The sequence below is a fragment of the Rhinolophus sinicus genome, chromosome 3, assembly GCF_057876585.1.
Source record: "Rhinolophus sinicus isolate RSI-liver-muscle chromosome 3, RSI-T2T, whole genome shotgun sequence".
In the NCBI taxonomy this organism is placed as follows: domain Eukaryota; kingdom Metazoa; phylum Chordata; class Mammalia; order Chiroptera; family Rhinolophidae; genus Rhinolophus; species Rhinolophus sinicus.
Window position 1 is genome coordinate 78,787,106 of NC_142503.1, and position 576,716 is coordinate 79,363,821.

Genomic DNA, 576,716 nt, shown 5'->3' on the forward strand with positions numbered 1-576,716 from the left:
CTAGGACCCAATTGGAAAAAAAAAGGCCTCAGAAGCCATTGGATTAGTGTAATAGCTTTAATAGGAGAGATGATCAAAAGTAAAAAAGATGCGTCTTTCTAAGGAGAAATAATATAACCATGGGAATGGATTCAGGTATCAAATGGGCACAGAAGTATCATAAGTACAATGATTGCTGGTGCATCAGAAGTATAAACTAAGTAAATCATAAAGGAAAAGGTTGATAAATTTGACTACCTTAAAATTAAGAATGTATGCCCATTAAAAAGACATCCTAAAAATGAGAGACAATCACAAGGTAGGAAAAGTTATTTATAATTGAAAAGATTAGTTCAAAATATAGCCAGAATTCTACAAGTCAGTAAGAAAAGATAAATCCTATGAGAAAAATGAACCAAACAATGAACAAGCATTTCATAGAAAAAAAAGGCTAATAAACACTCAGGATGCTGAAGCCCGTCAGTACAGTTTGGAGAAGTGACTCACTCCCCAGGTAGGCAGAGTTTAGTCTGAGGTATCAATGCTGATGAAGGTACCAGATATGAATTGCGTGTAAAATGGAACAACCACTATTCAATAACAGCTTGGCATTTTACCTATGTACCTTATGACCCAACATCTTCACTCCTGGGTATATATCCTAGAAAAGTTGTTACACGTGTGCAATAGGACACATGTTCAAGAAGTTTCATAGCATCACTGCAATAGCAAAGAAAATAAAATAGTAATAATCCAAATGCCCACCCGTAATGGAAAAGATAAGTAACTTGTATATTCATAAAGTGGAATACATATACAAGTAAAAATATTGGAGTATAGCTATATGCACCATCAGGGATGAATCTCAAATCATGCAGTAGAATAAAAAAGCAAATTACAGAAAGAAAAATGCGATACACACACACGTGGCATAGCTAAAAGTAAAACAAGGAGATGATTTGTATACCATGTTTCCCCAAAAATAAGACCTAACTGGAAAATAGGCCCAAGCATGATTTTTCAGGGTGCTCGTAATATAAAATAAGCCCTAATGCATCTTTTGGAGCAAAAATTAATGTAAGACTCGGTTTTATTTGGGGGGAAATATGGTAGGGCTTATTTTATATTATGAGCATCCTGAAAAATCATGCTAGGGCTTATTTTCCTGTTAGGTCTTATTTTTGGGGAAACACTGTAATATGAAGGGGTGGTTCCCCTTGGTGGGCTGGGTAGAGGGATGTGATATGTGGGACATGAAGAGAACTTTGAAGGTGCAGTACTCTTATTAAGCTGGGCAGTGGGTATATGGAAGTTTATTTTATGATCTGTGCATGTATGTTTTGTACACTTTTGTATGTATGATAATTCATAATTTTGCAAAAGATAGTATCGATGGACAGGAAACTATAAAATCTGTGTCTTGATGTCTGAGTTAAGAAGGGAGTATTTGGGTTAAGGCCAAGGTAGAAGGATGGAATCTGATGGCCACCCACTCCCATCATTCTCATAATATTAATAGATTTTAAATTCAGCTGACACCTGAATTTGCTGGTGGGCTTGGGAGGGGGTGGGGAAGTTTTCATTGCACAGATGAAATGCTTCAAATGTAAATCCTCCTTGGAAGCATTCCCACTAAAGTGTGATAATTGGGCAGCAAGTACACATAATGATCTTCAACCTTCACTGCTTTATTAGGAGAGGGAAGAGGATTGGAACAGCATTACTTAACTGAGCAGGAAGAGAAGAGGTGTTACGCCTGCTTGGGGACAAAGGGTGGAAGTTCATAACTTCATCACACTAGCTTATGGATGGCCTTTTTTGACTTCAACTGGTAATAATGGATAGAAGTACTTCTGTCATTCTAAGGCTTTCCAGAAGCTTAATTTTGAAGGATTTATTTTAAAATGATTTGGTTTTAAGATGGTGGTCAATTCTTGTGAAAGCCTTTGCCTTCTGGACATGTTGTAGAGGCTGACAAAGTGTAGGACGCGAAACACGGTATAGTCTCCAGTGCTCTCCTCTAGTACAGGACTTCTTGCCTCCCCTCAGAGCTTATGGTGAGCTTATCCTACCATCTTGCTACCTGTTTCCTCCCTCCACCCTGGGTGAAAAACAGAATCAGAAAAGAACAGAAGCAATGGCACTGGAGACTGTTAGCAAAGGAGTTGTTTTATTTATTTACTTTTTTAATGATGACAGTAGTAACTAAGTTTTAATGCTTGACTCATTAAAAATAGTGAATGCCATTGTATTCACTGTAGTGCCTTTTCCTTAAGAAAGAAAAAAGAGGGTAATTTACTAGGGAAAATTCCATCAAGGATAGTTATATTTTAAAGGGAAAATTGGGGCATTTGTAGGAAGAAGCTTTAATCAGCTATTACTCATAATTTGCTTAGGTGGAATATTACATTCCCCAGATGCTGAAAAAATGAAGTGTTTACTCTTGATGACAATCTTGGCTGCATTGGAAATTGGTCGCATAGTGGCTGAATTTCCCAGGACGTCACTGCCATACAATATTCTGAAGAGCTGCTGGGTAATCTTTAGGGTGCTGTTTTCTCCAAGCAAAAGAATCATATTTATGAAGTTTGCTGCATAATAATTTATTTTCAACATTAAGGAAAATTATACTGTTGTGTTAGTGGCATTCTTTTTCTTCTCAGAGTTGTGAAGAAGTATGATAAAAGTGGCAGGCTCATCTGTAATGATGCTGATCTGTGCGATTGCCTGGAGAAGAACTGCCTGGGCTGCTTCTACCCCTGCCCCAAGTGTAACTCCAACAAGTGTGGGCCTGAGTGCCGCTGCAACCGAAGGTGGGTTTATGATGCCATTGTCACCGAATCTGGAGAGGTCATCAGCAGGCTGCCGTTTAACATTCCTGACTAGGAGCTGTTATACATAAATGATTTGTTTCTTCTTCACATTTACGTCAATCTCTTTCTCTGGGTGATTTCTATGGCTTGGGGGAAAATGTGGGAAAAATATACTTGAGTCATGTTATCCAAAGCTGCAGAACAATGTAGAATGGGCAGTCATTCTAGAACCTTCTTACTGTGTCTTCTCAAATTCCTTCACTTGTAACTGAAGAATGTGATAGTGGATGGCTCTCAGTCTCTCTCATCAGTACTCCCATCTCCACCCTCAAATGTAAAATCTCTTCCTTCTTTGCTGGTATCTCAGAAAACATAATTTTAAGATTTTCAAAATTCTGTTGCTGAGAGCTTTTTACAAGAACATATTATCATAAATGTTTAATATCTAGTTACCCTTAGAATCTTACACATCACTAGTCCGAAATCAAAATTGCTGTTTGGATTTAAAAAAAAAGACCCAAACCTTGTGACTTTGCATTGTATATTCATAGTCGCATTATTTTTATTGTTAATGTATTAATACTGTTAAAATTAAATTTGGTAATATGTGGTGATATTTTTAATAAAATTTTTTATTTTACTTGTAAAATTGAGAAATTAGGACTTGACTATTCTAAAAGCCAGTGGTTTATACTTTTTCATTTCAGGCTCAATATTTTGGAATTTTTTTTTAAAAGGAAGAAACATAAGTTATTATACAAAAGTGTTTTTGTTGTATGTTTTCTAATTGAGCATATTGCTATACAGTTGGATACATATATGATGTGTGTTTTTTTCAAATCTGATACATTGTGGGAGGTTTATAGAAAGGTGAACTCACTCTTTGTCGTGCGGGGTGGCCTGCGGGGCCTCTAGTCCCACTCCCCACATAAGAATGCAGGATATGGCGAGGCCAAAAAGGAACACTCACAGAGCCATAGGTAGGGGAGTCATACCACTATAGTCTCACTGGAGGCTGGATCCACATGACCTGCAACCTGCCGTCCGCTTCTCTGCCTGCCAACCAACCGACTGACCAACCAGTGCAGCCGCGGCAGTTGTATCAGTGGCTAATTGGCTAACTAGCCACAGCTGACGGCCATCTACTACCCGAGCCAGCACCTTTCCACGTGAGGCTGAGAGCCTGGAAACTGCTCTCTGGGACTCTGTCCCCACACTCTTCTTTGAATTTGGTTTTATAATAGAGTCACGTTTACGTGGCTCTCATACTTCAGTGCATCAGAATCACCTGGAAGACTTGAATCATAGGTGTTATCATCCAGCACCCAGAGTTTCTGATTCACTTGCCCAGGCAGGGCTCAGGAATTTGCATTTCCCAGGTGATGCCGAGCTACTGGTGTGGGGACCACCCTTTGAGAACCATTTCTTCAAGTTATATTAGAAACATAATATATAGACGGGTTTAAATAGATAATTTGGTAAATCTTTAAAACAATAACAGCATTTAATTTTAAAGTAAACTTGAAATGTTAGAAATAGAATATTCATGGCTTGTTTTTCCTCCATAATCGTTTCCAAAGCACTGACTTCTGCACAATCCACATGTGCCAGGGACGGCGCCTGATAATTCTGGACTTGTTAGTTGACAGTACATTTTGAGACGAAAGTAACAAAAATCTTAGAAGTCATGCTGTGACTACAGTACTCCTGCATGTGTAGCCGGAGAACTGAACTTGGTTTTCCACAGAATTTACTGAGTTTTCCAGAGTCAGCTCACTTTTACTGAACCAAACATTGTGCTGAGTGCTTCCAATTCATGACCTTTAAGCATCACTGCCAATGGGAGGAAGATCTGAGATCAGAGCCCCCAAATCAGATCCTTAGAAAAGCTCACCAGAAGTGTGCAGCCCTGACAGCAATCGAAAGGAGCGAGGCCTCTCTTGGTTTATACTTTGTTTTGAGAAAAATTGTTTGTAAATGGCTGATGAAATAAATTGTTTTATTATTTATTGTAGACTCATATAATTTTTGAAGTTGAAAATAATCTGACAGGTTATCAAAATAGTGAATTAGTCAACAAATATGAATTAAGAGGCAGCTCTGTGCCAGGCACCAGGTGAGGCCTTGGGGATGGGCAGTGAGCAGCTGGTTCCTCTCTTCACGTGGTTTATAGAGTAAAACCAGTCTTTAGGTTTTGGTTTTGGTTTGGAGTTGTTTCTACAGCTGAACAAATTTAGACCCAGTGAGAAAATGCCTCAGTTAATGACACACAGAAAAGCTGGCCAACCTGATGTTTTGAACTCTAAGACTGGGTCAGTGTTCTTTCCAAATTTTCCTGATTGTAAAACTTCTCCAGGTGCTTTTAATAATACACATTCCTGAGCCCCATCCCAAACTTCAGGAATCAGCACCTCCAGGGATGAGACCTGGGAACCCACACTTTTAAGCAAAAACACCCCAGGTAAGTCTCATGAGCAGGTACATTTGAGAAACACTGCCTTGACACTAGTTGTCCTATTTTCATGCTAAAAAATAATCTTAGACAAATGAACATTAAAGTACCTTTTTATCTCCTTTTGTTAGTCCGTCTTATACATTAGATGAGATACTCTGGTTTAAAATGATCTGGTTGAAAATGTGTGTTGGCAAATTATGTTGGTAAGTTTTCCAGGTAAGGCAATAAATAAAATAAAGTAAAACAAACTGCATAATTACTAAGCAGACACCTCATACTGCTTTTATGCAAATCTAGTAAGACGTTTGATGAAGTGATTTTTTTAGAAATCAGGTTATTTCACCTTGGCCTAATGCCAATTCTATGCGTTTTTAAAAAGATTCCTGCACTAAATGATTATTGCAAAAATAAATGTATGTGAATTGTCAGTAACTTATTTTTGCAAATGTCTAATTTTATCACTAAGTGAACAAAGTTCTTTAATTATTTGAACTGAATTCAGATTAACAGCTATACTATCTGATTATATTAACTAAGGAAATTGTCAGTGTATTAGGATTTTTCTCTTTCTGCTTGGATATCTTTCAAAGCTGATGGTGTGTCTCCATGAATGTGTATAGAAATTTCTATGAAAGCTATTTCATAGAAGGTCATTTGAATATGAACTGTTACATACTGAAGGATTTAGACAAGTCACTCTGTACTGATTTACATAAGGATTTACAACTGGAATGCCATATCCCATCAATTTGCAGAATAACTTTATCTGATCTAATTTATAAGAGTGAAAGAATGTCCATACAGTATCTGAGACCATCCTTTGCTCCTCCCCTTCCCCCCACAGTATCCTGGATCCATTGCAGGTATAAAACTTAGGATGCTAACTCACAGAAAAATCATTAAACTTCTCCTTTATATAGTTGCTTTTTTGGAATGTAAACCATGCCAACTTGGACGTTTTGTGGTTATGAAGGTTGTGGTTCTGTGGTGCCTTGGAGACTCAAACATTTACACGAGCAGGGCTGCAGTATTTGGCCATGCGGGCTATTTGCCATTCACGTGGGAGGGGGAGGCGAGGGAGGGTGCCTTTCATGTAGATGACCCTGCCGACCATGCCCTGTAGGGCTGTACAGCAAGGTGGCCCTGCAAGCAGGTGCCATTTGATGTGTGGATTTCTTGATATTTTTTTATAAAATAATGAAAAGAAAATCTTTACGTCTGTTTCTCTCCCTTCTCCTTTTTTTCTTTTTCCTTCATTCTCCATGGAGTTTATAATCACAGAAGACAGTTTTCGGGTTATTTAGGAAAGTGATCCATATAGCTGATCTAGCCTAAGCAGTTTTCATACTTTGTTCCTTTTTCAGAAACTGTATTTTAATTTAGATTGAATATTCTTTTTCATATTCACAGATTTCCTAAAATTCTGCTATTTCCATATGTTTTTCTTTACGCTGTGGAAGGGAAATGACTCTCTTATCGTCACTATGTTAACAAGAAATTTATTTTGTGTTTACAGTTTGTAGTTTTAGCAGATTCTCTCTATCCCCCTCACCTCCCCGCCACCTGCTTTTGTATGGTTATCAGTTTGTACTTTTTAAATTGGCTAATGCTTACATCAGATATAATAAATTCAAAGAGATCTGGTACTGACTTTGTTTTTCCTTTACTAGTGCATTCAGTAGCCCTGCATGCTTAATAGATACACCACTTGTGACCATTCATTCATTCATTCATTCATCAAGCACCTCCTGTTTACCAGATACTTTTTGAGGTGCTAAGAATATAATGGATAAGGGAAAACACACACACACACACACACACACACACACACACACACACACACACCTGAGATATATCAAGATATATATATCAAGTAAAAAGATAACTCTTATTTTCTCATTCCTTGTGTCAAGTCCCTATCCAGTCGGTCTTCCTCTCTCCACCTTTCAGAATTGTTTTATTGACAAGCTTTTAGCTCTACTTACTGAGAGAAATAGAAGAAAGTATGTCTACCCCATCTTTCTGTAAGTGGAAGTCCCTTGCTGGGCTTTGGTATCCAGGTGACATGAGCCTCACAAAGGAGTTGGGGACTGCTTTGTCTTTTTCTTCTCTGTCATCTTTGTTTCAGATGACATTCTTTCTTAAATATTTGTTGGGACTTGTCAGTGAAGCCATTTGGCCCTGGCAGTTTTTTTTATTTGTTGGTTTGTTTGTTTATAGGGAAGTTTTTAATTATGCATTCATTTGTAAAAATAGTTATATTCTGTTTTCTTCTATTAGATCAATTTTGGAGTGATGTTTTTCTATAAATTATCCATTAATCTAAATTTTCAAATTTGTGAAATAAAATATAAAATACACTCTAATTATCGTTCTTAATTATAAAGTATTTCCCCCAATTTTAGTTATAAACTATTGAAAGGATAGTACAAACCAGTATCCTTTTAATAAATTCCTTTGCCTCCTTAAGGTAGTTGAAGTTGGATTCTCTTGCTTATAAACAAAACACCCTAACTAATATAGGTATCATCCAGAAAATGAAGAGACACTTATGTGCAGTTGCAACCAATTCTCTTTCAACAAACTTCCACAAGAAATGTGTTCCTTCTCTTTCCTAAGGTATACATACCTACGATCTGATTAAAGAGGTCTGAGCTAAAGCCCTCTTGCTGCTTTTATATAAAACTGGGACCAGTATGAACCAATATGCTCCGGGCAACAGAAACTGAAAAAGTGTTGATACAACTTGCAGAATGTTTCAACTGAAACAGAATACAAATTACCTAGCTTTGGCTGAGTTACTGCAGACAAGTCCCAGAGATGAGAGAGAAAAAGAGAGAAAGCAGGAAAGGAGGAATGCTTTGAACTAGTTGGGATTCAGAATCTCATTCTAGTTTTGAGATTTTTCTGTGCAGTGATTGACAGCAGAGTAGCATTAAATTATGCGATTTCTGTGATTTTAGCATATGTTCTTGAAAGATGAGATTCATTTGCATTTTGCAGTTTTTAATAATTCACTTTCCAAAAAGCTGTGTAGAAAAAAGTTCCATGCATGGTTTTGGCTCCCTCTGCTGGCCATTCTTATGTACTTCAAGTTTTACCCAGAGAACAAAATGAAGACACCACTATTGAAATAGATTTGATTTCCCCCCCCAAAAGTTTACTTCATTTTTTAAAGTTTCTGTTTAAAATTTAAAATTTATGTCAGACTTTAAAATTTGGTAAATATATTTTTATTTTGGTACCTTTTTCTCTTCAAAATTATAACTGAAAATAAATGATACATTTAGCAAAATAAAGTTTAGAAAATACTTCAGATAAAATGCATGACTCCCACTCTCTCTTTCTCAAGTTGTCTGTGGTGAAGGTACCCAGTTATGCAGACTGATGTTTTACCAATTCCATGGCTGTGACTCCCTTGGTCCAATCAGCTTCTCAGACATTCTTAAAACTTTAGTTTTCCTTCTTAAAAATGTGAGAGGTCACCCAACATAGATAACTTTGACATCCTTATTATCTCCCCTGCCCCAAGTCCTGATACAAACATCTATCCATGCCTCTTCTCACCTCCATTCCTCTGGGTTCAGAGAAACACAATTTTTCTCTTGTCAAAGTCCTGTCAGTTGGAATGACCTCTGGATCCCTTTTCCTCTGATTGATTCTTCAGGAGCCTCACTGTTATTAATCATTGTTATTCTCCTCTTCCTTTTCCATAGCTTTGCACTATTACTCTTTGTTGGCTTTTCATGATCAACATATAGACATGCTTATGGCAGGTAGGGTTTTTCGTCTCCAAACAGCTCTGGCTAATTTAAGCCCAAAAAAGGGTCTGCCCCATGTAAGGAAAGGTAGAAGAATCTGCCCGGAAAAGAACAGCTACCCGGGGCAGCTCTGTGGAGCTGCGTAGCAACACGTTGTAATCAGCGTTCTCCAGGACCAATTGTCAGGAGTTCAGCTGAGCTGGAACAGTTTGAGGGCTGAGCTGTCAGGTGTCAGAGTAGCCCATTAAAGCAGAACCAAAAGGAAAGAGTTAAGCCTTTAATCAGTTACCGCAATGGTATAAGTAAGAGGCTAAAACCAGATAAAGAGCCAGCTCACTGTCATCCATTTTCCCCTCTGGCACTGGCATCGGTGGAGGGTCAGGTGCACAAACATGGGGGCATCTCCTTGTGTAGGGAGCCCTGAACAACAGGCTCCTGTAGTTTTATGGACCATGGGAAGGGGGAGGCGGGGCAGCTAAGGGCTAGGAGTGGGAAAGCACTGGGTACTGAGTCTGCGTGGGGGAAAGGTCTTCAAGATTTCTTCCTCTTCCCAATAAGGAGACCTCAGCAGAGGTGCCTGAAGGAGACCTCTCCTTAAAGCCCCAGTTAAGAGGCCAAGGAATGAAGCCACTGGGGCTAGGAATGCAAATATGCTCAGAGCAGGAGCCCAGGGGCCTGAATCGTTGACTGTACTGCCCCCAGACAGCAAGACACTAGCTGTGCACCAAGCAGGTATGGGGAGGGCAGCTCCCCCCCACACACACACCGTGAGGCCCGCCATGGAAGGCTTTTGTGACTGCCCATGGTCAGGCCTGAACAGTCACAAATAGGTTTTACAACCTGAGCCAGACTCATCATTATTGTTGGAGTAAATCAACTCTCACCATTTTTTTGTCCTGGTGTCAAGCCCTCGAGTTTTAAAGTCTCTAGGGAGAGTGTCAGAATGTGCTAGGGTGGGTCAGGGAACAGCCCCCCCCCCCCCCCATTAGCAGTCCTGCCAAAACAGCATAGAGGGGGAGAAGAGGGGCTGTGGCAAAACAAGGCGGAAGAGAAGCTAGGCAGGTCAACTCAACACCCATGTACGACCCATGCTCAACTCTCTCCCTTCTTAGAAAAACCAAAGCAAAACTAATTATAGAAAAGGTCTCTCTTTGACCCGGTGTCTATTGCTGACCCCTTATCTGAACAGCCAGGCTTCCAGAAGTGATCTTCACTGTGCTCATTTCTGTCACTTATTTATTCATTTCTCAATTCACTGTGATCTGGTATCACCTCCGTCCAATCCCGCCCCCTCCTCCCAGCCCCCCTCCCCCCCGACACACACACACACACACACACACACACACACACACACAAACCAAGATTTCCCCAAGGACCTGACTGTGATGAAAACTCAAGGACCTTCATCTCTCTATTTTGGTGACCTCCTCTCGAATTTGACTCTGCTGGTAACACTCTGCGTTTTGAAACTGTCTCAATCTGTGATTCCCCTCCTTCTTCTCTGACTATTTTTCCTAGCCTCTTTTGTTGTCTTTTTGTTATTTATTCATCACGAAGTTTCTATTTTCAGCCCACTGGCACACTCCCGTCATTCACACACTCCCGTCAGCAGGACAGTGGTTAAGAGAGCTAGGTCTTGAGTTAGCACATGGGTGGGGTTCAAATCCTGGCTCTACCCACCACTCACTGAGTGACCGTGGGAAAGCTGCTCAAGTTCCCATGTGAGTTTCCTTATCTATTAAAGTGGACCTGCCCACAGGATTGTTGAGAGATTTAATGAAATAATGTTTGTACAGCATTTAAAACAATGCTGGGCACACATTAAGCATAACCTGATAAATGGTGGCTATCATTGTGTGTTCACAGCAGCCACCTTTCTCTGTGCTCACATCAATCATGGCACTATTTTACTTTTGACTTTGTGTTGTCTTTTTTTTTTCCCTGCCTCACATTCTTTTGTAAGATCCTTAGAGGGTAGCACCGTGTTGTTAAAATACCAGATCCCTAGCACAGAGCTTGGCACAGAGTGGATGCTCGATACATGTTGGGTGAAGGTGAGAGACATCATGGATTACTTGTTGAGGGGAATACGAAAGTAAAGGAGGCATGGTTATGAAAGGTCTTCTGGGTTTCCTAGAGAATAACATACATTCTTTTCATTAAGATGTTTGGTTATCATTTTTTCTTTTTTTTGGAGGGGGTGGTGAAGGGGAACAGGACTTTATTGGGGAACAGTGTGTACTTCCAGGACTTTTTTCCAAGTCAAGTTGTTGTCCTTTCAGTCTTAGTTGTGGAGGGCGCAGCTCTGCTCCAGGTCCATTTGCCATTTTCTAGTTTCAGGGGGCACAGCCCACCATCCCTTGAGAGAGTCGAACCAGCAACCTTGTGGTTGAGAGGATGCGCTCCAACCAACTGAGCCATCCTGGAGGCAGCTCAGCTCAAGGTGCCGTGTTCAATCTTAGTTGCAGGGGGCAGAACCCACCATCCCTTGCGGGACTCCAGGAATTGAACTGACAACCTTGTGGTTTAGAGCCCACTGGCCCATGTGGGAATTGAACCGGCAGCCTTAGGAGTTAGGAGCATGGAGCTCTAACCGCCTGAGCCACCGGGCCGGCCCTGGTTATCATTTGTATTTCTTCATTCCCACTTGACAAATATCCCGAACGCTTGTTCAAATACAATTCAAGATACTGTCAGACAAAAAGTTTTCCTTTCCTTTGTCTTCCCATCACCACCAGCACTACCATGATCATCACCATTATAATTGTCTTCAAGTACCTTATACAATCACTGAATAAAAATGTTCTTGAGCAGTTTGGCCAACAAGAAATCCCCGTTGTTAGGTTGGGTGCCCCAGGAAGCAGAATCAGAGCTGACATTAGCATGCAGGAAGTTAGTTAAGGAGTGCTCTTGAGTTGAACACCTTGGAAAGGGTGGAAAGGAAGCAGGATTAGGTAGAGGGAGAGGGTGGGATCTGATGCAGTCTTACCACGCACTCAGTGGATCCCACAGGAAGCTCTGAAGTTAAAATGGTTCTTCGAAGTTGTTTCAAGTTGACTTCAGGATGACCCAGTGGTGTGTTGGCCCTGGCTCCTACCAGCTGGGGAGAGGCCATTGTAGGCATCTCTTCCTTGACGAAACGTTAGTAGCTTGAAGTGGGCCATATAGGAACATTTATACTATAGACATTGGCAAGTGCTACAAATTAGAGCTTTTTAAAATTTATTTATTTATATATTTACTTAGTCAGAGCTACTTGTTAAACACAAGCAATCGTTGGAGGAGACAGGCTGCCCTGAGAGGTGGATGTGACCTGACCTTGGGCTAGGTGGTGCTCTTCAGTTGAGGCAGTTCCTGAAGAAAACTGAGTTTCGAGCTGTTAGCCAGCAACCTTCCCCACAGCTGGGGGAACATATCCCTCTTCCCTGAAGGCAGGAGATGGATGGCACAGCACTGCATCCACACCGTCCCCGTGACCCACTTGTGCTGCTCAGAGGAAGCACGGAGATGATGATATCTCTGAGTCTTGTGTGTGTCATTTTGACAGCACGACTTCCTTTCTATTTCAAAAAGTTGCAAATAGTGAACAGATTCTTTAAAAAAAACAAACAAACAAAAAAACTTTTATCTTTTTTTGAAGTTTTAGAAAACAGAAAAATTGCAAAGATGGTACAAAGAGATATACCCCAAACCCAGTGTCCCCTGTTAACACTTCAGGTTAATATGGCGTATTTTTATTACAATTGAACCAATATGGATCCATGAGTATTAGCTAAAATCCATACATTATTCAGATTTATTAATTGTTACCTAATGTCCTTATTCTGTTTGAGAGTATGGGTCACAAAGGAGAAACTACTTGACTCCAGACACGGAACTGAGAATGGACTGGCACGTTGTTGGAACATGGGGAAATGGGGTGAAGAGTCAACAAGTTCTCCACAGTTACCTGCGGCTCTAAGGAGGCAGGTTAAGATCCCTCTGTCTGACTTGTTAGAAACAGCACTTTGTCTTTAGGAATGCTATGCTGACTGATGCTGAAGGGAAGCAACTGCATATCTTGTCAATTTACAAATCTAAGCAAACACTAAAGAGCTAACCTTTTAAAACTCTGAGTCAATAAAAGATAGTCAGTTATTTTGAAGAGCTAAATAAGTGCATTCTTGTCAAATGCAGTGGTATTAAGAATTTACTTTAGAGGCGGCCCGGCGGCCCGGTGGCTCAGGCGGTTGGAGCTCCATGCTCCTAACTCCGAAGGCTGCCAGTTTGATTCCCACATGGGCCAGTGGGCTCTCAACCACAAGGTTGCTGGTTCAACTCCTTGAGTCCCGCAAGGGATGGTGGGTTCTGCAAGGGATGGTGGGTTCTGCCCCCTGCAACTAAGATTGAACACGGCACCTTGAGCTGAGCTGCCTCCCAGATGGCTCAGTTGGTTGGAGCACGGGCTCCCAACCACAAGGTTGCCTGTTTGACTCCCACAAGGGATCGTGGGCAGCGCCCCCTGCAACCAGCAACGGCAACTGTACCTGGAGCTGAGCTGCGCCCTCCACAACTAAGATTGAAAGGACAACAACTTTACTTGGAAAAAAGGCCTGGAAGTACACACTGTTCCCCAAAAAAAGTCCTGTTCCCCTTCCCCAATAAAATCTTTTAAAAAATTTTTTTCTTTAAACCTCTGTTCCTTTAACATAAAAAAACTTAAGTAAATTTTGATAATGATTAATGAATTACTATTATTTACAAATTACCATGACACTGATATAAATATTTGGGTCTCCCAAAGTATTTTTATTGACACATAATCTCTTTTACTATCTAATATAAAAAAGCCTGAACATATAACTAATTCGCTTTGTTTTCATTATATTTTGAATAGTGACTTTACTGTTTTATACAAATAATACATTCTCATTATTGGAAATTCAAGCAATACAGAGAAATATGAAGTAGATGGTAAAAAAATACAGAAAATCTTACGAACCAGAAAAAAAATTGTGAACATTAGCCAAACCAAATTCCAGTAATCTCTATATGAATATTTATGTCTAGATCTCAATCTTAACGTGATATATACAACCTATACCTAGACATATAGAAATGATTTTATTAAGACAAGGAAAAGAAATTGCTTTGTTTTAGATAGTTATTTCTTTAACAAAATATAATGTGTGCTCCTAAACTATTCCTTTTAAGTAGGGGTCACAAACCCAGGTGCCTTCAGGAGCAGCGACAATATAGTCCACGAAGCAAGCTATAGATATTAAGTTGCTAGTATTGTTTTCAAAATAAAGATCTCTCTGATTACATTGTTTATATCATCACTGAGTAGGTCAAACAAATTGGGCAAAATATTTCCACAGTCCATGAGCCGTATTCAGACTACAGTTCTCTAGATTGTTACCCTGGCAAAAATTAAAGAGTAAGGAGTTAAAGTCTATTTTTAAGTGATGTGTTTAAGATAGCATGAAAGATGAAGAAATTAGTAGTTTTAAAACTTTCTTTCACCTATTTTGTCCATTTTTTAATTAGTTTTCTTAAAACATATTAATTTTACTTTATCAAACATTAAAATGTATTTAATTTCATAAACATAATTTCCATTTTAACTTAGTTCTATATGGACTTAATGTTCACCACATGCCATAGCACTTCCAGTCCTGAGTTCTTTTTTTTTCATTTATCTCTTGGTTGGCTTGTTTTCAACAATCAGTTTTCCCAATAAAGAACTCATAAAAACTATGAATACAATCATGTTCGAGGACATCTGACTTTTGCTTAATAATTGAATCATCATTCTGTATCAGGTTCTTCCAGAAAAAACTAGGCTTTTTCATCAAACTACAGATTTAGTTTTTCCAACATTATAGAGAAATTGCCTTCTAGTAGGTATTTGTCGTGATCTTCCTTTAGAGCTGAGATGGACTCCCCACCCCAAATTTGCTGTCGTGTTAAGACTGATGATGATGAGAGAGAGAGAGAGAGAGGGAAGGAGGGAGGGAGGGAGGGAGGGAGGGAGGGAGGGAGGGAGGGAGGGAGGGAGGGAGGGAGGGAGGGAGGAGATATGAAAAGGTTTACTAATCACATAATCAGGCTTCCAAGCAGGTTCAAAAATGGCCTGAGAGAGCGGGGAAGGGCAACTGGCTTGAGGTTTCACTGTGGTTAGGGGAGGGGTTGGAGGAGGGTTGTCCCATGCAGTCAGGGGCTTGTGTGGTTTGAACTCTTTTGCCCCCTGCAAACGGAGGGAGCTCCTGGGCTTCCTTATCTGTTTGCACCCATGTGGGGCAGGAGGGAAGAGGGAGAGATGGGTCTTCAACGCTCTTGGGAGTCAAACATCAAAAATGGAGTCAGACTCCTTTTTACAATATTTGAATATATTTTTGTGTTGGGTTCTTTGCCTTGGGGACAGAGCTATCCTTAGGTTGGCTTTTCTTTGTTCTCAGTATATACTTTGTGTCTGTCCTTTCCTTTGCTTGTGCTATTAATAGCCCTTTCTTTCTGCCAATAATTCAATTTGCAATTGTGTCATCTGTTCTTTCAGTTCCTAATTTATGCATTAGTTAGGAAATGGTATGCTTTTAGTCCTCAGTTTCTTTTGTTTTGCAATGCCTTTTACAGCTAATTTTGTTATTTTATCAAGTTGTCTTTGAGCTCTTGTTCCACGGAATTTATTTTCTTATTAAGTTCTATCTTAAGGAGCATTCACATGGGATTTTCTTCTGCCTTTAGGTTATATTTCATTCCATATTGAATTTTTCATCTGTTTTGTTGTGTTTTGCATGCTGTATACCTCTCTTTCATTTTCTTTTGTAGGATGATTGCATAGTTGTCATGCCCTTTCTTCTCATCCTGCTGTGTTTAGCAGGGACAGCTCTGCCCAGATCTCTGTTTTCTCTGATGTAGTGCCAAAGTCTCCTGAGTTCCTTTGCCTTTTAATGTGAGATCTGTTTGTTTTTCCATCCCAGATGCCAGCTTGATAGCGCAATACTGAAGTCTATCTACTTTTAACAAAAGTTTCAGGGGAAGCTGGGGCTGAGGGTAGTATTTGTTGGTGGATTTAATTTTCACTTTCTCAACTCTGAGATTTAGCTAACGATCTCATATCAGGATTCACTCCACTGGGTGGGGGGCAGGTGCAGTCCCTGATGGGGGACAGAGACCCCAGGCTTCAGCTGAGCGCTTTCGTGTGGTGCCCAGTGCCCCTTCCCCCCATTCCTCCTGAGTCAGCCCAGGTCGTTTACTTACCTATTTCATTCTTTCATTTCCACTTAGTGTGGGGAAGGATTAGGGGGCCTGTGGGTTTCAGCCATTGTTAATTAACCAGGAGGTGAGGCAGTTGAGGGAAGGCTTATTTCACTGAGGCTTCAACGTGACTTCTTCCAGTGGCTCTTTGCCTCAGGGTGTATTTTCTTCTTATGTTCTCTTTTCAAATGTTTTGGCTCCTTATTCATCATTTGGGATATTAGATATAGTTTTGTTTTTTCTGCCTTATTGCTCAAGTTTCTCTCTCACCCAGAGACACCAAAAGAGTGACTGCTGGAGGTTTCCCCTAGTCCCGCGTCTACCCTCACAAGCTTATATTCTCTAGGGTTTTCCAAGACTTCCCCTCAGCTGACTACCTCCCTTTCTGCTCCTCTCCAAACTGGGAGATAGATAGAGAATCCTCATGGCTTGTGGACCCCTTCTCTCCCTTCTGTTGGAAAGGAAAAGCAGATGTCCTGTTCCAGCACGTTGGGGAATCACCTGTGGACTCCAGGGTACAGGTGCTAATGCAGATACCAGTTTCTTTTCCAGGCAGACTTTTCCAAATGTGTTATTAAGTTGTGCGTCTTTCCTTGTCTGCTTGTTGTTGATGGATTTTTATTTTTCTGTTGTCTATTAGTGGTGTTTACTATTTTTACTTTCTTCACTAGTCATTGGGTAAAAGGGAATCTGTAACCGTGCCTCATTCAACATGTCTATATGGGAAGCACCATCTAATTCTTTTCAAACTGTGTTCACTGGTGAAAATTACTGAAGAAACCATTCAATCTTTCACACATCCTATGTGCAAACATCAGTCCTGTTAATGGCATAGACCTCTGGGAGGTAGACTGGAGGGACCTAGGTGCAAATTAAAATGGAGGGGTGATAATTTGAGATGGCCTTCAGCGTTCAGTTTGAGAATAGATTAGAAAGGGATCTGTTCATATATCACAAAGTATATTTTTTGCTACATTTCAATAAAAGTTTACCTCTCATACCCTTCCATACCCTCCATTTGGTTAAGGGTGGCTGAACATAAATAATTTTTTTTTATGGACAAAAGTGATCTGTAACCTTAATACTATTTTTTCTTTTCTTCCTCCCCACCTCCCAAGCTTCTTGCTTCCTTTCCACATCATAACCTGGTATGCAAACATTCAGAGAATAGATAATAGTCATGCATTCTTTATTCCCCATATAGCTCACATTAAACAGGAGCATCTACATAATCAACTCATCAATTAAAAAATATGTAATTTTCAAACCTCATTCCCCCCGAGAATCTGGGGGAAAATGTGGAATGAAATGACATGTTTACCACTTAGAAGGGCGTTCTTTAGTTATAGCCCAGTTGATTCTCACACCTCTGAGGTAAGTGCTGACGACAGAGCTAAAATGGGCTAAAAACTGAGGGATGGTGTGGAGAGGGGGAGGTGTGTGTCAGCGTGGTGGTGGGAAGGGGGAAAACGGGACCAATGGCTTTTGCAAGTGAATGTGACAATGCAGCTGAATGTAGATTTTGTATTTGATGGTCGTCTGGGGATGAGGCATGGGTAGCAGGTAGTTGTAGTCCTCTGCCCGTATGTGACTCTAAACTACTGCTGATAGACGCACCTGAGAATCTCAAGGTGAGACTCGAGGACTACAAACTTTTACAATGTTAAGTACCTGGGCCAGATACATAGCTAACCCATTGCCAGAACAGTCTGGGGTACATAATAAAATGCCTGTGACCCCTCCCCCAATTTGGCAATATATATCAAGAGTTTATTAAAAAGGTCATTTCAGCTGGACCTGGTTCCTGGGGCTCAGATACTGTTCTGGTGGGTAAGTAGGTGTTACTCTTCCTCCAAAGATAAGCATTTGCATTTGTGGCTGAAATGTTGAAGGATGCATTTGGGTGGGGCTCCTTGGTGTACACAGGGTTTACTCAAGGGTTGGAAGAGACTTCTGGGAAAACTAAGGCTCAGATTTTGGTCTAGTTCATTGAGGTTGAAGATATAAATCATGCCTCATGAGGAGACTGCCTTGACACCCTTGAGAAGGAACTCAGTAAAAGGGAGGGGCTCCAAATAGGACAAAGAAGAAAGTGTTATCTCCCAGGACGCAGTGGAGGGCTGTCACCAACCTCACTCCAACCTGTGCTGTGACAGACTTTGGAAAAACCACTCGGCATATGTGAATTGAAAACCTGCATCATTAAAGAGCGGAAGCACTCAGGACCCAAGCAACTCTTGTGCTGAAATTCCACTCAAGGAATAAAACTGTCTCCAAGTTACGTACCTCCTCAGATATGCTCAGCCTCACTGCATCCCAGGCTTCAGCATGTCGCTCCACTTTCCCACTAAAGTGGCCCCTGGGAACTCTGAGCTTTTCCTATGGTCTTAAAGCCCCTGCCGCTTGCTGCCACCCTTGGCGGGGTTGGGGAGGGCAGGGAAAGGAGACATCTGGAGGTGGCTATGGGCAGGGACTAAGCCATAGACTCCTACACCTCCAGGACTCATTTCCTACTCTACCAGACTTGACTCGTGGACGCTCTGGATTCCCCAGTGGCTGCCTAAAGGCAGCAGGTAACATACCCCAGAAGTACAGGGGAGGTATAAGCCATAGGACAAATTCTGACCAACAAGAGAGAGGAGATTGGAAAGAGTCTGCAAACAAATTTCTTTCCTTCCTATCTCCTGGCCGTTCCAAGACAAACTGACTCAAACTAGCCTCGCTGGAAATAACCCACATTATTGAGAAATGAGCTAGGTTTTGAAGCTGTAACCGGTGGATAACATATGACTTTATGTTTGCTTCCCTTCTTTCCTTCCTTCTATTCCTCCTGCTTCCCTACAATTACAGCCCCCAGTGAAGCACTAGTATGTAATCAGGTTGTTTTCTAGGGAACTCAGGCTAGCAGAGAATGTAAAACAGCGTAGATTTGGTGGACATTTGCAATGAAGGCAAGGGTATGAAAGAACCTTTGGGTCATTCAGCATGTTTACGAGCCATAATAGATCAGGGGCAGCAGATCTGGGCTCTGGATCCATCAAAAAGATGGGTTGACAAGTTTGGGAATTAGGGGTACAGTGTGCTTATGGAATTATGCCTCTAGGAAGTAGATTTCCTGTTCTCTAGCAGGTGGCAACAGGAAGACAATTGCAAGGACTTTTTCATGGACCTATAGGCCTACATTCCAGAGATCACAGAACTATTTTGGGTGAGGGTCTCATTTAAGGGGTGAAATTATTTACAGCATCAAGCCTTTATAGCAACAAGTGGTTATAAGAAATGATCACCCCATCAGTGAAAATGAAAAGAATTGGAGAGGTCTCTGTGTCCACTGGAGACTCTCTTTTGCTAAAATCTTGGAAGCCTATGCTTTGTTTTATCAGGGAGGCTAGAGTGTTCCATATATATATATATATATATATATATATATATATATATATATATATAATGCGATATATGTGACATATATGATATCACATATATATGTGATATATATTATATCACATAATTCAATTCTCACCACAATGCAGGGGAGCAGATATTGTTCTCACCCCCATTTTGCAGATCAGGAATGGGAAACAGTGAGATTAAGTACTTTGTTCCAGGTTACATAGATTCAGGACTCAAACCAACTCGTTGCTCTTTTGCTCAAAATCCCAGCTATGGTTTTGAAGGCAACTGAGGAGGAGGTAAACTTCACTAGAGATTCAAAATGTTTTTCACTGGTTTGTGGTTCTACTTCAGGCAATGAATCAAGACAAAGAGAAATGATTCAAAAGGTGATTGAACTGGGACCCTTTTAAAGTTGTGCCAAGTAAGGTAATTTGTATCAGAACCTATAATTTATGTAGTCACATTTTTTTTTACATATTGCATAAATTGGGGAGTACGTGAAGTGTTGTGGAACTAAACATATTTGTATGTGTTCAGCACGCTGTATAATTGACTCAATTATCCATGGGGGGATTATTCACTTTTAATTTGCAATCTGGCTTCTCCTTTTAGTTAGGATGTTTTTGGGCTGTGTTAGGAATGCCAACTAATTTAAATAATTAAGTAAAACATAATTAGGTAGGAAAATTAAATTCAACCTTTTGCCAGCTCCTGAAGATTCTACAGCTGAAATGCAACTCTAATCCATCTACTAGCTTTTCATTCGGCATTGCTATTTTACTAACACAGGATTTTATTGCTTTCCACAGTGATAGGTTGGCTGGTAAAAGACCATGCATGGTCAGGCAAATTAAGAAAGTTTTTATTGTAAGAGACAAAAGTTTATCCGGTTGAGCAAAAGATGGATACGGTCCGGGCTGCAGGTCTACAGGAGACTTGTGGCCCCAAGGGGGGATGAGAAGGGTTTTATAAGGGCTGTGCTGGCAGGGTAGCCTTGTTTGCACAGAAAATGTTGACTGCCTGCAAGCCAATGGCTGTTTTGTGGTGTTTTCTGTGATTGCACGTTTGGCTCTGTCTGCAGGTGCAGGCCCACAGACATCTTGTTGTTTTCTTGCAGACATGGCTCTGTCTGTAAGTCAAGGTCTCTGAGACCTAACATTCAGAGACCTAACATGAAGACAAAGTCTCTAACATTCAGAGACCCAACACACAGATTATTGGAACAGTTTCCTATCTGGCTTCTCTGCTTACCTCTTTCCAATCCAATTATCATTCTTAATCTTAAAACAAACAAACAAACAAACAAAACCAAAAAACACTCAGCTCTCATCCCTAACATTTCTTTGCTTGAAAACATTTAATGACTCCCCATTTTTCACCAGATTAAGTGCACATGCGGCAACCCATCATTCAAGGGTTTTCATGTGACCTGCCCTAGGGAGCTTTCCTGATCTTCCTTCCTTCCGACGACTTACAGTTCCCACCTCTGAGGCCCCTTAATGCACTACAAGTTTCTCTCTGAGGTAGACCAAGGTATTAGTGACCCCGGGTTGTCTCTTGTGAGATCCTTAGTGGCAGTCTCTGCCTGGTTCATCTCTTCCACTATATAGTACCTAGCTCAGGGCAGGTCCCCGAGAGGGTACAACACGTACTTGTCTGTCTGCACTGCTGACAAACCCCAAGGGCAGAAATTTTGGTCTTTTGTATCCCAAGTTCCTTGCACAGAGCCTGGCACATAGTAGGCGCTCAAGAATACTGATGAATACATGCGGGTACATACTGCAAGCTCCATGTGGCACCTTCCAGAGCTCCAAGGAGGCAGATACAGGAAGAGCTGATCTTACTGTGCCCAGGCTGGAGCTGCCAGCACTACCTCTCCAGCGGGGTGATGCATGGAGCCCTGGGCTCACTCTGGGGAGCGTGTTCCACTGCCCGTCCCTCTGCAATATATGTATGTATTATATATATATATATGTATAGATAGAGCCAGGAGAGCAGTTTCCAGGCTCTCGGCCTCACGTGGAAAGGTGCTGGCTCGGCTATTAGATGGCCATCAGCTGTAATTAGATGGCCATCTGCTGGGGCTGCTTAGCCATCAGCTGTTACTGGTTAGACATTAGCCACTAATATAACTGGCAAGGGAGATGGTTGGCTGGCAGAGAAGCCCAGGGCGGGTTGCGGATTGTGTGGCTCCTGCTTCCTGTGTCTCCAACCCAGCCGCCAGCGAGACTATAGTGGTATGACTGCCCTATCTATGGCTCCGTGGGTGTTCCTTTTTGGCCTCACCATATCCTGCGTTCTTGTGCGGGGAGCGGGACCAGAGACCCTGCATGACAATGTATATTTTTGTGCACACTACATACATAATACATAAAAATATACACATCCATATCCGGGTAGGTATAAGTAAATATATAATTATAAATGAATTAATATGCATACAGCCTTAACTCCGAACGGGTGAGAGAGGCAGTGCCGACCACGGTGACGCCCCCTCGCCCCTGCAGGACCCGAGGGACAGGACTGCGATATCAGGCGGGTGGGAGCCGGGAGACGCGGGAGGCGGCGGAGCGGCGTGGCCCTTCCGGCTTTCCGTCCGCGGGGCCCCATTGGCTGGGTTTGGAGCAGCTGACGGGCCGGCCGGGAGGGGGAGCTTCAAGGATGGCGGCGTCCGCGGCACTGATCCTGCGGGAGAGCCCCAGGTACCCGCCCGCTTGGGCACTTGCAGGGTGTCACTCGCGGGGTGTCGCAGAGAGGGCCGGCGCAAGGATGCCCCTGCTGTCTGTCGCGGGCCGGGTCGGGAGCGGTGGGCGCCGGGCTGCGGAAGTCGCCCTGCGGGCGCCGCAGGTGCGCACGGGACTGGGCGCCTCCACCTTCACGGTGGTTCACCTACGTGGGGTCACAGTGCGCCCGGCCGCTGAGGTCAGGACACGGTGTGTGGTCCCTGTCACTGTTCCCAGAGCGCAGTGGCACAAGTGCTCAGGCCTCCCTGGAGTGATGCTGACATCAAGTGGAGAGAGACTCCATTTCCGTTTCCCGTTCTATGTCAGACCTGGTCATATGAGCAAGGCGCTCATTGGTGCTGGAATGTCTTTAATATCTAGCACGTGTCAATATCCCTTTTCAATCAAGATAGAATAGACCTCCGGCCAGGAGTTTGGGGGCGGTAACATCACATAGTTAGAATTTGGTGACATTGCTTTTGTTTCCATTTTGTTTATTTCTCGTTAATTTCTACTTATGGCAGGGAAGGTCCGCTGTCCATGGTGGTGATTTAAAGTTCTCTTTTAAAATAAACTTGTTTAAGTAAAAATAACTCCATTTAATGAAAAATAAAAATAATTTAATGAAAAAAATAATAATAAAAATAACTCCATTTAATGAAAAAATAGTGAAAAAAATAACTCCATTTAGTGAAAAATAAAAATGGTGTGTTGATGCTGGAAAAGTGCTGAAGTGCGTAGGCAAATAATTGAAGTTAGGAAATAACTCATTTGTGCCTGGATTGGGCAGGAATCGTAAAGAAGACAGTTGTCATTTTACAGTTTTTCCTTCCTGGATTCCTTGAGTTCTGACAGCCAGTTCGTTTCCTCCCACCAGTGTTCTGGGTAACATACCCATCAGTAAAACATAATGTGGTACAGTAGAATTCCTCTTATCACATAATTTAAAGTTAGTTATCACAATTGAAGCAGGATTTTAACAACTGTGTACTTAGTGACCCTAAATGGTTTTTGTATGTAATGTTTTGTTTTTAAATTCCATTATCTGCCATGAATCATTCTTTTCTTTGTATTTTTGGTGAAAAATCATTTCCCTCCTTCCACTCTTGGGTTCCATTTTGGGTTAAGTGGATACTTTCAATACCCGACTGCTAAATGAATGCCATTCCCCATAGAGTGCAAGCTTCCCCTAGTAGTTTGCCTTGACCAAAAGGAAGAGAAAATTTGCTAATTGAACCTTTTCAACAGAAATTGAAATGCCTTGCCTCTTTTGCTGGCCATCATGTTTTCTTTATTTCACTCAGCCTTCCCTTATAGTAATCAGAGTTCTTGAAATGAAAAGTTATAGACAACTGCAATTATAGGCAACTGAACTTACAGCAAGTACAGTTCTCCTTGGAAAACTCACTTAAAAACTTTGTTTTATTAATTTATTTAGCATGAAAAAAGCAGTGTCGCTGATAAATGCAATAGATATAGGAAGATTTCCACGATTGCTCACCCGAATTCTTCAAAAACTTCACCTGAAGGTTTGTACTTTTGCATTTCTATAGCTTATACTTTCTGTGATTACCCTGAAACTCTGTGTTTTTACTTAAAATAACTTTTGGTGAAGCATAGTGTTCCCCAGTGCGTCTTTGAGAACACTGGGTCTCTAGAAAATTTGATAATGTCCCATGGTCCAAAGTTTGGGAAACTGTCTTCATTAAAGTCATTTTTTGAAAATTATGAAACTGTTCAGAGTATATTAGATGGTATTGTTTAAGTAAATATTTAAGGGCGAACGTGGTGTGCAAAATTTTCAAAATGTGTTTGACCATGGAACAGTTTTATCATGGTATATATTTTGGGACTGAGATTCTGTGGAACATGCTTTGGGAAAATTCTGATTTGATGACTTCATTCTTCCTCTTAAAAATAATTCTGTGGTATTGCTATCAACCAGCATTTAATCTTTTATTTAATCTTTCACTTCTATTTCAAGGGTGTGATTATTTTGAACATACTGATATTTAGTCATTCCCTGCTTGGTCACCAATCTAAGTTAACTTTTTTATCAGGTTATAAAAATTTAATTCCATCCAATACATGTTTACGAAGCACTGACTAACTGCCCTGCCTGGTGCCAGGCATCACAATTAAACAAGATCCTGAACTCTTTCCTCTTTTTTTCCCTCTTGACAGGAGCCAGCCCCAAAGCTCTTTCTCTCTCTGAAGTGTCTCTGAAATCCAAGTTCTCCTTACAGTCCTAGTTCATATCCTTATTCTCTCCTTTGGACAATAATTACCTTCAACCTGATATTTCAAAGCTCTATAGTCTTCTCCCTTCCTATTGCTTCTTCGTAATGCTATTGCATTTATGTTTCCAAATATTTTTTTTCCTAAAGAAAAAAATTGACAAGAATTGATCATATCAAAGTGACTTTCCATTGTCCCATGGGCAAAAAATTCAAAATCCTTAACATTATGTTATAATAACATTATAATATGGCCACAATCTATATTCTCCCCACTTTGCAAGTGCTCCGGTTTCATTGGACTGTGCTTTTTTACTAGAACATGCCATGAACTTTTTCCACTCTGTGTGTGTGTATACTTATCCTTTCCTGTACCTGCAGTGTCCTTCTTCCCTTCTTCAGTGAATAAACTAGTATTTATCTTTCAAGGACTTTATAGTCTCATTCTTAGCAGTTTGTTGTTCTCACGTCTGTGCTTCTAAAACTTGGTTTATTCTCGCCTCACTTTAGTATTGCTCATAAGTATTTGTTTCAGGATTACGAGGTCTTTCTGTGACCTTGAATACCTTGGAGTATCATGTCTTACTCGTCTTTATACTTCCCTTACCTAATACATTGATATGTATACAGTTGGCACTCAATAACTATTCTTGGAGTTAATTCTTTTCCTTGCCATAGGAAACAAAAAAATATAGGTCCTCTAAATTCCTGTCTGTATGGAATTTGTAGTGTAGATGGAAAGACCGGAGGAACAATAATAACAGCAGCTACATTCTGTGGTGTTTGCTATTTGCAGTTACAGCGCTTTCTCTCTGACTGCTGCTGTTCTAATGCCTTTATATTATTAACTCATCTAATCCTTACAGCAACTTTAGGAAGGAGGTACTACTGTCATCCTTATTTTATCCATGAAGATACTGAGATAGAGACCAGTTAGGTAATTTGCCCAAGGTTACACAGCTAGCTAGTAAGGCTCTCTGGTTCCAGAATCCATCCCTTTAATCCATTACAGTAAACTTTAGAAAAAGAGTACAAAATAGTATATAAATCATTCTAAAAATAAATGATGCAGGCAGTTTATACAGATGTTCTGCTTTGATTCCCTGAGCTGGTTGGTGGCTGCTTTCTGAATCATATAAAACAGTATGGGACAAAAAACGCTCATATACAACTTTTGTTCTTCATACTGAGGAAGGATGGAACATTTTCAGGGAAAATTTTGCTGTGTAGTTTGTCTTTGAAACTCTCGGTGATCTCTGGAGTTGGAAATAAGTTAATATCTATGTTAGAGTAACTGAGTGGCTGAAGCATTCCACAGAGATGCTTGAATGCTGTGCTCTCAGAGGGAGGGCAGTGGAGATGAGAAGTTGTGGTATTTGAGAGCTGAAGGAACTGAAGACGGAAACATATATATATGTGAATATTTGCCTGCTATGAAAGAAAGTCTGGAAAGGTACAGATTTTTTTTTCCTGGACAGTTTCAGCGAATATTCTTCCAGAGGGGCTCCTATTGTGATTAAAGCTTTTATCAAATAAAGTTTGCAGTGACATTTATGATCTGCTGGCTTTCTTTTATGTACTCATGGTCTGTCAAATTGGCCTGTGCCTTGATACAAGCAGAGCTGTTGCAACAGTGAAACCTGATGCAGGTAGATGGGTGAAGAGGCTTAGGGATTTGGTTGCTATTCGGAATGTTATCAGCCTGACACTTTGATTTTACTAAGTTTAACCTGCTATGGGCAGAGGATATCTGTTTTTGTCCAGACTGTTCCTTGGCATCCCGAGTAGGGGTGAACATGGGGCAACTAAAACAGCTTAGGTATAGAATATAGGTGTGTCCAAGCATGGGTCTGCCAGTCCTTTGAATTGGCCGTCTTCCCGGGCTGTGCTAGCATATAGAAATACATGGCATTTTGGGGTTGCTACAATGTGTGGAGGCTGCTGCTGACCTTTAATGCCCAGGAACTTTAAAAATACCTTGCACCGTGCAGGACAGTCTTGTGCAAATAATTGTCCCATCCAGCATGCCCGTAGAGTCTGCATTGGGAAATACTGAAGCAAGTCAGATTGACTACCATAGCTGGGGACTTAGAAACAAACGCTTATGGCTTCTGAGTTTCAAAACTCATGCAATTAAAAAACATCATATACTTTGCCACGTAGGAGAGACTTTTGGGCCCTCACACTGAACCTTTTGGTGTAGCCACGCTGTATGTCTAGTTCTGAGAGATCAGTTGTCTGGGCTCTTGGCCATGACAGACTAGGAACAGTGAACTCGGGGAGGAAGGCGCCACTATAAGGAGGTGTGTAGACAGTTTCAGGATTGGCTACTGATCATGGAGTGAAATTGAAGAATTATGAGACTCAGACAGAAGAAATATTAAAGCACAGAAACCTGAGATTTTTTTTTATTTTGTTCTGTTTTTTTAACTAAAGTGAAAAATCATCAGTGTATTTTAGGAGTTCTTTAGGATACTTCCGCACAGAACTTTGATGTTTGTAATTAGGACGTGAGTCATCACAAGAAATTAGTTGAATCCAATATGATTTGTTTACAGAATTCTAGAATGGATCCCATACATTTTAGAAATATTTATTTCAAAAGCTTAAAAGTTCATTTATTTGGTATAAAGTACCACTGTATTTTCCCATTATGAAGAGAAGTTTCATTATGTTAACAGTAACATAAAGGATAATCACAGATGTAAACCCCAGCATACAGAAATACCTAAGGACTTTGTTGCTTGTTACGATGTGTGGAGGGTACTGCTGGCATGTAATGCCCTAGGACTTGTAAATGTCTTACAATGTGCATGGCAGGCCTGCACAAAGAACTGGCCCCACATACGGACAAAAAAGAAAGAGTAGCTTATCTCTGAAAATGCATTTATTTTGTATTTAATATAAGGTGGAAGGCTTCTTATAAATGGATGTAGACATACACGTTAAGTTATAATGTGTGCACAGTACTAGTACCATGTGTTCTTCCATTTGTGGTGTTTGTGTATGTGTATGACTGTATGTGAGTCAGGCTTGGACTCTGGACCACAGTCCTCTCCATCTCTAAATCCATGCTCTGAGTTTTTAAAACCTAATTGCTTTCATAATTATTTAGGCAATGTACTATTTTCTTAGAATAGAAGGCCTTTATAATTTTCTGAGGAATATGACCTGAATTCAACTACATGTGGACTTGAGATTAGTTCTCTCATCATTCACGTTAAGAAAATGATGTCTTTGAAAAACAACAACAAAAAACAGAAAGAAAAATAAAAGTTGGAAGAATTAATTTTTTAATTTGCTTTTTTGTGCCCTTAAGTTTCAAAATATTTACTGTGCTTAAATTATTTTAATAACATTTTAAATTTCACAAATAATTTATGAATAAGTTTTTGTTTTAAAAAATTTGAACTGTATGGACAGACTGAAATGCCCCCTTGGTTAACTCTTGCCCCTCCTTCCATCTTAATTCTCTCCTGTGTTAGTTTACTATTGCTGAATTACAAATTACCCAAAATTTAGCACTTTAAAACGACAGTAAACATCTCTCACAGTTTCTGTAGGTCAAGAATTTAGGAGTTGCTTGGCTGGGTGGTTCCGGCTTGGGGTTTTTCATGAAGTTGCTGTCAGCTGTTGGTTGGGGCTGCTGTTATCTGATGGTTTGACTGGGACTGAAGGATTTCCTCCCAATATGGTGAGCTGGTGGCAGCAGTTGGTTGGAGGCATCAGTTTCTTGCCACACAAATCTTTCCTCCGGACATGGACGTTGGCATCTTCTGGAAAGAGTGATCCTGGAGAGGCAGGTGCTGTCCTTCTTAAGACCTAGCGTTGGATATTGCACAGCTTCATTTTCATTATATTCTACTTGTTAGAAGTAAGTTACCAGGTTTGGCTCACATTCAAGGGAAAAGAAATTAGGCTCCATCTTTTGAAGGGAGGAGTGTTAAAGAATTTACAGAATAATCAAACCACTACATCGCCCAGAAGTAGACTTCATTATCAATTTGGTTTTTATCTTTCCACATCTTTTTCTATGGATTAGTAAATACAGATGTGCACACACGTATGCATGCACATCCATGTAGAAATGTGTTTGTCTGTGTTTTTATATGTGGTATCACAGTGTATATTTGCCCTGCTACTTACCTTTTCACTCACTTTTATCAGAGATCTTTCCATTGCAAATCCACGTTATTAATAGTACTACCTTATTCTTTTTAAGTGTTGTTTTTCCTTTCTGCCTATTTATATGTGTTTATGGCATATTCTCTTTTAATATAGAAAAAATTAACATCTCACTGTCCATTTTAAAATTTACGTTTCTTGGATACTCTCTAATTTTATAAACCTGGGCCTTAATTTTCTCCTATTGAGAGGATTTCTAAGAAATAATATATCTCCTTTACCTTCTCTTTAACTCCCAAATATGTGTGGGTTGCTGTTGGTAGAAAGAAGTTAAACTGCTGCTGTTTCAAAGCAAATAGAGGAAATTACATTTAATATTTATCTACCCAGGGTCATTTTTGTAGCAAGATGTGGAATATGTGTTTGAAACTCTGTTTTATAGCTATATTCTCCAAATGCTGTTCTGCTCACTCATTTTAAGCTCCTCTTTATTTTAAGGGTTCATACCTGACGTACCAGGGACTGGGGGGATATAAATATTCCCTTATTTCCCTTCACTCGAAACCACTTTATTAATATAATGCCATTGAAGAGCTTGAGAATGTCTCTTTTGTTGTTCTCTCTCTCTCTCTCTTAAAAATCTTACTTCCTTCCACACATTGGGGACACTGAAGTTTATTTTTCTACATGCTCAGTCTCTATTTTTATTTTGTCAAAACAGCTTATTTTGGTTTATATGAAAAGGATTCAGACTGACCAACTTGGAAATTAAATTGTACAGAACTACTGTGTTTCCCTGAAAATAAGACCTAGCTGGACAATCAGCTCTAATGTGTCTTTTGAAGCAAAAAATTAAAATAATTTCCAAGTTGGTCTTATATAGGACTGGGTCTTATATTATAGTACAATAAGACCAGGTCTTACATTAATTTTTGCTCCAAAAGATGCATTAGAGCTGATTGTCCAGTTAGATCTTATTTTTGGGGAAGCATGGTATTGAATTTAATGCAACATGTAGTTCAGTAGTTATACATAAGTCATACTGTTACATTTTTCATATTATAAAATCTGGTAGCTCATTATATAAAAAAGATGTATGATAGTCACAGAAATTCTGGGACTTTCAAATCAAAACATTGCTGTTAAGGTAAGTACTTGGCATTTTGGCCAAATTGGATTCATTCTTTTCTCAGTCAAAAAACAGATAGTAGAGACTGGGAGTTCTCGTGACTAGCCTCCAAAAAACCAAAAATATGCCAGTTTGAGTTCTAAAGCAGCTTCAATTGAACAGCTTTGTAGTTGTACATAATCCTAAGCTGTCAAGGCAGGGACTTATGGAACTTCTGAAACTTCCCCATACTGGGGAACGGCAACAGTAGAGAATGTTGTTTTTAGTATGTGTGCAAAATATATTTTTATTGAAGAACTGTTTTAGTAGTGTACATTTTTCATATTTGATAAACCAGTATCTTTAGATCGAGGAGATTATTTTAGAAATGAAAGAAAGGAGACTAGTCAGAGGTTATACTCAAATGGCTATTTTCTTTCTATTGTCATATATTGCTTATAAAAGTAATTGTGTAATGTTTAAATTTTGGAAAATATTGAAATTACAAAAAGGACAATTTCCTGCTTTACATACTTGTACACTCTTACAATCACCTATACTTTTGCAGAATTCATCAAATGTAAATGGAAATTATTTGAATAATTATTTGTTTTTATGTGTCTTTTTAACTAGAGTATAGTATACCTGAGTACACGAACTGTCTAGTAACACATAATGGACGCTCAGTAAATATTTTTGAATGAGTGAGGATGGAAGTTACTGTTAATTATTATTAACATTTTGAGGTTTAACCTTCTTTTTTTTTCCTAAATGGCCATTTGTTACAGTATTTTCTGTTATTTTTCCACCTCCTATAAATCATAGAACTTAAAATACTGTCTTTTAAAAATGAACTCTATTTGGCCAGATCCCGATACCGACCTGTACTATGATTTTGAGATACTGAAATTTATAAACAGATCAGTTTCACCATGGAATCACTTTTTCTTTCAAATTCTCATTCCATATGTGAATAAGTGGACGTTCTGTCGAGTATCTGAGTTTTGATTACCTGAATGTGCACTAATAGATTGCTTTTTGTGTTGTAGGCTGAGAACAGTTTCAGTGAAGAAGAGGAAGAAAAACTTCAAGCTGCATTTTCTCTAGAGAAACAAGATCTTCACCTAGTTCTTGAAACAATATCATTCATTTTAGAACAGGTATTTTTATTGCCCCAAACTTCCTAACCATGGTTTGTTTACAACATGTCTGTATTGCTATGATATCTATAGCATTTTATTTTTTTTAAAGTATGCCCATAGAAGCTATGAATATATTTTAATAAAAAATTTTAATGCAGTAAAAAAATATTTGACTGTATCATTTTTTCCGCCATGGCATTGCATTCTATGAAATAATCTTAATGTTGAATAGCGTGAGTAAAGTATTTAGCAATATGAATCAAGACTTTATTGACTTGAGACAGTTACGAAGTATTTTAATTCATTGTTACATGGTATAATAATTTGGAAAAATGAACACACTTTATTTAAAAATTTTAATAAATGATTTTGGGGGATTTTATTTGACCAAAATGATAAATAAAACATTTAGAAAAGAAATAGTTGTCAAGGGACCTTTGTCATATTGTTTCTTCCTACTGAGCTGCCTTCTGCATCTTTTCATCGCAATTCAGTTTATTGTAGAAGGTCCCATCTTACGTCACATCTTCTCCCACTGCAGCCTTGACCCCTTACTTGCAGTCTTCCTCTTATTTGGATTCGTTTTATCCTTGGCTCATCACAGTAGACCACATTGTTAGTCTTTATTTATTGCACAGGTGTCAGTTATGTCTTCTTCACCAGAGGCCAGGAACTTTTTGTGTGTGTGCATCTTACATAAACGTAACATACTGCTGGGTTTAAAATAGATGCTCAATAAATTCCTGTTGGTTAATAGAATACTTGTGCAATACAATTTTAAATAGTGCTGTGTAACTTCATGATCATTCTAGTGAACAGATACTGTTAAAATGATAAGCTGCCAGGCATCTAGTACATACGGCCTCATACAGATTATAGATCATAAAGGTGACTATCCTCAGCGGGCCTTCAATAGAAGAAAAGGATAATCGAATAGGACAGAACAGCATGGAGTGTATGAGAATACTGTTCCAGAATAAGGTAAAAAATAGAACAAATATCACTGTTAAAAATTTTATAGATTTTTGTTATATATTACCTCAGAAGTTGGTAGATAGTAGAGAGTTTGGAGAAAGTGCTTCTTGGAAAAATTTTGTTAGTCGAGAAAAGTGTTGTGCACTTCTTTGAGATAATTAAGTGATATGAGGAAATGAAATTTTAATTAGGGTACCATTTATTTGGCTAAAGCAAAGACATTTTTCTGTTAGGTGGATTTAAGATGACTTAAACTACAGGCAAAACAAACAATTTAGCCCAAATAATGTAGGCCATTTAATGCTAAATCTTTCAGCCCTTGGAACGGTATATTATTTGTAAAATAAAAAATTTCTGCTGCAATAGAAATATAAAATATTCTTTTGATTTAAATCATTTAAAAATAATTTTGTGTTTGATTATAGATCAAGCTCTCTATGAGTATTAGAGAGCTATGTAATGTTTTTTTTCTCTTTACTAGGCAGTATATCACAACGTGAAGCCAGCAGCTTTGCAGCAGCAGTTAGAGAACATTCATCTCGGACAAGACAAAGCAGAAGCGTTTGTCAGTGCATGGTCTTCTATGGGCCAAGAAACGGTCGAAAAATTCAGGCAGAGGAGTCTCGCTCCCCACAAGGTACAGGATATGTTATACCAAAGTGATTTTTCAGTAACGTATGGCATAGATTATTATACCTGCAGAGTTTTTAAGTTGATAATGTTCTCTAAAGAGATAGAATCAAGGAAAACAAAGTATATATACAGTATTCCTATAAAATTATTTCCATACATATTTGCTACCACAGTGCAATTTCATATTAATTTACAGTTTAAAATATGCCTCTGTAATACTTGTGAAATAAAATTTTAAGGATAGGAATGAGACCATCTTTCCCTTCCCCCTAGGTCTTGAACAGAGTTGGTTATTTTTTTAAACTGTGTACCTATGTATAAGACTTACTGTAATTTTACTGAATCACATAATTATTTGTTTCTGTATGATTGTATTAGTGCCTAGCAGGATGCCTTGCGTGCAATAGGTAGTCAATATCTGTTGGATAACCAATAGTGACCAAAATGGACTCTTTGGGAAAAATATAAAGTAACAACAATGTCGCAAAGCTCTTTCGTTGCCTATAGTCACTCTTAATGGAGGTTAATATAACCATATGGATTTTGCTCCTTTTTCTGTTAATATGTTGTGTTGCATAATTGATTTTCATGTTTTCCACCAACGTTGTATTCTTGGGTTAAATCTAAGTTGGTCATAGTATATAATCCTTTTTATGTGTTGCTGGATTTGATTTGCTAATAATTTGGTAAACATTTTTCCATCTATGTTCATGAGGAATATTGCTCTGTAGTTTTCTTGTAATGCCTTTGGTGGTATCAAGGTAATACTGGCTTTGTAAAATGAGTTGGAAAGTATTTCCCGCTCCTTTTCTATTGCTGGAAGAATTTGTGAAGAATGGGTATTATTTTGCATGTCACCAGCATTATATGTGAGTTCCGGTAGATCCAAATCCTTGTTTGAACTTGGTATTGTCAGTTGTTTTCATTAAAGCCATTCTATTAGGTTTGTACTGATATCTTGTGTTTTGATTTGCATTTCCCTAATATCAAATTAGGTTGATGATCTTTTCATGTGCTTATTTGCCATTCATATATCTCCTTTGGTGAAGTGTCTGTTCAAATCTTTTGCCTAACAATATTTGCACATTATGACAGATAAAAGTCCCATTATAGTAATATAAGGGACAATTACAGGTATAATTACCAGCATATATAAATGCATGTTGTTGTTTTTTTCGTTTTTGGTTGTTAATAGTGTGTGGAGGGTGTTTTCTATCTGAGTTTTGTAAATTCTTTATATAATCTAGGTATAAGTCCTTTGTCAGATATGTGATTGGCATATGTTTTCATCTAATCCACAGCTTTTCTTTTCATTTTCTTAACAGTGTCTTGTTGAGCAAAAGCATTTAATTTTGATGAAGTTTGATTTATAAGTTTTTTTGTCTTTTATCGATCCTGCTTTGGTTTTGTATCTAAGAATTTATAGCCTAATATTATGTCACAAAGATTTTCTCTTTTGTTTCTTTCTAAGTGTTTTATAGGTTTATCACTTACATTTAGGTCTAAGATCCATTTTGAGGTAATTTTGTATAAGGCATACTGTGCAGGTCAAAATTCTTTTACTCTGTATATGGATGTTCATTTGTCCCAGCATAATTTGTTGTTAACATCATTTTGTCACTGAACTGTCTTTGTCCTTTTGTCAAAATCATTTGATATACTTGTGTTGGTCTTTTTCTGGACTCTCTATTTGGTTCCATTGATCTATTTGTCTGTCTTTATGTCAGTATCACACTGCCTTAATTACCGTAGCTGTATAAGCTTTGTAGCAAGTCTTAAAATCAGGTAGTATGAGTCTGCTTTGTTCTTTCTCATCATTGTTTTTGTTATCCTGGGGGTTTTTGTTTTGTTTTGTTTTGTTTTGCCTTTCATGTAAGTTTGAAAACCAGCTTTGCTATATCTGTAAAAAATCCTGCTGGGATTTTGATTGAGATCATGTTTAATTTATAGATCACTTTGTAGAGAAATGACTTTTTAACAGTATTGAGTATATCTTTCCATTTATTTATACTGTCTTTGATTTAAGTCAGAATTTTTCATTCTTACTGGTCTTGCGCATATTTTGTTAGATTTATACGTAAGTATTTAGTTTGTTTTGGAGTTGCTGTAAATGGTACTATTTTTAAAATGTTGGTTTCTAATTGTTTATTGCTAGTATATAAAAACACAATTGATTTTAGTATATTGATCTTGTATTCTATGACTTTGGTAAACTCATTAATTAGTTATAGCATTTTTTTGTGTGGATTTCTTGTTATTTTGTTTTTTTGTAGACAGTCATTGTCCATGAGTAGAGACAGTTTTATTTCTTCCTTTCCAGTCTTTTAATCTTTTATTTGTTTTTCTTGCTTTATTGCACAAACTAGGACTTATTATGTTGAATAGGAGTGGTAAATTCAAAGCATCCTGCCTTGTTCCTGGTTTTAGAGAGAAAGCAGTCTGTCATTAAATAGGATGTTAGCTGTAGATTTTTAGAAAATGCCCACTTATTATTTTCATCACTGTCCTCTTCTGTCTTTCTTTCTTTCTTTCTTTGTAAGTTTGCATTCTGAAAGCTCTCAAGAGTCCTTTACATCACTGCCTCATTTTTCATTTCAATTTCTTTTTCCTACATCCTGTACAGATTGTAAGTTTTCCGTTTTGTGTCCATGAAATTCTTCTTTCAACCATCTCCATTAAAAAAAAGGACAAAAGCAAAAAACAAAACAACTCCACTTGCCTTTTAATATTTGCCTGTTCTCAATTTAAAATTGTCTTCTATTTTATAGAGTCCATTTTTCTTGCATTTATACAAGTACAGTATACTTGTACAATTAAAAGTACTTCTTTTTCTTCTCCCAATAGTATGTCATTTTTCAATCATCTTCTGGATGATCGTTTCTTTCTTTAAAGTAATATTTCTCCATACTATGTTGCATTACATTAACTTTTGTTTAAAAAGTGGTTTAATCATATGTCATATAAAAATATGCAAAAAAGAAGTTAGAAGAACATGATTAATTGCACAATGGTCCCATGAGAATGCTGGAAATTATTTTTTGCCAATTCAGAGTATATGAGAGGATACCTAACACATTATTTTAATGCTATTAATGCTTAATTAAGATAATATAATAATAGCAAACATTTCATGCGTTTATTGTTGACCAACTACTCTACTAAGTGCTTTATATCTCATAAAAATCAGTAATAGTTCTGGTTTATTTTTAAAATAAAATTAAGGCTTAGAGAGATTAAATGATTGGTCCAGGGTCATGCAGTTAAGTTAGTGGCAGAGTTGGGATTTGACAGTAGTCACACTTATTTTATTATATTATAAATAAATATAATATACTACCATTTTATTATACTACCACCTAGCTGTTACCTGCAAAATCTTTTGTCAGGCATTATGAAGGGTAATTTAAATAGTTGTGTGTATGTATGTTTTATATCTTTGAAAAGGAAGGAAATAAAACTTTAGAACGTATAACTTTACCTTGTTAAGCCAAGTTGTCATGGTGAAGCTGAGATGGGAATCAAATTTATCTCTTAAGCCTTGTTTTTATATCATGGTACCGCTGTTAGCTCTCATGCTATCTTCCTCTTTTACCCTGATTAACTATTTAGGATATATATGGTGACTCAAATAGGCATGTGTGAACATAGATCATGTCATTTAAATTGTAACAAAATATATGGCAGTGACTTTTTATATAATGAAGGAAAGGTATATTTGCAATGACTGACTATTGTTTTATGGAAATTAGGGGCTCACTCATGTGAACTGTCTGGGTGGTGCTTGCAGTGGAACATCTGTGGGTAATAATTCTAAATTCAGAGTCAGATTCAATTAAAAATAAATTAAAAATCAAAAGGTACTTATTTTTAATTCGATTTTTAAAAACACCTCTTTTCATCTTCTGTTATTTAGATCTAAGAAGTAAAAGGTAGATTGAAAAATTAATCTTAGTGATAGCTTATTGCAGGATACGATTAAAGGGCTTTTTACATTTTATCCCATCTCGCTTTTTAAAATACACTTTATCTTAACCTCTTAAGAGACTTGAGACTGAAATGTCACTACCACTTATTAGAATTTGTATTCCTCTCTCTTTTATCAATGTTGACTATGTCAGCAGTGTCCTTCTAAAAGGGTTTTCTGTTTGATTTTTGTTATAATACTTGTGTGGTTATGACATTCATTAAATTATTAATCCCCTTTCAGACAGAACTTGAATACTATGTTAAATTTTACTCATGAAATTCTGTTTAGAGAGTTTCTTTACATATATTTCTACTAAATTAATTGTGCACACTTATATATCAAATATTATTGACATATATATATTTTTTCTCTGAGAGCTTAGGAAGAGAATTTTACACTTTTTATGTAATATTTTAAAAAATAATTTTATATTTCCAAGCTAACTCTTTCTCAGTACCAGAAATGATTATGAGAAATATAACATATATGTTATGTAAGGCAGATTTTAAGCATTCTGAGCGGGCTACTCTTTAAAGACTGCATGCACTGACTTGTTATCTTTAAATGCATTTGTATGTTAGGGAGTTTTTAAATATAAATTTGACAGTTATATCTGTTTTGAATGTTTAAAATGTGTTTAATGTGAATTTCTCCTGTTAAGAGTGTTCTTAGCTTTACTAATTACATGGCAAATTTTTAAATAATATCTACTTATTTCATTATATAGTGAAATTTCATATCTTCTTATACATTCTTGAGAAACCTACATTTAAAAATGGATGGCCAATGTTACTATAATAATGTTCCTATAACATTCTTTAAAAAGTATCCCCTTAGATTTCTGGTCAAGATGGCAGAGTAGGTAGACACTGTGCTTGCCTCCTCTCACAACCGCATCAAAATTATAACTAAACTATAGAACAACCATCATTGAGAATTGCCTGAAGTCTAGCTGAACAGAAATCCTACAACTAAGGATATACAGAAGAAGACACCTTGAGACTGGCAGGAAGGGAGGAAACAAGGAATGAGCTGGAACCACACCCGCGTGTGGCAGATAAAAATCGGGAGGGATATCTTGGCTGTGGAGGTCCCCTCTGATGAGCTAGGGGTCCCAGTCCCACACCAAGCTCCCCAAACCAGGATTCCAGTGTCAGGAAGAGAAGTCTCCACAGCTTTTGGCTGTGAAAACCAGGGTAGATTGTGGCTGAGTGAGATGAAGGGCTGCAGGAATCCCAGATGTTCCTCTTAAAGCGCCTGCACAGACTTACTCGCTGATGGACTCACTTGCTCTGAGCTCCAGCACGGGGGCAGCAGCTCAAAATGTGCCAGAGACATACAGGGAGGAACTGAATTGTCTGGCTACAGGATGAGAACTGGAGGGGCAACTTTCTTCCAGACAGAAGTGCTGGCAGAAGGCATTATTCCTTTGTTGAGCCATCCTTCCTCTAAGCATGCAGACATAGGTGGGCACCATATCTAAGTGTCCATCAACCTGGCTGACACCATTTGTTTGTCCTGCACTGGTGATTCCCTGAGACCCTGCCCCACCAAACTTGCAGTCCCACCCAATCTACTTCCAGTGGATTTTCCATGTACATGGCCTGTCTTGACTAATGCTTCAGACCTTCCTAAAATCTCTCAAAGGTTCACAAACCCCTAAGCAGCATCTGGCCTCAATGTGCCCTGTACTTCTTGCTAAGCAGCCCCAAGCCTAGCACTAGTGACAACCAACCTCGGTTTGCAGTCCCAACATGGGTGGCGGCCGCCTGCGGATTGCTTTGTAGCTTATTCCATGTAGCCCTAGGCAGGGCACAGGCTGCAGCTGAACTTGGCCTTCAGTGGGGTCCCTTCCAGGAAGCCCCAGGGCCAGCACACCTAGTGGCCAGCTTAACACCACACCAGAGCACCACTTGGCTGCCTCTGAGGATGACACCTCCAAAGGCCAGACTCTGCAGGCCCCAGAGCCCTGGTAAAGTTAATCCTGCTCCATAGTGTCAGTCCCTGTCCAACTGTTCCTCCACCACAGTAATGGCCGGTCCTTACAACCGATCAGCCTTAGGGCCAATCCCTCCTATTGATGTGCAAACAACAACTAACACTGAACCACAACACATAACCAACACAAGGGACATACCTGGAGCACCTGACTCAGGTGACCAGGGAGACTGTACCACTGAGACCCACAGGACACCCACTACATAAGTCCAGGAGACATAACAACTCTACCTAATACACAGAAACAAATACAGGGAGGTAGCCAAAAATGGGGAGACAAACATGTCCTGAGTGAAAGGACAGAGCAAAGCTCTAGAAAAAGAACTAAACAAAATGGAGACAAGCAATCTACTAGATGCGGAGTTCGAAATACTCGTTATAAAGGTGCTCAGTGATCTCAGTGAGAACTTCAACAAAGAGATAGGAACCATAAAAATGGAGATAGAAAACATAAAAATGAGCCAGTCAGAAATGAAGGATGCAGTAACCGAAGTAAAGAATACATTAGAGGGAATCAATAGTATCTTAGATGAAGCAGAGGATTGAATGAGCGATTTAGAAGATAAAGTAGCAGAAAACACCCAATCAGAAAAACAAAAAGAAAGAATCCAAAATAATGAGGATAACTTAAGGGGCCTCTGGGACATCAAATATACCAACATTTGCATTATAAGGGTACCAGAATAAAAGAGAGAGAGAGAGCAAGAAATTGAAAACCAATTTGAAGAAATAATGACAGAAAACTTCCCTAACCTGGTGAAGGAAATAGACATACAGGCCAGGAAGGGCAGGGAGTCCCAAACAAGATGAACCCAAAGAGGCCCACACCAAGAAACATAATTCAAATGTCAAAGGTTAAGGACAAAGAGAATCTTAAAAGCAGCAAAAAAAAAGCAGTTACCCATAAGGGAGCTCCCATAAGATTGTCAACTGATTTCTCAACAGAAACTTTACAGACCAGAATGGACTGGCAGGAAATATTCAAAATAATGAAAATCTAATACAACCAAGATTACTCTACCCAGCAAAGCTACCATTTAGAATTGAAGGGCAGATAAAGAGCTTCTCAGACAAGAAAAAGCTAGAGTTAATCACCACCAAACCAGTATTTCCAGAAATTGTAAGAAGAAGAAGAAAAAAAGATACAAATATGAATAAAAAAATGGCAATAACTCCATATCTATATGAACAATTACTTTAAATGTAAATAGATTAAATGATCCAATCAAATGACATAGGGTGGCTGAACGGATAAGAAAATAAGACTCTGACATATGCTGCCTATAAGAGACTCACTTCAGATCGAAAGACACACACACTAAAAGTAAAGGAATGGAAAAAGTTAGTTCATGAAAATGGAAACAAAACGAAAAGCTAGGGCAGCAATACTTATCCCAGACAAAGTAGACTTTAAAACAAAGGCTATAACAGGAGACAAAGAAGGACCTAGTAATCCTACTTCTGTGTATGTAGCGGAAGAAACCCAAAATTAGTACTTCAAATTGATATGTACATCCGTATGTTCATTGCAGTATTATTTACAATAGCCAAGATGTGGAGGCAACCAGGATGTCCATCAGTGGAACAGATAAAGAAGAGGTAGTACGTATATACAATGGAATACTACTCAGCCATAAAAAGAATGAAATTTTGCCATCTGTAACTATAGGGATGGACTTAGAGGGTATTATGCTAAGTGGAGTAAGTCAGACAGAGAAAGACAAATGCCATATAATTTTACTTATGTGTGAAATCTGAAGAACAAGATTAACAAAACAGAAACACATTCATAAATACAGTGAACATTTTGAAGGTTGCCAGATGGGAGGTGGTTTGGGGGGATGGGTGAAAAGGGGGAAGGGATTAAGAAGTACAAATTAGTAGTTACAAAATAGTCATAGGTATGTAAAGTATTGCATAAGGAATATAGTGAATAACATTGTAATAACTGGATGGTGTCTGATGGGTACTAGATTTATTGGGGTGATCACATTGTAAGTTATATGTCTAATCACTGTGTTGTACACCTAAAAGTAATATAACATTGTACGTCAACTGTAATTGAAAAATAAAAAAATATTATTAAACCAAACATCCCTTTTAAGTCATTGTAATAAGATATATGTGATAAGTGTAACAACTAATTGTTTGCCTCATTAATTGTTATATATCTGTATTATATAGAGTATAAGAAATTAGAAATTTGGATTTGCTATTTTAAAAACTTATGGTGTTCTTTTGCTTTATTTTTTTCTTTGATCTCCTTGTGTTTTTTTTTGGAATTGTAAGGATCGATGAATGATTTATTATAAAGAGGACAGAAAAAGTATACTTCTTGCAGTTAAATCTTGAAACACAGTATATAACTATGAATACTTGTTTGAGTGCCACTTCAAGATTTAAATGTTTCTTAATATTCTGCATCTATAGGAAAGGCATTTTATTGTAATTATTTCCATATACACTCAGATTTCTGCCTCTTTTTTTACTCCAGGAACAGGATTGCTGACTCTAGTCAAATCTGAGGCTTTCTATTTGAGTTATTAGCATATTATGAGTTATTAGCATATTATGAATTAAGTAAAAGACAGTTTTTCCATGTGCTAGAATTAACTGAATATAAATGCTTTTGAGGTTTAAACACTGCTATATTTATTTATTACTTTTTATTGAACTATAGTTTACTTGCAGTAAATGCAAAAGTTTTAAGCGTTCAGTTTGAAGAGTTTCAGAATACACACCCATTTAATTATTATCCATTACAAAACAGAAAATTTTCGTGACCTGGAAAGTGCTCAGTTTCAATTTCCTCCACCTTCATCCTCACTTTCCATCACCATAGATTGGTTTTGTCTGTTCTCGGTCTTAATATAAATGGACTCAAGTAAATGTATCTGGCTAGTACCATGTTTCACCGAAAATAAGACCTATCTGGAAAATAAGCCCAAGCATGATTTTTCAGGATGACATCCCCTGAGCATAAGCCCTAATGCGTCTTTTGGAGCAAAAATTGATATAAGACCCGGTCTTATTTTTTGGGGAAACATGTTAACTCTTAGCATGTTTTTTTGGATTCATTTATGTTGTTCCTTGTATCAGTAATTCTTTTATTGCTGAGTAGTATTCCATTGTGTGAAAATATCACAATTTACTTATCCATACTCTTGCTGATGGATATTTGGGTTGTTTCCAGTTTCTGGCTATTATAAGACTGCTATGAACATTGTGTACAAGTCTTTTTGTGGACATATGTTTTTATTTCCCTTGGGCAAATATCCAGGAACAGGATTGCTGACTCCTTAAGTCAAATCTGAGGCTTTCTATTTGAGTTTTAGCCATCCCATACTTCGTGGATTGGGAAAAGTCATGTAAATGTGAATCTCTCACCTTGCGTGGGGTCCCTTCTTTTAAGAGTCGAATTCCCTGTCTGGAGAATGTAGTCATTCTCCAGTGCCCTCAAATGACTATTTTTAAAATATTTGCCTAGAAGTTATAATTTTTATTGGCAAGGAGGATAATGTAATTAAACTACTTCCTACTATTATCAGATTAGGAACGCTGAAAGTGATTCTTTTAAATTGTTAAATCTTATTGTATTCCTCCTCTGCTTCAAATCCACCAGAGGCTTTCCATGTTGCTTACAATAGAAGTCAAAGTTCTTACAATTGCCTTTAAGGCCCTACATAATTTATAATCCCTCCGTCCACTGCCTATCTTCTTGAGCTTCACCTCTTAACATCCTCTTTGTAGCTCAGTTTGGATGCCTCTAATCTCTTTACCTCAAAAGGTCTTCTCCTGGATCTTCATATGGCTGGCTTCCTTCTCCTCTTCCACTGTTTGTCCTAATGTCACATTGATCAGTGAGTTTTGCCCTGAGTATCATGATGAAAAGTGACATCACCTCTATGGTACTTTCTTTGTTTTTCTCCATAACATTTATTATCTGGCCCACTATGTATTTATTTTTGTATTGTATATCTCTATTACTAAACTACAAGCTCCACAAGGGCAGGATTTTTTATGTGTTTTGTTCACTACTTTAAATGGCCCTTGGGTAATAGTGGGTTACTGTGTTTCCCAAAAAATAAGACCTAGCCAGACAATCAGCTCTAATGCGTCTTTTGGAGCAAAAATTAATATAAGACTGGGTATAATATGATATGATATGATATGATATGATATGATATGATATGATATGATATGATATGATAATACCAGGTCTTATGTTAATTTTTTCTCCACAAGACGCATTAGAGCTGATTGTCTTATTTTCGGGGAAACACGGTAGTTGTTGAATGAATAAATGCACAATAACCATGCTTTACAAATTGTGCTATTTGAAGTTCAGTCTGTTAGGTATTCTTGTAAAGAGAGATATTTGTATTTATTAGAGAAAAGAACAATAAAGAAAGGAGGGTATGAATTATATTTTGTATCTCCTAGTTTTTTTGTGTGTTTTCATTTTGGTTGTACTTTAAGCCTTTTGTGGTTCATCTATTTCAAGACTCTTGAGTTTGTGTGGAATACTAGATTCAATCATTTACGGTTTTCCTCTTTAAAAGTAGGAATATAGAGATAATTGCTTTAGCTTGAAACAGAAATTCTCCAGGAAAAATAGGTGACATCATTAGCTATTGATGCAGCAATCAGTTTAAAGAGCTTCAGATCTAAGAGACCCTTAATCAATCTTATTTGAAACAGAAATGTATTCTCTACTTCATAAATAATTGGCAAAAACCAGAGCCATTAACAAATTAAATAAACATTTTACTAATGCCAAAGAACTGTGCTGTTAGCAAAATTACTCTTATTATGTCATAGTATTCAAAGATGTGCACTTGCTAAATAACATTGATGTACTTTTTCAGAATGTTGCCAATTGTGAGAACATTAGTTGAATTACATTTCAGTGTCCTCAAACTTGTCCTGTACTCTTCATGTATTCTTGGTATGCAGAGGTGGCAAATAAATTGAAGGATGTTCATTGATGTTTTCCCTCAACACCTTACAACTTGGTTATGGAGACCACGATGAGGTATTTTGGCCAAGATTGTGGGTCAAGGAGTATAATTAAGTTCCATGCCACCCTAATAGTGAGACTAGATGGACTTTTGTGGCATCTAAACTTAAGGGTATAAGTTAGGAAGTATCCAAATTGTGATATTTATAATAAAGCTTTTGTACCTCTTATGATTTGTATAGTAGCAACATTAAAGAAGGGCATTGGTTCAGTCACTTTGGGATTTTTGGTGTCCTCTGGAGAATGACTAATGTGTAGCCCTGTGCAGTGTGATTTGTACAGCATGCTTTGTGGAGGGAGGCAGTTTCCTGGGTGCAGGATAACTCCAATATTGCTTCAAGAAGTTTACCTAATTGCATCTGTGTGCTATATGTAATACGTATTATGTGATACATATTACATCTATGTCATACAGACGCCATAATGTGTAATGGTCATTTCTGAGATCTTGACATTGTCATTGTGTACTTACATATGTCACAGTGTAGAGGATTCTTTCTCTACGAGGCAAGTAGTAGTGGGCTTGGTCTGTGGAGGCTTATTGCCTTCTGTTCTTGCCAATGACTATGGCAAAGCAGGTGTTCAGTAACAGGCAGCTGAAGACATTCTCCCTTTGCATCTATGCTTGCATTCTTTTGTTACAGGCTTTAGTGTACTATATCTTTTTAAAAAATAATTTTATCAAATTATAATTTACATAATCTGTATCCTTTAAAATTGTACAGTTTGATGAATTTTTATAGTTGTGTACCCATGAGATCATTACCGTAATCAAGATACAGAGTATTTTCACTACCCTGAAAAGTTTACTCCTGCCCCTTGGCAATCCCTTCCTCCCCAAACCCTGGCCCAGGCAACCACTGATGTGCTGTCTGTCAGGATAGACTGTATTTTCTCGGGTTTTGTAGAAATGGAATGATTTTTCCATCAGGCTACTTCCACTGAGCAGGATTTTGAGGTTCATCTGTTGTTGCTGCATGTTATTCTTTTTTGTTGCGGGTTAGTGTTCTGTCATATGGCTATGCCATGATTTGTTCATCCACTCACAAAATGTCGGTGAATATTTGGGCTACTTCTAGTTTTGGGCTGTTTTGAATAAATTTGTTAACATTAATTTACACATCTTTGTATGGATATGTATTTTAATTTCTCTTGGATAATAAAATACCTAGGGATGTATTGACAGGGTCATAGAGTAGGTGTATTTTTGACTTTACAAAAAACTGCCAAATGATTTTCCGTTTACCAGCAATTTCTTTGCACCCTGTCCTGCATTTGGTATTTGCCAGTCTTTTAAATTTTGGCTATTCTAATAGGTGTAAGGATATTGAACATAAGGATGGTCAACATCATTTTATGTGTTTATTGGCCATTTGTATGTATTTTTGTGAGTTATCTGTTCAAATCTGTATACAGATTTGCCCATTTCTGTATACATTTCTTTGTCTTGTTATTATTGAGTGGTAGGAACTCTATATAGTTTGGATACAAGTCTTTTATCAGGTATATATGTATTGTGAATATTTTATCAGCCTGTGACTTTTCTTTTTATTAATGGTGACTTTTGAAGAACAGAATTTTTAATTTTGATCAAGTCCAATTTATAATTTTTTAAATGGTTCATGATTTTAATGTTCTATGTAAAATCTTTACCTATCCAGTTTGTCTAGAAGGTTGATGGTTTTAGCACTTACATGTAGGTCTGTGATGCCTTTGGGGTTTTGTGTTAGGTAGGGGTTGTTGTTCATTTTGTTCATGTATAGGTATCTAGTAGTTCCAGCATCATTTACCCGGCAGGAGCCAACTGATGGGCCTTTATTTCTGTCCTTTTGCCAGTGCCACATTTTTTTTATTGCTGTACCTTTACGATAAATCTTGAAGTTAGGTACTGTAGCTTCTCCAACTTTTTTAAAAAAATTGCTTGCACTTTTTTAGGTCATTTGCATTTCCATTTGAATTTTAGAATCAACTTGTCAGTTTCTATAAAAATGTCTGGAGGGAATTTCATTAGATTGCTCTAAATCTGTAAATCACTTTTGGAAGAACTGACATCTTAACAATATTATGCCTTTAAATTAATTATTGATTTCTTCTTTATTTCATTCCAGTACAGATTGTAATTTTTCAATGACCAGGATTTGCACACATTTTGTTACAGTTATCGCTAGGTCAGACTGAATGTTTGTGTCTCTCCAGAATTCACATGTTGAAATCTAACCTCCAAGGTGATGGTAATAGGAGGTGGGGCCTTTGGGAGGTGTCTGGGTCATGAGGGCAGAGCCCTCATGCATGGGATTAGTGCCCTTCTAAAAGAGGCCCACAGAGCTCCCTCGCCCTCCCTCTTCTGCCATGTGAGGACACAAGGAGAAGTCTGCAACCTGGAAGAGTGCCCTTGCCTGGCCACGCTGGCTCCCTGATCTCGGACTTCCAGCCTCCAGGTCTGTGAGAAATAAACGTTTGTTATTATTAAGCCATGCAGTCTATGGTGTTTTGTTATAGCATCCTGAACAGACTAAGACATCCGTATTTGCATGATTTTGGTTGCTACTATAAATGGAAGTGCATTTTTGATATTTTCCAGTTGTTTGTTTCTAGTATATTGAAATGCTATTGATTTTTCATACTGATCTTGTGCACCATAACTTTCCTAAAATCATCCATTAATTTTAGTAGTTATTTTGCAGATTACTTAGGATTTTCTACATATATGATGGTACATTATATCACAATTGGTTTTATACGTTGGTCTTTGTTACTAGACTTGGATCTTTTAGGGCAGAGATTATAAGTTTATTCATTTTTATGTCCCCAGCATCTAAGATGGTATAAAAGTTAGGTCCATACTCGTCTGGTTTTTCTCCGTTCTGGCTGCTTCGTTTAGTCACATTTGCTACTTTATCCTCATTTTCACATCCTCTAAATTTTGCATTGTGCCAGAACTCAGTCCCTGGTCCTTTTCTCTTTTGTTTTGTACTTCCCTGGCAATCTCATCTGGAATTCATGGTTTCAGTACTATTTTGAATAAAAATTTTTTTCTCTAACCTAGGTCTGCCTACTTGATAATTTCACTGGATGTATAATAGGCATCTCAAAATATAACATTAAAAATAAAGTGATCTTTGGATCATTCTTCTTGAAACTGTTCTTATAGTTTTTCCATCTCAATTGTAGCTCTTTTTATTTTTCCATTTGCACAGGCCAGTCTTTATAGTATTTTGCCATTGTTATTTAAAATGAATAGAAAACTAGGATGAAAGTCTGTACTGATAAGTGTAGGTTTCATAAACTTAATGGAATTTGCATAAAGACAGGAATTATTGGTATCTTGAAAGCACCAGGCTTTTTCTCTAACTGGATGTTTGTTGCATTAAGGCTGATATCTATGTACAGTAAGTCCTTACTTAAAATCATTGATAGGTTCTTGGAAACTTACTGTAAGCAAAAAGACATATAATGAAACCAGTTGTATTACAGGCTACTTGATATAAACAAGAGTTTAGTTCCTGTGGCATATTTCTGGTCACAAAAATATCACCAAACTTCTAAATAAAGACTCACAACACTTCTAATATTAAACATTGAAATAAATGTGAGCTATACATAGCATTTAAGAAAGCTTAATAAAAACAGTCAGATAATTATTTTCCAACATGCTTATTCCAGATCAGAGTCACAGGACGCCAGCGCCTATCCCAGCAGCTCAGGGCACAAAGTGGGAACCAACCCTGGAGAGAGCACCCTTCTGTCCTAGGGCACACTCACTCACTCACTCACACTCACACAGTTGTTCGTGCTGGGACAATTTAGTCACGCCAGTTAACCTAATGAGCACATCTTTGGGATGTGGGAGGAAGCTGGAGCTCTTAGAGAAAACTCATGCAGACGTGGGAAGAATGTGCAAATTCTGCACAGAGAGTGGCCCTGGTGAGAAATTGATTTTTCTTCTTCTTATCAACCTTATAATGAAATGACATTGAATGAAACAAAAGTATTTAAGGACTTGCTGTATATAATATTTAAGAAAACCACATATATGAAATGCTGGAAATTGAAGATAATGCCAAGATATTATTTGTTGTTATCCATTGTATGGTGGAACTTTATTATGTTTTGAGTTTTAGATAATCCCTTGGTTAGGACAAAAGTAGGGAACCACTTGCATCTTTTCTATTAAATTAATTGGTAATTTAATCGCCATTTATAATGTTATTCTATTTGCAAATTTGTCCTGGGTTCCAAACAACTACATTTTTTAGAATGCAACTTTGTAAAGTTGTGTATTGCCAGCTTAAAAATGAGAAATGAAATTTAGGATCTCCTGGAGGGCCTCCAAATAACAAACTGTTTAAAATTTTGCTGATTTGATTAATGAACCTGTTTGAGCTGATTATAAGTACCTTCTTCACATTCTACAGCATTTTCCAAAGGAATAAAGGTAAAAAAACTGAGGTATCATTTGTGCTCTTTTAGTTGACTGGTATATAGAATGTTTCCAATGACATGTACTCCTAAGTTGGTGGTGTTGTCCTATGGCCTTTGGCAAACTCGGTACAAAGATTGTCTGAGGAAATTAATCTCTGTACATTATAATGGAAATAATGGAAACTTCTGTATTTTAGACAAATGTAAAATTACTCTGAATCTATTATTTTAAACAAAGATTTAATTACATACACACACATATATAGATACACATGCCATTATTAAGGTATCATAGTATGATCTCAAACATTAATAAATTGATTTTCCCAGCAGGTATTGCTTTCTCAGTGATACAAGTTTATAATGAGAAATGCTTAAGAAAGCTAATCTTATTAAGCAGATTACATCAAATTGAAAAATGCCCTTTTCCCTTGTGTGAGAGATTTAGAGAAAGTTCTTATCTCATGTTTCATTTTAAATGTGTAATTTTAGGAAACAAAGAATAGAGAAAAGCGAACTAAAATTATAGGGACCTTTTAGAGGAGTAGGTTTGCTTTAAATGCCACAACCAGTTATCTAAGAATGAATTTAGCCAATTTTCCATAATTATTTTCATGTATTAGTCTGTCTCCTCTTCTTCATGCCCCTTCCCTTTTAAATGAATGAGCCTTTGGAGATGATTATAGATTTCCATGCAATTGTAGGAAATACTACAGGAAGACCCCAGGGATCCTTGTCCAGTTTCCCCCAATGGTAACATCGCACATGACTGTAGTGCAGTGTCACACCCGGGACACTGACGTTGATACAGTCAGGATACAAGGGTCACATGTTACCCTTTTATAGCTACACTCAGTGCTCTTTTATGGCCACTTCATGCGCCTCAGACAACCACTAATCTGTTCTCCATTTATAATTTTCTGGAATTTCTATGATTTCAAGAAATGTAAGTAAATGGAATCATATAGTATGTAATGTTCTGGGATTGATGTTTTTTCACTCATCATAATTCTCTAAAGATTCACTCTAGTTGTTACATGTATTAGCAGTTATTAATTCCTTCTATTGCTCAATTGTATTCCATGATATGTATATAAAAGAGATTGCTTAAACAGTCAACCTTTGACAGACATCTGAGTTGTTTCCAGTGTTTGACTATTACAAGTAAAGTTGTTATAGACATTTGTGTAGAGTTTTTTGCATGAGCATAGGATTTTACTTCTCTAGAATAAATGCTAAGGAGTGTAATTACAGGGATATGTGGTAGCTGAATGTTTAGTTTTATAAGAAACTACCAAACTGTTTTCCAGAGTGATCGGATTATTTTGCATTCCTATTAACAATGCATAAGGGATCCACTTCCTCCAAATCCTTGCCAGCCTTTGGAGTTGTCATTATTTTTTATTTTAACTGTTCTGATAGGTTAGTAGTGAGCTCTCATTATAGTTTTAATTTGCATTTCCCAGGTAACTAATGATGTTGAATTTTTTTCTTGTGCGTATTTGACATCTCTATATCCTCTTCAGTGGCATGTCTCTTCATGTCTTCTGCACATTTTCTAATTGTATTATTTGTTATTTTATGCTGAGTTTTAAGAATTCTTTGTATGTTTTAGATACTGGTCCTTTCAGATATATGGTTTGCAAATATTTCTCCCTAATCTGTAGCTTGATAGCGGATTTTGGAAAGCAAAAATTTTTTCATTTTGCTGGAAACGAATTTATCAATTTTTCTTATGGATTTTGCTTTTGGTGTCAAGCCTAAGAACTCTTTCCCTTGCCCTAAATCATTTAAGAACTCCTTGCTTAGTTGTTGTTTTTTTAAATAAAAATTTTATTCATGTCCAGGATCTCTGTTAACTTTTGTGTAAGGTTTGTCAGTTGGTTGAGGTTAAGTTTTTTGCCTGTGGTTCTTGAGGTTCTTGGATTACTGATTTGATATTTTTTTCTTTTCAAATTTAAGCATTTGGTGCTTTAAATTTTTCTCTCAACATTGATTTAGCTGTATCCCACAAATTTTAATATACTGTGTTTTCATTTTCAATTAGTTCAATGTATTTTTTTTATTTTCCTTGAGACTTCCTTTTTGACTCATGGATTATTTGAAAGTATGTTGTTTAGTTTCCAAGTGTTTGGAGAGTTCCCTGTTATCTCTTTCTTATTGATTTTTAGTTTGATACCATTATGGTCAGAGAACATACTCTGTATGATTTCAATATTTTTATTTGTTAAGGTGTGTTTTATGGCCCAGAATATGATCTGTTTGGTATTTGTTCTGTGGGTGCTTGAAAAGAATGTGTATTCTGTTGTTGAGTGAAGTGTTCTGTAAATATCAATTAGATTCTTTTGGTAACGATGATATGATATTGAATTCTTCTATATCTTTGCTGATTTTCTGTCTAGTTATTTTATCAGTTGTTGAGAAGCAGGTGTTGAAGTCTCTAACTATAGTTGTGGGTTTGTCTACTTTTTTCAGTTCCATCAGTTTTTGCTTTACATATTTTGCAGCTTTGTTGTTTGGTCATATACATTAGGACACTTAGCCCTGCTTTGTCTTATTAATCGATTGATCTTTTTATTGTTATTTAATATCCTTTATCTTTGATAATTTTGTAGCCCTCCCTGCTTTGTTTTGATTAACATTTACGATATATCTTTCTCTGTTATGTTACTTCCAAACAATCTCATTATATTCGAAGTTTTTCTTTCTGTATAGCATGTAGTTGTGTCATTTTTAAACATTCATATATAATTGACATATAATGTTATATTAATTTCAGATGTACAACATAATGATTTAATATTTGCGTATACTGCAAAATGGTCACCAAAATAAGTCTAGTTAACATCTGTCATCACACATGGTTACAAGTTTTTTTTCATATGATGAGAGCTTTTAAGATTTATTCTCTTAGGAACTTTCAAATATACAATACACTATTATTAATTAAGTCACCATGCTGTCCATTGTATCTCTAGGACTTATTTATTTTATAACTGGAAGTTTGTACGTTTGACCAACTTACTCCCGCCTCCCCCCTTGCCCCCCCCCCCGCCCTGCTACTGGCAACCACCGATGTATCTAAGGTCTCTTTCTTTCTTCCTTCTTTCCTTCATTCCTTCTTTCCTTCCTTTCTTCTTTCCTTCCTTCCTTCCTTTCAAGATTCCACATGTAAGTGAGATCATGTTGAATTTGTCTTTCTCTGTCTGACTTATTTCACTTAGCATAATGCCCTCAATCCATGATGTTGCAAATGGCAAGATTTCCTTCTTTTTTTGTGTGGCTGAATAATATTCCATTATATATATCACATTTTCTTTATTCACTTATTCATTGATAGATGCTTAGTTTGCTTCCATGTCTTGGCTATTGTAAATAATGTTGCAATGAGCATGGGGTACAGATATCTTTTTAAGTTAGTGTTTTCATTTATCCTTTGTATAAATACCCAGAAATGGAATTGCTGGATCATATTGTAGTCCTATTTTTACATTTTTGAGGAACTTCCATGCTGTTCTCCACAGTGACTGCACCAATTTACATTCCCACCAACAGCACATAAGGGTTCCCTTTTCTCCACATCTGTGCCAATACTTGTTATTCTTGTCATTTTGATAATAGCCATTCTAACAGGAGGTGATATCTTAATGTGGTTTTGATTTACATTTCCCTGACGATTAGTGATATTGAACACCTTTTCATGTACTGTATTTCCCTGAAAATAAGACCTAGCCGGACAATCAGCTCTAATGCGTCTTTTGGAGCAAAAATTAATATAAGACCCGGTCTTATTTTACTTTAATATACTATAATATAATATAATGCCGGGTCTTATATTAATATAATATAGTGTAGTATAAAGTATAATATAATAATATAATATAATACCAGGTCTTATATTAATTTTTGCTCCAAAAGACACATTAGAGCTGATTGTCCGGCTAGGTCTTATTTTCTGGGAAACATGGTACTTAGTAGCCATCTGTATGTCTTCTTTGGAAAAATGTCTGTTAGATCTTTTGCCCATTTTCAAATCATATTGTTTTTGTGCTATTGAGTTATATGAGTTCTTTATGTACTTTGGATATTAACCCCTTATCAGATATATGATAAACACATATATTCTCCCATTAGGTATGTTGTCTTTTTGTTTTGTTGATAGTTTCCTTTGCTGTGCAGAACCTTTTTAATTTGACGTAATCCAAGTTTTTGATTTTCAGTTTTGTTGCCTTTGCTTTTGGTGTCAAATACAAAAATTTATTGAAGAGACTGTTCTTTCTCCATCTATATTCTTGGCTCCTCTGTCATAAATTAATTGACCATATATGCATGAGTTTATTTCTGGACTCTATTTTGTTCAGTTGATCTTGGTGTATATTTTTATTCCAATACCATACTGATTTGGTACTATAGCTTTGTAGTATAGTTTGAAATTAGGAAGTATGATGCTTCCAGATTTGTTCTTCTTTCTTGAGATTGCTTTGGCTTTTTGGGATCTTTTGTGGTTCCATACAAATTTTAGGATTATTCTGTTTCTGTGAAAAATACCATTAGAATTTTGATAGGGATTGCATTGAATTTGTAGATTGCTTTGGGTAATATGGACATTTTAACGATGTTACGTCTTCTTATCTATAAGCATAGTATATCTTGCCACTTATTTGTGTCTTCTTCAATTTCTTCCATCGGTGTCTTATAGTTTTCGGTGTACAGGTTTTTTACTTTGTTGGCTAAATTTATTTCTAGGTGTTTTATTCTTTTTTGGTGTACTTGTAAATGGGATTGTTCTTATTTTCTATTTCTGGTAGTTATTAGTTTATAGAAACACAGATTTCTGTTTATGGATTTTTGTAGCTTACTACTTTACTGAATGTGTTTATTAGGTCCATGAGTTTTTTTGGTGGAGTCTCTAGGGTTTTCTGTATATAATATCATGCCACCTGCAGATAGTGACAGTTTTACTTCCTTTCTGATTTGGATGCCTTTTATTTCTCTTTCTTGCTTACTTGCTCTAGCTAGGACCTCCAATACTGTGTTGAATACAAGTGGTGAGAGTGGGCATCCTTGCGTTATTCTCGATCTTAGAGGAAAAGCTTTCAGTCTGACCCTCAGATTTAAATTTTAATATGAAATAAAACAAATTATGTTAAAATGGTTCCTAATATTTTAATGTGCAAATCTCTGATCTACACAGGACAGAATTTTATTTTAAATAGTAGCAAATATAGTTTAGCTAAGTAAAAATTCTCCATTAGACATTGTTGTTTCATATATAATTAAAATATCGATGTCTGTCATATCTGTTTCTCAGTTATGAGTCTCAGGAGAATAATTAAATAGTATACTGTGACATTTTCACCTTGGCAATGGGACTTTGCCTTATTCATATTTATATTGTCAATGCCTGTTATAGACATGGCAATTCACGTTTTAAGCAACGTTACGAATTATAGCTGACCCTTGAACAACATGGATTTGAGCTGCATGGGTCCACTTATACTTAGATTTTTTTTCAATAAATACTGTAAATATATTTTCTCTTTCTTATACTCTTAATAACTTTTTCTTTTCTCTAGCTTACTTTACTGTAAAAATATGGTATATAATAGTATACACATAGCATACAAAATATGTGTTATTTGACTGTTCATGTTATTGGTAAAGCTTTCGGTCAACAGTAGGCTATTAAGTTTTTGGGGAGTCAAAAGTTACATGTGCGTTTTTCAACTGAACAGGGCTTGGTGCCCTCACCCTCTCAGCATTGTTCAAGGTTCAGCTGTACTTCTTTCCTCAGCTTTTCTTTGTCTTTTAGGACATTGATGTTTTTGATGTGTATATGCCACTTATTTTATATGATATTTCTCAATTTCTGTTTTTCTGTTGTTTCTTTATGATCAAATTTAGGTTATGACATTTTGGCTAGAAAGCTGTATAAGGGATGTTGTGGTCTTCACAGGATATCACACCTAGAGACACGTGATGTCCATTTGCCCCTTTTTGGTGATGTTAATTTTGATACATTGGTTAAGATGCTGTTTGTTTTCTCCACTGCATAATTATACTTTTGTAACTAAAAAGCAATTGTGGGTAGACACTTTATGACTATGTGTTCCAAATCAAACTTTCACCACTTAGATTTAATATCCATTGATGATTCTTACTTGAATCAATTTCTTGTGACTTTTGATTTTGATATAATTTCAAACTTAGAGAAAAGTTGCAATAATAACATAAGGAACCTCCACATACTCTTTACTCTGATTCACCAATTGTTTACTTTTTATATTTTTAATCTGTAAAATGGGGATAATAAGAATAGTTATCCAAGTAGTGTTGGTTTCGTCTCCCAGTTTTACTGAAAAGAATTTGTTTTTCTTATTGTTTTATGTAACTGTAAAGTATTCTCTTATAATTCTAGTTACCCTTTCTATGTTTCCTCATCATTTAAGGTTTCTGAGTACTGATCATTTCCTATGAAATTTTATGTGTGGATGTGTATATGTGCATATACCTACATATGAGCTTAACAATGTGACTTACTTTTTAAATTAACTCTTTCACGTGGTCTTGGGACAAATATTTTTTAAATCACAAAATTCAATAGAAAAGGCTCTGGAATTTAAGAAAGCCAACCCTCAAACTTTTTTTCAGTCATGACTCGTTTCAAAATTACCTTCCCTTGTGAGTGTTCTTGATTCATTTCAATTTAATTCAATAGATATAGAGTGCCTAATATACTCAAAAGACAGAAAAAATTAGATAATCCAAATGCCTTATATTTATAATGCTTTGTGGTTTCCAAAACACTTTAAATATGCATTTTCTTATTTGATATTACCAATAATTCAGAAAAGTAGATGGTTCAGATAGATTTATTTCTCTTTAATGTGAGGAAATTGAGAGCTTAAAAGATTGTGACTTAACCAGGGTCATATAGCTAGTGAATGACAGCCTCAGCATGGAACCAGAGCATAAGCTTTATGTTTAGGTCTCTTTTTAATTCTCCCATGCCACCTCTATGCAGTGAGTAAGCATGCATTAATTTATGCAAGGGCCTGACCACAATGGGGTATGCTTAATTTATTCACTTAATATTTATCTTCCTCATTTATCTTAAGTGCTTAAAGGACAGGGATAAGATCAGTTAAATGAGATCAAAACAGTTATAGGTCCACACGAATGCCTAGAAGTTGCTTTTCAATTAAGATAGTTATGTGTATCAAATTGGTTGTAATATGTTTTTTCTTGTTTCATTGGAGGATCTATTGAATGTGACTATTGAAAATATTAGAGACTGCTTACTGTAATCAGTATTAAAGATCAGCACTATTACATTGATTTTTTTTTCCTTGTGGCATTATGGATTATGTCTCTGCAACATTTTCCCCCTTCTTACCCATAACTTGTAAAAGGTTCAGTGCCAGAGAGAACGGAACTGTATCTTTATTTTCTCATCACATCCTCTCTCAAATAGATAATACTTCCATTGCTCTCTTTCCAATTTGGCTTTGAGTCACTGCTGTGATTCTAGCTGTTGAACAGGCTTTCAAGTTAGCAATTAGTATTCTGGTTAAGTAAAAATTGTTGTGAGGCTGCCATTCTTGCCATTGCAGCTTAGGTAGTTTTACTAAATCACTTATTAGGGTCATGTTGTCAGAGGCGTATGACAATTGCATTTCACAAAACTTCCCTAAATATTGATACTTGAGATTTACTGGAAATATCTAAAATTTTATACTCTTAGTTCTGAGATTGAAGAAACCAATAATCTGCCAGGTTCAATAAAACCACATTTAGGCTACGTTAGTCTGTCTTTACTATTTTTGCCTTACCTGATTAAATTTTGCTGTTGTGTTAATTAATAAATTCAAAGGAAATGTTCTAATTAGTTCCTGTCACAGCTGAGCACCATAGTAAGTTAGAGTACTTTGGAAAACATGACAATCTATTGGGTAACACCTGCTCACTAGTAGGTATCAATTCTTTGCCTGGCTCTATTCCCGTCTCACTAACTGTGTCTAAATGTGTGAACCTCTTACCACCTGGGCACTTCAATATCCCTCTAAATTAAAAAAAAAAAAGTCTTACCTGTGTTCTACCTATGCAAAGAGTTTGGAAAGATAATGGAAGGTCATTAAAGTGATTATCATCAACATATGCTATTTACTGGTTAAAATTTATAACTATTTAAAAATCATTGGCTTTAAAATATACATTTTTAAAATAGTAATGTACTATTTAAAAACCATTGAGTCTCTTAATGTACTTTATTGCTTAGTCTTAGAACTTTTATTTTTAGAACAGAGTAAATTTAAAGACCAGTTTTACTGTTGAATTTGACAGACACCTAATGAGCCTAAAAGAAGAATTTGCAGAGTGTGTCAGATAAAGGAACTCCGGAATCGAATTTCCACAAAGTCCAGGCTCTCCATGTTCATTCCAGCTGAGTGGAGATTTGTTTGAAGTTGACTATTTTCTTCCTTCCGATCATCTGATTCTAATTTGTACTTGTCTTTTATAGCTAGAGACGGTAGGATGGCAACTTAACCTTCAGATGGCTCACTCTGCTCAAGCAAAATTAAAATCTCCCCAGGCCGTATTACAGCTAGGAGTGAGCAATGAAGATGCAAAGGTAAGAAATGGTAGCTCATCGAAATGATGTATTTTTTTTTACTACCTCTTGTACTTTATTGTTAGAAGGGTCTTTGCTCTCAGGATTGAAAATTTAAACACAATTCAATTAAAATTAAACAATGATTAACAAGTTGACAGGTCTTTATTTTTGACAGGTTTTGAGTAGGACGTTACGTATCACTTTGCTATTTATTTGAAGAAATAGCGTGTCTTGCAATGTGCCTTTCTTTCAAGAACATAATGTCTTCTTTTAAATTCTGCAATGGAAAAAAATGATAGTAGCCATATAAAATTATGGTTTTAATGCTTTAGATATTTGTGGGTATTCCTGAGTGTTTTGTGTTTTAAGCTGAATACGTATGGTAGAGGGAATATTGTTGTTGTCCAGCCAGTGCCTGGAATATGAAGATGACATGATTTGTGTTTGTGTGTTTGTATTATGTGCATGCATGTGTTTAAATCCCAGCTCTTGTAAAATAGAATTTTGGATTAGTTTTATACTGTGTGGTGATTTTTCCTTCAGTATTAGTTTCAGAAAACTTGAACGTATTATCAAAAGTTAAAGTATTTTATGGAATAGTTTTTCTTACTGTAGCATATAGAGAAATGCATATTTCAGAAATCAATGAGAGCTGTTTTTTATATTTTAAGGTTGTAATTGATTATCTTTTTAAGATAGAGAAGGGGGAGTAACCTTATTTCCTCTAAACAAATGAGACTTTGTCTCACTTTAAGACAAATAAAATAGAGGTGAGAATGAGGTAGGAAGATCTGAAGAAGGAGAGATGACTATGGATGGATGTGATCAGAGAATAATGGAAGAAATACTATTATTTGTAATGGACATTGAAGGATGGGAATATTGTGACTTTTCATTAGCATTCTCACTATTCATTATATCAGGCACATTTCTGCCTTCTTTATCTGGGACCAATGCCTAGCCCAGGTTACACGTCTACAAAATTTTAGGCAATTGAGTTGGGTCTTATTATGTATAATTTGTTAATTTATTTCAGTGTTTCAAAAATATTTCATTTCATACATTTTCACCAGAAAGTATAATAATATAAACTTGGTGGTTAAGAGTCAAACTGACTGATATACATGCTCTGCAATTTAATAGAAGTGTAACCTCGAGTGAGTTACTTAATTTTTATCAGTGTCAGTTTTTTCATCTGTAAAATGGGCATACTATTATCTGTCTCACAGGGTTGTTATGAAGATTAAATATCCAGTGTATGTAAAGTCCTTAGCCTAATGCCTAGATCATGGTAAATGCTCAATAAAGGCTGGCTGCTGCCATCTCTGTCATCATCAATAAAACTTGCTTGGCTAGTGAATAAATATCTCTTTGTTTTAAACCAAAGCTGTCATTCCTGATGAAATTAACCTTTGTTTTTCCTTTCCCTTGCATTCTTCCTTCCTTTTATTTCTTGATCATATTTTTCATATTTATTCTTACTGGGAATTGGAGAGGCAAAGGACAGCCTGAAAACACCTTTTATTCTCCCATGAACTAGGGAAGGCATTCCTTTAGGTTTCGGATAACAAACTGGAACTCACTGGTACAGAATGGGACTCTGCCATGAGTGAAAGAAACCACACACGGGTCTGCATCCATACATGCATTCATTCTCTAGGTAGCTAGATACTTTCACTGCTGTATTTCTCTTGACTACCATACGTTAAGGAGCTAAGTGCAATTGATAGGTTGGAAGGCTGCTATTTTGACCATGTATTGGGTATGCTTTCAGCACCACGACTTTGGCCATGCTTGTCTTTGTCCTCCCAGCAACTTGATTATGTCTTCAAAATACGTCTATGTCTCTTATATTTTTAGGCAGTAGGAATGAATGAATACTAAAAGAGTCATGTTTTTAATTCATATTATCCAGGAAGTCTATACAGATGTGAAATCCAACTCAATTGAAATAATGATATGTACACATTTGTATTTTTCTGTTTATTGCTGTTCTGAAATTTTGGATGAACATTGGTTACCCTTACAACTTGCAGAGCTAGAGAACCGTTTTTATTAATAAACAGATACATGGGGGAAAGAGCAGCAGCACAAAAATGTAAAGGATATTTTCATTTTTATGTAGATTTAAGTGAACCTCTTTCTCTGTATTGTGTATCTCCCCTATAGCATTATGTAGATTTGGTCCGTTTCTTATATCTCCTAAGCAATAGATACCTAATGGAGTGTACAACCACTGTCAACCTGGACAGAAACACGCCATCTGCAAGTGATGTGACAAGTCCTAGCTGTAAAGGAACAGTTAACTACTACACCTTTGTTCCTCTCAGTGACACGTTTCCTGGAAATTTTGCTTTTCTTTTGTGTACATTGTCTCTGTTTTTATGATCTAGTATTCTATTCTTTGTACTCTTATTATCTGGTTTCTTGATGTTAGTTGTTAAGTAACTCCTGTCATTAAGGACAACCCTCTACCTTCCCCCAAACATTTACTCTTTTCTGAAATGAGAAATCAGGAATTCTTGACAGGTTGGAATATTAGATGAAAAGAATTGGAGTGTGGAGGATGTTTTAAAAACCAGCTTTGTTAAAGGAAGGGAAAGTGATTATTAAAAGGAAGATGAAAAGTTAATCACTGATTAGTTTATGATGCAAAATACCATAAAGTACAAAGTTGTCATACTTACGAAATTGGTGTTTGTTTAAAACACGAAGCATTTAGGTAAATTTAGGTAAAATTATTTTAAATAGACATTTTGCAGGGCAGCTATCCTGAAAACATACATATATTGAAATAATTCTGAGATGATTAGAGGCAGTGCAAATTGTTAGAGAATATTTTGATGGTATTTACTTTTGAGTTGCTGAACTTAACTGTAATTTACTGAAGAGTATGGTTTCTAAGAATGTCTTTCTTCTCGTTCACTTCCAACATACACATGAAAAGTGTAGCCTGCAGTGAAGTTTTAATTGCTATCACGTTTGATAACATTGTTGTACTGGTCTCCGTTCTCTTAGAACATTTCTGTCTCAAGGCTTTCCTGTTTTGCTACTAATTTTATCATGAAAACTGGGTGATTGTAGTTTTTCCTACAGTATTTTGATATCCATTCTAGTTGTTTTCAGTTAATTGTCTTAGTGTTTGTCTATTGCATTTAGCAAAGTGAGATTATTTCCTGTTTCACAGATACCTTAAAAAAGGAGTTTGGTTTTTTTTAATGTGTGGGGTTTTTTTTTTTGGTTTATTTCATTAGGGGGCAGTAGAGCTCTTTGCTTACCTAACCTCTGGCATTCACAATGTTATTTGAAATAACATTCAAAATAATTTGTGAAAGTCAGTAGTTGTGGGAAATGCTAAGTGTTTACACTTCTAATCTGTATATAACAATAGACTTCTCTTGTTTCCATCAACAAAATTAATGCCTATTAATCAGATATGTACAGAACAAATAAATGAAATCATCATGATTTCAGTTTGTTAATTTGTATGTGATCATTTGCCAAAATGATATTTGTTAAAAGCCTTCTACACTATTGACTTTTTGGTTACATTCTGTCTCTTATATTAACTTCTTTATAAGAAAAGAGAACAAAATAATCCCTAAGATAGTTGAATGGCTTTATTCGGTTATAGTCAAACTAATTCCAGGCTAATCATAGACAGTTGACATTTATTTATTTATAGAGAATAGCAGTTTTATATGTAAAAAATGTTGGTAATTTTGAATGACATTAAGACATTAACTGACTATTTTAAAAACACTAAAATATTTAAAACTTGCCATTAATCTTGCATTGTTGCATTTTCCACAGTAAAATAATTGTTGTTCAGGACAATTATGTTTTGTTAATGAGTGATTCTCAATTTTTTTTGTATGTCTTTTAAGAAAGAATCCTGTGTTTCATTTTTTTCTTCTTTTGAAACAATTAGGATGAAATCACCTTGATAAGAGAACTTTCATTTATGTTAATGTTAAATTGGATTATACTCAGGTTGCAGAAGGTACTTTAAAGATGGGGAATTATGATTTCGAATAAAGTTAGGACTTTCAATACCAATTTTTTGAGTTAGAGATCTTTATTTTTATTTTCAAAATTTATAACAAATTCTATCCAGAGTGAGAAGAAGCAGGGGAAGCCCTTTTTTTAGTGCTTACTTTGTGCTAGATATGGTATTACTTCCGTTAAAACTCTCTTCAAGGTATAAATTATTCTTATTATCCTTATTGTATATTAGGTTGGTGCAAAAGTAATTGAGGTTTCTGCAATTATTTTTAGCTTTTTAAAACCGCAATTAGTTTTGCACCAACCTAATAGATAGATTGAGAAATGGAAACATGTGGAAGTTCAATTATTTTCCTACATTTACAACTAATAAACAGCAGTATTAGGATTGAAATCAGACAGTTTTATTTCAGAGTCCTATGCTATATTCATCGCTAGGATACTCTGTAATTGTGCTTATTTAATAATTTTGCACTTGACCCTGTAATGTTTCTATGTTTCAAAATCTTAAAAGCTCTTCTAAGATGCAATGATTGTTTTATTGTTGTTTTTCATAAAATTATAGTTATATGTATTCTAAACTTTATTTTCCTTTTTATTTGATTAAATTGAAACAATCTGAGACTTTAAATCAATGAGAGACACTAATATACACTTTTATATATAATAGTAAGTAAAGTTGTATGTTTTCAAGTTGTTATCTCAGTTCAATAGAAGCTGCATTAAAAGACAACAATACAAAAACGGGGTGAGGAAGAAAAAAAGCTGCATTTATTAACACACCTTATTGTGTGGGCTGCATGACATTGACGGTGATGTCTTACGAACAAAAAATAGGGTATATCATTAAAAAGAAAACACATTCTTAAATCTAGTTATGGCAGATTTCTCAGTGAGAGAAAAATACATATGCTGTTCAAATCATGAATTGTTGAATTAAAAATTTAAAGTCTTTTGATCTCATTAAGGGTGATGTTGTGCTGCCTGATTTTGAAGGACCTTCATATCTTTCTGAGCTACTCTCATGAGCAGGTCTGAATTTTACAAATGTTGTATTTTTATTAACCTAATCTATATAGGGAATATATTATCATATTCACATGATAATTTTAATTTATTTTCCTCTATTATAATAGTTGCACATATTTATAATTGACATTTTAGAAAATATAGGAAAAAAGTCAATTAAAAACAAATATAATTCCAGTACCCACAACAATTATATTTTGCTACATGACCTTCCAGTTTTTTCCTATGCATCTATTAACTTATAAGTGATTAAAAAAAAATAGTGATGCTCTTTTTTGACCTAGGAAAAAGAATTGAAGTTTTATTAGTAGTGTTCAATATTAGATATGGTTATGAGAAGATAATTTCATTCATGGATCAGATTTTTTTTTCCTTTTTGCAAAAATAGCATTTATTTCTTTTTCTACAAAGTACTATCTTGTGATCTGAAGAGACATTCTATAAAGCCTTGGGCTTTTTACTCACTGATTTTGATCAGAAATTTTATAAACTGAGTTTTGTCTCCAGCGCTTTTGTGTCAAGATACTTTTATTTGTATCATTTGGGATGGTTATTCAGGGTTCAGAAAATAATTAAGACAGGTTAGTGATTTTTGTTCTTGAAATGATTGATGAATATTGACTGTTTTTTTAAAAAAAAAGTGGATTTTTTTATTACCTAAGTTGTATATGTTTATTTTGGATAACTTGAAAATTGTAGCGATGTGGAAAGAAAAACTTACAGATTTATCATCAAGATGCAGCCAAGCTATTGGCTCTCTCGTTTTTAGTGTTTATTCTATGCATACTTCCCTTTAGAGTCTGATCATATGACTTCTTTGATTTTACATTCTGTATTTTTCACTTAACTCTATAACAAACCTTTTTTATAGTACTTCAAACTCATCACTAATATATTTTAAATAATTGCATCATATTTTTGGCTATGACATAATACAGTTTTTTGCCAATTCCTCTATTATCACATAGTGAGTTTGTTTCTAGTGTTTTTCTACTGTATTGTGATAAACATCTTTGTGTATACATACATAGTAGGTGCTTAATAAACATTTATTGAATGATGAATGAGTGAATGGAGCCTCCTTGGTATTTAGGGTCATTCCCCAGGAGTATCCTTACTTGGTAAAAGGGCGTAAACAAAAATAGGTCTTGCTGTAGTTTGATAAATGGCTTTCCATAGTCATTTTGGGAACATACACACAAACCCAAAGGTTACACTGAAGGATTTAAGAGCTTCTGGAGAAAGGTGTAACCCTACTACCTCAAAAATAAGTTCGTAGATAACTAGTTAAGTGGATAATTTTAGGAGACCAGAGGAAAGCCCAGGTATTTTTGTAATATAGAGCCCTCTTTTTTATAATTCCTTTATTCCATTAGTGTATATAAATTAAACACGCTTTTGTTATATGTGTTTACTTTGTTGTAGAACATGTAGAAGCAATCTGATCAAATAGTTTAGCAGTTAGAAAAAATAGAAACAGCCCTATTTGTTAGATAATTGCCAGATACTTTGAAAACAAAAGAGTGGTTCTTCAGAACCAAATTTGTTTAAATATTCCTAAGGCTTCGTGGCTCTACTTTTCTGATTTTTAATTTGTTTCATATTCTTTTTCGTCGTGATCAATTTTTCAATGATAGTATCTTTCAAGGTGTCATTTTCTAAATAAGAGTAATACAAAAAAGTCTTTTTTCAAATTAGTGATTTTTTAGTTTTGTGATGAATATGACTTTCTAAAAGATCATATGTATATTCAAATATATTGAAGTGTTCAAATCCTATGTGTATAGCTTCTTGATGTCGCAGTGAACCTCTTGAACGTGTGTGAGAGAGTGTGTCTGTGTATGTGTGTGTGTAAGCTCTTTTCCATATTTCAGGCTACCTAATGGAAAGTCTGCATTTATCCACGATAAGACTTCATAAGCTAACAAAAATATTGCTTTTAGACACTATTTAACTTCGATGAGTAAAAACAGACAAAATATTAGTACACAATTAGAGTGTGATAGAATTTAATATTGTGAAGAAAGTGATACAAGAGTCTTTTTCAAAATTTTATTGGGGAATATTGGGAAACAGTGTGCTTCTCCAGGGCCCATCAGCTCCAAGTCTTGTCCTTCAATCTAGTCGTGGAGGGCGCAGCTCACAAACCCATGTGGGAATCCTACCGGCAACCCTGTTGTTAAGAGCTAGCACTCTAACCAACTGAGCCATCCGACCACCACCGATACAAGAGTCTTTGAGGAGAAAATCCTCTTTAAAAGTACTCCAGAAAGTTTATGCATTTCAGAATTTACAAATCATCTTTTTGCTAAAATTCTTTTAAATTTTTTTGTGAAATTCCAAAGTAGGGAAACAATATCATCCTCTCTTATCTTTCCTAGCTTCTGAACTTTAAAACATTTTTGAAATCCAAAGGCAATTGATAATTGTAGAATTCCTCAAACATAATAGAATATGTTTAGAAGGACCTTTAAGTTTTATTTGATGTATCTTTGTGGATTAGAAATGACAATAATATAAATGAGTGGTTTAAGAATTTTGAAATAAAGGGGCTAACAATGAATTAGGCATCTGAACAAATAAAATGCTAATAAGTTCAATAATATAACTAAGCAATAGCTTTAAATAGCTCAAATGCAATTCAAGACATATTTATTAAGCATTTACTATTCATGAGGTATTAGACAAGGTATTAGTGATATATTAACAGATTTTATTTTATATCATAGAGCTTATGTTCTAGCAGGTAACACATATTAAGCTGGTAAATATAAGTTTAATGACTGTTACAAAAGAGGAAATATGCAGTATTATGGAAACTGATAGCAAGGAGTGAAGAGACTGTGAAAGACGGGAGTTTCAAGTTGAGGAAAAAACACATGAAAAAGGATAGAGACTTACTTTTTTAGTATGTCGAGTATGAGGTAGTTGAGATATCCAGGTGGAGATTGCAGTCTGGGGCTTGGGGAAAAACTATAGATTAGAAATTGAGATTTGGATATCACTGAAGTTGAGATTATAATGTTAGTCATAAAAATGGAAGAGATCAGTCACGGGGGGAGAGAGTAAGAATATTAATGAATTCCTAAATTTAAAAGGAAAGTAGAGTTGGAGGAGCTTATGACAGCGATGGGAAGGGATGAGAAGGATCAGCCAGATACCAAAGGAAAAGAGCATTTCCTAGAGGACGAATTATATCACATGCTGCTAAGAGGTAATAGAGAGGGGGGAAAAAGATGCTAAGTTAACCCTCATAGCTATGAATTAGGTACTAATATTTCCCCTAGTTTGTAGATCAAGATGCAGAGGCTCAGTGGTTAAATATCTTTCCCTAAATTGGATTCTAGAAGGTGGTGGAGCCAAGATTTGAACCCAGGTGTATCTGAGTCAATAGCCTGAATTTATAAGTATGGACACTACATAGTGGTTAAAATATTTAATGACATCAAGGTCATCAGTGATCACTATTTAGGGCAGGAGAAGATGTTCTAAAGTGGAGACCAGTATTGAATGCTGTTGAGAGGTCAGGAAAGTGAACAGACGTGTCGCTGTTGGACTTGGTAGGTGGACTTCTCTGATGACTTGGACAATTGTAATCTCAATTACAATTGAATAGAAGAAGAAACCTGACTGGAGGAAACTGAGTAAAGAATATGAGGATATGAGGAGAGAAAGTAAAAGCAACCATATAGATAACTCTTTCAAGAAGAAAAGAAATAGGATGGTGAATGTAGCGGAAATATGGATTTAATGACTGGAGATATATTAGAGGAGGTTTGTATGCTGGCGCCACAGATCCACTGGGGGAGAAATTGGTGATGCAGGACTGAGAGGGATATAAGTTATTTGAGAAAGTGAGAAATTTGAGGTCCAGAGCACAAACGGAAGGACTGGACTTTGATGGAAGTGGGAACATACTGTTTGTTGTGCTACAAACGAAGGAGGACAGGGAGTTTTGATGGTGGGAAGAGAAAGTTGTGCCTGATTGCTTTTATTTTGTCAATGCAGTCATTAGAGGACTGGGTAGGTCTAGGAGGTTTGAGAATAGAGGAAATAGTATGACATAGTTATGTTGGATATTGAGAAAATGAATAAACTTAGTATTTTAGGATATTTCACTGTTACCAGTATTGATTGCCCCTTTGAGATTTATCAACGGAGAACCAGGATTGAGCCTCACATAGACACTAAGGATCACTCAGGGGTTTTTGTTTGAGTCTTCGACCGCTGTGGCTTGGTCAGGTGTATAACATATCCTTTCAGATGGAGAAGTGGATGCAAGTAAAACCTGGTGTCTGGTATTTCCTGAACTTTTACCTTAACTTGGAGACGGATGTGGTTGGTCTAAGTATATGAAGATTTGCTCCATATCCTAGGAGTTCTCAGTGTTGGCCAGTGGCTGCTTCTTGATCTGTTCCTTCCTTGGTTGATAATATACCCAGCGTCTGCTAGAAAATACCCATGATACTACAGCCAGAAATCAGTTAAAATGTAAACGTTTTATACCTTATTTGAATTCATTAGCTTTGAACATCATCGATGATTTTCTGAACTGGTTTCCTGAGTCTGGTATTCTGATTTTGGGATGGTATTATAAATTTTAGATTCAGGACAAGTAAAGATGGCTAGATTAAATTTTCTCATTAGATGAGTAAATTGCATTGTTGAATATTGAATTCAGTCCTAATAATCTTGTTCAAAAGAGAGTTAACAATCACTTTTCTTTCCTGGCCTACTTTAAATGAGATTGTAAGCATGTTTGGTGTTAGGTGCCATATGAGTGCTTAAGTATATCTTTAATGGATTCTGCAAATTATGTTTCTTTCAGATTTTTTTCTTTCTTTGATATGAGAATTATTTAGAGGAAATTAAACTTATATGAAGAGGAGAAATCACTTTTACTGTATATTTTTCTTCTCAGGACAAAATATTTGTTTTTATGGTAAAGTGAATATTTTTCTAGTAAGTTTACATAAAAATCTTTATTTTGTGTGGTTTTGGATATTTTGAGCTTTTCAACTGTCTTTAATATTTATGATTCAAAATTGTGTAAGTTTTAAAAAAAATCTCATGTCCCTATATGAAGTGCTTTAAGGGTTTAATCAAATCCTCAAATTTTGTATCACCTGACTTCTTATTTGGAAACGTGGCCATCCTAGATGCCTAATGATTGTAAGTTTAGTTTGGTTATTTTCTTGTTAGTGTTTAGCATCAGATCAACATCATTAGTTCTGTGCTTTCAGTCTGTATCTGGATATATGTTTGAGGGTCTGAAGGCAGCTGTTCAGCTAGTACACAGAAAATAGTCAATTTCAGTTGCCTTATCATATGATGGAGAATGGTACCCATAGGCAGTGGGAACATACGATAACTGTGGCCATAGATGAATACAGGGGTAGAAATAGGATTGGTGAAGCAGTGTTATTCTTATCTTACCACTTATCCCACCCCTTGTCACTAGCAAAAACAAGAGACAAAAATTAATATATTCTAAGTTTTACAAACCCTGTTAGCTTCTTGTTTCAATAATGTTTTGATCCCTAAGTCTAATTAATGAAGTAACAACTTTTTAAATCTCATATTTTAAGTTTTTTTTTTTTTTTAAAAAAAAAGAGACCAGTTTTTCGTTTTTTAAAATTTTATTGGTGAATATTGGGAACAGTGTGTTTCTCCAGGGCCCATCAACTCTAAGTCATTGTCCTTAAATCTAGTTTTGGAGGGCGCAGCTCAGCTCCAAGTCCAGTTGCCTTTTTCAATATTTAGTTGCAGGCGGCGCAGCAGGAATTGAACCTAGCAACCTTGTTGTTGAGAGCTCGCACTCTAACTGAGCCATCTGGCCACCCCTCCGATTTTAAGTTTTTAAAAATTGTTTTGTTGGTATTATCTGGAGTTTATGTGAAATTTGCTCTATTCAGTAATTGCGCTATTATAACAGTGAAACACTCTATGTATTTGTTGTTATTGTTGTGGTTAACTAAAACATATAGCTGACAAATTACATATACTGGGTGAAGATGAAATGTAATAGTAAGGAATGTATACAAGGAAATTCTTGTTTATGAATTTCATTTTTAGGAATTTGGTTTTATTTGTTTTGATTATGTCTCTTTTACAAAGTTAACTTTCATACTTTCCTAGATTTATACAAATAATTTACATTGTAGAAAAATCAGAAAATGTAAGAAAATAAAATTCATCTACTGTAATCCTACCTAAAGATAACTTTATGACATATTTACTCAGTATGTAGCTTTTCAACTCTATCCATTATAAACTAGTTTTTTCCCCCCATAGAGAATTACATTGTAAAACATCTGTCATTATCAGTAAATTAACTTCTGTTCAGCAACATCATTTTAAATGGCTGCAGAGTATTCTGGTGTTTGTATGTTCCATCTTGTGTCTTTTTTTTTTTTTTTTTTTTTTTTTGGTAAGTATGGCTTATTTTTCTAGTAATCCTTTCATAATACATTTGCTTTTACAGCCATATTTAAACCATTTGGCAGATACTAACATATTGCCTAGTTAAAGTGAGGGACGTAGATCTTAGAAATGCTATCCATGTGTTAGAGAGAAGTAACTGCTAAAGTATTGAATTTTTATTGCCAGGTAAACTGTCTTTTCCAGGAATTAACATGTTTGGACATATAGTTTGGAATGTCTTTTAAAATTGTGCGTGTGTGTGTGTGTGTGTGTGTGTGTGTTTATTGTTTATTGATTTATGAGGTTCTCAGAAAGAATTTGCTCCCTCCCTTCCTCTCATCTTCCTTCTTTTTGCCTTCTTCCTTTTTTATAATGGAACAGATATTTAAGAGATGCCCCATTTTATCTCAAGGAGTTCCAACCCATCCATTTTCAAAGGGTAATTTTATCTAAACTTAAAATGCTGCCACTTCCTTGATAAGGGCAATATAATAAATGCTCTGAAGTAACCCTTTTGTAATTCTAAGCAGTAAAACAAGTAGAATTATCCAGATACAATTTTATTTATGGAATGGATAAAGGCTTATAGAATTTTCCATCAAGAAGAGATCTTAGATGGATTTGGAAATGGATTCTTAGATAGGACACCAAAAACACAAATAAGAAAAGAAAATAGGTGAATTGGACTGCATCAAAATTAATAATTTTTGTGCATCAAAGGACATTATGAAGAAAATGAAAAGATAACTTAAAGAATGGGAAAAATACTTGCAAATCATATATCTGATACAGGATTTGTATCTAGAATATGTAAAGAACTCCTACAACTCAACAGCAAAGAGACAACTCAAATAAAAATTGGGCAAAGGATTTAGATAGACGTTTCTCTAAAGAATATATACAAATGTCCAAGAAGCACATGAAAAGACATGCAATGTCATTAGTCATAAGGAAATGCAAATCAAAACCACATGAGATGCCACTTCATACTTATTAGGATCACTATAATTTAAAAGAAAGGAAAATAAGTGTTGATGAGGAAATGGAGAAATTAGAACCCTCATACAGTTCTAGTGGGAATGTAAAATGGTTCAGCCACTTCTGTGGGAAATAGTTTGGCAGTTCCTCAGAATTTTCAAATGCATAATTATCATCTGATTCCACAGTTCTGCTCCTGGATATACACACAGCATAGCTGAAAACAAGGACTCAATCAAGTACATGTGCATGCATGTTTATAGCAGCACTAGTCACAGTAGCCAAAAGGTGAAACAACTCAAGTGTCCATCAGTCAATGAATGGATAAACAAATTGTGGCATATACCTATAACAGAATATTTTTGAGCCATGAAAAGGAATGTATATTTTTGAGCCGAAAAGGAATCCACATGGTGCAATGTGGATGAATCTCAAAAGTATTTGCTTAATAAAAGAAGCCAGGCACAGTAGGTCACATATTACGTGATTCCATTTATATGAAATGTCCAGGGTAGGCAAATCCATAGAAACAGCAAGCATAGTAGCAGTTGCTAGGGCCTGGGAGTAGGAAGAATGGGAAGTGACAGCTTAAAGGTTATGAGTTTCTTTTTGGGGTGATGAAAATGTTCTGGAATTAGATAATGGCAATAGTTGTACAGCATGGTAAATGTATTGGAAGCCCCTGAATTATACACTTTAAAATGATTAAAATAGTAAATTTTAGAGATTGAGAGAGAGAATGGAGAAGACCGATCTTAGGAGTATTTCAACTCCTAAGAAAAAATTCAGGTCCCGTGAGGTTAGATGATTTGTCAGTTGACAAATCACAGCCAGAGAAACCCTAATTTAACACAATGGAGGGAACATTCGATTTAAAGTGAGAAGACTGATTTTAAATTCTCAGACTGTGGTCAAGAATCTGAATCTTGTGTGGAAAATTTCCCAATTTGAAAATGTGGCTTGTGATACCTGCCTCCTAGGATTATTGATTAGAATTACATGAGATAATGTATGTGGAATGCTTACTATAATGACTCTCACATAGTAGGCATTTAATGTTAATTGAATTTGAATTTGCAGTGCTGTAATTTAACATTGTGTCAGGAACACAAATTGCTCAGAAAGATATTTTTAGGAATATATATATTATCTTAGAAGATAGTTGAAATACTGACTTGGTGGGTTATACAATATTTTGCTCTTTAAGAAAAAAAATTGTTCTGTGTTACAATATTCTACTTTGTAAGCAAGCTATTAGAATTGAGATTGAATTGTCTTAGCCATCATTTTTAACAAATCATTGTTCCTTTTTTCTTAATTAGTAGAAATGATTCCCGGTTGAATATAGAGGCAGAATACTGCATCCTTAATTACTAGTATTGTATTGTAGGCTACTTGAAATCCCTCTGGGATTTTTTTTTTTTTTCATCTACAGTGACCTTTCATAGGGTATGTGCTCTGAAAGAACAAATCCACAGGGGCAGTGTGGCAATGTGCCAATTATAAATGTAATTTTCTATTATATTAAACCGTCTTTCCTCTCATATCACCGTTCTCAATGATAATACTTTGTATTTATATAGTAGCTTGCAGCTACAGGGCTTAACACCCTTTACAAATATTGAACCTCAAACTCCTTTGAGGCAGGCATACTATAATCATCCTTTTTTGTTAAGAGAGGAGGGGGATGGTATTATTTAATTGTTCACGCTATAATAAGAAAAGAAATAGTCTAATGAAAATATGTTGCTAGTTATAAGATGGTCTTATTCTAAAATGAGAAACCAAAAATTCTTCTGCTTCATGTAAATGATGCTCAGATTTTCATTCCCATTTTAATTTGGATATTTTTCTCTTCAACTGATTGTAATGTATATTGACTTTTGATTTTACATTACAAGAAAATATGAAAATCGTAAGCATGTGCCTATAGTAGCTTGCTTTAAATTTATCAAGCCTTTTTGCTGTAGACAGGTGAGTAGGATAATTTATAGATTACTTAGCTTTGAGAATAGATATTGTGTATTCAGGTATGCATGTTACCTAATAGCCACCTCCTCTAATAGTTTAAGTTGGCATGGTAATGACTAATAATTAGATTGCTGTGACATAGTAGTGTGTTTATGCCTCTCTTTGATGATACATATGCCCTTAATGAATAAAGTACTACTTAATCCTAGATGTTTTGGCTATCTGTTTCATAAGAGTAGTGATTTTTGGAGATGAGGAGATATTATATAGGTTAAGATACAGAACAAATATAAAAATATAGTTTAAAATGGGGTGTAATTAATAGTAATCCCTAAAATAGATATACATTTCTCTTAAGGAAATTTTGTTTATGTTAAGAAGTAAACCTATAAAATGCATTGGGTCAGTTAATATGGGTCAGGGCCCATTTGGAGGCTGAGGGGACATCTAATTTCTTCGTAATATTATATAAAATTTGCAGGTGGCTGAGATCCTTCATTGTCTCTTCTGTAAGTGCTGCCACCTTCTTTATGAATTCTACTCCTCCTGGTTGGGTGGAGCTCATCAAAGCTGAGTGTTTCAATAGCTGCAGTGTACAAACAGACCACTATACCCGATTATACCACTTTCAAACCATCAAGAAGATAATGACGATAGAAGATAACATTTATTGACCACTTAATATATGCCAGGTATTACTTTATGTGCTTTTATGTTTTGTCTCATTGGACCCTTGAAATTAATAAACAATGAGTCATTTTTGTTACTGTCCCAGACAGTCTGAAAATTAGGTACAATCTAATAAAGAACCACCATGCTTTTTCCATAGTGATTACTTTGCCATCTGTCTTTAGTCAGGTCCATGGCTAGTCCAGTAAACCCTGTTCTCACGATCTTTATGGTTTTATCTTGCTCTTAAACATTTTGTTTTGATGGCTATGAAACTCTCCTGAAAGTAATTGATTTATTTCCATTTCTCAAGTGTGAGGAGTGAGAAAATGACCTTGATAGAGGATTGGACTGAGAATTGTTCCAGTTGTTTTCAGTGGGGCTAAGTGTTGAAGTACTTACAGACCTAGAGAATCAGAAAATTTCTGGCAGTCAAAATGAGTCTGGACTGGATTTTCCTGGAACCTAGTTACTCAACTGAAGTGAAAGCAGGTAGCAGGTCAGCTGAGAAACACCATCCACACACGATTGACTTCTTAAGCCCAGGAAATGTCTGGGGGAACTGGAGTCCCTAAGCTAGTCACCTCACCTCAAGCTGCTTTGTTGGATAACCACAGAGCAGGGTACAAACATGTCAGTGCCAGGTTGTGAGTTAGACTTAGGAAACAATTTCCTCAAAAATGGAAAGAAGTAGAAATTGTGAAATATTTTACCTTTTTTAAAAACCTAATTCTGTCTCCTAAGGTTTAATTGCTGGTGTGATACTGACTTTGGAGCTTGAAATTTTTATTTGGCAACATCTTGTGATCTCAAAAGTTAATAGTAGAGACTTGCGTAAAACTGTAAATATTTCATGACCAGTATGTGTCTACCAGTTGATTATAGGGTTTGACAGAGGGCATACTTGAGCTGTTTTTTGAGAGTGCTTTTTACTTTGACTGTTCTTTGTGGGGAAGTTTGGTTTACTAGTAGTTTCTGGCAATTTTTGAAATTCTGATATAAAAGTCCTTTCAAATAGTTAAGTCTTAGTTTATAATTGATTAACATCTGTCAATCGAAGGTCACCCTCACCAATTCAATGCCAATAGGAGTCCCCAATTTGGTGTGTGTAAAAGGGAAGACTTTATTCAGTGCAGACATGTCAACTGTGATACAGCTCAGCTGTAGAACAGCTTGGCTGTGAAACAGCTCAATAGTGATACAGCTCAATTATGATACAGCACGACTGTGAAACCCCTCAGGCATGTTGACCCCGGTGAGGTGACCTAGGTGAGGTTGCCTGGGGGAGGCAGCCCCACTGTTACATCTCCCATCTGGCAAGACAGCTCTGCTCTGCTCTTGTGTTATAGCTCCGATGTTACAGATCCTGCTGGAGAAACAGAGTCTTCAATGGAAACTGAAAGTAAACAGTCCAGAGACAGAAGGGAGGCTGGTTGACTTTTATAGAGAGAAGTTCCCATCCTGGTCCCTGATTGATCTCTTTCTATGCAATTGAGGACTCCAAAAGCTCACAGTTTCATTGGTCCAAATGGCACCATCCTGATTGGTTGGAATGGAGCCACTCTGATTGGTTGGTGAAGATGCAAATGAGGATATAGCTGTGTAGCTCCGATTGGATAGGGAAAGTGTCAGTCCTATTGGTTGAATTTCAATCCTAGAAGCTCGCTTATGAGGATTCACTCAAACAGCAGAAGCACAGTGGAGGAAGCCTGGCAATCCAGTCTGTGGCTTTTCAGTCATGTATGAGAAGCCTCTGCAAGTAATGGCTGCTAAACTCTGGTAATGAATTTTTAAAAATATATTTATGTATTTATTTATTTTGATTTATGTAATTTATGCAGTGATTCCCCCAATTAGTCTAGTACCCACCTGACACTACATAGTTGTTGCAATATTATTGACTATATTCTCTATGCTGTACTTTCTCTGGTTATGAATTTGAGAGCAGTTAACCATGAAGGGTCCTTTTTGGCAGGTATATTCTTCTCAGTCAATATATTCATATAGCAAGTTGACCCAAATCTATATTCAAAGGCTGACTTTACTAGTCCCACATAGTTTTCCCTATGTGGGAAAATCCTCATTTCTGCCTACCTGTCTCACTTCTTATTTATTTATTTTTGCACATTAATGTTAAAAAGAGTAATGGCCTTTTCTTTGTTTTCAGTGGAATCTCATCTTACGGAGAAATGGTTTTAAGATCTAACAGTGTAGAAGGTGATAATCTCATGTAGACAAGACTGTGCTTGAGAGGGAGAGGGAATCCCTTTGGAAGGTATCACATCATATCCCAGCTTACCATTTCTAAATAAGGCCCTTTCAGCCATATTATTTTTCTTTAGCAGTTTATTGGAACAGTTTGCTGTTTCTTTATTCAAACATTTAGAGTACAGGTATGTCTTTTCACACTAGAAACACCATCCACGCACGAGACCTCAGCACGCATTGACTGAGGAAACAGCTGATTCACATTTTCCATTTCACACTCACCTTAGAACTTCCATTCATTCAGGGAACTGGTAGACCTAATTGCCTGCATTATTTAATTATTCTATGTCAGTTTGCGAAGTGTATAGTTGAATTTGTATAAGTGATTCATAGTTAAATTCACATAAATTAAATGTCACTCCACTGTATTAACTAATTACTTATATTGTTTGTGCTTTGTTCCTCTTATGTTTTATTTATTTGTACCTTCAGAATCTTCAGATTCTCATTTTTTAGAATTTAAAAGTACTACTTAAAACAAATGTGTTCATTAAGAAAGTCTCCTGCTTATTACCAATCTCCTACTAATTTATAGGATTAGAGCCTGTTAGGAGAGAGAAAAGGTTCTTAAATATAAACTCACTGGTGTTCTGTATTCTTTAGATAAATATATTCTTTAAAAAATCTTGCAGATAAGCAAACATTTTGTGTTTCCTAGTGAAAAACAGAGAGGATAAGAGAATATAAAGGTAGGTGCTAACTTTTTTTTTAATTTACAGGGAGGAATGTGAGTACATTCACCTACTTAGTGCCAATTTAAAGCATTCTAATTCTAGTATGATTCTGTTTTCCTTCAGATATCTTGAGCCAAGTTCTGTTGCTATCAGCCAAGTTATTTTAATTGGATTTAGATTGAGATATGACTGTCTCCCATGGTTTCCACTCTTGTAGGCTCTACTTATACTGCTTTATACAGTAGGAGTTCACCTTTATTTATATTAGCAATGTTAATCACCTATTAATTTTTCTCCATTTTAGGTCAGTAAAACATAGCACATTTATTAGTATAAGAAGAATTATAAAAGTCAGTTATCCTAAAAAATTAAGGTCCTAAAATATTTTAGAACTAAATATAGTGACATTTAATTTACTATATTTTAAAAATTCTGGCTGGAGATTACTATTCATGGTTTCTTGTCTTTCTTTTTTTTTAAATATTAATGTTATTGTAGAGGGCTTAGACTTTATTACTAAATAGCTCTGTGTCCTGGGACAAAGCATTTCTCTTCTCTGATCTTAGTACTTTCATGTACAAAATAAAAGGATTAAATTAAGTAATTTCTACCATCCAGTTAAAAAAAAATAACTCTGTATTACATTTTGACAGATAATAGAGAATAAGGGGAAGGGCTTTGAGTGTGGCATTGCTATGTAGTAAAAACAGAGGCCTTAGAATCATACTGTCGCTTAGGAAGTAGTTGAAGAATCTCAAGCAGGTTACTTATCTGACTGAGGCTCAAATTCTGATCTGGAAATTTTGACAATAATAGCTACCTCAGAAGGTTTTCCTGAGAATTAAATATGATAGGAAATGTAAAAGTGTCTATTACAGTACAGTTTTGGTTCATTGATATCTTTATTCCTTAAAAAGGTCTTCAACGGTTCGGGCAGGAGACTTGAAATGCCCAGTTCTTTATAAGGCCATCATTGAGTTTTGCTAAAAATGGAGCTAGCTGTGAGAGTAGAAGGCATAAAGAAGATCATTTCTTCTTCTTCTTTTTTTTAATAGTCTCTCTAATATCTTCATGATAAATTGGTATTTAACCGCAATTGGAATAAAATATTTAAAGCAAGTGTTATTAAAAGACCTTACTGAATTTTGTTCCTTGGTGCTAGTGACTTTCTTTCTCTTAAGCATTTGAACTTAAATCAGATGGGAATACTAAGAAAACATTCTGGCAAAAAGTTGGATCCAGTTCTGTTACTTTTTGAATGACTTTGAGCTAGTCACTCAACAACTATGAACATCTTCAGAGATCATGTCAATTTTCAGGGTACTAAAATATATGTAATATTTAGAACGTTTAATGAAAATTTGTTATGTTTATAAATATGAAATCAAAGAAGAGGGACTGTCATAACATTTTGGAGGAAATGGCTCACCTAAGCGCAAATACTAAAAGCCTATGGATTTGTCAACATTTTCTGTTTTTAGTACCTTAATGGTAGGACATCTTAATGCACTGGACTTTATTTTGAATTTGTGTCTATTCTCTTGTTTTTACAGTTGTTATCTTTTTAAATTACTGGATATTTAATTATAATTTGTTTTGCATGTAGCCTTGAACTGCGTATACTAATTATATAGTACTTTATATATCCTGATTTAAGTACATTGGTGAATTAAGCATAGTAGTGGTATTTGAACTTAGATTTCATTTTATTTTCTGTTATGATTGCAAATTTTTAACTTTTGTCGCTGGGATTGGAGTAATAATTTTGGGCTTATCATGGTGGCTGTTTGAACCAAGTAGAAAAGTTAAACTTCTATGAAATTAAAAAAAAAAATCACTATATATAAGGCTTTTACTTAGTAGCAAGCCTGTCCCTTTGCTTATAACAAATGGGAGAAACTTTGAATGCTTGATGAATGTCAAACTTTAGCAAGAGTTATGAATATACCTCCTCAATTTTAAAGTAAAAAAGAAAAGAAATTAGAACTGGACAAATCACCAGATAAGAGTTTTGATTATTATGGGAAAAGTATACAGAAAATAGAAATTAGGAAGATTATAGGCATCCTAATTTGACATTTGTAATAAAGATATGAAAAATTAAATGAAGTTTCTTCAGATTTTGAATTTTTAACCAGAAAAAAGGTATTTTTTATAAATATATCTATTTATATAAAACAGACACTGACCTAGTTCTTAAATATTTAAATTATTTCAGGCTTACTGTAGAAATTTCATCTGTAATAGTTTTAGCAGTATGAAGTATCAATAATTGTAATATAAAATCAGCATGATGTTTGGACCTTCTAAAACTGGTTCATTAAATTTGCTTAGTGCAATTTTATCCAAATGTGTAAGTGACCTTGAGAATTTTTAAAAAAATAATACCAGTCTGTTGTGTCCTGTGAAAGAAGTTTCAGTAAACTGATGCTAATTTAAAATTACTTACAATCATTACTTGGTCAAGAGAAATTGTTTAACATTATATTTCCCTCAATTGAAAATAACATAAGCAAAGAACTAGATTTTAAAAATATCATCGATGAGTTTGCTTCCATTAAAGCCAGGAAAATAAAATTTAAAAAAATTCTGTTGTTGATATAAATAAATATTTAAGCTTAAAATGTTTCAAATTTTCAATTTATGTTCTGGAAAATGTTACTCATTAAAATATACATTAAACCATGTGAATAGGGGCACACATTTTTCCTTTTGCCTCAGGTTCCTGGTACTGACAAGAAATTGACAATAGTATATACTTCCATTTCTCCCCTCCTGGCCATTTGCTATTGTTGTCATACATTTTTTCTCACATATTTTATATACTTCACACTATATTATTATTATTTTTGTTTAAACAAATAATCTTTTAAAGAGACTTAATTGAAGTTCCAAGTCAGTTGGCTGAAACTATGGCGATTATTCTGGGTGGGCCTGACCCAATCAGGTGTACTCTTTAAAAGTGAAAAGTTTTCTCTGGCTGGTAGCAGAAGAAAAAGTCAGAAAGAGTCAAAGTGTATGTACAAGGACTCCATGTAATAATGCTGTCTTGAAGATGCAGAAATTGGTGAGAAAGAATGAGGGCAATGCCTAAGAGTGAGAGTGGCCCATGGTTGACAGCAAGGAAGCAGACCATCAGCAGCGAGAACTAGAATCTGCTAACAAATGAACGGGCTTGGAAGCAAACTCTTCCCCACAGCCCCCAGAGAAGGGCCTAGCCTGATTGACACCTGATAATACCCTTGTGAGACCCAGAGCAGGAGGCCAGCCAAGCCTGTCTGAACTTCTGACCTACAGAAATATGAACTAATCATTGGATATTGTTTTAAGCCACTACATTTGTGGTAATTGCTTATGCAGCAGTTCAAAACTAATATACTTTATAAGACCTTTGGTCATTCTGAACATTTCTGTGAGGCTCTGTGTTAGATCGTTCTGAAGTCTTAACATATGTTCTTATAGCCCCTCTCTGGATTTGCTCTTTACTTGGAAGTCATTTTATGATTTGAGAATCATTTTATCATCTGGAGGTGCTTGTTACTTCACATTGTTTTATTGTTTCACCCAGCAGGACCTTGCTCCTTTAGATTTAACAATTCATTCTTAGCTCATCTCTTTCCTCTCATGTTATCTTATGCAGCGAGGAGAAGCTCAGTCGCACTTTTAGTCAATGATTTCATTAGGAACATTTTCTATTTTCAATTTTTTCTGCCAACAACAGTATTTCCATACTTCCCTCCAAAGGAAAATAAGGCTACCCTTTCCTTCAGCTTCCAGTCACATTTCCGTATTTTCTTTTAAACCCTCACCAACCCCTTCTGGGCCTTGTAGGCTTCCACTAACATCATCCTCAATGCTCTTTAGGCTTTAACAGTCTCCACCTAGTTGCAGTGCCAATGGCAGCTAAATTCTAAGAACAGGCATCCTAAAGCAGTGGTGCAAGAGTTTATGCCCTAACTTCAGAAGTCACACAGCATAATTTCTGCTGTCCTCTATTGGGTGAAGCAATCACAAAGGCCTGCCAGGTTCAAGGGGGAGGGATAATGACCCCCACCTCTCTATGGGAGAAGTGCTAAATTCATATTGTAAGAGGGGCATGTGGGATAAAAGATACTGTGTCCATATTTGGAGAATTAAATATGCCACAAACCTCAACATGTTAGCTTCTGTTTTAAAATTGCATTTTGTCTGGTTTGTAATGCTCTTTCAAAATATAGTGCTACTAACCTGTAGCCCATTTCACAATTATAGAATCATAGGAAAATTCAAAGTTTTATTTATAATAGCCTTATAGTATATTCAGCACTAACATCAGCCAACTGGTACATTCTAAATTTAAAGTTATTAGGTGCTAAATCAAGCAGAATTTTCTTTTTTCTTGCTTAATGAGTTTACATTTTAAAATAAAAGTATTCCTTTAACTGAATCAGTCTGTAGCCCTCTTTTATGCTTTATTTTACAGATTTCAAAAACTGTAGCAGTAGAATATAAAGTGGACAAATATGAGTTATGATGTATGATTTTTTCAGTATTTGTTTTATGGCGGTGCCTTTTTTGTTTTTAAAGAGCACGTTCTAATGGAGGCTAGGTAGTATGGCATATTATTATCTTGTGCTATACATGTCTCGTATCACATACAGCAAGTTGATAGTCTGCTGGGGTTCAGTACCGGAGCCCTGGGAGGGGTCAGATGTAAGCTCTCAGCTCTGATGTTCCCTGGCAGAAAGATCAGCGATTGTGCTTTCAGCTATAGTGGGTCTTGGAGGGAATTAAATGTTTCTCATCACAGTAAAATTTTAGGCAGGACTTCTGAAGAGCAGCTAGATAAATGATGGAGGAATAATGTTTTATCAGGACGTTTTGAGTTGCTATTGAGCACACATCTTAATAAACTATTATAGAAAGTGACTGGTGCCTCTGATAAGAGACAGTGACGTTTGTCTCATAATTTCATACCCGCTAGATTTTATTACATGATTAAGCAGACACAGGGAATCCTTCTTTCCCCTTTTAGTCTTCAACGGACTGACAGACTAAATCAGTGTTGCTTTGATTACATGAAATGAACAAAATCTCAGTAGAGCACATCATTTAAAAAAAAAAAAATGGTTCTGTTCCAAAGCACTTACGAACCTGGCCATGTTCTTAGTTCTTTGGCTAACACAGTCCGACCTGTGGCCTCACTTATTCACATCTCTTCACATGCTCAATTATGTACATACAGAAAAGTCCATAAAACACAGATGTACAGTTAATCACAAGGCTGCTATCTGTGTAACTACCACCCAGATCAAGATATAAAATATTACCAGAATGCCAGAAATCTCCTTGGCCTCTTCTAAATAACGTCCCCTTGTCTCCCCTCTCATGTAATCTACTTTCTGTGACAATATTTTCTTGTTTCGGCTTACATTTTTACCCCTAATCATATATTTCTAAACACCATTTAGTTTTGACTTTTATTTTTAACCTTATTTGAAAGGAATCATATTGATTATTTCACTGTATTTCTGGCTTCCTTAAAATTCTGTTTGTGATGTTCATCCTCGTTATGTATAGCTGTAGTTTGTTCCTTTTCATCGCTATACAGCATTTGATCATATAAATAGACCACATTTTATTCATTCATTATAATATTGATAGGCACCGGGGTTGTTTCCAGTGTTTGCCAATAAGAATACATTCTTGTACATGCCTCTTGTTACACGTGGTGACCCGTTCCTGTTGGGTATCTGCCTGAAAGTGGAATTTCTGGGTGTTACAATATGTTAACAGCCACACTTAGGAGATGTGCCGGACTTACTTTGGGTGTATCAGACTGCTGTGAGACAATTCCTTTAAGACTGTAGAAGGCCTTTCATTTAACTGAGAAGGTCCAGCAGACCCCTCCATAATTCTTTTAGAGGGATTAGCAAAGGATTTTACATTTACTCCCTTGATTTGGTTTACAGTCTCAGATTACATTATTTTTGGAGAATATTTTGCCAGCCAGCAGACTGGAGATGAGAGCAGTTGTGTTTTCCACCCCAACAAGTCCTGGCCTCTCTTAATTCCTTCTAAACTTTGCCTGTAAACTGATAAATTTTTTTGTTTGCTCATCTCTTTTTGCCATATTATCTTTTTATAGACAGATAGGAACAACCAGTTGATTTTGAGCATTTGCCTGGAGATCTCGGGCAAATCCAAATGTTTATTAAGTAACTGTTTCATCTTCCAAGTTACCATAGACAACATAATTTTGCCAATTGTTTTGTTACTACATAACACAGGTTCCTATTATTTCAACTCCAGTGAACATTTTCTTACCCTTTTTCCAGCTTTTGCTACCAGTTTGTTCATCATTTTTCAAGTCTTAGGCCACTATTTGGTTCCAAAGCCAATACCACATATTTTATATTTTTAGATGATGGCAGTACCTCACTTCTGGTACCATCAGTTAGCTATTGCTCTATAACAAACCACTCCAAAACTCGGTGGTTTATTATGTGAGTGGGCGAGGTAGTTTGCATGCTGGGCTTGGCTCATCTCAGCTGGGCTTGCTCACGTGTCGGTAGTTTTCTGGGGGCAGGCAGGTTAGGATGGTTTTATTTGCTGTGATGGCTGGAATGACTGGGCTTCACATCGCTCATCATTCAGCAGGTTAGCCCAGGCTCGTTCACTTGGTTCAGAGGGAGCGGGAAACAACACAAGGCTTCTTGAGACCTCGGTACAGAACTGGCATACTATTGTTTTCATCACATTCTGTTAGCCAAAGTAAATCAAAAGGTCACGCCAGATTCAAGGAGTAAAGAAATAGATTCTAATTATTGATGGAAGATGCTGCTGAGTCACATTTCAGAAGTAATGTTCTTTAGTGAAGTCTGAAGAATTGGGGTCATTTTTACAATCTGCTAAATATACATATATATGTTTAATTTTAAAGTAGTTGTACAGTTTACACACCAACAGTGTATGAAAGTTGTGATTGTTCCACATCGTTACCAGAATTTAGTAATAAGTGTTTTTAATTTTAGCCATTTTGGTGAGTGTCCCGTGGTATTTTATTGTGGTTTTAATATTTATTTTCTTAATTGCCAATAAGATGGATTGCCTCTACCTTTTTTTTCAATTGGCCATTTGAATATCTGCTTTTTTTTTTATTAGTTTCACGTGTACAAAACACTGTAATAGTTAGTCATTTATCATTTATACTCTGCTTTTGTTAAGCAGGAGTGCAGGAGTGCCTCCAAAGACCATTGACTTCCCTGGGCTGCGCCTGGATCCTGAACTGTAAATTATTACTTTGTTGTTAGCTCTCCAATGCCTTCAAAAAATATTTTTTTAATTTTTGTTTTTGATGATTTTTTTGGTCAAGTTTTCCTAGTTTATCCTTACTGGGAGAGTTGGCATTAGTCTGCCATTTCTGGAAGTGGAATAATTCCTATTTTTGTAGTTTTGGCTTTTATGAATCTGACCTATTTGGGGGTATGGCTCTAAAGCTTTAAGGACTAATGTACATTGTGGAAAGACTTTTGTAAATGAAGTGTCATTTACGTGCAAGCAATTATTTTTTTCCAGAGGTCTGACTAATTTGTTGGCAAACACTTTTGTTGTGTTTGACATGTAACAGGTGCTAGCATCTTTTGCAATCATGTCACGCAGGGAGTAGAGGGTCGAGGTCACCATGTTCATTAATTAAGTCCAGGAAATTTTATTTCTCCTGTGGCTGATCATTTACATCTGACATGAATCTGTTATCTGTGCCTTTAGTCTCTCTCCTTCTACCTTTGTTCTCTGTAGCTATTTTTCACACGATGGTCATCATTTTTAACCATAATTCAGATTATGTTATTTCTCTGTGCAGTGTACCCTTATAACTCAAAGACCTTAACACAGCCTGTAAGATCCTATGTGATACCATCCCATGCTGTCTATTTAATTTCATCTGTTACCTTTTCGCTCCACTCTCTCTTCTCTAGCCATGGAAGTCACCTTGTTTTTTCCTGGAGTACTTCAAACATGGTCCTACTTCATTGCCTTTGCACTTTCTGTTTCTTCTTCTAGAATGCTTCTTCCCTCACATCCACATGGATTGCTATTTCCCCTCCATTGGGACTCTGCTTAAATACCTTATCAGAGAGAAGCCTTCCCTGAACACATTGCAAATAATTGTAGCATCCCTCCTGTCTTTTTTTTTTTTTTTTTTAAACAGGACTTTATTGGGGAACAGTGTGTACTTCCAGGACTTTTTTCCAAGTCAAGTTGTCCTTTCAATCTTAGTTGTGGAGGGTGCCGTTCAGCTTCAAGTTGTTGTCCTTTCAGTCTTAGTTGTGGAGGACGCAGCTCAGCTCCAGGTCCAGTTGCCATTTCTAGTTGCAGGGGGCACAGCCCACAATCCCTTGTGGGAGTCGAACTGGCAACCTTGTGGTTGAGAGGACCATGCTCCAACCAACTTGAGCCATCTAGGAGCTCAGCGGCAGCTCAGCTCAAGGTGCCGTGTTCAATCTTAGTTGCAGGGGGCGGAGCCCACCATCCCTTGCGGGACTCGAGGAATTGAACTGGCAACCTTATGGTTGAGAGCCCACTGGCCCACGTGGGAATCGAACCGGCAGCCTTCGGAGTTAGGAGCATGGAGCTCCAACCGCCTGAGCCACCAGGCCGGCCCCTCCTGTCATTTTTTAATTCTCCTTAACTTACCTGTTTTTCTTCATAGAAGAATCACCTTCTAACGTATTATATATTAGTATGCTTATTTGTTTAATTTTCTCCTCTTCTAGGAAGTAAACTCCACAAAAGTAGGTTTATGCCTAAAACAGTGCCTGGCACATGGTACACCTTCAGTTATTATTATATTTTTAATGAATTAATCAGTGGCTACACTAATGTTTTTATTTTACACTTACAGACTATTCTAAAATGCTGAGCTAAATAGCTAAGTTGATGAATGGTAAAACATAGAAACTTTACCAGCAGACAGTACCGAGACCTTTCTGACATAGGAGAAAAGCAGCTTTGAGTCCTGAGCACATCTGTCCATGGTGATAATGTAGATTCTCTTCATGGAGTGATTATGATGATAGGGTATTGTCTTTTTTATTTTAAAAACTAATAGACCCCAAATTAGGAATAGATTATGGAGGGAAATTTTTTCCTACATCTTAATTTTTTAAGGAATTAAATACAATACATTACTTTTAATTAAGCATTTATTGATAAGAGAACTGGCTATATAAACAAATATTTGTTGAGTAAAATATGTCTATTGTAATGGGAAATAGAAAATTTAAATTGGGCATTTTGACACATCCAACATTTTGACTGTTAATACATGGATTTGAGAATGGACACAAGTTTAATAATGTTAATATTTAAAATAGTGACTTTAAAGTTATTAGAGGATATTTTTCTAATTCTGTGTGCCTTTACCTTCCTTCCCTTATCATTCCACCAATTAAAAAAAAAAATCTCAGAATGAGGTGTGGGATATGAATTGTATTTTTATGAGTATTTATTTTTTAATCTTTGAGCAACATAGATAGGTAAGTATTTTTTGTGTTCTTTGTTAGACACATCTGTTTGAGTACCAGTTATCTAAAGGAGACCATAATCATTGCTGGATTAGGGCTAACTATGCGGCAAAGACAACAGCTGCCCGTTTACTGGGTGTTTAGTGTGTGCCAATGCTTAAAATATATTGCCTAATTTACTCTTCACAATAGCTGTATGAAATAATACTTAATTTTTCCATTCTATAAATGAAGAAACTGAGCAAGATCATATAGCTAGTAAGTAACTGAGCGGAGATTTGAACACAGATCTGTTTGACTCCAATGTAATAAAGCCTTCAGTGAATACTTCTCCTGATTTAGAGATAGAATTATTTCATCAATTGATTTTCTATGTAAAATAGAACAAAAAAGTGAAGAATGAAGATATGACATGTGGAAAACATATTGATGCTAAACAATTATTTATATCAATTTCAACTGTAGACGGTCAAGAATCAGATTTTGCATTAGGATAATAAAGTTTGAAGATGCTGATGAAATTATAGTCCTTATATTTTAGGCAAATACAATTGTATATTTCTGTTAATAACTTTGTTCTTTTATTAAAGTATGAACATTTGTTCAAAACCTATTACCTGCCAACCTCTGTGATAGGTGCTGAGTGGATAAAAGTGAGTAGTAGGTTCCTCTTCTGGAGAGACTCACGGTAGTGTGAGAGAGAAAGTCTTGGGAACAATGTAGTTAATTGGGAACTGGTACCTGACAGACTAGATACTTATAATGATACTGAGATACGGAGGCTTATTCAAAGTGCAGTGTAAGCACATGGATGTGTGGGAGCCATCTTATCTAGATCCATAGGGAAGGTTTACAAAGGAGGACACATTCGAATTAGGCCTTAAAAAGTAAGTGAAACAAAGGAATCGAGAGTCTGAGTACAGGGAAGCGTTTACACAATGACTCAATTCAGTAAGATTGAAACCTAACTAGATTGCCCAGAAAAAAGCTTAATTCACCTCCCTTGTAGGTTTTTTTTTTTTAACAGTTAGAAAGCATTTCATTTACAATATAAGTAGATTGTTCCAATAACATTGTATTATGACCTTAAAGGGAGTCAGTAACAAAATCAAGAGTATTTATTTTTTTTATCGATGAGCACTATAGATACATAACCTAAATGTACCATGTAAAGTGTAGCAGATCAATCAGGAGACTAATACTTAAAGAATTTGCCAACTATTTTGGCCTAAAAGAGTTATTTCATGAAACTTGAACTCGGAAATGAACTTGATTTCCGAGTGATCACTTAAGAGCTTTAAGTGTCCAGCGAGTATGCTCTCCATTCTTAAGACTTTTAAGGACAATTCAGGATGGAATAGTGATGGATCAGGGATTGGAGACTAAAGTACCCATTGTGGTGCCTGACATGCTATATGCTCATAAATGGTAATGAATTATAGAGGTCAGTTCAAAGTGCAATTGGACAACAAACAGCAGGTTTTTTATTTGCTTCTCTCCCTAGATCTTTGATCCCGTCTTCTGCCGAGTAAGTTAATGAAATTAGAAATACTCACTGTGAGTATTTAGATACATTTAGATATCTATGTCTCAGAATGGTTATGACTTTTGATGCTGGTCACTATTCTGAGGATGAGCTTTGAGTTTTTTTAAAAATGTAAATTTATTCTGAAAAGTTAGCTCAAATTTATTAATATTTTATACTTTTTCTGGCATTGGCAATGAGCTAATAAATTCACTATATATTGACCCTCAAATAGTAATTTAGCATCTTCATATTAGATGCTGCATCGAAACATGAGGAAGAGAAGATTCTTGCTCTTTTTAATTAAATGTGATTGATAAAGATGGAAAGACAGAAAAGCAACTGAAGATGGAAAGACAGAAAAGCAACTGAATGTGGATGAGTCTCTTTAGGTACGAGACTCTTGATTTCATCAGATATAAAGATTTTATTTGAAAAAAAAGGCCTAAAGAAGCACTGTGAAAATGCATAGTAATACTGAAAATGTTGATCTGTTGATACCGGAAGTGTCTTTAACTTATTTTTAGGCCTCTATAATTTTCTTTGTCCTCAGAATCTTGGCATGTAAAACTTTGAGAAAAGCCCCGGCTTTAGTCCAGGCGATATGCATTCTTGTCACCTTTGTAATGAGAAGGAAGAGTATGTAGGACAATGTTTTAGGTTCTGTGTTCTACTTCTCTCTTAGGGGAATCACTGTGCTTCCATCTGTAGTACTGGAGGACCTGTGCTATTATGCGGTGAAAGTATCAGTGTGGTGTTGTCAACCGTTCTTTCTTCAGAAGGCTTGTTTCTTACTGGCATGTTACTATCCTTTTGTTTTATAAAATAATGCTGATGGTAGATAGTAGGGTTTTGAAAAATATATTATTTCTCAGAAAAATAAAATGTTGCCATCTTCATGAGGTCCACCAATTTGTGTGTGTGTGTGTGTGTGTGTGTGTGTGTGTGTGTGTGTTGTGTTGGTCTATGAAATCTAAAAATCTGGAAACTACTGACTTGAGTGGAAAGATCATGGGCTGTGGATTCGGCAAACCTGGTTTAAATTCTTTGTCTGCTATGGTTCTTATCTTTCTCATGTCTGAAAGGGGATGTGAATAGCTATCTCCAAGGGTTGTTGTGACTGAGATAATGTATATATAATTGTATGGTGCCAAGTGCATAATAAGAGCTGAATAAATTTAATTTCTTCTTTCTTATTACACGTGGTTGGGGGTCGAGGGAATCTCCAGTCAAGTTACCGTTTAAGTTGAATGTAAACCCAAGAGAGAAAAATTAAGAAAAGAAGGGGCTTTGGCAATCGATAGTTTGATAAACGGACATGACATAGTGCCTTGTATATATTTGGAATCATAATAAATAAGAATGTATTGATTTTAAATTACTTGAAATGTTGGGTAAGGGAGTTAATCTAATATTTGAATCATAAAACAAAGAAAAATAAGTCAAATTTAGGGAAAAATGGAAAGATTTAAAATTTTATTGTTGTAAAGTGAATCAGGTAATGAAAAAATGCTGTGGTGAGGAACCCACTGGTTATACACTAAGTCATTTTAGTAAAATATTAAAAGTATCTTTTCCCAATCTCATTATTTATATTTATAATTTATAATCAAATATGTGTTCTTTATTCTTTTAAAGTATTTTCACACATTATGCCATTTATACTTCCATATATGTACTATGCATATTAATATTTTATTAATATTAATAGGTGAGAGAAAATTGAAGGCAAGATGGTTAAGTGACTAGCATTGTTAGTCATGGTTAGAAAGTGATAATCAGAAACAGATCTTAAGATAACTAGTATAGCTTTTGTTTTGTGCTGCTATTTATGACAGAGACAACTTTATTAGGATCCAGTGTATTTTAAGCATTTTACTGTTCTCTCTGCCGCCTATGAAACATTTTAATCCTTATCCTTATAAATTGGAAGTTTTATAAAAAGAGAGAATGATTTCCCCAAAGTCACATTAATGACCTTAATAATTCTGAAGCAGAATATATCTAATCACTAAACTCCCTTGTGCTAATATACAATGACAACAATTGTTGCCATGACAGTTGGGTAAAATCAGCCAAAGGAAATCTTTCTTGGTGTAGACAGTGGGGATAGATGACCCAGATAATTTTTTTCTAGGTTTATGAGTAACTAAGTTTTTTAAATTTAATGTTAGAAAAACTTCTTCAAATTGCTTTAGACACCTGGAGATTTTTATGTAAAGTAATTGAACTGGAGCAAACATATGTTAATCAACTCTCATTTAGTGACAGACACACACACACACACTCACAAAACACACAGTGGAAAGTTTGTGAACTTAATTGTCTGACCTTTTCTATATCATATATATGATGTATTTGTACACTATCTTGTCAATTTTGTGAGATTGTTGAGAAACATAAGTCTTTTGGAAGAGCTGTGGCACATGTGGCTATCAATGTTCGATTATCACATAGAGGACACTTACAGGATCTACTTTGGAGCAGTAATTTTGGAACTATTTTAGATGCAGCACTTTGTCTTCAAAAAGATCAAATATTCAGAGTGTCTCTCTCTATATATATACCTATATATATTTTTTCCTCCAAATATGTGTGTATATGAGTGTGTATGTGTATGTGTGTATGTGTGTGTGACACAGATGGAGCAACTCATGTTGGATAAACAGGGGTGAGGGAGCCAGGCATTGTTGGTAATTTGACCTGCTCAGACTACCCCCTTAATTCCTAGAAACCTCTCTACCACCTTTGCTCCTTGCCACTTCTTTAGAAGTTCAAATAAGAAAAGAAGAGTCTTTTGACTTACAGGATCAACTAAAGGGAAATAATTATTTACCTTAGTGAGAATTTTGAAAAATAATATAACAATTAACGAGGTATATACAAATACTTTTAATATCAAAAGATAAAACTTTTTAATGCCTATCTAGATTTTTAAAAAGCATCTTTCTAAAATTTATTTTTTAAAAGTTGCCTTTTTCCTATTGAAAAGATCTTACAATTAAAAAAAAAAACACCTCAAAGGCCAACATGAGGAAAGTGTCTTGCTTATTTTGTGAATAGCTCTGGTTGGATTTATTTTTCGGCAATACATTTTTGAATTAGCAAGAGATTCCTCTTTTGTTATTGTAATATAAATCACCAAATAGTGATACTCATATGTATTATATACACAGTATATTAGTCTGCTAAGGCTGCCATAACAAACAACACAGACTAGGTAGCTTAAACAATACACATTTACTTCTCACAGTTCAGGAGGCTGGGAAATTCAAGATCAAGGTGCCTGCAAGTTCAGTTTCTGATGAGGGCTGTCTTCCCGGCTTGCCGAGGACTACTTTCTCACTATGTCCTCACGTGGCTTTTCCTCAGTGCGTATGCTGAGATAAGTGAGCTCTCTGATGTCTCTTCCTATGAGGATCCTAATTCTATCAGATCAGGGCTCCACCCTTATGGTCTCGTTTAACCTTAACTGTTTCCTCAGAGGCCCCACCCAAACACAAGTCACACTGGGCGTAGGGCCTCAACATGTGAATTTTAGGGACACAAACATTCCGTCCATAACACTTGGCTACTGGGTATCTGTCCCTGAGAGACAGCCCGCTCTTACACTTTTTTGGTTAATTTAGGTTTGGGGGACTTGCATTGCTGTGAGTGTGCTAACTCACGAAGCACGTTATTCTTTGCTCTTTGGGAGCGACTCTGCATCCCTTGTAGAATGCTTGAACGTTGCATGGCTGAAAAGCCAGCATATTAAAATAGTTTCAGTCCTTGACTCTGGCGCATTTAGCTCTGTGGACTTGACTCTATTTCTGTGTAAAATGGCAGTAAGAATTACTCCAGAAAGTTGTTACTGGTCTGATCCTTTAAGGAAAACTATAATGTAAGATGCAAAGATTAGTTATTTTTATAAAGATGTACAGTATTATCTTGTTATTTGCAAAACTTAACGACTTAAACTCAGATCTTCAAGGTTAGGACTCTATCAGTGGCCAACACGCTGATTTTCCCAGAATAATTATAACTCTAATATAGGCAAGTACTTTGAGAAAAGTGCCAGCAAGTTTTATTTGTACCATCTCATGCAAATAAAGAAAAATGCTGTGCTTTGTTTTGTGAATGATATCTAAACTTAGCTGCTGGTAGTTGGTACTCAAAATAAAAGATTTTGCTTAGTGCTATGTCTAGAACTTTCAGAAGAATAACCCAAAACTGAAAAACTATTTCTCTTAGCCCAGCCACTTTATATATTACATATTGTGAAGTATGTAAAATGTTAAGGAAACATCCTATAGTGGCTTACCAGCTGGTATTTTTTATAGAAAGAAAACCTGATTTAAGTTAATATCTAAGGCTGGATGGAGGTGGGGAGGGAAGGGATAGAAAAGCTTTGGATTATTACAGGAGTGGGAGGATATTATTTACACTACCTCCCGGAAAATAAGGGGGTAGAGAGGAAGGGAGAGAGAGTGTAAGAGAGATTTTATAAAGAAATATTCTATGCTGATGCTAATTGTATTTTGTAGGAATCATGATGCTGCCTCTTTTTCCTCTAAATTTGCTACCCCGAAATATCAGACCCCTTTAGCTTTTTGGTTCTGCAGAAGCATATGAGTTCCCTCAGACTTGGAGCATTTGCTCACACTGGCTATGGTTTTATGGTATTTGTCCTGGGTAGGAAATATTGAAGTGCTTTTTCTTCAATCCTACAGAATTATAGGCTGATACATTAGAAAACAGAACTGAGTTCCCATATGAAGAAAATATTTATTTATAGTGTTCTGTGTTGTAAAGCCATGGCTCAAGGGTGTCTTCTCCTGTAGCCACAGCCTTGGCCAGGCCATGACACAGAGGTGAGGGGAACAGGGACCTGTGCCCCTGAGTCATGACTGTGCACGTGTGGAGGTTAAAATGAAAAGTACTGGTTTAACTCGCTCATTTGAAATAGTGAGGCTCTGGATCTTCAGCTCCCCATGCTTTTTAACCTTTTGAAAAATTGTTTAATGATATTTCAATGTTATTCTGTAAAAATTTGAATAATGCATTGATTGCATTAGTATGAGAGGACATCTTTAATTTATGTAATATAATAAAATCTTTGTCTTTTGCTCTTGCAAAGTTTGTAAAATTTAAACTATGTAAAATTATGGCAGTATTGTAGCCTTCATCGAGGTTTATAATAATGTGAATTAGGTATGTAACCGTCTGTTTTGTATTTATATTTTCTTTTAATATATAAGGAAAATATTTAGGTAATAAATGAGTTAAGATCAAGACAAAATCATATACTCTTAATTCATCTAACAGCTGCCTCTTGTTCCCCATTTATTTCATTTTTAAAGTAATTTACAAATGAAAAGAGCCTTGGCATTAAACTTCGGTTCTTAGAAATCAGGAAATTCTTAAGTTATACTTCCTCTAGCAGCCATATTTCAACTTTATTTCTATGAATGTAGTAATTTCAATTTTCCTGTTACATATACCTTTCAAATGCTGTAAAAGCCAAGGTAAGCAAGTTAATATTAAAGTAGGAGTTTGGAATTTCCTGACTCTTAACATTTTAACTTTTTACTTTGCTTTGGTGCACTGGATCATGCAATTTAATTTATAGAGTTAATATAGATATATTATATTCAAAGAGATGGTAGTTATTTTCAGCCATCACACTATGAATAGCTTTAAAAAAAAAAAAGACCAATTTACGTTCTAGATAATGAACTACAACTTGGTGTTTGCCTTTCACTTTTCTTTTGGTAGCTTTTAATTTCCACCTCTCTAGCTATGATCAGAAATCATTCCAAAGGTTCTGGTTGGTTCTTTGTTTTCAGTAGAGGAGCTATAGTTTCATAGATACATTTGTACAGATACAAATAGAATTGCATGGGCTAACTAAAGAAGCCAAAGCATTGAGTGTTAATATCCTTGTTGATGCATTTTTTTATCTGTTTTCACCCCACTGGAATGAGAACAATCAGATGCTAGTAATCAGGTTTCTTCATTCATCCTTTCATTCAACAAGCATCTATTGAAAGCACACCGTGGGCCAGGTACTTCTAGGTATTGGGAATATGGTAGTAATCAAAGCAAAGTCCTGTCTTTGATATTTTATTCTAATAGGTGGAGAAAGAACATGAACAGACCAAATAAGTGTATACTCTTTCAGGTAGCGATAAATGCTTAAAGAAAAACTAAGTGGAGTATGGAGACAGAGAGTAATAATGGGGTACCATGTATGTGCTCAGAAGAAGTGAAAACAAGGAGTCTGATATCTGTACACCCATATTCATAGCAGCATTATTCACAATGGCCGAAAGGTGGAGGCAACCCAAATGTCTATTGACAGATTAATGGATAAAAATATAGTGTATACACACAATTGGATATTATTCAACCTTAAAAAGGAATGAATACTCTGGCATATTCTACAACATGGATGAACCTTGAAGACATTATGCTAAGTAAAATAAGTCAGTCACAAAAGGATAAATATTGTATGATTCCACTTATAGGAGGTACTGAGAGTAGGCAAATTCACAGAGACTGAAAGTAGAAATGGTGGTTGCCAGGGGCTGGGGGAAAAGGGGTAATTGTTTATTGGGCACAGAATTTCAGTTGGGCAGATGTAAAAGTTTTGGAAATGGATGTAGTGATGGTTGCCCAATAACTTCAATGTACTTAATGCCACAGGATTGTACACTTGAAAGTGGTTAAAATAGTGAATTTTTTGTTATGTATATTTTACAATAATAATAACACTGAAAGCAGGCTGTTCTGAGTTTGAATCTTACCTTGACCTTTAGCTTTCTAGGCTTTTTCACAGTTCTATTTTAGCTTTAACAAATAGAACCTGAAGCTTTTAACTTAACATTCACTGAGTTGGGAGCTTGCCAGTATTATTCTGAGGCCTTTAATTTCATATTTCCTCATTTCTGTGTTCTTATAAAGCTCAATTTTATTTATGGTTATTTTCCAGTAATTTTTTTTTTTTTTACTTTATTATGTATCTCAAATTTTTCCTCTAAAGCCTTAAATTATGTTTTCTAATTTTTAGGATCCTATCAGGTTGTACTCTTAGTAGATGATTTATTTTCATTTCCTCATTTTATTATTTGTAAAAAAAAAAAAAAAAAAAAAACTTAGTTATTACTTCTCATGTTATTCATTCTCAAGTAATAAGCTACTTATTTTTTACTACTGTTGTCACTACTTCTCTGGGTCCAATCAGGAGACACAAAACACAATGTAATTTAAACAGGGAAAGTTTAACATAAAGAATTATTAAGCTGTGATGGATAAGTAACTACAGAAGTGTACAGAATACTGTAATAGATAATCTCTGGCTGAAAGAGAGTATTCAAGGAAACAACAACTTAGAAGAGGGCCCCCTCCCCACAGGGGAGGTTAAGACCTTTTTAGAGAGGATGTGACTGCAGTCTATTGGATGGTGGAGAAGGTTGCTTAGTTGCTGGGGCCCGAATTGGTCCAGTCACTGGGCCAGCAGGAAATAACTTCTTGGGGCGTAGTCAGGCTGAGAATGGTGGACAGGCATGCGAAAGCAGTCAGAGTGCCAGTGACTGGCAGCATGCGGCCTACAGTGTAGTGTCTGTGTTGGGAGGGCCATGGCAAGGTGGTCCGGGATCCTGAATAAGAATCCTAACGGAGATGGAGCACCTGGGAGGGGTTGATGCTATCGGGTGGAGCGGAAAGAAGCTGGGACGTTTGGGATGGGATATGAGAAAGGAAAGACCTCTAGAGACGTAAGAGAGAGCTTTATTTTTCTTTCTCCTCAAATTCTCATATATTGAAAATATATACCAAGTACTGTAAATGTTATTTACATTAATATCTTCTTCCCATCCTCAATGCTTTGGCTTCAGCTTTCCTCACCTCCAGCCCATGGGACTGCATGATTCTCCTAATTTATCATCCAGCCTTCAGAATCTCCCTCCTCCAATCTAGTGTCATTTTTCTAAAATAAAGATCCAACGTGGCATTTTGCTGTTTACAATTTCTTTAGTGACCTCCCACTGCTGGTACCTCCAGACTCCTATGCCGACATACAAGGCCCGTAGGCTGGACCTCTCCCCTCCGCCAGCCACCCTAGGCACCTTCTATGTGAATTTCTCAAAGATCTTCAAACATCATTTTATTCTCCTTTGTATATTTTGTCCCCTCTACTGTCTCTTACTCACCTTGCCATTTGGAAAATATCTATTCATCCTTTAAAACTTAAATGCCATAATCTTTCCCTCTTTGCCCAAGGCTTCCTTGGTGCTGGGTAACCATTTGACTTTTGTTGTTGTTATTAACCTTCTGTTTTAGTTCGTTCTGACTGCTACAATGACATACTACAGACTGATGGCTTCTAAACAACAGAATTTTATTGCTCGCAGTTCGGGAGGGTGGACTTCTGAGATCAGAGTGCCAACGTGGTTGGGTGAGGGCCCTCTTCTGAGTCTCAGACTTCTCACTGTATCTTCACATGGCTAAAGCAGCTGGGGAGCTCCATGGAGCCTCTTTTATAGGCACTAATCCCGTTCACGAGGGTTCCATCCTCGCGACTTAGGTACCTCCAAAAGGCCCCATCTACTAATGCTATCAAATTTGAGCGTTAGGATTTCAGCATATTAATTTGGGGGTGGGGGCCCCAACATTCAGGCCATAGTACCCTTTCCATCTTTTACCCTTGATGTTTAATGTACTATACAGCACCTAGTGAGTGTTAGATGTTTGTTAGATGAATGAGTAAACTGTATCCATCTATAGTGTCTTTAATAGTTTTTTACTCAACATGATCACCTGCCATAACTTCAAAAAAAAAAGTAGAGTTCAGAAGGATACACACTGTAATTGAGAATTATTGGGGTTCTGTGAGCTTTATACTTGCAAAAGAAATGAAACCTTAATTTCTATAATTCTTTCCTTGTCCTAATGCTTAATGTATGTTGCTATGTGATCAGTAGAGCAAGTTAGAGATAAGGAAAGTGAGGTGAAAATGAGCCAACTGCTTGCATGATGGAGTTGAAATTAGAACCCCCTTCTTTTTGGATTATCTTCTTTTAATCCTTCTAGTATTAAAAATCAAGTACACAAATATTTATTTATTGAGCCCCTGCTATGTACATTGTATTAGAACTGTGATTCTAGGTTCTCTTCTACATCTAAGATTCTGTGATTACTACATAAGATTTAAGCCTTAAACAAAATTTATTTAAATATTTTTCTGAAGTAGATGGTTATGTTAAATATTTCTATTCTAAAGTTATTGTAAAATTATCATATTAAATAAAATACAATACAGCTATATAATATTACAGTGAACACTGTGCTATACTCCCTGATATAAAAAAATATCTTTTTGTAAGTCTGCATATGCTTACGTTCACTCACATGTTTGTGCGTGTTTATGGTTGCTTAAATTAGCACATAAATTTATAATTTTAAAAATTGGCATGTAAATATAATATGGGTGATTATGCCCCTTTTTGAGTTTCTGACTTTGAAAAAATCATACCATTCCAATTCCTGAGAAGCACTTAAAATTATAATGCCAGGAGATAAAGCCTGTTTGGCAAATTTTATTTTCTAGCCTAGATAATGTCTTTTGCTGTTGGTTCTGCTTTTCCTACTAGCTTTAAGGGAAATTGATTTGATAATAAGATTTTAATACAAAGTTTGATGCTATGATACATTCTCAAGAGTGGTTGATGCAAACAGCCAGTAGAAAGTATTCGTAGAAACAAACATTTTCTATTCCATAGAATCAGAAAACATAATATTGTATGCTGTAATCACTCAGTTACGTTACATATATGCTATTTTATAATGCGCCTGGACCAGGACGTATGGATTTCAGATACTCTATGTTAAAGGGATACAAAGTAAGCATGTATTAAATGTAATTCATCATGCTTCTGGCCCCATGTTTTCCATGTAATTTTATGATCCCATAACCAAAATAAAATAGCTGAGGCAGAACTGATATAAAATGAATGGTATTTTCTATAGAAGTTCTATAAGAGCTGAGCTAGAGATTGCTATTCTTTCCACAGAATAATTTTCTGAAATACTGATTATAACTGAGCATTAGCAAATATATTCCTTTGGACTTCCTAAAAAGAAATTCTCAGATACAGCTTTATCTTTTGCTACTTAAATTAATTGAAGAAAACAAAAGAAAAGAAAAGAAAAGAAAAGGGAAATTTTAAAAAAAAACACAACTGCTCCCATACCCCAATTTCATGATTTTGAATGTTATGAGATTATTTTAAAGTTTTATTACTTAAAAGCATATTGCTTTATTTATCTTGCTTCATATAAACAGAAGAGTTATCAGAGTTGATCAAGGCAAGTATTTATTAAGGATCTACTTATATAATATCTTGTTGAGCTTGCAAAAATGTATACTACAAATCTTTTATCCCCAGGAAGTTTATAACTTAGAAAATTAAATATAGATAAAACCTTTAATGTATGATTAACTGGTAAAGTATTAAGGCAATAAATATTGTAGGAGTTAATGTTTTAATTTTGAAACCAAAAGAGATTTTTAGAGATAATTCAACTCAGTATCTCATTGTACAGATGAGGAATCAGAAGTCTGTTACCTCAAAAATCTGCCTGGAATCGCATTGCTAGATAATGTCAGAATCAGAGGTAGAACCCGGGTTTCTGACTTTAGCTTAGAATTTTCTGTTTGCAAGCACCTATGAGTCTGTATTGAGTGAGCTTAACTTAAGACATATGGAAGAAGTGAGATGTTGAAGAGTATGGATAGCTGGTGGGAGAAGAACTGGTATTCCATGATGGAGAGAGCTTAGAAGACCTGGGGAGAACAAAGGGAGGACCTAATGATAGCAGAAGGCACACAGTAGGAATTGTTTGTAACCTGAGGTTGGATTAAGGAGATCCTTGCAAAGCAGATAGATTTTATGTTGTAGGCACCAGAGCGCTTTTATAGATTTCTCAAACTGAGTGAGTTGATAAAAATTGTATTTTGGGAAGATGAGTCTGTGGTGGTGAGCATGAAGGATTGAAGTACGTAACACTGGGGGCAGAAAGACAGGGTAGGTTGGGTTGTCAGGTTATAGTAGGAGGAATGAAGTGGAAAATTCAAACCCACAAGACATTTCAGGGGCGGGGGGTGGGACAGCATGAAACATTACATTATAGAATTATTTTATAGTTTTATATAGAAAATGAAGGAAACAAGCATGTAGAAGAATGATATTTCCATGAGTAGAAGTAAGTAACTGGGATGAAAACTAAGATGAATTGAGTTTTTCGTGTGTGTGAAATTAAGATTGTTTGAATTGTAAAGGATTTTGGAAGTCATCTGTGCTGAATTTGGGGATGATATTCGGTCATTCAACTGAATATATCCCTTGAGGATTAGGCAATATAGCACTGGAGTGAAATAACCAAAATACAGACTTTAGAATCTTGTCTATATGATCAGATTGAAATTGTCAGGATGTACGAGCTTACTAAAGAAATAGGGGTAGGAAGAGAATAGAAGAGACAGTCTTGGATGTTACCTACAGTTGAAGGGGAGAGGAGAAGTGGAGGAACTAAAGAGACAGAAAAGAATGAATTAGAAATGTAAGTGTGGCCAGAGAATAGTTAAGAGCACCATGGTCTTTGGTCCCACACAAACCTAGGTTGAAGTCCATCCTCTACCTCCAGTTGGGTTTGTTATATTGGATAAGTCATCTCATTTATTTAGTTATTTTTTTGGCTCAACTTTTTTTAATTAAAATTTTTTTTTCAGTTACAATTGACATTCAGTATTATATTAGTTTCAGGTGTATAACAGCACAGTGGTTAGACATTTATATAAATTACGAAGTGATCCCCCTGACTAGTCTAGTACTCACCTGACACCATATGTAGTTATTACAATATTATTGACTATATTCCCTAAGCTATACTTTACATCCCTGTGACTATTTTGTAACAGCCAATTTGTACTTCGTAATCTCTTCCCAGACCTTCAACTCCTGTCTTATCTGATAGTGATCAGTTTGTTCTCTATATCTATGATTTTATGTTTTGCTAGTTCATTTATTTTGTTTTTTAGATTTCACATATAAGTTATAGAGGTTAAAAGACAAAAGTAGGAAGATCATGTGTAATTACAACAGTAAATTAAGGGATGTATACAAACACACAAAAGAAATAAAAAATAATGACAAAAACATAAATGTGGAGGAGGTAAGTAAAAATGGTAATGATTTTAGAATGTATTTTAACTTAAGTGACCATCAACTTAAAATAGACTTATATAAACATAATTTGGCATATGTAAAGCACATGGTAACCACACACAAAAATATATACAGGAAATATACAAGAAATAAAGAGAAAGGAATCCAAACACAACACTACAGAAAGTCATCAATGTACAAGAGAACAGAGCAAGAGAATAAGAAAGGAACAGAAAAGAATTACAAAAACAATCAGAAAACAATAAAATGGCAATAACTGCATACCTATCAATAATTACTTTAAATGTAAATGGGTTAAATTCTCCAAACAACAGACAAGTGGATAAAGAAAAAGTGGTACATATATACAATAAAATATTGCTCGACCATAAAAAAGAATGAAATTTTATCATTTGCGACAACATGGATGGACCTAGAGGGTATTAGTTAAGTGAAATGTCAGACAGAGAAAGTGATCTATTTTAAACACTTGATTTTTTCATATGTAAAATAGAATATTAATAGTACCTACATTTTAGATAAGGGTTACTGAGAACATTAAATAAATCTCAGTGCTTGACACACAGGTACATTCAATAAATTTCATAAGATAAATAGGATATAGACTCTTATACAATAAAGAAATGACACTGGCTCTGAAAAAAAAACTAAAAAAACTAATGGGTAACATCTGAAAGATGGGTTTTGGGTAAAGCAGTGTAGAGTCATAATGTAGTTGAATTTGATGCATATTTATATGCAGGTTGTACAGTGGTGACTCAACTTTGAAGTAGAATTAAATAGATTCCAATTTAAAGAATAAGAAGGAACCTTTTTCTGTTGTTGATATTGAAAGGATTACTACTGAGTACTAATGAAGGCTTACTGTAAAAGTATTAACATTTAACTTAAAATAGGATTTTAGGTTTTCATTTGAGAGTTTTCCATATCTTTAGACAGTCAATAGTGAGGTTTTTGCATTTTAATTTAAGATTAATAATCAGTTGTATCTATTGTGTACACTTAGACTGTTAAGTTATCTCTGTACATTTTTCAGTTCTATGCATCATCAGTTTTGAGTAGAAGTCTACGTGTATTCAGGTTTATAAAAACTACTGTAGATACTGTTAAATTTAATAGCAATAATATACCAGAATTTATAATTGTCACTGTTCCATTGCTTAGAATGCATTTTTTAAAATGTTCACCAGATTTCCTTCTCCAATTAGTTATTCGTTTGTTTTTTGTTTAGGCCCTAGGCCACTGAAATACGGTAGAGTAAAGAAACAGGCTTTTTTTTTTTTCAGTTCCATTTTTTTCTGTATTATTGGAATAATGGATTTACTTTTTCATACAAGATTCTGGTGGTACTCACATTTTAAATAATACTTGCCTAAATGAGAGTATAACTTATTGTGACATTTTCTATTAGCAATTTATAAATGTTTTAGAAATCATTAACTTTTATATTTTTGTGGCTTCTAATTTTAAAGTTTGGAAAATAAATGCAGGAAAACTAAAATAAAAAGAGACTTTTTTTTCATGACTAAAAAATGAAGTTTTTAAAACTGTTTTCATAGCATCAATTCTATTGACTTGGGGCCGTTTAGGGAAATTATATATATTATAGTATCCCATCAGCTATTGACTATATTTTATCCTGTCACATTAAATAAAAAATTTTTGTTGCCATTTTGAAGAGAAAATGAACAAGTGTTTGTTAAGAACTCTTTCTTATTTTTGCCATACATCCATTTTAATCATAAGTTAATTTTATTTCTCATGTGTAATTTTGGATAAATGAGGAGTTTTGGAAACATATTAACTAGTATGTGGGTATATGTGGATATTCAATATGTGACTTATAAAAACTGATTTATGCCTAGGGATGTTTATCAATGTCCTCATTATAAACCAAGATTATGCTTTGTATCTCTCATCTTCTGAAATTGTATGAAATAGCAATACAAAGTAAATTAAAACTGAGCTAGTGATTTGTAACTAACGTGAAGGAAATGAGGAGAACTCAGAGTAATTTAAACCTTTGTACAATATGTATTACTTCCGAGTTACATATTTTAAAAAGCATAAAGCGTAGTTAATAGTGAAAATCCACATAAAGAAAGAAGGAAATAAAACGAAGTCTGTTCGGTTGAATTCAACAAACATTTTTAGAGAACCATCATTTTGAAAAAGCACTGTGATCCTGATGGCGCAGGTCCAGGCGCCGGACTTTGAGAACCACTGTTACGGATCTTGGTAGACCTATTTGAAGTCATCAAGATGAGAATGAGAAGGAAGATATTTTAATTTAAGAAAGTGATCTTTAAGTTCTAGCATCCATGCTCTTGTTTACCGTAGTGGTAGTATGTTAAAAAAAAACAAAACTGGCCATCTCAACGTTTCTTCATCTAAACTTTTCAGAGTATTTATTCAATAAATATGTACTCCACATCTAATATGTGCCTGGCATATTTAGAGCTGGAGGCAAAGAGTAAGACAGACATAGCTCCTGCCCTCATGGAGCTTACATTCCCCTGGGGGCCATATATAGAAAAAAACAGGTAAACAGACAAATTAATATAGTTGCAAGTTGAAGTATGTCATTTGAAGAGCACAGACAACAGACACGAGTGAGAAGATCAGAGATCTGTGTTAAATATAGTGGTTTCTGAAGAGATGACATTGTAGTTGAAACCCCCAAAAAAGAAAGAACTAGGTCTGTTAAGAGGAGGATGGACTAGCATTATTTTGGTAGAGACAATTAAATATACATAGGCCCTGAAGCAAGATAGAAAATATTTATTCTAGGAACTAAAAGTAGACTAGCCTACTTATAAATTTGGGGATGTGATGGGGAGAGAAGTGTGGGAGAAATGGGAAAATTTAGGTTTTTGGTTTATTAGTATTGTTGTGTGAGTATGTTGTGTGAGTATTCAGAGGGAGCTCAGCTGTGTTTTGAAAGAGTTTGGTCAAAGAAGCAGCCAGTTGAGGTGATTAAAATTGTTACTACATTAAAGTAAGACTACACAGAGCAGAAACTTTAATTATTGCTATAAAAAAAAATTTAGAGCCCTCAGAAGTTAATAAAATTTAGGGAAATAAAACATTATTTTAGGGAAAATACCAAGGCTATCAAGGATTAAGAGAAAAGCAATCTGTTTTGGTGTATTTAAAGTAATATTGACACCCACAAAGATTAAAAGTTCAGAAGCCAAGTAAAAAGGGATTAAAATTCTGGACAGTGGAAAAAGGCAGATTGTCCAGAAGGTAAGTGAAAATAATAAATTAATACATGATCATGAAGACATGGTTGGTGAGAGAGGCCGTTGGCTCATCAGAGAATATAGAAAATTATTACCATGGATACAGAATATTTAACAGTATAGTTGAAATATGAAATGTTAGTGTTCACAGGGGATACTAAAGGGACAGTGCCAGAATTGAAAGGAAAAAATAGTCTCTAGAGGATCTAAAACCTAAGGATCTTAACCAACTCCTTGAAAATAAAATTTAAATGCCTGAAGCAGTTTTAAAAATCTGGGTCTAGCTAGCTCATGCCCTGTAATTTCAATGACGCCATAGAATGTGAACTCATTAAAATGAAAGTCAATCTTGTTTTTATTTTTAATGTGGTATTTCCCAGTTCTCCAAGGGACTATAGCAAAGACTTAAATAATCCATATCCATATGAAAGTGAATTATAGGCCTCCTTGAAATTAATAAGGGTAAAGACTTTCCGAGTAGTATTCAACTTAAACTTGTGACTTGCTTTCAAAAGACAGCTCTGTTCTGAGAGAACAGTGTTTCTTTACATTTGAAAGAAATGGACCATTTCTGTTTTGTTCACCAGTATATTGAACATACTTACTAGCACAGTGCCAGACACATAGTAAGCATTGTTGAATAAGTAAATATGAATTTTACATTCAGCTTTGGGTTTTCTGGAAAGCTGGTAATCTTACAAAGCAGTTCATTTTGTGGTGCCTGTGGAGGAGATTTCTCTACCATCCTTGCACTCTAGTATTATCCAGAAGCAGAGCTATACCTAAAGAATGTTAGTGCTGATCAGAAATGGGGTTGAACGTTTTTGAGATTATGTTTCCATGCATTACAAAGGATACTGCTGTTATGCTAAACCAAATGTAAATTCCTTTTAGAGTTTGTGTGGATTTTAATTATTTTGATCAGTCTCCTGTGTTCCTAAATTCCAAATACTAAATGATTGAGTTCATGAGGCTTTTGAGACAAATTCTATCACTGACTATTGAAAGAGGTTTTAGGGATAACCGATGAGATATCCCAAGACTTCATTTTGCTTGGTTTTATTTCCGGAAGTGTAGTAGATATACTTATTACTGTAGTCAGGTGTAGAAAAATGACAGACATTTGTCTCTGGCCCATAGTTCTCTTTTTTTATCATCTAGCATGTTGCCTCTTTTGTATTATTCACTCCCTAATTATGTACCCATATTTTCTTTATTTTTCTTAATTATGTATCTGAGCTTTTTTTTTTTTTTCCTGAAGCTCTCGATTAAAATAAACTTTTCTCTAGAATAATTTGAATTGACTTGGGTTCCTTTTTCTCATGATTCAGTGATTATTTTCTCAAATATTTGTTTCCGTTACCTTTGTTACTTTTATATAGATATAGATGCATGTTAGTGGTTGCAGTTTCATCTCCAGCCAACCTTTCTGGGTTAATAATGCTGGTTTACACTAACTTCTAGGATAGAACCTTATCAGTTGTGTAGTTGTAGAATTAGGACACAATGAACAGAAACAACATCAGCCTCTGCTGTAGCAGCAGTGGAGAGAACCATTTACCAAAAGAAAACAGATTGAGCAAAGATCTGTTAGAGTGACTTATGTACTATTACTGTAAAACAGTTACAATTCTCAAGGGTTCAGCTGTTTTTAATGTTATGTATGAGAAAACATTTTATGGGAATTTTATATGTAAATGCTACTAGAGGAACGGCGTAACATTTATGAAGTTGGGGGCAGTGTGATGTAATGGACTTTGGGGCTTTGGGATAAGATGCTTTGAACCTGACCCTTTCACCTACTAGTTTTGTAAATGTGGGCAAGTGACTTGACCTCTCTGGGATTCACAGTCTAGGTTTGCAAAATGGAAAGAATGTGACTTCTTGACAAGAGTTTTGAGAGAACTGAATGTAATTACATACACAAAATGTCTAATGAAACTTTTGGCCCATGTACAATTTTCTCCCAAGACAAGTAAATCCTACCGCTAAGTCTAGAAAGGAGATGTGAAAAGTTTCTTCCTAATTTGCTAGAGCTTTGTGCCCATGGAGCTGTGTATTGTCTCCATCTAAGTGATCCACAATGATCCCAACACAGATGTGTGCTTTAAAAAGGTGTGGAATTTTGACTTTTTTGTTTGCCTTGAACAAAAGGTCAATTTGGGCTCTGAGGTCTTTGGTGGCTGCCAAATATAAGGATGGGGAAGGAGGAGGAGGGTGAGCAAACGGATTTTAACAGGCCCCTGGTCCTACTTCTAGCAGAGCAATTACACTTCTCTCTTTTACCTTTTGTATTTCCATGGAAGAGATTGGTTGAACAAACGAGCCTGTGTCTTTAAAAAGTTTGAAAAACCAAAAGCAGGCTCTAACACTCTATTCCTTGCCTTCCTTTTCTCTCTTTTTTTTCAAATTGAATTTATCCGGGTAACATTGATTAATAACATTATATAAGTTCAGGTATGCTATTCTATAATATATCTTGTGTATATTGCATTGTGTGCTCACCGCACAAAGTCTAGTCTCCTTCTGTCACCACGTACTTGATCCCCTTTACCCTCTTCATCCTGCCCCCACTCCCCTTCCCCTCTGGTAACCACCATTCTGTTGTCTGTGAGTTTGTTTGTTTGTTTGGCTTGATTTGTTTGCTCTCTGGTTCCACTCTGCTTTCTTCTTGGCCTTTTCCAAGTCTGTGGGAATAGGTGGGAATGGGGAAGGAAGGATTTCCAGGCCCTCTTGTTGACGGAGTTCTCAGCCAATACGCATCATAAAAGAACGAGGGTCCTATACAAAAAGTGCACTCAAGGTGGAAAAGTTCCTTGATCTCCTTAGCTCTAGCATTGATCTCCAACCACGCAAAGCCACATTTGGAGCCATTATTAGTAATTTCCCAACTTTGAAATAACACATACAGACTTCTTGCCTCTGATTACTTCCTTCTATTTGCTTTTACTGAGATCTCTTTAATTGACCCTTCCTATTTTCATTTTCTTCTTTATCCATCATGGACTCAGATACATCACTTGATGGATCTTTTCAGTGTCCTAAAGTTCTTTCCCCATTATCCTGCCCTGCACCCACCAGCAAGAACTCTGACTCTGGACGAATCTATCTGACTTCACTCTGCCTTTAATCATTACTGGAGAAAATAACACACTGGGTTGATTAGTTACCTGTAATTTGCTGAGCTGTGGGTTCCATTTCTAACAGTTTACCTGAGTAACTTCTTTCTCTTCCATCTTCATTATCATTCTCTCTCTGGGCCTCTTAACATCATGCTCAAAAAATTCAAGCATCAAATGAAAGTAACAAATGAATCCATCTGCAATTTGAGGTACAACACTCTCTCTCATCTTCTCACAAACTTTTTAAAGTTGGTGTCATGGTCTTTAGCCCACTCTAACTCAGTTTCTGCTCCTATATTAAAAACTGCTTTTGTAGATTTGTTTCACTTCCCTGCTCAATAATGTTTAACAGCTTTCTCATTACCTTGTGAGAGAGCCCCAGATCCCCAGCCTTACATTCATACCATTCTACTCCTCCTTTATATTCATACACACTTCCGTAATTTCATCAAATATACTTCTTTTTTTTTTTTTGCCTCCTTTTGTTTTTACATATTCTGTTGCTCCTATTTGGAAAACACACCCCTCGACTTCCTCAACTCCTCAAACTTACTGTTCGGTTATCAGCGTCATCTTTTCAGAGAGGTTATCCCTCACCTGACCTGACCTGGCTTAGTCTTCCTGCTTTATCGTATACTTCCTCTTCATAGCACTTAACACATTTGTAATAGTTTATTTAATGTCTTTATTCCCATGTCTGTTAATATTACTTTCTAGAGAGTAGGGCCTGATACTTTTCAGAAGCTCAGGGAAATATTTGTTGAAGAAATGACTGAATAAATGAACAGCTTTAGCTCTCCCAGCTCAGTCGGCCAGGTTTGTCACTGACCTTATGAGAACTTCTTTTCCTTGGTTGGCAATGTAATAAGTTTTAAGTGGAGGTGAAACTAAAGTAGCATATAGTTAATACTGCATAATAGCTACATAGCATATATATATATATATATATATATATATATATATATATATATATATATATATATATATTTCTTATTATCCTCTGCTTTTTGTTTTTTAAAAAAGCTAGAAATATGTAGTAATTTCAAACTTTTTTATTAGGAAGTTGAGTATTTTGTTTCTTGTGACATTTTCAATTAATTCACACATTTCTTGAGCACTATTCAGTGTATTCTCCTAAATGAAAAATTTAAATGTAGATGAATGACTCAAGTTTCTTAAAAAAAACAAAACAAAACAGAACCATTGAACAACAGTTTAGGAATATATATATTCAAAAGAGAACCCAGAAATTCTTTTTTCTCTTTTCTATTGAAATGTATTAGATATCAATTCCTAATGCTCTAGTAAATGAAATGTTACTAAACCTTTATAATTAAGAATTAGTTGATAGCTAAAAGTACAGTTAAAATATAAGATAAATTAATGAATAAAAGAGCAGATAGCAGACAGTACATTTGTTTTGTAGAATTCGCATTTATGTGTAGAATAATGTCTAAATTTAAATACAACCTACTGTGAGAGGCCTGCACAATGTATTGACTCCTGGGCCAGGAGTCAGGGGACCTGGGTCCACATAAATACAGTTGAATGTTGCATGTATGGACAGGAATTGTTACCACATTTTGTGGATTGGTAAATAGTGTGATAGTGGAATTCTGAAGCTATTTTAGTGTTTAAAAGTAACCTTACATTATTTGCAAAGCTACTTTGTTGATGTGAAAAAAATCCCCATCAATCTATCTACATATGGGTATGACAAAGGAGTGACAGAATATGGGCCACCACTACAAAGTAGATTAAATGATCTCTTAATTACTTCATGAATTAACATTCACTGGTAAATATATTCTTAGCATGTTCTAAATCAAACTCACAGCAGAAATGTAGAAATGAATGTAGTTTGCATTTAACTCAGTTGAGAAAACATATTGTAGTAATTAAGTTGTCTTTAAAAAAAAAAAGCAAGGTTTTTTTTTAATAAATAAAATTGCTGGCCTCCCAAGTATTTGTACTTTAATTAAAACAATAACTGTATGTTGTAAGCCAAAATTTCCTCTTAAATACTTCCTTTATTGTACTTTATTTTCTTTAAATTATAGTTCTATGTCTTGGGTAGAATTCCAAGAAAATAATAATGGACTTTACCCTGCAATCACAGACACAGTTTGGTAATATAGGAGCCAAATGACCACGTTTTCCCTCCAGGTATACAGATCCGTAGTCTGGACAGGAATCTTTAGGAGTGAGCTAATATATTATTCTGCAATTTTACAACAGAAAGTTGACTCTGTTAGTTTCCAATAGCTATAATGGAAACTAACCTAGATGAATGTTGATACCTACTTTGCAGTAAGTGAGTTACTTGACCAGTTACCATTCATGGTGAAAGAAGTAACTTGTCCATGACGTGCCATAATCTGCCCCAGAATGTCAGACTTCGATTGCCTCCCAGCTTTAGTTACTGTCTTATTAAGCCCACTTGACTTAAAGTATGTTGTACAAGCAGGGTCCTTTTGGGGGAAGAAGGAAGGGAGTTTATTTTTAAGGAATTTTGTCTGCTGTAATTAGAGCCAAAAGAGTGGATTCAGAGTAATCACTTGTGGCGTATTTTCTACCAACAGTTGTGTGATTTTGGAAATATCTTTGTTGTGTTTCTTTTTAATGAAGATGAGCTATCATTACATAGTATCATGGTAAAAACAATATTTACTACATAATTACATAAATCATGCTTTTATGAGAGTAATAAATTATATTTATTAAGGGCCCATGATATGTTAGGGTTTATTCTAAGTACCTGAGGTCCCACCTCTCACTGTGGAAGCCAAAATGGGGCAGATAGTCCCTCTAATGGCTCTTGATATAGAATTTTGGGCACATGACTCAACTGGTTAGCAGTCTCTTCATGAAGCTTCACATCTGAAAAATGATGCGAGGAAATAGGGGACAGTTAAGAATCCATTCGTCTAGTTGCTGCAGCAGCATAGAGTGGAGGCACTGGTACCAGCAGTGGTGCCCGGGGGTGCGGGGGGCAGCATTCTCAGCAAGGGCTTCCTAAGCCGACTTTTTCTTCAGCATGATTTTGATTGCAATTCTAGCTTCATAGTCTTTTTTAGTTCTAGTTTGTTTCCCTAGTCTTTGTCTTCGCTTCATCATTTTTGTGTGTTATCCGAATTCTTTTCTGCTTAACAGAGATTGCTTCTATTCTTTGCAACCGAGAACTCTGATTAGTACAATTATTCTTGGCAAAAATTGATATTCATCTCCAGCTATTTGGAAATATATTCTATTTCTTTTGGGTAGCCACAGCTATCAAAACCCTGAATTTCAGTTAATGTTATAAATGGAATTTGAAAGGGGGACATACAGGTTTTAATTATTTAAGTAGTGGTATCAGAAAGAAACAACAGTACAAATCTAATGAAGAATGCTGTTTTCAAGAAACTATTTATATTTTTCAGCAAACTAAAAAACTTAAAGCGTTTTTTTGTAGATGTTATTGTTTGTTCACATAATCTTTATTATGAAAGGATGCTACTTGTATTGGGCGTGTAGTACTGAGATTCTGAAAATCAATCCCTTGACTTTCCTTTGAAGAATCCAGTCCGTCCTTGCTCCTGGGGTAAGTGCACACCCACCAACTCAGATGGTTTATGGGACCTACACCTGAGCAGTCTGCACATTGTGTGTTCAGATTGGACAAATATGTATTAGTACACTTTGAAAGATGGCTGTAGCAGCTTCAGATACCACAGCCTCACGTAGCACATGAAGCCTGAGGAGGAGGCCAACATAATCAGAAAGTAGAACTGAGAGCGTGGGAGAGAGAAACTGAGTCCCAATGATATATTTTGAGGCCAAAATCCTGCTATGTCAGAGCTATCCCTACTTACACTTTTAGTCTAATGAGCTGATGCAATAACTTTTTGCTTATGTCAGTTTGGGTTTTCTGTCGTTGACAACCAAGAGTCCTACTTTCTTTGGGATGTAAAAGCTAAATCCTCTTGAATTGGCATCATGATATAGTGCCACCACATTTTTAGGATTAGCTTTTTATTTATATTGTAGTCATATATACACACACACACGTATATATATGTGTGTGTATATATGTATGTATATATATACACATATATATATATATATATCTTTTGTGCCTGAAATATTAACAGGAAAAGCAACTAATACTTGACGGTGAAGTAAATCCAAAAAGAGAAGAGCATGAAAATTCAAACCTCAAATCTATAAAACTTTCAGATAGCTGCATTTTATTTCTACATGATTTAAATCTATAAGATACAAGTTGGGAAACAAAAACTTCAAAAGCATATTTAAGTCGTAAAATGTGTATTTTAAAAAGTCAACTTAAACATATTATAAATATTTGCTGGATATGTTTGATTTGTAACAAGTACTTTTGTATATTTTATACTCTATTGTTACCTTATTCTATAACTTTCTACAATTTTGACATAGTAACTTTTTTTTTTACAAACATCATGACTGCAAATATGAGTTTATGGATGAGAATCATGCTATTTCCAGATTTTTTTATATAGATATTTTAAGCAGGAAAATATATTTATTAACACTGCATTTAACTGCCCCAGCCTTATTCTGTATCCCTGTATTTACCCTTTACTAATCATCCATGACTTTAAATTGAATTTGATTTTTTTCATTTTCCTTCTTTCTTACCATACATATCCTTGGGTATTGAAATGGATGAAGAAAAGAACTAATGAAAGCCCTCCCGAGGGAAGATGAGCTCAAGAGCAAACTCTCTGAAACCTGTGTTAGTCAGGATTCTTTTGGTTGCTAGTGTCAGGGACCCAACACAAATTAACTTAGTGGCAACTTACTGATCAAATAGCTACTGTGAAACAAGAGATGAATCTCTAGCTTCAGTCATGAAAGGATCCAAGGGTTCAAACAGTATCACCGCAGCTTTGTCTCTGCAACCGTCAGTTTTGTTTTCTTCTGTGTTGGGTTGATTCTCCGACAGGTATGCTCCATGGGCTGCATGTGTCCAGATGGATTTCATGCTTATAATACCAGAGTCCAGAGACGTGTGAATGACTGTTGTTTTCCCCAGAGAATTAAACATCTCCCAGGGATGGGGTGGGAGGTGGGGGGAGGGCTATTGGTCCTACTTGTATCTCATAGCCACCAGGTGTTGGGGAAGGAAGACCACGTGATTGATAGCTCTATCAGAACCACACTGAAAGGAGTAGAGATATTTCCAAAAAAGAAAAGATGCCAGTTAGACAAGTATAGATGTCCTCTTTGGTAGGGGCGATGTACTACTTCCCATTACAGGCTGTTCTGTTTACTTGTTTCACTACCTGATATACTGTTCTTGAATTCAGTTAAGTTGCCTCCTTTTTAAAAGTAGTAACCCTACTACCGTTGGTAGTACTTAGTTATTTATATCCAGTGTAAATTAGATCAGAATGGTTTCTCCTAATGTGTAGCTGGGATCACCTATACTGAAGGATTGGGGATTGCGCTGTGGAAAGGAAAGGAGATATTTTGAAGGTTGGCAGACAATATGGACTTTGGAAGGCATATGGACTTGGATATGATTTTACCACTTCCCAGCTGTATGACCTTCGGCAAGTCAATTAATTTTTCAAAGCCTGGTTTTTTAACCTGTAAGATGAAAATAATACCTATCTCATTGAGTGGTTATGAAAATTAAATGAGATAAAATATGTAAAGCATTTATCACAATTCCAAGCACATAGTGGGTACTCAGTAAGCGATAGTTGATATTATTATTCCCACCACTAATAACAGTAATAAGTAACACTACTCCTTGCCACCTCTGTTCCCAAATGGTTCCCAACTACCTAGGATTAAGAGTTTAAAATGGTTCTGTAGTTCAGCTAAATTAGGCTCATATCTTATTTTATAAATGAGTCTGGAAGTCTAACTGTTGTTTATAATGTTGGTTCTATGGGGGAATTTTCTTCAACTTGAAGAAAATATATTTTTGTAACGTAACTCATTCTTCAGTGGAATTTGCCTCTATTTGCTTTGTTTTTTATTATATCTAGTTCCTTCTACGAGGCCCATGCAATCAAGTAAGTAAGGGTCAGAATCCGTTTAATAAAATGCTAGAATTAAAGTATATTCTAGAAGAATAAAATGTATCCTCAGAGCTGCTAACTGCTATAAGAAGTTGAATCATGATCGTGTAGCTTGCTTGGAGAGCTATTTAACTTGAAGCCTAATTAAGCTACAAATGAAATTTCAAGCTTTTTCATTTTGTTTTTCTATTTAGTTGTTTAACATTTCACTTTAAAAGTCCTGTCATAACTTGTGGCCCTTTACAGTATTGGGCTGATTGACTCAATATGTGGTTATGGTAAGCAGGCAAAGAATTGTACTCAGCTTGAGACTATCCTGAAACTGATCTCAACAAGAAGTTACACAGATACGCCAGGATAAATGTACACAGCACATAGTGGGTGGTCAAATGAGTCTGTTGTTATTGTTTTATCAATAATACATAGTACAGATGAATATTTTAAAAGCTACTCATATTCAGAGGATTTAGAGTAATTGTGCTTATACGTATTTGCAAAAGTTATTTACCACTCTCAACCATTTTGTTACCATTGAGAATAAATTCATGGATGAACAATGTCAGACACACAGACATATTGATGCCTTTCTAGGATAAAAACATAATAATAGCCAAATCTGTTAACACTCTCACTCCTGCTTTGGTTAATGTAGGTAATTATTGCATGATATAAGGAGTCAGAGTAAGAAAGTTGACTTCTTATGGCCATAGTACATAGCATACTTATATTCAAACATTCCTTATGCTATTATTAGTCACAGAAATACTAAACGTGTGTACAGGTGGCTTGGCACAATCTAACATAATGATTAGAAAAAGAGCTAATATAGAATATTCTAAATGATGGCTTTTATCTTCATACATAAAGGATAGCATATTACTAATTTTCACATCTCTCAAGAAAAGATAACACTAAACAAAACCTAAAAAAATGATGGATATTGTTTTAGTGTGACAGATGATTTTCTAAATAAAGCTTAGGAGCACTGCTATACCTGTATTCCTGGCTTTCAGTGTGTTTCCTTAAAAATAACATCTTAATGATAAATGTTTTCCCTTTATAGACTGTCAGTAATTTATATAAGAAGTATATAAATCAAGAAAGGATAATTGTTTCTTCCAAACAAATATGTATGCTTTTTAAAATATTTTCTGCAATAAACACTTTTGGCATTTTTTAATGTGGGGTTGTCTTTCACATTTCTTAGAGTCCAGTTCACAATCAGAGTCTTCAGTTTTTGAAAAAATTGTAAAGGTTGTTTCATTCATTCCCTCATCCATTTAATGGTAATGTGCTTTGCAGTTTTAATATGACGTTAACACCCTGGCAACATTTTCTTACTTGCTAAAATGTCATTGTATTTCATATAAACAGTTTTTTTTTCCCCAATCTTTCTGGCCGATAAGAATTATAAGGAGAGTTTTATAGAAACAGAAAATCTGTGGAAGGCCTCTGCTACTTTTTCTACCCTTCTGAAAGGACAATAAATTATAAATTACTCTACAATCCCTCATGGAAATAGCCAGTTACCCTTTCGGTAGAATTCAGTTCAGATACAGAAGCACCGGCAGATTACGTGACTTGCCTGGGTTACATACTGGGTTAGTTGTAGAGGCAGAATTGAAATACAAGGCCCTGATTCTCCCGTCAGCTCAGCACAGAGCCATGGATTCTTTCCTTGTGGTTATTACACAGTAGACTTGACAACCAAAGATATAAAGAGTTGCCTCATGTCACATCTCTGTCTTCTCTTATCTCACACACATAGTCTTGGTTATTTTGCTCATTCTTATACCGCATGTAAATACCCCCCCCACCCCCCCCACAGTTTTGATTAGTTTTCTTTAAAACTTCATTTTATAGCCTTGATTGAAGTTATCCTCAGAAATGTCCTTTGTTACCCTTAAAGAGAAAGATTTCATATTAGTCACAGCTGGGGACAAAAAAGGCACCCTGGAAGAGCAGTTTAATTTTCAAGTACACTTTGCTTTCTCCTTGATGTGTATCAGAGATGGATGCTTTTAGTAGATATTCACCTTTAGAAGCGAGTCTCTTGCCTTTGACTGATACTATAAAGAATTCCCAATACTGCATTGATATCAGTTGGTTGCAGTAGAAATCATTTTAATTTCATAAACTGATACCCTGACTACACTGCAGCATTTAATGAAGATAAGAAGTTATTTGGTTTTTAAGTCTGTAAAGCAAATGCCAGGGAGATTTTTGATTTGCCCAAAGTTACACAGTTGTAAATGTGTAACACAGGGCGGGGGACTAGCTGCTAAATATTGGCACCCTCAAATTTTCTTTCTACTGCACTGAATTCCACGTTTCTGAAAAGCAATATGAATGGTTCCTATAGGGACACTTCCCTATACGGTGAGGCTTAAGTTATAACTTCTGATATTCATGTCGGTGTTTGCTCTTCCCCCCTTTGCTGTACCTTCTTTATTAATTTCCCTTTTGGATCTGGCTCCTGATTGTGCTGAATATTTAGAGGAACCCTTACCGTTTTTGAGGAGAAAATATCTAATAATGTAACCCTCTTTCTCTATACTACAGGCAGAAAGAAGACTGGAATACAAATCTGTCTTCCCTTTTATTCATTTGAATTTACAGAATATGTTAAAGTCAATTGTAATATGCAAACAAACACATCATGCAGAGAATCTACATACATGCTTAATAAGAATTCAGCCCCATAATTAAATTGCGAAGTTTAACATCATTGTACTCCATTTTAATGTTAATATTTGATCTTGCTAATGATGGATGTCTGCATGTAAACTTTTTATTTACTATGGAGATTGTAGTGTAGGATATTAAAGAAGATGTTCAACTAGAACTTGATTTTCCTTATGAGCTCCCAGGTTCCCGTAGCAATTTTCGGCAACACATGCTGTTTTACTGGAAGAGTAACTAGAGGATATAGTCTGATCAGTCTGTACCTCCCATGGTAAACCTTCTGTTTGTTTTGTGAATTTAGTAGTTAAAAAATGCATGATAAGACTTGCCATCTCTGTTAGATGCTGCTAAATCACACAGTTGTAAAATGGTTGCCAAGCTCTAGCAGCTCTTCTTTTTATTACAAATTAAACATTGATTTCCTAGATGGACATACATTCACTGTGTCCAAAACCGTCTTATTCTGAAAGCACTAAAATCTACAACATAAAATTTAAATTTCAAATGAAAGGGAGGAGGGGCTTCCTTATAAGTGAAAACATTCCTCAAACAAATGAAAGAAAACATAAATGTTCACAGAAATTTATTTTTCACTTTTCGGACCATTATATGATTTTCCTAGCAATGTAAAACAATTCCCTGCAGTCCCTCCCATTTAATTGTTGGAGCAGAAAAGTACATTAAATCTTAATTACCCCTACTACCTATAGCAGCATCTGGTGTTACTGAGTTTCTGCTGGCATCTCAAAGCAGTGCAGTAATCATTCTTTACCTGGGGGGAAAGATTCCAGCATTCTGTTTCATTAGATAATTTTTCTAGTCTTTCAGTGACATGATTTGTTGGGGGGAAAACAGTATAAATATTCAGTTAAATGATTTGTTAAAAAAAATATACACACGTTTTATGCATACACTGCATATACATGCATTCGTATATGCATATAGATGTGTATATGTATGTATACATACATCATATATGTGTGTGTTTGTATGTATATATTGTGTGTTCCTTTCTATTTCATACCTTGAAAAAATTTGAAATAACGAAAATTAAGGTCAAGATGGTTTCTTTTGAGAAACTAAGTTGCTAAACCACTTTCTTTCACCCTCACATCACAGATATTAAGAAAATTTGAGGACTTTTAATTTGGTTTAGACTTTTTAAAGAATCTGTTCAGTTTTACTTTGTTTTCTTGATATTCTCAGTTATGTATTTGCTTCTTGTTATTTTCAATGTTTTATTATTTCTCCAAAACACTGTGAGTTCCATCTCCACTAGAATATAAGTATCACAAGGGTGAGGATTTTGTGTTTCTTATTAACCTGATGGGCTCCAACTGTAGAACAGTGCCTGGCATACCTTTGGCATTCAGGAAAAGGAGTGTAGGATGCGTGAGTGCTGTGGAGATACAGGAACTTGTGGCCGGCCATTCTCACTAGTGGCAACCAGAGCACCTTAACACATGTTTTAAAATTAGGGAATGAATGAATGCAAAAATTCGGCTTTGGTAATCTCCTTTGGAAACTATTTGTCAGTATCTACTATAATGGAAGATACAGATACTATACAACCCAGAAATTCTACTTCTAGGTATATACCTAACTGAAGTGCCGATATCTGTGTTCACCAAAAGACATGGGCAGTAATGTTCATTACAGTACTACTCATCATGGCCCCAATAGAGAAACCACCCTCGTGCCCATGAACAACAGAATGGATAAATAAACTGTAGTATGCTCATAAAATGAAATACTGTACATCATTGAGAGTATAAGAACTACAGCTATGCTTAACACCATGGATGGATCACATAAATGTGATGTGGAGTGAAAGAAGCCAGAGGCAAAAGAGCACATGTTGTATAATCTTACTGACATAAAGTTCAAATCTATGTTGTTAGATGTCAGGATAGTATTTGCCCTTGAAGGGTAACACTAGAAGGGTACATGAGGAGGGACTCGTAGGGTGGTCTAATGTTTCGTACTTAAAGATATTACAACATGACAATCCCTGCCTTAAAAGAACTAACTTAATGAAGGAACAACAACCTAATATTAGGCTGAGCGAGCCTAATGTTAACTTTATTAAGGTATGTGTGGCACCCTTCTATCTTTTGAGGAGTGAGAGTAAATGTACCCATATATCTAAGCCAGCGATGGTGGCTCTGATTGCTTGGGGTTGGGGCTTTTTACAGGGTGGGGCTTGAAAATTAGAAATGAGGTTCCAGTGGCAGGCGGTGCTGAAGCTCCATCTGTGTGCTGGGGGAAGGGGTGTTGGGGTGGCAGCCAATGAATAAAGGAGGGTGTAAAGTGGTAGGCCAGGGTGATTGGTCTAATAGAACTTCTGATTTAAAAAAAAAACATATCAACTGTACACTATTTCAAGAAATTGCTCTTGGCATTTTGATGAAATTAGATCATGAATTCATCCCATTTTATGACCCCAACTAGCTTTATTTTAAGAAAACTAACTAGATTTCTAATGGTTTGTTTTAGTGTGATAGTGCTGTGTAAGTTAGTACAGAGACTGACGTCTATCAGCAAACCCAGATTAGAACTTTAATGATTATAGGAATTGAAGAATATTATAAATATATCTGATACATAACTACTTATTTTAGGGTATCCATAATAAAACTTCGATTATGTGGTTTTTGGTGTCACTATTTAAATAAATAAACTTGGTACATAATATTGGATGCTCTTAGAAGACTGGGTCTTAGAAGACTCTTATCTGTAAGCTACACAATGACTAAAACATGTCTTCTGTAAAAATAGGGATTTAATAAATATGTTAATGAATATCTATGGAGATAATATACTTCATTTCTTTTATTGGTTTGTTAGTTTTATAAGCCTGCTTTCTTTTAGAGAAACATCATGATATAACTTGCCAGGGGGAGCTTTAGTCTATGAAAAGAGTGTACCCTTTTTATTATGCGAAGTTCAAAGACCTTCTGAATATATTAATGATTACCACTAAAAGCACTTCTTGATAATTATTCTCTTAATGATGAGTTGTAACGATGCCGAAGTCAAACTAAGATGCGAATGCCAGCCTCCCTCACTAGCTGGGTGACCGGCTACTCCATGTCGGTCTTTCAGCTTTATTTTAGTGTGATTCAAATATGTGCCTCAGTGAAATGACAAATTATTACAGGCCCTGAACCTCTGGGTCACGGTGAAAACAGTCACTGAGTATCAAGGATCTATGTAAGGATTCTTAACCTGTATGGCTTCTGTCTTCAGAAGGCCTATGCGGCTCCTGAAATTGTCTGCTACGTTTTGTATATACATGCATACTTATTTTTCTTATTTTTTTATGTCTGTCTGAAGCATTTATGAGTGCTATCAAGTCTGTAACCTAAGAAAGGTTAAGGACCAATATATTTGTAACTTCTTTTACATTGAGTAAACATTTGCCGTCTCATTTCCTTGATATACAGAATACACCTCTGGAGGAATAAAGATACTTGTGTGTTAATCAGTTTTATTTTAATTTTACAGTCTAGAAATTTGTGGCCTTTTCATAATACAATGGTATTTCTTTTGTATGTAAATTAATATTTTAATGCAAATGCAGTATCACTGAATGAAAATGATTGCTAAAACATGAATGATGTTTTACGTAGTTTTATTATTTATATACCTGAATTCATTATTAAAGGGGGAGAGAAGGAATTTTTTATTTTTTTTACATTCAGCTCTTTTCATGAAGTAGAATATTTTTAAACAAATTTGGGATTGAATTTAACATTTTCATGTTCAGAAAATACCTGCTTTTATGGAAGTACATAACCCTAATTCATTCTGTGGAAATAGAATCCTATTATACAGAAAATAGTAATACAGTGTATAGAGTAGACTAAACTATGATTATTATAAGTGTATGTGAATACTTTTTTCTGTTTGAACTGGACTTTATGATAGAGTCAGACATTGCTTTAAAAGCTTTAGGTATTATTGCTTCCTGGACCTTGTGTTGCCTAAGGGAAGCAAACTTAGAAAGTGGAACGACAGAGACCTCATATATAATAGTGGTCTCATGAGATTACAATGGAGCTGAAAAATTCTTATTACCTAGTGACATTTGTAGCCATCGTAATATTGTAGTTCAGTGTATTACATTTGCTTATAGTCTTTAATACAGTGACAGGCTGTCCAGGTTTGTAGCAGGGAGCAATGGGCTGTATCCTGTAGCCTAGGTGTGTGGTAGGTTATACTACTAATTACTGGTGTTTAACTCTGACAGAGTATAGATACCTGCATCTCTTGATCTGGGCTATGCATAGATTAAAAGTCATATTGTTGCTTTTTGAAAGTTACAGGAAAGCTCCTGTTTTTATAAAATTATTCTCAAATTAATGCTTTTTGTACTTTCAATTGAGTAAACTATTTTTGAGGTGGCAGATTGTTGTAGATGTTATGTTTTAGTTCTAGTCAGTTTTCTTAGTTTAAATCGGTAGTAAGTCAAGAAGAAAATAAGGGTGTTTTGGAGTCCTTTGTTTATTTTCCCATGTTTTTTTCTTACCAGAGAACAATTACTAGATAAATGTGAGGACAGATAGTTCAACCAGATAAATGGAATGGAATGGAATGGAATGCAATGGGAGTAGAATAAAATAAAATAAAACCTGTTTAGTAGGTTTATAAGAAGATGTACTGAGTCTATTGATCTGTATACATCGTTTAGTGAGCAAGTGGATATGGGTAAGCCTCAATGCATCAGCCAGCATTGATAAGAGCATGATACAGTCCACATAGAGATGTGATGAAAGGAGGAAAATATTCCCTGGAGTGTTAAAGAGTTGGGGGGGGAACAGAGCACAATTAAGAAAAAATTATAATGTCTTACTCTGTAGTGATAGTTAAGCCCAATTTTAGCTTACTACGTTATTCTCATGAAAATATTACCAAAGGAAAAGGATAAATAGTAAGACAGTTTATGTGGATTTTAAGAAAAGTTAATTTTGATTGTTGGAATTAAATTTTAAGAGTTTATTTTGGTAATCTACTCATCCTAAAATCTCTCTTGGTAAAAAAACATGGAAACTTGTAATATGGGTTAGAATTATTTGGGTTAACAATTATAGTTTCTGTACCCATGAGGCTATCAAATTCTTACATTCCAAATAATATTAACTCATTAACTCATCTAGTTAAATGGAAATGTGCTTTTAGAAGTAGAATAGAGTCTCCTTGTCATAAAGTTGACACAGTGTTTTATGAGTGAATTTAATGTTTTATTCAGGAACATAAGGCTGGTCAGAAAGATAGTCTTACAAGAACTCTTATTAATTCTGACCTTTTGTTCACAAAAGAAACTAGAATTTAAAAGAAAACATTTAGACTTTTTTTTTACATTATGGTAATTTTAGTAGATTGATACCTGCAAATCACTCTTTATTAGATTATATAAAATATTTACTAGTATTCCATTATTTCAGTTTTGTCTATGTTTTTTCTTTCTTTCAAGGTGACATCTTTCACTGTGTTTTGGCTGTCCATCTATAAATTATACATTGCAAGTCTTTATAAGAATCAGATATATTCTGTATTACATGACATTTTAAAAAAAGATAAAAGCAGGATAAAATATGAGGAAATGAAATGTAGGAACAACTTCAGAAACACCAGTGGATTTTTACTTATTCAGTGATGAGCAGTGTAAAATCAGTTAACTATATATACCAGAGAAAAGAGTTTTTACTACATTGTAATACTGTGAGGCAAAAAATGAGTCTGCTTATCCATATTTTACCTGAACGTCATTTATTCAACAAATATTTATTGAGTTCCAAAATAGGTACTAGAGATTTTCCTAGGCTCTGGCAGTATATTTGCAAACATACTGGTGAAACAGACATTACATTTATAATTAGAAATTTTAGGAGTGGAGGCTTCTGGCGTGGTGCATTCAGAGAGGCGTGCATTCAATCCCAGGAGCCTAACTACTACAGGGAACCCAGGAAAGATCTCAGCTGAGGCATGAGCTGAAACTGTAAGATTGAGTCAGAGCCAGAGAGAGAGAAGGGGTTGGGGGAGCATGTTTTATAGGCAGTGGGAATAGCATGTTCAAAAACCCTGAAGAGACTCTAATGTATTGTAGGGATCTCTGAAAGATGTTCACGGTCACTGGAATGGAAGCAATGAGATGGGGCGAAGGCAGACGGGAATGATTCAAAAGGCAACACTTGAAATCATCTGATTAAAATAAAGTATTCACCATAGCCTTAAGAACAAAGGTCTTCTAATTGGTGCTCCTTGACTAATTGCTTAAAAGCATTTTTATGTTCCTAGATGCTGAGTTATTTTACATACTTTTTAAAGGAAAACATGTGTTAGAAGCACCATTTTAAGTCCATGGAAATGGTTTTCCTATTAATCGCTTCTTTGTTGTACATTTTTTAAGAACTAAGCATTTAAAATTTCCATCTCCAGGTCGGTTCACTTAATTATGATCTTTTCCGTCCTTCTATCCAAGTCCTCTAAGGAAATTTAATTTGGAAGTTTAACTCAACTCTTTTTTCACAAATTGAACCAATACGTTTTCATTGAGAAATAGTCCATAAATATGGATGCTCTAATAAGTCATAAATCTATATGAGGACTTTGGTGTGGAAATTACTTTATGTCTGTTCACTAGAATTAGAAAAGTACGTGTAGGTAGGAACCATCTCTGTTTTTCCTCGTCATTGTATCTTCAGTCTGCAGCCATTGACTGGTATATCATTGATGCTCTATAGGTATTTGCTGATTGAATTAGTACTAGATTCATTTTTGTTTTAAGTCCAACTGAGTATTTGATAGTTCCATGGTTCTGTGATAAAATCTAGGCCTAAGGTGAATGAAATATTACAGTATGATTTGAGTAGTCTTTTAAATTTAAATATAAGATTGGTGAGAATATTATTTTAACATTTTATGTATCACTTAAGAATCTATATGCGAATCTTCAGTTTGTGAGGCTCCTTTAGAAATCAGTGTGAGTTTGATATTAAGACGACATGTGTTTATATTGGTTCATTAAACCATGATCTAAATGGAAAAAAAAAAAAAGACATGTGTTGTAGAGTAAAAGGAATAAGAATTGGATTGTTCATGGAGTTTTATACATAAATTGTATTGGAAATCAGATAAAGCAGTTGCAGGGAGACTGTAAATTCTACTAGTCTTATATCAAACTCCTTTTTAAAATAAATACTTTATGTGCCGTAAAATTTACCCATTGTAAGTATAAAATGATTTTATGATTTTTACACAAAGTTGTGTAACTATCACCACAGTTTAGTTTTAAAATGGTTGCATCCCCTAAAAAGTTTCCTTAGGAGCATTTACAACCAGTCCTTCCACCCAGCCCTAGGCAACTATTGACCTGCTTTCTGTATATATAGATTTGTCTTTTCTGAAAATTTCATATAATGGAATCATATTATATGGTCTTTTGTATTTGAACTCTTTCACTAAGTATAATATTTTTGAGATTCTTTGATATTGTAGACTATATCAGTGGTTGGTTACTTTTTATTGTTTAATAGTATTCCATTCATTGTATAAGTATATCCTATTTTGTTTGTCCATTCAACAGTGGAGGGGCATATTTAGATTGTTTCCAGCCTAGGACCATTATGAATAATGCTTCTGTGACATTCATGTGCAAGGCCTTTTGTGGACACGTTTTCATTTCTCTCATGGTAATACCTAGGAGTAGAACTGGTGGGTCATATGGTAAATTTATGTTTAACTTTTTAAGAAATTGCTGTACCATTTTACATCCCCACCAGCAAAGTAGGAAACTTGAAGTTTTTCTTCCTCAGTAACACATGACATTGTCAGTTTTTATGATTAAAGCCATCTACACAGTAGATGTGTAGTAGTATCTGATTATGGTTCTAAATTTGCATTTCCTTAAAGACTAATATGTTGGATGTAGTTTCATGTGATTCGTTAATCTTCTTATATCTTCTGTAATGGAATTAGATTTGCAAATGGTTTCTCCTAGGTGGTGGCATATCTTTTTCATTTGCTTATGATGTCTTTTTAAGAGGAGAAGTTTTTAATTTTTATGGTCCAATTTATCAATATTTTCTTTTATAGATTATGCTTTTGGTATCGTATCTACAAAATCTTTGCCTAGCTCAAGTTCAAAAAGATTTTCTTCTTTATTTCACCCAGAAATTTTATGGTTTTGTAGAGGAAAGGCTAGTCTTTCAACAAGGGGCGATGGACAGTTGGATAGCCTTGTGGGCTGTCCTTTCCTCCATATAATTCCCTGGTGAAGTTTCCTCCCTCCCTCTCTCCCTTCCCTTTCTTCCTTCCTTCGTCCTCCCTTCCTTCTCTCTTTAACTAGTGGGATATTTTAAATACTTGTTCTAAATCATAGCTCTTTCTCTAAATGGCCCTGTGAGTGCACTAGGCCTCAAATATTTGTTTTGAAGAACTTCTGGTGTAATGCTGCCTTAAAGTTACTCACGGTAGAAACTTCAGATTCATTCCTTCCTTTTTCCTGCTTCCCATTTATTTCTTAGCTTTCTTGCTTCTTTCTTGAAATTCCATCTTTCATCTACTATCACTCTTTATAGTTACTGCCACCGATAATTCCAAAGTGTCACCATCCTCTCACTTTTCTGACTCCCACTGGAGCCCCTCTCATCCACTTTCCCACAGTTTAAAGTTGACCTTCTCAAAATGTTACTTGGATCACATCACTCCCTGCTTAAGACACTTTTCAATGAGTCTCCATTGTACTTACTGTGTTTCCCCAAAAATAAGACCGGGTGTTAGATTAATTTTTGCTCCAAAAGACGTATTAGGGCTTATGTTCAGGGGATGTCAAACTGAAAAATCATGCTAGGGTTTATTTTCTGGTTAGGTCTTATTTTGGGGGAAACGCGGTAGTATAATATCCAGTTGGGCCCAGCTGTAGCTCTCCAGCCTGATCTTGTTCGTTGGCTACAATCACACTGATGTCCTTGTAACTCCTCATATGCTAGTGTTTTTCTGCTGCAGTTTATTTCACATGTTTATCAGCTGCCTAGAACTCTTTCTCCAGCTTTGCACACAGCTCTCTCCTCTCACTTTCTCAATTCACGGACATGTTATGGACTTGTTATTTCTACCCTTTCTTACAGCTTGCCTTTATTTTGCCTGTTTTCTTGTGTTTTTATCTGTCTTTCTAAAAATGTAAGTTTCATGAGGGTAAAAGACGCCAAACACACTGGTCCATAATAAGTGTGCAGTTTTACCAAGTGCTTGAATGAAAGTTACAGTTTTTATGGACCAGTACTTCAGTTTAAGCTAGAGAGTCTTGGGGGGGAAAAAGAACCTGTGAAATGCATTTGATTTTCTCTAGTCTTGCATTTTCAATGTGGCCATAAATTTATTTTGCCACTATTAAATATGGCATTTAGTATGTAACATTAGACTGTAAATGTGTCTTAAAAATTTAAGTGCTAGTGTTCCAGACTACTTATCAACTGAAATTTTATCTTGCTTTAAGGTGGAAGAGTTATCATTTTTAAATGATTATACATAAACTCGCTTGACCATTTTGTATTTGGTCTTCTTATTAGTGACATGTTGCATCATGGATGCTTATCATTTGTTACATATTTTGAGGAATTCACGTAGGCTGTTTCCTGTGGAGTGCATACAGACAGTTTTTATAACTCAAGTGCTAAACAGTTTTCTAACTGGCTTTTTAGAAGCTGAGTGCTGGTTGGGTCTGGTGTGGACTGCAAACCATTGGGCACATTCACTGTTGGATTATGGTATGATCTTGACATTGTGGAATCCACACTCTCACTCATGAGCAGTGGGAGGCTGACTTTCCATGGTTTAATGGGAAGCGAGAGGTTAGCCTGATATGACTTAAGCAATCTTCATTTCTTACCTGCACTCCAGGCCACTTGAATTTGAGGAAATCCGTCTTTTGCCCTTATTCTGAAGAGCAGTGACTTTCATAGTATGGGTGGAAATAATTGGAGATTCCAGCATATTGCAGAAACACTTTAAGTACTACACAGCCTTACTCAGAAGACTTGAATTCTCCTCTTTTCCTGGTTGGCTTCACGATGGAGACTGAGGGCCTGGTTCACTGCCATGGCTCCGTCTCTTCTTCTGGCCTTGTCTGATGATACCCTCCCATGTCCATTCTGTGTGCTCTCAGAGCAGCTGCCAGATAGAATACCTCTGCAGCAGAGCTCTTGCCCAAATGTTCCTAAGCTGCTGCCACCACTTACCTTCCACCATAAACCTTGGGTACATTCTAAGCTCAGTTCCCATTTTAATCAAGTGAGGTTAATAATAACAGCACCTACCTCCTAACATAGCGAGAATTCAGTGAGTTAATGAATAATACAGTGTTTTTCACAGTAGCTGGAACTAGGCAAATATCATTTGTTGTGGTTCTCATCATCATTGTTAAGGAAGCCTCCACCGCCAACCACCCCCCCACAGCACCGTTAAGGGTGTTATAAAGTGGGTCATAGGGGAGAAGACTGCTTTTCTAAGCATTCTGGATGGTAAGTCTATTCTAGGATATGTACTCTTCCCCTACATCCACTCTTCCCTAAATCATTCTTTCCCTCATCGTGTCTGTCAGAATAAACATTCTCAGAGGCTCAAGACACAAATTGCGCCTGATCTGAGCTTCTCCATACCTCACCATTCTAGGGGTTCACATGCAGTCATCTTAATGGTAATAACTCATTTATATTGGTTTATGTCCACCTGTATAGTGCAGGCCTTCCACCTCACTGTAAACTATTTGCATTCTGATAGTCCCTGGTGCTGTTTCACTAGTGCACACGGGCTCTCGTGGGCTCCTGTAGGCAGCTGGCAGGAGGGCCGGCCTCACCACCACCTCTGTGCTGCATTCCCTGTGCGGCTCCTTCTGTATTAGAGATGCTGTCTCTCGATGCTCTCACATGCAAATCGGGACCTTTTAAAATGGCATTGCATTCACTTTAATCATCACCGCTGTGCTTGGACTTCAAATCTCAGAGAGTCCTTGCAGAGAACAGCGTTTGTCTATAGTTTAGGGATAGGGTTCCCCTTCCTGCAGGTCTAGTCTTAGTGTATTCTCTTCCCTATCCCCAGCCCCACCTCAAGTCAGCTGCTCTTAGGTTTCCACTCCCTGGGAAGTCATGTCCTAAACACAGCTGGTGTGTTGCCAACGCTACCAAACCCTCCTACTACAGGCATCCAGCTACTCTGAATTTCAGGGTAACTTCAGCAGCACTTAAATTCCATCTGTATTCATAACAATAGGAGTTATGATTTATTATAACCCCTGATACGCTATGAGGGGTTTTACTCATAAGCAAATCCTGTCATTGATAGTTTAAAACATGAAACAGTCTTTTTCAGACTTTCTCTAACTTCACTTTCATTTCATACAAATTGACATTATTTCTGTGCCCCAGGTGTAGGTAAGTTTACTGCTTTAATGTACACTCTACATGAGTCTCTCTCACTCTTCTTTTGCCTTCCTGGTTCACAAGGGTGGTAAACAGGATCCGTTTCCATCTGTACTACAGGCTTGCTATCCTTGGCATAAGATAGAGCTGGTCTCTTAACAATATCACTACTTTCAGTACTGAATTCAGAACTGAGACAGAAATTCTTTATATTTATTTCTCTTTATTGCAGGGTCCTGAGCCTCTTATCTAGTATTTTCCTTAATGGAGCTTCTCATTTTCAATCAACATAGCTTAGATTCATTTAAGCAGATATCATTATTCCTACCAATAATTTTAATAACTTCTGGTATATTGGTTATGATTACCCATTTTCTTTATTTTCCGTCAGTTCATTTTAGGTGCTCTTCTATTTTCCTTTTTCTATCTTTCACCGTACCTTTGAAAGACACATCTTTGAAAGACACATCTTTTTTTACATCTTTAACCTGGTAACTACCTGCAAAGAATTTTTATTCAATTCACACTTCCTGGTAAGTTAACACAGAATAGTACTATCCTTGAAATTCCACTTTTATGTGCTGTCGCACATGCCTCCCAGCTGCCAATCCACTGTTACCTGTGGGGAGTAGGGAACATAACCAGAAATACTTAGACTACCAACTTAGGCCAGTTCATTCCAGTTATCATTTCCCAAGGTATTGGCTTCAGGATATATATATATATACACACATATATATATATGCGCGCGCGCGCGCGCGCACACACACACACACACACACACACACACACACACACACTAGCTTGTGATACTACACGGCTTAATTGTCTGACCTGATCGGTGATGCTGCACATTCACAGCTTTTCAGTTTCTCATTTTAGAGGCAAGGAATTTTTAAAAGTCACTGTTAATGCTTTTTATCCTGAAAAAGACAAGTGGGAGGAATTAGTCTCTCTCACCCAGGGATGTCAGTGTGTGTATACCAGTTGGAACCAGACAGCATGTCTAGGTAAAATCACTTATCACAATGCAGCTACTTTTTCACTATGGTAATTTTAGCTGAACTGGGTCATGTTATAAATGTCAACAAAGCAAGAGAGGGAATAAAATTTAATCAGAATAATGCACATATGCTTATATTTCAATGGCGCTTCCAATCTTTATAGGAATCAGGATTAGAAGGGTTTGTTGTTTTTTTTACATTGTAGCGATAAATGTGAATACAGTTTACTGTCACTGTGACTCTTAGGTGTTCATTTTGGCTTTATCCCTGCTTTCCTTATTAGAAGGAAAGTCTCAATTTTGCCATTGGGTGTTGATACAGATAAGGCTTTTTCGGTCAAATAGTTAATAGTCATTGTTTGATTTTAAATTACATTTTCAATTCACCTTTGAAAACTGGGTTATGAGAAATGAAATGTAGTGTCGCGTGAGCCACAAAACAACCATTTTGATACTAACAATCATTCATGTTCTATGCTAGAGTTTTAAAATAAATAAAATTTTATTCCTTGTTGATTTTGCACAGCATAAATGAGCTGTTAATCTTTATGTAAATTCATTTAGGCAGAGTAATTAAAGTAAGGAAAATCACATTTATCATGTTCATGTATGGTAATTTTTTTATTTCAAGAAAAAGAAATATAGATATAAAAGGTATAATAAAATAGGTTTGTCAATGAACCTTTAATAGGCCACTGCTTTTTTTTCTTCAGTTTCAATTAAACCTGAAGAGAGTCCTGCTATGATTTTATATAAATTTTTTCATGGTTGCATAAATTGTGATTTGTCACGAATTGTAGGATTATAAATGACAAGTAAGTCTGGCTTCTGATCCTTTTCCTCTCAAGCTTATTAAAAGTAGGACCTTTTAGGATCACTGTGACTATCTCCTTGTTAGTTACATGTTATAATTTAGCCCTGATTATAAACGAGTTTAAATTCTATCTTAATTCAGTTTAATTTTTCCACATTGGCAAAGAAAAATTTCTTCACTGTGTTAAAGAAGCATTGAGACATAGTCTTATATTTGGAAGATTAACTTACTATGTGAATCATATTTTTGACTTTGACTTCCAGCTTCTGATAGGATTAAGGTAGATTATCTTTTTGTAAAATAAGTATCTGACTATAGACATTAAAATTGAAAATAGAGGAATTTCACTTTAGAAGAAACTAATTTGCCTTCACATTTGGGCATAAAAGTGCCAGTATATAGAGAACATTTATTACTTACCGACTTTAAAAATAATTCTTTTTATTATTTCCCTTTTTGCTGTTTTTTTTTAAATTGTATTTCCACTTATAGAATGAAAGATACAGGCAATGAACTTATATTTATGATTGATCATTTGTTTTGAGTCAGGTGCATACAAAAATGATTCAGTCCGATATAAGAGTTCTGGGTTCAATCTCTAGGTGACAGGTGTTTATTTGTGTGTAATAAAACTCACCACGTGAACTGGCATTGATTGTCATTGTTGCTGATAATCCTGGAAGCAGCAGCACTGACTAAATAAATGTAAAGATTGAATTTGCCTTCTTCTGGCAAGGTGGTCACAGAAGCAGGATGAAGTATAAAAGCTGACAGTGCCACAGCATTAAATCTATTCAACTGTACTTCAAAGAAAAGAAATAGCAATGATTAAGGGTACTATTCAATTCAATAAGCATTTATTGAGCAGTTCTATAACCTAACACTGTGTTAGTTGCTAACAGATACAAAAGGAGAAGACAATATGATTTGCCTTAGAGAGGTTTATTATCTAATTTGGGAGACAAATGATTCATTCAAGAAAGAGCTGGAGAGCAAAATATGACAGTATATAATCAACTCTGAGTATGTTTGTGCAACAAAATACAAGCACAGTTATTTGTCCAGCAAGTGAAGAGGCTGGATTTTACTATATGATATAAAATTCTGTGTAGTGACATAAACTAACATTACCTGGGTTATTTGAGTATTTTTGTTATTCAAAATGAAAAAAACAAAGTAATTTAGAAGATGTTTATTTAAAATATACTTACCCAACCTACGCACCAATTAGATACATGATCACTTGATACGTGAGACGCTAAATAAATTCAACAGCGCTTTGTTCCCTTTTAGTGGCTCAATCCATTCCGTATAAACTTTATTGGGTTTTATCCAATATTCTTTCTTTGCCTCTAATATCCTCAAGATTCATTCGCTCTACTTTGCAAGTCTTCTGTGTATTCTAAATAGTTTGTTTTTCCAATGTCCAGGTATTCTGAATTGTTTATTAGAAAGTAGGCTTCAAAGAGCATAGTTACCTGCTTAACTTTGCAGAAGGAGGAAATGTGGCAAAGCAGCCAGTCTCACTCCTTCTGTGTTTTGTTTTGTTTTTATCTCCATTGCTTGCTAAGTGGTAACAGCCTAAGAGATTCTTTTTTATTTAATAATGTTTTTATTGTGGTAAGAACAATGAGCACGAGATCTACTGTCGTAACAAAATTTAAGTGTACAATACAGTATTGTTAACTATAAGCACAGTGCTGTACAGCAGATCTCTAGAAATAAATCTTGCATAACTAAAACTTTATGCTTATTATATAGTGACTCCCCATCGCCCCTCCTCCTGACCCCTGGTAACCCCTTACTCTCTGCTTCTATGTCCTGACTATTTTAGAGACCTCATCTGAGTGGAATCATGCAGTATCGGTCCTTCTGTGACTGGCTTATTTCACTTAGCATAATGTCCTCAGAGTTCATCCATGTTGTCGCATATGGCAGGATTTCCTTCTCTTTTTTAAAGGCTGAATTATATTCCATTGTATGTGTACACTACATTGTCTTTATCCATTTATCTGTTGATGGGCATTTTCGGTTGTTTCTACATCTTGGCTATTGTGAATAATGCTGCAATGAACACTAATGCAAATATGGCTTCAATATCCCGATTTCAAATCTTTTGGACAAATACCCAGAAATGTGATTGTTCAATCATATGGTATTCCTATTTTTAATGTTTTGAGGTTATTTTTAATGGTTTTTATAGCAGTTACACCATTTTACATTCCCAACCAACAGTGTACAAGAATTCAGCAACACTTGTTATCTTTGTTTTTTGGATGACAAAATAATAGCCACATTGACAGGTATGAGGTAATTTCTCACTGTGGTTTTGATTTGCATTTCCCGGATGAGTAGTGATGTTGAACATCTTTTCATACACTAGTCTCCCATTATCCATGGGGTATACATTAGTCCAAGACCCCCAGCAGACGCCTGAAACCACAGATAGTACTGAACCCTTTATATACTGTTTTTCCCCTCTACATGCATACCTTTAATAAAGTTTTATTTATAAATTAGGCACACTAAAAGATTAACAGCAATAACTAATAATAAAAGTCATTGATAATAGAACAACTATGAAAATATTTTTATATTTTTTCTTTCAAACTTATATTTCTCATAAGTGTGTAGCCATCCCTTGCTTGCAATAAATGCAAGTCTTAGGGAATCCCTTGCTGCTGTCTTTGTTTATGCTCAGTGCTTTCTGATGCAACACATTGCCATCAGTCAGAACTCATTTTCTGTTCATGTCTTCTGTCCACAAGTTTAATGACTTTACCATCTTACGTACTTATCATGCACCGTGGCCATAACTTTCGCAGTTTGAGGTGTGACAACAAAATTAGCACTAATTTCTTTTTCTTTCTTCACAATTTGAAGGGTAGAAGATTTTTTCTTACTGTAGATCTTAGCAACCTCAGTCTATGATTTCTTTTCTTTCCTTATTAAATCGAGAACTTTCAACTTTTCAACTTCAAGGAAGCACTTTACATCACTTCTTCAGCATGTCTGAGTTGCCAGTATCATTACTCTTGTGCTGTGGGGCCAGTTTTAAGTAAAATAAGGGTGACTTGAACACAAGCACTGTAATACTGCAACAGTTGATCTGATAACCAAATGGCTACTGAGCAACTAACCCGCGGGAGCATATACAGCGCGGATATGCTGAACAAAGGGATGATTTATAGCCTGGGCAGGACAGAGCGGAATAGCACGAGATTTCATCACACTACTCAGATGGTGCATAATTTAAAACTTGTGAAATTTTTATTTATGGAATTTTCCATTTAATATTTTTAGACAGTGGGTAATTGAAACCATGGAAAGTGAAACTGCGGGTAAGGGGGAATTACAATTCCTGTTGGCCATTTGTATGTCTTCTTTGGAAAATTATCTATTCAGTTCCTTTACCTATTTTTAATCTAGTTATTTGGTTTTTGCTATTGAGTTGGAATAGTTCTTTTACATTTTGGATATCATCTCCTTGTCAGATATGTGGTTTGCAAATATTTTCTTCCATTTTATAAATTGCTTTTTTTACTCTTTTAATTCTTTACTGTGCAGAAACTTTTTAATTTGATGTAGCCCCACTTGTCTATTTTTTATTTTGTTGCCTGTGTTTTTGGTGTCCTATCCACGAAATTATTGCCAAGACCAATGTCATGAAGTTTTTCTTCTGTTTTCTTTTAGAAGGTTTACATTTCCAGGTCTAAGTCATTAATCGATTTTGGATTGATTTTTGTGTATGATGTAAGATAACTTCATTCTTTTACACATGGATATCCAGTTTTCTTAATGACATTTACTGAAGAGACTATCCTTTCCCCATTGTATATTCTTCTCACGCTTGTTGAAGTTATCCACATGGATTTGTTTCTAGGCTCTCTATTCTGTTCCATTGGTCTATATATCTGTCTTTGTGTCAGTACCATACAGTTTTAATTTCTGTATTTTTGTTATGTACTTTCTGAAAATCAGGAAGTATGACGCCTTCAGCCATGTTTTTTTTCTCAAGATTGTTTAGGATATTCAGGGTTCTTTGTGGTTCCATACGGATTTTAGGATTATTTGTTCTATTTCTGTAAAAAATGCCACTGGGATTTTGAAATACCATTGAATCTGTAGATCACTTTGTGTAGTATTGACGTGTTAAAAATAGTAAGTTTTCCAATCCATAAACATGGGATGTCTTTCCATTTATATGGCTCTTCTTGAATTTCTTTCATCATGTTTTGTAGTTTTCAATGTGCAAGTTTTCACCTCCTCAGTTGAATTTATTCCTAAGTATTGTTTTCTCTTTGATGTTATAATAAATGGTTGTTTTTTTTTCTTTTTTGGGTAGTTCATTTTTAGTGTATTGAAATGCAACTGATTTTTGTATGCTGATTTCTTTATCCTGCAACTTTACTGTATTTATTTATTAGTTCTCTCCAATTTTTTGTAGAATCTTCAGGGTTTTCTGCATGTAAAATCATGTCATCTGCGCACAGAAATAATTTTACTTCTTCCTTAGTAGACTCTTAAAATGCACTACTTTCAGGATTCAGCTTTGGCCAGGAAGTTTTCCCTCTTCTTTGCCTCTCCTTAGGTGTTTCTCCACTCTACCTCCAGACCTCTTGTACATCTCTGTCATGACATATACTATTGTATTTTAATTTATTTAATAAAGTCATTTGTCTGATTCACTAGATTGACTTTTTTTTTACCATATCACCAGGACTTCACATAGTTCTTGGTGCATCAAAGATATTTAATAAACATTTATTGAATGAATAAAACATGAAGTTGTTATATATCACATTGCTAGTAAGAATTTGTAATTGCATTTAGTTCTCACAACATGGGGTACATCTTATAGTTAAGTGTCAAGTGGGTATGGATCTGTAAGATCCAATGATGTGATATAAGTTGTTAAAAAAAAAGTTCATCTCTTTTATCAGTCCCTGCCTCTACCATGTCATTTTCTCCAAGAAAACTGATATGAAAAGCTGTAATGTTCATTTCCCTACACCATCAATAGCTCTTGAAGTTGCCTTGACAAGCACATTGGACTCCTTGAATCAATCCAAGTATAGATAGGATATATAGATATAATATGTATGAGTACACACACACACACACACACACACACACACACACACACACGAGCTCATGCATGAACATCCATATTAGAAACAGCTTTTGAAATGTGGATTGGCATTGCCTTCCACCCAGTTTTCCACGGACTTAATGATTCCAGATAGTTTTAAATTGCATTTTAAAAGGGTTTTTTAGTACTGAGTCTCTGGCTCCTCTTTTTCAAGGTCATTTTTAAAGCTGGCTCGGAGTAGTTCAAGTCCAGAATAAATGCAGTTAACTCCTTATCATTTCATACTCTTAAAATGGTTTTGCCAGCCCTTAGAGCCTCTAAGGTATGCTAAAATAAGGTCAAAATGCTTCCACAGCCTGTTGGTGGTAGTTATTAGTGCTATCATTTTGGCTAAATGTTATTGATATGAAATACAATCATTAATCCAATTAATAAATTGATTATTCACCTGAAATTTTTGGTGTTTTAGTTTTTCATAGTAATGCTTTCTATTGTCAACTAGTTTATTTTTGGCAAAACTGTATTTTATTACCTAAGTGCTTAAATACCAGGATATTTGGAGACTTATACACTGTCTGCAAATAGGAATTCTTAACAGTTTTATCATTTTGAACTATTTTCTTCAGAGTCGTCATTTCAGTAATCGAAGGTATTGAAGTTTTCGTTTCTGTAGGCGATATTTCCTGTGAACTCAAAAAATTCTCCAGTTCAGTTGAAAAGAGTGAAATTTGAAGTTTTTGTTTTTTTAACTAGACTTTTCCTGAACACCTGTTTCGATTGCAAATTGAGACATTCTGGTTTGGGCTTTGTTCTAACTGTAGTCTGATAGTCTACAGTGCTTCTAAGCTCTGAAATCATATCTAGGATGTTTTATGTTGCAGAATGTAGTAGCTCCAACTGCATTTTCCTGTAGTCATGATGTGATTAGTATTTGCCATAATTTAAAAATATGGTAAGTGTTGGTTTTTTTTCCTATGTTCCCATTAGGAATACTTTTTGGGCATCACAATCACTTCAGGCTGTGCCTTTAATTTCTGTTCAGAACGTTATTTATTTATTTCTTTTTAAAAGATTTTATTGGGGAAGGGGAACAGGATTTTATTGGGGAACAGTGTGTACTTCCAGGCCTTTTTTCCAAGTCAAGTTGTTGTCCTTTCAATCTTAGTTGTGGAGGGCACAGCTCAGCTCCAGGTCCAGTTGCTGTTGCTAGCTGCAGGGGGCGCAGCCCACCATCCCTTGCGGGAGTCAAACCGGCAACCTTGTGGTTGAGAGGACGCGCTCCAACTAACTGAGCCATCCGGGAGCTCAGCAGCAGCTCAGCTCAAGGTGCCATGTTCAATCTTAGTTGCAGGGGGCGGGAGTTGAACCGGCAACCTTGTAGTTGAGAGCCCACTGGCCCATGCGGGAATCGAAGTTAGGAGCGTGGAGCTCTAACTGCCTGAGCCACCAGGCCAGCCCAGAGCATTATGTTATAAACATAAATGAAAGGTTTAAAGGGAACATTTTTAAAACAAACATTTTAGTTAGCATTTGAAAATTTAAGGTGTTTTATTAATGTGGTTCCAGATAACTTCCTTCAATTTAATCAGAACTTTATCTGCTTGTCAAGCTCTACCTCAAATGTACTTATTTTCTGAAGACTTTCCATTCTTTTGTCTCTTCTCCGTTCTGTTTTCTTTTTGCCCTTCTAACCTCTGCTTTCCCCATTTTTCTTTCTCCTTTTACCTATCTTCCTTTTCCCATGTTACCTCGTCCATTTCCTTTCCTATTTTCTGCATTTGCCTGCATTTACTTCCTTTCTCATATTTGTGTACTTTAGTCACTTACCATCCTGTCTTCCTTTTATTGAATCTACAAAAAGGACACACTATCGCCTCATGACAGTGATCTACTGTTACCTGCCTGTTCTTCCTTGTACTCATTTTTATGAAACCAAGTAAAAGGGAAATAAAAGTTTGGACGGGAGAAATAGAAGTTCATTAAAAAAATTGTTATTAAATCTTATGAGGGTTGTTGGTTAACGAAGAGTGTGTAAAGTCCACTACAATCCTTTTGTGAAAAGAGTTACATTAGTATAGCATTCTTGGTTGAAATCTATGACTTAAGTATAAATTTGTGATTGACACTTAACAAGTTCTTTTGCTCCCTTTAATTAAACAGACAACAGTTAAGGACAATCATTTCCTCAATAGAAGACATATTTGTAAATTTTTAAAAAAAGACAAACTTGTTGATGTGCTATGTTGCTATAGGATGCCAGAATTACTTTAAGTTTGAAGCAAAAACAAAAAATTTAGAAACCTAAATCCAAAGGCTTCAAAGCATTAAGGATCATTCACTTGGTTAGTCTAAAGAATTGAAGACATTAAACAGATCCAGAGTGATAAATGACAGACATGATGTGTGGTTTAAGTATTATCCAGTGGTACTTTATCAAAGCCAAGTCTCCCTAACTGTTCACTACTTTGTTGAGCTCATTACCTGGGAGTTTGTCCCATATAAGATATATGGGCTTGAGTTTTTACTCGTATATTATTGCCAGTCGAAATAGGGTTTTATGGCTCAAGTAGAATTGGTATTGTTCAGTTAAATGTAAACTCCTGGGGAACCTACACATTAAAAAGTTTTTCAAAACCAAGTGTTAGATTAATGTTGAAATACACTCCTAATCCTGTTATAACATAGCTGGTACTTGGTTATGAGGTTCTCAGAGCAGAACCTTGAGGTTTTTTGAAGAAAACTTAATGGGAATGTAAGCTGGCTTATAACTATGAACAGATGTATCATTTAGGGAAACATTTTAAAATTACATTACGCCAGTTAAAAGTGGTCAGAACAATCATCAAAGATTTTTAAGTTGCCCAATCTAGGTTCATTGAAAAAATCCTACCTATTAATCATGGAAATGTTCTTTCCTTAATTGTCATGTGGTCCAGTAAATATGAGCAGTTTTTTCTATGTCACCAATGCTGTGAACAATGAGGCTGATGATTTCCTGATAATGTTTTATTATGGTGGTTACAAGTAATTCTGGAAATAGTATTTTAAGAAATGTCTTGCTCAGAAGCGTCATTTCTTCCAGGAAATAGCCTTTCAAATTGGTCTAAAAAATTCAAGGATATGGCATCCTATTGAAGCTCTGAGGCGCTACTATTTTCAGACCTTGTTTGTGTGTAACATAAGCCAGATTGATTTCCAGATCATATGAATTTATTTGAAACAGGAGATTGTAACATTTTAGGAGCAGATTGTTTTTAGTTTTATTAAATATACTTTGATTATAACTAAGAAAATTGTTTTGAAACAATGATGACATTATATTCTTACTAGCTTCAATGTCATTTATTTAATCTTTTCCAAGGTGTCTATTGTTATCCTAACTCTGCTCAGTTATTGATGGTATTAGTACAAATCAGGACATATAAGACTTAATACTGTTGATTTCAAGAAATGCAAAATGTATTAATTGCATTTTTTTATTTTATTTATTTATTGGGGTGACAATGGTTAGTACAGTTACATAGGTTTCAAGTGTACAATTCTGTAATACATCATCTATGTATCACATTGTGTGTTCACCACCCAGAGTCAGTTCTCCTTCCATCCCCATGTATTTGATCCCATTTGCCGTCATCTACCATCCCCCTCTTCCCTTACCTTCTGGTAACCACCAAACTATTGTCTGTGTCTATGAGGTTTTGTTTCTTTATTTGTTTATCTTGTTCCTTTGTTGCTTTCAGTTTTATAGCCCACTTATCAGTGAAATCATATGGTTCTTTTTCTGTTGACTTATTTCACTTAGTATAATAATCGTCTTGGCCACCATAAATAAAGCTACAGTGAACATCGGAGCACATATATCTTTACAGATAAATGAGGCAACCAATCGAATGGGAGAAGATTTTTGCAAACAGTGCATCTGATAAGAGGCTAATATCCAAAATATATAAGGAACTCATATAATTCAACAACAACAAAAAAACAAACAATCCAATTAAAAAATGGGCAGAGGACCTGAATAGACATTTCTCCAAAGAGGACATACAGATGGCCATTAGACAAATGAAAAGATGCTCAACATCACTAATCATCAGAAAAATGCAAATAAAAACCACAATTATATATCACCTCACGTTGGTTAGAACACAACAAATAATAACAAGTGTTGGAGAGGCTGTGGAGAAAAAGGAACCCTCATACACTGTTGGTGGGAACGCAGACTCATGCAGCCATTATGGAAGGCAGTGTGGAGGTTCCTCAAAAAATTAAGAATACAATTACCATATGAGCCTTGGCAGTGAACTACACAGCAATCCCTCTCCTGGGTATATACCCAAAAGTCTGAAAACATCCGTAAAGTTATATGTTTTCTGATGTTCATTTTTTCTTTAATAAATATAACCAAATGAGCTTTGCTAAGTAATAATTTGACTATATAATAAAAAGCAGATTAGAGTTTTTATCCAGGCAAGATGATGGAGAAGGTGCTTATATCCTCTCTCGACTACATCAAAATTACAACTAAACTATAGAACAACCGTCATTGAGAACTGCCAGAAGTCTAGCTGAACTGAAGCCCTACAACTAAGGACGTATAGAAGAAGCCATCTCAAGACTGGTAGGAGGGATAGAGACATGGAACTGGCTGGTCCCACATCCGCGTGTTTCCATTAAAAATCCGGAGGAATATCTCAGTTGCGGAGACCCTCCCCTTGGAGGAGCAAAGGGTTCTAGCCTCACACTGGGTTCCCCAGCCCAGGGTTCTCTAGTGCCAGGGAGAGAAGTCCCTGCAACTTCTGGCTGTGAAAACCAGCAGAGATTGCTGCTGAGTGAGACAGAGGGCAGCTGCAGTCCCAGGCACTCCTCTTAAAAGGCCCTTGCATGGACTTACTTACTTGCAGACGAACTCACATGCTCTGAGCTTCAGCACTGGGACAGCAACTTGAAACGTGCCAGGGACATACAGGGCGGAACTGAATTGTCTGCCTACAGGGTGAGGGCTGGAGGGGCAGCTTTCTCCCAGACGGAGGACCTGGCAGAAGCCATTGTTCCTTTGTTGAGCCCTCCCCACTCCTGGCATGCAGATGCAGGCAGCCACCATGTCTGAGTCTCCATTAACCTGGCTAACACCATTGGTTGGCCCCGCCCACCCAACATTAGGGCCCATCGAAGCCCCTTCCAGTGGTTTTTCCATATAAACGGCCTGTCTTGGCTCATGCTACAGATGTTCCTAAATTCTTCCAAGGTTCACAAAACCCAAACAAGAAGCATCTGGCTTCAGCATGTCCCATACCTCTTGTTGAGCAGCCCCAAGCCTAGTACTAGTGGCAGCCAGCCTCAGTTTGTGACATGCCTCTTCATTCACTTCCAAGCCCAGTGTGGGTCGCAGCCATCTGTAGATTGCTTTGTGGATCTTTCCAGGTGGCCCCAGGCAGGGCAGAGGCTGCAATTGAACTTGGCCTGCAGCAGAACCCCTTCCAGGAGGCCCCTGGGCTGGCATGCCTGGTGGCTGGCTTTGGACTGTGTTAAAGCATCACTGGCCACCTCCAAGGATGACATACCCAAAGGGTAGACTGGGCAGACACCAGAGCTCTGCTAAAGTGAATCCTACTCTGTAGGGTCAGCCCCTGCACAACAGCCACTGTAGTCACGGTCAGTTCTCACAACTAATCATCCTGAGGGTCAGTTCCTCCCATTGACATGCCAACAGCACCCAAGGCTCAACTACACAGGAGGGCACACATAGTCTACACAAGGGACACACCTGGAACACCCGGCTCTGGTGACCAGAGAGACTGTGCCACTAGGCCCCACAGGCCCACTACATAAGGTCACTCTGCTGAGACCGGAAGACATAGTATCCCTAGCTAATACATAGAAATAAACACAGGGAGGAAGCCAAAATGGGAAGAAAAAGAAGCATGTCCAAAATAAAAGAACAGAACAAAGCTCCAGAAAAGAAACTAAAAAAAAATGGACACAACCAGTCTACTACTGTTGGAGCAAAAATTAATATAAGACCCGGGTCTTATATTATAGTAAAATAAGACTGGGTCTTATATTAATTATTGTTCCAAAAGATGCATTAGAGCTGATTGTACAGCTAGGTCTTATTTTCAGGGAAACACGGTAGATGCAGAGTTCAAAACACTGGTTAGAAGAATGCTCAATGATCTCAGTGAGAACTGCAACAAAGAGATAGAAGACATAAAAAAGAACCAGCCAGAAAGAATATAATAACTGAAGTGAAGAATATGTTATAGGGAATCAACAGTAGATTGGATGAAGCAGAGAATCAAATCAGTGATTTAGAAGATGAGGTAGCAGAAAACACCCAAACAGAACAGCAAAAAGAAGAAAAGAATGAAAAAAAAAAAATGAGGATCGTTTAAGATACCTCTGGAACAACACCAAGCATACCAACATTCACAGCATAGAGATACCAGAAGGACAAGACAGAGCAAGCAATTGAAAAAACATTTGAAGAAATAATGGCAGAAATCTTCTCTGGTGAAGGAAATAGACATACAAGCCCAGGAAGCACAGAGAGTCCCATACAAGAGGAAGCCAAAGAGGCCCACACCAAGACACATAATTGATATGCCAAAGGTTAAAGACAGAGAATTTTAAAAGCCACAAGAGAAAAGTAGTTAGTTACATGCAGGGGAGCTCCCATAAGACTGTCAGCTGATTTCTTAACAGAAACTTTGCAGACCAGAAGGGATTGGCAGGAAACAGTCAAAGTGATGAAAAACAAGGACCTACAACCAAGATTACTCTACCCAGCAAAGCTATCATGGTTGAAGGACAGATAAAGAGCTTCCCAGATAAGAAAAAGCTAAAGGAGTTTATCAACACCAAACTAGTATTACAGGAAATGTTAAAGGGACTTCTTTAAGAAGAAGAGAAAAAAAAAAGATAAAAATATGAATAACAAAATGGGAATAATTACACATCTGTCAACAATTATTTTCAATGTAAATAGATTAAATGCTCCAATCAAAAGGTAGGGTGGCTGAATGGATAAGAAAACATGACCTTTGAGTATGCTGCCTACAAGAGACTCACTTCAGATCAAAAGACACACACAGACTGAAAGTAAAGGATGGAAAAAGTTGTTTCATGAAAATGTAAACAACAAAAAGCTGGGGAGGCAATATTTACATCAGACAAAATAGACTTTAAAACAAAGGCTATATAACAAGAGACAAAGAAGGACCCAGTAATCCCACTTCTGGGTATTTATCCGAAGAAACCCAATACACTACTTCAAGGGGACGTGTGCAATCATGTTTGTTGCAGCATTGTTTACAATGGCCAAGATGTGGAGGCAGCCTGGCTGTTCATCGATTGATAAATGGATAGAGAAGAGGTGGTGCATATATACAATGAAGTGTTGCTTGGCCATGGAAGGGAATGGGATCTTGCCATCTGCAGTTGCATGGATGGACCTGGAGAATATTGTGCTGAGTGGAGTATGTCAGACAGAGAAAGACAGATGCAATGTGATTTCGCTTATATGTGGAATCTAAAGAACAAAATAAATAAAACAGAAACAAAATCATGGATACAGAAATCATTTTGATGGTTGCCAGATGGAACGCAGTTTGGGAGTAGGTAGAAAAGGGGAAGGGATTAAAAAGTACAAATTGGTAGTTACAAAATAGTCATGTGGGATGTAATGTAAAGCATAGGGAATATAGTCAATAATATGGTAATAACTATGTATAGTGCCAGGTGGGTACTAGACTCTTCAGAGGGATCACTTCCTAAATTATGTAAATGTCTGTCCACTATGCTGTATACCAGAAATTAATGTAAAATATATTGACTGTCAACTGTAATTGCAAATTTAAAAAGGGGGGGGGAGTGAATGGGAATAAGTGGTTCAAATTTCCTGGTATATAACAAATAAGTCATGGGGAGGTAATGAACAGTGCAGGGAATATAGTCAATAGTATTTTAATAGTATAGTACGGTGCCAAATGGTTGTTGGACTTGTCATAGTCATCACTTCTTTAGGTATATAAATGTTGAATAACTATGGTATAGCCTGAAACTAATATAATATTTTATGTTAGCTGTAGTTTAATAAAAGTCTTTTTTAAAAAGCAGATAGAGATGATAACTACTTATGTGATTGAAATACTTTCTAAGAGTAGTTCAACGTACAAATCTTGTGTAATTTCTTTTCTCTACCACTTATCTACATTTTACCTGCATGTCATAGTATTGTTTTTTTCTCAAAATTTCTGAGCTTATGCTAGAAATAAAATTAAAATAAATCATGTAATTTTAATAACTAGAACATTCAATCTATTTAAATAATACTATCAATCAAAGAGGAAATGCTCAAATTTAACCATTACAGTTCTACTTTGCAAAGACTTCCCATTCACTCAGACTGAGAAGTCTCTACATTAGCCTACAAAATCCTAAATGACATGGCCCCCGGGAGGTCTCCTCTCTGATCTTATTTTAAAGTACTCTCTCTCCCTCACTCCGTTCACTTCAGCCACTCTAATTTTACTGTTCCTCATACTTGGCAAGGACTTTCTGTTTTAGCGTCTTGTGCTATTGTCTCTACCTTGAGTGTTCTTCCCTCATAGTCCCATAGGCTTTTCTCAGTGCTCACATGTCAGCTTCTCAATGAGGCCTACCTTGATTGTCCTGTTCAAAATCCCACTCCACCCCCAGCATCTGAACTTCCTTACACTGCTCTAGTTTTACGCTTTCAATAGCATCTATCCCTTTCTAACAAACTATATAATGTTCTTGTTTTTTAGAAACATAATATGTGAAATAAAACATAGAAGGGTGTTCAAAGATAACGGATGGGCACAAATAATGTATGTGTACTCTAGAGGGGAACTTAAGGAAATAGTTAAAAAAAAAAAAAAAACACAAGACCTGAAAAATGCTATTCATCTTCAGATGGAGAATAAATGAAAGGATGAGAAAGAGAGAGAGAGACAGAGAGAGAGAAAGAAAGACTCCCGTGTAAATTACACACTCTTGGAGTTTCAGTCGACCAAAGATAAAGAAAACCCTAAGAGATACCAAAGAAGGGAGAAAAATGGTCACCAACAGAAGAACATGAATCAAACTGGTATTATACTCCTCATCAGCAACCCTAAATTCTGAGGCATAAAGGAGAAAAAATGTCGTTTGGGTTCTGTAAAAGAATGCTTTTGAAATCAGAAGTCTATATACCCAGCCAAACTCTCCATGAAATGTGAGAGCAAACAAAGATAATTCAGACAAGAACTCTGAAAGTGCATCTCCAATAAAATCACAATAGATGAAGAGGTGAGAGCCAAGAAACAGTTAATCTAACAGTGTAATGAGAAAGTGAATTACCTGAAATCCTTAAGTGGCAGCTTTGCAGCTATCCAAGAAGCCAAATGATTCAAATTGGAACTCCAAATCTAACAAACAAGCAGCAATCCTACAATTAGCAGCCAAAGGGAATTACAGCTTTTATAATTCTGAATCCTGAAGGACCAAAAAGAGTCCTCAAAGGAATCAGCAAATATTTATTATCAATCTGTTCTCCATATAATCTGTTTTTGACTGATGAGCTCCCTATTATTAACCCACACTCTCCTTTCTTAATTATGTCATTGTTCTTTGTTTTGTTTTGTTTTTATATACATATATATATATATAAAGTAGATTCTGGCACATTTCACAAATGGAAAAAATAAACAGCAAAATGTATAAAAAGCACAGATCTGAAATTATAGCATACAAGTCATTGATTTCTGTGTCTTCTTACAAATAACACTTTCAAGGTTGAAGTTCATTGGTAGGATGTAGACCAGGGGTGTCCAAACTTGTTTCAACGTTTTTCACCAAGGGCCATATGCGGTAAAATACACAAACAGCCGGGCTACTCACTCGAGGTGAAGTACGTATTGCCTCACCTGGTTTATTTAAGTAAACTAAATATATTTTTGGAATTTGCTGCGGACCAATTAAAAATGGATTGTGGGCCGCAGTTGGCCCACGGGCTGCAGTTTGGACACCCCTGATGTAGACAGTTGGATAGACTAGGTGAGTGTTTTCTAGCAAAATAAAGAGTCTCAGACCCTGCACGGACTGCTCTGACCCCAACTTTTTTCTGAGTGACTGGTTAGTATAGCTGTTGCCTTTTCCCTCAGCACACTTCTGAGGCCCCAGTCAGCTGCTTTCTGTGCTCTGCCAACCATTTATACTTTAAAGGGTCGCTTCACAAAAGGAACTCTGATTTGTTTGCTCATTTGTTCTATTCTTTAGATTCCACATATAAGTGAGATCATATGGTATTTGTTTTTCTCCGTCTGGCTTATTTCACTTAGCATAATGTTCTCTAGGTTCATCCATGTTGTTGCAAATGGTAAGATTCATCCTTTTTTACGACTGAGGAATACTCCATTGTATAAATGTACCACAGTTTCTTTATCCAATCGTCTATTGATGGGCATTTCGGTTGTTTCCATATCTTGGCTATTATGTCTATTACGTAGCTTTGCACATTTCAAACTAATAAAAACATTAAAAATTAAAAAATTAAAAACAAAAAATGTTTTAAAGAAGGTACTGTGAGACCCTTTTAAAATCAGCCCTCTTTAACCTTAGAGATGAAATTATTCTGTTGGGTATGTTTTTAGAACTCATACAGTTTTTTTTTTTTAGCTTTATCTGTGTGTAAATTATTTACATTATTAAATTACTTACATGCAGTTACAGCCACACTGCCTTATTTAAATACATCATTACTGGACACTTCAGTAGCTTCTCCATTTGAACACTGAATTTTACTTCATTTGAAATATATTTGTGGAAGCAGTCTATATCATTCCTTATTCATCTGTTTTGCTGTATTAAGGTAATAATTTTACTCCTCTTCAAAGCCATATGCATTAGATTATTACTACCATGAGGATTTATATGTGAACTATGGGTATTTTTCTTGTTTATGTGACCCTGTTTTAATGGTTATTACAAAGTTGAAATTGTTTTCCTTTCAGTGATATCCAGTACTTTTTTGTTTGTTTTTAAAACAGGCAGTCTGTCTTTGAAACGCCTGTTGAAAGTATTTTTTCCCACTCTGTGGCTTGCTTTTCTACTGTCTTAAGGTATCTTTTGAGGAAAAGAAATTTTTAATTTTAATGTGATCTAATTTATCAGACTTATATCTCAATATTTTCCTTCATGGATCCTATTTTACATGCCTTATTTAAGAAATAATTCCATCCTAATGTCACAAGATATTCTCCAGTGTTATTGTCAGAAATTTTTATTGTTTTACTCCGACCTTCCTGGATTGTATACCCTATCAATGGAAATTTAGGAGTACACATCCTCTGTATGGGTGTAATGTATATGTATCATGTATACAGCACACTCATTTTACATGACAAAACAAAAAATAATTAGATAAATACATACATGTCCTTTTCTCACACCTCAATATTATATTTATGTATTTCCTGATTTATACATACCACCCTTTATGTCTGCCTTTTTTAGAATCAAATAATATTCTCAAGTAAGTTATTTAAGCTGTCAAGTTGGAAACATAACTCACTGATAGTTTAGCCAGAAATCTTTTATTTGGAACTTTTCATTTGATATTAATTTGAAAACACATTCTATAATGCAAAACTTAGTCCCCAAATTATCACATATTGTAATTTAGGAACTACAATACTCTCAAATTAGGCATACGACAGACACTCAACAAATTCTTGATTTTTTTTTAAAAAATGAAGATTTAATTATTTTGTTGTCCTACTTTAAAGCCTGGAAAGATTTACCAAACAGCTCCTTACATTATGTAGTTGTCTAAAAATTTTCTTATTTTTATAAGATTTGCTTAGATCCTCAAAAGATTTGAACTAACCATGAAAAATTAATTTTTCATTTTTTTATAGCTGAACAAATACTTTTGTTTTCTTAAAGAATTATTCTATTTTCCAATACATAAGTTTGTGGTTTATGAAGACTTTAGTTACTAAGCCCAATACATGTCCTCCAACTCTTTTTCTCCTTCTCACAAAGTTCCTTATATGACCATTTACAAATGGTGTTTTGGAATAAAAGCATATTTATATTACTTATTTTCTGTAGGAATTGCCATATTGTAAAAGAAATCTTCTCTCAGCTCTAAACAAACTCAGATTTGTCTGTTTATTTGACCTTCTAATCTACTCATATCTTGGACAACTTAATTTGGGACGTTTACAAAACAAAATGTTTTTTAAAGGGTATTTCTGGCTCTTAAGTTATTATTTTTTTAATGTTACAGTATTCCGCTGCATCAAAAATAAAATGCAGTAAACTTTAAAAAAAACTGTATGTGGGGTAAAGTCAAAAGAAAAACAATTTGTAGACTATCTTAGTATTAATTAGGTTTTGAAACAAGAGGAGATAGGTTTCCTGGAATTATTTACGCATCTGGTTTTCCAGTAACCTCCCCTGTGTAGCCATTAGTTTTTAAAGGTGATTACGTAGTTGTCAGAAGAACTGAATTTTGATGAGATGCAATTTTAATGCATTTGAGCTAGAATAAAAAGTTTTAGGTTTGTATGTAAAGAATGAAAAACAAAGGTAAAAGTCTGATGTAGTTAAAGTTTATTGTACTCTGGGCAATTTCTATAGTATAATGAATTTTATTAACATGTATAGGTAGTCTGAGGTTGGTAAATTATATATGTTAGCATCATAAGACCAGTAGTTATTATTATGATATTCATATGAGCATAGTAATTGCAGAATAAATAATAAATTAGAAATTATGAAGGTAAAATAAATGTTGGAAAAGCATTATGAGCATTTTCAAAAATGTTCAAAAATGCAAGAGAATGGAGACAAATTTCAAACTGAACCACAATATATCTAACCATTTCTAGGCCACGTAATCTTACACACTATCAAGACCACTACAATAGGTCCCCTGGAATAACTGATAAAGACTTACTCATCATGGAGAGATGGCTTTTGACTAAAAGATTATCAAAGTTTTTTTCCTCAGATTGCTGAGTTACAAATCAACATATCTTGGGGTATTGAAATCTGCCAGATATAAACTGACATACCTGAATCATCTGCACTGCTTTTTACCTGAAACGTACGCTCTTTGCCATGTATTGCTTTTCTTAAATGCATAAAGGATCAAGACCTCAGTATATTTTTCTTATGCTTTGTACTACTACCATGTGCTCACATTAGAATATTCATTAAACAGTCATCCGCCTGTGACCTTGAATTCCCCTTAAATAAAATTTAGGAGTGCATAAATTGACTTTAGTGTAGCTTTTGGGCAACATTGGAAGTTCAGTTCTGATACAGATGAACTGTGAGGCAACCCTGTGACCAACAATTAGATAAAGTACTACATGAAAGTTAGGCATATAAACTGGATGACAGAGAAAGAATGAAGATTTTTACAACAAAGACTTGGGAAAGGTAAAGGAAGACATGAGAAAGTCAAGCTGGCCTGTGCTAGGTGTGCCAGACACTCGGTAGGCATCACCGCAGCCTAGGCAGTTTTGGGGGTTTTTTTGGTTGATGTAATGTTGTTTTGTTTGTTTTAATACATCTGCCCCGGCCTAAAGATTTACAGAATCTTTGGGAGTGGCCCTAATGATAGAAACATTGTAATAGAAGTTCCTGTTGGTTCTGTTGGAGCCAAAGTTGGTGACCAGCCTGGCAGTGCACATAATCTTATTTTTCTTTGCTTTCCCACCGATCTTTAAAAAGAACACTAAAACAAAAACCAAAAATAATGCAGTATCCATTATTAAAATTTATGCTGTGTTTAATGTCAACAATATTGCCGTTAGCAGTTTTTATTGTTTTAGTGAAAGAAAAATTATTTTTTATACTATTTTATTTGTTTGCTTCAAAGCATGGTTATCAGCTATATTTTTCCTTTAAAGTCAAAACTTTTACCACATCGTCTGTTTAACTTGGTATATTTAGGACTCCTGTGGTTAGGGCTATTTCAAATATATAAATGATTGCAAGTACATATTTACTTTTTATTGAAAAATTCTTTACTTTTATGACAATAATTAGGGAGGTTCCCAAACATTATTCCAGTGATTATTGGATTAGCATTTGGATTTTTCATCTGTCAGACATCTGAATAAATCAAATGACCTAGCCATGGGAAACCACAAATTGACTTTCCAGTGCTCACTTGTCCTAATGTAGGATTTTAATTCTAAACACATTTGTCTAATGTAGGATTTTGAAGTTACTGTGATATTAAATTGAAAGTAACTTATTTGTAATGGTAATAAAATATTAATAAATAAAGAATTGAAAAATGTGAAATTGAGAATGTAGAAATGAGCTAGTTGAGGTCAGTTTATCCCCTCACCCGCCCCCACCGCAGCTCTCCTCCACTACATAAAATTTGAATTCAAAAAGATTAAAAAATAATGCCAGGATGGCTGAGATGTCATATAAGTTTATGTCTAATAAACTATATTATTTTGTAAGTTTTAAAAATGTTTTTCTGTTTCTATAGCTAATTAAAATCTTAAAAATAGTGTTTAATCCAATGCAGATTTTAAGCTCTCTTTATGACTTGTGTTTCTTGTTATATTTCTGTTTCTTTGGGAATTCTCGGCTAGAGATCTGTTCCACATCTCATTTTATGAACCAACAATGAGACAATGGCAGTAAACTAATAAATCAACATAATGATTGAATTAATTGTGATTCACATAAATCACCTAAAAATCATTTGTTTTTCAGTGGTATGTTTGTCATGAAACTGATGTTTCCAGAAGTTTTAAGGATTATACTGTTTTCTCAAATTTGATTTTATGAATAATGATAACTTATAGTCCCTCAAACTTCCATATACTACTGTAGTTGATCCCTTTCACTCATTATCTTCTTTGGGGAAAAAACAAAACAAAATTTTAACTCAAACATCTAGTTTTCACTATCTTGCAACCAATTGATAATTATTCAATTGCTGAGAAGTGGAAAAAATACATTTTATCTTTTAGTTTGTAGGGAAACCTTTGAAGTTGAAACAGAAACAAACTTTTTGAGTTTTGCTAAATGGATTAGGGTTTCTTAATGAAGCATTGTGTGTAGTAATACCACGTTTCTCCGAAAATAAGACCTAGCTGGGCATTCAGCTCTAATGCGTCTTTTGAAACAAAAATTAGTGTAAGACCCGGTCTTATTTTGCTATAATATAAGACTGGGTCTTATAATATAACATAATATAATATATAATATAATAAATATAATACCGAGTCTTATATTAATTTTTGCTCCAAAAGACACATTAGAGCTGGTTGTCTGGCTAGGTCTTATTTTCGGGGAAACAAGGTAATAATTTGCTATCCTTCAGGTATGAAAATAACTGATTTCCCATCTAGAGACAATTTATATTGAATTGAAATGCTGTGGAGTTATTATATTTGTTTAGATCTTAGAAAGGTTACCTGTTCTACAAGTTAGCAGTTAAGATTTTTTTATACACAGTTATAGGCACTGGATGAAGTAGTCTGGTTATAAATTTTAAAAAGTAGTCCCACTTAGTATAAGATGGAGGCGTGAGCATACATGTTGACTCTTGTCCCTCCTGAGACCTCACCGAAATAGAAGCATAGAAGCACATAAATAAATGGATCCATGCAAGCAAAGAAAATCAGAGAGACTCATTAGTACTTGTAAGTCTTTGAAAAATTACTGGGAGAAGAAAAGATGGGAGTGAGTGGACTGATGAAACAAGCCGTGAGGAGGCTGCAGAGAAGAGAAGGTGGGAGGAAACCGATCAGCCTTCCCGAACCCAAAAGAGCCCCTGGACTGAGACTCTGCAAGCATTGAAAAAGGGCAGTTAAAAGATGTAAAGCTGAAAGCAGGAGGATTAATTAAATGTCTGTACGAAAAACTCGAGCAGTTGGCTCCCTATCCCACTTCTACATCCTCAGGCTAGAAACCAGAGCCTCACCTCAGAAAAAGGGAATGTACCATATGCGAAAGGGTAAGGTTTCTCTTGTGCATCTTGGCACAAATGAGCCTACATTATTCTGGCCTTTGAAGGCTTGCAGCCTCACGTCTGGCTTCCTCCCTCATCACTGCAGCTTCTTCCTGAATTGAAGCTTGCCTATGACAAGCCCACCTGTGTGCACAGAGCTCCTAGGTAATGCCACCAAGTAGGCACGAAGACAGATGAAACCTGTTTTCAATCTTATGCTTCTGCATTACTTCTGAAGATCTCACATTATTACAAACGCTTGATTTTCTGTTAGGTTCTTATCTTTGTTTTTATTGTTCATTAGATATTTGTTCCCCATTGTACAGATTTTTCACCAATTGAAGCCGACTCTATTTTCAAGAGTAATTCACTTTTGGTAGCCCAATCTTAGGAATCTACCAGAAACTACTTTTTCCTTTGAAGACATTTATTTTTATTTGTTAATGTGTTGGTGGAATATGATTTAGGAACAATTAGACAGTATTTACATTTTATAATCTTAGTTTGAATTTAATGATAGCATCAGCTTAATACCGATATTTAATAGTGTACACATATATTAACTGCACATTCAGATGTATTTAGTCTCTTGTGTTGTCTTTTTTTGCCTATGAGAAACATAGAATGCTTTATTAAAACATTGAGAAGGGTTGATCTCATTAAGCGGAACAGAAGAACATATTTTTTTGTTTTTAAAACAGTTAGTAATGTGAATTCAGGGTTGTAGTGTTCAGAAACATTGCAGTTAGCCCAATCTTAATTTTTTCATTTCCTCAAATTATCATAGATATGCACATGGAGCTATTTTTGTATTCATTCTCAGCTGAATAAATTGGCTCAAATATTCATGACTGAAATTACCTTCTATAAAAATTTCCAAAAGCATTTGAAAAATATCCCAAGGGTGGCAAGTCCATAATATTTTACTTTATTCAAATGCTGTTCCTAGCTTCTAGATGGATATATGATCAGAAGAAAATCTAAATGTAATGAAAGTTAACCATACTGCTGTAAAGTCCAAAATGATCTTGTATCACTGAATGAGACTGACCTTGGAGACCAGTGGAAACTTCCAGTGGTAGAGTTTCCATCTTCTTTTCATTCTGGAGTAATTGAGTATATGAAGAATACCATACCTGTTCCTGAAGGTCAGTAAGCGTGGGCATGATTATGCTAAAGTATAATTTGGATATTGATTTTAATCTGTAATAGACTTTAATGTTTTGTACTTTTGGTGCTATAGACATTCCCATTCCCATGCATGTATGAAAGGTGAGATCTGAAGAGTTTTGATGAATAGTCCTTGGATTTATGTCTTAAGAAAAGACATAAATTGTTTTTCCCCCTCTCACTTTGACATTTGAAACAAGATACAAACAAATCTTCTAGCTCTTGAAAGATCTTTTATAGACCTTTTAAATAATATAGCCTATTGTTGTCTACTGAGTAGAAAGATAGACTTCATTTGGTTTTTGTCTACTTAATATTTTAAAAGTATTACCCATTTTCAGATGCTTTGTGCTGTAGAAACATCTATTCATTTGTAATTTATTAAAAGAAAATGCACAGGAAGGCATTTTAGCAAAACAATGAAGGCAAAACAGCTTTGACCCTTGGTTTGCTCTTAATGAGTACATTATAAATTGAAGGCTCATTTAGACCCTCAAAATTAATTTCCATGAGCATTCTCAGCAGTGGGCCCTCTACCTGAAATCATGGTGCTAGTTTAGAATTTCGTGTTCCTTTTTGTAAATACCAGTTCTTTTCAAAATTAGGTAAATTTCTCAGAAAGAAAAATAAGGTAATGAACTTATTTACTGAAAAAAAAAAAAATCTATTGTGGTGGGTTCAGTTCAGTTTTAATTAGAACATTAACAATAGATAATTTGAAGATTCTCAAATGTGGACTGCTCTTATATAACTCCAAGGTAAAGTTTTCCAAGAATTATTACTGAAGCTTTCTGAGTCACAATTTCATATACCTAATTTCATTTTTTGGTTCCATTCTATATGGAACTTAAAAGGCCATATGTACTCATTTTTGTCTAATTAGTTTTAAAGAGGGTTCAGCAGCTCCAGGAACAGTATAATGCTGATGTTTACACACCAGTAAGGATTAATTGATATACAATTGTGGGTGTATCTAGAGAAAAACAAACTTATATTAAATCTAAAGGCACAGAAGTTGGATCTTTTTCCCATCATCAGGCATCTCTTTGTGTAACTGAATAAAAGGAATATTTTGAGGATGTCTGAAAGCTTTCTCTTACTTAACAGTTGGTATTCTTTTGTAACCGTGTCTAGAGTTTTTAATATATATGCATTTCTTCCTCCCTGATAGTCATTCTAAAATACTTTTGTGCATTAATTTAGGTTGTTATTTTTTTTAACATTATATATCAATAATTATTTAAATTTAGTTTTACTAAATTTAATTTAGTAAATTTAGTTTTACTGGTTTCGGACATCACAATTTCTTTTATTTCATACATCTTCGTCATTGATTTTCTTGTTTGTTTGTTTTACTGGAATTAATCATTTAGTAATTCTTTTAGATTGTATCTGAAGGTGTTAAGCTAGTCTGAGTTTATGCATGACTGGAAATGTATATTTAATTCACTTGGTTGCTAATTAGGCTTGACAGAATTTTACGTTTAAATAACTTTACCTCTGAAGACACTGTTCTATTGACTTCTGTTGCTATTTGCAAAAAAGAATTCAGATAGCAATACGATTTTCATACCTTTGTAGATAACCTGTTTCCTTCCCTCCTCCATCTGTCCCCCCACAACTCTCCCCTGGAAGATTTTGAAATTTATACCCATGGAGTTCTGATATTACTCTAGGATGTGATTTAGTGTCTTTTTTAAAAAAAATATTATTCATGCTTTATTGATTGATTTTAAAGAATGGCAGTAGAAACCTTGAAAAGTTTATTTAAATGTCTGAAATTGACACCTTTTGCCCAATAATGTATTCTATCTCTGATATATTTTTTCCTCTTTAGATTTTTCTGTTTTTACTAGTGTTCTTCTTCAGGTGCCTCTGCCGTTTTTCATCTGAAAGCTTGAATCTGTCTTTAACTAAGGGAAATTTTTTTCTTTTATCTCTGTGATTACTTTTTCACCCAGTTCTTTCAGATCCTTCTATTGGGTAGCTGCTGGAGCTTCTAAGTGTCTTCCATTTCGCTTTATGTTTTTCTCATTTTGCAGTGGATCCTTCTTATCCTTCTTATCTAGCTCAATAATTTGATCTTTAGCTGGGTCCTTTAAATTTTCAGTCCATTTTTTTAAGCTTTCTTTTGTCATTTTATCAGGCATGTTTTTAATTTTATAGAATTCTTTTTCAGAATAGTTTGTTCTTTTTTTGTTGTTGATGTACTATCTCACTAAGAATGTCAATTGTATTTAAAGCATTCTACTGTTTCTTTTACTCTGCCTAAATATTATTTATTTAAATTTAGTGACTTTCTTGCTAATTTTTCTTCAAATAATTGGTGATTCTTGTTTGTTAGTATATATTTAGGTAAAACCCTAAAACCCTAAACTGAGTAGTTTTGGTGGCTGAAGCGTATTTACTCCTCAGCCCAGATGAATCCATCCTCTTTATTTCTTGGAGTAATAAGATTCTTAGTATTACAAAAGCCTTCATCCAATGACTTACAGGGCAAAAGGCGAAAGTATGGCCGGGCAGCATGTTCCTTTTGAAGGAGTTTATCATCTGGGTTAGAGACTCCCTTCTCATAAATGACCTGCCACCTGGTTCTATTCCTCTAATCCCACTGTCTACTCGGGGACTCTCCAGAGTCAGAAATCACATTTGAGAAAATATATTCCTACCTTTGTTATTTATTGGCCATGAACTTTGTTTTCTCTGGGCCTCTACAGTCACTTCTGCCTTGCTTGTTGTTAGCGTCAGTTTTCTCTGATTTGACTTTTTCCCTTTAATCAAATCGCCTCTGATTTTTAGTTTATAGAACTTTCTCATATTTTCTGTTATGCAGTAGTATTCTTTCTTATTTACCTGAACTATTAATATTTCTTCTTGTAAAAAATATATTCTATGTGGAATTTGAGGGAAAAAGGGAAGAGGTAAATGTGTCCTTATTTGCCATCATAATCCATTTTTTTCCAAGTAAAATGTAGAAGTACAGACTTTGAAAGTAAGAGAAATAAAAAGATTATGAAACCATTTAATGGAGGTTTATCAACAATTTTAAAAGGAAAAAATATGCTCAATATTTATAGTGCTTAATACATGTATAAAAGCCAATTTATTTATCATTAACCTTCTTCATGAGTTCATATTTTTCCCACAAGAAAACAAATTTAAACTACTGATTTAGGAGAAATTTCTTAGGTAATGTTTACTCTTAGTCAGCCTATTTGAGAATATAGTGCTACTTGCTTGAATGATATTTTTATTTCACAGTAACAAGTAGATTATTTTGATATAGTCAATGCTCAGTATTGACCTATTTTATTAAGTAGGCATTTATTTTCAAAAGTAGCATGTCAGCATTTTGATTGGTAAATTTTAACTTACCAATATTAAAAGAAGTAAAGCCCTTAGGTACTTTAACAGATTATAAAAGAACTTCACTGTCTCGTTCTAGGCAAGATTGAAAGAGAAAAGCAGGTATCATATTAATAGTCACACAAAACAATAGCCAATCTGTCCAAGTAAGTTAAATAGTATCTACTAAAGTGGGCAGATTGATTTGTTTATAACCTCATTTTCATTAATTCCATTTTTGGAAATGAATGTAATTTAAAATTAGATCTCTGTCATATTTTTCACAATAGTATTTTTTGAAACAAAGTTTGCTAATAGGTGTTTAGAAGAGAATAAGGAAAGTTCTTAGTTTAGGTAATTCTAGTTTATATGGTTTTTTAGTTTTTACGTGGTTTATCTTTTTTTTCATTAAACTATTCAAAAATAGGAAGACCCAAAACATGTTCTCTTTGTAAAAGTTAGAAATTATTAATAAATCAGTAAGATTCCTTTTATACGTGAACTGCCTCATGGAGGCTTACAAAACTTTTTCTAGCAAAACCAGTTCCTACTTTAGAGACATCAGTATCCCATGGAAATTTGTTGCTTTTTTAAAAAAGTGCACCTGCATTCAAAACTGATTAAAAACATACTTAAAAAGAAAACTACCGTAATGAATTACATTTCTCAGTACTACCTAATTTGCCAGTATGACTAGTTTTGATTAAAAAGAAGTTGATTATAATGTTCAAAACTATTTATTGAACAGAAAAGGTGAATGCAATCAGAAATCAGAGGTGTACCCGTGGAGATACTGAATTTGAAAATCTTGATGTGACAATTGCCATTTCCTTTTCAGGTTTTACTAATCTCGCCAGAGTAATACTAAGTAGTTCTTCTGCAAGTGTTTAAAGGACTTTCTTGTTATTTATTGAGAGTGGATGGTGATGCTCCTTATTGTATTTTAATTTTTTTAAGTTAGAATGACATTGATGTGTATCTTTTCATATCTTAGTCAAGTTCTTTTATCAAATTGATCAGCACAGCCTGCAGCTGGGTACTTAAGAATTGTATTACCATGATTAGAAGTTTTCATTTCAGTACATTTATTCGACATCTTTCTGGTTATTACCACCAAAACCCCCGACTCCTGCTTCTTTTTTCTTTTTATCCATTTTTTCAGTTTTATTTTGCTTTCTTTTGTGTGGATCGCTGGCTTTTTTATTCCTAACAGCCAATACTAATTTTTATTTTATTTTACTTTTTAAATAATTTTTTATTTTTCAATTATAGTTGACATACAATATTGTATTAGTTTCAGGTGTACAACATAGTGATACGACATTTATATAACTTACAAAGTGATCACCCCGATAAATCTCGTACCCATCTAACACCATGCATACTTATTACAATATTATTGACTCTGTTCTTTATGCTACACCCCACGTCCCCATGACTATTTTGGAACTACCAATCTGTACTTCTTAACTTCTTAATCCCACCATCCTTTTCACCCACATCCTTAGACCCCCTCCGATCTGGCAACTATCAAAATGTTCCCTGTGTCTATGATTTTGTTTCTGTTTCGTTTCTTTGTTTATTTTGTTCTTTAGCTTCACATATAACTAAAGTCATATGGCATTTGTCTTTGTCTCACTTACTCCACTCAGCACAATACCCTCTAGGTCCATCCATGTTGTTGCAGATGGCAAGATTTCATTCTTTTTTATAGCTGAGTAATATTCCATTGTAAATATGTACCATCTCTTCTTTATATTCATCCATTGATGGACACCCAGGCTGCCTCCATATCTCGGCTATTGTAAATAATGCTGCAATGAACGTATGGATGCACACTTCCCTTTGAAGTAGTGTTTTGGGTTTTTTCCGATAAATACCCAGAAGTGGAATTACCGGGTACTTCTTTGTCCTTGTTATAGCCTTTGTTTTAAAGTCTATTTCGTCTGGTATAAGTATTGCTACCCCAGTATTTTTTAATTTTTTTTCATTTTCATTATCATGAATTATCTTTTTCCATCACTTTACTTTCAGTTGCTGTATGTGTGTCAATCTGAAGTAAGTCTCTTGTAGGTAGCATATGTAAAGGTCTTGTTTTCTTATCTATTCATCAGCCACCCAAATAGATTTTGATTGTAGTATTTAATCATTTGCATTGAACATTATTGTTGATAGATATGTAGTTATTAACATTTTATTATTCATAGCTTTGACTTTTTTTTCTTTCTTAAAAAAGTCCTTTTAACATTTCTTGTAATACTGCTTTGGTGTTGATAAACTTCTTTAGCTTTTTCTTGTCTGGGAAGCTCTTTATCTGTCCTTCATTTCTAAATTATAACTTTTCTGGGTAGAGTAATCTTGGTTGTAGGTCCTTTCTTTTCATCACTTTGGATATTTCCTGCCAATCCCTCTGGTCTGTAAAGTTTCTGTTGAAAAATCAGATTGTATGTAGTCTTATGGGAGCTCCCCTGTAGGTAACTAACAGCTTTTTCCTTGTTGCTTTTAAGATTCTGTCTTTGTCTTTAACCTCTGGTATTTTGATTATGATGTGTCCTGGTGTGGGCCTCTTATGTGGGACTGTCTGCACTTCCTGGATTTGTATGCCTATTTCCTTCACCAGGTTAAGGAAATTTTCTGTCATTATTTCTTCAAATAGGTTTTCAATTTCTTGCTCTGTCTTCTCTTTCGGGTATCCCTGTGATATGGATGTTGGTGTCCCAGAGGTCCTTAAACTATCCTCATTATATTTGGATTTCTTTTTTTTTTTTTTTTTCTGTTCTGAATGGGTGTTTTCTGCTACTTTATCTTCTAAATCGCTGATTCAATCTTCTACTTCATCTAATCTAGTACTGATTCCCTCTAATGTATTTTTTCATTTCAATTATTGTATCCTTTATTTCTGACTGGGTTTTTAAAATGTTTTCTATCTCCATTTTAATGTTTTCTCTTTGTTGAAGTTCTCCCTGAGATCACTGAGCATCCCTATAACCAGTTTTTTGAACTCTGCATCTAATAGGTTGCTGTCTCCATTTTGTTTAGTTCTTTTTCTGGAGCTTTGTTCTGTTCTTTCATTTGGGACATGTTTCTTTGTCTCCCCATTCTGGCAGCCTCCCTGTGTTTGTTTCTATGTATTAGGTAGTTGCTATGTCTCCTGGTTTCAGTAGAGTGGCCTTATGTATTAGGTGTGCTGTGGAGCCTAGTGACACAGTCTCCCTGGTCACCAGAGCCAGGTGTGTCTCTTGTGTGGGTTGTGTGTGCCCTTCTGTTGTAGTTGAGCCTTAGTTGCTGTTTGCACATCAATGGGAGGGATTGACCCTCAGGCTGATTGGTTGTGAGGATTGGCCATAAATACAGTGGAGGAGCTGTTGTGCAGGGGCTGACCCAATGGAGCAGGATTCATTTTAGCAGGCTCTGGTGCCTGCCCAGTCTGCCCTTTGGGTATATTGTCCTCAGAGGCAGCCAGGTGGTGCTCCTGCTCGGTCCAAACCTAGCCACCAGGTGTACTGGCTCTGGGGCCTCCTGGAAGGGGCCTCGCCTCAGGCCAAGTTTGGCCACTGCCTGTTGTTCTTTACAGTTTGCACCAACAAAATGAAATTTTGTTTATAACTTTGATACTCATTTCCAAAATAATCTGAGGTAAAGTCAGGCCTATTTGTACAATATTTGGCAATATTTCTATGTCAGTAAAATCTTGCACTTAAAATGGCCAGTGTATGATCAGATACCATTGTTTCCTTTATAAACATGAGTATAAAATTTAAAAACAGTGCTTTGGAAATTGTGTCTTTAGTCTCTGTAATAGAAATAGTTAATCTAGCAAAGGAAAAAAAAAAACTTCAAATGAAGTTGTTATAACTAAAAATTTGGTTGTTATAACTAAAAATTTCAATGGGTTTATAGAAGTTCTTCACTAATATGTAAGCCAGTTTTTATTTATACATACACATATATTTTAGAAAATAATTCGTTTATATTTTGTTCTTTGAAGACTTTTTAAAAAAAAAACATGTGTTGAACACTAAGACGTATTTAAATTGCAGTAGACCATACTTCCTGGGAACGTTAAGAGTTAGAGAAAGTGAAAATGAGTTGCATAGACTCATTCTATTAAATACATTTCATCTACTTCACAGTAACAGTTTTGTATTATTTGGTGATCTAGGTTCACAAGACATTATACCTAAAAATAGTTGGAAGTTGCTATTTTAGTAAGCAGCAGCTCATGTGGGGAAGGAACCCAACCCTCTGCAAGCTGTCTGCCTAGAACATAATATTCTACATACTAGATATTTTCACTCTCCCTGAAGTTAGGATTTTTCACGCAGTTCTGATGCTACTATTGATATCGACCTTCATTATATGTAAAGGGCCTCTCAGACAATCTGTAGGTATGAAAATAGCTTTCAGAATTGTAGCCTTATTTAGGTTCTATCCAAGCAGTGATGATATACACTTTCTAAAAAGTAATTTATTTGACAACATTTACATGACTCTATACCTACATGTACTTATTTATCTACTTATTGCATATTTAAAAAATAACATTTGAGAGAGTTGTTGTTTTTCCTCTCAGCATTTTACCTGTGGCTTTATTTTCCATTTAATTTAAAAAGTCAAAAAAATTATATTTGACTTCACAAGCATTTATTAAACATTTGTTCTATTCAAAGCCCTAGGCTAGGTACACGTGGAGCATTAAAAATGATGATTATGACAATGACAGTGGTTGCTAACACTAGGCCACCAGCCTAAGTGCTTCTACACGTGATACTTATTCCTCATACTCCTGTCTGGTAGGTGCTATAATTATCCTCATGTTACCAGTGAAACTGAGGCACAGCAAATTTCAGTTTGTTCAAGACAGTGACTTGCGAAGACTGGTTTAAAACACAAGCTGTTTGACACCAGAAGTCTGACTCTTATAACCATAGAGCTCCAGTAAAATGAAGACAAAAATTTACCCTAAAGAAGCTTTCATCCTACTAGGAAAGCGATAGTATAGGTATTGAGGTCATTCTGTAGACTGATTTCTCCTTCTGACTTTCACATTTTACTTCATAGGTTATGTTGACCTTTGGATTTCAGACAATAAATAAAATAAAAAGTCTTACTCGGTTTAAGTTAGAAAAAATTACATGAGTCTGAGCCATGTGTTTGCCTGATATCTTCTTTCAGGCATTTTCATGTTACTTTTTATGTTTTTTATATACTAAAAACCATTTTTAATTTTTAATTTTAGGGTTATCCTTTATCTTTTTGTAAAAACACTATTTAAGAACCATACTGATTCCTTAGATTGTAAGACATCTCAGTTTACATACATATAGGTTATTAAAGAAGATAATTGACTTCTATCCCTTCTCATCTATGCCTTGCCAGTGTTAACTTCTCTACCTTTTGTTAAGAAAAAGGGATGGAGGTGGGAAAATTAGTAAACACTCCTTAACCCATTTCTGCATATTCAAATCCCATCTCAAAAGACTCTCTAATTTCACCTCTAGTACAAATCTGAAGTGAAGGTAAAGAGGTGTTAATTGTCATTTTATTGTTATTTTCTTATTTTCAACTTTCCAGTCTAATGTTAATAAATGGGTGGCAACTTAACAAAATTCTTCTAATCTTGGCATAGTTAAGAATGATATTTTTACATTTTTAAGTCTTTTGTTCCTTGTCTCTGATTTCCTACTTCATATTTTTATTTTCAGCAAGTCTATCCTCCTACCAAAGGGAAGGAGATGGGATGAGTGATGGCAGATTGTTTTGTTTATTTACCCTTTTAAAGGCTAAATGTTAATATGAATTATATCTGGGTGTTGGGTTACATGAATATCTGTTATATTAGTCCTCGTAATTTTAATAGTTTAAATATTTCATAATTAAAAAGTGAAAGACTGGGACCGGTTTTGGAAAGCTTTGACTTCCAGGCAAAAGAGATAGAACTTTAACTGTTGGTAAAGGGGGAGAAGGTATTGACTATTTCTAGTAGAAGGGCAACCTAATGAAAGTGGCACTTTAAAAACTGAATTGGGCATCTGTATTTAGAATGGCCTAGAGAAGGATGAGACTGAAGAAAAGAAATCAAATCAAATTAGCATTCTGATTTTTGAGAAGTAAATCCTAGACCAGGTGGTGACATGGAGAATAGGAAGGAAAGGGGAAGGATGCTGCTTCTTTATATGACCATTTTGGTAAGCATTCCCAAATGAATGTTAGGGCATGTTGCCAATCTTGCTTCATGCATTTTGTATACTTGACGACCTATCTCAGATGTAGTTCTTACCGTATAAATATAAGCACTCTCCCTGAACTGGGTTAACATTCCAAACCAAGACAAACTGAGATCATGACCAGTAATAAGGTCATTACGCCTAAGCCACCATGTGGAAGCTCATCTGCTAAGAAGGGCATCAGTTTGCTCTGTTACCAATAGTTCTGGTTTCCAAGTAGTCTGGCGCATCTACAAGGAGCCTGTGTCTATCTGGAACAGTTCTTATTTGCAGCATGGTCCTTGGCTGTCTGCAAGTTTCTGCAAACTTTTATTTAAGCCAGTCTCTTTATACGCGTCTAAAAGAGAAACTCTTCAGCCATTATGTAACCCACCTTAAATAACATTGCTCCACACAAACATTACCTATTTTTAAAATATCATTGACTTTTTCCAACTTCGTGATACAAATGAGTAATTTTTTCACAACAATGTGGGTAAATTGCACCAACCATATCAATTTTATATTTGTTAACTCAGATTTGACTTAAAAGTAAAAATGACTTGTAATCACCTTGGGGTTAAAAAGATTTAACCTATTCTCATATATATTCCATTCATCTATGGAGTAAACTGTGTCTTAATTCCCTAATCTATGAATCTGTGATTTTGAAGCCCTATGTGATCTGTAATCAAAAAGTGATATTTGATAGCTGCTCTCACCATTCTGTAATTTTTTTTTTCTTATCCAGAATAGGAAATGCTTTTGAAACCCTTATTTTTCAGCACTATAAAAGAATTTTATAAAGTAATTTCAAGTTCAAAATTATTATTGAGAACTTCTTAATAGGATATTTAAAGGTTTGTTTTATTAACTTGGCCTAGGTCACAAAACTCATTAATATTAATGACTAGACTTTGAGAGGCATTTGGCCTCTCTAATCATCAACAGATACAAAATGTTAAACCAAATTGTGTAGCTTTATTATGTTATGAGTCATTCCAGGCAAAGACCACATATAATAAGCAAAAGCTGAACAGTCCAATTTTAATGTTTCTGATTCAAACCTTTGGCTTCTAACTTCTTAAGTAGATAAATTGGAGTTTTAAAACTGACAGTGACACAACATTTTTATGGACTTTAGATGAATATATGGCTAATTAAAATACTTGGAACTAATCATTCCAAAAAGCATTTATTATTAATAAATTTTTAAAAAGAGATAAACCTTGAGGCAAACTTTATTTTTTAATTATCGACTTTTAAATCACATTTGTGTTCACTTAAAGAAGCTTGCATGATGTAAGGCTTACTGTTTGAAAATTTATATAAATATGAGCTACTAAGTGATGTATTGTTTTTATTCCAACGATATGATCTAACAGCCTCTGCAGCTGTCAACCAGCCTTTCCTATAAAATAACAGTTCATCAGATGGTAGTGAAAGAGGGCCTGAAATTTCAACCTGGAGATGAGTAATTACACTGTATTCAATACAGCTGATTTTACTCATTTTCACTTACATGTAAACAAGAGGTCCATTTTAGCTGTCAGTAGTGAACAGAATGTGGAATATTGATGTTTATTAGGTCACTTTTGGTAAATAGAACTAATAATTTGAGACATTTGTCTACAATAGGGGCTGGCAAACTTTTTTCTGCAAAGGGCCAAATAGTAAATATTTTAAGCTTGCAGGCTACACAACGCTGCTGCCGTAACGTAAAAGCAGCCATAGACAGTACATAAACAAATGAGTGTGGCTATGTTCCAATAAACCTTTATTTACAAAAACTGACAGTAAGCCTATGGACTAGAGTAGTTTACCAACCCCTGGTCTACATTCATTTGACTTTCCCACTTCATTCACCCCTCTAATCAACTGGGGTTGACGTCTCCCCACCAATCCGTCAAAAATACTTCTGCCAATGTCAGTAACATTCTCCTTCTCATTGATGCTAAAACTAAAATGTATTAGTCCTTGATCACTTGGTTCTTGGGAGCCTTTGACACTTGAATCATTCTTTCCTATTTAAAACTCTGCCTTTCCTTAGGGTCCATAATAGCACTTTTCTAGTTTTTAATCCTATGCTTCAAGGCATTCTTCAGCTTTTCTTCAGCAAGGCTTTTTTTATAGCTCATTCCTTAAATATGGGTGTACACTTGGGATCTGTTTAAAGTTTATATTGTTTCCAGAATAGGCAAATTTATAGGCACAGAAAGTATATTGCTGGTTGCCTAGGATGACTGGGGGTCAGGAGCAGAGGAGGTTAGGATGGTTGGTGGATGATAGCTAAAAGGTATGGGGTTTCTTTTTGGGGGTGATGAAAATGCTGTAAAATTAATTGTAGTGGTAGTTACACAACTCTGAATACACTAAAAACTATTGAATTATACACTAAATCGGTGAGTTGTGTGGTGTACTAGTATTTCCATAAAGCTGTTAAAACATTATAAGTTAAATTCTCCAATGCTATTATTTGCTTAAATTAAAAATAAAACCCATGCTCCACCCTTTATTCAAGTACCATAGCCCAGGCTAAACTATCTGCCAATGCTATCTGTGTTGAATTCATAGTAGCATACCCCAGACACTATATTTTAAGTGTAAAATGAAAACCTTATTTATGAGCTCCTGATATATTCAAGATTAGAGAAAAATATCAACTCATTAGAACCGTTTCATTTTTAGAATACGCATTATTAGTTCATTTGATGATTCCAAGAGGATGTTGCAAATCGTAATCTGGTAATTAGGTTAGCAGGAAACTAATATGGATGGAAAAATGGGCTCAGTCTTCATCTGTCACAATTACAAGTTAAAAATTTGTAATGGAACAGCGTGATTACAAATTAACAATTTCTTCTGGATAGTCACTGCCTTCAATTAACCCCATAGTCAAATTAGTTATTGTACCTGCCTGTCTTTAGGACTTTGGGTCCACATGTGTTGAGGGTAATATAAGGGGGGTGCCCTGTTATGCTGCAGGTCAACAATGGATTTTCAGGTGCCCCTTCCTTATATGATAAATTCAGTTCCCTTCCTAACGTGAAGCAAATGTTAAACTTACCCTTTTTATTCTGCAGAGACAGAGCTTCTAATGAGCTGATAAGAAATGTAAATTGTAACTAAATTGAGAAATTAATACTCATTTAAATTAAACCAACATATGCTTTTAAATTACCTTTTTCTTAACACTGTGAATTATATTAGGTTATTTAATTTAGGATGCAAAATACATAGTAGCTCTTGAAGGTACACACACATTATCCAGGTTTCCATGTATGAATATAATGAAGTAACTTTATGAACAAAGGAGAAACCAAAATTTGGGCATTGAGATCAGAGCCTTTAAAAATATATACTGGAAACATAATATGATTTCAATTTGGTATCTGTAGTTCCTTGGCTAGGAACTAACACATGTTTTGAAAAGTTACATAATGTAGTTATTCTAAATCTGTAATGATAATGCTTCAGTAATCAAATAAGTACTTATAATTAGAATAAAGTATCATTTCCAGAAAAAGATAACATCACCTATAATATTTATTACAGAAAAAAGCTCAAATTTTTACCTGTCAGTGCTCTGCTTAACATAATTTCTCACTATATTTAGGGAGCTTCATGTAATCATGTTCAAAACCTCTTATCTTGCTGATTATATTCAGCAACCATAGCTAAATATTTCAATACCAAAGCTGAAAATCATAATGACATACCAGCCTACACATAATAAATTACAGTTAATGAATACTAGAGGAGGTGCATTTCGATTGGCTCCAAGTTTGCGATCTGCTCATGCATAGCACATTGTAAGTTTTAAGAGGACAGAAAATATGGTGATGACATGACTGCCAAACATATTGTATTATCTACATAAGAACAAAGTAATATTTTAGCCAGAATGAAAAGGGTATATACAGATACTGGGTGAAATGTCCTAACAGCTGAAGTAGATACTTTTGATAACACATTTAGTGACAATACTTCATGTATCCTTCTACACAGTTTTTATATTGAATAAAGGTTTCTGGTCAAAAATAGTTTGTTGTTATGTTGACAGCGAAAATTATTGTCATTTTAGCTAAATATGTTCAAAACCTCAAATCTGCTTTTGCCAGCTTGAGGCAGGGACCATCAGGTGTGAGAAGCCTTTTTATTCAAGCTAACTAGGGAATCAGTACTTCGAGTTTAATTACTGTGATATTTAGGCCACATACTTACTGAGTAAACAAGAGTTATAAGACCTACAAGACTGCTGTCATCATTGGGGCAAATACTAAAGTATAGTTGGAAAATATTGTCATCATTTAGACAAAATCCCTTTATTCTGATACTCTCTGTATATAGTCCTTTTCCCCTATAGTGGGAAAGGCATGTTTAAATTTAGCAACCTCCTTTTCTTAAAATTAAGCTCAATGAACATACAAGTTATTAAGAACTATGATTAGGTACCATGCTAGGTTGTTGGACTGCGTACGATAAGGAAAACAACGCATACCCCTGCCCTTGTAGAGCCTACCACCTGTGGTGCAACGGTAGGTAATTCCGTACAGTGTAGTGGGGAAAGCAAGGGTAGAGGCATGCATCAGGTGCGATGATGTCAGCTAAAGTGAGTACATATTAGGATCTGGCCAAAGGAAGTAGCTGGTACAGGCACGCGAGTGTGCGCGCATGTGCTCTAAGAGCAGTTGGAGGCACTATGGGAGAACACAGGACAGTGTGACCGAGGACCAGAGGGCAGTATGCAGCGCATACTGGTTACTCTAGTGCATACAGCGCATTAAGAGGATGCTGGAAGACGAGGCTGTTGGAAGGGTCACCGGCTGGGTTCTGGAAGTCTTGAATGCCATGCTAATAAGTTTGCAGTTTGCTTTTTCTATTTACATACTGACTGTATTCTTAAATAGATAAGCATTTTGTCAAACTGCTTATCAAAGATTGAGAAAAGAAAAGTTATCACTTGGTTGGTTTAACCCTGGGCAAATGCCTTTTGTGGCTTGTATTTCGTTTATTGGCGTCAATTGTCCTTTTGTAACTTTTATTACACCTTGATGTAAGCTGTGGGTTTTCAGTTTGCCCACTGCTTTCCTCATACAGCAGGGCGGAGCATGCCTGTAGGTTTTAGAGCCTGCTGGAATCACAGAGCTTGAGGGAGAAAGATAAATCAGCTCCATATTGGACAGTCTCTGTATGTAGTGTATTCATTGGGCTAACATATTTTTCTTTGTAATTAGCATTTTAAACATGGCGGTGGTATTATGTTAACTTCTGTGAAATTTTCACAGTGGCTTTTTTTTTTTAAGTTAATGTAACCGAGATCAAGAGATTTGCTTATATTTTTTTCTGAAAATTTTTGAGAGGTTGAAGACTTTAACCTCACATTATAGCTCTTCTACTTAAGACAGTGTGGCACCTTATCAGCCGTATTTATCAAAATATTTACCCTCAGCATAGCTTTTATGTATTTCTGTGTAGAATGAGTTAGAAAAGGGAAGTAATTGTGCAAATTCATCAGGAGAAGTTTTTTCTCTAAATTAGCTGATACCCAGTTGAAAGTGCTGTTTTGTCTTGGGTTACTATAATGATGAAGTGGAAAGAACAATGACTAGTCCCACTGCTCTATACTTTATGTAAGTTGGTTCATCTTTGTAGGACAGTTTCCTCATCTGTTAAATAAGAGGGTTGAACTACGTTACTGCCGAAGCTCTTTCTTACTGACATGGGGTTCTCTAACCACTTCAGTTCACCAGTTACATTTGCTCGTGTGGGTGCTTCAACATCTTCAAGTCCTAGAATTGAGAAGAACCTTGGGAAATTATGTAGTCAGGCTGCCTCACAGAAAAGTGGAAATTTGTTCTTTCCCTCTACCCAGAAGGCTTTTGCTTGCACCTCTCAACCTGGCACCTTCTAAACAGAGCTGACAGTGACGTCTGTTACCGCGTTGGCTGCCAGGATTGATTCTGTTGATCTGGGAGATGAGCAGAGGATCCCTTCCTCCCTGTTGTCCCAAGTACATCCTTCCTGTAGTTGGGGGCTTAGCCATGAAGGGCAATCTGCCTGCCTAGAGAAAGACCTTTCTTTGGTCAAGAGTATATTCCTTCCCATGGTGTATTCATGTAATCGGTATTCTTTAAATATTTATGAATGACTGAATATTATGGGTGATAGAAATGGCTAATGCTTATATGTATGAATAGAGTTTCATGATTTTTTCAGTCTATGAACTTTAATTAGATACCTAGTTTTTAAAACACTAATAGTAAAGATGGTCAACAAAAAATAAAAGAGATACTGGGATATATTTACAATGATCTATAACTGTCTATAGTTATAGTTACGGAGACTATAATCTATAGATGTATTTATTTCATAAATGGTACCTAATGATTTTTGTTTTATAAATCTATTCAGTAGAACGTGAAATATTACTTAAATTTTACCTCTGCCCTTCATTTCTCTAACTTAAAAGGAGAAAACTTCCTTTCTAAGTACCTAGTAAAGTATTTTTAGGTTCACTTAGGGCAAGAGATTAGTGGTTTTTCTTTTGCTAGAATCCTCTACTCTGATTTCCTAGGTGAAAAGATAATTGTATCATTTCTAATTCTGATATCCAGCTTAAGTTTAAAAGCTAAGCAATATAAATTTGGTTTAATTCTTATCTGGTTTATATCTTTATTATTTAGAGGCTATTTCTGCTTGGATAATTTGCGAAGAGGCTAATGCATGTCTCTCTTGGGCAATGTATATATTTCCTAATTCCTAACTAATGGGCAAGCAAAGAATATTTTTACTGTCAGCTTTCACCAAGTTAGACCTCTCTGAAGACCTTACTAAATTCTGTTTCCATGGGAATTTTCTAATGGGTATGTGAACATTATCCAGGTACTCGCAGACAGGATTACACATTAAAAATAAAATACATCTTCTCTTTTAAGAAATTGGCAGAATGTTCATCTTTGCACTTTCATTTTCATTTTGCAGTGTTTTCAGAGAGGGTGCAGAAAGTTTAATTTTGGTATTAATGCATGAGACCCGCTTAGACAATATAAGTAATTAATTTCCTAGATGGGTTCAGGGTTGTAATTTTATATGTATAAGGCAGAAGAAAGAGAGTAAATCTTCTAGTGTGTGTATGTTTAGTTGACAGTATTAGTGACTTTAATGGGTTTTTACTGGAAAATAGAAGATTGAAGGCGTATTTGAAAATAAGCCACCCAGTTTTATTGCCTGTGTACTAACTTACTAAATTATTTTGATTCATATAATAAATGCCTACCATACATTCCCACACAGAAAATATGTGTGAATCTAGTGCTACTCATCATTTATGGAACACCTACCTGCCCTAAATATTGGCACTCCGTAGAGTTCAGCCCCAGGCGACCCTCTTTTCTTTCTCATACTGCATTCTTTTCCTGGGTAATTTCATCCACTCTTCCAGTTTTAAATATCAATCTATCAGTAATTCCAAAATGTATATCTCTTACCTAAATCTCTTTCCTGGCTTTCCAGACTCATTTCATATATTTTCAGAGAAATCTCACAGATATATCAGGCTAATTGTGTCTGAAACTGCACTTTGTTTCTCCCCTTCTTTAAATCTTCTCTTCTAGAGTGTCCTAGCTCAGTTACATCCATCCGGTTTCTCTTGCCAGATACCTGAGTCATTCTTGACTCCTTCTATTCCTTCTATTTCTTCACTCCCCATCCCTCCCCAACTCAAATCTGTCACTAAGTGCTGGCTCTTCTACCTCTAATAAAAGTTTTTCACTTTTCTCTCTCACTGTAGCCGTCACATTAGACCTTTTGCCTGGTCTAATACGGCAGCCTGCTAACTGGTTTCTTCATCTCCAGTTCAACCAACTCTGATCCATTTACAAATAAAAGCCAAAGTGAGTTGTTAATATATAAATATATTTATATCATTTTTACACTTAAAACTCTCCCATGGCTTTCTACTGCTCTTAATGATCCTGTCTTCTAGCTGTCCCAGAAGAGGTAATGGGGTCCATGTTAGTTTGCTAGGTCTGCCCAGGCTGGATTGCTTAAATAACAGAAATTTATTTCCTTGTGGCTCTGGAGGCTAGAAGTTTGAGATCAAGATATTGACTGGATTGATTTCTTCTAAGATCTATCGTCTTGGCTTGTAGATAGCTATCTTCCTCCAGTGTCTTCATAGGATCTTTGCTCTGCTTATGTCTGTATCCTAATCTCTTCTTATAAGGACACCAGTCAGATTGGATCAGGGCCCTCCCTCATGATCTCATTTTACCTTAATTACCTCTTTAAAGACCCTGTCTCCAAATACAGTTATATTCTGAGATTTGACGGTTAGGGTTTCAATGTATGAATTTTGGGGATATGCAATTCATTGTATAACAGAGCCTAAAGTGGTGGCTGATGGAAGAATAAGCATATACAAAATGCACTACCCTGAGTGTTGTCTTTATATTCCTATGGTCTTGCTTCCTCTGCCATCTTTTCATCAAATTTTTTTTCATCACAATGTCAACATATTGCTTTAAATAGACGTTGCAAAGGTGCTCTAAACATTGGTGTACAAGTACCTGTTTGAGTCCATGTTTTCACTTTTTTGGGGTATACTCGGGTGGAATTACTGGGTCTTATGGTAATTCTATGTTTAACTTTTTTAGAAACTGCAATGCTTTCCACAGCTGCTGAACCATTTTACATCCCCACTAGTGTGTATTCAGGATTCCAATGTCTCCACATCCTCACCAACACTTGTTTTTCCCCATTTAAAAAATTATACCCTTCTTGTTAGGCATGAAGTGGTATTGAGTATCTTTTCATGTGCTTACTTGCCATTTGTGTATCTTTTCCAGTCCTTTGCCTATTTTTTAATTGGTTTAATTGGGTTTTTAATTGGGTTTGTCCTTTTGTTGTTGAATTATAGGAGTTCTGTATATATTCTGGGTATTTACTCTTATTAGTTAATGATTTGCAAATATTTTCTCCCATTCTGTAGGTTATCTTTTTACTCCCTCACTTCTTTTAAATTTTTTTTTTTTAGTTCTTTTAAATTTTAACTCAAATGTCACCATCTCAGTAAGACCTGTCCTGACCACCACCCCCTAACACAAATGCTCTATCCCTGCTTTATTGTTCTTGCTAGTACTTATCACTAACAAACATTTCTACATGCATGTATGTGATTTACTGTTACTCTTATTGTTATTGTTACATCTTGTTTATTGTCTGTCTTCACCAACTAGAATGTGGGGGATTTCTGTCTCTGTTGCCCATTGCTCTATAGGTAGCACCTAGAACAGGCCTTGTAGGCACTTAGTAAATATTCATTGAATAAAAATGACGGACTGAATTTAACATATAACTATGCCATCCTTTTTTCTTCTTCTTCTTTATTGGGGAAATAGAACACACATACAGAAAAGGAGCACAGTGATTTGTCATAAAAAGTACCCTTTACCCACCACCAAGATCAAGAAATAAATGACTGCCATTACCTCAGGAGCCCCTCTTATGCCTCCTCCCAAGTCCTCTCTCCAGTCGCTATGCTAATACTTCTGGTAATATCTTTGTTGCTTAGTTTATACTTTTACCACCTAACTATTTGTCTCTAAAACCTTTTTGTGGCTGTTATTTTTAAAACTTCATATAAATTAAATCAATCAGTATGTGTTCCTCTGTGCCTGTCTGACATTCAACATTATGTTTGTGAGAGTCATGCGTGATGTTGTATATAGCTATAGTTTATTTTCATGTCTGTGTAGAATTTCATTGTGTTACTATTATACTACAATTTATTTACATAGTCTTCTGCTAAAAGAAATATTAGTTCCTTCATTTTTTTGGTTCTTTTGAATAATGGTACTGTCGATATATAATACCTGCACCGATCTCAAAGTGTCCAAATGTATACATTTCTTATGTGCAAGGGTATGTATAACAATTACTTCTTTTTGTACTAAACCAAGTAAATGTTTCCCATGAGTTGCCCTAGATAGTTGCAGTATCCACTGGTACTCCTGTTAAACAAACAAGCAACAAAACGCCCTCCCAGAAATAATTTGTATTAATTATCTAGTCATTATGTTCCTTTGAAATACAATATAAACTCTGTTAGAATGATCAATTTCTTTAAAATGTGTTAGCTTAAAATACAGTTTTCCTTTTATGAAAATATCCTTTGTACCTGATTACTGAAAGAATGTAGATATAATGTTCTTGTAAACTTTTTTTCCTAAACACTTGACTATATAAAAAGTGAAGTACCATACTATCTAAAGATGTGTGTGTGTGTGTGTGTGTGTGTGTGTACACATATATATTAGAAATATGTACTTACTTGGTTTCACCAAGTGATTAGTTATGTAGTTCAAGTTTAAAATAGTTTTGGGATATGACTGACAAAATAACAATATATTTGATAACTTGTTGTTATACATTTGATAACTACAGTTGTAGTTTTATGACACTAAGATATTTCTCTTCTTATTTAGTATGATATAATAGGCTACATTTTATTATCCAGACTATCTTTCTGACTCTTTTGGGGGGGAAAAAATAGGACCAAATAGTCAAGTCTTATTATCTATTGACAGTGACAGACAGGGAACACATGAATAATTAAATCCATTGTCAAATCCAGCCTATAATACTACTTTAGTCAGGATTTTCTACCTCGTCCTCCAGAAAGCCTGTTGTTAGAGTTGCTGTTGGGAGCTGAGATACAGAGGGTTTGGGTTTCAATTTATTCCCTCCTCCTCTTCCCTTAACAAAGATGCTAGTGAATCATGAGTTGGGTCAAAGGCCAGGAGTATACAAATTACAGGAAGATGTATGTAGCGCTAGACAATCCATAGAGAAGCACACCTGAAATACTAGTAATGGAATTCGCATTAAACATAAATGCTTTTCTTGCATCCTTGTTGGGTCTGAACTGCCACTGATTTGTGTCCAGGCATTAAACTGAATAGAAGGTGTTTGAAAACATGCTTCCTTAATGGACAGACCCTTCCATACATTTTCAGAAGAGCAAACAATCAAGTTATGGAGTTGATTCTGGTTTGATAAGCAAATTTGTGACTTTTTAGTGATATTCTCAAGGAAAACTAAGAGTGTGTTTTCCTCCTAAAAAATACCATGGCCCCAGGAAAGATTTTGATCAGGTTTATTCCTCATACTTGCAGGCCTGAAACAAGAGTGAAAATAGAGGCCAGAGACTGTATGTCTAAATTTAAAGTCATAATTAAAGCATACAAACTGTTAAGTAAATGTGATCTATACTCCTTTCTGGATAAAGTAGCTTCATAATGTCCTAGAAGGCCATATTTGAATTAAAAATCCTTGGACTCTGTGGGGTTCCGTGTCAGAACGTGACATGTGGGAGTTGGTCCCTGGCCAGCTCTGCTGCCCTTTTTATCCGACACATCTGAGCTCCATTCTTACTTTCCTAAAAAACAAATGCCCTTAGCTACTGCGTGGATCAACATAGATTCTCAAATTCTAGTCTCTTTCCACATAGACATGAAACACTTAAAATCACTTCTATATTCTCCCTTATTCTCATTGTCTTTTCTAAGTCATTTTGGGTTGAATGGGAAATAACAATGATAACTAGCTCTCAGTGATTATGCCGGATACAGGTATAAATTCTTTGCATTTTTTCTTCTTAATGCTAAGTGTTTCAGTAAAACAAGGCACTGAATTTATACATACACGCTCATGTACACATACACACACGCGCACACACACACACAAATTGAGCTATTGTTATTTTAAGTAGTAAATTTTCAAAGTTACCTTTCTTCCTTTTCCTCATTATAACACTATAGGAAACACTACCTTGAAACAAAGCAAAGTGAAATTCAGGAAACAAGAACCTAGCTTGGCTGTTAACCTCCAGGGGTGCAGCAAGTCAGTTGTTTACATACCTATTCAGTCTTCAGTCCCTCCTAAATTTTGACTTTGAATGGGATGGGGGCCATGGGGGTGGGGTAGTGATGAACTAGTCCTGCTTTTCCCTGGGGTAAACCTAGGCCTGTTGTCTCCCTTTAACTTCTGGGAGGAAATAGAGCACTGCTAGATAATGCTGATTCAACGTTTGGAGCTTTAATGATACGTGCCAACTAGCCAACTAATTTTTCTAATACGATTAGAAAATTTCATAGTATTAAATCATTCCTAAAGACAGGCTTCTTCATTCATTTTAAAACTTAAATACTTAGATGGGTGTTTAAGAGAAAATCAAGTGTAGAATTTGATCCTATGTGCTTAGGCTTCGTGAAAAGGAAGGTGCCATAGCTCTATTGAGTCTCCTGAAGTTAGCTGGAGATAACTTGTGTTGAAAATGTTGGCTTTGTAAATAGAAATGGAAATCATTAAAACAGATAAACCAAAGAAAGAAAGTCAACATAGAAAAAGAACTAGAATTAATAGATGTTGGAAATGACCACAAGCAATGAAGTACATGAACCAAGGTCTGCTTGCAACCATTTTCCACGTCTTTAGTTCATGGTGCTAATTTTATGTTATGTGAATGTGACAGTGCGGTCAGAACAGGTAGCAAGCACATTCTTGGCATTCGCTCATTAACTTTTAATTCCCACGTAAAATGGACACGTTAGAACAAACCCAGAAACTAGTTGCATTGTTTCCTCAGTTTACAAAATCAACCCAAAGCAGGTTGGAGTGGGGTGGGTTAATGTTTCACTTTCCTACACCATCATACACAATATTACTTAGCATCTGTAATATCTGTAAAGGTTTCCCTATCACATGAGGTAAAAGGAAGGAGCGTGTTTAAGTCCCAGCTTTGAAGCTGTTGTGTTAATTGTTAACTTTTGCTGAGTCTGTACATTAAAAAAGGTAGCAATCTCAGCATGTTAAGATCATAACTGTTAGATGCTTGGAGGCAGCAGCTGTGCTGATGTGAGCCGTTAATGGCTGGATAGATTCAACCAGATATGCCGCCTCCAGTGTCTTTATGTAATGGTATTTACTAGATTTCACATGGACTGCTGAGAAAGATGAAATATAATCTCATGGATTATCTCTGTCTTGAAAAATAGGTAATGAGATTGTTCTCTTGCTGGCATATATTTTATTAACCTCTTTGGAGTCAACTTAAAGAGCAGATGTCCCCATAGAGTTGAAATCTTTTGCTCAAGTGGAATGCTAATAAGTGCATTTGTGAGTTCTAGAAACAAAGGGGTTGAGTAAAGTAGGTAAGTATTTTTTTTACAGCCACTCAGAGAATAATATGGCATATTTTGGGGCTAGCTGGAGAGAAAAAAATGCAATGTAAATTGTATACAAATAAATTCTTTTTTCTTTGTTTTTTCTTACAGAGTCTGGAGAAAGTTCTTGTGGAATTCAGTCACAAGGAGTTGTTTGATTTCTATAACAAGGTCTATATTTTTTAAATAATTTCTGATAAGTGGTTTTTTTTCCATAATGTTTCCTTCACTTTATGTTGTTGTTTTTTTTTAATGCCCTATTTTGAAGCTAAGTTCTTTAAACTTCACTTGTAAACACCTTATGTTTCACAGTAGGAAGCATTGCCGAGATGAAGAGAATCTGACAAACTAAATCAGGAAGAAAATGGAAATGGTTTTAATTAAAGCAATAGGATTGTAATGACCTATGTGGTACCCAACCACATTGGCATTTTAGATATAAGGAATGTGAAATATTTTAATTTCTGGGCACAAGGGCAAAAGAATATGCCAGTCTTTTAAAGATTTATCTTTGAGCATATTTCATGATGCTTTCCAAATACTGATTTTGTAATTCACGAAACCACCATCCCCCTTTAAAAATCTTATATAGTGATCATTTAAAATGAAACAACTTGGTGTATTTAAAACAGTAGTATTTAGAAATCCTCTTTTACAAATTTGGAAAACTTAGCAAACATGAATTCTAATATTGTTACATAAAAAGAAAAACAGTTTAAGTTGTATTGTATATTTATTGCTATGTGAATGGATTAAGTATACATAATTGCCATTGACAGTCTTTCCCTTCTATTTGTATCTTTCTAAACACTTCATATGAATTTCTCTCCCCTCACCAGCTTTCTCTCTCTCTTTTTTTTTTGTCTTTGTAAATAGCTAGAGACCATACAAGCACAGCTGGATTCCCTTACATGATGTTCTTGAAGACTGGTTTCTCCATCACATTCCTGCCACCTCATTATTTTGCTTTGAAGATAGACTGCCACGTTGTGTTTTCTGAAGGATTCAGTAGTTTTCTTCTTGTAAATTATATGGTTTATCACTTCTTAGACAAATAACAGCCAAGGGAGATCATTGTTCTGAGGACTGAGGTTCTAATGTACATTCTCTCATTCTGTGAGCCAACAGCAAGCAATTGCTAAAAACACTTTTGCTTTAAAGGAAACAAAAGTGAATACCATATTGTTTTTACTGTCCTATTTTTGTTTTATTGCCTAACCAGTTTATTTTTTTACATATTTGATGATTCCCGTATGTATCAAGGAGGGTCCATAGATATAGGGTATAATGTGTACCTTAGCATACAGAAGAACTTCAGTAATTATATTAATAACAGTAAGAAAGCAGCCACATGCAATAAAATAAATGTATTACAGTAGTTTTCCTTGAACATAATGAGTATATTTTGCTTTGGAAATAATATACGAAAGAAATTTAAAATAGAGCTAGTAGTAGTAGCATATCAGGTAATTCCAGTGTGAGCTTCTCTGTGCACTTTTATTTTTTCTCTGTGTTTAATGATTTAATAACAGTCCAGGTTTTGTATGCTTTTCTTTGTACTGCAAATTAATAATGATTCACTTCATAGTGTGGGATACAGATTCAGATCATGAATAAAAGAAATTGTAATGAGTGCTAAATGGGTCCTCATAAAATTTCAAAAACACATACCTTTTACATTCTCTTTCTGTAACTATGTTAATTAATTTCAGTCAATAAAATTTTTGTCTTAGAATTAGTTGAACTGAAGTGCACAGCATTTCATGCTATGAATATATATATGTGTATGTATATATACATATATATATCATTATGAATATATGTGTATATATGTATATATACATATATATATCATTGCCTATAATTGAATTTTTTTATAAATGAAGTATCTGTCCTATATTGTTTCCAGAAAGACAGAGAGGAAGAGAAGGAGAAAGGAGAGAAGGGGGAGGGGAGGGGGAAAAAAGAGACAGAAAGAGATTCAAACATGACTTTCTTCACATGAAGGAATTTGATTTCAGAAATGCCACATAGTTAAACAAACAGAGCCATTGATATTAAATCACATTCTTTATATGAGTTATCCAAGTGTTAGATGTCTCCCACATAAATGTTCAATATATATAGAATTTATGCCTTTATTTATATGTGTACTGCCATGTTGTTGCTTAGAAGGATTGGGAGTTTGGATTATTTCAGAAAGTAAATGTTATAGTTGCTGTCCATAGTTGATCAATTTAAAAATTTTTTAAACTCAAACTTTCATTGGTAGGATATCTGGGAGACATGTTTATAATATAATGGGATTTGTTTCCATATGTCTTGTGGAATAGGTCTTTTTTTGTGTGTGTGTGCTTTGTTCTGCCAGTCCCCAGAGGGAAGTACCTGATTACTATAAACATTTTGGTAAATATTCTTTCAGATTTCTTATGTAAAAATAAATAGTATATATCATCCCAAGTTGCATTTGTTAAGCCTTCCTGATAATGACCATATAGATAGGAGTTTTCTTTGACTCAATAGTCAGCATAACTCCCAACGTAGGTAGCTAAATTAAATGTGACAATTCAAAATGAAATTTTCTATTAGTATCTCATTTTATGCCCCCTAAAAGAGCTGGTTTTATATTCTTTAAGAGTGTATCTAAACTTATACAAAAATATGGTCAATAATTTTCTCTCCATTAGTCTAGTTCAAAGAAATCTGACCGAAGGCATTGGACAAAGGACAAATGGAAGGTCTAATCCAACTAAGAACATAATTATTCCTGAAATATATTTAATGGCAGGTGATTTTATACCTTAAGGCACCACTGTTGTTATAATACACAAGTCAAAGAAATTATCATTCCCCAAAAGTATTAAATGCATGTTACTTTTTTATAGACATAAAATGGGTGGATGGGTAAGTGGGGACTGGCGCCTACTATCTTAGCAAATAAATATGTCTTGTATGAGTGCTTGACATGAGGATTGAATAAAACTAGAATTACTTGTTAGGAAGGAACCAATGTACTCTTTTTATGTCTACTACAAATAATACCTGTAATTCTTCAGTTACAAAAATATCATTTTTAATTAGGAAATACCAAAATTCATAAGTAACCTAAAATTACAGAATCTCATCACCCAGAAATGGCCATTAATGACTTCTTGGTATGTTATATTGAATTTTTTTTTCTATCCATATATCTTTCTCTTTTTTCTTCCTTTCCCAACAAATTGAAATCATGCCATAAATACAGTTTCATACTTTGCTTTGCTTATATAGCATTATAACAAGCATTTTTCATTTCCTCATTGTCTAAAACATAATTTTAATTTGTATTAAATAGTCCATCATTTGAATGAGCTACACTTTATTTAGTTATCCAAACTATTGTTGGACATTTAGGTTATTTTCAATTTTTTAACTTACTAGAGAACTCACTGGTGAATATCATTATATAATAAACTCTAAACCACTTCTCTTGTTGTTTTATTAGTATAGATTCCAAGAGGTGGGATTATTATGTCAAAAGTGTGAAGATTTATTTTCTATTTTTATCTTTAATGGGATTTGATTATACAATAATAATTGGCACATTGTAAAAAAAAGTTCCTCCGTTTTGTCATCTCCCCAGAAATACATACCAACTACTTAGAAACATTTGGTTTACATAGTTTTAGACATCTTATGCAAATGAGAAAAAAACACACACCCCTCTTTGTGTATGTTTATATTTATATTTCTTTTAAGACATGTTTTCATATTGATAAATTGTTTCCCCAAAGGTTCATATCACTTTATACTCTTACCAATAATAAGTGAACGTTCATCTGCCTCAAACTAACTTCATCAGTCCCTTCCTCCTGTGCATTTCATTGTTAATGTTCTTTATAACTTGGAATTGGGTTTTGGGAAGAGTGTGGGGTGAGAGTGGGTTGAAGACAAGAATATTACTAATTACTTTGGATACGTCATGTTAATAACTCCAGAGGATTTAAGAGGAAACCGTTTCTAAAATCAGCAACTGTGAGAGGCAGTAGCACAGTATTTAATTAAGTATAAGAGCATTGAAGTTAAACACTTATTTCCTTAACAAATATTCAGTGTCTGTAGTGCCAGGAATTGTGTACTCTAAGCACCATGTTAAAAGTGGTGAGCAAAATAAATATAGTTCCTGGCTTCTCGAAGTGTAATGTGTTAGTCATTTTTTAAAAAAAGCAAAATGTAATAAATTGTGTCCAAGAATGGGATGAAAAATAATTGGATTCTATTAAGAAATTAAAAGATGGGACCTGGGGACATCAAGGAAAGATTCTCTGAGGATATGAGATTTGAACTAAGTCCTGTAGAATGAGTTAGAATGCAGCAATAGAAGACTAGAGCAAAACGCATCCTAGATGGAGAGAATGGCCCAGGCAATGTCCCAGAGGTCAAAAAAGGTTTAGCTCATTTTGGGAACCAAAGAAAATCAGTGTGGCTAGAATGTAGTGAACAAGGAGATTAGCAGAGAGCAATGCAGTGAGAGAGGTAGGCCTGTCACTTTTACCACCAAAATATTTGACAAATATATCTCCAGGACACTGCCTTTTCCATGCTACCATCATCTTCGTCCTGGACGACCCTGCTTCCACTCCAGCCCGCCTCCAGTCCAGTCATCACACAGATCTAGTTTTAAAATATTAATTCTATTCATTATAATGTCTCCCTACTTAAAACTCTTCAAAGGCTTCCCATTACACTTCAAATAACATTTAAGTGTCTGGACCCTTAGGACAGACTAAGAGTCATATCCTAGTTCTATTTGTGTTATTTAATTTATTAAAGCTCAGTTTCCTCATCTTTATGATGGAAATAATAATAATTTAAATAACATGAGTGTTATGAAGATTCAATGAGATAATTCATGTTAAACATTTAGCATAATTCCTGATTTGCAATAATCGCATATTAAGTGCTAGCTGTCATTTTCATAATCATACACACACACACAAAAAAGACCAGACTTTCTGTTGAAATTGTTCCAGATAAGGTTTGAATTAAAGTCAAAATTGCAGAAAGCTTAGAATGAAGCCCTCTTCACTTTGAATTCAATAACAACTCTAATGATCACTGGATTCAAACATAATGCCAGTCTATCCCACTCTTAATTTTTTGTTAACAAAATAAGGTAATGGGTGTATTATGGGATGGGACCAGATTCAGAAATTATTTTTTTTTCTGTGACTAACTTTGTACATAGCTCTTCTGGCTCTGAGAAATCTAACTTTTCCGCTAACTCTATTCCATGAATTTCTATGTCTTCTTACCTTAAACAATATCTTATTACCCTTATTCATTATACCCGGGGTCAGCACGCTATGGCCTGTGGTCCTAATCATATAAAGTTTTATTTGAACACAGCTATGGTGAACAGACTCCCAAATCATTCCTGCCTTTTAGTATTCACACCTAGGTATATCCATCCCTAGGTGTGAAGTAACACCTGTTACTTCCTTCTAACCAACTAATTATGGCAGAGGCAATAGGATGTCATTCCCATAATTGTTACGTTATGTAAAATTCTTTTGTGCTCCCAAATTCGCTGTAGAGACTTTCTCCCTTTTTGGCTTTGAAGAAGCAAGCTCCTGTGTTGTGAGATGGCCGCTGGACAGAACCACATAGCAAGGAACTGAGTGACCTCTAGGAGCTGAGAGCGAGCAATAGCCAGCAAGAAGCTGAGTCCCTGGGCCCTCACTCAGCACTATAGCCCCAAGGAAATAAATCTGCAAACAACCTGAGTGAGTCTGAAGGTAGATTCTTTCCCAGTTAAGCCTCCAGATGAGAACACAGTCCAATTGACTGTGATTGCAGCCTTGTGAGATCCTGCATGAAGGACCCAGACTCCTGACTGACGGTAATTGTGAGATAGTAAATGAGTGTTAATTTAAAGTTCTAAATGTGTAGTAATTTCTTATGCTGTAATAGACAACTAAAACAACAGCCATGCTCTTTCTTTTACATATAGTCGTGTAGTCTACGGTTCCTTTGGCATGACCACAGAATTGAGTAGTTGCAATGGAGAAAGCCTGAAATATTTCCTACCTGACTCTTTAGAGGAAAAGTGTGCAGACCCACGCCTTCTTACCATGCTTCCCTGGGCATCCCTAGAGGAACATAGTTGATAGGGGATACAAAAATCTATAAAATGGATGTGGTATTTATTTCTGTAACATCACTTTTACTTTCATTTTTGCCAGCCACATGGAAACTGGAAATTATATTTTGTCCTCCCCAGCTAGTGCAGCCATGTGACTAGGTCTCACCCATGACATGTAAGTGCAAATGATACTTATCTCCACTTTTCCTTCCCTTTTCTGTGACTGATTTGGAGCTGAGTGAGCTTTGAGCCGACAGGGATGATGCCTTCACAGGTAGGAAGCAAGCACATGGAAGGGAGCTGGGTCCCTGTAGGTCCTCCTGGAGCAGTACTGCCTGGGTGCCCTCGACAAGCTGCTGCCTCCAGACCATTACTTGAGAAATAGAGCATCTTGCTTAAGCAATGATATTAGGGATCTCATTAATACAGCCACTTAGCCCTCAGCCTAACTAATATGGGGATAGCATAGTTTTAATTAGCCAGTAATTTAGAGCATTTATATTTTTACTGAGAGATGAATATTTTATGTCATATAGTCCAAATCCATATACTATATTTTGCCATGTGTAATGCATACTTTTTTGCCCAAATTTGTGAGAGAAAAATAAGGATGCTCATTATACATGGGTAGTACTAATTCCGTAGCTATATAAGTGTTTTTGTTCTTTTATTTATGCTTATGAATTAAAAGTATAACTCTAGAAATCCGTTACGGAAAACGATAACCGTATGCAGAATAATACCCTGGAATACAATAGTCAGGTTTGTTGAACTTAGGACGAACTTGCAACGATGAAGAGTTCTTGGCCTTCTATGGTGCATACATATCATAAATTTGTTACCAGTACATAAAATTTCTTGTACCTTGTATCTATTCTTGTGTTTTGTAATTATTTGTTACAAAAAATTTCTTATACCATAATATGTTTAAAAATAAATGCTAAAATTCCTTTATAATACAAAAAAAGAAAAAACCAAATACCTAAATGTAATCAAATAAAAATTTGAATTAAAATGAAATTTTTTTTCCCTGAAAGTTTGGGCCAAAAACATAGGTGCACATTATACTCGGGAGCACATCATACACGGCAAAATATGGTAAATGTTAAAGAGAAAATGAGAAATTAACTAAAAAAAAACCCCAAAAACAAAAACGAAAAAACAACAACCTTGTGCTAGCAACCTACAACTTCAGGCTAAATTCTCAAAGCTATTAGGCAGATATATTCACCATACTCCCCCAATGGGGCTACTTGGAAGGAAAAGTTTGAGAAACCAAAGATATCTATTGTAAGTTTCCCCCAAAGTCTTTAACATAATCCCTTTTCCACTGTTGAAGAAAAGGGCCAGGATGACTCTGACTTGTTCAGGCTCATTAGTCAGAACCTGCTCAGGAATTAGAATTTCAGTTTCAGATGAGCCCATTTTGCATCCATAAAACTTTGATTTTTGTCACTATTATGCAAATAGGTCTCAATACACCAGCCTCATTTAATGCTATAATTAGGTGCACATTAATTTGAGGGATCGTATAGTAAAGTTTGATGGCATTTATAAATTTGGAGAATTTCAATGGTTTTATCATTGCTTCCTCCCCCCCCCCCACCCCCCCACCCCCGCCTTGAATTCTTTTTAAATATTTCTTGCTTTTCTCTGAATTGTAAGGTTGTACTAGCTGACTGGAGGCCTATGATGCAAATTTAAGTGATGGCAGTTTTCATAGTCTGCTTTATTTGAAATGGAAAGTTGTAGATTTTTGTTCCAAAAGAAATAGACTGCAAAGGCAAGAAAGTTGAAGTAGGTCCAGTCTATAAATCTGTAAGGAAGAGGATACTACAGGATTACAGAAAATGTTTTAAGCTCCAAGGCAGGAAAAATTATGAATTTATAATATTGTTCCCTTTGTAAAGCCAGAGTTCAGTCATTTTTATCATTTTTTAATGAGAATTTGAGAATCTCATTTTATAAATGACTTGGTTTTTGAAAATTTTTTCTTCAAAGAAATCTAACTAAAGGAAAGAAAGGGAAAGCAGTCAGTAGTAAATTTAATAGTTGCCTTGATTTCTGAAACTGAGTTTTAAAGAATATAGTACACCCTGCCTGAATTGTTTGAGGAAAAGCCAATAGTAAGGTTTTTCTCATCTCCAATAAATGTCGATTTGTTGTGAGGCACAGAGCTCTGATTTCTCAAGCTCTTGCCCCACGTCTCCTTGCCGCTGAGAGAGCCATGTTTCTTTGGTGCTGTTTCTAATTCCCATTTCAGATTCTTCCTACAGGTTCAACCAGGCTACGTGTTAACAAAGCAAGAAGCTGTCCCCAGAAACAGGCTTCTCTGACACTTCAACACTGGAAGCGTCAGCATCCCTCCCTGTCCAGGAACGAGGTTCTGCTTTGGCAGCCAAGCACAGTAATTTTCCAAATGAGCGGAGCAAGCAGTGCCTCCTGCCTCCCAGACCATGTGCTCCACTATGTAACCCAGCCTCTCTCTCCATTACATGCTGGTGTAAGTAGTCCTGTGAACCTCAGGGTACTTAGAAATATTGGCTGAATGAGTTAATGGAGTATATAAATAGTTTCTCTCCCTCTGCCTCTTTTATTTGCACAGTACCATCTGAATTCTTAAAAACAAACAAAACCATCATAAACCTCAGATTTACAAGAGTAGTTTTCAAACTCCTTTAGCTAAATACTTTGGTATCTAAATACTTCGGAACAGCCACATGTCTTCCGGGGAGGAGCTCCTGCAGTAAACGATCCTTTCCTTCATGGAGCAGCAGATACGCATGAGGAGAATAAAAGCCTGATAGCCGGCTAGATTTCTCCCATCCCGAACGCTGGAGCAGGTTCTCCCACTGCTGTGAGGAGATTGTTAGTCATGACGTTGACCTAGAAATGCTTCTAGTACTAATGCTGCAAAGACTGGTAAACAGTTGCATTCCTACCAAATTCAGAGGTGATTTACGTGACAGGGTCCAGTGAAGTGCGCCAGAAAGACGTCTCAACATATATCGAGATGTCTATTAAGTATGTATAGATTTTGAGAGCTCGTTCCCCAGATTGTAATTTCCCATTGAAAAGAGTGTGTCTTGGTTAAAGTCACACACGTATACACTGCCTACAAAGAAGCTCTCCTCGCTGATGGGGGGGGGGGCATTCAATGACACCATTTTAGAAAGAGGTCTCCCTTTTCAAGGCACAGATTGTTGCAAGTTATCACAATTACAGAGGGTGGACAAAAATCTGAAAAAAACTCGGACACTGCAGAACGCAAGCACGGTGCAGAGAGCCATGCAGGGAGCTGTTCAGTGTCATTTTAGTTAAAATTTCCTAAATGTAACCAAGACTGTGCCTTTAAGTGTATAGTCCAATGTGAGGAATCATTCTTCTGGACAGAATGACGATTTATAATATCTTTCTACCTCATGGCAGAAAAGGCCCTCTTTGTCAGAGTTTTGGTGTTTCTTACTACAAAGTATGTTCTGTACTTGTATGATCTAAATTGCCTAAAGTAGTAATGAAAAGTCAGCACGTTGGAGTGCATGAGCTTTCTGGACTTGCAAATTACCCAGAGCAGGCTTGGAGGACTCTGGGAGTAGCCACCTTTGCTATTAACCTCCCTTGCATGTTGGGGTCAGTGGTCTTATAAAGTTCTGCTGGGCAGGCTCAGACGTGTTGATAGGTTTCTTGAGCTGATGGAGCAGTAGACTATGACCACCATCTGCAGGGTTATTCCTTCAGGCACTCAGTGAGAATTTGCCCAAATGGGCTGATTTTACAGCACTATGGTTCTTCTCCGCTGGCTTCCGGGAATCACTACTCCCATCTCTGATTTTGCTAGATAATTTTCCTTGGGTAATGCCATTCCCATAAATGCACTTATACTTTTGGACCCCTTTTCTTTAGATTATACTTTCCGTTAAATTTGGAATCAGGATAATCTCAAAAACATTCACATTTTTACATTTAGCTCTGTAGTCTATGTTGGGGGGATCCAGGATTACAAAAGCATCTGCCTGAAAAGGTAGGACCTCACAAAGTCCAATTTTCTTTCTATAAAATCCTATTTTTTTTGAGAAGTAAAAAATTCTCCTATCTTTAAATAATTATTCCATATTTCTTCAGCTTCCTAAGACTAATTATGTATTTTATATTTTACTAAAGAAGCCACCTCTATTTCATAAGCTTCTCTGTACAGAGTTTCAAATAGAACATTTTTGTGAGGAGAAGGTGAATGTTTTATAGTGAAAGAGATGCTTCTATTTTTCTACCTGCGTTCTATTTCTCTTTCTAGCTTCCCCATGTCTCTTAAGAGAGAATGATGTGCCATTCTGTTTTGTCAATGATAAAATATTGGTTGGCTGTGTTTACTGATGGACAGTACTATAAAAAGACAATTTCTCTTCTTGGTGGTCCTCTATTACACTTCCTGCTTTCATTCCATGGGTTAGAATTGTTGGTGGAAGCAGGGATCCCTCAGGGCCTAGCCATCTTTCTCTGCCTCAGCAAAGCACCATTGCTTTAGTTTCGCGCCATGTGGCAGTGACTAGTTATAGTCCAGAATTTGAGGTGAAGCTGAGGTATGTGGAGGCAGAGGGCAGGAGGACCCTTCTTATGCCTTAAGAGTGAAATATGTGCTCTTAAGTTAGCCTTAAGGTAAAGATTCAAGCTCTGAAAGATAATAATAAAGTGTCACTTTGCTTACCTTTTGCTGTTAGTCTTTCTGTATGCACCTCCCTTAGGAATGTCAAGGGTTCAGGAGTGATTGGCAAGACAGGATTGGCCGTTTGGAGGTTGTCTAATCAAGTGCCATTAAATGCAATCACAATTTCTGTCTGTCCCTTGTAGCTCTTCGTAGCAAATCTGTCTTATTTTTCAGTAGTAAACGTGTGTAGAGAGAGCGATGGACAAAGACATCAAAGGCATCATTCAGACCTTTCAACTCTCAAGTGGGCGTTGAGTAAGAGAAGAAGGCTTTAAATCAAGGAGTCCCACTCCCTCCGAAGGTCAGTTTGACACTTCTAACCATCCATTCTAAAAAAGCAAAATACGCACTTTTCTGAAAACGGGGGAGACATTGCTGCGTCAATTTCAAAGGCTCATTGGTTACCCACCTGCTACAATAGACCAGTGAGACAAGGTCCTAGCAGGATGGAAAATGACTTCATATATTTCAGAGTGAGAATTTGAACTTTAACCTCGCCCTCCAACTCCTTAGGAAGCTAAGGTGGTATGAGCAGACGTTTGGTAGCTTGATGTGGTTCTGTCTTTGACCATTTGCTGAATTTGTGGAAGGTAAAGAACAATAAAAACAGTGCGCCTCTCTTTCCAGGCTAAGGGTTTACAATGCAACATGGCTAAGTAGGAAACCAAGAAAAAGGGGGCTGAGATATTAACTGACTGATCAAGTTACCCTTCTTTTCTCCAGTAACAGACAGACAAGCTACTTCAGGGATACTTTTGTGCCTCCTTTTCTAAATATGTCTAGTTATCTGCAAGTGGAGCTGCTTCACATCACGTGAAACCCACAGGATTTGCTTCAGACAGGGGACTAAATGAGTAAAAGGCTTTTTCCATGTGTTAGTAGTTTTACCCTGAAGTATTTAACCCATCTTAGTGTGTAAAAGCAGAGCAAACGGATTCTGCAACGCCAAGTTGTTTTTGCCTCAAACAATTAACCACTGCCATGCCCACATCTATGTAAATGTTTATTGGCTGAACTTCATCCACAAAATGTGTTATAGGCAGGACAAAAAAAAAATTCTAATTATATTAGTGATGCTTAGCTTTAAAGAGCATGCAACATTTCAGTCTCCTGCCGGGAGCTCCGAAATGTCCCAGGATGTGTTTCAGAGTAATTAAACTCGCTTGCCTTTTCCTGCTTCTCCTTCAGGACTGACATTGTGGGAGAGAAGAGCCAGATGGCAGAGGTTCCTCTCCCAGACCAATCAGCATGTCCGTAGTTTTTACCCCCTCCAGCTATAGCTCGTTCCTAGTTCCCTCCCTCCATAAATCAGCAGCAGTCTCAGGACAGGTAGAACGGGAGCCTAGACCACTATGAACTTGCCCTTCATGCAGAGAGATACTCTTCAGACCTCAGACAGCTTCAGACCTTAGACAGAAGTGCCCAAGATGCCCAGACAGAGCCCTGGTATATTGCACTATAAGGTTTCTGCGCAAAAATACAATAAATAAATGAATAAGTCAGCCATTGCTTTGCACATATACCCACATTTCTTCATGTATTAAAAAAAAAAAGGAAGGAAGGGAATATGGAGAAAGGAATGGGCAAAGAATTGTGTGTGTGTGTTTTTAAAGGCGTTGTATTTAAGGGAAAGTGGATTTTGGTAGCCTTATAATTATATACAAGTAAGATCCAGGCAAGACCTTAGCTGGACAGCTCTGTTTGCTTATTCATTCATCCTTTATGCACGTATTTAATCTCCAGCTATCTACTGGGCCCACAAGTGAGGTCCTGCTGCGACTCTGGTTCTGCTTGAGTATCAGATCTACAATAAGAGCACCGCCCCAGGTCCTAAGGAAGAGGCTGGTCAGGGGCAAAGAGGCTCTTCCTGCAGACTCCTCCAGCAGCTTTCTGGGGTAGGAAGAAGGGTGGGGAACTGTGAGTGTGGGCTACTACTGAAGCGCTATGGCTGGTGCTTCACTGGCCAGGCCTTGTATCACCTTCAGCTTCAGCTGCTCCGTTAATGAGATTGTCAGTCAGTCAGTAAGGAAGTAAAACAGTCTCTGTTAGTTCTGGTAACAAAGACTAATGAACTGCCTGCTTTGTGCCAGTGAGTGTGTTAGGTGCCAGGAATTCAAAAATAAGACAGGGTCGCCTCTCTGTGGCCTTAACGCCAGGTGGACCATCAACTAATGTGATACAGAATACCAGGAAAACAGCAGTGACCCATTGGAAAAGTGTAGCACTTTACAGTTTCAGTGCCCTTTCATACTCCTAATCGTATTTGACCCTCACAGTATTCCTGTTTAGTAAGTTGGACATGTATTGTTTCCATTTTATAAATGAATAAACTGAAACTTGACACCCAGTCTCTTGCCCAAGATCACACAGGTGCACTCAGAATTTCTGAGCCCCAGTTTAGGACTCTTAATATCAGTTTTTGCCTCTGCTCTCAATGTCCCCTTCAATACCTGCTCTGCAGTAATGGTTGGAATCTGTAAGCTCTTTCCTTTAGAGTGAGGACCAGGTTAAGCTGTCCCAGTGGAGGGTGCTGCAGGGACAATGCAGGAGGAAGGGGCTTCTGCAGCTTCCCCCAGCTGCTCTGTTTGGCACCGGTGTGATGTCAGGGCGCTTGGTGGCGCTCTGCCGCAGCCACGGGTCCAGAGCACACAGTCTTTGACCCCCTGGCAGCCCTGGCCTGGCTTGGGAAACACCTACCCCCGTGGTCCTCCTAGGACAGACACTGTAGATTCTAGTCTCCTGTCCAGGGCAGTCGTTCCAGCCCCTCTGCATGCCCACCCCACTGCCTACCGACTGTGCCTCACCTGTGCCCTGATTTCTCTGCCCACGTGCAATCCTGACATGGATTTTGCAATCCTGACATGGGCACTGGGTGTACCAAGCCTCCTCCAAACAGTGGCATTCTCTGCACCTGTGCACATCTGGTCACTTGGCTTCCCTGTTTCCCAAAAGGCTGTTTCCTGCTCTCCCAGTGACGGTGGACCAGTTCTGACCTGGGCTAACCAACCAACTTCTCTTTTATCCAATGTACTCCAGCTACACTTTCTCCAACCAGGTGTGAACCCCAGCCTTGAGGAGGGGGAATCCTCTTCTGCGTTCGTTCTTCCTTGGATACTCGCCCTCATCCTTATGGTAAAGTTCTCTTATGTCATACAGTTACTGTTTTATCATAATTTAATTCTATATGTTGAACTTCCTTTATTTGAATCTCTGTGTGGTCACAGACTAGATTAAGGAAACAGATAAAGTTTCTTATGGCAGGAATCTTATCCAGATGTCTGATAACTGCACGGACCTGCCTTCTTCGCTGCCTGATACAGAAGCTTCTGAATAAGGACTGGTTAACTGAGCACAGTTTAAGTTACTTTTAACATCCCTGTTTGATAGGAAGAAATAGCAGCCCACAGAGAGAGCCAACATGCAGGGAGGAGTCGGATTTGTTTATGCATGTGGCAATCTGTTCATTTGTTCATTAAAATTGATCAAATGCCAATTGGGAGCAGCAGCATTTGACCCAACAGCAGGTCAAACAGCATCATTGGCCCTCAACTGGGGGCCAGGTAAATTGTTACTTCTGGAGGACAAGTTAAAGGAACATTCTGGAAGACAGAATAGAAACAACCTTCTTCCCTAGTTTCTTCTGGGGAAAGACCCAGAAGAAACTAGGGAAATACCAAGTGGTCTACTTGTCCTGCTCAGAAAAGATAAGTACCAGTAGCCCCAAAGGTCCTGTAGCCCCTCCTTGGTGAAGCCAGAAGTAGAAAGCAGGTCTCATGGTCCTCAGGCCAACACTTAAAATTACACTGCAGTGATTCTTCAGGTGGGTTGGGAAGGGGTGGTGATACAAACTGCCATCTAAGGAAGTGGGGGAAATACCCGAAAACATGGTTATCCCTTACCTAGTAGTTCAAAAGTGTCTTTTCGGGGGATCCAAGAAATTCCACTGCCAATGCTGTTACCTTTGGGAAAGCAACAAGCAGTCAGTCAAATACGTTGAATTTGAGTTTGATTCCCCTCAAGGTAATTGGCCACCTGTTAACCCACAGCATCACAAGCATTTGGAGCAAAGCAATATGTCACCTGTCCTACCCTCCATAAAGCCTCACTGGTTTCTCTGAGGTTGTCTTAACACCCCCCACATAAAGCCTCTCCATCATCCTTTCCAACATCTGCAGCTTAATTGTGCTAGTAATTTTCCTTTATCATGTTGGTTTACTTAGCAGGACATTTTGCTATTTCTGATCAGATGTTGTTCCAAGAAGCCAAGGCATGGAATCTCACTAAGTGGGGAGAGCCAATAGAGCCTGTTCCACATGCTCTTCTGAAGCTTCCCCAAAAGCATGACTTCTAGCTTGAATCCCACCATAAATGTATGGGCATATGTGACACACTGTGTGTCATTAATTCTTCATCAACAGATGGGTTACATATGAGCCAAAGAGGACTGTGGATAAAGCAAGAGCTGTGCAAGCTAAGTCAAGCCATGTTTAGAATGTCTTTGTTGGCTGTCATTGAGAAGGAACTCATGCTGATTAATTGATTTGGGATGTGCATACACCTCTGTGGAAGCAAGAGACACATGGGCCCAGAGAAAATAGGCCTGCCTGTGAGCATAGTGGGAGAGGCCAGATGCTCTGCAAGGAGTTTTGGTCAAATGAGAGTTGCACTTTGCAGGCTGGCCCTGGCTGAAGATGCGTCTTGTTGGAAGTTGCAGGTACACGGGAAGTCAAATTTCCCTCCCTGGGAAATCTGCTACAGTGGAGATTGCTCTGTTCACCTGGCCCAGTGGAATCAGTGAGGAAGGACGCAGCCAGGATTTGCAAATGCTTCATTTGTGCACGTCATAGGCTGGGCTTGCTCTAAGAACCAGTACTGAGGCACTTCCTGGCCTGATGGTTTTCTTCAAAGCCACTGTTTCTCTCCTCCCTCCTTGCATATGTACTGTTTTAGAGATCTGTTTCCTCTAGGAATACTCTTCTTTTACTTTTGTCTTGTTCATTCATTCAAAGGGCACCGTGCCAAGCTCTGGGAATTCAACAGCTCTTCATGGGGCTTCTTTGTTAAGCAATCCCTCATCATCCTGTAAACAGAAACATTCAGAATAGTGGGCTTTTAGACCTGGGATGTCATTGAGTTTGAGAGGAAGGCAGTTCCAGGGCTGTGATCCAGCAGCTGGCTAGAGCTCAGGCCTTGGAATGTCACAGCTTGCTCCGTTACAATGCCTGTAATGGAGCAGGCATTGGAGGTTGGGGTCCAACTGACTGTCTGAAAACTAAATATTAAAAAAACTAGGATTTATTATTTTTATTTTTGGTCAATGTTGTTGAGATTCAATTTGCATATAATAAAATACACTCATTTTAATTGTACAGTTTGGTAAGTTTTGACAAATGTATACACAGATCCATGACACTTTCACCAGCCCCAAAGCTTCCATGTGCTCCTTTGCCGCCAGTGTCCTCCACCCTGGCCCAGGCAACCACTGATTTGTTTTCTGCCACTCTAGATTAGTTTTGCCTATCCTAGAATTTCATGTAAATGGAATGCATACAGTATGTACTCTTTTGTGTCTGGCTTCTTTTTGTTCAGCTTATTTTTTGTATTTATCCATGTTGTATCTATCAAAGATTGCTCTTTTTTTATTGCTGAAGAGTATTCCACTCTATGGGTATGCCACAAAATATTTATCTGTTTATCTGTTGGTGTGATTTTGGATTATTTTTAGTTTGCGGCTATTATGAGTAAAGCTGCTGTAAGCAATTGTGTCTGTCTTTGGGAGGACGCATGTTTTTATTTCTCTGGTGGAAATGCCTAGGACTTAGTGTATGGAAAGTGTTTGTTCATAGCAGTGGATGTGGCATGAGCCCAGGAACACAATCTATGTGATTGCAGCAGGAATTGGAATCTTGCACAAGAATTGAAAACAATTAGAGCTCCTACTTTATATGTGTAAAGTATATGCAGGCCCTGGTAGCCATATAACCTCTGTCCACCTAGATACATAAGCCTGAGGGACTCCTAGCCAGGAGTTACAGGTCTTAGCCATTACAGGTGATAGGTAGCAAGAAAAATATATCCTCGCAGAATTAGGGTGAAGTCACAATTTTTCTCCAAAGTCCTCAAATAAGTTCAACTTAGTTCAGCAAATATTTACTAAGCTAGCCCTAGGCCAGGCGCTGTGCTAGCAACTGAGGATGTGGCAGCTCACAAAGCACAGTCCCTCCCACAGACCAGGAGCTGAAATTGAAATCATTTTCTCTAGGAGCCCAGGCAGGCCAGTTTTTCATTGCACATGTATATACTGCTCAAGTAAGAGACGGACATGTTGGTGAGTACAGAGCCAGATTGTTGTGAAACACAATGGGGGTTTGGGAAATGATAGATGACTAAACTATATCTTGAACCCTCTTTCCACAACTGGTGGCAGCTAAGGCCATAAGAGCGTCATAACACCCTCCTGCTAATGATCAGATCCTGTGATAATCCTGTCATCCCACTTGAGGCATGATTTTGAGCCCATTCTGACTTCAAAACCTGCAACATGGAGAATGATACTCATTAATAATTAGACTCAGATTGCATAATGTCGTGCCTATGGTGGGCGATGTCTTGGTTCTGTTTTAGTTCTCTACGTTTTAGCTACAAGTGCCTTCCAGTTCTCCCCAGGATGCACGATGCATTAATCAGTCATAGACTTGGGCTAAATTTATATACAGAATTAGGGTGTAATTCTCGGGCTCTCTCCTTCCCAAGGTTCCCTCTTCGTTCTTCAGTGGCTGTGGTTGTCCCTACTCATTTCCATGCTCCCTCTGGACAATAAGTTCATGAGTTTTCTTATTGGAGTTTTAGGGACCTGGTACTGTTGCCACCACATCTGTTTACCTCAGGGTAAAGTGATTTAAAAACGGGGAATTCATGCTATGCTAATCACTTTTCTGAGTTTCAGAGCCCATAATTGGCCTGTGTTTTTCAATCTCCAGCGTCTTCAGATAGTTTTTTCCCTTTTTTTGTTTTTGTTTTCAGGGTTCATAGTTGAAGGACGATAGGTTTATTAGTAGTTCGCTCCTTGTAAACTAAAAGCAGAGCCGCTGCAATACTTATTTTGCAGTTCTAGAAAGTCAATTTGACTCTTTTAAAATATGGATTCAAATTATTTGTTATAGTCTTCATTTTTTTCCATTCGGTAGTTCCATTCTTTTTTTCCCATTTTATTTTTATATTTATCTTAATTTATTTTGAAATCCTAAGTCTGCTTCTATTGTTTTACCTCTTGATTATCAGTCACTTTTCTTCTTCTTAACTCTAGTTTTATTTTATTACATGGTGAACATTATGGATTTGAAAATTTTAGTGATTTCAAATGATGTTATCTTTCACCAGAGTTGATTCAGCCTTTTATTTCTACGGCTTACAGAGTGGGGACTGATTACTTAATTTAATCAGGGACTGAGCTAAGGAAGTGTTCATATGCCATTTTTATAAGTCCAATCTACCGCTGGGTCATCCCTGCTCCTGGGGGACATAGTCTTCCAAATCTTTCTGGTATGGTCATTGGGTCCTCCATCTTGGTAAGCCCTGAACTCTATTCTTTGTTTCATCTTCAGTATAAGAGCAGCCCAAAGTCCTTTCTGCTTTTCAAAGGCTGTCTGCTTAGTTTTGTAAGCTCGCAATCAGTGTAGCTCAAGAATTTGGCAAATATCTTTAGGGAAAAACTGAAGGAGTGTTGAGGCCACTCACATTTCCAGCCCTGTGAGACTGCCAAAAATTTCTCTGGTTACTCTTTCTGTGCTCAGGTAGAGCCTGATTCTCAGGTTCTTGCAAATGCGTTCAGGAAGAAGCAGCTACAGAGAGAGTCAGTTTACTTCTTTCTCTCCAGAATCTTGACCAGTGTAATCCCCCTCAGATGTCTTTATACAAAGCCTAAGTATGCATATACGATGCATACATAGATGAATACAAGTCACATTTGACTTCTGCTATTACAAGAGGTGCTCAAAGTAGTTACCATAAGCATCCAGACACTTCTGATTACAGTGAATTACTGCTTGAGCAACATTCACCCAAGTGTCCACTTGTATACATTTTTTTGGCACCCCTGGTATATATAGATACACACACACACACACACACACACACACACACACACACAGGGTCTGACCATTAAGTTTGCGAACTTGTTGTAATGATGTTGCTAACCTTTTGTGATATCAGAGGGATTGTTCATTATGAATTTGCACCAACTGGACAGTTAATCAAGTTTACTATTTGGAAGTGCTGAAGTGGCCACGTGAAAAAGTTAGATAAAAATGACCTGAACTTTTCACCAACAATTTGTGGCTCTTGCATCACGACAATGCACCAGCTCACACGGCACTGTTTGTGAGGGAGTTTTTAGCCAGTAAACAAATAACTGTATTGTAACACCCTCCTTACTCACCTAATCTGGCCCCCAGTGACTTCTTTCTTTACCCGAAGATAAAGGAAATATTGAAAGGACATTTTGATGACATTCAGGACATCAAGGGTAATACGACAACAGCTCTGATGGCCATTCCTGAAAAAGAGTTCCAAAATTGCTTTGAAGGGTGGGCTAGGCATTGACATTGGTGCATAGCTTCCCAAGGGGAGTACTTCGCAGGTGACCATAGTGATATTCAGCAATGAGGTATGTGGCACTTTTTCTAGGATAAGTTAGCGAACTTAAGTGTCCAACCTCGTGTGTGTGTGTGTGTGTGTGTGTGTGTGTGTGTGTGTGTGTGTGGCTTTCTGTGGGGAGAAGTATTAGATATATAAATAAAACAAGAGAAACCTGAACAGACCAATTATGATAATATTGCCATGAACAAAGGAATCTGATTCACTCTACCTTCTGAATTCACTCTGGACAGCCAAACCAGGAAAGAAAAAAACAGAGAGAACAGTGTCATAAGCATACTATACAGTCTCATGCCTCCCTGCTTTATCACATGTTGTGCCCTCTGCTGGAAATACCCTAATTCTCAAACAAGACATGAGCACAGGTAAAAACAATTCGATCTCATATTTTGGTGATAAAAGTAAAGGATGAGTCCATCTGGGAAGACATGTCTTTGAGAAGAAGAGAAGCAAGCTCCATCTGGGTCCATTTCCCTCACTTGACCACCACTTCAGCAAGGAAAGGCGGAGAGGTCCGTACCAGCAGTTCTCTAGACACTGAGGACATAGGAGGAAAGTGAAACACACATCGCTGCCCCAAAGGAGCTCCCCAAATCATCACAGCTTTTTCTGCATTTCTGAGGGCCTAGCTAGCGGTTCCTAAGGGAAGAGTTAGTAATGTGCTCAGTGAGATGTCCTTTATTTCTCCTTCCTGTCTGTACCTTCTGCCAGCTTTAAATCTCTCCATACCAGCCAGACAGAAACTTGTAAGCAAGAGAAACGAGAAAGTTTTGTGCTTCTCATAGTTGAAAATGACCCCAGAGGCAACTGTCCTCTGCTAAATACATTAATGTCATTCTCAGAGATTTGCTACTGTGTTGAAAATGGGAAAGGAAATCTTTTATGGGGATTATTATTATTTTAAATAGGGATTACTGTGTTTCCCCAAAAATAAGACCTAGGTGTACAATCAGCTCTAATGTATCTTTTGGAGCAAAAATTAATATAAGACCCTGTCTTATTTTTCTGTAATATAAGACTGGGTATAATATAATATATAATATAAAACCGGATTTTATATTAATTTTTGCTCCACCAGACGCATTAGAACTAATTGTCTGGCTAGGTCTTATTTTCGGGGAAACACGGTATTATATAATACCAACCATATCCAATCATGCTTGGGTCCTTTTTTGATAAAGTAAATAGGGAGATTACTATCTAATGTCTTTTTGACAGTAATAGTTGAACTGTGAATTTGTATCTGAATAAAATGTTAACATTACTGGCATGCAGAGATGATAGAAATGTAAATTGTATCATAAGAAACAGTCCCAATTGTGTAGCTTAAAAATCTACCAAGTTCTATTTGCAATTATTGCCAGAGACTTAAAAATTAAGTTTCCTTCCCTGGAGTAGTTTAATTGTCAGAATGGTTACTTCTATTATATGCCCATCCAAAATTATTCATTTAATTTAATTCCCTCAAAATTAGTGGATTTTCACCATAGTCTTTAGCCAGGGGATTTTTCCAGCTCCGCTGACACCAACGTTTAAAGTGATTATGTATGATCTATTTGCTTTTCACTATTTCATCTCAGAAAACACTGTTTTCCCAGTTTCTCTGTCTTCAGCAGAAAGGAGTCAGGACTAGGTATGCTGTCAGGATTCGGCTCAGTGCCATTTTGGAGAAAATAGCTGTAAAAATTGCTGCAGTCTCTGTGGCAGTGGATTCTCTCTATATGCACCAGCCAGGGCTGTTCACAGGTTGTAGAAGAGTAGGGTGTTGCACTGTTGATGTAAAAAGGGTTGGATAACCCAGGCGACATTGGGACATGTGGTCAGAGGTCTTTGTAATAATATATACCTTGTGACCATTGTCTGTTCAGAGTGATAGGACACAGGAGGAAGGGATGGGAAGTGTTGTTTTGTTGTCCCTAATTTTTTTTAATGTCATCGGGTGGTGGGAATTGACCCAACTGCATTATAGATAGAGGTTTAAGTCTAAGATAAAGAGTGCACAAAGATTTTACGTAACTTTAAGAAGCTGGGCTATTTGTTGTGCTCAAGTACTAAGCCTCTTCACCATGTGTCCTTTGCTTTACATAGAGCAAGGTCCTGAAAGCTAATGTTGGATATAAAGTGATTTAGATATTGTCCCAAATGGCTTATTTTTAGGAATAAGGTCTAAATCTTTCAGACATAAATATTTTAAAGAACATTTATCAAAAATAACCTTTGGTCCCTTGAGTCTTTGGGAAATGTGAAGTTGAGGGCAAGAACACGGTACAACATTTCTGCATCTCCTTCCATCTCCATTAAACATAGACAGAGCTTCTTCTTCTGTCCATGAGGGATTAACTGCCATAGAAGTGGGTATGGGGGTCCCTTGAATCTTCGGTTGATTATGACTCTATGCTCTGTTCAAGGAATAAAAGAGAAACATGAATATGATGAGGAGAGAAATAGATAATATCTCACGAAGTTGGGCAAAAACAACTTCCGAAGTAAAATCATCTCAGGGAAACTGTCAAATAAATAATTCTCAGAGCTCACACCAGACTGGAAATTGTTTGACTGACGTCCAGCCAGAATGAAGAGACATTGTTAAATCAAAAGACATTCACTAGAGACCTCAAAAGGGCTACGTCTTAGAAGTGGGGCAAGATAGCTCTAAACAGGACTCCTCTAGGCCCTCTTAAAAAGAGCTTTTGAAAAATACTTCAGAAGGGTCAAATTAATGTTGACAGGAACATAAGTACCTGCCAGAAAATGGTTAACACTATTTTAAGGACAACAAAATCGAGCACTCAGCACTCAGTTAAATTCACAATGTCTGGGCAACCAATAAAAAATTACTATACATACAAAGAATCAAAACAATGAAATCCATAACTGGGAGAAAAAGCATCAATAAAAATATACCTGGAAATGATAGAGATGATAAAATTGACAGAATGTTAAAACAGGTATGATAAGTATGTTCTGTTCAAGTAATTAAAGAAAAACTTGGACACAATGAGAAGGAAAATGGAATAAATGAGAATTAAATAGAACTTCAGGCAATGAAAAATACAATATCTGAAATGAAAATACAGTGAGTAGATTTAAGAGCAGATTAGACACTGCAAAAGGAAAAATCACTAACTTGAAGTTGCTGAAATATAAATCTAAATATATAAAAATTTATCCAAAATGGAAGAAGGAAAACAGACTTGAAAATAATGTACAGAACATCCATGAGCTGTGAGGCAATATTAAGCGGTCAAACTATGTGTAATTGGAATCCCAGAAGGAAAGGAGTGGGGGGAAGTGGACAAAAATGTTTGAAGAAATGGCCAAAATTTTTTCAAATTTGACAAAAATGTTAAACCTGGAAATACCTGGAAATGATAGAGATAAAGAGTGCACAAAGATTTTACATAACTTTAAGAAGCTGGGCTATTTATGTATAAAGATTTTACATAACCATTCAAGAAGCTCAGTAAACTTCAAGCAGAATAAACATAACGAAAAAGAAACGAAAGCACATCATAATCAAATTGCTGAAAATGAATGATAAAGCAAAAGTCTCAAAAAGTGTCCAGGCTCCTGGTTTGGTATGTAAGAAGTTTGGAACTCATCACTCAATCCTAGCAATAAGTAAAAAGCTAAACAAACTGAAAAAGTCAACATCTCTTCTTAGATCTGTCAGAGAAGTGAGGTCACCGGGCAAACCACAATCCCCAACTTGGAGAGACACCCGGGTACAGAGAAGCACAACTTACTGGAGCAGAAACCTCTGTGGGAACCAGTACCAGGTAGAAAACCTAAACTGTAATTGACAAATTGCTGGAGGCTCAGTGTGGACAAGTCTGAGAATTGAAAACTTCAGAAGAGACTTGTCACAGAGGAGCCTCCACACTTTGGTTGAGTTTTACTTCTAGGGCCCTACCAAGTTCTCATGCTGAATATGGAAGAAAATACTTGTGCTTCTGGTAGGGAAAGGGGAAAAGAACCATTTTGAAATATGCCAGGGCATTCTGTTCTTAACAAGATAAGATAAACTATTTTACCAGAAACTAACCTATTCAGGTTTTATTAGAACCTAGCCAACTGGGGGAAGGGAAATACCCAACTCCAGCTCTCTCTAGCCATCCTATCCCACTTACGCTCTTGTGAAGCTCACAGCCCAGAGGCATAGGCTCACTAAAAGACTGAGACTGACCATAGAATTACAGAATGCTTCCCGTTTCCTCATGTGTTACCACCACGTAATTAATGACCTATTTACTAAAGTTTCATTTTACCCAGTACAGCATGTCTGGCTTTCAACTGAAAATTACAAGGCACATAAAAGGCAAAACCCCCCACAGTTTAAAGAGACAAAGCAAGCATTAGGATTAGACTCAGATATGGCAGGAATGTTAGAATTATCAGAGTGGAAAATTAAAACAACTATGATTAATACGCTAGGGGATCTATTAGAAAAAGACAGCATGCAAGAACATATGGGAAATATAAGCAGAGAGATAAAAATCCTAAGAAAGAATTAAAAAGAAATTCTAGAATTCAAAAACACTAACAGAAATGAAGAATGCCTTTTGTGATCTCCTTAGACTGGACATAGCTGAAGAAAGAATCTCTGAGCTTCAGGATGTGTGAAAAAAAACTTTTGAAACTGAAAAGCAAAGATTTAAAAAAAAAAAAAAGTGAAAAATAGAACAGACTATCCAAGAACTGCAGGACAACTACAAAAGGACAAGATAGAAAGGAGCAGAAGCAACATTTGAATCTATAATGAATGATAGATTTTCCCCAAATTAATGCCAGACACCAAGCCACAGATCCAAAGCTCAGAAAACACCAAACAGGATAAGTTAATAAATAAATAAATAAATAACAAAAACACAGAAAACTACACCTAAGCATGTTCAAACTGCAGAATTTAAAAGGAAAAGAAAAAAATATGGAAAGCAGAGGAGGAAAAAAGAAAAACCTTACCTATAGAGGAGCAAAGATAAGAATTATATCCAACATTTTCTTAGAAACAATGCAAGCAAGAAGAGAGTGGAGGGAAATATTCAAAGTGTTGAGAGGGGAAAAAAGCAAAAAACTACAATTCTGTGTCTTGTGATATCTTCAAAAGATAAAAATACAAACTTTCTCAGCTGAAAATTGAGGTATTTGTTGCCAGTGGACCTGCCTTGCAAGAAATGTTAAAATAAGTTATTCAACGAGAAGGAAAATGGTATAGATCAGAAACTTGTATTTGCATTAAAAAAAAAAAAAAAAAAAAAAAAGGAAGACCATTAGAGAAGGTAAAAAAATATCCACAGTAAAAATACACATTACATATAGAAAAATAAAGATAAATATGATAGCCAACTTCTCAGGAATACATTCAAATGGCATCTTTAAAGTGCTGGGGAAGGAGAGAGCTATCAACCTAGAATTTTAAACCTAATGAAAACACCATTAAAACATGAAGGTAAAATAAAGACTTTCAGACAAATGAAAGCTAAGAATATTCAGTGCTACTAGATCTGCTCTAGAAAGCATTGTTAAAGGAAGCTTTTCAGACTGAAGTGAAATGGTGTCTGATGGAAGTTTGAAAACACACATACACAGATGAAGAGCACTGGAAATGATAAATATAAAAGAAATACTTTTTCCAGTTATTACTGTCTTATAAATATTTCTGTTTAGAACAAAAATATTAACGGGTCTGGGGGCTTATAATATATGTAGATATACGTAGTAATAAAATACATGGGAACAGAATGGGAAGAGGGAAGTGGAAGCATACTTTGTAAGATTCTTTAGCCATATGCAAATTTGTACAATATTATGTGAAGGTAGACTGTGATAAAGAAGGCTACTACATTATAATAAAGAGGTCAAAATATCAACAAGAAATGTGTTATATGTGTATGCACTTAATTCTAGACCTTCGAAGACCATAAAGTAAAAACTGATAGAACCAAAAAGAGAAAAAGACAAATCTACAGATATCATTGAAAACTTAGTACCAGCAGACAAAAAAAAGTATGAGACTTGAGCAGCACTGTCAACAGACTTGACACTTAAAGAATGTGCCACCCAAAATGAAACAGAAAGAAACAAAATGAATCAACAATTTTATGTATAAAAAAATAAGTGTGAGAAGACATCATATGAAAATTATTGTTTTTAGTATTCGAAAAGAGAAGACCTAACTATAGCTTGCAACTCAAGTAGCTTTAAGATAAGAATAATAAATATATGAAAGTAAATATTTCTTCATGGCAGAAACTTCATGGTAAACTCAAAATATAAATAAACCGAGGAAAATATTTGCTATTCCCATCATATAGAAACTGAGCACCATTACATCAAGTGCTTCCACAAATAAGAAAAGGACCTCTAATGCAGTAGAAAAATGAACAAAGGACATAAACAGCTCCTAGAAAAAGAAATGTTCTTAAGTATCTGAAAGTCCACTCAATCTCATGCACACTATTTTTCAGTCAGGTGAGGAAGATAAAAATATTTGCTAACACACTGTGTGGGTGACAGCGTAAGAGCTAATTATGCCCCTCTCTTCCCAACTTCATATACAATGATTTCATGTTGATAGCTTACAGTCAGACATGATAAAAGTATTTACATCATGGAAATTGGCTGATAATACAAATCAAGTTTTTCTCTCCTCCTCTGAAAGCCGGTTAATCATTTACCAGCACACCACCAGAAGAGTGTGGAGAAACAGGCGTCTCATACTATTGTTTTGAGTACAAAGCAGCACAATCTCCACATGGCATTTGAATATCTAGCAAAGTCATTGATTGCACACACTTTTTAAAGCAACAATTCTACTTCTAGGAACATGACCTAGGTATTTTTGCACACGTGAAATGGTATGCGTTTTTTGGTTTTTTTCCTGGTAATATTACAAATGTCTGTTAACAGAGGATTGGTTTTAAAAATTGTACATTTTATACAGTGGAATGCCAAGCAGCTGTTAAAATAGATGAGAACTTCCTTTATGTTCCGACATGGAATGAAATCCATGCAATATTTTTAACTGAAATAAGCAAGATTTTGAAGAAGAGAAATCATATTTACACATATTTACATATATTTGCTACCATATGCACAAAATACCTTTGAAAGTATTCAGAAGTTATCAGTTGCCTTTGGGGAGGGAAATGCCTGGAAGAGAGCCGTAGGAGGGAAATTTCACTGCATTAAAAATTGTTTTTTTGAATTTTGCATTATGCACAGCATTGCTTAATAAATAAGTAAAATTTAAATATCATAAATACTTACCAATGTGTTGTGAGATAGCCTGTTTTATATAATGCTGATAATACAGTTAGAATAATCTTTCTCGAAAGCAATTTGGTAATATGTAATGAGAATCTTTAAGTAGTTCTTACTCTTTAATGTAGCAATTAAACTTTTTGGTATCTATCCCAAGAAAATAAGCAGAGATGAAAACAAAGATTTACATACAAGATGTTCCTCGTGGTGTTATTTATAACAGTCAAAAATTAGAAATAATGTGGATGTTCAGTGAAGTGGAAATAGTTAAGTAAATTTGTTTCAGTGATACATCTAAAGAAATAGCCATTAAAAACTAAGTTTTGAAAAATTTTAATAACATGCTGAAAATATTATAAATAGAAAAGTAAGATGCAAAGTTTCACACATGGAATGACCCTTATTTTGCTGAAAAGTTATTTGTACACATTAATATGCTTATACACACACAAATACAAGAAAAATATACAACATAGTAAGAGCATTGTCTCTGGTTGGTAACTTAGTATCACAGAATTTCAATTTCTTGATAGGATTTTCAGTATCATTTTGATAATTACCTATGTTTTTCAAATTTTCTATAGTAAGCATGTATTGTTTTTAAATCATTTTAAAAGACATTTAGAAAAATCGAACTCTTTTGCTTTACAACATCTTAAACATAAAGAATACCTTGCAGCCTATTGTATAGCCTCCTCCCAATCTCTTGTGCGTTGTTACCAAATAAAACATCTGGAGCTACAAAACATCTATAAAAGTAAAGACAAAAATACAAATATATGCACTCTTACCAAATCATGTGGTAAAAAGTAGGGTCCCAGAAAGAGACGATTTCTGGGGTCACATAAATTAAAGAAACATTAAGCTACATGTTATGGTCTCCTCCTCTTAGGGATATGTAATTAATACCATTTAAAGTTTCTGAGTGATCCTGTAGTAAAAAAAAAAAAAAATGTTTAACTCTTTCATTTATAGTTTCTTACTCTTCCTCCCTCCCTCTCTAAATATCTAAATATGGCTTAGTGTTCCAAAGAACATAGTTTAAAATATGATGAGCTCAGGAACTTTTGAGACCCCTTTCACTAATCTCTTAATATGTTTGGTTCTCTGGCATTGGCTCCCTGTAACATCAGTGACAACTAGTGTGAGGGCTGTCCTAACTGTCCTCTCTCCCCTAAGGCAACACATTACACCGATCAGCTCATTGTCCTGACACCCCAGCCCCAGCAGCGGGGGTTACCGGTACAGTATCACTCCTGCCCATCAGCATATCAGAAGGCATGGGACTAGGAAGTTCTCCGATGCTTATTCAGGCACTGTGCACTTGTGTTTCTGCTAGGACAACAATTGCTTGCATAAATCTTTCTGTTTCCCAGTATTTCCATTTCCTTTAAAAGAGGGATCTGGTTTTGCAGTTTGCTCAGTTTTTCTTCTCCCTTGCCCTCTTAGGAAGTCTCTGCCATTTTTTAGAGGTATGCTTTGAGCTTTAGAAATGCAGATTTGGGAGAAGAGGGGAAAGAAGTGACCAGCAATTTGTAGGGAGGAATTTGGGAAGAGAAATACATGGAGGGGGGATATGAAATAGAGAAGTAGGATTTTAGAAATTGTTCCTGTGGACTGTGCATTATCTTCGTGGTATTCAAAAGATGACCAAAACAGAAATGTGTGTGGAAGGAAGGAAGGCATGAGTTATTTTGAAAATTCTGTTTGGGTTGCTAGACTGAAGTCTTTTGACCATAACAGCTTTTAGATGGACCATGCGAGTCACCTTCAATAGTGTAACAGGTTTAAAAGCCCACACATTATAAGCAGGAAATTGTATGAGCTTGGAAAAAAACTGCTGGGATATTTCCAGTCAGTCAACTTCTTTGATTAGAAAAGAGAGAGGAAGTTGAACAGATTCTGGAGCACACAGAGGGAAAAGAATCACAGCTCTGAAATTAGTATCTTAGTCACTCAGGTAACTGCATCCTAATTAGAAAACATGGACTAGGAGAGACTCTGACTGATCCTGCATCCAGGAGACTGCTTTCTGTTCTGAAAAGAAACATAACCAAAAAGCTGAACTTTCCACGGGACACACTGATGAAGAGAAAAAAGCAGAATCAAAGCCAAGGCTGAACAGAGGCACTGCAGCAAATACGTAGGAATCCAGATAGCTCATTAGACAGTAACAGTTCACTAAGCACAGTTGGAAAAGAAATACTAATAATGACATACCTGTTTTTCAATGCTCAGAGCATCGAAGAAGGAAAATATTGACAAAACTCTTTGCTAACAAGGATGCCAATGGATGAGCGCTTTTATAAACTGAAATGCAAGCAAGAGGACGTATTGAAGGGTAAGGTTAGGCTATTAAAATGAAGCTGCATAAACAGATCAGAAGCCAGGGAGTGGAGGCACGTGACACTTACCCAAGAGGGGATCAAAGCGATTGAATAACAACTGATTGGAGTTGGTTAGTGGCCCATTTCTGGATTGGTTTTGTTTTGCTTTTGTTTTTGCCACATACATTTCATGAGGGTAGAAAAAAGAAAACAGGCTAAAGGATTCTTTGGATGTTACACAGAACTCTCTATACTGAAGCCACAGTTATCTGTGGATAATTATGGAAAAACAAGACATCTAGATTTTCAAATATAAGGTTTTCTGAGCTGAAACATGGAAGATCGATCATAAGAACAGTCTGAAAGCACTTAATTGTAGCATGAATTATTGTTACTAAAATCTTGCTAGATAACCATGTTTACTCATTTCTTAGAGATTAAAATTAGCACTAATTTATGCTATGTTGTTAGAAAGAGGTATGTGTAGAAAATGTTGCAAAGTTGGGAGTAAGGGTGGGATAAATCTCATTTCAGCCCCTCCTTCCCTTGGTGGCAGCTACTTCCGCTGCAGACCTTTTGCCCCTTTTGGGGATCTGATCGGGACTTCTCTTGTAGAGTTTATTGCTGAAACATGGTATTCATACCTTGGCTTTGTAACTTAAGTGTTTCTTCCCTAATCACCTGCCCTCTGCCTCCCCTGCCAAGTCAGGGTGGTATTATTTTGTAGCTCTCAATAACACAGAATTCTACCTTCAAACTGTTTTAGTTGGGGAGACTTTCCTTGAAACACATGTCCTAGTGCAGGTAATTCTTAGTAAGAGGTAGGTAATCCAGCTAACGGGCATTCAGCAGAGAATAAAAGTCCAGATGAGAAACCAAAGTAGAGGGCCAGCTGGGACACTGGCTGTGTGCCTGGCGCTGGGAAAGGAGACTTGCCTTCAGGCCCTGGGACTCCATTTTTCCTTCTGGCCCTGGAGCAGAGACCAGAGCAGGCTCCACTCACCCGTAGGGTGGGAGGCCCCGGATCCTGCCGTGCCGTGTGCCCCGTGGGTAGCATGGATCGTGCGCAGCACTGACGTGGAAGGCTGCTGTCCTGTGTGGGCACTGGGCTTGGAAGGGCTGGGCTGATAAGTAATTCTACAGGAAATTCCAAAATTTAAGGTCACCCCTTCCATGTTTTTCATGCCTGGGAAGAATCTAACGTCCATTGTCTGAAGTATGACTGTTTTTGTTTTTATAAAGCTTCCAGGTGTTTCTCCTTTCACGTAGGGCCCTCAAGTATTTCTCCTTGTCTAAACAAGTAGTGAACGCTCCAGTAGTGGAGGTCTCCTCTCCTCTGCTTGCATTTTATCAATTCCCTGCCTCTACCGACCTTCCTGTGCACAGCTCTGTTACCCTTGGAAGCCCCGTGGAACAGCTGAAAATGTCTACCTGTGATACCTCTTTTCTCGGAACTGCCTGACTCCAACTTGGATCTATAGCAGCCCAAAGGAGTTCAGTCTCACAAACATTTGCTAAGCACCTACTAGGTGCCAGGCATTTGGGGCAGATTCTGGAGACATAATCCTGGATGAGACAGGATCGCTCCCTACCTGCTGCGGTGGAGTTCGTCGTCGGCAGCTGTTGTTCTGAAACAGGTGGCAGGCGCTACAGGAGGCTTGGGGAAAACTCTGTTTTGGACACTGGAGTAACTTAAAGCTTTGGAAGGATGTGCTGTGGCCCCACATACAAATGCGGCAGTGCTTTTTATTCAGTCAGTTTAAGATGAGTGACATGGGTGTTAGGGGCCAAAGAGGTTTAGGAGCTGAGAACCCTTCTGGCTCAGGGTCTGCCCAATGCAGGGCTCCTCTGCATGGTAGGATGTGACCTCCCCTTTGGCATCAGGGATGGACATGCAAACAGAGAAAACCAGTAAGGCAGAGGCTCAGGGTTATTCATCAGAAAAGTCAATTTGCATTTCCTTGCAGATTTATCCAGTCGGTTTTTCTTTCCCATTGAACCCAAGTCACCATCTAGTAATCCGAAGTCCATATTGGGTCTCAGAGTAATTTGATGCTCTAGGCTTCTTGAAAAGTAGACGTGCTCTTCCTTCATGCTGTCCTGTCCAGTTTCTCACAGAAAAACATGACGCTCTGACCTTTTTGCTGCTGCCCAGAAGATGTTATTTTGTTCCTAATTCCTGAGTAGCTGCTTTTGGGTGATTCAGGACGGGATGAAGAAGAGAAACACTGTCAGGCTGTCCGCTGGATGCTGGTTTGGGCAACCCATTGCCGTGGGTACTGAGGAGCCAGAGAGAGCCAACTGTGGGCAGAAGCAGGCACTGCATGTGGGTGGAGGGCAAAGGGGCACAGGGTGGGGGGTGAGGGAGCAGTCGGGGACTGTGTTTGTGCATGGGGGTGTGGGCAATGAACAAACTGCCCAGTAAGTCTGCTCAGATCCTGCAAGCTTGGTCTGTGAACCCAAACAAAAGGGAAAGGGAATTTGTTAGCCACATCCTGTGCAACTTTATGTTACTTAATGTTCACAGAAACCCTCGTAGTTGAGCATTATCAGGAGGCCAAAGATGACGTCCCGTTGCCGAGACAACACAGAAGATCCTAGCCTGGCATTCAAACTAGAACATGCTGATTGTTTTGCTTGTGCCCTCTTCACCACACTCGCCCTCGGTAGAGATGGCCCCGCTCGTGGCCATTTGAAGCAAACAGGTGATGTTCTCCTGGGAGAAAGGACAAAGGCTGGACTCCCTACTGCCTTTCTGTCATTCAGGGGCTGGAGTTGGGCTCCAGTTTGTATTGACTCATCTCGTGACCTTTCGGGGAACTCACTTAGCTGGCCCATTCAGTCCCTTGCTCGGGGGATCACCTCAGGACTCTGGGCATGCTTAGGAGACTGGTGAAAAGCTGCATTTTCCAGATCCAGGTTCATTGTTACACTGTTAAATTAAATCTCAGAGCCTGGCTTCGTCAGCTATTGTTCCAAAACAGGTGGCAGGCTTTATAAGAGGTTTGGCAAAATTCTGCCTTGAGCACTAGAGTAACTTAAGGATTTAAAAGGATGTGCCAGCCCAAAATGCAATGTGACTGTGCTTTGTTCAGTCACTTAGGGTGAGTGATACAGAATACGAGCTCAGTGGAGTGACAGCACTTGGCCTGGTTTACTCAGGTTTCAGCGTGCTCAAGATCCACAGCTCTGGTTAGCTCTGAGGAAGGGTTCACAGCAGACGCTGGCCACACTCGAGGGGTGGGGGTTGGGAGTATCAGACCAATGGGCAGAGATTGTGACCTTGGAGGTCAGCTAGACCTCTGGGCTGTCAAGACCACTCCTGGCACAGAGCTATAAAACTGAGCCTCCTGCAGAAGCCTGGGACACCTTCCTTTCCAGGTGGAATCCCCCACTTTCATCTGACATCATTTCTGTAACAAAGGGAGGATGGATAAGAAAGAGGAAAGGCAGCCCTTGTGGGTGAAAAGCTTGGGGCAGGGGTGGGGAGCCAGCTCAGGCATCATGCAAGGCTTTGGATGATTTCCCCCGTGTTTGATGCAGTACAGTTGATGTCTGCTTCGGGCTGGTTTGGTTTTTAAAATAGAACACTTCCCCTGCTAATAAGCTGGCAGAGTTCTGTTCTTTTTATAAGAGGGTGTGGATGATGTAGTTCTATCAACACTTCCTTGTGTTTTTTCAACTGTTGTTCTTTCATCTTCTCACACCTCTCAGCTACAGATTGATTCTTCATATTTACCCCTCTCTCTCCCACCTCCTTATTTCCATAGGTTTTGGGTCCTTTTAATAAGCTCAGTGCAAAGCTGCTGCCATTAACTGAGTTCCGACTAGTGCCAGGTATGTGTTCAGCACCATCTATGCACACATCTCACTTAATATCCCTAGTAACCACGTGTACATCTCCAATTCTAAAGGAGCAAACAAGCCCAGAGAGGTGCAGTAACTTGCTCAGGGTTATGTAGTTTCTGGTAAGTGGTGGAACTTAAGTGTGAGGTTATGTCTGTCTGGTCCCAAAGGTTGTGCTCCTTGTACTGCCTCAGGGCTTTGTGCTATTCGCTCGGTGAGGTAAGAGGCAGCTCTTCACATCTCCCTTTAACATCTGTGATGTTGGCGGGGGCGGGGGGGGGGTGTGAATGAACACTGCATTCAGCTGTTGCCCCCACGGAGGGGCAGGACCATACTACTAGGGCTCTGGGTATTTGCTGTTGGCAGAAGCCCCTCCAGGCCTGCCTGATGCTCCAAGCAGGCCCCTCATGGAGCCCGTCACACCCCCAGGGAGGCAGCCGCTATTTCCAGCTCAGTGATTTGAGCAGGCGTCCCAGAGAAAGAGCTATTCGAACCTGGCCTTTACCTCCTCCTTCTTCCAGTGAGTGCAGCTCCTGGCTCTGGCAGGAGGTCTAGATTGCAAGATAAGGAAGGAGCTGAGCCAATTTTCTGGTCACTTCTTGGCACTGAGCTCTTATGTTTTTACAGTAGCTGCAGGCCCTACATCCTTCCTGGAGACTGAAGGGTGGAACACAAGCAAACTCACCTCTTCCCACTTCCCCAGCCCCTGGCGTCGCGGCTATCTTCATTTTCTATGCTCAGATTTTCCCATTTCTGGGCGGGGGCTTCCATATGGCCCCCATTAGAAGACGATGGTTTTTGAGGGGCTCCTGGAAATGTGTTGCAGGTGGGCTCCTGGACGCTTAGCTTGCCTACTGCCTCTTCAGCTCTGTTTGTTTTGCCTAATTGTGTTTTCTCTGCTGATTTGTCTGAGTATTTTCTTCCCCACTTTGTCCAAGGTCTACACAGTGCATCTGGTACCCATTTGGCTGGGGAGGAGGCAGAAGCAAGGTGGTTAATTGAATGCTTGGCAAAGGGCTGCAAGAAGTAAACTGAGGAGAGAGGCAAGAACTAGGAGAGCTTGGAGAAGTGGTTGGTTAGAGCCTTTGCACAGGGCAGAAACTCCACAACCTCCATCTTTTCACTTGGTTTCTGTCCAGAAGCAGAGCCTCAAGAAAGCCGAAGGAAGGACTTTGATATGATTCTGAAACTAGATTGCATCCTGCTTCAGTGCAAGCTCCATTGTGGCCTGTCTGTCTTTCCCGGGGCCCACGGCCTCTCGGCAGGTGGCCAGGATACCCTGTGGCCCTACCTACAGGGAGGGGAGAATGAAAGGTGGAAAATATCCCCTGTGTCTCTAGTCTTGCATTCATCTAGTTTGGAGTCGAGCCTCTCGTTCAGCAGCAGAGAGTTTGGCTCTGCACCCTGGTCTGGTTCCAGAAGCCTGAGGAGAAGTAAAAGTGAAGCAGCACCTCTGGGAATCCCCACTTCTGGCAGGGGCGAGGGGCTGGTCCAGCCACGCCAGAGGTGCCCTTTTCCTGTTTACCTGCCTGTCTGTCTGTGCCTCTGAGAGACCAAAAAGAGCATGGCCTTAGAGTCACAGAATCTGGTTTTTAAATTTCAGCTCCTGTCAATGTATGAGGTGTGATCAAAAGATATGGTGAGTGTTTAAATTAAAAAATAATTATTACAGTAAAAGACACATTGCAATTAATCCCCCTCGAAATAGTCCCCCTCACTTCAAACACACTTATTCCATCGTTCTTGCCACTTTCTGAAGCAGTTCTGGAAGTCCTCTTTCATGAGTGTCTTTACTTCATCCTCTACCATGACAACACTCCGTGTCACTCATCACTTCTGATATATGGCAATTTCTGTCAAATAAAAACATTGCGGTGTGCCCTCATCCATCTCATTCACTGGATCTGCTACCATGCGACTTCTGGCTCTTCCCTAAAGTCAAAATGACCATGAAATGTAAACGTTTTGAATCGATTCAGGACAGCAAGGCAGCCACGACAGCGCAACTAAAGACACTCATGAAAGAGGACTTCCAGAACTGCTTCAGAAAGTGGCAAGAACGATGGGAAAAGTGTGTTTGAAGTGAGGGGGAGTATTTTGAGGGGGATTAATGGAAATGTGTCTTTTACTGTAATAGATTTTTTTGTTGTTTACACATTCACCGTATTTGTTGATTGCACCTCGTATGTCATCCAGTAGGTGCCCATTCATTTTGGAGCCCCCATTTCCCCACTTATAAATGTGACAAATTGCATTGTTCGGGAGAGCAATTTAAATGATGCAAAACACACACCAATTCTGTGCCTCTCTACGTACTCCAGACATATTCCTTCCTTCAGTCCACACATCCCTAGGAAGAAGGTCGAATGATCATTACCATCACATCACTGCTTTATGGAGGGAACTGAGGCAGAGAGACGCTAAGTGACTTGTCCCTGATCTCACAGCCAGGAAGTGGCCCAAGAGGCAGTGCTGGGCTCCAGGCAGGGAGTCTTCCCAGCACCTGCACACCTAGGCTGTGCTTTCCAGCCGGTTGTAAAGCAGAGAGGGTCCTCGCACCCACCTGGCTGGAGAAAGTACACACTGAGCATTAGCCTTTTCTCCTGCTGTCTCTGGGCTGCCATCTGGAAGAACAATGACATGGGGACCTGCAAACAGAGGACGCGAATGAGGGGTGAGGAGAGACGGCTGGGGAGGCACTCGCACAAGCAAGGTCACAGGGGCCTCCGAGGGTCAGAGGAGGGTCCCTGGCAGCTGGCTTCAGCCCCCTATTCCAGGCCACCCCCCACCCCCCCCAGGCCGCAGCTTCTCCCTGCCAGGCGCTGGCGCCCCACGCAGTCTCTTCTGACCAGCTCTGAGGAGTTGGCGGCGGTCAGACCTGACAGCTTTCCCTGCAGTGTGCTGCTGCCTTCTCTAAACATCTCCAGATTTAGGGCTCCTTCATCAGATTGCTCTTCCCCCAGCTGCCCCGGCACTTTGAAGTGGGAGTGGCATGCTCCGGGATTTGGCTGCTGTCCCTGCCTCTCCTTGATGAGACAGTCTCTAATTTGGGTCCTGCCTGCACTCTCCCCACTGCTAGCCGCATGCTGTCAGCTGTCATTACTGAGGTGTTGCTGCTCCCAGCACAGACCCACGTTTCCTCACAGAAGGAGGCAACCACAGCACTCACTGCCCACCCCGCTGACTTCATCCAACCCCCAGAAGGGTGACCTACTTGGCTTGTGGGAAGAGAGGGACTTGAAGAAAGGTGCATTCATTGGATGGATTTGAAGGAATCATACTATTGGTCTGCCCAACCCCTCCCTCCACCCCCCCACCCCCCACACACACACACTCCCAAAAGAACAGTGAGAACAGAAGCAAAGAGCTACAGTGGAGAAAGGGTGGAGGGAGTGTGCCATGTAGCTGGCCATGTCTCAGTACACGATTCTGTATGGATTTTATATATGTTTCTATAATTAGGTTGAGCTATCCGGCCTTGGAAGGAATGTTGTTACATGTCACCTCATAGACCTCACCTCCCCAAAGCAAAGGGGCTTCCGAGTCAGTCCTGGGGGTGAGCCCGGCCTCAGCATTTAGTTCCTTGCTCTGAGCTTCAGTTTCCCCTATGAAAACAGAGGAAATGTTTTTGTAACAATGCCACTCTTACATGAAAACAAGTCACCTTAAACTACCTGCACATAGTCGGTACGCAGGATACACCTAAAACTAACATGAAATAATATTGAATGTCAACTGTAATTGAAAAATTAAAAAGAAAGAAAACAATAAAAGATAGATCCTTCATGTGAAATTAGTGAAGAATGTCTGTGGCATCCTCTCTCACTTCTATTAAAACTTTTGAAGCTTCACCTTCTAACCTCTGTCCTTTTTAGCTCTCACCTTCTCTCCAGGCCCCTGCCCAGTGCCCCATGTGCACTGGGCCCCCACTGCTGGCAGGGCTGCATTGTTGCTCGACAGCCAACGAGGGCAGGGGGGTCTACGTCTGGACTCGGGATCTGCACGCGTGACTTTCAGTGCTTTATTTCCCAAAAACTGTATAAAGTTTAAGGAGGGAGGGGAAGGTGTGAAACAATCTTTACCCAGGGTGGGGAAGTGGACACATTAGACAAGTATAAAACTGCTAAGCACGCTGGGTTCCTGTTTGGGGTATGCAGTAATGTGTTTAAGATGACCTCCCCACATCTTTGCGTTTTCTACCACAACTTTGACCATGTCAGGTATAGTCACAACATCTGTGCACATAGGGTTAATCTTGAATGCACTTTTGCCAGATGAATTTGATGGAAAGAGAAAGGCAAGGAAAATAAGAGAACTCACAAAACAGTAATTATAATGTTAAAGCATGGAATTAAACAGAACAACAAGGCAAGTAAGGATCTAAGGGGAAATACACACATATATACATATATACATATATAAACACACATATATATAATCATCTGTAGATGTATTTTGTATCTTTATAAAGGTGATAGGGTCAATGGATTGACATCAGAGAAGGGTATGACAGGGTTAAGAACACAAACATGCAAGTGTAGCTAAGGTGGAGTGGAGATTAAAGATTGTTGGAGGTGAGGAGGCCACAGAGTTCAGAGGGCAAGGTATTGAATGAGTCACTCTTCTACAAGGTTGATTAATCACCAAGCATGGTGACAGGAATAGGGGTGGATAGCCAGGTGCTAAAGTCATTAATGAATGAAAGAAAGGTTGCTAGATATAAGTAGCAAGTATGGGTGGCAAGTAATAAAATGTGGCTTGAATTTCCAAGGATCTGGGCATTTTGAAGGAGAAGGAAGAGAATTGAATTGCAAGTACAATGGGACATGTACCCCACCCTACAGCCCTCTGATATCAGGAGAATGGAGGTGGGACCAGACTGGCCTCCACTGAGAGGCTGCCTAGGAGGTGGCATTTGTGGAGGACAGCCGGATTTCCATCAGGGCAAGACATGAAGGTATAGGGGCTTGCTGATGAGCGGTCCCCAATGTCAGGGTATACAGTATGTAAAGGTTAGGAACGTGGACAGGGAGTGAGAAATGGAGATAATATTTGCCTTGTCGGATTACTGCAAATTGGAGAGAGCATTTTATGTAAAGTGGCCAGTGGAGTATCTGGTGAATAGGTGATGGTGCTGATGGTGCTTGCAGAACAGCAAGGATTAAAGGAGAATTATAGGTAATGTCAGAAGCAGCAGTGGTCTAGGAATCAAGTGCTCCTGAGTCTCATCCTGGCCCCACTATTAACTAGCTGTGTGGCCTTAGATGAATCAATCACCTTTCCTTTCTGGGCCATGGTTTCTCCATCTATAAAACGGCAGGTTAGGTAATATCAGCGGCTGTCAACTCCGAGATGGGAGAGTGGTCATACGTGTACATAAAATACAGATGATAATTTCTGGAAACGCCTTTTCAAAACATGAGTATTTGCTCCCCCATTTCCACCCTTTCCCCCCCGCCCCCAGAAATCAGATCTCGTGCTCTGGGGGTAAGGACCCAGAAGTGCATTTTGAAAAAGGCCCCCAGCTGGTTTAATAAATGCTTCCCCACCCCCAGCCCAATTTTCTTTCTTCAGGGAATTGTTTTACCAAGAAGCTAGTTTTTCCTCTCCTAAATGTCATCGTTTGGAAAGTGATAGTGAGAAACATGTGGCGTGTCAGTTAGAGCTGGGTAAGAGCATTTATCAGAGAGACCAGATGCCCAAAGCTCTGCCCTCGGTGGGCAGATGGCCAAAGAGCAGGCGGCATTATTTTTACAGCTTCGTTCTCTGGGCTTTTCCCCATTCAAATGCCTAAGAATAGGAACTGAGTCAGCATAGCGCAGTTTTGTTGCTGTTGTTTATTTTTATTTTTTGTTTAATATCAGACCACACCATGCTATTGAGCAGCCTAGACACTGGCTCCCCTGGGGGAGGGGAGCCCCTTGCTCAGTCACTGAGGGGATGTGAAGGAAGCACAGGTGTGGTGGGGAGTGAACCAGGAACACTGAGCCTGTGTCTTAGTCACCCACATATCTGCAGCACCCAGAAATATACTCGGCACATAGTAGGGACTCAAGGAATACTTGTTAAACTGAAATCTAAGGAAAAGTAGCAGTAGACCAAAAAGACAGCAGTTTAGGGAAATTGATTGGTTTTCAATTGCAGGAGAAAGAATAGAATGGCTGCAGAAAACTACAATTTAATGCTGAGCCTAACTAGCATTAGAATTGAAGGACAAAATAAAATAAATGACATGCAAGGAATCAAAACGTTACCACCCACAGACTCTATCTGAGCAGATATACTCAATTGTTTCTAACAAGAAGAAAAATGAACGTAAGAAACTGGTCAACAACTAACAAGAAAGTGGTAAACGAATAAACCCATAAAGTTAATAATTAAATCTGAAAAGCTTTTGATAGCATAATGTAAAAAATAATTGGTAGAACTAAACTAGTACTAAAACTCCAAATGATTTGGGATGGAGAAGAAAGTGAAAGCACACTAATATTGGAATTGTATCAAATCAATGGATCATTTTTCAGGGAAAATATGGAGATATTGACAAGTACAAGAGATTCATAGAAAGATATATGCTTAAATGTGTGTTAAAATGTAAGAAAAATCACCAGAAAAAAAAATAGAAATAGATGTCTAATGTCTAAACTACTGGAGGAAAAATATTCAAGGAATTCAAAATCAATTGTAAAAGATGCCAAGAAAGGGAAAACTAACGAGATTTTTTTTCCCCAAAAGTAGGATACTTGAAAAACATGACTGTAGAAGTACATTGAGTCATATTAGTAATTGTAATATTTATAAATGGGTTAAATTTTCCCTACTGAATGAGAGAGATTCACATATTAGGTAAGTCCAGTTTGGACCATAATGTGGAAAAGGTTGGAAAGCATTAGTTCTAGAGTATACACCCAAGAGTAAAATTTCTGAGTCAAAAGATTATGTGCTTATTTCATTTTACTAAATACAGTACTGCCTCATTGCTCTTCAAATTAAATTACCTTTAGTGTTAGAGTTCCCATTGCCAAATTGTGATGCTGTTAGACTTAAAAATTTTTGCCAATATATCAGGTATAAAATTTTATCTCATTGTTATTGTACGTTGTGTTACCTTGCTTACTATGAGGTTGAGCATCTTTATGTGTGTTTTTTTTTTTTTTTTTTTTGGCTATTCCAGTTTATTATATGATGGCCTATTCCTGTCATCTGTCCACAGATTTATACATTTTGGCTTCTTCTTACTGATTTGTAGAATTTCTTTATAAATTTAGATAGTAACCTTTTGTCAGCCATATGCATTACAGTATATTCTCCTTGTCTTTGATTTGTCTTTACATTTTGTTTATGGTATTTCTGAGCTAAACAAGTCATAAATTTTAATGCAATCAAATTTTATGAATTATACTCATTTTTGTTTAAGAAATTATTTTGAATTCTAAAGTTATAACCAGATTCATCTCAGCCCAAATATTACTGCCTTATGAAAATCTTCTCTAATCCCTCAAAATAGATTATGTCCCATTGTTCTATGCTCTTTTATTACAGTATCCCAGCTGTAATTATACATTTATTTGTGTGGTTGACAAAAATGTCTGACTCCTCCACTAAGCTCCATGAAGTCTCAGATCATATTTTCTTTCATCATTATAGCTCCTGTCACACAGTAGCTAACATTTATTAAGTTCTTACTATATGTAAGCAATTATTCTAGGGCTTCACATTTAATACTCATGACAAACACACGAGGCAGGTACTATATTACCCACATTTTAATGGCATGGAAACTGGGATACAGAGAGGCTAAGTAGCATATTCAGTGTCACACAGCTAGTAGATAGCAGAGCCAGGATTCAAACCCAAATGGTTTGGCTGTATACCGTCTGTTCTCAGCCTTTAATGTATACTTGCTCAAAGGCTAGGAGCTCAACAAATGTTTTCTGGATGAAATGAGTGACAAATCCACAATTGTAGCATTGTTCTCTCAGAAATAGAAATATTTTGAAAAAAGAAAATTAGTATATTTGAACAACAAACTACAAGCTGTATGTAAAAAAAAGTTATTTCTAATGGAATAACTTATTCTTTCAAATAGTCATGGAAGAGTAATAAAAAATATACGATTTTCAAAGAAAATATCAATAAATTGTAAGAAGCTGCATTTATTTAATAATTTACTGGCCAGATGCAATAATAGTATAAATTAGCAACAGAAGGATGGGGAAAAACACATTTTTTTGTTGTTCTTCTTCTTCTTTTAAGGATAATTTATGTAGTTAAATGCACAAGTATTCAGTGTACAGCTCAAAGAATTTTGATGTCTGTACCTAATTACCCATCAGTCAGATCAAGATCTAGAACATTTTCCAATCATTCTCCCACCCAGAGATGATCATTGGCTGTACTTGAACTTTATGTAAATGGCATCGTGCAGCATGTACTCTCTTACGTCTGGCTTCTTTCGCTCAGCACATAATGTTTTTGCGATCCATCCGTGCTGTTTGTTGTGTGTAGAAGCAGGTATTTATCTATCTATCTATCTATCTATCTATCTATCTATCTATCTATCTATCTATCTATCTATCTATCTATTTATTTATTTCCTAAGTAGTATGTCTTTGTATGGATGTATTATTGTCTGGTAACCCAGTTTTCAGTTTTGGGTTATTGTAAATAAAGCTAATATAACATTCTTGTACAAAGGTTTTTCTGAACACATGCCTTCATTTCCCTTAGGTATATAAGGTTGGTGCAAAAGTAATTGCAGTTTTTTGCAATTATTTTTAACCTTTAAACTGTAATTACTTCTGCACTAACCTAATATATGTAGTAATAGAATCTGTGGTTTGCAGAGTAGAAGTATGTTTAATTTTACTAGTAACTGCCAAAAACTACCACTTTTTTCCAAAGTGGTTGTGCCGTTTTGTACTTTCACTGGCAACGTACGAGAGTTTCTGCTATACTTTCCCACCAACATTGGATATTTCACATCTTTTAAATTGCAGCTGTCTGGTGGATGTCAAGTGGATTCTAACTGTAGTTTTAATTTGCATTTCTCCAACAACTACTAATGATGAATAGCTTTTCACATGTTTATTGGACATTCAAATATCTTCTTTTGTGAGTTGCCTGTTCAACTTTTTGCCCATTTTACAATGGGTTATCTTTTCATTATTGATTGATAGGAGTTTTTTATATAGTCTAGATACATCTACCAGGAAATGTTAACATATTTTTACATAACTCCTGGGTTAAAGAGAAAAATCATAATCAAATTACAAACAACTTGGAAATAAATGCAAATGTGAACAGAGTATTAAAACAGCTTGTGTGATGCGTACACAATGATACTCAGAGGACATTTTATAACTTTAAATGTCCAAATTAGATAATGAGAAAGATTTTTAAAAATGAACTAAAATTATTATTAATCAAGAAGCTAAATAACAAATTTTAAGGTAACCCCCCCACACACACACTAAAGGTATAAGGAAAGAATTAATAAACATGTGAAAACGCAGGTGTTAATGGAATAAAAGGAAAAAGTAATAATTGATCAAGCTTTGCAACTCCAGTTATACAAGGAGGAAACTAATGAAACATTAGAAATAAGAAACGATGTAGGATACTTAAAACATAAAAACATACCTTGCTGAACTTCATTAAATAAATTTGAAAATCTAGATTTAAAAATGGATGATGTCCTCGTAAATATAGTTTCTAAAATTGACTAAAGAGAGATAGATAATTATAAACATATTTAAAAATTAGTCAGAGTTAGTCATAAAGCTCAGATCACCAAGGAGCAGATAATTTGGGGATTATGTCACTTCTTTGAGAATATAGAATAAACTTGGAAGCTTCTCAACTCATGAGGTTTTCCTATAACCCATATACCAAGACTAAGCAAAGATATCATGGGAAAAGAAAAACTATAGATCAATCACATTTATGAACAAAGGTACAAAAACCCTCAATAAAACATTAGCAAATTAAATCCATTTGTATACAAAAGGAATAATACAACTTAACTAAGTAGGGTTTATCCTTGGAATGCTAGGATATTTCAACATTAGGAAATCTATTAACGTAATTCATTTGATCTAAAAATTAGGAGGGAAAAATTATAACATCATCTTGATAGATTTAGAGAAAACATTAGTGAATTCAAAAACCCATTTATAATTTGAAAAAAAAATTAACAAAATATAAATTAAAATGAAAACAGCCTCATTTTAATAAAGGAAAGAAACCCTAGAAAACATCATATTCAATGGTGAATCGCTAGTTTGAAATCACAAAGACAAGACACTAACACTGTTATTCAGCTTCCTAGCTAATGGAATAAAACAGCAAAAAGAAATAAAACTTGTAAATATTGAAAAGGAAAAGACAAAACTTTTTACTTGCTGAAAATGTGTCTTTTTAGAAAATCCATGCAAATCAACTAAAAAATGATGTGAACTAATAAGAGAATTCAGCCCAATGCTATACCCCATTAATAAGCAATTGCAAAAATGTCATGAGAAAAGGTGACATTTATAAAACTCTAAGCTACCCAGGAATAAACTAAATGAAAAATGTGTAAGACCTACATGGGGAAAAAAAAATCTGAAACGATTTCCGAAAGATTTAAAGAAACCCCATGAAAAATTGCTTAGTTATTAGCATAGAGGGAGTTATGATGGGACCTGTCTAGGTGAGATGGGCCCTCATTATAATATTTGAACAATGACCTCTCACCTGACTTCCCAATGACTTGCTTTTTCTCATATAGGTTTTCCAAAATTTAAAGTAATGATTTCACCCACCTGTCAAAAGTAATTATTATTTTAGCCCCTTACCTGAGTGACTCCAAGCAGTTGTATGGTGTTGTGTGTTTTTTTGTGTGTTTTTTTCCAATTTGATTTATAGGTTTTGCAGAACTAAAAGCTAACCCCAAAAAGTGACCTCTGACCGTTTATTCACTGGTAGGTTCAAGTTGTCACACTGCTGTAGTTTCTAGAAAGAAAGTGGGTTGGCGGGCTGAAGACAGCTCTTAGCTGATTTCAGACAGCAGCAAGAGACTGGGATTGGCTGCAACAGGATTTGGTGGTACCAGTAATCAGAGGCAGGGAGTTGATACTATCAAAGATCACAGGATGTTCGGAGGAATATCTATTCTCTTGTTATGCTGAGATATTTTCTCAACACCTGTTGAGGACTGAGTTTACGTGCCATTTTCCTCATGACAGATGCAAGCTGGTGTACAGAACGGCAGCTGTGAAGCTCCCACGGGTTTCTGTGTGTGTCACCCATTTGAAACTGGCCTTGCAGACTAACCACGGCCTATTTATCATGTCCGAACTGGGAACTCCGAGACATCAGGATAAACTTGGGGGTCAGTGTTCACAAGGGCTTTGAAGTTTGGGGTTCGAAACAGTGAAGCCTTATATTTAAGTTTCTTGGAGCACTAAGAGCTGAGCAGCCTGAGTAAAGAGAGATGAATGCCACCCCCAAACTTTGGAGGTGTCAGTGTCAGGACAGAGAAGTTTCCCACGAAGTTGGTAGCTGGTCATTAGGGGGAGCCACAGACATGCTTTCCTAGCAGTGGGATAACCTGAAAAAATTAGGGTAAGAGTAAACATTCTGACAACTTCCCTTCTGATGCCTGGGGGAATTTACTAGAGGTGTGGTCCCAGGATCACTCTTTCATGCTTCTGTCTTCATTTGTGGGTTTGTCCAGTGAATGTTGATGGTATACCTACCAGGTTCCATTCCTGGGAACACAGTCCAGGCTGATGAGTCGAGAAGTAAGAGCCCATCAAGGCGACAGTTACAGCTGTGGGGTGGATTTGCCCCTCTGTGCTACCCATGTTTCTCTACATGGATATTGGAGACTGCAGCTAATGTGATTTGCAGCTGGGGACAAGAGTTCAGGGGAACATTGCTGACCTTGCCCTTCTCTCACCTCGCCTTCCAACCAAGAGCCAAGCAGGAAATCACCTGCTTACTGCCGTCTGGCTCGTTTTCACGCCCAGCAGATGAAGGTGGCAGCAGCAGCAGAGCAACAGTCAGTGTAGGTAGATTTCTGGTATTAGAAGTAAGAGCGACAGAAGCTCTTGGGGGGAGCTGGCCAGCTCTGGAGCAGGTGGGCTGTTCATTTTTCTCCTTCACAACAATGAACCGAGTTTTTGTGTTCTGTTCTGCAAATGCCCCATCTCCTGCCGGGTCAGGTAGAGTCAACAGCTCTGTCTGACACCCAGGCAAAGTTCTCCTGGGACACCAGCAAGCCAGGCGCGATTTCTGCTCCTCGTCAGGTTTTGTGTCTGATTTCCACTTCATTCTTTAGCTCTCCTTCAATCAAGTAAGGATAATGACATGCATTGTCTCTGCTTAAAAGCACCTTGCATCCTGTGGGGAAGGAGCTGAATAAGTAAGTTTCGAAATCTGACTACCAGGTCCACACAACAAAAGGACGCACCCATTATTCAGCTGTCCAGATTCCTTTTAGGTAAAAGGGAACACACAGCCACCAGCTCTCAGGTGGAGACTTGAAAGCAGTAACATTCAAGCACTCAGATATTTTAACGTCACAGTTTAAAATTCTAATCATATTAAAAAACCAACAGCTTTGGCAGTAATGAGATTTTTTGTTGTTTTTTATTTTTCAGAATTCTTATTTTGCATATGACCCTTCAGGTACCTGCTTCACCTGCTCCTTGGAATATAAATTGTCAGACTGTTCTTGGGGTTTGATATAAAGTTCACTTGGCACCAGCCCCCCTGGAAAAGGGAGAGATTTTTTTTTGGTTTGTTTCGTTGGTTGGTTGTTTTGTTGTTATTGTTTTTAATTCTACATTCTTTCTGGGGCATTTGGAAAGGGTACTTGAGTGGAATTCATTATATTGATAAGACTTTTAAAAATCAAGTACCATAGTATGAAAGGGAAGGCCACAAAAGGGAAATATTGTTTGCATTAAACTGATGTTCCTTGACTCTGCCAAATTTTGTTCCAGAGGTTAGTAACCTTCTGTTTCAAAACAGGAAAGAAGCTGAATCACAGGGAGTCACCTAGACACAGGCTTTGCTAGATAATGATTCAGCTGACAGTTCAGAGAGCTTAACAAACCCTGCTCCCTGGTCTCTGAAGACTGAATTCATTATGTCTTAAACAACAACAAAAAAACCATTGGAATTTTCAGATCTTAGTACTTTCTTTAAATATGTGGTTTACCTGTTTAAGGACTTGGCAAAGAGGATAAAAATGCCTTTCTTAACAGTTGCATTTCAGGCTTTAATTATTCCTAGTTTTGATCTTCTTGCAGTAGGTTGAGAATTACAGTCTTCTTTTAATGTGGGTAGCTGCTTTTTTAATAGCCTTTTTCAACTTGTAGACTTTAAATACTTTTTGTCTGCATGAACAGCTTAGATAGAGAGAGAAAAAGAAGTGCCAACCATGGACTTTCGGTTTTACCGGTAAGCGGATGGGCCATTATTTGGGCCTGTCTGAAGTCTCTTGTGCCACACAGATTGGGAAAAGTCACGAGGAATGCTCCAAGTGACCACGGGAGGCAGACATATGGGCACAGGAAAGGTAGCTTTCTCCACCACGTCTTTCCCCAGCACTCTCCATGAGGATGGTCTTTGTTTTCAAAGAACTTTGCGGGCTATGAGGATTGGGGGTCTGGGTAGAGAGAGGTTGTTGTACGAAGCATGGGAACATGATTTCCGTAACTTTTACCCAAGTGGCCAAAAAAGCCAAGTTTACCTCAGAGAATTCTCTTTTAATTCTACTCCTCTGTTGTAGCTTTTAAAAAGATAGCTATGGAGGGGAAATATTAAGAAAAAACAAAGCAGTCTCTTGTTTGCCTCGCACATGTAGGGAGAGTTAGGGAACATAGCGTAGCTGCCTTTTACTCCCATCTTGGGCCATGGTGAGGGGTTGAGCCTGGTGGTGGTGGTGGTACTGTGGTTGACATATTTGGGTATTTTGAGTTTTTTTAAATCTGTTTGTAAAATAGAGCTATGTATTTCTCTCTGTGTAACTGGGGAAGGGTGGATATACAGAAATGTGAGTAAACAGATAATTCCGGAAAAAGAGGAACTGTTCCAGGAACAGGAAGGACCAAGTCATTCTGGGATCACAATAAACAAGCAGAGAGAGAGTTCAACTGGGTGTTGCAATATGATGGATTAACTCAACGTCCTGAATGGAAAGCTGACTGGGCAGTCTCTATTGTCTCTGTCCTGGGAGGCAGGACCTCTGAAGAACCCTGCTAATTATGAGTTATTACTGAGCTGTATTATGGAAGCAATCATAAAGCAGTCAACAGTAAACATAGAGTTAACTATGTTCCTGGTACTATTCTGAGTGCTTTACCTGCATAAACTCATTTAATCCTCACAACCACCCTCCAAAGGAGGAGCTATTATTATCCCCATTTTACAGTCACAGAAACTGAGACACGGAGAGTTGAAGTCACTTGGCTAAAGTCACATCAGTAGTAAGTGGTAGAGCACCATTTAAACTCACGTCGCCTGAGACCAGAGTCCATGCCATTAATTACTAAAAGTTTAATAGTGAGAAAAAAATAAACAATAAGTCAAGGTGGGAAATGCTGTGACCAAGACTTGAGGGACATCAGAGGGACGATCAGAAGTTCCACTGGAGAAACTGGAGGCAGTCGGGGAAGGGGAGAAGGAGGAGGCTTTTCTGTGTATCCTGTCAAAGCTGCCAGGCCCCTGATTCATCAAGTCCCCGCCACATTCCAGCAGGACGTGGACTCTCTTGAGGGGCCAGAGAGCTCTAATGGGAATCAAGTGAAAGTGGTCCCAGCTCTACTGCTCTGGCTTGTTCCCAGGCTGACACATGTGGACGACAGGGAAACACGCTCTCTTCTCGTGTTGGACTTGGAGCCTCTCACGGCCATACTGCCCTTAGAGCAAGTTGGAGATGGGTCCAGAGGGAGGCTGAGCTGCCTGCTTGGTGGGGAGAAACCAAATGGTTCCCAGAATTGTTCACAGAGAAGCCCAGTGGACTCAGCAGTAACATAATGCTTAGCTACCCACTGTCTGCGACGTGACCCTAGGAAGTGGGGATTACGAGGCTTGTACCTACTCCTCTTTATAAAGGAGGAAGTATGGGCTTGGAGAGGTTCGGCCACTTGCCCTGGGCATGCAATTGGTGAGTAGCAAAGCCAGAATGAGAGAACCAAGGCTGTGCCCTTGATCCCACTAGTTCAGCGACAGGTACCACACTAAGACCTGGCTATTCCTTTTTGTGTGAGAATTACATAATCTTTTCTAATTAAGCTTGGGTGCATTTGAGTGCCCAAACCTCAACTAAAAGTTATTTTATGTTTCTCATGGAACACTAATGAACATAGGTGTGATTGAAATGATCAGGGCTTTGAGCAGGTGGCAAAAATGACTCATTTCTCACCTCTCTCGACAAATGGCAGAGGTGGTGCTTTGGGACTGGGTGCAGCGACATCACAGGTGCCAAACCAGAGCTGTCGGCTCACAGTCAATGAACTGCTTCATGCCCACCCCAAACCCCACCCCTTCTCCCAGATGAGGCATGGAGGTCGCATCGAATTTAACTTCTGTCATACCCTGTCCTCAGGGGAGATTTTGGGGGACAAACAAAGGAGTGTTTGGATCCTTGAGACACAACGAAAACAAGAGCTCCGTATTACTAAACACTTTCTACATGCCAGAATTTGGTGTGAGTTCTCTCATTGAATTAGTACACCAACCTTATAAAGTGGGAACTGTTTCTAACCCCATTTTACAGATGAGGAGACCAAAGCTCAAGCAGATGAAGTCAATTGTCCAAGTTATATGACCGCAGAGCCTCAGAGGGTAACCATTAGTAGTCCTGTCTCTCCCACTTTGATGACATGAGATTACACACTTCTCTCGCAATGGATCGAGTCGGGAATGGTCTAAAGGGAAACCTGATTCTGCCTATTTCTCAGGTCCCTGATCCTTGGCCTCTGAGGGTATGGGAGTCCTGAACAGGGAACTTACTCAGCTCCAAGAGGAAGGAAGCACCTCATCATTTCCCCAAATGAAGCCTCCCGCTTCCTCACCTCCAAATGGATTTGGAAGAACTCCTGAGTTTGGTCTGGGATTAGGGTCTGAGGGATATAAGAGAGTCCTCAGAGCTACATAATTTTAGGTGTGGTCAGAGGGTCCCCGCTATGGGAGGAATATATCTTTAAATGCCAAATCTGAGTGACAGGCTGGAACCTTCAAGATCTTTCTGTATCAAGAAAAGGAGTTTTTGAACTAGAATTAGCACTAATATGCAGGATTATCATCCCACGTGGAGTTTCCCTCAAAGGGCAACATTATAATGCAAAGCATGAGATTTAAGTCAAAGGTATCTCCCCCTAGAACTTGCCTCAAGTTTAGGTCTAAAATTAAGACAAGCATCCTCTAAGTTTTCTCTCCAAATGGTAATATAGAACTTGGATGTGAGATCATCTTTGGAGATAGATAATTTTATACATAATGCATCGCTTCATTTCACAGCTGAGGAAAATGAGCTCCAGGCTTTCCCAGGGTCATTTCTTAATTGACAAGGCTGAGACTTGAACTCATGTCTCTTGACCCCTTGTCCAAATCCCAATTTTGATTATGTCCAATGGCTCACTAATGCCTTAGAGTGTGTGAGGGCCTGGTCTCACTCAGGGGCGTTTGGACAAATCCTTTGTCAGGATTCCTCTTCTCAGAAGAGAATGTGATGTTTAGATTGTTATAATATAGTCTTAAAGAATGATGCTAAGGATCTTGTGTGTGGGCATTTCCCTGCTTCTATGTGAATAAAATATTACAGAAACTTCTCTGGTTGCAAATCTTTGCAAAATATTTGCAGCCATATTCATGTCTTAGTACTGTGTTTCCCCCAAAATAAGACCTAGCCGGACTATCAGCTCTAATGCGTCTTTTGGAGCAAAAATTAATGTAAGACCCGGTCTTACAGTATGTTAGGTAAGACCCAATGTTATATTATAGTAAAATAAGACTGGGTCTTATATTAATTTTTGCTCCAAAAGACGCAGTAGAGCTGATGGTCTGGCTAGGTCTTATTTTCGGGGAAACATGGTAAGTAGAGTTTAATGAGCATAATAAACATTTCACATGATTCAAGATGCCACAGTATCTCAAGGTTATCGTGCTAGAAATCTCTATGTGTAGCTTCTAAGACATAACCCAGTTTGACAGTTTGAAATTGATTGTTTTTGGTCCTTTGACCTTTTATGTTTATAAAAGTAGAAAGTAAAGTAGCTGATTAATCAAGAAGTTTGGGTTAGTTGAGGTCGTTTTATATTATATGGCCTGCTCTACTTTGTCCTTCCAGCCACCTCAAACAAGTTGTGAAGAATATTTAATGGCATAGACACTGCTTGATATTTATGAAAACACTGGGCATTCTCCCTAGCCTAAAGCATGTTTATTGTAAATCAAACAGAAAAAAATGTAGAACACCTAAGTGATTGACACCCAGACTAGAATATGCATCTAGCTGTCCTGTAGTTCTCCTCTTTTCTTGGGTTGTAAAGGGATAAAGGAATTAGGCAAACTGGGTTTTGACCTTTTCTCAGGCCGTGTCTGCTGTAGTGCCGGTGTTGCTGGCTCTGCCCAGAGAGAGACCTGAGCACTGCCTGGCATGACATCAGTTTCTCAAGTCTCCAAATGCACAGCTGTTCTAGTGGGAGAGATCAGACACCCGTCTTTCTCCCTCTGAGGCAATCAGGTTACTCAATCTGTATAAATGGCACTGCCATTGGCTGCCGGGATCGTCCTCTCTGGGTCTGGTGATTGCCTCATAAATCAGGGCTTTTGTCCTCCTTCCTTTAATCAAATAGAATAGCAACAATTAAATGTGTTCTTAATATAATTACTCTTTTTTTATTGGGCCCTGGGAAACAAGTCTCCCTAAGATGTCTGGGGTTTTTTGTTTTTTTTGTTTTTTGCTTGTTTTTAAGGAGGAATAGAGACTACTTGAAGCTAGCCTAAGTAAAGCAGAATTAATGTTAAGGTACCTGTGGACCATTGAATAAAAGCCAGAAATCTGGGACCGAAACAAGGTACAGCTGGGCTATCTGGAAAGGGAACAGAAGGATTCAAGGGGGCTCTAGCAGGGTCCTCACTCACATGTGCCATCATTACGACCAAGTACCTATATTCTGTGTGTCAGCCTCAATCATCAGAGGCTCCCTGTGCTTGCCCATAGCCCCAGCTAGCCCTTAATTTGGGCTTTTTTAGTTCTAAGTTTACTTAATGATTCTTCAGAAGTAATTTCTCCTGCCAGTAAGAAATTCTTTTTTGATTCACGGTTCACACAAGAGAATTCAATTGGTTAAGTTCTTTCTCCTCTTCCCCCCCAGCCCCCTCTCCCACTCCCAGAAAACATATGGGTCATAGGTCATTGGTAAGGTATCAGTTGCTTCTTTTTATGGGTTAGGTCTCCACTCTCTGGTCCAATGAGCAGTGTGGGAGACATGCGGGTGGAGAGAAATGGTTCAAAAGTAGACCACATAACCAGCAAGGGCTTTACATGGCTCAGTTTCCCTTTGAGTAGAGTATTATCCAAGCATCAAATACCTGCCAATATAGCCAGCATACATAGGCATTTGAGAGTCTTTTGAGAGGAGTTATAAGCTGTCTATAAACTATCACTTCCATGGAAGACCTGGTTCCCTAGGAGACTGGAAAAAGCTGGGAGAAGGTGAGGAACGTGTCTTTGGCTCTAACAGTCCAACATACATTTTTCAATTCAAAGACAGAGCCAGGGTCGATCTGGCTACTTCAGACTGGAATGAAAGAGACGCACCCACACCCTCTAGGCCTACCCTGTGCTCCAAGCTCCAAGCTCTGCTCTGAAATCAAAACAATGTGTATCACTAGCGCGCCTGCGTGCGTGCGAGCGTGGCGTGTGCTGTGCGAATCCAGAGGCAGGTGCAAGCGGTGTTGGGGAAGATGTGGAACTGCCCTGCCACGTTGATGGGGAGTCTCCTGATGGCCCTGTCTTGTTGGCCTGAACTGGGAAGCCAGCTACAGCTCCTGCCCTTTCGACAGACATGCCTACAGAGCTGCTATTGTTTTCCTCAGGTAACAAATGCCACAGGCTGGGGCCAGCTAAGCCATCCTGGAGCCCAGCTGCTTCCGTGCCATCAAGTGAGAGGGGTGCTTTGTTTTAATTGTCACATTTGTTGTTTGGAAAGATGCTCTTTGTCTGTGGCGTTCTCAGGGTGACCTTTCCATAAGAATTGCATGCAAATGTCCCAGCAAAAGGTTGTGATTGGTCTGGAAAGGTTATCTCCATCCGTCTAGACTTCTGTCTTCACAAAAGAAGAAAGTTCAGGCAAGGGGCCCAGGGCTGGGGTGCAGTAGAGAAGAAAGGTCATCTTGTTTACACCCCTGGTGCACCGGACCCCACCTGCAGGTGGCTGCTTCCATTGCTTCTAGCCTCCCACATTTAACCTCGGCCCAAAATAACCCTGCTGGCTGAGGCGCCATTCTGGAGCTTCCCCAAATCACCTGTTTCCTCAGAACAGGCTCTCTTTGAGCAGATGGAATACATCCTCCAATTGCCCTGAGATAAGGCGTGCAGAGGAATCACCCCTCTGAACAACTGAGGCTCTGTTCATAGGTTCTTAAAGGGTTTGTTGAGGGGACACCGTGTTAATGGTTCACCCTCCAAACAACTCTATTTAAATAACTGCCCTTTATGAAAAAAAAAAAAATCTCTTTGGAAACTCGGATGATATTAATGTATTCCTTATTACCGCAGAGCGGTCTGACAAATCCTCATTCCCAATCTCAGGCTGGCAATGGAAGAGAGATGGATTTTAAATGAGACATAGTCAGATTAAAAGTGCTGAAGAAAAAGGCTTATGCTGTGACTTGTGGGGAGGGACCTAGATTTCTTGCTCCTCTGCCCACTCACTCCTAGTGAAACCAGACTGTTTGTTTTCCTTCTGGGTGGAAGCCTTGAGGCAGCATAATTAACCTTAGAGGTTTGTGGGACCCCGGTGGGAGACAAGGAAGGCAGGGAGCATGGCCCTGGTGGGCTGGGGTGTGCATGAGGGATAGCAGAGAAGGCACGAGAGGCGTGAGGGGATTGCAGTGGAGTGTGAACTTCTAATGAGTCATGTCAGCTGTTGACTTGGGATTCACAACAAACAGCTGCATGTGCAAACCTTGGCCCCGGCCTTGGGGAAGCAGGTGCTGGTGATGTGGCGAGCCTGCCCCAACCTGCCTCCATTAGCTGTAATTATGCTTATGACTTCTGCTCTGGGGCAGCAAGGAGCCATCACGGCCTTCTGAGGCTACCAGAGACCCACATTTTTAGCCAGTGGTCAGTCAGCTGTAGACATGGGCCACAGTTGGCAACAACAGCAGTCTGAGGCCTGAAGCAGTTTTTCTTTAAAATCAGCTTCTAAATTGCAGGGAGTCCAAATACATTGACACATTTACTAGCTTGAGCTCCTTTCTGTTCCTGCTTCGTTGCCTTGCGGCGTCTCCTTGCTGGAGCAGTTCTGGGTATGGGGATTGAAAGGTGGGCTGCCCCGCAGCACAGGGAGGACAGGGCTCAGACTGGTTTGGAGGCGGGCACAGGTTGGCCACTTAGCGAATCATTTCTCTGGGCGCACGTATTAATGAATGCATTTCAACTTATACACTGAAAACATGTTTCACAAAAGAAACCTGTAATCCACAGGGGAAAACCCCCATGAAACAAAAAGCAAAGAAGTACCAAGTGCTCGTTCTAAGATACAAACGTGTTGTACCACATGTCGGCTCTGTCCCCAATCTACCCTTCTGGTTAGAGAAAGCCACCTTTTAGGCAGCAGAATTGTCTTATAATTTAGCTGGTTTAGATTCTGGGGTATTTCCTTCCCTAATCAAAATGGAAATTAAATGACAGAAGAAAGGCCGCATTTGGCAGTCTCTTAGCATTTATAGCAACAGCTTCAGCTCTAGGATTCTGAACTGCAGGCCTGACCAGGCTGTCCTGAAGCGGCTAGAGAGGAATTGTCCATTGACAGGAGACGTGTCTGTGCAGGTGGATTGCTTAGGGATCGAGGTGCAGGCACAGGCAGGAGTTCAGACCCCAGTTTGGCCACTTACTTGCTGGGTGACCTTGGGCAAGGCACGTCATCTTTCTAAGCCTCAGTTTCCTCATTCATCGATAGGAATAATAATAACTACCTAGTGGTTGCTTTGGGGTTAAGTGATGGGTAAAGCAGCTCTGCTTATTATAAATGCTCAGTGAGTGTCATCATTTTAAATTTTGAATCATCACTGAAGATCAACACGATCTCATTTTCCATTCTCAGTGCTGGGAAAGCTTGGGCAGTGGGGCGCGGGGATCATCCTGGATCACCTCCCAACATGCTACACACAGCCAGAAAGCCATCCAGGTGGGGCCTACCAGCTGCCCCAAATGGGCCGTTTGAACTTGGACTTCTTCTCCTTTGCTGTTGTCTTCCTCCGTCTCCCTCTCCATCTATCTTCACACACTGGCTGAAGTCTCACCGTTTTGGGGAAGCCTTCCCTGAAGTATGACCCATAAGGATTGCTAGAGTATTCATTGGCGCTCCCTGCCACTTACCAAATGTAACACCGATATTAATTAGCTTCAGATGAATCCGTGTCACCTCGTAAGCCAGATGACTACAATTTGAGGGCATGAGTACTTTTATTCTATTTCTTTGCATTTTCCTCAGTACCAGCCCAGCATCTGGTTCAAAATAGATACTCAGTAAATGCTTGTTCATTCACAGACTGGTGTAAAAATACAAAGTGTGCTGAAGACTTGCGCAAAGAACAGCGTTTGTTCTGATTGTCTCTGGCAGTGAGTCATTCAACCAAAATCGACCACCTATTGGCACAGGACTAGGGCCGTGAACAAAACACACACTGTCCCTATTTCCATGGGCCTTACAGTCTCACGATGGGTGTTTATGTGTATGAATGCATTGCACTGGGATTAGCGTTTCTTCCGCAGGTGGGGGTGAGGGATGCAGAGGTGGAAGGTCACAGAGTACATACTATGGTAGTTTATCGTGGAGCAACTTAGCTAACCTGGAGCTACTGTCCCGAGCTCATGTCCTGTATGGTTCTGGGTGAGCATGGGCCACATGACATAATTTGGATAAAATTTGGAAAGCGGAGGTAAAGCAGGAGCAATTAAGCTCTGAATGTGGGTGCAGGGTGTCATGCACTGTAGCAGCTGGCACGCATCGATGCTGGTGCGCTGCCTCACCCAAGTGGCCAGGGCAGCACCTGGTTCTGCCAGTCTCCTAACTCCCACCAGATCTGCTGCTGCTCTGCGTCCTGCACCAGATGCGTGTGTATCTCTGGGGCGCAGGGCACCAGCCTCTCCTGCAGGTGACGCTTGGCACTGAGGCGGCGAGAGACAGAAGCAACTTCCAGTTTTCTCCCCATGTTGCGTGGAAGTCTCGGTTCATCCTTGCAGGTTCCAGGTCGTCATTTCTTTAACCCACACCCTGCTTCCTTCTCAACTGATAGTCGGACTGGCCTGTGGTAACTATAGGCTCAACCCGTGACACAGGAGCAGCAGCCTGCAGAGGCTGCATCACTAGGTGGTCTGCAGCCTCCGTTGCAGAAGGGCTAACTCCTTCAAACTCGAACAAATCCTATCGTATCTATTTAAGATTTTTATTAAAACATAGCTATCATACAATAGTATGTTAGTTTCAGGGGTACACCATAGTTATTCAACATTTATACACCTAAGGAAGGGATCACCATGATAAGTCCTTTAACCATCAGACAAAGTACGTTCCACATTATCATAATATTATTGACTACGTTCCCCAAGCTGTTCATTACACCCCCATGACTTACTTGTTTTATACCTGGAAATTTGGAGCTCTTATTCCCCTTCATCTTTTTCTTCCCCCTTTTTAATTTTGCAGTTACTGTTGACATTCAATATTATTTTATGTTGATTTCAGGTGTACAGCATAGTGGTTAGACATTTATATAATTTAAGACGTGATCCCCCTGACTAGTCTAGTACCCACCTGACTCTATACATAGTTATTACCATATCATTGACTAAGTTTCCTACCCTTTCCTTTATATCCCCATGACTATTTTTCAAATATCAATTTGTACTTCACCTTTTTCACCCTGCCCCACAGTCCCCCCATCTATCACCCTGATAAATCTAGAACCGATCTGACACCATACATAGTTAGTATAATATTATTGACTATATTCTTTATGCTGTACCCTACATCCCCATGACTACTTTGTAACAACCAATTTGTACTTCTTAATTCTTTCCCCCTTTTTACCCACACACCTAACATCCCTCCTATCTGGCAACCATCAAAATGTAATCTATGGGTTTGTTTCTGTTTTTTTTTCTATATATATATTTTTTTTTTAATTTATTGGGGTGACAGTTCTTAGTAAAATTACATAGATTTCAGGTGTACAATTCTGTATTACATCATCTATAAATCCCATTGTGTGTTCACCACCCAGAGTCAGTTCTCTTTCCATCACCATATATTTGATCCCCCTTACCCTCATCTCCCACCCCACCCCCCCTTATCCTCTGGTAACCACTAAACTATTGTTTGTGTCTATGAGTTTCTGTTTTGTTTATTTATTTTGTTCTTTAGATTCCACTTATCAGCAAAACCACATTGCATCTGTCTTTCTCTGTCTGACATACTCCACTCAGCACAGTACCCTCCAGGTCTATCCATGCCACCACAGATGGCAAGAACCCATTCCCTTCTACGGCTGGGCAATATTCCATTGTATCTATGTACCACCTCTTTATCACTCATTCATTGACAGACATCCAGGCTGCATCCACATTGTAAACAATGCTGCAATGAACATATGGATGCACATATACTCTTGATGTAGTGTTTTGGGTTTCTTTGGATAATTACCCATAAGTGGGATTACTGGGTCCTTCTTTATCACTTGCTATAGCCTTTGTTTCAAAGTCTATTTTGTCTAGTGTAAGTATTGCTACCACAGCTTTTTTTTTCCATTTCCATTTTCATGAAATAACTTTTTCCTATCCCTTTGCTTTCATTCTGTGTGTATCTTTCAATCTGAAGTAAGTCTCTTGTAGGCAGCATAGGGAAGGGTTTTGTTTTCTTCTCCATTCAGCCACCCTATCTTTTGATTGGAGCATTTAATCCATTTACATTAAAAATAGTTGTTGATATTGTAACAGCTATATACAATGTCAGAGGGGTAGTAGACTTGGGGGGGCTATCACTTTGTGAAGGGTGTAAATGTTTAATCATTATGTTATTTTGTACACCTTAAACTAACATAAAAATATAAAAATAAAAAGTAAAGAAAAAAATTAAGGCATAATTTACAAACAGTAAAATGCAGACTTTTGGGTGTACAGTTTTTGTCAAATGCATAGTCATATAACCAGCACCACAATCAAGATATGAAACAGTTCTTCATCCTCCAGAATTCCCTTCCCCGACCCCCAGCCTTGAAATTCTGCCTTTTCTAATATATCCTGTAGATGAAATTATACTATATATACTCTTTTGAGTCTGGCTTCTTTTACTTAGCCTAATACATTTGAGATTCATTCATGTTGATGTGAATATTGGTAGTTCATTCCTTTTTGTTGCTGGGTGGTATCCATTGTGTGAATGTACCACAATTTGTTTATTCATTCATGAATTAAGGGACATTTATGCTGGTTCCCATTTTTGACAATTGTGAAAAAAGCCAATATAAACACTCACAGACACACAAATAAGTAGTCATTTTTTAAAAGTAATTGTTGATAGATATGCAATTATTGCCATTTTGTTATTAATATTTAAAATTTTTTTTAATCTTAAAGTATATCTAATATTCCTTATAATATTGGTTGGGTGGTGATAAACTCCTTTAGTTTTTTCTTGTCTGAGAAGCTATTTTGCTGTCTTTTGATTATAAGTGATAGCTTTGCTGGGTAGAGTAATTTTGATTGTAGGTCCATGCTTTTCATCACTTTGAATATTTCCTGCCAATCCCTTCTGTCCTGCAAAGTTTCTGTAGGGAAATCAGCTGACAATCTTACGGGAGCTCCCTTTTAAGTTACTAGTTTCTTTTCTCTTCCTGCTTTTAGTATTCTCTTTGGCTTTATCCTTTGCCATTTTAATTATAATGTGTCTTGGTGTGGGCCTTTGGTTTCGTCTTGTTTGGGACTCTCTGCACTTCCTGGACTTGTATCTCTTTTCCTCACTAGGGAAGTTTTCAGTCATTGTTTCATCAAATAGGTTCTCAATCCCTTGTTTTCTCTCTTCTCCTTTAGTATACCTGTGATATGAATGTTGGTATGCTTGTGTTGTCCCAGAGGTCTCTTAAACTATCCTCATTTGTTTTATTCTTTTTCATTTTTGCTGGTCTAACTGGGTGTTTTCTACTACCTTGTCTTCCAAATCGCTGATTTGATGCTTTGCTTCATTTAGTCTGCTGGTGATTTCTTCTAGTGTATTCTTTATTTTAGTTATTATATTCTTTACTTCTGACTGGTTCTTTTTTATGGTTTCTATGCCTTTTTTGTTTTTTTTTCAAAATGATATCCCACTCTCTTTATTATGGAAAATGATAACTAACTAGGTGTGGGAGAATAGATAGGAGGGTAAGTGAAACCCCAATCCTGCCCAGGGGCTTTCTTTTCCAGGCCCCCTAAACCAAACGGAGGTCTCAAACCTCTATTCCCCTTCTTTCCAACCTCCATAAAATAGATTATTCAATACTATCTTCATGAGAAAACTGTGGTTAAAGGTTTCTCCTTGGGACCAGTGACAAGATTAGTTTTATATTTTCTAATGAAGGCCATAGACCAAGCCAGAAGGGCCTAAAGAAGTAAGGGTCCTTGGGAAAATCTTAGTGTTGACTCTGTACCCTGACATCTTATATTAGAGTTTAAGTAGTCTGTGTGTGTCCACTAAGGAATAGTAAAAGCACAGTAGTAGAGATGTGTGGTGGGCAGCACTTGACATACTGACCCAAACTTGGAGGGAAAGCATTTCCTCCTCCATCACATGAGCTATCTCCCTCCAGTGAAATAGTTGGCTACTGCGGTGGAGGCCTTCCTGGAGGGTGCCTGTCAATTCCCTGGATGCTTCTTTAAAATCAGAAACAGTACCCTTCCCCACCCAGGCACAGTCAAACAGGGAAAACATAAATAAAAGGCAGAGGCCTCGAGCAAGGCTTGTGGTTACAGAAGGGGCAGGGCCTCGGTGGTGCCTGGGATTGACCAGAGTCACTGACAAGGCTGGGAACCTATTTATCCTTCTTGGTTTCCCCGTCTGGCACTGCTGTGTGAGTTGGGGCCACAGGCTGCTGCTCCTCAGGAATATTACCGTGTTTCCCCGAAAATAAGACCTAGCTGGACCATCAGCTCTGATGCGTCTTTTGGAGCAAAAATTAATATAAGACCCGGTCTTATATCGTATAAGACCGGGTCTTATATTAAAATAAGACTGGGTATTATATTTATTGTATTATATTATATTATATTATATTATATTATATTATATTATATTATATTATACCTGGTCTTATATTAAAATAAGACCAGGTCTTATATTAATTTTTGCTCCAAAAGATGCATTAGAGCTGATGGTCTGGCTAGGTCTTATTTGCGGGGAAACACGGTATCTCGGCCCATTGATTCAGTTCATTCAAGCTGAATTCTTGGATCACGTTCTCCTCAGAGAAAGTCCAAGAGATAGCTCATCCTTTTTTGTCAATCTGTGGCCACTGCATGACCTCCTTGCCACTTTGGAATAAGATCAGGGTAGGAAACTGCTTGGTGAGGGGTGATGTGCTCACTTTGTACCATGTACTAACAGTGTAGCATCCAACGTCCGCCTTCCCAAAATTTAGCTCTGTACTGTTGTACTGAGGGAGAGGTCCACATAGATTGGAGCAAATGATTGACAGTCGTTAGACCAATTGGCAAAGAACTCCACAATCCTACTGACCCTCTTGTCCTGCTCCAGCTCTTCGTCAATGGTTTTATCATTGAAGTACTTGATGTACTCAGGGCCTATGTACAGGGGAGGTTTGCACATCATTAGGAACATTATGCAGAGTATGAGGTAAAGCAGGCCCATGCAAATATCCAGGCGGAAGAAAAGAATTGCATTGCCCACCTTACTAAACATGAAGACGTTGCCTGTATGCTGCTCCATGGTGATAGATCTGCAGTTCTTCATCATCATAATGGCACTGTGAAATAGCAGGATTTCTACTTCTTTCCAGTCAAAATCACACAGGTTGTCATCTTTGCGTTGTGTGGAGAGAGTATGGTGGTGGTGGGGGGCAGCTTCCTCATAAGTAGAAGGCAGCAGAGAGCAGAGCAGACAGAAGGTAGTAAGGTCAGGCCAGCCATTGTGAAAGGTGTGGCACCAAATACACCAGAGCAATTAAAGGTTCAGGACCACCATCTTCTCTATGTCCTTTTTTATGCTTGGTATCTCCTTGTTGAAGTTCTCACTAAGTTCCTTGAGCATCCTTATAACTAGTGTTTTGAACTCTGTATCTGGTAGGTTGCTTGTCTCCATTTCATTTAGTTCTTTCTCTGGCATTTTCTCCTGTTCTTTCATTGGGGATGTGTTTCTTTGTTTCCTCATTTTGACTGCCTCTCTGTGTTTGTTTCTATGTATAAAGGAGATATGCTATGTCTCCCAGTCTTGGCTGGGTAGCTTTATGTAGAGGTGCCCTTGGGGCCCAGTGGCACAGTCTCTCTGGACACCTGTGCTGGGTGCTCTAGAAGTGTCCCTTGTGTGGGTTGTGTATGCCCTACTGTTATTGTTGAGTTTTGATTGCTATTGGCATGTCAGTGGGAGGGACTGACCTCAGGCAGACTGGCTGTGGGGTTTGGTCATGTCCACAGCTTAAAGGCTGCCATGTGGGGGTCTTACCCCACTGATTGGGATTCACCCCAGTGGGCTTTGGTGCCTGTTGAGACTGCCCTTTGGGTGTGTTGCTTGTGGGTCTAATTGGGTGGTGCTCTGCTGTGTCGGTCTGAAGCCGACCTCCAAGTATGTTAGTTCTGGGGCCTCTTGGAAGGGGCTCTGGTTCAGGCCCAGGTCATCCATTGCTTGTGACTGGCCAGTGACTACCTGGTAGGAGCTATAAAGTGATCTGTGGTTGGTCGCTGGCTGTACTAAACCTGGAGGTGTGTCAGAGAGGCCACACTGTGAACCTCGGAATGGCTGCCACCAGTATCAGGCCTGGGGTAGCTCTGCAAAAAGCCATAACATTCCAAGGCCTGCTGCCACCTGCCCACTCCTGTAAGAGTCAGCCACTGTTAAACCCTCATATGGTACATGAGTTGGGTGATGTGGGGTCTCAGAGTCACTAAAATGGGAAGAGTTATGGTCACCAGGGTGCTGTAGACTCTGGTTTGGTGCCAGTGCTGAGCCTGGAGCTACTCAGCAAAAGTCTCAGAGCACACTGAGGCCAGCTGCTGCTGCTCCCCATCTGGGGCCCACAGACCCCTGATAGTTGTCCAAGAAGGAGTGCAATGCAGGCAGGGCTGGCTGCAAGTGAGAAAGTGCCTCTGGCTTTGGGCATGAGTTGGGTGGGGTCTCAGGGAGTCACCAGAGTGGAGTGAAGAGAGCTCAACAGAACAATTCAGATTCAGATTTGGTCATTGGCATGGGGGAGGGCTCCACACAGGAAGGATGGCACCCACCTGCTGGCTGCATGGGCAAAGGACCCCATACAGGGAAAGTGGCAGCTGTTTCTCCAGTCCTCAACCTGAAGCCACACAACTCTATCTCTCCTCGTATTTCTCTGATACCCCCCAAGTCATTGTCCTTCCACCGTAGCCCAGGGTGAGTGCCTGTGAGTGAGTGCTCACAGGCCCTTTAAGAGGACGTCTGGGTTTCCCACAGCCTTCCGTCCCACCCAAATGGTCAGAATCCCAGCTGTTTTTCACAGCTAGATGTTGTGGGGGCTCCTCTTCCCGACACCAGTACTCTGGGCTGGGGAGCCTGGTGGGAGGTCTGGGGTCCCTCATTCCTCCTGGGGGAACCTCCATGGCCGAGATGTCCCTCCTGATTCTCTACTGCCACACACAGGTGTGGGGCCAGCCTGTGTCGCGTCTCTGCCCCTCTTACTAGTCTTGATGTGGCTTCTTAAAAACATCGTTAGTTATAGGATTTCTGTTCAGCTAAATGTCAGATGGTTCTCCAGGTTGATTGTTCTATAATTTAGTTGTAATTTTAATGTGTTCATGGGAGAAGGTGGGCCCAGTGTTTGTCTACTATCTCATCTTGGATCTCTGTAACAAATCCTATTTTAAATTATCCACAGCAATTTTGCTTCTCTGATCAAACCCTACCTGATCCAGTGAGTATAAGAGATTATATTTGTGGAGCCTCATTATGTGCAGGTACAGACGGTGGTCCCACCTTGTCTAACAGAGTTCACATGCAAATGGTGTGGTGGGGACCCTTAAAATCCCCATTTCAGAGTGGAGGGATTGAGGCCGCCACCAGTCCCTTTCTCTCCTAGGCTTTTCAGGTTGGGTTTGGGGTTAATGTATAGGAGGTAGGATTTGTGCACCTGACCACAGCTGGAGGAACAGCCTGTTGATCACAAAATTGGCATGATGCAGATTCAAAAGCTGCTTCCGGTTGCCATGGCCAGAAGTGAGAGATGCAGCAGTGTCCTTTCAATCCAGCAGATACTTATAGCCTGGCTTCTGTGAACTGATGGTGGGAAGAGATGCCAGGGAATCCCATTTCCCAGATTTGGGGGATACATTTGCCTTCAAAGGGGCATCAGCCGCACCTGGTCTTTAAATGATGTGGCCCCAGGGCCAGCCGGAGCTGCAGACGTCTCCTGAGGAGTGGCGCCTTGAGGTGCAGCACTGGAAAGCCATTCCTGCCCTGCACAGGGGCAGACGCACAGCAGTCACTGAGCAGCCAGGCTGCGTGGATCTGAAGTGGGACGAGATGAGGAAAAACATCCAAAATTGAAGTAAAATATGCAACAATGTACATACTCATGTGAGGAAAACATGGGGACCAGGAGAAAGAACAGTAATGGAAACAGCAAATCTCCCAAGGCGTTCTCTTATAGAGTGATAAAATGAAACCTCCATGTCTGTCACCATTCAGAGTGCCATAATTTTATCATCCTTCCCACGCAAGGCTGTGCTATTTTGGGTTCTGTTATTTTTTGCCCCTCTCACCTCAGTATGCCCAAGATGTCTGACAAACGAACGAGTAAGAAAATGCTGTGTTTTCACCAGCATGGACGGGGAATTGATTACGGGAGAATGCTGCCTCCTCTGTGTCATCACGCTCTGCCCTGCAAAAAACTGTGGTTGAGGCAGAAGCCCAATGAGTTTGCCTGATATGGTCTTGTGCCAGGACCTGAAACCCTGTTGCTCTTCACTCGTATGATTTCTTCCCTTAGCCACAGATCCAAACAGAACAGAAAAGAATGCCAGCCACCCTTTTACAAAGACAGCATACCTCCCCTCTCCCTCACACAGTGTGCCAGAGATTCCTTATGTTCTGCTTTGTCAAATTTTCTTTGTTCAAAAAAACAACACAAGAAAAACACCCAAAAAACTTGGAACTCTTGAAGCCACGGAAGGAGAAGCCAGAGGAAATGGAAGCATGTGATATTATCTTAATACTATCTGTTCACCTAAGTTAGATATTTAATGAAATGAACAATTGAGAGCCTATCTAAACCAGGAGATGAGTGATCACTCGCCTGTATTTCCCTCCTTCCCTAACTGCCCTTTCGGCCAGGCCTCCCCCATTTCAGGATGACTGGTACCTTCATCACTGCATATGGGGAGACCAGAGCTGCAGGCTGGGCCCAGACAGGCCCTGGTATTGCATCGCTTCTCAACCTGTGTTGTCCAAGCTAGTGAGGTGCCAACTCTGTTTGGTGTAAGTCGCTCTTCCTATAACCCTGAACAGAGCACGAGAGGGCACACTGTTTTGAGAATGATATTTTCAGCAATGGGAGAAGCCATTACACTTAAGGAAAGAAGATGCCAGCTGTCTCCAGCAGCTGTGACTGAGACTCAGGGCACAGGACATGGTTGCAGACTGGGCACCCGTCCACCTGAGCAGCCATCTGCTGATATCAAGTCATTTCTCTTTGGAACTTGATGACACTTCACCTTAAAGAGGGAACTGAGCCAATTTGGGACAGCAGTGTAGGCCTATTCTAACTATGTTATGCTAACAAAATGTTGTGTTGCCCTAGGGAGTGTTGCAGCAACAGCAAAAGGGTGACTGTCTGGTTTTAATACTCCACCGCCAGGTGCCTCCAGCCCCTCTTATTTTTCCTAGCACCCCCCCTTTCCCCCCCCCCCCCCCCCCCCCGCAGATGGCTCTACATCCTGCCATTTATACGCTTCTCTGTGAGGGAATCAGACCTAAATGAGCCTTGTAATGCTTGTAAGATTTCTTTTACAGTATAAAAGGCATGAGTTCCTCTTTCCAAACCATTTTTAATCCTATCTCACCTGATTCTCCTCTAATTCTTTACTATTTTACTGTTCCTGTGCAAGCCATGTGCTCTCGGTTGCGTCTAAGCCCAATCATTTCTACCTGAAAAGCTCCTCCGATAGTTCCAGTTTTCCAAATTCATCCATTCTCGGGTGATGGAAGTGTCATGGCAGCTGAGTTATACTGAAGCGCTCATAGTTCTTCTCTTTCTTGATGAGAAATTTGCAATTTTCACACTGTGGCAGAGCAAATGGAACTGTGACTTATGATTCACAATTTATGTAGTTTGACACTTCTATCATGCTTCTCGCCAGCACAAAGCTTTCTTGCACTCAGCTTCATGGAGGGACGCCCGCAGAGGTGAGGGGAGCCACTGTGTGCCCACTTCATTCTTGAAGTTACGGTTATGGCAGATGTTTGTTTATTTAAATTTATTCACTCAACCAAAAGGCATTGTCTGAGCGGGGTGGGAGTCCCAGGGCTTGCAGAACTTTGCAGGAAAGACCGGGTAGATTCAGGGATTTGACTGTGAAATGAGGAAGTCTTGAATACATTAGAGGACTCAAAATCCTGCCCAGCAAGAGCTTAGTTGTGATTGTTATGCAGCATAAAATTGCTGTATTTTGTGATATATTCAACCTCAGTTAACAAGCACCAGGAAATAGAATGTGTGTCCCTGCTGAGGTGACAGTCTCTAGAAGGGGATCTAAATAGATCCCAAAGCAACAGCCAGCCACCCCAGGGGCTTCATTTGGTCTGCTTTCAAACCCGTCAATATAGGAGGTTTGTGTTGAAAGCAAATATGATTATACTGGTTTAAATCATTTAAAGACCAAATGAAATTTCACAGAGTTGGTTGAGGTGTTAAGCACAAATGTCTTGCAAGCTGACAATTAATTGCGACCCAGATTAAAGTGGGAGTGGGGCCGTTCGGAAGGTGCCGTACCTGTCGCATCCTGCTGGTGTGTGCAGTGGAGGAAGCACATCCCCGGGCTTTCTAGAGAAGATGAGGCCGCTATGACTTAAGTTCCCTGACTGCACAGGACAATGGGAAGGGAATTGTGTCAGCCTGAATACTGCATGCAGAAATAACTTCCCTGGCCAGGCCCTTTGATCCCAGGCTAGAAAGTCAAGGTTGGGTTATGTTCAGCGTGTACGGGGAGCTGCGCTCTCAAAACTGGAGGGTCAAGGTTATGGGGGAGGGGTGCCAAGTCCCATGTCACGGCTGAGGTCATCCCAGGTACTATTCCCTCTGATGACCTGAAAGCTCCTCATCCAAGACGCTGGGTCCCCTTCCTTGCCTGAAATACTGTCACAACGGGCCATCTCTCTGCTTAACCAGGGGCACAATGGCCCTCTTCAGAGCTGTGAACACCCTGCCAAGAGAAGACCCTAGACCTCAATGACCACTTGCCCCTGGCCTAGCGACTGCTTACGTGACCCTCAGGAGGTCAGACTAAGCCATTAAAAGAATAGCTAACCTGTTTCTTACTGATTGGATGACAGACTTGGTCGGGAATGCAAAACGGAGGGGCAGCTGGCAATGTCTGTCTGCATTGTAAAGAAATCCACCCTTGGACCTAGCAAGCCCACTTCCGGTCATCTCCATCCAGATATACCTGTGCAGGTATTCAACATGTGCAGCAGGCTATTCACTGTGCTATTACAATAACCAAAGATTAGAAGCAACCCAAGTGTTGACTAATAGGAAACTGGGTAAACAAATAAGGGTACCTCTACACAATGGAATACTACGCCCCAGCAAAAAAATAATGAAGTAAATCCGTATGAATTTATGTGGAAGATCTCCAGGATATATTGTAAAGTGAGAAAAGCAGGGTGCAGGGCAGTGTATCTTGTATAATACTTTCTCTAACTGTTTCTCAACCTTTTCTAAACTATCACTCCCCCCCAAGAAGCTTTTTTAAGACATTTTTCCCCTAATTGCCACCCCCCGTGAAATTTCAATACCATGTTTTTCTGTTTATGTGCTGTATGTATAATGTAAATCTGTGATTTATACATAAAAAGAGGAAGAATTTTTTATTTCCAAAACCCAATTTTCACCCCCTTGGGGGGCGATATCACCTCTGTTGAGAATGCCTGTTCAATAAGAAAGGGAAAGAATAAGTATATTATATAACAAACTCGAAGGAAACCTAAAAATCTAATAAAAATGGTTCCCTCTGAGGGAGGGAGAGAATTGGGAAACAAGGGCAAAGGTGTGAGCTAGATTTCTCATGAATTCATTTTTATGTTATTTTTATTTTTGAACTATGCAAATGTGTTGCCTGTTCAAAAAATTAAATCGAAAGACATATAGATTCATTGTTGCTACAGTCAGACAAATAAAGGATATCAGAGGCACTGCCGAACAAGCAAGCAAAACCTGCAGCTCTGTTAACACTGTTCCCTAAGCCAAGCAGAGCCCTGCCTAGGCTGGAGCCACCCCCCTGGCAGAGCGCCACATCCCGCCATAGGACCCTGGGGACCTCCACACTCAACAAGAGTCTTTTGTCCCTTCAGGTTTATTTTTCAGCAGAAGAGGAAACCGAGAGTATATTCTGCACCCTTATAAGGGCAGTTTGGACCTGGGTTAGCTTTGAAGGTTGTGGCTGCTACTTTAAAAGCACCAGGGTGTTTCAAAGCTGGGGCTGCACAGGAGCTGTGAGGAAGCACGAGCCAGACTTTCCCAGAGAATGTGAAATGAAGGAGGAAATAAGTCCTGCCCTCTCTTCCTCCCATGACACACACACACACACTCTCGCCAGGAAGGGACCGGGATGGGGCAACACACGCTTGGGTAGTGAGAGGTGCAGGGCAGAGATCCTGGGCACACTCAGGTTACCAGTCAGCCAGAGCCGGTGAGGTCGCTTCCTCCAAAAGAGTGTGTTTCCTCCTTCCAGGGAGATTGCTCTGGAGGAGGAAAGGCCATGCTTAAGGTTGATTAATAGACCAGAAATCCCAGTGTGGGATTAACAAAACAAAACAAAATATTGGGTTCACACTTCAATGTATCAGCAACTTTAATTTGACTGTGTAATGAGGCAAGATGATAAATAAGATTTGCATGATTGTGTCCTTTCCTTGGCTTAAATATCAAGCATTGCAATGCGTATTTGGAATAAATGGCTGCCTTTGAATGAGCTTTGTTTTTAAAGTGCTCTAATAAATTACCTAGGGAGAAGAGTCAGTACATTTAGGTCAAGTCCTGGTTATTCCCCCTAAGTCTCAGTTTCCTCATCTATAGAATGGGTATAATAATACCAACCATATCTACATAATAACACTGTTGTAAAGAGTGAATGATTGGTTGTAAGAAATGTTTCCTAAGAGTAAGATACTGTCATTGTTGACATTGTTCCTAGAAGAAGGAGGGAGTCTTGCTTTTTTAGAACACAGCAGAGGACGCAATGAACTTCCTGAGCTAAATTGAAATGTTTCTGTTCCATTGAAGGAGATTCTAGAACATACCTCTCCCTTCGGTAACGTGGATTCATTTCTCAACTTTTTCAGAAACATGGAAGCCAGTTATAAGTAGATGGTTTAGATAGCCACGGTGTTGTCTGCAAAATGGCAGTTTTTGATGCTGGATTTTATGCCCTTTTGCCACTATCTCCCTGTTGGGCCTCAGGTTTAACTTTCCTGTTTTCTCTCCTCTTTCTATCTCTACCTGTTGCTCTTTGAAATACGCACTGGGAAGTCCAACGTCTCAGGAAGCAGAGCAACATGTCTTCCTGTGAGGCCACACCAATGCGGAGTTCTAGACCGGAAACATAGGGTGCTCCTTTCAGAACTGCCTTGCCCCTCAGCATCACTTTATATCGTAGTGAACCACCCTCTCACCTCTGCACCCTCCTACCATGAGTTCCTGGCAGAAGACGCTGAGCTGTTTTGTTTTAAATTAAAGAAATTATGCTTATTGTAAAAAAGTTATAAACATAAAAAGTATGGAGAAGGAAATAGACATCACTCATAATCCTACTACTTAGAGATATGGAATGTTAAGGTGCCTAGACATCTAAGTATTTATTTGTATATATGCATGTGTGTGCGTGCACACACACGTATGCATCATGTGTGTCTGTGTGTCTACCCATCTATCCAGGTAGATGGATCAATGGATATAAAGAGAAATAAATATAGATGTATGCATATGCGTGTGTATATATATATATATATATTTTTTGTTTGTTTGTTTGTTTGTTTGTTTGTTTTTTTTTTTCGTGTTTGTGTCTGTTTAGGTTGTTATAGTTTTGTTCATTTTACTTTTATACACAAATGGGATCACAATGCAGTTCTGTCATGTGATCTGCTCTATGCCTTTTTAAACATTTGATAATATATTGCAAACAACCTTCCATATTAACAAACATTTCTAATGCATTATTCTTGAGTCTCAGATTTTAAAAGTTATTTTAATTTTTGACCATAATACATGTGTTGTAGTGAAAATCATTACACAAACTCTTTTTTTCAAACTCTTAGCTCTTTCCTTAGGATAAATTTTAGAAGGCAGACTTGCTTGCTAAGTTATAAGTCTGCGCACCAAACATAAGAGGCTGTACCAGTCTGCACTCTTAGCAGCAAGAGAGTGCCCCTTTGTCAATTACACTGACCTTTTATCTTCTTATTTAATCTTGCCAAATTGTATTTTTTAACTTTATTTTTTTTTTTTAATAACACTTTTTTTTTTTTAAGTGTTTTTCCAGGACCCATCAGCTCCAAGTCAAGTAGTTGTTTCAAACTAGTTGTGGAGGGCACAGCTCACAGTGGCCCATGTGGGGATCAAACCAGCCACCTTGTTGTTAAGAGCACTGCGCTCTAACCTGCTGAGCTAACCGGCCGCCCCAACTTTATACTTTCCTTATGAAGTTTTACATTTTCTTATGTTTTTCTTCTTTTGCAACATACATAATATTGTCCTTTGCCCATTTTTTCCAAAGGTCTTTGTTATTTTCCTATTGATTTATAAGATCTCTTTATTCTTAACAGATATTAGTTGCCCAATCCAGGACTTAGATTGGCCACCCTTTCTGGTATCCGTGTGGTCTGTGTTTAGTCTGAGTACAACTACCAAACTGATTTTCCTAAACTCCATGCAGAAAGATCCCAAACTAAAAAGACAGTTATTTCCCCATTTCATTGTCCAAAGTTTTCTCTGGGTTGTTTATAAGATTCTGCATCCCCACTGCAACTCAATCAGAACTTTTATTTCTCCCAGCCAACTAAAACAAGGTCATTCCTCCTCCTGAGGCTCTAATTAAGTTGTTCCCATTTCTCAAGTTCAGCTCAAATATCACCTCTTCCAGGAAGTTTCCCTGATTTCCCCAGCTCTCACTGCTCTCCTTGTGTCTTTTCTTTGAACTCGTGGAGAACTTGCTGTCACACATTTTAGCAGTTTATATATTCTTCTATATTATTAGTGTACATATAGATGTGTATATACACATACACATACATATACATATACACACACACTATATATATTTCATTGATTGATAAAGGACGCAGTATTTTTATAAATTTATGTTTAGTTATAGTTGACATACAATATTATATGTATTAGTTTCAGGCGTACAATGTAGTGATTAGACATTTTTATACCCTACTTAGTGATCATGGCGATAAGTCTAATACCCTTCTGACACCATACAATTATTACAATATTATTGACTATATTCCCTATGCTGTACTTTACGTCCCTGTGACTAATTTTATAATGGGCAGTTTGTACTCCTTAATCCCTTCACCCTTTTTTGCCCCTCCCTCTCCCATCTGGCAACCACCAGTTTGTTCTCTGTATTACGAGTTTGTTTCTGTTTTCTTTGTTCATTTATTTTGTTTTTCAGATTCTACATATAAGTCAAATCATACAGTATTTGTCTTTCTCTGTCTGACTTATTTCACCTAACATAATAGCCTATAGGTCCATCTACGGTGTCACAAATGGCAAGATTTCATTATTTTTTATTCTGAGTAATATTCTGAGTATATATGTACCACATCTTTATTTATGTGTCTATTGATAGATGCCTAGGTTGCTTCTGTATCTTGGCTATTGTAAATAATACTGCAATAAGCATTGGAGTGCATGTATCTTTTTGAATTTGTGTTTTTGTTTTCTTCAGATAAATGCCCAGAAGTGATATTCCTGGGAACCTCCATACTGTTTTCCATAGTGGCTGCACCAGTTTACAATCCCACGGACAATCCTTTTCTCCACCTCCTCGCCAATACTTGTTGTTTGTTGATCTGTTGGCGATAGCCATCCTGACAGTGTGAGGTGATAATCTCATTGTGGTTTGATTTGCATTTCCCTGATGATTAGTGGCATGGAGCATCTTTTCATGTGTCTGTTGGCCATCTGTATGTCCTCTTTGGAAAAGCTGTCTATTCAGGAAGGACCCAGTATTTCTAATACTCCTTCTGAATGTCCTTTAGAGACTGGAGCAGAGATGATCAGTTGTTAATGATTGGTTAATTGACTGACTGAGAATGAAAGGCCCTGAGCAATATTTATGTGCTCAAAAGCAAAGCTGGAATACATAAGACTATAGACGGTAACTATCAATGACGGATTTTTTCCCCCTTATGTTTTCTTGTGAATCGTATGTAACATCCTAGCAAACCACAGAGCAATATAGGTACTTAAAGCAGAGGTTGAATGAGCTCTCCTAATTGCTGTCTGGTTTAGCTCCATATTGTTGATGCTTCTCAGGGAACCATATAAAAGTGGGTAACACTTTGATTTTGTCTGTAGTACTTGGGAGGAGATGTAGGTACAGTCCATTGCTAGAAGTTTGTCTCTTCATCAATTACTAGTACTCTTGGGGCTCAAAGAGTTGTGGAGGGGGGCTGAGGGGTGAGTATCCAAGTATCCAATTGGTGAGGTCCTCAGTGTGTTGGAGGAAGATTTGGGTTCAGTTTATTTAGAGTAAAATAATCTAGCAAAACAGCCCTTTCTCTCGCTTGTGACCCCCTCTTGGGGGTAAAACTTCAATGGCTTATTATGATAATGAAGCCTTTGAATATTTGCTCTAACTTCCTGAGAAGGGGTGCGTGGAGGAAAGGAAGATGAGGAAGAGGGGGGAAGAAAGTCCCATCCTGCCATGGGATAAAAAAGAAATGTCTGCAGAATTTGGGGGACTTGAGGAGGCCTCATGTAGCAATATTAGGAGGAGACCTCCCAAGATCCAAATCCTAAACCTGACCCTGCAATGGGGGCTCCAAGCAGCCCTAACCTTTTCATTCCTCAGCTTCAGTCCATACAATGGGGAAAATAGTGTACATCTCTGGTACTTCACAGAGACATGGCAAGAGTAGCATGTTGTAAGAGGACTGAAATTTCATAATTATGTCCGTAATTATTATTTCAGTATAGCAATGCTATAGTGAAACTTGTGATTATTTGTTTTTAAAGAAGCTCCAAATGCATAAAGGCTTTTATTCTTTTAGTGTGGCCACATGAGGCAAAAGTGGGTGCTATCTCACCGTCTCTTGTCTCAGATTCTACAGCTGACAAGGATGGATAACTTGCTCCAGACTAGAAGCGGTGCTCACGGAGGGTGGGGAATCGTTGCTCAGATAGGTAGATTCTACATTACAGAGCAGAGCCAGCTCCTGGCTGAGTTTGTCCTACAAAGCTCCTCTCTAAACATTTGAAACAACAATTACAAACGGAGCATTTCATATACCAATGCAGATTTCCTGCTTCTCTTGAAAAATCAGCCTGTAGGATGACGCTGGACTCACATTCTCTCATGGCAACAAGCTACTGGGATAGTTTGCTCTCTCTTTTCCTCAGTCCCCGCTTAGCCCGTTCCCGTCCCTTCCCGTCGCCTGTCAGAGCCTGAAGATCGAAGGGATGATAACAGTGCACCCCCAAAGTCAGAAGTGCCCGCTGCTGTCCCACTTCCCACACCCCCCTTAAGAACCAGAGCTGGGAGCAGAGGGCACTATTAAAAAGACTTGTTTTGCAAGTCTTCCTCCTAAAAAGACGACCACTGTGGTAAGGATGCACTGAGCTGCTAAGAAGACAGGATCTGGGAGCCCCAGACACAGACCTGAAGCTTTCCTTCCTGACCAAGCTTTCAATCAGGACATCACTTCTGTAAAAGGAGGCGTCTCAGGGCTCCCAGGCTTGTTGGTGCTTCTTTGCCTGAATCCACCTGGCTTCTGAAATTGTTTTTTTTACCTTGCACTGGAAATATTTTATGTCTAGATACACCCTTGTGCTGTCCTCAGCCAGCAATTCAGGATTCTGCTGTTGTCATGTCTCTCCTGGCCAGGCCATTACGGCTGCAGCCTTCTGATAGTTCTTGTTTACCTCCAGGGGGGATGCTTTCTTTCAAGACAAATTATGTAACATACTCAGTTCACTGGAAACTCATAACATTCTTTACCTGGGGCAAGTCAGCAGCCAAATGCAAAGAGGCTCTGGAGGCCCTTTGCAGATTGCACTCTGTCCTGAGAAGGCCCCTGCCGCTGTCTAGTTGGTACCTACTCCCAGAGGTAACTGAGTATCTGTTTCTACTCTTTTAGAAACCTAGTTATGAGGGTGAAGGGCCAGCAAGCATGAGGCTGAGGGAGCAATGACATCCCCTGTAAGAGGCAAGGAGAAAGTGCTGCCAGTTTCTGAAAAGCTAAATAGCAATTCCAGAGCCATGCTGTGGCCGCTGTCGGCAGCTACTGCTCCAGGCAGGAGAAAACAGCTCACAGAAGTGTGGGAGCAAAGGGACTGTTTCTCAGAGAGGAAGAACAGAGGAGCTTTATATTCCTGGAGCAACCATTCTTACCTATTTTTGGATCATGGCTCTCTCAAGAAATAAAGCTACAGAGCCTGTAGGACACCAATGGGGACCAATAGGGACCCATGTTGCCACGTACACATATGATGCAGACGTGTCACAGACAATGTAAGGAAGTCCATGGACCTGCTGACACCCAGCCAAAGACCCGTTGGGAGTCTGGAGCCCAGGAAACATTTCTGGTTAGAGCAGCCCTGGACAGCAACTCTCCACCTCTAAGCTAAGCAGTAGGCAGGGTCCATTGTCTGGATAATTTAGGCAGAACTCTTTCCTCCCTTCCCCCAATATTCTTTACGCTCAAAATTCAACCCAGAAGTTTGTGGTTTGCTAGGTAAGAAGTTCCTTCTCTGCGGGCCCGCGCCTTGGCCTGGAGACAGGAGCAAAGACTCCGAACCACGGCAGTGGCTTCGTGCACAGCTCCTGCTGGAGAGGCTTTAGCAAAGGACATGCTCCGATCAACCAGAATTTATGAACTAGAACATAAATCCTGCAGCACTGACTCCGAGTTTGGCCTGTGATAACAGGGCCCCCTTATAGCCTCGAAGCTGGTGTCTTCGAACTGATTTATCGGGCAGACTATGGGGAGACACAGAACCCCTCTGCTAGCAGAGAAAGGATGGCTCCCTGGCATTAGTTTGGATGTATTTCTCTCTCAGTGGCAGGACAACTTCATGGACCCAGACCCAATCCCTCAGCAGTGTTCCCGGGGCTGGCCTTGGCTCTGAGCTGTGTATCAGCCCTAGTGCCTGGCCAGAGGCCCGGGGCCAGGCCGGGGAGGACAGACTGTGTGTGGGCAGCCTGAGGAAGCCGTAATCAGGGAAGGAAGGGCCTCCAAAGGCAGGCCTCACCCTCGCCTTTGGAGTTACACTCAAAGCTTGAGGGCCAGCTGGACAGACAGCTGTGGAGGGGGCTCTAGTCCCACATGGTCAGGGCCTGGAGATGACCTAAGGCAAAACTGGAGCGCCTGAGGACTTGATTCTTAGCGCCTCCAGCTTCTTTCAGGGTCACCTCCTGCATCCCTCCCATTATGGCCTGGCTGTCCCAATTCTGCTGTTTTTTTGTTTTGTTTTCTAAGGAACCATCTTTTGCACAGGTCCTGCAACACTTTCATCCGTTAATCAAAATGCGCCTATTCATAAAGTCCTTACTTGAGATTTGAAAATGTACTTTCACATTTGAGCTTCACAGTGGCCCTGTGAGTACAGATTTAGTACCGGGAGGTGCCCACCTCTCCTATCCCCGCTCTCTGATCTCCACACGGCACCCAAGTGTCTGAGAAGGTGGAGAATTGATGTTTATTTGGCAAAAGTGTGATTCCTGTGGAGCCTTGGCTTGGAGTTAAAAGGACCTGGGTTCTAATTGAGGTCCTATCTTTGGCTTGCAAGGTTGCCTTTTGTAGTTTTTTGGACCATTCTGAGCCTAGGTTTCCTTATACAAGGTATAAAATGGAGCTAATATAATGCACGGGGCTGATATGAACATTACAACACATGGTAGGTGTTTAGTCACGGTGGAAATACTGGCTATAGTCTATGGAAAACCCATGCACCGTGTTTTGTTTTTCACTCGCTTATATACCACTCACGTGGTGGCCCCTCTTCAGAGCCATTTTCCACTAGTAATGACCCAATGTGAGGTTGACATGCTATTGCCAGGACGTTTCCCAATGTCCCCACACTGAAATGACCTGGCCTCATTTATTTTGTTCCTGCCCTGTTTGAAGTAGCATGAACCCAAAGGGCGCTTTCCAGCTCGTTCACTTGGCAAATCACTTGGTGCCTATTGCCAGGACCTCCTTGGTTACTCGTAGGTCTGGGTTGGTGGAACACGTTAACAGCAGAGCAGACAGAACCAAGCTGAGGATTTCCCATTTCCAAAACATTTTAAGTCTCCATTAAAGCCTCTTACAGCCCGTTCTCTGGGTGTGGGGATGTCAGTTCTACCTCTCACACACTCACCGTCCCGCGCTGCTCCCCGGTCACTCCTCTGAGCGCACACTTGCTGGCTCCTTCTCACTTACGGACTCAAGCCTCAGATCTGGGCTACGTGACTGCACAAACGTGACGCCGGAGTGTCCTAACGTGATCCGTGGTGCCCACTAGAGGACGCTCTTTCCTCCTGTCATTCGTCGCCTTCTTACCAACAGCCTGCCTTCCTAGGTAGAGTTCCCTGCGCAAAGTCGTCTCATCCCACCGCTGGACGCAGCCTCCCCCTTACAGAAGCTCTGAGCACTTGGTCTGTGTCTTTTATACACCACTTACCACGTTCCACTTTGAAGAATATTCATTGAATCCAGTCTACCTGGCTTAGCACCTCTTCTCATAGACATTTCCATGAAGGTAAATTCCCTTCCGGATTCATCTTTACAGATACCGAGAACAGTACCTTTCACGTATTTTCAAATGAATTAGTGAATGAAATCGATAGATTAAAATCTTTACAGAATAAAATGGTGGAACTAGTTTGAATTATTGAAAAGTTAGAATGTATTTGAACTAATGTAGTCCTATTACTTTCAAGTATATATCTCCAACGAGGCTGATCGCCTCCTGCTTCATCCATATCTTTAGGGAACCTATTTTAATGAATAATTAAATTATTATTAATATTATATCAATTATTTATATGTACTTGGTGCTTCTCAAATAGTTCTCAGGTCTTTGGAAACAGTTTCTTTCCTTCTAAGTATTATTTCTATCTTGTAATCTAGTTTACACTATTAATTTCTTGTTCATAGATGATGCATCAATATAGTTCAGCTCAACCCTTGTCTGAATGACCAAAATACATTCTGGGAAACACAAGTCCTGGGAAATGCTCCATGAGAACAACATATTTTGTGGCCCAATAATTTTAGGAAATACTTTATCCAATTCCTTACTCTTGAAGATTCCCAGTTACTAGTTCTCCATAGGAATACTGTATTATCTGTAGGCGTCCGCTTGAATTCAGTCACCATATGTTGGATCCTTCACTGGGTGTCAGGCACCCAGGTGAGGTGCTGGGAACCCATAGGGGACTGAGACACTTGGAACCCATCTGAAAACAAATCACCAAGCAGGGTGAGGAGGGCAGTGGTGCTATGAAGGCAGCTCACAGGAATAATCCCCTCCGTCATTCGCATCTACTATCTAAAGAGTCAGGGTCACTTCTGAAGCCCACTGCCCAGCCGACACCTCCTCCCCCACTGTTGGGGACAGACAGAGCTTCCCCTACAGCTCAGCGTCACTGTCCACCACCAGCCCTCGGCCTGTCTCCTGCCAAAGGCCAACTTCAGAGGCTCTGCACTCTCCCTCCCATGCCTTTCCCCGAGGAAGTTCTAGGTTACACATGAAACTGCCAACAGTTAACCATGTTGTACCTAAAAAACGGCAATGTCATATGGTTCAGCACTTCTCCCCTGGCCTCTGTGAACCCCCAGCTGGGGTGGGGGCCGAGGAGTGGAGGAGACAAAAGAACTGTCCCTTCGGGCTCCTGTCACTCCACCTCTCTGATAATCTTTGGCTCCTTCCCTCCATCCTCCAGTGGGAGTGTTTCCCACCACTCCGACCTCAACGTTTTTTTTTTTACCTCTTCACACTCAGAACTCATCGCTCACAGTTTCAACTAGTCACTTCCTAGAGAGACCCCAGAGCGAACCCCATCCTCTGTCCTGAGATACAACCCTACATATCCCACTGCTGGAGAGGTCCCGCCACAGATCTTGCAGAGGGGAAAGGAATCTGATGGCTGCATCCCGCCTGTGATGGCCCAGGAGTGGATAGACTTGCACACCTTTTCCCACAGCTGGAGATACAGCTGAGGCCCCTTCCCCTCTTCATTCTGCAGGGCACCGTCTGGCTCCTTCCTCCAATTCCCTCCAAGCAATGACAGTTAGGCTGAGGGCAGGTCTCTTTGCAAAGATGGGAAGCTGAGGCACTGGGAAGTAAAACACCCATTTAGCAGAGTGGGCAAGAGCTCTGCTCCAAGCCAGAGCTCAAAAACTACTGCCTGAGTTAAAAATAAGAACAGAAAACAAGTTAAAAAGCAGCTCTCTCGTTGAATATCACATTACTGGGTGTGGACTGTATGCAATAGGATGTGTGGGGCCCCAGGGGACAAAAGGGGAGTGTGAGCCCTCACCCAGGGGAGGGGTCAGTTCCATAACCATGGGAGAAATCATGTTGGACACATCAGGATACATTTTTGGCTTCAGTGATCTGAGCACTAAAATATTCTCATCTATGTCATGGTCTCATTTTATGCAACCGATGCTTTTCTGAAGACCTTGCATAATGCAAGGGAAATTTTCCCACAGCAATAAATGTAAAGTCAGGAGGATGTGTTTTAGTAGAGCATAAATCTGTAATTACTGTGTTGTCTCTTTGCCTTAAAGCTGCTTCCCCCGTCCCCCCAGCATTATCTTTAATATTTTGCAGAGCCTTTTCCTATATCAAGAGCACGTCAGAGTGTGTGGACCAGTTTCATGGTGACATTTTACCACATCTAACATGCCTTGCAAGGATTTTGATTTGGGGGCACGTTTGATCAGCCTTAGCATGAGAAATCCTCCTTCAGGGATATTATAGATAATACTGCTATCATAGATTTTAAAAAGATAATAAATTATATCAGTGAAGATTATTATTAGCAAAATTGTCAGCAAGAGAGATACTGACAAACTCTTTGGTATATGTGAACAATAAGAAGGTTTACCGATTACAGATCCTGAAAAAGGATGGCAAGCATTTCTGCGGCCTGACATGTGGGAAAAGTACAGTGTTTCCAAGGAACACTGGTGTTGAAATTATGCAGTTCCTGGTGGACTTGGTAAAAATTTTGGACAATTCCTATTCATTCTGATTTTGTATATAACATGGGACAGTCAGGTCCTACTATGTTATATCACATAGTTCAGATTGGCTGTGACCATGCCATAAGAACTAGATGGGATTCCGTGCGCCTGACAGATGACACTGGAAAGCCTCCCGGCGGAGGGGGAGGGGCAGGCCTGAGCAGATGTGAGGGAGGTGGAGAGGAAGTGCCGCTTCAGGGCAGGCCGGACCTGGGACACAGCTGTTAGCAACACATGGGAAGGAAGTTTTCCAGCCCAAGTGTGCTGTCCTGCCCGTTGGTCTCTGCCAGCAAGGAAATGAAAACCTCTTCTCCCCTAATAGGAAGACACCCCAGGAGGTTACTCCAGGTGTGTAGATTCCCCAGATGGTCCTAGGACAGTGGTTCTCAGAAGGTGGTCCCTGACCAGCGACATCAGCACCAACTGACGTCTCATTGCGCTGCAGACTCAGGTCCAGTGCCGCTGGGTGGGGCCTGAGTATCTGCTTCCTAACGAGCCCCCATGGGAGCTGGCGCTGCTGGGCCAGGAACCACATTTTGAGTAGCAAGGCTGTAGGGTGAGGGCCCCCCGGCTCCCTCCCCCATACCTCTCCACCTACTTGCAAGTGCCTAGAATCCACCCTTATTGTTCCTGCTAGAGAAAGAGTTCAACACGGCTGAAGTGACAGTGTCGGGCTGTGAATTCTTCCACTGGGTGGGTTGACTGGTGAAGTTGCAAAGCACTGTCCCCGTTGATGGTGGAGAGAGGAAGCCGGCCCTGACTTTGACCAGGAGAGAGAGGACAGAGAAAGGAGTCCGAGGAAGCCAGGGTCACTCTGAAAACGTGACTGTTCTGTGCAGGGCCAGCCTAACGAGTCCTAGCAGCCACCCACCCCTCTCAGAAGGTCTCAGGTTTCGTGCTGCTTTTGTTATTTAATATGTCTGACTTCATAGAAAGGAGCTTTGTTTAGGGAGTGAGCTAATTGAGGCATCCAGGTATATGATATAGACCTTACCCTCCAGGAATGTAATGCAATTTTTAACCGTTTCCAGAACAAGACCGCCGCAGCCAACTCTGTGCAGAAATCATGGCGGTTAGTTTTCAGTTTCTAAGTACTTTTGCGTTCTGGATGGGGAAGCTGAAAATCATGAGGGAGTATGCTTTCTTCTCCAAAAGCCACAGGTCCGTTTCATGTCAGAATGTATTCAGCTTCTTGGGGAAATGACATGACAACTAATTTTCACGTAGAATTCATCTTGGTGTGCACACAAAGACCAGCAGGCAATATGTAATAGCTGTGCGTGGGATTTCTGAGATTTATTTTTCTTCTTTAAACATTCCTTTTACTGTGGTTTTAATGATGTGTATACAATAAAAACATTCATTTTAGAGGCCGAATGAACTGTTTCTATTGTGCATTGTATCGGTAGGGATAGAATAAGCTCATTATTCCCATACAGTCAGGAGAGCGGAAAGTGATTAAACCTTTTGATAAGAAGATAAATGATAGGAAATCCATCTGAAAGCCCGCAGTGCCCCAGTCAGAGTTTCCACACTGAGCTAGCACAAAGCGTGCCTTCTGTGCAGGGCGCCGTGGGCAGCCTCAGCCTTCCAGCTGTTGGCCCATGTTGGCTGTGACACTCTTAGAGACCTACACCTGGGGTAGCAGTGTTTCCTGACACAGGACCCCTGGCGTGGTCAGGCCCCTGGTTCTGAGCTCCCGTAATACTTACTCATCACTCTTGGAACCGTTTGTTCAGTGCGTGCTTCCCTGATGCATTATGCTTCCAGATGTTGGAGACTGGGTCTCATTTGCAGTCTGGCAAATGTGGGCACTTGGGAATATTTGTGGGAAGGAAGAAAGAAGGAAAGGAAAGGAAGGGAAAGGAAAGGAAGAGGAGGGGAGGGGAGGGGAGGGGAGGGGAGGGGAGGGGAGGGGAGGGGAGGGGAGGGGAGGAGAGGAGAGGAGAGGAGAGGAGAGGAGAGGAGAGGAGAGGAGAGGAAAGGAACTTTGACAAGCTTTAAAGTTATCTTCGTTTTTGTGTTTGACCCTAGGCCAGAGTTCTGTACAGACGGGTAATTGATAAACCATGTATAAATCACCCCTCTAAGGTGCAGGCTTCTTGGGGAAGTCAGGGCAAGCCCAATTTTCTCAGCAATGTTGTGTACACACCAGAATTGATTTAAAAATGCATTGAAAATTATAACCACTGATCCCTTCACTCTCAAGCAGCACGAATCACCTCCACTGTGTCTGCCTCAGGCACCGTAACTCACAGTCAGGACTTTAAACGTACTCAGGGTTCACGGACGTCCAGCCACCAACCCCTGGCAGAGCAGGGCCTGAATCCACAAAGCAGGGAGTCAATAAGACGTTATGGAAATATTGCTCCGTTTAAATCAGAGCCAGCCTGCCTCCTACTTCCTTCTGCGCTTCCGGTAAAGCCTTGCATGGTTAGAATTAGTGACTAGTCACCCACCAGCATAAATCCACTCGTTTCATTGAAACGTCTGAACTTTTGTGTAGCCGGGATATGGATTTTTAAAAACTCTAGTTGTCATTCTCTGGAAAAAAAAAAAAAAAAATCTTTCTTTTCCTATGTACATGTAAATAAACAAAAGAAAAACCCCAAACTTCACATCAGACGTCCTGTTTATGCTCTTGATCTCTTGTCTGACAAATTAACAACTTTGTCACTTCCACCAGCATTATTCAGCTCCCTCCTTAGGAATTAACTGTGATAGGTTGACAGACCGCTGGAGAGCGTGGAAGAATGCATTTGACTCTGTTGCCAGGTTACTCTAACTTTTGTCTCACTCATGTGAAAAGCAATGGCACTTTGTAATCCTGAATCAGAAGTTTATCAAATTAGAGATTTCTCTAGTGTCAGAGTACATTACAGCAGAAATTATTTTCTTGAACAATACTAGTAGTAAAATGAGGCCGATGGTTCCATTTGCTGTCTCATCTATGAAATGATCTTGTTCACATGGGTTCATGTGTAGCAGGTCCTTTATGTAGGAGGGCAGGATAGATTGAGTTTTTGGACCCCAAATTTACCCTACTAATACTGGCTTAACAAAATATATAAAGAGGGACACATCAGTGAAATGACTTTGGCCTATAAAAATCTTTGGTTTAGAAACCAAAAGGCGTAGGTTCTAATCCTGGCTTTAACACTTACTTACTGTCTCTAGGTCTGGAGTGGACATCTGTTGTCTTTGCCTGCCCTTCACTCATGTCCCCGTCTTCAAGTGACAGCAGCTCTTTTGTCCTCACACCCCATGTTTTCCCTGGGGCACATCCCACACCCCAGGCCCAGGGAGGATAAGTGCAAGGCCAGTGCATCCAGTCACGGTCATCAGTTCAGCACTGGACGTGCAATTTAAACCAGGTCGATGAAGTTCAACCTGTGACTTTTACTGAAACTACTGAAAAGAGTCCCTTTTTATTTTTGCTGGGGTTGCCCAGTTGATAGACTACAAGGTGGTGATTTTTGCCATCTCATAGGACAGCAAATGCATTGCCAAGAAATGGAGAAAGGTACATTTTGGATAACACTAATTGTGCACCTGGATACAGCCATACCTGCACAGATCATGCCTGGACTTTTCAGATACTTGAGCTAGTAAACGTTCCCCCTCTGTGCCTTTTTCTTTTCCCTCCCTTCTGCCCTTCCTTCCTTCCTTCCTTCCTTCCTTCCTTCCTTCCTTCCTTCCTTCTTTCCTTCTTTCCTTCCTTCCTGTTTCTGGTTTGGTTTTTGTCATCTGCACCCAAAAGAACCATGACTTTAGCAGCTGCTTTAACCTCTCTGGGCTTTCGAATCTAATTGATACAATGAAATGAGATTCCTTTTATCTAAGAGTAATTATGACTCAGATATACCTTCTGGAGGCAATAAAGCACTTCTGGAAACATATTTATTCTGGGACACCAACTGAACATGCAGGGGCCTTGAAAGAGGCAGCACATCTCCAAACCTTTCCGAGCTTTGTGTCCCGGGAGCAATGCGGCTTCGCTGTCATCATGGGCTGTCTCATCTGTCCGTCTGGGGTGGTGAACGGCCTGACTGCTGTCACCAGAGGTGGTACCTTTCTCCTTGCTGGCACACTGCAGTCCCTGAAGGGTATGTAACTGGCAATTGAATGACCTGAACTCGGTGAGGTACAGGTAGAAAACGATTTTACTCTTTCTCACAGTTGTCCCTTCAAAACCATTCTATTGACCAATTTTCACCCACCTGATGAAGGCTTGGGCAAATCCCATGGTTTTGCCTGTCATTCTTAGATCATAAAAAGTCTTCTGGTTGCTTTAGGATTTTAAAATAGTTTAACTTCAATAATTAAAATATCCAGTCTGCCATACTAATTAAAACCTCACACAATTCAAAAATTAAATCCTCTCCCTCCTCCCAGCGTGGGCCCGAGCAGTAGGTGGGAGAGAACAGTTGGTCACTTCCCATCTTTCCCCTTCTCACTTCACCAGGATGCTTCTGGCTCATCCAGAGCTTGGAGATGGTGGAGAGAGGAGAGGTGATGGTAGGAAAGGCAGTATTTGACTAGCATTGCTATAACTCACATTGTCGTCTTCTGGTTTGACAGGTTCCGAGCAGGGACCTTTTTGTTGGCTTTTGTGGAGGACATTCTCTTCTTGGGAGCCTTCAGCTGCAACAGGCATTATCATCTGTTAAAACCCCCTTTCTCCTGCAGCCCTGGCACAGTCGGCACATATAGTCCAATGGCCCTGTTGGGTCCCGTTCCCTCCCAGGTGGCCCATAAGGGTCAGGTCTAAGGTTTGGCCAAGCCGGTTCCCTTCCTGATATCTCACACCCAGGGAAATCGCCTTTGTGGACATGCAGTTCGCCCTCAGTGTACTTCTCTGCTTTGCCACCAAGCTGCCTCAGCAAGCCTCTGCCTGTGGACTTCCTGAGGTGTGAGTCTGGCCCAGCCTCGGTCCCCAACACACTTCAGGGGACACAGGCCAAACTCTCCAAGTGATTCTTTAGAAGCCCATCTCAGCTGGATTGAAAAGAGGGAAGTCTCGCCCCTCCTTCTCAATCCTAATGTAGGAGGGAGAATCCTGGAGGACTCAGAGCCTCTGCAAACAAGTCTGGCAGCTTCCTCAGCCTCGGCCCTTTTGTATCCTCCAGGCAGATTCTGATTAGGGGACAAATCTTTGCAATGTCTTGCACAGGTGGTCTAGCACCCCCCTTTGGATTGGGCCTTTCTTGGGGCCTACTGTTCACTGGTACTTATGGCCTCTGGGGCCTCAACCAAACCTGAGACATGAGTCCCATTTTAACATCTTAGTTCATGCCTTGGGGTACATGTCAGAATTTTCTGGTTCAACTTCTGACTGTGGGTGGAATCTTCTTGGTGAAGGGATCTCCTATCCCATCCTTTGGCTTTCCCCACAAATCACCCCTCTGTCCAGGAACCAGGGGACTCTGAGCCAGGGTGGTCCCAGGAGTGAGAGGTGCTTACTTTCCACAGGAGCACTATTCAGATGCTTTCCTGTTGTGCTCGTTGGGGAAGATTTCACCGGCGTGTGATGGGACTTCTGCACTCTTACCTGTAACTCGCATCACTATTGAGCTTCTAACATAAATGATTGGTCTAAACACCTTTGTGAGTTCGACTCCCGGAAGGAGGCCTGGAGAGGTTAAGTAGCTCACCCACGGTCACACAGCAGAACCGTGGCGAGAAGTCAGAGTGTGATCGCCAGTCCGTCACTCTGGCCTCTAGACCTTGCAAGTGCCTTTCTAAGCTCATTATCATCTGTTAAAAATCCCTCTTCCGTTTTGCACACAGCAGCTGAGATGTGTGCAGATTCCTATTAAACAGAATGCAAACATTTCCAGAATTCATTTCCATTTCCAGCTCTGAGGAGGTGTTAAGTTCGGAGTACTTCGCTGATCATTTTTCCTCTAGCAGCAATCATTGTTTTGAAGAACTTGACACACATTTCACCAGGGCTCAGTGCTACTGAGCGGGCAGGGAGCAGTGAGACACTGAATTCCAAGAGCCAGATTTGCATTGTGCTGGGCCCCGAGAGGGAGCTGAGCACCCCAGTCCCATTAACTATAATGATAGGTGTGCGCTCTGCTCTTCCCCGTTGCCAGAAATATATTTCATCCTTTGGGGGGCTATGCTCGTCCTTGGCCCTTCTGTGCACCCAGCCTCCACTGCATTTGCTCTGTAATTTATAAAAGCTGTGTGTTGCACCTGGGTGCCTTGGAAAATTTAAAATAATTTAAAAGCATTCAACACCAGCCTTAAATTAAAGCTCTCCAAATCCCTCGCCTGACGAGTGTAATTAAACTCAGACCCACACAGGTGAGCCTTTTAATACATCCTAGAGATCGGCAGGCCTGGGCCGGGTCCGAGGCAGGAGCAACTGCAGAGGTTGGAGGAGAGAAGGACAGTCCTGCAGGCAGCATGACATGCTGAGGGCAGGTCACAGAGTTCATGTGTAAAGCATGGGACAGCGCCCTTATTCATGCTTAACAGACATCACTTAATCCATTTTACTCCGCCCGTCAAGGAGGTGGCTCCTGTTTCCCATTCAGCGCTCTGGCCATCAAGGTCTGGGCTGGCCTGACCCCAGGCTGCTCAGCCGGAAGGCCGAGGAATTGGAGTTTCTCCCGGTGCTAGGGTCAGCTTGCTCAACCGGGACAGGCTTTCATGTGCAAAGTGCTTGAGGTTAGGACCTGAATAATCTACTAAAACAGTCACAACAACACTTCCTGGTTTACTTCAGATTTTATTTTCTAGAACAGTTATTTTTAAACCCAAGTCCCTGGAACTTTGGGCACCATGAAAAGCACCGATTTTGGAATTAGAGGTTTGAATCTTGGCTCTATGACGCACTGGTGAGGGGCTTCCAGCAAATCACATCACCTCTCAACTTCAATGTCCTCTCTGTAGGGACAGGGGGTTAGCTGTGGGCAACAGCTCTCTTAACAATAACAGAAACAGAGCTGGACACTTTTCATATTTCCAGGGTTCTCCTATCTCCACGGTGCAAGCTGGGTAGTTCACATGATACCTAGTCCTTGGCACATTTTTCCAGGCTGGCAATTCATCCCAATCTTCCCCTGATTTCCAAATCTAAAAGCAAGGGTCTTCCATGTGCTCAGAGTGAATATCTCCTTGTGTTCCAAGGTCGTTGGAGTCAGGATTCTAGAGAAACAAAATCACTCAATATAGACAGTAAAGAGAAAGATGAGCGTAGGACCCAAATGACCCAGATAATGGCTTTCCCTGTGTACTCAGTGGAACTGGGGGCCCCTGCTGGGATGGTTCTCTAGGGTTGTGCAGTATGTATATCATTAAATATTTTTATATTGATGATATGTTGAAATGATAATATTTCGGACATACAGGGTTAAATAAAGTATTAAACTTAATTTCACTGGCTTCTTTTAAATTTTTTAATGTGGCCACTGAAAACTTAAAACTTACACATGTGGCTTGTAATATATGTATATTGCCCTAGAGGTATTTTTTGTTTCCATTGCAAGAGGTAGATACATAAAAGGACCAGCTCAAAAAGGGGTTTTATCATCCGGATCCATGTGTAATTGCTCAGACACCTCGGAACCCAAACCCCAGTGCTGGTACAGCTCAGAGGGGCTGCATCTGGAAGGTGTTCCTAGGTCCACAGTGGCTCAAAGGCCTCCATTAGTGGAGTCAGAAACGATCTTCAATCTACGTGGTTCGGCAGCTTCTATTCATGGATCTTCTATCTCCTCCCGCTACCGATAGGTATCCTCTCCAGCTTTCCTATTTGTATTCCTGAGAGTGGGAGGATCAGATTGGACTCGCTAATGTCATTTACAAGTCAAGGAAAGAGGCTTCAGAAGAAAGCAACCCTGCCAACATTTTGATCTCAGACGTCTAGCCTCCAGAACTGTGAGGACATAAATTTCTGTTGCTTAAGCCACCCAGTCTGCAGCACTTTTTAACAGAAGCCCTAGCAAACTGACACAGCCTTGAAAGATGAACTTGCCCTGGGCCCAGTTTTTCTGTCTGCTCAGCCTGCCTGGGCTGCAATCTTGTGCCTGAAGAAGGCAGCCAATGAGGTTTTACCCCTGGAAGCAGACCATCCAGGTGTTCACGCCTCCCTGAAACGGGGCTGGAGGCACAGGCTGTGGTGGGAGTCCCCCTTTCACTCTTGCTGTGGTGGCACTTCAACCAGCCACTCCTTTCTGCTCTGTTAGCTCCTGGAGGACGAGGTCCAGCTTCCACACCTGCTGTTTGCTCTGTCTTTTCCTCCTGAGTTGGCAGCACGAATACAAGGACTTGCCCTGGCTTCTCAGCGGCTGAGCTGCAGCCATTTTTGCTTTGAAAGTCACAAACCTGGGAGCTGCAAGGACTACTATCTCTTTGGTAGAACAGGCCCCAAAAGAGCATCTGGCAAGGATGCCAAGAGGTAAAAGAAAGATCAGTTGTCACCTAAGGCCTTGAAACTTTTACAGGGATTCAGCAAAGCAGCGTACAAAACTTTATTAATTATGCATCACAGATAAGTCATTTAAATGCACAATGAACTAACTGAATATTACTTCATAGCAAGAAGGAGTAATTACGAACCCCACCCCCCACCGCCTTTCAAAATGCAGAGGCAAGCAGAATGGACTGCCCTTGACAGGCCTTGAACTTGGGGAAGAATGCCCAGAGTGTGTTACTAGGAGGCAGTGGAGAGGTAAGGAAAGCTGGGGCTCTTTAGTCCATTTCTATACCTATCTTTGTCCTCCTGTGACTGCAGAAATCTGGATGCAACAATCCCCATCTCTCCTCTCTGCTGAATTTTTGAGTCCTGGGAAGGGCTGACCATTAGGCTCCTAACAGCATGCGACGCCCCTCACGAGCACTGGCCTCTGAAGGGCACGCCTGGGCATATGGGACCTGTGTCCATGTGCCCAGGACCACACTCCAGAGAGGCTCCACCCTCACCACCAAAACAAGGGGCTCATCCAGAACCAAGAGCCTTGGTTCCTTATGAAACCACTTACCAAGCATCATGTTCTCTTGAAAGCAAACTGTCTTAAAGAAGTAACAGTGACAGTGTAATTTAGTTTTTAACAAGGGAGAATTGAGATACTTACAGATGAGATTCATTTACAATGGTTATCTCTAAGGAATGAGATTACTGGTAACTTTCCAGTTTTCCTGCTCCAATTTTTCTGGTATTGGCATATATTCATTTTATATTAATAATAGAAGACATGAAGTCTACACTTGAATCAGATGCTCTGCACCATGGCTGTAGCTGACCATCCAAACTGCATAGAGTCTGGGATGATGTCCAAGCCTTGTGACCTGCCAAGTCAGGCCCATCACGTGAAGTTCTGGTCGCCAAACTGGCCTGTGGGCTGGAGAGAGCATCACAGGAGGGAAGATCCAAAATGTATCCTCTGGCAATGGAGAGACCCCCGGGGCAGAGCAGGCTGGGAAGGACAGTCTTGGCTGCCTGTCTCAGCCCAGCTTTCTCTGCGCTTACCTGATCTGTCTGCTTCCATGAGGTCTGCTCCTTTCAGCCCGGTGGTGGGAAAGGAGCTGGTTTCCGTGAGAGAACGACACAGTGTTCCTGTCTCTTAGGTCTGGAAAGGCAGGGGTGAGAGGAGTATAGCTGCAGCTTTCTGCCTGCACAAACCACAATTAAGCATGGCGCCATCCCTGCACCCCCACCCCAGCCCCTTCCTGGCAGCAGCCAGCTTGCCTTTCTCCCACAGAGAGCTTGTGCATTTGAAGGAGGAAGAAGGAGGGAACTAAGGAATGAACAGTCAGTGTTTGCCAACTGGGAGCCAAGTGCTCTACATAAAATAATGCAGCGGAGTTGTCGCCAGAACTTGGGGAGAATGGTGTGCTAACCTACTTATAGAAATGAGGCGACTAGAGCTAAGGATGTAAGAAAGAAGTCAACAGCATCACGTAGCCAGTAAGTGAGACTGTCTAGATTTGAACCCAGGTTTTCTGACTTTGAAATTCAGGCTTTTGGTTTTACTTCTGGTGCATTCTTCAGGGTTACAATTAGTTCTAAGACTCCACGTCTGTTATTTTTTTCTAAAATAGTCTTCTGTGGCCTGAGAGGCTCTTTTTGGCCTGGCTTTGCGGTAGGTGTAGATACAGGGACATAGATATATGGTCCATAGACTGTTATCCTGCAAGACTAACTGAAAGGTGCCCACCTAGGGCTATAGAATTGTAGATACAACAGGTTGCGTGGCTTTGCATCCTTCTTGTCACCAGACAGGGACCTCCCAGTGCATGGAGAGAGCCGTCTCCCCCACACCAGCCCCACACTCAAGCCCTCTCCCACTTCTAGTCCCTTTAGTAGAAGTTAAAAAAATGTTGAACTACAGTCAAAATATAGTTGTGGACAGATGAGCCTTTATTATTGTAAATGCCCTGCTGTGAAGTCTACATGTGAAGTGTGTGTGTTAGAATCATTACAAAATTACCAATGTGACACATTGAATAATGCGACTCATTGTTTTCTGAACATAGTTTAGGAAGCTCTGGCAAGTTCAATTGCTTTGTCACTATTTTTACTTAGCCAAAGGTGACATTTCTGGGTTCAGCTGGGGGTGGGTCAGAGGTGAAGGGAAAGAAAGCAAAACTGAATACTCTGAAGAAATTTGGTCCAGAGAAGCAGACCCCTGTGAAGACATTTGAGCGATAACTGAGAGCAGAGTTTCCCAAATTTCCTTCTTTTCTCTACCATCGTTATGATTTTTGTCGTTATACTACTTGTAGATCACTGAGCTATTATTTATTTTACATTTTAATTTAACTTGACTTTTTAAGTATTTTGGCCTCATCTCAGGCAATAATATCCATGAAATTACTTACCAGTTATATTTTTCCTAAAACATCCTTAAATTAGGACATGGCAATTAAAAAGTATTTCTGTAGCACTTATAAGTTATCTAAGTGCCACACTCTGTAAATCAAGGCCCAAAGGGACCAGGAACTCTGTTTTTTTTCAGCATGGAGCGACCTATCCTCAGGGCTCTAAGAACTAAGAGCTGGAAGCTGCCACCTGCCCCCCCCCCACCCCCCCGTGACAGAAAGGACAGTGACAGTGCAGACTGGTCCTGAGTGACAGCCAGGCAGTGCCTACCCTCTGCGGGAACACAGACTAGCTTGGGTGCTGCTTCATGAATGGTAGCGTATTTTCAGAATCACAAATCAGGATACATGGTTTCATCAAAGGATAGAATATTTAAAAATGAGCCAGAAAATAGGCCAGGGAGGTTGTTGCAGTCAGAGATCTGAGGGGGGCTTCTCCTGCGCCTTCCTCAGCCTGGTGCTTAGGGGGAAAGGGGTCCCCACCAGGGAGCAGCTTGTGCCCTCTGGTGCTTCGCTGAGGTTTTATGGGCTGGCTTTAAAAGTAGATACACACTTTCCAAAACTTTAATTCCTGGTTCATTGATGCCCTGAGGCACTGTCAGAAGCTTGCTCTGCTGTGGTCAAAACTAACTGTAGAGAGAGGTGTGGGGGTGGGGGCAGGGGTGGGAAAGCAGCCGAGTTGATTCCAGAACCAGGAGGCTCAGCACAGAGAAGGAAAATAATGTGGAAGCCCAGGAGTCCCCCACCCGTGCCCTTTTGTGTCTCAGAGAAGGTGGACAGAAGAGAAAAGAGCTCCCGCTGGGATGGGGGGTATTTATAATATTTCTGCAGAGTAAACCACTTACCATGTGCGTTTGCTGCCTGAGTAACCACAGGAAATTTTCTTGGTGCGTGCCAGTCCTTTAGGACTCTTCATTGCAAGTGACACAAGGACCATCTCAATTGTCTTCAGTAAAAGCAGAATGTATTGATTCCTGCAGGCTGCAATGCACAGGGGTAGGACTGGTTTCAGGCATGGCTGGACATGAACCTCAGACAGTATCCTCAGGACTCATTTTCTCTTCGTTTTTCAGCCTTTTTTTTTTTTTTTTTTTTTTTTTTTTACTGAGTCGGCCTCTGTCTTGACTTTCTACAGCACTAATGTGGTGGCAGCAGCACCAGCACCTACATTGTCTTTGGTTTCCAGGACGTACTCAGCTACAACTCACATCCCTTCAGCTTTTCGACAGATCCAGTGTGGCTAGAAGGTCCAAGGCCATTTCCACCAAGGTCACCCCTAGCTCAGAACTGCAGAGAAGGAAAACTGGAGAGTAGTGAATAACCAGGCATCGAACTTGGTTCAGAAAGATCTCTTTGGTGGTATTTGTACCTTGAGGTGCAAAATAATTTATGACTTTCCATCACCCAATCGGCACCTGGGCTATTAGATTTCTGTGCAGTTGATAAAATGTACGCAAAAAGATAGGGGAAAACATTTTGAAAAAACAGCAACACAACAGCCCATGGCAGTAACTGAGGATTTTGGAAACCCCCCTGGGCCAGAATCCCTGTGGCCGAGGATGCGACACATGGCGGCATCGGATGAACCTACCTCATCCTCCAGGCTGTCTCTCCAACTGGCTCCTCCTCTCCAGTCAGTTCCCCTTAATTGTTTCCCTTTTTGACTTTCTACTTTTGTCCCCTAATTTATCTGACGACATAACCCAGGGATATGGGCCACATAGGAAACCAGTGGGACTTGGTTTAGAATTTCCTGACAGAGCATACAGAATAATTCAAACTTATGGCTAGACACTGACGTTTGTTTCCTCATAGAACTGTTAAAATAAAGTCGATATCCTTCATGTATCTGTCTGGAGGAAGGGTCTCAGACAACCTCACAGGGTCACCTTAAGCCCGGGACTTGAGAAACTGCAGCATTCTGTCCCAGGTTGCTCCTTCCTCACATCTGCTCCTTTCCCAGCCTGGCTCCTCTGCTCACCGCCATGAGCAGCAACCACCTCTTCTCCCCTGAACATGGGCCAGCTGCTGCCTGGCTAAGAGATCCATGGTTTTGCTGCCTGTTTATCTTGGAATCGCACAAAATCAAGCTGATTTGACTCTCCGGGTTTACCAAGAGCTTTTACTTTTCATACCCTATAACTCATCAGATTGCCGTGATACTTGCATGAGGAGGGAGGGCTGAGAAGCTGAGCATTCCTCATTATTGCTGAATAACAGCCCAACCCAAAACACAGCAGCTGAAAACGCCCGCGATCATTTGTTTACCACATGGGTTTGCCATTTGGGCGGTACTCCATGTGGAGGGCTCATCTCCGCTTCACAGGAATCAGCTCAGACAATTAGGAGCTGCAGGATGGACTTGCAAAATGGCTCACTCATCTGGCTGGAAAGTTGGTGCGACTCCAGCTGGGTCTCTCCTGGGACAATGTGGCTTTCCTCACAGCGTGGTGACTGGGTCCCAAGAGACCATCCCAAAAGACGTAACGTGAAAATTTGCACTTTTTAAAAGACCTAGGTCTGGACACTGGCATAGCAGAATTGTGCTGGATTCTACTGGTCAAGCTGTCACAAAGCCCAGATTCCAGGGAAAGGCACAAAGACCTATACCCATCAATGGGAGGAGTGGCCAAGAATTTGAGGGCGATATTTTAAAACTGCCAAATTGAGATGAGGGAACTGGAGCTCCAAGAAGTTTACTGACTTGCCCGAGACCATGTTAGTAGACACCTTTTGAGGTGCCTAATTCGCTACCACCTTCTCTGAGATTTGCTGTTTATCCATGGGGTGGACCCCTGAAGTCCGGTTCATACTCTGGAACTAAGTACTGTAGGATTTGCATGGTCTATGTGAATAGTGCCCCCTGGAGTTCTGCAGTGCTGCCATCCTGAGAGCCCCACTGTGACTTGCTCCCAGGAATTTGGAATTCGGGAGGCAGAAGGACTGGGACTATAATCGCCTGGGGTTTACTTCCTTGAGTATCATCTTGGGGTGAGGGGACCTAGGGTCCAGAGCAGGGGGCACCACGGATACATGTCTAATGTAGGGGAAGTTATTTCTCTTCTCTGGGCCTCTGCCTCCTATAAATGAGGAAGGTAAACAAGGTTAATAATCTGTGTTCTTGTGATTCAAGGCAGGGCGGGAGTGTCCACACTGGGCCCCCTAAAGCACTTGTGACATCTTGTCTCCTGGTATTTTGATTCCTGTCTTAGCAAAAGACAGAATGGGGTAAGCGGAGGTTCATTTTGAGAGTGATTCACAATACAGAGCCTCAGATTGTCTACTTCAGAGTGGAAAGGCAGAGGCTGAGCTCCCAAGAGAACAAGATACCCCAGGCAGCAGGGTGATGGAAAGCTCCCCCAGGACCTGTCTTAACCTCATAGGCTGCTGTGTGCGCCAAAGGAGATCGTGCCTGCAGAGGGACTTCTCAACCATGAGACACTTCATGCTATTGTTTTTGGTACCATTGCTACGTCCCTGTGGTTGACTGAGGTGAATTTTCCCAGTGTCTGGAAATGTTTCTGGTTTTCACAAGTGGGGAGGGGATGGTGCTACTGGCATCTAGTCAGCAGAGGTCAGGGATGTAGCTGCACAGAATTATCCAACCCAAAATGTCAATAGAGTCAAGGTTGAGGGATCCCACTATATCCTATCACCCAAGGGGAAATTTGAACTTACAATTTACATTGACTCAAAAGTTTACATTATGGCTTGAGTTTTGAAGACTGCATTTTCCTTTCTGGGTTATGACTTTGCAATCTGGATGACAGCTGTAATCTCCCTGCATCTTGAATTAATTTCAGGAGGTTAATTCAAATCCCCAAGTCCACAGCACCTTGCCCAAGATTTTCGCAAATACCATGTATGAGGTTTTGGTCATCTCACTTTACCTGTGGTGTGTCTGTTCTGACCCATGACAGCTCATATGTGAAACTCAACTTCTGTTTCTATTTCCATTCAAGTGTGAGTATACATACACACACACACACACAACATACACTAGATTTCGTGTGTGTGTGTGTGTCAGAAGGGATTGAGATGGAGTAGGAGATTTGTAATGCAATAATATCCCTGTTCTTAAGTTTTTCATCTGTCATGCTGATGGGCCACACGAAACCCAGTGAGCTGCAGCAATGGGTGTGTGAAGAGTAGAGAGTGAGCAAATGTAACAATAGGTGTCTGTGACAGAATGATATTTTTTAAAGGGACTGTTCTACAAATGAAAAAGCCCAGCGAAATATTTTTCAAACTTTTTTGATCATAACTTTTAGAGAAAAATCTGACATCATAGCCCTGTACACTCATCTATATATAATTTAAGCAGAAGTTTATTTAAAAAAATACATGCTTATTACATACAATGCTTTTGGATATTGTCTATTTTATTTTGTAAAACTGCTGCAGTCCACTAAATTAGCTTCATGACTCACTTCATGTACATCAGTGGCTCTGACGTACAGTTTGAAACTATGACGAGGGTGAGGCCCTAGGGGAAAAGCCTGGGCTGTGGAAAGGGGTGGAAGTGGGGAAGAGGAGGCTGTGGCGTTGGCAGAGTTGGGAACTGCAAGGCTAGGTACCACGTGATCCTTCGCAGTGGTATCCACGCTCCTCAGAGCTTGTGGCACTGGTGGACCAGGGAAGGGTTGTAATCCAGGAGCCCAAGTCATCAGTGAAGAGAGAGGAGTCATCAGGATGTCACCAGATGTCTAAAGGGAGGACAGAGTGTGGGCAACCTCAGAGGTAGTATTTTTCTCTGAGAGGAGTGTTGGTGGTTTAGAAGAAACCTGGTCATCCTCCCAGGCCCACAAACCCATGGCTTGAATCGCAGCACAGCTGCTCAGCACAGGTGGAAAATCCCTGCTGATGAATTCATTCCTTTGACAAATATTTATTCAGCACAAACTCACTTAATACTGGATCTGTACACTTCTGTGTCCTGTTTTGTTCTTAAAGCATCCTAGTCAATCTAAAACTTGATGCTAAGTGATTCCCAGCTCCACCTGGGGCACTGTCTAATAATATTATCTTCTTTCTCCTTCTTTCTCCTACTTGCCTTCTCTATTAATACATAATAAGACAAGTGCAAGAAAGCAATTAAAAATGGGAAAATCTGCACTTGTGATATAGGACTTGAAAATGGTTTCTGATGCCATTATAACAGAGATATTAGGGCAAGATCGTGTGACTCATACTAGCTTCAATGCCTGCAAGAGCCCTGGGAATACCCGAGCAGCAAATCTAAGGTCTAATGATGAAGGACTTGGGTCATTGGACTCCAGTTATTACTTCAAGCATCATGTCCCTGCCGCAGGTGCTTTGGAAAATGCGTGTGTTTGAAAAGACCACAGTTTATCTCTTTCCTGGCTCAATCTCCATCTGTAGTTCAGAAAGTGTAAGACAGCTACAGAGGCTGCTATCTCCCCCTCTCTATCCGTTGGCAGAGCATGAAGACTGTTGGGCCCATGTGTGAACCCTGGCTCAGCCGCTCCCCAGTTTCCCATGTAGATGTCAGTTTCCCAGTAATACAGGGTTCTTGTGAAGATGAAATAAAATTTTGAGCCTGAAACACATAGAAGAGGGCCTGGCACAAAGCAGATCCCTAAAAGTAGTATTTCTTTTGTCATGCTTCCCTTTCAGGAAGGATGGTAGGTGGCTTATTATTCTCAGTTCTTCAGTCCTGTGTACTATTTGCCATATAACTTTGATGTTCCTCCAACTAGAGGCAGAATGTATTTTTCTGTGCCACTGATGTGGGGCTTGGCTGTGTGACTTGCTTTGGCCATTGGGATATTAGCAGATATGACATGACTGGAGGCTTGAAATGTGTTTTTATGGTTGAGCGTATTCACTCCCGTTTTCTTCCATGCAGACAACATGCCTCCAAAAGCTGCTGGGCCAAGAAGGTGAGAGACATGTGGGGGAGCCCGGTACCCAGCCTGCAGCTTGCAGTCGAGTCCAGCTGAGCCTAAACCAGCTGAACCCCAGCTGGTCTTCAGATGCAAGAGGGAGAAATAGATGCTTATGGTTGTGAGCCTCTGAGTTTATTAACATTACTGTCGTAATAGCGAACTGATAACTGCCTTATAGCTTTCACACTCCATAAAAAATGCTGCATATATTAAATAGCAGAGAAAGTAACTGTTCCAGGGAAGCAGTGGAGCAAAGTGAATCACTGGTGAATAGAAGGGACTATAGCGTTATTCTTCTGAGCCCTAAAACCATTTTCTGGTGCCATGTGCTAAAACTTCCCCTCCATCTTTATTTGTGGGTAGGGGATTTCATATCGGAATGAAACTATTAGGAGATGGCACTATTTCCTTTAACATAATAACTCTAGGATTACTGTTTCTCTGAGAGGAGCGCCAACTATTGTTAATAGAGAAAACAAGCATACTTTGTGCGAGACCAGGTTGTATTAATTTCAGAAGAAAACCAATTCTTATTGGGGGAGGCTGTTAGCTCTTCCATTATCATAAGGTAACCTGAGCCATCAGTGGTGGAGAAACTAAAATGGATCTCTATCGCGTATGGGACAGAGTGACCTCCTCCACACCCACCCGTTCTGCAGCCAGCAAAAGACAGCAAAGAATACGGGTACTACCTTGCACAACTCCAGGAGATAGCGTTCATATTGGACCTGCAGACGTGTTTCCCAGGGGGACGGTTGTGTCCAAGCAGACAAGGGCAAGAAACTGAAAGAAGCAGAGTGGAAAGAGAGGGGCTACAGGAGAAGAGGGATGGAGAAGAGTCCAGGAGATAGAGTCAGGAGACCTCAGAGCTCCCAGAACAGGTTGGGTACTTTATTCCCTGAGTATTACTGAGCTCAAGGGCTGAGTGAGGCCTAGAATTCCAGCGCTGCTCCACTCACCAAGCCAGGTGTCAGGCATGAGGCTGTGTCTGCATCAGGCACCACTGAGAGAGAGGGGGGAGCTGTCTTTATAGTTTTGGTCCTCCCAGGAGCACAGCATACACTAGCAACTGCTCTGGGCAAGAACAAAGCACTGCCTATGTGGCATTGTCCACGTGGGACATTCCTGAAGTCCTGAACTCAGAAGTCTTGTTCTCCCACGCCTGACCTTGTATGAGACAAGGAACAATGTTAGTTCAATAAAGCCACATCTTCTCTCTCATCTGTGTCTGCCATAGCATACCTTCTGGAACCTTCAGTAAAGCGTCCTGCTGAGTTCAGAGTGGTCTTCTGGGGAAGACAGCGCGGTGGTTCTTCTAAAGAGGAAGCACCTGTTTCCTGATCACCTACCTGGCTGTACCCAGCCCTTCCGTTTTGGACTGCTAGCGGGAGACAATCCTCCAGCCCCAGGGGCCATAAGGTGTGTTGCTCTGCTTGGCCAGAGCCCCATTAAGTAACGAGGGACATTCCCCTGTGAGGGAGAAAGAAGGGAGGGTCCTGACTCTCCCTGTTACAATTCTATTCTGTTTCAAAAGCAAAACTCATTGTCAGCTTTTAGTTTTGTGTACAGCGTGCGTTCCCTACTCTTATTTCTCTTTCCTCTGTATTACACTTAGGATAGACCCAAGTTTTGTGGGACCCAGTGCTTACAACTTGGAGGATCTGCTTTATGAAAAAATGTAAAATAACAATATGGAATTAGATTAAATAAAGAAGTGAATCTTTAGTATGAGATTGGAAGGGGCTGGTGTTGGTGCAGGGTCCTGAAGCTTGAGTTTTCTTAGCTTCACGGTACTTCTGCCTCTAGGAGGGTTGGTTTAATTTCTCCCGCTTTGGTCTAGGAGTGTGATAGCGCACAGCCAGAGGCTCCCTCAGAGGGGAGAGGAAGAAAGCTTCCTCCTGTGCTCCCTGTGTCCCCTGTGTCCCCCAGGTTGTCCCCCGCAGTGCACAGCCAGGCCGCAGGCCCCTGCCAGCACAACCACTGACCCCCTTCTGAAACCTTGGAGGGCGTGGGCCGGCTGCACGGGTGGAGTCGTCCCTCCTGACCACACAATGAGTAGGATACTCACGCAGAGGTCTCTTCACATGTCAGATGTTACTTTCAGCCCTTTGATCCTCCCCTCAGTGGAGCCTATTGGTTGACTCGCTGATCTGCCAGAAGCATCAACTGGTATTTCCTGTTTTCTCAAGGAGCACACCCAAACCTCCCCAAAGGCCACTTGGTTTAAAGGAGTCTCTTCCAAGGCTTTCTTTTCTTAAAATGTCCATACTTTCTGTTCCTTTAGGTGAAAAATGGTATTAAAATTTTTTGCCTTGCTAAGTAATCTGAGGGAGACTCACTGTGGGGGAGGGCACTTTACTGGGTGGGTACTCAGGCCTGGGAAAGAACGAGAACCGGACTAGGTCTGAGACTCTAGAGAGCCAGAATTAACGCACAGCTTTTTCAGACACCTGGTTTGGATCAATCCGTTTTAGCTGGTGGTTGCCCACTTGTCACTTCTCTCAAGAAGAGCCTCATTGGCCTGGCTAAAGTCATGTGTCCCTCCCCTCGTTCACGACAGGCCAGATCACCCTGCTAGTCCTGTCCAGACGGCATACAACGAGGAGCTGAGGTTCTGCAAAGGGAATAGGAGGGCTGTTCCAAGGAATGGGAGAGGTGCCGGTGGTCCACACACTACACCTTCTTTAGCAGTCTGTCATCGAGAGGGACTTTCACAGCAGTGCCACTTCACCATTAGATTAATTAACAGAGTACAGGGCATGAGGAGATAAGACAGAGGGTGATTTGATGGAAAGTTGGGCTTCAGGAAAGGCCTGCAAAGTGGAAAGTGATAAGAGGCAAACCTGGGTGGAGGATCCAAGAAGATGAGAAGAATCTGAACCCTAGAGAGGCACAGAGAGTATGATAAGCTAGTGCCGGAGGAAATGAGGATGCCGCAAGGAGAATGATGGCCCCCGGATAAGAAAATGTGTTGCGTTCACCAGTTTGTCTAGTGAGAACCCTGACATTCTGCCTGGAATTTCTCCCACCACTAAGCACTTTGATGGTAGCCATTTTCATCTCAGACCAAATGGGGTCAGAGAGTAAAGGAGGCCAGCTCCAAGGAGAAAGCAATTTCATCTTTACTAGCTGAGTTTTAAGCACCGAGGAGGGAATTCTGGGAGATCTGAGGTGCTGAATGGTCATAGGCAACGCTTGCCTGGGAGAAATTTGTGGGGAAGTCAAAAAAGCCATGGCTGACTGTGAAAGATTGGTTCTCAGAAAGAGCAAAGGGAAAGTAAATCACTTCCGGATTTTAAAAAGAGAAACAAACTCATGGCATCTCGCAGCCCTGTGGAAGGCCTTACTATAATAAACAGCAGGTCACAATTAAAGCTTAGGATCTACACACCGAGGGTTTGATAAGTATAAAGCGAGAGTGTCGTGGCTGGATTGCAGCCCACTCCCACTACCGGGTTTCTAGTATCCTGAATCGCTTTATGTTCAAACTATGGAAATATTTTCTTTTCCTACCAGATTCTTCAGGCTCAAAACACATGTAAGGAGCAGACCCAGGAAAGGATCATGGGCTCACAAAGGGAGGCGGCTGAGGCTTGTCAGTGAGGAAAAGGGTGCAGGCAGCAGGAAGAGCAGTGCCCTGTGGCTTCTTGCCCCTTCCCAGCCTCCACGGCTCACCCTCTCCCTCACATTTAGAACATGGTGTATTTCCTGTCCACGTCCCCCACAAATCACTGGGCTCTGCCTGGAACCACTGTCCTTGGTCCCTAATCCGTTTTGAGCTGCTGTCCACCATTCAGCTTAGCTGCGCCACCCTTGGCTTTTTATCCCACTAGAAACATGCTGCCTTAATGGGAACAGGTCATTTTTTTGTTGTTGCTCCTTTAACTACACAGAGAAGCAGGAGGTACCTGTGTGTCCTTCACCAAGGCATATATTTTTAGAAAGCTCCCAAATACATCTTTTCTTTTTTTCTTCCAAAATTAGATTTATTCTTGAAAGCAGCCCCCTGCTGCTACTTGACTTCTCTTCTTGGTTGTCCCTAAGTAGGATCACTGAGCCAGAGTCCTTTATTACCTGTTTCATGATGAGGAAGGACACAGAGTTCTGCTTTGAAAAGAACACGGAGCTTGTATGAAATGAAATGCCCTTGTCTCAGCTCTCAGTTGCTTCAGATGAGGATTTATTTATTGACCAATTTTAGACTCTCCATAAGCCTTCTGGGTGTGGATTTGAGGATCTTAGGCAAATACATAAAACCCATGGTCTGAGTGCATCACTCCCTCCTGACACACATTTGATGGTTCTCATGCCAAAGCCCAGGTTCTTTAGCTTTACATAAAAGGCCCTTCACAATTTAACTACAGCCAAATTTTCAAGCTCCTACGCGTCTCACCATGACCATTCACGTTGCCAAAATTGGCCACCAAGTTCTGTACTTTCTTTCCCCATAGTTGGCCTTCAGCTGCGAATGCTCCAATGCCCCATCCTGGTCTCCGAGGTACTGGCACCCCTCCCGAGCAGAGTTCGTGGCTCCCATCTGTGTGTCTGGGCTCCATGTTCATCCCTCTGCTGGGACACTTATCCAGGTACATTTTAGTTGTTTGCTCATATCCACCTTCCTTGACTGTGAGTCCCCTGAAGGAAGGCACCAGGTTCTTATTCTCGCTTTTAAATCCTTAGTATGAAGTCTGGCCAGAGCCAGTGCCCAGGAAATATGTGATAAACAAAATGAACAGTTTTGCAAAGGCACCTTTCCCTCAGTCGCCAGAAAACTAGCACGTTTTTAATGGACACACATCCGTGCAGGGGCCAGATGTTTGGGAAGGTACTCACACCTGTTCTCTTCCCCTTGCCTGGCTCTCTGCCTGCCAAAGAGGCCAGAATTCCCCAGGGGGTGGGGGTCACTAATACCTCTCCCGATTCTCTGTTTCCTGTTACTGGCTATATACCATTGTGTTTTCTTTCTTTTTTCGCCTCTTGGAGGAAGTTCAGATCCAAGCCAATTCTTTCTGGTATAATTATTCTACAAAGCCCCTCTGCCTACTGGCTATTGCCTTCTGACATTAGTTTTGGAGGTTTGGAGGTATATCTGTGCTTTTCATTGAAAGCTGTGTCATGTCCTTTTGGAAGCAGGTAGGGTATAAATATGAAATGAGAAGTGAACATATGATACGGTGCTCTTAGAATGCTTTGCAACCGCCATGCCAGCTAAAGCTAGAGGTTTCCCACCCTGTATGTGGCTGTGTGCTTCTGGCCCCCTCAGGAGCACACCTGGGATTCTTGGTCACACCACAAGGAAATGAGATGTCTGTCACTGTTTATATCATGCTAGCTGGACCTGGGGAGACAGTTCTTTGGCTATGTCCTTCTCCAGAGCATCTCTCACAAATTTCAGAGCAGGGATTCTGGACATGCAATGAATTCACCTTTACTGTGCTTGGACCTCTGACTTGCCTGCCAAGAGCTTTGTAGGAGATTCTGAAAGTCGGGTAATTAGAAAAATGTTATGACTCAGAATGACCACCTTTCAGAGCATCGCTGGACATAACACACACACAATTTTACATACAATTCCAAGGGGGGGGGGCGGGATGGTCAGGTAATCCAGTTTAAAAAGCCATTCTCTCCAGGATGGTTTAAATAGAATGTTGTTCCAGGTCAGGGATGGCTACATCCTAATCATGGCTACATCGTATACGAATGAGTATGTGGTAAACGCCAAAGAAATGTTACAATCAAAACAGTGTGATTGTTTTGCTATACCTGCTTTAAAACTACCCTAACTCAAGGAGCATGGTACTGACACAAGGTATAGAAATTGATCAATGGAAGAGAATAAGGAAAGAGATCCAAGTAAATTGGAAATAATTTATGATAAAGGTAATGATATCAATTAGGGTCAGTCACAGAAGGAGAACTATCAATGATACAGAGTGGCACTTCTTAATAGAGGTGATTTGGGCCCAAGGGACATTTGGCAATGTGTGGGGACTGTTTCTTTTTCCATAGCCACAGCTAAGGGGCAGCTGCCGCTGGTATCTAGTGGGTGGAAGCTGGGTGCTGCTAAGCATCCTACAATGCACAGGACAGCCTCGCATAACGAATTATCCAACCCAAATATTAATAGTGATGAGATTGAGAAACCCTGATGTAAAGGATTTATTATAAAAATTAGACCTCAAGCAATGTGGGAGCTTGCTGAGAGATCTCTGCAACGCCACTGCTGAGATTAGGACCTGTCGTTAGGACCTGATTCACCATGGAGCAGTCAGCAAGGAAAGTTGACATGGAGCTAGTGGGAAAAAGGGCAAACTTGGGTGAACCAGTGAGGATACAGTGGAATCCATGAGGACAACTGAAACCTGTGTCTGTCTCTAACTGCTGCGGGTGGCCTGAGGAGAGGCTGGTGCCCTCTGGTACAGAGATGCACCCACATCTGGTCCAGGAGGTGGAGAAGCTGATGGCGATCTGGTGGGAGCTGAGGAGCTGCAGCCCTACATGTTGGCCCCTGCCAACAACACCCAAAAGCACCTTGCATCCTACAATGACCTTCAAAGAAGAATGGTTGCTGTGTCACTTCTACCTTCTTAATTTCTCTCATAGTCATCTTTAACCTAAACCATATAGGAAAGGGAGTTCTGGAAAATAGAGTTGCAGCTTAGCTGAGTTAACAGAGTTCAAAGTCACCATACCAATATTATAAGACAGTGGGAGAGAAAGCCTTACATAGTAAATAGGGTTAGAACAACTTGTTTCTGTTTGGAAGACAAAGCATAAAGTCTTGCCTAATGCACATATGAAAATAAACTAAGAAAATTGAAAAGAAAGAAAAAAAGAACCCCCCCCTTTTTGTTTTCCTAAACAAATGAAAAGTTGCTTAACTTTACTAATATTTAGGAACATGGATGCTAAGAACAATGAGCCCTTTTATCCACAAGAGTGACCAAACTTAAAAAGATGGAGGCCTTCTAGGATGGTCAGAGCATGGGGAGAAGGTTAATTGTATTTGTTATTGGTTGTTATGGACGGAATGTTTGTTTGTGTCCCTCTCAAAATTCGTATTTCAAAACCTGACCCCTCAATGTGATGGTACTGGGAGGTGGGGCCTTTGGGAAGTAATTAAGGTTAGATGAGGCCATGAGGGTGAAACCCTCGTCAATGGGGTTAATTCCCCTGTGAGAGTCATGAGAGAGATTTCGTCCTCTCTCTGGTCTCTGCCATGTGACAATACAACAATAAGTCAATAGTCTGCAACCAATGAGAAGGCCCTCAGCAGAACCTGAGCATACTGGCTCCCTGACCTTGAACGTCCAGCCTCCAGAACGGTGAGAAATACGCTTCTGTTGTTTATGAGCCACTCAGTTTATGGTATTTTGTTATAGCAGCTTGAGCTGACTAAGGCATTGGTAGTCTTCTGAATTCTAGGAGCTTTTTGAGTGATTTTCAGAAGTTATAGTACTGAAATATACATATCTTTTGTAATAGTAATATAATACAGCCTCTAGGAACCTAATAAATAAAAACGTCAGTTTTTAAAGATACAAGTTCAAGTTTATGTATTATAGCCTTGTTGGCATGAGAACAACTAAATACATAATGCTGCCTACTTATGATATTTATAATACTATGAAGTCCAAAACTACTCTTAACTTGGATATCTGGTTAATGCAAATAATGTGACTCACAATATATGGTTAATGGAAATATAGATGGTTTTCATTTTTGAAAAAAATCCTGCAAAAGATAAAGTACGTGATGACCCATGTCACATTGCAAACAGTAGTTACATTGTGTGTGTGTGTGTGTGTGTGTGTGTGTGTGAGTGACATTATGTCTAGGTATTGATTGAATAATATGTGCTGACTTCGGAGACCTTAACATCTGAAGAAATGTGTTCATCTTAGACTTGAAGACTTTGGGTGCTTGCACATTCTTACAGAAGCCATGTTCTATAGGGCCTTTATGTGTACAGTGGTACCTCGGTTTTTTAATATCTCTGTTGACGAACATTTTGGTTTACGAATGCTGTAAATTTTATGGATCTATGGTATCATTAGATAGTAAAATTCATGCTAAATTGCTGTTTTAGGGGTTGATTTTAAAGGTCTGATATGGATTAATCCATTTTGCATTACTTTCTATGGGGAAACCATGCCTCGGTTTTCGAACGTTTCAGAACTCAAACAGTCTTCAGGAATGGATTACGTTAACAAACCGAGGTACCACTGTATATGCTATTTTTTTCTCATGGAACAACTCCTCTGTGCCACTTATCCCCTCCCACCCATCGACCCCACTCCTGTAGCTAATATTCTTACTCATCCTGTAAGACACAGCAGAGGGGCCAGCTCCTCCAAGAAGCCTTCTCAAAGCCCCCGCCAGCCCACAGTTTTGGTAGGAGGTCCATCGTCTGGCTGCTCAGTTGGCCATATGTCACCAGCGCAGAGCACTTAGCCCACTGCCTCACATTCATTTCTTGACTTGTTTACTTTTCCAGCCCCTAGAAAAGCAATACATAACATGATATGCAATAAATGTTTGCTGATCAAATGAATCAGTTTCAGATTTTCTAAGAGAAAATACATTTTTTTGGTGACCATTAGAATTATGCCACAATTCTTGTCACCCTAACATTAAAAAGAGCCAGAGTGAGGCCTAGCCAAGGGGAGACACTCTTAATTATTAATATTCCATTCTTACTCACTACACTCAAACACCCCATTCCCCAACCCCATCTCTTCATACAGTGAACGAATTGAAATTTTTTTTTCCTCCTCACCTGACAGCTGATACTCTGCTATTCTGGGGAAAATGTATTTTAATTTTTACAGTAAAGAATAAAAATACATTGAGCGCCTACTGAGTCACATTAACCATGTAGAATGTCATGTTTGTTTAAACACATTCAGGGCCCAGAGACTGCTTACAGCGCTGTCACTCAGCCTTATGCTCTCACACACGGAGTGTAGGTGTCAGAGCAAGCTCGGTGAATTTGTATTTATAGCCAGAATGGACCTTCGGAAAAACTGAGAAACATCCAGTATTGCCTACATGTGTGTGAAAGATCAGAGCCATGTGACGACCGCAAGAAAGTGTCCCTGTCCTCTGATCCCTCTGTGCGCGTTATGAGGCAAAGCAAGATGGACATGGCTGCCATATCTTGAGGGCCAATGTTGTGCCAGCCGTTTTCTTAAATTATGTAAGTTAATTATCTCCAAAAAAAAACCTTATTTCTTCTAAATGAGGGAGTTGGGACTCAGAAAGGTTAAGTAATTTTTCCCAAGCTCCCCAACTTCAAAGTGGTAATTATTGAATCCCCAAATCAGACTCTGCTCCCTCCTTCTGTCCTTAGATGGCCTCTAAGAAATTCTTGACAGGGCAGCTAATACTTGTATCTGCACGGAGGCTCCGCAGAGCACAGGTATGCTGTGATGGGGGCAGGCAGGTGGGCTGCCAGGCCCCCACTGACATCAGTGTTTGACTAGCCACAGACTCCAAACCTTGGGCTCTAATCCCACGTTCCAAGGCTGACACTCAGAGAGGCTGCTCGAGCTCTGCCACGTGTTTCAATTGGGAAGTGACGTGCTTTGGAAGGTCAGGCTGCCTTCCTGGAGTGGCCACTTTAACTCATGTGCAGAGAGTCAGAGAAGAGAAATCCCTGGGGCTAAACCAAGACAGGGCACCAGAGGCCAAGGGGCCCCAGAGACACCGAGCACCTGCTTCTCGGCTTTTGAGTTCTAGGTTCCAGGCCCAGTGAGCTCCTGCATCAGTATTTGAGATACCCCCTATCCTGATAACAAACTCCCGTTTAATTAAATCTTGAGTATATGTCATGTTTGTTTGGTGCCCAAGATGTATCCTTTGTCTTGACGGCCCAGTGGTCCAGCCCTATGGAGTCACCAATGCTGGGTGCAAACTGCCATCAATCACCACGCCTTCTAGAAGGTGACTCACCTGGTGACTCGCCTGAGTGATGCTACCTGTGACCCTACCTGTTCTAGTCAGAGGGCCCATGGAGTGGCGTCCACTTCCTATGTTACCTCCTTGTGTATAAATACGTGCTTCCCCCTCAAACAGCACTTAGTGCATATGAGTATTTTACTGTCACTACATCCAGAGCTGCTTCCAGCTGTGAAGCATGGGTCCAGACTTTTGAGGGCATAACCAGTGGATGTCCATTTGTTCAGGCCCAGGTACCAACCACTGAGTACATCCTTCTCTTTAAGATTCTGGTAAAAAAGACTTTGACCCAACTTGGGCCACCTGTCCACCTCTTGGTTAGGGGATGGCAAACAATCTTAATTTGTGGTCCCATTAACATCATAACAAAGGGGGTATTCATTCCCCAAAAGGAAGATAGGACGCTGTTGTCAAAATAAGAAGGAAACATGGCATCCAAATATCTACCACTACCTGAGGCTTTCATGTGTATCTTCTGTTCATTTTCACCTGTCTCTTTATTATAACAAGGCTAATAGGAAGGGGTGCTTTATCCCCTCTCTGTGTATCCAGCAGGCTGTTTTTAAAATTAGATGTCCCACCTTCAAAGAAGTTTCCTTATGTTCATGTTAACCCAATTCAACTTGAACTTAAAGCTGTACAGGAGGGTGGGGCTGTAGGGTCCCTCCAGGGCCTGCTATGTCCCTTGGCATGAGCTGGGCCCCATGAAGCCTTAAGGATAACCATCGTGCGTGTCAATCTGCTCTTGCTTGTTTGGCGTTTCATAGTTCCTCAGCTTAAAGAAAAGCCTTCAAATTCTGGGTTGCTCCCTCTTCCTGGGCAACTCCTCACACAGTGTCCCATCTGAAAAGGCTGTCATTACATGTGTTTGGATGCCCCTAAATACTCACACCAATTCTCCTCAAAGATCTCAAATGAAAAACAGTGGTATTTTTTTCAGTGGGAAGAGGTTTCCTCTCAGGATGTCACGCTTCCCAGACTCAGTGGAGAAAGGCAGGGAGTATGTGGCCTGCCGGTGCCGGGAGGGGGTCCACCACCACCAGCTGTCCTCCTGGCCCCTCTGCCTTCTCTGGGCTCTCCCCAGTTCTTCGCACAGAGGTGGGGTGAGAGCACTCATGAGTGAGAAACTTCACACGAGGCTGCAGCCCCCTCCCATCCTTTCCCACCCACAAAAAGAAGATCCCAAACTTTTTTAAACCAACATTTTCATTTTCATTCCCAATTTTTGAATAAGTGAAACTCAAAGCTTTGATGCCTTATGTATTTTAAAATCAAATTGAACTCCTTCCCACACAGCCCAGATGTTCCTTCACTTTTCCTATTTTGTTTTCCCTTAGACTTAAGTGATGAATGATGGAAATCAGGGCCAGTGGAGGTGTTATTGCAAATAACCTCATGCTCCTTGAGAGGTTCCTGCAGGTTCCCCAACTCTTCATCCAGAGCGTCTGCCACCTCTAGAACCTGGTGATCTTGTTTCTGAACTTGGGAAATGTGTAAGTCTGTTCAATCAGGCACCCTCTGTCAGCCTGCATATGCTGGCACATCACAGAGAGGGATAAAGAGCCAAAATAAAAATAAATCTACAATAAATGGTATTTGAAGGCCTTGCCTGAAACAGATTTAGATGTGGTTTGAAAAAGAGTGGGTTGGCTTTTTTTCCCCCTTAATTTCTTAGTTGGGATTTAAGACTTTTTATTTTTGTAATGGTAGAGCAAATGGTTGAAATTCTCTTCCTTTCATTTCTTACTTCAAATTGCTGCAGAGAGTAATGAAGTTTCAATTTGGTTCAAATGTGTGGAGCAGACACTCAATTAATCAGAGGACACTTGGGCTGGTATGGTAGGTACAAGAGAGCTAGTTCTACCTTCTTAGCTCCCACTGCAAAGAGAGGAAGAGGCACATATAAAACCTGGTCAAAAAAATTAAGTAAAGAGGAGCTCTGGTCCTTGAATTACCTCTAAGAGATATCGTATTACAATTTTTTAGTGTTTCCTAGGAAACCAGTTCAGTGTAAAAACCTATTCTTTGTCTTCTGCTCTTTGCAAAATTGTTTGAACCATATCTCATAAGAGGTTGCTTCACAGGCAATTTGAACAGCATTTAAAAAAAAAAAAAAAGCTTAATCTGCAGTTTGCTGCACGAATGAAGGCTATACACCTTTATCAGTGGCTCGGATGCTTCAGATTGTATTTGCTGAAAACAGATAAGATTATGTCATTATTTCTGAAGCATCTGTGAAATCAAATCTTGTTGTCTTTTCCCCTCCAAATCATGAGTCTTTCCCCCCCTTAACAGACTCAAGCTGCATTTTTAAAATCTAAAATAGTTTTAGGAGATTCCTATCAGCACTTACACAGCCCAGCATCACTGAAGAGAAAAGTAAACGTCACCTACCCTTCCACCCTTTGTCTCCCTCTCCCTCTCGCCTCGCTCTCAGTCTCTCAATTTCTCTCTCTCTCTCTCTCTCATTCAGCACACACGTCTCCAGGGCTAATGTGCTTTGTGTCCCCAGTGTCATCACAGGTTAGAATCCCCCCAATGCCCACTCTGCTGGCCTGGGTCATCTCTGACTTATCTTCCGGTATCATTGCATGTTCAGTTGTTATTGTGGTTTTGCAAAAGATTGAGGTACTTAAATGTGTGCTGGGGTAGGGATCTCAGGAGGGTCAAGGGTTTAGGGTATTGGAAGTTTTGCTTGGTTATTTGTTTGCTTTTAACACTTGAAGTTTTAGCTACTAACTTTCTCACATGTGCGAGCCCTTTGGAAAACAGGACGAGACTCTCCGCGTACTGACGTGAGCATGCACATATGGCTTGTCTGCAGGGTGGGCTGCGTGTTGTTGTCTGTATGGTAGGAAGAGTGTCACTAAGGGATTAAGTCTGACTCCTATCATTAATCACTTAGCTTCCTACAGTGCTGGCTGTCTCTTGACTTCTGATAGGCATTCTTTATCACGTTAAAAAAGCATCCCCTATCCCGCCTCACCTAATAAGACACAAGATGATTAAACGCACTGGCCAAGGGGTCACCCAAATGTACACGCTGGATCCACCAATTACTAGCTCAGTGAATGTGGGAAAGTTCTTTAATTTCTCTGTGCTGCATTTGCCTTATCTGTCAAATGTAAATAACAAAGGGTAGGAAGGAGTCTTAGGTAATGCCTAAGAAATGAGCTAAAGCCAAGGAAATACATGCCTAGGAAACACATAGCCCAGTGCCTGGCACCTGGTGAGCCAGTGAGCAAAGCTACAGCTACTCTGACAACTATGGCAACTACTAGCAGTAGTTTTGTTTCTGTGGGGAGGTGTGTGGAGAATCAACCTTTACTATCTTACACCTGATGACAACTTAGTTTAGCAAATGATTTTTTGTGCACTTAACAATTGATCAGGCTCAGTGTAGACTGGACTTACAAAGGTGAAAAAGATGTACAGTTCCGGCCCTTGATAGGTTTACAGTCTAATGGAGAAGCAGCTCTCTCCACATGTTGTGGTACATAGCAGAAACCTTTGTGAGGGGAAAGGAGATAACAGCCTGCCTGGGAGCTCAAGGAAAGCGTGGTGGAGGAGGCAGGCTGCCCAGAGCAGGTGCTGATGTAGCATGTTCAGTGGATGATCACATTTTATTTTTGTAAAGTGTGTATATATGCATGTACATATACATATATATTCACTGTGTAATCAGATTTATATGTTTGTATGGGGAAGACTCCTGGTTTCCTGCAGTATCCATTCCCTCTTCTTTTTTGAAAGCAGTAGCACGCCCCTGAGGTTTACAGAGTACAAGGCACTGAAGTCTACATTTCCCAGCCTCCCTTGCTGCCTGACATGGCCCTGTGAGGATGCTCCTGCCCCTGGTCTTTGAGCTAAAGTGTTCTGTGGAACTACTGGGATTAGCCCTTAAAAATGGCTGGGTAGGCTCTACCCGCTCCCTCCTTTACCCTTCCTGTTGACTGAGAAATTGGCGCAATCAGAAAAGCTTCTTGTACCCAAAGACGGATGGCAGAGCTGCCCAGCCAATTTTGGATCATGTGCTTTGGGCTATTATACGAGAGTGAAATAAATTTCTGTCTTCAGCTGCTCTGGCTGGCGTTACTTGTTTTCAGAAGTTAGGTCTGTACGAGGTCTGACAATTAAGTTCATGAACTTGTTACAACGATGTTGCTAGGCTTGTTTGACATTAGAGGGATTATTCATTATGAATTTGCACCAACTGTACAAACAGTTAAGCAAGTTTACTATTTGGAAGTGCTGAAAAGGCTGCATGAAAAAGTTAGACGACCTGAACTTTTCGCCAACAATTCATGGCTCTTGCATCACGACAATGCACCAGCTCACACGGCACTGTCTGTGAGGGAGTTTTTAACCAATAAACAAATAATTGCATTGGAACACTCTCCCTACTCATCTGATCTGGCCCCCAATGACTTCTTTCTTTACCCAAAGATAAAGGAAATATTGACAGGAAGACATTTTGATGACATTCAGGACATCAAGGGTAATACAACGACAGCTCTGATGGCCATTCCAGAAAAAGAATTCCAGAATTGCTTTGAAGGGTGGACTAGACGCTGGCGTCAGTGCCTAGCTTCCCAAGGGGAATACTTCAAAGGTAACCATATGATATTCAGCAACGAGGTACGTAGCACTTTCTCTAGGATGAGTTCACGAACTTAATTGTCTGACCTCATATTTCGTACAGTAAGGTATCGTGTAATGAGTTAGGAATTGGGTCACCTGCTCCTTGCCCCTAGCTCTGCCATGAACTAGCAACGTGTTAATTGAGCAAGCTGTCATGCCTTGATTTATTCTTCTCCAAAAGGAGGGAGTTGAACTAGATCTTTTAGCACCGTGAGCTATATAATGACTCTCACATTTTTTGGTATAATGCTTTACACTTGTAATAAGTCGTTTTTCTCTATAAAGAAAAGTCAGAAACTCTTGGGACAGGAGACAGGGATAGGCTTGGGACTGAGTGAGCAGTACTTCCCTCCAGGCCCGCTGTAGCTGAGACTGGACAGGCGCTGGGCCTTGGATGGGCAGCAGTGCAGGTGTGCTCAGAGAAAATGGCTGTGAGTGCATTGGCTCCAAGAGCACGTCACCAAAGCAGACACGCAAGCCAAGGCCACTGGGCACTAGGTACTGCTGCCCGTGAGCGGGAGCCTCATGGACAAAGGTGAGGAGAGACTTACAGCTGTGTTCCTTGCCGGCCATGCTTAGGCCTATTGTGGATGTCAGAGCCCTGCCCAGAGGCCATGGTTTGGGCCAAGCAGACAGGAAGAGCCTGAGGTAGAAGGAGTGGATGGTAGAATTCCTAGAGGGCATGACCCGTTCTCAGTACCTGGGAGTGGGGTGGAGGACAGTGCTGAAGGGTTTAGAGCCCCCCGCCCCCCGGGCCTCCATGCAGGCATGGTATGGCCGAGATGGACTCCCCAGGGAAAAGCAGCCAGAGCTCTATCGCGGCAAGGGCTTTTGTTTGACTAGGCCCGCTGACTGCTTTGGTTGGCAGATAAGAAGTAGTTAGGGAAGAGAAAAAAAGAGATTTTTCATTTCAGCAGGATGAATACTCAAAGTCATTTATTTAATTTGAAGATTTGGAGGACTGGAACCTCACTTTGAATGCCAAGTTGGAGGAGAAGGACTCGGTGGGATTTTGAGTTTTGCAAGCACCGGTAAACACTCACCTTGTCTGACTGGAACACGCTCCTGGGAGGTAGGCAGGGCAGCCATCATTAAGTCTGTTTTGCAGATGGGGACAGGAAGTGCCAAGAGTTTGAATGACTGCCCCACAAACTGTGAGGCCAGCTCGGACCAGAACCCGATCTGACAGACTCACAATGTGACATGCTTCCTTCTAAACTGTTTTGCCTTGTGAGAGGCAAAAACTCCAAATTGCCAAATCAGGGATGACGTTCCCTAAGAGCCTCTTTGTGGGGCTGGTCTTGGAATACCTCACTCTCGTGACACCACCCCGACTGAGCCCTGCTCTGTCCCTGGGCCCAGGCCTGTCTGCTGCTCTGGTCAGGTAATTAGAGAGGATCTTTTTGGGTCACTTTTTCCGGAGGACAAAACAAGCCCTTTGGTTTCTCGATTAGAAAGCTCAACAGATTGAGTGACAAGAAAAAGTTTTTGATCTTGCCATTATAGTCACCTAATTAAAATGAAATGCAGATGCTCCAACACCTAGTAATTTTCACCTCACTTACTTTGGCTCCAATTACAGCCCTTCCCTACTGACTTACACTGTTTAAATTATAAAGTCAGAAGGAAATATGACTATTTACCTGTTTCTATTCATACATATAAGTCTGACACATTATCTTTTCTCCCCAAGCAAGAAATGTGGTCATAGGCCTTCTCTTCACCCTGGAAATAGAAAGGGGTAAATCTTTGGTTCTTAAATAAAATTAAACACCAATAAGTATTCAAATCAGCCAACACCTATGTCAAACTTCAACAATTTTGTTTCATTAAAAAAAAAAAAAAAAAAGTGTCCTTTCCCCAGGAATGGAAGAGGCAGGTCTTCAGAACTATAGCATTTGGTATCCTCTTGGAATGCACATTTTAGAATAGAAAACTCCCTTTTCAAATTAATCAGTATTGACTCTGACCCTTTAGATCAGGTAAAGTTAATAGTTCCAAAGGTTGTTACCTTTATTGAGTATATAAGTAAATAGCTGTGCACAATAGTTGCAAATACACACACACACACACACACACACACACACACACACACACACATATATATATATATATATATATATATATATATATATATATATATATATATATATCTAGAGTTACCAAAGTTGTTGGTGGCAACCAACCCTCCATCTTTACTAAAAAGCATATTTGTGTACTGAGAAAAGCTTTGTGGACTGGGAATAGGGCTTCTGTAGGCAAACAAACAAATAAGCAAGCAAACAAAAACAACAGCAACCAACCAAACATAAAGAAAACAGTAGGGTTCTAAAAAGAGCAGCTCTTTTTCTCTCCCTCTGAGTGTGAAATGTATCTGAGGTTATATGTCAAGGCAGCAAGAGGAAGATACTGGCTTCCTCCGAGTGCTCTGAGCTCTGCTTGGTGACTGGCCAGCTGCACTGCCCCAGGGCAAGAGGGAGGGCAGGAGCCCATGGCAGAGAAGACAGTCCTGCCTCTGTACCACAGTGCTCTCACCCAAGTACCTTATTAACCCCAGGAGGGCCAGTCTGAGGAAGAGACGACATGGAGCGTGCAGTGATGTGCAAGAGGAAGACGGGTACCCACGTAGATCTCTACTGTGTGTCTCTGCTTTAGAGATTTTTGTAGACATGCAACCAAATCATCCCACCATTGACATCAGGGATGAAATCAAATTGTTTCGTTGGTACCCACAGAGCCCAAGTGGCTAACGCGGGTAACACGAAAAGGCAAAAGTGATATTTCTTAGTTCCCCCTTTCACACTTACTTTACCTTAGTCTCCTATGAGGGGAAAGGTGGGCAAATTCTTCACCCTTCTAGGCAAAGGGCATTTCTTCTTCTCTGTTCCCAATTAATCCTGGGTTCTCTTAGGCTTCTTAAACTTCTCTTGTGATCTGTGTGACTTGAGTGGGATAGAGAAGCTATAAAAGCCGGGCATTTCATCCCTTTTCTTGCATTGAGGTAGTTGGTGTCACACTGCCCCTGAAATGGCAGGGTGCGCCTTGAGAAGGGAGGTCAGTGAATTTGGCATCAGCTCTCTTTTCCTGCTTTGTTGACAGTTCCTGATAACACTTCTGGCATCGGGACTTTGCAGACGCAGGAAGGAAGAGATGTGTTCTTTAATGATGGAAAAATATTAGAGCACAATGCCCTTAAAATAGAATGTGTGTGCCTAGCCTTTATTTTGGGGACTTTATTGTTGTAACCGCCTCTCCTGGGAAATGCTGTGGGAGGCTTTTCCCCTTTGGTGAAGCAGAGTAATTGTGTAACCCGAGGTATCCCTGAGAGAGCTGAGGGAATGATGTCAACAGACAGGTTTCTGAGACATTGCTGCATTTTTATGTTGATACGTGCGCCAATAGATCCCTCGTCTCCAAACTCCAGTGTCTATAAAATGAGGCTAATCATCTATGGGCTTGCCCACCTCACTGACTGTCATGAGGAGCTACCAAAATTATGGACAAGATTATGTCTGCAAACTGTCAAATGTCACTAATGTTAATTGTCATTGTTATTGACAATTGGAAGCCCTGCCCCTCTTGAGTGAGTGGCACCACTCCACTTTGCATTTCCCTGACGTGGACTAGGTGTGCAGAATCTTCAGCATCCACAGCAGGCGACTGATGCCAAGTTTGCTCACTTTCTTACCACCCTGTAACATGGTAAGGGTGATTGTCATAATGAGCAGGAAAAAAGGAAAGGTTTTGGAGCTGAGTTTGCATTATCTTCCTTATCCTAGGAAACCCCTGGGAATCCTGCCTGAGTGTCTTGTGTTGGTTTCCTGGCATTTGGAATGTCCAATGTCTCGTACACCTGTTTTTTGTTTTTCTTTCTGAAAATCAGCAATGAAAAATGCTTCTGATTTCTTGATTACCTGCCTTTCCTCTTCATTAGCATGGCCTTATTTGGACCATTATTGCAGCCTGTTAGCAGGACCCATGACTTGCTCTGGGGATGATGAAAATGACCCTGAAGGGAGTCTTCTACCTGAAGGTGATGAGGAAGGATAAAAAAGTTGCGAGCCACCTCAGTCAGCATCAGCGACCTATAAGGGACCTGTGTCCAGGCTGCTCTGCAAAGGTCTTGGTTCCCATTCCTAAGACGAGTTTCTGATAGTTCACTTCTGACCTGAAAGCGCTGAGATGGAACCCATGGTTTAATGGAAAAGGGGTGAAAAACCTGCCACACGGCCTACCTTCTGCAAACAGGGGTTCTGTGCTGTGTGACAGCTTTGGTATTAGGTACCAAAAGGACAAAGCCTCCTGGTAGCATTTGTGTGCACATGTGTGTGTGGATGTGTTTGCAGAAGGGGGTGGGAATGCCCCGCTACTCAGCTGCGTCTCATGCTTTGCTCCAATTTCATTTCCATTTGCTAGAGGGGCATCTGCACACTTTTCTGCCCAGTCAACATTTAATGCACATCCGTTCAGGCCTAACCCGCTGTTGAGGTCAACCGCCCTCCACCTACAGGCATCCCAGGGGGTTAGAGCTAAGGATACACAATCCTCTAAATGGAATATTAAAGATCCCCATCTGTCTGGCAGTCCGATCAATAAATGTGAGCCCTTCCTTGCCAATTCTGTATAAGAGACACGTCACCCCCTGGTTTGAAGATAAGCATGAGATGTGGGTTTCTAAGGTTTACTGAGTCTCAGCACCCAGCTGTCACGCTGCTCAGCCAGGATAAGGATTATGCTCTTAATCATGTTATTCTGTTACTAAAGCGTTCTTTGAAATTCCCCTCACCCCTTTCCCTCACGTAAAAATGTACCAGTGTCTGAAATTGTAGGTGCCTTTCTGACACTTACTTCACTTGCTGAATGACCTTGTTTGAAAGGGCTTTTGTTCAGGCAGTCAGACCTCGGCACCATGCTTCTGGGGCATCTTGTCTGGCTTCTGCCAGCTAACAAGGCTGAACAATGAGACCAGTTTGTGTTTACGACAAAGCATTTAAGGAAAGCAGACAGGTCCAAGATGCCTGCTCTGGCCCGTGAAACACCTGGCCTGCTGGCTGGATTGGGCCAGACACTCCTTAAGCCCAGCAGTTTAAAAACACCCTGTAGAAACCGCCACCGCTGGAACAAGCGAACGAGCTAGCAAATACAATTAAAAACCTGGGTCGTCTGAGGCACTTCTAGAGACTGAGCAGAGACATCCATGGGTCCCCAGCTAAAATATAGGCTGCACCTGTTCAGCCTGTCACGTCTCCACCAGACCGGAACAAAGCTGACTGCAGCAAAAGCCACCCTACCAAGTATCATGTAACATGCAGGGACAATCTGCTTCAAACCAGTGTGATCGGAGCTCCAGGCCCAGATGAAGGAATTTGGGATGACCAGCTGGGGGTGAGGCATGTATGAATGGCTTCCTGTGGGAAAGGATTGAGTGAGATGGAGAAGCTGTCTGGGCCGAGGGGGTGTCAGGTCTTCCCAGCTAGTATTGCTCTAATGAGGAGAATGAATGGAGTGGGTGGAGGGTGGAGGGTGAAGGGGATGGTAAGAGACAATGAATTTTTCAGAAGAGCTGCTCTACCACCAGCTTTGGGATTATGGGTGTATCCTATCACCCAATGGACCTCAACTTCCCCATTTTTTTCAATGAAAGGGTCAAACCCGTCAGTCACATAAGAAGCTCTTCTGTCTGCTGAGGGAATGATCACAGAGCTGATTCAGTTCTGTTTCCTAAGGAATATGAAATTGGATGTGGAGTTTTCACTTGTGTTGCTCCTACCAACCTGGCAGGCCATTTGGCACATTGCCCAGTGGCCCGCAGCCTCCCTGGACCAATCCATTTTCCACATCACTGCCAGGTGCCACACGTGCGTTTGCTGCTTCACGTGCTTCAAAGGTGCTCTGCTGCCTGTCAGCTAAAATCCTAGCACAGAGTAACCAGGCCCCTCCTCCTGGTCTGGCCCCAACCCCTGGTCTGGCCCTGCTCAAGGCCCGCTAGGCCTCGTTTCCCAAACACAACATACTTGGCACTTTTGCACGTTATCCCTTCTGTCTGGGAGAGCTGTCCAGAGAACTCATTCTGTAAGAACCAAATGTAGCGTTGTACCCCAAACCTCTGGGCCTCTTCCTCAGCCTTGTTCCTCCCTCCTAGTGGCAATTACAGAAGCGTGTCCATTTTTCCTTATACAAGAGGAAGAAGAAACTAGTCAATTTTGTGCCGGATAGTACCTGGCCTTATGGGTGGATTCAAGAAACACAATTGGAAATGACTTAACCGAAGGTGACTGGATTACCACAGGTGTGAACCGAGGGCCAATCTGAAGCTTTCCACATGCAAACTGATCTAAAGCACTTAAAAAAATATTTCAGAAGGTCAAAAGTAAACGATTATAGCTGAGGACTTATTTAAATAACTGTTCTAAAAATATCCCAGAGGGGAAAACCTGATCTAGGCATTTCATAACGCTGTTCTGCAAAATAAAAATCAAGAGATGCATCACAATTTACCTCCAACAGTGTCTTCTGGGTTACAAGAGATAAATGCTAACAAGGAGTGGAATCCAGCCCCCTCTACCTTATTAATATGTAAAAAGGCTCAAGTCACATCTGTGCAAGGATCTATTTTTAGTGGACCCTACATACTAAAATCCTAGCCTTGATCTCTTAAACTATCAAGCCTACCATAAATGTTTGATGATGAACAAGCCCATAAAAAGAAAATGCATAAAATGAATCGAGGGAGTCAATGCGTGCTCTGCCTTTTAATTACCGGTGGCTTCTGTACAATTGTGCTCCAGCCAGGCTGGGTGCAGGCAGAGAAAACACAACAATAATTTGGGGGGTGAGGGTGGGAGGGAGGCTGTGGGTACTGCCAACAAATGGGTCTAACTACATTGTTAGTTATGGTTTGGAAGCCAAATAGAGATGGAGGAAATAGTAGAATCCTACCCAAAAAGGGTGAGGGTTAAGAAGGGAAAAATTGAGAGAGAAATAAAATCATTCAAGACACAAAAGATAATGAACAGTCTTGTTTTATTACTTTTAAGTAATAAAGAGCCTTTTCCCTTTTTTTTTTTTTTTTTTTCCCCTTTTTTCTTTTCTTTTTTACAGCATACATTAAGTTGTGAATCAGATGTTAGGGGGTGTGGAGATGGAAGGAAAATTGGTGACATCACAATATTTTTACAACTTTACAACAAATATAAATCTGAGTTTGTTGCATCTACCAGTGTCTAGCAAGGGTGGAAAGCAAAGGCACACTCAGGTTTATGGACCCTCCCTCCCACACGCAGTGGGGATAAAAAGAAAAGGTGAAAAAAATACTTAAATGCAGAAGACCAGCTCAACACATGTGGGAATTTTAGTGTTAACACCACAAATAATGGGTTGTGGGATGTAAAGATGTGGAATGGAATTTTGACACAGGTCTCTGTAACACAGCTGAGGCAATGATGCCCACGTGGGATGAGAGTAGGCGCTGCACCGTCAATACTCTTGAGTCAAGATTTGGGGAGAAGGTAGCGGGGTAATATATACCCATCATCTTCCTAAGTCCTGCATTTCTAAAGAAAATTCAAGGGAAAAAAACAATACCTTGATTTCTAGAAAGATTTCATGGTTTCAGGGTAGAGTTCACAGGATGCAAACATTGATTCCCTTAAAAAAACCAAACAAAAGCACAACACAAAATCAACAAAAACCTATCCCGAACAACAGCAAGGGATGTTTGGAACAAAACACTGCACGCGACCTTGCTACATACCCAAGTCTCACTGATTGTGGATGGAGGCACCACACTTTCACCAGCTAACTCAAAATTGTCCCAAATTGTCTTTTTTTGAAAGTTTTTTTAAAAGACAAAACTAAACCCAGATCAAACTGGAAATAAAGAGACAAAGAGACCACCAAATGTTTAACCATTTAAAAACAATAACCAAAATGCGCATGGCTTACAGTATGTTGAAAACTCCTTTGTTCATGATCGAGTAAACAAAAGTCCCTTCTGTGTGCTTCAGCTAATGAAAACCAAGGGGAAAAACACATCCCATCCCACCCCCCTACAAAGCATAACAACAAAAGGATAAAGAAATTTAAAAAAAAATTAAAAATCTTTTGCCCCAGTCAAGGTTTTTGCAGCATCCATTGTGATTGGCCTTGTACTTAGAGTTACTCATTAATCACAGCAGGGACCAGCCTGCCTGCATCTATTTCCATGTCATTTCTTTGTGTGCATTGCTCCTGTGCACTAAGCACACTGCTTGGAAACTCCTCCCAGGTGCCTGCCCAACCGCACAGTGTTCTCCAGCCAGTGGACATGGCAGAAATGAGGACTGAGACTTTAGTCCTTTTTCTACTGGTTAAAGATATCACCATGTTGAAATGATCTGAGAATCTAAGGGAAACAGGGAGCTCTGGAGGGAGAAAGGGGATTTGCCACCCACAACACTGGGGTCCATGCTTGGCAGCATGGCCAAAGGGTGGTTGGAGTTGGCACTAGAAGGAAGTGTGAATTGGAGGGTGTCGTGTGCCCAGCTTTCCCAGGCTTTGAGATTATAAGCATCACCACTGCATTCGTCTTCCATCTGCTGGACGCTAATCTTCCAGAGGACTGGAGTGAGAGTGGAGGGGAGGGAGGATTAAATAAATATCTGTATTTCAAAAGGGGGAAAAGGTTTATCATAACGACAGTTTACAAGTGTACACAACTCAGGGTGTAAGGCACAAATTTACACGTGGAAAATAGGCTATTCACAGATGTAACCCCACGAAAAACCCGTGTGATCAAACCATTAATTTATGCAAGATAGCAGCCAGCGTATTAATTAGTTCACACCGTTTGTGGATTTTGTTTGCTGTCTCACATGCAAGGTGAAATGAGATGGCATATCACAAGCTGGTGTCTTCACAGAAAGTAGGAACCACTGACAAAGCCATGTTGGCAGCAAGGGGGCATGGATGTGCCATTCTAAAAGTTCCTCTCCTGGTTGCTTTAGAAGTTAGGATCTGGAAGGACTTCTAACTAATTTTTTGCGTGTTATAGAACAGAGACCTCACCAGCAAATTGACTGGTAGATTTAAATAAATATACCCCTCTTTTTCCTTTTAGCTTGAGATCAGACAGTCCAAACACAAAGGTCAGAATTCCAGCTCCAACTTATTTACTCAGTGAATTTATTGTAAAAATAAAGAAACTTAATTATTCCAGTTAATGGATTTCACGTTAAATAGTTTAACTTCAAGGGGCTTTATGAAGAGCTGTTCATAGGGCAATATGTGGAAGAGTCCTTTCCTTAAGGAAAAAAAAGGTGAACAATAAATAAAGTTACTTGCGTTAACGGTCACGTTATTTCATTAAAAGAGAGGAGCAGAAATATCTATGACATAGTCGCCCAACATGGCATTCATCTGCTATAACAGAAAGCTGTAACACTGGTGGGCATTTCACAGTATCTGCGCATAGTAAACTTCTGCCATTGTTAAAGTCTGAGTTAGAATTATCAATGGATTCTTTTTTTTTTTTTTTGTCATTTTAACTTTCACGATTTTTAAAAACGTATTTGTGTTTTGCAAGGTGGAACGCTAGCCCCGTTTGGCAGAGCCCCGTGCAGTAACGGACAAAAAGCTGCAGTTGCTGTTCACCTCTGTGTGTGTGTGTGTGTGTGTGTGTGTGTGTGTGTGTGTGAGTGCGCGCACGTGTGTGCGCGCGCGCATGTGTGTGTGTGTGTGTCGGGGGGTGAGTGGCTATGTGCTTTTGGCTCATATTTGTGATCATTTAAGTCTTTCGTGAGTCCGACCTGTTGCAGGGAGTAGGGGGGGAAGAGTGAAGAGAATGGAGGTGAGTCCCGCGTCGCAAACCTTCACCGAACCGCGTGGCCCACGTGTCGGGCGTAGCCCGGAGTCCAGAGGAGGCCGCGGCGTCCTCGGCTCGGCCGGGCCATCTTGGTCTGGTGGGTGCTCGGGCCGCCGGGACCGTGCGGAGCGGAGCGGAGCGGGCGCCTCGCCTTTCCTGCTGGTTCGACACCTGACCCCTCCCCCTGGGATTATGTACACGCATCATTGGGCTTCATGGATGTGGAAAGGGGGGCGAAGGTAGGTTTGGGGGGTACGTCCGGCTTTAGCGAGGGCGTGCGCTTCAGCCCCGACCTGGTCAGTGAGTTGTAGGCGTTGAGGCTCGGCTGCCTCGAGACAGTCACGGCCTGGCCCGACGGCTGGGAGCTGTGCACCTGGATGGAGTCCACCCTCTGCGGGGCGGGCGGCGGGTTGTCTCCCCGGCCAAAGCTCTGGTTTCTGGAGAGGTGGGAGGAATTGGAGGAGTTAGTATTGTTTCTTTTGAGAGTGGTGGCCTGGTGGCTTCTCGTGAGCGAGTTCGTGGGGTAGCTCCTCTTATAGTCAAGCCCATAGGAGGAGGAGTGGTGCATTTCCAGCCGCTTGCTGAGGCCGCTCTGAGACAGGGAGGCTCCCGGGGGGCCCAGGGACGCCTCCCGCTGCGGGACTTTGGGCGGCAGGCCGTCCAGGTTCTCCACCATGTTCACCCCATGGTTGGGACTCTTGCTGAGATGTTCCTTGATGGTCTTATACTCCAGGGTGGCTGCCTGGTCCTCCAGCGCCATCTGGGCCACCTCGCTCATTTTGGGCTGGTCCACGTACTCGTGCTGGTAGCCCTGCTGCGTGATGGGCAGGACCACCACGCTGGGGATGTGGCTGGGCGAGGCCCGCAGGGGCAGGTCCGTGGGAATCACAGCGGAGCCCATGGGGGGCATGTCCTTGGTGCAGGCGTTGATGAGGTTCTGGTTCCTTTCCCACTCGCGGCTGCCGCGGCTGGGCTTCCGCTTCTGCTGCAGCGTTGGCGTGGATTCTGGGGTGGGCAAGGCTGCCAGGTCCAGGTGGTGCTGGTCGGCCTTAATGAGCATCTTGGCCGTGTTGCTGGGAGTGGCGAGCTTGCCGTTGTGCATGAGTGGTGTGAGGATGGCCTCTGGCTTCGGGTCTTTGGACTGGGTGTCACCGAAGAGGCCGCTGAGCTTGGTGACACTGCTCATGGAGCCTCGGCGCGAGTGGGTGAGCTCTTTCTCCTTGCGCTGCACCGCGGACACGTCCTTGCGCCGGTGATCGCAGACGCAGTACACGATGATGCCGGAGAAGACGGCCCCCATGACAAAGGCCAGAATGACCGCGATGGCCAAGAGGGTGACAGGCACGAGCTGGTCATGGCCTTTGAGGTAACTTTCGCGAATCACTCCTGCAACAGACATCACATATGGTGTTAAGAAATGAAAGGACACCGCGAGGCTTATTTTTGTTTGGTGTTCACCCTGTTAATTAATAACAGTAATAAGTGACAATAGCACCTCTGCATAACTTGTCATCAAGGCTCATCTTGCCAAACTAATTAATCCTCCCCAAGCCACCCCATCCCCCTGGAAAGTATGTAAATAGACTCTGTTGCCTTCTTTGTGTTCTTAAAAAGTGCTTCTCCCTTTCAAGTACTTGCTCTTTCTACTCAGCTTCACTCCGTGGAATATGGCAGTTTTGCATTTCCAAATTTTATGCCTCTTTCCCTCTCCTTAGTTTTTCAATCTTCCTCTTATAAAATTGAGATAACCGAGATATTTTGAGTCAGGGAGAAGGCAACGATTTTATGCACGTTAAATGAACAAATTGCACAATACTTCAGGCTTCCAGGGTCTTTTCTGATGGCTTCCTTGGGCAACTGGAGGAAAGACAGTGTGTGTCATTGAAAGAAAATAGCTAAAGCTCAGATTACAAAAGTTCATGCTGATTTTGCATCATCCCTCCAAAAACAAAACAAAACAAAACAAAAAGCACGCACAGCCAATTTCGGGTAAATATACTGAATATTTGAATGAAGCCCTTCCCTTACTTGTACTGAAAGAATATTTAGAAAAGAGGACCATTTGCGGCCCTGAAGTGAGTTTGAGAAGTGTTAGGTCTCATTATTACAACTAGTGTTTGCTGTCACGGTGAAATTCTTCCGCAGAGCTAATCTCTTCAATTTAATAAAAATTATATGACTACACCTGTCAATAATCTTACACTACATTAACCAAGATGGGGTGTTTCTGAAGGAAGTTGCTGCCCCTGTTCCTGCTTAATCAGCCACCAAGCTGAGACACTAATCAAATGCAAACACTGAAGCTCTTATTTTTTAATACCAAGTGAGAATACACATCACATTTGTCAGATCTTAAGTGCTTGATGTGGTAGCTAAAAAAAATAAAATCTAAAACAGTTCAATTCCTGCCCCTGGAGACTGAAAGAACATGAATACATTAGAGGCACTGCAAGGGCTAAGGAAATGTAAACATTGTTCCTATTATGGAAACTGATAGTAAGACAGAAAATGTAACTTTTCACGTCCCAGGAGACATTGTTCATCTACTAAATCAACTCTTTCTGGAATGTTTAATGTATTTTCCTGGCAGATATCAGTGGCACAGAATTAGAATGAAATGAAATAAAAATCTCTACCCCTTCCCAAACCCACAACATGCAGCTGTTAAACTTCTGCTGAAATGCTCTGTGTATTACAGTTGAGACCTCGAAGCAATGCAGCTTTATCGGGAGTTTTCGTGCTAACATATTTTGTTTACTAAAGTGACGGTTTTAAAACTAAGAAACCTTAGCCTGAAGATAACGTTCTCTTTTTTTCCTCTAAACTGTCTTCCTTCCCTCAATTGTGACATCCCAGTTTGTCACTATGGAAATGATTGTCCTGTGACAAAAGATTGTGACTTTAGGTGGCGAATAAATAGAAGCAGCAAATATCTCTTGTGAAAAACAAAGATTTGTTGATTAAACAAATGCCCTTGGTAATGAAGGGCAGGCAAGACAGTTCACCCCAGGGAAAGTGTATGTAAGGTGGTAAGACATCGAATAATTTCCAAATGTGACAATTTTCAAATATTTCTAGATTTGTCTTCATGAACTTTCAAGGGGTAGAAACTGAGAAGCAAAAAGCCAGCAGGAAATTCAGCTATAACTCACACCTTTTATGCTGTGGAACTCCCCAAACAGTGGGTTGACTTTGTGTTCCAATATGTTTTAATACCTAAGTCACCAGGGAACTGTGCTAATGAAAATTTGTTCCTTAAATTTGCATTTCCTTTTAGTAATGCTAAAACAGCACTGCTTTCCTTTCAATTTTGGTTGTATATGGGGTTCTGGTGACCATCCTTACTACATATAATAGCACAAAAATGTACACCTGTGAATAAAATGGGTTTCATTTCCCTCATTGATTTGGTGATATCAGTGGGGCTAGAGACCACTGATGGGGGTACTAGGTACATTTTTTCATAGCAATGGTTATTTCATGCATCCCTTTTCCAGGCCACCATATTTATGGGGGCTGTATCTTCCCAATAAATGAGCAGATATAATAGGTAGCTGTCTCCAGTTGGCTTTGGCATTTTACAATTTAAATTGCTCTCTCAGCTTAAGAAGAAACATGGAAAGAATAAGGCTAGAGCAGTCCATTTGTTTCATCCATTATTTAACTGGGAAAACTGCAAAACTATCATGTCTATCCATTGCTGCTTTGTTTTCAGCTTCCATTCTTTCACGTCTGAAGGTCCTTGCCTATCTTAGACTCATGGAAACCACTTGCTCTTTCACTGGGAAAAACTCTTTAGTGGATGGAATTTGAGTTCAGGTTTTTGGTTAACAAATCAAGCAGGGTCTGACCTTTGAGAAAAATGGTGTCACAGACAGCCCCCCCCCCCCCATTCTGTTATGTGAATAGTGCCCTTTAAAACCTTTCCTTCCTCTTCAGCTTTGAGATATCTACCATGAAAATGAAGCAGGTGGCTTCCCTCCTCTGCTTGTACAAATCCAGAAACTACATGTCCAATTTAGAAACAGATCATAGATTAAGTTGAAAGCACAGTCAAGAAGTTAAAAGTTTTTTTTGGAAAATGCCTTGTAAACTTAGCGCTTTCTGCTTATATCATGAAAAAAAGCAAAGGGACATTCATGGAAATGATTAAATCATCTCTGTGGACATTGGACTGCAAAGGATTGGACACCAAATTTATCAGAGGCCGGGGTGGTGCCAGCCGCACTAGGGAGCTCCTAACGCCTGAGTCTTAGGCTCCCGCTTACTGCCGGTGACCGCTTGCTGAGTGACTTAACATCTCTGGGCCTCAGTTTTTACACCTGTAATGTGGGGTTAACACATTATTTGGTTGTTACAAGAATCAAATGAAATAATGAATAAGAAAGAGCTTTGATGCTGGTTTACTGGACAAATCTAAAGGTCAGAAGAAGCCACAAAAGAGAAGTGGTGCTCAGTGAGTAGCTCCCCAACGGCTAGGAGTGACCGTCACAGCTGCTCCTTTTGATTCCATTTGCTGTGGGTCTCCCGAGGGGAGAGGGACAGACCTGGTCTTCCCAGCTCCAAACCTCATGCTGTCCAAATGTTGCCAAAGGATGATATGTTGAGGTAACATCAGAAAACATGTACATGTTTCAGGACTGCCTCTAAGTCTTGAATTTTTAATTAAGTAAAACAAAAGTAGGCAATGTTGAGCAAAATACTGCAATTACAGTTAGACTCCTAGTGAGGTAATAATCGTGCAATCAGCTCTTTGAGGACAGGGACCATATATGTATTTATCACCCTCACCATCCCCAGGGCTCTTAGTTGGGCACCTACTAAATGATTGTTACATAAATGGGTTTGCAATGCAATGAAGACACATTTTTAAATGGACTTCTAAACTTGGTGGGTCTTCTTTGGAGTGACTAATCTTGCTTCTGAAGTTACAGAAACAAGTTATATCTACAGTCACAGAATATAATCATACTAGCATCCATTAGAGAAAAGAAATCTATAAAGGTGCTCAATATTTGTTTAAAATAATAAGAGAAACTCTTTTTAAAATGAAAAGAAACTCATTCTGGGATAATTCTAAAAGAGCTGATGAGGGTAAATGGGTTATTTGTAACAACTGAGTGCTCAGGTGGAATTGAATAATTTGAAATAAATGCATCCCTGCAAAGGGTTCAGGGCTGGAGGTGGATGAATATCATTGCTTCAGAACCTGCAGGGAAACCCTGGGGAAGTAGGAGGGCCTTTGTAGGGTGGTAGGCTCTCTCCTCAGGTATCCCCACTTTAAGGGACCAATCAGAGTTGGCTTCTCTCCCCTAGGGTGTTGATATGCCTTCTTCTACCAACCTCTGGGCCTTCAGCTCTCAACAGTTGAAAATTGGGCATTAGTAATGAAAACAGTTTCTGAAAAATCCTTAGCATTGATTCATTAACCGCCAGCTATTTCTCACCAGTCATAAGGTGCTAAATGGTTTATTTTTTCAACCTTCCTATTGCAGGAAGCAAGGCACACAATGGCTTGGAGATTTCTCTGAAATCGTGCCTGAAATTGGCAGAACTGAGAAAGAATAGACTCTCCATTTTTTTCTTTTTTTTCTGAGGTGCGAGTTTTCATATGCTGGAGGGAGGTCTCCGAGGGGCAGTTTGAAGCTCTTTAGAGGCTGAAAGCAATGAAAAGATTATGAACCCCACCCTCCAGGCCCTGCAATATGTGATTCAAAATAAGAACAATTATAAACTGTGAAATAAGAGGAAGTTCAACACAGGTCTGATTTTTGCTATGATGAGCATGTCACTGCATTTTGAAATTTCAGACATCAGATTCTTTATTTAAAGAACAGTTTCTGGTAGCCCGGCTTGTGGGTTCTCTGCAATTGCCTAGCTTGCATGGGGGGGAGGGGGGCGCCCAGCGCCAGGCTCTGGGACAGTACACCTCAGGAAAGATGCTCTCCTAACTCAGGCTGACGTGCTGGGTGCCTCTGCTATCACTTTCCTGGTGTAACAGGGGTTCGGCTCCGAGCATCTCTGGCTGTCTTCAGCGTACGGCTACTGCATGGACTGAAGCACTGTGTTAGGTGAAGGAGGAACAAACCCTGTGACTCGGTAGGGGGGGGAGGCAGGTGCTCAGACACGCACTACAGCCAAGAGGGGAGGCGAAGGCTTTGTGTAGGAGGTGGCATTGGAACTGAGCCTTAAGGAAGGTGGAGGCTGTCAGCTGCAGTGGAGAAAGCAGCAAGGACCGCGGAAGACATGGAGGGAAGGGAAGTGAAGGCTGTCCTCAGTTAATGGCTAATGGTCTGACACCCTTCCAGTCTCTTCCACGCTAGGTACTAGCCACTCTCCTGCACTCTGTCTCGCCTGTGGGCCCCCACACAGGCTGTTTCCTCCACCCTGAATATCCCTGCTCACCACCTATTCCTCTGACCCTCTCTTTTAGGTCTCAGCTTAACTGGGGAAATCTTCTCCAACTCCCTCAGACTAGGTTAGCTCTTCCTTCTACAAGTGTCCTGAGCCCTACATTTCTCTATCCTAAAACCATCACGCTCCTGATACTTGCTTTTTGTTTAGTTTTCTCGCCTAGACAGCTCTAGGAGGGAGATTTACCACTGAATCCCCAGGAATAAAAGTAAATATCCGTTAAATAAATAGTAAATGAATGCATGAATGAATGTTTGTAGAGGAAAAATACGAGAGCTAAACATCATCTGGGAGCAGGCTGTGAAAGCCTTGAATGACTGAAAAAGATATTTAGAAGACATGTCAGTTTTGGAAGGAAAGTTCTTGGTTAATTTATTTGCAATTTCAAGGGTCTCCTTGCCCAAGAAAGCTGACTCAGGTTACTTGCTCTACGTTGAATCCATTATTGAAAAACTGTGGGCTTCAGAGTCAATACTTTTGCATTAAAAGTAAAGCTAGTCTACTTGAATTTACTACTACTATTTTTAAGATTAAAACTCTGTCTTCAACCATATGTATCTACTGCATCGTAATAGCTGGGAGACGTTATCTGTCCTATCAAAAAATGAAGCAAAATAGACACCCCCCAAAAAAAAACCCCATAAAATCAATTGCACCTATTAAGCTAAATACCAAGGAAGAGCCCCCATGTGCCCTCAGCTACCTTGCTAGGCAGCCAGTACCTCGAAATGGTTAAACGCACACTTTCCCCTCTCACCCGTTCACTGGGTGCCTGTTTCGGAGCTGCTGTGATATGATGGATGTGTCTGTCTCCGTAGTGCAGTGATTAATAGGCATCTGTGTAAATGAGAGCGGGGAACCACAAAGACAACAGAGCCTCTCTGTGTCCTTTAGAGAAATATGCAAAGGCGAAAAGGAGGATGGACATTTCCTCTACTGCTGAGCCCGAGTGGGGTTCATGTTGGGTCTGAGAGCTGAGAAAGATGGCAAAACACCAAGAAAAGCCCTGGAGTAGGATCCCCTAAAAATAGACTTGATTCTGCTGTACAGTAAGACAAGCCTACAGTTAGTTTCCTTGAAATCCTCATAACAACTTGGGTGAATGGAATCTAACAACCCATTTTTTCTTGTTTGAAAATCTTATTGCATAAAAATGCCAGGCTTCCCGTCCTGCACGGCAGTATGAATGAACTAGTCATGGGCCAAGTACCACGGCCGCTAACCACAGAGGGCCCGCTGTAATCCCTGGTAAGGAGAGAAGAAAATAAAGGGGAAAAACCCTAATGGAGGCAATTTCGCCTGAAAGCCACACCCCAGCCAGTGGAGATGACCACACCGAAAGTGCAGTGGGAGCTCTCTGTGGTTATCTCGGCAGGAAGCAGCCTTCTTCTTGTCTTACGGCGTAATGTGAACCAGATGGGTTAGGCATAAACCGACATGCCAGCAGCCATGGAAGTGGGCTCAGAGTTTATAACTCAGACTTTCCTTTTCCTTTTAAGTTTCCCCCCTTCTGTGCCAACAGGAGGCTGAAGATTAGGTGCTGGGTCTTGGCAGGTCTTGATACAAGATGTGTAAGGTAAGGACTGGCCGTGCCACAGTAGGAGCAGCTTCCTGGCTGCTTGACAGCCTCGGTTCAGAAGCTACTTAAAAACTCGCAGATTGAAATAATGCTTACTGGGTGGTTGTGGTTGCCTGCGGCTGAATCCCCTTCCAGTTCTATCAGCTTGGAAAACAATGCATTTTCATTGTTTTGGGGAGGCCATCACAGGAAGAAAAGGGAAAATAAGTATGTAATTCATTCAATTTCATATTTTTTAGAGGAGAAACAGCTTCATTTCTCCTTCTGTGCCAACAGGAGTGCTCGGCTCACTGTTCTTCTTCTCCCGTTTTAGGTTTGGCAGTGCCAGTGGGAGCCCTACACCCAGAGCGTGGAGTAGGGTCTAGATTGGGAGGCATGAGAAATTAGCTTTTGAAAGCCATGCCCTAGAATGTTGGGCTGTGGTTCCATGTGGTACAACTGTCACTGTCTCTGTAAAAGTAATGACTATTTCAGATGAACAAAGTTTTGCAATGTTTGTGCTCTTTAACTTCTTTTTGAGGTTTTCTTTCTAATAACACTGGAAACCCAACACTAAGTAATGTCTGAAACCAAAGCATTTCTATTTTCTAACTTCCTGCTCCCATCTTCTTCCTTTGCTCTCATGAGGCATCAAAGCTACAGAACAAGGAAGTGAATCTCCTTATAAAGTTGTGAAATTCAGGTGAGTCTTTGGATTATTTGCAGTGCTTTGATTTTTTTTTTCTCTGCAAGATAAACAAATAGGAAACAGGTCTGTTTGAATATTCCTAAAACTACCAACTTAAACTTGCTAGAAATATAGTTCTTGAGGTCTGGGTTATAGATAAGGCTGGGTGTTAATGGTTAAGAACATAAATTTTGAGGTAATAAAGACCTGGATTTAAGTCTTGGCTCTACAGCTAACTAGCTGTGTGACCTTGGACAAATCACTCAATCTCTCTAAGCTCCAGCAGTGTTGGCTATGAGATGAGTGTTGTTGGAAGGATTAAATAGATTAAGTAAATGAATGTGTATAAAGCACTTGGCATGGTGTGAGACACATATTAATGCTCAATTAATAAAGTAAGGGAAGTGTTTCTAGAATTTCTGACAAGTTACCTGCCTTTGACAGGGTCCAAGATAGCCTGTTTTAATGCAGCACTTTGGTAGGGTTCAATTGTGTTAGCCAAGAGTGGAAAATAAAGGTTTGAAAATACAACAAGATCTTGGCGTCACCTTTAATAAAATAATCCATAACAACTTGGAAAGTGTCCAAATCAGTCCTACTCAGCATCAGCATCACCTATAACTTGCTAGAAATACAAGTCCTTGGGTCCTACTCAGACCTTTGGAATGAGAATCTCTGGAGTTGGAGTTCAGAAATTTGTGTTTTAACAGGGCCTCCAGATGATTCTTCTGTTCACGAAAGCTTGAGAAACATTGCCCTCAGTGACATGACTAATATTCCAAAAAACGCATCTAAATGTTAACTTTAAAGCCAACCTCACACATCACTGAGGCAGTGTACAGCCAGACTTTAAATAAAGAAATGTACCCTGTTTCCCCGAAAGTAAGACCTAGCCGGACAATCAGCTCGAATGCATCTTTTGGAGCAAAAATTAATATAAGACTGGGTATAATATAATATTATATTTATTATATTATAAAGACCTAGTCTTATAGTAAAATAAGACCGGGTCTTATATTAATTTTTGCTACAAAAGACGCATTAGAGCTGACTGCCCGGCTAGGTCTTATTTTCCGGGAAACACGGTAGTCTTCCTGGGTGTTCAAAGTATGAGTCTTTAATGGGTCTTGTGAATGACAGTTTCTTTACTGCAGTTACCATATTCTGATAGACAATACAAAATTGATATGTTTTATTGGAAAGACAAACACATCCCTAATACTTTCACTTGGTACCTGACAAAAGCTTGACACACGGCCTAAAACACCATGCCACTACTGCCCAATTTGCTAGAGCCAAAAGCTGCTGGAAAAAAATGCCTGTGGTCTCTTTATTTACCTCAGTATGAGGATATAGAGGGAAATTTCTGATGTTCCCCCATCTCTGTCACAGGGGCCATCAGGTAGTGAGTGGTTGGTATTAGGGCTCAGATATGCCCTTGATTGGGTCAGCCCAGTCAGGACCAAGTCCCAGGGACAGAAGAAGCAGAATCTCAGTGGGAGCTCACTACTGAATAGAGCAAACTCCTTTAAAGGCCTTCATCTCCTATCACCTGGAAATCAACTCCACTCAAACAACGCACAGACGTCAAGCGATATCTGGTAATGGTTCAGGAGATCTTTTCCCCTATCTTTGCGTGATCAGGCGAGAGAATGAGAAATTCAGGAAGATTCTTTTCCCTTTATATTTCTGGATTGAAGGAGGGACCTGAGTTCATGTGTTCACTCCCCAAATTAAGGTCCTACTTGATAATAAAAATGCCTAGCACAACTGTACTCTTTGGAGCTCAGTGCTTGCAGATCTGCTGAGTTGAACTGAATCTGCAAATCCATAGACTCATATAAGACATTTTAAGTTACATGAAATTTCTGCTGTGTGCTTTTAAATCACAGAGCGCAAGACCCATCAGCACTTAGGCTATATTTATTACCTTAACAAATGTCAGATGATTGTGTCCAGTGTTATCAATTTTTTATGAATAGCAAGAAGCTGTAAGACTGGAAACGGCAAGCTTTAATCTGTCCAAAAGGTTAGGCATAATGCAGTTTGCTGCCTTATAAATTTCTTGACATCATTTTCCCTCCTAATAAAGCATTGTCAGTGGTGACTGTCCTGAACTTCCATTATTTCTGTACAGTTCATAATGACTGCCTTGCCTTTAGTGAAGAAATGTAATTGCAGATACATATTTGAAAAAGAATGCATCCCTTTAAAAAACATGAAATTTAAAAATAATTGGAGTGAGAAATTCCTATTATCCCATTAAAACTGAACTGTTTTACAAAGACAGTTTTCAGGCTGTAGACTTCCAAGAGCTTAAGAAATATTAACTAAGGATGACTAACCCTCATACTGCTAATAACAAGCTTTCCGACACTGATTAAGATCCTGTCTACTGTGCATCTGCTAATGTATTTCAATACATCCAGCTCAATTGCACTAGTTTATTTCAGGGCCCCTCTACAATTTAAGGTGCTGGGAAGTTTACATGATGCGGTTCATGTGGGTCCTCTCAGGCCTGCAGCACGGCCCCTACTCTTTGTGGGACTGTACCTAATACTTGCACAGCCTGTATCTTCCTGGGACTAGTGCATGCAGACAGCTTTTCTGTCCTCTTTCTCTCTATGGCAATGGTATGAATTATGTGTTCTGAGCAACTCTTGCAACTTTTAAGCCATTCTCACGTATAATGTGAAGAAAAGAGAAGCTGTGTTCAGGAAACATCTCGGTTTCCCCTGTTTTGCCCTAGCTAGACTTCTTTGTCTATGGAGCAGTGAGGTGTGCGAAATAAAACTTGTAACAAGCATTTTTTTTTAACTCCAGGAAATGAGGTCATCAGAAAGTTTTATTATAAAGCTACTAGTACTATTTTTTCCATTATTATGCATGACCCAAAAAACAAATTGACTCCTCACAGTTTTGCTGTTAGAACATAACAAATTTTAAATGAACAGAGTGCAGTTGAATCAATTAAGGAGTAAAATTTTAACTACTCCAGATGTTCAGTTAATAAGATCATGCCTAACCTAGTCCCGGTAGTCCTTGAAAATTCTATTAAGCTGTTAGAAAACTTTGTCATTGTGTGTTTTGTGCAAAGATAGGAGAGAATGAAAAAAAAAAAGAGAGATTGCAGGAAAAGGGTGGGGGTAGAATGAATTCTTGTCAATAGTGATGTGGTTTGAAAAAGTGGCTGTAGATTAAAGGTAAGAAGTGGCTGTAGATCAACTAGAAGGTAAGTTGATTTTTTAAATATCCTAAGGTTTAAGCTGCTGATTTTAGAAGAAAAAAGTCAAGTCTCCATAATCATAAATTAAGTCTTTTGTTTTTTTGAGAAAAATGGGGAAAAGGATTTAGTTGATATCGCTAGAAAGAAAATCCAAATTTTTTTTTTTTTTTTTTTTTAAAAAAATCCAAATATTGGTGTGCAGATTCAGACAGGCAGGGAGATCAAATAGCTTTCTACATGGCTGACATTGAACTTTTTTTACTTCTACTCTTTCCACAATAATCTCATCAAGACCTTAGATGAATTCAGCAAGTTGTCAAGAGGATACAAAATTAATTAGATCAAATCTACATCTCTGCCCGAGCTGCTGAAAGAGCAATTACAGCCTTTTCCTTGGGTTTCCCATTCCTCGCCTCTGCTCCCCAGCACACGGTCACATGGACACTTCCCTGCCATCTGTGTGTGAGTCTAGCACCTGACCTCACAATACCATTTTCCTCAGCTCTTCAAAGAAAAGCCAGAGACTACAAATAGATTCCTTTTCTGGTAGGTGACAAAGAAATATTAATGTAGTAAAAATAAATGGTGGCACCCTGGGATATATTATAATTTCTTTCTCAGTCTCCCTGATTTCAGAATCTGTTCTGGATGAAAAGTGTGCCATGCATCCCGATGTCTTAACTATCTTAGGCTTTACCTAAGATAGAGTTTTTAGCTTGGCAAGGAGCACTTACCAGGAATATTCAGTGATATGTACACATAGATACTTTAGATCCAAAAGTGATGCCAAATTTTATTTCCCAAATTTATTACGTGTATGTAATTAACCTAATGTGACTGAATAATCGATTTCGTATATATATTACCTATCAATCTCTTGACCTGTTTTTCTCTCCCTCCCACCCTCCTTTTATCCCTTTCTTTGACCCATCTACTTTCCTACCCCCCACTGCCTACAGCGAACGCCAAAACCCCCCAGCATGACTTTTAAGGCTCCAGACTACCATTTCAGTCTCAGTTCCTAATCTGGCCTTGTTGATCGCTGTCATCACAGCACACTACTTGCCTATTTATCACTACACTCTGTCCTTTAATAGGTTTCTGTCTTGGTCGTGTCACTTATGTAGCTTGGAATGTCTTTCTTCTCCCTTTTCCTTCAGCACTTTGCAAGGCCTTCCCCTGGCCCCCAACAAGGAATGAGTTGTGTGGCTCCTCTCTCTCTCTCTCTCTCTCTCTCTCTCTCTCTCTCTCTCTCTCTCTCTCAGTGCTTGGTCTGCCTCCTTTCCTTCTGTTACTCTCACACTTCGCTCTGCCCCCATGGGCTCGCCAGGAGGTCACCTGTGTGTATCCCCTGCAAAACTGTAAGCTGCTTGAGTGCAGGGCTTGCTGTAACACTCAGCATAAGTCTTCTCTATATAGCACAGGTTTGCTGAATGTCTGTTGAATGCATGAAGAAAGAAAGGAAGGAAGGTGGCTGTATTGCCTTGGAGACTAGGGTTATTGATACCATTATTAACCTATTATTTTCTAGTTCTTTTAGGATTCCAGTTCATCCCCTTCAAAGCCATAGAAACAAGAAATGGGGGGAAAAAAACAAAGAAAAAAAATACGGAGAACATAACAGTTTGATAAAAACCTGAGGTTAAATATAATTAGAAAGAACCAATAGTTTTAAACATGCCCTTGTTTGGGGACAGTTTGGTTTCTGAGCCTTCCTCACTAAAAAGTGGCATTTGAAAGCCTGCTTTCAGTGATAAGCTTTAAAATTATTACATTTCAAACACATATATAACTTTTAGTGATATTCTGAGATTAAATATTTTTCAAAGAATGAAATTTTTAATTTAATTCCTCTTATATGGGTTACTCTGGGTTTTCTAAGGGTTAAAGGGCAAATGTAATCTAGAGGTTAGATCTTATATACGTTATCAGTAACCTCTTCAATAGGACTGCCAGGTAGCAAATAAATGTATAGAATACCTGGTTAAATTTCAACTTCAGATAAAGAATAATATTTTAGTAGAAGTATGTCCTGTGTAATAATGTGGGACATACTTACACTAAGAAATTATTCATGGTTTATTTGAAATTCAAATTTACCTGGGCATTCTATGTTTTATCTAAGCAACCTTACTCTTCTACTCTCAAATAATACGCTTCTAATGATTCCCCAAAATATTCTTTAGACCCACTGTAGACCTTTGGAGATTAAAATAGTTTAACAGTAATAAAAAAAATGATACTAGACCTTTATGAAGCCTGTATAGCATAATTTACAAATAAAAAAAAATACTAATAAACTAAATTTCAAGAATTGTATTTTTTATTATCAGCAACTTAGATACCAAATTTCTTATGACCTTTGAAGGATACCTTTGCTCTCTCAAAAACAAAAATAAATGTATTCTTAATTCAAAAGTGTTGTTTATAGCAATGAAGTCCCCATCTCTCTGTCCTTGGATCTGACCATGCATGTTCCATGTGGTTCAGTTAATGGTCAGTTATTAGGTGGAAGTCGGGGCTCCTCGTCCCTCCCTTCCATGCGGAGTGCTCCCCACACGACGGAAGCCCTTTGAAGACTGTCCTGTTCCACCACCACATTTAGAAATGGCTGTGATACTACAGGTGTTACTTGCAGATTACCATGAGTTTAGTTTTCTTTTTTTTTTTTAAATAAAGAACAGGCTGTTCAAAAATAAAGCCTGAGTTTGTCAGCTTTTCCACAAAAATTTTAAATATGAACTCTGTACCAAACACATCCCTCACTTTCTCCTTCCGCCCTGTCAAGTGATATATGACAGCTATAATATTGGTACTGAAGGGAAGGACTAAAGAAAAGGCGCTGAAAAACTGTTTCCAAGTGCTATGTCCTTGATGTGTTCAGCCAAGTTGTCTTCAGTTGTCTAATATCTTTTTCTAAAATCCGCGGTGTACAGTTTTGCCTTGTTCTCAAAGACAGTAGTGGTCGTAAAAGCTTTTTGGTGCATTTCCGAGTCTGTGTGCTTCATCTGTCTGGCGGTTTGCTATTTCTTGGACAGGAACTACGTCTAACTCTAGTGTAGCCTCCAGCTCCTTACTGGCATCCGATACTGTGCTGTGGGGCCAGTAATAAATTTTGCTTGAGACGCTTCAGAAAACATTTTTGTTATGGTAATGTTACTGAAAAAATGACAGAGAAAATTCGGCCCAAGTTTGGGAGTCAGGAAAAGGAGAGAAGCTTATTTTTCTTCCCTTACTACTGTCACCAGCAATAATTTTCTCTGTACACAAAATTACCTACATCTGACTTGATAGGAGCTAAGAAATCACTTTTCCCGTCGGGAGAACTGGAATGCATTAAAATCCCCAACCCATTAGATTTTAAGCATTGGAGATTGTTAAAATGACCAAGCGATCAGGGCTAGGCTCTGTTATGCAGTATATTCACTTAAAATCAGATTTCTAAGCCTGTTAATGAAGAAAGCTGGGCTCTAAGGGCTTGGGATTCAGAATAGGTAAAGTCTGAATGAGAGAAAAGGGAAAGAAGGATCAAATGTAGGTTATTGCCAGGCGAGGGGAATGCACCACAGCACAAAGGTCCTTACAGACAAGGGAGAAGTAGCCGGGAAGCGGAAGTGCCAAAGGTAAACTTTCACTAGGCCACAGATTGGTAATAACTAGCTGCATTTACACTTGGCTGCTCACTGTTGGTCTGGAGAAAAATCTCGCCAGATGCTTAACAAGCCTCGAATGATTAATTCTTGTTTTAGTCTAAATCCATTTTGCTCTAAATCCCTCCTTGACCAAACTTCTCATCCCCAGTCACAAAACTCAGTAGTTGGAGGAAAAATCAGAAGAGCACTAGATCGTATAATTGCAACCAACACTCCAGAGCTCAACCCACAGAATGTTAGCGATTGTTAAATCGCATTCCTCCAAATGCCAGGAGTGTTGGTGGTAGTTTGATCCTCAGTGGTCTCTCTTAAGTGCTCTAGACCAGAGTTATCCAAACTTGAGTTATTCAACTATCAATACTACAATTTGATTGATACCAGTGAGTCTCACTGACCATATTATTTACTTAGTAGTTTTATATCCCTGTACCTCCTGCACTATTAATATTTTCTTTAAATTACCTTTAGAATGCATTTCAAATGGAAACTTTGTATCGTTATCATAAATGGAAAAAAATTGCTTTTCATAGATGGAAGGTAACCATAAAAAGACAATTAACTGAAAGCAAAATAATGTTAATTGCAGCTAGCTCCGACTACAAATCAAAGCCCCCAATCTAAAGCCTGTTGTTCTTTCTTACCATTAAGAGGTGTAGTAGCAACTTTAGAGAGTTGTTAATGATAAAGCACCAACTGGAGACTTTTTCCTTGAGTAACCAAGAAGATTGAATGAGAAATGAAAAGGGTGTAACTTTCTACCACATGATTCTTGAAATCCCATGACGCCCCTGAGCCGCCTAAATCATCTTACGTGAGGTGCCTGTCCTACGTGGAGGCGATGCTGCTGTGCTATGACGCATTGAGGAGTAAATAATGGACTATAAAGAGGATTGCTGGTAAACCCTGGGATTTATAAAATTCCATTTAGGATTGTTACGAAGTGTAGACAATATACTCAGAATTCTTTATAGACCTTATGAATCCTACTGGAGTATTATTTCGCAGACTAAAAATTGCTTATACAAATGGCTTGTATATTGATTAAAATATATTCAACATTGTACATTTTAGTTTAAATTATTCATTTGATCTCTTATTTAAATTGTTCCTACATCTTGTCCTGGTCTGTAATGAGCATATCTTGACTAAATGCAATAATATGTTAATATCTCACTTGAAAGATTCTGCTAAGTATGTAAGCAGACTACAGTCCTGCCATTTCCAATCAATTGGGAACATCTTTGTTTATATTGACTGTTTCGTGTATTTTCTGAGAGCTCACAAGCGCTCTGAAGCAGGGGATTTTGTTCTGTTCCTGATTTATTCTTGTACCCTAATGACAGTGGTCAGCATTTACATTTTATATTTATGCTCCACAGCTCTCTTGGCAGATCTGTACATGGCTAATTTCCCCACGTATATTGCCGTCTTCTTGGAAATCAGGTTTTATGGTATTGTTACTTTTGGTCAGAAACAAGAGAAACGAGAGTGGCTATTAATTCTCAGTGTTGCTTAACCTGAAAAAGAAAGCTCTTGTTTCTTTTGCTGTGGGAAGGTGGCGGCTGAGGGGAGACAAGCCAGATCTAAAAATAAACTGGATTTTCTTTCTTATTCACATGTAATTAGAGCCCCTTTGTAACTACTCATTACCACCTCAATAGTTATAGGAAGAATAAATAATATATATTTTTAAATGTGGCAAAACCAAGAAAGAAGTAGCCAGGGCTGCATCTAATTTATCAACTTGGTGATTAAAGGGCTGGCTCTAGAGGCTCCAGACATCTAGGGACCCAGAGATAAAGCAGAGCAGTTGGCTGTTTCTACTAATGAATCTAGGACTTGAAAGATATCAGGCAATTTTAAAGAAAAGCAGCAAGGACAAGAGACATTAGACAAGGCCAGTAGGGTAATGAAGGGCTAGGCCAGTTACCGAGAGAGAAAATTACTTCATTTTCTGTGATAATACTTCTGCGTGCTTTGCCGGTCTCTTCTCACGCTTTGTTATGGCTTATATACAGACAGCATCTGAATGCTACTCGCAATGTAGAAGGAAAGAGCCTTGGAACAGTCCGCAGAGGGGCAGAGGGCGTGGGTCTATTAATTTGAAAAGGGGAGGCTAAGAACAATGGTAGCAGAAGGGGGTTAGATTGCAAGGTTGGGAACGGTGCTTTAACAGATGGGAGGGACGCACAGGATTAAATCAAGACGAAAGACACGGCAAGGAAAAGAAAGAAAAAGGCAAGCAAACATACTCTGGAAATACACAATTGTTTTGGAGGATGAGGTGGGACAGAGACTGAGACCAGCCCAGTGGTGCTCAGCATATCTGCAGAGCAGAGGTGTGGGCTCTGTAATTTGGTCTTTATTCTGTAGCCAAAATAAAAAGGGTGTTGGACACTTGACTCCTCCTTAGCTAGCTGGTCAGTGGACACATTTTCTGCTTAGTGGGGGAAATGTGCGGTATTTTAGAAACAATTCCAGAGTATATTTAGCTCCTAAAGCTGGCGCACACAAATGTCACATTCCCATGAGACAATTGACCCAGTGAAAAGAGCACCCGCCAGAAGTCCTCAGAAAACCCATGAAACTCTCGCATCCCAGGAGATGCTGCACGCATGGATGTGACATCATTAAGGCATCCACGTCAGGGAATGAAAAGAAAAGAAGCGGGATCACAGATTGGGTCAAGTTAAGGTACGTCATCATGAATCAGAAAGAAACAAGACTTTTCCAACAGAATAACGCCATCACTAAGTCATACCACACAGTGCTTGGCAAAACAAAACATCAAAATAAATCATGATCATTAAAAATAATTCAGAGCAAAGTGGAAATTAAAATAATAAAAGTCATGGTAAAAGGAACATTAAGCTACATCTTTAAAAAATTTTTGCATAACATCTCATTGTCATTGCCCCATCAAATACATAATTGTCAAAAAATCAAACTCAAATTTGACAGGGCAAGGCAAGGAGTTAATAGCACAAGAACAGTGATCATGTTAAACACCCATGCGGTCACCTCTGCCACCATTGTTTGACAATTTGTAGACTGCTTCCAGCTTTGTCAATATTCATAATAAGACCCAAGAGAATGAACAATGCCGAATTGTAAACTGATGTCAAAGTGTTAATTGGACTCTTTGATAACCTCATCCCTGGAGGGAGTTAACGACTGGAGAAAATTCAGCCACCCGTCTCAGGGAAGTGAGGACAAAATGATTGTAACCAACAGCTAGATATTTGGTTGACATATTTAATGCTTTACTGGAAAGGCTGTTTGGTTTTTCTGAAGGTTGCAGTGGGCAAACAAAGTGATTTTACTGAGTTGTCTCTTCTTGAGAACTCGGCCAGGACTAACACATCAGCCGTCTGGAGCCACACGTAACAGATGCGAGGGATTGTGGCCCGTTGTGATAGTCCGGTCCCATCACAAATTGGCCTGCTGCTTTCTCGGGATGGTAAGAGCAAGGTTCCCTCCAATTTAAAGAGGCTGCTAAGACAAAAACCTCTTTTTAAAAAAGATTAGGGGCATATTCAGTTACAGAAGAAAAATAAAATCGATTGAGGGGACATGCTGGGGAACAAGTTAAAAGGGTTACATTTTCCCAGTTTGGCTTGGCATGTAGAGCAGCAGAGTTTATGGCGCTCTCAAGAGATGAGATGCAAAACAGAGAATGGAAATGTAGCATGTGAGTCCGCCTAGAAAACATTCTCTAAGAGTAAAGACATATACCGAGAACCCTGAGGGAGGACATGATACAGGCTTGTCTTCCAAAGGGCACTGTGGCTGGTCTCCCCTTAAGACTCAAACCCCTGCTTGGAGGAAACTCTTGAAAACATATAGAAGTAAACAATTCTGAATGGGGGAACGAGCTCTCAACATAACTGGGCTTTTCAGTGTCTGATTTACAAGACTTTTTTGGACAAGCAAAGGCCTCTTTGGTTGCAGCTGCAGCTAAAGTAGGATGTGTTTGTTACTAGGGCAGCAAATGGCGAGGAAAGAGATGACATTTCCTGTCTCTAGTTGAGCAAAGAAAGCAAGTGAGAATTGAGGCCAGTTCACAGTAGAGTCCCCCTCATTTAGTGCCGCTTCCTTTTCGTTTTAACTACGTAGCAATTCTGCTTGATTAAATTACATATTTTTGTTTTGGCTGTTGTCCTCTAAAGGCGAGTACAGTATGTCTCAGGACCACGGCTCTATTCGAATGTCAGCACTATGGGAGAGAGAGATGCTTCCAGCCAGAAAAGACTCTGCCCTGCTATTTTTCCATTCCCTGATTAAACGGGCTTTAACTTCGATTACATGCACTTGCCAAAGGCTGCCCTGCATTCCATTCCATTATGGTGGGAAAAGAGGACCCCAAAAATCATGGAATGAGCTAAGAGGAGTGGAAAAGGGATCTCAGGAGCCAGCATCTACTTTGGGCCAAGCCACACCTCTTGTGAGTGGAGGAAACTGAGAGGCTGGGTTATTTGTTTTGTGTGGTTTCTCCCTGGTTGGGCAATAATGTAGGATCGAGCCTACCACCGAGGATTGGATTGCAGTCTTTTTGGAGATGTTTCAGTCGCAGTGTGTTGGAGGTGTCTTAAATGTCGCTGTGATTCAGCTGGAAGCAGTTACACAGTCCTCCCTGCTTTTCCCTCCCTCTCCCCCCAGAGGAAGAGGCAATTCCAAGGCCTTACCCTTCTTGTCTTGGTGATTATGGGAAGACACTGCCCCCAAAGAGTCTGTGCTGTCAGGTGAATCGTGCAAATCCTTCCAGTCCAGCATTCCTCCCCTAGACTCATACCCCTCTCGAGCCGCCGAATCTGACGTGGTGGTGCTGGGCAAGAGGGAGCTGGAGTGCCCTGTTTTCATCACAAATACAGTTAGGGACAACATCACCAGAGACGCCCGCATGTGCCCAGCGGCCAGGAGGTGGGACGCCCAAGGTGGCTGTGAGACTGAAAGGAGATTGCCCTCAAAATAACAAGGCTGGGGGTGGGGTTCAACGGAAGACCCCCTTGAACTTGTAGTTAGAGGATGAAGGGCCAGGTCCCATCTCTGCTTCTTGCTGGGTGAGCCTCGGGGAATCATTTTGCCTCTCGGGGCCTTGGCTTTCCAAAACAGGGATGATGCCACTTATCTCCCAGTGTTGGGAGGATAAAGTGACATAATGGTGGCAGTACCTAGCTATAGGTGCTGTCACCTAGCAGAAGGTGCTCGAGAAATACTAGTGTCCTGCTTTGGTATTCCCATCGCAGCACTAAAAGCAGAATGTGTCCACTCTGGGGACACTATCTGTAACTGATGGGGGAGGTTTATGGCAGTGGATGAGCCTCTCCCCCATCACAGACAACTCAGCTGTCCTGAGCCTTTCTCATGGTGGGTGTGTCTACTGTGTTTCCCCCCAAAATAAGACCTAGCCGGACCATCAGCTCTAATGCGTCTTTTGGAGCAAAAATTAATATGAGACATGGTCTTATTTTACTATACTAGAAGACTGGGTCTTCCTTAATATAATGTATAATATAATATAATATATAACAAATATGATATAATTTAATAAATATAACATAATACTGGGTCTTATATTAAGTTTTGCTCCAAAAAACGCAGTAGAGCTGATCGTCCAGCTAGGTCTTATTTTCGGGGAAATGGTAGCTTCCAGCTTCAGCTCCACTTTACAGGCATTCATTTTGCTGGGAGAAGTCACTGCTTTCTAACGGGATCTGCTCCCAACTCCTTTTCACTCGCATGGAGGCCTCAACTTGTTCCATGTTGTAGCTGTGCCTTTTGCATCTTATTCCAACGAAGTTAGTTTCATGACTTATCCTTGCGAGAGGTTGTTTTTGAGGCCACACCAACTGATATTATCAGATTAGTTAGGGACAGGTTTTTGAGATCTATAGTATCCTACAATAGGATGTGTCAGAAGAAGAATGGTTAGGCTGGGAGTTATGGCAGAAACTGGACATTTCTTGTGAATACATTCCTAAGCATTGCTGCCTTCATTCCACAAGGTTAATGCAGATTATATCAGATACTTTGATCTACACTGCCCCAACGATTTTGAGAAGCCCCACTACCTGTTCTCTCTGGTAGAAATAAAATATAACTGCTCTGTGATTTTCGAGTAGAGTCTTTGGCTTATTAAGCCATCTTACCTATAGCAGCCTCTTGAGTAATTTTTAGAAAGACATTAGGGCAACTACTGTGAATGTGTAATTGGTAGAAAGTAGGACAGAATCACAGGTGGCTTCAGCCTCGGGCTGTGATCACCACGTATGTGAGGAAGAAAACAGTGGCTACCAGAAAGAGAGTATAATGATCAATGCATTGCGGTCTTCTTTTTTACAGTTAGTATTGGAAGTGGGATTCCTAGGAGGCTTTAATACTGCAAATTACAGAATATACACATCAGGGAAAAGCAAGTGGGCCACGTGGCTCATCTAAGCTATAGTGATTTCCACGGCAGCACCACCCTTAGATGCCACCTCGAAGCTCTGGTAGCACAGAAGAGGCTGCTTTCTGTGTAGAACTTGTTTGGTTCCCACACAGCTTCAAACATCCGTTTTGTTGCACATAGTCTGGTTCACATCCAACTGCTAAAAACATCTTCATTTAAAACTCAAGAATGTTTGCATGTAGACAAAACTATTGTTTTTACATTTCTGGGTTTCACATCTCATCTCATAATACTGATAAGAGAACAGGGGTAGGAAAATTAATGTGGAATTGGAAATGCAAGTTTACTTTTACTTTCTTCTTACAAAGAGGTCTCAGATACAGCCTCTATTGTCTACTCTTGAATTTAACACTGTTTTAGTGAAGTATATGGTCAGCCTAAGAGAGAATTCAGCACCCAGCATGAGCAAGGAGAAATAGCTTTGTGGGGAATGAGAATGGTGGGGGAAAAAGCCTCTCATCCAAGTAGCTATTTTTTTTTTTTAACCGGGATTGATATGTATTTTGAGCACTTTCAATTTAACTGTGTTCAAGGGGCAATTTTATGATAATGCCATAAGTATGGTTTAGGGAAAACATTTCTTAATACCGTAATCTAGGGGAAATATATGCCTAAGGGACACATTCTCTGTAGAAAGATTTCCTGGACCATATGCTGCAAATACATGGAAAACTCATTGGTAATGGAAAGCTATGGCTATGAGAGGAAATTAATGTGGACCAGATGGTAGTTAGGTAGGAAAATGTTTTACACAAATGTGAGAAATCAGGTCCTTCCTATTGCTGAAGTGTTAGTCTAATACCCATTACGTCTCCGTTTTCTTTATGTAAATCTAGAGAAACCATGCATCTGATGTACTCAAAAGGAAAAAAAAAAGAACAGCATGAGGTTTGTAATCTTTTAAACTTATGCTTGAGGATAGGCAACACGTGTCACTGGTGAATCAAATAGTCAAAGAAAGCAATACCTCATTTTCAAAAATTTTAGAACCACCACGTAAAAGCACCATTTAGCAGCAGTCCTTAGTTTGAAATCAAAGAGGTGTAGTATGACTATTACCTCTCCAAGCTTAAAAAAAGAGTTGAAATCCCTTTATTCCTTCTTAGAATCTGGTTCTATAGGCTATATTATTTTTGTGCATTCACTAAGAGACTTTGTGACCAAAATGCTACAAAAATAGGCCATCATTTGTGAATATAGTATAACATGTCAGTAGAATTTGAACCTACAATTTTGTCTTGTCAATCCAATTAGGGAGGTCATATTTTACTCAAAGGAGATTATGATGTATTATTCTTGTAATATCCAAAGAGAGATTTTAAAACTTTCACATGCATCACATTGTTTCTCTGTATCTACAAATCTTTGTGATTCCAGATGTTAGAGACCCTTCAGACTACTCTAACCTATTAACAATTATTGTAGCCGATTAGATACACAAAAGAGACATTATATCAATACAAGAGAGGAACAGAAGGAAAATAATCAGGGTCCAATTCACCAAAAAAATGGTTCTTGCTTATGTCACTGGTGTTGCGCAGAGCTTTTGCCAAACCGAGAGTTTGCATGGTTGATTGAAATGATCCCCTATTCTGAGTTAGGCTGTTGTGGTTTACTCTATGAGCCTGCACTCAGCCAATGCACTGTTATGTAAACATTCAGAGGACACATTTAGAAACAGCGGGTGTGCTGTGAACTTTGGGGTTGGCTTCCTAGTCTATATCTGTGCTCATAAAAATAGCAATTTGGTCTTTTCCTTTGGTGGTACAAATACAGCAACTAGTCTAGTCTTGGCATTTTGTAGGCACTCAACAAATACTAGCTGAATGAATTAATTAAACCTATGTTTATTCCAAAAATAAGCATATTTTCAATAGTTTGTGAAAAGAAAGTCTGCTCTATTTTTCTAAGTACTGTCTGGACCAGCCCTTATTTTGATGGTCAGTGAATCATCTAACCACTTCATACCTGATAGATTTAGCACTGAAATGGACAGGGTCATTAGTTAAAAGGAATATTCAAACTTTTCCTCAGTTTCATCATAGAAAGCAATGATCACAAGCTGAAGATGAAGGGGCATCATCCTTTAAAGGGTTAATATGGAAGAATGAATCAGTTTCTTTCCTTTTGTGAGGGAAGAGATCCATAGATTGGAGAGTGATTTTTGGTCATGAACAGCACCCCATGGTTTCATGGTTCTGTCTATATGAGAAATAATCTGGAAGCTAAAATTGGTCTTAGTATAAATTGATGAATGCTGGGAGGTTGCTGGTTCAGTTAGTTTCAGGACCTGAATTTCTCAGTATCTGCTAAAGAATATTCAATTATAGGAAATGATGTGCAAAGTATGACATTGGAGAAGAGCAGATGCTAAGTGGGTTCTCTTTCTGAAGGGCAAGCTAAGTTAAACGACATTAGCCTCCTGAGAAATTTTTCTTCCAGTTGTTGGTGTTTAATATTCTGGCTTGAATCACAGATGAGAGAATGTTAAAGCTGGATGAATTCTGTGGGCTCATCCACTCCCCACTGCCTCACTTCACATAGGGGACAACCAGGAGAAACCAGGCATCATTTTCCATATTTGCACAGCTCCATTTTGTAAGATAGTCTTTAGGACTTTCAAAGAGGCTTTTTATTTATGTTAATTAGACACAGGGACTGAGAGTTTACATAGAGCTATTAAACACATTTGTAGTCATCTGAACTATTTCTTTGAATGCTAGATCCACCTTGCTTTCTTCTTTTATTTTTTCACCTTCCTTTATCACCTACCTCCTTCATGTAAAGACTGCCCTAGAATTGTTACTGTTACATATCTTAAACACAAAAACTATAAAATATCTACACATCAATGAAACTCGTAGTTCTCATTATAATACAGAAGCTTACACTTGCCATCACACGTTTTTCATATTATATTTAAAATATGCATGAATAGTTTACCCTAATAAATATTTGGGGGAACTTTCAGAAATGGAAATTGAACGTTTCCACTACATTTCATCTTTTCTTATGAAGAGCTCAGAATATTCTGTTTATGGACTTACTGGCTTTGTTTAATATAGTGTCTGTGTATTTCAGAGCAGGAACAATGGGTAAATCCTGTTTGTACATCATTTCTACTGCGTCACTCTTCCTTGTATACATTTTGCAGAAATCGCAAAGAAAATATGTTTAAATATTCAGTCTTTATGAACTTAAGTTTTAATGGCTAATTTCATGCTATATTGGAAAGTTTTGCCTACTAAGAGCATGATATCTTCACCCTGTATAGATTTTCCCCTGCAGAAGGTATTGTTCTGAAAGTCAGCATTTTGGGACTGGTACTTTGGGAAAGAGCTATTGCCTATTAGTTATAAGCGCTATTCTTTTATCTTGGATATACTTATGTCCAAAAGCAATTTCTTCTCCCTCATGCACTCATTAACTATATTCACCGAATTCCCTAAGGTTGGCACATTTCATGTTATATGGATTAAAATGTAGGACTCAGTCTCACATCAGTTGTCTCATATAGGCAGAGTGATTTTTGAAGCATAATGAAATCTATAAGTAATTTTAGTGAATTGGGGCCCTGAAGTAACAAAGAATCTGGTTCATGATGTTTAGGAATGAAAACTATAAACTATCACAGGATGAATGGCTTGAAGAATGAAAAAGAAATCCATAAACTGACCATATACTGTGTCGTAAGACATTTCATGATCTGGTAGAGGAGTTGAAATGTCTATAAAAAAAATAATGAAGATAAGAAATAATTAACAAAGAAACCTAAGGTTTGAAAGTCCTGAGGAGGATTAGTGAAATAGGATTTCCCAAATAGATTTCCATCAATATTAAATTATGAGTAATATCTTCCTTACCATTCAGTGCCACAAAGGAATCTGAAAGACAAAAGGGTGCAGGAGGTTACTTAACGTTTGACTCTGCTTAGTGTGAGTTCCATAGTACATGGGAATAAACTCATACTGAACTCTGGTAACACACGATCCCCAACACTAAGCAAGTGCTTTCTCCATTTCTGCTGGTGACATAAGATGCTTTGTATTTGGTCCAATGTCACACCCTCATGATTCTTCCCCAAGTGATTTTTCCTCAAAGTCACTGCTTTTGTTGCCAAGAGGCAGAAAAAAGGCAAGTTAGTAGAAAAAATGGTAACTGTGATTTTATGTGATTCTGAGAAATTAAGCCCTACTCTATACCGAGGGACATATAGGTGGATAAAATAAGTGACATCTGGGCCACACTTACAAAGCACTTTTTCTTTACATTCTCTCTCATTTCATCCTCACAACCATGTCGTGAGGAACTGTGCAGTATCACAGTGTTCTGAACTCAGCAGGGGTTTTAGTTAGGTAATTCAAAACAAAAATAATAACAGTCACACACACGTAATAGGCAATGTACATATGTGTGTGTGTAGTGTGACTGGGTCATTACCCCTTAAAATCCTGTTAAACAGTCATTGTGCACCAATTAGCTGACTCCTCTGAATACCTGTGTGTGAACAGGTACGTCTCACAGAAGTAGGTCATGCTCCAGCAGGAGCCCAGGGAGAGAGCAGCCACAAGGAAAGGCAGCAGCAGCTCAGCCTCCCCTCCTGCTCTGAGCAGTGCCTCAGCAGGAATGGGATTCAAGGGTAGGGACACACGCACACACAGAGGCTTGACTGCTGAGATTAAATAGTAGACCACTGGCTTGGGACCCGAGGGTCTCCCTGTGCCAGACAGAGGTTTCCTGAGGTTCCTAGGACATGGCTGTGCTGTGAGCCTTCTATTGTAGCGGACACTTTATAGAAATAGTAACAACCATTGTCCCATTTTCCATGTATTTACCTATTAAATCCAAATCAACACCCCTGTTTTTCTACAGATGCCAATACTACCAGATCATAAAAATATAAAATCAGCTAAGTAAGTTCACTCACATAGACACACGTACAAAACAAAACCTGTTTCCCTGAAAATGGAGCCTTAAGGCAATGTGGTTGAGATCCATGGACCAAACATCAAATTGTTTCACTGTACGAAAGTAACAGGTCTTTTGGCAATGACACTGTCTCCTAAGCTGAACTCTTAACTCGTTAGATTTTGTGTGTGAAGATATAATAAGCTGTTGCCAATATAAAATATTTGCAAACAAAAAAATATATATGTCAAAGAAATGGGAGCTAAGACTGCCTGTGTCCCTCTTTATTTGATTATATCTGATCTCTATAAGAGGCAGAAAGTAGAATGACACTGTAGAGTCTGAAATTTCAGAACTCATGGTTCAAAGATTTAGAGTTACATCAATGATTTTCATCACAGAATCAAATATCAGAAATGATACAGTTTCATTCCCTTAGGAGCTATTTTTTAGGTGCCATTTTGAAAGCAAACGTCTTGAAATTCATCATCTATAACATTTAAAATGCTGCAAACTAAACATTTTCTAAGAGTATGGTATTATTCTCTAAGTTAGTGTTAATAAAGCATTTTCAGAATATTAATCGCATCACAGGACAACTGGGCAGAAATTTGACCAGGATCCTTTACATGAAGTGCTAACTAAAATGTTACCATTTAACAAATTTTGAAATGAACTGAGATGAGCGTAATTTCTATAAAAAGGTTATTTTGAGTCACCTTGCACTTAGTCGGTTATTTCTGAAATTTTTGTTTATGGCAAATGGTAACAGACATAAATCTAATTTTAAAAAAAATAATTACTTTTGTTAGTTGATATGTTCAAGAATAATAAAACAGTCAAAACAATCCCACTCAATCAAAAAGCTAGAGTACAATGTTCAGCCGTTTTATAATTTGGCTAAAAATTACAGTGCACTAACATTTTAAAAAACAACAGAACTGTTTTTTCTGTTGTTTTTTTAAATGGAAATACTAATATAACTTACTGCTCTGCTGTAAGTCATACCTTCTAGAGTGGATTTGTTCCACAGCATTATAATAATAAAATAGGTGCCAGCATTTATAGCAACAGCATTGACAACATTGGCTTTAAAACACACTGTTTTCTTTATTTGATATTTAGAAGATGGTTTCTGTTATTTATGCATGTCTTGGTGCCAGCTGCACTCAGCTTCACATGCGAGGTAATGTTTCTAGGCCATTTGATAAAAGCATCTTTACGCAGAGGTAAACAGGATGAAAAGCTTTACTTACTGTGACAGTCTCCGAGGCCATCTGTATTGCCATGCTCTATGTCCTGTTCAAAAGTCAGGCTTTGCAAAAAGGAGGTGGGGGAAAAACAGAAACAAATTCAATAATATGAGTCATTATTCTGGAATGAGTCTTAAGTGTCACTAAAGCATCTAGCACAGTATGATAAATTGAGTGGCAGGTGCAAAAAAATAAGTAGATAACAGCTTGAAAACTTACCTCTGAAGTTTACAGAAATGAGTCTTATGTGAATCTCCCAAGAGAAGCCATGCTTTAAGCAGTTAATTCAGATATTATTCAGAAGTTAAATAGTTTGTAGATTATTTATATCCTTCTTTTCCTGAGTATTTCTTAAACATTTAAAACATTTAAATGTCAAAATACACTGTTACATAAGCAATATAGAAGTCTATAAATTAAAAAATAAGTCTTTTCCTCTCTACTTTCTCTTTCATCCTGCTTCCTTCCTAGACCTTTACCTATTTATTTCTTTACTAGCGATAACTTAAATAGCAAAGTGCTAAAAGGTACAGATGGGCAGAGGATACGTGGGGCCCATGAAGACAGGCCTTGGTGGTGCATTTTGCTGAGACACTCGGGCATTTTGTTCATCGGGCCCAGTCCTCATACAGTGAACTTCTTTTATCTTTAGAATTAGCCAGCAGGACTCAGTTTAGTTGATCCCAATTTTGTTGGCAATTTTGTTGGACGTTGCGTCCAAAGCATCCTAGTCAGGAGCCAGTCGAACAAATGCCTTCTTCTCCCCATCAGGCCTGCTCAGGGGTGTTGACCTTGGCTAGGTCAAGGTCATGGAGCTTCTTCCCAGCCTGTTTGATCTGGTGCTTGTTGGCCTTGACATCCACGATGACCACAAGTGTATGTTGTCTTCTGTCTTGTCTTGGCTGACGCGGTCCTTAGGGGAACTTGCTGACGGCACTGATCAAGTGTGTGCCTGCTGGGGGCGTCTTCCGACGGTATGTGGGCTGCCTTCGGAGCCAGTGTCTTGGGCCTTCGTTGGGTGGGTGAGTGTGGGTCTTCTCTTTGTGGCTGTGGACGCCTTTCAGCACTGCTCACTTTGCCTTCAAAGCTTTGGCTTTGGCTTTGGGAGGGGCAGGGGCTTCCTTCCTCACTTGCGGTGTCAGCTATTTTCATTTTTAAAATAAGCAGACTGGAATCATTCAAAGGAGTATTGTCTTTTTGGGGGGCAACTTTGCCCTTCTTGCCACAACATAGTTGAAACTCCTATTATGCAGCTGCCTTCTGAGTTTGTGAACCACGTAAGAAAACTATTTTCTAAGTCACACCTTGAACTAGTGATCTGCCAGGTATATTTTCCAATGTGTTTTGCTGTTAAACAATCATATCCTCAAAGGATAAAGATTTCTAGTGGTAACGAGAGTCTGTATGCACCAAGACCTGAAGGCCGCTTTCCAGGGAAAGTTTTACATGTTTTGAGCTATATGTATGTAGATCCTTACGGGACAAATTTTGGACTTCTCATTGTTGACTTAATGATTTTTAAAAAATCAGTCTTATGGCCTTTGGTTATACTTTGAACATAGAAAGGAGATCGTTCATTTCTTAGCTTCCCTCACTGTGCTATGTGATCCTTTCTTCTCTTCACTTTAAGGGTTCCCATGAAAAGATATAAAGCTCTAACATCATAGTATGTCAATATTGCTACTTACAAAGCTGATCTAATAATACACAGTGAGTCAACCTTTCGCAGTAGTAAAATTTCCAGGTCAGACTTACAGTTACCATTAGCTCTGTCTATGGGAATACTTTCCCTCAAATTATGCAGGTTGGTGGTCATCAGCTATGCCCTTCTATCTATCTGTCTATTCTAAAGTGGAAGAGGAGCTTCAGAGCTATGCGAGGATGATTCAGTTCCCCCTTTGGATCTGAGGAAGTTGAAGGAATTGGCTAAGAAAGAACTGTGCTGCCATGTGGCACCTTCCGTGAGTTGCCATAACCTGTCAAGGATGTTCATTGAATAGTTTTCCAAATATTATTTTGGATTTCACATCCACAGGAGTAAAAACATAAAAGAAAGCTTTTAACTAATGGCCTTCTGAGCTTGTAAAGACAGGGTGACAGTTTTAAGCACCAAAATCACAGGCACAGTAGACTGCCCTGCTCTAGCTGATCTGCTGGGAAAATGCCAAGAATTGACTACCTAACGAGAAATAGGGTCAACTGTTCTTCAGTGCAGGAGAAAGGTTTATTGGATGTATACAACATACTTGCGGTACAAACGCATCGCTTAGCAAATGCTCTGCGATTTTTTCTCAGCCTTGTATGGTCAATTAGAGGAGCCAGTTTTGCTATGGCTGGACAAACCACATCACTAATCTAATCGGTACCCAACTGCTCCTTTTCTCTGCTGTTTTCGAACTATGATGATTAAGGCATGCACCTCCTTGCCCCTCTCTCCAGGGAACACTCGGAAGCCCACTGTATTTCGTTGTGTTTTTAATCAGCCTGAGGACAGATGATTCATCATTTGGAAATCTGTCATGGGTGATATTGGTGTGTTCTGTGAAATAGCAAAAGGCAGGAGAACGGCTGGCAGTCCCGTTGGTGAGGTTTGCCCGGGAGGCCGAGTGCAGTGGTATGTGTGAGCACAGTTATTCGTACGCCTAGAATATAGAGCATCCAAAGACCACTTTATGCTCTCCCACACCTCGGGCTCCTTACCTGCTGCTGGGGGACACATGGGCACAGGAACCTGCTTCCTTTAGCCATCCGCAGTATGGGTCTCTGGAGGCGATGCAGGTTCTGCAGGAAGAGGATGACCATGAGCTACCCAGGGCTCTTTTCTAAGCACTGTGGACTTTCTAAGGGTCAGTGAGGCAAAGTACATACTTTTTACACTTCCCATGTCGTTCACACCGGCCAAGGGGAACCTTTATCACACAGGTGGAGAATGCAACATACAGAGAGTTGCTTGCTTTGTCCAGTTGCATTCCCATAATCCTCTTGTCTTCTATCCCATCATAGCTGCACCTAATTTTATAAGGCAGGATGATATTATTAATAGCGTCTCTTGGGTCAGTTCTCTCTTTCCTGCCACCACCCTCATATGCCACCTCCCATCCCAAGGTGATCTCTTAATCTGATCTAACTGAAGGTGAAACAGATCCTTAGGCACATACACACACACACACACACACACACACACACACACACAAGCACACAAGCACATATAAACACATACATTAGTGGTAAGGAGAAAATAATGCTTTTATGTATTAAAAGATTTTTACAATAATATTGAAAGACATGTAAAAATGCACAAAACCTAAGTCTGCCATGATTTTCTCGAATGAAAGGGATCATAATAACATAACAAATGATTACTAAGAAAGAACCAAACATCCTATGTACTTTTCAGGGTTGTAAACGCTCATCTCCTCCAGGAAAAGGCTGTCATTTAGGAAACCACTGTTTCCTATCCTGGCCAAGAACTTCAAGATGATTCCCTTCTCTGATCCCAGGAAAACCACAGTGTAATTCTGATACGGCCCAGCAGCAGTGTCCACCGCAATTTTGGTCAGATGGTATCTAAAATGACAAGATCACATTTGTTACCTCTTTTTTGGTCTATCATTAAAGTGTCCCCTTTTCCACTTCAAGCAATTGTGACATAGCTTTCGAGTAATAACCTCAAGAGAAATATATGCATGTAAGTAATGCTCTCAAGCTGTTCTGGTACGTTATTTCCATATGCAGAGCATTAATATGGCTCCAAGGGGAGGAAGAAAGTATGTGTGTGTGGACGCTAAGTTATACATAATAGACAGCCATAACCATGTGAAGTCTCAGCAATTATCCTTTCCGTGAGCAACAAGGAAAGACTGATGTCTCCTATGAAGAGGGGAAGAAATAAGGGAACTCATTTAACATTTCATTTAACATTGAAGAGAAAAGCAGTGGCTACCATTTTTCCATACTCTTCTTCTGAGGAGCAAAGCCTCATCAACAAAATGTCAGATTAGAAAGCTTTCCAATTGTATTAGGCTGGTGTAAAAGTAATTGCGGTTTAAAAGGTTAAAAATTGCAAAAACCAAATTACTTTTGCCCCAATCTAATATGTAGAGGGACTGAGAGTTCTGAAAGATGTGTGAGCAAAACAAGGTCCATTTAAAGCCAAAGGTGAAGGGCATCAGTCTTGTCACAGGTCTAGGGTAAGTCCTGTTGGGCATCCTCTTGCTCTGAAACCCCTCAGCCAGTCAACACTCCTTGGACACCTGTTTGTCCTAAGCACCATGGCAGGAACCAGAAAACATGGACCCTCCTGCAAATTACATTGCTTCCATCTTATGGTCAAGAGCTATTATAATACTTTAATATCTTTCAGTAAAGTCAGTTTAAAAATGGTGGTAAAATTAACATCTTGTTTGATGAGTGCCACAATTGGATGGTCATGGGGAAAGCCTGTTGAATTGTTTGGAAATCATCTCTAAATAATACAAGGAGTATTTAATGCTATCACAGATTTCAAATCAGCAATCCTGTCTCTGCTGCCCACTACTTCAGACAACAAATGCTAACGTATGAATCCGTCATGCTGCTATACGTGTGCAAATGCTCCGTTTGCCCGAGCTCCATTTGACAGCTAACATCCCAGGCTCAGTGCTCGGATGGAATCTACAGCATGTTTTGCAGCCATATCCAGCCAAACAGGTATCCATAGCCATTGACTGAGTCTCTTTCATTTCTCCTTTACTTTTGCACAGAGTGGATTAACGGGCTAATGCAGAAGGAGATATCTTCATCTCCTGTAATTACTGGCGTGTGTCCAATTATCCTGAAAATACCAGAACTCTTCTCACTGGGGATGTGGAGATCGGGGTTTGGTGGCATCCACCCCACTGGCCAGCATTTCACCGCTGAATCAATGCCCGGGATAAGATATTTGTGGCAGGACCCACTGATACGAGCATGACAGAGGAGGGAAGATCCATTTAGGACATGGTGTGCGTGGCACCCACCTGACCATCGTCCTCAGGAACCACGGCCTGTTGATGATAGAAGGCACGGCCTCATCCATGAGCGGGTGGGTTTTGATGAAGCTCAGGGTATCGTCAGGAAACTCATTGGAGGTTGTGTATTTTTCTAAGGAGGATGAGCCAGCACAGCAACCTGGCCTAAAAGAAAAAAAAGGAGGGAGCTGTTTCATGCCTTTTGGCAAATTCTTGGAATGAACTGCTTCTCTAAGCATCTGGCATGAGGGAGAATGTACCGTAGGCTGAAAGGGGGAAGTTGAACAATGCAGAATGCCACCAAATAAAATGTGATTAGATTTCCTCCAGGCCGCCTCCTCATTTCAGAGAGGAACGTCAGCCAGGGCATGTCAGCCTTGGCTGGGGCAGCTTGGCTTCCCCCCAGGGGCACAGGCAAACCCCATAAACAGTGAAGGAGCTTGAAGCAAGTCGGGGAGTGTGTGGCTTGTACGTGTCTCAAGGACCGCTCTACCTGTCCTATAACCCCGCTAGAAGTACTTGAAGCATTTGCTCTACAAAAGGAGAGAATTAAGCTGACTCTTCCACAAATGTAGACAACAAAGGCATTCAAAAAGCTACCAGACAATCTATGCAGCAACAGGGCTCCATGTAACCATATCTCATTACCTGGGGGTCACAGAACATTCGGGTTTTGTTTTTTATTGATATTTTTGTTTTTGATTTGGGCAGGTATGAAAAGCCAAGTACACGAACGATTCTCTCCTGAAAGGTCATTTCTTTATTACTGAACAATGACATGAAAATTCATTTCTACAAGAGATTCTAGGGTTTCAGGAGTCAAGGGCCATCTCAGTCAAGTCATCATGGGGACACCGATGCCAGTCCTGTCCAGGCACCTTGTTTGCATGCTGGTGGGGGAGAGGGAATGGGACTCTGGCAACGATGGCATGGTCTAGCCCCAGGCACACACTGCTATTCCTGGTACTAACCCAGCCAGCCCTGTGGAAGCATACTGGTGTCTGTAAGAGGGAGGAGGCAAGCACGTGGAAAGATGAGGGTAAACACACTGCCATCAGTAGAAAATCACTTCCAGCATGTTTCCTGGTGAGGGCTGACAGCATCTTGTATACCTGGGAGAGCATATTACAGAACTTCTCTCTGAAACCCGATCTCTTAGGCTTAAGCCCCCTTCCTACTTACCCTGAAGGTAGTTAACAATTCCAGGCATTAACTTAGAAAATCTGAGGTTTCCAGGGTGTGCATTTTGCACCTATTCTGCTCTCTGTAAGTAACTATGCACAGGCCAGATAATTCAGATGATGCAGACAGATGAACCATCGAGGTTTCTCCCCTGGGCATAGTGGTTCACATCTAAGTTAGTTCAATTCAATGAATTGGGCTAGGTGTTTTGTGAGGGGGACTGGAGGTTGGAGGAGATAGTTGGAAACCAAAAATATTAAGAAGACATTGGGCTTTCTTCCACAGGTCCACAAATTCAGTGAAGACAGCTGGGCACAGAAGCATTTTCTCTGTAACTTAGATTGCAAATGCTGTAATGTGTGCCACAGAAAGAGGGCAGGCACGGGGTTGGGGTAGAGTTTTCTCCTGCCCCAATTAGAAAGAATGAATTAACTGGTTTAGGGTGAGGATTTGCAGGAGATTACATAGGACCAAGAGGTCTCTGCATTGTCTCTGGACAATAGGTTCCCCATGAAAGCACTTCTGGAGCATATTTCGGGGAGAGGTAAGCTGCACTGCATTTGGACCCCAAACAGACCAGAATCTGGCAGACCAGAGACATCTTAATGGCCCACTGTACCTGCTGGTCTCTTTCTGCCCTGGACCTGGGAGTCCTGCTCCAGCCTGGTCACAAAATGCATGGAACACATTTTATATTTGACATTTTATTAGAGTTTAAAGACATAAGTCTCTGTAAAATTGAAGGGAAGCAGGGAGGAGTGGCGGAAATAATCTATCCAGCTATGTGAACTCGCACAGTACATTTTATACCTGTCTCGACCTCAGTTTTCTCAACTATACACCATCGGGAGTGGCTGGGCCTGATGGTTCCTGTCATCCTAGGGTTACACTGGACACGCCACAGATGTTAGAGGGTAAGTAAGCGAAAGGCTAGAGAGTCAGTGTTTTAAATATAACTACAGGTAACTCTGGATCTTAAGGGAATGAAGGTAAATGACCTCATAGGCCTTGCTGTTGCTCTGGCGTTCGTATCTGTATGGCTAGAATGGAAGGCACTGGTGTGCAGCTCACAAGTACGTTATCAGGGGCGCAAGCTGCACCATTTCTGGAAGTTCCAAATAGTCATATAAATACTTGCACGTACCTGGGCTTAGGCACTCGTTCATCAGGAACTGGTGTCCAAGTAGAATCCGGAGACTTCTGTTCTTTGAATCTCCCAGTAAAAACATTGGCAATGTCGCGCATGTCATAGGCACAAACTGCAGACCCAGGGATGCTGCAACATGACATTGCAACGTGGTGTTACTCACGCCACAGGCACACATGCAGCCTAGCAAACATACGCCAAAGAAACTTGCCTCTTACCAGCAGTTTAAATTTAAAGTTCGTACCCACAACACAATAAATGTAAGGAATCCTAGTGCATAAAGAGAATGTTTCTGTGAATCACATTTGCATCAGTGACCTTAAAGAAAAGGGCTAGTTACGGAACGCTCATAGAAAAGCTCTTCATGTCTCCATTGCTTCTGGAACCACTTTTGTTTATAAAGGAAGAATAGCTGAACTGGTGATTTAGAAGTTTCATTAATTCCCTGATATTAATTATCAGTTAATAACCCAAAGATAAAAATCTTTGGAAAATATCCTACATCTCTAATATTGGTGAAAATACGAAGTAAAAATGCTCCCACTATCCACATGCTGCTTCTTTGGATTTGGTTCCTCAAACTAAGGACCCCAGGAGTGAGAATGTATGTGTGGGGAACTCATTAATGTCTTGCTAGTCACTGTACATTTCAGGTTCTACTGCTGGTTTATTTGCATTAGGCTGAACAATTGAAGTCGAAAGTACTAAAACTTTCCAAATAAAGTGCTCTATTAAGCCCTAAATAATAATAATGACGGTAATCTCTACCTATAATTACATTATTGTGTGGCACTCCTGGAAAGACTTTGGGATTTTTTTTTTTCCATCAGTGGTTAGAGTCATGAATTATTCATTCATCTGGGTACAGTGTTTCAACCCATGTGTGTTTTTGACTATGGTTGTTCCTTGATTTTGATCAAATAAATTGCATGCGCCAGCTGGCCAAGAGTTTTAATCAGCCTTTGAGGTGGTGGCCAGTGCACAGCAGGCGTGGCCAGGGCAAGACGTGGAGCCCGCAGGATGGGGACACCACCCAGGGCCGAGAGAAGGATTTTGCACGTAGTGAAAGGATATGGAAGTCACTTCATAAATGATTAGAACTTGATGTGATGCTATACCTTTAATTTCACAATGATTATTGAAATATTACTAGTAAAGCAAGAAATAGGGAGAGGATTAGAAAGCTTAAAACATGGTGGCAGGATGAATTTTAAAATTTATATGTATATACATTGTGTATAGAATTGAGTACATAAAGACAGTGATACCATTTGTTTTGAAATTTTAAACTTCTAGCATTATTTATTTAATTTCGTAAGACTCTCTTCATATCTCCCTTTCCTAAAAGTAACAGGTGTACGTATTTACTTTAAATGGTAAGAAAATAGGATAAATATTGAAGTATTTTATGAGGTACCTCTAAATAACTATAGACACCCTAGGATTTTATAATCTTACCAAGGTTAGAAGCACATGTGAAATCCTTTCTTCCTTCCCTACTTTACTCCCTCCCTCCTTCCTTTCATCTCTCCTTCCTTCCTTTCTTCCTACCTTCTGTTCATTCAACCTATATTTATGGAATCCCTAATCTCAAGCAGTAAATGCTCCATAAATAACACAGAGTCCTGCTCTCGTTTGACTCACAGTTCAGTGTGGAGGGAAATGACAATGACGATGATGATGATACCTACTCCAGGCCATCGGGCGAGAGCAGTATTTAAAGAGGTATGCACAAGGTCTCATAGGAAATGACTCGAGCTCCGACGTGGAGCATCCTAGGGTGTCGGGGCAAACAGATATTGTTTGGACGGGCAAACTTGGCAGCGAACAGGGCATGAGCAAGCATGGTATGTTCAAGACAGATCTTAGCTCCAGTAAAGCCCCTGGAGCTGGAGGGGGGAGATGGGCCAGAACAGACCATGAGGGTGCTTGGTGCTGTGCCAGGGAACTTGGGCTTTATCCCCAGGGCAAAGTGGAGCGCTTGCAGGGTTTGAAACAATCGGAGAATGACCAAGTTTGTATGAGCGGAGGACGGGGTGGAGAGGGATGAAACCAGAGGGAGTAAGACCATAGATAGAAATGAGTATGTGCATTTTCACCATTTTCTGATTTTACTGAACACATATGCTTCTGAGACTGTATAAACAATGCATTAATTGGATGTTTCCTCGGAGCCTTTTAAGAAAATCCTTTAAATGGAGTATCTGTAATATGCAGAAATCTACTACTGTAGTGTAATCACAAAGGAATTCATCTTTAAAAAATAAAAATAAAAAAAAAACCACCCCAAACTAGAAATGTGCATTGAAATTCCACTAGGCCCTACACCCCATGTGTTAAAACAGTATTCTTTTTCAACAATCCTAGATAGATGGGTTCTGAAGTATGAACAGTCAAAGCCTGAATTGTTATATCTTTTCTACTCTGAAGTCTAAGAATCCCTACAGATGCTTAAAGCTTACTTAAAGCTAACTGAATACTTCTTACTGCATTATGGATTCGTATTTTCATAATATCTTCTTTGGGGAAGTCTTGACTCTTGCCCTCCACATAATTGAGGAACATTATTTCATCCTTTAGCTTGTTTTGTTCCGGACTCTACCCGGTTCTGAGGTGTTTCTTTCTAAATGCTATCCTCTGATCTCATGTATGTGCCTGTCATCTAGGCAATCATCAGGTTCTTACGTCTTTGTGAAAGGTATAATCCAAAACAAAACAGTGTATTTCTAGAGGAAGACAATATAGCACATCCAAAGTTCTACACAGAAATGAGAATATAGTACATGATGATGCCCAGCGTTACGATTGTTTTTATACAATAGTGCCAGGACTCTAACGGTCAGGAGAACTGAGTACCAAAGAACCTAAATGCCTGCTTGCTTTCTAGTCTTTAAACTTCACACATTTCCACTGCTCCAGGGACAATTATTAGTGTATTATTTAATTGCTCAAAGACTTAAACTAAAAATATAAAAATAGGAAAGAACAGCTGACACTAAGTATTTCTAGGTACAGTGTGTGACGCCTCGCTCGAGCCCTCCAGAGTCAGACAGTGGAGCTGTGGTTGGGACCCAGGTTTCTCTGACGAGATAATAACCAGGGTCCCTTAGGTGGGATACAAGATGGACTCATCTCAGTACTAACTTGTACTCTGTAGCATTTTAATAAGTTTCCAGTGTTTTTACTCCAAAAGTAACCAGTCTAGTCGTAGAAATACTAAAAGTCAATCAGAATGTTAGATGACCTAGGAGAGAATGGAGAAACATTCTTGAGTTCAAAGCTGCCTCTTCTGTCTACTGACTACCTGGACCAGGTACTGTAACTGTGTTCAGTTCCCTCAAGTGTAAACACAGGGCAACAGTATTCAGTTTCCAGAGTGACTGGAGGGGTTGAGAAACAGCACACGAATAGTGTTTATACGCCAGGCATATAATTAGAAGATATTGTTATAATTTACCTAATTACTTTCTCTAAAATCCTAATCTAATAATGCTTGTAAGTGACTGTTAATTTGTTGATGAAAACTGAGTGCTAAGTGCTTCTTAGCTACAAAATAGTGAATGGCAATTTTTCCATCCGTTGTGAATCTTGCGTGTTAGAGGGGACACGTGGGAAAAGGAAGCCCAGAAGCACCAATTAGGTCAGCACAGCGAGGGCGTGGTTACCTGTTATAAGGTGTGGAGAAGGTTGCCAGCACAACATCACGACCATTGATACGAATCACGTCTGTAACCGCCTGGAGGATGTTGAAATAAAAATGAGAGTCCCCGGGAACGGAGCAGTTCAGGCGTGCCTTAAGGAAAGATGTCCACTGCTTCTCCAGGACTCTTTGAGACCCTCCCATGTCATTCTTACAAACCTGAGCCACTCTGGGGAAAACTACCTGCAGAGGAAAAACACATGGGGAGGGAAAATGAAATGCACTCAATTTTTCAAGATCTTAAAATTTACCTTTCTTGAAAATAGAAACAGAAAAACAAGGTGCTTAATTTAAGCCCGTGTTTCTAAAATCAGTAGCGGGGGGGAAAAAAAAAAAGGAAAAACAGCATGTTTTAAAAGATAAGGCTGTGGCCTTTAATACAGAGCCATAAATCCTTCAGGGGATCAGCTCCCAGCCACATAAACTCATTTCCATACAGACTGCTTAGCTTTTTATTTCCTCAAACAAAAGCACACTTTGTATGCACCATCCCTGCCATCCTCACTCGCTGCCTCTGGGCCCCGAATCCCATACTCGGAATTCCTCTAACTGTGCAAGCCGCCCTGACATTAATCGGTGCCCTCCAACTCAGTGACCTTGATTAACTCTCTGGTACAAGTAACTGAAATGGACATCCCCTAAGTGATCTTCAGCTTTAGTCAATAAAGATAAAATTCATGACCCTCAGTTTGCTTAAAGATACTGGAAATTTACTCTGTGTGGAGCAACTCAGTTAAAAAGAGAAAAATGTTGAGTATACCTGGAAACCACATCTCAAGATACTTGAAACTCAGTATGAAATCAACTAAAAATCTGTTGATTACATTTTCAAAAGAAATACTTAAGAGGTTCCTGGTAATCCGTTACACAGGGCTTTGAGGCAGCACAATGTTTCACTTCCACCAGTTTTTTGTCAGGATCTCCTCAAAATGATGAGCGTGTCATTAGATTTATGATTCCTATTTCAAGGTAATTCGTAACAACATCGATCCAAAAGTGAAACATGCTCCCCTCTTACCTTTCCCATGGTGTTGTACTCCACGGCTATTTCCCTGAAGAAGAAGTAGATATAGTCTCCATAGTCCACTGCTTGGACAAAGTATGGTTCTGTGGACAAATTGGGAACTTCAGTTGGGGACATGTCACAGAGTTAAAAGAACTTTTATCAGTTGCAACCAAAGATGTTATTAATTAAAAGGGCCATTAGATACTTGGTTAACACTAATCATTTCTGATGACTTCACACATGCTAATGCTGGTGAATTTCAGAAAGCATTTGAGTGTGAGTGTGTGTGTGTGTATATATATTCATATATATGTTTCAGAAGTGGTTACAACCAACAATGAAGACTAAATCAGTATTGCATATCTCTGTAATTTTATTTTCCACAATGGAATGCCCATATTACAGAACAGATTTTGTACACATCTTCCTGTTACCCTGACTCATACAGGGTTATGAATAGCTTTTTTCCTGTCTCCCACCACCTCTAAACCACTGCTCCCTTCTATGAATGAAATGTTCAGTTCTTTTCACGTAGGACTCAAATGAGACTTTGAGGAAGGGAGAGATAAGTATAATGTATTCCATTGTACTGGCATTGGTAGTTTTGTTAATACTCCAGAAACTTATGGGAAGTGAAAAAAGGAGGCTAATAAATCAGCTGAGGGAAAAGATGCAATTTCCACCTTCCTGTCTGTCAGAAGCCATTATTAAAATGAAACTACAGTCTGGTCCCTTGGGACTCTACATCTCCCTCAAGACATGTATCTCCCCCCAACTTCCCCTCTTTTCTTCATTTAATTGTTTGTTCACCTTTCAACCATTTTGAATCGTGCTTGACGGTCCGTAGGGTTGGGCTGTCTCCAAGGCTCCGGTAAATAACTGCGTCAATGGCAAGGAAGTCAGTCACTGTGGCTGAGTATAGTTTTCCATCTTCGAAGAAGAAGAAAAGATGTGGATGGGGTGGGAGCAAGACAGTGAGCATGGGGGAATAATAGAGACATCCCCCAGATTGCTTTCCTACATCAAGCAAATGAGATAGGACATCTGGGAAACATTCAAGAATTGCTGGAAAAATATTTAGCCCACATTCCTAACCATTTTAAATTGGGATCATGAGAGATGCAACATTTTTCATTTTTCAATTGCATAGCAGTTGCTAAGGAGCAGCCGCTCAGGGAACAGGGTAAATGAAAAATGTTGTTGGCTTCAGTTGATTAGATGGTCCTTGATTGAAATCTCAAGGCCAAGGCCCCTTGGACACTGCTATTGCCACCATCCCGCGGTAAACTGGATTAGCTGGGAACCCAGGGAAACTTAGAAGCTGAATGTATCACCAGAAGATTTAAGTTCAAGCAGAAGTAATGGAGTCCTCAGACTGAGCAGGTGAGGGGAGTTGAAGAAGGGAGATTCACAAATAAGTAGGAGCTGACTAAACTGCTCCTTATGTCCTGAGAGGCGCTGCTCCTCTACCTACGTCATGAGAGCCACTAAACCCTGCCAAGCCAGCCAATAAATATTTACTTAAGTATTTTCAAAGTCACAAACTGAAAACATTGTGACTGGATGCCAATGCAAAGAAAAAAGGGGGAGGGGTGACAGTTCAAACTGGCTTTCTTTATGCCTTCATGCTTTTGGGGAGATAGATATGCTTAAGGATGCAGCCAAAGGAAAAGAGACTGAATTAAGACTAAAGATTAATCCCTAAAATTTTTGGTTCTTTTCCTGGATTAGCAAATGTTCTGCACACAAATAATCCAATGGGATATTCTAGAACAGCAAAATCTATATAGATGAAAAGAAGCAATAATTACATTCTAACTAAAAAAATTCCTTGATTCATTTTTAATGGATTACATATCTTCATTAATTGTATGTCAAAGTGGCTTATGTACAGTACAGTATTCTTTAAAGTCTTCCATTTGTAGGAAAGCACCATGGTTTTTTAAAAAGCTTATCCAACCCTACCTAAGCAAAGTTGTTGATGTCTGCCTTTGGTCTTAAAATAACTGAAATTTGCTCAGGTTCAATGTAGAGCTGTCTTAAAGCTGTATTATTAACAGCCACATATAGGTAAGTGTTGACTCTGTGTGTGTGTGTGTGTTTATGTCTCCTGACCACTCTCCAGTGCTCTTTGTTTTACATCCAACACTGGGTATCTCACCAGAACTTTCACTTGTAAAACAAGCATTATTCTGGCATTCTTAATAATGAGAGAGCCATTCTGTTGCAGCAAGGACCTTCTGTTAATAAGGGCTGAGCTTGTGTGAGGTTTCAAACACTCCAACACTTATTCACATATACATGTGGGGGAAGTGGAGGGGTAGTCATTGTGTTGTCTTCTGTGGCTTGCTTTGTGTAGCTCCTGGAAAGTTGGTGCCTTAGTAAATACTCAGCCCACTCTCCCCTTGCTATCTCGTGCTACAACAAGTCCTCTTTTTAGTTTATAGTTAAATTAAAATTATCCATTGCAGCCCACATCCTCCATGGTACCAACTAATGCAGGTTAAAGTATCCAAAAGGTGCGACAGTGGAAGTTACATACTTGAGAACGTCTCTTTCTGTTGGGTTTGCTCCTGCCCAGGCTGACATAGATTTGTAAGAGTTTGTGTTTCTGACAATGCTGCTTTCGAGGAATACTGTGTTCTAACTTGTGGGGTTGGGGGACCCAGGGAACCTTTCCTTCTTAACTTGGCACAAGCTGTTTCTATGTACTGTGACTACAGATGCAGGACCACAAATGGATGACATTGAGCCTGAGGTTCGAGGAGCTAATCTTGTTTCATAATCAAAGCCCCCAAGGCCCTTATCTAGCTACGATGTGCCAGTTTTTAGCTTTTGTAATGGGAATATAGCTAATGCTTTATGACACGCTATAACCATCACGATTATACCAACACTGTTCCATATATCCATGTACACAGCTGGCAATGAATTCCTAAACAAATTCCTAATTAAAACACACACAGACTTATCCACAGAAATCCCAATCTGCAAATGCTGGCTTATTTGCTGCTGCTTTATATATTTTGCAATGGAAGGAAGGGGTGAAGAAGGGGAATACGAGTCACCTTAAGCTAACCAGCTGCTTCCCCTCAGCCACTGCAGTCTCTCCATCAGAGAGAGGCATGAAACCCAATCAGGTCAATGATGTGTGAGAAGGTATCTGCTGGAAACTTGGGGATATGTGGCCTCACTGCTCTGAGAACTTCCAGAAACTTCCTTTTGTCTCTTTCCTTTTCTCTATGTGGACAAGAAGATATGTAGCCCTAATTGGGGCTGGTAGGCACCCTATGACTGTTGAGAGCAGCCAGCCTCTCTCAGAGAAGGAACTGAGAAAGCAGAGAAATGAAAAGGGCCTGTGTCCTGGATGATGTTATTGAGCTGCTGACTCAAACCAACTGCTGCCTTAAATAATCAATCTCCATCAGTGGTTTGAGGTGGGATTTTCCATTATTTGAGCCCAACAGGCCTTAACTGATCTGTCACTTGTCCGGTGCAAAGCTGTTAGCCTTTTCTAAAGGCACAAAAGCATGGGTAAGTGTGGCAAAGACTTCTTTTTAGAAGCAAAAGTCCAATTTCCATACTAATTTCGAAAGGAAAAGGCATCTTAATTATAGTATTCACCAGAGAAAAAAAGTACAGCTGTGACTGCGAATCCTCCAGAGCAGGTTTGCAGTGACAGGTGGGACACGGGAAAGCAAATGCAGTGAGAAGAGATCAGGTCATTTACCTGCAAACAGTGCAATGTTGGCATGTTTGGCATCGTAAGGGCATCTGGCCATTCCACTGAATTCATCCCCCAAAGGTTCCAAAGTATCCATCTAAGTGAAATAATAGGACACAATTAGGAACAGACAGTAGTAATAGCAACTGATATTTATAAACCACTTAATGTGCTAATTCATGTGCATGGTACAAATAATCCTCAAATAGCTCTGAGATAAGTCTATTGGTTTCAAATTAGGAAACAGGTTAAGAGAGATTAAATCACTTGACCAAGGTTCTATAGCTGGAGAGTCTGACATTTAGTCATATTTGCTTGACTCTTAACAATTATAAAAATAGATTCCCATATAATTCTGCAATGCTCTGGAAATAAGTGTCTTCTCCTTGAAAAAAGAATTTCTGAGGCAATCACCAGGAAAACCTACTCTCTCCCTCCTTTACTCCCCTCAAATTATCTATTGAAGTTTAGTGGTTACCAGAGGGTAAGGGGTGGTGGTGGTAGATGAGGGAAAAGGGGATCAAATATATGGTGATGGAAGGAGAACTGACTCTGGGTGGTGGAACACACAGTGGGATTTATAGATGATGTAATACAGAATTGTACACCTGAAATCTATGTAACTTTACTAACAATTGTCACCCCAATAAACTTTAATTTAAAGAAAAATTATCCATTGAGTCATGAACTCTACAGAGAATGACCTCAGTTTTTGGTTTTGTTTTGCGTGAGGAGTCCTGCCTTTTGGGTTAAATCCCAGGAGAAAACAATTCTTTCTTGGGTTACCTGGTAAAATAGTATGGCATCAGCAAAGGCGGAGTACCATGGATGCAAGCAGAACTCAGGTGGCTGTTTGCACCTGCCGCAGAAACATGTCCCAACCTCAGATCATGGAGATGAGAAAGCGGCCCCGAACCTGAGGGGCTCACACAGGTCAAAGGCACTGAGCAGTGGGGCTGCCACTTGACTTCCGTTTCCTAGTGCCACACCCAGGACTTGTTCCTGTGTGCTACAGGTTGTTATTGGCTTGACAGTGAGTTTTGTTTGGCCATCTTTGTATGTTTAAAAAGGGGAGAGGGAGGCAGGGAGGAAGGGAACTTAGCCATATTTTAAAATGGAGATTGCATACAAAGACCTGGATTTCTTGCTTCTTTTGAACAACTAGGAGAGTCAGTACAGGTCCTTCTTACCGAAGAGGCTGAGCAACAAACTATAGCTGAGTAAAGGACACCCCTGCCATTTTCTTCAAACAAACGTGATCTCTAGTGCCAAGTCCCCTTTACCCCTGGAATATATCAGCATCCTACTTGCTTCACTCCTACTTACCTGCCTGGCCCATTGACATTTGCTGTTGTGGCAAAGCCTTGTTACAGCTGTTCACTAAATTCCATTTCTCTTTCCTCCATATCGCACTAAACTACATTTAACATCGTCTCTTGCAGTTAGGAGTGATCGACATGACTGAGCTCTGGCCAATGGAATGTGAGTGTAAAGCTATGCCCCACTCTAAGTCTTGTCTCTAAAAACCTTCCAGGGTCCTCTGCTCCTACTCTCTTTCCACATTCCTCCCCCAGACACAGAGGATCCAGTGAGGAATTCCAGGACCCGAGGAGATGGCAGAGGTGTGAGCATGCTGGAGCTTGGCCTTCTGAGTAGCCTTCTAGAACAGAACCTGTCAGTGACCCACACTCGCCTGCCATGTGAGCAGGGAATGAAGCTCTGTTGGTCGGCCGCTGACAGTCTGGTTTCAGCCTTCTACCTCGTGGTCTTCTTCCTTACACCAGAGGAGTTTCCTAGCATTTAAATCTCAGAACCGTGGAGTCCACAAAATGATCTCCACATCCTTCATGTTTTCAGACCCTTCTGTGATTGTCTTGTTTATAGTTTTAGGGTATTTTATCATCTGGCAGTTGTACGGTTTGACTACATATATAAAAACTGAAGGAAGATAAAGCTAAGATAGCATTGCTGCTGAGGAAGGGTCCATGGAAAGGCCGTTAGCACGAAATTAAGGTGCCTTAAATCAAGGTACTTGGAGTCACTGCCCAGGAGGAAAGAGTGAGGTTCTTACTGAGCAGCCATTAGTGTGGTCCAGTCAGTCATGCCTGTTCCCCTAAGTCTCTGGGAACCATTTCGGGAAGAAGACAGGCCTTTTCTATCTGAAGCCATTTTGAGATGGCTCCCTTCTATTGAAGCTATCCTATTTGTTTAAACTGTACTTGAGAATCACATAAAACAGCTTTGTTAAAAAGATACGTTTTGGGGGAAAAGATGTTCAAATCAGATATCCTTTAAAGCAAATGTACTCTACCCTCCACATTTTTATGATAGTCTTTTTCTGATATTCCAACAATACCTTCCTGTTGAACTGTAACAGACTTAGCGGTCTTTGGTCCCGGCAAGTATTCAAAAGTGACGCTTAGTAAACAATGATGCAACAAAAACTCCCTTATCCCTAGCAGTGCACTCTGTAATCCTGGCAATGGGGAAACAATATCCAGGGGGAGATATATATATATATATATATATATTTTTTTTTTTTTTAAGTGTACCTACTTCTAAAAACATGGCCATAGCTATAATATATTGGTTTGTGAGTTTTGAAAGGTCCAGAGACAAAACATTGCCATGGTGAAATCCTCTTTCCTTGAAATAAGAACTAATCCTTGCATTAGTCATCAAGTCGCAGACTTGACAGCAGCCCCTGGGAAATTAAATCACTATAGGGTACAGATAATTATACTAAGAACCAACCTGACTTTTTTTTTGCAGAAGTTCAAGAGGTTTAGAGAACGGGAGGGAAACGGTATGGAGTGTAGTATTTTCAGATTTATAGTGGGTAGCCTTCACAATTCTTCCCCAGATAATCTTATTTGGGGCTATAATCTTTCTAATACATTCAGCCTACTTTTGTTATAAAAACTATATAAACAAGGGCATGGAGCAAAGGCAGAGACCAAAAATTTGTCACCTTCCTGCTTTAAGATAGTCTAATCAGCTTGATGCTTCCACACTACGGGACCTGGGATTTTCGGTGGAAGACTGGTAATTGTTTTTGCTTTGAACCCTTGGTCTTGATCTATTGATAAAAAAAGCTTAAGAAAGAGGCTGTCTATTCTTCCTGAAGCCAAATGCATTCTGTCACGTCCTGCTGTGCCATGTGTCTAAAAGAACACTTCTGAGCAATGCCAAGTGTTCTTACGACCAGTCACTGCTAGGCATATAGATGGGGATTACACGGGAATAACACTGTCTGTGGTCTCTGAGAAGATCAGGCTCCTGGAACATGTCTCAGCAGGTGAGGCTAGAACAAGCGAGAGGTGAAGGTATCACCAGAGGTGAGGCATCCTGGGGAATGGTACGTGTGTGGGAAGAATGAGCTAGATCATTCGTAGCCTGTGTATCACAGTGCCAACAAAACCTGTAATTTGTCATAAAAGATAGCTTTCCAGCTAGGGAATTCGTTAGCATTTGTTAGAAGCATTAATCTTAATGAGTCCTAAACAATGACAAACCGGAATGGAATATTAAGTGGTAGAATTAAAGTAAAAACTTTAGTAGTATGGTGTTACTGTCTAGAGGAAACGTTTGGACTGTTACCTCTATTAAACTGAATGGATCCTGTCATTATTTAAATCTGATATTTTATGAGTATTTTTGCATTAACTTAGGCTTTTAAAAATACTGCATTAAAATATCACTTATCTTAATTAATGGATTTTTCCGGTGCTTTACATTTTGCACCTGAGGCCAGCGCCTCACTTGCCTCACCCTAAGCCGGGCTCTTGCTGGCGCCCTTTCCAAGCATAAGATGGAAGAGGGCGTGAGGGCAAAATCGCCCCTCCCTGTCATGTCTACACTAAGGCAGAGGGTCTTTTAAAACTGTCGCAGCAAAGGCTGATGAGCCCTGTGGTTCTGATATGTTTTTGCATTCTTCACACCCCAGGGTTTCACCTTATGCTGGTGAAACCCAAATCTTTAGTGCTCCCTGTGTCTGTGTCCTCCCTAAATAAAGGCTCACCCATCCATCTTCCTGTTAGAGATCTCTTTTCACATCCCATAGGCATTGTCATCCACAGCGCTAAGCACACTCGCATGTGCAAAACGGAACCCCATCTTTTCACTGCCCTGCTCAACCCCACTGCTCTTCCTTTATTTCCTGTCTAAACTGGTGGCAGCCCCATCCATCCACTTACCCAAGAGACAGCCCAGCAGTCATTCTAAACTCCTCTCTCCCCTTATCTTGCACTTCTTATCAATTATTAAGTCCGACTGGTTTTTATCACTTAAGTCTTTCTTAAATCTATTCTCTTCCCCTTTGTCCCTGGGGCCACCTACCTCTCCAGCCTCGTGTTTGTTATGACTTGTTACTTCACCATTCAGCACTGTTACTAAATGAAGTTTTTCAAGCTCAGTAGACTGTTTCTTACTCCATGCCATTGTTCATGCTGTGCCCTCTCTTCACCTGGCTAACTTCTGCTTTTTTAAGACAGAGGATAGGCATTATCTCACTCACTCTTTATCCCACAAAAATTAACTGAGCACCTGTTTGGAGGCACTGTGTCAGGCTCTGGACAATCAGATTTGGTCCCTGTACTCACATGGCTTATGGGTTTCTTCTAGGCTGGGAGTGCTTGTATTCCACAGGGAGAGGGGATTGTGTGAAGAGAGGGGTCATCTACCTCTTTCAGAAAGCTTTCCCTGACTCTTCACCTCAGGCTGAGTACTTTGTGTTCTTCCATGATGCCCTGTGTTAACGTCGTCATGGCAGCAAAACCCCATGGACTCGTAGTCTCGTCTCCCTGTCTGGCTTCCCTAAGGATGGACGCCTCCTGTCTGTCTTTACAATTTCAGTGCCTGGCCATGGGAGAAACTCAGTGTGGGTTTGCTGAACGCAAAACTGTGGCACAAAGAAGGGACAAGGAGAGCTAGCGGGTGTGGAGCCAAGACCTTAGAGCATTGCCACCTCTGCTTTTGTAGCCGGGAGCGCCCACTTCTCTGGCAGGACCTCTGTCAGCTGCATCAAAACTAACTAGATTTTTTAACACTCTGAGAGTTATTATTTTCTTTTTTTCCTTGCATGAAGGCCAAGATAAGTAAGGCCATGGTTAAGTAAGCCGGGTGCTAAATGGAATTAAATTCCTGTGCTCTTGAAAAATCTTACCTAGAGGAAAGACTGCAGTTTCCAATGGCCTGATTTTGAGATACCTTTTAAAGTAATCACTCACAATATAAGTGTGTTTTTGTGCTCAGAGAGGAGATGGTGGGGTGTGAGGGAGAAAGAGACAGGGAGAGAAAGGAAATCCACATGGTATATAAAAGCAAACTGTATATGTGGTAAGTATGTCGGTGTTCTGAACAATCAAGAATAGGTTCTCACAGAAACTAACTTTGTAACTATGCTTTCTAAAGACATGTCAATCAATCCTGAACTAACAGGAAGCTTAGAAGCCTGGTCAGGATCACTCATGTGGAGAAATACATTAAGTCCAACGAGTGAGAAGAACCCAGGTGGCATTGAATTTCCCCTCTGAGGTGGCTGCAGGTACGATCACAGGAAATTCTGAAATACCTCCAGGATATGTGGTTCCAACAGACAAATCACACTTACCTTATAGTTTCTGCAGGAAGGGTTGAAGGCATTAGTTCCACAGACAAACAAAGTATCATTGTTTTTCTTTAGAAGAACTTTAATAAAGTTGTGACACTCCTCCTGAAAAATAATTCAAACATTTTTGCATCTAGCACATTCACTACAGAAACCCCTCCTTCACCATATTCTGTGATCTGCCGACAGTCGGCTTCAAGTGAAGGTGGCTGAGGATCTCCTCTGTTAAGTTAGAGCTCCTCCTGATGTTTACCAAAAGACAACACTGACAACAACAGTTGACTTCCCAACAGTAAATAAAAACATGGCTTAGAATGGAAGTGTGTTTATGTCCCCAAAGGAAAGCAAACCTGGAAGTCACACCCTCCCATCATATTAATTTTAATGTCGGATGCTCCGGGGTCCTTTGATATACAAGGCTCCCGGCTGAAGTGTGTGTTTATGTTGTCCTATGACCAAAGGCACAGACCCCTGTCAGGCGGCAGCAGCCTTTTCTCAGCTCTTCTGCAGAGCCCCCGAAGGCTGTGGACGTGAGGTGGCCTATGGGACGGCGCACTCAGGAGTCCGGGCAGTCGGCTCTGTGCCTGTAATCCCTGGTGCCCCGAAGTGGTTCATGAGGCAGCCCTAGCAGCTGTCTTAAGGTTTCATCACATTAAAAGCAAACTGTTTTTGCAAATTAAAGCCTTCAATAAGTTGATGGAAAAAGCAATTACTGGGGAAAAGGGACTAGCATGATCTATTCCACATCACGGTGTATGGCTGGAGATAACAGTCAAAACCTTAACCCAAAGTGGCAGCTGCGAGAGAAATGAAAATTGCCTACCTTATGTTTTCCCTTCATTCTGCATGTGTCTACATCAGCCTGTCTAGATTTCCATGTCAGTTTCTGGAGGGATCAAGAAAGAAATCAATTAGAGCCCAGAGGTTGTTGCATTTGATTTTAGAATTGTAAGCGTACCCTTGGGGAGACTAGGGGCTGAACATATATTTATTGAAAGCTTTCCACACCCTTTCTCCATGATTAATTCACCATAACAACAAAAGATTAGGGGTAGAAACGTTCATTTAATTTTGAACTCCTGTGTATTCATTAAACTATAAGATGATCTTCTCTTTGAGATAAAGATGAAGGAGACAGGAAAAAAGAATAAACAACTGTGGAAATTTCACATACGCATAAGATACCCAAATTTTTACTTGCTAAATTATGTTCATTTTGATAAAATACACGTGCTTGCTCTTTCCTTTCAGTTGATAAATCAATTTTCATTAAGTAGGCGTTTTCCATAAAATGTGGAAGTCATTTTCTTAAAAATAAAGGAGGCATTCACTTTGGGTGGACGAAGATTTAATTCAGGTGATATGCCTTCACGTAAATTCATGGACTAAAGGGATCGTCTAGTTCTGTGGCCGTTTTTATTCATTGAAATACCTCCATGTGGGGTTACCAGGGAAGCCTAGGTTATATTATATTATATTGATCAAATTCCTGAACCACAATAGTCGAATCAGACGTAGTGCTGCAAGACATGGACACATAACACTGAACCATTTGTGGCCCCAAGTTTTACATATGAAAACTGATACTTTCCTGGACAAACATGGCAATAGTTTGTTAGAGGAATTTAGGAATTACCTAAACCTCCAAAGTGTACGTGCTCACATATTTGATAAATAAAACAGGATGTACGTAACTGTTTCTGAACCTGTGTCAAGCCCTAACCTACCCCCAAATTAAGATTTCACAAAATGTTCCAAATTATTATTAGCCATGTCATCTCAATCAGTGCATTTAAAATATAGATACTCTTCAAGAACTATCCTAAGTGCCTCCATTTCAGAAAGATGGTTTTAAAACTACTTACTTTGCTACAGTATATTTCTTCTGTATGTGATGTTTCTATATCAACAGTATAAATATGGTCCCTGTAAACAAAGAAAAATTAATAGTGTCAAACACAAGAGTCAAGACAGTTCGTTTTCTCCCGAATGAGTGAGTGTGTGACTATATCATCCAAGGCAGATAAATCCACATCCATGTTACTGAGAAACAAGACGTCCACATTCAAGCATGCAGGTGTCTCTGTATCACACTCATCGCCTTCTGATGTGGTGGCATCTTGCTGTCTGTATGGACACCTTTTATGAAAACTTGCCTGTGTCTCTCTCATACTAGGACGTGACACCTGTATACTGTCATTCAGGAAAGAGGACTATGGAGGTTGAATTGGCCCCCAAACCGGAACACAGATGGGCTCACATCCCCTTTCAGGATCATCAAATCCATGTACCAGACACGTGGTGTTCAACGTGCCACGTCAGTTCATGCAGGGGGCTAACAAAAAGCTAATCTTCATCTCCATCTCTCTTTGGAAAATGTGTGTTCAGCTTTGGCTTTGATGATTTGATTGGCAAGATGGAAGATAATAAAGGTAGAATTACTTCCAGAAGTCACTCTTTTCCTCACACAATGATGGTCAATTAAGATCTAAAATGTACTTGGGCTAAAGTTTACATTTCTTGCTTCTGTTCACCTTCCTGTTTTGCTGAGAATTTGGTTGTCTTTACGATTTGCTGCCAATCTGCTCTTGGAAAGGGAGAAACGGAATCAGCAGCTCAGGTGTGGGGCTATATTTAAACATCCCCTTCTGTTTGAGCTGAGTACAAGGGCGTTTTTGTCTGGAATTCAGAAGAAAGAAAAGAACTACACTCAACTGGGGAGATGGGGGGCTAGTGAGGGAAAGCAAAACAGCTCATTTTCCCTTGAAATAACATTGACTTTTTCTAAAATGCAGGAAGTCCTGGGGCTGGAAAATTACCCACAGCTTTAAACCAGGACCTCAAGGCTCCCATGCTGACTTTCAAGCCCCCTCATTACTTAAAAGAAGCGGGGAGGGGAGAAGAGAAAGGAAAAAGGAAAGAAAGGAATTATCTGCTGTCAGGATTTACTTCAGTTTCCTCCCCTTCCCCCCCAATTCTTTGGAAATTTTTGCTACTGCTTTTAGGGAAGGTACAACAGAGAAAAATAAAAACAGGCTCTCTCATGTGAAAATAAAAGGAGAGGGCAAAGCGTTTGGCTTACAAAATTCTCTTGCCTGTTACAGAATGTGTGTGTGTGTGTGTGTATGTGAGAGAGAGAGAGAGACAGACAGACAGACGGGGGCGGGGAGAGAGATAGAGAGACAGACAGACAGACGGACGGACGGACGGAGGGAGGGAGGGAGGGAGAGAGAGAGAGAGAGAGAGAGAATGAGGAGCCTATTTTGTAAATTGCTGAATTGGGAAGTTCTTTAAACTTGAGTTGGGTGCCAGAATTGCCCTGCTCTTTAATTTCGAGGCAGTTTTATTGCATTCCTTTATTACTTGTTTGACTTCATTGGTGGTGCTGTGGGTCAGGCTCATTATTGGAATAGAATTGCCTATTACTTTGGTATCAGGTCTGAGATGACTCCAGGCTTTCCTTGCCCTGCCTCCCCTCAGAACTTTAAGTAGGAGCTGAATATATGAATTGTAAATTAAGAACTGATTAATATGCATTGGCAATTCCTCAGAAAGCTCTCCGATTGCCCCCTTCTGGCATGGCTGGTTTATGTTAATTAATAGTTTAGAGAGTAAAGAAAAAAAAATGAATTTAAAAAATGGAAAATAAAGCAGAACTGAAAGGGGTTCTTGACATCAAGCCCCAAGTTCTGATTGGAAGCTGGCTTGCCATTGCTGACCCCAGTTGTCTAGAAGAACTGGGAAGCCCTTTAAAAATACAATCTGTGAATGAAATCTCCTTTTGGACAGGGACGATCTTTTCGATATCCAAGAGAGCACATTACATTGCGCAGCAAATAGAAACAGGGTCGGAAGTTATTCCCAACGACCGCTGTGTGCATCCCAGGACTCATATGCTGCTCTTACTGAATTAAATTATTTGAACACAAACTGACTTAATCCTAGGACTTCCTCTTCACCCCTCCAGTAAGCACACCACTGAGTTGTGTTACCATGGTTTGAGCCTGGGGGAAGGATTTCACTTTGAATCATGTCACGAGCTGCCTAGGAACCTGGATCTCTCAGGGCAGTGTTGGGAAATAAAATGAATAGGGAGCGGACAGGTCCTAAACATGGCAGCCACAGAACTCCTTTAGGAATCCTTCCAAGGTGTGTACTGAAGGGAAGTGGCTGGGTAGAGAGTGAAAAGCAACATGGCAATGCTAGGGTACTACAGACTTTACCTCTAACAAAAGGCAAGTCGGTTTTATACTTTTCCTTTCATTTCTTCTTTCCCCTTTTTGGGGGGTGAGGGGTTAGGATAAGACTGTCTTGGTTTTAACAAGCGGGAATCATGGTCACTTTTGAGTTTGTGTAGCACCATGGTCCTAACTCAGGTGCCACCCTGGACCTGCAGGCCACACCCATGTTACGTCATCAGGTGTGAGGGCAGCCGGTTATACCATTTTTCCCTTCTAGAGACTCAACTACAAAGTGAACAATTCATAGAAGATTCTTGAGTCAACTTATTTCTCACAGATCCCATGTTTAATCATTTGTCTTGACCAGCTTTCAGATAATTGGGTACCAATGGAATCTTCCAACCCTGCTACACTGAGAAAGCCAAAAATGGTATTTAAGGAGGAGCTCATGTTCTGCCAGGGGTAGCTGCTGAGAACCTCATTAGAACGCTTTTTAGTGAATATGCACAATGACTCTCTCCTCGGGGAAATCGTACCACCTCCCTGCGCCGTAGGCTGCTTAGTACAGGGAGTAATGGCCCAGACTTGAAAGCGAGACCATCCTGTTCCGATCCTGCCTCTGCGGCTTTGACCCAGTCTTTGTACTTTGGTTTCCTCCCTTAAAACATGGGGATGGTAATGTCTCCTTCCCATAGGTCACTCTCCCCACCCCCCAGGATTGAATGAATTAATATTTATACAGAACTTACAATTATATTTGCAATGTATATGGCACATACAATTAGTATGTATTATATAAGTTTTTATGAAGTAAATTCTTAAAAAGTGTTTTGGCACTGCTGCCTGTGACCATATGTGGTGTACTTGCAGGGTATTTTAATCCAGCCGATTTTTTTTTTTTTTTACTTTATGCTGCACAGCTTGTCATTTCAGAACATCCAAGTGCTTCGAAGAAATCAAGCACTGTCGTTATTTACATGCTCTTTGCCTGTACGCACAGCCAGACAGGTACCACAAACACAATCTCTCCTCCTCCTTTCCAGTGTGCAGTGATCACTACAGACTCAGTGAGACCAGCCCGGAACCCCACCAGCTAGTGCCCTTGTCCCTGTTCATTTAGAATTATTTTGAATGAGCAGCGCCCCCCAAAAATGGGATCATTTATTCTTAGAATCCCAAGAGACTTCATTGAGATACTCTAACCCAAACTTTCATTTGACAGAGGACACTGTGGCCAGAGAAGTTGTGGTCCAAGTAAATTAACAGTAGAATTAAAATAAAAGCATAAATCCATGTAACCCATGATTAGGCAGTATTCTTACCATACCATTCAGCCTTAAGACATGGTCTGCTTAAATGACAATTCCCCGGTGGGTAAGTATTTTCCCACTAGATCCAAATCAAAAACTGCTTGGGTGCTACTGCCATCTGTTAAAGCAATGATATGTACTATATATTCACTGCAAAAATACAAACAGGTGTGGTATACACACACCTACACACACACTATATAATACGTGTTTACACATTCAACTTGATTTAACAAGCAGGTATCAAAGGGAGAAGTACTGTCCTGGGTGTTTGAGTAAATATTTGCATATATGTTCAGGATAAAGTGGATTATCTGAATCTAAGCTCCAAAATACACAATTATTTCTATCTAAATCACATACAGTTAACCAGACACAGAAAGTCTTGAAAGAATGATTGCTTGACAAACTAAAGTAGCCTTTAAATAAATAACGCTCTGTTTGGGAAGGTCATGATTTTTAAAATGACACGTAGCGGGTACATTTGGGTCTTGGGACCTTCGGATGCTCGGGAGGCAGAGGCGAGGACCAGGCCACTCACCTCGCAGCAACGTAGAGGGTTCTGTTCATGATCATAATCATCTGAATGTCCAGTCGGTGCCTCTGAGTGGTGTTCCGTGCTGGCTTGTGGCCCACAAACACCGGATACTGTTTTGTATCTGTGAAAAGAGAAGATGGGGCAAGAGAGGGAAAAGGAAATGAAGCCAAGAATGGACAGGGCAGGGGGAGGAGGGGGCGGCCACAAAACAAAACCATATTTAAGTCAGACCATGCCACAGTTTCCCATCTCCAACGAGTCTGTTATTCTAGGAAAAACAGTGACAGAAGAGTCCTCTTTAAGGATGATCAGGTTACAGTTTCATTTCCAGGTGATAATAAGCCTGAACTTGTATTTCTAAGTGTCACAATTTCTGACTTGTTCCTCTTTCTGGGGCTTAAGCTTGCAAGTGAACCCTTTACATGAAGGTGCTCTTTTCTTTCAGTTTTCTTTTCATCTTTTTTAGAGTGCTAAGCCTGGGGGGCAGTCTGCCAAAGATCTTGTCTCGGGACAAAACTATTTCAAAGCGGCTTTCCCATCAATCACCACAAAGGCAATGTGGTCTGGAGGCGAGAGCCCTCGTCCAGGAGCCAGAAGAAAAATACAGTCTCCACAGGCGTCCAGTTGGAATAATCCACCATTGAAGGCAGCCCAGCTAGGTTGGTTGGCATTCTAGGAACTGTGGGAAGTTCACGCTGGAGTGAAGCAATTGGCTAAATCTCACAGAAATGGGCGCTTTGACAGGGCAGGGTCAAACTGAGTGTAGCCAGTCAAATGATCTGGAATATTCCCTGACATGGAGAGTCAATGAGCATAGTTCTTCTTTCTTACAGTTCTCTTTGGTTGATAGCAGGCAATTTGTACTAATATCTGACCTTTAGAAATACCTACATCTCAAAAATTTCTCTGCCTTTAAACCAACAATCCAGAGCACTGGCATTCCTCCAAAGAAACTAAGGAGGAAAGATGAGTCACATTTAAAAGGCAGGGTTTTCCATGGGGGGTGGGAGGTAAATAATGACTCGAAAAGCATTCACAGATTTATGCTCAGACCCCTCCCTGGAAACCCCTGTAGTATCTGAGTATAACTTGCGTGGGTATCTATTAGAGAGCATCAGAATAGTTTATTCACAACCAAGCTTGGTATGGGACTCTCTTGTACCTCCCCTCCCACTGCTCCGAAATTTCATTTAACCACTCATCAAGGAGCTTGCTGAAACAATTCATGACTCTACTATCAAGGATTTGAGCGCTCACTGAAGTATGCTTTTCAGCAGCACATTTGGGCTGCGGTCTCTTTTACAGGAGTGCCAAAGACAGAATACCTGTCTCAAATGGAGATAAATCAATGCTTATTGAGGTTTGGTACCTTGCGTTAGGAGGACTCGACCACTTCAAGAGTGATGATCTTGAACTATGTGATTTGGCCTTAATCATGCCGACTTTTGTTGTCTAATTGTTTTATATGTCAGTCTGCTGCCTCATCTTCAAATAAAACTATCTCCTTTTCTAACCCAGACTATCCAACGGAAAGCTTAGCGGTAATGGATCTCATTAGTATCACATACTGAGTTAAGCACCTTTTATATGGTTAGTTAGTGTTTGTTTTGAGATAATTACTGGGAAAATCGGTATCTGGGGAGAATGTTCGCTTTCACCTTTAATGTGATAAAATATTTTGTCTTTTGAAGGGACGGAAAAAATGTAGTAAATTGGCTGTTCCATCCAACACAGAGGTAAAACTTTCCTCTTTTGGGGAGTCAACTGAATTCTTAATCATGTTGCTTTCTACCATTGATAATGAAGCAGAGACCAAAGGAAAGTTATGTAAACGGTTGAAATAGGTCCACTGGATTCAAATTCACTCTACCCAAGTCTAGCAATAATATAACTTCTAAGTGTAAAAAAAGTTAACTCCAAAGCAGTCTTATTATTTTCTGTTCTTGTAACAAAGCCCATGTATTAATTACATATGAAAATGTGCGATACTGGTGGCAATGCCCAAGTGACAACGATATTTTCCCACAGCTGGTTTCAGGCATGATCATAGCCTCCATATAGGAACTGAGACTTCATCAAAAGCATAGAGGAACATTTCAAATCCTCACACAAATATATCCCACGACAACATTTAATGGTATTGTAGAACAGGCATCCCACAGATGGGACTAGACTTGAATTAACTTTGCCACTCACACAAGTTAAAGTGAATCTTAATTTTTATGTTTTACTGGTTGATGCAGGCTACAGTGTCCGTACAGGGAGAGTGAGAGTGAGGTTGTGGGTACTTACAGTTGCCATGCGAAATACTGATTGGCTCAGAATCTTCTGGGAAACCAGCCCCAGCGAAGTGTAGCAGTGTGAAATATAGCAGCAAGGCTTCTGACCTCATAGTAGTTCAGCGGGGAGACTTTATTTCTCTACTTCACCCTGCCAAAGAACAAAACAGGAATTTGGGGTGGTTTTTTTTTACAAGTCAGCTTGATTCAACTCCATAAAATAAAATGGCCTTCAAGATAAATTTAAGAGAAAAGGGGCCTCTGCTTCATATTTTTTCCATTGTGAATTCACTGATTATTGTGTTTTACATAAGGAACCTGTATCTATTACCCACCGCACCTCTTTCCCAGGCATCTGAGCCCTTCTGCAAAGCTTCTCGCAAGCTCTGTGATACAGAGACTTACCTCCTTTGTCCTGAGCCAAACTCAGGTACAACTGAGGAAGCATTTTTTTTAAGGTAAATACTTTTCTTCGTAGCAGGTTTTCAGCAACAGGTCACCCCCCCCCCCCCCAGACATGTTTTATTTGGCCAGCCCAGAATCTTTAAAAAATTTGTAATTGCCAGTATTGAAAACTTAGGAGATTTCTAATCTTCTTTTATAAAAATTAGAATAGCTTTCCCATTGACCTAAATGATAGTACCTTCTAGGGCACCACAGCCCTGCCCCCGACACACACACCCTCTATCACTGGCCCCATTCACTTACTTCCATGACCTCCCTGACCGCTTAATTGAGATTTCCACCCCTGGTTTATGTAATTCTACAGTAATTCAATAATGACCTCAGACATAAATAAAACCACATAATCTATGTTTAAAAAGAAAGAAATTGAGCCTTTTAGACTCTGAAGACTAATACAGGGAGAATCTAAAACCACATCCTGAAATGGTATTGTTGATTAAAAAAAATCAGATCTCTGTATATTTTAGTCTCATGCTACCTTGCAGTGAAATCATAGTAAATAAAAACGCCAGATATACTGTTCTACCCATCCGTATTTCCTTAGAGATGCCTTTTATGGGTAGAAAACTTCCAAATCTTAGAAGTAAAAACCATCCCATGTGGAACTGCTGCATACAGTGAAAGAAGGCTCCTAGTATAGTAAATATCGCATAGTTCTCAGGCATATTTCAAATAAGTGTTGATTTATCGGGAAATTAATGTAAAATGGGGATATCTTTCCATCTCTCCTGAGTAGTGAAGCCAGCCCTAGAAGGAGCCTGTCAAAGATGATCTTTTTTGAACAAAGCTATTTTATAGTAGGCCATCAATCATTTAAGATGTGTGTGTGTGTGGAAAAGACAAACTTAGTAACGTAGACATCTTTGAAAGTTAATTTGGCAAGCAGACTGCTAACTTCTGCTTTTTAGAACACCACTTAATATAAGATAGCTACGTCTCTCTTCTTCATGTCAAAAAAAGCATTAACAAGTCCCAAGGGTTGCATCACAACTTATAATTTTACAGACACAGCTGGGTCTTAATCATTTCTTCTTCAGTTGAAAAGTGTACATTAATTAATTTTCTTTATCTTGAAAATCAAAGAGGGAGAGAGGTTGAAAGAAAAGCCTACGCAATTCCATACCTCTAGCTCTGATGTGTAGATTAAAATTAAACTTCAAATGATTACTTGTCAAAAGGGCGCTCTGTTACCAAGAATCATAAACATGTATTTATAGGTAGGTTAAAAGCAAGTCCATTCATTCATTCACTCATTCACTCAGCCATTCATGCATGCATGCATTCATTCACTCGTTCACCAGTTCTTCCTATTCTGGAGAATCTGATTCCAAAGGGAAAAAGTTCTGACGTGCCCTTATTTGCTTCTCATGGCTCCTGTTCAGCATAAGATTAAAGAGGTGAAATCAATAATAAGAGTTAAGTAAAACATAAACCAGATACCAGTCAGCTGTTACATTTTAGATGAGAAAGTATATGGGGAAGAGGAAGTGGCAACATTTACCAGGGGCTCCAGAGCAGTATTACGCTATTATACAGAGGACATTACCTCCGAATTTGCAGCGTGTAATGGAAGAATAATGGCGATCAGAAGGATGATTCTCATTCCTTTAGAAGTCTTTGGGAATATATGAATACTTTTAAAGATTAATTTTTCTTGACACGATAAATGAGTCTCATCCTTCCACACTTGCATTCATCTTTGTATAAATGTTCTACAAGCTAACGAGACAAAGCCCTGCTATTTTATTACATCTGCCAATTTTATTTTTCTCTATCTTAAGATGGCATGGGTTAGATACAATATTCTCAACCCCAGAGGCTGGCAGGAAGAGCAAGGCATGTAGAATAAACCTATTACATAATCCAATGGCTTTTAAAAATCCTTACGCATACATAGCCAGGATCATGGCTGAGATGAGTTATTTAAATATCTCTAGGTTTACACTAGGGCTCTATGCCCGGAAAAATCATTGTTTCATATGTCTTTCTAGCATCATATCATCAGGCTGTTCACATGTCCATCATATGGGAGAACGTGTCCGGGAAGTACTGGTGAATCTTGGCCAGTCCACGTGAACGCTTTACGCTTTTCTTTAGCTGAGGTTTTGATGTATTATCCCCTTCCTACACCACTTTGGGCTCTAACCCTTGTAAATACGCAGACAGTTATATTCTTGCTGAAATGATTGCTTTGTGGAGAGATCCGCATTCGTTCACATTGTCATTTTCCACCCTGCAGCACATGAGTTGGGTCTCCCTGCTAAGACCACAGCAACACAAGAGTTGTACTGGCCAGAACAAGAACAAAAACTCTCCACTGAGTTTCAGAATCTTGAGCTAGCTGGGCGGTTGCAATTAAAGAGGCTATTTCAGTAATTTTTGAAGTTTGAAAAGTGCTACTACCCCATGTAGCATATTTATAGGCATCTGCAGTGATTTGCTGGTTTCCTCTCTGTGGCTGTGCTTACAGTCCAAATATCACTCAGACAAAAAGCAGCTATCCAGAAAATTAGATAATGGGAAGACTGTCAATATGAGTGTTCTAAACAAAAGTAAGTAATCTACTTCAAAAGCAAGCTAATTATGACTGAATTCTCCATCTAATTGTCTCAACCTTCCATTATTCTTAGCTTGAAGAGAAATGCCCTTCGTAAAATACACCATTACTATGAAGTTACAATCCTACTCTTCCCCAACCCACAAAATTTGTGGGAAACCTTAAGAAAGTCTTAGTTTTAATAGGCGTGTGTTGGTGAATTTATTAGATTTATTTAGGTTCATCTAAAACTAATTATACAACTTTACTCTGAGTCAAATGGGCAAGAATGATGTTGACTTTCTGCACACTCTGAGCCAAGAGAAAAATTGTTTTTACTGTAAATTTCCCCTGACAATTTTAAAGACCAGACTTAATAATAGAACTGTGATGCCCAGGCAGTGCTGTGACTGTTGGCCGCCATGAGCTAAATGAACTGTGCAGAATGCTAACTGGCCAGGAAACTAGCCTTCAGATATTCCACGTTGAGGACCACATGATGGGGGCTAAAAAGAGGTCTGTTCAAATATCCTGTGACTGCATTTGTGTTGACTGTTTCCAAAAGGATCAAATATTTTCAATAACTGGAGCTTCCATCCACCCCTCCCCCCATACCCTTATCATAAAGTAGCTCATTGTGTCAGCAAAGCATGAAGCCGTGGGAATGTCACTAGAACTGACAGAGAATGAGGTCACAAATTGCCACGTCTGACTTCTGAAGAATCAGGTTCATTTCACAGAGCCATTAGGAAGCTGTGACAAGCCTACCACTCACACTCACCCCAACACTAGTTCTAATCCTCTCCCCAACGAGTCCCCCAAATCCTGCCCTGGAAAATCCTACTTGGGCTCACAAAACTTGTCGGACTTGGCCAAAGCTGGCTCACAGAGAAGAAAAAACTAAATTAGTTGACAACATTTAGGGGGAAAAAAAAGATTTAACATACAACTCCAGATTTCTGTTTCTTAGATAAAGAAAAAACAGACATCTGGCTTTGCAGGCCAACACTCCACATGGCCCGCATGCCAGAGGTGAGCAGAGGCTGCCCGGAGTAGAGGGGCTGGCCCTCTCCAATTGGAAATATTCGCAGCACTTTTCATCGTCTTAGCAAGCCTTCCTCACCCACTAGCCTTACTGCCGGACCTCTGAAAGCTCTGAGGGCAACCTCCATGCCACTCAGGAAAAGCATTTAAACATCACCATTGCTGCATAAGGTAGTCTGCTTGTCTTGACTGTCATATGCAGGTTGCTGTGTGTCAGTCTTAACAAGTGAACCTGGTGGGACCTAATGTCCACACACACAAATGAGTGGACATTGCTTTTTTTAAAGACCCAGTTGGGCTCCTCCATACACTGTTTACATGTCCAGCTACAGCAAACAATTCCTCAGTGCACTTGCACTTGTATGGATATAGTTTTTGTCTGAGCTGGTACAACAACAGCATGTTCCAGAATGTTGGCATCCAGTGACCATTTTAGTAAGAAGTGGTGAAATAGAAAAATAATGTAATCTGGAAACTAGCAAATGCAAAATGCTCTTGATAATAGCGCTAAGTGTGGCCTAGAAATAAAAGGGAAATGATAGTAGTAGTACTTTTTCAACGAGGAAAATCATTTACTACCGTGTTTCAGCAATTCTCTTAAAAAGTACATTTTCTGCTGACATCTTCGGAAGTTTTAAAGGTAATCAATAATTCATGCTGTCTTTAACAGAAAGAGGGACACGCTAATGGTGGGCAAGTCACATAGCTTCACTGCCTCCTAGTTTCCTCACCTGTAAAATGAAAGGATATACAATGTAATGGCCTATGAAACTCCTTCAGGCTCTGAGACTGGACAGTTCTAGGCGATTCTGCCCCAGTGAAGAAGGGAGTGGGTAGGGGGTGGTGATTAGGGAGGACAGAACTTGGAGTGACCCTGAACCAGGCCACCCCCTGGAACCTGTTTCCAAGGCCAGGGACACCACCTGACGGTAGGGGTTGGGTGGGAGGGTTAGGAGCCGAGGCAGAGTGGGACGCTGGAGCTCCATGCAGTGGGAACCGCGCAGGGCTCTGGGGGTAGAGGTGGTGTCAGGCTCTCTGAGGTGACTGCAGAGGTCGGGAGGAAAAGCTCCATGCACCTGGGCAAGTGCTCTTTCTATAAAGAACAGGGCTGATGGTTTTTCTTCATTCTTTCCTGGTTGCCCCTAAACTACATTCGGTTTGGAAACGTGGGGTCATCAGCGTGTGGATGAGTGGGGTTGTATGTGGCACACGCGATGAGACAGGCTCTGTTCAGTGTTGCTGTCAGCGGGCTGTTGCAGGCACAGGGTGAAAGTTGTGAATAGTTCCTCAAGCTGGAGCATGTGCTACTGCATTCGTTTCAACACCAGGACACAGTTCAAATTCCATAAGTAGTTCTAACCTGGCCAAAGAGACTTCCGTTGTTACCAGTTAATCGTATTCTTCCAGCTTTCTGGCCTCCTCATCGTTGTCTTTACAGGGCGATTGTATTTTAAAAATCTGAATCGGAAGTGGTTTAAAAGCTCCTGCATGATATAGAACTATTGCTAATGTTGGGGAACAGAAAGAGCAGAGGGTCAAAACATGGGGTGTGAATCCCCCTGTTCCACTTACTGGCTGGGACCTTTGGCAAAACGCTGCAGCTCCCTGAGCTTCACTTTCCTCCTCTTCCGAGTGGGTAAAACTGTGTCTCAAGATTGGTTTTGAGATCATGTACATAAAAATCGTAGCCCTCAAAAATATTTATTCGTCAGTTGAGATCCTAAAAATTTCCTTTCAGTAGCTTTTCGTGGAATTACTTAAATTCTCAGGTAGACCCCAGATCAACAACTTGTGTTTTACTTCCTCAGTGGAGAAGAAGCTGTCTCCTCATTCTCCTTCCCTCCCTTCCTCAGGAAGGCATAACTCATATTGTGCGATTTTAAAATGAGAATCACAGCACTCACACGAGTTGCAAAGAAGAATAATGTTTGGGAAATGGAGAATGGGTAGGGGGGGTGTGGAGGTGTATTGAGCACCTTCTGTGTACAGGGTACATATGCATATTATTTTATTTAAATATGACAGCAACCCACGGAGACAGACCTTATTATGTCCATTGTGCACACAAGGAAACTGAGACTCAGAAAGGTTAAGCAACATATTCGGACAGCACAGCGTCAGTATTTACAGCGCATCAGTAAAATGGGAAAGCCAAGGTGTAAACAAACCCGGGTCTGTATGAAGCCAAAATTTATGTCCTTCCCAGTATGTCAAAGAAAGGGGAACAGAAAGAAGGTTGGAAAGAGAGAGATGCTCGCATAAATGAAAACTGCAGTTAAGATGATAGTTGAATACAGGTTGATGCATCTATGCTTACGTGGTCAGAGTGGCTGAAAGTCCCTAATGGCTTCAGTAATAAAAATCTATAAATGGAGTACACAGCAGCTCACAAACATGCAGGCATGCAAAGGCTCATTCCACTTTATGGCCCTGTGATTGCCGGCTTAAGGTGGGTAGGAAAGATGCAAATACTTCCCAACCACAGTTTTAGGTGGAGTTGATTATCTCGTGACAGCACTGTGTTAAGTGAAACCATTTGCCTGCTTACAGCCTCCTCAATAGTGGTGTTTTAATGTTGATACATCGTAGAGAACAGGGTCTGTTATGAAGGGTAAGAACAAGGCTGACGGCTTCAGTAGCGGCCACAATAAACCGATTTGGACACTCCTGAGAAAGGAACCTCTGCCCAGAGAGGTGGGAGAGCAGGTGCTTGTGCAAAAACCCAGCCTGCTGAGTGCTGGAGACCTGCCTTGCAGAGATGTGAACGGCTGATTACTCTTGCACCAAAAGAACATTTCAAGAATGAAAGAGTATTTAAACAGCAGGTGCCATTCAGTGACCTGGACAGCGCCGTGTCCAGGGCGGCAGCATTTAGAAGACGCTGCTGTCCTCAGGATACACGGCCAGGCCACAGAAGAGCCCTTCCTTGTGGAACTAGAAACAACTTGGGCCCCCTGATTCTGGTGGAAGCCTTTACTGTACGCCCAGTCTTCAGGGACCACACTGGCCACCAGTTCGGTGAAGCCGCATTTCGGTGCAAGGTTCCTGCAAATGAGAAAGACAGCTCTAGCCTCTCAGTAAAGCATCTGATCTTTCTCTCCTCCCCTGCTCAGCCATTAGCAGAGACATAAAAGGACCCGTTTCTGAGGAAAGGGAAATGCCACAGACCCAACTTCAGCAAGCTTTGGAGAATGATGATGGCATTCAACAGAGTATAATAACAAATATCGACTGTGTATAATTGATGTTCCATTTTTAGATCTAAAACCACTGTCACAAAGAAGCTGGAAAATAGCTGTGAATTCAGAAGTACTTTTAGAAAAAAAATTTTTGTGTAAAAATTCAGGTTGATTGTAACCCTGTTATCTTTTGAGGGGAAAAGGCAAGCCTGTCTTTCGGGTGATTCTTTGTTACAGCGGTTTTCTTTCTGCCAACACCCTCCACATACACACCCCCCATACACTCTTGGGCCTGTTCACTTAATGCACTTTGCTTGGGTGTTTCTGACACAGTCTAATGACTCATTAGAGCTCTGCAGTTATAGACATGATCTTAGCAGGCCTGAAATGCTCTGGCAAACCATCTTGATCTCAGAAAGCTGCAACAGTCCCAGCCATGTTTCCCCATGTCACACTGCAACGCCTTGCCGCCTCCATCTTTTTCAATTTCGTTAATATTGCCAAACTCAGACAGCTGCTCCAGAGGCAGAAACAAATACCCCCTTTATTTTACTGTTAAGGAAACCGGGGCCCTGAGAAGTGAGGTCACTTGCCAGATGTGGCACAGTTACCCAGTGGTAAAGCTGAGCAGCAGTGGAGGACGGCTGACTCCTCCTCCGAGCTCTGTCACTACATCACGCTGCTTTCAGATAGGAAGCCAAGACTCCTTCATGCCTCCTTGGCTTGCTGCCTGATGTTCATGATTTCCACTGTGTGATTGCCATCTTCCCGGTTCCCCGCTTGCTTTTCTGCTGGGAGCCAGCTCTGTGTTAGATGCTGACGCAGACGGAGATGGGGGAAGGGCCCCCGTGTACCGCCCGGCCCCCCGCCCCTTCCTGTTTAGACCATGGGTCTGACAGCTCCTGCCCATTGTCCCCAAATAGAACATAAACAGACAACAATAACTTTGAACAGAGAAATTAAATTCTGTTTGAAAGAATACCGCCTGGAGGGCAAAGGTGCTGCAGAGGCGAGGGGGTGGGGTGATTGGCAAAGACCTCGCTGGAGAGCGCCTTGGCGGGTGTGTGATGGTTCACTGCGGACTGGCCAGGGTTGGCCGAGGGGCAGGCAGGAGCCCGGCATGTCGGGTAGAAGCACCAGGTCAAGGGAGCAGGGTGTTAAAATGAGCAACTCCGCTCAAGTTGGACTTTCAGAAACTCAAATGGGGCCATTTCACTCTTTGATTAAGGAATTTCAAATATTTGTCTAAAGTAACAGGTGGGTTTTTTTCATTTTTCACTTCACCCAAAGTTCGGTTCAATAATTATAACTGAGAATTAAGATTACGTTTAATGACTTTTTCCTTCTAAGACTATGTCAGAAGAAGAAGGGTAAAATCCGAGGTAAAATCTCATAATATTGGTATATTATTCATTCGAGGGGCTGATTATGTGAGTTATTTTCACATTCCTCTCTGGGTTTCTGTACATTTGCAGTTTTATTAAAAACGAAACAGCAAAAACAACATGCCTAAATTGAACGCACTTTTCCCTGGCCCTTAGAAAGATATCTGTAGAGTGACTTTAACTCAGGGTATTCGTGTCTGGAGTTTTCCATGAACCTTTGTCAAACTCCTGAGCTGATTTAAACTAATATAGAGCAATTGCTGACAGGATGCCTCTCCCTGATAATTTCTCCTGTTTGCTCTCAGTGTAGTTAATAGAAAACAGAATCTCCCTGCTCCTTGCTTGGCCTGGGACTGCTCAGCCTCAGATGGATGCAGGGATGTGTTCTTCCCCTGTTTTGGAGTGGAAGTCAACTTAAACTTGGCTCAGAGAGAAATAAAAACAACCTGCAAGCCTCTCCTTCTCTGAGCTCTGAGTAACAGCCCAAAATAACAGGATCACCAATCACAGATGATTGGAACTTTGATTGAACAAACTCTTACTGCTTTTTTGGTAAGTCCCAAGATCAGGAAGTGAAAAACATTTCCTTGAACTAAACCTTTGAGCCAGGTTCTCTGGTGTTCGCCGCGTGCCATTTTTCATTGTATTCCTTGTCTCTTTCAGTGAGCATCTAATGCTCTTCCAGTACTCTGAATGCCCCAAACAGTTCGTATTTGACTACGAGCTTCTGATTGTACAGAGAGAGACATAATATCATTTTAAGATCTGCTCCCAAACAAAACATGATATTGCTGACTGGTGTTTATTATCAGTAAAGTAGCTATATACACAGTCGATTATCTGTATGTATATCTAGACACTTCCAGAACAAAAATGAGACGGAAGCATCATCTCTTTAATTTCCACAATTTTCTTTAGGCAATTCATTTCATTGTTATTAAAAGGGGGGGGAAAGTCTGCTTTATGTCCTGATGAGCTACATGAAAATTGCAAACCCATACATTTAAATCTGTTTAAATTTATTATTGAGTTTGGTAGCTATTAATAAGTTTTTCTGAAATTAATGTTATCTTTATTGGCTCTGTTCACGTTCTTCACACACTCATTTAGCTGCCTTGGTTTACTTGGATCAGGTATCAGTTTGAATTGGGGTGGAGAGAGCACCATTCGTTAGTTGCCTCTTCCCAAATCAGTCAAATCTAGTGATAACACTTCCTAGAATGTTCGTTTGTTTTTAATGTGAAACCCTACCCTCAAAATTAATAACCATTTCCCAACATCCTGAAAATATGCTTCCTTATGGCCAATGAGAGTAAGTTCCAGGAAATGACAAGTTTGTTTAAACGTTTCTACCACTTAATAACTAGATTCCTTACATAGGTGGTTTAAGGGTCACCGTACTGAGACACAGTTAAGGCCTGTTCATTGAGATGAAGGTGGTCAGCATCTGGATGAACTATTTTGGTGGTGGGACTAGTTGTTGTTAATTAAATCTGCCTGGTTTCTCCTTTAGTTGAAAGAAAAACAAGATTCATTTTTCCTGATTCCTCTAAATGTGGATGAAGAAAGTTAGTTTTAGAAATATAGGTAGGTATGCAATCCCTTATTTGCAATTACAAGAAAACAAAAACAAACCCCCAAAACCTGAAAACCGAAAGTTTTTCCTATTCATTTGGTCACAAAACTTGATCTGAACTGGCATGAGATCATTTTTTCTTTATTTATCCCTCTTAGGATGCACTGCAAAAACATTAATGGGTTTGATTACTGGATGCTGCCCCCACAGGGGTGTGTGGCCCATGTTACTTTTCTGCCCCCACAGGGGTCCATGTCCCATGTTACTTTGCTAAAACCTGAAAAATTTTAAACTCTGAAACACATCTGTTCTAAAAAGAGACTGTGGAAATATTCCTTTGTCCCTGAAGAGATTTAAAAAAAGATAAAAAATGAGAGGTAAGGAGATCCTCTAGAGCAGAATTCCCAACACTGGTTTTCCTAAACCCAGGAGCTCTCTGATTATCCCCCAGTGTATTGTGAGATTCTCATAGAATTTAAAACATGTAATGTGATTTCATTTATTTTTAAGAGCGTGTATCATATCATACTTTACTTGCAAGAATAATTCAGAGATTAGGAATTGCTGACTGAGTCATCTAGTCTTGATTTCCTCCGTTTGCACTCCTGATGACAGAGTCCCAGGCTCCTATCCATCCAAGGGACTGACAAGCACAGGCTTCCCAAAAATGAGTGATGCCCACAGAGCAGAGGTGATCTTGGTAGACGGTCTCAAAGCCTCTTGTGGGAAGCAGTGAAATCTAACAGCAGCACAAGCGACTGCCTCACTCGGCACAGGCCCCCTGCGTGGCTGCACTTCATTTTTTCCTCGCATCTGACAGCCAACTACAGGTGGGTCAGTCCCCCCACTCACCCCACCCCCCCATCCTCTCTGTACTAAATGTGTAGACATCACCGGCTTTTTGTGCAGTTAGTGGTGGTCTCTTCAAAGGAATGTTCATAATGTCTGCAGCCTGTATTCTTTCTCTGCCCCGTGGAATGACCCTGGAAATGGCTTTTTCCAATCCCCATAATCAGAGGGAATTGTCAGCTGGCAGCGTCTGGCCTCTGCTTTGTAATATGTATCTGCCTTTTATTTTCAAATACCTGCAACTTTCTTTTCATAGTTAACACTAGTTGAAGGATTCATTAGTAAAATGAAGAATTTGTATTTCAGGATTTGGGGGCAGAGCAATTGTTATGTCGGGCAGCAGGTGGGGGTAGCAGAGGAGGAAGACAGACTCTCTCCCCTTCCTCTCTGAGGGGTCCCCTCCACACACTGTCCCTCTCCTTTATTTCTCACAAAGTGGGCACAGTGGTCATCAATTCTAACTCTGTCATAAAATGGAGGCAAATAGTTAACAGCAGCAATCCAAATGATCTGGAGGGAAAACAGCACGTGGGTATCACCAATTAACCCCTGAATCTAAAAATAAAGAAAGAAAGAAACCACAATTCCCATAATTAATAGCACAGCAGACAAGACCTGTAATTATGATCTCTGTGACAGAGACCAGAATCAAGAGGAAAAGTGAAATCACCCAATAAGCTTGAGTGTGACAGGCAGAAAGCAAATTACAGTGCTGAGGGTCAGAGAAAAGAGAGGCGGTAGATCAGAGAGAAAGGGAGGGTGAGACCCACGTCCAGCCCAGCAGAGGTGCCCACGCAGCTGGTCACCCCAGGAGAACACAAGGATCCCTGCACGCACGTGCTCGGCTTTCTTGGGGAGGAAATGGAGGCATAGGAAATGCATAAATGGCTCTGAAAGCTATTCAACGCCTGGTTACTGGAAAGCCCAGAGGTCCACCTGGGTCACGCAGGCTTTCACTGGTAAGGATTCAAAGGTCTGAGCAGTGAGACAGAAAAAGCACAGCTGTGGAACACATGGAGAGGGAATAATGCATGAACTTCTTTTCAAACATCAGATCTTCCTGTTCAGTTAACATACATAGTCTCCTGCTCCAGAGTAAAAAAAAGAAGTCATTCTGAAGTGTTATGCAAGAATAAGCAGATACGTTCTTCGTATACGAGTATCTATTTAATCAGCCCTTTCCAGCAGCACTGAGACGTGAAAGAAGGCTGAGACTCCTCCAGAATCTTCACTGAGGAGAGAGCAAGGTGTTTGTATGGCACCTGAGCTAGCTGACTCAAGCTCAGGCTCTGCCTCACCATCTGAAAGTGAGGGCTCTATGAACGCCCCCTCCTCCCTCACACAGAAGGTTGAGAGTCATTATTAGTAACCTTTCCATTGCTAGCAAGCCGTTTTATTCCAAAGGAGCATGGCTTTTGTACATCATATATTACTTGTTCAATGTTTGGGGAGTTTCCAGCAAGAACATGAGACCTGAGATAATACCGTGTACGTGTGGAGGCACTGAGAGAGGGCTATTTTCAATATTTAGTCAAATAAAAACCTGCCCTTGTTAGTCTTTTCGCCTTCACTTCTTCACTCAAGAAATTGTTGAGTCTGGTTAATATGTGCAAGTAGGGCACTGTGCTAGGAGAGTGGGGGAGGCCAAGGTCATGGGTTCTCTGCCCGTAGAGAGCTCCTAGACCGCTATGGGAGACAGTCCATAAGCAGCTATAACAAAGAAGAAAGCAACATAAACGTAAAAGGAAACACTACGGGAGTGCAGAGGACTACGAGAGAACATCCAGATATTAATTCTACAACCCAAATGCATGCCACATCTGTCCACTTCTCGACATGCTACCTGCTGTCTGGGATTGTCCAGCCCACCGTCGGCTGCTGCAGTGGCTTCCTAATTAGTCTCCTCCTTCCATTTAATCCCCACACAGCAGCTGATGGTCTTTTAAAAACATAGATCAGATCATGTCCTCCCTTGTAAAAAACCTCCAGTGGCTTCTTACTGCATTTAAAACAAAGTTGAAATCCCGTATTTGGGTGCAAACTGCGCCACCTCCTCCCTCATCCTGTCTTGTTTCATTCCACCATTTCCCACTCTGCTCCAGTCCCCTACCTAGCCTGGCTTTCCTCACACACACAGCTCTCACGCCTGCCTTGTGGACTTGCTGCTCCCGCTTGGGATGAGGGAATGATCCCCCGCACCACCACCCCAGTCTTCATACAGCTGGCTTGTCATTGAGAATGTAGTTAAAATGCCACTTCCTTGAACAGGCCTTCCGTGATCCCCAAAACAACCCAGTGCCGCCTTTTTTCACCATTTTATTCTCAGTTTCTGTAATGGATTTGTCCCTCGTTGATATTTCCCCATTTAAATTCTCACTTGCCTTTCATCTGTCTTTCCCCTCTATTAGAATGTAAGCTTCATATGGGCAAGTTTGTCTTGTTAATCACTGTATCTCTGTGTTCTGGAACAAAGCTTATTACACAGTGAACTTGAATAATGAATAAATGGGGCTTCTCCAAGAAAGAACATCAGAACAATTTCTCACAAGGCAGTGTTAAAACAAAGGAAGTACATACGCAAGAGACAAGATAGGCAGAGATGGGCATTTGCAGATATCTGAAGAGAAACCCAGAGGACAGTTAGGAGGGCAGAACTAAGATCAGTAGGCAGAAACTATAAGGAGATCATTTCTGCTGAAAACAAGGGGGAATTTTCTAGTAGTCCCAGTAACACAAACAAAGAGTGGCCTACCGATGGGGACAGGAGGCTGGATGAATGCTGGGAGGGAAGGAATATTGTCCAGGCAGTCGGTCAGACATCGGATGTGGGGCTAGACAACATTTAAGGTCCCAGTGGAGAGCCTGATTACCTATGATTCTTGGATCCCCCAACAAGTCTTTCTTCCCTCGTAGTGAGGAAACACTGCTTAGAGCAGGAAACCACAGATGGTCCAGCAAAATCCTGCTGTTGACTCAAGCCTTTGGCTGGAGGCTGCCCATATAGCTCTGTTGATGAAATAACATGCCAAGAATCAGTGGACCAAAGAGGACTTGAAGTCTTCAGGCTTTGGCCAGACCGCATTCATTCAAGATCCCAGTTTGACCAGCTTGGATAGGCGATAGGTCAGTAGCCATAAAGTATATGTAAGGTAGGAGAGATGGTCGTAATCTGATGTGCACCAGAGGCTTTTTGGGGTGGGAACATACAGCATCCATACTATCTTACCTCTTTTCATCTCTGCAAAGCTTAGAGAAGGTACTGAAGTGTGTAATACAAAGTGACGCTCTCGTGTGTGGCCTTCCTGGGGATGACTGTTATCCACTGGCTAGTTACTAAGGCTCAATTGCCAATGACATACAGACCCCAAGAGATGATTTAACTCGGCTCTTGTCTCAAATCCCCTCCCAGTGACTCATAACTTGGTCCTGAAACCTGAACAGCTGGGTCAGCCAGCTGGAGAGAAGATATACAGATGTTGCTGGGTGGAGCTGGAGGGGGCTTTGGGGCCCTCATCTGTGCAGTCAGCCCAGAATGCAGCAGTGGGCTACAGAGTGGGGGGTGTTCCCCTCTTTGCAGACAAGATGTGGGTGGGGATGCGGCTCTGTCCTGGGCTATCTCTCATCCTTCTACACACATGTGTCTTCAAGCAGAGAGTGCTACAGCTCCTATTCTTATGCAACTCAGAGAAGTTTTATTCCTTTGGGGAATATTAGATCCTTGAGCCAATCCATCTGGAGAAGGCATGAGAGAGGGTACTCTGGCCAGAACGTACCGCCCACCCAGATGTCTGGACTGAAGACATCTCAGATTAGAGAAGTTAAAGGAGGAGGTAGAGGTGAGTGGCAAGCATCTGAGATTTAAAGCACAGATCAATTTATATTAGTTGATTATACACCAGAAAAAGTATGGAATATATACATGTAAAGTCCTCATTAGAAACGGTTTGCTTAGGCAACGTCTTGTACGTTGAAAGGACTTGTTAAGTATTTCTTGATTTTGATTCAAGTGGCTGAGTAGTTTTAAATATCAGCACACTGAGTTCTACAATGATTGTAAAAGGGGCAATTTTTTTGTTAATGAATGTTGAAATACAAGCCAAGACTGATTTTTTTTTTAAAGTGTTGTGAATATTTCAAGCCCATTATACAAGCCACTTGTAACAGTGGTTGTCTCTGAGGGAGAAGGGCTGGGGGTCAGATGCAGAAAAGAAACTCACTTTTCATGTTGTGCGCTTAGGTTTTTGCAATGTTTTTCTTGTGCATGTGTTTAATTTTTGGCACAAAACAAAACTAGTTCCTTTTTAAAATCTTTGTCTCCAGAGGCAAACCTGGAACTCAGGCCTATTGATACTGCCAATTGCCACAGTTTTTCCCAGGATCCCGTCCCTTCCCAAGATGTTCAGCCAGTGATAATGTTCTGGAATACAGGACGGGAGTGAGGGAAGTTTATAGGCATCACAGTGTCAGTTGTGATAACTTGAGTTTATCTGTAATGCAGATGGCGCTCTATGGTGGCTCGTAGTTTACACTATAAACCCGCTGGCGTGCCACACGAATGGCTGCCTAAGTTATTAGCTGTCAAATAAAAATATAACAAACTCAGAAAGGCAGGGTGCAGTGAAGTCAGATACAAAGAATCAGATGAGCACAAAACAAATATCCTTTGTGTTTTTTATGTTCTTTTCCGTGCACAGGAACCTTTTCCCCCTCTATTTGCATGTTCACTCCTGGACAGGCTCCTGCCCGTGTTCTCTAAGTCACCGCCCTTTCTGGTGATCACTTCCCAGGGCAAAGGAGAGCGAAAGGCCGCTTCTGAAGCATCCCCAAAGGATGTCCCACTTTTTCGAAGTGGAATGAGTGTTGTTCTCTTCTGGGTGGTCACCTTAGACTATCCCAGAATGACTGCTTCCAGAGAAGAAAGGATATTGACTAAAGTGGAGAGAAAGCAAGAGTTCATCAGAAGAGCAAACAGGGCAGAGTGGAGAGGTACCTACTGTGTCGGTATATGATGGATAAAAGGTATCCTTCATCCTATCCTAGCACCCCTTTCTGGGAGGTGAGCTACAAGTGACTGTCTCCTCCTTTCTCTTCTTTTCACTTGCTCACTCAACAGACACTGAGCTAGGTGCTGCTGCAATGGGGGCAAAGCCTTATTTCTTATTCCCCTTCTCCCCAGAGTCCATCTCAACCACTTAGAAGTTGCTTCTCTCGCCAGGTGGGCTACAGTATGCTGCTCTTCTTGGGGCTCTAAGTCTCTCACTGGGATGGGGGACAGTAGTTTCTGATTCCAGCTTTAACTCCAACTTGAACCTTGGAGGCAAGTGCTGCCCATTGGAACACCTGTTCTCTTTTCCGCCCTCTGACAGTGTATGCTGCTCTGTCCACAGCTCAGTGCAAAAATATATCATGGTGTGAGTATACATGAATGGTCTCCAAACTTGCCTGCACATTGGAATCTCGTTGAGAGCTTCAAAAATGAAGGATGCATGTGTCCCACATCCAGAGATGGTGACTTAATTGGGGGTGGGTGTGACCTGGGCTTTTAGTAGATCCTCAGGCGATTCTTGTGAGCAGACAAGTTCGGGAAGCACTGATAGAAACATAAACGGTATCCAAATTACAATCCTAATCTCTTCCATTTCAGTGCCGTCAGCTCGAGCCAGGGATAATTAATCATGATTCAAACAACTTGTACTTGTGCCAGCCGCATGGAGTGGCTTTTAAAACATCTAAGTTTATTTCGTGCCCACCTACCCTCATGCCAAACCACTAACCAAATATAATTTAATCCATTAAAAATTACAGGGACCCACGCAGAAACTTATTTTCCAGTGTGGGGCTTGCAAAGTATTTTTAATGTAAACACAGAAAATAGGTGTGTTCTCTTTTATGACAGAATTGAAATAAAGCAGACCTAATTAACCCACCAAGATGCCACGTGAACACTGCGTTAGGAGGCCTATCTCTCAGCCTTATCAAAACGGCTTTCTCTCCAACGGTGCCCTGGTAACCTGGGCAATACAAATTTTGATTGCTGATTGCTGCATTGTTAGTAACTGACTATATATCATCAGTAGCTGGTCACCAGTGTCAGCCCAGACTTAATTATCTCAGCTGAAGAGAAAGTAACCCCATGAAAGAACTGTTTTCCAATTAAAGCAGCATAGAATATGTGATTTGTCTCTCTGGCGATATCCAGTTCATACTTCTTTTCATGCTATTTGTATTGTCTTCTTTTCCTCATTACAAGCTCAGAGTTGTGAATCTTGGGCTCCCTAACAAGAAACACATAAATACCAGGAAGGCAGCTGTCAGACCTTTAAAAAGAATCATGAGCAGTCACCACCAAAAACACAACGGTAATTACAGTTTCGACTAGCAAATGCTACAGTTAAGGTTAAAGACATCTTTCAACATCACTGTTTATTTTCACATGTTCCTAACCTCCTATATAGAATGTATGTACGATTATGTGTACACACATACTTAATTTTTAGAAGCTGTTCTTTAGGGGTCAGATGTTCTACGCTTTGTCTTAGCTATTGTTTCAGTGACAATGAAAACATTTTTCTACTAGCACAAGAAAAAATATTTTGGGTGAAGACCTAGGCTTTTCTATCTCTGAACTCTTTTATGTTCCTTATCTTACTTGTTTTGACTGATGTTATTAATAGTTCAGTTCGCCCAAACGAACGTCTGCCCACTTGCCTATCTAGGCAATTCTTTATCCCAGGAGCAAGTACAAAAGTTTATCTTCTCTGTGATGTAGTTGATCCTGACCACTTTGTAAACGCAGGCTTTGAAGTCTGGGTCATTTCAGAAAAATACTTATTGACCACCGACTATACGCCGGGCATGTCCTAGGCACTGAGGAAGTCTCTGCTTTCATGGAGTTGATATTCCAATGGGTTTCCATCACATTCCTTCCTGTAGTGGTTCAGTGGCCCTGGGTTAGTTATTTAGTATCCGTCAGCCTCAAGTGTCTTGACTGTACAGTGAGATGATGATGTTTTTGCTTCACATGCTTGTTATTGGGATTAAAAGCCCCGGTCCGTGAAGCCATATCTAACAAACGTGTGCTCCCAGATCTTTCTCAGTGCCCTTTGTGCTGTCGGTTGGCATTATCCTCACGTTTCAGCATTTTGAATTTTGGATCACTTGTTTTGTAAGAATATTTCCTCATTATAGTTTTGGTTTTCCCTGTTCTGCAGAACTTCCCAACCATAGCCTTCCATGTCTTGCATTGGAGCTGCCTACATTTTGTTTCACTTATGCATAGTTGCCATTCTGAGAAGATGGCAACTGCAGTTTGGTGCTTGACCAAAATTTCATGGAAGTCTAAATTACTCCTTTTGGAGGAGGGAGGGTTTATTTTCAGCATTGGAGCCTTGAAACAGTTACTATAGATTGTGCCAGACTTTCTTTCCTAAAGGCCTTAGTGCTAGCTAGCCTCAGAAACCTATAATGTACACGGGCCCTGGGAACACACAGCAGACCGACCCGGCATTTGTATTTGCAATGTTAAAAGGAGGAACAGCTTCTGGTCACTGGTGTTAGTCATTATCTACTTGGTTCGTATCTCTCTTCCCAGCTACACTGCAGATACCTCAAGGGGGATGGATGTTACTTCTATTTATTTTCAGCCATTTAAATTGAGCATGTATTGTCTATGTGGACGAGTAAGGCACTGTCTCAGGCACTGTGGCAGGAAGAAAGGTGAGGGCTGGCTGATGTACCAGAACTCAGGAAGGAAGCAGCGCTTCAGAACTTCTCTGGTGTCCTCTCACCTGGTCCTCGGCGAGCGCCCTGCCCAAGCACCTTGGTTTTCCTGCCTGCTGCCCAGGATTAACCATGACACTGGGCTTTCAGTCCACTGCCCTTAACAAGGTTGACAATTTCTCACAAATCAGTTGAATTGGAAGAGTTTGCAAGAACGGCTCTTACTGGATTTTCCTTGGCTTTCTTTCCTTCTCTCCTTCTGAACCTTGGTATCTTGCACTATCCTTCTCTGGGGCTTTTTCCCAATGCTTTGCCCATTGCTACCTCCCCCACCCCCACCCCAGTTTTCTTTCCCATTCTTCCTTCTGCCTTGGGAATGCCTCCCCTTCCCTTAAGACACTATTCAAACATCACCTCCTCTGTGGGGTCTTACCTGATCCCCTCTGACAGTTAGTCACTAATGTCCCTCCTTCCACATGAAAGAGCTCTATCATAACAATCCAATTGACATTATTTGTTTACTAATCTGCCCACACCACTAGACAGTGAACCTGGCAAGGGGTAACAGATGTTTGATGGGTAAATAAATGGATCAATGAATGAATAATTGAATATACAGTCTCTGTCCTCAGAGGATTTCCAGTTTATGGGAGAGATGGATATGTCAATAACAAACTGCAAAATAAAGCACAAATACCTATGTGCTGTAAGAAAAATGCTACACATTTTAAGTTTTAATTTTTCCAGAAAGGCTTAGATTTATTTACATAGTTCACGTCATAATGCATTGGAGCCTTGAAACAGTTACTGTAGATTGCGCCAGACTTTCTTTTCTACAGGCCTTAGTGCTAGCTGGCCTCAGAAACCCTATAATGTACGCGGGCCCTGGGAACACACAGCAGACCGCCCCGGCATTTGTATTTGCAAATACAGGCTCTTGAAATATACGTGAAACGTAAGAGGCCGTTATTCATGTAGTAACACCTTAGTCTATGAAATCCCTGACGTAGTTACACTGCTGAAAGCATAGCTTACATGCATGTAAAGCCCATCCCCTGGAAGAAATTGTTATCTTGAGAAAAGTAAATTTTGCATTCCCCCAAGTTCTGTGTTATTAAATCTGTGACCTCAATATTGCATTGAGTAGGTATCTTACTCAATTATATGGACAATGAAATAAGAACTGAGAAAGACGTAGCTGGCCCAGATTCCCCTGGGTGTGAAAAGATGATATTTATTTTATGTACTCCTGACAGTGAAGTTTAAATTGTTACTTAAAGCTCCTACTAGCAAAATATCAATTCAAGCAGGTTAATTCTTCAGTTTAATAGGCTTTAAACATTTTGTCATTAGAACTAAGCAATTGAACATTTCTGCCCTAAAAATGGGTGGCGGTGGATCTTCTAAAATGCTGGATAAAGAGAAATTGAACATGGCTTAAAGATGATTATTGCCAAATTAAAAAAGTTAATTTGGGGCTTGCTAAAAAAAAATAAAACTATTTCTAATGATTCAATGCAAGAAAATATATGGGTGTTTTTGTTTTTTTTTTACTACATGTAGGGAAATATTTCTCACTGAAGAACTTTTAGAAAGTGATCTTTTATATTCAATAGGCCATGAAAAATGAAAGTATATATGAGTTTGGAAAAGGAATTCTTACCCATCTCCCTCCTGAGAGCTGATGTTCTAGCTCTGTGCTAAGAGAAAGCGCTAGCGAGGTACCATATGCTGTTTCATTTCTCTCTGTCAAGTGAGTTGGTTCTACATAGTGAAGTCTAATTATTAGTCTTTGGCAGCGTTAACAGCATGGTGGGAAAGTCAGTAAGAACTTTCAGTTAAAGTCAACGCTGAGACCACAAAACCTTAGATAAGATTAAATTTTAACATCCAAACAGCTCTCAACTAATTTTTCTAACAGGCCAAAGTTCAACTCAAGTGTCATTAATTTAATAACACTCAAGTCTAAATACCACACAGCAAAAGCTTACTAAAAACAAACGAGGATGCAAGTAGAGTACCAGAAAAGGGATGGGGGAAGGAAAAATACAGATTTTTCTTTAACAACTTCTTGCAGAATATAAGCTGCAGATATAATTTCCTTTAGGTCATATCATTTAAGTAAATCTCATCATAAAGCAATTCTTCAGATCACTAGAGGTTAAACACCTCATCAACATATGTGTAGCTCTTACTACCACTTTCTTTTCCTTTCTTAACAATTGGATACTACTCGCGGTGTGTTTAACATAGCACACAATCTTTCTCATTTTCCACCTTCATCCTTTGAAACCAAAAGTGAGTAACAGGCCATGTGGATTCCTGGAAGTGCCCAATTAAAGGAAAGCACAACCACATAAACCCCAGTATTCTGCTGACCAATACCTCTCGTCCCACCCCATCCTCATCTGTCTTTACAGCGTGGAGCTGATACTGTAGAAGCAGTTGGTTATCAGGAAAGCCAGCTCAGGTAAATTAGCTTAATGAAGCAGATGACTTTGTATGAGTATATCTTTGAAACTGACTAGGCTCAAATATCCACTCAGCTAATGAGCCTGTGATAGGATCCTGGCAGAGGTGTCATCATTCTGCCACTAAAAGCCTTTCTGAAGACCTGCGTCCTATCTTTCTGTCCAAACACTAGGCTTAGTCGCTTAATAGCTGCCAAGCTTCCAAAATGCAAATGGCAGCAGTTGCCTATCCAAGTTGTAATCAATGGTACACAAAAATGCATGGCTACTTCATAGATACGCGTATTCTGGCCCACAACAAATTAAGGATCCAAACATTTGTGCTAGGCAGATAGCCAGTGTATTGTGGGGGATTGCGGTGGCTCTATAATTATATCCAGCCTGATAATCATCCATGCAACTGCTGTGAATGCCGGTACCAAGGGACTTTAATTTCACTGTCCCCCTGCACCAGATAATGCCTGACCCTGTGTCACTTTGTGAAACACACTGAAGGAGACAAATGAGTTTTTCTCCGACTGTGTTAAATGAACTAATGGATTCTGATTATGAAACTGGCATAATAATCGTACAGTGTCTAAGGGCGTTCTTAACCTCGGGCATTAACACGAGACAACAAGAATCTGGTCAGTGTAGATAAAGAATCTAGTATAAATAGTGATTAACAGAATCTTTTATATTTCAACCAGTTATTGTAGTGTCTTTAGACACAGCTATAAGAGCTACTGTATGGTCTACAACTAGGGATTAAGTGAGCAATTTTAATCAGTATTCTCCCCCATACCCCCATTTTTGTGAGTGCTGTGTTTTGTTTGCCTCATCAGAAGGTGGTTAGAATTTAGTATGGCTGCATATATATCCATTTGAACGAAATCTTGTAAATCTTAAGTGTCATTGAAAATCACCACTGTTTACCTTAGTTTCATTCTAATATAAAAGGCACTGTTGCTTGCAGTAATTGGTAAAGGACATAATCTGTACAGTAGGTGATTGTACAAGTTCCAGTATTGTAGCTATACAGACACTCCCTGTTACACATGGTCTTAATTTTTAATATGTATTTTTCTTTTAGTCACTAAAATATTATGGGTTTCATTTTCATGCAGCTGAAAAGATAAATGTCCTTTCCCGCGTTCCCATCAGAAGTCTGTGTGTTCTGAGAGGTTGAAAAATTATAACTCAGCTGTTCCATGTGGTATTAAGGCTGAAATTTGGCATCCCAGATGTGGGTTTCTTTCCAAAAAGCAACAGAATCTGTTTTGTTTTGGTTTTTTAAAGAGGAAAAAATATTTTAGAAGCTTAACTTAATTTCTTTAAAAGCGATTCATACTGGTTTTTAAAAAATAAAATTGCATACAGTTTTATTAACGATTCTTTGGACTTCTGAAAAGTAAAAACCCGTATTAATCTGAAATTTTTACTTTTAAAAGCAGGCTACTGAAAATGCAAAACTTGTAGTAGAATCTTTTTTAACCGGTGACCAAAAATACCTGCGTGCCTTTATTTTAGGTGATGTATTTTCAAAAGGGCTCCCTCTGCCCAAGAGTAATTTAGTTTTGCAAAATAATAACATTGTATTGTGTGTTTACCAAGCTCCAAGCTCAGATCTGTCTCTCTGTGTATCATGACTCATTTAATCTTCACAACACACGGAGATACATCCTATTATTATCCCCATTTTACAGGTGAGGAGACTTCCTAAGGTCACACACTGGTTCAGTGGGGCAGCCTGGATTTGATCCCTGGCCAAGCTGGCTCCAAAGCCCACAACCTTAACTACTACGTACACTGCCCTCTGACCACAGTCATTTCCTAAATCTTAAATTCGCTAAACATTTAATAAGTGCCTACATGCAGGACATCGGACTAGAGGTTGGGGGTGGGGGGTAAGGATGGGGAGGGCCTGGAGTGGGGAAATGGGGGAATAAAGTTTTAAAAAGAATAGAGTTCCTGTCACAATTGTGTGGGCCAGGTGGGCATGATTCAGTGACCCTAATATGATATAATAAATCTTGCCTTTTCCAATTGGCTCTTCCTGTTTGGAGAACTGGGGGGCCTGGAGGTTAGTGTCTCCGAGGTATTTGGTTCCCTCTGGATGGTATAACCGCATGGCCAGGCCCCATCTACCTTGTAAAGGCCTTGTTGTTCCACTGGAGACATTTTCAAGAGCCATCCTTCTAAAAATACCCTAAACCTGGCGGTAGAAGTCCTCTCTCACAACTTTGGCACTGTGCTGGTTATTTTCCTGTAGACTTCAGAGGGCATCAACAGCAGTGCCTTTGCATGTGGTTGCTTTGAAAGCCCGGCTCTTAGCACTCGCTCACACATAAGCCAATTGTTAAAAGTGTCATTAGCTGAGACCCAGACACAGATGACAGGTGTAAACAGTTTATAATTTACAAAGTGCAGGATCAGGTTTCTCCGTGCCCTCTGCCAACAGCTCACATACCTTAGCTTGGCCCTGTGTGTGTATGCACCACACACATTCTTACAGGATTGTTTTTACATAACTCCTATAATGCACCTATTTGGTACAGGTTTGGCCATTTGAGTTCCTTTAACTGTTCATTCAAACTTTGCAAAGCCATTGGTTAATTTCCAAGTGAACATTTCAAAATGCCCTGTACAAGTAAATAAATGCACACGTGCCTTGGAATACTGTGAATGCACTGCCTTTCTACTCTGTGCTGCGGATTTCCTCCTTTGTTTTTCCTTTTTTTAACCCACGGGACTGCTATGCATTTGAGATGGCAGGTTGGAAACGGTGAGCCTCTGAGACCTGCCATTGTTGCTCTGTGCACAGATGTGGGATTCCTGATGCCTTTTAGTCTATCCTACTTAGCTGCCTTCTGCATTTCTCAGTGCTGACATGTTTCAGTAAAACTTGGACTAACTGGAATACTTGGGGGAGGGGGGGTTCTGGTTGAATAATGTCCTGGTTAAACTGAAAGTTGTTTAGAAAGCCCGTGTTATTGAAAATCTTTCCAAAGTACATCAGCACATTTTTCTCTGGAGTGAAGCGGCACTGCTGGGGAAAATTGTACTTAGCTGTTTGGAAGGGCTTCGAAACAAATTCAGCAAAGCTGCTAACTGCTCTTCAGCCCTTTCTCTTGCTCGGAAGCAGCCCCTCTGGATTGATGAGGCAGCTAGGATTCCAAACCCTTACTACTCTCTCCAAAATCTCTCTCCCTTCTCTAGACAGAGGCCTCCTTTCCTACCCGGTGGATAAAACAAAGGCCAGGAGTCCATCATCAGCCTTCACCTTTCCTTCCTCCACCTCCAGGCTTCACTCCCTCCACGCTCCACCTGCATCCAGGGCTCACCCCTCCTTCATCTGTGTTCGGGATCATTTTCTCCAACCTCCCCAGCGGGTACCCATCTCATTGCCCCTTCTCTGGTAGTTTCATTCCCTCCCTACCCTACCCACTGACATGCCCATAAACAGGCCAGTCTCCCTTCTCCAAACAAACCTTTCTCCCCACCCTTCTTCCCCTGAAGGCTGAGTCCTTCCGTTACCTAACACCTTACAAGGTTAGCACAGCTACGAGCTACATTTACTTCCTAAACCTCCACCCACTCCACAGCTATGTTTCCCTTCTCCTGTAAGTCCATCATCACTGCTCTCACAAAGCACATCAATGACTAGTGACCAAATCCAATGGCTTTATCTCAGCAAGCCCTGTTGATGCTTCCTAAAAAGTGAAAATTCCTTCCCTTCTCTCCATCTTTGCTGCCACCACTGTTTTGCTGAACTTCATGTGTGGGGAGCATAAATCAGATCTTGTCACTCCCTTTCACTGCTTCCCTGGGCTCTTGGACCAGCATGCAGACTTCCCTAAATGGCCCACAGCCCTGCAAGCTCAGCTCCTGAGAACCCTGCCCCCTCCTTCACCACATTCCAGCTAGACTGTCCTTGGGTCCTCAAGTACCCTAGAGCTCCCGGCTGGCTCCTCCTCCTCCTGCAGGTCTTACTAGTTCAGATGTTACTTCCTTAGAGGGACCTTCTGTGACCAGACCATCTATGTATGAGGTCTCACAATTAAGTTTGTGAACTCATCCTAGAAAAAGTGCTACATACCTCATTGCTGAATATCACTATGGTCACCTTCAAAGTACTCCCCTTGGGAAGCTATGCACTGACAGCAGCTATGCACTAACACCACCCTTGAAAGCAATTTTGGAACTCTTTTTGGAATGGCCATCAGAGCTGTCGTTGTATTACCCTTGATGTCCTAAATGTCATCGAAATTCCTTCCTTTCAATATTTCCTTTATCTTCAGGTAAAGAAAGAAGTCATTGGGGGCCAATGAGTAGGGAGGGTGTTCCAATACAGTGACTTGTTTACTGGCTAAAAACTCCCACACAGGCTGCCATGTGAGCTGGTACATTGTCGTGATGCAAGAGCCATGAATTGTTGGAGAAAAGTTCAGGTCATTTTTGTCTAACATTTTCACACAGCCTTTTCAGCACTTCTAAATAGTAAACTTGGTTAACTGTCCAGTTGGTACAAATTCATAAATGAATAATCCCTCTGATATCAAAAAAGGTTAGCAACATCATTGCAACAGGTTTGCCATCTTAACTGTCCGACCTTGTATGTGGGTTCCCGACACCCCCTTCTCACCAGAGATCTTTTTTTTCATGTTACCATGTCCTTTCCCTTCAGGTGAGAGACTACAAGTTGTAGTGGGAAATGTGCTTACTGGTTGGATTATCTTTTGCCTCCACGAGGCTGTGAGACCCGTGAATCCTTGGATTATGTCCTTTTTATTCACTACTAGACACCCAATGCTGAGTCCTGTATCAGACACATAGTTACTGTATGACTGAATGGACAAATGAAGACTTCATGCTTTTACAACAGAAGGTCTTTCTAGGACTACCGAAACCTAACCAGAGATATTACTCAATAGAGAACAAATGAGGAAATTCACATTTTAAGCTTTCTAGCATTTGAAATGCCTTACTCATCCCTACATGTATGTAAATCAGGCCACTCAGCCTGGAGGAGAAAAGCACCTCACATAGGACAAGTATACATCCTTTCATAGAAATGAGGGTCTAAAGCAAACCACAGACATTGTGTTGAGAGTGGTGACGAGGGTGGCATGAAAGAGGAAGGTGGCCTTGGTGATGGCACAGAATTAGCACAATTGAGGAGTACAGAGTGCGAAGGAGAAGTGATTTTGACGATGGGGGTAATTTTACCCAGCCAGGGCGGCGGAAGCTCCCCCAAGTCCTAAGGTCAGTGACCTGGCCGGAAACAGGGAAGCTGCATTACAAGTGGAATGCAGAAGTGCAAGTCTGCATAAACACAAAGTTGCCTTTACCATGGTGAGGAGGAAGAAGACAGGAAGGATTTGGGTGGAGATGAATCGAAATTGCAGCGATGAGCAAAAGGCACGGTGTCTTTTTGTAGGTTGTGAGCATATGTGAGTGAGCCGCAGGAGTTTCTTGACAGGCGAGTGGACTTTGGATTTTGAACCGATAGAAACCGTGATTAAGGTAATATCACAATTATACTGACCTTGTATTCAGTCAGAAATGCAAGAAAATTGGGTTGATGATGTTTCCAGTATCAGATGGAAATGTAAACCGCAGGAAAGAAGGCTACTGTCAACCTGAGGGAGATAATAAGTAACAGACCATTGGCTGGGGTTCAGATGGAGCTGTGAAGCGTCCCCAGTTACGGTGACGTCCTGTTCTTTCCAGAAGGGCTCGTGCTGAGCTGAGGGAGAAGTTGGAAATATTGCACCTTTCAACAAACGTTCAGCGTTTAAATAGGTCATGTTATAACTACAGGCATGGAGCTTCTGCTTCAGAGACTCCTATAAATGATTTTGTAAAACATTACACCCACTCCCTTAGTTTTTCCTCAATACAGATCTTCCTATACTGAGACTGTTTAAAGCAAGGGTCTTTATGTCATTCTAAAGCAAGAAGATAATGCTAGTAATTTTGCACAGCCTTTTCATTTTTAGGCATTTTTAAAAATTCTTAAAAAAAAAAATTAAATGCCCACCCCCAAATAACTCAATCCTATTTACCCAAAAGGAAATGATTTCAGGTATAATCATGCCCACCTGGCTTTTAGTTCACTCGGCTCTATCTACCTGTAAGGAACAAAATAATTTCCTCTGGATAGAAAAAGAGTTCTCTAGAATCATCACTTAGAAAACACTTTAAACAGAGTGGTGAAGCAGCAACCAACAGCAGTAAATTTGCCACCATCTCCCTCTGCCCTCCTATTGCAATTAGATTAGTTCTTTGGTATTATTTTAAGAGTGATTAGAATTTAATTTTAGTTAGGAAGAGCGGGAGTCCATTGTTTACTTACAAACAAACAAAAGAATCCTGTCCCAGCATGAGGATTCCTGCTTGGCTGGTTTTAAATAGATGAGGCTGACCAGATATTCACCATCAGCTTGGTGAAGAAAGAGACATTGTCCTGGGGAGCCAGAGCCCTGGGAACTTAGTCCACATACTGACGCCTTACTACCTGGGAGTGGACTATGACCAATCAAAGTCTCACTGTACATTTCACGTTGGTGGGACCAAAACAGGAAAAGAAAAAAGTCCCTAAGTGCCAGCATGTTGGGAAGACATCATTGCAATAAAATTGTGAAACAAGCGCTGGCAGGCAGTCAACAAAAAACAACAACAAACTGCAATATGCTTATCAGGGTTTGACCGAGAAAAAAGGCCCCCAGTCTTTCAGAGAGGACACTGGCAAAAATCCCAGGTCTTCCAACTCCCGCGTAAGCTCCGTGTGCAGTGTTTCTCCTTCAGGTACTGCATTGTCAGCGACGGGAGCAAGGAGAGGTTCTCAGCAGTCAGGGAAAAGCTGCACAATGCAAGCAGCCTGTGAATGGTCGAGGAGCTTTTTATTCAGACCTCGTGTGATTAAAAAAAACAAAAAAAACCCACAAAACTGGTGTTCTTTTGTGCTTTACAAAGGCAGTACTTTTCTGGCTCCAAATTTAAGACTCATGGGCTATTAGGAGAGGCAAGAGGGACAATGTATTAGCATGTGTGAAAAAAAAGAATAGGTGTTCCTTAAAATCAAGTCCATAATAAGAGCAGCTTGGAATTTGGAACGCCTACCTAGCTAGAAAGCAGCTCCAACAGCAGTTAGAAGGTAAGTATTTTGACTCGTGTGTTTTTGATGGAAATCTTTTGGCAACAATCCCTGCACGTCTCCCCCCAACCCGACACACACACACACACACACACACACACACACACACACTCCCAGAGATCTGTCCATAGGAAACTACAGCATGTACTATTCATAATACATATATTTCTTGCTAGGGCGGTAATAGAAACCAGAATCACAGAGCTAGGAGAACATCCAGTCCACTACCTCCGTCTGCAGAGAAGCAGCCTGTTGTTCTGGAGAAAGACACATAGATACTTCCCCAATAAAGAAGTTCTTAACCCCCTTCAAGGAGGATATCCTGGTGCTTCCATACTGCCCTGCATGCGAGACAGTGTTTAGGGTCAGGGAGACCAGGGCATGGCTCTTGCCATCAGTCCAGTCTGGGCTTGAATCTCCAGGATTATTGTTGCCCAGTTGTGTGATGTAGGGAAAAATTCCTTTACTATTGAGAATTGCAACTGATTTAACTAAAAAATGGGGAAAATAGTAAAGGGTGCCCTTAGAGTTGCTGCATAAATTAAGTGAAAGAGTAGCAATCACTAAGTAAATGTTGGTTACCATAACTTACTATCAGTAGTAGCAGTAGTGCTATTCTTACCGCAGGAATTTTAATACGTTTTGAAAAGAAGGAAAAAAATAGTAACAGGATATAATAAATAACCACAAAGATATATGAGTAAGCATATGGGGAATAAATGCAGTCAGGTCACATAAGTGAACCATTTAATTCTTTTATCTGCTCTTAAGAATTTAGGCCAAATTCTTGGTAGCAATAACAGTCTGCTGTCTTCAGACATGAATAGGTATTATACCTCTTATCCATCTGCTTGGGCTCAGTGGTTTGAGTTTGTTTTCTCCAATGTTTGTAACAGGCATTTGTTGATTCTTTAAAATATTTTATCTTCCTCAAAATAACATTGCTAGGCAGTTCAGTTTTTTTCCCTGATGACGGGTGGGTGTCCTCAAGTAATTAATTGGATGACCAGGATGCAATGCGGTGTCCTGTCCTGAGATGTCAGCCTCCAGCAGGTGGAACCACCCAGAAGGCTGGCATAATGAATCCCTTTCAGGTCCTTACTAGTTCATATTTTCCAAAGTCCTTCTAGCACTTTCGTTTTACCTGAGTTCTCAGGGTAGTTCTGTTCAGAGGAACAGAATTTCAGTTAGTGTTGTCAGATGTGTTTTTGCTTTCAATAACAGTTTGTGATGTTTTTGTCTGTTATCTTATTTACCCTATTATATATGATATATATATATATATATATATATATATATATATATATATATGTATTAGAATATACTACTTAATAGCTGCTTCTCATGTACTAATATTAATCTTGGAGTTGCCAGTACTTTTTGATGGAAGTCATTCATAGCAACTAAGAAACTAACATTTTCAGTTGTGTGTTCTGCAAGCAAACAAATTTTTCTTCATCATATAGTCACAAGCCACATAACAATGTTTTGGTCAACGACGTATCACATACATAAAAGATGGTGGTATACCACCTAACCTAGGTGTGAAGTAGGCTGTGCCATCTAGGTGTGTGTAAGTGTGCTCTATGATGTCTGCGCAATGATGACATCTCCAACCGACGCATTTCTCAAAACATATCCCCACCATTAAGCGACGCATGTCTGTATATAAGGTGCAATTTTTACATCTACACTTTACCCTTATGCACCACAACCCAATGCCCCCACCTCTGGAAGAGGGAACAAATAGCATTTCTTTCTTCTGCACAAGACAAATTTTTACAAAGGGGTTTTAGCTGTGATGATCTGGGCCAGCTTTATGTGGTAGTTCTTTCTAAAGCTGGAGGCAATAGGAGGTTGCTTTTGTAGTTTTTGGTTTCCTTCCTGGAATATATGTCATATATTCCTAATTGTGAGGCTGTTAAAGATCTGTAGTATGAAATCTGTAGGATGTATGTGAAATGCATCCTGTTTTGCAATCTGAGAACAGCACAAATCATTGATAGTCCTTACTTGTAAGACCTGTCTAGCCCCGGCAGCTGTGCTAGGCCGTGTGCAGAGCTAGCTGCCTTCTGTATCCTAGGTTGTGCTCCAAAGAAATGGCTCCCAGTATTCTAACATGGTAACTGTGTACCTTTCATCTCTGCACATCTTAACAATTCCTCTAATGCTGATGTGTGTGGCCTTTCTTTAACTTGTGCCTGATTAATTCCCCTCAAATCACACATAAACTTAAAATAACTGATGAGTTTCCTTCCCTAACTTGATTTTCACTACTAGAATTGTTAACACCATTTCCATCAGTGGTAGATGCTCAGATTAAGTTATTTACAGGCCTTTGACGTCTAAATTCTTTATATTTTAGTTCTTATTTTACTTCTGTCCTAGACTTTCTTAACCTCTTGATTTTCATATAAAATTTTAATTACTTAGGTCATCAGTCACATCAATTGTTTTGTGTCTCTTTAACACTAGACATAGAATGCATTATATTGCTTTGTCAGGTTACTTTTTAGTGTGGTCAATGTTCTTGAGAATTTTCTGATCTCATTGTTTGTTGTGTTAAGTCTTCCTCAGTGATAAGGTCATTTCATCTTATTCATTTTCTTGTGCTAAACTGTATTTTTATAAAACTCCTTTTCTTACACTGTAAGTTTTTGGTAAGGTAAACGGTCTATTTTTTTATATGCTTAGTTTGATATTCTTTTGAGGTATGACATAAGATTCAAATACTCCTTGTTTTCAGGGCATGTAGTTATTGTAACTAAGATATATATAGTATATTAGGTGAATTTTTTTATTGGGAAAAGTATCCATTATCATGCTTCCGATTCACAATCATTTCAAATACCACTTTTAAAGTAGGTGACTAGAAAAAGCGTTATGGTAAATGCAGGCCAAACTGGACTCTGTTATCATTACTCTGCCGCACGGGGGCCATTTTCTCTCCCCACCTGTGTGTTGTCGCCGCCATGTTGGACGTCTCTATCCCTGGATAACTCCTGCTTCAGGTTTTCACAGTCATCCTTGATTTCTGGCTATAGCTTCTGTCTCAAGTCACTTCTACTGGACATTGAGAAGAAATGAAGTCCCCATCATTTGCCCATGTCACTTTACCCTTCACTCTCAGAACCATGATTTGTCAAGATAAAGGGATGGGGCATGAAGTTGCACTCGAGTTTTGCCCCAAGATTCCCTGTTTGCTTGTAATCCTGCATCCCTTTTATTTCACAGACTGAGGCTGTGTGTACGCATGTGCATGTGTCACATACCTAATTTCAAGAGTGAGGAAGAGAGAAAGAAACTTGGCCCAAACGACCATTTTTCACTCGTGTCTCCCTTAGCAGTTGACTCTCATCGGACTGGCACCAATATGAGCCAACAACTTCTGCTCAGATCAGCATCTGTTGGCACTTAGCTGAGGGTTTAGTTCTGCATGGCTGAATGCAGACAGGAAAAAGTCTTGTGTAAATAATATTTTCCATTAGCATCGCTGAACTGATGTCACAGCTCTCGATTCATCCCAAGACAATAAAACTCCCAATCATGATATTAATGATTATGTTAATGACAACGTAAATGACTTACAGTGGAGGTTGTTCGGCCCCACTGGATACTAATTGTGGCAAAATAAAGGAGGCAAATCTGGATCATGTCTTTTTCAGGCTGCAAATGCTTGATAACATTCATACGGATCAGTGATGAGGGTGGGGGGTGGGGTGGAGGGTAAACAGAAAAATAGTTGAGTCACAGGCTGGCCTGGCTACACAAAATGCTAATTAGTGATGATCACAGTGACAGTGCATTTTAAATGTTCAAAATCAGAATTTAAATTAATGCCACAAGTCTTTGATCTAAACCTGTTGTGTTTGTTTTCAGAAGTCCTATCATGTCCATTGTGTGGGGGGGAGGGGGAAGGTAGAGTCACCAAAACTATTATTATTTATTTTTTAAATGATAGCTAGCATTCAAGGACATTTGAAGGCAATATTTTTCAAGGCAACAACCCCAGACTAACATGACTAAATAAAGGGTTAATTACTGTGCCTGTTTGGTGCTAAGAGGCCACCCACACAAGTTCATTTTGTCAGTACCAAGCTCACAAGTTCAGATGCTAATTAATAGTTAGCGTGAACTTGGTAACATCTAGGGCAGAAGAAAACATTAAGTTCTTTAAGATGCTTTATTTATCCAGTTAAGAAGTCTCATGTACAGAAGCTCATGTCATATCTTGGTAAATGCATTGGTGCCTGCCAATTCATTTTCTTCTCCATGTTTTCCGAGGATTCCGTCCCTGCTGCTGGGAGGGCACTCTGGAGAGCCATCAAAAATTAAGAGTCTCTTTATATCCCCTCTTCATTTGAGTTACACGAGTTGGTGTGGGATTTTTAAGACTTGGATAGGGCGTATGAAATCATAATTTCTCATATCCTGTACAGTTGGTATTTGCTAACCCAATCGTGTAAAGGTCTAGGAACCACACATTGAAGCTGCTACCAGCACTGACCAATATTGTGGTGTTTATATCAGTCAGAGATCTGGACACTGCTTTGGGAAATACAGTATCTTCTAAAGGACACTCAGCATTTGCCCTTTCCTCTTCGTTGCTCTATTGTGTTTTATTTCCTCCCAGGAGACCCCTCTCCAACCTCTTTACATACACTTTTGATAGCGTTTTAAAGGGCCCTGTGTGTCCCTTTATCTTTCATTAATATGGTTCAGGAAAATTTTGTTGTCTCATTTACCTTAGACTACAAGACAGTTAAAAAAGCAAAACGGGTCCATACATCTACTGTATCAAAGAAACTAACTAAATAAGTAAATCTACCAATAAAAAGGCAAACTATCACACTCTACTAAGATTCCAAAAGAATGTGGATTTCTTTGAAAGTGAAGCTGGACCAGCTGCAGATACTTGTAGGTCAGGGCAGAACTTGTGGGGATTATCATTATTTTAAACTATGCGTAAAGCTGTTTCCCGTGTCGTGCTTGGAGAAACAGGAAGTGTCTGTGGCTGAATTGGTACAATGAGCAAAAAGCGTGGGCAGTAGCGTCTCTTCTATTCAGGACTACTTGTTAATTCTCTGTATCTTCATTTCCCTCAACTGGTAACCACTTTCTTTACTTCCAGAGGCGGCTGCTTCGGCACCACTTGAACCCTTTCCCTGGTGGTGTCTGTGATTTTGGAGACAGCATCATTTCCCATTTGTGACACTTACAATTCTGTGACTGTAGGTCTATTTGAATACTCACAAAGCCCAAGCAAGATATCATAAAGTGTAAGGTTTTTTCCCTCCTTAAGTTCAGAAATTACTAGCTTTTCTATTTCAAGATGATGTTAATTTCACCTTTCAATTATGGGATGATGATTGGTTTTTAATTTATGACTATAACTGAATTCCTTTAAGTCAGAGAAGTGCTGCCTTTCTATTTCTTAACTGACTAAATTTTACCTAATTTTTTTTTTTTTTTTTTGAAAACTCTCACACGACTCCTTGGTTCAGTAAGACCCCCACCCACCTCACTCCCGCCCATGTTGCACATGAACAAAATGACCCAGTTCAGGACGGGTTCTCTATCGCCTGAGACCCCTGTACTCCTACCTTTTCTGAGGTAGTCTTCAAAACTGCATATGCGTCTAAATCTTTTGTTTTTCTCTTGGTCTAGTTTCTGCTGAAAATACTCTTCTCTTCCTGAATAATTCTCATTACTCTTGAAACCTAAGCTATATAGAAATACCTGCTAATATAAAAACAAAATTTATCTTTCACTTCCAGACTTGTTACAGTTTTAAATAAGGCCAAGAATATAATTTTTTTAATTCACAGTGGGCAGGACTGATCAACATGTGATAACTGTTACATCTTCTCCAAAGGTTTATAATTTGCCTAGTTTCTGGACCTCGCAGGGCTGTGTAACCCAGATTAGGTAGCAGAAATACCCCTCCCACAGGCTGACAGGAGTTTGTGCTGGAAGAAGAGAAAGAAAAGTAAATGGGACAATATGATATGACAAGCCTGCATTTAGGGAATGTGGTCCAGCCCGAGTGCTTCTCATCAAGGCTCCAGGGTAGTTCCATTCATGCCCAAACTCGCCCTTTCCACTCTCGTGGTGGACTTCGTAGATTCGCTCTTCTCTTTTACTTCATTAAATTCTTTCATCTTTGGGGCAGCTCTTAAAATAACATTTGCTGGGTCTTTGATTATATGGCAGTCAGTGTTCTCTGCTGCCTTTCTCATGAAGATTAAATGAACCTTGGTAGAAACAGGAAAAAGAGAACTATCTTTGGTCCCTAATGTTTCCAGGAAATAACTTATGTACTGGAAAAGCTGGCAACGGTCTATAGTCCTTTCAGTAAGGTATTTCCACTTCTGGTTTATTACTATTGAAGGCACGCCTTCCAACTGCTGTCAGAATGGGTGGCCCTTCCCTAACAGAGTTGGTTTCTGGGATTACTGAGGAATCTCCTTCCCAATCCTTTTCTGAGCCTGGGGCAGGCACAATCTCCTTTGCAGTTTCCTTCCTTGTGTATTTCTCAGAAGAGGCCTCCCATGACTCTCAGATTAGATTCTGCCTGCCAAACAGGACTGAGATCATTATTGAATTAAAATGTAACAAAGACAAAAACAGACTTGTAATATCTGTGATGTCACCATTTCTAGTCATTGTTTCTCTAGGTCGTGTTAATTGCTTTTAGACTTTGGCATAAAAAGGTGAGGTGGCAGAGGGTTTATCTGCAGCCTCACCCTCCACCGTTACCAGAAACTACCCTGTTTCCCTGAAAATAAGACCTAGCCAGACAATCAGCTCTAATGCGTCGTTTGGAGCAAAAATTAATATAAGACCCTGTCTTACTTTACTACAAGACTGGGTCTTACATTAATTTTTGCTCCAAACGACGTATTAGAGCTGATTGTCTGGCTAGGTCTTATTTTCGAGGAAACACACACAGTATGGGAAGGCTTATTCACGCGCTACCTTAGTCACATACTGCTTGGTTGTCCTGGAAAATGGCAGCCCAAGAGTGGGTAACTGGAGACACTGGCTGAGCAAGTCTTTCCACATGGGCTTGGAAATGCCACTCAGATGTGGCAGCAATCTGCTCTCAAGAGGGGTGTCTTTTCATCCTGCCATCTTCATGGCCCCATCCAGTTCTGCTGTCCATTAGATCCTTAGGGGCGATGGCAGAAATCCTCATCTGCCTTTTAGAATCAGGGGAACACAGTACCGTGCTATCTCACCAGGCTGTTATGATGATTAAGATTGTTTTTAAAGGGCTGTAAAGCATTTAAGAAGCTTTAATAAAATGATAAATCATTTCAATCACAAGTACGCGCTAGAAACCAAGGACAGAGTCTTGGTTTACTGGAGTCAAAGCTCTGAAACCAGACCACAGCCATAATCCTGAAGGCCACTGAGATTATTACTGTCACTCTTCTTACCACCCACCTCTCTTACCTCTGCCCCATTTGCCCACATGGCCTTGAGGCTGTTAGGCAAATACTGGGTTCCCCGTGACACCGCAGGTTAAGTCATGTCAGGGTCCAAGTTCACTACTTCCCTGAGACAGTGTGAATTGCTTTACATCTTCAGGGCTAAACTACCAACAAGTACCATCGCATCCCTACGATGTAGTTAGCTAGCTATCTAAAAATAGTTGGTTCCTCCTTTTTCGAAGACAACCCCATTTTTGCATCCCACACTCTACGTGTGTCCTCATATCTCATGTCCATATGTACACCAATCACCTTTTTAAAATGCAAAATCGCTTCCAGTCGGTCTGGCGTGGGGCCTGGGCATCTGCATTTTTAATGAGCTCCCAGATGACGCTAATGCTGCTGGTTGGTGGGCCACACTTCTGGGAGCGAGGTGTTAGATCACTGGTCCACCGGATGAGAATGTAACCAGGTAATTACTGGGAACTCTTCCCTGGAGCCTGCCTGGAAAGACCCCATACTCATTACACGGATCCTTGTCTGAACCCCCCTCCAATTAATGTAACAACACGAGGGGGAATACAGAGCTTTAGAAACTCAGATCCGCAACGTCCCCTGAGCCCACCCATTTTCTCTGACTCCGTCTCCTCCTCTCATGTTAGCCATTCCCACCTCTTTTTATTACTCATTATCACAAGTCTGAGCAAACACAAGCTTCAGCCTGATAAGCAATCAACTGACTTTTCCATAAATATAGATTCTCATGAAAAACAAAAAGAAAAGGGAACAGAATGGAGAGGTGTTACATGTCCAATTTATTTTCAGTTCCAAACCTATTTTTTTCCTTAGGCTCGTTGCCTGATTTCCATTTAGTCATCCTGTTCACTCTTTGCCTTTGAATCAATTTTTCCTGCCACTCCAGGAAAACTTTAAAAGGATTTAAAAAATCTATTAGCCTAAAAACAAAACAAAACAAAAAAAAACACAACACCTATCATTTTTATTCTAGTGGTGTTAAAGAAACGGTAGGTAATTCCTGGGCATGTGTCCCAAGTGTCCTGAAAAGGTATAGTACTGATGTTGCTGAAAAACCTCATATTCAACTTTATGGAAATATTTGCTTTGATCCTTTTCTTCCAGATCATCCAAATTGGATTCCAAGCCAAGGCATGGGCCAAACTCTCTAGATGTATTTACACTACAGTTTGTATTTGTTTATTTTTCAATATTCAAATACATGAAATTAACTCCTAAGAATTAACTCATAAAATGCCAGCAAATTTTGGGGTGTGTGTGTATTATCAGAAATTCGTAGTTTTTATATTATATATCGTTTTTATATTATATATTCTTAAGGTACAAAGGGCTGTGTTTTAAAGGGCAGTTTTTCTCATTACTTGACTGTTGCTATCTCTTAAGTAATGTACTGATTAAGAAAAAGCCTTTGTTTTGTCTATTAAGGAAGCTTCTACAACAGAAGCTTTTATTTCATAACAGTATTACTAAGAAACAAGCATTAAGTCTGGCTAATAACGTCTTTGGATCTAAACCAGAGCAGAAAATCCAATGATGTAAACTGCTATACATCTGGTACTTAATAAAAGAAGCTGAATGATCCCTTGAGTCAACACCCGTGAATGTAAAGCATTCTGCAAATAGGGAGGGAACATGATCGGCACTATTAATTAAGGTGTATCTTACCCAGAAGCTTGCAGTATGTCAGCTACTGTTTGAGAGCCGCTAAAGTGCTATTAGGGGCTGCGAATTAATGCCATCTCCAAAAGTGCTGAAACTTATCCCTGGACAGGCCTTTATTCGGGGAAACTCTGGCCCCATCGCTATCATGGTTATTGCGTTAGACCATCTACCCTATCACTTACATTCACACCTGCAGACGGGACGTCTGGCAGCCCTGGAACTTAATTGCCTAGTTTGAGGTTGATGGGTCTTGAACTGGTTCCAAAGCTCTGGGTATCAACACAGCTGGACACTGCAGAACAGTGAGGCCTAGTTATAATGCCTTCACCCTCCTTGACAGCTGTCTTTTCTTTTTTTCTTTTCCATACTTGAGATTTGATTTATGGACCTTGATTTTTGCTTCCAGGGAGGACTGGTACCCTCCTGACACTGTCCACTTAACTGCCTTTTCCAAGCTGGCTCAGCAGTGGTTCTCGGAGCCCATGGTACGTTTCCATGAATATCACATTTCTTGTTACCCTTACAGCAGAAAACTTGCTTTGGGGAGTATGGAGGAAAGTTTCAAGCTCTTGCTGTGGAGGACAGAAACTGCATGTCATTTTATACAGACAACTTTGAAAGCAAGTTCTGGAGGGTCTCATGGGCTGCCAATACCTCTCTGAGATTTTGGTGGTCAACAATGATAAAACAGGCCTCCCAGTACTCGTGTTACATTCAAGGCTCTTTTCAATTTATAGTTTATAAATATAATGGTGTATGCCATGCAAGAGCTATTGTTGTGCTTAAATAATACATTTTTCATTGATATAGCTTCTTCAGGTGGAGGATTTTAAGATCTTACAAAAAATCTCATTTTCAATGGAAAACTGAGGCCAGGGAGCAAACGGGCTTGCCCACAGCTTATACCAAGTCAACAGAAGATATAAGAACACAACTTTATTCTCTTTGCCTGTATGATTTCAATTCACCTTAAAACAGTACTGCTCTGCACAATTCCACTCCGAAACCATAATCGATAATGAAAAGGGTTTTGTCAAGATACATAAACATTTTAAACTCTGTTCTTACATGAATGCTGCCTTGAAAACTAAAGGAATAATGGGACAGGCCCCACCTTCTCTGTCTGCAATTTTTATATCTAGAAAGAAGTGTACAATCAACTAAAGCATGATCTTGTAAATACAGTATCTAAACCACTAATTCAAAGGTTCTCAGTGCTAGCCAACGGGAAGACCAAATGAGCACCTTCCAGTTCAGGCTCTCAATGAATCAACTAAAAATCAAAATCATTATAAACAAACAACAAAATGGACCTGATAAATCATCTCTTAGGTGTCTCTGAAAATTAGGGGGAAAAAAGAATCACATGTTAAATTCCCTTAATATAGCCAAGAACCTACTAAGAGCTGCTTTATAAGCCTCTACCATTTGAAGGCTGAATCAAGAAATACAGATTTCTCTTGAAGTCTGAAAGGTTAGCCTTAATAATGGGATAAATTCTGTTTTGTTTCATCCCACAGCATATGAAGGTCTCAGATACCAGAACAGAATTCAGAGGCTAAAGCCTGGAGAGAAGCCGAAGGATCTGGATGATTATGTTTATCTTCTGGAGAAGACTAGACTACCTTGAATCCCTCATGAGGAGAGGAAAAGGATAGGCAGACAGCATGCGATAGCTCTGGCTGTAGCCCTCAGTGACTGACTCACTGCTGCCCATCCTCTGATTGGGGAGGAGGAATTTTCTTTTCACCGATGCCAACACGTACCAGAGAAACAAAATGTAAAGAGAGATGGAAACTGGAGACATGAAAAGAAGTGATTTTATTTATAAGTGAGAAATTATACCCTTCTAATGAGGCATAAATATCCACTTATTGTTAACAGAATGTGCCATGTGGGTACTTTTCTAGTAACGGGGGAAATGCAGTATACCGTTTATGCAAAATTCACGCGAGTTTCCCCCATATCATTAAATTATAATTTTTCAGAATTGTTAATAGTGTAAAAACAATAATTAAAACGCTCAGCCAGTAATTCATGCACGATTATTATACAAACACCTCTCTGCCAAAGGGCCGTGCTACTTTGGGGGCTGGTGACAACACATGCTCTATTGGCTGTGACTGGTTCCATCGCTCCTGAGCCTTCTCAATGGGCATCTTAAGATCATGGTTAAGTCAGGGATGGATCCTAACCTTGTACAAATAGAAAATATGGAATTGCATCCCTTTAGGGTTTGAATGGAAAGGGGTCGGTGGTTAAAGAGTTTATTCTTTTTTAGAGACATCGTAAGCCATTGTCATTTTAAAACATAAATGTTATAAATATCCCTCAATTATTTCAGGTCGTTAATTTCCATAATATTTCCTTTTATGACTATTTAAGCCTCCTTGGTTTTATTTTTAAAGGAAAATAAATACATCTACTGATACCTACTGAAAGTTCGTCATGAATTTCACATTGTCAGCACTGTCTGGATTATTTTAAGAAAGGAGAGATTACTAAGAGAATGATCCTCTCTGAGGTTACCTGACACCATCACTCCACCTTTTAGTTCTTGAATTTGAAACCGGGTCTTTGAAATAATACTCTAAAAGTGCTAATGTTAACACTACTTAGTGATACACAGAGCCCCACGTCAGGTGGGCTTGACATCTGGCCTTGAACTGGCTTTACTGAATCACTGCAGAAGCAAAGGTGAGGGGACAGAGATGTTCGCCCAAGACCAGCTTCCCAAGGCCCTTTCAGCACAGGCCCAGAGGACACCTCGGGCCCTGCGGCCCCATGACCTCCCACAGCGCCCTGCGGCTCTGCTTCCACAGTAGGAGCAGCGCCTTAGGTGTCCCTGCGGCTTCACACCGTGTGAGCACAGACAGGACATCACTCGGTCTGCACCAAAGGCTTGGGAGAAAAGCTTGGCTCTGTAAGCATTTCACACATGAGGAATGTTATTCTCAGAATGAGTAATTAAACCAGAGGCTTCCAGAATTGGACTGACCATCACATTCACCTAAAGGACATTTGATTCCTACAGATCCCCAGGCCTCAACCCCAGGTAGGGTTTTGGCAACCCAGTTTCCCAAATAGCTTCAGTTCTCAGCCTTTAGGACAGGGATCCAACATTGTCAAAAGCGGTCTTGGGTTATTAGCTCTGTTTTTAAATATTAGCATCCATTAACTTATTCAGCAAGTAACTATGCCAAGAAGGTCAGTGTATATAGTCTGTGTTCTTGGGGACATCACAGGTAAGTGGCACTATGGAATTCATAAAGCATCACTTAGATGAGATACAGGCCATGACCAAAGAGGACATGGGTGGAAAAACCTGAAGTGGTAGGATGAAGAGGTGACAGAGCAGGGGCTTTGGGTGTACCGAAGGTGTCAAAATGGACCAGGCAGGCAACAAAAGCCAAATTTGCCTATGTTATAGTTCAAGTGTAGAATCAATTCTGCATGACATTCTCTAGTGTGTGTGCGCACGCTCTGCAGCTTATGCCTCATCGGCATGCTTATATGAGTAGAAGATTTGGGGGGAGGGGGAGAAAATGTAAAAATAGGAAACATGTATTTAGTCCTTACTGTAGAACAGGTCCTTAAAACAATTTACACATATTGACAAATGCAATCATCACAGCAACCCTAGGAGGCAGACACTATAACTGTTCCATTTTAGAGAGAGGAAACTGAGGCACAGGGAGATTGCTGAGGTTGCACAGCTAGTAAATGGTGAACTCTGGATTTGAACCCAGGCCCCAGCCTTCTGCAACGTGCACAGCATTTTACTTGCTGAAGCTGTTTCTCTCCCGTCCCTAACTTTTGACCGGATTATTGAATTCATATAGAATGGGTGTCTCAGAGGATGTAATCACAACCAGGTAGCTCTATCAGTTTCCTGTTTGCAATTAAACGCAGACATGCTACAACAACATCATCAATAATCCACTAAGGAATTAGAATGCCTGGACTGACAGTTTAAAACATCAGGAGCCATCAACCTTCTGACAGCTAGGGTAAGGCTTTAAAAATACCTGCCTGATGTTTGCCACAAAGACTCTCCTGAGAGTCTGTCACAGGATCCAGGCTATAGAGCCTGACTCAATTATCTACATTAACCTGAGGAAATGGTGACAACAAAAAACGGAGGCATGCCAACCACTGCCCACCAAATGTCACTGACACCAGTCAGAGAGTGACTGATTCACCTGGAGAGCACTGTAAGGTAAGCCATGGTCTTTGTTCCTACAATTTAAAATTTCCCAGAATGTGTAATACGACCGTATCTATGGCCTAAGGCTTCCTCTGAGGTTCACATTTCTTTTTTAAAAAAAGGATTTTTAGCCAACTGTCCTTTTTAACATGTTTTAGTTTGCCAAGCTGAAAATTACAAAGTTCCATATTTGGGCAAAGGATAAGAATACATAACTTTACACTGACTATCTTTTAATTCAAGGGGGGACATGTTTCTTCTCTTTCTTCCAAACCAGAGCAAAGACAGGTGCTGTACCACGTTATGAGAACAGGACAGTACATACGAAAGAGCTCTGCAAAGCCTTGCCCTAATTACTTGGTCAGCCTCTGGGTCAATTTAATGATTTGGTACTAAATGAAATCCTCCGAGGCTGAGCTTCTCAGGACGATGCTCTTCCCCACTCAGCACAGTGGCTGGAGGCCATGGAGCAAGTCCGGTGAGTCTGTCCTGGGCGGAGCCTGACGCTGCACCCTCTCTACTGGGAGGGGAAGTCACACGTGTCCACCGAACCTGCATGCAGATTGAGTTCCCTCCAAACCTTCTAAAATTTGGGGGGCTGGAGGGGGGGGAATCACTCATACTTATTTACAGGAAATGTCATTAATGGGGCAGTTTTAAAATCCAGCAGAAAACTATTTCATAAGTGGTGCCGCATGTTGCCAGATGGGAGAAAAATGAAAACATTTTCATTCAACGATTGCCAAAATATACTAGAAAGTTAAAAAGTAAACGTAAAATTTTCTGTGGATCAGAGGTAGGGATACATAAGCCATGCTGTAGATCCTGTTTCCAGGGGAAAGCATCTCCTTACACAGACAAGGGTCCAGGAGGAGTTGGCGATACTCGAGAGAACATTCATCATTCCCAGGAATGCTTGGGCGTCACCAGAGGACACTTCTCCATTTGGAAAATGGGTACAGTACTACTAATTTGCAAACTGCTTTGAAAACTACAGATTAAAAAATTAAGTACATATTGTACATTCACATAACACATTTTATAATTTTGTGTCAGGCCTGTTTTGAGTGACTATATTGGGAAACCTGAATTAATATGTTCACTTGAAACACAGTCACCTCATTTATCTTTAAGCGCGTGACATTTTCGCTGAATTTCTCAGAAGCCTCAGTGTAACCACTGTAGGGAGACCCACCTCTAAACTCCAACTTCAGTCCCTCAAAGGGATTAAACCTTAAACACACCGTCACAGCCACTGCTTGCGCTGATCACGCTCGGTGTCCTTAGCGTCTGTTTACTATGGCAGCTGATGCCTTGTGGTCCCTTGCAAATGGGGGAGAGCAGAGCCTTGGAGAGAAGTGAATTATAATTGCCTGCTGCAGGGCTGTGTGGCGCTGCCTGTGACAGCGGCCAATGGGGAAAATCGGGAAGCATGAGAGAAGGTCTGTTGTACTGATGAAGTGGAATTCCTAGAACACACTGTGCTGTAAAATGAGACCTGGCTCCACAGTGCTGGGAGCAAACAATGGTCTCAATAGTCCCCAGCATTGGTTGCTGGGCATATTCTAGCTCCTTTAGTTGGAGCTGCCTTTCATTCAAGGGAGCAGGAGCCACACTAGAGAATGGGAAAGAGGGGGTGTATTACTGGTCCAGAGAAATCCTGAGAGTAAGATGTTGGGGGTGGGGGGAGGGGAGCCAAGACACTTGGAACCAGGATTACTACGTACCACGGTAACATAATCTTGCGCACTCATCATGAGGTATCTTCAACCAAATCTATAAAATTTGTTTTGGATAAATAACTATAGAAATGACTAGTAAAATGTGTCTAGCCTCTTTAGCTGGGTTAGAGATCGTGTTTTAGAAATATCTGGGTGGAGATGGGTTTTTCTTAAATCTTGATTTCTGGGAAAGGGGTGGGGACAAGGAACCTTTTAATGAGCACAGGTTGGAGTGGGGGCTGCAGAGGGTCTAAAGAGTTAGGGGGAGTCTCTGTTCTTTGTGCTAATCTGCATATTCTCTGAGTCTGTGGAAAACAAACAATGAACAGTAGCATCAGTCAAAAATGGACTAAATCACCTATTACAAAACTATGCCCTGCCTTAGAAAAACATTATTTGTCCGTCTCTCGATGGGTAATAGATTCTGTTGGTAATGAGCCAGGAATTAAGAGTTTGTTCCCAACTTGCAAAATTGAGAGAGGAAAAAAAGAGAGGTTCTGGAGAATTTCTACTCAAAAAGTGCCCAAGGCACTAAAAAGACAGCTTAACTGTTGAAATCAAAGACAGTTAATTGTAGCCTGCCTGTACAAGTAGGAGCAAGTCCACCTAATTATGAATGGGGCATTGTCAAACCAGTTTGCCCCCAAATGCTCACTTTAACAGTTTTTTAAACAAATCCATTTTAACCAAACTATTTGAACAAAATTACACTGCAGCTATTACTGACCAGTTACAACCAAAGGTATGAAATGAAGCACATACATTCTTTTTGAGGGTTCCCATGAAGGTAATGTGTAGTAATTTTTATGATACTCAAAAGCTGCATAGAAACCAAATTTGTGGAGAAAATCCTGCACTTGAAGATTTGCCTTGATGGGAAGTGGGTAAGGTCCAAATAACCTCTGATTTGCCCACTTTCAGTTGTTAAGCATAGGTATACAGACAAGCATACATACACACAAAACAAACCCTAAATATCCCTGTCAAGGAGCCCGGGAACCAAAAATCCCCGAGTATGGAGAGGGCTCCGTTTCCTAACAAGGCCTCCTCCCTAAGACGGAGAGGCTGGCTTGGGCCTTTCTCAGTGGTCCCGAGCAGCTCCAGCCCTTTCCTGCTTTATTTGTTCAGATCATTAGGAAGCTGCCAATTAGCCCCTATTTTGATGAAGGTTTTTTGTGTTGTGAACATCTGTCCACTAGCATCTGGCCAGGGCCCAAGTCCATTTCACAAGAAACACCAAACAGCTGTCAGATGGTCCTGAGTTTGGGTGAATACCAAATGAACACAAAGCTCCCTGCCACTGGGCAGGAGGGGCCCCACTTCCTCTTACCCATCTCCGGATGGACCCAGTGTCCAAGTTCTTACTGTTACAGTTAGCACATTCCCTAAGTCCTGACCGGCAACTTCCTTGTTTTGGTGGAGTGCATACTTGGGATGGATGGCGCCAGAATTAACTTGTGTTTGCTTGGGAGCTAATGATCAGTTTGGTCCTTGTTTTTCTTTAATCACCCAGCTTCTTGCCTGCCTCTCATTACACCTCAGAGCAGTAGGGGTCGGAATAGGGATTTAATTCCAAATCCATTCACTTTGCTGTTTAGTGGTTCAACAACTCTTAAAATTTTGTGAGAAACAAGTGTTAAAACCAGTGAATCAATTTGACATTTTCAGTTTGTTGGTATAAGTCGTTAATCCTACCAATAACTTAGTTTTGTTGTATAAAATAAATTTTATACATTGGTTTTGAGTCAGATATTAAGAGATCCTTGGGCCCTCTTTGTTAGTGAAAATTTCTGAATATCATGATTCCAAATATAACACAAACTGCAATCTAAACACTGCGTACGGAAAAGTGAGAAAAAACGCAGTATTATTCCTTCAGCGTTTCCACATCCTCTGTCCCCAGAGTATATAGGAAGGCGGCATAGTTCAGGGCCTGCGACATAAGCCTGCTGAACACAGGCTCTTCACTGAGCAGTAGACCCAACAGAGGCAGGTTAAAGCTGGAGCAAAAACTGGCCATCTCACCTAACCCCTTAGTTACTATTTTGGAAACACCCAATAAGATCTCATATCGCTCAATGCACATAGTAGGTATGTACTGTTTCCTAAATAAAATGAAATGATTAGTCAAATCAGTTATTTTAAACCATGCCCTGACCCACAAAAGAACATGAAGAGACAGAAGCAGACAGAAAGACTCATCTGGACACTTATAATCTTGTCTTTTCTGTTTTAACCTATGTGGGGACAGAGTCCCAGAGAGCAGTTTCCAGGCTCTCAGCCTCACGTGGAAAGGTGCTGGCTCGGGTAGTAGATGGCCGTCAGCTGTGACTGGTTAGCCATCAGCTGCTACTGGTTAGCCATTAGCCACTGATATAACTGCTGTGGCTAAGCTAGCAAGGGCGGATTGCAGTTTGCAAGTGAGGTTGGTTGGCAGAGAAGTGGAAGGCGGATTGCGGATAGTGTGGCTCCTGCTTCCTGTGTCTCCAACCCGGCCACCAGCGAGACTATAGTGGTATGAACCCCCTATCTATGGCTCCGTGGGTGTTCCTTTTTGGCCTCACCATGTCCTGTGTTCTTGTGCGGGGTGCAGTAGCTCAGTCCCTGCATGACACCCTACATGCCAAGGGTGACACAAAACACTGAATTTAGCCAATTCTGTTAGGAGTACTTGATGTCAAATGGCAATAACTGAAATTTACTGAGTGCTTACTGGCGTACCAGGTATCATTCTGGTCCATGTGGTCTCATTTAGTCATGAGAATCGCTTTATGAGGTAGGCACTATCAGTATTCCCATTTTACAGATGAGGAAAATGAGGCACAGAGAGGGTAAGTAACTTTCCCAAGCTTTCACAGCCAATAGAAAAGTAAACTCCTGAGCACATACTTTGAACTACTGCCAGCATGTCTCCCCTCTAGAAGAAAAGAAGTTAACTTCCAAGTGTAATTTTGACCCTTGGCTTCATTCTGTATGTGTCTTGCACACACATTGTCTGTTGTGCTTCCTGATCTGAGTCTCAAAACGTTAAGGAAATCACCATAATCACCACTAACCATTGTTATCAAATGCCTGTCAGTCACTCTGCTGCTAGGAGATGAAGGTTGGAACCTCCTTTTACCTTTGTAACCCCCTGAGAATGCCAGCATTGTAATGCAAAAAACAGCTACCTCTGAAATTTACTTTCTCCACTTACTGCAAACTCGGGAGTATGTTTACTGTTCATCCAAGGAAAAGCAGAATTGGCGCTGCTGTCAGAAAGTACTTAATGCCACAGTTTGGGCTACCATGTGTGCTCAATATCTACAGAAAATTATAAAGTGCTGGAATGTACTCTTTGAAGGTTTGGAATTGGATAGTGTATTGAAGATTCAGAACGCTTCCTTGAGGGCAAATTACGCGACAAACTTTGAAGCTGTCTGGTCGAACATCTTCCACCTGATGGTGGCTGAAATATTTTTCTTGATACTTGTAATTTTTATTTAAACTTATTAAAGAAGGTCTTTTAGACTTATTCAGACAGAACTTATTTTGTCACATATCGCTCTTTTGCACACACCCAAAAGAAAATATAAGTGAAATTAATCGGATAACTTCTTGTCCGGAGTGTGACTTCATATTCGCCATTCACCTTTAATTCAGACATCATTGTGTGTGTTTTTCCACACCATACAGCAGGTCCTCGAATGACATCATTTTGTTATAGTGTTGATGAGATGTTTAGGAACTTAATACCTGTTAGCTGTGGTCTTGTTATACGTCATGTCATTTCTCTTAAAATCTCAGAACCTGTGGAAATTAAGTGAGGACTTACTGTACTGTCTGCCCTCGGTGCCATCAGAGCTTTGGTAATGGGCACATTTAAATTCCTTCACAACCTTTCAAACCATGTTTATTATAAACTTAACACAATTCAGAGACAGGGTCTAGCTGGGTTGGGTTACCTGTTGACTAGATGGTAAGATTCTCTGTAAACTGTTTTTTCACCTTTCCTGAGATCTAAACAAAAGTGGTTGTGTTAAGATTAAGTAACACTAGAGGGCAGCCTACAAGTTAGAAACGACAGTACATCTTGTGCAATAATTTGACATATCATAATAGTGAAATAATCTATAGTTCAGTTTCTCAACATTATAGCACCAACTCAGATATGGGGTCCCAACATAAAAACAAAAAAAAACAAATTATTCTTTAATGTGTAATTGTAACGTGCCTTTATACTAAGACATCAAAGCAAACAGTTTCATAAAATTTTTCTCCCTTGCAGAAACTCAATCTGTTAAAGCTCCCTGAAGGTATGTGATGTTTCTAATCCTGCTTTGTTTCACTTCTGCTATTCAACCTCTTTTCAAAATATAAAATCAAACTTTATTTCATGATAGAATAAAACTTTCCCGTTAACAAGTTTTATTTAGAAACCCTTGAAAGTGCAAAATGCAAAGTGAAGGGTTTATCTCTATCCATTTTTTAGGATTCTTTTTAGTAGTAAAAATGTTAGTTATATTCAACAATTAAAGGCACTGATTGGACAACTATACTATACCAATACTTACCTAGAGGTTGAAACCATAAAACAAAACCAATGATACCTCAATCACCTATGTAATGAAGATTGATTTTTTTTCCTAAGTATTCTTAAACATATTTCTTTCTTCCCACTATATAAGCAGTGTTCAATTTTAGCACAATGCAGCAAAAAAGGCCTAGCTATCTGCTAACACTGTCCTATTAAATAACACAATTTAGGTGTTATTTGTGTTTTGTGAATTACGTCATCTGTAACATTTCAGCTGCACACAAGGCAACTTAAGAGATAAACACTTATCTAAATATGCCCAACAAGGGGTGGGGAGGGTAAGAGGAGGGATAAACACATGTATGTGTAATTTCAGAATTCAAAAACTTGCGTAAAGTAAAATTGTTCAGCATGATAAAAAACAATAGGAAACAGATGAGTCCTTAACATTTGCGCCGCCTGCATTTTGTAACCAGTTTTTATGGATGCCCTGGGTGGTGCTTCTGTCTCCCTCATGCTGTCCACATCATGTTATGGTATTAACCTCCTTGATGTTGGAGAAAGTGGTCCCAGCTGCCAGACCAAATGTGACAGTTTAAACAGTCTTTCATTTTAAAATCTTTTCATTCTCGTTTTACAGAGCTAGGTGTGAGCACAGTGGGACTAGACCCAAGGCTTTGGTGTTTGGCCTATAATGTGTCATTTGAATAAGGTTTGTGATAGCTGTTAAATGTTAACCACTTTGTCTGTAAACCTGGGTTTCTGTCTTGGCCTTTGCCCCCACTAGCCACTCAATTCCCCCCAGATGTGACATCTTGGAACCATTTTTTACTCCTTCCACTCCCTTACCCCACACAACCAACTGGTCCCTAAGTCTTGACAGCTATACTTTGCAAACACACCCAGAATCTATTTCTTTTTTTCCACTCACAGTGCTAGCAGATTTATATTTCTAAAACATACATCTGATGATGTGTCATCTTCTTGCTTAAAAGCTTCAACTGCCTCCACCTCCAGGCCCCATCTCCAGAGCAGGGCAGCCTCACAGGCTCAATCTCCCTTTCTGTCCCCAGGGCTGCCACACGCATTTCCAGTGTCAGGGAAGCTCCCTAGCTGCTCTGGGGCCAAGTCCTTCATTCTCCATCGTCCTGCCTCTAGGCCTTTCCTCCTGCCTTTCCCTTCCTTAGCCTGACTGCTCTTCCTGCCCGGGCCTCCCACAACCCAAAGGCCTGCCTGACCTCCCAGCAGGACAGAGCTGCCCCTTCCTGTCCTGAGCATCATCGCTCCTCTGCTTTTGAGACATAGTCATCAGATCTTACACTATAGTGATTTTTCACACATCTACCCTCCTTGCTTAGAACTGGGCCCAATGTCCAGCCAATAGTGGGTACACAGTTCATTAATAAATTCTGAACGAGGCCTTCATTGTCTCTGCAGTATCTAGAACTGGCCTAGAGTAGACCTAAAATGTGTATCTGTTAAATTAAATTGAACTGGTGCTTTCACTACACTTAGTAACGGGGGCCAGAGAGGAAAATGACTGTGTCAGAGGAAAGATCCTCCTATGTTGTGCCATATGATCCACTTCATTCCTTGATAAAAACATGTTTCTGTTTCATAGGTACAAGTTGCAAGTCCCGGGAGGCTATTCCTGCCAGAGTTTCTGGCTCAACCGCCTGGCCCTCCACTTCTACCCTGAACCAGGCTCAGAGTTTCCAATGTATATTTTTATCCCTACTGTAAAACAGGACTAGAATCCCAAATAAAAACAGCCTCCAATTTTCACTTGCTCTCCTTTGAGATGACCGACTAACCCTACGAGCCTCTCCACTGAGAAGCAGGAATTTAGGTCCCAGTTGCACTGACGCCTCAGGTGGAGGCCTTGGAAAGCTACTTCTAAACTTGTTTTGTGTCAGTATTCAATCTGCATAATAGGCATAATGTGAGAATATCTGTGGTAGAAAGACTGTAATCATTTTTTAAAAATTACGTATTGAGTAAACAGTGAAATTACATGGAGAAGCACAAAACTCAGATTCAGAAGGTTGGGGACCTTGTCCCAAGCCTCTCCCTTACCAGAGTTACACTCTTAGGGAAATTATTTGACCTCTCTGCACCTCAGTTATCTCATCTTTAAATTGGGTATAATAATACCTGCACTGCCTAACCCAGGTTATAATGATAGTAAATGAGGCAATGTTTACAAATGCACTTTGAAAACTATAAGCACTTTGTAAATGAGGTCTATTATTAATAATAACACTGTAAATACTGTTGCTGTATCATCAGTAAGCCTGATTTCTAAATCTGATGTGGGACTCAGCAAGACTCCTTCCTAGGTGGAACAGCCTGTGTTAGCACCTCCCTGCTGGAAGCCAATCTACCCTCTCCCACCGAGGTGCCATCCCAGGAAGGTGGGTCTGCACTTTAAATGCAGGCAACAGAAACAATGGGATATACAAATGAATTATGGTGACTTTTATAGAACAAGCCCTGTAGTTAAAACTAGGTATGGTTGACAACAAGCAAGAAACGATGTGGCCTTCTACATTGAAAACCTTTCCAAGTTCTGCACAGAAGAATTTGCATTTCAGTAACAATGTGATAATGTCAAGCTATTCACAACATTTCAAAACCTTCTCTGGCACACCTGGCATGTTGTAGGATCTGCTCGGGAATTGGATGTGACTGTTTTCTAACAGCACAGGCAATTATGTTGTCCTTTTCATTCTTGGGAAAGGATGTATTTGGGCAGTATTAATAGGTCTGTGTTACGGACACGACAAAATATGAAAACGAAAGCTCCACCCTTCAAGATATCCCATGAGAATTAATTAATCAGTGTATTCAACATGTTGAACTTCCTCTCATCACAAACGAAAGGAAACACCTTGTAGATAAAAGTTGACTTCTTAATAGAAAACTTTTCCCTGTCCTCTGAACATCCCTTTAAAAGAGAACAGTATCGGAAAGATGTTTGCTACCTTTTCTCTTGGCTACATATGAAATTGTTCTTTCTACTTTTAACACCAGTACCATCTCCTCTTGGCTGGGCAAACGGGGGGTCATGCCACTGGGTTGACTTTATTTCTGTTAAAAGTAAAACCATATTGCATGCAGTGGGACAGCCATCTTGAAAAGTATTTTAAATAATCACTACCCCAAAACAGTACAGCAAATATTAAGCATCAGTTTAATTAAGGTAATTTCTCATTAAGATGCTTATAGATCGGTAAGCTTAATTGTAAAAGTATAGCAATGATAATTCATAAACACGGATTACACCCAACTATTGCTCTTAGAGTTTCGTATAGACTGCAAAATGATTATTCACACAAATTTGATTCATAAGTTGACATTAATACATTACATCTAACTTTTATTAGACCCTCTAGTTAAAAATTAAACGTAAATAGTACATTAACAATATAATTCAGCTTCTTGATAGCTGTTCTAAAACTCATGACACAGGAACTAAACTCCAGTGCTACAGTATTCGCTGGTCATTATTTTTCACACTTGGTCAGAGGTACTTTTGGGTAAAAGAAATACCACTTGGTTTACTGTCCCCCAGCATATAGTAGCTTTCATTTGAAAAGCACTTGGGTACCTCTCAAAGCCCCATTCAATCTTTGGAAGGAATGGCCTTAAATCCAGCTAGGAGCCAGTAAATATCAGCTATTTGAACAAGTATATTACCTTAAAATTAAAAATGTTTCAGATTCAAAGTACTCCGCAACACTAAAACATTCAGTTGTCCTCTAAGTGATACTTCGTGCTTTCCATGACCATTCTGCCAGTGATAACAGCATCGCATTTTTCATATTGTAAGAACCCAGTGCTGTGTGCATGACAAGATAATGGAATTATGCTCAAGTCACTGCTGTCTGAAAGTGCCACCAAGGTACATTTTGTGCCTTGGAGACATAAAAGAAAATCTGTAATCAGAAATCATTAATTAAGGTTAATTAAAGTCACATTGTATTTGACTGACATCCACACAAAAGTCCTGCTTATGTTTCTTAAGGTGCTGTGTGCAGTATCGTGTCTGACACCCAAGAGTAATCACAGTCTTGTTCCTGAATTCACACGAACTCTTCCAACACAGAAAGCTTCTGATCTGAAATATTGGCCCCACTGTCCTCCCATCCCCAATGCCCCCCTTCTTTTTTTTAAACAACCAGCTTATGAGAATACTATAAAACTTGGAGGGCCTATTTTCTTACCCTGCCAAATAATCAGGGGTCCATAGTACTGAATTTACACATGCATGTTTTCTCTGCTTCACGGAGATATCTGAGGGGGAGGTGGAGAAGGGCTGGGGGGATAATTGCAGCCTATGGGTTAGCCAGACCACATGATCAAAAACTGCTGTGACACTTAAAAGTGTTTCTCCACAAGGAATTCCGGTGCCCAGAAGCCTGGTGAAGCCAGTAGTAATTAAGGCCATGTTATCCTTTTAATTTACTTCAAATTATTGGCCTCGAAAATCAATCATTCAGTGTGGTTGGGTAAGGGAGAGGTCAGTATAATAGGCACGTGCATTAAAAATGCTTGTTGATTTTAAGCAAAAATTTTGGCAGGCTAGATATGGGGAAATTTAAAACGGCTGCTTTGAAGCTTACCCAGAAATAAAAACTAGTCATTTTCTAGTTAAAAAAAAAAAAGAAAGAAAAAAGAAGTGACTAATTTTCTAGATTAGGCCCATTTGTAATGGATTCAAGGTTTTCTTCTTCTGAATCTGCCTGGAGTTTCATCTGCTGCCTTGCAGGTCCCGAACTGCGTGCTGCTTGCTTCAAGTGTCAGATTGTTTTATTTTATGTTTTAATCTACAAAGAAAATGGCTTGGCTTAGACTGGTAGGAGTCCTTGAGAGTCCACTTGAGAAATGGGAACGAAAGCATTAAGAAGTGGACCAGTAGTATCTGTTATGGGAGGCCAACTTTACCTCACAAAGGAAAGCTTGTGTTCTCCATCACACAAGAAGCACATCAATCACTGAGTGTGTATCTCCCTCTTGCAGCAATTTACTTCTCTAAATCTTTTCTTGACTAGATCCCACAATAAACACACAACTGAAGAGCTTCTCCTAATCAACCCCGAAGTCACAAACCTACAAACAAAATAGCAAAATATTACAATTCCAGAAAGGAACAAAATGCTCATATAATCAGGAGCTGACGAAGCAACAGACCTCTGTAGGAGCCAGTGTCACAAAAGCGAGTAAGATGGTCTCTAGCTCCTCAGTAACGTGTGTCAAACCTAAAAAAATACAGGTGAAACCTGAAGCAAAGCACTCCATGTTGACACAGCCATACCCAAGCACAGCGTACAGCACTCCTGAGGTCATTTTATTTACTTAGCAATCTGCAGAGCCAAAACCAAATTATGGAACTGAAATTTTGAGCAAAGTCATGAATGCCCTCATTTACCTCCACATTTATGAATAGCTTTAACGAAGAGTTCACACCCTTGTGCTTTCTTGCTGAAAGATGAAAGTGACATCAGCCCCTGGACTGTAATTTTTTTTTTACCAGCAAGACTGAGCAAGAGGCAAATCCTGTAGTAAATATCAGCTGGCTGTGCACATAACAAGGTCCAGAGAGACACGCTCAGAAGTTGCCTCTTTTAATCCAACACTGAATTAGATGAGAAGTGTTTTTCAGTTCTTTCAGAGCACCGCAACTGCCAAAATAACTGCCAGTCTTGCAAGCCCTAGTATCTCAAACCTTTCCCAAGACACCCCAACACTATCTGAGGCACTGAAACTATGGCAACCGAATAAGAAAGCAGCCTCCATGATTAATAGATGAACATCCCAGCGACAGTGTGTAGCTCGGGCCATCATTCATGATGCGAGAAGAATTAGCACAGAATCCATCTGGAAAACCATTAAGTATTCTTCTTACAAAAATCTACCCAACTGCCAATAGTTTAGAATGCTGTAAACAATTTGGTTTCTATTTATCGCTCACTATGCAGAGATGAGAATGTTCTTAGCAACTCAGATGCTCACGTTTTTAGAATAATGAAAGGTTTAATAGAGCGGCTTTCCACCTGGTTATTTGAAGCCTAAGAATAAATGCATTTAAACACCAAAATATGTGAATGAAGTCATGTGGCTCTCTGGAGTAAAAAGGAGGAGACAGTTGTTGGATTGTTTGAGTGTTTTTTGTGGAATGCAATTTTTCATAAAGCATTCCATTTTCAGGAAAGGAACGTTTCCATTCACCAGCTCAATCAGTATTCTCTCAGTTTCCTCATTCAAGGACAGTCAGAGTCTGGGGGAGGGGTGGGGAAGTGCTGGAGTTGCTGCAATATTAATGAAAAGATTGAATACTCTCCTTACAAAAGATTCAGGAATACGAAAAAGAAGAATGGAGTCATCACAGAAAGCTCCTCTGTGGAAGTCTCATGTAACATTTAAACCGTAATTAATATAGCCTTCATTTCTTTTCAGTCCCCAAAATCTTTATTTTCCAATGGCACGTTTCCATTGTATTCAGTGCCAGCTCCTGTTCTAAAAATGCTTCAAATCAAATCGTGGCCAAAGGCTTGGTCTTAAACACGTGGGAGGGCAGAAGGGATAAGAGAGGGGTAAATAGCATCAATTTTAGAGATTCTTCTGCTAAGTTTTTTTAATTGGCGTGGATTCTTTGTATTAAGTTTTCTACAGATGGCAATTATAGGTTAGTGGGTAACCACTAGAAAGCGCTGAATCATCTTAAATGAAAGCCTCAGGTCTACAGGCTGTTTGTGCAAATGTCTATTATTAACAATACTTTCAAAGCAGCAGTCATCCCACTTGCTGCTCAGAAGAACCTGGCTCTTCAGCCTTTGGCATGTTAATTGTTGATTTATTTCTCTCTCTTTATATTCTCTTTCCACTAACAAAATTTTAAGAGGAATTTTTGTTTGTTTGTTTCCTACATGAAAATAAGTGTAATTCTAAGCCATACAGAGATTCCTATTTCTCCTGGGTGCAGGAGTCCTTCAGAGAATGTGGTGACAATACCAATTTACTGCCCTTTCTGCCATGCCTTTTAGAAGTTGGATTCTTCTCATTGATAAGAACCTATATGACTATCATTTCAATCAAATTTCAGGTTGTATGGCGGAATATCCATCTCTATTGGGGTCAGCCAACTATTTCCTATATTTGAGGGAGAGGGTAATGGTTTGCTTCTGCGTGGAGATTCGTGCTCTCCCAAGGTGACTTCAGGCGTGGCCAGAGGAGAACGACCCCGGAAAGTGTATGGCCACCATGAAGACCCTCTTGCAGAAGTCCCAGCGACAGCCTCCTGGAGGAGTTGATGGGCAGCCAGGCGTCTCTCCTATCCCAGGTATGCATGGTGCTTGGGGTCAACTCATCTCATTCGTGAACAGCCATTAGGGGCTGCTCTCAGATTCCAAATGTGGGTGATCTCAGATTCTTGAGTGGGTACAGATTGTGTTTTAGTCTTAAAATGTTAGTTAAGGCTATCCTCTTTTTTAAAACAACTATCCTTTGGGCTCTTATTTGATTTAAAACCCTGCACTGCTTGCTATTGTTTTATTTATATAGTGTTTTCTTCCTTCCTGGTTTTGGGTGTGACATTTCATCTTCAGAAGTTAGAAAAAGGGTCATGACTCCTCTTCCCATGCAAATGACTCTTTCATATGCTTCTCTGTTTAAAACCCAACACTATGGCCAGCTGCCGGTGTGAATATTCATTTCTAGTCCAAACGTGGTTTCCTTTGCATCATGTCTTTATATTACAGATGTGTGGCCACTTCCTTTTGTATTCTCCCACCAGGGCATGCTCCATGACTACTGTCACCCAAATAAAAATAACACCTTCAATGAATGTGTATAGTGTGCCGGGCGGGCATTGTGCTACAAATTTTACAGATTTTATCCTACTTGCTCTTCTTGACAACCTTGTAAGATGGTCATCATCCTAGCATTTTACAAGTGGAAACTGAGGCAACGAAGTTAAGCAACTGGGTCAAAGTTATCCTATTTGTAAATGGCAAAAACCGGGATGCAAATCCAAGTGTGCTGTGCCTGCCGAAGAAGTGTGACTTCTGCATTGCCTCCAAAGCGGTCCACTGCCTTCCCTGACAGCCCCTCCACGTTTATAAAATTCATGCCACAAAATGTAACGAATCTGTAATCTCTGCAGCAGAGGTCAAAACTTCTCTCCTACGACTCACGGTTGCCTGACGCACTGTGTACCATGCCATAAACTAATTTAGAGCTTACCTGAGCAATAACAATGCCCTTACTTTGTAATGCCTGGCAGAGTGCCACTCCCATGACCTTGCCCGATGTAATGGTCACATTGAAAGCAATCTTTACTTGAGGCCTTTGCCGTTTTGACGAATAAGGCTGCTATCCATGCTCTACGTAGATTGTGCGTTTTCAATGAATTTGAGGATCTTATTTAATTTCATAATGTAGTTCACACTAAAATGACATCAACCAAGTATGGTTTTTCTTTCCTGCTTTAGAAGACAATGAGGTAGGGTCTCTTCTAGGCCTGGGGTCTGGGGAAGGGAGGGAGAACTTAGTAGCATCAAACTTGAAATTTCCAGAGCGCGTTTCATATTTTACCAAATACATCCACATTCCTGATTGCATGTTATTCTCCCAGCAATCCTACAAGGGAGGAAGCATAGGTTTACTAGTCACAATTTTTATGTAAAATAATGCAGCTCCAGAGAGCTTACGTGGCTTGTCGGAGACAGGATGAGTCTGGAGCGCATGTCATCTGACGCCAAGTACAGGATCTTCAGCAACAGTTACCACTGTGCTGGTACGGGGCAGAAATGTGCATTAATAGGCGTGCTATTTTGGTAGAAAGTTGAATTATAAAAACTATCAGTGAACTTCAGAAAAGCACGAAGATTCTGTGGCCAGTGGTTAATATGCAGAACAAACGAGGCCAAGGTCAAAAGCTCAATCCCCTAATTGCTGGCTGTCTTTTTAGGTCAGTTTCTTGGCAAGTTGATTTTACCTAAATCAGATTCCCTCCAGCTTCAAACAGGTGTCCCACAGATGTGTACTCTTGGCCACAGAAGGGGACTGGGTGTGAGTGTGGGAAAGAGCAGGCTCCAGTCCATTACCAAGACTGGGAAAACAACCCAGCGAATGCTCCACTAATGATGCATGACACATGCCACCTATGCACATGGAAGAGTGTTACACACTCACTCAGGCAGAAAAGTATCTCATTTGATGGAAACATGATATAGAAAAATGAGCAGACAAAAAAAGATAAAATAAAGACTAGTTGTTTGTAAGAAGATTCACTGTCCGTTCATTCATTTGTTCGTTCATTCAACAGATACTTGGTTGTCAGCAGACACCTAGGATATGCCAGGCACAAGTTTAGGTGCAAGAGCTACTGCAGTGAGTAAAACATAAAAATGCCTATCCTCGCGGCATTGTTCTAGTGGAAGGCAAATAAATGAGGACACCATCTAGTTTGACAAGCTGTGAACAGTGCTAAGGAAAAAAACTGAGGCAGGCCAGGGGGGTAGGAAGTTTTGGGGGAAAGGGTGAAGTAATTAAGGTGATCAGAACAGGCTTCATTGAGAAAAGAGATACTTGAACAGAGATCTAAGGAATCTGAGGTGCAAATCATGCAGCCATCTGGGGAAAAGAACCTTCCCTAACCATGAAAGGCCAAGTGTAAAGGACCTCAGAGGGCGCTCGTGGCATATTCGCCTGGCCTATTCATGAAACCCCCCAAAGAGGAGTGGAGGTCAGAGAGGTGGGGACCCAAGCGCAGATCATGTGGGGCCACAGAGGCCAGGAAGGACTTTGGCTTTTACTAGAATAAGGTGGGAGAGCTTCTGAGCAGAAGTGATTGGATCTAGCTTAGCTTTTAAAAAACTCTCTTTGGCAGCAGAGTTGAGAAGAGACTGAAGGAAGCCTAGCGCAAAGCAGGGAGACTTGCTGGGTGGCTGGTACAATCACCAGCAGGAAGGGACAGTGACTGGCCAATGTGAGGGTCACAGAGGTGGTCACAGAGAGGAAGTATGCATGCTCTCTGAGGGAGGGGCCCGCAGCACTGCAGCTGGAATGCTCAAAGGATGGAATTGCCATTTACCTAAGCAGAGAAGATTATAGGAAAAGCATACTGGGGGGAGAAAGAGCCAGAATTAGGTGTTTTGAACCTGTTAAGTTTGAGATGTCTATCAGATCCAGAACAGCTATCTGCCCTGTAGGCTTTGAAATTTGAGAAATCCAGGAGAGGTATGGGCTGGAGAGGTTATTGGGGAAACATCAGAGTATTGATAGTTTTACAGGACACGCTCTATTAGTATAATTAGAATTATTCTAATAAAAAAGTATTGTAAGAACTCATCTTCACAGAGCAAGATACCCTAGTGTATATGCTATACTGTAATAGTCCTGTGCTGAGAAGTATCCTGAACTCCCTGAGGTTTGTGTGGTGTATCTTATTTACCCATTTCAAAGGGATTAAGTGCCTCCCTTCTTTCCCTGTCTTACCATATCCCCAAGAGGCAACCACGTGGTGGCCAGCAGAGAATAGCTCAGTTGCTCTTGCAGCACATTTTGAGGCAGATGAGAAAAGCCTTCACTCTGGAATAGAAATATCTCAGAGATAACTTGGCTCCACGACACCCCAAGAGACTGGGGGGCACTGATATGGGAGGGCACTGCAGGATGCTTCCAGGATTCACCTTCCTGGGGAAGCATGAGCACCCAGGGAACACCCACTCTGGGAGTTGGACAATAGATTGTCTAAACCTAAAGATGAGTGGGGGGAGGTATGGAGTGCAGAGATACATACAGGCTTTCCTAGGCTTTACACTGCTGCAAATGGCAGATGCCTAATTAAAGCATTTGCAATTAGTTTGGCTTGTTCCGTGATTTTTTTGAGAAAAAAAAAAAGAAAAAGGTGGGAGAATATATTAGCTCTTGGCCCTCTAGTTCTAAAAAAAACTTTTTCTCATCATCACTCTTATCCTGCGTGGAAAAGAGCTGAACCACTATATACACATAATAAAGTATGACTTACTTCCTTGTTCAAAGCACTATTTTTCTTCCCATTTCATACAGGAGTATGATTATCCATTTGCTGTTAAAGCATGATTATTTCTTTTGAGTTTAATGAAAGTTTTTAATATGGGTGTCTTACTATTATTCAATGAAGGTAACACTTTCTAATTCTTGCTGTCCTTGTGATTCAGCACACTTGGCAATGTCATCTGCCTACTCAAAATGCAAAGGCTATAGTTTTTAATGATGGGGAAAAGCATTCACTAGACTTTGAAAGAACTTGAGGGGTGTGTGTGTGTGTGTGTGTGTGTGTGTGTGTAAATAAAGAGTTGCACTTACTGCCACTTTATAATAACCAGTTACTTGAAGGCATAGATTTTTTTTTGCTGTGGGGGGAGGGGGGGATCCACTGTAAGTGGAGAAACGTGAACCACGTGTGACTATTTCTTTCACTCATTCGACATTTAGTTGAGTTGTTACACTGGTTCTTAGGAATTTTTAACCTAGTTAAACTTAGATGTTTCATCCAATAAGTATATTCAGCAGATGGCTCCTGAGATAATGATTTTGGGTGTCTGCAGAACATTTGCATGTGTGGCTTATATACATTATTGAGAATGTGGCCCATCTCTATAGGGCGATAACTGCAAAACATAACACTTTGGGGAGACTGTCACCCCACAAGCATTGTAAAGAAACATGAACTAGAATGCTTCTTTTATATCAAGATTTAAAAAAAAAAAGACATAAAAATGTGGTTTTAAATCTGATGTTCATTCTTTTCTTTCAGATTGGTTTGCAAAGTGCCTCAATCAAGAAGGTCCTAAAACCAAAATAATAATAGAATGGCGGTTACTCAAGATTCAAATAAAAGTTAACATATAAACAAGCCAAGGTAAACCAAACTCAAATAGTTAGTGCAATTATTATTTAACAGATAGTTTGGGTTAATAGGTGGAGACACGGTTCTGCCACTGTATTTAAGGTTAGGTTAATAATTAACTTTGGTGCCTGGAATAGTTTAATCAAAGCTTACTGTAAATCATAAAACTGCTCCATGCAGACTAAACAGGGTATTAAAAAAAACCATACAGAATGCTTGCAATCTTGACCTCCGGTAGCCATTTGGATAAGGTGTAAAAAAGTAAGACATTTTCATTCAGAATCGAGCACAGGCATCTTTATTTTGGGGAGAAAAAACCATAAATAAAGGATTCATGCATTCCAGAAACAACAATCTTCCCCCTGCCATCAGTGGCGGACCATGGGCTCGACGCCCAAGATATATGTCGCAAGGAAAACCGACAATTATCAGGGCTACAGCAAGGAAAGGCAAAGCCACTCAACCTTCCTACTCTGAAAAGACTTTAAATCCCAGCGCTGGGGGGCATTAAACTATTTTCCTGAGACCCCCCACCCCCACCCCCCGGCAGGACACTGCAACTGGATTCAACATCTTTCTGATTTGAGGCAAAGAAAGTTCGGTGCGTACAAGTGTGAGAAAGCATGTGTCTTGCGCGCCTTGTTTTTAAATCTTTCATGGATCACATTAAATAGCAACGTGATTTCCATCCGGCATAAGCAGAGAGCGGTCCCATCGTGGCTGTGTCTGGCCACCGCAGCTCTGAAGCAGCCACCTTTCACCAAGGGCCGACACCGAAGGGCTAGCGGGGCTACCCACTGCAATACAGGCCGGAGACCGCCCCTGAAAGTGCTTGCCTTGGCTGTGAAGACCGAGGTTCCGACCCTGCTCCACGCACGCCAGGCTACCTGCTTGGCTCTTCCTTGGGCACCCGCGGGCCAGAAAACCGCGCGGGGCGCAGGACCCTGGGGATGCTGCAGTTGGAGGTAGTGCTTGGAAGCCAGCGAGCCCCGGCCGGTGCCCACATGCACTCGCGCGGCAGCCGCTGGCCATAGTGGACGCATCAGCCTCCCGAGTCCTGATCCTGAACTTCCCCTTCCCCAGCACACACACCCATCCCTTCCTCGATTGCATGAGAGACTGGTCCGACCAAGTGCAGCGCCGCGACCCAAACCAAGCGGCTGGGGGGCGCCACTGTCGGATGGGCGGGCGCCTCGCTCCTAGCCGCGCCCTGGGCCTTCCCTCCGGCTTCCCTCGGGGTTCGGATTCCCGCGGGCTGCACAGGCAGAGCCCCAATCCTGTCAATACCCCTGTTCCCCCGGCTTTCAGAGAAACTTTCCAGAAGCGCCTGGTCGAGTGACCCATGTTGGAAAAGGAGGAGGCGCTGGGCGGAGGGGCGGCGAGGGAGCGGGAAAGGCAGCGGAGTCCTGTTTCCTTTTCCGACACTCACAAGCTCCCTGGTTCCCCCTGTATCGCTCGTGTCGTGGGAAGCAGCAGCGGACCTCAGGAGCCCGCTTTGTATCGTGTACAACAGTGGGGAGCTGAGAAAAAAGCGGAGAATCTGGAGAAGAGACACTTCCCACCCCAGCATGGTCATGCAGGGTGGGTGGGCTTTATCGGGCTGCTCCGGAGCGCTCTGCTGCCCGCGAGGCAGCGCTCTAGGACGCAACGAGTAGTTCGGACATCCAGAAACGGGGGCCGGGGCAGAGCCCTTGACTGGGTAGCAAGCATTGGGCCATCTCTTTCCAGGTCTTTCTACCCTTTCACCTCCCGGAACCTCCTTTCCAGAAAGGGGCCTTGTAGGTTCTGGAGGAGGTCACAGCGCACGCCAGCCCCGGAGTGCAGGAGTCTGTGCTTGAGGGGGAAGCAGCCACGACGGATGCTGTCCTCGATACTCAAGAGAGAGTTGCAGCGAGGGATAGGACCCAGGGTGGGGGTGCCGCGCCACACAGGGAGGAGACCGCTCCTGGGCACTCATTCGAGCAAACAAAACAAAGCCCGGAACCTCTGGTGCCAGCGGCCGCGGGAACAGGGATGTCACCAAGTGGCAGGGCGTGCGGGTGCCAGGGCCATTACAAGTTTCCCGCACTCCACAGAGCCCAGCCCAGACCCCGTGCGGACAACAAAAGATTCTCTTCGCTTCCCCACCGTCTCGGTGCAACCCCTTCTCCCGCCCCAGAACCCAAACCTAGTGCTGGGAGAAAACAGCGCTCTTCTACCTAACCTCTTCTAGCCCTCGAGGGCAGACCCTTTTCCCTTGCTTTTGCACCAGGACAAGGCACTTCCAAGAATCCCACCCTCTCGGGCCTTTCTACTCCCTGCTGGCCTGAAAGGGAGGACGAGCCCCGGTCCTTCACACATATCCCCGGGCCAGGCAGCCATCCGCGCGGTCGCGGTCACGGTCCCGGGCGGCGCCGGGCGTGTGCGCGGCGCGGGTGGAGAAGCCCGCAACACAGAGCCCGGCGGTCTTTGGGACTCAGGCCGGAGAGAAGCGACGGGCTGGGCTCACGACTGCTCCCCCAGGGCCGGGCAACAGTCGGGAGACTGAGACGAGACAAAATAAAACGCAGGCAACCACAAAGCCGCCGGCGCGTGCGGGCCGCGGCCCCAAGCCCCGCAGGCTGGAGCCGAGCCGCCCCGGAGGTGGAGCGCGCCGGGGCGCCCCAGCCGTACCTTTTCGGTGCATCGACGGGTAGGCGGCCGGGGCTCGGAGCAGGCAGGTACGGCGTGTATCCCATTTAGTAATCCATAATCGAGGGGATCTCTTCGGGCCGCGAGCTGCGCTCTCCTTCGCAAGCCTTTGTCATTCCTACATGTGTGCTTGTCTCTTTGGGGATAACAGTCGCGGCGACTACTTTCTGGGATGCAAACGCTCTGTATTCATCTCCAATAACAGGCGAGAAGGGGAGAGGAAAAAAGAAAGAAGAAAACCAACAAGGAAGGAGTAAATGTTCAAGAAACTCTTTTCCAAATCCAAATGCCACTTGAATTCCACTCCAGTGAGCCCTTTCGGTGGTGTCTGCGCCGATTAACAAGTCATTTCTGGGTGGGGGGCGGGGTGGGGGCTGGGGCTGGGGTGCACCCACTATCCCCGCTCTGCGACCGGGAGCGCTGTGCCGCGGGTGTGACGACGCTGGCCGCTGCCACCGCTCCTAAGCGGACATCGCGGGCGGTCGGCCCCGGGGAGAAGCGCCGCTACTGCGTCCCGAGCGCCTGGGCAGCCGAGTGCGCAGAGAGCGGAGTTGGCTGCAGCCTCACCCCGTGCGGCTCACTACTCCTCTGTCACCAGAGAGGCCGCCGCTCCCGGGCGGAGCCAAGTCCCGGACTGGATTACGCACAGCGGACCTTCCTCCTGCAACCCCGCCTCCTTTGGCTGGCGTCTTCTCCGACCCAAAGGAGAGCTGTGGTGTTTGTGTGTGAATGCGAGTGAACGAGGCGGAGAGACAGAATTTACGTGGTGTGGCAGCAGGTGGAGCCTTGGACCGACTGGCCAGCGAAGCTTCCTACCAGCGCGATTCCCCGCCCCGCCGCGTGCTGGGCGGAGGTCCTCGCGGGGGTGACTCGGGCTGCAGCCCAGAGCTTGCTCCCCCACCCCCGCATCTGCTCTAGCAAGGGAAAAAAAAAAAAAAATCCCGGACAGCATTGCTGAGTCCTGCCAAATCAGAAAAATAAATAAAAATAGATGTAGTGCAGGAATGAGTTACAAGAAAGGATTTGTTCATCGATTTTCTTAAATGGAAAAGTTTTAAAGCATGAGGGTAAGTGAACGGCGAGCCTTCCTAATTCTGATTACTGTATCAAGAGGTAGATTCCAGAAGTGATGGACGCTCTACGCACCCAGATAAATTGGATAGAAGCCGGTGCATTTAAATATACACTTCGAAGATAAGAACACGGCTCTTCGTTAACGCACATCCAACACGTTAATAAAGCATGTTAGGTAAGCAAATAAACCATACATAGTACAAAGAGCGGTGTTATTAACGACGATCTGTTTTAAAATTTAGAAAGTGTATAGACTTCTTAGAAATAAGTAAACTTCAGAAATAAGACGCAGACAATTCCCGTGAGAATCCAACAGCTTCATGGAAGAAGTAAATCGCAGCGTAATCCGTGGCGCTATTGTTATGATCACATGAAGAATGGCAGGCACAGCCTTCCTCCAGCGCTTGAACTTTCAATCGCCAAAAAGCCTTGCTCTTACATGCTTGTGGCAACTGGTCGGGCCACAGCAAGTCCCTCTCCCCAGGCCACTGCGCGCTCCCGGCCGCGCCGGCTTTCCGCGCGAACAACTGTGAGCCTGGCCACGGCCTCCCAAGTGGGCTTCGCAGATGGTGCGGGCCGTAGTCACAGTCTTTAAAGAAAGTGACACTGGGCAGCCAAGCAGTTCTCGAAGCAATATTTACTAATCATGAGGTCGGCCGAGAAAAGCACTGGGAGGGAGATCGGGGTCTCAGTCCCTCTTTAGGCCCAGTGCTCTCAAATATATGCATTAGAAACTGTACGTGTTCCCCAATTGGGGCTGAGGCCACTAAGAAGTGGCGTTCCCTTTTTTGCCAGTCCTGCTGGGAACTCAAGTTACGTACAGACATCTGTTCATGAGGACTCACGAAGAATAAATGCACACGCGACGACACTATATATAGGGGAAATATATATACAATATATATAACATATATATGTATTTCCCCCTCCCCCTCAACCCACCTGGGAAAAGTGGGGAAAATGGTTAAGGGGGAAAGTTAGTGTCTCCTGTTTGTCGGCGCTGCCAGCAGGGGCCGCTATCCCCACCTTTCCCAGGCAAAAAAGCAACAGATCAGGGATGGTTGGGGGCGCGGTCCTAGGTGCGCGCGCAGTCCCCGCGGCTCTGGAAGCCGGCTCCGGGAAGGGGGTGAGGAGTGGAGCGCGGCGGACTTGAGTGCGCGGTCTCGCATGGCATGGGTGCGGGTTGGCTCCCGGAGGTCCCTCTCGAATTCGGTCGGGACCAGGGGAAGGGCCTTGGCGGGCCGGCACGGTTCCATCCTTGGCTGCACTATTTAACGCCCAAATTTCGGCTGGTGATGGCAGGGCCAGTGAGAGCTGGGTGCCTGAGCTCCTCCGTGCGCCCCCCGCGCGGACCCGAGACCCAGAGGACCCAAAAGATCCTCAGGTTTCTCCGAACGGCGTCTCCACCCCGCCCGGGTCGCCGAGGCCCCTTTTTCGCTCTCTGCCGCTGATTTACATGCTAATTGTGTTTGGGGAAAGTTCTTTAATTGGCAGAATTAGGCAGAGCGAACGAATTGTTTCACAGGCTGAGCCAAATTAATTCTGAGTTTAGCTTCTTCCCTTGGAGAAACAAACAATTAAGCTGTCTTGTTTGCTTTATGGATATATTGCAAATGCCCCACATCGAGTTTCAGGATGTGTTTTTAAAGGGAAATTATTTTCATTATTAATAGTTGCATGTTTAATTTGCAGGAAGGCTGAGCCAAGAAGCGAGAGATTATATTTACCTAATTTAAAATTATAGAATACGAGAAGAAAATAATTTGAGTTAACTTTTGCACAGCTAAGAAATACCACCCAGAATCTTCCTGTCAGTTACTGGATCTTGAAGTCTCACCATCCAATTAGAAGCCTATCGTCCTGACCAGGTGAGATTACATGTCCACCTGCCAGGGGAGAGATGGCTTCTGGAGCTGGGGGAGGGTGGGGAAAACCAGCTATTGTGTGGCTCTGAACCTTTCCAGCCCTCTGGGGAACCCCTGTGGGGGAGGTGACCAGAGGAAACCTCATGATGTCATTTCCTCTTCTGTGCACCTCAGATTCACTCCCAGAAGCCTGCCTTAACTTTTCAGTAAAACTGCCACCCCTCCAAAGCCTTTGAAGTCTGCAATCTACCCTGTCCCTTCGGGGAAAGAAAGCCAGTGGGAGTTAAAGAATCACAGTGTGTTAAAACTAGAGGGAAACTTAGACTGCTTTGTAGTTAAGTGGCATGAAGTGGAGGAAGGCCTTGGTCTCTGGAGGCCAGCTGTGGTTATGTAACCTACTAGCTGTTGATCTTGGGTAAGTCACTTGTCTCTCTGGAGTCCCCGTGGGCTCACCTGTAAATGGGGTTTCATGTACTACTCCCTGGGAGGGTGTGGATTAAATGAGATGGTGAGTGTAAAGCACAAGTCTGGGGCCTCGCATGCACTGCTCTGTAAAAGTTAACTAGCACCATGGTCATGCCTGTCATCTTTCCCATCAACCCAGCACTACATTTTACGGAGGTCGGGCACAGAGGAAAGAGGTGGCTTGCTTTGTATGAGTGCTGGGAGCTACCCCTAACAACTCCTCTTCAATAAACGCAATAAATGACAACACTTGCTTTCGTCCACATCACCTGGAAAAAGTATGAAGGTTACATAAAAAGGTAAAGTCACACAGAATCCTTTTCAAGGACCACATTTAGCTAGGTAGGTATTTGATCAGAATCTCTGCTCTAAGACAAAAAGGAGTCATGAACTTGGGAGAAGGGCCTGTTGGTGCTTACCACTCAACTCCTTGTGACTTCCTGGGGGACACTCAGGGAGTGCAGTTTGTACATTCAGGCTATGATCAGTCCTGATCAGGAAATCTTTATCTACAGAGCACCCTTTACCTCCTGGCCTTAAATCAGGGGTTTTAAAATGCATTTGCACATCAGAATTACTGGGGACCTGTAAATGGCACAAATGGCTCCAAGATTCTGATGTAATAGTCTGTGGTGGGACTAGGAATATTTTTTAAAGCTCCCTAGATGACTCTAGTGTGTAGCCAGGGATGAGATCCACCACCACAATGAATCCTGGCTGTGCTCTAGAATACTGTTTCTCCCCAGCCTGTTCTGGCGGGGCTGTTTATTTTCCCTCTCGCCCATTTATCCCAGTGTTGGGAAGTGAAGTCAGTGCCCTTGCTTCTCAGACCATTTCTCCTTCTCTCATGAACTCCCAGACCTTTGGAGGCTATGCCCTACAAATAAATTGGTGCTATCACCCACAAACCTAATTTTACCCCATTTTTCAGAGACTTAGCACCAGGCTTACTGTCCCACTGTGGGGACAGAGTCCCAGAGAGCAGTTTCCAGATTCTCGGCTTACTGGCTCGGTTATTAGATGGACATCAGCTGTAATCAGATGGCCATCTGCTGTGGCTGGGTGGCCGTCAGCTGTTACTGGTTAGCTATTAGCCCCTAATATAACTGCCGTGGCTACACTGGAAATGAGGTTGAGTTGATTGGCAGAGAAGCGGGCCGCGGATTTCTCATCATGTGGCTCCTGCTTCCTGTGTCTCCAGCCCAGCCCCAGCGAGACTATAGTGGTATGAACCCCCTATCCATGGCTCCGTGGGTGTTCCTTTTTGGCCTCACCATATCTTGTGTTCTGGTGGGGGGAGTGAGAGCTGAGACCCTGCATGACACCCACCACCTGTTGCCGTGCATGGAAGTGTTAGCATCCACCTAACCACTAACCCTCTGCTTCTCAGTTTCTCACCTTCCTCATCTACGCTGTCCTTATTCCTCCCTCACCTCTGCTCCTTACCCCAGGGATTCGTGCTGAGCCTTACTATGAGGAAAGACTCCATCTTCTAAGTCACTAACTCTTTCATCCCTCTCTCCAGTCACAACTTCCTCTTCTTCCGGCTTGCTTGCTTAGGCACCCCGTGGCCTTTGATTTCATAAAGACCTCCAAGCCTTGGGTCCTGCCATTCTCCCTCCATCCATCCTCCTTTCGTTCCCCTCTCTGTCCAGCATAGCTTCGTACCATGTTTCCCCGAGAATAAGACCAGGTCTTCTCTTAAGGTTTGCTCCAAAAGACGTGTTAGGGCTTATGTTCAAGGGATGTCATCCTGAAAAATCATGCTAGGGCTTATTTTCTGGTTAGGTCTTATTTTCAGGAAAACACAGAACTAACAGTCTTTCTCTAGCAAACACTTTCAACTCCCTTATTCCTCCATATTTTGGTTATACCTATCTGACTAAAAACCAGTTCTGAATTATATCAGTATCAGTCTTCTCTGCTCTTTCATTGGGCGGCTGAAGCTTGCTAGAAAAAAACTTAAAGTGCACATCTAGGCAGGGAGAACACTCAGTTACCAGCAACCTCCGTTGGACCCTCAGCACTGCGTCATCGTCATCTTCCCTTTCTCAGTCTCTTTCTCCCCTTTAACCAGATGTTGTACGCTCTGTGCCTCCTACTTCCCTGAAAACACAGAGTCTATCAGATGGGAACTCTTTGCTTCTTACTCATTACTTCCCACATAGCTCCTCTGTGGCGGAGGCAGTGTTCCTCCTCCTGTTGGAGTCTAATCCCTCCACCTGTTCTCATTTACGTGTTCTCAGGAATTCTGTCCTATGGTCTCCACCTGTCCTGCATCTCCCCAGCAGCATGTAAACAAGTTTTAGTCTCTCACATCTTAGAAACAAGCCCTTCTTGGATCCTCTGTTCCTTTCCTTTCTCTTCCACCTCCAAGTAGCCCCACAGTATTGCCAATGGCCATTGCTACTTCCTCTTCACCCACCTACTCATTCCTGTCTGGCGTCTGTCCCCAGCACTCCCCTGACAAAGCTTTTGTTAGTCTTCGGTGACATCCATGACAGTAAATTCAGTGGACATTTTAAAGTTTTCGTTCTATTTGAATTCTCAGCAACTGGAACATGACCACTCCTTCCTCTGGGACATACTGTTTGCTCTTGGCTTCTACAACACATCACTCTTTTGGTCCTCCTCTTACCTTTCTCCATTAGCTTTTCTTCTCTTCTGAGGAAATAGAAAGATGCAGACATTTCCAAAGAATAATATAACATCCCAATTTTCACCATCTAGAATGAACAACTGTTAATATTATGTGATACTGGTTTCCTGTCTTTATATCAAGCAACAAAACATGACATATAAAGCTTGACTTCCTTAGAATCAGCACTGTCTTTCCCATTCCTCTCTACTTAGTCATAGGTAACACTACATGAGTTTTCTGTGCACCCTTATAGTTTGTTTTCTATACTTTTACATATACCATATGTACCCAGAACCAATAGAGGGCAATGTCTTTGGTGTATTTCCCCCCAAATTAACAAAAAATAGTATCCTGTTTACTCTTGCCCTCCAATTCATTCTCCAAATTATAGCTAAAGTGATCTTTGGAAGATGTGTAGCTGATCACATCACCCACCTGCTTAAAACTCCTTGGCATCCCCAAAACCTTAACAGGGCCTTCAAGGCTGTGTGTGATTTAGTTCTTGCCCATCTGGTCTCATCTTTCTGTCATGTTCCCATTACTTTCTTCCTTCGGCAACAGTGCAGTTATGGAAAGTTCCACGCCCCTTTGTAACTCCAGGGCTGCCCATGTGCTTCTATCTGCACCGCTGTTGTCTCCCCCTTTCACCTCTTTACCTGGCTAATGCCTACTCATCTGTTAAATTTCAGCCTAAATACTCTTTCCTCAGAAAGATACTCCAGAGTACATCATACCCCTTCATCGTGTGTTCTCAAAGTACCCTGCAAAATTAGTTCATATACCACAGCTAGAGTTAAGTTTTCAGTGCAGTTATTTGTTGAATGCTTCTCTTTCTTGTTAGAAGCTTCTTGAGTTCTAGGAGTACATCTCTTTTCATTTCTATCTCTAGCACTTAGCAGAGAGTAAGAGCTTGGTAGATAAAAGGGGATGGATTAGTAAAAGCAGTGAGTTCTTTTTCAAGGAATAGTACTTTTTCAAGTAGGAAAAGTAGGGGAAAAATAGATTGTTGGATGGGATAGGACCAATTAAAAAGGGAAAGAAAGAAAAACACTAGAAAGTTATTTTGAGATTCCATAGTTAAAGATGCACAAAATCTAGGCTGTCCCACCACATAGGACTTTCAACATACAGTGTCTGATTTGTTTATTGAATGAGGAAGAAAGGGTTTATAGATGTAAGTGATGAGTAAATACTACAATTACAAAACAAGATGCTTGAACATAAGCTGCAGTAAGAATTGAAATATAACTCTAAAAGACCAAAGGAAGGAGATAAAAGTGCAATTTGAATCCACTGGGAACAGTGCAAGAGCATCTCGGAGCAGTGCTCTCCCAGCAAGCTGGTGTGTGCTAACAGTGATTTACTGTCTGCCCCTCCACGCATAGCTTCACGGGTGGTGCCCTCTCCATGTGTAACAATCATTCCACTGTGCCACAGTGAAGCTTGGGCTCCATTCACTTCTGATATCAAATTATTGTTTGGGAAATTAAGAGAATGGTAGATTAGAAAGAAGGTAATGAATGAACAATAAATGTAAGTAAACCAGAACTCCATCCCCCCCACCACACAAAAGCTCTTTACATTTCAAGTCTTCAGTTATATAACACAGAGCAAAGGCTGTCTCTGACCTTATTTTCATCTTTCTGTTCCAACATAACTTCTTTTAATTACCCCTCCTACTGACATTTAGACTTAAAAGTATCTACTTGGATATGAGTTTGTTTAAAAAAATGCAGTTACCTAAATGTAATTTATACTTTTCATAACCAGATAAACCAGATGATTAAGCACCACTTTGGAATTTACTGTTGGGCCAAGAGAATGATGAAAAGTAAAATACACTTTTTGAGAACCATTTTTAAGGCCTTTGCTTCCACATAGTGGAAGGCCTGCTACTAGAAGGAATTATTTTGGCCCATGCGTAAATATAAAATTATGCTTCAGTTTGTTCCAAATCTAGTTTTTAGATTATGTGAGAAAACACTGTAGTGATATCAACTGAAAGACTTTTTCCAGGCTGTTGATGATGAATGTGTATTTAAGAGTAATTTTATAACTAAAGAAATGGAGACAACTAAGGGTATTTTGTTTGCTTTCACATTGAAACTTTAAAACAGACAACAGCTGTTTTAAACATCTAAACGTAGGCTGGATAATTGTGGACAATGAAAGTACTCAAAAAAATGATATGCTTGGATCTAAAGTAGATTTGTTAATGCAATATAAAAAATAACATCATTGAATATAAAATTATCCTCTGAAAACTTCCCTAAACAAATAATTATAAAATATAAAGATGGTTTCCCAGTGTCTTAACCTGACTTTGGATTTTGTCCATAGGCAAGTCTGTAGTTAATAGCACTAGAAAGCAACGATGACACTTAGCTAGGTAGATTTACGTCTGTTTTCAGATTTCAGGTTGAAATGAGCTTAAATATTACATTTAAAAATAAATAACAGATTCTTTGGTACTTCACAAAAGTTTCAGATGATTCACTAGTTATGAGTGCTTAATTTGTACTTCACCCAAATTTAAGACAAGTGGAACAATTGATGTCAGTTTCTCTGTGAAACCTCTTAAATACACCTTTATTCATAACCAGGTACTTATTAATATAAACTAGAATGTTACATTTTTACATTTGAACTGCAAACCTACACATCTGTTTTCTTAAGAAATATTGTGTCATGAACTGTATTATTAAGACTCTTATAAAAGCATGCACGTTGATTTCCTCATAGTTCCTCTCCCTTTCTTTCCATGCCTCAAAGCAATTGAGTCATTTCCTTTCTTCAAATAGCCTTTTAAAACCTTTTCTTGTTTAAGCGAACTTTTGAAAGTCCCTAACCCTCACCCTCACCTCACCATTACTGTACCCTTCTCTACCCTCTGAACAGGATCGCAGCATCAATTTTTGAATTATTACAGCCCAACGTTGACAGAGTTTGGCGAGATTCCTTTGCCTTAGGGATTTTTTCCCTTTTTGCTTAATTCCTTAGTCATGACATTACTTTATCTGGTTACTTTTTTTTGTTTTGTTTTGTAAACTGTTGAACTGTTTTTCTTACAAAACACCATATAAACTGTAATAAGAATGTTGTGTGGCAGTAGTAATTTACTCCTGGTGGAGTGAGAGCCATGTGTTCTCAGGTTCCTACCAATTCCGTACTGGATGACGTGAGTCGGATGCAATGGACTTTACTTGTCAACATTGGGTTTCTTGATAGCATAACAATGTCGTGCTGCTCTGGGCAAAACAACTGAGAGTCATCCTTGACTCCTTTTGCTTTCCCATTTGTCACATCCAATTCGGCAGCAAATTCTGTTAGCTCGACCTTCAAAATATATTCAGAATCGGACCACTTCTCATGTCCACCAGTATCACACAGGTCCAAACCACCACCCAGTATTTTCATCTGGACTTTCCCAACAGCTTCATAATTAGTCTTCCCTCATGTAACCTTAATTGTATTCTATTGCCCACCGTCTAGTCCCAAAGTAGCAGTTAGAATGATCCTTTAACTTTTTCAATAAAATGATGACACTCCTCTGCTCAAAACCATCTAAAGCTTTCTTTCTCACCTCCCTCAGAGTAAAAACTAAAGCCCACACCATGTAGTCTCCCCTCTACATTTCCGGCCTCATCTCCTCTCCTCCCCATCGTCACTCACCCCACTCCCTGCCTCACTGCCTCCTTCACATCCCGCCTCAGGCTCTTGCTTCTCCTCTTCCTGAAACACTGTCTCCTCGGATATCCATAGCGCTTACCCCTTCGCCTCCCTAAGGTCTTTGCTCAAATGTTAGGCCTCCCTGACCACTGTGTATAAAATTATAACTCTCAACCTATTGTATTTCGTCCTATTCCCCTTTGTTTTCCCTCATGTCAGCCCTTATTGCCATGTGATCTTGTATATACTGTCAACCCTCCATATCCTTGGGTTCTGAATACATGGATTCAATCAACCATGGATTCAACCAATATTGAATCTCAGATTGACGTATTTTTGATTCCTAGTTGCTTGAATCCTCAGATGCTGAACCCACTACAGAGGGCTGACTAAGGGACTGGAGCATCCCCAGATTTTGGTGTCTGCTGTGGTTCCTGGAACCAATCCCCCATGGATACTGAGGGCCTACTGTGTTTACTTGTTTATTTGTTTAGTCTCCTGCCACTCAGTTGTAAGCTTCATTAGGACAGGAATTGACTTTCATTTACCACTATATCCCTAGCATTTAGCACAGTGCCTGGCACGTCGTAAAAATGCAATAAATATTTGCTTCATGAGTGACTGAATAACCACACCTGCCACATTTTATATCAGTTACATGATAACCACTGAGTGCATGTCCTTGATTTGCAGATACCGAACCATCCTTGCATCCCTAGAATAAATTCCACTTGATCTTGGTGTATGATCCTTTTAACATATTGTTGAATTTCTGCTAATATTTCATTGAGGATTTTTACATCTATGTTCATTGGGGATATTGGACTGTAATTTTGTTTTTGTAGTGTCTTTGTCTGGTTTTGGTATCAAGGTAATGCTGGCCCCATAGAATGAGTTTGGAAGCTTTCTCCCCCCTTCAATTTCTTGGAATAGTTTGAAAAGGATAAGTACTCTTTAAATGTTTGGTAGAATTCACCTGTGAAGCCATCTTGTCTTGGACTTTCATTTTTTGGGAATTTTTTGATTACTGATTGAATTTTGTTACTAGTAATCTGTTAGTTCAAGATTTTGTTTCTCCTTGATTCAGTCTCAGAAGATTTTATATGTTTCCAGGAATTTATCCATTTCTTTTGGGTTGTCCAATTTGTTGGTATATAATTGTTCATAATATTATGTTCTCTTATGATCCTTTGTATTTCTATACTGCAAGTTGTAACTTCTATTTCTGATTTTAGTTTTTGGGGCTCTCTCTCTTTTTTGATGAGTCTGGTTAAAAGTTTATCAATGTTGTTTAATCTTTGAAAGAACTAGCTTTTGGTTTATTGACTTTTTAAATTGTATTTTAGTGTCTATTTCATGTGTGCCTGCTCCGCTCTTTATTATTTCCTTTCTTCTACTCTCTTTGGGCTTTGTTTGTTCTTTTTCTAGTTCCTTTAGGTGTAAGATTAGACTGTTTATTTGAGATTTTTTTTTGTTTCTTGAGGTAGCTTGTATTTCTGTAAACTTCCCTCTTAGAACTTCTTTTGCTGTGTCCCATAGATTTTGGAATGTTATGTTTTCATTGTCATTTGTCTGAATGTATTATTTGATTTCTTCATTGACCCATTGGATGTTTAGTGGCATGTTGTTTAGCTTCCACTTGTTTATGTTTTTTCCTGTTTTCTTCTTGGTATTGATTTCTAGTTTTATAGTGTTGTAGTCCAAAAGATGCTTGATATTGTTTCAGTCTTATTAAATTTATTGAGACTTGTTTTGTGGCTCAACATGTGATATATCCTGCAGAATATTCTAAGGGCTCTTGAAAAGAATGTGTATTCTAATGGCTTTGGATGGAATGTTTTATATATATTTATTAAGTTCATCTGTTTTAATGTGTCGTTTAAGGCCATTTTCTTGTTGATTTTCTGTCTGGATGATCTATCTGTCCATTGATGTAAGTGGGTTGTTAAAGTCCCCTGCTATTATTGTGTACTGTTAATCTCTCCCTTTATGTCTTTTAATTTGCTTTATGTATTTATACATAACATGTGTATGTATATAAGATATGTGGAATAGAATGTATATAACATATACATAACATATAAACCATTGTATTTTTATTTTACAAATTAAATATTTGTACAGTGCTTATGAGACTGTTTTAGGACTTCTTATCTTTTAGTGCAATGGAACGTCTAGCCCCTCTCAACATCAGAGGGGCTGCCTTCCAGATTTGGGACACTATATCCACCTTCTTTCCCACCCCTCTTACTCTTGGTTATCATGCAAACATTGGCCCTTCCTTCCAGCAATTCTTCCCTATGTTTTACTGTCCATACCACTCTGTGCTTCTCCCTCCACTGGGTCTCCCATCCTTTCCTTTTTTACAAACCTCCCTTTACTGTCCTTGTGCCTTTCGGACTTCTCCAGAATGAACAGTGCCCCCCATATTCTCAACATCTGCATTGACTAATCTTTCCACTTCTAGTTCTCCCCTAATATGGCATACTGTGGGACCCTGGGCACTTAATGCTCGTTCTTGGGTGGCAAGGATTTTATCAGGGGAGAGCCAAAAACATGCACACTATTCTCCAAACCGATCATCTCCCAGGGTGGGTTTCACAGGGGAGCCCCCAAATGAGAACTGAGGCCTGGGTTCTATAAAATGAGGGTGTCTGGTGAGAATGTTGGTTAATGGGGAGGCAGCCTATGTGGTAAAGAGCCCATGAATGGGACCCAGGGAACCTAGGTGAGCCCGGCCTTACTGAGCATTAGCTTTTTATCTGAAATTGGATATCTGAAATCTCTTAGAAAATTGTCTCTCACAAAAAGGACCTCAGTCACTAAAAGTGGCAAGAATGCTCTCAAAGATTCAAGAGGGAGTAGGAGTGATGCAGGCCTGGCCTGGCGCTGGCCTCCCAGGGTGACAAGGAAAGGGTTTATGACTGAGACTCCCACTCCTGTGGAATCAGACCGGGTGTGGGGATCCTGTGTTCTGCTCACCTGATTGTCCACAAAGACATTTTCCAACATTCTCTGACGATGAATTTGGGACAAGGCTATTTTTGAAAATGCCCAAGAAAGAAAGTAGCGCTAATGGAAAAGAGAAGTGAATCTGAAAACATGCAAAGTTTTTAAAATGGATAAAAGTGGGACACTACAGAAGCAGTGCCCTATGGGGCTGAAAATTTCCCCTAACACTGCTTGTCATGATGGAGACTTTTCTAAGAGCCTTATGGGTATTGACCCACTTACTCTTTCTAATGATTCTAATATGTATTTTTATTATCCTGATTCAACAAATAAGGCAAACAGATATTAATAAAACGTGGCCAAAGTCTTGTTGTGACGTGGCTGAAGCAGAATTCAAACTCAGGGTTTCACACCAGCCACCAGGCAAAGGAAGGCAAAGGAAGCATGATATATTCAGTTGGCTCCTTGCTTCAGCCCATTTGAGAAAAACATGTAAGTCTAAAACATCCTTGGGGTATGTGGTGTTTAACGCTGCTCCTAACTGAACACAACAGAATCTGGTTCAAACTGCGTGTAACGTTATGGCGAATCTTCTTCCCCTAACACAATTTTAGCAACTTGTTTTTTTGTTGTTGTTTTTTATATTTTTTTAAATTAGTTTTAGGTGTACAAAACAATGTAATAGTTAGACATTTATTATTTATATCCCTCACACAGTGATAACCCCCCTTCCCCCATCTACTACCCCTCTGACATCGCATACAGCTGTTACATTTCCACTGTCTCTATTCCTAATGCTGTACTCCACTTCTTGTAAAAAAATATATATATTTTATATATTTAAAATATATATAAAATATAATATATAGTATAATATATTTAATATAATATATATTTATATAATATAAAATATATAAATATATATTTTTTTATATATATAAAATTCTAGTTGACATTCATTATTGTTCAGCTTCAGCTTCAGGTGTACAGTGCAGTGATCAGGCATCTACATCATCCCTGAGGTGGTCTCCCAAATGGGACAAGTGTCCATCGGATACCCTACATAATCTTTACAACATTATTGATTTCCCAAATTGACTTTCTTATCCCCATAGCAACTTGTTTAAATTTAAATGTGTGCTCATTCAAAAACTACATTAGAGGATAATCTTAATTTTGAAAGAGATAATACAGGGGTTCATAGTTGGATTTATAGAAAAGATGATTTCCTGTGAGGGCATCAATGTTGAAAGTAGCTCTTGGTTCAGGTTTAATGTTTAACCTACTAAAATACCACTTAGAACCTATGTCTGTCGCATGAAGAATGAATGCACCCTGAGGTCCTTGCTTCCAAGTGTGTGGGCCTGTTCTTCTGGAGAGTGTTGGGCACAGCTGTGTACACCAGCTAATTTGCCTCTTGAGCTGGGACCAGAAGCAGTGAGATACAGAAGTGTTTTCTCATCTTAGAGCTTGAGCTTCTAGCAGAAAGAGTGAACTCCCTGCAGTGGGACAACTGGCTATCCATTTGGAAAATAGTTAGTTTCTACCTCACACCACTTTTGAAAATAAATTCTGGATGAATTAAAGATCTAAAAGTAAAAAGAAAATACAACCAAAATATAAGAGAGTTATATGAGCATGCAAGAGAATGCAATTATGATCTTGGAACACAAAAGGCCATCTTAGAGCATTAAAGCAAAACCCTCAAAAGGAAAAACTAAAAAATTTTGACCCTTTCCACAGTAAAAACTTTTGTAAGACAAAATGTACGATAAATAAAGTAAAAAGGCAAATGGTAGATTGGGAGAAAAATACTTGCAACATAAGTAACAAAGGATTAGCATATAGAATATATGACAGAGTCATGCAAATTGAGTAAGACAATGATGAACAATTTGGTAAGAAAAAATGGGCAAAACTCATAAAGAGGCACTACTAGGGAGGGAATGCAATTGGCCAAGAAATATCCCAGAAGATTAATCAACTTCACATTAATCAAGGAAATACAAATTTAAATAATAAGATAACATTTTTTATACTCATCAGATTGGCAAAGTTTGATATTAGAGTTTGATCATCTCACATGTTGGCAAGGATGTTCAAGCAGCCTCATAAATCACGAGTGAGAATATAATTGGGACAGCCAGCGTGGACGGCAATTTGACAGTGTCTGTTAACATTGCTAATGTGCATATTCTGTGGCACAGCCATTCGGCTTCTGGATATCTACCCAAGAGAAACATTCACCTTTGTGCACAAAGAGGCGTGTATGTGTAAAGATTTTCATAGTAGAATTGCCTTTAATCAGGAAAAAAAATATATAAGACATGACTTAAACATGTATCAATATGGTGTTATTTTAAATAGTTAATAGGCGCTGGTAATCATATTTTAGAATATTATGCAGCAGTTAAAAATTGATGATAGAGATCATAATTGGGGAAGAAGAATTTAGGTAGGAGAAGGAGGGAAGGCTGTTATCAGGGACTGAATGTATCACCCCAATTCCACATACTGAAGGCTTCACACCAGTGTGGCTGTATTTGGAGTAAGAAAGTAATGAAGGTTAAATGAAGTTTTAAGGGTGGGACCCTGCTCTGATGGGATTAGTGTCCTTAGAAGATGAAACACCAGACAGCTTCTGTCTCTCTATCTCTGTCCATCTCTCTCTCTCACCTCCCCCCTCCGGCCCCCCTGCCCAGGTAGAAAGCTCTCATCAGAAACCAAACCCTTGTCAGAACCTTAATCTTGGACTGTCAGTTTCCAGAACTGGGAGAAAATTAGTGTCTTTTTAAAGCCCAGTCTGTGGTATTTTGGAGTAAGTGTATTTAGATTACAGTGTTTGAGTCCCTAGATCCAGCGAGGATTGATGCCAGACTACCCTTGAATTTAGAGCAATTTGTGAACTGCAGAGGGTTCCAGCCAAAGGGAAAATGGGGGCCGAAATCCATTTTGAGCTATGCCGTATCTGCCTAGAGGAAGGAACATCTCCCTCCCTCCCTCCCTTCCTTCCTTCTTTCCTCCCTTCCTTCCTCCCTTCCTTTCTTCCTTCCTTCCTTCCTTCCTTCCTTCCTTCCTCCCTCCCTCCCTCCCTCCCTCCCTCGCTCCCTCCCTCCCTCCCTCCCTCTCTCTCTTCCTTTCTTCATTCCTTCCTTCCTTCCTTTTCACACAAAGGCTCCCATTGCTTGCCAAGCCACGTGCTCACTGGGAAGGGGGCCCCTTTTTCTACTTCTCAAAAGGGACTATGTGGACTGCCAAGAGTTTTGCAGTTATATGAACCAGTAAACCTCCCCTTTTACTTAGGCCACTTTGAGGTCTGCTTCTGTCACTTGGTACCAAGCTAATCCTGATTAATATATCAGGTCAAGGGATTTGAAAACTAGGATAATCCTTAAAAATTCCTGAGTACCTATGGGTACGCTACATATAAAATGATTTGGGGAGCTTCCTCACTTGCCCGGTGTTATACCATGGTTAGTGGCAGGTCAGCACTAGTTCCTAAAGTTAGCATGCTTTACCACATAATACACTGCCCCTCTGTCTATTACCTGTGATGCATTTTATAGCCTCGGGTTTGAGAGTCTAACCCTGCAGAGATGGCTTATCTCTGTCCACCATGTTCTGTCCACCATGTAGCTACCCGCAAGTCACTGTCGGCCTCTGGACTGTGGCTTTACGAACCGACAGTCTGCACATCTCCATGGCATCAAAATCTGAAATACGAAACAGGATGTGATTCGATCAATTTATTACTATGTATAACAAGTCAATTCAGAAAGTGCCAAAACACTATGAAATACTATGACTAGGACAGTTAAACATCTGTACTCCTTAGCCTAAGATTTAAAGGAATAAATATATTTAAGTATATTCGCACCTACCCTTTAACTGTTACTAAATGCTGTTTAATTTGTGTGTGGTCTTTCCCCAGGCCTGAGCAGAAAATTCATCGTAGGTCCTCTCAAGACTATAGATAAGCTTCCAGAGGGAGAGTCACCCTGGCCTGTGCCCAACTGGATGCTCAGAGGCATTAGTGTATCTTCTGATCACTACCCATTTGGTTTATCATTCCCACCTACTTATTTTGGTATCCCTAAATTTTATTTACCCTGGGGAATCTGTCTTCTGCTGGAAAAAGGAGGGAGCTTTCAGCTCTTTGATAAACTCAAGAAGAGGCTGCACGATTTCGCTGGGTTTCTGTCAAAGCTTGTTATGGTCTGTTCCCAGACAGAAGAGAGTAATTTTCTTCCACCAGCCAGCCTTCCTCCACAACCCAAATTTGCCCTGTGACAATAAAAAAAAATCAGATTCTCTGCCAAATTCTATGGATATCTTCTTGTTTTGAGGCCCGGTTTCTTTGAGAATGACCTTTGAACAAATTACTTTTCAAGGAGTGGGGCCCCTTCTGCTCATTGTGAAACCTATTTGAGTGCAGCTCCCACACTAGCTCCTCCTCCCTTCTCATTTTGTCAGTGAAATAACATTCAGAGAAAGGTGTGGGATGGGTGCTATCCAATCCAGTCCCTGGGCTTGGGCGCCATCTCCTCCTGCCTCTCAGGAACTTTATCCCTGTGTGCCTGTGTGTCCTGTCACATTTTCATCACGCTCAAGTCTCACCCACTTAAAAAGTCCTTTCTGTAAAATCCAAAATTTCCTTCCAGACATTGCCCTGCCTTATTCTGTCTGCTTCATCCTCAAGTTCACTAAAGCTCTGTCTGCTCACACCATCTTCATTCCTACCTTCCACTTACTCTTCCTACTGTTCTATACAGGCATCATTCCCCATCTCTCCACAACAGCTTTGGCGAAAGGCGTTAGTTAGGGAACCACACAGGCATCCAAGTGGCTCAACCACAGCCGACCCTTCCTGCGCTCCCCACTGCCGTGTCCTGCCGACTTTCTCCTCCATCCAGTCTCTAAGTGTTGGGATTCATTTAGGCTCTGTAATGCCCCGCGCCCCCCCCCCCCCTTTTTTTGCCTGTGTCTACATTCTTATTCATCCTCATGATTTTAAAGACCACCTATATGTGATGACTCATGAAAATGCACTTTAGTCTATAGCTCTTCTCTATGAGAACCAGATTCTTACACCCAGCTGCCTGCTTGACACCTCTATTCAGATGCCACCAAAGCGTCATGACTCAAACAGGACTTTGCTTTTTCTCCCCAAACTCAGCCCACACTCAGTCTTCTCCATCGCAGTTTTCAGATGAGAAGCCCAGGGAAACTTCAGGATTCCTCCCCACTCCTCCCAATTAGTCCATCAACAAATTCTGTTTATTCTATCTCCAGCATATGTCATGTCATTCTCTTTCTTTTCTGTTCCACTACCACTGTCCCCATTGAAGCTACTGTCATTTCTGCTGTGTCACTGCAACAGCCTACTAAGTGGTTTCTGTGAATCCCGTCATGCTCCCCTCCAATTCATTATTCCTATTGAATCTGGAATAAAGATATAAAGTTCTTATCACTCTGTTGCAGAAAACCATTTAATCATTTGCCATTGATCTTAAATCCTTACCATGATCTACAGACTTGTCTAATCCTCTGGAATATAAGCTTCATGAGGGCAGGTATCTCTTCTCTCTCATTCTCTATTTTATCCCTAGTGCTTAACATCATATTTAGCATGTGGAAGGCATTTGATAAATATTTATTGAAAAAATGAATGACAAACACTTTTACCATACTGCCTGTGGTTATTTGTGTAAATTACGTTCTCCCAGCTAAAATGTAAGCTCTGTGGAAACAGGAACCATGAATTTTGTTGCTCAACCCTTTATACCTAATAGCTAGAAAAATAGTCCATCATCAATATAGGAGAATGAGAAGTAACAGCCTGGCTGCCGACATGGCGATACAGTTGTATTTAAAACATAGTGCTGAGTGAAAGCAGTATGGACGAAAATTAGATATATAACACAATGCCATTTAAAAACTGAAAATACATGCATACAGAACAGTGATACACATTTTGCAAGAATGCAAACAAAAAGGTACACATTACACATATCAGAATGACTTAGGGAAGGATGGGCATGGGAAATAAAATTAAAAAGTAACAAAAGTAAGAGAGGACAAATGTTTGTTAAATGAATGATGAATGGATTCTGCAGATGGTATGAAACTCCAAGGTGAGTAAGTGTGAATTTTTAAGGAATAGTAAAACAGAACTGAAGGAGTTGACAAAAATCCATTCATTAGTTGGTGATTCCCTCCAAGGTTTTGAGAATAATGGTGGTAGTGCAGCTGTAATGGCCTGCCTGGTACTTTATAAAAGACAAAATTCCTTAGCACAGATGAAATAGAAAAACTGTAATTCCCATTAGCATCAAACATTCCAAATAAGAGTACAAAGATGTCCTCTAATTCTTAAAGGAAAAAAGTCCTTGGGAAAATTCCATTGTTTTTTCCTCTTGTGCCTGCTCAAGTAGCAGTATCCTCAGAAAATGATTTCCAGGTCTGATTTTGCTGATCTACAGGAAAGCTCCCTGCTTGCTGCTTCAAATAAAATTTAATTCACTTTAATTAGGACAAATAAATAAATGTTATGCAGCACTTTCAAGAGAAAAATGGATTATTACATCAAATTAATGAGGCTGGGCATGATAAGTGGGGCACTATTGTCTTAGAATAAAACCTTGGGCTCCGTACAACATAACACAAAGTTTTTAGGCCATTTACAAATTTTCTGAGGTCATCATATAATATATTCCTGGCTCAGTCTAGGCATGTAAAGCCTGTACTTTTCTGTTTGAGGATCACAAGCTTGTGACTCCAGCCCCTAAAGCCTTAGATGGGACCAACACAAAATTTCAAGATCTAAACAGACATTGATGAACAAAGAAAAGGTGAGAAGGCAAAATGGTAATACATCTCATTATAATTAAATTTAAGTATTTTATTAAAGAAAGCCAGTCCTCTCTCTCTGTCTCTCCCTCTTTCTCTCTCTCTCTCCATACACTTTGTTGTATACATTAGACAAATGTAATTCTGAAAACACTACACAGCTGCAACTTTTCTTATGCAGTTACTATTTGATAATTGCAGTTATGTTGCATAATTGATTACGAAATATTTATACATTTGGGGGATTTGATTTCCAAACTTCACCAATGCATCTCACATGTCAATTTAATTGTAATCATAACTTGACTTTAGCATCTGGATTACCACATCCTAGGTTTCTTGATCATCTTAACAGTTCTACCTTCATTTCCAAATAGGGGAAGGCGCAGATATTAATTGGGGATCAGATTCCATATATAAAATATGACCCCCATATTTTGTAGTGAGGAATATAGGTAGCCAGGAGTGTTTTTACTTAGTTTTAACTAGTTTTTTGCACATGGTTTAACTTACTAACAATAACTACCATTTCTTGGATACTTGTTACGTGTTGGATTGTGTTAGAGTGGTCTGTGCCAGTGGCTCCCAAACTTGAGAATGCATCAGAGTCCCCTGGAGGGCTTGTTAAAATGGGTTCCTAGGCTCTCTCTCCAGATTTTCTCAGTTTGCAGATAAGGGGTAGAGCCTGAGAATTTACATTTCTAACCAGTTTCCAGGTTGCATTTCTAACCAGTTCTGCAGTAAAAAATGAACTCTAAAATCTCAGGAGCTTCACACAACAATGTTTGTCTCTTGCTTTCACAGGCCCCCATGCGAGTGCGCAGCCCTCCTCCATCTTATGGTTCTGCTGTCTGTATACTCGGCCTCCAAGGATGGAAGAAACATCAGGAACATGGATCCCTTGGCTCTCCATCCATTGACTGGAACTGGATTCCAGGTGTGCTCTCTCTGTCACACAGGTACTTAACATTCACCATTCTTTCTGTGCACTACAGAGGCAGGTGTGTGCACACTAGATTCAGAGATAAGAAAACAGAGTCTCAGAGATACCAGCTACCCTCACAGGCCACTACCAGGGAAGGGGTGGGGCCAGGATTCAAACCCACAGCTGTCTAACTGCAGAGCTGGTACGCTGCCCTACCGAGAATAACACTCTGTATGTGCTTGTGGCTGGATCAGCTCAAGGGCTGGCACACAGTAGACTGCCTAAGAAGCTTGTCCAACATCAAGAGGACAAACCCCCAATTGTGGGCCTATGGCAGACTTGGTCCACAACTCCCTCTCTATCGTTTGCAATCTGAGAGTCCCTCAAAGTAGAATGAAATAGCTGTGTATTTTTACAGTGGCTTATGCCCCTGCGGTGGCTAGTTATTTTGAGGAAAGGGAACCCAGAGAAAGAAAGAGGTATTTAGAGAAGAAACCTCTAGAAGATTGCAGAGGAAAGGTTATCAAAAGTCGTTACAGATTCATTTCAGGTAGAAAACCTGAGAAGTCGAGTCTGCCTAACTGTGTTGTTTTAAGAAACTTATAGCCACACTCCTCTTTTCTCTCCTCTTCTCACTTCAGCTTTACCTCACCACAAATAATACCTATTTTATGTTTTAAATACAAATCTTCAATGTTCAAACCCTCCCACACATGTTTTTTACTAGCTCTTCAATTCTAGATGTAGGTGTAATTATTTAACGCTGTTTTCCTTGACCCTAAAAATTTGATGGTTGGGGAGCTAATGATCCTGTCTGTGCATTGTGTGGTCTTTACCTCTCTCTCACCAGTTCACTCCTTTCATTTGGGTGTTTTGCTATTCAAAAGAATTTTTGAAAGAAGTTGGCATGTTTACAGCAAAACTCATTCCTTCTGTCCACCTGCTTATATGAGTTTGTATCTTCCTAGTAGTTCTTGCAACAGAATTAATGTAGAGTAAGGTTTGAAATACTGGCTGAAAATTAATATTTTCTGTAGATTTGCTTTATCCTTACACTGTAACTAATTGAGAATTTATGATGTCTGTTTACCAATTCTACAGGTGGAATTTCATGTTCATTAATCTGTGTCATTTAAACTTGTGTCTACTTCTTTGGGGGAGGGTCTGTAGAAATTTCTGATCTAATACTCTTAGTCTTTAGGATCATTGGTTTAGACGTTTCTGGGGAAATTTAAAGCTGTATATAACCGATAGCATTTTACTTCATTTTGTTTACATAATAATAAATTTGATATCTTCAGGTCTATATATTAGTTAAATGTTAATAAAATGAACCCAATCCTGATAGATGCCATTTTAAGAGAACCACTTTTTAACATGGTAAATCAAAAAATCAGCTTAGTGTGGGAATTTGTTCCTTTTGGATTCATAAAACAAAAATTAGTCATATCCTGAGAAAAACCTAAGTATGGTTTTTCTTCAGAAGATGTCATTAAACTGCTGAAAATGAACATACCCATAGTAGAAAGAATATTGAGTTCCTGAAAATTAGTGTAAATAAATAGGCACAATTTAACTACATACATTTTGAAAACACAGTGATGAGGAATTAAGCCAAATCATTTTATGCTGTGTTAGGATGTCTTTATTCATGATCCAAGTGGAAGTCTTTTAAGAAAGGCACTTCTGCTTAGTACGTTTGGTTATGAGAAAGATAATTTAAGCCTTTAACAAAGTTCTCTGACAATGAGACCAAGCAATATGTATGTATGTTTCCCAGTGACATAACTTTCATGGATATACAGTTTATCAAACAGGCTCATTTCAAAGAGCAAGGCTAAATAAAGTAAAATGTAGAGATCACAGTAAAGTAAAGTGAAACATTTAAAAGTGAAAACCGACTAGAAGAAGGAGTTTGTAGCATATGTAAAGATTGGATTGACATCCAGGATATAGTTTTTAAAAATGTCTGTAAATCAATAAGAAAAAGACAAAAAAGTAGAAAAGTCAGTAAAAGTCATAAGCAGATGTTATCAAAAGAAGTTAAAAAAGAATGAACAGGTATGTGAAAAAGAATTCAGCTTCACCAAGGACCAAAGTTAAGCAAATTGAAAGAAAAAAACGAGATGCCATTTATCACTCCTTGGAATAAAAAAAGATGACGCAGTTGGAGAAGGTGTGGGCAAACAATATACCAATGGGGAGAGTATGAATTGGTACCATCGTTTTTGAAAACATTGTGGAAATATCCAGTAAATTTGAATTTTTACATATGCTAAAACTCAACATTTCCACTTGGCCTATAAAATCTCCCACACATATGCACGAGGAGGAGTAGCAAGAATGTTTACAGCAGCAGTTTTCTAACAGCAAAAGCAAACAAAATAATTGAAACAGTTTAAATGTCTGTAAATAAGGAAAAGGATAAATAAAATATGGCCTATTGAGATGCTAAAATGTTAACAACACTTAAAGTAAATGAACTGTACCCACAGATACTCGAATATGAACACAGATCATATGAAAAGAATACAATCCAGCCCCACGTATCTTAAGTAGAGGAAAAAAATCAAAAGTGTAAGTTGAAGAGTGTTGTGCCAGGGGGTCCTGTACTTCCCAGCATTCCCTAAATATCTCCCCATGGCAATCCTTTTCCCTCCCCCTTTTCCTGCATAGCTCCCACTTTCCAATTCTTAGAAAAAGACTTGCTCATTCACTTCCCTTCCCACTATCCCCTTCTTTCTCCCACTGTCCCAGGGCTGGGTGACACTCTGTGGTTGATTTGTATCACACTGTACTGTTATTGTTTTATTTGTGAGATCCTTAAAAGCAGGGTCTATGCTTTTCACTTCTGAGTCCCTAGCACTGAACACACTGTGCAGCACATGACAATGATGGAATGAAGCAGGTTCATTTAACTGATGGCACCAGGATTCATTTGAGGTGACCAGTGACACGATGCACATAAAACTGAAGAAAGTTACAGATTATCCTTTTATGTCTTTGAAGGATCATCAGTATTTTAAAGAAAATTGTTATTTCCCAAGCAGAAGGAACGTCTGACTGTAGTTAAATAAATACACCATCACAGAGGAAACAGAAATGTCAACTGAGATCCAATTTGCTAATTGGGCCCATAACTCCTTTAAGGTCTATTTTTGAAACCAATTAAATTCTCAGATTTTTAGTTCTCTTTTTTTTCTGTATTCTTTTTTCATATGGGAACCATTTTTTTAGTTTACAAATGGAGTGCTTAAATACTGACCTAAATTTTTCTGGGATTAATTTTTCTTTACAACTTTGATCACAGCTGGATTGACTTCTTTAGTCATATAATTTGGGGAAATTCTTCAAAGTATGCAATCCATAGACACTGAACTATGGTAACTGCCCTGTGGGCAGAAGGTGTTATATAAATGGTAGTAACAACATAATCCGGAACAATTCTGAAGTTACATACAGAGGACATTTTCATATAGGGTCTAACCAAAAGCCTTCTTGAAATGTTGATGTATTTTAACTATTATCCATCAGGGACGTTGCTCCATCACAGAAATAGATCAAATTCCAAAATTCCACCACTTCCACCACTACTAGTATTTACTACTCCTTCGGCTCCACTCTGACTACTGTACACACACACACACACACAGCCACCCACTCCTCCACAAGCATTCAAATTATGTTTCAGGGGGGTCTGGTTTTAGTAAGTATTCATTTACTCATTCATTCATTCATTCATTCATTTATTCAACAAAGATGGCTACTGTCTCCAGGTAATCTTGTAGTAATGTGAGATCCAGAAGCGAACAAAGCAAATTATATTCTGTTGCAGGAGATAGATAAGGAAAGAGATGAGAAAGTAATATGATTTTCAACAGTGGTAAGTGCTATGAACAAAATTAGAGTAAGGGGTTAATGCAACCGAATGGGGAGTTGGGAGAAGTTATTTTATGTAGGGTGTGTATACGTAAGTTTCGTAAGTTTCCTATGGCTGCTGTAACAAACTACAAATTTAGTGGCTTGAAGCAACACACTGTATTGTCTTACTATTCTGGGGGTGAAAATTCCAAAATGAGACTCACTGGGCTAAAATCAAGGTGTTAGCGGGGTGACCTTCCTTCTGGAGGTTCTGGGGCAAAATCTGTTTCCTGGCTTTTTCCAGCTTCTAGAAGTTGCTTCATTCCTTGGCTCCCTTCCTCCATCTTCAAAATCAGCTGCCTCGTATCTTCAAATTTCTCTCTGGCTCTTACTGTTGTTGGAGGTCATTGAGAGGACGTGGCTGCTGGTTGACCTGTGAGCTGGACCTGGGCAATAGGAGGCCCCTCACGCCTTCTCTTGTCCTTGGAATGTGTGTTCTGCCCACTGTTCATACAGTGGAAGCCGCTTTCAAGGACATGGCCTTGAGAGGGCAATGTGTTGTTGAGAGACCAGCTGGGTAGTGTATGTGACTGAACTCATTTAAAGCCTCTACATAAACTTTTAAGACTCCAGTGCGTGGATGCGGAGATCTACTCATCCTGCCAAGGTAAGCCTTGTATGTAAGCTTCCTTGCTTATTAACCCTGTCACCACCAATCTGGAGTGGTCTGCCTCTTTCTTTGGTCTCTCCTTGCCCTCCTTGTACAGAGGCCAGTTTGATGCCCACACGTACCCTCCTATAAGGACCCCTGTGATTACATTGGGCCCACCCGGATAATACAGGAAAATATTCCATCTCGAGAGTCTTAACTTACACCTGCAAGATCTCTTTTGCATGTAAGGTATATATGCATAGATTTCAGGAATCAGGAATGTGGGCGTCTATTTGGGCCGTTATTCTGCCTACCACAGAGTGGTCAGGGAAGGTGTTTTTGATGGTTTGACCTTTAAGTAAATACCTGAGTGATCTGAGTAAGCCATGGCAGGATAGGGTGGAAGCCTGTCCCAGGAAAGAGCAAGTATAGGAGCTCTTTGCCAGGATGAGCTTGACATATCGTAGGAGCAGAGGAAAGGCTTGTGTGACTAGTACAGAGCAGACAATGGGGCAGGAAAAGGCAGGGTGTGAAGTGCTAGGGGAAAGCCGGGCTGGATGTGTAGGCTTTGTAGGTCTTCCTAGAAAACAATTCTGGATTTCATTCTGAGTGGGATATGAAGCTTATTGGAGGATTCTGAGAAGGAGACAGGTAGATGATCTCAAAAATGTCTAGAAATCAATGAACTTGTAGAAATTCCTTTCTTAGCAGAAGTTTTAGGAGCAAACAGAACTGCTCGCCAGTCTCTTTGGTGAATCAGCCCGTGAAGAGGGCAGTAAGTTCAAAACCAGAAAGAAAAAGAATGAGAAGTCATTCATATCTTCCTCCTTCCTCTGAGGGACTGAATCCTGCATTGGGTTGAGGCATTTTGTTGGGTGTTGAACGTGTCGGTGGGGAGGAAACTTGAGGGATGCCTTCTTAAAAGATACCTCAGTAGAAGAGCTGATATGATCTTGGCTTTTTTCCTTTATTTTTATTTTTTTCCAACATAGGTAAAGGACAAAATGATGTGTAAGGGTTGGGAATATAAGCTTTCTGGCAGGGACCCGAGAAAGTATGTATTCCATAAAATACTTTGGTATAGGGGAATATTCTCAATTAAATTAAAACTCACTATCGTCCTGGTTTATTCCTCAGACATTAAGACAATTGAACTATACAGAAATATTTTTGTAATGGTACACTTTGTAATATAATTTTACCTGCAAGATAAATTGGTCTTGCATGATTTTCCTGTCACATGACTGTATTGGTTGCTATTTCATCATTACTACTGACATTCTTCTAGGGATTTTGCTTTTAATAATTCTAAGATCTTGCTTGGCATTAAAATTAGGTTGACCAATCTAGTATTGGAAGCATAATTTTTTCCTCTTTATTTATAAGGGATTTTGGGGAAAAGGTATTTTTTTGTTTGTTTGTTTTTTGTAGTGATCGTTAAGCAAAAAGGAGACCAAGTGTTTGTAGCAACATAACATAGCTCATTACCTCCAGGAATCATGCAATGATTATTTTAAAATCAAGATATTTTCTCATTTCTTTTTGAAGCTCTTTCTTTTTAAATATGAAGTCAGCAGCTTAGGACCAAAGACAATAAAATTCACAGTTTTGCAGCTGCTATCCCCATGTATATGATCTAGGGCTACAGCTAACCCTACAGTGTTGTTTGGAGAAGAAAAAGCCCTCACTGGGAATGTGCACAAGACATCCTGACAGGAGCGTCATGGATTAAACGCTGTGTTCACAGCAAGACTTCATAAAGGCAGAGCATCAATCAAGAATTTAGGGGAGCAGGGAGAGGATTGAGTTTGTCTTGGCAAGGTCCATGTTATTACAAAGGAAGACTGTGGACCAGCACAGACCATAACCATGCCTCCCGAAATAGCTGAAGTCAAGGAAAGGGTGTAATTGCCATAATTGTAAATAAGTGGCCCAGAGAAGTCTGTATTATATCATGAGGCTTTTACCTACACTTATAACATTGAACAGACTGTTTAAAATCAATTGAAAATAATAGAAAAAGTATGAATAGGTAATTCAAAAGCTGTCCCCATGACCTTTCCCTTGAATTCCACCCTGGATGCCGTCAGGCCAATTGTACGGCAAGCAGCCCCCCCAACAACTGGGAAGCCATTTACACCATCTGAGCCTTGAACATTAGGTTTTCATTTCAATTATGATGAAACCAGTCATTTTTCTTTTTGAGACAAAGGGAATTGGAAAGAAGAGGACACTCTTGAAAAGTTTTACTGTAGAGACTGTGCTAAAGAGAATAGTTAAGTCAAGAAAAAAAAAAGGTAAAGAAAGGAGGTGAGAAGCACAGCAGGGGAATAGAAGAAAACAGTGCATGTGTGAAAAAGGAAGCAGTAGAACCAGAAAGCTTATCTTGGAAAAACTGGGGAGAAAGTGAGATTTTTACCTCACCCCCCACCCATGTTAGTACTTAGAACAGCTAATAGTTGGCTGTTCTCATTAGCTGAAATCGGCTGACTGCCAAATCCAGATGAAAAGTGAAAAATGTAATCAATTATCCAGATGTTTCCAAATATCTGGATTTTTGGCATCAAAAACATAAAGCATCTCAGTGATCCATTGAATTTTTTGCTTTGCTTGTAGATATGTTGACATCATGTGACAGCCAAGGATGGCTTGGCATATGTCCATATAAAATGTTTCCAACCTGAACCTGTTTAACATGTAGTAACACTTAGGGCAGCCTCTATAGGCATGTGTTTGCTCTGGCTCTGACACAGCACCGTGCTGCCACAATCTCTGTATATTAGAAGGAGAATTAATGTTAAGCACATTGTCATCACCCATGAAAAGAAGTGACAGTGTTTTGAAAGATACTGCAAAATACTTGGAAAGAATAAGAAGGCCTCTCTTTCAACAGCTTGATGTTCACTGGTGCTCAAGAATTTCAGACATCTTTTTAGTTTAATACGAATCCTGGGGAAAGATTGAAGAGCACAGCACATCATGGAGCCTTGAAACAGAGATTGGCAAACCCTTCCTGCAAAGGGCCAGATAGAAAATATTTTGGGCTTTATGGGCCATGCCATCTCTGAGGCTACTTCTCAACTCCACTGCTGTGTCATGAAAGCTGCCGTAGACAATACATACATGACTGAGAGTAGCTGTGTACCAATAAAACTTTACTCATGGACGATGCAATTTGCATTCCATGTAATTTTCATGTGCCATAAAATATTTTTCTTGTGATTTTTTCCCGACCTTTGAAATATATAAAAACAATTCTTACCTCTCAGGTTGAACAGAAACAGGTGGTGGGCTGGATTTGGCTTGTGGGCCATAGTTTGCTAACCCCTGCCCTAAAATATGAGAGATTTAGATGACTAAAAATGCTGTAATGGTAAACATTTGCAGCAAGTTTAAAATGTGCCAAGCTCTATACTAAACACTTTGTATTCTATAGCAATTTAATCCTCCAAACAGCCCCATGAGGTAGATACTCTCATTTCCTTCAATATACAAAGAGGAAATGAAAACGCAGAGGTTTGAAGTAATAGAGCCACTGTGTACAGTTGTATGGATTGCTTAGGGCAGGAGGTACTCAGTCACGGGGTGAGTGGGCCCCAAACGAGGTCTCCAGCCTCCTTGAGATTTCATCTGCCCAGAGGGGCACCTGTTTCTGGTTTGCACGAGATCATAAGGGCTAGTATTTTAAGTGACTTGTTCATGGTCATTAAGTGGCAGGATCGGGATTTGAACCCAGCCCTCTCCCTCTAAAAACTGTGCTATACTGTTGAAGAAATTCCTTGCGGTCTTTGGAATATATTTTATGTTCCAGAGATTTTTGTTTTTGTTTTCTTTGTACAAACCTATTTGTTTCTTTGAATTCTCTCTTATTTCCCTAGGCCTAACGGATTCAAGTACTCCAAGGTGGCTTTGTTCCTGCAATTAGACATGTTTGTTTTCAGAGTTGGCTTGTGCAATGCTGTGTCAAAATGTTGGGAGACATTAACCAGCAGTAGCACCAAACATTACACCAGGGGTGTCCAAACATTTTTCAACGTTTTTCACCAAGGGCCATGTGCGGTCAAATACACAAACAGCCAGGCCACTCACTCTAGGTGAAGTACGTATTGCCTCACCTGGTTTATTTAAGTAAACTAAATCTATTTTTGGAATTTGCTGCGGGCCAATTAACAATGGATTGCGGGCCGCAGTTGGCCCGCGGGCCGCAGTTTGGACACCCCTGCATTACACAAATGAAAACAGTCTGAGGATGGAAACCCTTGTTTTCTCTTCACTTCTGTGACTCTTTCCTACCCCAAACCAAGACTCCACACTTCCAAAGGGGCTAAGGTGACGAGTGACTTAAAATAGTGAACGGAAATATATGACGTGAGTATTGCCTGTAACATTACTTGGATGGAATGAACTATCTTATGCCCAAAGTGATCAACTGATTGTGAGTTCAGCTGTTGCTGAAGTCATGGTTCCAAGTTGCCAAAATGAATTCCATTCTTTGAAACGTTCTCTTCTATTTTGTACACTCATTTCTTTCTCCCTTTACTCCTAACGCAGGCCTTTGACTACCTTTTTTCCTAGGTTTCTGAAACGGCATCCCATCGGCTCTGCCTTGTTCCAATGTCAACTGGCCATTAAAAATCTACCATACCAGCTTCATGTTAATCTTAGAATACAATTTTTAAAAAGCATTTCACAGTCCAGTCGGACCTCTCTGTTGGTGTCTTGTTGCTTATGGTATCCAATACAAACTTGTGAGTCAGGCATTCAAGACCGTAGGGTGGCCCACATTTATTTTTCTAATCACCTACTATTCCCTCAGTTCAGCCCATCAAATGTGTCTCCTCCTTATCCCCTGGAATAAATATGCTCACTCTCAACTGTGAGTCCTCACTCGTGCTGTTCCGTTGCCTGGGGAGCCCTGCCCCTCCCTTGTACGTCCTATTTTTACATACTCTGCTGAGATAACTTGTCAAATTCCATCTTCTCCAGAGAGCTTCATCTAGGTCCCTAACTCACAATCATATCTCCTCTACCACACATCCTATCATTTGTACTGTCTGTTGTTCTCAGGTTCGTATAGTCTCCGTATCCTACCTACTAGATTATAAAGTCTTATGGCAGGATTCACGTATTGTCCTTTAGCAGCTAGGATCCATGCCCCAAACTCGTGTAAAATCAGTACTTCATCTTTTCACTTTCCATATCTCGGCCTGAGATCTGACTATGATTTTCCCATTGTGTTGGGCCTGTGGAAAAGCAAGCCAACAGGCAAAACACAGCAAAGTTTTAGTTTTTCTAGGGATACTCTAAACACTTCCCTGGAGCTGTGCCCCATTCTGGGATCTTCCACCGCGCTGAGTGCTGGGGAGATAGGGGACACTGTAGCCTCTGTTAGTGCCCCAGACAGGGTAGGCCTGAGAGCTCTCCGTCCCCAGTTTTAATTGTCTTCTGCTGTTCCCATGTCATGCTGGGAGCCCAGGAATCTTCGTGAAGGCTGCTTATATTTCTGTCAATGTGCACAATGTAGCCGTCCCTCTCGGGGCTGGCAGCCTTCCTAGTGGGCTGCTTAATGGGGGGCACAATTCTTTGCTCTTGGGACTGGTCCCAGACCTCCGCCTCTTTCCCACTTCCCAAAGCCCAGGGAACCCGGAGAGTTTAGAGGAACTTCTTCATTCCTGTTTCTTCAGGATGTGAATAGAGAATCTCTTTCCCCATGGGTTTAGGCTTTTATAAAACAAAGACACAAAAGCTTGTGGTTTGCCCTGGTTTCCACTCTATTGTGTAGCTCTCCTGAATGAGTGGAGATCTGATCTTGTGCAGAATGGAGTGGGGTCGGAGAGGCATTTTGGGGGGGGGAGGGGGAGAGAAGGAAAAAAATAAAAAACAGAAGGAGAGAAGTGAATATTTTAAAATAATAACCATCTATGGGCATTTTTTTGTTGTTTTCTATAGAGCCTTACACAACATTGGTGATAATACAGGAGCTTAAGACTGACTCATTTCACTCACTGAGCTTATTATTTGCATTTACAGTGAAAACACAGGAGCATCCACTTCTAGCATCAGAAGTTTTAAAATGCATTCTTTTGTTTTATTGTATTTACGTTTCACGGCTGGGTTAGATTTAACTAACATTGTTACAGCTTCAGAAAAAGAGTATCCTCTTCCACACAGGTGCTTTTTCATCCTAAAAAACATCCTGTCTGTAGAGAGGCGTGAGGAAGAAAGGTGGAATCTGTTTACAGAGAAGAAACTTTGGCTGTCAATGACATCAACAGGTAAGTAGGTGGCGGGGATGTCTGTGCAAGTAACTGGCAGAAGAACTCCCTCTGTTTGCCGAAGTCCTTGGCGTGAGTCATTTGCAAACACTGTCCACTTAGGCTCTGCCAGGTATATCCCAGTCTGAACATCTCGATTCATCCAGTTGAATCCTAGGTATGTCCGCTGGGTTTCAAAGGAAACTGCAAACAAAGAGTGCCTAGTATCCATAATGAGATATTTCTACATCAGCCTTCAATTAAGGCCCCAAAAGGCAAAAGCAGCAGAGGGTAATAGTGCCAGTACTGGAACCAGACCTTCTGCTCGAGTTCCAGCTATTGTTGCTGTGGGACCCAGGGTAGGGGCACCATGCTTAACCTGTGGTGCTTTTATTTTCTTCTCTGAAAAAAAAAAAAAAAAAAAAAATGGGGCTAAGTATTGTAAGACTATTGTGAGAAGTAAATGAATAAGTATGTCCACAGCCTAGGATACCACCGGGCACCCAGTAAGTCCAATATAGTGTTTGCTATGGTCAGTTTCATATCTATGTTCTCTCTTTTTTCTCTGCCATTCCCTTCCTGGTCATACCTGCTTACTCCCCAAAAAACCACTAAAAAGAACCTATCTGAAAATTCTTTACAGTTTACCATTCTGTTCAATCTAATTGGAACTGTGAGAGTGCCTTGCTATGATCTGTCATTTTAGGAAGCTTAGACTTGTGGTTTGCTTCAAGCCATTGTTTTGAAATGGGCACTGATTTCTGTGTTCCGTCCAGGTCTTCATGCAACTGGGTTTCTAAACAGTCTGTAATTGTATCGGTTTAAATGTGCCAGATGCAAAGAATCAAAAACCTAACTAAAACTTAAACATTAGAAACACATATATTGGTCTATATAGCTGGCAGTCTACAGGTAGGACACATGTCTAGATTAATCAGTAGCTCAGCAGTGTCATCAAGGTTTCTTTCCGTTTCTCCTCTCTGCTCCCCACAATGGCAGATCCTCACACTAAGGCTGGTCCTCCCTCACGGTGATAATCTGGTTGCTAACAAATTCTTCATATGCTAGTTTTCACATGTATCCTAGGAGAGAGCCGGCCTTGTGGACACCTCCAGAAGCTCTCTCAGAAAAGAGCAAGGATGATTCGTTTTTGGAAGTTTCAGAAAACATCTCTTCCTCCTTGTCTCAAAAACAGACACAATGGAACAGAATAGAGAAGACAGAAATAAACCCACACATGTATGGTCAATTAATTTACAATAAAGGGGCCAAGAATATATAATGGGGACAGGACAATCACATGCAAAAGAATGAAACTGGACCACTGTGTTGCACCATACCCAAAAATTAGCTCTGTTTTCTTTTTGTCACGTAAACAAGTCAAGAAACAATACTGGGTGGTTCTGAGGGTACCACTGCTTTGTTTATGTATGAGGTTGACATGTGTTCTGGTATGCTTCTAGGTTTTAGAGAATTAAAAAATTCTTGGAAGGCAGCCATTTGTTTTACCCAGTTTTATAAACCAGGATTTTTATAATCCCTTTCCAGCCCCATCTTTCACCACCTCCTCACTCAAACCACATTCTCCATTGTAACAAGTTATTTGTGATTCTCAGAATGTACCAAGACCATTGGACCTTTGTCTGTGAACCTCCTCTGAAATGCTGTCACATCCTTCTGTGCCTGGCAAACTTACTCAGTTAACTCATTCAGAATGGTTTACTGAGTACATACTCTGTGCTCGGTGCTGCAGTTACACTGGTAGGCGAGACTTATCTGCTTATGGCAGTAGGGTCTTGGGGAGTGTTGACTGGACAAAATAATTCTCCAGGTAGTCCACCAACAGAGTGGTTTACTCGGGGAAAAGAAAAGAAACATAGCCACCACAGCAGTATGGGAACACACATCTCCTACTGGTGCTCCAACCGGATATACATGTGCAAAAAGAGAGAGTGTCAGACTTCCCAAGGTGACCTCTCTCTCTATAAATCCCCCCCCCCCCGGAAGTTACCACAAAGTTTAACAGGAAGTCAGGACTAGAGAGTTGACAAGGGGCCCAGCTCCGCCCATAGTCCTCCCAGCTCTATGGTTAGTCATCCTAAGATGCCAGTTCACTTTTATTAGGAGAGGTGGGCACTTGTCCTTTAAATATTTATTCAGATATCAGCTCTTTAGTGACAGGTCTTCAGCTGCCTTACCTCTGTGCTCGGTTCCTCCCTTCACCATTGCCTGAGGGTCTTTTAGCAGTTTATACATACCTCCCCTTCAGAAATTCCCACCCTGTATCACATTTCTTTTTATCCTTATTTCCTCTACTTAACTGCAAGTTACTTGAAAACTGGGCTCTTCCTGTTCACCTTTGTGTCCTGGGTACCTAGCCCACTGTGGGGCCAGAGTTTACACTCATTTAATATTCACGGAATGACTCGGTTGGTTGGGAGTGGGGTAGGGACGTTAAGGTTATAATGAAATTGCAGACTCTACCTAAAAATCATGGCACCTTAACATCTGTATGTTACTGAAAAGCTTAATTAATAATTAAATAGGTAGAGAAAAGGAGGAGGGCATTTTTAAAGTCTCTTCCTTATGATGGATTTATATTATTAATTAAACAGAGGTATGTAGGACCGTGTGAACAGTTACTTCCTCTTCTAGAAATGTCTCCTTATTAATTACGTTGTATATGGTGCAGTATAAATCTCCGAATGCTTATTCCACTCATTTCATACATACTAATGAGGATGAGTGTGTGAGTGTGGTGGTAGTGGAAATCATTTATTCAGCTGTGGGAAAAATAACGTCAGGACTCAGACCCCCTGTTGACTTTGCACACAGTTTTTAAAAGATTTATATTAGCATGCTAATTAAGTAGCTGGGTGCATTAAATAAAGAGCATGCCATTGCAAATGTTATAAGCCACTCCTTGTGTTTCTAGCATCTTGTAAGTGAGTGTGCAGCGTGTGGACCCATTCTCTACATCTCTTTCCTTCACAGATTATTTACCAGTTTCAAGTTTTCTGCTTCCATCAAAAATTAATCACAGAGAGTTCAGAGAATTTTCAGTTCCCAGTAACTATAGAAAGACTAATTTTGATACAAGATGCCACAATTATTCTTGTCTCCTTTATACTGTGTGTATTTAACATTTAAAAATGTGGGTGATAGTCTCATTAGCTAACAGAAAATGTATTCTGAAAATATATCCTCAGATTTGATGATTATGCCTACATTATTTACTAACTTCTAGAAAGAGAGAAAAGGGTAAGATAAGTCCCCGAGTCCTTGTTTTATCTGCAGGAAATGATTTGTGCTCTTCCTGGAAGTGAAATATGCATTATTTTCTACAAGCCCACATGCTTAGTCAGCTCATTTGTATCCTGCCTGACTGCAGTTAATGATAGTAGAACAGAAATACAGCAATATTAATTTCACAGTATATCACCTACTATTTTATTTTTTGAATGTCAGTACAAACAAAATTTTTTTTTAAATCACAGGGAAAGCATTTGTGTGTGTGTGTGTGTGTGTGTGTGTGTGTGTGTGTGTGAATATGTAAAGATGACTTTTAAATCATTTCATAAAGATACTGAAGTGAAAAAATCTTCATACAAGAAAGTAGCTGACTTGGTGTGACAGTTTTCTTCCTTCCCCTTTGCTTCTCTGTATGTTATGGGCATAAAAATGTAGGAACAATTCATGATCGGCCACTGCCAATGGACTGATTAATTGGTTAGATATGTTTGTTTAGATTGTGACTGGACCCAAACCTGGAACCGAGGGTCAGAAATAGGCAGTGTCTTGTCTTGTCCAGTGTCACACAGCCAGTTAATGGTAGAGCCAAGACGAGACCGTTAGCTCCCAGACACAGTTGCAAAAATTTTCCCCTTTCTTTGCTTTTTTTACTTATTTTTCCCCACATGTTTTCTTCCTTCTGTATCTTGACACTGTATATATTAGTAGTAATAAAAGAGCCCACTTTTGTTTTCACTTCTAATTTATCTTGAAGCATTCAGTTTTCCCCCACTGGGCTCCCAGCTGACTCTTTCCACCCCTCCTCGTCAATATTCTGTTCCTGGAGAGCTGGGTTTGTTTTCTGTTTTCCTGGCTGAATCAAGAAAGCAGGAAGAGTTGAAGTGCTGACTTTGTCTTGTTTTTTATTTTACCACTAAAGTAGAGAGAGGTAAGGTGGTGAGGAGGGACATTTTAAATAACGTAAGAAACTGTTCCCTCTGTTTCATTACAAAGGGTGTTTTCCCATTGCACCAGTGGCCTCAGCAGTACTAACTCATGGATCAGATCACGCTTTCTTTTCACTGCCTCACCCAATTGATACCCTCTTAGAGCCTGTCACCTCTGCTGGAAAGAAGTGAGGGGAAGCACTAAAAGGTGAGGGACTATATCCAGTATGTTTTGGAAGAAATGTAATGTACTACTTAAGAGTAAACTGTCAGGATTTGATCCCTGACTCTTCCACTTTCTAGTGCAGGCACTGGGTAAGTCATGCTCCCTTTGTGCTTAGTTTTATCATCTACAAAATGGGGACAGAAATACCTCCCTGTCAGGTTAGATGGGAGGATTAACTAAAGTGCTTGGCACAAAGGCTGGCCTGGAGTTAATTATGATTTTTATTGAGTAGCACCAATAGGTAGGACATAGTTTCTTGGGGACACTCACAAATTCTCTCTGAACCAGGAAGTCGTGAAACAGAGCTCTGTTGCAACAAGTTTTCTTTCTTCAGCAGTGGGAAAAAGAATTCTTGTTCCTTGGAGGATGAAGGAGGAAGATGGTAAGACCCAGAGAAGGCATCAGAGACTCCGCTGATTGGTCTGAGTCATAGCTAGGCTCTAATCCTAGGAAAGAACTGCAGTGCCAGGCTGGAAACTGAGGCAAAGCCCAGAGACCCAAGCAGAGCAAGGCTCCTTGCACTGAACCCACTGCCCACTGGCTGGAGGTTCTGAGTTTACTTTGGCCAAGGACCGCTTCCCAGCTGAGTGAGGCTGAGCCTGTGGAGTGATGGTATCACCTAATCCTGCCAAGTTGACTTTGGCTCCAGGTCCTTCACCACCTGGCTGGCTGACAGGGGTGCCTCATGCCATCTCCATGTATGTCTTAACATAGGTCCCCTCCCTTCACATGCATGCATTGCCTTCTTGGGTGTTCCAGTTGCTGCTCTGCCCTTTTACCTACACCACCAAATGTTCCAGGCTCCCACCTGGAGGCACACAGGAAGATTTCCATGCTCCCTAAAACAGTGTCTTCCTTCATCCACACCCTGTACACAATGACGTTGTCAAAGTCACTTCTGTGTATGCAATTTAAACATGGCAACACACTGGCTGTTCCTGCCCTCTGTTTAGACCAAAACCCCACCTTGATTTGGAGATGGACAGTATATACACCAAGAAGTAGCTGCAGGCCCACATGGACCCTCACTGGTCTGAAATGTCTTGTTTCAGAGGGACTTTAGGGAAGACTCTGGAGGGCTTCTCCATGTCTCACAGGCCCACACTCCCAGGCCCAAGCCAAGTCTTGGCCAATCACCACCGTAGACCTCAGCCCAACAGCTCTCAATGTGAAAGCCACACGGGCCTTAGAACAAGTAAGTGATGCGTCTTCTGTTCCCAGCATCCTCCTGTGTGGACCAGACCCAGGGGATTTAATTGAGTCTTCTCCTCATGTTCCTCCCACTGTGATGAGAGGGAGAATGAGGCTCGTTATAATACAGTGTGAAAGAGATAAGAGGAGGCAGAACCTAGGGTAAAAATTCATTTTTCTTGTTGCTGTATTTCCTTGCTTGTTACAGTTTTTTGCACCCTAGAGCTCTTGTCAGTGACCCATTTTGTGAATGGAGACATTTCTGCTTTGAAGTCATAATTTATCCTGCAAGAGCTGCTAAAAGAAGCACTTTTAAACTCAGATCTGAGCATAGGCTGGGAATTTTAAGTCACCTCCAAGCAATTGGGTAAATTGCAAAGAGTGGAGCCTTTTTACCCCAGGGAGTCAATTTTAACTTACTGCTTTTTTTCTCTGAAGATAGTTTTCTCAAACATGTTCTCCCCCTTACTTTCATTGCAAATTCTGACTTAGCTTGTACAAATTAGCCATTTGTGATCTATTTATGACATTTAGTTTGCCATAAGTTAACTTGTGACTACCTTATCATTAACCATCTAGCTAAACAAGAGTTTTAAAAATTAGCTTATGGAAAGCCTAAGGAAACACTATATTTTTCCAACCCACTCCAAGGCAATTATAATTACTACCAGCCATCTCTCTTCTTAAGCCTTAGAGAGGATATGGCAGAGAGGGCAAGAATGTGGACTCTGGCTTCCACATGCCTAGTTGCAAATTGTGCTTTTACCACCAATCTGCTCTGTGACTTAAAGCAAGCTACTTAACCTCTCTGTGCCTCAGTTTCCTCATCTGTGACTAGAAGTAAATCTCATACTTTCCTCATAGGATTGTTACAAGTAGTAAATGAGTTAAGATACCCAAAGACTTTAGAGGGGTACTTGACACATAGAAAGCAAAATATAAGTATATTTTCTTTTTATTGTCTTCTAAATGTGTGATGTTGGAATACTTGAAGGATGAACTATGAAAGCATATATTTGTAAAAACAGGTATCTTTTGCTTTTATGATTTGATTAATTTAAAAATGGTTATTAGAAGCAGATCAGACTTAATACAAAAGAATTCTTAGGTTTAGTTATCGAAAGTATTTTGTTTTTGTTAAATACAATCAGATGCTTTATCTATTTAAATCTTCTGGGTCTTATAATAATGCTATCTAGAATCTCATGTTTTAAAGGTTGAAGAGAAATGTCTTCAATGTGTGAGTTTGCATAATACAACCCAGCTGACTGGATAGGGCTATATTAGGTGCTGGCCAGCCTCTTTGGTGGCTCCCCCCACCAACCTTCCCTACCTTCCCACACACTCTCAAGAGGGGCATGTAGCACACATTATGTAAGCTCTACAGAAAAGAAAAATAATAACACATCTCTGTCTCCATATGTTATTGCTTTTTCTATACACTGAGTTTTCAGGCTAACTATCTTGTTAAATTTGCCTATTGCTGACAAAGCTATTCAGGGATAAACAATACCCTCTGTCATTTCATAGGCAGCCAAATTTTCCTAAGAGGATTCTTTTGGAACCCCCTAAAAAGTCCCTTTGTTGCAATCCACAGAAAGTCACAGGAGAGCAGCTGAGCTGTGCAACTGAGTTCTATTTATTACACGTTCTCTCTCTCTCTCTCTCTCTCTCTCTCTCTCTCTCTCTCTCTCTCTCTCTCTGCTCATCCCTCATTCCTTCACATTTTTTTCTGGGGTTGGTTAGCGAATAAATTTGGGGCTAAGTCTCTGCCGGTTTGAGCCATGGTTGTTTTCCTTTTCTAGTTCAAATGTGTTACCATTATTTCTTAACCTTCACAGTGTGTGGTTAGCAGGGCTCTAGTATCACGCCCATTTTATTGCCAGAAAGTCCAAGGAGAATTCTAGGGATTTGGCCAATCTTGAGACAAAACAGATTAATCCCCTGGCAGTCACCATTCAACCACGTGGACTGAAGCATCTCTTTAGTTGTTTAGGAGCCACCGAAAGGAAGGTGACCCAGCTTGCATTAAGGTAAGCTCTATTCAAAGTGAGGCCGATGGGCCGGAATGTTTCGCACAGTCTTACCCTGGAGGCTCAGAGTTCTGCTTCCTGCACAGTTTCCTTCCGTCTGATCCCACAGCGAAGGTCAGCTCCTCCTGTCTCTTGCTTTCAGAGCCCACATATATCATCCTTTTCTAATATCTATCATGTTGGAATCTTACATTGATTTTTATGATCACCTGAATAATTGTCTCCAACAGGACAGGGACTCCAGAAAGAGACTGTTGTACTAATCACTGTATTCTAAGTATCTAACCCAGTGTGTGACATACAGTTGGTGCTTAATATGTAATGACTGGTTGCGCACACTCCTCTTTGTGCTTGTTCCTCGAATCAGTCCTCAGTGTCCTCTGTAATACCCCTGACTCAATCGGTGCTGACTGGGGCCAGACATGATGGGGTGACAGAAATTACCACATAATCCTCTGGGCAGGCAGGGAGGTGTTCCATCAATCAACACCTTAATGAGAATTTATTAGATTTGCACCACATACTTTGCGCCCACTGCTAAAAATTGAGGGAAATTTGCCTAGAGAGCGTCAACATCTACCAGGCAAGATGAATCTTACGCAAATGTCATAATTAAATGCTACTCAAATAAATAAACCTGAGATTGATTCTAAGGGAAGTAGAGTTTCAGAGAATGGAGGGATGAAGGTGTTCCAAAATGGATGGAAAAACGTTCCTATGGAGTTGGGACTTAAGCAGGAATGATGTGTAGAATTGGGATGTATCAGGGGCCGAGGCAAGACTTCCTGTATAGGGGAGGGGAGACAGCATGGACAAAGACATGGATGCTGACAGGAGCATGGCTGTGTGAGGAAAAGAGAGGCCAGGACCTGGCCAGAGCAGGGTGTGCTTGAGAGAGCGAGGAAGAGATCAAGGCCAAATGATGGAGACCTGATATGTGGTTTATGATCTTGATACCACCCCTTGATCCAGCTTAGTCAGGACTTTCACGCCCAGGGTGGCAGAGGCAATAATTTGAGCAGTCGTGGAGGTTGGAGGGAGATACAGGAGCTCATCCTACCTCCTCCAGTCCACTCTCTCCTCTTGGTTTCGATGTCACTACAATCAGCGTTCAATTTTTTGACTTAAAAATCTCCTATTTATGAACCAGACTAATCTCTGTACAAGCAGTGGTTCTCAGACTTGGGTGTGCATCAGAATCCCTCAGTGATCTTATTTTGAGTAAATGCTGATTTTTAGGACCTGTTCCCTACTCCACACCCAAGTTCCGATTCAGAAGAACTTTTTGCAAGGATCCAGCGTGTTCCGTGGAGCACATTTTGAGAACATGGCCCTAAGTATCAAGTGGCCTAAGGAGCAGTAAGAAAACCAGAAGATGAGCAGCGAGAGAAAGGCATTTGTTACAGAAGAAACTGCGCGATAGCCACCATGACACAATTCTTTGATGAAATTTAAACACTGTCCAGAAAGCTCTTATCTTTCCCATCACTCAGGAGGTTACCTTCATTTAATGAGTAGGGTGATATGTACAATAGGCATGGAAATGACCCACTTTCCAGGAGCCCCCGTAGAGAGAGGACTACAGCTCACCTCAGTCCAAGGACATCCTAAGAGCAGCCACTTGAATTTATGCTTTGCTATCAGCTGGGCCCAGAATAGCTCATTCCAACTACAATTAGTAGCAAATTACAGTTGGACTGGCTTTCAAAAGAGCTGGTTACATTCTGCTAGGAAACAATTTACAGGATCAGATTGGTGCTGCCACTAAATCAAACAAGCTCATCTGGCTCCTAAGAGCTGGGCCTCCTGACACTGCAGAGTCTGCCGCTTGGCTTCTTAGCTGTGGACTTTGGTATTCTAATCAGCGTTCCCTCTAACCATGGCCGGATCTGCTTGGGGAGGGTGCAGAGAACTCATTGGCAAAAATGTGGAATGGAGGATACGCGTTCCCTCTGCTTCTCCAGATGGGAAAATGGCCAGGGACTTCTGTGGTTCCCAACCCCATTTCTTCCATCGTAAGACACAGGCTCTCTGAAAGCCTCCCTGGGAAGCAAAGAAGGCCTCAGGGGTGACAATTGTTAGTAAAGTATTTCATTGCTTATACCTATAGCGGGCAGTGGGGGTGGTGGGGAAGACTCTGTGATACTTCACCAGAAATCTTTTTCTTTGTGTTTTCTGTTCTCCTACAGTTTTATAATGAGAGCTCAGCCGTTTCGCCTGACATAGAAACAAAGGAAAGAACTCTAATACTGAAGGAAACACATTTTAGGACTAATCCCGCTCCTTTTTTTTTATTTTTAACCTGCCTGGAAAAAATGTTTGGCTTTATTTTATGTGATCCTGGCTGGATAGTCAAGCGTTCATTAGGGAATGCTCAGAGCCGTGTGTCATAAGGTTAAACGAGTACAGCACAGATGGCACTTCCATACCCAAGCACAAACACCTACAATGCCTGGAGTGAGGGACACAAAATCCCCCACGTCTGCTAATCTCCAGCGAAAGGCACCAAAGGCAACTCTAAACTTGCTCGAGGACGGGCAACCTTCAACTTTCCCAAGGGCAATACAAGACACTGGAAGAATGTTGTTGAACTAAACTGAATTCAAATCAAAAGCTAACACCCTTTTCAAAAATGTAAAACATTTGCTTGCTTAGAATATCTACTAGGTACTGAATGGGTGGGTTGCTGGCAGTTCTCCAAGACCACCCAGTTTCTGACTATCACCCAGATATCTGCCAGTCTCCAGCTCAAGATAAAGGGGAGACACCTATCCTAAAAGCCATCGTGCATGCTTTCTTCTTTTGTTTTTGTTCTTTGACTATTCTCCATTCACCACTCACCATTGATAAGTTAGCTGTTGTAAGGGTAGCTAGAGACTGTCTTCATGGCCTACATTATACACTGAGGGAGAAAGTGACAAACCCTGGGCCACAGGCTCCTAAACACTTCAGAGGTGGAGAGAGGAAAACTTGTCTTCATCCTCCTAAACTGGGCCCTTGGCAACTCATTGAGAATGGGGTGCATATGCCCGTTCTAAACAATGCCTGGTATTTTTTTCACTCCCTTATATATGTCATAATGAAACCTCTGACCCAACAGTTCCCTACTTTCACCTGTGTCAGGTCCAACAGAAAGCGTAAATTCCTAAGGTGAAAAGGGAATGGCATCGCCACTTGCCGAGATAGAGGGAAAGGCTAGAGTCTTCCCATCGCTCAACATGGGCTCAACATCTCTGGAGAATCTCTATTTTGGAATTCATGCTCCCAGGGCATTCACAATCTAGACTTAGATATGTTTTCAAAAATCCCAACAATGTATCCTCTTTAAGGGATCTGGGCTCAGGAACCAGCCGGGAGGACGGCATCTGTGTGATAGGGACCTGCTTTAACCTCCCCTCCGTGTCCTGCCGTCTGTCCACCTCTCTTCCTGTTGGCTCAATAGCAAGCAAGACAGGAACCAACGAGGAAGAAGCGTTTCCAACCTCAGTGAAACCTGTTCAGTGTGTGCTGTTGAACTTGTTACCTGCCTACCATTTGTTGAGTGGAGTTCATGTTGCTTGAATTCTGTGTCTTCCAGCATCCTTTGAGATCGGGGTCCTTAAGGGAATCAGAAGGAACCCCTGTGATCCCCTCCAGGGCCGCCTTCTCAGTCTTCTAGGAATTCTACGGACTGTGTGATCCTACCTGCCATCTGGCTTTGAGATCGGTCATTCCTTTGTTCATTTATTTCTTGTCTCTTCCTCAGTCATGGATCAGTTCAGTTTTTCATGGAATGGACAAAATCATGCAACCCAACCTCCTGATTTTATAGCTGAGGACGCTGTGGCCCTGCAAGCTTGAGTGACATGTATGCACAACTACATGTGTTCCTCTTGTGACTCCTCTGTCCCTTTGTCTTTTGTCGCCATAGTGTGCGTGTGTGTGAGAGAGAGAGAACTGATGTTTCCTGGGCTCCTGTTACATGTCAGACTAGACGTTTTTTATATATTATTTGAGCATTACTTCAGCCCTGTGAACTAGGTTATTACGCACGTGTACTGCAGGGGGAAATGAAGGCTCCAAGTGGTTCAGGAATGTGTTTAAGATGGCACATCTGGGAGGTGCTGGGATCACGACCCCCCTGTGACTTGGCCTGGACTAACTGCTCTATGATACCGAATCTCAGTGGCCCCCTGTGGGGCACTGCCCTGCCTGCTGCAGATAGGAAGCTGCTTGGGGTGTGGGGAAGACAGCAACCCAGGGACTGGATATTCTGCTGCTCAGCTGGTCACTGCTCCTAAATCACCTGCCCTACTTCTCTCATTATTCCCACTTTGAGGATTTTTTATTCCCTCTGAAGTGACATGTGGAGGAAGAATCCTGCAGAGGTGTTAAGACTGATGGCACTAGCTATGGTCCCTTATGTACTGTCTGATTGCATAGATGCTACCAGTGATCTAGGTGGGAATGAGGAGGGGGAGGGAAAGGGACAGAGCAGGCATCTTGTTCTCTTTAGGAGGATGAAAGGCTCATCTCTCCCTACCTGTTGGGCAAATACCGACCAGGAGAACTCTGTTTCCTGGGCCCTTGGGCAGAGAAGGTGCTCTTGGGGAAGCTTTTTCTGGGCCTTTATTCAGGTGGCCCTCTGAATGGAGGTGGAAAGGAGATAAGCAAGAAGGGAATTTACAATTACTACCAGCTGCAGCATGTCAGACACAAGGCTGCCTGCATTTTTTTTTTTTTTTTTTTTTTGTATTTTTTTCAGAATCAGAGAATGCATGCTTCCTCTCTGCTGGGAAGAGCTGATTCAGAGCCTCTGCGTGTGGGGCTGCTAAGACTACTCCTGTGAGAAAAATGTTTTCTAATGGGGGACTTCTCTTGGTTGAAAAACTCTGAAAAGGAAAACCCATAATCTAGTTAGGACATAATTTCTTCTTTTTGTTTGCTCTGTGCCTTCATTCATTACATTTGTCTTTTAAAACATTGGGACTGTAATTAATCCCACTTTTTCTTTATCTCCAGGGATTTGACTTTCGCTGGGGTTAAGATGGCAAATTGCCCAAACCTTTTTTTTTTTTTCATCTTTCAAAAGAGGGCTTGAAAACTGGTAGAGCTATTTAAATGCAAGTAATCTGAAGAAATATTGGTGTCTTCTCTTCAAATATGGATTTTTTTTTTCAGAAGAGTACAAAATGACTTAGGAGTTAGGAGGAATCTAACAAAAGTTATTTTGTTATTATACACAGGAAAACAAAACCTCAAGAAAGAACAGAGAATGATATTAGAATAACATCGGACTGGGGGTTGGGAGTTTCTCTAGGTTCCCAGTGTTTTAATTGTCACGAACACTCACTGCCTTTTTCTACACAAACTTTGTTAGGAATGTTTTACTGCTGCTTTGGGAAGGGTGGAAAAGTCAATCCACTCGCGTGAGTTCGTCTTGCAGGATTATCACTGGAAGAAAACCTATCAGAGTGTGCTCTTTCAATGACCACGGCAGGCTTTTTAATTTCTTTGATAATTCCTTCACTGTGTTCTGTTTGGGTACAGCTGGGACTGACCTACTTTGTTCCTTCATTACAGGGTTTTGCATAGGTAATAATAACAAGATGAGGAGGCTCTGATATTAAAATGCTCCCCTGAAACTCAGCAAGGCTCCTCAGCTTCAAATCCCTAGACCAGTTTCATGAATTTTTTTATGTATTCATTTATTTATATGATGCCTGGTGCAAGACACGGATAAAAAATTAAAATGTAAATTTATCAGCAGGACCCATAGTGGGGCTAGATTAAAATTCGAGCCTCTGAACTTCCTGATGACACCTGCTACAGAAAAACAGATGCTTGCCGAGCTCCACAAACCAAGGAAACTCTCTCTTCTCCCCTACCATAGGCAAAAAGGCAGACCTGAGAATACTCAGCACGGCTCAAAACATCTTCGTGATGTCCCACAACCAAAACAAAAGCAACTGTGCCAAATGCAAACAAACAGAGGTGAAGTCAGCCTCCAGCAAGCCCCGGTGAGTTGCCAAATTCAGCTTCTGGCTGTTTGCCCTGCGGGAATTACATAATTCCCAGACAAGGGCCCTCCACTGAGAATTTCAGCCTCTCGTCTTAGACTTTTACTCCTGAGAACTGGCAGCAAAAATAGGTGAGAATCTCACTTCCACTGATGCAGTGAGGCTGCTGATTTTTAGTAGGTAATTTTGTTGTTAGCGTTGATGGGATGGCATGGAAGGAAATGCCGTGTTTGTGAGATAATAGAATGCATTTCACTCCTCCCTCCCAAAAAAGTAAATTGCCCTCCACTTTATACTCTAAGTAATTCATGCCCAATTCTCTGAGGTAAAAAAATGTGACTATCCAGAGCAGGAAGACGTGCTTACTTCATTCTTCCACAGTGGAACTGCAGGCTCAGGCGAAAGAATGGGGCTGACGTTCCGGGCCTTTGCTAAAGAAAAGCAGGAGAAGTCAGAGGGAGTGCAGGCTGGTGGCTGTGTTAATCAAAAGACAAGATACCTTACAGATATCCTCTCATTTCACATCCACATCAGACCTATAAAGTAAGTAGTAGTCTCATTTCACAGGAGAGGAAATTGGGTCTGAGAGCTCCCTTGAAATCACGTAGCTGGTTAGCAGTGGCCTGGGCCTGCATGACTCTGAGACCTATTCCAAACCCCAGGCCAAGAGCATTGCTTCATCAAGTTCAAGATATTTCGGTGACAGCGTCCAGTGCCTTCCTTAGCCTCATGAGAACTTATATGAATGCACCTCGGAAGGTCTTTATCTCTAGAAACAAGATACATGTTCCCTATTCTCTGCACTGTCCAATACAGTAGCCACCAGCCACGTGTGGCTATTAAAATAAGTTAAACAATTCAGTTCCTCTGTCACAGTGGCAGCACATCACTGCTCAGTAACCACATGTGGCCAGTGGCTTTCTTTTCGGACAGCACAATCTTCTAGAAGATTTTCATCTTTACAGAATGTTTGGTAGACAGTGGTGGAGATGGAACAGGCTGGTTGTTAATGGGACCTCCCCTTTTTGGCTGCACTTGTCCGCTGGGCCTGGAGAACCCAGCTCATCCTGCACAGCAGGAAAATTACTTAGTCCCATTCCCGGTTTCCACTGGGAGGAATTTTCTCCAAGCGCATTTCTGACCTCTGTCTGCCTCTTTACTCATTCTGTTCCTGGGAGGTGGAGGTGCTTTACTGATTGGATAATCTGGGAAGAATAATTGGGAATGAGCTGCCTACTGGGAACATAAGTTCTGCTAGTATTCCCCGGGGGCTCTGTTACTATTGAAGAAAGGGGATCCAAGAGGCTGGGTGCTGAACCCTAGTGAGTGCTATGGGGCTCTGCTCAGATTGCCTTTGGGACAAAGGAGATCCTTCCCCAACCTTCTGAGAATGTCAGGGAGATGGTGACTTGTGCCTCTCAGCTTGAGGCCATCTCTAGGAACTACCTTCCGTTAAAGAGAGCCACTCACTAGGGGCAGCCCCCATCCAATGTGTGGCAACACAAAGGCAGAAAGGCCCGACTTCCTTGCATTACTAGGGCATCTGGGAAGATTCTTCCCAGTTTGGGGATCAACTGGAGCCTTTGTTGCAACTCCTTTGCAGTTTAACACCTCCCTCTGCGCAATCCCACTGAGGAGATCTCGGAGCTGTTTTCCTGGGGCACCAGTTTAAGACAGTGCAGTCTTTACCTCAGGGTACTTCCGTGTCCACACTTCTGATGGAGTCTTCTTGAATGATCCTAATTTGAGTGTGCCCTCTGCATCCTGCTGGGACCCTCACTGGTACGGGCAGGGGCACGGGGCCCCCATTCCCATGACTGGTGGGTAAGTCTGCCGAGTTCTAAGGCAGGACCCCCTGCCTTAGAACTGTGACCCCCTCCTCACAGATAGAATCCACATTCTCAAACCTACAGAAGTCAGCTTGATAAAGATATTTTGGTCTTTACATTCATTCTGTATTTAAGTTATTCAGAACATGAGTGGAGAAGCTGCTCATAGGTGGCTCCCTCAGAAACCCCAGTCCCATCGAGTGCAGCTTGTACCAGATTTGGACAGAACAGCCAAGGGTTTGGCTTGTTCAAGGGCGCCTTTTAGGCACGGTGTGTGTGGTGGGGGAAGGCATGTAGCAAGCTCGGCCTCCTCTAACTAGGACAGCTATTTTCACTCCTACATGGGGGCCTTGATACGATAGGCAGGTTCACTGGATCTCTTTTATTCTCAAGGTTATTTGAGCCATTGCTGTATTCTGTGTCTCAAATCTCCTTTAAAAAGAATTTCTTTTCATTGTATAATTAATAAGTGAATTCATTCTTTTGGTTTAAAAAATAATTAAAACATTACCGATAAGGCTAAAATCCCCCTTGGCTGTCACACCAATCCTTTCTCCAGAAGACAAACTATTACCCTCCAGACCTTTTCCAAATTGGAATATCTGTTTAAATTAAAATTCTGCATTTTCTTTGATCTGGAAATACCACATTTTAGAAATTACACTTAAGAAAACCTCGTTTTGTGCATGAGAAAGAATGAACAAAGATATTTATTGAAGCATTGTTTATGATAGCAGTAAAGGTAAACAACTTAATAGGGGTCTAAATAAATTGTATATTTTTACAATGACACTGTGTGCTGTAGTAAAAACAGTGAGTGGATCCATAAGTGCCCAGATGAAAAAAATCTTCACGAGATATTGTTGAGTAGAAAGGGGGGTTGTGGAATGAGAAATGCACTGTGATTCTATTTTCTCAGGGCTATTTAGGAAAACGATCACCTAACACAAATGACCTCACTTATGGAGAGAGCAGGCGTAGGGAGAATGATTCATCCTCTCCCCTCCTCTGCCTCATTTAGCCATTTCTTCCCATTTTCCTTTATCATTTCTGCCTTCCTTTTCACTCCACATTCTTTCCTGTCTTAATCAGTTCTTTTCATGGGTGAAAATTGGAGCCAAATCTCCATACTTTGAACTGTTTTTGTTTACTCTCAACAACCAGTTGAACTTAGTTGATTATCAATGTGGCCAAGCCAAACTGCTAGTTAAAGTGTCAAAATAAATGGATCCAGGGCCTGTGCCCCAGCTCACGTGATCGAGTTGATGAATAATTAATTCAGCAGCAATACGGTCTGTTATATGGAAGGCTGCCTGCTTTGGCTACTTACTGTAAAACATATATATATATATATATATATATATATATATACACATATATATGTGTGTATATATACATATATATACATATATATGTATATATATACAGTAACTTTGTAAAATTATTGGTTTATCTTTGAGGCTTTTATAGTAAGTATATATAAAGTTTCTTTATACATATATATATATAAAGAAACTTCAAGGGTGGATTGAATAATAAAATTCTAGTTTTTGCCTTAAAGAAAGTGCACGTAGCCTTGTATTTTGTGCTACCAGAGCATGTCAATTATTTGAATCAGAGAATTCGCCTCTAATGGCTTCCTTTTGTATTGGAGAGAACAGTGGCCCAAGGAAGTGAGGTTGCAAAGCATGACTCTTGGTTCAGCTGTTTTCTGATGACACATTTTACAGATAGTAGAAATATTTGTCCCATCTCTCTCTGGTATGGTAAGATCCAAATGTGTGTTCTTTTACTCTTAGCTCTGCATTTGGGGCACAGTTTTCATGGGATGGATGGAAATGGCTGACATAGTACTGAATGGGTTAATGGCAGCAAGGACCAGCTCTGGGCCTCTCTGGAGCTCTGCATGATGATTTAAGGATATCAATGCCAGAGGGTCTGAGAAATGATCATAGGAACTGGACATTTTGAGCTAGAAGAAATCCAGGTATAAGATTATCAGACAAATACAGGGCACCAGTTAAATTTGAATTTAAGATTAAAAAAATGCATATTTTTTTAAAGTGTACTTATGCCCCAGATATTACATGGGACAAACTTATACTAACAAAATCATAACTTATCTGAAATACAATTTTGATTGAGTCTCTGTATTTTTATTTGTTGAATCTGTCAAGCCTACCCAGGAAACATGTTGCAGTATTAACTGGCTGATGTCTTATAAACTTAACAGCACATTATTCCACATGTTTCTTTGTCTCACTAACTCTAAAATTATAACCTATGACCAATACTTTGAACTCAAAGAGTGTTAGATGTTAAATCAATTCAAGGATACATTTTCTAATAACTGGAGTATCCTACAATGGAACAGACTGTCTCAAAAATAGGGCATCCCTGAGTCCACGATGATACTATGTCAACATTTTTAATAGCAAAAAAACTGGGAGGAACATAAAAGGTCATGAATAAGTGACTGTTTAAAAATATTAGAGACACATCTATGCAGTAGAATTTTCCACAGGTGGATATCTTTTCTTCTTGCCTCCGAAGCGTCTAGCTACTATTATGATAAGACTGTCACTACTCTCGTAACATGACCAACCATTTTCCCAACAGACAAGCTGGTCTTCCTGAAATCCACAGGGGCACTCCTCAGGTACTGTAAGATCGTTCTCTGTACGTACATTGTGGGAAGATTTACAAGTTGATCTTCCTGTGAAAAATGCAGACAAACAGCATGCTTGGTAAGATCCCATTTATGTAAAATTTTAAAAGCATAAACATAAGTACAGGTAAAAGCATAACTTTTTTCTGGTCAAATACGTAAGAGTTTTTTTTTTTTTTTTTTTCTAAGAGTATTTCTTTTAGGGAAGGGAATCAGTTACTGAGGGTAGATAAGGAAGATGTAGTATTTATTTTATACATTTATGGATGGATTTAAAAAAAATCACTGCACATTAAAACAGGCTGGGTATTTACGTTTTAGAAAAACTGTAATGGCAGTCCCAGCAGCGGGTTGGGATTTGTGCTAGGAGGGGGCCATCTCATATTCCTTTCAACTTAAAGATCCTATATACTTAAACACTTTCCCCAAAAGCCCATCAGTTAGTTTGGGTAACACTATTGATGCCTACGGGCATTCGCAGTCTCCCCTGCCACCTATAAACTCAGGTGAGGGAAAGTTTCTCCCAGTACACCCATGGCCAATTGTACATATGTTTGCTAATGTGTATATATGCATCCCATGAGGGTAAAGATTGTTTACCGGATGAGCCCAGGGTCCACAAAGCCACATGTAATTCTTGGCCTTAGGTTGAAGGCAGGCCCTGGCAGTTCAACAACCAGGAAAAACAAACCTTTTCATTCCCTTCTTAATAATAGCTTGAACCACATTAAATTGTTATTGCACAGGAAAAAAAATAAAAAGGGTGAATAGCAGCAATTTCATATGGTTCAACGAATACTACTTCTGGACCTCCTTTTTTGCTTTCTCCTTGATCAATTATAAAAACAAATCAAAACAAGCAAAGTATGTATGTTTCCAGACTTCTAAATCTGCCTTCGCTTTTATATTACATGATCTATTATTTATGACACATATTAGTAACTGCTAAAACTTATATGATTGTTTGTATATGCCAGGTGTTTTAAATGCGTTAAATCTTTATACTCATTTAAACTTTACAATAAACCTATGAGATAATTATAATTATCCCATTTTGCAAATGAGGAACCCGAGACAGCAGAGTTTAAAGCACCTTCCCTGGGTTTGAGCAGGGACCTAAGCCCCGGCAGGTTTGGTTCATCACCATTACATCACGCTGCCTCTCCTTGGTTCTGGCCCTGAGTTCCTGTTGTTTATTTATTTTTTATTTTTTTTAAATTTTTTAAGTAGGGTGCAGCTCACAGTGGCCCATGCGGGGCTCAAACCAGCAACCTTGGTGTTATCAGCACCACGTCTCTAACCAACTGAGCTAACCAGCCACCCCCTGAGTTCCTGTTATGATAGGCTTGTGACTACTCTTATAATCTGACCAGCCAACTCGTTCCCCAACAGACAAGTTGGTCTTTCCAGATTCCACCCAGGCACACCTAATGCACTCCAGGAGGGTCCCCTTAAAGCAGTGTGGGGATTTGGAATGTAGGCCCTTGGGCAGGCAGCCTGACCTTTACTTCTGGTGCCAGGCTCACTACAAGGAGACGGTACTTGATAAGATCATCAGTTTTCTCTTTAGCTGGTGCACCTGAGGCCTCACCAGAGGCACTGATTTACTATCCCCACAAACCTGCTCTCCACCCCATTCCCACTGAACTCACTTTTGTGCTTTTGCTTTCTTTTCCTGTTTCCTGAATCAGCTGTGCTGTGGCTGCAGTAAGGCAGCATGACTGGTATGTGCTACTGACGGGACAGGGCCTGCCGCTGAGTACCTATGAACGTGTTATTTAACTTTTCCGAAAGTCATTTACTTCCCCTGTGGAATGAGAACACTACTGCTCGCATTTTGGTGTGGCTGTGTGTCCCCTGGCTCGTGGATGGTAAGACCCCGTACAACTCGGGGCATGCTGTAAACATGAAAAGGCAGCATTGGTGCTGCTTCGGTTTCCGTGTGAGGCTGGGCCTGTGTTGTGAGCTAAACAGATTTCTCTGGCTTATAAAATGTCCTTTAAGCGATAACCACCTCATTAAAAGGCACCTTTTAATTTATAAGTTAGATCTTGGTATTTGTAACTGAGGACGTTTAGACCCTGCTTCTGATGTTTCCTTCTTTGAGGATGGAACTGCACTAGTTTTGACTGAACCTTGGCCCTCATTCCTTCCCCCAAGGAAAAGAGGAGTGTATGAAATGACCTCTTTGCTGAGTCCCCCCTTGCCTTTCTTCTTCTCTTGGGGCTTGTCAGCTACGCTGAGCACATGGTCTCTTCTGTTGTACCAGAGGCAGCTGCCCATCCTCCCTGGTTCAGAAGCTGGGCCGGGAAGACAAGGGCTATATCACAATTTATGTTGGAATTTTATGGTATAGGATTTTTCTGAGTAATATATCACAGAAAATTTATTAGAATTCAATTTCTCCTTTGCTCTCAGACCATGCTTTGGCTTTGCCAAAAGTTTCAAATGCTAATTAAACACATGCGTTGCATATAGTCTGTATTTTAGTAGGCAACAGCTATCACATTAATGAATGTTTGAGATTTGCTAGTTGAGATATTTGAATAATTTAATACTAGACCATTATAGGCATTCATGCTGATTTTTAAGTATGTGAGGGTGTAATAGATTTTTCATTTAGTTTTGTGACTTTTTTTCTTTAGGCGTATACTCCATTTTGAAATGGAATTAACACAATATTTATATTAGTGTGATTGAACTTTTGGCTTACTGATGAAATAAAGGAGTCTGTTCCCTTAAAGGCACGTCACAGTTTGTTTTTTAAATGAAGTAAAATAAACACTCAGAAAAGTACATAATACTGTAACCAGTACCAGAGGAAGAGAGAGCACATTACTAGCACTCCAGAGTTCCCTGGCAGGGTCTCCCAGGCACATTCCCCACCAAGCTAACTGTGACCTTGACCTCTCACATTATACATTATTTTGCTGGTTTTTGAACTTCATAGAAATGTAACTGTATACTATGCACTACAGTTTCTTGATTCTGCAAATAATGCTGTGATGATTTCCAAACCAATTCTTGGAAAGAAAAGGAGAGAGGCAGGGAAAGAAGGGAGGGTAGGAGAGAAGGTGAGAGGGAGAGTGCGTCTGTGGGTACCATTTGTCTATAGCTACTCTGAAAGTAAGTAGGCTATGAAACATTGGGGAAGAACATAAACAGGTTCTATTAGCCAATCCGTGACTACCTCAGACCGTATTTGCATGAGAAAGTGAAGGAGATCTGAATGAAAATTTTGTTGAACCAGCTTGCTTTCTCTGTGGAGTGGGATGTGGACACATCCCCTGTGAACATGCAGAGGACCCCAGGGGATTGACCCAGCTGGATTTGACAGCACTGGGTGGTGTCCACGGGATTGGACAGCTTCTGAGTGTCCTTCGCTTTAAAGTTATAGTCTTATACCCCAGCCATCTGCCCAGGGTTAAAAGAAATCTCTGTTAGGACACATTGCCTTCTAGCTTTTCAATGTAGTCATAGATAATAAATGGATGAGACGATAATGGCATCTTGGCTCCTTTATACCTTTCACGTCCCCTCTGGAACACTAGGACATTTTGAAAATCAGTGGGTCACAACCATATTCACACTACAGAGACAGGCTTAATGATGGAGGCAGGCCAGTTTGTCCTTCGGTGCCTCCCCAAATCCTTCAACTTCTGTTTCCAAGGGCACATCCTGAGCATTCCCTTTCACAGGCTGGGGGCCTTCATGTTGCTCGCCGTTCCAGGTGGAGGAGGAAGTTAGGTCATTTTCTTAGGCTACTGAGGAAAGAAATCTAGAATTTGAGTCTAGCTGTCTGATTTCCAGTCTGATGATCGTTCACTGTACTTCACTGCATGAACGAAACAGAGCGGTCCTCATTCACTGGTTTAATTGTTCAAACGAGGAAATGAAGATTGTGTACATTTTCCAAGACCTCGTACCCTTTCAACTTCACCACCCTGCCTCTGGTCTCCCTCACCTCATCGCCATCCCCAGCCCCTCTCAGCTCTGTCCAACATCTCAGAATAAGTGTGTTTAGTTAATTGACTTCACTATCTGGATTAATATGAATAAAGATAGGACTTGTAGGTCAGAGTGGAGGGGAGGGGAGTGCCTGGGTATTGTGGTGGGAAAGCTCCTTTGGGACAGGAGAACTCCTTGATGCACCTGAGATCATACCTTGTACGTTTTCTTCTCCATTTCTGTGTGGGTCTTGTGTTCACACTGTCTATTCTTTCAAAAATTATCCATTGATGAGCCAGGCAGTATTCCAGGGGTGAGGAGACATCTGTGAACAAAACTCAAAAGTCTCTTGTGAGGTTTATATTCTAGTAGGGCATGATAGAGAACAAGCAGCAGGTATTATAAATGAGAAATAGGTAAATTCAATAGTCGGTTAGACAGGGAGGAAGATGCAGAAAACAACAGCGTAGGATAAGAAGGATTAGGATGCTGGGGGAGGAGCAGACCACTGCAGGGATAACAGAATGTTCGTGGTGGACTCACTGAGAAGGTGGCGTTTGAATAAACACTTTCAGGCAGCGGTGGAATAGCCATTCAGACATGTGGGAGAAGAGCAGTCTGCAAAGAGGGAGGAGCCAAGACAAAAGCCTTAATGTGGGAACATGCCTGGAATGTTCAAAGTAAAGTGCAAGGTCAGTAAAGGAGAAGAACAATACAAGGGGAAGTCAGTGAAGTGACCAGAAGTCAGCCCGTGTACTGGTTTGTTGGCCATTGTTAGGACTCTGGCTTTTCCTCTGACTGAAATGGGAGGTATTGCAAACCTTTAACCAGACCAGAGACATGATAAGGCTGGCCTTTCACTAAGCATTTTGGTTGCACTGTTGACAACAGGCAGTAGGAGGACGGGAGACAGAGAAGGAGACCAGTTAGGAGGCAATTTCACTAACCAAGGCAAGCGACAGTGATAGCTTGGAAGAGTGGAAAGAAGTGGTCATAGTCTGGATACAGGACCTCCTGATGTAATGGATGTGGAATAAAAGAAAGAGAAGTCAAGAATGACATCAGTGTTTTTGATATAAGCAACTTGAAGATCGGCGTTGCCATCAGCCGAGAAGGGAAAGGCTGCAGGAGCAGGAGGCTGGGAGGGGGCCCCGAAGCTCCATTCTGTCCTGGTAGAGATGTTGAGTCTGGAGTTTGGGAGCAGTCCTGGGTGGAGTTGAATTGTGGGAGTTGCTTCCCATATGTAGATGGTATTTAAAGCTATGAGACTGGAAACTTAAAAAAACTGGGCGTAGATAGAGAAGAGCTCAAGGTCTGAGCCTGGAGCACTCAACATTGAGAGGTACAAAAGAAGAGGAGAAGGAATCAAGAAGAGACACAGCGCAGTGTCAGGGAGGTTTTGGGGGGAAAGTGTGGTGTTTTGGAAACCAAGCAAAGAAAGTCTATGAAGGAGGAGGGAATAATTAATCATCAAATGCTATTGATGGGTCAAGTGATATGGGGAATGAGAATTAGAAATTGGATTTAGTCCTGAGATGGTCCAAGGTGACCTTGATGAGAACAGCTTTGATGGAGTAGTGAGGGTGAAAACCTTATTGAGATCAGTCTGAGAGAGTGTGAAGAGATGCAGGTGAAATAGCATAAAAATATCTTTCAAGTAGTTTATTTTTTTTAATGAAGGAGAGAAAAAATGGGCTTGTGGAAGAAGGATGGTCAAGAGAAGTATTTGGGACACGGCGTGGATGGTCCATGTGTGACAGCCAAGGGAAGATGGAGGGCCTGTGTACAGAGGCTGGTGGATGAGGATGAGAGGGCAGGGGGACTCTGTAGGGACTCTGAGTTGCTTTGTTGTCTCAGAGAAGTAAGAGGATCGTCAATGAAAAATGAGGATGTAGGAGACGTTGGAGGTTGAGGAGACAGGAGAAGGTGTGACACAGACATTGGGGAAAGCAGAAGCGTGAATGAACTGGGGAAGTACAGCACAATTGCCAGGGAGATTTTAGGGCGTATTTGAGGTTCGTGGTCATGGATTTAAAATGAAACCTGTCAGTATGAGTGTGCGTTTTTCTCCAGGGATCTTCAGCTGCGCAGTTGATGTACATAAAAGGTGGAATATTGAATCTTTTCTCCTTTGGAAACTTAAACAAATTCAACAGTTTGAATGTTTTGAGAATGTGCTACCTTACCCTGGCAGCATAGATCTGTCACTGTTCTGCTTTTACACTTAGGGTGTTTTTGGTTTGCAAGTTGCTGGGACTGACACTAGCCAATTCAAGGGAGTGACAATAACAAGAGGGCACTGATACAATCAACTGCAAGGATATGGAAGTTTCCAGAATCAGAAGAAAGGCTGGAGAAGCAGGCAGGGCAGACGGAGGAAGGAGGCGCCCCAGAAACTTAGGGGGCATGAAGCCTCTCCCAGGTCCTCCCCGGGGGGCACGTGAGCTCCAGCTGTTCTCGGGCAGCAGGCCCGTCTGCCCACTGCTCACAGTGCCCTGAGGTGTGTCTGGGCCCAGGGAGAGCGAGTCCCTTGGTGAAGCTTCAGGTCTGTGTCATGGGAGGGGCTTCCCAAAGTAAATCTGTACCTTTTACCATCGGAGCGGATATGGAATGTAGGCAGTGCAGACAGCGGCGATCCACCCCTCCGCTGGTCCCAAGAGTCATCTAAATGGCCAGTAGCAGATGGAACCTCCGAGGGTGTTAGTACGTTCATTCAATCCAAGTGTTTCTGTGAACCAGCGATATATTTTAAAACTCGTCTTCATACCTACATGTTGGAAAGAGTTATGTTTTCAAACAGCTTTATATTCATTAGCTCCTTCTTTACTTAAAAGAAAATTTTTCCTTAAAATCTCTACTTGATGAGGTGGATAGAACTAGGACTGGCACTGCCTCTTGTGAGGTGAAAACTGGAGGTCTTAGATATTTAAGGCGCTTGTTCCAGGTCACCCTGATGCCTTAAAAGCACAGTCACAGCTCCAGCGGAGTTTGACTTTCATCCGTCAGTTCTCCCTCTCTTTCCTGTGGAGCGGTTTCCTTAAATTGCCGCACCCCTCACCCCCATCCACAAAAGTCTCAGCATTTATTAGGAAGCTGCAGGACAGAAAAAACACACACACACATACACACAAATGCTCTGGCAAGGTGAGCTTCAAGTCTTGCTTTTACCGCCTCCAATCTGCATCACAATTACAGTCTCTCTTACCTGAGTCCCACCGGCTGGTTCCCTCCCAGGGTTGATAAGAAAATGAAATTGAGCGGTAACATTATGGGGCCGGGGACGTTATAATGCAAAGTGTCAAGCAGTTATGAAGTGGTATCGTTGACATATTCATGGTCTAAATCCTCGTAAGCGTAGGCCTGTAGTGACTTTGTCATTGACTCTTACCGCCCCTGCTCCTTCAGCATGTGAGCAGGAGCAAGGCAAGGTGGGTGCTTTGCCTGTGTAGGCAGCATCCGTGGATTTGGTCCTGAAGACCTGAATCAAATTTTCTACTGTCTGCTTTTCTCACTCCCGGGTAAGCAGGCAGTCGTAAAGATGTTTGATTTCCAAAGAATAATTAAGCCAAGGACACTGTGTCCCAGCTTTCATGAAATGCAGATTTCACATTAAAATCAGTCTTTCATTTTTAAAGGTTGAATAGAATAGCATCTAAAAAAATCATTGCCACTGGCTAAATTTAGGCTGCTGGAAAAAAATAAAAAGGTGAATGTGAGATTATTCTTGGTAGAGAAACATTTTCACTTGGCTGTGAATTGGATACATGTTAAAAATCATTTTAGGCTCTTGCCTTCGGAACTGTGTATGATCAGAAAGATCATCAGACTAATGTCAACAGCACCTCGGATTCAGTAGCACTGCTTCTCTCATGAACTATTTCTCACGGTAAGACCACGTGAGGCGGGCTTTTGTGTGTTACACTTGCAGCGACTGATTGGTCAAGAAAGGCTGATGGGAATCTTACATGTGCTGGCTTCTCCATTCGCTCTTGGCTGACCCCAGTTCCTGGTCAGGCAGGAAACCTGTCTTGCTCATTCAAAATTATTAACCTCATCTATATATATACAGGTCTAGACACGTGCTATGTAACAGATATAGCCATTTCAAGATACATAGCAATTTATATTCTCTGTTGTAGCTCTTATGCATATAATTATAATAATAGATGGCATTTAATGAACTTGTTCTATGTATCAGGTGCTAGGCTAATACATTTACATATTGTTTTTAACTTCATTCTGTGAACACACAAATCTGGAGGAAGAAAAAAATGACGCTCCTGGCCATGAAATAGGCCAGCCATTTGGCACATCTAAACTTGACCATCACTGGCTGGGAAAGAAAAAAAAAAAGAACATTGTGCATCTTTCCTTGAAATGTAGAGATTTTTGCTTTCTTGCTGCTTTACCAAAGAAAGACCTTTAAACAAAAAAGAGAGATCATTCTTTCTCATCCTGTCCTGATGCATTTTCTCCCAGCTTGATGAAGAGAATAAAGTCTCACACTTGCCCCAACACCTCAAACCCCATGTGCCCTAACAGACTCAAAAGAAGAAAAGTGATCGTATAGGAGAGCAGACCTCTTCCCCACCCTACACACTCCTATCAGACAGAGCTGTTGGCATATGCCCATCGGGGCAGGCTGTGCTTTCTTCGAGACTCTTTCCTTCAGCCACTTGCAAAGCCTGGTCACATTGTTAGCCTCAGAGGACATTTCTGTGAGGCCATAAAGCGACTGGGTTGCTTTCCCTGCTGTGGGAAACAACAGCTTCAGTCATGAACCATGACTGTTGATGAGAGAGCGGCTGAGTTATAATAATACCTGTCCTTCTACCTCAGAGGGGTGTCGTCAGTGTGAGATGACATAATGGATGCAAAGCCCTTTGAAAAGTATAAAAACGTAAGTCAAAATAATAAAAGAACAAAGAACATTATGATTCCTATTATGTCAGAGCATGTCACCCCAGGACAGAGCTGCCAAGGACAAGCCAAATTCTCTCTGTAGGCTGTAGGGTTTTCACTCAAGTTTTTAGCAGATTTGTCTAAAATTAACCACTCTTGTAGGGAAAAAGAAGAATGGAAAAGAACAGTGAGCTCATATTTAGGGTCAGATCCTAACCCTTAATTTTCTCTCTTACACACACAGAATCACACCTACATGTACCCAAGACATACACGTAAGAAACACATACATGCTCTATAAATGTTGAGAGAGGGGAAAAAGGATAATCCAGATATCGCTGGGGCTTCTATAGAGCTGGATCAGATTACCTTGATCTCCAGTTCCACAGCAGGAATAGCACCAAACACCCCAAATCTCTGCAAAATTTCTGCGAGTTCCCCGGGTTTCTTATGGTTACGCACGCTCTTATGGTTTCCATCCTTGGATTTCTGTATCTTACAGGCAAGCTCTTAGCTGCATAATATAGGCAGCCCAGAGAAACTCGCTCCTCTTCAATCTCAACCGTCAACACTATCCATCCCAACCATACCAGTAGAAGGTGCTGGAATGGCTGAGAATGCAGTGGGGCTGCAGGTAGGACCGAGTGCACGTGGCCGCAGTGAACACAGCATTGATCAGTTCAGGAGGTCGGATCCATAAACCATCCCTTTCCAGGGGAGATTTAGACCTTCCTTCCTAAGGCCTGTTCTTCACCCTCCCCTCCTCACTCCTGTCTAGCTTCTCACACCCCATGTCCCTAACCCTTTCGGGGAGCTAGACTGCAGACTTCCTTTCCTTGTCACAAGCAGCGCAGCTCACATCCCAGCCCTGATGGTGGTTGGGGCTCCTCCTCTTCCACAAACGTCTTTCAAGCAATGAAGGAGGCTTCCTAAGTGCATCCGGAGACTAAGTTGTCTTCACTTCTGTCCAAAAGTGTGGAATTTTATATATTACCTGAATCCTGGTGCCCATCAGGGCTGAACACTGATAACAGAAGCATTCCAATACAATTTGACCATCACTCTAAATAGGCCACTTAGTAAAATCTATCAGTTAGACCCAACTGTCTTGAAGATCTAGCTGAACTCTAACATTGTATGTTTCTCTGTTATTCAGAGAAAGACAGGGGAGAAAAAGATTTATTTTTGTCAGAAAAAAAAAAAAAAAAGGTGCTCTGTCTAAGAATGTAAGGAGAACACCTACTCTTCCTGTGCCTTCTCAAATGTCCTAGCACATTGATCTTGGGGAGCCAGGAAGTCAGTGCATTCTTTAAAAAGTCCTACTGCTCAGGGAAAGAAGGACACCTTCTTTCACTTCCAACCAGCCAACCCATTGCTCCTTTTGTCCGTTGTTTGTCCATTTGCAGAGTAACTTAAAAGGCATGAGTCATGTTCTGAAAATCAAAATGCACATGCCGAGCACATGAAATGAACCGCGAAGAACGTAGGAATTAGAGACACAATGTGTCCCTTTGTGAAGCATGACAACATCCCTGGGGACCACGGTTCCTGAGTGTTACTGAACGAAGGAGGGTAATGACAGGGTTCAGGGTTTGCCAGAGAGTGTGTCATAACATGGAGATTTTAGGAAAAGTGCAGCGTGCCTTTAATCAAGCCTGAGAGGAGCTTGCTAATGGTGTCCCGTCTGTCAGTTGTTTATGTGGTGGGTGGGCTGAAAGCAGAATGGTACCATTTTTTGTTATGAAAATTTATAGAGTGTTTATCTAATGTTTTTCTTCTCCAAGGAAACATTTGCAAAATGTTAATTATAGGGATTCTAGCTTTACCTTGCCTGAAACATCAACTCTGGAACATTACTGTTACTTGGGGTCACCTCTATTAACTGAGGACTTGAGTTTCAATGACTTGGCATGTCACCCTAAGGCTGTGTTTGTGCCTCCAGAGGGATCCCTGTGGGATGTACCACTTCATTGGGGTGGGGGGGGGGTGTATCATTTTGGGCTGTGGATTCTGGCTGCTGTACAACACCTTGGGAGGCTCCCCACCACACACGAATGGAGGAATTTCTACTTGTTAAGTAAGCCTTCCAGTTTGCCAAGGTAGTTATTACCTTATTTCTGTGGTAATAGATGTTTATTCAATCATGAGTCTTATGGTTGAGCCTTTGATCTCATCTCCCCAAGTTAGTTGTAAAACTTTTGTATAATTGCCTGTATTCCTGGATTACAAAACAGCATCATCAGGCAATTCTTATTGTCATGGATAATTGCCATAGAGAGGGGAAATAGGATAGAGGGCTAGAATTAAAGAATGAAAGTAAACACTTATGGGGAACATTATGCCTTAGAAGAAGGCACTGCAATGTGATAGCATAATGATTCCAATCCCAGATTTATAGTGATTTAATGAAATAAGCAGCATGCATTGGCTCGAAACATATGTTGACAGAGGCAGATTGAATACCAGATATTTCTATTGTAAAGTAGTGATTTTTGTGTCCAAAATGTCATTATCTTTAAAAGATATACAGTCCTTTGAGGTCTGAAAATACCTATAGTTTCCTTTTAATGCTTTTTGAGCTTAGTACTTATTGTTTTATCTTGGAAAACACTTGCTATTTTCATGTGCAGGCATCGTAATAGGATTTACATTTCAGCAGTCAGCAGTCCCCAGACTGTTGGAAAGGCTGGGGCAGCATGAGAAGACTTCTTACTCTGGCTGTCATAGATGATGATTGGGTGTACAAAGGACTTCAGATATAATGACAGGGAGAATTCATAACCCCTAGCTTTCAAGTCAATTTCATGTTCTGCTTTTAATTAGAACTAGCCCCCTTCTCTCTTTTTCATTTGCCAAGTACCATACCTTTCTTTAATTTCTGGGGGGAGAAAACTCTGCCAAAACTGGATGAAAAACTGTTGAAGTGGAATCATGTCATAAAATAGAAGCAAAGAAAAGAGTTGAATTGGCTGCGTCAGCCTGAAACAGCTCCCCAGCATTTGTCCCATTGATTGTATTGTGGATGGCAGAGAAAGGCAAAGCAAACACAAAATCGTGTCAATATGCTAACTAATGTAGCCTACCTGTGAATATCTGCCAAAGCTGGGATTCTTTTTTTAAATTAATATTCTTAAATATGTATCCACCTAATTTTTTCCCCCTCTGACACATTTTTAAATTTAGGGCCATTTCCACACTGGACTAGGAATCTTTTGGTTTGGTTTTCAATATAATGATCATCGTATATCAATCTACTGCTTCCTTTTACCCCTCATCTTTGGTCCATAGCCTTCCTTTGCAGGGCCTTGCATTATGGGGTATTTAGTGTTTTTAAATTTTACCCTTAGTTCTTACATGTCTTTGAGAGTGTAGACCCAGGAAATTGTTACCGAATGAACAGATTCAGCAGCTCCAATTTAATATTTTCCTGTCCATAGGTTTTGAATTCTGCTTACTCCAGTCTTCATTTTCCCTGGCACCAGGATGCAAGGTTTCAGACGCCACGTTTTCCGATGAAATTCTCCCTGTTTTTTGACTTAAAGAAAAACTCTTCATTTTTCATTAAAGAATCCATCCAAATTTGAAGAAGGGGATTAGAAAGTTCAGATGTGATTCCAAAAGGATGTTAAAAAAAAAAAATGGCACACTGTCAGAAATGAAAGTAAATGTAGAACAGAATAAGAAGAAACATGCTTCCAATTTGAATAAACAAAATTCGCTAGATTTTGTTTTCCCTTGGATATCAGTCTTTTCAGGATTTAGAGTGCCTAGTTATTGAAAAGCTTTGCTCATATTCTATCATGGTAACATATATAGATATTGTGGTAGCTAATTGCAGTTATTCACCCAAACAAAGACCGAAAAAAAAGTCTTTCTTTTTCCAATTTCTTAGTTTGTGTGCAAAGTTGCTTTTCCAGATGGGGCCCATTATGTGATGTTGTATTTCAAAAGGAAACATTTCTTAAAGTTGCGGAAAAAAATGTCTATTAAGGAAATAAGAGCTGCTAAAGGAAAGGCGTGTGTTATCTATTTCTTCAATTAGTGGCAAAATCCTGGTAGTATTCCTAAAGAGCTGTGGGGGTTCTAACTGAAATATTTGAATGTCTCTCCTCCCCAACCCACCCAGTGCTATTGCAAAAAGAGAGAAAGAATCATAGGATTCAATTCTGGGGAAAAACAATTTCTGATTTTGTAGTTATGAGAACAGAGTTGCACTATTTTGCTTAATGTATTGTTTATTAAAAGTTTTTCTCAGTAGGACAGCAAGCAATTATTTGAAACAGTTGGGTTACAAGAAGGACTGATCACGTTATTACACGCAGAGGAATTATGGATGATGCAAAGATGAACAATGTAATTATGCTCACGGAGTGTCACTTATTAATTTTTCAGGTGAGATTTGTAATAATACCGTAATAACTATAAAAATAAGAGCAAATGTCTGGATTTTTCAATGTCTCCAAGGCTTAAAATTGGTACGTGGCTTTAATTTTGTTAAAATGTGGTACAATGCCTGACAGTTTTCAATGTTTCAAGGGGAATGAAATTGTACAAATGCTGAAGACAAAAATCTAAAAGGTTGAACCTAAAATTCTCATTTCATCAACTTTCATTTATCACAACCCCATTCCCTTCCTGGGTTACCATAGAGATGGACTCAGAATATGGTAGCCCGCAACTATCTTGCATTTCCTCTGAGTAATTACACAAAAGTGAAAAGATGCCAACATCTTGGAAATAATTGACTTCCGTGTTAATTAACACCTTTTCTGGCTCCACCACAGTAATTATCTGAGAAGCATCACCTTTGAGAAGCCCCACAATCACTCAAAAATCAGAGCCATCTTTACCTTTCTAGAGGCTCTTCCCTAAACTGTTTTAAATAATTTCTGTCTACAGGCATACCTCATTTTATTGCGCTTGGCTTTATGGCGCTTCACAGATGTGGTGTTTTTGACAAATTGGAGACAAGACTCGCCACCAGCAAAAAGATTACAACTCACTTCTAGTGCGATACTTGCTTCATTTGTGGTGGCCTGGAACGGAACACACATCTCTGAGGTATGCCTGCACTTTTGTTTCCATTGCCTCTTCCACTGTCTTTCTTCTAGTGTCTTGTTAACATTATGACTAATTAGGCGGCTGTTTTAAACAGGGTGAGGACAGTCTCTTTTGCAGGGTAAGTCAGTGAGTGGTATTTGCAGGAAGCAATCAAAATGCGCTTCAGTGAATTAAAAAAGAAAAGACTAATAATAATAATAATAATAGTAAAACAACAACAACAAATGAGGGTGAAAAACTGAAGTGACCTAGAAATTAAGCTGTGACGTGGCCCGAAAATCGTGCAGGTGTAGGTAAGCTAGTGGCCTGCTCAGTGGCTCTGACCAGCTCATGTAAAATGAAAAATAGAAGAATACAGATCATCATCATCCTAAGTCTGATATATTTTAAAAATTCCCAGTTGCTATACAGTCATAGAGCTATAATTTTTACCTTTTGAGTATTTTTTTCCCAAATGATGAAACCTTTATATTTTTTTTAAGCCTCTAAATGCAATGGATGCTCACTGTTAAAAATTCAAGTAGAGTAAAAATCCCCAGTGAAAAACTCTGCTAATATTTAGTGTCTATCCTCCCAGCAGTTTTTATATGACGCTAAATATAAATAAAAGACACGAATATATGTAAATACATTTTAAATAAAAACTCCTTTATTCAACATTATTTATTGAGCACCTATTATGTTTGAGGCAATGGGATACCAGGGTGAGAAAAATAGACACGGTCCCTCCCCTTGTGGAGTATAACAGTCTACTGCAGAAGAGAGAGATTAATTAAAGAATCATATAACTGAATATAATATTTATTACAAATGTGGCAAGTGCAGTAAAGAAGAGGCACATAAATTAAGACCTTATATTAGGGGACAAGGGCTCAATCCAGGATATCAAGGAAGATTTTCCTGAGGGAGAGATAGCACCGAGTTTAGATTTCAAGGAAAAGGCAGGGTATAGATGGTACCTAGAAAAAGATGGGGGAGAAGGGAAAGGAGGGATCCAGAGCAGTTGAGTTTTCAAGGTGGCTTGTTTCAAGGTTTTGCAATAGGAAGGAGAAAATAAGCAAGGCTAATCCAGAGAATAAGTTTGTCACAGTGGGAAACAAGCCCAGCATGGTGCATAGGGAGCCAAACTTTGTGGGGTCTTGTAGACCCTTGAAGGATTGGGGGCTTTGTTCTCAGCCCTAAGAATAATGAAAACAGCGATTGAGCCATGGAGGTGACATGTGTTTCGTCAAGCTCAGCGTGGCTTCAGTGTGGCGGACTGGTTAAGAGGGGCAAATTAGGTGCAAGGAGATGAAATGGGAGGCTCTCCTGGGAGAAGGGAGAGAAACGGTGGTAGCGTGAACTAGAGTAGTAGTGGGGGAACTGCAGAGGAAAGAACTTGGTGATGAACTGTGTGTGAGGCTGAGTAAGAGCGGAGTCAAGGGAGATGCCTAGTTTCATCTGTGGTTGCCTTTCAAACCCTTTGTCCATTTGACTATCATGCTCTCTCTTCAAGTTGATTTGTAGGATCTTTTTATATGTTGTGGAGATTATTTCTTTTTCTGTTACATATTCCAGATCTTTTCTTCTGGTCTATTTCTTGTGTTCTAATTTTGTTTTCTAGTATTTTTGACAATCAAGAGTTTGTTTTGCATAGTTATATTTGTCAGCCTGTTCTTCTTTTCCATCTAGGTTTTGTGTATCTGGTTCTAATGCTTTAAGGATAATGTTTAGTTACTTTTTTATTCATTTAGAATTTATTTGGGATATGTTATAAGGTAGAGATTGACCTTTTATGTTTTTGATGGATAAAAATTATGTAGATACCATTTATTCTCCTTTCCCCACTAATTTGAAATTAATTCTCATACACACATACGCAAAATGTATATACATACATACATACATACATACATGTGTACATACATAAATTTATGGCAGATATGTAGTATATTATTCTAGTCTGTTGTTCTAGTTGAGTTTTCTGGTGCTAATCATGCAGTTTCAATTAGTATAGCTTCATTTAATTGATCAATTAATTTTTTAAAATATTGTTTATTCTTTTGGTACATGTTCTTTTCCACAGACAACTAGAGAATCATCTTGTCAGTTCCATGAGAGGAACTGTTGGGATTTTACTCGAGATTGCTTGTATTTATAGAATAATTTGGAAAGACTTGACATTTCTAAAATATTTGAGTCTTCCTGTCTAGCAGTGTGGTGTGTCTCTCCATTTATTCAAGTTTTATGTCCTACCGTAAAGTTTTGTGATTTTATTCATATAGATATCAGGGCAAAATTATTGTGTTTAACTTGAGTTATCTTATAGTTTCCTACTTCTTGACTTCAGTTAAGTGTGTATTGACAGACCCATCTTCTCTGTTGAAAACATCTAGCCTGCTACTAGTATGAAGTTTGTATGCATCAGATAATGTGTCCACTCTCTCTAAAGGGTTTGACATTTGTTCCACGCAGGAGGCTGTGTGGAAGGTAAATTGTCCTTTTCTTGGAATAAGTATCTTTATGAAGAATTTCAAATCAATCTATCTCTGCAAGTGTTGGCCTGCCTTCTCTAGTGCAAGTTTTGATGTGGGCAGAATATCTGTATCTATGGCTGTATATCTACATCTTTAGAAATACACTCTATAATAATTTGGAAATATTCCAGTTACCCTGTCGGTACATGTTCAGGACCCAGCTGAAGAATCACTTACCCTTATCCCTGTATGTTTATCTGCTTGCTGATCTTATCTTGCCTGCTACGTCTTAGATTCATTAAAGGGTCGAGGGAATCTAGCCATAAGCCCTAAAGACTGACCCTGAAGTTCATCTTCTATGTTTTTGAAAGACATTCTCTTCTTGGCCCCCCTGTTCAGGCAAAGGAAGAGTTATGATTAGATGTTGTGGTTGATAACGCACACAGGGGCATGCACAGAAAGAGATCAAAGACGCTACACATATTTATCTGTTTGATCTATCCAGCATCCTTTGTTCATTCAGCTTTGTTCAGAACTGTTCTTTCAGTGTCCAAGCAAAGCTTGTGTCTGGTAGCACAGACTTGGTGTCACTCCACGGGAGAGCCCGCAAGGACAAAACTGCGTTTCCTCAACCTCTCCATCTCTTCTCTTTTGCCCTTAGCCTCTCCCAATTTGCTCGCTTGTGAAACTCCATCAATGATACTTGTGTATTCATTTTGTAGCCATAGCCTGGGCTCTGCAGTGATAATGCCTTGCACTTACTATCGGTTTCATTTCGATCTAACACTTTCCTATTATACCCGTTGTCTGGCCCTCACTCTCCTGCCTGGTACTGTAATGTACTGCTTTCAATATTCGCATGAGATCGCATGGGGTTGCCATCACTAGCTTGATTTTTAACAGGAAGCTAGAACAATAAAGGCCTTGAGAAAGCAAATGTGAGAGATGCATGATTCTGTCTAGGGACATTAGTGCAAACTGAAAACAGTACTGTCTTTTTTGCTTGCTTTTGCCACCCCATTTTCACCAGTGAAGAACTATAGCCCTTCTCCGCACCACAGGCATGAACAAAGAAAAATGGCGTTAGCACTTTGAGATATAAGATACCAGTTTCCTTGTAAACATGCAATTGGCACCTGTTGTCTACTTTCTTTCCTTCCACTTAATACTCAACTCTAGGCAAATTCTTTCTGGGTTCAAAGAGCATACCTTGATTAACAGTAAAAATAACAATAATACATGGCATTTTAATGGAAAAATTCAGAAAGCCTAGTGGCAGGTAACTATTAATATTTCCTTCATGTGTTAATTGAACCTAGGAGATAACAGTACAACTTCGTGGGGACCAGCTCCATGAAGAGGTAGCCTTTGAAAAAGGGACCGCTGGTTCTTTCCAGACCCCGTTAAGAATGCTCTCTTGAATCATGACAAGTTGGGGTGGCTGGTTAGCTCAGCTGGTTAGAGCATGGTGCTGATAACACCAAAGTTGCTGGTTCGATCCCCGCGTGGGCTGGTTCAATCCCTGCATGGGCCTCTGTGAACTGTGCCCTCCTTAAAAAAACGAAACAAAACAAAAATACAAAAAAAAGTATCATGACAATTTAATGAGATGTTAAACAGGATTTGGGGACTCCTAGGGAAGAACATTCAAAAAAGGATCATAAATTTTCACTATTTTAAAGAGAAAATACTGAGAGTCAGAAATTGTCTCTATTTTAGCTGTTTGACAATGTCAGAGGTCTAGTTTCTAGCTTTCTTCACAGGGTCCTTCTTGTGCACCTTCTCTGCAGTTACCAGTTGTTCTTGCTAACTCTCCTTCTTCTGGGTCTGCCTTCATATTCCTTCTCTCCCCATTTTGTACTAGAAGGGAGAGGCATTTAGTTGTTTCCGATATCTCATTCTCTTCTTTCATAATAATGGGGTTTGGGCTTAACATGTGGTTGCCTACGTAGAAACTCATTTCCCAGGCTCCCTTGAAGCTAAGAATCTGGCTATAACTTAGTTTGCACCAATAGAAGCTCTCACAGGAGATTTAGAAGAAGAGAGACTGGGCCTTCTTTTAGATTCTGGCTGTCTTCATTCACTAGCAAGATTGTAGGTTTCCTGCCTTGGCTTCCAGTCTTCTCTAGTTTCCTGGTTGTCAAGAAGCAGTGGTGGTAGTGGCCACCTCTTGGTCTGGTCTCTAATCTCTGAGCACAACTTCTCACGTCCATGCAGCAGCAGGGGCCTCACACTAGTGCCTCTGAATTAGCAGCTCCTCTACTGGGCTGATTCTGGGTTGTTCCAGGAGTCATTCCAGGAAGCTCATCACTCACCCTTTCCAGTGATTTTTGTAAGCCCCTCAATCCCTGAATTAAATCCATTTTACTTAAAATACCTGTGGTAAATTCCGACTCCTGTACTGTTCCCTACTTCCAATGACATTAATTATGTCCAGTGCCATGGGATTTGAGGGCAGGGACTGTCCTCATACAGTAGGCCCTCACAGTTCCATGTGCAAAGCTTCATGGGAGCTACTATATACACATTCTTTCACTAATTCATGCCAACCACCCTGCAAGGTAGGTTTCACTGCCATGTTATTGAGTTCCCTACCTAGAAAGTGAAGGTTAAGGAGATCAGTAGCTTGTCTAAGGCCGCAGAGCTGGGAATTAAAATCCCATTCTTCCTTTAAGCCTTCTCTGTTACCCCAGCTGTGAGCAAAACATGGTTGGCATGTCAGAAATAAATATTGCCTGCTAAGATTTCAAGATAATTTTCTTCATTTTCAAATGGGAAAACTGAGACTGATAGAGAGATATGACCTCATTTCTGTGACTCTTCATCTTGTGAATTATATGCTCCTGCAATGCTGAATTAGACTAGTCTCCTGAATACACTGTGGAATTTTATGCCTCTGTGCGATGTGGGGAAGAAGAGACCCATTTGCTCATCACAGTCTCCCCCTCACCACCCTCCCTCTGCCCCAAGGAGGAGTAGGTGCTATGAATCAGTCCCTCATAAGGACTGCCAGTGGCTGAAGATTTCATTATACTCCATTTGAAAAACACATGAATAACAGCAGCAGGGCATGCGTTGTGAGAATTTCAAAGGATCCCACAGGCGGGAGTGGAAATGAGGACGGAGGCCTCTCCTCTCAAGCATCCTGATTCTCTCTTGTTCTTTGGCTTCCATTTATTTGGCTGTTGTTTAAGGCCTGAGGCGTCTTCCCTCAGGCGAGCCCCAGGCTCCTTCTTCATTGGCTGGCTCCCCGTCACTGCACCCTCACTCTCTAACTGGCCTCTTACCCTAGCACCATGCTCTGGATTAGCTTTTCCTCACATCAGAGTGGTGAGACGTAGACTTTGGGTTTGGGTTTTGGGTAAAATAGAGCATGCTTTCTATGCTGTTGGGATTCTAGGGCATTTCAACCATCCTAGCTTAGAGAATGGCATTTTTCATGGGTCTAGCTTAGCTTCTCAGAATTCACTCTAGAGTTTTCTGGGGGGAGGCAGGGAACCTAAAAAGAAAATGGTAGCTGACCTTGCTTGGTCTTTTTTTGTGCACGTATACCCCTTACTAGCTCTCTACATAACCATCCCCTGGAAAGCTTTCTCCCATCCACTGTCCTCCTCTCCCAACTCCTGAGTGCAACCTGTCTTCTGCCAAGACTCAGCTCAGTGGTTACCACCTCTGTGAAGCCTCTTCAAACCTGGCTGGCAGAATTAATCCCTTTGTCTTTAGCAGCCCACGAGCTTTGTTGACACAATAGAAAAAGTCCCAAAGCACTTAGCCCAGTGCACTGTAATGAGCTGTTTACTTACCTGTGTTTCCCACTACCTATTGACCTCCTTGAGGAGAGTGACTGCATCTTATCTATCTCTTAATCCTCCACAGCTAAATAAATATTTGTTAAATTGTATTGAATTCCCACCCCCAATTCAATGCACTCTGTCAGGTACAGAGATACCATACGGGGTTTCTTGCTTTTTAAGGATCCCTTGATTGTAAGGTGCACCCTTGATTTCATAGCTGTTTGGGGTAGAATATACTGAATGTACATGCGTGCTTGTTGTCTTAAATGTACTGCCGATGAACGTGGGTTCTGGAACCCAGTTTTCTAGTGTGAATGCTGGTTCCCCACTGACAAATTCTTTGGCCCTAAGTAAGTGCCTTCACTACTCTGCCTCAGTTTCCTCATCTGTAAAAAATGGCTGATGATAGTACTTACCTCAAAGAGTTGTAGTGAAGATTAACTAAATTAACATTTGTAGAGCATTAAGAATGTATCCTGGCATACAGTAAGTGCTTTAAGTATTTGTTGTTGTTATTGTCCTGATACCCAATACACCTTAAACTTATAAAAAATTTAATATTCTTAAAAGCTGACTCGATCATCTCTTAGTTCAGACCATTTTCTGCAACACTAGCTGCCTCCAGAACTGGCTTTTCTTTCTCTGGACATTAAAGCATTACTTCTTGTCCCACCCAAAGGGACCGTGCCTACTTTTCCTGCATTTTCCTTTTTCTTCCTTTTCATCAATCTTGTTTTCGCCTGAAAGGCCAGCCCGACATCTTGTATGCTTTAACATCAGCTGGCAGGGAATCTAACAAATAATAAGTATCTCATAAAATAGTGTATGAAGAAATGAATCACCCACAGAACCCACACATAGCACCTGGAATCAATGAATAGATACTGTATATTCAGATACTTGGACTTAGAATCAACAAATTAACAACAACCCCCACCTTCCTTCTCTGATCTGACAAGCGCATGCTCATATTTGGGGGGCAGATCTAAATGGGCACATGGTTAGATATACATTTTGTGCCTGTTTCCTCTATTTACTTGCCTTTACCCTTTCTGTCATCCAAGCTGGGGTGGAGACAATTTTCTCCATGTTTTTCTTGATTATTAGTCCAATGGCACTTCTTGCTCTCTGCCTGCCATCTCACTGCCCTAAAACCCACTCTCCTACATGAGCCCTTAGTCTGTACATGACAACTGTCTTATCTTTTATGTATCCAGAATTGTTCACTAAACTATTTATACTCGTGATGCTGTCTTTCTTACTCATGTGCAGTGCTCCGTGAAGGCATGAGTTTGCCTCCATTATTATCTTGCAGGACTCCTCCGGGTACTACAACTGGAAACCATTTAATAAATCTTTTGGTTTTTAAAGCTTTGGTACTGCTTTAGGTGACGTGTTATATTAGAGAAAAATAATATAGATGATATGGCCAGTATAATCATTCATTCTTTTATTTATTGAAAACCTATAAAGTCCATATGACAGGTATAGTGTCAGGTGTTGACAGTCTAACTCAGAGATAAGATTAAAAGATACCAAAATACATCATTACTTGCAAAACTATTTGACACAGTACTCTAGATATTCAATGAAGGGACCATCAACTGAGGAGGCCAGAGTGGTCACAGCCGATTTTCATGATGACAGTGGAACTTGACTGATTTTGAAGGACTGAAAAATTCAAGCTAGTGTTGGGAAGGTATCAAAAGTATTCAAGAAGAGGACCATGGCAGAGGGCCAGGAATGAGCCTGCCACTGTGTGGGAGCGAGACCTGTTTGACTGGAAGCTTTGAACGGTACGTCCAGTTATTTGATAGTTTCTGAGAGGGCACTGATGTGATGGATTCAGTTAGGAGAAGACGATCTCATTAAATTTTGAAAATAGTATTGAAAGACAGGGAGCGTAGCCTTGGGGGGGCCAATTCAGAGCCCCACTTGAATGACCCAAGATGGCAGCATGGGAAGGGAGAGAAAATGTGGACATGAAGACATTTGGAAAGAAAAGCAGAACCTGACAGGTCATCATTCTGGTTATGTGGTCAGGCTTCTAGCACATTTTTTTCTTCTGACTGTGGGAGTCCTGTATTTACTTTTAATTCACATTTCTCTAATTACTCTGCCCCTGTCTCACATTACCCCTCCTTTTGAACTATCCACATAGAGTACAACTATCATAGTGTGATAGATGGTGTTATGGTTCATTTTACATATTGACTTGCCTGTGACATAGGATGCCCAGGTAGCAGGTTAAATATTATTTCCGGGTGTGTCTATCATGGTGATTCTGGATGAGATTCGCATGTAAGTCAACGGACTCAATAAAGAAGATTGCCCTCCCTAGTGTGGTTGGCTATCATCCAGTCTTTTGAGAAGCTGAATAGAACAAAAGGTGGAGGAAGGAGAAATTTGTCACTTTTTTTTTTTTTGCCTCACTGCTTGAGATCAGATGTCTCATTGTTTCTCAGGCCTTCCAACTCAGAGTGAATTATGCCACCTGCTTTCCTGGGTCTCTAGCTTACAGATGGCAGATCATGGGGACTTCTAAGCCTCTATGGTCATTTGAGCTAATTCCTTATAATAAGTCAATCTCTGTATCTAGCTATCACAGCAAAATTGATATGTCTGTATCTATCTATATCGATAGATAGATGGATGGATGGATGGATGGATGGATGGATGGATGGATGGATAGATAGATGCAATCAATTTTTGGGTTTTTTTTGGGGGGGAGAACTCTGAGTACCACAATGGGTAAACATTCAATCAGGTTTCTGTTACTGAGTTTTGCGATCATGGTGATGGTGACTGGTGTTAGGGAAATGACCAGAAAGACTGCACAGCTGGCCAGCTGGCCCAGGACTGTCGTGAATAGTCCTTATTACAGCTGCAGTTTGGCATAATGAATGACAGCTGTCTGACACCCTTACCTTCTCTGCCACACGCCAACCTACTTTTAGCAAGAAAATAAGAATTGGGGCTAAATAGAGGATAGGAGCCAACCAATCATCAATCCTCTCTCCCTCCACCCCCAATCCCTTTACGCTCATTATTACTATATATCTTTGTGACATTGTTAATTCCCCAAAAGACAGCTTAATGAAGCTGCTCCGGTAAGGACTCAGCTTTCTCAGCTACATTTAGGAACTTGACGAACACCATCACTGATATTTTTCCCTATTTCTCTGAACTTTAGAAAGTATTTTAGCCTGCCATAATGGTTAGCCCTCATAGAAGCTGCTAGTATTCTCTGCTGTTCTTCCTGGTAATCAATTTTCTCTTGCCAATGAGGTTCAGCTTCCTTTGAGGACCTGCTATGTCTTGCGCTTTTCTTTATGCCTGGCAGAGGTGCTCATTAAACAATGGTTGAAAGACAGAAGAAATAAATGAATTCCCTGGAGTGCTAGTAGCAGTGAAGAACTCATAAAAGCAACATAACCTTTCTGATTTATTGTGATTTTTGAAGAACTGAAAATAAGTATATCCATAAGTATGCAGATAAAGTAATTTGTAACGTGAGGTTAAGCATCAAGTGTGGTTATACTGACTTCAAGTTACAATAAATGGAGGAATGGCAAAGCTGGTCTGTGTCCTGGTCTCAGAACTAGAGACTGTAGGGATTGTCTATGCAAAGCCTCCCACTTTTAAACTGAGGATTAGAGGGAAGAAGTGACTTGTCCAAGACACTATATATCATGGTAGTGCCTGAAATAAAATGCAGGATGGGCTATCCCTACGTCTGCCCTCGGGCTGCTGTGTTTGGAGCCACACCCATCAGAGAACCCTCTGGGAGAGATGCACATGCCACTAGAGCGTTCAAGGCCAACTCTACTCCTGCTCCAAAGTCTTTGACCAACACCTCTTCCAGAGGTCTTGCCAGTTGAAGCAGAGAAACAGAAGTGCAACACGAGAAGAAAGATCGGGGATGGAAGAAAGAGAGGGCCAGGAAATGTGGAACCTATAGAGCCCATATGACACTGGGACACTGGCGTTGGGGGGGGGGGGGGAGGAGTGGGCCTGAGAACCAAGGCAGTGGTGATTCTAGTTGTTATGGACTGAATGTGTGTGTCCTCCTCAAATTCATACGTTGATATCCTAACCCCCAATGTGATGGTATTTGGAGTAGGGGATTTTGGGAGTGAGCCCCCATGATGGAATTAGTGCCCTTAAAAGAGAATAAAGAGACCATCGTTGTCTCCTCCATATGAAGACACATAAGAAGGCAACTGTTTATAAGCAAAAAGAGAGCAGTCACCAGGAAACAAATACACCGTCACCTTGATCTTGGACTTCCCAGCCTTAGAACTGTGAGAAATAAATGTCTGTTGTCTAAGCCACCCAGCCTACAGTGTTTTGTTATAGCAGCCTGAGCTGCCTAAGACAGTCTATGCTCTGAGAGTTTGGGCAGCTCCTTTCTGCTGCTGGAGCAGAAAAGAGATGTAAGTTTCCAGTGAACCCAATATTCCAAAGAATATTTGCCAGCCTGTTCAGAGATTGTTTTTTTCAGGGATGTGTTTGAAGTGGGACAGTCTTGGCAGAGAAAACATTGAAAGGCAGAGAAAATTATCTTCAGAGAGAAGAAAGAAGCAACCTCACAGAGCAGAGCAAAAGCAAGAAGTGAACCCTCAGAGCTAGAGGGTGGAATATCCGTTCCTGTCAGCTTTCCGGCCTAAGCCTCAGTCCCCACGCTTCACCTACTTTACTTACACTAATTTAAATGAGCTTTGTTTCTTGTGATCAGATCGTCCTTGGCTAACATCTGGAGTCACGACTTCAATTCTTCACCTTCCTTCTTCCACAAATCCAAGCACCTAATCCAAGAATAAAGAGAAAAACAATTATGCAACAGCAATTAAGCATTTTTATGAAGTTCTGTTTTCCATCCTCATCTGCAAACTAGTCCACACATCTGTCATTTATGTTATCTCAATATCAAAATGCACTTTGATTTCTTAACACCCAAGTTAATTTTTTGAACTTGTTTAAAAGTTAACTTCTGTGTATTTGTGTGAACTAACTTGGTCCATTTGTACATTAATGGTATAGTGCAAAGAGCATGGATGGGTTTTGGTCTCTGGTGTCCGAAATCACTAGTAGGTGTAGGACTCTGGACAAGTCATTTAAGTTCTTTGGACATCGGTTTCTTTCATCATTCCTAACATGGGGACAATAATACTCTCACCATTGGATGGTTGTGAGGAGTAAGTGGCTTAGTCTACACAAATGACTACTGTTTGACACATAATATGCTCTCAATGAATGGCACTATCTTCTCCTTTTTTGTTTTATTTTTTATGTTTAAAGCGTGGCCCGATGAGCTCTACCCATAGACGTAAATGACATCCTCTTGTTATGCAAGAGCTTCAAACACATCGCTTACTCGGTTTATTTTTGCTGAGTTCAAAATAGAGGAAAGTTAACTTTTGCATTACTGATAACCCTCTTTTGAAGTATATTGTCTATATAATTGCAAAAAAAAAACCCTGGATTGTTTATTCCCTGACCTTAAAAAGAGAAGAAAGTTTTTTTCCCCCCAGTAAATAATTTCTGTATGTTATTGAATGATGACTGTAGCATGGAAGAGTAAGATCCTTAGGAAAGCAACAGGGATGGTACCCTGTTAGCTAAAGGGATGCTGATTTGATTTAGGTGCGATTTAATTTGTAATTGGATGAAATTTTGCACTCCATTAAAAACCAATCAGCTGACTGGCCCTAAAGGAAGAAGACTTTTGCTTTTATGAAGACTTCATTTCAGAGTCCTACTCTCCCCTCCCCCCACCCTTTTTTTTCTTCTGGATGAGGTTTTTTTTTTTTTTTTTTTCAGCTTACAGCTTTCCTGGGTTTCCCTTATTGGTGTCTGCATCTTTTAATTTGAATAAGGACATGAGTAAATTATAGAATCCCTGTTGGCTATGGTTTTGTTCGTTGGAGTGGAGATGAATTTCTCAAAGTTATTTTCATCACTTATCCTGTGAATTCTATCACCGAAGAAGTTGAGAATTACTATGCAGAGTGTAAGAGCCTGGGTTTAAGAAGAGATTGGAATATGTTTTAATAGCGGATGTAAAATAATCATCATGCAGAATATTAGGAGAAAGAGCTTAGTGACTCAAATGGGACATGATGGATTCTGAGGGTATCGAGCCATACCCTATTTCTTCTGTACCTATCATAGACCTTTACACATGGATGCTTTTTAATAACAAATATGCTTTTTAATAACATTACCTCTAAATGTGTGAACAATAGTCAAACTTTTACATATGATTATGCCACTGGGCATTCATTCTAGCAAGTCAGATCTCATTGTTTTGCAATAATAATAATAATATCAATAACAGAAATGATACTACGAAACGATGATAAAAATAATGAGGACCAACAAACACTTCCTGAGCATTTCCTGTGTGCCCGGCACTGTGGCAAGCATGTGATGTGCTCACCGCCTGTTTTTTAACACTCCGAGCCACCTTATGAAATAGGTTTTTTTATCTCTTCTTTACCATTGCTGAAATCAGATTAAATTACTTGCCCAGGGAGACGTAGCTAGCCTTGGTATAGTGAGGTTTAGACCCAGGCTGTTCATTCTCTTGGGTAATATGTACTTGGTGTCCAATTCGACAGAAGAGTATTAGTTTAGCAAAGTCAGATTGAACTTATTAGCGATGTGGGAACTATTTAGCAGATAGGGAATTTAGAGCAGTTGGAAATATCTCAGTTAGTGACAGATGTTGTTGAATACAAAAGTTCTCATAGACTGCTTGCTTCACTGGTCAAGCTCAATTTTATAAAGGTACTGATTCACCAGCACAGTTGTTTTGCATTATGGCCAGATGCTTATTGAATACTTGAGAATGTTTCCTCTTGATTCAGTGTAATGGGAAATTAACAAGAGACTTTTGGGGAAAGCAAAAAATATGAAAGGGCTGGGGTAGGGCACAGATAATAATCTTGTTCATAAAGGAACTGCCACCCCCCACCCCCACCCCCAGCTGCCCCATTCCTCTGCTGAAGGCGTCCCAGCCATCATCAGTTGCTTTGTCTGGGTTGACACAAAACTCTGTTGTTTGTCCAACTGTTGCCAAGTGATACTTTGACATTTGCATAGCCAGGAAGTGCTGGAAAATAGGGCTCCAACATTTCCCTGTATTTTTTTTTATAGTAATTAGGAGTAAAAGTTATTTTTAGATTTCTGGCAGTATTTATTGCGGCTTCTATTTTAACTTTGTAAATAGAGTTCTATTTCCCGGTTGCCTGGAATGAGAGGTTTATGACATATACTATCTCATGGAAGACTAAGTAATTTCTTGGATTTTGTGAGGCAAATTCCAGGATTGAGTAGCAATTAATTCTTCATGGCAAAACATTTTCAGTGGGAACATATATGGAAAGAATTACTATTACCCATTATTAATACATACATACAAAAGTATAACACTTTTCTTGTTTTAATTGTTTAAAATGTATGAAGATTAGTCATTTCTATGGAATCAGAAAAATTCCTACTTTGTTCTGGTGGATTAATCAAGTGAGAGAGAATATATGTTGCTTTGGCTCTAGATCTTTCTTGTTTTCAAATTAGTTCTTGCTCTACTTTAGTATACTGAGTATATTTCATCTTTGAATCAAGCAAGAGTTCTTTAGGAGTGTGTGACAATGTGTGTATGTATTACTTCTCTTTTGTGTTGGAATGTAACTAACTTTTTATTTCACTGTCTATAGTTCTGTTTCATAGGATCTCATTAGGTTTTGCCTGGGAAGAAAGGGCTTGGTGAAAATCAAACCATTTGATATGTCTAGTGGACACTTGCATTGTGATCAACACTGTGAGAGGGATTCAGAAATGAATTAGATGTAGTCTGTTCCCTCCAGAATATGGTAGCAGAAAAGTCACCAATGAGAGTCCTACATGGGAAAGAGAAGAAAGAATGAAAAAGAAAAGGGCAGCCTAAAATACGCATAGTCACTTGGACATCCACTCTGCTTCTTTCCAAAGTTTGGGGTTAGAAATGACTTTTTGTCGATAGAATCAGCACCAGAAATATCAGTGAATTAGCGGCTATTGACCTCCACCTTGGGAACTTTCAGAATTGAATGTTTCATATTTTATTCCCTTGGTAGGTTAAAAGATGCTTTTCTTACTTGACATATTGCATAAGCTAACAGTTTCTAAAAACCACTAATAGACTTATCAGAAACAATCTCTAAATGCACAGCAAGTGCAAAGTCATATTCAAAGAAATCTACTGTAGAAAATTCAGTACAGTGTGATGTAAACATGCCTCTAAAATGTGGGTCTTGAGTTTATAGATTTCTTCTGGGTTAGGAAGACATGATGAAGGTGAAGCTGAAATAGAATAGAAACACTGATAGTTTTGTTTATACTCTACCTCATTCTCATGGCCTCTAAGTGAACTTGTTGTATTTTGGTTGAACAAGGGAGATGATTATTTCTTCAGCACGTGACCCTCTCAGTTTCAAATATATACACAGGCTTTTCTCATATCTATGAGGTCATAGAGACATGCCCTCTACCAATAGGTTACTGAAATTTAGACTTGGTCTTGGGGGTAGGGAGGATCTACCAGTCAGCTCTCCGCCTCCTCAGGTGGATGTTGGCAGGTCCCCGTTCCTTACTGGCTGCTTTAGTGTTCCCACCACATGCACCTCTCCATAGGTCTACTCCCAACATGGCAGTTTGCTTCCCTTAGAGGACGCGAGGGGGCTGGGGAGGGGGTGGTGGAGGGAGGTGGGGAAAAGAGCGATTGAATGAACAAGAAAATGTGTAAAGAAGCCACAGCCTTTTATAACCTAATCTCAAAAGTAACATATCATCACTTCTACCATATTCTATTGGCCACACTAACCAAACCTGATCACCAAGGTAGAAGGAGACTAGACAGGTGTGAATCCCAGGAGGCAGGGATTGTTGGTGGCCATTTTGAAGACCAGCTATCATAGGATGCTGTTGGCTGTTTGGGCAACTCTCTGGTAAAACTACCATTTATGTTGTGTTGGTAAAGGATAGGTTAGAATAGTATGTTCAGTGGTGTTCACATTTAGTGTTGTCTTTATTTGTGGATATTTGAAATAATGGAACTATGTTTTTAGAAACACTGAGCAGTTTCTAAAGCATCAGACCACAAGCATAAATTTATTGTGTTTGTGGTCTGATGCTTTTGAACACAAGATTAAATTTTACTCAAGGAATCGCTGACAACACATCTGAGAACATGGGTTTATAACTGGTTGCCGACATGTGTAACATCAATGGCATGAAGTACCCATATAATGCATGTACACTTAAAAGTATCATTGTATACCCGGAAACTTTTTGTCAGTTTTAATATGTGGGATTTAAACTTGCCTATTCTTCACTCTTTCAAAGTGATTAGAATTTTTTCTTTTGAATTGTCTCCAGTTTGCTATAAGTCTGTGTAAGAGTGATATGCAAATAGCCTGCCTATACTGAAAATACTTTACTTTAACCCATTTGATGGACTTAAACTGCTTGAGACCTCAGTGTCCAAACTATGCTTTGTACAGGGGAAGGAAATTATGTGATAATAGATCCTAATACCACACTGCATTCTATCAGCTATTTTCTTTTATTGATTCACAGCCTTGGGAGTATTGTTTATAGATGGACTGCAAAAGAAGTAGAGAGGTTGAGAAAGAATAAAATCATGTTAGGACACTAACCAAAGCCTTGTGTTTGTGCAAGAGAATACTCAAGAGCTTTAAGGAATGAAAGAATGTTCTAGTGAAGTAAATCATATGGAGCTTGGTTTTCATTTCATATTTTATCTTGGAATGTCTGAGGAGCTTGCCATCCTAGAAGAGCACAAACATGGATTTGAGGTGCTAAGGAGGGCTTCTAGATTTGACCCTCGATACCTTGAAGTTCAGTGATAGTAGGAGTTTAACCAAGTGTATGTGGTAGATTGTCACAGTTTCTTCAATGGACTGCTCTGTCCAGCCCTAGAAGGATGACAGCGGTGGGGGAAGGAACATGTGACATGTTTTCCGAACCTAGCAGGAAGTTAGCTCTCCTTTAAGGGTACTCTGTCCTTCCTTTGAAGAAGTGCTTAGGGGGAACAATCTTGTTTAGAATCCAGCGATGAGCTGATCAGGGAGGGGTGGTCGGAGCACGTGTCTCTGGAGGCTCCATCAGAATCTCTAGCAGTGTTTATCACATACCTCTTTCAGCTTCTGGAATCTCAGGTTCCAGGAAGTTTTAGTACACTAACCCTTTTCCTGTAATCTCTGAATCTATCTGGTTAACTTCTTAGATACCGCTGTGAATCATTGGCAGGGATGAATCCAGGCTTTTAGGGCTCTTTAGGAAAAACAGTACACAACTACAAATATAAGAATGAGAAAAGAAATCACAATAAATTATACATTTAAAAAAGCTATCAGATACCACAAATAATCACAAATCCATGGGGAAAAAAAGCCAGAATAACTTCTGATTCCAGGCATTGCAAAACTTTTTTCTCTTTTACCACCCACAAACTTTGGGACAAAGTGACCCGTTCAGGATCTGTGCAGAGTGAGGGGTCCTGAAGCTAAGTGTTAGCATCACTGGAAATCCACCTATGATGCTCAGACTTAAAAGCCTCATTCTGAAACGTGTTGACTGGCGCAGATGGACCGATCACGTTTTCCCTGACCTCGGGTCCTATCCCTTTGTGACCTGATTGACAACCTTAGAGCTGTGAGTACTTTAGCTGCCCTGTCCTTGGTCAGCTGACCCAAATTCAATGTACTTTTCTCTGTTGAATTCAGTCTTTAGGCCTTGTGTTTTGGAAAATGAAATGATGGTATTGAAAGAACATAGCTAGGATTGGTTGGCTATAACATCATTTTCTTTCTTTCTGCCTCTTCTCCAAGGGAACATTACCCCCTGAAAGGGGGTGAGGAATGCTAATTTAGGGGTTGCTGGCTATCATTTTACACCCAGGAAGATGACTTAATGGCATTTTCATTCTCTGGAGACAGGATTGAAACAACTGTCTTCTTTCTAATGTAGATAGGAACTAAGCATGATCAGAAAGTAAAATCATTAGCTCTCTAGACCTTGGGTAACACAAGCATTAACCTTATGAATTTTAAAAAGCAGGCTCGATTAATCTCTGCCTCCCATCATAAATATTTTCTACCCGGTCCGCATGTATTAAGCATGCATCTTGCAACGCAATGGATATCCCACATTAGATTTCCGTTTAATCCATCAAACAAGTCCATAAGCATAAGGAATTTTGTGTTGCACCCACTCTGGGGAAAATTGTGCAAGGATCAGCCAGTCATGACAGGACAAGTAGAGCTCTGGGAAGTCTGAATTTTCAGGCCGTCACATTCCTGTCTTGCTTTCCATTTTCCTAATTTTAACTAATTATCATCCTTACTAATGTAACACATAGCACAAAAGCTTAGCCATCCCTTCAGATCTGTGGTTCAGATTTCCTCCTGGTTTTTATTTCAGTTCCCTCCTCCTTTTTTTTATTAATCAATTTTGAGGTGAACAGAAATCTAATCTTTCTGGTCCAGTTCTGAATTTTCACTCTGTGTTGGCAAGATTTTCTTATCTATCCTGGTGGGAGACTTGGACAAAAGTCAAACCTCCCGCTGTATAAAACACCTGGCTGAACTTGGAAGGTAAAGTAGGTAACACGTGACCAATTTAACCAGTAGGCTAGGTGATGTTTTTGTTTTCCTTTCCTCTTATCTTCTTTCAAGCTCTCATGTACTATATAACCCAAAATAACATCATGCACAACTTATGTATGTGTTTAATTCAAAAGCATTCTGTGTAAAGATAAAACTGAAATTTCATTTAAATAGATCTATTCACTCAGTGCTTTGGAAGCCAGCCAGGAATGAACTCCAAATGTGAGACGCTGCAACAGCAACCAAAGGCACATGCTCCATGTGACTTAAACCTATATTTTCAAATGGCCAATGGAATAAGCTTCATATGCTCTCAAGCTGCAATGAGGCTCGTATGGAGAGATAAACAGGGGCCCCAAACTGTGCACTGAATATATGTCATCAAAGCGATTTTAAAATCAATTCAACCTTGACAAGGAGCCAGTACAGTTCCCTTGTGATTACAATGACATGCGCGGGCTACTACTACGGGTAAGAGTCGAACAGCAGTGTTTTGTACATGCTGGCACCTATGTAGGACCACCCCTCCTTTACTCCCCCCTCCAAGGAAAACCATAATGAAGCATAACAATGATGTCTCTGTGAGATCACGAACACATGGGTGCCATTTGACTGTGTGAGGGCATTGATGAAATTCTAGTGACCGGGCCGAAGAGCGCAAGACCCATGTGTATGATACGGCCCCAACCACATTTATAACAAGCGAAAGGAATGATCATGTCTGAATCTAGAGATAATTGAAAACAGGCGTCTTCAAGGATGGGGAATTTATTTTTTGTTTTGGGGGAGAGGGTCAGGACAGAGGGAGAATGGCAGTAACGAAAACACCATTGCAGGCCCTCGTATTTTTAATCTCTATAAGAGAAAACAGAACTTGCTAACCAGGGGACCATTTGCCATTGATATTTTTCCTCTTTATGTGAGTTCCACTTCTAAGTTTCTTTTGTCTTAAGCTAAAAAGTTCTCTTGGCTTTTCAAAGTATTGAGAAGACCTGGTGTGAAAATGGGGTGGAGGAAAATGGAGGGGTTCTCCTTACATCTAGCTTCTTTTCATAGGTTAAGGTCTTGCTTTGGTTACTTCACTTTTTGGAACTTCAAAACTAATGGCCTCCGTTTCTTCATGGGGAAACCAGAAAAGACAAGTGCCCCACATCTGTGATTTGGATGCTGAACTACTGTCTCATCCTAAGAGGCTCAAAGCTAAATTTTCTCCTCGGCCTTCATTTCCCCTTTCAACCTCAAACTCATCAATGGTTGCTTTTGCTCTCTTGCCACCATCTGACGTCGCCAGTGCACCAGCCGCCTTCTCTCCCCTTCCATCTCCAGACAGTGCTCCAGTCGTAACAAACCTGTTGGCTGTGTCCTGGGCCACCACCATGTGCCCTGTCCTCATGCCCCAAGGAGAGACAGGTAACAGAGGTAAAGGCTGAATACACAGCCCACACACAATAGAAACTTTGTTCCTTGTTGGTCCCAGCCTCTTCCCTAACTCCATGTGCCCGGTTGGACCCAGTGTTGTGCACATTCCTGTACTTGGATAAATAACACATACTATTGCTAAAGATGTTGGAGCCAAGCCCAGGTGAAATTTTACTCAATGAAGGTTACAAATGTGAATTGACTGGCTCCCGATGGATCTTTCCCAGGGAAGGCGCAGTCATGGAAAACTGCTCTGCTTTTCTCTAAGGATACGATGAACTGGCTTGTAACAACCTCTAAGGGGTTGGAAAATATATATATATCTTCATGCCACTATCCTGCTAAACATCCAAACTCTTTTTCAGGACCTCATGAATGTCCCACCTTTCTGAGCTCATCACCGGGCACTTTCTTCTCCTCCCTTTTAAGTCCCAGACACCCAAGCTATCAGTATTTTGTTCTTCCCTCTGCCTATAATACTCTTCTCACATATCTTTGCTGCCTTCTTGTCATCCAGTTTGTAGCTTAATTATTACTTCCTTGGTTGGTTGTTTTTACTTCTTACTCCATTTTTTCCCTTTGCAATTACACCTATGTGAATTGGCATTTTAATTGTATTGGTTTACTTATTTTTGTCCGCTTCTGATAGAATAAGCTCTGTGAAGGCAGGAAGCTTATTGCCTTGTTTGCCTCTCTATCCTCAACACCTAAAACAATGCCTGGCATGTGAGAGACACCTAGTAAATAGTAGTGGAATGAAAAATGGATGGGTGAACATGGAATGACCCAACTGTAGGCCTTTCTCAAAGTGATCTTACCATATTTGTATTCCTTTGGGGGGAAAAAAATGTGCCCTGTTTGACATTATCATAAATTAAACTTCCCTACCAAAAATTAGGTGTTTGGACAAGTTTAGCATAAGCTTATTTAGACCCTACTTGTGCAAGACACTATTGAAAGCAACACTGGAGGACCACGCTGTTGGAGAGACTGTACCTGTTTTCCGGGACTTCAAGTTTTGTTAAGGGCAGTGCTACCTTTTTGGAGGTATTTTGTACAAAACAAGACAAAGTAAAGTAAAACCTAATAGAGATCGAGCATTTATCCTTCTTTCTCTCTGTTCACATTCGAGTTCACTGACGCTCCTACTTTCTTAGTGTTTTTGAGTCTGTTCACCAATCTTTAGACCCACTGCATATCCATAGTTTTGCTGTAGCCTCATAACAAGTCTCCCAGTCTCTACGCCAAACTGGTTTTCATCTGTTCTCCTCACTACCCCTGAAATGGTATTTCTAAGCTCACAATCTCAGCATGTCACTTCCCTGCTTAAACTCTTCAAGGACTCCCCTCACTCCAAAGCACAGCCTTCAAGGTCTTGTTTGAACTGTCCTTGGCCTGTCTTTCAGCTTGGTCTCTGTCATGCCACATTCTCATGCTACAAAGCAGCCACAAAGTTACATATTTATTTCTCTAAATGGCCTATGATCTCACTTGTCATATGGCTTTTTCACAGATAATGGCCTCTGCCTAGAGCTCCCACTCACGTCAGGACTCGGTTTTAATGTTCTGGGCTCCATGAAATATTTCTTGACCCCAAAGTCTGTCTGTTTAGACACACCATCTCTCTTTAGAGCACTCATGAATCTGTTTGCTCTGCTTACTTATTTCTCTCATTAGATTGGAACCTCCTTGAATATAGGGCAGGGACCTTGTCTTGTTGAAAGGGGGAAAAGAGAGAGAGAGAGAGAAATATAAATGAATGATTCAACATGGAAATACAACTAATATGCCATAAGATTTCCAAGGGTGCCTTCATTGCCTTCGTGGAGAAAATACATTTATTCTGGGCTTAGAAGGATGATCAAAAAGCTTTTTACAACCAGGGAGGAAGTGTGAAATATTTGAGGCAGAGGGACATGACAGGGGGTCTGGCTTACTGGAAGGGTGTAGAGGACAATGGGGCCAAGAAAAGAGCTTAAATCAGGATCACTGAGAGCTTCAGATTCTATAACACGGAGTTAAGACTTATTCTGAAGGGAGTTGTGACTTGTTTCTGTATAAGGGTGTGATGTCAATTGATTTATGGAGTAGAAGGAATCATCTGGCGATGGGGTGAAAGATGGACTGCAGAGGTGAGAAGCTAGAGGTAGATAAACCATTGAAGACTATTTCAGTAATCCTAGGCTGAGGCAGGGGTGGGGTGGGGGGCAGGTGGGGGAAGTTATGGCAGATGCTGCGGAGGGAGAACGGACAGTATTTACTGTGGGAGAAGAGGAGGGAGCGTTGGTCAGCTGGGAGAACGGTAAGGCAGACGTGCAATAGAGCTGCCAAGCTGTGTCTCCCAAACAATAGTCCAGTGTACTGCACACTGCTCAGTGCGTGTTGGGAGGAGGGGTGTTCCATGCTGTGCATTGCAATTTAAAAGGACATTAAAAAATGTAGCAGATTCCAGGCAGGACAAGGAAGGGGCCTGGAAACCTTGACTAATGAGAAGTAGACTGAAGAAACGAAAGTTATTGGTTTGGCGCGCACACACACACACACACACACACACACACACACACACACACAAGCAAGAGGAGATGTAAGGGCTGCTTTTGCGTATTTGAAGACTGGCCTGTAGAAGAGATATTATGCATGTCTACAGGGCAAAACTCTGGCCAAGAGTGAGCTGGAACTTAAAGCGAAAGCACATCTGGCTCCATACAGGGGGGAGATTTCTCACATGTAGACTTGTATGCTACCTTGTCACCTAAGGAGCTTACTTAGACAAATGGCCAAGCAGAGAGTAAAAGAGCCTGTTGGGAAATATAAGAAAAGTGTTTTGGGGGTTAGGTAAGAGATTGGACTAAGGTCCTTCAACCTCAGAGACTTTGTTTCCCTTCATTGATGTCCTAATTCACACTTTGTTTTTATCACATAATTTTGAGAACAGGTACTGTGACTAGGAAATCTTGACAGGGAAGAGGGAACCGTAATATGAGGACCCCTCTGCTGTCCAGGGACAAGAGGAGCTTGGGTTATACGTACTTGCAGACCCTCTGCTCTTCTTGCTCACTTCCTTCTTTTGCTTCTCCATATATGGAATTGTACTCTGAGCTAATGGGTCCAGAAGGGGCTCTGGTTGTTTTGGTCCCTATGTACCAGCGATATGGCAGTCAGGAAATGTCCCCACTTATTAAACCCTGAATTCATCCATTTTTCAGTGTTTTCAAACATAGAACAGGACAAATCCAATGTCTGGGCCTCTGTCTGCAGGGAATCCCTGTTTCCTTATGCTGGAGTTCTAGTTCCCATTTACACTTCATCTGTCCCGACTCAACTAACTAACTAACTAACTAACTAACTAACTAACTAACTAACTCTCTCTCTCTCTCTCTCTCTCTCTCTCTCTCTCTCTCTTTCTGTCTCATGATAGCGCTTTGTCAGCCATTGAGAAATTAGAAATCATCCTTTTCAGGGATCTGAAGATGAGAGAATATGCCAAATTCTTAGTAAAAATGTCAGTGATAAATATTTCATAATTTGTACAATTATGGCTAATATTTCTCTATGCTTTTGAGGGCCAGACCTCAAAACAGCCCCATGAGATCAACAAACTGAAGCTTGGAGAAGTTAAGTAAATTGTCCAGACTCACACTGCTAGTAAGGGGTAGAGCGGAGGTCTGACTTCACAGCCTTGACCTCTAATCACTAAAATACCACCTCTTTTTTTTTTTTTTCTGGAACAAGCCTTCAGATAACTCTAACTCACAGGCAGATGGTCTTCAGACTTCCACTGTCCCTTCAGACTGAAACAACTCCCTGGGAACAAGGAATCCTCTCTCCACCAGGCTGAGAGCTTCAATAACTGCATTGTCCGATACGTAATATGGACAAAATTAATGAATTTGAATATTGTGAATACATTGACATGATGCTATTTTGGATATATGGGATAAAAAGATGTTACATTTAATTTCACCTCGTTCTTTTTACTGTTTAAAATTGGGTTATTAGAAAACTTAAAATTGCATTCTGTGGCTCTTATTGGTTTCTTTTGGGCAGCGCTGCTTTAGAAGATGGAGCCCCTGACTTTTCTCTGAGACCAACTCAAGGGTTGTGTGGAGGAGCTTACAAAGGGAGGGAAACAGAGAGCAAACTAAATCCTTGTAAATTCTATGAATGACATTCCATATGACTGAAGCTGGCTCTTCACCTTCTCAGTCCCTTTCATCCCTAGACTCTTAAAATGTTTGTTTTAGAAAATGGCCTCATGCTGACAGGACAAGTCTCTCAGGCCTGCCCTCCTTACCAGAAGTCCTGCCCCGAGGCTGAGGCCACAGCTGCCCTCCCAGCCCTCTGCTCTGTCTTTCCACCTGGTTCCCATTCTGTACTACTTAGGGCTGCATTACTGTCTGGGGCATTGATGTAAAAAAAGGCACAAAAACATCCCTGGAAATGTAATGAGATGGGGAAATTCATATCGACCAGAATTCCTTTCTGGATGAGAATTGTTTGGGTTGAATCATTGGAATAGTTTGGTGTAGTGCTCTGAGTGGAGGAGGGGTATAGAACCTAAGGACCTTAAGTGGGTCCTCAAGTTACTAAATTGCCTCCTAAAGAGCTTATATTTGGTTAATTGCTGGGCTTTTGTTCTGCTGAGGTAGGTGTGCAAGTCTGAGGCAAGAGGTGACTTGCTGGGGCAGCAGAGAGGTGGAAAGCTGCCATGGGGATTCTGTTCCCCTATTAATTCATCCCGCAGGTGTTCTTTGGTCAATATTTTAATGAATATCCATTGGCTGAGAAAGCAAGTTATTAGTGTCTGGGGCCCCTACATATCTTAGCCTGGCCCTGGCATACTGTGATCAGAAGTATTTTCCTTGGAGCTGCTTTTACTGTCTCACCTGGTTTCGTTAGGATTCCATGTGTCCGCTCATGGTCAAAGAAATGACAGAGCTGTGTGTGTGTGCACGATGCAGCCCCACACGTTCAGAGACCATCTCCAGGAAAGCAAGGCAGAGGCCACATCTTCAGCTAGACTATTGATTTATAGGATTTAGTAAATAGACCTGCTGCATTAGTGAGACACGCAAACAAATGCACCCTCAAATGAGGCTGTGAGGCCACAGTAACAATGCAAGAGGGAGGGGGAACACAAGTAAGTATTTGCTCAAACTGTAATCCATCCAGTCAATATGAAAGGAGGGGGGGGGGGGAAGAACCTTTCATCAGTCTGCTCTCTCTATCCACTTCCACCCCAAGAACCATAAGCAGATCCTATTCGTTTCTATAACCCAAGAGCCACACCATCTTTAACTCCTTTCTAATAGTCCCTCCTCACCCTCCCCACACACTTCAGCTGGCATTCTGCATCTGGTAGATACCGGCTACAGAAAGATAAGGGACCGAAAAGAGACTTCTTGGCAGGGCCTTCGCGGTTAGGGTGACTTCACAGTCATTCCTCGTCAGCCTGGGCCCCCAGGACTGATTAGGAGATGCTCTCTGTCTAGAAGCCAAGGATGACAGTAACAGGCCTATGGCCATCTGCCATTTGCAGAGCCTACGACTGCAGCACCTGGTCTCCCGTGTGACCCAGGCGGCAGCAGGGGGTCTGAGCAGTGGGGCCTGGCTCTTTGGGTTGTGCCTGAAGAGTGTGTGAGACACAGCAGCTCTGCCCCTGCGGGCCGCTGGATTCCCAAAGCAGATGTGGGCAGATGGGTTTGCAGAGCCACAGGGACTTGCTCTAGACTTTCTTAAGAGATCTGAAGGACACAGAGTCACACTTCTCCCGAGGGCACCTGGGCACCAGCCCTGTAGTCTGACAGTGACTCGTCATCTCCACACCCTTTGTGTGGTCTGCTCCGCAGAGTTGCCTTTCCCATAATCTCCATGTAGGAAGTGAGAAGAGTGCCAAGAGAGATGCACTCCTTCCAAAAAGAGGGTCGCAGATTGGTGTGTTCTTCTAAGCATGGTAGCGACAATTGCTAGTGATATTAGCAGATACTTATATGGGGTTTGTGTGTGCCAGGTACCATGCTAGACACTTTACAGAGGCCAAGTTATTTAATCTCCATAATGATTCTCAGAATTAGGTACTTTTGTTATCATCCCCCTTTTATAGATATGGAAACTGAGGTACAGAGAGGTGAAGTCATTTGGTTCAAATTACATATTCGATAAATAGAAGAATCTGAATTCAACCAGAGTCTGGGCTCTTAATCACTGTACTGGATTGTCGTTCACTATGCATTTACTCACAGATACATTCGTTTGTTTGCTCCTATCACCGTGGGAGAACTATGTGGCAGTATTTAGCAGTCACAGGCAAATTTATCTTGCAGAACAAAGAGAGGTTCAGCCCAAGGCACAAGCATCCATACCTCTGCATAGAGCTTGCTAATGCTCTGTAGACATTGTCTCTGAAAGGCTGACGATGTGAAGTGCGTACGCCCGCCTTGGTGGTATGTATGTGATGGTAAATTGAGCGGATTACATTTCCGCAGTCTGTTCGGCTTGGCCCTGGTGTGTACTTGTGGCCTCTGACACAGGGTCTGTGTAACTCCATCTAAATGCAAATTCCAAAGTTTGAATTTTGAGAAAAGAAAGGAGCCTTAAAACATACTGAACTTGAAATCCCATGATAGTCCTACGTAGACTGTACAGGCTCAACAGGGCCGGCCCGAAAAGGCCAGCGGAGGGAGAAGGAAAGAGGCAAAGAGGTGAACAGAAGTAACAAAGGGTTGCCCAAGCAAGAAGCAGCAGTTCCTTAGCAGGCAATCCCAATCTCCTTTCTAAAAGAGAGAGAAAATAAATTCAGGGAAGTGCTTTTTGGTAGAAAAATTATTAAGAAAGTTTGCCCATTCCAAGTATGTTACAGAAATAATGTGGTTTATCATTTGTGAGAGTGAGCAATGCAGACCTAATACTTTATTTAGATTTAGCATTAAAATACGGATGATGTGTGTGTGTGTATTTGTGTGTCTGTGAGTGTGGATGTATATGTGTGCGCGCGTGTGTGTGTGTGTGTGTGTGTGTGTGTGTGAGAGAGAGAGAGAGAGAGAGAGAGAGAGAGAGAGAGAGAGAGATTAAAAAAATGTTTGCAAGGTTGGGAATTAGGCCAAAGGGATGAATTCACTTCTTTCCTTCCCACCCTCTTTATCCCCTCAAGTCCTTAGAATGAACAAAACAGAATTTTAAATATACGTAAAGAGAAGGGATGAAGGGATGGCATGATTAGATCAGAATTTATGAGGAATCTCTGAAAATTAGAGTTTAGATGAGATTAGATTGCAGGAGGCATCCATAGCCCAAAGCAGATGCAGGAGGGGTTGAAGATGGCCCCAGGGAGTGCTGGGCTGAGAGGCCGTGGGGAGGGACAGGATGGGCCTGGATGGGAGCTGCTGTGAAAGCATCCTCGATGTGGGCTGCTTCCTTCCGTCTTCTAGGTAATGGCTGCAAGTTTAGGAGGCAGGGCAGTGTCCCGGTTGAGTGCTGAAGCCCGCAAGGAGTGAGGGGCCCTGGGCCCAGGACTCCACTTTAGTCATTGGAGTCAAGCTGTAGTCACAGACAGGCTGAAAGGAAAGGGCTAGTACGTGACGCCCTCACAACCCCAAATCAGGATGTTAGAGGACAACAGCCATCATGAAAGGCAGGCATTACATTTTACAAAAATAGAAATATCTGAAGATACATAATTAATAGAGCAACCAAGAATAGACTTCAGAATGTGTATAATTAGTATTTGCAGAAAGCCGTGAGACAATGGCATTCTGTCAACAATATCAACCTGTCGTTCAAGTATTAAGGTAAAATAGGAGATTTTAAACAACAAAAGTCTCAAAAGTATATTACTTGTGAACTTTACATGGGATAATTAATAGAGAACACACTTCAGGACTATTGAGTGAACTCAAAAGGAAGATAGGGAAGCAATACTGAGCAAAAAATATAAGCATAGTTTATAGTTGAGTATTAATTAAAGTATTTATTTTTTGATATATAAAATTTAGAACTAAAATCCCACATAATTTCAACATCGTGAGAGCTCAGGGAAATGGAGAGAGGTCAAGATGTTACAAGTATTGATTAAAGCTAGGCTTCAATAGATACACATACGTTTTATACAAATTTCACATATGTTTAAATCTATGTGTTAAAAATTTGAGTAAAACTGCTAGAGTAGCAGAACAGGAGGTAAGCTTCCAACGCATTAAAGGAAAAACAGAGAATAAAACAACATGTAAAACATATATAATCAATTCAATAAACGTATCAAAGAAAAAATAAAGCACAGTAGATATAATCCACACAAAACATGATGATTGGGATAAATACAAAGTATAAGAAATAAATGTAAATGGTCCAAAAACACAGAGCACTACAACTTGGAAAAATTATTATCTAGCTATGTTTTTTATGAGAGATATAAGATGAAATGACCCAGGAAAGATGAAAATATATGGCTGAGGGAAGATATTCTAAGCAAATGCTAATAACAACTATCCTGATAATAAAGACTGCTGTAACATATTAATATTAGACAAAACAGAATTCAAGACTAAAACTATTTAAAAGGAAAAAGCAATATATATATATCATGTTGATAAAAGGTGCAAACCAACAAGAAATTTACCCGTCAGGAGTTTTTATGACCACCAGTGTCAAATTACATAAGGCAGAAGTCACTAAAAATATGAGAAAAACGCACATTAACATTGTTTTAGAGACTGATAAAGTAAGCAGAATTTAAAATAACTATAGAGAATTTGACTGACAAGGATCAAACTTGATGGCGTTGAACTATCAGGATCATGAGTTGATTACTTGGGGCTATCCAAGTATACAGCATTAAATATATTTAATCCTGTATCATAATTTATACCATCACAGGGTCCCTTCCTTTCTCCCTTCTTCCTCCTGTTTCCTCTATCCCTTTTCCTCCCTTCCTTCTCTTCTTTCCTTCCTTCATTCCTCCCTCCCTCCCTCTTTCTTTCCATCCCTTCCTTTCTTCTTTCCCTCCCTTCCTTTCTTCTTTGTTTCCTTCCTTCCTTCTTTCTTTCCTTCTTATCTATCCATCTGCCACCTTTCCCTATTTTAATTTACAGTAATTGATTCAGCAGTACAAAAGAGAGTAGAGGATAAAGTCTCTCTTCCCCCATCCCTCAGTCTTGCAGTTCACCAATCCAGATGCAACATCTATTTTCAATTTATGTATCACATAGGATAACCTATGCAAATACAAGTTTACACTCGTATGTACGTATATCTCTATATTTAGGTATATATTTCTGCTTTTTAAAAATGCATGCATTTCCTTATGTTAATAAATATTTTTCCACAGCATCATTTTAAAGTTCTAAATAATTTTCTATTGTGCGAGTATGATTTATTGTAACTATTATGAATAATGTCACTATGATCATTCTTATATATATTTTGGTGACCAATTTCTAAAAGTGGAATCAAAAGGAAACCAATGAAAAGAAACATTCTTAAGACTTTTGAATATGTGTTGCCAAGTTGTTTTCTAGAATGTTTTTTTAATTTTTGTTATAATTCAATATAGGTTACCCAGGTATTAGTGCAAGTTTATATTTAACAAGTCAGTAAAATCTTAGCTAAGAAATTTGTTAGTGATGAACTGAGGGTCGAGGGTTGCTAGACTGCTTTCAAGTTAAAGACCGAAGCCTGTTTCATCTATTCAAATCTATCAAACCAAATTTGCTCTGGCCCAGCTCAAACTTTATTCATGCGTATTTTTCACTCTGAACTTGAGGGTAGAAAGTAGGTGGGACATGAATGAAAGAAGCATACCTTAGCTTCTCTCAAGTTTAGCCTTAAATGTGTTCTGTAACTTTCTAATAGTATGAAGAAAGAGAAATATTCATTAGAGGGAGTGACAACATGGCAAAGTTTTGTTTTAGAGCATTATACAACTCTCTTAAATGAATAAAGCAAGAAGCAACTAAACTTGTTTCATAGCATAAAGCACCAAATATAGATTTGAACACAGGGCTCTGTCAGTGGTTCCATAAGAACAGCTGTCCTTTAATATACCCTAATATATCACCACCAAACAGATTTCCTAGAAAAACAGATTTCCTTGGAAATACTACTTATTATATCAATATCTTGAAGATTCATAATTTACATTAGCATATTAATGGCTCTGAGAAGTCCAATTAAAAAACTTCCCTAACTTCATTTCCTCAACATTTTTGAAGCTTATTTAATCAATAACCTATACCTCTTTTAGAAACATGTGACACCTGTTAAATGCCCTCTGAATTAGTGTTCTGGAGAGCACATTTTTAATAATGCTGGTCCGCAATATGGTGGATTCATTGAGATAATACCAAAATTTTTGATACAATTTCCTAGTAGCTGTCTTAAAACTACTGAATGGCAAAACTGATATTTTGGGATCTGTCAGTCAGCTGAGTCATAGAAATGAATCATGTTGAATTAGATGGCTTTAATTTCTTATGTCTCTGCTGCCTACATCTTAATATAATTACCTAGTCCCTCCAATTATAACAGTTATTAAAGAAGTTTTATCCTTTTCTTCATACACCTGTGCACAGGTATAGGATACCTGTGGACTTGTCATGTCTACATCTACTCTGATCAAAGGTTTTCTGTATCCACTTATTCTCGGAAAGATAAGTTCAAGCAGGTGGGAAGATGAAGCCATTACAGAATAAAGCCCACCGCCTGCGGATGATGTATTAGTCTGACATCAGGTTTTATTACCTATCAATAATGGTTGACAGAGATCCCTGAATTCTGCCTGCCAGTAATTAACAGGCAATACCTTAGTATACACCACTATTTAAAAAATTATAAACAGCATAGCCTAATCTTCTTTTCACTTCACTTACTACTTATGTGTAGACGAAAAAGGGGCCACATACTGAACCTGACAAACTCAGGGGAGGCCCTCATGGTCGACCTGACAAACCCAGAGACCGAAGTGACCACACAGGGGGGTCTGAATGTCAAAATTCCTAACTAAAACCAGGTCATGGAGGGCACTCAGGTCCTAGGCTATATCTTCCTTGAAAAAGGTGAGTCGTTACCTTTGAAATTGTCTGTTGTCTTTGTGCATCTAAGATAACATGCCTTTAAATATCAGAGTGATTTTCCTTTCTAGACCCCTTGAAGGCACAACCGCAGGTACAAGAGAGTGTGAGACACGTTGTTATCTTGTTGCCCACATACCATCTCTATGTGCTGTAACTATTTACTACCCTGTACCCACCAATGTAAAAGAAGTATGTGCCTCTATGTTTTACTTTTTATCAGAGGTTTCCCCACTTTGCTTTCTCCCATCTCCCTAATCTGCCATGGGTGAATTTCATGTAACTCGCCTTACGTCTCCTTCTTTGGTTCTAAGGTATAAAATAAAGCTGCAAAACCGCCATTCTCTGGAGCATTTTCTCAATCCATTGAGATTTTGCTTCCTGACCATTGTTGTCAGTTTGGCTCAAATAAACTCTTACAAGACTTTTTCTAAGGCTGGACCTTCTTTTGCTGATATATTTGTTTCTTCAATTCTTTACCATGCTACAAATTACTTTTGTTATATAGATTTAAAGTTAAGCTTGTATTTTATTTTATGAATTTTACATTTTTATTGCTTGCCTTTGATTGCAAGTTGACAGATTTTATGACTGCTTAGTAATCCAGTATATGTATATATCAAATTTTATTTTACCAACCCCCCAATATATGGATAATTATATTATTGTACGTTTTTTCTTTACAAACAATGCAGAGTGAACATCATTTAACTTGCATCTTCTTATAAGTCAACATGCAAGGCAATCATTCCTAGAAATGAAATTAAGTTGTAAATTTATTAAATAACAGTACTAGGTTTACCATGTGTGATATTGGGATTTACAATAAATATAATATATATTTGGTCTTCATCCTGTTTCTGGCACAGCGCTTCTAAAACCCTTGGAATTTCATAAGTGAAGAGCGCAATAATTTTTTTTTTTTATGTGAATCAGATGACTTTTGGAAGCACCTATGGGTGGGGGCTGATTGCCAGGAGAACCAACCTTGTGCTAAGATGGTTGGAATTTTCCATCCTATCTCCCAACCTCCAGGGGTGGGACAGGAGCTGGAGACTGAGATCACTTACCGATAGGCAATGATTTAATCAGTTGTGCCTATGTAATGAAACCTCCATAAAAATGGGGGGGAAAAAGGAGAAGGTTCAGAGAGTTTTCAGGTTGGTAAACACGTGAAGATTTGAGGAGAGTGGTGTGCTGGGACAGAAGGTCCACACTCTTCTCCATCCTTTGCCCTATGCATTTCTGCCATTTGGCTGTTCCTGAATTAAATCCTTTTATAATGAATGGGTAATCTAGTAAGGAACACGTTTCTCTGAGTTCTGTGAACTGTTCTAGCAAATTAATTAAACTTGAGGAAGGGGTCATGGAAACTTCCAGGCCTTAACTGTTCAGTCAGAAGCACAGATGACAACCTGGGCTTGCGGCTGGTGTCTGAAGTTGCGGGGGAGGGGTGAGCAGTCTTGTAGGACTGAACCCTTCATCTGTGGAATCTGATGCTATCTCCAGGTAGATAGTGTCACAATTGAGTTGGACTCTTGGACATGCTGCTGGTGTCCACGAATTGCTTGTTGAAGGTGTGAGAGGAACACCCCCCAACAGTGGAATTGGGTACAGAATAGCTTTATTCTAGGTGTAGTACAAGCCTGCACAGCCATACACATGCAGAAATGTATAATACGTACAGAAATGTATAGTAGGTAATATATTCATATGCAATATATAATGTACAGTGTTTTAATTATATAAATAAGACAATGTGTGGTTGAATTCCTCCAAGTGTGGAGATTTTATCATACATGTGTCTTTGTATACCTGTACAAGAACTCAAGATTGCCTACACAATTTTCCAGTCAGAATAATTTTTATTAAGATGTAACTTTAATTATGTCACTTCCCTGCCTAAAACTCTTCGATGGCAAAAATGAACTTAGACAATATCCCCAATCTCTAACACGGTCCACATGGCTCTGCTGTATTCACCCCTGCAGACTTCTCCAGTCTCATCTGTGACACTCTCCCCATCACTGCCGCGTCTGGGGCCACCCTGTCACATTCAGTTTATTGAACGTGCCTAGCTTCTAAATATGCAGTTCTTCTTCACTTTGCCTGGAAGATTCTTCTTCCCACTGGTCCTTGGATACTCCTCCATGACTGCCAACCACTAATGTACAGTTGGTACTGTGCGGAGAGGATCAAACTTTCCTCCACCCTCAAGGTTCTCCTGGCTGGTCTAATAATCAAGTAGACACAAGACAGATTAGCAAGAGAAAATAACCACATTTAACATGTGCATGTGTATGGGAACTCTGTATACATGAGAGAGTCAGAGACCCCACATGCATGAGAGGTTCAGGGATAGAAAGGGAACATGGGCATATAAGACATTCTGAGCTAGGGGAGAAGTGAGGGCCTTGAGGGCTTCGAAAGGTCATTGCAGGATGAGAAGAGGGGCAGACCTTTAGTAAATAGACGTTTGTCCTGCCCTATAGACAGGTCAGAAGAAGTTATCTCTGATAATCCCTTATGGGCTAGGTCTCTAAATCATATTCTTCTTGGTAGTTAAGAGAAGAGGGGCAGCAATTTCTCTTGAGCCTGCATCTAAAGTTGCCCTTAGCTCAAAACAATCCCCAGACACAGTGGCACGTATTGGGGTAACTTGTTCAGGACCGCCAAAGTACCTCCTTTATTAGTTTTCATATCAACCACAGTTTTTCTATTAGGATATTTATCATAATTTTAAGAATGTATGTATTTGTTGATTTAATCAACCTATATAATTTCTTCCATTAGAATCTAAGATTCATGCAGTTTTCACCACTACATCCTCAGCCCCTAGCCCATAATCGGTGCTCAAAAGATAGTGATACTAATAATAAAACAAATTCTTGGAAAGCACTTCACAAGTATTGCTCTAAGTGTGCTACCTGTGAATACATTTCATCCTCACTACATTCCTAAATTGGTAATACTGACATCCCCCATTTTACAGATAAGAAAACTGAAGCATAGGAATGGTTAAGCTACCTGCCCAAAGTCATACAGCGGGTAAGTGGCAGAACTTGAACTTGAATATAAGTAATCTGGCTCCAGCATCTGTGCTCTTAACCACTACGAGCGATGTCTTAGTATTTTTAGTATGAGGGTTTTAATACACGTTAATAAAAAAACACCCCAGAACAAAACACAGCAACTGCCAATAAGTTACTTACTAGTGTAAGACGTGTTTGCTCTATTTAGGCTTATTTTTTAAAACGTTTTATCACTGATCATTAACTTCATGTTTGAAAATGTGTAACAGTAAAAATGTTAAAAAGTAATATGGGTCTATTTATTATGGGAAAAAGTTAGAGTTAAAAAAAATTAAAAGATCTAAGAAAATGATGATTATTTGTAGAATCAGTTTGGACTGCCAAATTTCCCTCCAAAGAGATTATATTGATTTTTTCATTCTTCATAGTGTATGAAAATGCCCTTTTCTATGCTCACCCAATCTGGTAAGTAACATGTGCATTTTTGTCTTTTGCATTTTTGCAAAATGCATTTCTGTGTTTTGCATTTTAATCACCCTGATGTGTGTTGCAAATGGAGATGATAGTCTGTGGTTAAATAAAAATTGAGCACATGTGTGCACTTGGTAAGTGCTCTTTTACTAAGAGCTTATTATTTCACAAACTTTGCATAAATCATCTCATTCAGCCTTTACAGTCTTTTGTGTGTATGTGTGGGTGGGTGAGTGGGTGGCATGTTGAGCAATTCTAGGATTCTCTTCACCCACTACTTACTATGTTCTTAGTTATGTGTTAGCTGCAGTGTTTGATATAAAAAAGTATACCACTTGGTTTCTGCCTTTAAGGAACATGTAATTCAGTTAAATATGCTAGAATAGCACTTATGACTTAAAGGTGAACAGTGTAAAACAACAAATAATTCAGTACGAAGTTGTACTACGGACCACAAATGACACTTCATCAACAATACGGCCATTATATGCAGGCCACTAAGAAAGGCCTTGAGGGGAACCTAGAGAGGAGAGGTAAGATGTATGTAATCAGGAAAGCCATAGGCAGATAGAGGGCAGTGATGGCTGCAGATGCAAAATCTGATTAGACTTTGCAGAATGATTAGAATTTAAGTAGATTGAGGTGTGGTTCTTCCAACAAGGGTCATAACAAGAGTGAAAGCATAAGGTTAAGAATGAATGGGACCTATTTTGAGACTGACATGTTCTTTCATTATGAAAAATGATCCCACAAATAAAATCACCTTGCTCTATCAGAAAATTTAATAGATAGATGGAAGTAATTAATGAAACACCTTGTAATCGCTATGTGGTAGAGCAATCAGGACTCATATAGCAATATTCACTAATAAGGTAATTTAAACTCATTTTCAAGGATGAGAAGAACTGAATGCTGAAGGTCTTCTTGTTATGATTCCACTTGGCCTTGACAACATCCTGAGTGTTCTGCTACCCCAAGGCACGTGGTGTGTACTTATACAGCTCCGTACGAGTGCTTACATAAATTAAGCCTATACATTTGCCTTTAAGAAAGTAAAATAAGCAATTTACTCTGAAAACCAAAGTTTTCTAAACCCTACCTCTGTGTGTCTAGTTAGCTACCACAAACACGGTATCCTGAAAGATGAATTCTGTAAACAGAAAAGAGCTAACAAGTCTTGAACAAGTTGATTTTTTCAGGACTTGAGTAAAACACACAGCGCACAGTTTAGAACCCACAATCTTCAGTCTTGCATATTTATTACAATATGTCAGAAGACATCTCTGGATATTCCCTTTTGGCCAGTTTGGGAGATGAGGTGATCCTCCTTTTAAAAACTTGCTATCTAAATGGTGGCCCAATTTTCTTAACCTCTTATGTAAAATGAGGATAATAATACAATCTACCCCATAGAGTTGTACAAATTAGAGAGTATGTAATGTACAGTGATTTCCACACTGATCACATATACTAGACACCAACTGAAAGATATTTATTGTTGTTACTATTTTTCTTTTCAGACTGGATTAAATAAATTTGAGAGAACAAGGTGAAACTACACCAAAAAAGGAAGACAACTAACATTCTTTGGGCGCCTATTATGTGCTCAGTGTCTTAAGTGGTTAACAGCCTCTCACTTTTTGGATGAAAAGTAGGGCTTTCACCATATGTCAAGGCTGAGCCTATGTATTCCTTATAAAAGCTAAAGGATTTTTAATAAGATAGGATATCTCGTTAATGTTAAAATATACACCTCGATTTCTGCTTTCATTTCAACCCTAATTTGAAATAATAGGCTTTGACATGGTATTACAGATTGAAGAGAGTAATAGAAAACTGCAGTTTTTTTCAAATCTCGTAGGCTGGTGACAAACTCTAAGATCAAGTTGTTATCGTGACCTTCGCTTGGGTAAATATAGACAAGTTATTTGGGAAGTCTCTAAAATGGTGTTAATTAAGCAAATCTTTAGGCTGTTGTCCTTGAGGGAGGGATTTGTTTTTCACTTCTATTAGAAATTATAGTTCTCTGATGGTTTTCTGTGATTAGCACTTGTTAGACACATTGGATCTCCTGCATTTTGTGTCTTCAAATGAATGGCCACCTGAGAAAGCACTTAGCAGAAACACTTGGTAACGAATTGTTTTCTTATCCTAGGTTTACTTCTAATGCAACAATAATCACATATATTTCCAAAGTGCTTTTTATCCCCAAATACAACAGAGCTCTTTACAAAGTAAATGTAATCACTTGCCGCATCTCAACTATGCAGCCCTCTGTGCTGTAGAACAGCATGGAAAGGTAGGAATTCTGAGAGGGCTCCCGGAAGAGGCAAGGCCGGGAGGGCCAAGGAATTGTTTCCTGTTGGAAATGCTAACTGCTTGGCCTTCAGGCTCGATGCAAATAAGTACTCCAGGAGTAAACCATTCTGCTCTGGGCCACAGTTCCTACTTTACTGTCGCTCTCTTTTGTTTCACATTCCTGGAGACACTTTTGCAATCAAGTCAGGAGACAGTTTTAGTTATGGAGAGAAGTGTTAAAATTGAAATGAGGAAAAATCAGTGGAATTAGTTGCTTAGATATAGAAACATAAATATTACTTCGTTGTTTTCCTCTTCTCCTGATTTCCAAGACCATAAATTAATTTTGCCTGTTTTTAAAAGTTGTAAAAATGGAATCACATGCTATGCACTATTTTGCGCCAGCTTCTTTTGCTTATAATTATGTTTAAGAGTCACCCAGGTTATGGATATAGCGGTAATTCATTCATTCACACTTGTTAATAAGATTATATTGTGTGAGTATTTATTTATTTTACACACACACAATAAACATACACCTTTCTGTTTACCTAAGGGTGTTATCGGAGAGTGGGCCCTCCTTGGCACCGTGTCCAGGTTCTTGGCGTCTCAAGCGAAGAATTGAACGAGATACTAAGGTAAAGTAGTGGAAAAGCAGTTTATTAGAAGAGATACTACACTCCAAGGAAATAGGAGTGGGCCCGAGCAGTAGAGAATGGCTCGAGGGCCCAAGGTGGCATTCTTAGGAGAAAAAGTACTCTCTCCAAAGCGTTTGGAGTGGGCCCAAGCAAAGGCAAGGCTCAAAGGCTCAAAAGGACTGACTGGCGAGGACTTGGAGTTTTTATCCTTTTTTTTCTAGAATGGGCTGTTCCTTTCTGGGCGTGGGACCACTTGATTGACACCTATGATTGACAAGAGGCTATTACCTCATCTTTTTAGACTGTGCATGTTCCTTCCCAGAATTCAGTCTGTTGGAATGATATTAATGAACTTCTGAGCATATATATAATATTATAATGATGGTATAATGAAGCCCAGGTGAAATGAAGGTGGTTGTGGTCTTTACTGTGCAGGTGTAAGTGACTGGTTTAATCTAGTCGGGTATTTTGTACCCATTTGTTTCCTCATAGGATTAGATAATTACAGTGAGAAGGGGAAGTTTTGGGCACAGAGGGGAGGTCTTTTGGGCAGTCACATTCTGTGGGTTGTGTTGGACATGTAGGAATGCAGAGACCTTATGCCTGTCTCTAACTGTCTGCCTTCTTTTCACCTTTGAGAGACATGATCCCCATAAAATCTCTATGGGAAGTTGAGGGACAGGAGGTCTTTTCTTCTGTATCTGCTTCCTGCTGGGCAGGGGTATAGAGTAGCCCCTACCTATTGGAGGATTCATGGAACTCTTGCCCTATCTGAGATGAAGGGGTCTTGAGATCCACCTGGAAGACCGAGTTGGCTTCTTTGGTTGTGACTGGCAAATTGTTGGGGTATCCTCTGTATCCCCGAGGCACCTCAATGAGGAAAAACAGATTTTAATTAATTAATCTGTTAGCTCTGTAGAGTCTGTGGCCATTCAACCAGTCATTCAGGTGGCATCAGTTGTCCAGGAGCTGGGCCCAGAATGGGGTGGAAAGATCACTAGGCTTCAATGATTACAATGAACAAATATACTGGCCAGGGGGGAATGTTAAAACTTATTTGGACTCTGGTGCCGATGGCTTAGTCGGTTAGAGCGTGAGCTCTCAACAACAAGGTTGCCGCTTTAATTCCCGCATGGGGTGGTGGGCTGTGACCCCTGCAACTAAAGACTGAAAACGGCGACTGGACTTGGAGCTGAGTTGCGCCCTCCACAACTAGATTGAAGGACAACAACTTGGGCCCTGGAGAAACACACTGTTCCCCAATACTCCCCAATAAAATTTAAAAACAAAACAAAACAGAAAACCTATTTGGTCTCTGGGATGGAATTATCTAAGAGTTAGGTCCAGAATGGCTTGGGGGATGTTGGGAGGTCACAGGCTTTTAAGTAGTTATCTGAAGTAGGGGTGAGAGACATCCTGTGATTCAGGCTGGGAGCAATCTTTAGTCTAGGATTCAGAAACTGATTAGAAAAGTAATCAAAGCCAGGGGCTAAGGAGCTAAGAAACTAGGGAAAAGGAGACTTAAAATTTCTGTAGTGAGGGGCCTCTCCCATCTCAAGGGTATGTGTAAACTACAATAGCATTTAACTTAAAACAATTTTCATGTTAACCAAAAGATGCTAAAGTTAACTCTAATTTTTAAAATGCATGTCATAGATTGCAGAATATCTGCAAACTTGAGTACTTAATAATCAGATTGGGCAGAGGATTCTATCAGAAAGGATTTTTCTTTCCATGTTAGATTTTATGGTGTAGAAGAAAAGATACAGAGGAGTTAGGTTGCCAACAGGTAAAAATCCAACAGTGCATCTGTTTCTTATATATAACTACTTCACATAAGCTGTCCCTCATTTTTCCTATACAGCTCACTTGTATACTCATATGCAAAGTATGTGAGATGTCTAATATATGTTAAAAATAGCAAAAACACAGAAATAGCAAAATAATATCCCAAGCAACTACTTGTCTTAGGAAAAAAAGCAGTAAACAAGCTACTAATTTATCACTGATATGCTTCAAAAAACATTGAAAATACTAAATAGCAACATCATTTGCCTAAGAAATGTCAGCAAAACTACAACAACAACAACAGAACTACCAAGCGTATCTTGAGTAGTTAAGGTATAGTTTTCATTTAGAAACATATTTTTCATATTCAATGTGACTTTCCATGATTTAGTTTAAAGAAGCTTTATTTTATTTTCCACACTGCTAAACTACTGTCATTTGTCCATTTTGCTTCTATAGTTATCTTCTGAATGTTCATTTGAATTTGGCCAATGCTCATTCAGTCAGGAAAATGGGTACGCTGAGCTTTATACAGGCTAATAAAATGAAAGGATGAACTAGGTATACAGCTATTTTTGAACAAAATTTCTAATGTAAATAAACACGCATATTAAAAATGTGTATCATAAGTGTACAAGTCAGTAGGTTATCACTATGAACACATCTGTGTAACTACAAATGCAGTCAAGAAGTAGAATATTACTAGCCCCCCAAAAGCCTCTCTCATGCTCTCTCCCCCAAGTCATTCCCTTTCCTGTTCCTCTCCTGATTGCCAACTATATAAGTTAATTTTGCCTGTTTTTAAATTTTTATAAAAATTGAGTCTTGTACTACGCATTATTTTGAATCAGCTTCCAGGTTTTGGGAAGAGTTGTAGTTTATTCGGTTACACTGGTGAATAGCTTACATGATATGAATATATCTGTTTATTTACCTCTCCTACTACTGATAGATATTTGGTTTGTTTCCACTTTTTGCTATTACAAATATTGTTAGTACAAACATTTCTGGTACCCATCTTTTGATATACATATAGCTGTACTTCTCTTGGTTATATAACTTACAACAGAGTTCTTGGACTTTAGAGGTTTCTTTTCTTTTCATTCTTTCTTTTCTTTCTTTTTTTTTTTTTTTTTTTTTTACCAATTTTAGCTTTAATAGATACTGCTAAGTAGTTTCCCATATTAATTACACCAATTTACACTTCACCAGTAGTGTGTGAGGCTTCCCATTGTTCTCCATAATGACAAACACATGGTATTGTGAGGTGTTTTTTTTAAATTCGAGTTATTTCAGGGGAATAATGTTTCTTATTATAGTTTTATTTACATTTCCCATTTACTAATGAGGTTGCATCTTTTCATATACTTATGGGTCATACGGATATTGAGAATGATACATTTTCACTTATTTATCTTTTGGTTGTTGCAGTCAATTTTCTTGCATGCATTGCTGAACTCTCTGCTATGCTTTCGTCCCTGCACACATAGACACATGGGACATTTGCTAATTCTTACCTCTTCTGTACCCATCTTACAGGTGTATGATTAGGAAGTGGCTATGTTACTGGACCAAAGCAGGGCTAATTATTCAGTAGTTGCCAGCCAAAAGACAACTCCAAGATGATTTTAAGAGAAGGAAGGAACTTTATTGTGAACTGGCAAGCAAGTTCACAGCACGGGCTGGAGGGGGTGGGTCAGTTCCCAAAGAGCTATCTCCCTGAACAAAGGCTCAGATTTGTCTTTATTCGGCGAAATTATGCATAAACATCAACGTGAGCTTTGTCATTGAATGTACACGTGGGGACATATCTGCACATGTGTAGTTAGAAAACATGCCTTTGCCTACACTGCATGTTCAAAAATGGTGGAAAATCTACACCTACTGGGAGGAGATTTTAGCATTATAATGAGCATATTATGAGAGTAGTTCATGAAGAGGTCATTATGGAGTCCTCCAGGCTGCTTCAGTCAGTCCCAGGTGGTTTGAACTGGGTCAGCCCCCTGGTGCAGCAAATCATCCTGGGCTTGTTTCTGAAAAAAAAGAATAGCTCTGGCAATCGTCAATGTCAGGAAACGGCATAGGTATGGAAGAAAGGTTAACTAATTCTCAGTCCTTCTGTTAAACTCTTAGCAAATTACAGGATATGGTTACACAAACCTTACAACATCTAGGGTGATCTAAATGGGTTTACAGGCTAATCTAAATATAGTTATGGATTCTATATAAAAGTTAGTCTAGTCTAGGCTACCTGCAAGGCTCTGTGTGTGTGTGTGTGCATATGTGTGTGTGTGTATTTACAGCTACACCACAAGCCACATTGTCAAAGTACTAACCAAATTAGTCGCTCCCCTTCTGATAAGTGCTATAAAGAAAAATAAGTTTGCTGTTTAAAAAAACAGAGATGGAGTGACTATTTTAGATGGTTTTGCTAGGAAAAGCCTCTTTGAGAGGGTATCATTTGAACAACAGATTGATATTGTGAGGGAATTCACCAAATGAAAATGGATAGTTTGGATTATATTCTGAGTGTGATAGGATGAGATTGGAGCATTATCATTAGGAAAGTAATGTGATGAGACTTACGTTTTTAAAATATGACTCTGGTTGCTGGATGAAGAACAGACCTTAGGAGATGAAAGTGAAAGTGCAGGGACATCACTTAGGAAAGAATGACAGGTCAATGATGATGGTGGCTTGACAGGGTGGTATTGCAGACGCTGAAATGGGGCCAAGTTCTAGATACACCTGAAGATAGACTCCAAGTACTTACTGAGGGACGGGATGGAGGGTTTGAAGGAAAGGGAAGAGCCAAGAATGACTTTTATGTTTTCAGCCTGGGCAAGTGGGTGACTAGGACTCTGATTTCCTGACATGGGGAAAAACAGGGAAAATAAATTCTGGAGTGGGAAGGTCAAGAGTTTTCTTTTGAAAATATTAGGTTTAAGGTACCTGTTAGACATCAAAGTGGAAATGTTGAGTAGGCAGTTATATATATATATATATATATATATATATATATATATATATATATATATATATATATATCAAGAGCTCAGGGCTAAGATGCAAATGTGGGAATCATTTAAAATTTGATTAAAGTCATGGAATTTAATAAAAATATGTATGGATGAGTAAACAAAAAAGAAGACTAAGGAGACTAAGAAAGGAGACTAAGGATTTACCCCTGGGATGCTCCCATATTTAGATGTTGGGAGGAAGGGGAAACATCAGAACAGGAAATTAAAATACTATAGTGGCCCATCAAATTGGAAGTGAAGTGAAGACAACATTTGTAAGAGAAGGGAGCGAGCAGCTGTGTCAGATGTTGATGAAGGGTTGAGTAAAATGAGGCTGAAAATTGAACATGGTGTTTGGAGAGACGCAGGGTCTTGGTGGCATGACAAGAGTGGTTTCAGAGCAGCAGGGAGGATCCAATCCATGTTGGATACAAAGAGGCAGAAAAATGATGTCGTAGCTAGAAGGGTTCATGTCTATGTACTTTTGTTTTAATGGAAGAAACAACAGAATGTTTTTATGCTGATGGAAATGTTATAGAAGAGGAGGAGAAGATGATGATTCCAGGAAAGATAATGAAAAGAAACAAAATACGGATTCTTAAGAGAAACAGAATTAAGAAAGTTTGCTACAACGGACATTAGCCAAAAGGAAATGATACATAAAACTTTTACTATTTGAAATCAGGAAAATACATTCCCGCCCCCCCCAACCTTATTTTCCAAAGCATGAATCATGCTTTGTTTTCTTAATGCCCATGTTTGTCCATATTTATATAAAAGTACAAAACATTTAGACATTCATGATCAAGTGCCCCCGCCTAAACATTTATTCGCATGGTCAATGGCTTATTTTCTCAATAATTTCCCATAAAACCACAGATTTTCTAAGTAGCAGGATCACTGTAAAGAATATTCCATCAAAAAAAACCAGTGAAAAAAAGCAGTTTACAAAGCGTTTGTGTCACTGGCTCTCTCAGCAGTTTAAACAACAGTGGAAATTTGCTAATATTCGTTCCTAGTTGCTTTGTCAGAGACCTGCTAGAAGGAATTTGTGTATTATGTGTATGTCCTCCTCTTTTTCTTTCTCTTCTGCAGTCTTTTATGTTTGTGCATAGAATAGCAGGAGATGTGTTTTTCTCAGATTCTTAAATTCTTCCATCAGTGTATTTTGTACATTTCTAGGCTCTGTTGATAAGATAGGAAAGGAACAATGTAAGCAGCGGAACTATTTCTTGTTCTATAAATAAAGACAATTAATAAGTTTGATTTTGTACAAAAATGAAGAGGAAAGCGTATACAAAATAAAATGGCCTTTTCCAGTGAGTTCAGCATATACTTGTATGATGAGATGTTCTTTTCAAATATCAAACAATGATCTTCAGCTTTTGGATTTTTTTCTTTTAAGAAAATAGTTTTGCTGAATGGTTATGTTTCTTGCAGGTTTTCGTTTATGACTCATCCTTTTCCTTATGTGCTTGGTATAATGAATATAGTTCTTCTACTTTACATTTTTAAACACTCATTTGTATTGTGCAGTACTTCCTAGATTTCAAAGCCTTTCAATCGTTTCTTTCATTTGAACATTTTTGTGATATAGGCAGAGAGCAACTGCTGCTTTACGAACCAGGAAGTTGAGGCTTAGAGTAAGTGACCTGCCCAGCAGCTACACTGGGTCTGAAACCCATGTTTTGACTCCCAATCTTGTGGGCTTTCCGTTGTGCTACACTGCCTCTCAAGGCATGTTTGCTTCCATTTTAAGCTTATTACAATTTCTGAAAATCAGGCTTGATGTTTCCCTTTGTGACTGCTACACTGACTTTGGCAGAATGATATTAAAATTGTATTTCTTTATAAACTTTGAAGAATTAAAAAAGTATTTTCTTTAATTTCACTATCAATATCTTTTTTAATAATATGTTTAAAATATGTATTGGTAATTGATGCTAACTAGACTTATTGCAGTGATCATTTCACAGTATATATAAACATCGTATCGTTATGTTGTACCTCTGAAACTAATACAATGTTATTTGTCAATTATATCGCCATAAAAATGTATTGTATATTTAATATGAGCCAAGCATTATTCTAGCTTCTGGATACAACATGGAAAAGAAAGACAGGCTGTCATGGAAACTGCAGTCAGCTGCAGAGCTTTTTCAGTATAGGGTGAGTTATCAAATGTCATCCTTGTTGGGTCAGTTAGAGTGAGATTTTTGGTGAGCAGCCTTATTAGGGAGAATCATTTATACAATGTGCTTGAGGTCATTGAGTTGACTTGGTCAGTGCTTCAAAGGCAAAGCCCTTTCATCAATTTTCTGGAATGGTAGACAATTGCAATAATTGGAACATAGCACCATTGACCTTCTTCCGAATTGACTTGGGTTGTTCATTGGTACAAGCCATGGATAGTGTGGTTCTTGAAGAGACAACCATGTTGTTTAAGTGCTTTAAAGAAACCATGTGAAAACCATTTCTATTGATAGATTTTGCTAAAGTCAAGATATCCTTATAAAATACTACTAACAATATGTAATATTATTGAGTGTCAGCTTTGTAGTGAATGCTTTGTAAGAACCATCTCCTATAATTCTTGAAGAGAGACATCATCATCGTCATCTCTATTTTAAAATTGAGGAACCAAGCCTTAGGGAGAGAGATTACGTAATTTATCTAGGAAGTGTCAGAGCTAGAATTTGAACCCAGGAGGTATGATTTTTTAGCTTTTGCTCTTACCACTGTGTTATTATAATCCTCATAGTGAAAGAGACCTGAAACCTCACACTGTCAGATAGATGAAGGCTAGTGATGCGTGGTAGCTTTGGTTTCCCTAAGAAACTTAGAAAAGTTCAGAGAGCACAACCACATCTATGTATGGCAAAGAGTCCCTTCCTCCTTGTGTTTTTACAATTGTAATAGCGGTCTGTGGCCCAGGTATTTCAGGAAGTATTCCAAAAGATAGGTGCAACCCATTGAAAAGCTCAGAACACTGAAAACAACTCCATGTTTTGAAATACCAGTCTATTTCACAAAAGTCTGTGATTGATGTATCTGAAAACAACTCCATTTGGAAGTTTTCATAATTACATATACATGTGGTTCTAACTCTTCCTTTCATTTTGTGGTTGACTAGTTAGCATTGGTCAAATCCAACCTCTCTCTAGTTTTTTGTTTGTTTTTTCCCCCCAACTTGTTAGGGGAGGGTAAATTCTGATTTTGCCTTTCCAGGCTTTTACTCTGGAGGCTTAAAATCGTATAGAAATAGCTTTGAGCCTTCTCTATATGCCCTCCAAGCAATTCATTGATGAAAACAATGACTATCATGCTTTTCATGTGGAAGATTGAGAAAGTGTGGCTTTGGTGAATTGTATAAGGCACTTTGTCTACATAATCTCATTCCTGTTTTGGCTTTTACTCTATCTTCTGAACAAGAGGCTAATTGGCTTTCAATGACACATTCTATAATAAATTCCTGTAAAAAGATGTTTTTTCATAAGAAGTCAGCCGTATTTAAAAATGCTTCATAAATCATGGAGAGCGAAGCTTGTTGCATTTGCAGGTCTTGAACAAAAAAAGAAAGTTCAGTGTAGTTTGTATTTGTTATAATCTTGTTCAAGGTGAACTGGACAAAAACAAACACAATTTGAAGGATTTAAATAATGTAATTAACCAACTTTGTTATATTTCACTATTCAAAATTGTTAAAGAGGAAATATATATATTTTCCAATATGCTTATGAAGTATGTACAAAATTTGATTATATACTTGGTCTGCAAAAAGTTTTAACATTTTTTTTCCCAAACTAGAACACTTGTGGAACACATTCTGACAACAAAATCAAAATATTGTATTTTAATGGTCAAACAAAATAATAAAAAACCACTTAGAATTTGAGAAAAAGACTTTTCTAAATGACTCTTGAATCAAGAGGAAATACGAAACTGAGATGACAAATGCTTTAGCAATTAATGCAAATGAGCCCTCTTCATTGAGAAAGCTCCATGACTGAACAGAGCTGCACTCAGCAAAATTCAAGACTTCACACTTTTTTATTATTTTAATACAAATGAATGAAACACTTAACTTAGGAAACTGGAAAAAGAATAACAATACCTATAAACCACAAGTGAAAGCCAGAGAGCAAGAAATTAATAAATATAAGGCAGAAATTGCTATTTTTTATAAAACTTATTCCCCAAATCTACAAAAACACTGGACTTAATCAATAAAACCAAAACTTTTTTTTTTCAAACAAAGATGCTTAAAGGGTAGGCTTGCCACATAAAATATCATACAGAGTTAAATTTGAATTTCAGATAAACAACAATCACTCTTCAAGTATATACTAGTATTTCTAGTATATAGATACTAAAAGTACATTCCAAATATGGGATATACTTATACCTTATACAGAAGTTATTATTTATTGTTTATCTAAAATTCAAGTTTAACTGTGTGTCCTACATTGTTATTTGCTAAATCTGGCAGTACTATCAATGGAAAGAATAATTATTTAAATTTGAGGATCTAGATGAATTAGACCATTTTGTAAAGAAATTAAAATTATGCAAATTGCTTCAAGAGAAGATAACAAAAACAGAACAAAGAATTAAGTACTGAAGAAATGAAACAGAGTTTCAAATATCTATCATCAAAAAGGCACTAGGAATTCTGCTTTCATCCTTGGAGAAGTAACAATGACCAGATTTAAGCTAGTGCAGTTAAACTGGACAAAATATACAGAACAACTATTTTTAGATATTGGACAACGGACAGCACACACCCCTAGAGAAGGGAACAGATGAGCTAAGGCCTAAGATCTTCTTGGCTTAATGCTTGGAGGCAATTATCAGACAAAGGCACAGGCAGAAGAAACCCACATAAAGCCTTGCTGAATTGAAGAGATGGAGATTGGAGTTTGGGGAGTCAGAAACAACCAGAAGTTGTAATGCAGAGTTTCAGAAATGAAGGGCATGCAGAGAAACGAAAGCTCCAAAACCGACGTGAGGCTCCCTTAAGGCTTTGCTGAACGTGCGTGCATTGAAAAATCAACCAAAGGACAAAGAATGGGGTGTTCTATGCTGAACAATTCCCACAGCTCAGGTAGGATGAGAGACTTCTATAATAATATAATTAAAACATTGTGTCATTGGCACATAATGGACAAATAAATCAATGAAACAGTAAAGAGGGTCTGTTAAGACATGAAAAAAAGACTGCATCTGAAATCTATGGAGAAGGAATGTATTTTATAATATATGATGTTAGGACAATTGGATTTCTTTTTGCAAATATGAAGTTAAATATCTACTTTGTATCAAATACAATTTTCATTGAATTAAAGATCTAAATGTAAAAAATCGAACAATTACAATACTAAAGGCAATACTTGATTATCTTCAGGTAACTAAGGCCTTTAAGTATGACACAAAACTCTGAAGTCATGAAGATAAAGATTAATGTATATTACTACATAAAAATGTATAACCTTGCTATGGTAAAAAAACACTAAATAACATTTAAAAATAAATGACGGATAACTTGTGAGATTATCTATCTATCTATCTATCTATCTATCTATCTATCTATCTATCTATCTATCTATCTATGTATCTATCATTTATCTCCATATATAGTAAATATATATAGTTACATACATATAGTATCATACCAATGATATGTAAAGAGTTTTTACAAATCAATGAAGACAATACCTGTATAAAACCTATGAACAGGTGATTTGGAAGAGTAAATGCAGATGACCACAAACAAATGAGAATGTGCTAAACCTTGCTAGTGTTAAAATTTGAATTAAAGTGAGATATGATTTTTTTTTATGTTTCATCTATTATATTTAAAGTTACTATCATTTAATAACTGATAATTCCCAGAGTTCGTGGAGTCATGGGAAAATAAGAATTTTCATGTACTTTTATACTTATAAACGATTACATTTTGGAAGGTAATTTGATAGTATTTTTCACAGTTTGAACTATTTCTACCATGTGATGGAACAATACTACTTCTGGGATTTATTATATTGAAGCATCTCTGCAAACAGGCTGGATTAGTACAAAGACCACCTGGATGCTTTGGTCAGCTGCTTCTTCGAGGCCCTGGATTCTACATGCCCTAAAATCAATCTACTGGTTGACTCCCCTTCCAGGCTTTGGCTTCTCCAGGTTAGATCACTACCCCAAATCCCTTTAGATGAACCCATGCTCCATGGTTCCTAAAATATTAGTAAAATTTGTTTTACTACTATTTTCCCCCTACTATTATCCCCTTGTATATGATTTGTCAGAACAAAACCCTCTGCTGTTTACTTCTAAAGATGATGTTTCATAAATCTGAGACCCTGGACTGTGACATCTTCATTAGTGTGCAGGAGGTTCTCTATTCATCTAAAAATCCTATTTAGAACAGGTGACCGTGATACTTGAGGTTGATATGCCTTCTTAGCACCTTCAGTTATTACTGCATTTGCCCGAAAATAAGACCTAGCCGGACAATCAGCTCTAATGCATCTTTTGAAGCAAAAATTAATATAAGACCCGGTCTTGTAGTAAAATAAGACCAGGTCTTATGTAATATAATATAATATCTGGTGTTATATAGTATAATACAAGACAGGTTCTATAATATAATATAATATAATATAATATAATATAATATAATATAATATAATATAATATAATATAATATATAATACTGGGTCTTATGTTAATTTTTGCTCCAAAAGACACATTACAGCTGATTGTCCGGCTAGGTCTTATTTTCGGGGAAACATGATATTAAACCCCAATATCATATATTTAACCACTATATTTCATATATTTTTAAATGCAGAGTTTTTTCCTCCATTTAGCATTTCTAGACTCATGACATATCTTAAAAGCAACGGCATGTTGCTGTTTAATGAGCAGTGCCTTTTCTTTCTTAGTAGGACGTAAGGTAAAAGTGCATCTTATAATCAGTGGTATTTTAGTTTGAATAAAATTCAGTTGTTATACATAGTTTAATGAAAGCATTAGTCCAGTGTTATTTTATTTTGATAATCAGTCACATGGTGCTACATGAGATCTCGTTATTATGCTTAATTTATTATTATTAGCCTCTCCTTAATCTATTCTCTCATCAGTGTTTTAGGAGATTTTTCTTAGTTCGAAGACTGTTTACCAAGAGTAGGTATTTGCAAGTTGATAACCTGCTTGGAATTATTCATGACCCTGAAATGAAACGAAATTCTGGTTTTTAGGTACCATTTTATTTAGCATTATTTTATTTAGATTGTGGCTTCATTTTCTTCCTTTCTCCTACCCCTCCAAACTGTTGTTCCCTTACTTTGGAAAGATTCAGATAAGGTATTTCTGAGGGGGTAATTTCTGAGGATGGTTAAACCCAGATTATGCCACTGAGTAACTAACTATATAGACGGGGCAGGTTATTACAATTTTCTCAGCCTCAGCGTCCTCATTTGTAAAAGCCTTGTTCACCTCAGTGTTCTTGGGAAGAGCTGCTAAGGTAATGCACATGGACTTACTTTCTAAACTCTAAAACTATGAAACTTCTGGGCATTATCAATAGTCTCAGAGGGCACTTTCAACAATTGCTAGTTTTAACTAATTTCCTGAGCAAGGATGTAAGGCACCCTCACATATTGAGTTAATCTAGGATGAATTCTTTTATTTCTGTTATAGCTCATCATCGTGTCTTCTCATTCCTCTTGGTGCCTGCTCTAGTATTCAGATAGCCTTAAGAAAAATAGAGTATAGCAAGGATAGATCAAGAGCCTATGAGAAAGTGGGAGGAAAATTCTCCTCTCATAAGCCGGGTTGCTCTATTAAAGATCGATTGCATCCCATGCATACGGTGTTCATTCTATGCATATTTCTCCTGTGAACATTCTGTGTCTATAATCTTGTAATCAGTTTACAACCATAGGATCAAGTCCAAATTTCTAACCAATGGAGACCTCTATTCACTCCAATATTCCATGAACAATGGAATTGTATAAACTGAAAGTGACTTGGAGTTGGTCCCCTTGCCCTAACAGGTAATCACATCTGAAGCATCTAAGACAAATTATAATTTTATAATCTATTCTTAAAGACCTGTTGAGTGAGTTTCCAACCTCTCAGGAACTCATCCCAACATTGAGCAAATGTTACTGTCAGTAAATATCACTTCAGTGATATTTCTCATGCCATAGAGTAACCAACGTTTTGTTGCTGTTGCTTCTGCCTCAGTGAGATGAGGAAACACTGACAACATGTCATCTCTTTGAGCTTATCACTGACTTGCTTCAAACCCTTTAATAAAGAGCTTCCTACAAGGCAAATTTCTCAGCAGGCCATATAAGGCCCATCAGAATCTGCCTCTGGCTATATTTATAGTGTCTATTCCTGATATGCCCTATGCATTTGGTGTTTAGCTTCGCTAAAGTACTTTCTGAACCCCAAGAAGATCATGTTCTTTCATAATGTCTTGTTTTCACACACAGCAAAATGTCTTGGAATGTCTTTTCCTCTTATCGTCTCAATTGACACTTACCTTTATTTCAACATTCAGCTCAAATATCACCTCTTTTGGGAAGAATGCCCTCAGCCTCCTAAGCAGTTTGTCACATTGTACTCTTTTAATACTTCTATTATAGTATTTGATTATTTAGAATACTACTGCTTTTTAATTGTTTGTATGCCTTTCCTCACTCCTCACTAGCCTGAGGATTGAAGGCTGACATGAGTCTTCTTCATGTACTTACTCTGTGTACAATAGCTCTCATATAGCAGGGGATCAATAAATGAGTTGAAGGGAAGGAGGCAGCGATATCACAATACTCTCCTATTATTCAGAGACCCAAAAGGCTTTCTTTGCCATAAATTAGGAGGAATGTGAATAGAAAATCATGAAAGACCTGCCAAAAACATCAACAGGCTAAGTATAAAGGTACCTAATTTATGTTACCATTATCAAAAAATTGTAAAAGGACAATCACAAGTATGTATACCTCTTTGAAAGACATCATGGTAGGTCCCATTTGCCATCCCTAATGGGAAAACAAAAAACAAAATCAGAAAACAAACAAACAAAACCAAACTTTGCTAAGCCAGAAAGTCAAGCATTGATGTTTTATTATCAAAGAATGATTTTTCCATTAGCTTTTCAGAACCCGTCAGCAGAGCATTTTGCAAAAGCGTATGGACATTGGCAACCAGGGATGTATCAGAGGCATGCCATTAAGGATACTCAGGCAGTTTCCCAATGCCATTAGAGATTCTGATGGCCAGAGATGAAAAACTGGAGATCTGCTTATACAAAATGCACTGACACTGGCATAGAATTGTGATATAAATAACCTGTATGACATCATGAAGTTTTTCTGATTTTATTAACACATAAAAAAATATAACTTCCCAGTAAGCATGTCCTAGGGAAGATAAAGTGAATCAGAACTGGGAAGGGACCCGAGATTGTGTAGACATTTTTGTTGCCAATATAGGGGAAAATTCCTTAAACTGCCCTTTATAAGCACTTGCAATTTTGTTTTCTCACTATAATCTCTTCTTCGTAATATAGTGGTTGCTACTATTTCTAGATGGGTTTTAAAGCTGTTTGTATTCTACCTGCTGCCAAAAAGGAAATCTTTTTGATGTTGTTTTGATGTTGTTTAGATGAAGTTAGTGGGAGCAAGCGAGAAAAAACAAAGGGCTTATGTAATTTACACACCGGAAAAATCTACCCTCTCTTTCCACCCCCATTACATGGCTATTGATGTACTAGAAGGCCCATACATCTGCATTGGGGACATCTTTTAGGACTTAATGGAGGACATGTAAGTTTCTTGTATGGAAGCTTTTAAAATAAATGGGCAATAGTTCCCTTTCCCTTCCTTCCTTCCTTTCTTCTTTTTTTCTTTCTTTCTTTTTCTTTCAAAATCTTTTAAAATCGGCTTCTGAGGGGTTAAAGACTGTTTCCAGCTCTCTATGATACCATTTTTATTTTTAGGAATGCTGTTTCCAGTGCTCATTTTTCCTTTGTAATCAGTGTCATTCTATCCAATTCTCTAAAAATGTTCTTAGTAAAGTTCGATTACTGAATTCATGCATCATTGATCATGACACCAGCTATCAAATCTGTGTTTGGAGTGGTTAAGAATCTTGGGTTTGGAGTCCTGGATTTGCCCTATTGTATGACCTTGAGCAAAGTGTTCAAACTCTTTAAACTTTATATTTCAAATCTGTAATAAGAGACATAGCAATTGTAACTACTTACACACTGGAAAAATCTACTCTCTCTTTCCACCCCCATTGCATGGCTATTGATGACATGTACTAGAAGTCCCATGCATCCGCATTTGGGACAGTAGTACCTACTCGTACTCTTTAGGGTTATTATGAAAATTTCATGAGATAATGGCAAAAATAAGGAATATACGTGAGTGTGCGTGTGTGTGTGTGTGTGTGTGTGTGAGAGAGAGAGAGAGAGAGAGAGAGAGAGAGAGAGAGAGAGAGAGAGAGAGAGAGAGATCTCCATATATCTCCAAATCTCCATGCTAACATTCAGCACTGTTTTTACATTTTGGGGAGAGAAGGCAGATTGTAAGTCAGACAGCATAGGATAGGACCTGACTCCACTTCTTTCAGCTTGGCTATCCTGGCAGAAAACTGTATATGTGCATATTATCTCTCCAGATGGTTCTTATGTGCAAACGTATTTGAGAACCATTTATCTAGAACATTTTCTTGCCTTATAACAGAGCTGGTTGTAACACGTAAGGAGTCCCATCCTACATTTACAGGGTTTCGGAGAACTTGAGTCTGGAACATTTCCCAGTAATTTATGCCAAATACTTCTTATTGTCACTAAATTTAAAAAAAAAATTGTCTAGTTAAATCATTTATGCTACAGGTGTACATAAAACCCTTTATAATAGCCTGTGTGAAGATGAGGCTATTTGAGATTAAATGCTGTTATATGTGGATATTTGTGTATGTCTATGAACTGCTTTCTTGACTATGTGGACTTCAGTTTGAGTCACAGAGGATGCTTTATTATGTATATTTATCCACATTAAAGTAAAATGAATGTACAAGCACCTTATTGAAATTTACAGGGAGGAAAAGCCAGAAAAATTTCTAGTGGGGGATTATAAATGAAAATTAAGAGCAGTTTACCCCTTATTGTTAAATTAGATTCTATAAAACACCGATAAAACACCGATATTCTTGGGCTTAGTATGTCATCTTGATTGATTGATGTGGGGACATATTTATGAGGTGTTTCACTGATTCACTGATTTACAGAGTTTCCAGTTCTCCCACTGTGTTAGGACTCCATTGGTTGTAACTGATAGAAGCCCTATTCAAACTAAAAATTTAAAAGGGTGGATGAGGTGTGTTTTTTTTGGTTCTGACCACAGTACAGGAATGAATCTGTTGACCTATTCTTGGCATAGTGAGGTTCTCCCAGCTGTGACATCCCAGCAGAGAGAACGCTTCTCTTTCCCAATACCTCCAGTAAACTCTCAGAGCTAGGTCTCATTGAATGTGACTTGGATCACATACCCATTTCTGACCTAACCCCTACAGCTAAGGAACGGAAATCAGTGATTTATTTGGCCTAAATCACATACCAGTCCCTTTAGGGTGGGGTGAGGCCCATCCCCAGATCCAGAAACTGGAGACACAGGTGACTCCCTCAAGGATGCTGAGGGGCTATTATCAGAAGAAAAGGAAACATGCTGAGCATCCAAAAGTCAACAAATGTCCACTACTTCTCATAAGGTCCAGAGTCCCTTAATTAGGAAACCTCCTACCTTGGAGGTTTTCACTAGAGCCTTGGAAGGGAAGACTAAACTGAGACCTGTTCTTTGGGGGAAACCTAGTAATTTCAGAAAATATTAAATAATGATTTTCCCTCAGCCTTTTTCTCTACCAGTTTGTACAATTCTTGTCTATCTGCCTGCCGGTGTGAAGAGAAAGGGGGTTGAATCCGTCAGAAGGCTTTTGCATTATGCTGAAGTACCGTATTTAATTATATTGTAATTTTTTTTTTTAATTTGAGTAGAATAAGTTGAACTTACATATAAGTTCATGGGGAACAGATCACAGGAGAAAGAATTGTTTTCTGACAGTCTCTCTGTGCCAGTAGGTTTATATTTAATTATATTTAATAATATTCCATACATTATAAGTCTCCTATTATGCAAAAGTAGACATCCTATTTAGGTGTTAAGCATGCTTTCAGCAGGGAGTGGTCTCTCTCTTTCCTTTCCCTACTTTTCCTAGGATTCCAGCTTTCAGGAATCAGTACAGTTCCCTGAATTTCCTATTTAGAGCGTTCTGGACTTTCTGGAGTAGCCCCAATCTCACACACACATATCACTTCAATAAAAGGAGATTTGTGATATGCAATTAAAAGGTTATTTTACTATTATGCTTTGAAGATCTTTATGTATAAATAAATTAACAAATCTAAAAATAATTAGACCATGATTCCTAACCTGTGTTTCAAAAAATGTGGTCTCAGATGCCCAACTTGCTGTGGATGTGGTGCAAGCAGAGACGTGACATGTCCATCCCTTCTTGGTCCGAAATAATTCCCAACATAAAAGAAAATCCCACTGGCTGTGCTTATGTGTATAGTACTTGTGCTTGGTACCACGACTTTAGATGCATAGAAGACACAGCCTTTGCTCTCAAGGATGTTAAAATTTATGGAGAGATGGGGAATTCATAAGAGATAAGTGAGAGACATTTCAAAGAATAAACATACAGTGTCCCTGGAGTGTAGGCTGATATAATCTCTTTGCAGGACAATTTATCAATATCTATAAAAATTTAAAATATAAAATCTATAAAAATTTCAGTGAGTACTCAAGAAAGATATGAAAAAATAAAACAATAATCTCCAAGTGTGGAAGGCATTTCTAAGTATGACATAAGCCCGTTAATATCAGAGACTGATAATTAGACGATACAAAAATTTCTGCATGACAAAAAATAGACAAATAGCCAATTGTAATTTGTAATTCACACAAAGAGCTAGTTTTATTAGTATATAAAAATCTCCTACAGATCAGTAAGAAAGAGAACACTAAACCAATAGAAAGAATAAAGTATATGAATACTCAGATCAAAGAAAATGAAGTATAAGTGACTTTTAAACATATTAAAAGGTGCTTATTCATAAGAAGAGGTACTCACATTAATACCATAATAAAATACCACTTAATCTTCAGTTTGGCAAAGATCAAAAAGTTTCTTTACACATTATGTCTTTTCTGGTAAGGTGAGAAAGTATGGGGAAACAGTCCGTCCTATAAAGTTCTGTTGGGAATATAAGTTGGTACAACCTCTGTAGAGGGCAATAGTTTTAGCATAGTTATCATGTTTTAAAATGCAGCTGTTCTTTGACCCAGTACATTTCTAGAAACGTATGTTCCTTTGGAAATATTTGTCTTTTTGCCAACTGATCTGTGTGGAAGGTTATTTACTGCAGCATTGTTTGAACAAGCGAAAAACTGAAAATAACCTACAAATCCATCAGAAGGGGACTGGCTAAATTAAATTATGGCATATCCTTCTATATTGTACTGCTCAGTTGTAAAAACGAATGAGAGCCTTTTTACATGCTGATATATAGTCATCTAGCCGAGATATATGGCTCGGTGAGAAAAATGGAGATGTAGAACATTGTGTTTCTCGGCATATATAAGAGGAGCTGGGAGCAGAAGTCGCTTCAGGAATGGGAACTGAATGGCTTTCAAGCATTCATATTCCAGAAGCTTACTTTTTCCTAAATATACTTTATATTTTTTATTGTTGTATCATGTGGATGTACTCAATCTTCAGAATTAATATACTTTAAAAATACAATAAAATGCACATATGAATTTATGAAGCAATTCTACTACCAGAAATGACTCTAACAGCATAGTTTATAATAGCAAAATGCAGTTCATTGGTAGCAGCTGTAGAAAAGAATCCCATGTGTGGGGTGTGGAATGCTTTCCAAGGCATAGTATTCAATTAAAAAAAAAATAAAAAGCTAAAGCAAGTTATAGAAAAATATATACTACGTGCCCTTTATGGGAAGATATATATATATATATATATATATATATATATATATATATATATATATATATATATATATGCTCTTTGTACAGTCATGGGACATCATGTGTGTGAAAAGACACACAAGGTATTTACCAGTGACAGACTGGGGGCAGGAGGCCTGGTGGCACTTGCTTTGCAGTGGATTCCTTTATATACCCTATGAATTTTAAATTTTGATATCCAGATAATAATTAGTCAAACAAAGATAAAGATAAGGACAAACATGTAGCTTTATTGGTTTGCGAACGACTGAGTTGACCTTCTGGATGAAGAGAACCATGCTGAGTTAAAATCAGTGTTAACGGAAGAGACACACTCATCACGTGCTGAGCTGAAGCCCTAGAGATCCATTTGGGTTCCCTACAATTCCAAAATGACCGCACAGACAGAAAAGGCGGTCTCAGAAGACGGATGACTTTACATTTTGGGCAATAGTAGGCTTAGTTTTTAAAAGATACTCAGCTATAACCATTTCCTTTTCATAGAAAATGTTGCACTTTTTAAATCACCCATGGAATTTGGCAGACAGGGGGAAATGCTGACTTTTCCACGTTGCCCATTATGCAAAGCTGAAATATTCAGAACACAAGAGACACATGCCGCTAGCACAGTGACCTTAAAAAATGTTCAGGCAGATGTATCAGAATCCGTTTCCCATTGCTGATGTCCTCGGCCAGCAGGCGAGCATGCAGCTGGCCCAATGCCGCCTCCACAGCAGCTGGTCGGTTGAGGGTGTGCATTAGCTTTCAATTTAAAGAGAAGCGAGGGAGCATGATGGTGGAGAGTGGGACGCGTTATTCAGGGTCAGGTGGCAAACAGAGGAGGGCCTAGGAAAACTTGGATGATGTCTGCAACCCCAGCTCTCACAGTGGGAGAAACACAGAGATGGGATTGCCTCCAAGTGTGAAAGCAAAGTTCAACTAACCATTAGCCGCACATCTTGAGTCATTTGTTCACTTGGGTAACATTTCTGTCAGTCAATAGTGGTTCTTCCTGCCTTTTGTGTAAGAGGACTGTCCAGTTCTGGAGTTCCAAAGCTGTATGATGTAGGGACTCATGTGCTTTTCACCATTTCCTCATGTGACCTGCTATTTTCAGTTAGGAGTCTCTGTAGTTGTGTCTCTCTCATCCTTATTTGGAGGCACTCTCCATCTTTGCTCATCTGCTTACTTCCTATTCGAAGCCTGGGTCTAACCACGAACTCCTTGACTTCTGAGTGGACGTGTGTGGTTATCCTGTCTGACTTCCATTCTCCACTCTTCTCAGTCCCGTGGGGAGCTACTCCCTCCTTCCTCAGTCTACGCTGTTCAGATGGTGAGGATGCTGGTGCCCCTGAATCCAGGACCAGAAGCTGGAATCAGCATGAGTGAGCACCCCAGGTCTCCTCAGCCACAGTGATTGGTTTGTGGGTGCACACGTGACCCAATTGGTCAAAGCGGAACGAGTCCTGGGATTGGAGTGAGAGCTTCTGGGACATGCTCTTTCCTACTGAATTTGAACTGGGGAGGATGTGAGCTGAAGCAGTCATGTATCGCTGCATGGGGCCTGAGAGTGAAGGGCACACAGCACACAGCAGAGCCCAGAGATGCAGAGACAGAACCTAAGAACATGCTTGGTGTAACCCTTGAATGTGGCCTGGCCCAAAGCTGCAGCTACCCTGCACATTTTCGCTGTGAGTCCCCAAAACGGAATTCCCTTCTTTCCTTGATCTCCTTAGGCTGGGTTGGTTTTTCACTCATCTGTAAAAGAGAGAACTCTGGCCTCCTATGAAGATACTAACAGAAACAAACCTGGACAGGTCTTTACTCTTTTCAAACATTTTCATCCATATTAGCTACTTTGTTCTTCCAACAACCCTGTGCAATAGTCAGGACAATTTATATTAATTTCCATTTATAGTTGGGAGAATGGAGACTCATGGAGGTTAAATGACTTACTTGGGGTACTAGCTGGTAAGAAAGAGCCTGTTCTGGAATTCAGGACTCTGAATTTCATGCTCTTTTCAGGGCCTGCTGTGGCATGACTTTGGGTCCTTTGAATGGCCTGCTCTCTGGTGTACTGCTGGCCTGTAAGCTTGGAAGACTGCTCACTCCTCCTCTGAAGACGCCACGGGGTGCCCTGCAGACTCAGGCAGGAGAGTGTCTTGGGCCTGGTTAGCTGATTTAACGGGAAATAACGAGTCCCCATCCCCAAGGAGTGCCAGAGTAGAGTTTGGTTCACTGGGCGAGGCGGGCACCAAGGGGTAAAGTCAAGGAAAGGGAGGCTGAGGGGAAATGACCTTCCTTGGCCATAGAGTGGCTTTGGGGGGACAAATGGGTGGCAGCGTTTCTATTTTGGCATTGCTGCATTTGCTGTCAGCATCTTAGCAGCCTGGACCCCGGGCCTGTGGGCTCCTGCCCCGAATCTTCCCTGCCCCGGCTCTTGCCTCACGTATCTCATTCAATACTAGCAACAACTCTGTGATGCTGGTGTGATCACTCCCATAGCACAGAGAGAACGCGGACAGTCAAAGTCAGTAACGTACCCCTTGTCTCACACTAGTAAGCGGTCAGGTGGTCACACTGGAGTTCAGTTCCTTCCGACGCTTAAGTCTCGTGCCCTCTTTCCTCATCTTTTGCCGTAGCCACTTGTGCTCAAGAATGATATATTAACGTGCTTGTTGGTTATACAAGAATAGAATATAAAGCATTTCTATTTTTTCTTTTGTAAATCAGAGGATGGAAGCCATTTTGTGCACTACAGAAAGAATAAAATTCCTGGATGAGGATTGAAGTGTTCTCTGTACATTTATCACTGTCTTTGAGGCATGGGGATGCACGAGCTCAGACACTAGCCTAATTAAAAGAGCTAGGTTAGAGAGTAACAAGGAAGCAGCCCCAGTTAGCATGTACTGTAATTAAACCTTTTTTTTTTTCTTTTAAAGGATCACCCCCGCTGACTGCAAAAGTGATTGCCATTGGTTCATAATATCATGGGTTCCTGGAGAGTGGCAAGATCATGGTGAGCTCACACTCTCTCTCCCCTCCTGCACCTCACCTCTGCTAACCCCTCCACCAGCTCACGGTTTTCCTTCTTCAGGCTTTGGCAGGTACTTTGTCACACTAATCTTAATCAGATCACTGTGTAATTACAGAGGGACTGTCAGGATATTTTTGGTTGTCATCTAACAAAATGCAGATTGTGTGGCACATATACATAGAATTACTCTGTAATTCAAAGTAAATTGACATTTAATTTCAATCTAAGTACACAGGAATTACAGACACGACAGATACAGTCTAATTAGGAAGCACAGTATAAGAATCTGTTTATGGAAGGAAAATCCATATCATGTCCCACGTTTAATGGAATCAAAATAATTGCTCTGCATTTTTGTAGAGCGTGTGTAATAACAACAGTAATAATTTAAGATGCACTTCTGGCCCATCTACCATGCACGTATTTTGTCTCATTGAATATTAGCAATAACTCTGGGAAATTGGTATGTTCACTCCTATATTGCAGAGAGAGAGTACTGACAGTTGGAGCAGTTAGCAACGTACCCATGTCACACACTAGTAAGTGGTCAAGGTGAAATTGAAATGCACTTCCTTTGGACACCAAGGCCCAGGCTCAGGAACACTTGTATTGCCATTGCTGTCACTTCTTGGGAGAGGGGTAGGGGGTATGGGATACAATGCTTGGCCTTGGCCTCTGTGGCCCAGAAAACCGAGCTTTTTCTCCTTCTTTCCTCTCCTTCCCTCTGTCTCCCTTCCTCTTTCCCTTTCTATTTCCTTTCACTAACTCAGATGCTGCCTGGGCACTCCCCTCTATCAGGCACTGTTCTGGGCAGTGGGTGTTAAGCACCAAGGAAAGCTGACAGCATCGTAGCCTCGTGGGGTTTACTCTGCCATTTCTTGTCCCCTTCCGTCTCGGATGCTTCGAACAGCCCACTTGGCAGCTGAACGTGTAAGGGCCCCACACTGCCTAGTGGCATGTGTGGGAATCTCTCAGGATGCAGCCACGTGTGAACGGACAGGAGCGGGGAGAGGGACAGGCACAGAGCCCATCTGTGGTGACTTTTCTCTGCAGAGTCACACCCAGACTCGGGGTCTGCAGAGCTTCCTCTTTCCTCCTGGTGGGTCCTCCCATGGAAGCAGGTATTTTTGTTTGTTTGATTTTGATATTTTTGCTCCTCTGATCCCTACTCTTATACAAAACAAATCACAATTAGGGTCCCTTCCTGCTTTTCCAAGAACCAGGCCCATGTACCCACAGTGACAACAGAATTTTCTTTCTAGCTAATTAACTAGTTTCCTTCAACTTAACTTCCTTCTATCCTCCCCTACCCCTCCCTCATCGCTCATTTATTGTCATCCTCTCCATGGGTATAATACTTCACAATTTCCCTTACAATAGCTCATTTGATCCTTAGCCACAAATCTGTGAAAAAGTCGAGTTACTCTTTTTATTATATTCAGCATATAGGTGGGGAAACCAGTAACCAGACATTCATTACCTCCTGCGGCTTCTCAGTAGGAGCTTTGTTCTCAGGCTCAGCCCTTCTGGGGTCGGTGCCAACTTTTTTACCTCAGGACACCGGTTTCTTGTGTTTCACTGAAGGCTTTTTGCCTGTTCCCCCCGTCACCCCAACTGCCATCATTTAAGTGTCACCTACATCATTATTTCATTTTTTTCTTTAAATTGATTTTTAAAAGCACTTGAATACACTTATTTTATAAGATGACTGTGTAGCACTCCCTCAAATGGACATCACTTGATAGGAAGAGAAGGGAAACATAAATTCAAGCACCACAAAACCGGAACATCACCACTAGATTGCAGCTTGCTCGCTCAGGGTTCTTATCCTGATGCCAACTCTTTGTTGACAACTGAGCTTAGCAGGAGGGAGAAGGGTGTTAAATGTCTGCTAAACACCAAGCCAGACTTCTTCCTCAATGTCACTGGAAGTACTAAAAGCAAATTGAAAATGAAAATGACAGCAGAGAACAATTTTCCCATGATGCCTTCAAAATTTCTGACGTTGTCTGTGTCCTACTAACCTCTCCTCAGATACAGGGGTCTGGCCTAGCCAGGGTCTTTCACATGGACGTGACTCTGCTTGTACTGGCAAGGAGTGCCCAGCCTGATTGCGAGGCTTAACAGGACACCCGTGGGCACAGCTTTCTTCACCAGGTGCAAAACGGGCCCTGTGCCTGGGGCCTGAGGCTTTCTGGGCATTTTCTTAGCCCACTGGGGGTAGGTGTTTTAGAAATTGTATAGATCTATGTGTCTTATAGAGAAATGTACCTTATAGAAGAAACATAGACATAGAAAAAGTGGGCTCCTCCAGTGTGTGAAACGTTGGTGAGGTTACTTAACATCCCCACACTTAGATTTCAGCTTCCTGTCACTGGGGGTAGGTGTTTTAGAAATTGTATAGATCTATGTGTCTTATAGAGAAATGTACCTTATAGAAGAAACATAGACATAGAAAAAGTGGGCTCCTCCAGTGTGTGAAACGTTGGTGAGGTTACTTAACATCCCCACACTTAGATTTCAGCTTCCTGTCAGTCAGACTTCCAAGGTTCAGATTTTGTTTGCTTATGGAAAATAAAAGATCCCCATGCTGAGAAATGGAGCATATTGAGTAGGACCCCAAGTGTTTCCTGAAAACACTTGATGAAATGTAAATGATGATGTGAATGAATCAAACCCAATGGATTAATCGATCATTAACATATCAATGATTAACAAATGGATTTGATTTTTAAAAAATCAAACTGAACTGTTCCCGAGCATAGATCTGAAATTCATATATTATGCTGCCTTAAATCTTTTCTAGAGCAAAACAGCTACAAATAAACAAAGTTAACAATAAAATAATAACAATCTTTTTTCTAGTTGTAATTTCAGATTGGAAAGTGAATAAAAGAAGTACCTAGGAAAAGATACGTCTGTTCATTTGATGCACGCAATCAACACAAGCAGAGAGTTGCACGTATCTAATACATGGCCACATTTATAGTTTCTGGAGTCCTCACTCCGTGTTCATTTGCTTTCTTAGCCTCATGAAAATGAAGTTTAGGAGGCAGCAAGTCACTTTTAAAAGCACACTTAGAATTCGTCTTCAATCTGCAGGAGGTGAAAATCAAAGAATACATAGCTTTACCTTTGCCTTTTTATCAATTTTAAAAGAGGATATACAAACAACAAATCTGCACATGCTAAGGGGTTAGCTCATCAAAAAGAGATCAAAAGCAATAAGAGACTCCATGTGGTACAGGGTTGCACTGGAGGAGGGATTCTATAAAGAGACAGTTTGTCATGAGGCAAGCCAGACTGGAGAGCAAGCAAAGGAGAGAGCATTTCCACAACGTAGGAAGCTATTCACCAGGTCACACACTCACTGCATTCGGGATTAGGAGAGAATTGTAACCTCTGGGCCTGTGCTGCAGCCCACCTTTGTACAAGGCCTGGGTTTGGGGGTAGAGAGGGTGGTGGACCTCCTCTTTCTGATGCTGTTTGATGCTGAAGGGTCAGCTCGTCTGCACGTTGCCGTGGTGGGAACTCAAAAAGCTCACTGTGGTGGTTCAACTATAAGCAAACCTGTCAGGTGTATTTTGATTGTATCTTAATAACCCCTCTCACTTTGCAGCTCCCCTTTTCTATCTCATTCTATTGCTTGGTTACCCCGAAGCGAAGATGCCCCACTGTGTCTGGAACTGAGCTTCTTACCTTCCTGGGTCCCAACCTTCATTAGAAAATACCCTGCACCTATGAGACAAAAATTCAGGGGGACAACCTCACACGCCTGCACAGGTAGGTCGGTAAGCAGTGGGTGTCGTGTGGGAAGGAGATACAGGGGACCTATAGTGCACAGAGAAGCAAATGCTCTGTCTAGAACAGTCCTGGGAGTTACACTGATCAGTTGGGATTGGCGGGGGAGATCAAGACTAGACAGTTCTGTGTACTCAGAGCAGGTGCTGTTTGAGGCTGGGTGAGGGAGAGCTGGGAGGTACTCTCCACACCACCATAAAAGTCCTTGGTTAAGAAATCTCTTTACTTACACAGGACACCATGTTGCCAAAGGCCACCAGACCCCACTGGAAAATTGCATCCAAATAGTAAGTGGGGTCAAAAAGGACTGATCTAGGAGTCAGAAAGTCTGAATTCTAGTTCCAGTTCCTTCATTTATTAATTCTGAAACCTTGGTCTAATGGCTTAACTTCTCTAGACCTTGTTTCCCTTCTGTTAAATGACATTTCTAACTCCATCATTGCGGTAGGGTCAGAAAAGAAAAGTAATTCCACCCATCACAGGGTTGTGTGAGGCTCAAAATGAGTTGCTCTATTTTTCTGATGATTAGTGACGTTGAGCATCTTTTCATATGTCTGTTGGCCATCTGTATGTTCCCTCTGGAGAAATATCTTTTCAGGTCCTCTGCCTATTTTTTAATTGGGTTATTTGTTATGTGGTATATAGATGATGTATTACAGAATTGTACAATTGCAACCTATGTAATTTTACTAACCATCATCACCCCAATAAATTTTAATTAAAAAAAAATGAGTTGCTATATGTAAACTTCTTTGGCAAACCCAACAGCACTTCCCATGCAATTATTCTTCTCTGGCTATTTCCAGATGTAAGCAAAGCCGTGGAACATTGGAGAAGCCTATTCTTGTAAATTCCTAGTATCCTCTTGAATCCAATGGAAAAATATCAGGCCAATTGTAAACCTGTATATCTCATATAGTGAAGGTATTTTTAATGCCAACATAAAATTTTACTTACTCCAGAACTTGATGGAAATAAAAGGAAGGCTGCAAGAACATCAAACGTTTAAACTATCATGTTCTGCTCTTGGAAAATATTTAAAAAAACAACAACAAAAAAACCCCAATGCATTGTGTTCTGTTGTCCTATGTCTATATAGAATTAAAGATCTCTTTTATCATCCAAGGTAATTTCAAGTTCAATAGGAATCAATAGCACCACTTTTGCAAATGTGCTAAATTCTTGTTTTAATAAACTGAATTTACGCTGCCTGGTTTCTTGCAAAATTAGGAATTATAAACATATGCTTTCCAGGAAAAGTAGTCGTTTGCCTTGCTTTCATCTGGGCTAAAATATGACCGTTCTCCCAGCAAAGAGAAAAACGAAAACGACTGGCCTATATTTAGCACTGCTTGATGACCCTGGGGCCAGCTGCTGCAAAGAAAGACAAAAGGATTTGGGTGTTGGGTGCAGAAGTAGTCTCAAGACTGCACCTCCTAGGGAAGGACTGCAGGGGCTGCCCCACTTTTGGACATCTGCACACTGCATCTATTTTCCCTTCTTGAGTTTGCCTTTAGAATTTCTGAATATCTTCTGAAGGACCTTTCCTTTTCCTTTTTTTAAGCTGTTAACTCCACTCAACACATTTTAACTTTTGATTTCAAATCAAGAGTTTCTCTTCTCATAGTTTTTGTTTATTCAGAAGAACCTTAACTTCTAATTATCTGTGAGTCTAGTAGTGATTGTCCTCCAGACCTTTATGTGATCAGGGTGATCCTGAAAAGCCAAGTGTATCATTAAATTGTATCAGTGGAGTCATGTTTTGTACGCACTAAAAGACTTCTTTCAAAGCTTTCAAAGCATGGTGAATCCTTTATAAAGGAAATCCTCACTTCCCAGGAATCATTATTCTTTAAAAAAAAAAGAAAAAAAAAGTATTCTTTAGCTCCCAAAAGGTCAAACATTTCTTTTTTAGAATGATTAGTAAAGGACACTGCTGATTTTTTTTTTTTTAATTATTTTTCAAATGCCCATCCTCACCATCACCTCCCCTTTGGCAACCATCAGCTATATCTATGAATATATTTCTGTTTTGTTTTGCTTATTCATTTATTTTGGTTTTAGACCCCACATATAAGTGTGATCTTACGGCCTTTGTCTTTCTCTGTCTGTCTTGTTTCACTCAGCATGATACCCTCTAGGTCCATCCATGTTGTTCCAAATGGCAAGATTTCATTCTTTTTTATTGCTGAATAATATTCCATTATTTATATATATATATATATATATATATATATATAAACATTGTTTATATATTTATATAAAATATATAAAAATATATTTTATATGTAATGTATAAATATATTATATATGTATATGTATTTATATATAATATATAAATATATTATATATTACATATATATATATATATATATATATATATATATATATATATATATATATTTCACACCTTTATCCATTCATCTATTGATGGACATTTAGGTTGCCTCCATATCTTAGCTATTACTAAGAATGCTTGCAATGAACTTAGGGATGCATATTTTTTTTCAAATTAGTGTTTTTTTGTTTTATTTGGATAAATACCCAGAAGAGGAATTGCTGGATTGTATGGCAGCTCCATTTTAATTTTTTTGAGGAGCTTCTGTACCATTTTCTTTAATAGCTGCACTAATTTACAATCCCACCAACAATTTACAGCAGTTCCCTTTTCTCCACATCTTCACCAGAACTTGTTATTTGTTGATTTATTGATGATAGCCATTCTGATAGGTGTGAGGTGATATCTGATTGTGGTTTTAATTTGTGTTTGACTGATGATTAGTGATGTTGAGCATGTTTTTATATGTCCGTTGGCTATCTGTGTGTCCTTTTTGGAGAGATATCTATTCAGAGATACCTATTCTCTGATTTTTATTTTTTATTTTTTTGGTTTTAAGTTGTATGGGTTGATTTTATATATATATATATATATACACACACACATATGTACATACATATATATGTGTGTGTGTATATGTGTGTGTGTGTGTGTGTGTGTGTGTGTGTGTGTCTAGGATATCAACCTTTATTGGCTGTATCATTTACAAATATCTACTCCCATTCAGTAGGTTGCATTTTGTTGTTGTTGTTGATGTTTTCCTTTGCTGTACAAAAACGTTTTAGTTTGAGATCCCATTTATTTTTTCTATTGTTTTCCTTGTCTTAGGAGATATATCAAAAAAGATATTGCTAAGAGTGATGTCAAAGAGTTTAGTGCTTATGTTTTCTTCTAGGAGTTTTATGGTTTCTGGTCTAACATTTAAGTCTGTAGTCCATTTTGAGTTTACTTTTGTATATGATGTAAGAAAGTGGTCCAATTTCAGTTTTTGCATGTATCTGTCCAGTTTTGCTGACACCACTTATTGAAGAAACTGCCTTTACCTTGTATATCCTTGCCTCCTTTGTCATAGGTTAATTGGCAGTATAAGCGAGGATTTACTTCTGGGCTCTCTATTCTATTCCATTGAACTATATATCTGTTTTTATGCCAGTACCATACTGTTTTGATTATTGTAGCTTTGTAGTATAGTTTGATATCAGGGAGTGTGATACTTCTCCCTTTGTTCTGTCCCAGTATTTCTTTGGCTATTTGGAATCTTTTGTGGTTTTATATAAATTTTAGGATTAGTAGTTCTAATTCTGAGAAGAATGCCATTGGTATTTTACCGTGTTTCCCCGAAAATGAGACCTAACTGGAAAATAAGCCCTAGCAGATTTTTCAGGATGACATCCCCTGAACATAAGCCCTAATGCATCTTTTGGAGCACAACTTAATATACGACTCAGTCCTATTTTCGGGGAAACATGGTAATAAGGGTTGCACTGAATGTGTATATTACCCTGGGTAATAAGGACATCCTTCTAATCCATGAGAATGGTATATCCTTCCATGTATTTGTATCTTGTTCAGTTTTTGTCTTCAATGTCTTAGTTTTCAGAATACAGATCTTTCACTTCTTTGGTTAAAATTATTCCTAGGTATTTTATACTTTTTGATGCAATTGTAAATGGGATTCTTTTCTTAATTTCTTTTCTGATCATTTGTTATTGGTTTATAGAAATGCAACAGATTTCTGGATATTGATTCTGTATCCTGAAACTTTACTGAAGTCATTTATTAGTTTTAATAGTTTTTTTTTGGTGGAGTCTTTTGGGTTTTCTATATATAGTACCCTGATATCTGCAAATAATGAGAGTTTTACTTCTTCCTTTCCAATTTGGGTGGCTGTTATTTCTTTGTCTTATCTGATGGCTGTGGCTAGGGCTTCTAATACTATATTTGACAGAAGTGATAATGGGCATCCTTTTCTTGTTCCTGATTTTAGAGGAAAGGCCTTTAGCTTTTCTCCATTGAGTGTGGAATTAGCTGAGTGTTTTTCATATATGGTCTTTATTATGTTTAGGTATCTTCCTTCTATACCCATTTTATTGAGTGTTTTAATGATAAATGGATGTTGTATCTTGTCAAATGCTGTTTCTGCATCTGTTGAGATGATCATATGGTTTTTATCCTTTATTTTGTTAATGTGATGTATCACATTGATTTATTTACGAATGTTGAACCATCCTTGCATCGCTGGAATGAATCCCTCTTGGTCATGGTGTATCATCCTTTTAATGTATTATTAAATTCAGTTTGCTGATGTTTTGTTGAGAATTTTTGCATCTGTGTTCATCAAAGATATTCGCCTGTAATTTTCTTTCTTTTTTTTTTTTTTTTTTTTGTAATGTCTTTACCTGGTTTGGGTATCAGTGTAATGCTGGCTTTATAAAATAAGTTTGGAAGCATTCCTTCCTTTTCAATTTTTTGAAATAGTTTAAGAAGGATAGATATTAATTGTTCTTGAAAGTTTGGTAGAATTCACCTGTGAAGGCATCTGGTCTTGGACTTTTATTTGTTGAGAATTTTTTCATTACTGCTTCAGTGTCATTGCTAGTAATTGATCTATTTAGATTTTGATTCCTTCTTGGTTCAGTCTTGGAAGGTTATATATTTTCAAAAATTTATAAATTTCTTTCAGATTTTTGAATTTGTGACATGTAATTGTTCACAGTATTGTTTAATAATTATTTGTATTTCTGTGGTACCAACTATGACTTCTCTTTTATTTATGGTTTTATTAATTTGGGCTCTCTTACTTTTTTTTCTTGATGAGTTTGGATGTAGGTTGGTCTATTTTATTTATCAACCAACTTGCTGCAGTTATCTTGCAGGCAGGCCAGAGCACCTAGATGGAGCCCCTGCTTACCCTATGGAGGTGAAGTGAACCATAAACAATGGTACCCACCAGCCCCTCTGACCATTGGAAAATTCCCATAGTTCCCGGAGAGCTCCCATGGCTCTTCAGTCTTCTCTGTATAATTTCTCTCTTGTTTGTTATACTGAAAGTGGTTCCATGTAGAAGAGACCTCTCTGTGGGCTGTATGTACTGAGTAGTTTGGGTAAGCCCCTAGGACTCTCAGGTGCTTACTGGAGCAGCTCTCCACAGGGAGGCCACGTGGCTGTGGTGATGACCTATTGTTCCTGCTTGCTCCATTTGTTTGGAGGCAAAAGGCTCCAGGCAATGAAGCTGTGAATTCCCTGTGGTGATCACGCAGGTAGGCCAAAGCACCCCAATGGAGCTCCTACCCACCCTGTCAAATTAAACAATGGCGTTCACTGGCTCCTCTGGCCTGGAGAGTTGCCACAGTTCCTAGCAGGCTCCCTTGGCTTCCCAGCCTTCTCTGTTCTGTCTCTTTCTCTTGTTTGTTGTCAGAAGCTGTTCATTCAGTGCCCAAATGTTTTGCAGGAGTAATTGTTACCTATACGCATGAATATTTGATTTTGCTCATGGTGAGTGCATTTGGCACCTTCCAATGCTGCCGCCATCTTGGACCTGAGGGCTAGTAATAATTATTCTTGATTTTCATAATTATATCTAGGTTAAAGCTAGAAACATGTTTGAAAAAAGTTGTCAATGGATAGAAAAGTGTTGGTCAACAAATAAAAATTCTGTTTACAATGTGGAATCACATAGCTGTCATTGTTGGAAAGTGACAGTAACCTTTAATAAAATATATCAAGTAAGTCCCTAAGGTTGGCTTCTAACAAAGAGGAGTTCTGTCTAATAGGAGAGGGCAGAGGCAATTTCTCAGAGCAGAACACTGAGTACCTGAACGACCTGCTTTCTAAGAACCTCTACACCCAGTCAGAGAGTCCTAAGGAACCAGCAAATCTGTGTGTGTGCGTGTGTGTGCACATATGTATGTGTTTGTATATGAGGGCCTGCGTGTGCATGCATGTGTGAGCATACATGTGTGTATGTGCATGTGTATGCAGGTATGTGTACTTTGTGGACTTGCCTGTGTGATTGGGTCCATGTGTATGAGTGTGTGTGAGTGCATGTGTGTGTGTACATTCATAGGTGTTTACATGTATATGATGGTGGTGAGTGGATCGAGGGAGGGAGGAACACTCTTTTTTTTATGCTTTCCTTCAGTTCAGAGTAACCTCTACAGATGCCAAGTTAATGACATCTGGTCTGATGCTTTTTCTAAAGTATAACTCAGTTCTTACCCTCACAGAATTAGAGGGAAGAAAAGAAAAAGAAGATTAGTAGGTTTGGTAGAAGGTAAGTTGCTATTACTGTATTCTGTAAACATGAAATTGTCGCATCAAAATGATTCTGAATTAGTATGATAGAGTCCTAAGGAAGAAGGTTTGTGAAGAACCTCTTCAGTGGTGAAAAAAACCTCAATGATTAGCTAGTATTGATTAGGAATCCATGGCCTGGAGGGTTGGAGACTACAGGTGACCTTGGGACAAGATAAGATGCTAAACAGCTGCACGTGAGAAGGTGGGCTGGTGCTGGGCTTCATTACACAGTATTTGGAGAGGTTACATGGCTCGTGGTTGAGACCCCGGGTTTTACTGTAGCAGTCTGAAATTTGAATCCTTAACTTGTTTATTGGTGGTGTGACTTTTGGGCAAGTTATTAAACTTCTCTGAACCCCTGCTTCTCCATCTGGGATGGAGATAATGTTACTTCTCTCTCAGGGATGCAGGGAGACATTAAATGAGATTTGTCAGGATTCACGAAATGTCTTCTCCATTGACTTATGAATTCTATTCTTTGGTGAGTAGTTTTACAAGAATCACTATCAAGAACTAGGTTTCCTCAGACTACCTAGTTCTCACTCACTCATGAGTACAGTAAGGAAATTGAGGAAGTTTAGATTCTTGAGTTTGGACATCTCTAATCTAATCAGGATCAATAAAGTATCATTTAGTCCCTGGTGCTGGCTGTGCCGGGTCCTGAGGGGTGTCCTGAGGAGTCTCAATCCCAGTGAATGCACATTCAGTGTCATGTAAAAGCGGGGAGGTCAGAGAGAAAGGGGCGTTCCGGTTTCAGGATCAGCAGGCCCCACTGCCCTGCTCTTCATTATTAATTTCCCTACATTTCTGCCCTAGAACAGTGCCTTTGACAGAGGCCAAGCAACTTTCAAGTAGTGTAGGGTTTAAGAACATTTTGTTTTGTTTTGGTTTGGTTTGTTTGTGCCCTAGACTGCCTTGATTCAAAACCTGGCTCTGAGAGTTACCAGCTAAGTGACCTTACCAAATTACTTCGTCTCTCGGGGCCTCCGTTTCTTCGTCTGTGAAAGTACAATGAAAAATACCTTATTCGGTTGTTGTGAGGATGAAATAAATTTACATGCGTAAACTGGCTGGCTCATCACAATGAATAAACATTGGCTTTGATTATTAGATGACGATGGTTATTATCACAGACAATTCCCTGATGCTGGATTCTGGGCATACCCTTGGTCTGCTGAATGCATTTGAGAAGACACAGAGCTGTAAGGCCTGGAATCCATTTTGGGGTATTGAATCCTATGGTCCTAGAGCCAAAATGCTCCCAGCTCTCTATGCTAACAGCCTTAGAAGTAATGCCCAGACCAAAGTGAACAGGAAAAAATTACAGCAGATTCTTGTTTCTTTATGGCACTCTGGCAGTATCAGTTTATATTCTCCCATGCACTCGGTGGGGAAAAAACAAAGGGTTTTCTATTATTCTTTTCCTTCCAACCAGTCTTCATCTCCAAACTCACAATCAATCAACACATCAATCATGAATCTTACTGCCAATGAAATGAAGAACATATTTTCCTTTTATAATCAAGCTGTATGGTCTAGTGGTTAAAACTACATGTTTTGGAGTTAACTGCATCTGAGTTTGATTTGAGGCAAATTACTTGAATTCTCTGAGAGTCCATTTCCTCATCTTTAAAATGGGGTAATGAGGGTGATTGCCTCACCATGCTGTTGTGAGGATTACATGATAAAATGCAGAAAAGTGCTCAGAACAGGGTCTGGAATTTGGTAATCATTCAGTAAGTATTAATTTCTACAGTGTTTCAAAAATATTGGCAAGGGGGTCTTGGCAATAAAGAAATGTATCACTGGGAAGTTGTGAGAACCTGGCCAGCCCCCAGATTGGAAACCCTGCATGCAGCCTAATGTCAAAAACAAACAAACAAAAAAACAACAACAACAACACACAGAAAAAGAAACCCAGGAGGTGTTTCAGCAGAGGTTGTCCTTCCCAGCATATCTTCCTCTGAGTCAAGATCCATAACGCCAGGAGCAGGACTGGCTACATAATTTGCAGGGCCCAGTGCAAGATGAAAATGAAGGGTTTCTTGTTCAAGAAGTATTCAGCATTTCACAATGGCAGCGGCAAAGCATGAAACCAAGTGTGGAGTCCTGCTGAGCCCAGGACCCTGTGCGACTGCTCAGGTTGCATGGCCTGAAGCTGGTCCTGGCAAGGAGTGAGGAGGTGTGCTGAGAAGGGCGGACTTGGCCCTAGGAAAGCAGTGCTGGTTTTGTAGCCCAAGAGCCCCACTCACGTATACCCTCATGGTATCCCACACCGCGACACCCATTCTATAAACCTGCTTCACACTGTGTGGAGGCGGGGCAAGCAAGTGGCCGCTCATCTGTTTAGTTTTATGGCTGCCAAAAGCAAGGCCAGCATTTTAAGGCCACGGTGCAAGATAAAATTTACAGGCTCTTTCCTGTGCAGTGTGCTTTACTGAGGGTTAATCTCGGTTTATTAGAGGAGTAGCAAGGACATGTGAAAGACGCCTTGGAAGGGCTCCATGTCATCGCAGCCTTGACTCCTAATAAAACGGGCTGTCCCCACCAGTCCCTGGCACACCTTCCCACAATACATCAGCCCAAGGAGGCAGCAGCAGGCTCCCTGCCAGTCCCTCAGCACTCACTTCATTTCTGTGGCTTAAACACCAGTACAGCCTCCCCCTAGAGCTTCCAGGCCTTGCATCAGATTCCTGGCCTGGAATTGAAGGGAGCAAGGGCTTTGTGGGAAAATGTGCTGGGAGAAGGGGGAGAGGCTGCAAGGAAGAGAGGATGAGAGAATGAGACTGGGCAGAGCAAGTTATTAATCAACACACAGCTAAGCAAATCTCCTTGCCAAGAACACGCACTCACTCCTAAGCTGCCAAAAGCCCTGATGGAGGAGTTGCTATCTGAACTCCAAGCAAGTGTTCTCTCATGCAGTTAGTTAGAGCAATTAAAAACAATATGCATGTTTCAGCAATCATGCATCACATGATCCAAAGTCCTTTCAAATGCCAGTGATTGATGATGCATTGGTTCATTTGTGTAACATGAGGGATGATGGCTTTTCGGTTCTCTAAAGAATGAGGTTCTCTCCTCCATCTTATCTCAAGACCTGTACAAATAAAGAAATGTTCCTGGGCCTTCTCATGTCATTTTGACACCTGAAATGAACGGACACGGTCCAGCGCAATTCATCTCTTCTTCAAATCCTTTGTTGCAACATCCAAGGGATTCAACTGTGCAGCTGAGTCAGTGAGCGGTGTGTGCTAATCCAGGTTTACAGGGGTCTGGGACCTAGGTGTGTGATCCTGCGTTTATGTGCCTTGGAAATTTTTCTCCAGCGTGCTGTGCAGTCTGTGTGACACAGACTTGGGAAAAGGTTCGTGTGTCAATGACACTTGCTATGAAATAGGTCTCCAAGGCCTCTGTGTGGGAAGGACAGCAGGAACTAGTGGATGGGCAATGGAGAGTGGTCACTGGAACTGTGCTTGCTGCTGCTTCCACCTTGCCATTTTGTCTCTGAAGAACATGCAGGGGCTTTTTACAAATTTTCATTCCCGCCAAGATGAGGAAGGTGAACATTTATGAGTCTTTAGGGTTTACAAGTTCTGGTTTGTTTCTCTGTTCATTTGATAGAAATTCCTATCTTGAAAAATATTTTAAGAGAGTTTTGCTCCAAAGAGTCTTACTTCCTTAACACAAACATTTGTGGTTAACGTAGATTCCGTAACCCCCTTAGAACTCTTCCGAATAAAGATGCTCAAGACCATGGATAGGATGAACATAGGAAAGATTTTACTTTTAAATAATTCTGTGACTGAAAGCTCTTTAATAACCCCCCGGATGGGACAGTACTGGGAAAACAACTTCTGTGGATTGATTTGAACATCCAACAATTAAATCCTGTAATTTATAGTTACACTAGAAATATTTTTTTCCTCCAAGCGAGAGACTAATGTCAAAACCACTAACCCCATAATCTGTTAAAATATAAATGGTGATAAAAATTTATCATAAGGAACACAGTGAGTAGCAAAGGTTGTTCAATCCAGCTACCCAGAGTGATGGTAAAGTTGACCAATCCCAGGAAAGAAGATGGGTGCTTGGGGAGGGGCTGGGCTGGGCTGGGCCTCATGGGCGCCCTGTACAGTCAGCTTTTTTGATCTTGAGGTTGGTTGGCCCCTGGAACCAATCATTTGCAGGGTGAGCAGGGCAGAGCCAGGCTGAAGGGTATTTTATTGATGGGTTTACTATACATTTATTTACTCTAGCATGTAATGATGAACGTTTTGATGATGTATGGTCTTTTGATACTATAAGCATTGTTAAAATGAATTTACACTATATGGATACCTTTGCACACTTTTTGAATTTATAAATCCTTTAAAGAGCCAAATTCTTGAGGAGTCAATGGAAATGCGCATTTAAAACTGCCAATTAGCCTTCCAAAGGGTGGTACCAATTTATACACTTGCCAGAATTTTACGAGAATACCTATTACTTCACACACCTGCCAACACAGCATGCTATTCAACTTTTTGATTGTGATTCATCTGGTAGGTGAAAATGACATCTCAGGTTAGTAATAATTTGCATTTATTTTCTTATGAGTAAGGTGGAGTATCTTTTTTATAAGTGAAAAGGCCGTTTTGTAATTTGGTTGTTTTCGCAAACTCAGTTCATCCTCTTTGCCCTTTTTATTGTTTGGTTGCTGGTCTTTTTTTTACAAATTTTCAAGAGTTCTTTATATATGAAGAAAATTATCCTTTTGTCTATCATATGTGTTGCAAATACTTTCCCCAATTTCTCACTCGTTTTGTTCCCTTCTTGTTTTTTCTTTTTTTATGTACTAGTTAGTTATTTTGCAGTGCAGAAATTTAAGAATTTTATGTGCCAACATTTTCAAGCGTACTGAATGTGCTGATTTTTCAGAAGGCTGTGAGAACACTGTGGGATAATATACTGGGAAATGCCAGGCATCCAATGCCTGCATACACAACCTTGGTGTGTCTTTCTGCCCTTAGCGTGTTTTCCTCAAGATAGTACTTCCCAGAAACACCTGGACAGGGCTTCAGTGCATCTGCCATTTCATATACCATCCATGGCATTCAGCTGCCTTAGATTGGGTTTCCCGAGAAACAGACTCCAAGGAGACACTTTATGTGCAGGAAATTCATTGGGGATGCTCTCAGCATTCACGAGAAAGAGGGAAGCAGGGCAGAGGAAGAGCTGAATTGTGCTGCAGTTACAACCAAAGCCCCAGCCACAGGGAGCTCTGGAGCTGGGATGGTTTTTCAGAGATGTCCCAAATAAGGCAAGGAGGAAGGGGCTTGGACGTCACACAGACCTGTTAGTGGGGGGGGGGGGAGGTTGGGGGAACTACTCCCAGGGAGGGGAGGGACCCTTGGGCATGGCAACTCACTTCAGCTAAGAATAATTCCCTAAGACAGACCAGGCTATGAACCATCTGCCAGTAACACTCCCAGCAACCGGACAAGAAGTCCTTGGTCTGAAGGGAGGAGCTGGTGACACACCCACTGCTCCCTCCACAAGCTACTTAGCTGCCCACCTTCAACGCAAATCTGGTCTGAGAGGCCCTCAGGCCTCAGTGCTTTGCCAACTTGTGCTCCCTTCAGTTCTGAGTGGTTAAAATACCTTTTTCATGACATGAAGGAAGGGGCAGTAGCATGGTCACTGGCCCGAGTGACCGTGTTTTCCTCCCGTCTCCCCCTGGGTCTTTATGATTCTTTGACACCTTGCACAGAGATGTGAAACTGCAATGAAAAGCTCCCATGCTTGCAAATAAAGTGAACCAGACACAGCAATTAAAGAGATGAATATGGCTGCAAATTTAGGGCTTTTAGGAGATTTGGGCTTATGTGTTTCAGCAGTGAAAGGAGGAGAAACAGGATTGCATTCAATTAGCCCGAGGTCCCAGGAGGCCTCCGCCTTTCCATGCCTGTTACCCGCTGAACGCCATCGCCCCGCTGAGCTGGAAGCTCCTTTCTGGACAGTTTGATAGGCATTGCGAATCCTCTCAGAGGACCCTTTTCAGAGCCCACAATAGCATGCCTAGCAAAACATCAGCACATGTTCGTAGTACCATTTCCTTCTTTAGGGCTGCTGGCTCTTCCTGGAATTGGGTTTTCCTGGTGCTTGCTTTGGCTCCAGGCCACCAGCTGCTCCTGTGCCTGGAACAGGATGTAGAACAAAGAGGGGGTTTGTAGCAGATGCGGCCAGTGCCCTCCCTGTCTCACCTCTGCAGGCACTCCTGTGGGTTCCCATGGCCTGGCTCCGTCCTCAGAGTTAATGACCCTGGAAGAAGCTCCCATTCAGGAACTGGGGGTAAATACCCAGTTTCCTTGCCCCTGGAGTGGGGACAACTCTGAAAGGCTGTATGCAGTCACCCAGGGGCCCCATTGGGATCCAGTCCCACTTGCTCACAGTGAAAAGCTGAGCATTAACACACTGTTCTGGCTTGCTTCCTTCCTTTACCCACTTCACTCCCACTTTGCTGTTTCCTGGGATCACTTCCCAACTCAACTACTAGCGCTCAAATCCTTATCTGCCAGAACCAGGCAAGCTTCAAGGTGTTAAAATTGCCAGGAGAGGGGTTCCATCTGCGAAAAATCATGTTCAGAAGTGTGTGTCCGTCTTCTCCTCCATCTTGTCCATCCAAAGGGAAAACAAATCACCAACCCAAAACAAGAAAACAAGAACAATGGCAGCAATAAAAAACCAGCGACACCTGTTATGTTGTCACAGAGGGCTTGTCCTAATTGTGTGGATTGGTCTTTGCACATGTATTAGTTCTGACATGGCTGGCTTCCAAAGCTACTTTGCAGGCAGGATTCCAGCCATCCTGCCTACTGATTCTTAACTTGCAGTTTGCATGATCTTCCTGATTCTTGACATTACATCAGCACATTGTCTGCCCAAAACCCACTGGGATTGGAGGGCAAGGGCGCCTTTGATGAGGGGGTCCAGAATTATTTCCAGCCATGGGAGCTGGGTTCTGAGGAACTGCATCTAATTTTGAATGTGCAGTTATTTTCTCTATGTCCATATCAATACTCGGAGCTGATAAAGATTAAAATGGGGGAAACAGGGCTTGAGAGCTTTACAACTCCTACTGGAGTTGCAGCGTATTTTCCTATCTGTCCTTTTGATTGGAAATTTAAGTCATCTCACATTTCAGGAAATTGGTAGCCTCATAAGATAGGGAATCTGACAGTTTATAGCTCAATCTGTGTCTTGCTGTCTTTAAAGGAAAGGTAGTAAAAATTGAAATTAAGGAAAACAGATAAATACCACAGTCCTCTGATGGTGCATTTTGTAATTATCACATCTGCTGCAAAGCGCCTGAAAAATGGCTCTGGAAGGCTGCCTGAGCTGCAGAATGGCTCATCCGGTGAAGAGGGGCTGGGCAGGAAAGGATGCAGGATAATGAGCTTTTTACACTAGAGTTTAACCTTGCATCCACGAGTACTGCTGGTCCTTTCTCCTTTTTGTTTTTGCTGCAGTTGCTCTGCATGGGTCAAAGCAGGTGAGAGTCCCTTCCCTCCACGCCCTCATCCTGGATTGCCATGTCACAGCCCAGGAAGGAAACGGACAGGAACAACAGTTCGTAGCCTGTTGTGTGCACGCTGGTGAGAGAGAGGGGAGGGAGAAGACAGAGAAACAGAGCAGCAGGTCTGACTTTTTAAAGTTACCATTTGCTTTGGTCTTGGATCCTTGGCGGGTCAGGAGGATCAATAAAAAATTCAAGGTTTAATTATAGTAGTAGACATTGTAAAGATAATCATGAGAAGATATTAATTAATTATAAAATAATGGTTAAATTGATTATGTGCCAGGCACTGTGCTTAGCACTTTATGTGGAATATTTCTTCCCTACTAACAACTTTCAGAGGTAGGTATTATTATTATTATTATTATTATTATTCCCATTTTAAAGATGAGTAAATCAAGGTTTAGTGAGAGCACAGAACTTCCTAGTAAAATCAAGGTGATTGGCTTCACCTGCTGTGTTCTGATTACGTTAGAGCGTTAGAGCGTGTCCTCTAGCACAGCTTTTCCCGACCAATGGAGAGAATGGAGAATGAGCCCCTTCCTTCCTCCTTCCTGGCTGCGCTTTCCTCCACCATCCAGACTCTTAGAATCCTCTCCTTCACTCCCATCTATCCCACTTGTTGACAAGTCCTTTCTGCTCATTACGATATCTGTAGCTCACGATGTTTGACAAGCAGCTTTTCTCAGGGTCTGTGTTTTCACCTGGACGACATACTTAAACCAAGGAGCTCCAGGGACCAACCCAAGGTACTAGGGGAGGACTGTGTGTTGCGGGGGAGGGGGATGGTTGGAAGACTGCAGCTTTGTATTGGTTGGGTTCCTCCATAAGCAAACTCAGAGTCAGCAAGGAAAGAGGTGAAGGAGGCTCTGACAGTGGATTGGGGGGGAAAAAGCAGGGATGGGGAGGCAGACACTGAAGCTGACTTTAGCAAGCTGCTACCTGTGTGGGCTACTGGGGCCTCCTCCCCACTGTGGAAACCTGGTGGACATTTGTTCTAAGGGAAGTGCATACGCCTCAGAATTGTCCTGTTAGAGGGACAAGGAAACTGACGTGTGTTTATACACTACTCCCTCTGTCATTGGTTGAGGGCGGCTGGCTTGGGGAGTGTTAATTCTCTGTGTTTTCTGGTCTTCCAAATAGGCAAGAGAGCAGGCTTCCATGGTTAGAGAAAACCTTGCAGGCAGAGAAATGCAGGTGCTAGCACTTGGAAATGAGGCTGGAAGTTTCTGGCATGAAAAGGGCAAGGGAATGTGGGCTGGCACTTGGGTACAGCCTGACCTACAACAAGCGTTCTTGGATTCCTTGAAACCATAGTCTCTAAAGATGAGAATTTCATCCTGAATGACATCCCACTTAGGCTCATGTTCACCAGCATGTTTTCCCTTTCAAGGTGCAGATAGTTAAAAGAACAAAGTGATACTGGATCTAAGTTGGGCGCTGCTCAGAGTGAGTGAGTGAGTGAGTGAGTGAGTGAGTGAGTGAATGTGTATGTCTGTGTCAGGGTGGTGACGGTGCTTACATAACTGTCTATTTAAACACTAGAGGAAATAATGAACAATTATATCAGTTTTGTGTGGGTTAGGTATTTTCTATAGCTTCCCTTTTCTTCTTAAGAAGCTTTGATTTAAAAGCTAAGATCCTATTACTGCTTCTGAGTCTTTATATAATACATTTGAAATTGTCTACTGCTCTGCATGACAGTAGCCAGTTCTAGGTCTTCTACTTTTTAAAGCACATAGTTATTCAAGTGCCAGTGATACAGGGTCTTTGTGTGTTACCCTAGATGATGACTTTAAATGATAGTTACAGCACTTTCCCCTACTCATTCTAATGATTCCTGTGTGAGATAAATGGGTAGCAAGCATTCTGTACAGAGAACTTTGCAGCCTCCATGTGCAATCCAAATGATTTTTTAAAGAAATAAAATAACTAATTCATTCACTAAACAGTTGGTTCTGGAAAGAATAATTATTTGGCTGAATTTAAAGGTTCCCTGCAAATTAATGTATGTGGGGTGTGTATGTGTGTATGTGTGTGTCGGTGTATATGGATATCAGCCATCATTATCAATTAATAAAAAACAGGCATCGGGACAGTTTCTAAATAGTATGTTTTTACTGGATATCTGTGGGTCATCTGTGGGGTATGGGGAGGATTGGTCTCTCCAAAACCCATCTTCTTTTGTGTGAATTTCCCCAATGTGTGTGTACTTGTAGCCTGGTCTTCCCTCCCCCACCATCTAAGAGCCAATGTTGTCACATGAGCCAAGCTGGGCCAATCAGAAGCTCCAGCTGATTTCAGCCTTGAGCCCACAATGCAAAGAGAAAGTCTGGTGCACATGTCCCAAGGGAGTTTGGGGGCCAAGGGTGATGGTGTGTAAACGGTGACAACAGTCACAGCAGTAGCATCCAATTACGATGGAGTTCTGGCAGATTTTGTGTTTCCTGTTTCTTGGCCCTCTGGAGTTACCTCTATTTATTCATTTAAAAAGTATGTATCGAGAGCCTGCTCTGAGCCAGCCACTGTTTTAGATGCTAGAGCTACAGTAGTGTATAAAACAGATAGAGTCCCTGGGATAGTTTGTAAAAATATCTGCGAATTCCTCTCCCTGCATCTAGGACCTTGCAAATTGATATTATAGTTCCTTCCCATAGAATCTATTTTTCTTTCCCTTGGATCTGGGTTGGCTAGTGGGACTGTCACAAATGTGATTCACTTAGAGGCATGAATAGCAGTTGCACATTGGAAGCCTGACCACCATATGAGCAAGCCCAAGCTAGCCAGCTAGAGGTCACATGGGAAAAAAACAAGACAGTCCAACCAAGAGGCAGTCCACATTCTGCTCACCCAGTTAATGAATGCAGATGTTTTGGGTAAGCTATAGCCAAGATCAACTGAGCCTGCCCCGGACCGGAGGACCTCCCAGCTGAGCCCAGTCCAAATAGCCAAATTATAGAGTTACAAGCTAAAGAAATGGCTGCTGTTCTTAACCACTCAGTATTGAAGAGGTTTACTACTCAGCACGAGTCAACTGACATGGTCTCTGTCCTTGGGGTGTTTACATTCTACTGGGGAGAGATAATCTATAAGAATATATACCATAATCTCAACTTGTGAAAACTGCTATAAAATTTTAAAAAGAGAAAGGGGGTAGAGCTCACAGGGAAGAGTATTCTGAGAAACATCCTTGAAGTGACAGAGTGAACTTTGTGCAAACCTGGAGACCAGGTGTTTCAGAGACGGGGCAATAAGGGCCGGCAGTCTGAGGCAGGAGTGTGTGGTGCATTCGAGGGAGAGTGAGAAGCCAGTTGTGAATCTAGAGAAAGAAGGTAAGAAATGAAGTACGGGAGACAGCCAGGAGACAGCAATGACTGCAGAAGACGGAGTGATGAATCCATATTTTCAGAGTAAAAGAATCTGCCAAGACATTGGGTGTCTGAGCACCACCTATGCGTGACCAGCTCAAAGGGAAATGACCAGGGAGGCACAATGGGCAGGTTAAGCCAATCGGATGAGTGTGGAAGTGGCATTTGAAAGGGAGGAGGAGGTAGTGAAGTAATTATAAAAAGGAGAATGTAAAAAAAAATACCAGGGGTGCCAGAAAAAGGTATACATGTGACTTGTATTTATCTTTTGTTATTGGTATGTATCAAATATTACAATTTTAATACAATTTTTCCTTTTCTTAAAATGTGTATACATTTTTTTGGCACCCTCTGTATAATGGACAAATAAGTTTATTTCTATACCATTAACTCTTTTTTCCCCATATACAAATTATTAACTTGGTGAATTGTTTTCCCCCCACAAAACTTTAAAACCCCAGACTCGCTGTCCCTTGCTGACACGCTTTTACATTCTTCCCCTGTGTCTTCTTATGCAGTGATAGGTGTCTACCAAGGGACACTGTTTGTCATTTTAGCCCAGGCATAAACTAATTAGGAAGATAAATCTGTTACACGAGAGAATTCTTTTACTCATTCTAAATCAAACTGAAAGTTTTTGGTTTTTTTAAAAAAATTATCCAAGTTATTGCATTCTCCCACTTTGAGAGATTGTACTGAGTCTTCTGCATTGTTTTCAAGTTAAAATTATAAACAGAAACAATTAGTACAGTATACACATCAAGTAGTACAGTATACGCAATAGTGAGTTCACATGTGTCAGAAGTTCAGGTTTGCATGGGTAGCCTCATTTGTCCAAGAATACTTCAAGCCTGAATCCCAATATCATGTAGTTTTGTGACATAGTAATGTACTAAAGAATACCCTGGTTTTCTAAAGTGGTTGATCCACTTTGACCATTCCCTGGTGATGTACGATACTTGGCACCACGTGACATTTGAGGGCCACGGGATATATACAGAGTGGTTTGTGAGAGAGCATGCCAAGGGTCAGAGCTGGTGGCCTGTGTCTAAGCACAGTACAAGGCAAGCGACCCAGAGTGGTTATCTGAAATTAAACGTGCGAGCCACAAGATTGGGCTCCATGGAAGACAAGAAAAGGGGGACGAAACAGTGGGTTGAAGGGCAGCCTGAGGAGAATGGGGGTCAGTAAATAGGTCCTCGGTAGATAAGGTGTAATGAAGGAGTTGGAGGGGCTAGAGGGGACCAGGGAGGCTTTTCCAGGGGAGAAAATGTGAATGTGAGTATAGATGAGCTGGGTCTCTCCTACTGCCTGAGGATTGTTCAGGAGAAGCTACGGTAGGAGGGGGCAGAGAATTTCCAGCCTCACTGTCCTCAATGGAGAACACATTTGGGACAGTTCTGTCACACTAGATGGCTGTGGACACACTGTGATCATGCCCCAGATGCTGTAGGTCAGTGGCCAGGTACATCGTTTCAGCTCAAAAGCTTCTATAGACAGATTGTCCAATAGAACTTTCTGCGATGGTGGAGATGTTCTGTACCTCTGTGGTCTGTCAGCGTAGCCACCTGTGGCTGTTGAGCACTTGAAATGTGGCTAATACCACTGAGGAGCTGAATTATAAATTTTATTTAATTTTAATTAATTGAAATGAGAGTTTGAATAGCCCCCCCATGTAGCTAGTGGCTACCAACCCTGTTAGACAGCACTATTCTAGAACATTTGCTTTCAGAGCCTCTGCCCCTGATCTGGTGATGGGAATACATATTATGGGAAGTTAGGGGTGCCCTGAAAGCAGAGATTTCATCTGTTTTATTCTAAGATCTAGAACGAAGCCTGGCACAGGGTAGGTGCTCAATACAGACTTGCTGAATAAATTAATAAGAGAGAAGGGCAACCAATCACGCTTAATGCTCTTAGATCAATATTTATTTCCAAAGTTTTTCTAAATTGCTACCATCTTGGTTCCCGTTATGGGGATGGCTCCCTGATCTAGCATGATCTGCGTTGCAATTTCTCTTTGAAAGCCCCTTGCTAAGGACAGGACCAAGACAGAGAGTGGCCATCGTTTCTTCAGGTGATTCTCCTGCTTCAGGCTTAGTTGTTACATACTTTAAAATGGTATATTATTCTTTGCAAAGTTTATAGAAAATAATATAATTGAAAAACTAAGCTGATACATTGCAAATTCTCTCCCCCTTCAGAGGATCATGGTATAGTTTTTTACCATGTGAAATTAGCCACAACAATGACCATTGATTAAGTACCTACTAAGTACCTACTATGTACCTATGTATCTAGGTATAAAACTAGATACTTCATAAATAGTATTTCTAATTCTTACAACAATCCTGCAAATAGAAATTTCTGACTCCGTGTTGCAAATAAGGCAGCTAAGACTCAGTGATATTTAATTTACTTGTCCAAGGTCACACAACTTCAAGTAGTTGAACTGTATGTTCCCCAAAACCCATGCATTTTCTCTGTACCACATTGACTCAAAATGCTGTCATTGCATCCTTCGAGGTGCCCAAGAGAATAGGGATGTAGAGAAGAAATAAAGTTTACTGCAAATTGCTTGTTTCGTGAATATGTAACTCTGAAGAAGGCAACCCATTATCTTAACAGGTTTCTTCTTCTCCTAGCCCAAATTTAATTATGCACACCGTACAGAAATGACAGCTACCTGAAGCGTGGACCTGCCCAGTGGAAGAAAATAGTATTTATCCTAGATGATGAATTGCCCCACATAAGTAATAAATCTGAGAGAGCTTTGTGATGGATAACTACTGAGAAGAAAGATATGAGTTTCCATTGGGAAGCTGGAGGAGGGGGTGGATAATTATTGTGGTAAAGTTTATTTATATTGCCACTTTGGGCTTTTATGTAAATCCTAAAAGCCACATCTCTGGAGCTGGAAACCTGGAAGGAAAACAAAAGAAAATGTTGTCCTATTTCTAGCTAAGTGGTTACTAACGTGACGGCCACCCGAGTCATTCTCTTTTCAGAAACACTGAACATAGTGAGTTGCAATCAGAAGTGGGGGATGAGCGTAGAGTCAAGACACTGTCTTGTCCCCTCCTTTCTGCTACCTTGCTGGGAAGTGGTGGTGAGTTTGTCTGAGGAGAGCTGAGCAAGGACAGTGCTTTGCCTCACTTTCATTAAGACTTAGTCCACAGAGACCAAGACGCTATGCAAAGTCAGACTCCAATGGCCCTTGTTGGAGAAGAATTAAAGATGGTTAAGAAAGAGGAGACCTTAAGGTCACAGGTCCAGTTCTTTCTTTCATATGAATTAGAAAGCATGTCAGAGGGGCGGAATGAGTTGTCAGAGGACAGCAGGCCAGTCTCCAGAATCCAAGTGCAGCCTTTTTTGAACAACATCACTCTTAGTAACCAATCTGCCCATGGCTCTGCTCCCATTGCCTCATTCCCTTCACCCCGGCCATAATTTTTGTCATGCTCTTTATTTTTCTCAACACTTTCCTGGAGGCATAATTATCCATGGGTTTATGTCCTAAAGAAATGCTTCTGTGCCATTTGTCATCATCACTATCTTCCTAATCGCTGACAGCCCCCAGCCCCTAGCTGATCTGTCATTTAGAGACTACAACTGTGTGATGTGCCTGCTGAGATGTGTTGATTGCAACATTTTATGTGGAGGTAGCTTGTGCCATAGAACTCTGGGAGGCTTCTGGAAGAGGGGTAGGAACCCCGGTCACAGTGGTCATTGTATCTAACATTGAGCACTTAGCATGTTAGACATTTTAAGTGCATTGTCCCCTTTAATTCCCAAATTATACCTATGAAATGGCTATTGGTACTACCTGCCTTTTCTGAAAAGGAAACTGAAACTGACTCAGTTTCAGTTGGAAGCTGGTGCTAGAGTGAGGAGTGAAAGTCCATGTTTCTGCCTGGGCCTGTTGGCGTCACACGCTGGACCTCTCCTCCCTCCCAGGGCCCCTTCTGACTCATTGTCCCCTGCTCCCAAGGGAGCGTGGTAATTCAGGAAGTCTCCACGGGCAAATGATCAGCGCGTCTGTAGCTGTGCCTTAGACTCTACCATGAATTTCTCACCTCAAGTTAAGCTTTGCTCTGTCTATACACCCTCTTTAAAATGCCAAGATATGTTCCCAGATCAGAAACAAGTAAGGTCTTGGAAGTTCATTGCTATTTGGCATTTGAAGTACACTTTCCCGTCAAATCATGGTATAAACACTGGTCAGATTCCCATACTGGCCTACCAAGCCTTCATCTTTTAGCCCTAATGTAACTCTCCTTTAGTACTAGTACTATTGTGATGCTATTTCAACTCCATTTAACCACTGTCTAAACATTGTGTCAGTGGAAAATTGGGTGAGTTTCAATATAGCATGCCAGACACACATCCTTATCCTTTCAACAGTGGGGCTGGGGACTGACGACCCGGTCTTCCCCGAGAGTGACAATGGGTACCCCTGGCCCTGGCCCCGATAATGGGAATTCATGGCACAGAGCCCTGGCTGCACTGGGGTTTCCAGCCTTGGTGGAGGTACCGAGGAGAACTTGCTGCAGGCTGCTGTGAATGGAAACATTTAGGGAGGGAGGGTCTTGGGAAAATCAATCGAAAGCCAAGTGCCGAGTCCCAACTCTATAATCTGGCAAAATTTAATAAAAATTAAGCAATACGTCCTTTTGACCCAATAGTCTCTGCAGGAATCTAGCCTCAGAAATAAAAGAATAAAATAAGAACACACACACACACACACACACACACACACACACACACACACGCAGTTTCTTGGTAGTACAATCTAGAAAACAATGTAAATGTATATCAACAGGCAATTAAATCATGGTACATGTTTGATATGGAATATTATGCACCAATTTATATTCCAGTTAGATTTGGGGGTATGCCTATGAGGTATTGTTAAAAGGGGGGGGGGGAACACCTGTAGGATAATATGTATCTTCAATGTCAAATTTTATAAAATGACACCAACAACAACCAAAAGCAAACAGAAAGACTCTGCCCTCTCTGCATATATGATGTAGAATTTGTGTGAGAGGCGAGAATCAGGTGGTGTGACTCAAACCAGGGGTCAACATCGGTGGCCTCAAGGAAGAAGTGGCAGAGAGGATTATAGGTTTTATTTTCTTTGTGCCTCTTCGGCTTATTTCACATGTTTTGGAAGTACATGTTGCTTTTTTTAAAAAAAACATTTTTATTAAAAAGATATTTAGCATACAATATTATATCAGTTTCAGGTATACACAATAGTTACTCAACCTTTATATACCTAAGGAAGTGATCACCTTAAGTCCAGCGTCCATCTGACACTATACCGTGCTATCCTAATATTATTGACTATATTCCCTATGCTGGACATCCTCATGGTTGATTTGTTTTATACGTAGGAATTTGGACCACTTATTGCCCTTCACCTTTCCCCCCTTTTTAATTGTTCAGTTACAGTTCAGTATTATTCAATATTATTTTATATTAATTTCAGGTGTATAGGATATGGTTAGACATTTATATAATTTAAGAAATGATCCCCCTGACTAGTCTAGTACCCACCTGGCACTATACATAGTTACTAACATATTATTGACTATGTTTCCTATGCTTTACTTTACATCCCCATGACTGTTTTGTAGCTACCAATTTGGACTTCTTAATCCCTTCACCTTTTTCACCTTGCCCCCCAAACCCTCTCCCATCTATTACCCTGATAAATTAGTACCCATCTGACACCATACATAGTTATTACAGTATTATTGACTATAATCCTTATGCTATACCCTACCTCCACATGACTACTGTGTGACAACCAATTTGTACTTCTTAATCCCTTCCCCTTTTTCACCCATCCCCAAACCCCCTCTCATCTGGCAACCAACAAAATGTTCTCTATATCTATGAATCTGTTTCTGTTTTGTTAATTTATTTTGTTCTTTAGATTCCACATTTAAGTGAAATCACATTGCATCTGTCTTTCTCTGTCTGACACTCCACTCAGCACACTACTTTCCAGGTCCATCCATGTCACCGCAGATGGCAAGAACCCATTCCTTTCCTGGTTGAACAATATTCCATTGTATGTATGTACCCCCTCTTCTCTATTCATTCTCCTATCGATGAACATCATGGCCGCTTCCACATCTTGGCCATTGTAAACAATGCTGCAATGAACATATGGATGCACATGTCCCCTTGATGTAATGTTTTGGGTTTCTTTGGATAAATACCAGAAAATGGGATTACTGGGTCCTTCTTGATCTCTTGTTATAGCCTTTGCTTTAAAGTCTGTTTTGTCTGGTATAAGTATTACTACCCAGCTTGTTTGTTTATTTCCATTTTCATGAAATAACTTTCTCCACCCCTTTACTTTTAATCTGTGTGTGTCTTTTGATCTGAAGTGAGGCTCTTATAGGCAGAATATGTAAAGGTTTTGTTTTCTTATCCATTCATCCTCCCCCTATGTTTTTGATTGGAGCATTTAATCCAGTTACATTGAAAGCAATTATTGATAGAAATGTAGTTATTGCTATTTTATTATTCATATCTTTTATCTGTGACTGGCCAGGGAGTACCTGGTAGGAGCTACAAAGTGATCCACAATTGGCTGCTGCCTGTGCTGTGTTTGGAGGCACGTGGGAGAGGTCACGCTGCAAACCAAGGATGGCTGCCACCAATACTGGGTCTGGGATAGCTCCACAAAAAGCCAGGACACTTTGAGGCCTGCTACCACCTGCCGGCTCCCAGAAGGTTCAGGGCTGATAAAGCCTCCTGCAGTACGCAAGTTAGCTGAGTCAGCAGGATTCAGCAGTGGAGCTCACCAGGCCACTCAGATTCAGATTTGGCCTGTGAAGGCAGGCTCAATACTGGAAATGAGGTGCCTGCCTGCTGGCTGCATGGGAGAAGGGTCCCACACAGGGAAAATGGGGACTGTCCTTCTAGTCCTCACCCCAAAGTTACACAACTCAGTTTCTCACCATGTCTCCAATGCCCCCAGAGTCACTGTCCCTCCCCCAGAGCCCTGGGTGAGTGCTGGCGTGTGCCTGTTGTGTCCCTCGCAACAAGATCTGTGGGGAGCAAGAAGGGCGGCGCAGGGTTAAAAAATACAGTAGCCAAGAATAGAGTGCAAGCAGGGACTCCAGCCTCAAGGGCTGAGCCCTGAATCGGGCAACACATAGCTTTTATTAGTTAGGTGAGGAAGTAAAAGAAGTAATGCTTGTCAATCTCAAGATCTGTGAATCCCATACATTACAATGGAAACTAATTTAAGCCAGTCACCGTTGTCTGCAGGCAGCTGAACCGTAAGTTCCAGGATAAGTACTTCCCCAAGGGATAAAACCTTTATGCATATGAATAGATGGAAAGCACATCACTGAGTCACTTCTCCTGCAGGTTGTGGGAAGGAATGCAGCCACAGAGGCAGAGGCTCTCCTTAGCTCAGGGAAGGTGGGGGGTTGTGCCCACCTCTTTCAACCCCGCGAGTTCCCCAGATGGTCCCCACATGGCTGTGTCTGGCTTGGGTTGTCCCCTCTCCCCCATGGGGAATCTTACCCGTCATTGACTAACCAGCCTACTTTTGGGGCCAAACAGGGAGACATAAGGTGTAAGTACAAATGTGAAGCAGTGTCCCTGAAAGGATCCGTCTCACAGACTCCTTTCTTTAGGGGCAGGTACTAGGAGACAGACGGGTAGGCTGCTGCGTGGCAACATGGGCCCTTTAAGAGGATGTCTGTGTTCCCCGCAGCTTTCCATCCCTCCCAGGTGTCTGAATCCTCACTGTTTTTCACAGCCAGAAGTTGAGAGGGCTTCTCTTTCCCACACCAGTACTCCAGGCTGGGGAGCCTGTGGTGGGGGGCTGGGGTCCCTCTTTTGTTGGGAAACTCTGTGACTGATACATCTCTCAGGATTTTCAACTGCCAGACATGGGTGTGGGACCAGCCTGTTTCACATGAAAGCCCCTCCTACCAGTCTCCATGTGGCTTCTTCTTTATATCCTCAGTTATAAAACTTCTGTTCAGTTAGACTTCAGGTGGTTCTCCAGGTCAGTTGTTCTATAATTTAGTTGTAATTTTGATATGTTCACGGCATGAGGCAAGCACAATGTTTATCTACTTCACCATCTTGGATCTCCTGTTCCAAACTATGCATGTTGCTTTTATGAGTATAAAGATGGAGATAATAGTAGTTCTTAGAAAAGCTGCAGCTCCAAAGATACCTCTAAAAGCAGAGGAAGTAGGACTGAAATGGAGGGAGTGAAGACATTTCTGAGGAACAGCAACTTCTCTGCAGTATATATTCCTATAGACAGAAAAACAATCTTCTTTTGTACCCAGAGCTTCTAGCACCATATCTAGACCAAATATTGCCAGGGTGTTCTGATTTGGAGAGCAAAGATAAGTTAAGCTCCAATTCCTTCCCCTTCTCTCATCCCAACACACATTCACTGGATGATATGACAGACAGACAGGAGTCTGAGAGCTGTTGAGGATATTATTTTTATATATAAGGCATTGATAAGATGGAATGAGATCTTTAACTACAGATGACTCTTGCAAGGGGGCATCCAGTAAGCCATTTGCACCTTAAATGAAACCTAGCTTATCAGGACATTCTCTTATATTCCTCATCTATGATTTGGCAGAGTGACCCAAGAGACATGCCAAAGAGAGACTGAATAATATTTCTGTTAGATGCTGTATATCTTCTTGAACAAACATTTCCCAGCTCTGTTAGAGTATCTAAGATTCATCTGTTATTTTTGATATTTTGAAAACATAATGTCATCATCATCATCATCATCACCATCATCACTAATGTGCATTGAGTGCTTATGTTCCAGGCACTCTCTAAAAGCTTTATATCCATTATCTCATTTTATCTGCATGACAACCCTATGGACTAGGCTCTATTATTGTCCTTATTTTACAGATAGGGAAATGGAGCCAGAATTCAAACACATGATATCTGACTCCACAACCTACACTCTTAATAAAATTGGGAGGTTAGTTGTTACCACAGATTTGGCAGGGCTCAAACCAACCATCTGAAATCAAATAGTGATGAATGTAAAGTAACAGAGTTGGGTTCCCCCCAAATCAATTCATTTGTCTATGAGGAAGTATGCCCAGATTGGAAACAGCCCCTCTTAAAAGCTGCTGAGGATTTTAGTTGATCACGAGCTTAACCTGAGCCAGCAGTGTGACACAGATATTAAAACAACAGTCTCACGCTACTTTAATAGAAGTCCAGGTTATAGTGTTTTTTAAGTTAACTCCGTTGTTCAAAACCCATCAGGAATAGTTTTTCCTTTGGACAATGCATTTTAATAATAAGCATGTACAAACAAGAGTGTGTCAAGAGAAGCGTGACAAGAAATTTCCAAGCCACTCTTAGTTTTTACCTACTCTAGGCCAGGCACTCTGCTAAGCAGATCACATGTATTGTGTAATTTATTTCTCACAAGGGCTCTGGCTGGGGGTGGGGTGGGGTGGGGAGGGGGTGAAGGAGTTGGGTGGGGGGGTACTATCTTTCACAGAAGAGGAAAACAGGCTTAGTGTGCTCCAGAATCTTGCCCTGGGTCACACAACTGATAAACAGAGAGCTGGGATTGCATACCAGGCTTGTACAAAACCCAAACCTAGGCCACTGCCTCCCACCAGGACCCAGGAGACTGTGGCCTGCAAGCAGCAGTAAAGGAAGTTCAGGATGAGCCCAAAGAAAATGAGACTTTGGGGAAAAACCCAATAATTGTCTTCTGGCATCTGGATAGATGTCTTACAAAGACGTTTTGTTTGGTCCACATAGTTGTTGCTATTGTTGTTTGTTTTCTTTTTAAGGAGAATTTCATATGATGATCCTATTTCCTACTTTTCTTAAAAAATTACAAGTAACACTTGACTTGGATGTTTGGCTTCTGTAGCTGCAGAGCCTTTCCCCCAATTAAAAGGCAAGTTCACTACAGTGTCCACAATACTTTATTGAATCCCCCACCTATGTACTTGATTCCTTTAAGTTATCCAGCTGGCTACAGGGTAGAAGGAAGGAACAGTTATGTTCTGTCCTGTTCCGAAAAGCTGTAAGAGAGGGATGCCATTCCCTCAGCAAAAGCCCCTTCCATCAAGTAGAGCTAGTTGCACATTTGAACCAAGAACCTCATGAGGCAGTGAGGTTCTCGTCTGCAAGAGCAATCAAATGAAGTTTGAATCTTTCTGAGATTCTCTGTAAGGTTAAGGTACTGAAGCGGATGGATGACCTCTATAACTCCACCGTCCTGGCCCTTAATGTCTGTTTTTAGGTTTTAAGTCCCAGTTAGAACATTTTCTTGCAGGGCTATTTTCTTTTAGAAAAATAATACCTATTAAATGGAAAAGAAAATTGGTCCTTTGTTTGCATGTTCCCCACCAAGCAGGTATTATCTTAATGGTAAAATATAAACTAGAAAAAGCAGATGACTGTAGCCAGGTATTTTGTTCAGTCAGGATTTTCTTTACCTTCATAGAGTTGGCATTTTCGAAGGATTTAAAGAGAATGCTTACTAGGTAGGTTCATCAGATAGGAAAGACTAATTGTGGGGACAATTGATGGATTTCCTTGTTTATAAAGTTTCAATGAATAAATGGTATTATGGTGGTTTGAAAATAGTGACATGTAATATCTTTTAATTTATGTAACTAAGTTTAAAATTTATAGTTGTCTGTAGTTGTAGTTACATGTGTGGACATATATGACAGTGTGGGTAATATGTCTATAATAAATATAATATTTTAGTTTTTATTGTCCTTTTCAAAGCCCCATCACACCACTGGATTCAATTTACATAACAATTTTGTGTGATATTTGCTCAGTTAATATACATGACTTTACAATGTTCTGTCTTGTGATAGAGTGATTTGTGTTCACATGATGCCCCCCTAACAAGGATGGCAGTTTTTTCATACAAAAGAGATGTCTGCTTCACTTTTCTCTCCTACAGCCCTTAATTGAGTATTTTAAGCCTGCTATATTTTGTTGAATTGAATATGTAAGATGACCATTAAAACCTGAAGTACTCACAACCTTTACAACTAGCATGTATAGAATACCTTCTAAATTGTGCCACAATCCTTAAGTTGGTGTAGAAATGGAATGTAAATGAGGAAAGCAGGGGCATATATAGGAAAAGTACAAGCACAGTGATCAATGACAGGTCACGTTTGTCCTCAGCATTGCGGAGAGCAAGTGTGATGATGGATCTATCTGAGCTTCATATGGTCACTTGGTACTCAGCATGCTTTTCCATATTATTTGGTGCACATTTCAGGATTACAGGTAGGGTCCTATAGGTGAATTAAGCTCTGCCAGTTAGATGCACTTGTGTGAGATTTGGAAGGCAGGATTGGGGGCATCATTCTCTTCCTGTTTCACTTGGCAAATACGGTTGCAGGTGGTGGAACCACAGCTTTAGCAGGGTACTCGCTTTCTGACCTTTGCATCGCTGATGTAACATTGCATTCTTGAAGAGCTAGGAGTCGAGATTTTAATGTGAAGTAAATTGGTTTTTAAAATATACCTTTGATTTTGGAATACTTTTAGATTTACAGAAAAGTTATAAAGATAGTACAGAGAGTTCCTATACATCCCACACCCAATGTCCTCTATTATTAATACCTTACACTGGTATGGTACATTTGTTTAAATTATTGAACTAATATTGGTACATTATCATTAACAAGCATCCATACTTCATTCAGGTTTCCTTGATTTTTCACATTCTACCCTTATTCTGACTCAGGATCCCATTTAGGATACCACATTACATTTAGTGATCCTGTCTCCTCTTGGCTGTGTTTCTCAGACTTTCTTTGTTTTTGAGACCTTGACAGTTTTAAGGATACTGGTCAGGTATTGTGTAGCAAGCCTGCCAATGGGATGTATGTAATGTTTTTCTCCTAATTAGACTGGGGTTATGGATTTCGGGGGAGGAAGACTACACAGGTAAAGCACTGTTCTCATCGCACATCTCCATGACTTGTCACGGATGGTATTCACCTGAATCATCTGGTGTTTGTCAGGTGTCTCCACTGTGAAGTTGCTCTGTCCCCTCTCCATACTGTACTCTTTGGAAGGAAGTTATTCTGCACTGCCCACATTGGAAGAGAGGGGAAGTTATATTTCTTCACCTTCATGAAGGTGGAGAATCTACATAATTTATGTGAAAGTCAGGACTTTGGGAGATTTTTCTTTTTACCCCATTTATTTATTTATTCAATAATTTATTTAAACCATTATGGCTCATAGATGTTTATTTTATATTTTGAGTTTTAATTCAATACTATGTTATTTATTTTGTTACTCAAATTATTCTGAATGGTCATTGAGAGCTCTTTCCGTTGGCTCTGTGTCCCTTTGTGTAACATTCTGGTTTGTTTTGTTTTGTTTTAGTGCTTTCTTATTTTCTGGCATTACAAGGTACTCCAGGCTTATCATGTATGGTCCCTGCCTCAAGCCTAGAATCAGCCATGGATCAATTGATTTTTAAATCTTGCTTCTAACACACACACACACACACACACACACACACAATTTCTTTTCTACTAAAAGAAATTTTGTGTGTGTGTGTGTGTGTGTGTGTGTGTGTGTGTGTGTGTGTGTGTTAGAAATAATGGGCAGAATGGACAGAACATGTCTGTGGGCAAATCAAAGCTGGATCCACTCTGCTGGCTGAGACCCTTTCCAGACTCTTGTATGTCCATCTTTACCTTCCTTGCTCTCTCTCTTCACCTCTAAAGCCAATCTGTTCTCATCCTCTTCATTTACATTAAAATAGAGATGAGTGTCCGGGGTTCTTTTCTTTAAAAGCAGTCAGATATTAAGATAAATCTATCACTTAGAAGGTATGGTAATAGGTTCAAGAGAAATCTATTGATCCTGCACCCCCTCTCCTCCTTGAAAACAGAAGATACAGATAAAACAAGATTCGACTTGTAATAAAACCAAAATGTAGTAAGTGCCCAAGCAGGCAATGTACATCTGTGAAGGGGAGACGGCACCAGACAAGAGCAAGCAGTGGAGACTGGCGACCAGAGGGGCACTGATGGCCTCTGTGAGGAATGACAGAGCGCTGGCCTCATCTATGCAGGCTGGCCACCCGTCAGCCATATGTGATTGTTGCCCTACAGGAAAGAGGGCTCAGTATAGCAGCTCTTCTGATTTTGAACAGAAATTCAGACATTCAAAAAAAAAAACCTAAAACATTTTGAGATTCAAAAATCTTTGCACCAGCAGTTTGTGATCTTGGCAGGGGAGGATATTGCTGACGTACTTGCAGTAGAGTTTCAGGCATCAGGCAGTTTCTGGAGCTCTTTCCTAGATCCAAAGTCCCAGTGGCAGCTGCCACTCACCTAATGGAAGGCTGAGTCTGGCCCCTCCTCATAATACTTTGTCACTACCACCACTGAGTAAGCTGGAACTATAGAACTTAAACAACAACTTGGCAGCAGATGTTGTGCTGCCTTGCTCTGTTTCCTGCATTTTTTTCTTTCTTTTTTTTTTTTTTAATTTGCTGAAAACATTCTCAAGCATCACAGCCTGGCTGAGGGGTGATGGGACTCAGGGTTGCAGTAAAACAACCATCATTACTTACGTAGACGGGCGCTTAGAGAATAGTCGACTTTGTACATTCTGTGAGTAGAGCCTTGCGGCACAGAACCAAATTCTCCCCTGCCCATCCAGTGCCAGGGGGCCAGCACCCCCAAGACTTGCCTTCTGGGGCCCTCAGCCACCATCCCTCCTAAAGCTGAGTTAGGCCTGTAAAGTTTTCTCTTGGCACAAAGAAAGCCATGTTGAGAGGCTCAGCTGCTGGGTGATCGTTCATCCCTCTTAAACCCAGGCTCCCAAAGCCTAATGAGCAGGCAGGCTGGGGTGGGGGGGATCCCCTAGAAACCACCTGCCCTGCTGTTTCAGGATTAATAGAATCAAGTGATGCAGCAAAAATACCATGACAGAACCTTATGCTTCCAGTCCTCTCTGTGTCATTTAGCTAAAGAAACTGTAAACAAAAAGGAAGAAGAAGAAAACAGCTGGTGGTATAATCCCGCTCTGTTCTTCAGAAAAAAGCCCAGGGAGAGGGAGTCCTTGTTTTCACATCTTAGTGGGCTCCATCGGTGGAAACTTCTAGGGAAACTTCGGTGTGTGTGTAGCCATAACTCCAACTTCATTGTGAGCTGTTAGAGCCCGGATTTAGCCGTGGCCCCTCCCTCTCCAAGGCAGCCCTTTGTGACCTCCAGAGAACTTCAAACAACTTCATTTCAGGGATTTCATAGCTTTTTATAAACCCAGCCGTTAGGAGCACATTCTACTTCCCCTGCTTTAAGAGAAGAGAAACCAAGGCACTGAATAAACACAGGCTGTCTGGTGTGGTTGGGGACTAAGAGCACAAAAGCAGAACCTGACATTTGAATCACATCTACTGACAAACAATACACACTGTTTCTGGACAGATTTCAAATGTTGCTCTCAAGGGAGGAGCTATGGTTGCAACTTTGTTTGTTCAAAGATACAGAGTCAGGCGCATGAAATGTGTCTTCAGTCATGCTGGGGTCTGCGGAAGATGACAGCCAGTAGGAAAAGACGAGGTGTCAATGGCTAAGACAGATGAGCAGGTTCCTCACTGTAGTTCTGAACGCTGTTCCTTTCTACCTTTGGGGGATTATAGTCCCCCTCCAGAGAAAGCAAATTGGCTACAGTTTAGAGCCCAGAAGCTGGCTGGGGCCTCATTGGAGGCGTCTGTCCCACTGTCACTTAGCTTTAGCATTGTTTAAAAAAAGGATCATTTGAAGCTGGTGTTCATTCAGGAGCTAACCGGACCTGGAAGGGTGAAGAAAACTGGAGCAATGGGGGCTGAGCCCAGGGTGAGATTCTTACAACGTCAAATATCCCTTTTAAGAAAGTTTCAAATACTGAAAGTCCAGTTTCGGCGTTTTGGAATTACAGATCCGTGATAAATATCACGGCTGAGTCATGATGTGGGATGTTAGTATCTAGCTTTTCCCAGGAAACATTATCTAGGTCTTCTTTCATATAAAAAGAAAAGAAAAGAAAATCAGAAGTAATACTAACTCACCATAAAATCATTTCGATCCAAATCCCAGAACTCTCGTGGCTGAATACCAACAAAGTACTTTATTTAGGTTAATACAAGTGAACATTTATTGAAGGTTTACTATGTGCCAGGTACTGCATTGAATTAACACTTCACATCAGCAATTGAATTGAATTTTTACAATCCTATGAAAACAAGATTATTGTGCCTCTTTTACAGATGGATAAACTAAAGCATGAAGACCAGTCATGTGCCTATTACGGTGCAGCATACATGCCACAGCTGGGACTGCAACCCAGGGTCTGGACCAGAGGCTCAGACACTGACCACTTCGTCCCTTATGGCCCACTGATTCGAGTCTGGACTTTTCTGTGTGTTTCCAGTAGTTTATACCGCGCCCTTTATCTGGGATCCCCCTCGACTTCTGGGTAGAATTTTAGGTTTCCTATTTGGGAGGACTTAAAAGGTCAGGCAACTTGAATCTGAACTTGTCCTCTTTCCTGTGATAACACCCAAGTGACCACACACCGGGACCACAAGCTTGACTCTGCACTTGCTGTGCTTTCTACAGATTTTTGTTTCAGTGCGGTCCAACACCAGTTAACTGAGTTAATTAAGTTTAACACAAACCAGACAAGCCAAAGCCCAGAGTAAGTTAATGAAGGGTCTATTCTATCAATCTATGTGAATAGTGGAAAAGTACTTAGGTCACTGTTCTCTCAAATGAGGAGTGAGACTGGGCGCTAAAACAAAGGCCACGTCCCATAAAATCCCAAAGTGTAACTTTTTCCATTAGTATCCTCACTGATTTAGAGTGGCTGTTATCCTAGCCTCACTTCTTTCCACTTCCCAATCCTCAGCAGTTTGTTTTCCCTTTAAAGATTTTCTTTTTACAGTCTCCCTTTGTAAATGCACACGTTGTCTCCACATTGGCTTTCAGAAACAAATAGGAGAAGAATCCTTTCTGCGAACTTTCTTTGTTGCTTTTTCAAAATAGGACTTTGGAATTTTACCACTCTAATCTTATGTTTCTGGTATGGTAATTAGTATATTAATTAATTGTGGCCAGGTGCCTAGATTGAGAAGAATACTAAGAAAAACACTCACCTGATAGGTAAGATTTCAAGCAAGCCCATCAGTAGAGGAATGACAAAACAAACTTTAGTATATTTATACTATAAATGTGACAGCATAGTGAAAAATGAGAGACAAAGTAAATTCTAACGTGGAAGAGCAAAAACACACAGTGCCAAATGTATAAAAGTGTTTTTCATTTCATTTATGTAAAAAGCAACCACCAGGCAATACTCTGTCTTTTCCCGTCAGTACACATACATGGATGCAAATGAGTGCAACAAGGTCTGAAAGATGCGCTACGTACCATGGCAGGAAGGAGAGAACAGAGGGCACCTGGAATGAGCAATGTTAAAGGGCATCTGAGCATTATCTATATTGTTTTAATGTGAAAAGAAAAATGTACTCATAGATTTCTTGTATAATTAAAAATCAATTTAAAAAATGAAAAATATTATCAGCTTAAGGAAAAGTCACGGTAGCCCCCAGATAAGATACTTCTACTTACTTCTTGTTGCATACAATCCCTTACTGCCTTTTATTCACAACTAGAATTAGAAAATGTGACGTCCCCTGGCCTAGGTCACAAGGAGAGCTCGCCTCCCAGTGGAGCGTAAGTAAGTGAGAGTTTCTAGGAGGTCAGGTTGTATTTGGGAGATGGCAGGGTGGCAGGCTCAGAGCTGAGGAAGGCTCAGTTGTGCTTGGGGAGTGATACTCTCAGCCAGCTTTACAATTTCATCTGAAGGGTGTCCTGGCAGAGAGTTCAGTCACTAAGGAGAGTCTTCCCAGTTTTAAAACTTTTATTGTTTTTTGTTGGAGTCAATACCCAGAGTCCTGTCTAAGCATCTTACCTCTCTGGTAAATTTTTAGAGTCCAGATACTTCTTGAGCAGTCAAAGCAAAATAAAACATCAAGCCAAGAAATAATGCCACTGCAGTTGTGACAGTATGTCTCATGATTATTTTTCGTTTTAAAAACTTTTATTTATTTTAAGTGTGTTTTTCTAGAACTCATCAGCTCTAAGTCATGTAGTTGTTTCAATCTAGTTGTAGAGGGCGCAGCTCACACTGGCCCATGCACAAGTCATCTTAGTTGAAATGCAATCCAGAAAATCAAAACTTGTATGCAAATAGAATGGGTATTACAGAATGGGTATTCTGCCAGGAGAGCACACTTTCTGGGACTTGGAAATGACATGCCATAAATTAGTGGCTCCACATACTCTGTGTGCTTAAGTATGTGTGGACTGACCCATTGTGGTCATGCTGAGTTAAGTGAAATGGAGGGGTTGGGGAATGGGTAAAAACCTGGGCTGGGTGGTCTAAGGAAAAGCAAGGCTAGGATAAGGCAGGAAAGTAAGCTGAGATGACGCAAGGATGAAGGGTGAGTGGCAGAGCCAGTGAAGGGAGCCCTGGAAGCTGCAGGGGTTCTGGAAAGAAAAGCCATGGTGAAGGGGGTAGAGCAAAACCCATCCCCGCAGTGTGTCCTATAGACTTGTTAGACAGGTTATTGCGATGGGGGCCTCGCTGTATCCCTCAGGTTATTTTCAGTTTAACTTCAGCCCTGTCCTTTACCACACTGACCACCATACCCCATAGCTACATACATAAACAAATACTCTGTGTGGACATTAGGTACTTTCTGTGCCAGTTGAGTTGCGAGACTAGCGCCCTAGCTCCACCGTCAACCAGATCACTATCTACAGCACTTCCTGTGTAGACATACAGAGCTGTCTCAAACAGACACATGTTCTGACTTTTGTGGGTCCTAGAGGCTTTGTCTTGGGGGACGCCTTCTCCTAGGACAATGTTAAAAATTAAATTTTATGACTGTATTGTTATAAAGGCAAATAAGTAATATTGCCTATGAAAAAATCTTTTTTTGACCTTAAAGTTCTTTTTCTTTCTACTGATTTTTAAAGAAATTAGAACATTTTTGTGGATTCCCCCTCTCCCAAAGTATTGTGGGCCCTAGGTACTATGCTGCTATGCCTAATACAGAAGGTAGCCCTGCCCCCAAATGAGTGACACTTTGTTTTCTCCTATAAATAAATGTAACCCTGATTTACAAGCTTTGTAGGAACTCATAATCTGGCTCTTCTGTGATTTTAAGTTCCCTGCTGTTCTTTTATACATGCCCTCGCTCAAAGAAACAAACAAACAAAAATAACAACAACAACATCAACAAAATCAAGGCATAAGCAAATTTTAAAATCAGTGTTTAGTGAATCGAAAAGAGCTTATTAAGATAGGAAATCGACTACCTTCTAATGAGTAATTACAACTATGTGCCATTCTCATTTAATTCCTGTAAGTCCCTGTTAGTTAGCTACTGTGACCCTTTTAAAGGATGCCCTTTAGCAAACGGCCTAGATGTGTTGAGCAACATGCTTGAGATCCCACAACCGGACAGGGTTGGGGCTGAGATTTAAGCTCTGCCTGTCTGGTCCTTCTGCTGCACTTGCTGCTCCCTCTGCCTGGGATGCGCTTCCCCTGGACTCTGACTCTGGCTGGCTCCTTATTTCTTACAAGACTCAGTTCATGAGTAGCCTGCTCAGAGGACAAACCAGTAGGTCATTCTTGATCATATCACTCAATGGTTGGTAGTGCCCACCATTGTATCTATGATTACCTGGCATTCTTTCTCATTCTCTTTCTCTCTTGCATATGTATTTATATTGTGTATTAGTCTGTCTGTTTCTCCCTGCCTTTAAGCCCCATCCAAGTATAAGAAGTACATGACAGCAAGGGTCTTTTCTCTCTTGCTTACTGTCTACGTGGCACATAGCATGTGGTCAAGAGTTGCGGATTGAATGACTCAGAATCCAAGGCCTGTATGCACATAACCAGCACTTTACACTGCCCCTGTGGAAGTCTTTCTTTTTCCTTTACCTAAATTTGATATAATTCAGCAAGTTTTAGTTGAGCTAAATGTTATCTCAATGACTAGGAAGCACAGGCTCAAATTTCACAAGCTGTGTGAATTTTGAGACATTGTTTGACCTTCTTATGGCTTGGTTTCTTTTTTTAAAAGATTTTTATTAAAATGTAGTTAATGTTCAATATTATATCAGTTTCAGGTATGCATACATTTATATACCTCAGTTATTCAACATTTATATACCTAAAGAAGTGGTCACCATGATAAATCCAGCAACCATCTGATCAGGCTGTCACAATATTATTGATTATATTCCTTGTGCTGTACATTGCATCCCCATGGCTTACTTGTTTTATACCTGGAAATTTGGACTTCTTGTTCCCCTTCACCTTTCACCCCCCTTTTCAAAATGTTCAATTACAGTTGATATTCAATATTATTTTATATTAATTTCAGGTGTACAGCATAGTGGTTAGACATTTATATAATTTAAGAAGTGATCCCCCGACTAGTCTAGTACCCACCTGGCACTATACATAGTTATTACCATGTTAATGACTATATTCCCTATGCTTTATTTTACGTCCCTGTGACGGTTTTATGACTACAAATGTGAATTCTTAATGTATGCCTTGATTTCTTAAAAACAAAGAAACAACAACAACAACAACAAACAACAAGGATGACAGAACAGTATCTTCCACTCTAAATATAAGAAATAATGGAAAAACAAAATGTATCTTTATGGTATACAAATGATAATATTAATGAAGTTTAAAGTAGCACAATAAGTATTGTTTTTATGGAATCCTATCAAGACATTGCTCACCACTAGTGTTATTAAAAAAAAAATTTACAGTAAGCAGTGAGGTCTGAAATGGTCTATTATGAGGTGCTTTCTGGAGAGAACTGTGAAAAGCTGGCAAGAAACAATGACTCAGCCAGTATTACTCATTTCTGATGCAAAGAACTGTGAGCTCTGGGCATTGATTTCACATCCAATGTTGATGTCATTTGGTGCTACAGGAGGACTCCTGAGAGTCCTGTGCATTTGCGAGACAAGACTCTCCAAAGAATTGGATGAAATTAAAACTTTAGGAGATTTGAGGGGCTTCTCTAGATCTGCTACATAATTTAAACAAGTTTGAGAGGCAGACACCAGAACTTCTACTCCAGAGATGCCTTCTGTGTTCAAAGGGTAGGATAAAAGTCCAAGCCTAGGTGGGCACTTCTGGCAAAAGCCTTTGGGGTCCAGGTGGGAATTCTGCACAGCTGGACAGCATCCTGGTGTCCTGGCAACTATCCTCTCAAGGTAGAAACTATCTCTAGGGCCCCAGGCTGTGCTGACACTGACCGCCTAATGGATGCTGAGTTTTTACTTGCATAGTCATTGTTCTCTCAAGGTCCAACTCATTACTTTGCAGAGCACTTTGGAACAAATAGGGTCTAATTCTGTTCCAGGAAAACAGTGACTGATAAATATTTTAGGCTGTAATTTTATCTTGGTTCATGGGGATTTGCATGTATAATTCTTTTGAATCATATAAGAAGGAGTATATTCAGAGCAGGTATTTTCCAGTTAAACACGTGTATCTATGTATATTTGACTCTCCAAAAATATCCTTTTGTAATGTATATTTGACTCTCCAAAAATATCTCTATCTTTAAAGAAGTCAGCCAACATTAACCAGACAGTGATGCTGGCCGATGCTTTTAATAGTCTAAAGAATATAAGTGAGGATTCGTTATGGTTCCTCTTCAATGTTACCCTGTTTTCCCGAAAATAAGACCTAGCCGGACCATCAGCTCTAATGCGTCTTTTGGAGCAAAAATTAATATGAGACTTGGTATATTATATTTATTATATTATATTATATTATATGACCCGGTATTTATATTATATTATATTATATTATATTATATTATATTATATTATATTATATTATATTATATCATATTATATTAAAAACCTGGTCTTATATTACAGTAAAATAGAAACAGGTCTTATATTAATTTTTGCTCCAAAAGATGCATTAGAGCTGATGGACTGGCTAGGTCTTGTTTTTGGGGAAACAGAGTAGATTGGAAATCCTGCCCTGGCAGTGGTATGGCTGTGCTCTGCTTGCCTTGTTTACAGTGTAGCACACATTTCTTATTCTATAAGAGAAAGTTTGAGAGATTGTCTCCATCAGCATGAATCCCAGTTCTCATTACTGCATCATCCTCAAACCTCAGCTTTTTAAATCTGAGTGGTTAGGGCATCAACACACTTGGGAACCATCGGTATGTATTTTGCATAAAGAACCTCGTATTTTATTAATTATTGCACCAGAAAAAATAAATGTCTTTTGGTGACTGATTCTTTAGGAGGAAATTCAACATCTCATTAGGGTTCATTATACATAGTAGTTTAAGAGAATTATGTTTGTTAGACTGAATGACATTTGATTTTATGGCGTGAGAGGTTCTTTCTAAATGGGACATTACTTAGGAAGATAATAAACCCAGGACTGTCTTAGTTTTATTTTATTTTTTTCCTTCTAACAGAAATGTAGGTCGACGAGAAAAGTGAAAGATAAGAAACCTTAAGGCTTATTGGTATCTCCTTAGTAGTTGACCCACGTGCACAGTTCACTAAGTTCTGGTTCAAAGCTTTGACTTAGTGGTTAAACAAAAAAGTTGCTTAGAAAGTAGGTTGCCCTCTATTTAGATGTCTAAGCGTACTAGGAAAATAAATATCTCAAGCAAAGCTATATGGCACAAAAAGCTGGACCTAAAAATCTGTCCATTCTCGGTTGACAGGCTAAAACAAACAAACAAACAAACTGGCTTGTATAAGCATGTCCATGCTGAGGAAGTGACCTGATTCCATTAAAAGCATTTCATTATTTAAAAGTTGCCCATGCATTCAAAACAGGCCTCACAAATTATTTCATTCTTCCGTTGAATTTTTGCTAGTCTACCCTGTTCACTAACACCTTCATTTCACCTCTTATCAGACATGTAGGCCTCTCCTCTTTCACTGTTTCTTATGTTTAAGACACAGGTCTAAAGTTTGGCTGTGCTAATGGCTGACCAAAGACCAAAGCAAAGAAGAATGATGAGAAAGTTCCAGAAGAGTTTGAGAGGTGTTGTGGTGCAGTGACTTTGATTTAAAGTCAGACTGTAATTGACTTGTATCATAATCTTGGGAAAAATTATTTAAACTTCGTATCTTCAGTATTACCTTTGATCTGTCATCATACCTACTCAGATGACCGTGGGTTCCTCCCTTACAGAGACTATAATTACACTTTCTCCCTCTCCCAATGCTGCCTGACATGGGGCCCTGCTGATGGGAGGGATCCAGTAACATATGACTGTGTAGTAATTCTTAAAAGTAAGTATTATCCTGTGCTCCAGGCATTTGCTTAGCTTCATTTCTTAGCATTAATAAGCATAAAAATATTTGCCTAAGTAGGTA

General features: G+C 40.0%; 3 protein-coding genes, 4 long non-coding RNA genes and 1 pseudogene across 14 annotated transcripts in view; 5 read left to right on the plus strand and 3 right to left on the minus strand.

Moving 5' to 3' along the window:
* ARL14EPL (ARF like GTPase 14 effector protein like) overlaps positions 1-4,838 on the plus strand; it is an 11,601-nt gene extending 6,763 nt beyond the window's left edge. The window contains exon 3 of the mRNA XM_019727878.3: positions 2,643-4,838. Within this exon, the coding sequence (XP_019583437.2) occupies positions 2,643-2,865 (223 nt within the window). The 3' untranslated portion in view covers positions 2,866-4,838. The remainder of the gene's footprint in view (positions 1-2,642) is intronic.
* A 17,350-nt stretch (positions 4,839-22,188) lies between these two features.
* COMMD10 (COMM domain containing 10) lies at positions 22,189-173,572 on the plus strand. Of its 2 annotated transcripts, none has more exons than XM_074328583.2 (7): positions 22,189-22,342; positions 23,802-23,892; positions 30,883-30,993; positions 32,432-32,587; positions 56,512-56,622; positions 171,366-171,425; positions 172,135-173,572. In XM_074328583.2, exons 1-7 carry the CDS (start codon positions 22,302-22,304, stop codon positions 172,252-172,254), a joined length of 690 nt encoding a protein of 229 aa, XP_074184684.1. In that variant the 5' UTR covers positions 22,189-22,301; the 3' UTR covers positions 172,255-173,572. The 2 variants fall into 2 exon arrangements, with proteins under 2 accessions (XP_074184684.1, XP_074184685.1); XM_074328584.2 differs by having other exon boundaries at positions 22,190-22,342; positions 172,131-173,572.
* Positions 173,573-178,391: 4,819 nt separating this feature from the next.
* Positions 178,392-388,234, plus strand: LOC148758511 (uncharacterized). The gene is made up of 3 exons (XR_016020714.1): positions 178,392-185,212; positions 386,221-386,299; positions 387,335-388,234. It is a non-coding gene; the product is annotated as an uncharacterized LOC148758511 (long non-coding RNA).
* On the minus strand, positions 185,139-200,609 carry LOC141570670 (uncharacterized). Of its 2 annotated transcripts, none has more exons than XR_016020712.1 (4): positions 200,219-200,609; positions 192,951-193,134; positions 190,518-191,272; positions 185,139-187,160 (listed from the first exon to the last, which is right to left on the minus strand). It is a non-coding gene; the product is annotated as an uncharacterized LOC141570670 (long non-coding RNA). The 2 variants fall into 2 exon arrangements; XR_016020713.1 differs by having other exon boundaries at positions 190,518-190,634; positions 200,219-200,602.
* On the plus strand, positions 188,059-204,259 carry LOC148758512 (uncharacterized). Its single transcript, XR_016020715.1, has 3 exons — positions 188,059-188,408; positions 202,853-203,030; positions 204,096-204,259. It is a non-coding gene; the product is annotated as an uncharacterized LOC148758512 (long non-coding RNA).
* LOC109455155 (thioredoxin-related transmembrane protein 2 pseudogene) lies at positions 227,763-236,806 on the minus strand (annotated as a pseudogene). The gene is made up of 4 exons (XR_016020568.1): positions 236,620-236,806; positions 235,776-235,909; positions 230,837-234,137; positions 227,763-230,548 (listed from the first exon to the last, which is right to left on the minus strand). The product of XR_016020568.1 is annotated as a thioredoxin-related transmembrane protein 2 pseudogene (transcript).
* On the minus strand, positions 289,809-411,607 carry SEMA6A (semaphorin 6A). 4 transcript variants are annotated; one of them, XM_019746525.3, is made up of 21 exons: positions 375,880-376,022; positions 375,070-375,163; positions 348,332-348,469; positions 346,043-346,160; positions 341,876-341,936; positions 340,834-340,896; positions 340,014-340,115; positions 334,409-334,499; positions 331,489-331,608; positions 330,691-330,779; positions 329,638-329,855; positions 325,970-326,101; positions 323,653-323,808; positions 322,046-322,222; positions 321,524-321,664; positions 321,356-321,436; positions 318,659-318,717; positions 316,358-316,378; positions 316,171-316,221; positions 310,729-310,893; positions 289,809-291,890 (listed from the first exon to the last, which is right to left on the minus strand). In XM_019746525.3, exons 3-21 carry the CDS (start codon positions 348,429-348,431, stop codon positions 290,695-290,697), a joined length of 3,141 nt encoding a protein of 1,046 aa, XP_019602084.1. In that variant the 5' UTR covers positions 348,432-348,469; positions 375,070-375,163; positions 375,880-376,022; the 3' UTR covers positions 289,809-290,694. The 4 variants fall into 4 exon arrangements, with proteins under 4 accessions (XP_019602084.1, XP_019602082.1, XP_019602085.1 ...); XM_019746523.3 differs by lacking the exons at positions 375,070-375,163; positions 375,880-376,022 and adding an exon at positions 410,807-411,562; XM_019746526.3 differs by lacking the exons at positions 316,171-316,221; positions 375,070-375,163; positions 375,880-376,022 and adding an exon at positions 410,807-411,561.
* A 99,217-nt stretch (positions 411,608-510,824) lies between these two features.
* LOC141570395 (uncharacterized) lies at positions 510,825-537,356 on the plus strand. Of its 2 annotated transcripts, none has more exons than XR_012494397.2 (4): positions 510,825-510,909; positions 532,765-532,841; positions 536,479-536,642; positions 536,895-537,356. It is a non-coding gene; the product is annotated as an uncharacterized LOC141570395 (long non-coding RNA). The 2 variants fall into 2 exon arrangements; XR_016020550.1 differs by lacking the exon at positions 510,825-510,909 and adding an exon at positions 520,652-520,821.
* The last annotated feature ends 39,360 nt before the right edge of the window (positions 537,357-576,716 follow it).

Bases quoted from the DNA above. Each gene is read 5' to 3' on its own strand.
- COMMD10 (XM_074328583.2), top strand. From the start codon at position 22,302: ATGGCGGCGTCCGCGGCACTGATCCTGCGGGAGAGCCCCAG. The intron at 30,994-32,431 runs GTATTTTTATTG...TCTCTTTACTAG, and splicing joins TATCATTCATTTTAGAACAG to GCAGTATATCACAACGTGAA. The intron at 171,426-172,134 runs GTCTATATTTTT...GTAAATAGCTAG, and splicing joins TGTTTGATTTCTATAACAAG to AGACCATACAAGCACAGCTG.
- SEMA6A (XM_019746523.3), bottom strand. From the start codon at position 348,431: ATGAGGTCAGAAGCCTTGCTGCTATATTTCACACTGCTACACTTCGCT. The intron at 331,609-334,408 runs GTAAATGACCTG...TCTTCTTCGAAG, and splicing joins CAACATTGCACTGTTTGCAG to ATGGAAAACTATACTCAGCC. The intron at 323,809-325,969 runs GTACGTGCAAGT...TTTTTCTTTTAG, and splicing joins GAACGAGTGCCTAAGCCCAG to GCCAGGTTGCTGTGCTGGCT.